General features: G+C 37.7%; 1 protein-coding gene and 1 long non-coding RNA gene across 24 annotated transcripts; one reads left to right on the top strand and one right to left on the bottom strand.

The window, feature by feature from the left end:
- Positions 1–133,289: 133,289 nt before the first annotated feature.
- On the top strand, positions 133,290–528,583 carry ADGRL2 (adhesion G protein-coupled receptor L2). 23 transcript variants are annotated; one of them, XM_052800823.1, is made up of 26 exons: positions 133,290–133,673; positions 210,544–210,604; positions 349,068–349,109; positions 400,063–400,235; positions 456,653–456,866; positions 477,635–477,744; positions 483,396–484,196; positions 491,990–492,286; positions 492,832–492,935; positions 493,776–493,961; positions 495,012–495,050; positions 497,940–498,123; positions 500,047–500,169; positions 500,443–500,648; positions 501,735–501,908; positions 502,974–503,183; positions 504,190–504,410; positions 505,690–505,756; positions 513,778–513,869; positions 514,736–514,780; positions 515,069–515,095; positions 515,764–515,932; positions 519,606–519,734; positions 520,152–520,248; positions 523,056–523,184; positions 526,505–528,583. In XM_052800823.1, exons 4-26 carry the CDS (start codon positions 400,163–400,165, stop codon positions 527,257–527,259), a joined length of 4,452 nt encoding a protein of 1,483 aa, XP_052656783.1. In that variant the 5' UTR covers positions 133,290–133,673; positions 210,544–210,604; positions 349,068–349,109; positions 400,063–400,162; the 3' UTR covers positions 527,260–528,583. The 23 variants fall into 23 exon arrangements, with proteins under 23 accessions (XP_052656783.1, XP_052656782.1, XP_052656797.1 ...); XM_052800837.1 differs by lacking the exons at positions 133,290–133,673; positions 210,544–210,604; positions 349,068–349,109 and adding exons at positions 368,479–368,846; positions 523,990–524,007; positions 525,784–525,836 and having other exon boundaries at positions 526,505–526,617; XM_052800838.1 differs by lacking the exons at positions 133,290–133,673; positions 210,544–210,604; positions 349,068–349,109 and adding exons at positions 368,479–368,846; positions 523,990–524,007; positions 525,784–525,822 and having other exon boundaries at positions 526,505–526,615.
- On the bottom strand, positions 368,478–369,449 carry LOC128147791 (uncharacterized). The gene is made up of 2 exons (XR_008237108.1): positions 369,388–369,449; positions 368,478–368,552 (listed from the first exon to the last, which is right to left on the bottom strand). It is a non-coding gene; the product is annotated as an uncharacterized LOC128147791 (long non-coding RNA).
- Positions 528,584–576,716: the final 48,133 nt, after the last annotated feature.

Genomic DNA, 576,716 nt, shown 5'->3' with positions numbered 1-576,716 from the left:
TCTAACATTTAATATATAATGCATATGGTGCAATCTGCAGAGTTTTTTCTTGATAACTTTAACGATTCCCTTCAGTACTCACATACCTGCCAAGATCTTTAAGAATGTGGAAGGTCTGTGGAAAGGTAGAGGATGAATTTCATGTACATTGTATAACAGATTCAAGCCGTTCACCTGAATCATGTAAAATGTATGAAACTGAGAGCTGTCTTACATAAGTGATGGCAGAGCACGGCACTGCATCTTGGAGAAAGTTTGGCTGAAAGAATGGAGTGTACCTAGAGATCAAACATCATTATAAAGAGGTAAGAAATCAAGTGTTTTTACATTTCTTTTTCCAAGTTTCCCAAATGCACTAATCCACAATTCAGACTAACGGCTTGTAAAGTTACGCCTTAAAAAAACAAAGCAGTTTTGAGTTGTAGCAGCATAAAATAGTGTCTGAAACCAATACATTCCATTTTTATACTTGCATAACTTAGAGACAATTAAACTGACTTTTTTTCCCATAACCTAATAAAAAGAAAAATCCAGTCTCAGTTTAAAATCTTTGCCTGCCAAATGCAAATCAGAAGTTTTTTTAGGACTGAGTTATGAATCCATGAAAATAGGATATATAACAGAAACCTTCACAGACCTATAACTACAGAAGTGCTAAAGAGGCACTGGTTGGAATAGAAAACATCATCAGCTAACTTACTTCTTCATTCATGTCTCTTGCTAAGTGTTTGGTTACTGTAAATGCTTTAGATTTTGTATAATTTATGTAAATTATTAAACACCTGTTCTCTTCCCATAAAAGAAGGATATGGAACAATCTCTTCAGTTTAATTGATTCTTGGCTCGAGTTGTCATTATTTTCTCGGCAACTACAAAGAAACCGTAGTTCCCTAATGGTCAGATTTTGTTGGCAAAACACAGATGTTCAGAATCTACCATTCTAAAACTGATCTATTTTTGGTAATTTTGTTGAGAAAATATCATTAAAACACAATTAGTGAGTCAGTGGTGAAAAACAATGACAGATAAGTTCTCAGCATTTGCATTCCCCTTCCTTGCAGATGTGATACTACTGGATAACACTGGTTGGTTGGTTGTGTCCTACTTATCTGAGTTTTCTGATGCATCTATCAGTAAATTGCTTTAATGTGTCCCTACCATAAGCTGTTATCTGCTCTGTTTCCATCAGGACAGTGCTTTTGGGAAAGTACTTAGGAGAAGGGAAGCCCGTAGGAGAAGGTAAACTGCGTGCATCTCTTAAGTTGGAGGTCATGTTATTAGTTAAGAAAGAACATGACATGTTTCGTATACAACAATTACTTTTGCCCTTTCTTTGTCAATGAGAAAAATTATGATTCTGTCCATATCGTCTTGCAAACTAAAGTAGTTGTATGTGCTCCTCTCTGAGCCAATTCTGAGACCCTTCTTTTCAGAAGTGCATAGCTGCCAGTTGCCACGCAGCACTGGAAGAAGAGGGCGTATTGCCCAGTAATCATAACCTGTTCACCAATGGGACCAATTCAGGTGGTCATGACCGCTAATAAAATTCATCCTCCCTGCTTACTGGACCCCTTTCTTTCATTGTGTTCAGCCACATCACCTGAGATGGGCAAATTACCCTTGTGGCATCAGCGAGTGGGGAACTGTTGTTTCTCAGCACTCTGCATGGTGCCGGCATGAGATTTGCGGTGGACTTCCTGTAACTCTGAAATACAAAATGCACAGAACAACAAGCACAACTTATTAGAGGAATTAGATCCATTCACGTTCTAAGAATTGTGATACTCGTAATCATTCTTACAAGCTTTTAGCTTTGTAGCTTCTCAAGGATGAGCTCAATTTCTCATTTAATTACTCAACCAGTTTGTTCTGTTCTTTATTTCTGCATACTGACATTGGTTTTGTTCAATTTTCTAAATTTGCTGTAAGACATGATATGTTATAGTTTTACTAATAGAAAAATAATGAATATTCAAATTAAATTATATTTTTATTACATTTGCAAAGTCCTCATTTGGGGGTTTTTAAGTTTGAAGATTTGAACCAGCTTGTAAATGTCTGACCATTTGTTGATTCTGGCCTCCCACGCTGTTAAGTACTCTGTGGGAATGTACAATCTGGAGTTCAGCTGAAAAGGGGTAATTTTCATACCCATACATTACACTTGTCTAACAAACAGAAATCAAACGGAATGCACTGCACTCAGAGAGACTAAGCACAGCGATTCAGTGTGGTGATGAAGGCTGGCACATGCTAGTAGGCTCCATTATTAGAATTAACCTGATGTAGAGGAGAACTTGGCCTGCCTTACTAGAGCATTGCCAGCCCTTATGTTGAATACAGAGGGTAAGATATGACTAATTTGAGCTTTATCAAAGTTTCATTCTGCTCTAGCTGAAGTGGACTGAACAAGGGAAAGGCAGAGAGGTTCAAATGAAACAGAAACCACCATATTTATTGAAGTAAGCCAAATTTAAATTTTCAAGTGTTTTCACTTCTATCACTTCATGGCCACTTAATTTCCTGAGTCCAGGTGGGACTAGAATAAGAATCACAATATTGTAAGAAATTTCTTTTACTAAGTCAAAACTGTGGTAGACATCTGAAATTTTGCATTAAATGTAGAGAGGAGAGTCCTGATCTCCTAGCACTGTGTGGCATTCATTCTCAGGGACACTAGTTTATCTTCCTACAGCTGTGCTTTTATGAGTCACTGTGTCCTGAGCACAGATCCTAATATAGGAATTTGGTCTTTCTACTCTTTGCACAGCACACAGAATATGTTCAGATCTCAGCACATATGTGTACACTCTTTTAAGCCTTCCTCCCATGCCAGCTGATTGTCTTCAGTTTGACAGTAATCCCCTTCCCCAGGACATAATTCCTGTCTTTAATGTGGAATGAACCTGAAAGCTGGAAGACATCCTTTTTACTTCTATAAACAGCTGTGGATGAATACAACTTACCCTGTTCGACAGTTTTTTAAAAAGTTCTCTGGTTTTTATTAGCATTATTTGAGTAACGATGGCTCCTCAGTTTTAGCTAGCTTTAATGTTTGCATATTAATGTATTTGAGATGGTAAGAATGTATTAAATATATCCCAATAATCATTAAATATAATAAATGTAAATATTGTTTCATCAGAAAAGACTCAAGGCACAGTATCACGTATGTAACACTTAATGCAGCACATAACAGAGGACAAATAAGATATTCAACAAACATAAAAACCACAAAGGTAATAACCTGTGTTGTAAAAACTAAGCTAATAAGTAAAATTAAGAAGGACTCATTTTGGTGCAAGTTTTACCTATAGCCCTTGCAAAAAACCCTCTTTGCTTCCACTACATGACTGGTATTTTTCTGTGTAACTCCACTTTCTGTAATTTTATTGATGACTTCTGCCAGGCTGAGAAGGGGAGGGAGACGAAAAAAGGCCCTTGCTGGTATTTCTAGTATACAAAACCTGCTCCTGGCTAGTGGCCTCTAGCATCAAACTGCACCTGAAAGGATATTGCCAAAGCAACATCTTTTCTCTTGTCTAGCCATTGGAGGTGACTCAAAAATAAAATATGTGCTAAACAAGTTACATTTTTTGTTGTAATGAAAATTATTACCTTTCTTCATATCTGGATGGCACGGGCAATGTTATCTCTTGATAGCAGAAATGTTTCCTACTTTTCCAAATGAATTTGTCTGGGTCTGCATAGTCCTTCATTTGAGACTTGTAGAGGACATGCGCTGGACAAACATATATGAATCACTTTGCTTCACACTGAAGCAATCTCGACTGAAACACAGCAACTGTTTAACAGAGCACAACACTATCCATTCTCTCTGACTGAAAGAATGAATTTTGTATTCATCTCTCTCTGAATACAGATCTCTCACACATACACGCAGCTGTGTGCGTTATGTGTGCGTACACACATCGACAGCTCTGCAAGTGATCTTAACAAGAATCTTTTTAACACACTCAGAGTTTGAACCAGAACCTCTTTGGTTCTCAGCTACACTAGAAGTACGCAAAGAGCTAGCAATTTAGCACAGTATGCCTTGTAATTAGTTTAATCATTGTCAGCATGTAACTATAAACCGAATACCAATTAGTCGTCTTAGCACATCGATGGTATTTTTCTTAGTTGTCTTTTGAGTTGAGTTTTCTGTGGAAGTAAGCTGGGGTCCCCTGTGAGAAGCAGGAAGGCAACTTACCACATTTGTTAAGATGTGCAAATATGGGAGCTACTAGGTGCCTGTTATCAAAAAGCAGGTATGGCATCATTTACAAATCAGCAAAAATGGAAGGATTAAGACATTTAGAAGGGCAATTCTGCAAATGTTTGACAGCAGTGAGTGAGATACAAGGCTGACTGCAGCACTTGCTGCAGGATCCAGGGTTGGAACTGCTCCAAAGCTCAGGGGTCTTCTGATCCACGGATCTGATTCAGATCCTTCTCCGGTTTTAAGTGGCTGAAGGTGATTTCAATATTGTTAGATTCTCTGGGTAGAACAGAATAGCAGTGCTTAAAAGGGTGAGAGAAAGAGAGATTGAGTCGTCGTCTTATACTAGTGTAATGTATGACTGGAAATACTTACCATTCATTTCCAACCTGAGACTGTCTCCTCAGGTACTCTGTCACATCTTTCTTTTCTCAGGGTAATACAAGATTATTGCAGTCTTCTAAGATAAACAATGCAAAGAGATTTACCCAAAGGGAATTTGACCCAGCGTAGTAGCAGTCTTTGGTGGCCCTGCCAGTAACATCCAGGCACAGCACAGCTCTTCGGATGTGAGAAGCCATCCCAAGCGCAGCAGCCCGGTGAGCCACCTTGGGAGGGTTAAGCAGCCCCTGACACCTCTGGGAAGATCAGCCAAGCAGTGGAAGCCGTGTCAGTGCTTGAAAAACTGCACAGCTGTCTTTCAAAGGACAAGGGAGCTAGAGGAAAAGCTGCAAATAGAATAACTATTCAGGGATAGATTGATGGGGAGTGAAGGTCACAGAATGGTTATTAAGAATGGAAGTTGTAACAGCAGCAGCAGAAGCAATTTTACCTGACCAGAACAGATCCAAAAATTGGCCTTTATTTGTACCAGCCCAAGAAATTCTCTTTACCTCCTTCTCATTTGATGGGCAGAAGTTAGGAAAAAGAAATGGAAGGGATTTCCCCAGAGACCACATGTTCCTTCTCCTCCTACAGCAAAGGGAAAAGAGTTCTTTTCATTTTGTTGTGGTGCAATAAATGTTTAAAAGGACCAGTTTTAGGAGGAAAAAAGTCACTTCCAGTCATTTATGATTTATGCTGAGACAGTACAATGCCAGCATTTCCAGATGTTCAGAAGCCTGTTGGAAAACAAAACATATTTCCAAAAATTCCCGGGGCTACAAGTGCAAATCTCATTCACACTCCTGATATCTTACGTAAACAGTACCTTGGTGCCACCACAGGGCTGCTCATAAGCGCTCACCAAAGTGGAGGAAGTTGCAGACCTGCATGTCCTATAAGGCTCTTCAAGCTTTGTAAACCTACAGACCAGATAAACAGCCCGTGTCAGTGAGCTGTAGTTCCCACACTGCTCTAAATCTGCCTGGCTCTAATTAATCCTCAGTTCAAATATTCCCTAATTCAACTGTTCCCACTTACACACACTAAGGATCTGCCCCTGTTCATCAACGAGGAAAAATTCCTTTAGGCTCATCTGTGCTGCAGGTTTTATATTCAGCCTCGCACGTGTGTTCCCTTTTCGATCTGTTGGGAATTTTGCCTGTGTCCTGCTTTATTCCAAGAAAACTACGTTTTGGTGCCTAATTCTTGTCGTGCAAAATGAGCTTGCCACAAGAAATTTGAGACAGTTTGGCCATGAACTGATTTAAAAGCACTACTAGGTAAATTTAGATTTTTCAGTGGGCATATTCACTGGGCAGAGATATTTCTTCTAGTATGTATGCATGTGAATTCACACATACACATTCATGCCTGTATATAAAGATATACTTGAGGTCAGAATAAGGACCACAGAGCACCTACCGTTGAAACCACAAAGTGAAATTAAGCTTAAGGTAGTGCTTATAACCTCTTGCAGTCAGGCTGTTTATTTAGGTCCACATGAAGGCCCAAGTCTGAAAATTTGTCACCAATATATTTTCCTTTAATGCTGTTATCTTTATTCTAAAATATTTAGATGCATATTTAAATGTGCCTTCAGTGGCCACAGAGAGAACAGGAATAATGAAGTGGTTTGAAGGTTATTAGAAGCACTGTTAAAAGCTAGAGAAATGACAGGACTATTCATAATCATCCCCTTGCATGAAGCCATTTGATTTTGCAGTATGAAAACTACAAATAGTGTTTGTGAACAACACATCCTCAAATTTGGCACAAGAATATGTTCATTATTCCCTGTAAGTAAGACCCCATTATGAGTGATGATGTGTCAAAAGTCACAAAAACATTGAAATTCTACTTCAGCTGAAAAAAAGTAGTGCACAATGAATCTATGTGTGAAATGTATTAAATCCAGACTAGAATAGTATTTCTGTCTCCATTAGCAACAAGCACCCGAGAGGATGCAGTGACTGACTTAAAGAAAAGATTGTTTGTGATATGAATGACAATTTCCCAGAGACACACCAAAGTGGTGGCACAAATATTCAGCCTGTGTCTCCTCCCTAATTCCCAGTTCAAGTGGTGTTTCAAACCAATGAGGCAAGCACTGCCAGCCAACCATCTTCGTATTATTTATTACTCTATTTTCACATATAGAACCTTTGCGTTAGCTATTAGCAGTGATTCAGTAGCACTGCAGTTTATAAGTGTATAAGGGAAAGTTCACTCCAGAGACCTCACTCTACCAGCAGTTCCTCTACACTTTTTCTCCTCTCTAGTAGCTGACCCGCCTATGATCCTTCTCACTATACTTGCCTCTTTAACGAATTTTTACACAGTTGTCTGACAATTTGGGTTATCCAAGGATTCATTTTCAATAAACAGTCATTTGAATGGGTGTAGGTTATCTGAGAAATGAAAGTATAGTTCTCTTGGGGAAAGAAAAAAAACCATAGAGGTGAAGTTTCCAGCTACGATAAAGTTATTACTTAGAAGGGAAGCATAAGAAATTAAAAGTTTCACCATACATAAAGATCATTGATTCCCTGTGCCTATACATACATGAATTACTTTTCACTAACATAGATATAGGTCACTTGAATAAGTAAACAGTCCTTCTAACAACTCTCTGGAGGGACTAAAACCTCTGCTTCATTTAGGACCAAGGAGTTTTCATGTGCTTTTTTTTAAATCTAGCTTTAAATGTGCTTATCTACATGTATCAGAAAGCAGTCACGTTATTAATAAAGGATGTATACAACACTAGCTTATTTGTTCATTTATGTTCCATGCATACATGTTAAATAACTTCATTGATTTCCGTTTCTCATTTCTGTTTCCTCATTTCAGTTAGTTTTATAGCCATAACAAATTACATTTTCAGTTCAAAGTCAGAGTTTCTTTTCTTCACCACCCCCCCTCCCCCATTCTTTTCCCTTAGGTTTCCAAAAGTTTGCTTGTGATGCTGCAGATAAGCATTCCTAACATGTAAGGCCCTATTAACAGAAGTTCAGAACCAGAACATAAAAACTTTTTGTGAAAAGGTGCACTATAAATATGAACAGAAGTTCGACAGTTTATTTTGTAGGGAAAAAAAAAATCCCAGATTGCAACTACCTAATATTTCGGATGCATAACTGTGGTAATGACTACATTTGCTTCGATAAATTGGAGTCAAATGATGGTAATTTCCATTTTCATGTGATCAATCTTTCAAATTTGAAAGTCCGCGTTAGATAACTGCTTCAGTTCTCCAGAGTGAGCAAAGTAAATTACTGGAGAAGACTCCAAAATTGGGCTTAAGAACAACCCTGTAGTCACAGAGTAGCACTGAGGGGTGTCCTCTGAGGTACTTAACTTTTGGCATAGATGCGTGTATAGCAAAGGAACAGGGCTTTTGTCTAATCCACAGCATATATTTTATTTGTGGCTGATCCCTTTACTCCCTGTAATAGGAGCTAAATCTTCACACCTGACAGACCCTGACAAAGGCCAGGGGACTGAGCAGCGTGCAGGCTTAGCCTCTTCCACCATGGTCTGAAAAAGCCCTGGCAATCCAGTGTTCTCACGCTAAGCCATTGCAAGGGAGTCTACCCTGAAAACCATGGGGAGTTTTTAGTCTCCTTCTCCCTTTCCACAGTTAGACCTAAAATTGTTGTTGCCCCAGGACTCTGCATCTTTGGGACTCCTGCACAAGTCCTTTTTATCAAACCAGGTTGAAATGGGCCCCCTTATAAGCTTACAGCAACTGGGAACCTGAGCCAGGGAAGAACGGCAGTTAGTTATTAGCAAGTTCTTCCAAGGCAGCCTAAAGGGGATTGTCCACCAGTGTTTGAATATCTAGCTATCAATTCACTGCAGTTCTAGCAAGAAGGGCGAAAAAAACCCTAGTAAATGACTAACACATGTGCATAGAGCAGGACCTTAGCTCTAGATGTACTAATAACTGTGACTTTTTGTACATTTTTTTTTTGGAAGAGGTCAGAGGAATTTAACAAACAAGGTACTACCAGGCTTCCTGTTACTTGTAATTACAAGAACGGGCAATCTTTCATTTTAATAGGTCACATACTTTTTTTTCCCTTGCTAGCATTTCTTATAAGCCGACAACGGTGTTAAGTTAAAAAAAAAAAAAAGGAAACCATTGCCATTTAAAATTTTTAGACTAAACATTAACACTGCTGGTATGCTAGCAGAAACTGGGACAAATCCTGCCCTAACTCCAAGAGTGCAAAGGGCCAGCTAGAGCAGCATGATGCATAACAAATGAGCTGTCTGGAAAAGGTAGGAAAAGGATAGCAGGAGAAGGGGAGGCATTGCAGAGATGGGGAACAGTGTGAAATACAGTTCAAAGACTCATTGTACAGGGGTGTCTGAAAACCCTGTAGGTATTCACAGCTATTACTGTTTTCCCCCAGCAGATGTAGGAACAATAGAAATACAGAAAAATTTGCTGTTAGTCAGCTGGAGTAGTTTCTTTTGGGAAGTTTTATTGTGTTCTACTGGCTGTCTTAGCTAATCCTTCTGTATTTTTTCCATGGAAGATCTGTCTTTGCTAAGCAATGAGGGGGTGATTTGGTGCTTTAATTGTATGTATCTCTAGATGTCAACTGAATGTGCAATTTAAGATGTAGATTGAGACACAGAAAAAAGACATTAACTTTCCTAGAAAAAAAAATCTATTTTTTATTTTCCTTTAAGTGTTGATACATTCTATAGGCAAGGGAATACTAAGAGAATAACTGATGATCAGCACAGTCTTTCCTTGGTTATTACCACAGAAATACTGAGTATGGATGCTTCAGATCACACTAAAGATCTTAAGATCTTCCTGCTTCTATTAAGACGCACTGATTGTTATTATTACTACTATATATACATAGAGCTTCGTTACAGTTATTTTTCACCACATATCAACCCCCACCCCCCCAAAAAAAAGATTATGCTAAAAAGCAGGGAGAAAATAAAACTAGAAACATAGCAATTGTTGTACATTAAACCAAACAGGATCTTGTTATCATTGTGTTCTGTACTTATGGCACAAACTGGTAGAGAAAATATTTTGCAAACAATTGTACTTCTAAAAACTGTCATTACTTAGTACTGGTACTGAAACAATTATGAGAAAATACGTTACTGCTGTAAATAACTTTTAAAAATATCAAAGCTTTATTAGTAAGCCTTCAACAGTACATTTTTAAAAGGCTAAGATTAAACTCCTCATCTCAAGGGGATTGAACAGCTCATGGGATTACTAGACAGCTCTGTATGGAGGCCTTCATTCCCCCACTCCCACCTCCAGCCTGCAACCACCTGGCCCTGGCAGAAGCCACCACCTGACAGCCCTGTGGAGAGTTGTTCCCGTCAAGCACAAGCACAAGCACTACCACAAGTAATTAGCACCCTTGTTTTCTGCATGAGCAGAATATGAAAAGACCAAAATGTTATTTAGTCAATGCCTACTACAGAAGAAACCCCTGTTCCCTGCCCAGGTGTGTTTCAGGTCTCCAGGCTGTGAGCACCAACCTCCCTACGGGCCAGTGGCTGCAGGTTTCTGCTCCCAGCCGACTCCTGCGGCTGGTCCTCGGCCCTGCAGGGAGGCTGCAGCCTGCTCGGCTTGTCCACACCATGAAATCAGGCTCCGAAGCATGTTGGTCAGCTTCCAGAGGCTGGTTTAGGTGTTAGACCTCCAGTGGTTTGAGCACGGGTAGCGAGGGAGCTGTTGCATGAGCAGTGCAGCAGCAGGGTTTAGGAGTACTGTGCTTACAGGGTCACTTTATCTAGTCTCCTATAATGGCAGGTTATTGTGCAGCAGATAATTAATTTAGCAGGGATGGCAGAGGAAATGGTCACTCACAACTGACCTGAACAGCGTATTGCAAAAGAGTGTGGGACGTGTGGGGTCAGGCTGACGGTAGTAACCTCTGCAGATAGGGACTGCCCCACGTCCCTGGTGTTTGCTGGCTCTCACTCTGTCATTAGCGGTTCTGCCGTGGACCGGATGAGATGGATGTGTCGGAGGTCCTGCTGGAGACGCTCTGGCGTGACCCAGGCTTTGGACAGCTGCCCTGTATGCGAGCAGGCCTAACGGCAGTAACGAGCCATTAAGCTGGAGCGGATTGCTTCTCATGGGTGTACCGCCACTTTTCTTCGAGGGAAGACTGCCCCTACCATCTCATAACTGGCCCTTCTGTAGCACTTTCTTTTTTAGCGCTGGATTTTTAGAATAAAGAGGCACGCAAACTCTGTGCTCTAAGGATTACCGGGCTCTCTTCACACAAGTGCTGGGAACCCCGCTACCCCGCTGAGCATTTTACAATGTGGCCCCATGCAATTTTGACTGCCAAGAACAGCAGTGACAGCTGGTTCGGTGCTTACAGTGTCAGTACCGATTGCTTCAAACCAGAGAGGAGGCTCACCACGAGGGCTAAGACAGAGCAGTGCGTTGCCTCTGCCTGCACAGTACGCACTGTCAGTAAATCGCAATTTACTAGCATTTAGGGCCTGATCCTACAAGGTGCTGTGCGCTATATGGCACACACAGAGCAACCTCTTTCCACACGCCTCCTAAGAAGTCAGCAGTTTTTAACTTTTACTTTTCAATGAAAAATACTGCTGGTATAATAGACTAAATTTTGTAATAAAAAGTGAAAGGTAGCAGCTAACACAGCACCATTTAAAGCTGCATCTGGAATACAATTGCTGTTTAAAACCAATGGGGAAAAGCAAGATGTGGAGCATCAGAAGAGGGCTTAGAAGGGAGACCTTTAAAAAAGAAGAATGTGTTATAAATAATAAACACCTATACAGTTGTACATGGTATAAAACAAATTCTATTTCAGTGCCTTGGTGGCATTAATAAACCTCTCAGCTTTATTCTCCTGGTTTATGAGATCACCAGCACCCCTCTATGGAATTACATGCTTTTCCACCACAATGTAAAAAATCATTAAGACAGTTTTTCAATATTTTGTTATTGTTTGACCTACAGATTAATATGCCTCTCTAGAATTTGCATCTCCCCTATTGTCTTAGAACAAATTACAGCACAATAAATGCTGTCTGGCTAGAGAGTATTGTGTAGCATTTTGCTACTTGCAGTATAGTTATGACTGGCTCCTGCATCAGCAAAAATGATTAGAATAAAAAAGTTAGGTTTTAGGAGCTCTGAGATTGCAATGAGGTTATAGATCAGAAGATATTTTCTTGCACTAGTGCCCTTGGGCTCAGGAAAACAATCTGGCTGTTAAATGTTAATTGCTAAATTAGTGAAGCCTAAGCCAAATGGAGGCGGGTTCTTCGGGCTGGAATGACTATGTTCGTGAAAAGAAAATAATCAAGGAGACCTCTGTAAAATATTTTTTGCAAAATCTGAAAGAACACAAAATTACCTACATTCAGTATCAATTCAAGGTGCATTCACAGAAGGGTTTGCTTCTTTCTATTACTCTCACTTTGGGAAAAATGTTAGGAGTGCTTTGTAGTTATGCACTGAAATCAGGAAAAACTTGCTGTTTCACCTGGTTTTCATGTGAAACCCAGTAAACTTTAGCTCCTCTGACTTGGCTGTTGCTTAGAAAATGTGATCCTTTGTATGTCAAAATCATTTTCAGCCTGAGGATCATCAAATAACAGTTAGGAATTCTCGGAAGGGGAGACAAGTAAGTGAGAGCCTGGGAAGAAGTGATGAATAGCCGGGATTGTTTGGGGGAAAGAAGCAGTGCAGGAAGGAAGCCCAGGGTGTTTATATGAGCAGAGGAACTGGAACAAAAGCCAGAAGAGCTGGGAGAAGTTAGTCAGTGGAGCAGCAGGAGAAAAGAGAAAAATATTAGGGATTCTGTGAAAGGAAGGAAAAGGTGACAGTACCAGAGACTGTGTGCAAGAAGCAAAGGCAACTTGCGCTTAGGAATCGGAGACATGTCAGAGAGTTTGTGTGAGCGAGTGATGCACCAGTTGTAGTAGTGGGACAGGACTACTGTCACTAGGGACCAGATGATTGGGGAAAGTGATGAGGAAGAAGCAACACATCTACATTTTGAGCCAAAATCACTGGTAAGTCTACAAAAAAAAAAAAATTCAAAAAAGTTTTAAATGAAAACAGGGGCAGCAAGCAGGATGGCATTAAGCTGTTTGCTAATTGTAGATCTCCCTTTTGTGCTACAGCTGAGATATAGAAATAATAAGGAGAGTCACTGAAAAATTAAACACAAAGCAAGAAAATGAAACATATATGGATACACAACAGTCCTTAACTACACGTGTTTAATGATCATAAAGATTTATGTATACTGCACACAGCTACAGTCATGCTCATGGGATGAATGATTTTCACAAAATAAAAACAGCTGTGGGGAAATTTTCTCAAACTGTAATAGTAACAATAAAAGCAGTAAAATTAAAAGACGTACCTTAAAATATTATTCAAGTTGACAGTCCGTATGCAACTATCTTTTTTATACTAGATACAGCTCAATTAAAATGCAATTATAAGTACAATATTTGCTCCATATTTTGTGCATGCTCTGAGAATAGCACCAAATACTCTAATATAAGTTTATCTTTTTAATGAGCTTTGGGTTATTCCATGAACATGTGTATCTTAATAAGGACTGTGCATTATACCCTCTATGGGACATCGAATAATGGTTCAATGTAGAGATGGCAAAATAACTTGGATGGAGTGAAAGGAAGAAAAGTGGAATAAGAATGATGGAAATTTACATACAATAAAGTTTCCCAGCGATGTGATGGTGGGAAGCAATGTGACTTTCAAGGTCTGAAGGGAGGGGAGTTCCATTCCAGAGGTCCTTGGACGCAAACAAAAGTCTGATTCCTTTCTACACCAGGCTTGGCAAGGAAAATGATTTTCCTGCTTGCCAAAGTCTCTGAGATTTCTAAAATTCCCCATTCCTCCCTGAGATGAACATAAACCAGTTGGGGTGAAACAACATGTAGCAGTGAAGGCACTTTCCTTACAATAAGTACATGAATGTCACTCTTCCACTGAGTGACATTCACCCACTTTAGTGAGTAACTAAATCTCAAGGATTTCAGTAATTTGGGGCTTTAGCACTTTCCTATTGGAGTTAGTCAGTCTTGCATACGTTGTACATATTTCAGGGCCACTGAGAAAGCATATAAAACAGCAGGCAGGGTCACCTATGGAACAAGTCACCAAGGTCTAACTCCTTGCTCTGTGAAATTCTGACTTGAATCTTAGATCTTACAACTCTGATGCTTGTCCTAATAATTTGTTTACTGTGAGGTAGTTCACTTTTTTCTTTTTCCCTCTCTGTCTTTCTTTCTCCCTCTTCTACTGCTTTTCAAAGCTGGTAGGTTTATTCTCAGTAATCTGCTACTTTTTGATAAGAAATTATTTTGTCTTAAAAATCAACCATCTGAAAAAAATTGTGATCATTATGAAGAATATAATCAACAGCAACTGCAGGAAATATCACTGTGATATATCACAATTATTTCTGTCTTCTCTTATTTTTTGGGAAAATACATAGGGAGCAAGATGCCTTGCACACCTTTGTTATAGCAACTGTCAGCAAAGGTTAACCTTTTAAGGACAGCCACTGCCTGTGTGTCATGAATTTTTCAATATCCTTTCTTTTTGTAGTAGTTCTGATCCTTTCTTTGTCTTTGTTTCCATCATTATGCCATTATTATAATCCCATTGAGGCCTTCTCAAGTAGAATTAGAACAGCACTTAATTACTGGAATTAGAAATGACAAATATCACAGTTTTTATCCGGTTGATCTTATCTAAGCTCTTCTGTTTATGAACTTGAATAATCTTGAATCAATGACTTCTAACATTTTCCAAAGACTTAAAGAGGGTTGGGTTTTTTTCTGTCCTCTGTGCTTACTTTCTCCTTCTTTGTTCAAATACTTTTTTGACAGTATGTGCACTAGCTGGCAACTTTGTCTAATTCTGCATTACTTCGTCTCTTCGTTTTTCCTAGCCCTCCATCACTAATTCCTCATTTTCAACTTGCAACTAACAATATGTTCATCCACCTACAATAAAATCATGCCAAATCTCTACTGGAGTCTCTCATAATTCTACCTGTTTAATTCATGGCTATCTGGAACTTTTTATTTAGCTCTGAAGTTGGCTTACATGGTCTGAATGGTTGCAAAGTTGTTTAAGCAAATATAGGAAAATATTTTCATCATTTCAGCAATTTTCATCATTGCTGCATGTGATGCTTAGTTGGATAAACATGACTTGAGTATGGCAATACCTGAGTGCTTATCTAAACTAGGCCCTGTACATTATTCTTTGATACTGAAATTGTGTGGGAGAGAAAAAAGACAGCACTGACCTAACCAGGTTTTTTTGTATTAGACATTTCTCACCTTGCTGCTTTCTATTCTTAAGTTGTCCATCCAGCATCTCTGGCATTAGCATGCAGTGATGCTATCTATTATTGTAAAGAAAATAACAGCAAAGTATTCTAAGTCTCTTCAAAGGAGAGAAATAAAATTAAAAAAAAAACCTCTGTGGTGAGGCTAAGTATAATATAGAGCTAAAACTATAATCTCTAACTCTGAAACAGACTTCCTACTTTTAGATACCAGGGGGCCTGTTCAAATGACTCCAAGCACAACAGTAGGTCATAATTTAGAGCATCTGAGTTGCTTTAACATGCTGAAAAGCAGAGATGTCTGAGCAGATGTGTTGCATCTGTACTGTGTATTATTTCTGCTATTTTAAAACAGTTGCATTACAAACACAACTATGAAAACAGTCTGACTTTTTTTTCCTAAATGTTTCCAGTCTTGCATGTGTTTATTTCTTCTCAAAGGATTCTCTGAAGAATATCATTATTAACCTTGCACTGAAATATTGTCTGTGTAACCCATTGTTTAGGAATATAGAATAATTTGAAGATGGTCTTATTTGAAAGCTTCACTTTCCTTTTGTTCTGGTCAGTATACACACCTCTAGAGTTTGTCTTCCTTCTCATTTGGCATGGAGTAAAGTTCACAAAGTGATAATTTAACAACTTACCAAAATCAAGTGATTGCTAGAGAAAGCAACTGTATGGAGTACTGTGAATCATACTGCAGTGTTCTTCATAGTGATTTCTCTCCCATTCAGTTTCACAAATATCTACATGATTTCCACTCCAGTGTCATTTTTTCCCAGTTTCAGGAGCTATTTCTCCCTTGCTTCTAGACTTAAGATCTCTGTCCCTGAAAAGAGTAATTAAAAGTAGCAGTCTCTCTTTGGTGGGACTCTGGAGTTTCCATAGTTACTTTCCCCATTGTTTTAGTTTAGTTTATCACTTCGTGCATCCCAAATTCTGTTGCAGTCCAAGGCATACAAAATATTGAAAAGAAATAGTTATAGTTCATAAATATTCACATCTGTATGATAGGTGGGTGAAAAACACCTTCACATAATTTGTTTATGACTGATGGGCAAATACAAAAAGGGGGCAGAAAGTATCTGGTTTAAAGAATTAATGCTATAAGAGAGGATGTTTTAATGAGCAGGTCATTAGCTGAAGGTCTGGTTCCAGCTCTCCCTCCATCGCAGTCACAGTTCTATTTAGGTAACTCTTACTGATTTCAAAGGGAATTAGGTACCTAAATACCATTGCAGATATGGTTCTGAGTCTTTCTTTTTTTCAATTATTGAGCTATAAAATGGGCATAATAGTACTTCCCTTGCTTCTCATACAGTTACACTTGGGTATTGTAAGGATGAGTACAGTGGAGAATATGAACTGCTCAGATACTACAGTAATGGGAGCTGTAAAAAAAGCCTAAAATAGAAAGAAAACGATAAGAGTAGATCATGAAAGTCTGGTGAAATGGAAAAAGGTGGTGAGGGACTGCCATGGACCTGAGAAAAAGGTCTGGATAGGCTAATGGATATGAATTAAGGAAGCTTCTGTGATATGGAAAAAATTTAAAAGACTAGGGAATACATCTGAACTTCTGGCTTCTTATCCAAAATGAGTCCCAAACCACTCCCAAACTACAGAATTTTTTTCTCTACCTATTGCTAGTTTTAGTGAATAGATGTTTGCATCTATAATATTGCTTTTTATTCTACACCAACATATTCAAGTATAGAATCATATTACAATGAGAAATTCCTATTAAAAGATCACATTCTAAACTGAAAACATTATTATTTTCATTTCTTTCTATCTCAGAATCTTTTGTACGTGAATGTATTCTAATAAATGTGTATATTTGTGCACAAAAAAGACATTTGTGAGAGACAGAGAACATTTCCTCTGCGTTTTGTGCGAAGAGAGGCATTCATCCTTCAGCTATAATGTATTTCCGTTCTTACACATAATTGGCAATTTATGCACGTATTTGAAATTAATTTTTAAAGCATACGTATCAGCTTGTAGAGTAAAGTTGCAGGAAGAGAATTTGCACTTCTAGATCAAAATTAAAATGTATTTAATTGTTGGGAAATATTTTCATCAAGTTTAGATGAAGGAACTTTCCTATGAATATTCACAGTAAGTGACTAATATATTTGTAATGTAGCACATAAAAATAATAAGACTTAGGTGATGTGTTTCATTGATATCATATGCAATTTGAAAGTGAGGCTTCATTCTGGTCAAACAAGTATGGAACTGGTTGATTTTCCTTTGGCCAGATGTTCAAAACCCTTGGAAATTTTTTAAAGCAGGCTTTTACCAAAGCAGACCAAAGTTGCTGCTACAGCTTTATTTTGGAGGAAGGCTTTTGGTTGTAAGTTGTGCAGTCCTGAAGGAAGAAATCTGGAGAAAACAATGTTTCTATAAGATGTAGGGTGAATTTCAAAACAAATTCAGGTCCCATAAAACCTATGTGCTTATCTATGAGACTGACAGGGCGATGACCAAGACACAACGATTCCTACAAAAAACTACTGAGATATTATCACTTTTTTAGAGAGGGTACACCACACCTGCCAGTCATAGCTCACTTCCGATGCAATTGAGAAGGGAAGGCAAAAGGATTTACCTACACTTCCCTTGTCCCTCCAGTTCTCCCTTGAGGGGTGGGGATGGGGGACATCAGGACGTGATCTCTGCCCAAGTTCCCCCTAGGTATTGTGCATTTGCCTTTCCAAGGCTGAAAATACAGTGCCAGAAACAACCTGGCCTTAAAATGTTTGTCTTTACTTTGTGTTTAATTTCTGGTAGGTACACAACAATATTTTTGGTCTGCTATTACCAGTAAAAAGTTCCTGTGAAAAATCAGTCCAAAATTGTGTTATATATTCTCTTCCTAATTCTGTACTGCTCAGTCATTTACAGGTTGTCAGCAATATGGCAATCTGTTTTTGAAGGACTTCATAAGGTGTTGTGGATTTACATCTAAAGAACAGAGAAGCATTGTCAAACGTCTCCAAGTGCTTTGGTGGATTTCATGAGATCATGCATGGCAATTTGTCATTGCTGCATGTCAGCCATCAAGCACTGCTCTTGTATTGTTTTGGCTATTAATATAACAGCTTCCAGAGGCAATTTACAATCTAAAATAATTCACAAAGCAGCAGTGCTTTGTACCATAAAAATAGATGCCAGAGATAATTGGGCAAGGTGGTGTCATGTCACATGTGTGCAGTTCATTAATTAACTGCTTGAAACTGCTATAAAATAATAGCCATGTCATCAAGATGAAACTACAAAAGTGCAAATAAAATAAAAGTGCACTAAGAAAGAAAACAGAACAGCTGTTATTAAAACATCCTCAAGTTACTGTTCATTTTTTACTGCCCACTTCTCTGGTCTTTCTGGTGCCAAACCTGAACCTAAACTGGTACCCCAAAGACCCTTAGTTTATATTGTTTCTGGCGAGGCCCCTCTCCTCTGTGTAGAATGCAAAACCAATGTGAATTTACACTATCGAGTTTTAAGTGCACAGTGATCCTGATCCACAACTGTGCAAAGTTTACGCTTGCAGATAATGAAAAATGTGCCTGGAAGTTGATGGACAACCTTCACCAAATATGACAGGGAAGTCTGGGATTTTATTCTTTTAAGGTCCTTTCTCTGGGGTCAGTTTTAATTTTTGGACAGCAGTTACAAAGTTTTCTTGCCTGTAGATTCCTCTTGTGTCACATTCCTCTACCTTTTAAATACACAAAGCAAGAAAATCCAAGATCTCTACAGCCTGGTTTTGCACCCTGATGCTGAATGGTGAAACAACCACTGAAGAATCTACAGCAGCCCAAAGGCTGCTCCAAAAGTGCAGAGGCAGCAAAACCCCATAGGGGCTCAGGTCTGTGTCTCTCATGTCTCAGTACCTCACTCACAGATGTTGACATACTCCCTTTCTGTTAGCAGGTTAATTGCTAATACTGAACTTTGTATGCTGGAATGATGCCTCCCGCCTCAAAAGTCTGTGTTCGTCAGGGCTAATCTTTGGTTTATGGAAGTCTACCAGCTGCTTTAAAGAGAACAGCTGGAGTCAGAACCTCTGAAGAAAGCCTAATTTTTAATTAGCTTTTCCTACACAATATAAACTTTTTAAAATATTATAAACAGCCATTAAAGACAGAATATAGTCAAATCGTAAGAGCTACATATGGACATGAATTCCAGACTAGTATAGAGATTGTTTCTATTTTTATAGCACAACCGATGCACTGCCTGTGTTTAGGAGCCGTAGCACTCATATTTATCCAGAATACTGTGAAGATTTTGGGTACAGGCACTGGTTTTGATGCAGAGCGTGCTCTGCCCAGGACTCCCCTGGGGAAGGAGCAGTCTGATGCTTCTCATCATCAGAACTTTTTGGAGTCTGTCATAAAGAGTAAGTGCACTGACATCAGTGGACTTTGCCAGTGTAAAACACTACAAAGTAATACTGGCAAAGAGGAATAAGCCCCCCAGCCTACACAGTGACTTCTGATCTCAACTCCACATCATGTTTCTCTTTGCTAGCAAATTCTTATGAAATAAACACCATGTCTGTCTAATCAAAGATTTGTAGCATGTATGAGGCTTTAAGTACAAAGCACTCTATTTTTTTTTAAATTCACTATTAACTTGAATTATTTGGATTAACAGAAGGGAAACGAATCTACAGTGACACATGATGATCTGAGAGTGATTATGCAGTACATGTTAAAGAAAAGTAGATAAGTGGGTTGTTAGAATTATTAAATGTATTACTAAATGAGACCTGGCACCGTGTGATGAAAATGAGAATATCTGGGTAAGAAACAATGATGAATTTCTCAGAATTATACCATACTTTAGCCTGTTTGATCTCTTTTTATCTTTAAATTTAGCTTTGTAGAGAATGCTTCATGAGGCAACCCATCATACCATTATTGAATATTTGAAAAAAAAAAAAAAAAGTAGCCTTAATAGGAGCCAAGGTTTTTTAGTGATTGTTCATGAGCTTAAAGAGATGAAATATTTCCTTGTCAGTGCTTATTCCACACCTGACATTTCTCATATTTGATCAGTTAATGGTTATTGCCCACTATGCTACTTTAAAAGGTCAGATAAAAAAGGGTTGTTAAGTCTCCTTCAATTGAGAGACATACAGGAAAAACCTGTTCACATCTATATATCTCTCTTTTGAGAGGCATAGATATCAATATTAGCACTTATCAAGAACATACTTAAGATAATACTAGCAACATGTCTGGATGCTCTCCAAACAAAGATCTATGATGTAAGATTACCACATGTAATATTTTGCTCTAACTCATTTGAGTTAGATTAAGATACTGAATTCAACTACAAACATTTCTTTTGCATTCATTTGCTACATAGAGGCTGTTCTAGCCAGACTATTTATAACAAAGCTAGAGAAGAAAAGGCTTTCCCAAAATTACAGAAATTTTCCCAAGAAAGAGTTGTTGAATATATTTGGTGGTTTTCCAGTTGTAAAGAAAAAACACAAAGATTTGAACATTCAAGGATCTTAATGCAGAACATGTATTCTTTCTGGAAAATGTTCTGACCATTTTTAAGAAAGGAATATGGAGATGATTTCTCACACAAAAATGGATACAGCTTCAAGGGATTTTTTTCATTCTTGTTGGTGCTGTTGTTCATCTGCATGCTGCATTTTGTTCTAAAATGAACAAAATCAATATTTTTTTAAATTTACTTTGGCCCACATGCAAGGATGATAAGTTCTTCAGAGTTCTCAAATCTACACAAGTGCTGAGAGCCACTCTGTCCCAATAGCTTCTTCCCAAAGCCTCAAGGACAGAAAATAAACAAAAATCATGGAACCGAGTGAGCAAGCACTTTAACTCTCACAATTCAACTGCTTTTCGTGCAAGCCATCTCTCATATTCGTTTATAATCTAGCTATTTCCATTCAGAGAAACATTCATATTTATTGGTGAAAGAACTTTTTCCTGGTGTCATAGATTTGTCAGAAAAGCATTTTGCTCTCACTGGCAGCCTTTTCACAATTTTCTGAGTAAGATTAATTGACTAGGTTTCCTTGTGGCTTTGCCAAAATAGCTGCCCTAGTCTGGGTCCAAAAGACCCAGTATTGCTGTTTAACTCTAGATTCTTATCAGAATAGGCTAAACCAGCTGTGAAATAAAAAACTGAAGTAATTATTGAAATACACAAACAGTGGTAATGAATATTGACTATCGAAAACAGAAATACAGCATCTGTTCTTCAGTGAGATGAAGAAGCAGAGCTTTTTGTGAGGCAACAGGGCAGGATACCCCAGGTCACACTCTGATGTCAATGATGCATTTTTCAGCAAGTCATTGTCTTTGCGGATCCCATCAGCTCCCTCCTGTGTATACGTCTGTCCCTGATGTCCTTTCCAGAAAGGAAGTTTCATTTGCTTACCTTCTTTTGAAGCCCACTCAGCTATAGGGTTCACTGCTAAATGTTGGCGTTGTATGAAGAACTCCCCGGTGTTGCTGTTGCTGTTATTCCCATGAGCATCTTATGTATATTGTCTTAGTCAATTCTGAAGTGTGACTGCATTGCATGTTAAACTGGGAGGGTATAAACCTCCTCAGATTTCTTAGGTTTTGACCCAGGTAGTATTTTAATCTATATCTCCACCCAAAAACAATGTATAGGAAGTGTAAAAACTTGGAAACATGCAGTGAATATGGAAGTATTACAGAATACTTTGCAAGCTCTGGGTTCAGCAGAATTTGCAAGTATACTATGGGGTTTGTGTTGTAGTTCCCCAGCTGAGACACCAATTCCTTTAAACTGCAGACAGACCTTTATTTTATGAATATAAATAAAATGGTAAATTCTCACACTGCATTAGAAATTTTGCATGTATGACCTGCTACATACATATATATGGATGAATCCACCCACTGCTAATATCTAGGTGCTTCTGGAGAGAGAAAATGGCTATAATTTTGCATTAATAGCATTAAGAGAGTTTCTTTTTAAAAGCAAAATTGAAGAAAAAGGCCAAGAGGTCAATTTGTAATATTAGCACAATTTTATTATACTTCATTATTTCATATCTCTCCATGATGTCTCCTCTCATCTATCTCCTTTCTCAACTAAATAGGTATAATTGTTCTAATCTCTTCTTATATGAAAGCTTTTCTTTTAGCTGTCCTTCACTGGTACTTTTCTTACTATATCCATTTTTAACATGGGTTAACCAAAAGAGAACATAGCACTGCAGGTAAGTACCTTCATTTTATGTACTGGCATGTGTAATGGTTTTAAGGTTCATACAGGATGTAAGTCAGTCAGTCACACGTTTCCCCTTGTTCATTTTTCAAAATTCAGTCACTTCAGGACTTCAGATATTCCAAAAAGTGTAGAGGTAATGGATTAACCCCAGCTTTACCAAAGGGCTTACTGAAAGATAGATAAATCATGATCAACAGAAACAGACTTGGTCTATCATCTGGCTAATTTTTTTTCCCTGTGAATTTGAATAGAGCTTTTAGCAACTTAGAATATATTCCTTTGCAGATGTAGGGCATGCCTCCTCTGCACAATGAAGTATGGTACAAAGGCACATTAGCAATACTAGCCTGCCCCTACCTACATTAACGAGTCACTGTTGTGCAGCTTACTGTAACTTTGAGAAAGCAACCACAGTTCAGAAATAGCTTTGCTTTCTGGTTAGGTCTTACTTGCCCACATGCATGACATATTGACAAAGTGAAATTTTTCTGATTCTGGCACTCAGACACTCATCAGGCATTTCTCACTTAAATATGCTCCATTGCAAACAGTCCTGACCCTGGGCCTCAGACCAGGTACTGAATGGCTTCCACTTAACTGTAACAGCTCAGCTTTGAAAATCAATGGACTTCCAACTTCTTCTGTCTTCCTGTGAATCCTTCTCCAAATCTTCATACTACAACATGCTCTGATGTCTCCTGAGAGATTGTGTTTGAGCCAACAAGTCCTGCATTACTTGGAAGCCTGGCTGTAATGTATTGCACTTCCACGGTGCATTAGCAGAGTATTGCTTTCTGAACAGGGAATGAAGCAGCTGTTAGGAACATGAGTTTCCTTTAGTCCTTATTCTGTAGCTGGTCCTACAAAGGCAGGCATGAAGCCTGACCCAGGTCTTACTGAAACCAAAGGTAAGTTTTTTTCCCCTAAATATGAGTAATGGTTCACTGAGAGGCTGAATACAATGCATACGGCACAAGGCTCCCATAAAATACTACTCATAATCAACATCATGTGAAAGATGCTGGAGTTAAAAAGATTAGTTCATCAGTTGTGAGCCAATGTACAATGCAATCAATATTAAAAGCGAGATTTTCAGGGAAGTATCCAAATCCAATCATAAAGTATACCAGGCAAAGAGGGCATCACGATGTTTGCTCAAACCCAGGACCTAGAGCCATCTATGGTATGATCCCATGCAGCAGGAATTTCCCACTTGTTTCTCTGTACTTCTTAACTGTGGAGCCCACAGCCTAATTCCTAATCAAAGGATCCTCTTTACTTGACATGCCACTTTCTCTTTGTCATTGTAAATGTATCAGCATACATGGCATTCCTTAAACAATTAATAACCATCTAAAGCCTCACTTCAGCCTCTGTGGGTGGTTGGATTTGTTCACATTAATCTATATTGCTGTCCAGTTTCCATCTCAAATTCCCTGTGCTTGTTCTGTCATCTTTTCTTTACAGTTTGAGCCCATACATCCCACTGGTACTATTCATCTTGGTTCACACTGAATGATGGTCTCAGCATCACATTCTTCTTGCCCAGCTCTTTTTCTTCAATGCAAAACAAAACAAGACAAAAATCCCTTTTCTTCTATTAGGATTGTGACAAATAAATGATACAACAATTGGCGCTATACTTCCTTTCTGGCAAACATCAAGAAAGTGGGTGCTTGTCAGAGCTTTTGAATAACAAGTTACCTGTCACACTTTCAATAATAATCCTGATTTCCAGAAATGAGGCAAATGCGTCTCATTTTTTAAGTGAGGTGTATTAAGAGATCCACTGGATAACTGACCAACGCAAACTGGATAGGGGGACCATAGCTGGCTGAGACCTTGTGGCACATAAAGAAGAAAGTAAAAAGGTGGCTGTAGTAGTTTGTGATCTAGTTCAGTACAAATTCAGTCTTCTGTCTAGTTCAGATGAAAGAAATACGCTCTGCGTTCATTATCTCATCTCTATTCATAGTTGAGCACATCATCTGGAAGAGATGCCACATGTAAGCATATCACACTCTAGTTTATACAAACACAGTACACAGGGCTATTTGACATTAATTGGATCCACCCAATCCTCACATGGAGGCCAATTTGGCACAAAGAAAATTTGTGCACTTTTCACATGCAAGACTGGAATTCTACATCAAGTTGATACAAACAACATTCACTAATTAGCAGCTTCTGCATTGTCACCTCCAAGATAAAAGTTGCCAAGTGCCCACCCTCTTGTCTCAAATTACTCTTTGGCAGGCAGTGTTACAGGCAACAGAAAAACAAAATCCCCCTCCAAATTCCTCCAAGGTGACTTGTACCTAGAGCTCAGCAAAACTGCCAGTTTAGACTACAGGGAATCTCCATCTATGATGCCCTCATCAGTTTTACCTTGCAGAATTCACTTTAAATTAAAATAGAAAGTGAAAGAGACGTGCATATGAACTAAAGCTTAACTAGCCAGTTTTATTTTAAGTAGCACAAAGTAATGGCTCTGTAAAGGACAGAACTGCTGTAAACCAGTTTCAGATTATTACACTTTACATAAAAAAACAAACCAGGAAGAACAAAGCTAATTAGTTTGCAAAGACAGAGGCATGTTAGTTGCTCAATAAACATTCCCTTAAATAACATTCACGCAGACCTTTTGACATACCATATCAAACAAAATGTAAGAAATACAATAATTAGCAAGAGATTCTAAATATAGTGATATTATCCCTTCTCTCAATTATGTTCAAAATTTTTTCCTTCAATGGACAAATTACGAGTCCTGAAAATTTCCCTGAAATAAAGCATATACAAAATCTTACACAGAAAAGACAAAAATGGGAGTAATATAAAGGTCCTTGCTTGTTCTCCACTTTAACTTTAATCTACTTGTACGGGCAGGGAGAGTCTACCTTTTTATAATGACTGTGTAGTAGCTACACAATGGTATCATAGTCTGGGATTGGCATTTTTATATGTGGTAGCCATCATTATTAAGTCACACAGAGGTGCTCCTACCAACTCAGAAACTACAGAAAAAAGCAGAAAGCTACGCTGCTTCACACAGTCACTGCTTGTGTACACCAGCATCAGCTACATTCCTTCCCTAATAAGACAAAGCAAAAAGGCACCTAAGGAATATAGTCATCTGGCAGAGACTGCGGGCAGAAGTAAAGGCATAAAAAGTTCAAACACATGTAGATAATTCAAAGGAAAATTCTGTTTCAGGAATCTTATGCAGACAAATTTATCAGACAGGTTTTTTTTATAAATTAACTATTCTGACAAAGCTGTGGAGATTCTGTATGTCTCCCCAACATGTTATCAAAAGATAACTTGTGTTCGATCATATATGGCAATTTCACTCTCTTTTGGAAAAGGAGAAAAAATGAAAACAAAGAAATAGTCATGTGAAAATGACATTATTTGGGCATACTAAAGTGTTGATTTCTACCTACCCAGAGATTTCTAAGAAATGAGAAATGAGTTGAGGTTGAATCATCAAGGAAAATGGGGTTATGCAAAACAGAAGAAGAGAGTTCACCAACACAGAGGGTATTCTGCTGTTCACTGAAGAGTCTCTGCCTGGATATGCTCATGCTTATGGAATACACCAACATACTGCATAAAAGTTTTTTGCAAGAATTGGAAGTAACTGTTTGTCATTTTTCTATTTCATTCTATTAATATGATTTTTTTTCATTTCTCAAAATGCAAGTGTATTAAAACTCTTACCATTGCCAAAATCACTTTAACAAGATTGTTGTTAATAGTGTGATGATTTTTTTAAAAAATCAGTAGCTTCACAATGGCAATAAACTTTTAAAATTGCCTATTTTTTAAAACAGTTTAAAATACTTAGCATTTCAAAAGTATCATTTGTACTAATAATACATCTCAACCAAAAGCAAAGAATAATACAGGATTGCCTTGGCAGTTCCTTTTCATAAGAAACTACCAGGTAGGACTAGACTGAAATTATTCTACCCAAAACACTTTCTTAAAATATCTCGGAAAAAAATCATAGAGAAAATCTTTTGTCTTTTTCAACTGACTTTTACTTCAAGGGCAATTCTGAAGGCTCATAAGCTTTACATAGTTCACTTACAGATATGCTTTATCCTAATGAAGGTAAAATTAGCTATATTCGAGGTTTTAACTGATAAGAATGTCCTTTGTTAACCTTACTCAAAGTTAGCCCTATGCAGCTTTAACAAGGTAAGCAAATGAGGACCAGGGCTCTTTCATGGCTACCAGGGAAGGAGGATACTTTCCCAGGGGATTTCTACAGTCTTACCCTGACAACCGGACAATGTAGGTGCTATTAGCTGTGACCCACAGAGGCAGCATCTATAATAGCAGTGCCTCAATTAGCACTGTCAGGGTATGCCAGCTGTTTTCTAAATCTGGAGACTGATAAATGTCTAGATATAGTTATCTTCCTGCTCCCTTGCAATTCTCTAGATGTGTTTTTAAATGTGTACTTTTGCATATGTACATATCATATAGCTACCTGCAAAACAATAGATACGTACTACTGATTTCATTATTCAGAGGTGGAAAACAATTGACCAAATAATTTATATTTCTATGTGGTGTATGAATAAGTGTCCAGAGGAATGGATGGATAGGTGGATGAGTGGATTCATGAATAGATGGGTAGAAACCATACAATGTACATTTCTATGTGTAAGTAAAATAAAATTGAATTGCCTTCTTAAGGAAAAAAATAGAAGAAATGGACTGAATGTCATCTGTCTTCAACCAATAACAAAAACCTTAAATGAAGTCATCTCTACAAATGTAGTGCAAATTAATAATAATAATAATAATAATAATAATAATAATAATAAAGACATGTTTAAAGTAAAAATCTCCATGATCTCAGGTGATTAGATGCTTAACAGACCTTGGTTAATCCAGCCTCCTAGCTGTACTTCTTTGTTCCACTGCACTTTTATTCCCTACTGTTGTATGAGGGAACTTAGGTTTGATTTTCAGCACTTGACTCAACAAACTTTTCCCAGAGAGAAAGCCATTCCATCAATATGGAAGAAATACAATAAAGCCAAGAAAGAAGATGGATGATCTGTCAAGCAATGAGAGTCTCTTCTCCTCTGGGAGAGTGTACCACTTCCACAGTACTCTCCATCCCTTCCTGATCAGGGACCTGGTGTCTGGGTCACTTGAATGCAGTGTTATTTAATATAAAGAATAATAATAGGTATTAATCTCATGTGATTAATGCATATGAAATCTCACATCATATTTATTAGGAGTGCAAATCATGAATTTCTAGCCTAATAAGAAAGATAAATTGAATCAAGTGTTTAATTTCCTCTCTTCAAATCATATCTTGATGATTCATGAATTCCATAGCAAAGTCATTTACATTATCATATCATCAGGAAATACAGTTAGTTGTTAGAAAGATAAGATTGGGAGGTTAAATCCTTAAATTTCAAAAGACCTTATTTTGTTCAAATGCAGGGAACATGTAATGGGCACAGTGAGCTGACCAAGACAAAACATTTGATCCTATCAGAAAAGCAATATCACTTGTATTTTCTGTAACGTGAAAGTATGGCTTTTTCAAACCACTCTGACACTGCATTGAAGTCTCCTTGTTCTTGTACTGTGCACACTAGGAAGTTTAAAATGTTAAATAATCTCTGAAACTGCTCTAGAAACTCAAGTTAGCTTATTAAAGTTTTTTGGTTGTTTGGTTTTTTTTTTTTTTCCCCCATGTTTGAAAAACTTCTTTGTTTCACTAAGGGCAAATCTCTTGTGTTTTGTAACGTTGTTATTGAACAAGTTTAATGATTTGCTGAGGACCTCATCTAGCGGCATTACCAAGCAACATGAGATTAGAAACGTATGGTGATGTAGGCTCTCCTAGAATAAATGAAAATATTTTATTCAGCTACCAAGAAGGGTCTCCTGAGATCAAATTAGAAGCTAGCTGTGAAGGGAGATGTTTAGGCATGCTCTGGAATTATTTATCAGCATTTTCTGCTTGTGTGAGAATAAGCAGACATTAAGTTTGAATTAAACAAAGGAGAAAGAAAACAAGGGTTTTTTAAAGTAATTTGACTGCTAATGATATTTCTGAATTATTCTCAGTTTAATAGTTTAAGTAATTTGCAATGATAATAATTGTTCCTGCTAAAGCTCCAATAGTGTCAATTCTATCCTTGCTGAAATGAACTTTCTACCAGACCCTTAATGGACAAGTAATTGCAAATTTATGGTGGGCTTTGTTAATTTCAAATTTGTTTTCTTCTTGACATTTCTTTTAATTTAATTTAATTTTATTACATTCATCAACAACTAGAGAAACTGACTTAAAAGTCCATTATAAAAGAATAAATGTTTGGGGTTTTTATATTGCACTTGTTTATCTTTATTTATAATGAGTCTGTGCTTCCAGATAGAACAGAGGTAGTTTAATTACTAATTTTTAACAGTAATGTGTGCTTTCCTCACACTTTTTCAAGATAAATATGTTTTAAATTCTTCTCACCCAGCTAGAAACTCTTATTGTGATTTTATTACTCAGGTGCTATAATCTGCCCTGCAAAATATTTGGAAAACTATGAATGTGTTTAAAATGGAATACTCAGGGGGCTAAACTTAAGCATTGTTAAGTCTATAAGACAAACGAGTAGAGAGGACAGCTGGTCCCTAAAGGAAAATACTGCTGTAATTTATATCGCAGATACTCATCATGAGTGAAATGCAACTCTCTGAAAAATCTTGTTCTAGCTAATTGCAATTAAAATTTCACCCCACACTTTTCCACAGAGGACAGCTATCTCAGAGTTGTAGTTTGCTGGTATTGTCAGGCATGACAACAATAAAACTATTTGAGCTTCTCGGTGAGTCTCCATTGTCAGGATTTGCTGATTTGCCCAGCCAGGACGTTCCTTAGGGTTGTGTCAACTCCCGTATGGCTGTAAGAGCCTGGAGATGGCTGGCGGGGCACAGCAAGCCCTGCAGAGGGTCCCCTGGAGGCAGGGACAATGCCTTCTGCTGCAGGAATGGGACACCAGTTGGGCACTGCTTTCCTTGTCCTCTCCAGCCATGGCTTAACAAGTGTTCATATTCCGTGCCTTTTTTTACAAACTACCGCTGGATGAAACAGCCTTCCCTATCACATAGAGGTATATATTTTTTCTCGTGTGTTTGCAAATAGCAGTAAAGAGACATCTCTGATACATGTAAATGTTACATGGCATGACAAGTGATTTGCTATACAGCTGTTATTCTCATCTTATTCTTATCTTGCTGTAGTCTCTTTTTGGTTCTGGCCATGGATTAGGATGGGTTGTGTGCTCCAGTAGAATGAAGAGACTGTTCTTGCTCTCAGAAACTTGCAGTCTGACACTGGTCAAGATATCAGAGAAACATTGATTTGCTTCATAGAGCAATGTGCTACTAGAAGCTGCATCATATCTTCAGTCTGTTTTCTTAATGCCTGATTTCAGCCCCTATCAAATGTCCATGGCTAACTTAAAACCGTCTGAAAATGAAGGTATGTACTGGAAAAACACTGACAGTCCCTCACGCGCTAATATAACAGAATGAACAGACTCCCACTTGTTCTTGAGCTCTCCATTTTATGAGGGAGAAAAGGAGAAACATTTCTTGGCTCAGCATCTCCTCCTCTGCATTGCTGCCAAACGAAATGCTTGACAAGTGCAATTTTACAGCACATGTTTGATGTGAACATAATGTCACCATGTTTGGCATTAACAGAAAAGTTACTGGGAAAAAAAAAGGTAGCAAAAATGTTTTGGTTTCTTGTGTGTCCCTGCAGTTTTCTTCCTGCTCTTATTTTCTTTTCAGATTTCCTTGAAACAAATGTTGATTATCTCAGAAAAGTAAGGATGTTTTGTGGCTTCTGCCGAAAGTGCAGCAAGCTGGTAACATGTGCAGGCTGCGGCACAGGCGTCCGTAGCAGGAGGTCCACTGCAGCAACTGCCTGGTGCCACCACTCTTACAGCCCCAGCAGGGAGGCCAGGAGCAACCCTGCAAATTTCCTTCAGACCTCTACAGGTTGTCCCTGAAGGCATTAGACTAGGTCCACCTTTTACTGGAACATACTGGCAGGGCAGGGGAAGCTTTTATGCTGCTTCCCAAGTTGTTCTTCTTTCTGCACAGAACTGACCTACTTTTGCCCTGCAGAACTGCCATTCTGGCACTTTTCACAAGCACCAGAGATATGCCTCTGCATTACACAAGTGCACATGTTCAACAAAGAAAAGGAAAAATCATCTGTATGACCTAAAACTTAGAGGTGAGGTCATAACTTTTAAAACTACAAGCCCTGCACATGTGTAGGCTGCTCTGCTCTGTGGTTATGACTCATAAGACCTGGCTCAACCTTTTTATTTCCTATATTTCACTGTGATTATGAAAGAAAATATGCATTATAAAATAATGTGGTATGAAGTTCTCTCTTTGCTGAATCCATGACCATTATATCCAGCATCCTTGTGAGCATAAGTAGCTCAAATGAATCCGAAGGTCAGAAAGGACTTGGCTCAAAACCTGACGCTCCTGACCCAAGTGAGTATACATATATTTTCTTTCCTTCTCCCTGGGGCGGGGGAAGCCCCCAAAAAACAGCCAAAGACAGAAAGAAAGAAAACCTGAAAGATTAAGCCTGCTATACGAGATTTGCCTCTGTGCTATTCACTAAATCCTCCCTTCTCAAGGGAAGGAATGATCCGATGCTATGTACATTCCTACAAAGCCATTCTAAGAAACACACCATTTTCATTACTGTGCAGATATTGGTGAATGTATTTAATGAACCCTCTTCCTCAGATGAAATAGTGAATAAAGAAAAAGCTTAGGTCTTGTGGAAACTGCAATAAATTTAGCTGGAATAATTTTGGCAGTTTGTCTTGTCCAGCATCAGCGACCCTCATTCTCATCTCAGAATGCCAGCTGCTAAAAATTTGGTTCTCTCATCCTGTGTTCTCTCATCTTGACTGATATAACTTAATAAAACCTTCCCCACCAGCCTTCTCTGTTCTCCCATCTTCCCATTCCTGGGAGTGTCTGTATAAAACACCAGACAAAATTATCTCCAGCTACTCTGCTTCAATCACATCAAATCACTCCTTGAATCTTTTTATCAATTTCCTTTTTATTTTTTTTAACAACATCAAATTCGGGATCATTTCCTGTTTGAAGTCCCACAAAACTTCATTATAAATCACACAATAAAGCTGTCTCTTCAGTTTCATTTCTGGATTTTTTTTTTTTATTCTTCCTTCATTCCTGTTTGTTGCTGCATTCTTTATTACATTCTCTAACGCGCCTTCTTGAGGCTACAATGAACCAATTCATGTTCTCCCCACACCCACCTTTTATCACCTTCTAATCCCCCCATAAAACTTATTTTCTCACAGAAATTCCTATCTTGTTTTCCCTGAAAAATAATCTTGGCATACATTTCATTATCAGCACCTGCCTTTGTGAGGCTTGTCTCTAGGGCATGTGAGGGTTTCTCTATGCCCTATATATTTGCCATCATATGGAAGTGATTGATGATAATAATTGTAGCTTTTACATACCTTACTTAACTGCTTTTTTGATGATGCTCTTAATTTGGTAACAATATAAATAAGATATGTCCTTCTCTATGGATTCATTACTGCAATACTCATTAAGAGTTTAACTCATTTATTAGAAGCAGAGAGCTGTTTACAAGTTCTGTCACTGTACAAAACAAATAGTATTGAATTATACTCAAAAAGCTCCAGCTCACAGATAGATATGGGATACTTCCAGTAACATGGGTAACATATAACCCACGGTTTCAAGTTGGGCGATATTCCTAGAAGAGACCACCAATGGTGGCAGGGGTGATTTCCAAAAGGTACTGAGCACTCGCAAGTTTTTGTGTACCACTAGCACAAATAGTGTTTAGTACCTGCTAACATCAATGCTCCTTACATCACATGTGAAAATATGGGCTAGGATATTAAATTGTATCATGATATGCTCAATTTAAGTGAAAGAAGCCTGTGCTGGAAGTTCTCAGTTCAGTCTGTAAATAGGCTGGCAATATAACAGCATGTGAACTTTGCATTATTTCTCACCCATACTTGTTATTGTTTCCTTCTACAAATCACAGCTTCCTATTAAAAGAAATTGCCTTTACCTTCACAACTGCATAAAGAAACCTTAAAAAAGAAAAAAAAAAAAGGGAGGAAATTTTGGGAACATATATGCTATATTGCAGATTTGAAGCACAGTTATATTTACTGGTTGATTAGTCCCTTCTTCTACAGTATTTTTTATTTCTTTATCTCTCCCCATTTTGCTTTCCCTGCCCTTACATAAGACCACAAGTTTTTCCCACTAGGCTGCTTGGTGATCAAATGTGAGATTTCTATAATCAGAACAAAGGTGGAAGGAAATGTTCCTTTTTAATAACCTACATGCAGCCAAGATGCAGCCTGAAAAAACAGTGTCTTAAGTGTTAATTCCCCAGCAGAAGGGCTGCTTCTTTATCCTCTGCCTATGGGGGACAGGGCAAAGCCTCCTAATTGGACAACTAGAAACTTCAGGGATGTGGAAGAGGAACAGGTGAAAATGTAACTGATCATTATCTTCAGCCAGTAACTGGCAAGCAGATGCTCCTGAAATACATCAAAAGAGTTACTCAGAAACACAGGGCTTCCTGCTCAGGGGGAGTAGAGTAGGTTGTCTTCAGCCAGAAGAAAGTGATATACAACTACGTTTAACTTTGTTTGCACTCTGCAAAATTTATGAACTTTTGACTTGTCAGGCAGGACAAGACCTGGTAAACCAAGTGATCATTTTGCTTTTAGCCTTGCATATTTTTTTTAAAAGCTGAATTAACTACACTCAGTCTGCAGCTGAGGTAGTTGGATCTCAACTATTGCACAGTATGTTTCCTTACCTGATACTGTAGAATATCATAAAAGGAAGGTCTGGGACACTGCGTTATGCAAACATAAGTCCCTGGTATTGTCATTTAGGAGACTGCAGATCTAATCTTTTCATTTTCCTACCTGGTCGCTTGTTTTTCCTCTCTCTTCTCTCAAACTCCTAAGTAACAAAATGAAATCCTTTGGAAAGAATTAGCATTTGTATCATTTTACTGTTTCAAACTAGAAACACAGTTTGTCTATACAGTTGCTGCACAACACATGCTGACAGAAAAATCCTAATGAAAGATGATAGCAATTAACAAGAATTACCAATGTTAAATTCCTTTGCCAGAGTGAAAGAATAGATTTCTGTCTGATAGCCTGAGAAGAACAATATCCAATTTGTGAGCATTATCCAGTCTTTTGAGAGCTCTGAAGCTGTAGGTTTTTTCTCTGAGTTAATTTTAAAGGAATGCCTGACATTTTCATAAAACCCTGGTCATGAATTTTAATTTGGGCTTTTTAAAAAAACCAAACAGATTCATCCTTATATACTATCACTGTGGTGAGTGCAAGTGGGCAGGTTTCCCAAGAACACACCTGAAATCTGCTGGTTTGCTCCATGTTGTCAGTGGGACGATACAAGAAGTGTAATAAAAAGAGAAAGACTTAGCGAGATGACTTAACGCAGATGCCTGTGACCCTATTACTGAACCAGGCCCCAATTTTAATAGAGATGTTGTCACCATTGTTTGAAAGGCTGATCTAACACTCCAGTTTGCGTAAGAACTGGACAGGCTAATTAGCTAATTGTTATTCTTGGCTGGCACTCCGGTACACTGACTCCACGATGAAAAACAACATTGCAGGACTGTAAAACATCTCAAAAAGAAAACTACACTCAATTAATGGTTCTGACTCATACCAACAAAAGCAAGAAAATGTAGAGCCAAAGAACTTTCCTAGTCTGATTTTTCCATGTTGTGTCTGGGTATTGCAAGGTTTTCTAATACAACAAAATGTTCACTGAAGAGCCATGATGTATCTTTGCCTCTGGGGGGTGAGCTAAGGGAAACTCATATATTAAGTTTCCAGTTCTAACAGAGCCAGAATTTAAGTACAGATGAACCTGTCACTATACTGTGAAGGAGCAGTACAGGTTTAAGCCAAATATACTTGGCTTTCTTTGGCTGGGTTTCAATGAATACTGCAGGCAAATTTGCTACATGGGGTTTCCCAGCTCCAGATCCACACAGAGATTTGACTCAAAAAAAGCAGATCAACCCAACTAAGGCCAATCACTTTGGTTATGAGCCCATGCCTACGTCTTTTAGTCTTCCGGTAATTTTTGATACAGACAACCTGAGGTGAACCTACCTGCCTTTCTGGAACTTCTTTATGATGTCCCAGGGACATTCATCTTTCACTAGCTTTTGAAAAAGTCCCCAAAAAATAGTTCTGCTATCTCCCAGGTTATTAGCTACCACTAATTACTCATACACACTTTTGGCAGCTGCATTAATTGCACACTGTCACTATCCTCTGACATCATTAACAAATTTTAATATAACATCAAGAAATACTCTTGAATAGCTCAAAGAAAACCAAGGCTTTGTCTGCACATGTGAGGCTTTTTCACCCAGAAACATATGGAAACGTATGAAGCATTGGGGAAAGGGAAGAGGAGAAACATACTGTAGTTTTAGCAGGGATTTATTTTGAACTTTCTGTTCTGTTTTCATCTGCCTGATAGGAGCATGGAATGCTCAGGAGCAAGCAGTGTTTTCAAGAATCAGAAAGAGCAATTAAATTAATGCTTTTGTCAGAGCAATAATAAATGTATTATTACTATATAGCATGGCAGTGTCTAAAAGCCCCAACCAAGAATATGGCCTCATTTTGTTAAGCCTTGGAGAAAAATATAATGATGCTCCCTCCTCCCCACCTCAAAATGTAAATGGATAGAGTAAACAATATTTCAGAAAGGAAGCTCTTATTGCTGTTTTATAAATAAAGGAATGAACCATAAACAGACAAGATGAGTTACCCAAAGTCACAGGAAACCTGTGGCAAAGTGACTGAATATGCTTCCCCCAAGCCATATGCCCTAACTACAAAGATATCCTTCTTTTCCAGGCAGCAAGAATTTCAAGTCATGCCACTTCTGATAAAATATACAGACTTTCTGAATAGGAGTGATTTTCAATTTACTGATAGATTAGTAAACAAATGATTCTTGTGGACAATTTGTAGGCTATTTTTAGAAATAACTAGCATTGAAAATAACCAATTTTTCACTGCAGACATAATCTATACAGTATTTGAATATGCATTTATAATCCATAACTATACAATTAATAATAGTAAAATATATTTCAATAATATTTAGTGCATTCGTAATTTATAGAGCTGTAAATGCAGATTTATAGCCAGTATGTCATGTGCTGGTGCAATGTCTGCATAAAAATGCATGAACATTTGTGCTGTAACAACTCTGTCAAAAGAACATCATGGTGATCATTTGGCAACACGTATATGTTGTCTGATGAACTTTGCTATAATTAATTATTACTGCTAATGAACATTTGATTAAATTAATTTCCTAAAATATACAAATGATTAAGTGAGAATATGAGAAGATTTACTGCACATACTGATAATGGTAAATTCTATGTGACATTTTCCTCCGTTTAATATAATGAAATAGTAAAATTATATACCTTTAAAAAAAGAATTTCAAAAGAACCTTTTGGAAAGCTCTGTTCTGATATACATACACCCAGGAGTAATTTGAATGAGCTGAAGATAACCACAGTGCTGACCCCTGTGATACATTCCTGTCACTATAAAATACTGCAGAAGAATTCTAGCAGAACAGAAATAATACCAGAGTGGTGCATAGTAACAGGAGTTGTTGCCTTCAGTTCAAATTCAGGGCTTAGCTTAAGAGAGCTTCATCCCTCTCAAAACACTGGTTGAAATACAGAATACTGGTCACTTGTCTTATTTTTAAGCTTGTTTAAGTTGACGGTCTTCGCTGTACATTGCACTACAGGGTTTGTATCAGCAATGAATGGAAGAGTGTATTTTCACTGAAATCAGGACACATAAAAATAAACAACTTGAAACAACTCTGTTATCTCTTACATTACAATCATTAAAATATTGAACTGGTGCTGGGAATCAATTTGCTTTTGTTTCAAAATATTGATCCTAAGATTGTACTAAGTAGATTTTTTGGGTTATAGTACCACAGAGAAAATTAATTTGCTTATATTATATTTTACAACACATAAAGCACAAATGTTTCCTTGCCCTCTGAGACTGCTAGAAGAAAGAGAAATCTCCTTCATGCTAGTCATTGCAGCACAGTTTCTGCCTGTGATGATGGTGATGCAATGGAATGGATGGATGATTACTGGAATGTGGTGGCAAAATACAAACCCTAGAAGCCATCATCTATCTCTTCAACACATGAGTTTATGTCAGCAAGGACCCCACAAAGTTCTCCCAGCTGGAGCAGTCATAAGGCACATTCAGAAGCTCTCCCTCACTTTTTCATAGTCACCTGATACTGAACGCCTTTGTTAATAGGCCAAATGGGTCAAAAGTTTTTTTGTGGAAGGCAGAAAAGTATAGCCAGAAAGACAGTGTGATCACATAAACCACTGTTCTTTGAGAAATCAGGATAAAGTGATATTTTTCTGTGGTATCTGGACTGCACGTCAGATTTAATATATGAATATTGCTCCCTGTGTAGGACTCACTGAAGCTTAGCTTGCATGGCTGCTCAAGATAATAAGTGGGCATAATCCTACATTTGGCTTTCAGCAATGCCAATAGCATCCTGTTATCTTGTTTGATGTTAGCAGTAATGTGAAATAAACTAAATTTCAGAAGTAAATCAATACTCATTTTGACAATAAATGAAAATTATTAATAACTGCATTTAAAAAAAAAATATGTACAAATGCAACCCTCAAGAGAATGCAGAGAAGCTGTGATAGTAACATGACATATAGGATACCACTTTAAATGGTCAATTATGTGCTTGACTTAATTTTGATTTTGTACTTCTGTAAGAATGTTGAACTTTCTGCATGAAAACATTCCAATTTATGTAGAATGTAAAGTTTGTAAGTATAGATTGTTTTTTATAATAAACCTATAATTTATTCTTCTAATGAGTCTAAACTCCACCAAAAAAAAAAAATCAGTGAGTGTTTAATCACCAGCAGTTTTGCCACTTCATAGGAATGTGACCTGCTCCTTAATTTATCACATAGCCACTAATACTTTGTACTTCTATAAGGGCTCCTTGCTGAAGTTTCCAAATCTTTTACAAGTATCAGCAATTTAGCTTACCCTATTTTCATGCATCCAGTGCTTTACAATCTTTGTGTTAGAGGTTTACAGAAAAGAGACACTAATTGTTAAACTCTTTGCTTTAAGTTGCACAAGAAGATTGATAACAGCTAGAAGCAGAATTCACGTTTTGTGACTTCTTGTCACATACCTTAGCTGCCAGTCTGTTCTAAAATGTTGGTTCAGGAAATATTAAAAGAAAATGTTTGAATCTGAACTTAATCAAGGTGTAGGTATGGATGCTTGTCACGGATCCACCTTTAGTTTCTCACTGACCCTCTGTGGGTGTGTGCTGTCTTTCTCTTAACTTTAAGATCAACTTCGGGCTGTTAGTGTCTAAATACAAAACTCTTGCTCATACAGATAAACCATTCCCTTTTCACACACAGGCATTCTAATGTTTTTGTGATAGCTTCTGAGTAAGACCCATAGTATTTCACTGTCAGTATGGAGAATCCGTCTACTCAGAAAACTGGTGTGTGTTTGTATCCCTGTGTGTATCACAAACATTACAGCCTTCCCATCTGTCACATCTTCAATGATTTATATAAACTCCATTATTGTGGGGAAAAGAACCCAGAAATTACTGAAGTACTTTAATTTTCCATACAGCACTTCCCCACTCATTTAGCTAAAGGATGCAACAGCTATTGACATACTAACTGTGGATCAAGAGGGTTCTTGTAGTTATATCTCTAATTCTGTCCTCTTAAACCTAGCAGGAGATTTGGATTAATCATAGTGGCATCAATGATATAAACAGACAATTCATCTTGAATCATTCAATAATCTTCAGTAAATGATTAATACACTTTTAATCACAGAATACCTGGTATCCTTCCAGTCAATACTTCTCATGAGCTTAAAAAGATACATTACTGCAAGCTACACATTGGATTCTGTTTTGTTAGATCCAACTGAAAATGTCTTGGGTTTATTTAGGAAAGGAAATTTAATGATTGAATTTTTTAAATCCAGGGAGAAATGATTGTGTAATGTTTTGCTGATTTTCTTCCAGCTAGATCTAATTGAATATAGAAAATATATTGGTATTTTTATTAGTGGAATCTTTATTAGGTCTATCGTATCTGAACTAAGTAAACTCTCTGTGAAGTCAGGGTGAGCGTGGTATTGTTCTTTCTTTAGGGCATAGCAACATTCTTTTAGGGAAGTTTGGCAGTCATCCATCATCAGTGCTCTCCTTGGAGGTTATCATGCATCATGGAGAAAGGGCCTGCCCTCTCCCTACCAACAATATTTGCCTTGAAGGAGAAAATCCCCCCTCCCCACAGCTCTGACTTTCTTTCTCTGACAAATCCATAGTCCAGCAGGAAGTGGCAAGGTGCCTATCGCTGCCCTTTTTGAATATCAGACCTCCGGGCATTTCAGCTTGCTGCTATACCATGAGAAATGTAGGATGAGGCAGGAGACAATGTAACTGAAATGTCAAAGGTTTGAGTTCAATTTGGTTTGAAGGATGGCTAAAGGCTCAGATCACTTCTTGTTTTAACCAAACTATTTGTAATATACATTGTCACTTTGTTGTTAGTACAGCATGTGGCATTTGGCTGGTCCAAACAGAAATAATACCTACCCTAGGTGCAGAAAACACCCTCTGCACTAGAAGTAAGGTTGAGATTTCTTTAACTAATTCTCTATTCTTTTCTATCTCTATTTGGTCCTGGTTAGACCACAACTATGAAAATACATATGCCTCTCGGTTGCCACTTCTTAGTGACAGCTTGCTTTCTTAGAAAACCTTAAACAGAGAAACACATACGTATTCTGCTTTCTCCTGAAGACTTTACTTTTGTTTTTCATGATTCTTCTCTTCTTTAATCTCAAGTAAGTGTCACTTTACATCCCTGGCACAGCGGGTACCATGAGTCAAGCTTCTCAATGCTACCACAATACTGAAATAAATGTGCATATTTTGCTCTCCACTCAGGGAAATACAGTGTGCTTGTCATAGCATTCGGGGGGGGTTGTTTGTCTGAACAGGTGATGTGAAACAAAATACCTTTTAAATAAGACAGAGGCTGTTAGATAAAATTTATTAAATTATACTACTGATTAGTGAAACTGTTCATTTGATCCAAAATTCTATTTGTCTTTCCAGAACTAAAAAAAAGAGAGCTAATAAATTCCCTTTCTATTCATCGTGCTCATTACTATGCACTTTTATCACTAATATCTAACTGGCATCCTGTAATTGGGATGGTTTCATTGGCAGACTTAGTCAGAGGAAATATTTCCATTTGGAACAGCTAATAAATCGCCAAGAAAGATATCCAGGTTCCTTAATTGTTTCCAATATTTTCTCTCAAATCTGCCCCATCTTGAAAATATATTTCAAAGTATCATCACTGTGCAATGACACTCTATTTGAAACTGGAATATGCCCAATTTTTGCCCCATTGGTTGGCAGCAGGATTTTAATGACTGGACAATAAAGGTGAGAGGAAAAAATACTTTTATTTTTCTTCCATAACATCAAATAATGCAGAAATGCTCATATTACAGCATATTAGACACTAGTCTGATATTCAATTACACTGGATAGTGAAACTAAGATTTTTTATTGTAGTGCCTATAGTTACTCTCACAAGAGAAGTAGTCTGTCCTCTACAAATTATCTCCTCCATCTCAAATACTATAGTAATGTGGTTGACTCCACCTCCTTGAAACTTAATCCTTAATCAGATATTTTATTTGGTATCTAACCCACCGTCAGTGAAATCTACATTAAATGTCATAGGTATTGAGACTTTCAGCTTGAGGTTAACACTTCTCAATGTATTTAACTTGGCAGTGTCACTAATGAGTTATCCTGCTGCCTGGATGCAAGTGGAAAAAACAGTGTACATATAGCAGGCAGAGCCCTCAGCTTCTCCTGCTGCCTGAAGGGCTCGGGTAAAACTCAGCCAGGCATCAGGGAAACCCTAGCTCTTCTTCAGCTGATGACAGAGAGCTGGGAGGAGGACAAATGTGACTGCCAGGGGATATTGCTCTTGGGGGTGGAAACTTGAGCCAATTTTTAGTGACATTAAAAGTCAAATCCAGAATTACAGTTTCTTGTAGAGCAGCTGCTGTGTATTAAAAGGAAGTCAGATAAAGACAAGGAAATTTCCTGAGCATCATGAGTTGGTGCAGGCTTTGCCAGACAAGGTAAGGCTGCTGCATTACAAAGGCTAACTGCAGATAATGGTTATTCCTCTGGACCTAGCTTTTATTTTCTCTGTCTCTCAATCACATGCAAATGATTAAGAGGAAACTTTCTCATGCCTGCCTTGTTATGTGATTAGCTTTCTGAAAACTACTTCATTTACTTTAAATAAAAAATGTAAAACTAGTTTTGTAAGAGTTTGTGTTCAGTATTTGTCTTTTCCTCACGTCCTGTAGCATACTCTCCCTCTCAGCATTTGTCCCTCCTTGCAGAACCAGCACTGCTTTATATTCTCAGAGATTCACACAGAGATTTCAGAGACTTTTCCAAATCTTGCCTGATTTATCACCCTCTCATATAGCCCAGCACTGCTGAATACTAATATTTGTGACAAACTCTAGAGCAGATACATATTCTACTTTGCTAAACTCTTTTGCAGTTGTCTTAATATTTTTGTTAGCTTGAGCAATTCCACTCTGAACTGCCAAACTCTTCCTCTAAGCACTTTGAACACCCTTGTTACCTTTCCTCTCTTTCAAATGAAATGACATTGTATAAAAATGATAATTTATTTTGTTTCTGCAAAATTTGTTTCAGTCAGTCCTTCAGAGTAGATTATTCACTCTCCATATTCTTGTGTTGTGTTACTGTTGCTTTTTAACCTCTTGAATACTCATATAGAGTACAGAATAACTAGGTTTTATGATTATGGACTGTCATTTATCACTCCATGATAATGGTAAACAATCCCTCAAGAATCATTGCCTAGTTCTGTTTTTTCCGTTATGTGTGTACTTTTAGTAGTCATAGGCTTATGCATTTGGTATAACCAGAAGTATATCTTTAGTCATGGTCTCCAAGAAAATTAAATCAAACAGGGTCATGTATACCAGCCTGGTGTAAACATGTAAATTTTACTTCACCATTTTTCTAAATGTTTTCAAAAATCTTCTAAATGTTTGCCAAGTCCCATTTACTCCTTTCTTAGTTTCACATTTCACATGTTCCTTGCTGAGTTTTGAATTCACTTTCAGCAATATAATACATAAAATAAACCCAAATTTTATTGTATCCTTCCTTTTGATAACCTATTTCTTGAGTTCTCATGTGTTTGCTTACACTTTCATTAACTTAAGTGCCATCAGATCCCCAATTCATTGAAACAGATGTAAATCCACACTTGAGATGATGCCACCAACATGTTGTCCTTGTCCAAGCATTGTTTTTCTCGTGTGCTGCTTTTTGAAGATGTTTTACCACACTTTGAGATATTCATGTGTCAATGTACTGAAATGCAGAAGTGAGCTCTGCCTGGGTAATTTCATATTCTTCATTTTATATACAGTGCACTCCATTTATAACCCCTTCATCTCATCACCTACACTTTTTTTTTGATCAATTAAAGGCCGCTTCTGATAAGTAGTCTTGAATTCAAACTAAACCAGAGCAATAAAACATTAGAGGTCTGCATGAGTGCTGGACCTGGTCATCTACATTATAATCAAACTACTGACATTTCTACTTATCAAATATTCCTGTTGCTTCCCTTCTTATCTAGCAATATACGTGGAGAAAGAGTGATTCACACCTGAAGTGTCTAGCTGAGAGAGCAAACTGGAACAAGCAGACACTTTGCTGTTCCCTCATGAAGGTGGAATACGTGGAGAGTATTTGGATTATATGCTCCAGCTTGATGTAGCTAGAGCTGTGGCAAAGGAGGAACAGATGGAGGACACCTAAAGGGTGTAAAACTGCCTGAAGCCTCTCAGCTCCCACAGACACTGCTGCCGCTACCCAGTACATTTTCTGGTCCTGAAGACCCAGAAATAACCTGCAAAGAAAGAAGCCCAGGCTTCAGAGGTATGAGGGAAGGTAAGCTCTGAGAAGCAACCTGAAGTCCAAACTTTGCTGTGCCACCTGTAGCTGCAGACTCCCTGTCTGATTTTTTTTGCCTCATAATGGTTATGAGGCGGCACAAAAATCTTTCTAGAACTCAGTAAAAAGTTCAGTGTTCCTAGATTTTATGTGCAATGGGCTGTTTTCAGAACTGTTTATTAGTCTTATCTAAGGCAAAAATCTCAGTATTTCAGTCTCGGAGTCAAAATTTTTAGAGGTTTTTTTTTTCACATCTCAGCCCCTATTTTCCACCTATTGGTGAGTTCATATGTTTATGTTGGCCACGGCAATATTATTCAGCCTGTGGAGGGAACCATAGAAAATATTTGTATATGAAATGCCTGTAGCACTTGAAGAAGGCCCCTTCTATCAGCCACCCAGAGAGCCTATATCTGTATACATCCATCTTTGGGCATACACATGAAAGGGTGATTTTACAATAATATTTGGAGTAATTATACTCTGCCAGACTCAAAGGTGGTATAAGCAGGTGTAGTTCCATTGACTTTACTAGTATCCATTTAACCACTTGTGGGCTTATTATACTTAATTTCAAGACTTAGTAATACTGGCAACAAAATGGAAGCCTGTTTTGCCTGTTCTGAAAATGAAGCATTGTTAAGTGTCTGCCTAAGTCTGCCCATGTACAGTGCACACACGCCCCCCAACCCCCTGCTTGCCACCCCATGGCTGTTTGTCCTGCCGGGACAGCGATGATTGGTGTAGCACAGACAAACTGAAGCATAGAGTCTGTGAAACCTGTCCCCTGACCTTCCCACTGTGGCTCCAGGAATTTAGAGGTACCTGAGATACTGTGTAATCCAGGCTATATTGGGAAGGAAATTTTCACTTCTAATTAAACTATTTGTTCTGTGGGTAAGTATCAGTCATTAGGAGTGTAGTCCTTTTACAAAGTGAGAGTGAAGTGGAAGCAACTGGCAGGTTTAAGAATCAAAGCTATCAGAGGTTACTTTCTCATTGAGAAGCCAAGATGTTTCTTAGGAAATTATCTCTGTGGGTTAGGACTGTTGTTAGTAATTGCCTACGCCCAACAAAAAGGACAGGTATACAGAAGGTATGTAACTAATTGAAGAGGAAGAGTACACAGATGACTGGAAACCTATGAAGCTCTCTTGGAGTCCAGTCTTCCAGGATTGCCTTTCCTAGATTATGACTAGTCGCAAATGGGATTTAGCAGGCGCCATGTTATCACTTGCTTTCTCTTCATGCCCCATCTTCATGCCCCTAAGAGATATATATTAGAGAGACAATACTGAGGAGAAAGCTACATCCAAAAGGCCACTAAAATACAGCAGAGTTCAAAAGAAAAGAACAGTTTTGGGAAATCATTGCTCTTTGTTGCATAACTACCTGAAGTGAACAGGATGAGATGAAATATCTTCATGTCTACTGATCACAAAAGACAATCTATCAACAACTCTGTAAGTCTGTCTGCTTAACTCCTTTTTTTAAGTGATGTTGATGACTTGCTAGAAACAATCTGAGCTAATTCTTTTTAAATACAAGCAAATGGCAAGTAATTACACAAACTGTGATTAAGAAACTGCTGGTAATCACTAGAATACAACAAGTAATGGATTAAAGTGTTTCCAACAATTTAGAAAGGTGTGATTTTTCCCTGTTTCATTACAGTCCTTTAATTTCATTAATATGCCATGCTACCAAGAGGGCTAGTCCCATTTCTTCAACTGGATTGGGTCCTGTCATGTGTTCTGTGATCATGCACATGAGATGCATGGTCCCGTGAGCCTACACATAGTGATACACACATGTTTTAATGGCCCAATTAAGAGTTTAAGGTCATTTTCAGATGTTGGTTCAGACGTATCTCAGCAAATCCTCGTCGCCCTTGATTGCACCTTACAGGTCCATTTAGCGTAGTTTTCCTGATTCCACAAATAACTTCCTTTACATGACCTAGTTTAAAGCTAGCCAGGTAGAAAAGCAAATGGCAAATGAAAGATTATTTCACATCTAATGCCTCCATAAATGTGTGTACCTCTGATATAAAGAGCTGGGTTCTAATTTACTAGAAAGCAGAGGCTTGATCTTGGTGCTATGCTGGGCAGTGTGCCAATCCACAATTTACTGCTGGCCTATATTAATGATTTGTGAGGTAACAAAGTACACTATTTCAAAATTTCGTGAGAGTTATAAGGACCTTGCAGGGACAAAAGATTTCTGCAATTCTTAATCATCATTCTTTCATGGTTACATCCAAAATCAATATTGTTTTTCTCATTATTAAGAGAAGAAAAAAACTGAAATAACAAAATAATACCAAGTCTTAAGCCATAGTGCCATGTTTTTGTTGGCAGTATGTCATACTGAAAATTATTTTTAAAATTCTGGGCAATTTGTAAAGTGCATTATAACATGCAACTTGATACTCTCTCTATATCTATATATCTACTATACATTAAGTCTACACATATAATTTCACTCTGATGAGATAAACAGACCTTTCCACAAGAATTCTTTATATGCTGTACATAAGGCAACTTCTACTGTGCAAGTGGTACTTGCTACACAGAACTTTAATAAGAAGCATTGTTTTAAGGAGAGCAATTTACATTAAACTGCTCAGGACCAAAGTTCAAAATCTGATGGGCAAAGACATATAGATGAGAATGGATTTTCAGCCAGTCAGTAGCATTTCATCTGCCCATTTTGACCCAGTTCTTCATCCAATTTTCATACAAACAGGTACAAATTCTCCATGCACAATCTTATATACTTATCCTGGCAAAAAAATGTTAAGTATAAATGCATGTGATGATAAACTGTGATAAATTAGAGCTTTTTTTTCCCTGCTATATCAACAAGCCAGGAGCTATTTATTCAGCTGTTTGAACCTGACAGAAATTGCCTTATAGAATAGTTTGGAAGAAAACCTGCTAATACTATTTTTGGGTGTAATCCTACAAGTATAATTTTACTTACTGTCTACCCTTTTTTAGCTTTCAGTCCACATAGCACATGCTGATTGGAGATACTGAGAAAATACAGGCTGGTTTCACTTGTTAGGAACAACAAATCAATGTAGTGTCACTCATCTACTCTTTAAGATGCCTATCCCAGATGATCATCCTTTGTTCTGTCTTCTCCAACTGGTGGAAAAGGAAAAACCGCAACAGTAGACCTGTGCAAGGTTATTCTCAGAGGTCTCTGTTTCCCCTGTTGCAGAGCAAGGGCAATTCACCTCACCCAGTGATTGCCTACCATTCCCTGTTTTAGCCATGCAGGTAGTCTCCCAGACAATGGCACAAGAAGGATTGCTACTGTACAATACCTACTTTGACTAAGAGGTTAAAAGTTTATTAAGTTGTGATTAACTGTGTAAAATGTAACACATTATAAATGTATCATTACAGATTTTACTATCAAAAGTAAATTAAATTGGAACACATTAACTTAAAATATATTAAGCAGAGATTGAAAAAATATAAAAATGGCTACTAGTCATGTTCTTAAAAAAAAGGCTGTCTAAAGCAGCAGAAATTGAATTTATGATACTTGGGAAAAGAAATGTTCTCATTTGTGTGGCAGTTTGGTTACAAGATAGGCTTAAAATGGATGTGGATTCAGAATGTAGCAGATCTTATGGGTCTAGTATAAATTGAGAATTACAGTGTTGTGAAGCCAGAATTTGTGAGATTGGAATGAGGTGCCGGTGCTGTGAAACTACATTTTTCAGTGATGTAATATACCAACTTATTAAACCCCTATCCCTGCTCAAGTTTAACTTCTGAATTCTGAGCCATGTGACCTTGGTATCTGTTTTCTATGAATCTGTGAATAAGTCTTTTGTTTCTATTTTTCTGGGGGAGTAGGAAGAAAAGAAAAGAAAAGGGCTGTGAAATGCTGTAAAAAAAAAGAGACTAAATTACATACATTTATTGTTATTTTTACATATATAAAATGTCAAGATAAATTTTAGCCAGTGTGTCTTGCTGACAAGGAAGAGAGATTAGACTCCACAATCAGATCACAAGTATGAGCTTAATGAAACATGGTTACAAATTATTAATTATAGTTTAATCATTATATTTTAACAAGTTAATAGAAGGGTAATTCTAAAAGAAATTTTCTTTACAGGTAATCTTGAATCACTGTGTATGAATCATGATGTAGCAATGACAAATATCCATATGGGACTTTAAGGGAACACGATGTCTTTCCTAAGACTAACCTACTAAAAGAAATCTTTTTTATATGTATTATATTAACTGCCAAACTAAGATTTATACATGATATATATATATTTATACCTTATATAAATTGCTAGATGAGGTTCTGTTATTTTTCTTTGTGTTTCTTAGTACAAATAGGAAAAAGTAATCTAGGAAGAACTATCAATAAAGAGCACAGACCCTTATTGTACTCCGAAGTTCTCAGGCTATTTCTAGTCATTCCCTAATCAGCATGATTGGTTGATGGCTTTTGTCCATTTTAAGGCACTGAGATTCCCAGCTTTGTTGATGTTGTGCTGAAAACCTAACACTTAAAAAATGGTATAAATTTCTCTTGGCCAAAGCACAGATAAGCCCTACCAACCTTGGTGCTGGGGTGATGGATGCTATTGTCTAGATTTCTGCTGTCCCGAAATTGTAGCCCATTTCAACAGTCTCTCTTTAACAGTGGCATTAGTTGGAAAAAACCTAAACTATCCACAGTCTCGGTATACAAATCTCAGATACTACTTCTAATGTACTTCCAGCAAGATTCAGGACAATTTCTGAGTTTAAAATGTTCATAGAATATTTTTTTTTTTTAAATGCAGCACCCTTCTGTTCTGTGTTGCACTACCTGTTTAATACTTGTACATTGGTAGATCCATAAATGTGTTCAAAATATCACATATGGATGGAGGACAAAGTAAAATTTCAGAGCAAATCCCTTCAGATATTGAAAAACTGAGGTATCTCTCCTGAGAAAGAGACAGAACTGTCTCCCCGCAGTGGGTGACTGTGTTGGTTCAGTAGCCCAAGGAAAATGGACATCCCCTTCTTCATGGTGGAGAGAACATGAGCCTGATCCTAAAGAAATGCTCCTAAGGAGAAAGTCTTCAGAAACTTTGAAAAAAGTGGAAGCCCCTCAAAAGGTCATAAAGCAAACCATTGCAATGCATCTTTAGTTGATCCAGACCTAGGATTCTTTTGTAATTCACACGTTATTCAGAAACAAGCTGTGTATGACAAGAAATTAAAGAGGAAAAGCAACTTTGTGCTCTTTACAAATATGCTCCAAGTAAAAAAACATACAAACAGATTGCAAAACACATTTAAGTTCAGAAGATGCAGACTTCCAGAGAGACATGCAGATAGAGACTTGTAAAATAAAAGTACTTTTCTTCGGTAATTATCTTAATTGGCTCCTATTTTTTTTAAGATCAACTTGTGCTTCTTTTTTGTGATTTTTTTTCTATTTAGTCTTCTAGTATAGACTTGGAAAATGACTTTTTAAAACACAGTGTTTTTATATTTAATAACATTTTCTGGATTTACATTTCCAGGCCAATGTATGGGTTATGTCCTTTTTTTGTCTAGTTTCTCAATTGCCTGAAATAATGTATTATGTCATAGATGCCCAGTGAAGTAAAATCTTTGGGAGTCACCAGTGGAAGATGCAAGATGCATATGAAAGCTTAAGTTCAGCCACCTTCACTTTTCCTGAAGCTTAAAAGGTTGAATTTTCTTTGATAAATAAAAGCTATTAAGATGCCACCTTTTTACTGAGACACCAAACCACCAACTTAAGTTATTAAAACTATACTTGTCACAAGAGTATAACTCATTTCCTCATCAATTTGAGAATTCTTGCCCATTCACCGTGTGTTTAATGGAATGTAAAGACTGTTGGAAAATGCTTTGGCTTCTTTCCTTCTAGTTAGTTTTGAGTTTCTCATCATAGTCCACCAAACCTTAACTTTCCAGCAGAACTAGTTTATAATTCTAATCAAATTGGGCATTCTCCAACACTGCAGTTGGCTATGATGTGGTGCGCTTGCTACTACAAACTGCCTTAGATGTGCACACACTTCAGTGTGACCAAAGCATTAGTAAGTTTTTTATTGAGAAGACTTCTTTACATTCATTTAAACTGAAATCCTTTAGGGATTCTAGAGGCAGGCACTATATAAATACTTGCATGATGTTCCTTTAAATCATTTTTAAAGGAGAAAGGCCATTTTTATTTTGCAATGATTGTTGCAATTCTTATTTTTAATTCGGACAATCTCAAACAGTGGCTTATAAATCACAAAGATCAGCAGAAACTCCCACCCCACTTTCTACTACCATCTTCAGATACCATTCTAACTTCTCTCACTCATCACAACACCTGTAAGTCTTCACTAGATTTTAAACAAATGTAAATTAATTTCACAGAACTCATTTTAGGTAAGAGGAAATTTTCCACAGTCCAATATTAATAACCACAACAACTGATGACAAGAGTATTTCTGTTCTCATGAAATTTCTGTAAAAATGCAACACATTCTACAGATCTGTTTTTTAGAAAGCTACAAGAAAAAATGGACATCATAAATAAAATGTTAAATCCTTTTAATCTTTCAACAGACTACTATAAACAATACTACTTCCTAAAATATACTTATTGCCATGATATCTATTGAAGCCCATTATTCATGAGGTAACAATTGTATTTTTCTTGCTGCATGTATTCTTTAAATTTCTCTGGGGATACGTGTTTCATTCCAAGTATGACCATAGATTTTATATCAATAAAAGGGACTTAGCTTTCTCTATATATCTTCCCCATCATGTAAATTTTCCTTCCACTGTTATCCATTTAACCATTTCATGCTTTCAAAGCTTAAAGTATGTCTTCTTTCATTTTGTTTACAGAATTCTATGCCTTAGACCAGAAAAGTGTAATGGAAATCAAACCTCCCATTTACATTTAATATCAATGCTATTTTCCAAACCAAGAATAGATTATTTGCCCACCATTATGAGATCCCTGATCTAATGAAATACGTATATGCATATAAAGAAGATGGAAAGTCAGCACAGGTGTATACCTTCAAGTTGAAAAGTAAAAGTTCTTTGTGAAATGTCCAGCTACAGCTGAGATGGCTGTGTCAGTATTATAGATAAAAGGATAAAATCCTTCAAGTTAGTAGTTCTAATGATTCAAGTGGCAACTTGCAGAGCTGGTTTTCATTCCACAGTGTCCTTGGTCTTATTCTGGTTTTGTTAATCATTTACTGTATGGTTATGGAAATATCAGATTCTCCATATACCAGTCAGAAAATGCATATCATTTTATTTATAACAGTGTTTTTACAAGGCTCACTTAATTACAGCCAGATTTTGACAATGTATTGAGTAGCCCCAATGAGTTTATTGAGCACTTGCAGTGACCCCTTGTAGGAAAAGGTGCTATTAACATTAGGAAAAGTGGCTCAATTGATTCCTCAGTGTTTAGGAGATCATTGAAATCCCCAGGTGCTAGATAAATGCAAAGTTATATGTCTGTTATGTACAGCTTATATGGACTATGAGAAAATAATTGTCATGCAAAGGGTTCACTAGCATGCACCCTGCCTCCCATTGACTTCATTAAGTCCCCGTGTGGGAGCAAAAGGCTGTAATTTGCAGATCCCTCTGAAGAACTGGGTCTTTACAAGGTAATCTCAGCATACATCATGTTTTCACCAATGAGTTTGATGGAACATAAAATAAAATTGTGGTGACAAGCAAATCCATCAATGGCACACCCAGTAGATTCCAATTACGTTAATTAGAGTAGACTTTCTAATGAGTGGAATGTCAAACACTGGATCCTTGCCCAATGCTAATCATTCATTCATTTTGCTGCTGGTTCTAATTCACGTTATGCCAAGGAGGTTTCATGCATTCTGACACCAAACTATGAGCAAAGTGCTTCTGCTTTAGAAATAGAAATAGATACACAAACATGTTTGACATACTAATTAAATGTGCCAGGGTGCAAGATATATTGCTAAATGTCATTCTGTCCCAATAAATGCAAGCATCAGCCAAGCACAGAGAGGGTGTAAAGCAGTATTTATAATAATTCCACAGCATAAACAACACAGTGACAGTAACTAACCTGTTATTCTGCGAAGTCTACTGAAGTGGCATCCAAATAATAAGGAAAAATCTTGGAGGTATACCTATCACATTAAAAGGGTGCTGAAGTAGCAGGGTGTATCTGAGTATACCAAAGCCATGGAGTGATAACTGCATGAATACTAACCGGATATTCAGCTAAATGCTTTGTATATGATCTAAGAAAGAGAGTTCCAGAAAGATCCTCTCCAGAAATACAGACTGCTTGCATTCAGGGGAAATGTTCACCTGCACCAGTAGCTGTAAGACATAAAAAGTTAGCTGCCATCTGTTGATAATTAAGCATGTTTGAGCTTATTTTGTATTAGTTTCAATGACTAATGAGGATGGATGTGTACTAGGGCACCCAGCTGTGCACTGGAGAGACAAGCACAGACACACATCCCTGTCTTCTGCTGCTTCAGCTGTGAGGACAGGAGCCTTCCCCAGGGCAGGAAGAGGGTAGATGGCAGTAAAATCCCAGTTCACTGCAGGTACTCTTATCTCTTGAGTTCACTTTCCATATTTGCTACCTACTTATTGCACAGAAACTAACTAACCACATTTTCATGCTCTGATGCAGAAGATTATGCCTTCAAATCCATGCTCAGGATACAGGGATGCACAGGTAATGAGTGTCTTCAACATGGTGTGAAGGAAAATTGTTCAATGCTTCTACAGCCTTGAATGAGCAGTTGGGTATTGATTTGGTTCTCATACACAGTTTTAAGTACCCCAACCTGTTAACACAGAATTAGAGACACAGTTTTAACTTAAGCAGTGTATATGTGATCTATACTTTGTCTGGAAGGAAGGAAGATGAAGCTAGATTTTCTGTCAAGTTTACTACAGATTAAAGTCATAGTCTTTAGTTACCCTGTAGATACTCTCCTGATTAATTGTGTTCATAGAGCTCTGGTTCCTCAGCTTCTACCCTCTCGTGTTAACTGATGTTAGCAGTACCAAGCAAGATGGAAAGTGAATCAGTGACTGCTCTGTAAGGTGATATCCCAAGACACTATGACTGCAGTAATGTCTAAATATTTATCAGACACAAGACCTAACAGGATAAATTCCTGGTATCAGCTGTGTAATATACTTTAATAAAAAAAAAAAAATAATAATAATAAAAAAAAGTCTTTTAAAAGGTATTTAAGATCCCTGGAGGTGCTAAGAAATAAACTTCAAGCTATAATGGCTTTTCAAATTTCTGCTTATTATGTAAATCATTATACAGTGAATGAGAACAACTCCATTTTGTCTAAATTTATGGATGGATTAACTGATTTATATAAAATAAAAATCTGCCTGAGCTACAATCCATGCCTTTTTCAGGTTTGTCTACTTTTTGTCTGTTTATTTAACTTGGACAATGTATCATACAGGCAGAAAAATACCCTTAACCTCTTGACTTCATAATCAAAAAGATAGATGCCTAAATGAGCTCCCTCACTAAAAAATTCATAAGCAAATGATTTGAAGGATATTAGAGGAATAACACAAGTGATAAACAGAGTTTGAAATGTTTTTAAACAGAAAACAGGGAGTAAAGATAATTTCTAAAGAGTTGTTTTTCATTTCTCTGTTTTACAGCCACAATAATTCAAACATTTTGTTTTCTTTTAGCTTTTCAGACTTTCCTTTTAAACATACTTTTTTAACTGGAAAAAGAAGAAGAAAAGTAAAAGGGAACCTTTCATGTCTAATAAGAATGTACAGAGTTAAAAAATTCTTGATCTAAATTAATAATGACAGCAGTGGAATACCACAAACAAATTGGCTAGCTCTGTATTTGACATACTAAGACAGAAAATTAAGGCGGCCGATATTTCGTGAGATTTCAAACTTCTGTTCAGACATATATCTTTGGGGAAAGTTTCCAGATTATCAGATATTTATTTGAGCCCTTTTGCAGTTCATTTACTGCTACCTCAAAGATTCTTATGTATAACGCATAACTCTGATCTGTAACTTACAGGTCTGAATTAAATGATGCTACTCAGTCATTGCAAAGCCGTAAGTAAATAATCAGGAATCACGTGAACAGATATTCAGCTCATCTGAACTCATAGAAGCCAATTTTGAATAGCATGCACGGTGCCCTTCTGCTGAAGGTCAAATTCTGACTGATGCAAGAAAGTGCATGAAGTCCATAAAGCCCAGCAGCGCTGTTGAAGGAGATCATCAATTACCCCACATACGCAGCTGCAGCTTTGCAGCGTGTTTCAGGTAGTAGACCATGCTCTCATCTTTCTTTCACGGCATGTACTAGGAAGCTTGTGGTCCACACAGCTACAGTGTCCCAGCACAGGATGAAAAAGAAATGGAAAGAAGCAGGAAAGTTTCTTGGGTTTCCTCTCACCCATAATATGGTTTATCCTCAAGAGTTGCCATGGCTCCTCCTCACACATGATTCTCTGAACTTCAGTTCTGCTGGGACTGATAAAAGTTTGACAAATTACAAAAGTCATTCCAGAGGGACAAATGCCCTAGGAATTTATTTATTTATTTATTTTATGTGTGTACTAACAAGGAACATCATAGGTTATGTTTTGGCTTTTCCTTTCTAAGTTATTAATTCTTTCTCCATGTGCTATTTTGTTGCCAAATCCCTTCCCTGTCTGTCTTCCTTTCTTTCCATTGCACATCTGATATCTGTCCTCCCTTTAACAGATCTGCCTCCTTTTAGAAGATCTTTTCACAATTTTTCCTTCTGTACAGATGAATTCCTGCAAAAAGGAAAATGGAACATACTAAATAATATTCCAAGGGATCAAATTTCCTGAAAAGTGATGTGCAACTTCAAGGAGTTGCAGTGGCTTTTTCTCTGAATTTGAACTGGTATGGAGGCAGAATTTGATTACAACAATAATCATCAGTTCAAATTATGCAGGTTTTCCTTTCCTTTTTACAGGAACAAATAATTCTTTGTAGAATCCATTGAAAAGTGATGTTGGAAATCAAACTGAAGACATTAATAAAAATGGGCAGCAGACCTTGTACTAGTACAAATTACTGTATTTTTACTGGATCAGTGGAGAGATGTCAAAATCTATCACATGAGGATCTTACCAGCCATTTTAAAACCATCAGTTAAGAAAATAATCATTATCATCAATCAATTACAACAATTACAAAAAAATTTTAGTAGTTTCTACAATAAAGTCAATTAGAAAGGTATGACTATAACATCTTACTGCAATTTTCCTATTATTAATCCATAGATAAATTTAAAAAGTTCTTTAAACTTTCACCTTATTATTATCCTTTTTATATAATTTATTTCATATTATTTAATATAATATAATATTATATAATAGTAAAGCATTATAATTCAAAGCAATTTTCATTCACTTGTATTTTGCAAGGATTGAAAGATAAAAATATCACATAAAAATTTGTTTCAAATGTTTTGGTAAATGAAGGATTAAATCAATAATTGTTTAGGTGCTCCATCTGTTGCATTTAATTTATACTTATTGACTTTGATGCATCATATAATGCACTACATTCAGATATGAAATTACCATTGCAGCCTGAAAAGTTCATCTTTTCATGGGGATATCTTCACTGCCTAGAAACTACCACTTTGGTTAACATTTCAAGGATGAGGTCAGCAGTCTTCCCAGATAAATTCAGAAGTTAGTACACTCTGCTAAAAAATCATGCTTCTTCAGAAACTGCTTATAATAGACATATCAAATACACTGAATGATTTGTAATACATGCAAGGATCAGTGGGTCACATTAAATAAAAGTAGATTTAGTAAAATTGTGTAGCCTACACTGTATCATAAATTATTAAAATTAATGAACCTGATCCCCTCTGAAGATTACTCCATGGCTGACACCGGTATAATTTCATTGATATTAATGATTCACTTCCAGTTTCACAGTGATGTAAAACTGGAATAATAGCATGATGATTCAGGTCTAATACTGTTAAATTAGCTGCGCCATTTACATTAACAGATGGCAGGCAAATATGTCTTCCTTCGTTCATTCAACCCAGGTGATTAGGGACTTCTTTTTTCTGTCCACTATTATATGGCACATTAATCTATATGTTTCATATGCACCTATATAACAGCTTTTGGTTCCTGATCTTCAGAAATGTAATTTTAGTATGGTGAGAAAAATTAGAGATTGAAGGCTGGGATGGAAGTTGTGTCAGAAAGGGAATGAAAGTTGTAACCTGAGCTATAACACATAGACCTCTGCCCTCTCTCGGATAATTTCCTACCCTGGTGCATGCCTTTGGTCTCAAATGCTGTTAATAAACCGACTGGCCTTCCACTGGGCCATTGCACTCTATGGGATAGGCTTAAGGCTCTGCCATTGGATGGCACAAGCCCATCTGACTGTGCTTGTTGGAAGTTCTCCTCTAGGCCAAATGGAATAAACAGATCTAGATTTATGTCCACTTGCTGCTTCAAAATTCAGTGAGTGAAAGAGCAACACTGTCAGGGTGCGCTGATGTTTAAGCTATTACTTAAGCTAAATCTAATTAACTCATTGCAATATTCTGAGCACAGGGGGGTTTTCACCTAAATACAGACAAGCCACGTGTTTTACTTTGAAAATTTCAATAAGAAAGAAACATGATGCTCATGCCTCTGTCACTGATCCATGCCATAGCTGTTCAACATGCCTAAAAATCTATTTTATAAGTAAAAAGTCCTGTGATTGAATATAGCTTGTAATGTGAGTACCTTTGACATAAAGCTTTGCTTTTGATGTACTCTAGTTCTTTGAGGTTGCAGTATTTTTACTGAAGAGAATAGCTTTTAATCAACAAATGAATACTGTTACCTACAATTATTTTATTCTTACCCTTGTTATTTCATTAAGATATATTAAAGTGGAATGGAGAGAAGCCATTATATTGTAAATACTAAAAGAGCTACACAGCCAAAATTAGTATCTTTTAATAATATATGGCATTGAAACATGGCTAGTCTCAATACATTTCCCAGTTTATAAACATTTAAAAAGATACTGTTTTCTTCGAAACCTGGTACAAATATGTACAAAATTACTTATAGTTTAAACCTGACCATCGGAACCGGAATCATTAGAATGTTTGCACAAAACATTTCCTTTTTTGTAATTCCAGGTGTATAAATACACTACAGTCATCCAAATCTGAAGCTTACAAAGGAATACGGCTTGTTCAGTGAACAATTTATGTTCTGCAAGTTGGGCACCTTTAGGGCACCTAAGTACTTGAAAGGCTATCAAATAGTAATGGACTTCCAGTGAAATCAACTGGAAAGCTTACCTTTAATTAATTTAGGTTTTGTTATGTAATAATGGAGTCGCAGTTAAATTTCAAAATTTCATGAGAATATGAAAACTGATTATACCATTCAGAGCAACTGTTTAAAAACATTTTCACTTTAAAAAGTTTCTGAAGTTCTGAAGGTGCTGAATTAAAACTTCTTCCTTTCTCCACTGCTCTTTAGCTAACTTTTCTTGTTAGTTATATTACTGTTAAGTTTTCATTATTGTTCATTATTTGAAGATACGTGTTCATCTTTCTAATACAACTATGGTATTTGTTGGATGGTCAGAAAAACACAGTGCAATAACACTTTCGTGGTAATACAGATGTGAAATAGATGTGCTGTTATGCAGAATTCTGATTAAGTTCTGTTGCCATTTTAGCAAGTAGAGTAGTGCAGCACTGCAGCTACTACAGTTTTCCCGTCTTCTTCCCACCCACTATATTCTCAAGTTTGTTCCAAGAAAAAGTAAGTAAACTTTTGTTTACAGAGAAGTTTGGTATAGCTTTTGTTAATAGCTTTATTAGTGTTGGGACAATTTACCTTTTTTTAATTGTTTCTGGAACTCCTGTGCACTTTTGTTTTGTCTTTGAATGGCATCAGGACTAGCCTCACTCCAAATACCAGCAGAGGCAGCAAATGAAAGGCTGTGGGTTTGAACTGCTGGTGAAACAGCTGACACTAGAGCAAATAACTATGGTGACGTGATGATAGATACCATGGTATTAAACTGGCACTTGATTGCATGTGGTTGAAATATGAAAGAGGATTTTTATGTGAGAAAATCATTATCCAGAAGAGATAGAGTGGTTTATTATGTCCAGACTTGAATAGTTCTTCACCAAGAGCAATGCCGCAGATATGTTGCTGGCACAGTACCACGCAAATTTATTTCTTTGCTAATAAAGAGCCTTTGTGTTTTGTTGTTGTTATTTTTTTTCTTTTTCTTTGAAGCATCACTAGCATTATGTAAAAGGAATGATGACTGCGTTTTAGACTTCCTTTTGCTGATAATTTTTTTTATTTTTTTCCATTCATAAGTTGCAATACCTGAATTTCTATGTAAATAGTAAAACCTTACTTGATATATAATAAACCACAATTAGAATCACCTAACAAAAACAAGAAAAAAAGAACCTTTCCAAAAAGAAATGGAAACCTCAGATTTCCTGCAATTTGAGCTATGATCTCATTTCTCCTTGAAAAAAAAAGAAAAAAAGACTTTTTAACACTCACTAGAAGTCAAAACTTGGCCTCTGTCAGAACAAGGAAGGAAGCAGATTCCAAAGATAAGGAAATATAAGGGGTTTGCCAGAAAAAGGCTCCCCCTGCAATACCTTGTCATCACCGTTTCATTAAAAAAAATGCTATTATGATATAATATTATTTCTAAATTTAGCTTAATCATATGTACCTTCCTTTTGCCTTCAAGAATAACTTTTAAATGTTTGTTCTCTTCTGATAAGCTATTTCTTTAAAATTGGGACACCATGAAATATCTTCAATTAGGTACTTGCAGTTTTAGCTGATTGATCTCATGCAATATCAAGTAACCTGAAGCACATGTGTTGTGTCTCAAAAAACCATCCTTCTTTCTCTAGAAGCACATAGCAGCTGGCATTGATAGCAAAACATCTGTACTCCACCCAGGAGTCAGTGTCTATGCCACACTCTGAATTAGAGTGTTAAGCACATTCCCTGTTCCTGTGCATGTTTATGTTACAGACTAGCTAGATAAATGCATAAAATATTCACTTCACATATGACTTTGACTATCCAAAACCCCTGAGTTTTGTACCTTTCTTTTGGAATGTATTTTAAAAGGCCAATGGCATTGAATAATGGACTTTGCACAGCTTCTTTCAAAGTAGAACCATTTTCATTAGGATTTGATCTGCTGCTAGAGGTGTTTTCTTCTGTTTAAATAGATAAATCTAATAAAAATGAACTCAGGAAATTTGCAATGTTCTTGACTCACTTTTGACGAAAGGAAGATAGAGACTAGAAGGCCTATGGTGATATCTTGCTCCATATCTCACAGAAGTTTTGAATCCTGTTTAATCCTTAAGTTTGTTCTATGCTCTTTTTCTCAGCACAGCTTTGCTTTTAACATTTGCCTTCTTGACAGATTCTCCAAGACATTACATCGTTTCATGCAACACAGAATATGCACCCTAGGGGTGCCCATAAACCCTCTTTGCTTACCTCCATGCAAGGTACAAACTAGTGTTATAAGTCATTTAGTTTGCAATGCCTTCTGTTATGAACATTGTTTTAGTGATTCCATTGCCTAGCCTGTATACATCTATTGCATCTTAAGTAATAAAACTCTAAAAGCACACAATAGGTAGGTTTCTCCTCTTATTATAAATCAAAATATATAAAAATTCTGCCATAATTGAGAGCTGTACATCTTTAGGCAGTTCCTTTCAGTAACAGCATTTTAATTAGGGTTACATATACCCCAACCCTTCTCAAGGGAACATCTTATTAGAATAATAATGAATAATGTGACTGCTCTCCTGAAAGCGAAAGCCTTGGAAGCTGGCAGTACTGTTCCTTTCTGTCTTTTAGATTCTAATGCTGATTAAAGTCAAATTCCAGTCAGAGATAATGCTCTAGCTTTGGTAGTAACATCGCTGGGGGGGGTGGTGTAAAAAATTAGTATTTTGCATATAATTCACTAATACTTGAGCCAAAGCAACTGTGTATTGTGGAGAATCTGGAGAAGAAGAGTTAGGCTGAGATTCGTCCTCTTCATAACAGAAAACAACTGGCTAGTATAAATCTTTCATGATTTAGTTGTGTATGATAAGTGAGAGTTACCTGAGTATAAAAGGGGATACTTCATCTTCTCCTAATTTGAAGATAGAAATATACTCAACTGCAGACCAATTATGATGATATTCAGGTATTTTGAAGTCTGATGAATAGGAAACATTGAGCTGCACTCATGTGATGATTAGCTTCATTGAGTTCTACTAGCAAATGTAGTACTTAACTTCAATCAATGCAGAGGTTAGGCAAAGGAAGTTTATTGTATCGATGGATTTCGTAAGGGATATATGGAGCCATCTGGAAAGGGGTCACTCTTATGAACCTGCTGAAAGGGCTGGCACTGTGGATTTCATAGAAAGTAGCCACAGGCTTCATCAGATTGCTATACCTGAATCATGAGACAGCTGCATACTCTCAATCTTACCTTACTTACAGACTGCAGCGTACAATTACTTGCAAACAATTATTGATTCTGTTAAAAATAAATAGGAATCTATTACAGGGGAGACTGCTGTTTCTAGTGTTCAGAAATGTTTTATTGCCTTCCTGTTGAAATAGTGATGTCTTGCTCCAGGAAAATTATAAGCCTAGGGAAAGAAGTGTATGCTACATCTTTGGGGAAAAAGGTCTGGGGACAGCATCACTATTAGAGAGATTCAAGATCAAAATTATGGGCTAATATCTGAAAATGGGAATCACAGGCAGCTGAGAATCTAGAAGAAATGACAGGGCAGTTTAAATGTTTAACTGCTTAAAAGTTATGTACATGCAGCTAGTCAGCCTCAAGCTTTTGGGAGCTATGAAACAGTATGTCTTTGTAAGGCAAAAAGACAGGGAAAAGGAGATATCTATGCTAAAGCTATTATCATTATTAATCATTCATATAATTACATTTTCCTTTAGATTTTTTATTCATTTTGTAATGAGTAGTTCATAGTGTTGTTTATGTAGTTAACACATGCTTGGAATAACCATTAATAAATCTCACAGCTAAGTGGTGTTTTGCAGATTTTGTCTTACACTAGACACTTAAGTATGCTGCATTTTATCACTTCCTAAATATATATGATTTTGCATCTGGTGCAATTTTCATATTATATCTTGTGCAGAGTCAGGTTAGATCAGTATTTATATGACAAACATATACGGAACCATTAGACAGAAAGTCGTCTAGAAATAACTAATTTTACTATCAGTAGTTCTTTTTCCTGCAACCAAACTGAAATGCTGCCCAAGCACACTGCTGGGAGATGCAGTGCTTTCTTCTTGAAATCTCTGTCTTCTCTGTAAGGCATATCCAAAGTCAGGCTCTAGGCCACTCTGCTTTGGAGTCAAGCTAAGCTTCCTCTTTAACAATAATAGAATGTCAATGATCATAAAAACTGAGTCTGTCAGACCAGTTACTACGGTCAAATGTTGTATAGCGCATTCTGTAACAAGAGGGAAGGAAGCTCTCGTGTACCGCTGGGAAAGGCAAATATAGGCTTTCTGTACTATCGAGTACTCCTTCTAGGTCAAGTACAGGCTGAAACTGTGATTCCCCACTAGAAGGCACAGAAGCCTAAGCTCCTCATCCAGAAAGGTTCTTTTCTTTTTAATATTTTTCTTTCAGTTTATCATTATGAAAAGACCTGAAGAAATCTCTTGAAGCATATACGCTAGATCGAAAAGTATTAAATTAATAACATGATAAACATTTGATTGAGTGCAACCTGAGTGACACATTTCATACAGTCATAAGGTCCAATAAGATGAGCAACAGGAAGGCAAAAAGACAGTATACAGTTAGAAAGAGACTTCAAATTATTTAGCTAAGTTCAAGAGTAATTACAACTTGAAGGCAAGTATAGTAGCCAAAATTTAGTTTTATAAATCTTGGTTAACACTTTAAATTGTATTAAGATGCACAGACTGGGGTTAAAGTATTTATACACTTCCATTGAGAAACGCCTCTACTTTCCTAAAAAGTCTATTAATAACTTTTCTGCTTAACATTAATCCTGTTTATATAAACTGCATACATATAAGATTTTTCTGTATAATTTCAAATACAGCATTTTTGAAGGTAATAGGTTCATTGGAGTGGCAAGGGCTGCAAATAAAAGGAGACTGAAATCAGAAACAGATGAAAACACAAATATTGCTACATCAGCAAACAGGCAAGTGCCAGCAATTCTGGCTAATCAAGAGAGTCATCTTTATATCTAAAAGACTAAATGTAGGTGTTTTAAGGTACTTAGATGCTATGTGTAATAACACAATGGAATCGTGGATTCTTCTTGAAAATGAGAAGTAGAATTTGGCACAATTAATTGTTTAATCATCTTTTAAAAATATACAAAAAATAATAAGGTTATGAAATCCATACAGTCAGTTTATTCTTCAAAAGGTAAATGGTTCATCTGTCATTTGGTTCTAAATTAGAATTTTGTGTTTCAAATAGGTTGATGGTTGCAAGAGGATTTGACAATTTCAGATACAATGGAAACTTCTGATGGCACAAAGATGCAGAGAGAATTTCACTCTGCACGAGTGAGTGAAATTGCTTTGTATAACCCACTTCACACGCTACAAAAATTTGCTGCCATAGTTCTCGTGGGACTAAAAACATAGCACATCTTAGACACAGAGAAAACCCCCAAAACTGGGCACATGTGGCACCGTGAGAAGAGGCATTCTATTCTTTAAGCACAGACTCACCTTTCAGTCACTCTGAACTGCTTTTCAGCATTTCAGAAAGCCCACAACAACTTGCAGTCCACACAGAAGGAAAAACTACAGCCTGAGTATAAGGTGCAGGCTTCAAAAATCAGGGAAGCGCCTTAATTACTTCTAAGATAACTGCTGTCTTTAATAAACAAAATAGACATGAAAAGGTGCTACTATGTTATTATTTCAGTCTCAAAACAGAGGCTTGATCTAGTCATTTCATTAGCCCATAACACCAGGCTGAACTATGTGTTAATCAGCTTTTTCAAAGCCTCCATTTTTGGGTAAATGAAATTCCCTGTTCATTGGCTAAGGCAGGCAGGGCTTGCGTAGGACAATGCTTTGAAAGTTCCCTACAAACCCAGGTCCTTTTAACTTTCAGATTTCCAACTTCTTTTCAATTCTTAGGCCTGCAGCATTGTAGCTTTAATTTATGTTAATGAATGACTGGATTATGCTACTGTTGCCAGAGCATCTGATATGTCTGCATCGCTCCTCTGTTCTGTGACAATGCCTTCAGTGATTAGCTGGGCACATTTAAACATTGTTTGCACTGATGTATAAACTTCTGTGCGGCTTTTAAGCAAGAAGATAGTGGCAAAAACTTTGAGTATGTAGCAGACGGAGAGCCAAGTACAACACATCAGTGGCAGATTAGTCAGCACCGCTACACAGTGGAGAGAGAAAAGATTAAATGTTCTTCATTTGCTAGTTATGTTGGAGACTGTTTACAAGTAGGAATAACCTTCAGGTCTCTCTTTTCAGTTTAACTCATTAATTAGTAGTCACATCTGTTTATTTGCATGTTTAGATTCTGTATTACATTGATTTGCAGCAATTTCTTCAGCTCTGTCACATCTAAACTGTACTCACAGAATATAAACTTACACATGTTCTGTTCCATTTATTTCTTTTAGATTTCCATCGATCTCCCCATTCTTAGCTAGGAGGGTAAAAATCAAGATAATGAAAAATTTCTGGAATAGAGAATTTAGTTCAAGTAAAAGGCTCCACCGGGCTTTCTTTCTGTTATCCTCTACTTCTCAATTAATGTTAATTTCAAAAGTGGATCCTATTTATTGTATTTTCAGTGTTTTGTCCTGCACTTTTAAACAGAAGCCAACAAGAGTTGTTATCCAGTCCAGCAGCTAGTGATTGATGACAGATATAGATTCAATTTCCCTGAGACAGGAAGAAAGGGAACCTGAATCTCCTACTTCCTCAGTTGCTGTAGCAAACACTAATATACTAAACTCAAAAAAAAAATCCTCCACTGCCAGTGTTACAAGCACTTGTCAATGTTAATTTTATTTGAGCCAAATTCATTTATTTGTGTTACACTAAGAAAGAACTTAGCTGCATTCTATGAATGTCTGTGATATGTAAAGCTTGGTATTTTTGCCTGTAATTCCATCCCACATCCTTCAATGAAATCCAAAAATTGTTGAGAGTTTTGCCACAGGTGTCACTTGGACTGTGATCTCAACCCTGTTTCATGTAACCCAAGATGCAGCAACTGGGACTCCATGTGTGGGGTACTGTAAGTGGGCATAAATGCTTGCAAGAATCACATTTTCCAAAGGTTCCAAGTAGCTTAGGAGCCTGAGTTTCCTTTTCAAACACAGTTTAAGCACTAAGGACCCTTTGATTCACAATTAATGGTCCCTGAGCCATTTATGAGAAAATATATGAAAGAGTTGAGCATGGCAATGCAACATACCCTTCCTGTCCAAGCCCAATGTCCTTGAAATTTGGAGCTCATCTAAGAAGGAAGTGTGAGGTCAGAACCCCTCTTTTACACATTAGTTACTTACTTATGCCAAACAAAATAGTTCAGCATGAGATGTTTAGAAACACCCAGTTGAGACAGTCCTGGGCTCAACAGCAAGGAGTTTGTGATTTGGAAAATAAGAACCACCCCCATCTCCCACGGTACTGTGTTAATTACATTGGCAGTTGAATCAAAGACGTCACAAGCATAGGCATGCATGCACACACAAACATGCACAAAGCCTATCAGTCCCCCAAATCTGACAGATTCCAGCATTTTGCAGTTCTCTTTCATATATTTTGAACACTTATTTAATATATCTTGCAGTTAAATACCTTGTTTTCTAAATATCCTAAACAAAGTATATCTTAAATGTGTTTTGTAAACTGTGAAATATGTTGTTTTGCAGTCTTTCAGTACTTAGAGACTTCTGGATTCTTATCTCTCTGTGTAAAGTATAAAGCTTCTTTGGAAGTCTATGGAAAAGCATCACTTTACAGCAGCAAAGAAAATAGTTGATGCAATGGATTGTGCCCTCCAATTTTTTGCATATCTTAAAACACTCTAATTTTTCCTTCAGAGAATTCACAGCTCCATCTTCAGTAAATGAAACAAGAACTGCTTACTAATACTACTGACAATATTTGTTTGAGAAACCTAATTTAATAACGTAAATGAAGTGAAAGTAGCTCTTAGCAAATATATCCCTTAAAGGCTTTAGAATGAGAGCCAGCCTATAGAAATAATATTTCGCTGTAGAATGAGAGTTTTAAAATACTGCAATGATTTGTAGGGTAAGCTATTAAATTGTACTATTTGTATACAATGGTTGCTCTTAACAGTCCCACAGCATCTATTTGCAAGTAATTACCCTTACTGTGGTATTTGCCATGTGCCATCAACTTAGCTTACCATTACCTGTACCGGTAAGTAATACAGCTAGTGAACTCTTAGGTAAAAGGTAAATGTTGAAAGGTTTCATTGTGGACCACCATGTGCAAAATAACTGAGAGTAGAAACAGATAATGCTGATGAGGTGTTTTAAGACTCCATTGACCTTATATCCCATTTCTTAAAAATTTTCCAGTGATGTAAATAACAGTTGTTCCATACCTCCTCTTTAACACTTACTCTGTTGGCACAGTTGTTGAATATTAAGAACACATGGCTCCCAGACTTGGGGACAACTTCTGCTGTGGCATGCTTCAGGAAAACAGGTTGTTTCTTGCTGCCAATCCAGAAGGGTTTTCCAAACGCCTTGTAAACTCAGAGTCCACCTATCTGCAGCAATAGAAACCTGAGACTCTTCAGTTTGCTTTATGGTACATATTATTATTCTGTGCACAGATTCACAGAGCAACGGTACAGGCTTTTTCTAGAAGGACATTATAATGTGAGTCAGCTACAGCCATGAATTTTATTAACTTTTTTTGTTAGGAACTGCATTAAATGGCAACACTAATGCACAGATGAGCTCTGCAATGTTCCTATTCCAAGGCTGAGCAGATGGCTGTTTCGATGTGTGCTTGCTTTCATGTTCTCCATTTCATGCAGTGTTCCTTATCTTAGGCAACCCACTTATATTTATGCTGCCGGAGAGCCTTTAAACTTGCTGGAAGTTTATGGAGTAAAGGGATGGTATGGTGGAAAAGCCAGAGGGAAAACTCAGATAAGACTCTGGTTGTGCTTTCTCCTCTACTTGATTAACTCAGGAAGCTGCTTAGATTTCCAGTTTCTCTTGTGGTGTCGTGGTTTAACCCCAGCCAGCAACTAAACACCACGCAGCCGCTCACTCACTCCCCCCCACCCAGTGGGATGGGGGAGAAAATCGGGAGAAGAAGCAAAACCCGTGGGTTGAGATAAGAACGGTTTAATAGAACAGAAAAGAAGAAACTAATAATGATAATGATAACACTAATAAAATGACAACAGCAATAATGAAAGGATTGGAATGTACAAATGATACGCAGTGCAATTGCTCACCACCCGCCGACCGACACCCAGCCAGTCCCCCGAGCGGCGAATCCCTGCCCCCCACTTCCCCGTTTCTGTACTGGATGGGACGTCACATGGTATGGAATACACCGTTGGCCAGTTTGGGTCAGGTGCCCTGGCTGTGTCCTGTGCCAACTTCTTGTGCCCCTCCAGCTTTCTCACTGGCTGGGCATGAGAAGCTGAAAAATCCTTGACATTAGTCTAAACACTACTGAGCAACAACTGAAAACATCAGTGTTATCAACATTCTTCGCTCTGAACTCAAAACATAGCACTGTACCAGCTACTAGGAAGACAGTTAACTCTATCCCAGCTGAAACCAGGACATGTGGCAATGGAGGAACTAATTTGGTAGGGAAAACCCAGCTGAACCCTATTTCAAAACCAGAAAAAAAAAAGGGGTCTACAAATTTCCAGTAACACTCACTTTCTTTCTCTCCCAACATAATTTTTGTTACTTTTTTCCCTTTTGCTTTTTAGCTCTGTACAAAGACCCAGTTTACATCTAACTGTAAAATAATTTTTTGAAGGAATAAACAATTCAAACAGTAGAGAACAATAGGAACTACAAGTGCACAGGTCCTTTGAAAAGTAAGTCACTGATGTTACAAGAGAGGTATTCAAACTGAACCACTGAACCTTTAGAGGCCACTGTTCTGTTCCCATTGCAGCTGGTATTTTCCTTCTAATTTGCATTTAAATGCAGGCAGATCCAGATATTCACTCTTCTTCCCTTGACAGGCTTCTATTGCAGGTGGTGCAAAATGCCCAGCTTTTTTTTTTTTTTTTTGGATCACTTTCCAACCAGCGCTCTGACATGCTTCTCAATGATACACGGTATTAGGGAGCTTTCCCATCTTCCTTGTGGCCCAGCCCACTCCCTGCTAAGGGATGACTTTACAGCAGGAAGCCTGTGGATGAGGAGCTGTTACTTTGCCTTATTACCCCAGCACCTGACTGATTGCTGTGACATGAAGTGGTCTGGTGCAACTTGCATATGCTGCCAACTTGTTAGTACAGACGGAGGCTATGCAAGTGCTATGGGATGAGAGTGTTATGCAGCTCCCCAGAATCTGGCTTTAGTCAAAATGTGGAAATCTGGACAGGCTGCTAATTACTGGCGGTGTCTGGTTAAACTGTCTCTGTCAGGATTTGAAAGTAGAACTTCAGCCACAAGGAAATGAAATGAAAAAAAACAGTGTTAAACCATGTTAAATATAAAGTATGCTTAAATGGTAAATGGTAATGCTTCACTTTCCACCTGTGATCACTGTTCACTGCAAATATTGTACTTTATTTCCTTTTTATCGCAGCTGAAGAAGGAGCACAAGAATGCAATCATGAGATTCAACAGCCAATGAGGAGCTAGTGAAGGAATCAGTTACCAGTTCTGGATCCTACTATGATTCAGTTTAACTCAAAACATACTCTAGAAAGACATGCATCTTTCACTGGAATGGGTGTCCACCATTCTCACCAGCTTTTTTATGCCATTAAGACTTTATATCTGAGAAGAAAATTTTCAGATATTCAGAAAGGAATATGGAGCAAATCAGGAGTAAACAGTGCCTAACTCCCTTTGCCTGAAACATTTCTCTGGCTTGAACTCCAGCCAACGAGTAGTTGTTGACTGACATTTGGCTTTCAATTTTCTTTAAGCATCAAACTCCCAATTTCTCTTTATCCATTCTGACACTCATGGTCCTCTCAGTCACACGTACCTACTCCCCTTTGCTTCACTTCCTGCTATTTCATACAGATAAAAAAGAAAAAGATTCACAACATCTTGTCAAGGCCTGGAGAAATTAAACAACTTGCTCAAGTTATGAAAAGAAACTGATAGAAAAGCTGAGTCAAGAGTCTAGGTCCTGTGCCATAATCTCCATTTCAATTTCTCTCCCCAATGTACATGTATATCATATGCCATCAATATGCATAAATACTTTCTTTTATTTTAATTTTGAAATATTAATTTACTGTTTTAGCATGGCAAGTTTTCAGATGATCTTTTTCAAGCTGAACGTCATGGATATGAGCATTAGTTGCACAGTAAGAACAGACTGAAAAGGCTAAAGGCAGTGCCAGCGAATCAAAACTAACACCCATTACGATCCATATTCCTTTCTATATAAGGAGGAGAGTCTTTTATATGAGCTAAACTCCTCGAGGTCTTGTTCAGACATGAAACCCAATCAGCCAAAAGTAGCAGGGGGAGTAATGCCATGTATTTCTAAAACTCCCTACAGCTGGTTGCGCACCCTTAGTATCACACATACTCAAGCTTTCACAGCCTAATTTAGCCTCTTTTTCATTTTAATATTTTTAAATCCAACTAGAAAAATTGTATCATCTATGCACAGCAGGATGTCCCATTATACGTGAAATAAGCTTTACTGGTATTACAGAAATGACAAGTTCATTCTTGACTCTATGTACAAAGCATAATTCAGTTCCATAAAGCTTATTGCATTCAGACAACCCAATAGCATATGTGAGCCTTATGTTATTCTGCCCTTTCACAACATTTACAAACTGATACATATCTCTTCAAGAGGATAAATGTTTTCCTAAGTCAAAAAATGTCAGCTTTAGCTTGGACTGCATTAGCTCTACTGAGTTCTTCAAATACACACCAGGTTAATGAAGACTAAACCATGGTGGGCTATGCTTTTTGATAAATATTGAAGTGCTCTTTGATCCTGATAACCCACAAATGTTCAGCATGAGTGAGTTTTCACGGTCAGCATGCAATGATTTTGATATTTGACTTAATCTGTAGCCTAGTGTGGTTTATTTTCCTTATCTGGTTGGTATGCTTAGAACAAGAAAAGGCAGAGAATTAAAAACAGCACAGTAGTAGTGTTCAAAAGCTTTTTTTCTTTTTTTCCTGTTTTGCAAGAATTCTGAGCCAAGCTGACCCATGGCTTAAAGACATCTCTATATACAAGTCTTTGCAAACAAAAATGCACTGTGGTGCCCCTCCTTTACGCTGAACAAACTATCTCCACTTTTGCACTGGGGACTACAGTTCAGCTTTTCATTCACTCAGTGGCTTTGTATCAGGCTGGGAATTAATAATAACAATATTTTGTACTTGTATCAGTGCTTATATAGCACCTTTTTATCCCAGGCTCTCAAAGCACTTTGCAAACATTAATTAATTAAGTCTCACAACAGCCCTGTGAGGCAAGGAGCTATTAGGTGAAATAATTCCTTTCGGTTTCTTGCCTTTGCCATAGGGAAAAGAACCAGCATAAAGAGCTTAGTTTGTGCCAAAAAAATATAGCCTAGAAATAATGCTTGCAGGGCTGTATGTCTCATCACTGCAGGAAGCAAGTACTCAAAATCCTTATGCATTAGCAGAACAAGGAGCAGTACCACAATCCATGAGCTGATGGAGAGGCAGGAGCCAGTAGTCTTCGCTAGCTGAGCACGGTGCCTTTGCAGGCGTACAGGTTATTATTTTAATCATAAGAAACAAAAAGTGAGAGCTTGTCTGCTAAGTTTTCTAATGCTCTTGTGGATCCTTAGTAACAAAGCATGACTCCTCAAACGGCAGTTAAGGCCAACTGGTACATAATTGAAAAGAATGAGAGTTGCCATATCTCTAGGCATGAAGAATTACCAGCACAAGCTGAAGTTGTTTCCTGGATCTGATAAAATTAGTAGTAACCAGGTTATTATATAGACAAGCCAAACATGAAAGAACACAAAGATAAAGGATGACAGATAAACATGTGACAAAGTGTTGTTTAAAAAATGAACACTAATATTTCAGGCAATGAGTTCAGATGCTGAAGCACAAAACCTCAAAAATAATACAGTGATCTTGACATCTCATTTAGGGGCACCTTTGGTGGTTTCAGGGGTTTTTTGCCATTCTAAAGGGACACACAGAGGAAACAGAGATTACAAAGAAAAAAACAGACTTACAGCTTGCAAAAAAACCCAAAAACCTCCAAACCTAGACTTACAACTTGTAAAAAAAAAAAAATAATGTCATCTGAATTCAATGTTTAGCCAAGCACTGTTTATCAGGGTTTCATTCTGTGCACTAAGAACATAAATGGTTTCTTTTTTCCCGGGGCCAGATTTGGATCACTAACTTGAGCTGGGCCTGAGGGAGAAACACAGCATGTATGATGAGCTGATTAATTACCAGAAATCAAATGCCTTGCAGTCAGGAGCAACATGCTTGAAAGAAAGCACTAGTACTATAAAAGTGGTGCATATCTACATGCATGCATGGCCAGGCAAGAACACCATGGGGATTAGGTTTCACTGTAGCCTGAAACAAAGGATTTAGGAATGATTGTTTATCCTTGACAGTGTGACCTGTGCCAGTCTTTATTAACAAGGGCTTTCAGTATATGACATTTAAAGTAACAGAACCCTATTAAATAAACCTCAGGATTTTACCTTCTTAAAACATCACTAGGATTGCAGCTGCTTTTCAGAAACCATCGCAGTGATTCATAATTAAAGGTTAGGGTATGTCTTATTTCAAGCCTTGTGTGCACAAATATAATCCTTTTGAGTCTGTCTCTTAGGAAGAGCTCATTTAAAGTGGAGTGCAAATCTACTAGGAAGCTATAAATGAAGGTAGAATCATATTAACATCATATTGGCTAGCTTGGAAAGTTGCTGAAAAATAACAGGATAATAGGATATAGGTCAGACCGTTTTAGTAAATTTTCCCTGTCTCTGAGAGTCATATGTATATGTATGCAGATGCTTAGTAGTATTTTATGTTTTCTGTACAAGATTATTTCAGAATTACTTTCTCAATCATGAAACTCAAAGAAATCACAAACTCACTCACATCTTCTAATATATCATTTCATGCAGTCCTCGAAAACAGAGAGTCATCTTGTCTGGGTGGGTTTTAATAGAAGATTTAATATAAAACATTGTTAGACTGCTTTAAAGTGTTCTGTTTACAGTTGCCTCTTCTGGTATTTGTTCCTTTCACTACTTGCTTGCCAGACAATAAAGAGTACATTGTCATCTCACTAAGAGTATTTCTGCAGTTGGAACATTTTTTCCTGTACCTATGAACTACCCTTTGAACCAGTAAATGTTTCAAAATAATATGGGTGCTGTAAGTGAGGCTGTGGCAAGGATATGACAGGCTGACTGGGAAGCAGCAGAAGACCAAGCCAGATGATGGTTTCCTAGTTACAAACTGCGGTTAAATAACCCTGAAAGAAATTTTTGCCTAAAAACCAGTGACGAGCATGATATGTTCAGCTGGATTCATTTAAAATGAAAAGAACTTTTCTTTTTATTTTCTCTTTTCTTTTTTTTTTTCTTTCCCATGTTTCTTTGTCACTTAAGAAATATCACTTAAGAAAGGGCATTTTGTCCAAACCTTCCCATTTCCCTCTGCTATATGATCTAAGGATAATGAGCAATTTTAGATAGCTGTCAAAGCTCCCCATCTCTCTTTCTCTTTTTATGCCATAAACATTTATAGGTAAATTTTAATCTTTTTTCTGTCCTGATGACATATTTTAAATGGCTGATTCTGAAAAAAAAACCCCAATAATACCGTACTGTAGCCAGACACAACTGAGAACATCATTCATATTTTCAGTATTGTGTGCATGTGTCTTGCTTTCAGCCCCAGTGACCAACATGTTCTTTGACCTGAGCTGGGAATCAACACATTTTTTGAACTTCTTTCCCCACCTGGGAGGAAAGAAGCATCCAGCAGAATTAATTTGTCAAGTTTCTCCACTAAGCATGTACAGAAAGAAATGAGAGAACGGGGAGTTCTTTTGGATCCCAAGGTCATGGTTCCTTGAATTCAGGGACACTGGGAAAGTTGAGAACAATCTTGGTTTTCACTGAAAGAAATTCAGGAAGAATACCACTGCAAGACAGCTTTGAAAATTATTATTTATTCCTCACTACTACACATGTACCACCAGGTATATCTTTTCCAAAGGAAAGCAGTTCTCTATGGCATGGTGACATGTATAGCAAAATATAAAAAAAATCTGAGTAACAACTGGCACCCCTGCAAGTAAGGGTGGGGAGGCACTGGACCAGGTTGCCCAGAGAGGCTGTGGATGTCCCATCCCTGGAAGTGTTCAGGCCAGGTTGGATGGGGCTTTAAGCAACCTGGTCTAGTGGAAGGTGTCCCTGCCCATGGCAGGGGGGGTGCTGGAACTAGGTGATCTTTAAGGTCCCTCCCAACCCAAACCATTCTATGATTCTGTGATTCTATGTGGAGCAGTCATAAACACCCTCCGAAATACTGGACAGTCTCCTGAACTCAAGTTACGTTGTCAGCTACGCAGTCTGTGACCACGAGCATGGTAGCTCTGTAGTATCACCAACAACACCGGGATAGTAATACTGACATTAATTCTCATAAACCACTTGCCTTCTTCCTTAGCTTCCCTTTACCCTGGTGGAAGGATAATAATACCATAACACCACTTGGAAAAACTATGAAATAAATGGAAGGAAAGCCTTCAAACATCATGGGACAACATGCAAACAGAGAGAGAAAGACGGCGAGAAAGAGAGAGGTTTCCCCACACACACCAGCTACAGCAGTGTTGGGGTACAGAGCTCAAAATCTTCAAAGCAGAAGAAACCTCTTATCTAAAGATATAATTTTCTTCCCCAAGAACTGTAATGCTAATCCTATTAGCATATTAGTGTGTGATCATGGCTCTAGAGTTACATACAACATTCATACCAAATTTGAACATACTGTGAAAGCAGCTGCAAGGGGTTGATGAACTCAAGATAAAAAGGGCCATATTCATGAGCTGCCGGCAGCGGCAGCAGCCCCACACTAACGGGGAGACAAAGCAGAGAAGAGCCGGGGCTGCACAGCTGCGGCTCCGGCAGGTCACCTTGACAGGCGGGCTGCTCTCACTGGTGGTGTATATCGGGCTGCAGCAAGATCTAACACTCTTCCTACCTCATCGGTAAACATACGCTCAAGACCCTTTCCCCTGCTTCAGCATCTCTGTAATCCAGACTCCAAGTCCCTTGCGAAACTGTGCCACAGGTACAAGGACTGCAGGAAGACAACCTGAAACGGGGCACAGAGATAAACATCTGTATTCACCTCTGTGTCATGATGTCATGCAAAGTCAAAGTCTGCCGAGATGAAAGGCAGATGTGAAGTCTAAGATAGATAGACGTGCAACAGCTCTCACTGGGGTGCGGAGGGGGGCTGCACACAGCCAGCAGGAGCCTGCGATGATCTTTATTGAAGCAAGTATTTCAAACTTTAAAGAAACAGTTCCAAAAAAGAATATGAAAACTTCTTAATGCATATTCCACTCTTTTTTTTTGGTTTCCATTTGTAATTTAAATTTCAATAATTAAAACTGTTCAATGTCTATCTCGGTTCTCTAGTTTGGATACTTTTATTCTTACTACCTAAACAGCTGTAGTGATGATGCTTCCCCATAGGAGTTTGATGATGGAGTGAGTCTTTGACTCATACCATTAATTACAGTAAATGTGGGGATTGCTTACAGCTCAGACATTGCCTCCCAGCCACCACCCTCTTCTGGCTCCTCACCACCATCACTACCACTTATATTTTTTGGCAAGCAGCCCATTTCATGAAACAGTCCAAGTGTGAAACTGTGGCACTCATCTTGAATTTCTTCCCCTGTTATTGTGCCACTTATCTCCTGATAAGAGTCTACAACATCAGCTAAGTGAAATAACACCTGTTATTCTTTTTTTAATACTTCTTTATTACTTAAAAGTGGGAACACAGAAAAATAATACAGAAAGTGATTTTAACCTTTATTATTTCTCCTTATTATTACAGAATTAATATGTTGAATCCAACCGGTATCTCATTCACTCCCGCAGGCTTTGTATGGCAAGTGTCTGCTATTTCAGAGAAAGACTCTGCAAAGAAGGCATTTTCAGGACGCCTTACCCAAATGTAGGGTTTTTCTTCTGCCCTCTCCCTTCCAATGCAATCCGTCTGAAATGAGACTTATAGATGGTTTACATCTCAGCACTATCACTTTGGATACTTTCACCATCCATATGATTTTTTTATTTGTTTTTAATCCTGCTAAAACCAACGCTGCCTTTTGGCAAAGAGTCCCATAGTATAATTCTTCTTCATTGTGGAGACAAATATTTCCATTCCTCAGCTTTGAATTTCATCTTTTAACTGAATATCCCTTTGTCTGTGTAATATGAGAAAGCCAGAGCTGAATATTCCACTCTTTGCTCTCTATGCCATATATTATTTTATGAAGCTTTATCTAACCTCTTTGTATTTATCTTTTCTCTAAAATAAACAGTCTTATTTTTTTACTCTCTTCAGAGATTTTTTTCATGCCTTCAGTTATTCTCAGAGATCATTGCCAACTGTTTTCTATTTCTTCTTTGCCTCAGCTTCTTCAACAGAGGTGACAAAAAGTTCTTACCATAAGGCTTGTCAATGGTTCATATAATGACATGAAATATTTGCCACTTTGTTTTCTATAATTTATAGATACTTAAATACAAATAAAAGGGGGGGGTGGGGGTAAGTCTTGTTTTATTTTGTACCTGCACTCTTTCTTAAATCTGCCATGTTTATATATGTTTATATGATATATGTTTATATGATAACATCGACTGCCTATAGGTCTTTCTAGAACCTGCTAATTTCAGATAAAACAAAAGTTTACGCTTTATTGATACAAAAAATGGAATTGCATTTGGAGCATTGATTTCCACAGATACAAACTGTCGATGCTGTTTAGCTATATTGGGCTATAAGATTAAGAGAGACAGATCGACATTTCAAAATTCAGCTGAGAGGTACATTTCAGTAGTCGCATTCATACGTGTCTCGTCTTTTGGCTGCCTCCTCTTCTCTCCATCTGCTGCGATGGCTGGCTGCCTGCTCCGGCGCTGGCGAAGCCCCGGCCGCCGTGCCGCCGTGCCGCCGTGCCGCCACGCTGCCATGCCACCGTGCCACCGTGCCGCCGTGCCGCCATGCCAGGCGATGGAGCCGGCAGGGCAGCGCACACCCTCTCTGCTGCGGTAGGTCCTTACTGATGTTAACGCTGAAATATTGGCTGCGCGTGCCCCTTTAAACATTGTTACACCTGCCTGACATTTACATGCCAAAAGTACAAAATGGAAGCACGGGAAAAACTTGAAACACAAAGAGTAAAGTGCAGTTCATTACACAGTGCTTTGATCTTGAGAAAACAGCCAGCTAATGGAAGAGAACGTGCCCAAGAAATATCCTGGGATTTCCAAGCCCACTGGCACAAGCTACAGTCATAGAAGGACAATTACACCTTCTAGAGAGATTATAGCCAGTATAAACCGGAGTCAGGCATGTTTGCTTGTAACCCTGTGCACTATTGAACCAGGCCGACTGGATTTGAAAAAAACTTTAAGACCTACCTGGATACGCTCATGTACAGGTACACACGTACACACACACATGTACACATGCGTGCACTTATATTCGCCCAGGCATTGCTGGCTCTGTCACCTCCCAGTTTGCTTATACCAAAAGAATGAAACACTGTTTAGACAGAAATCTGATTTTCAGTTTAATTGTTCCCCCTTATGTTCTTCAGGATATTTCAAACCAAAGGTCTGCTTGTTATCTGCTACAGCTAGTTAGCTGTATGCTACTCCATGCTGTTATCTTATTCTATTTATTTAAAAATAAATTAATCCGCAAATATTACTCGTGTTATAGAATCAGAGAAGCCTAATCAATGTGAAACACTTGTTTATATTTCTCACTATTTTTATTATTACTTCAGCTCCACTGTATTTGAAAAGCTGGTATGCACTGGCCACTGTTTTTCTTTTTAATAATTTGCAGCCTAACTGCCTAACTGCTCAGTTTAAAACTTCCCAGACATCTCATTAACACTAATGCTCCCAACTGTGCCAAACCCAGAGATTGTCAAGGTCTCAGTGAAAACAAATGGACTTTTTCAAGAGAGAGGTCTGTAGTTTTTTGCCCGTCTTCAAGAAAAATCAAAAGTCTATTGAACAACGTTTCATGGAAAGCTCCAAACATTTTTCTGCATTCTTGTCACTATGTTCATCGTTTGCTTAGTGAAACCAACCATTGCATTAGCAATGGTGGCTATGTAAATCCTGAGATTATTTGGTCAGATATACTCCTCTTTTCTAGTATTCCCTCTTGCTCATTTAACTAGTGACTTTGAACTCCACACCATCGTGACTGGGCACAGTTTAAATAACAGGCTGTGTTTCCATATAGGTCATGTTGACATTAAAAAATTTGATCAATTCTAAGTAAAATATTTGTTGTTTCCTGGGAAGAGACGATAAAGTCCTTAGAGAGAAGTTATTCATCCAAGTAATCCTATTTATTTCAGTGGAATTGCTTGTTTGAGACTGTTTTGAACAGAGAAATCGGTCTACAGCATGGTCCATGGTGATTATAACAATTTTTTTTAATATTATCACAATTTCAAGTATCATGAGAGGGCAAGACTGAGATTTTAGGAGAATGCTGGTTTTATTCGTCATTGCTGTGAAGTGTGACACTACTTATGAAAGCAAAATAGCCTCCTTGGCTATCATGCAAGAATTCTCCTTTCTAGGGGACAAGGCAGATAAAAATTTGTGCAGTTGCTAGTTGCTGTAATGCACTCAGTTCCCAGAACTCACAGTTTGCAAATGAAGCTGTCCACTGGCCATTTTCAAATGTAACAGCTTTGCAACTCGGGGATTAAATGGAATCAATAAATGTTTGTCTGGGAGACAAAAATGTACACGCACAAGCAGAGACGCACAGACTTTCACATGTGGGAAAGTTGTTTTCCTGGGACCATCCACCTGCCTGATTAAAAGGCTGGGAGGATTTGCCCTTCCTTAGAGAACTTGCTGATAACGTGTAAGTTACTCTGATGATTAATAAAACTTTTTAAAAGAGCAAGTGTCTCTCACAGCCTTCACTTTCCTGCCAGTTTCTTGCTAAATGTATTACAGCTGGCTATCATCTATGCCCTCAAAAAAAAAGGCAAAAAATAAAGCATGCTCTATTATGAGATAGGGAAATGAAATGGTTTTCTTGTGCATATAAGAAAATATCTTTTACAAAAGAAGGACAAATCTTGTTTGGACACATCTCAAGTCATGTGTCTATGAATCTTTTCTTATGTATATATACATATATGTATATATGTATAAACTTATCTTAAATTGATACCATTCTAATGCTTTCATCATATTTCAGTGTTAGTGAAATAGATCTAAAGTAAGGTTCCTTATATCATATGTTTGAAGTGACTTACAGATATTAACTAATCTTCAAAACACTTTGGAAACTGAGGCTGAAATTTTAAGTCAGTGTCAGAGCGTGGATTAAGCCTGAAGAGCTAATGAGAACCTTTAGACCAAAGGAATTAAGGAAGTGCTTTAGTGTGTTTTCTCTATAGGAATGGACTTAGTTGAAGTAAAGCTGGAGTGGAGGTTTCTATCCTCTTCCCTGGTCTACATCCCCTCTATCCACTCAAAAGACTTATTAGTTTGGGAAGTAATTTAAAACAGATAAAAAATATAATCAGGTTGAAACTGCCACATTGACTAAAGCTGTATCTTTATATTTTAAAATATTCAGAGTAAAAATTAAAATATATATCAGTCTCAATAATTCTCACTTACTTACCCCATTTCTTTTACAATTTCTCTGCTGCCCCAGTTAATTGTTCCTTATATGCAGTTAAGCATGTCACTCTGCATCATTCGTCTTTTCAATTTGCCTAATCAAATATGGTGCTTTTTCTTACTGGTTTCTGTCTGTATTGAAAAGATTTTAATTCTTTCTTCAGTAACATATCGACCACTTGAGTCCGGTACCTACCAGTCAGGCCTCAGTGATATATTGACAGTTCTACATTTTACAAAAAAGTCTTCACATACTGTGATAAGCTCACCTAGGAGTACATTTGGTTACATGATGACGAAATCTGTTAACTGCTTGAAAGGAAAACAGTATCTAAAATCTACATAAATAAGTAAGCAGCCTCTTTATGCTAGGTGCTGTACAAAGCCTCTCTAAGCTGAAGATCTTGCCTTTCAAACAAAAAAGCAGGACCAGGTAAACGGGAACGGATGGGGATGAGATGGAGAGGAGACGATGGTAAGAGGATGCAATTGCCTGATGTAGGGAAACTCCGTGACAAAGGCAGGGACAGTGTTCCCCCAAATCTCAGCCTGAAGTCTTTGCAGTGTGATTCTTCTTCTACACCTCTCACATATCCCTTGTTACCTTGACCCCCTTACCATCACTTTCTAACAGAGGTGCTCTTTCAGTAGCTCTTTTACATAAGGAGTCAGAATTTCCTTTAATGGGAATGAAAACAGTTTAATTTAAGTTGTCAAAATACAACACAATTCAGAAGATGAATTCTTGTGTTCCCCAACTAACATTCACCTCCTGAGTGCCTTATAATTACATTGACAGTGAACCCTGGGAAAGGATGAAATTTAATGATATGAAGGGTGTGGGGGAAATGAGCATCAATTTGTTAAATACTGCATTTTCTCTCTGGATTTTAACCTTTGGAGAGTACAATGCACATGTGAAATGTGATTGCAAAGAGGAGAGTGAATAGAAAAGCCTATTTAGTTAGAGTATAATATCATAGCTGTATTTAAAATTCCTGAAGCACTCCAGAGTTCTGGCTGCAGGATGTTTTCCCCCAAGTACCTAATGTAAACATAAGCCTGTTTATATTTCAGTAGGTGTGAATAAACTCAGCCAATACTCAGTGCCAAGAAAATGAAGCATTTTTTTTTCCCCATCACAACAATTGATGTAAGTAATCAACTTGCTGTGTGTTGCGAATGAGGCCTTCATTCTGCTGTATCCAATAAACAATATTAATGCGTAAGTGTTTGAGAAGCTCAGAGCAGATAATTTTCTACAGAGAAAAATCTTCATTTCTCGGTGTTTTTGTGGTAGAAGAAACCCAAGACAATGTTTCACAAGACCAACTCCCTGATGTTGTGATGTCACGCAAAAGATTTTAATGGTTAATTCTTAATCGTGCCTATGCTATGAAAAGAGCCATTGTGCCAGAGTGGCAGGAGGAGCAGAGGTAGGGGAGTGATGGCTCATAGCAAAGAATATAGTTTTAGTAGCCTTTTCTTTCTCTTGGGACACTACAGAGACAAGCCAGCCACAAAAACACGATTGAGCTTTTGATGGCACTGAGGGGAGGAGCTTGAGTGGGGGTGCAGGGCAAAGGCAGGATTTTTCTAACGAGTGAGGAGGCGATAGCATCAGGTGGAACAGAGTTCCCTGGGTTAGCAACAGCTTTTTTTAAATGAGATGTTTCTGGGGAACTGAAACATTTAATCTGTAGCCAAGAGCACAGAAGGGAGGTGGCTTTGTATTTTGTAAAAATAATGAAGCCATAGATCCAGAGCCAAATTTTGAAGAGGATTCTAAATGCTGTTTTGGGGAAAAGATTATGGAAAGAATTACCAGTAGCTGTTGTCACCTCCCAAAGCACCACCGCTGAAAGAACGTTCTGAATAGCTTTTCTAATCTTTTCTCTCATCCCTTTTTTTTGGATGAAGTCAAGCAGAATGTAGTTAAAGGCTCTATTTCCACTGAAACCTTCTGTGTTAAATTAGACCTTCTGAATCCACCCTTTCCCAGTAGATGCTCTCTTTCTTTTCTTTTCTTTTCCTTTTTTTTTTTTTTTACAGTAAGTAATCAGTGTTTAATTACTTGACTTTTACATGGTACAACCTTTGAGACCTTCCTGACTTGCTGAGTATTCAGAGGGTACTGTTCAGAGTGTTCAACAACTCCAATTGTCTTGTTAACTCTTACAATACAGGGGAGGGAAGGCAAAAGGTTCCAGGAGCTTTAACTCACACAGGTTCGTTACATGTCTTGAAATCAGGGACTGCACAGAAATCAAACATGAACTGACAAAGGCCTTTATGATTTTTAGCTCTGATCTAGCTGCATATGCATACATATTCATGCATACCCACTTTTAGTTTGCATTAGGACTTTGCACAACTTTCTGGCTTTGTGCAAGCAGAAAGCCAGGTTTCAACCTGTGTGGGCTCACACCCACTTCCACCCTCAAATTTGACTATGAGGTTTTGAGTTCAAGAAAACTTAAAATTGCAAAGCAAAACACCATCAAAACCAATGAGTTTTCTCTGGCCTGTTGTCAAAAGTGAGAGAAACTGCACGTTTTGCACACTTTTGGAATATGGCTTCATGGGAACATTTCAAAAACATTAATCATCCTTTCAGGAGACTTCAGGTCTCATGTTTTACATTCGCTCACACATATAAATCACAAATCTGGAACATCAGTTCTGATCTCAATTATATTTGACACAATTCTCTTGTCATCAGTTGGGTTGAATATGTTTTACACTGGGTCCCAATCCTATAAACAGTTTAACAATACAGCTTTAAAATTAAGCATAGGCATAAATGTTTGCAAGGCCACAGTCTCAGTGTCAGGCTATGAAACTTCAGTTTTCAGAAGGTAAACCAGTTGTTTTATGTGATCATTTTTCCAGTTTTCTTCTTATTGTTTTCTCTATCTATTTTTAGTTTATAAGAATTTCAAGTAATGTCACACTAAACTTCACCGGAAGCTTGAAACATTGCATTGTTTGACTAATTAAGACTAAAAAGTTTCTCTTGAACAAAATGTCATATCCCTCAATTATATCTAATGAGGAAAAACATAATTCTTAATAGGCCTCTTGTAAATTAAATAGCTCCTTTTGAAAATAAGTAAGAAGTGTTAATTATTTGATAGAAACATGAGCTAAAACCCTATTGAAATTTATATATTAATAAATGATTACTATCTAGGGAAAAAAGTGATAATTGTTAAAAAAAAAGGAAAGTTTTTTCAGTTCAAAAAAGTTAATGCTTTTCTGTGATCCCTTACAGAAACACAGAAAGAGGAGATATTGTCATAGCACTTTTCTTAACTGTAGAAAAAATTAAGATATCGTGTTTCTGCTGTTTCCCAAAAGAAAATTTACAAAGCTGTACTTAGCATGCTATGGATATCCTAAACATGCAGAGGAACCTTAAAAGCAAATTTAGGAAATACATGAGTCAGCAAGTTCATAGCAAAAAATTTACCGATGTTAACCAAAGCCATGCTGGCTTAGCTATGACATAGGTAACTCCTATTTTACTGACATCAGTTGAAACAATCGATGAATTGACCAGAAAAAATAGTAATTCAATGTAGTTTTTCATTTCAAATTTGATTTTAACACTAACTGAAGAACATTTTGCCTGTCTTCCATTTCTCCTAAACTGTTGGAATTTGCAATGGTTGTGTAAATGTATAATAATAATAATAATTTGTCTTTATACAATGGCATTTTTTATCTGTATAAGCACACAAAATCTTTGAAATAAAGTCTTTAAGCTGGAGACTTGAATGTCACACCAGAGTATCCATGAAATGTGTTCCACTCATGCTGTTACATAAAAGCTTCTGGGGCTGGTCAAAGTTCCCTAAATCTCAAAAGAATTTCCTCTGCAATAAGCTGGCAAAATTTTTTCAAGAATTTCTTCATCCACTGAAGAAATTACTTAGTTCTCCTCCTCCTTCCCACCCAGAACCAGTATCTTCCAGGTTACTTTGCTATCTGCTCATGATGGATAAGAGCAGGAGCAATTTAGCTACTCAAACAAGTCTGATTTGTAGTCTGAAAGTAGAAGTCATTAGCAAAATGCTATTTGGCTAGTGGGAGCTTAAACAGTGATATATGATTTTCACTCATTTTAAGTAATTTCTGCACAATTCCTAGCTCCTATTTAAGTGAGTCTAGGAAGTTTTCTCTGTGAAATGGAAAGATTTGTGCATGTTAAACAGGAGATTATAAAACATTGGTTTTGTAGCTGTCTGATCTCTTGTTAGTGAACACATTTTTCATTTACTTTCTCTTCTCTGAATTCTGGTATACTTCAGACACAAAACTGGAAAAGAATAATACAGTTTCTCAGTTTAGTCTGGTTTGGACCTTAAAATAACTTTTAGGAGAAAACAAGTGACCTAATTACATATACAGTGAAGGCACTAAAGTGCAGTATGGTCTGCAAAATGCAGTATGGTTGGCAAAACACTATGGACTTCAACCCCCCAAAAAAGCTGCAAAACATACTTGTAAAATTTGCTTTACTACAGACAGACACAATCAGGTTAGTAATAACAGTGTGGTCTTAAAAACTAAAGGCAGCTATGTTTCAATTCAGGAGTTTGGAGAAAAAGACAATGGCAGAGGGAAACCCCTGAAAAACATACCTTCCCAGAAGAAGCAACTTTGTTTTCTGAAGGAAGATTAGTTATAATACCCTGGTTGCTGTACTGAAATGCTTACTAAATAGGAATGAACACTGTACTTTAAAAACAAATCTAACAAACAATCAGCATATTTTTTTACGGTCACCCTTTTATAGTCTCCCTGAGAGATTTACAGTCTCTATAGCTGTAAATGGTGTGACTGAGTGATCTCTCAGTGAGAACTGCCATGGTGCTGTTGCTTCCCAGCAGGCAGTCCAGTCAGATGATGTAGACTAGGCGTAGGGAGACAGATCCCATTTGAATGCATGAAAAAAACATGATGCTGAAATTTCATAGCTGTTGTAGAGTATATTCTAGATGCCTGATCCTCATTTTTTACACGCTTGGAGCTTCCATTCAAATGTAATGCTGGATTTGGGCAAAACTGCACTCTGTCACTTGTTCGAATTTATCAGCATTTAATTTATGCTAACTCTGAACGCACTGCAGGGCAGCACAGAAATCACAGGAACCGCACGTGGCTGATGACCATGCTGCTTTCATTCCTGTATCAGCTGGGGCTGCAAAGCTACACACCCTGGCCTTTTGGAAAGGCAGAGGCAGCAGAAGAAGCACTCCTGAAATTTCTTACCACAGATGCCTCATCTGTAAATTGGGACTAATAGCACTTCACTATTTTGAGCAGTCCTTAATGTAGAGTTCAGACCTTTCTAATAGATTCCACTCTAAGTCTCAAGTGGTTTCTCCTGTGTCCAACAACCTGCTTCTGCAGAAGTTGCTGACTAGCTTGATAAGGAGCTGGATTAAGCTATTTGTTATCTGCCTGTATTATACCCCAGATACTTATCTATCTAAGGTACTTATATCAGCACCTTTACACCTAAGCGCTTCCCAGTCTGTAATGGAAAGTATTTTCTTTATCATAGTCCTGGAAATAGTATTCTTTTCAATTTATAGATGGGGAACTGAAATGGAGAGAGTAAATGACTTTCCCGCAGTTTTAACAAGGATCCTGAGGCGGAGGAAGGACCTGCCCGTTGCCTAGCTGTGTGTCAGGCTGCGGCAACCACCGCCTGGCAGGAGAAATGTGCGCAAGTTGGGGGAGAGGAAGGAAACACAGAATGTATTATTTTGGTTATTTATCAGCCATATATCCAATTCCATAAATTGCCCTGATCAAAAGGGATGAGGGAAGCTCATTAAAACCAAGTTATTATTTTTGCTTTTTTTTGTATGTTTTGGATCATATCATGTCCACAACTGCATAATTTACAATTCCTTATGAAGAATGTGAGCATCTTTTAGGAACATCTTTTTGTTGTAACCTCTAAATATCCCCTTGCAGGGGAAAAAACAAAACAAAACATACATCCCAGTAAAGTAAGGCCTAACTAATTCTTTTGCAATCATGTGTGCTTATGAATCCTCATAGAATTACTTTAAGTTCACAATATAATCCTTATTGTTTCTTAAGACAGAACTTTGCCTCAATTAGGGAAATTAACACTACAGTAGCAAGAAACCACATCTCTTCTTACCAGAAGCAATCACAACTGAAGAGACAAGTATTGCTATTTTGAAATATATTCTGATAGAATTTTGAATTATAATGAGAATAGAACCCACTATTTTGCAGGAATTGGTCAAAAGCAATTAACAATTAACCAAACATTAATGCCTTTTGCTCTAGCTGGCAATTAGTAATTAGCCACTAGTTGGGACCATATGTCACATATCTGCTATGGAAATTAAAATGACTGACAAAGGAAATTAGAGTGACTGGGGTCAGTGATTATATTGAGCCAACTGAGTATGGGCCAGGTTAGTGCATATGTATTGTATATTATGTTTTGTGTGAAGTGTGCTTGGAGCTAAGGGAGAAAGCCCCTGCAAGGGATGGGAGGAGAGAAATAAAAATGCTCCTTTGCTAAATGCAGCAGTGCATGTGCAGAGGGGGCTCTCCTAGAGCAAGCAGGGAAGCTACTGTATGAGAATCAGGGAGAAGATACACGGCCAAGTCTACGAGGTAATAGCAAGGGAGAGATTTTTCTAGGGACTTAGCGAATACTGTAGAGAGTTTGGGCAGCCTTTAAAGCTACTGAAAGAGTGAAGGATTGGTCCCGTGAGGATGGACTGACAGGGAAAAGATTGGTTTCCTGTCTTTCTTATTTAGTCTTTCCCTTGTGGCATGTCTGAGATTTCTTTATCTGAAGTGTTTTCTATCTTATAGTTTTGTTGTCTGTTCTTAGTGGCCTTTTGTTTTATAGCCTGGAAGCCATCTAGGTGTTTTATGTGCTTATTTTAAGGAAAAAGGGCAGGCACTTCCACTCAGAGCTCTGGCAGGCACGTGGTCCCACCACCAAGTTTCTCTGCATTGGTTCATCTCCTATAGTTAAGCAGTGAGATAGTATCCTATGAGAAGTTACTCTCTAAAGAACCACAAAGGTGGAAGATTTTTCCCTGGGGTGGGGCAGTAACTTTCTCTTCTAAAGGATGATACCACAAAGACAAGAAAAAGTGAGCCTGACAGTGAGCAGGGTGGCAGGTGACTCAGTGAGATATGAGATGTTTCATTCACCGCCTAAGAAAAGTAGATTCAATTCTATTACAAAATACCTTCTTTTTTTTTTTTTAATGGTAGAATGGGCTATGAACTGTGAGCCATTCAGCAGAAATTTTAGTTCGATTCCTGCCAAAATTGGTTTTAAATATAGAAAGTGTTAAGTTATTCCTTACTGTAAATAGAAAATACAGTGGAAAAAAAATACATGGAAAAGTATAACATATTTGTGTTATAACTATTTAAATTATTGCCATAAATTGTATACCAGACATTTGTTGTCTGAACTAACAGCAAGTAACTGATCTAAGGAAAAAGGAGTTTCTCTTTTATATCACTTCTATCACTTCATATTAAATGTCCCTGTCTCACTGTGTGGTGGGGTAGCTCACTGACTAGTGTTACATTACAACATAGTCTAGGTGACATCACGTAACAGGACAATTACGATTTAAAGAAAAAAATGGGGTTAAGATAAATCAGCTCTTACTACAAGGGCTGTTTAGCAGGATTATAAAAGGAAAACTGTTTCTTCAATTACAGTAAACTGTAGTCCATCCTCTCTCTGACTCTTCTCTGGCTGAAGGTGCAAAGAGAAGCATTTGCCCAGGCTTTGTTCTACAGAGAGATTCCTCTGAAGATGACCCTTGCACACAAACCAGTCCATGGCCACTCTCTCACTTACTGAAGTTAATATTAGCTGGAGAGCCTCAGCTTAACAGCTTATTCTTTCAAAAGCGCTCAGGCTCTGTCAAGACCTAAGGTGCCTGAGAGAAACTTCAGGTAGGAGTAATAATGCTTCCTTGAAGTGAAGCAGCCCCTGAGGAGAGCGGCTCCTTTTCACGGAGGATTACATAGCCCGTGCTCCTCTTTGCATCAAGCCAGCTGGGCTGCTTGGTGCTAGAGGTAGCACTGGGCATAACCCAGCTTATTTTGGCTAGTACATGGATTGGCTTTGTGTCAGTGACCATCTCCAGTATCTAGCTGATACGCCGAGAGTATCAAAGGTAAATCTCACAGCTAGGCATCTTCAAAAGAATAGTGGGATTACTGCTGGCCTTGGTAGTATGTGGAGAGAAGAGCAGGTCAGATGGACAGGAGGCCCTAAGGCGGGGAAGTCCTCTAAAGAAATGTGCTGGAGAGCACAGAGAGCTGCCGGGATATGCCAGGCCTCATTTGTATGATGGATATGAAGTAGTTGTGACATTTTTGTTAAAACATCACTCTAGGTAACCCTGGAGTGAGCATGATGTTTGTGTTCATGTTTGGAAATGTTTGTACAATGCTTCTGGGAGAGAGGGGTCATCAAAAGCTCCATCAAAGTCTTCGGCGATTGCAGAAAGGAAATAGTGAGAAAAGGGCAATGGAAGAGTTTTCTTTCAGGTCTTCTGTGTTTTATAGTGAGAACCGAGAGAGGGTGTGGAGCGTCACTGATGTCTCCTTGAAATAACTATAGACTTGATGTGCGGATTGTGAAGAGAAAAAGAGGGGAACAGTTGTGGTGAGGCTCACAGCAGCGAGGAAACAAAAAGTGAGATGGAAAGCAAGTGAGATCCCTTGGGCTGATTTCAGCAGTGGAGAGAAGGAATGCTGGAGGGGCCCAGCCGTCCTACGGAGCTCTGATCGCTGCAGCAGCTCCAGGTAGATCCTGCTTAACACTTACGTGTTCTTAACAGGCATATGAACTACAGACCCAGTGAATTACGTGCAAGTTTAATCAGAGGAGGAAGACCGTATCATCTCATATACCAGCATCTCTATCCTGCTGGAATAGCCTGGGGCAGGTAGATTTGCTAATCTTAATTATTCAGGTTTCCCAAGTTACTGTGTTCTTGTATCTCCCTCTCATTTGTACAGCTTCCTGATGATTCGTTCTGCTGAATAATCCCCTGGTTTGGAGGGTTTGTTGTGTTCTTAGTCGTAGTTGGAACATTAAGAAAGATTGCTCATTCTTGAGCACAAAAATAGTTTAATCTCATTTTCTTCCTGGGGTGTGGCTTGCTCTGTTATTCCAATTTTGTTAGGAACACAAAATATAGACCCCTTTCCTCTGTATTGTTTGACACAGGGTACCGGTGGATCCAGCATTCTTCCACTGCTGAGGAAACTGTCTTGGGGCTTATGATTTTTTAATAAAATATGTGAATAGTTACTCATGTAAATGTTCTACTTTAATTATTGGTGGGATTTCCATCCTCCTAATGTTATACCTAAGGCATCTTTCTCAGTTCTTTTGTATTTATCACTCTGTATTACATATAGAGAGAATATACGTATTTCTCACTGTCATTTTCCATCTGTATGAAACAACACATCAAGCGTTGGTCAGCAAGGGAATAGAGACAAAAAAAGCATTGGCATCTGTTGACAAGTTTTTGCTTTCCTAGCAGGAACCTTTGCTTGGTTTATGCTTTATTATTTCCATTAATTGGGCAGCCATATAACCCGAATATTGGTTAGCTTAAAATAATATTGAGTTTATATGAGTCCCAAATTTTACCTTAAAAAGTGAAGTATTCTGTCAGTGATTTTACAAGGGTAGACAAGCATGAAATTAATTTTATATATTAGCACTAGGTAAGCTTGCAGCTTGCTAACATTGGTAGGAAAATTTACTAGAACTGTTATATAAGGCTGTGGGGATTTCCCCCCCTTCAGCTAGGTGAATTTCTTCAGCAATTCAAACCTCTAATAACTTTTTTAAATAGGGTATCTAAATTTCTATACTGGAACTTCCTAATCTAATTCTACTCTGCTGCCTTGTGTGTGTGTAACTGTGATATAGAATATAATTTTGTATACATAATATTATTATGGCACTATATAGTTAGGTTGGTGCCATGTTGGGAAGTTTAGGCTCACTGAATTAGAGAAAGCTTCTTTTACAGCTCAGTTTAGGCTGTGAAAGTAGGGTTGAATAAACATGGAGATGTTCGTCCACCATTCTAGTATACGGCTCCTGTTTTAAAGTAAATGATCTGTCAAGACAGTAGAGCTCAGGATACTCTTCAGAAACAGCTGTTCCCCTCTTCCTGTGGATACTCAAGGGAGAGGTTTGTATTCTGTGACTGATTTCTACCCACTGGATGGCTGGGTTCATCCTGACACATCCAGGTGTGGCTGATCCAGATTCTTGCATAAACGGTTCAGCCAGCTGCAGCTGGAAACGGCTCTACCTGAGAAGCACCATGTCTTTATTATATCTTTCTTCTCAAGTCATTCTTTATTTATATGATAGCCTACTTGCATGCGTTCCAGTACAACCATTCTAGGAAATTGCTCTGCAAGTTGAAAGCCAGATTGTATTTTTATACCAGTGCATTTCTACCATGATATATTTTGATAACTTCTGTCATTCAGCAATAAAGCAAGCGTGCCTAAGTTTAACAGTAGATCAAGAAGTACTTGTAACTTGCTACTAGAGTGTACCTTTGAATATTTAATTACAGCACATAAGGACTTGTGATAAGTCTATGCATGGTACTAGACGGCTTCTAATATAGTTGTATAATCTCATCTTTTTCTTTTCTCTGGAAAAGATAAAGTAAAATAATATTTTTTTTCTGCCTTTCATTGTAAATTAGAGTTTTAAATGATGTGGTTATCATTTGAATATGCTAATTATCCTATATTATTTTACAGACCATTAGACACGCCTATAAAAATGTGTCTGAAGTTCTAAGCCTTTTGATTAACTTGTTGAGACTCAGCATTCCCCAGTACTTGCTTGAGACTGGTAATTGGCATTCAGAGAGGTAGCAGAATGCACCTGCCATTCTGACCACTGGTGACCTTCACTATGAATTAACTGCAAAATCCATGTCAGGCAGTTAATTGAATGAAGCTGTGAACTTGTAAGTGGTAATGGTTATGATTAGTGTATAACATGCCATAACAGTAATGATGTAATCTTGGCCTCAAGAGACTTAGGGTTGAAGTCTTGGGGGTTTTATATGCCAAATTAAAGAGGGGATAAATGACAAGTGGGAAGCTTGAAAAGGGGAGAGATGGAAAGGAATCCCTCTTCTCTTCTTCTTAAAGACTCTAAAGATAAAAATATTTAATTGGATTTGAGAGGTTGGTGAACTTTTTATTCCCATCAAAGTGCTTCATCTGTCTTTAAGGTAGAAAGAACTGTCAGCAGCCCTTTCATCTGGGCTAGGAGAGGTATTTGTCACTTGTGGTTGGATGTGAGGAGTAGCATTAAAATGACTGGGTTTTGTCATTGTTTCAGGGAGCCAGAGAACATCCATGGCTCACTGGGGCACATGCTGTGCATAGTATGTACGTGTGGACTGTCTTATATGCTACTTTTTTGTTGGATACTTACATAGCCATTACAGTAACGAGATTAGTGATGCAAAGCTGCTCATGCTTTCTTTAGACTTTACATTTTTGTATACTGGTGACAAATATGAACTGAGCAGCCAGAAAAAGACATTTGGTAAGGATGATGTGGGTATATCTAAGCACATCCTGCATGCAAGGAGGAAGAGCTTTTGTAAACTGGATGGATCCTGCTGGGCTTTTAGCTTTAGAGCCCACAGATAAAAAGGAACTTGTCTTTTGTGAAATTTGCTCCTGACTCCATGCCCTGTTTATATGCTTGTTAGAATATGACATCTTGCAAATATACTCTACAAGGCATGTTGCTGAACCATTAAATGAGAGAAATGAAGCCTTTCATGGCTGTTGTATCAGGCCAGTAACCAGCCTGCTCATGAGTTGAAATAGAGCATATGTCCAGAAATGCAAAGGAAGGCTTTGCAAAGTGCTGCCAGTCTAGTTTAAACATAAAATTCTCAGTTTAACAACAGTTGTACTATTGAATCACACAAAGTGTATTTCAGAAATCTGCATATTTACACTAACAGATTAATTACGTAAATGATATTAAATATGAACGAATTATGGGAACCGAATTTAACTGGAGTTTAAGAAGAGTAATGGAGTAATAATCTAGCTATTAAAATGGTCACAGATTTGCATTGCAGGAGTTATATTAACCTTACTAGTAATTTAGTGCATCGTAATGGAGTTAGGCTTTCTCTTGTCAGTACATTTGAGACCTAGCTATAATAAAACTCGTATTCTGGCAAGAGAGGCTAAGACATAAGCATATGCTGCCTTCGTGTAGTACACATGAAAGCTTCATTTTTGTTGTGTTAATGCATACAAATGCATGCGTTGAGTAACATGACTAGACTGTATACCTGTATGTTTACACCAAAAATAGAAATTAAGTACTAGCTAACACGATGAATCCACTCTCATGCATTGTAGGAACACAGATAGGCTACATTATTTCTACTTGTTAGAGTGAAGATGGAACTATGCCTCTCTGGGGATGTTACTCTGAACATTTTTTTTTATTATTATCATTATTTTTAAAATCCATCCTTTACATGTATCGTATCATTATTTATATGATTCCTAATACAGTTTTTAGAGGTTTGTAATTTGCCTCTGATCTAGCATGCCAAGTATAATTGTATCAAATGTTTTAATTTTTTCCCCAAACATCTTCCTTGTCCATTATTTGATTCAAAAAGTATAAGGCAGTATATGGTTTTCTATGCTCCCACACTTATCTCCAGCTTTGTTCCTTTTTGCTGAAGCTATTGCAGTTCCATGAGGTCTTGGTGTATTTTGTAATGCTAGATCCTAAATAAACAGCCCACACTTTGGTCTCATTTCTGAGTGAAATGAGCTTAGTGCTTATACTACCTGTCTTTTTTAAACCTTCCTGGCAAATTTGATTGAAACTGACAGAAGTTTTCAAAAATTATGGATGGAAAAAGTCAGTTAATACAGGTCTTGTGATGGTAAGAGGCCAGGTAGAAAGGAGGGTCTATTAGCAACTCCTTGGAGGGAAAGATCACATGGAGCCTATATTGGGCATCACAGAATCCATAAAGAGAAGAGATTTAGAGATGTCCAGACCTGGGAGATGCTTCCGTCAGGATTCATGTTGACTTGGACATCCCAATCAACTAATCTGTAGGCATCCAGGCTGTCCTATCTGCAGGTCCCAGAGCATCATTTTCTTCAGTGGGTGTGCACATCCTGTGAGGATTTCAGGGCCTTCACTCCTAGAAGTGTGAAATTACAGCAGAGCAGAAGCTGAACATGGTAGGACCATGGAAAGCCGAGCACTATTCAAGATTGGGGCTAGAGGGCCACAACCAAAGCTATAAGATATTTAAAAGAAAATGAATGCCTCAGGCCAAACCTGAAAGCTTGAAGAAACTTTTTGGCTCTTTAAAGCATGGGATTCAGATGATTTCTTTCAACAAAGATTCTGAGATAGAAGTGCAAACCTATGCATGGGTAACTCAGTGTCCAGGAGTCCCATCATTTTTGACCTGTGTAATGTGTACACACATATAAATGTTCCATTTTTACACTCTGACAGAATCCAAGTCCATTACTTTTGTATGTTCAGACAAAAGTTTTGGCTTCCCTGCTTTATCAACAGACATGGTATGGTCAGTTATCATATGGTAGATAATTGTTCTAATATTTAAATTTTACATCATTTAGGTATCTATATAATAGCAAATATCATAACTGTTAAATGCAGTGAGCTGACCTCTGGAGAATCTAGATTGCAACACTGATTGTAGCACTAATGCAAGATTTTTCAGAGCCAACGTCTTTGTCCTTAGGACAAATGTCTGTATTTGACAAAGTTCATTTTCAGATTAATTTCCAGCCCTGCACTAGAGTTTGAATCCCTGATCCTGATTCTGCCAAGCACTGAGCTCGCCATGTGAAGTTCTTCTGCTGTTGTCATTGGTGAGAGCCGAGGGCACTCAGCACCTGGCAGGAACTGGCACTTTGATGGCAAGCAGGGATATTGCAAAGCAGGATTAAAGTGCACTTGCTGACAGAGCTGTTTGAAGAAGCTTTCAGAGCACCTGCCCATGCTGTGCCTGACTCTAGACATTGCTATCAGCCCCTCAACCTCATTAGCACCAAATTCATTCTCAAAATTAAATAAATAAGAGACTGTGACAGCACTATTTATTTCCTGCAGCATGCCTAAGATATTCCCAAGTAATAAAATATAACATCTTACTGTTCTTTCTCCTACAGGACAACTTAAAGAATATATTTGTTCTGGACACATTGCCCCAGAACAAAACCAGAAAGACTAAAACATTAAAAATGCCTGAAGTTTCTTTAGTTTTCAGTATAACAGTTTGCCTTTGTTTTGTTTTTTTTTATTTTGTTTTTCAAACCAAGAAAGCAGACAGGAAACAAAGTAAAATTTGTGGTTTGAGGCTTTTTCTTGTTCTGGGAGGTTTGGGGTTTTTTTTTCCACTATATTTTGGTGGTGACCATTATTATCATGTTAAATCAAAAAGGGCAAGAGAACAATACATCCTGTATACTTGGAATTGCTCCCTACCCTTTGGACTTATCTTTGAATAAAAAAAATTATTTCTTTGAACTGATGGATGAATTCAAATTTCTAGAGGCAAAGAACATTGATGAGGTAACTGGTTTTCTATAAAAACTTTCAAGATTGAGAAGAAACCTTGCCATAATAAATGAAACTATTTGGGCAGAAAGCAAAAGAAAAAGGAAAAAAAGAAACATGAAAAACTGAAAAACAACTACTTTGGGAAAGTCACTACTTTTTTGTAATGATGAATCTGTAGTTTAGGAATATTCCATTAATTTTTAATGAACATTTCATATGCACATTATTTTTGGTAAAGGGCTACTGGAAATATCTCTTATTTTAAAGAAAAGGGAGTCTGTTCCACTGGTGGCATAGAAACAGAGCAGTACTTCAGTATGTTTTAGCGGTTATCACTGACCTTGGGCAAGAAAGTAGTTACTTCCCAAATTAACTTTAATATTCACTAGCAGCTTTTCTACCCTAACAAGAACTGCACCCTCTTCACCCTAACACACCACACAGCCACTTTCCATAAAACTATCCCAGCTGAGACTCCTACCCCCAAAATCCAAAGTTTTGGTGAATTCGTAACTGATTTGCTGCTGTTATCTGTACATCTTCCATGTAATTTTGATACTGTAACAATGAAGAACACAATAAACTAGATAGATCAGGGAGCGGTGCATGAGGAAAACTGCATACTTAATTAAGTTTAAGTTTCTTACATAAATAAAGTGCCTTAATTTACAGATTTATTCTTTTTATGGCACCTATAAAGCTATATGTAGAAAAAGATAATTGTTTGTTTCATGTCATTTGTGAAGCTGCTGGTGCATGTGTGTCCACTGACTGGCTCGACAGTTTCTGCACCATGACTGGATAACTGCTAGAATCAATTTAAATCAAATTACATGCATAAATCTAATTATCTGCTATTGTTTATGGAAGCGAGCCCTGAGGGATTTAACAGACAGGAAAGCAAAGTGTGAAAAAAAAGCTTTGAAGTGGGTGGTTCTGTTCCACTGTCTCTCAGCTTTCAGGTGTTCAAAACTACAGGAAATAAAAAAAAAAAAAAAGTCACTGTGAAACTCACACAGTAAATCATGACATCAGGCTTCCGATTGGTTCTTTTTATTTATTTTGTGTTACAATGCCACTCAGACTAAAAATTACTCATTCTTGACTGGAACATATTTAATATTTGAATCAGAAAAATAACACACAGTTTTAGCCTTCCCCTTCCATCTCTCCTCCACTAAAAATATTAGGAAATAATGAGATTTTAATTTTTATTCCATTAGTTATTATTTTAAAGACAGTTTTGTCACAGTTTTGTCTGTTTTGAGCCTTTCACAATGTTATTCTTCTCATTCTGTGCTTTTCACTGATGTATATGATTTCAAATTCTTCAATAAATTAAGAACATCTTGGGGATTGTCTTCTAATAGTGTAAATCAGGAGTAAATCAACTGAAGTTAATTTAAAACAGATGCAATGGGCTTGAAAATCAAATCTTTTTCTCTACTGTATTATCTTTTAAACAAAGTTGTTGTTCTTGTTTTTGACTACATATGTTTATTTCATGTTTGCTCTGTGTTGATTAGATCTCTCTGGAGGGGTAAGACAAGCCTTCTCAAGTTATAACAGGAGCAGTGCCTATGAGCTCAACTGATAGGAAAAGCTTTCCAGTCTTGCTGATGATGGCAAGTCTTTTTTTTACCAACACTTTGTTGTCTGCTACAAGACACAACAGTTTTAGACAGAATTGCATTTCTAATTGATAATATCTAATTAATAAATTCAAACCTGAGAGTACTAAAACCTCATGCACTTTATATGCTATTCTCTTGTTTTCTCTGAAGTTTTTTTTGCGCTGGAACACCGTACCATGAACGTTTTCATGAATTTCCCTGTAAATTACACTGCTTGCTATTCAGAGATTGCTTTGTTCCTTAACAACCTTTGAACTTTTTTCTTCCTCAGCAGACTGGTGTGTAGTGCTATAAATTACAGTTCTCATAAGCTGTGCTATTCATCTTTTTTTAGAGAATACTTGACATAGAACTCTAATATATGAATCTTAAAAGGAGTATAGTGTTTGCATTATTTTCTCTCTTGCTGCTTAGCAGAGTAGGTGTGAAACCGGCACAGGAAAGGCAAGAAAGAGGTGTTCAGCTGCTCCAGACATGATTGCTGATTTTTAGAGTTCTCTGAACTTTGCCATTCACTCTTCCATGCCATAAACAAACTTTTATTGTTCTTAAATACTTAGGTAGCTGTTAACAAAAATGAAATAAGTCATTGCTCAAAAAATGTCTGTAATGCTTCTAGCAAGGCTTTATCTTTATGACACTAATGATAATCCCTTGTGTAATTAACTGTAGAGTGGTTATGCATGCAGTATGCAGTCCATGACAAGCCTCATAGAAAATACATCAGTATTAGCCACAGGTGAATTCATTTAGAAAGATTAATGACTGCACCTGAATTTTAATGTCTGAAAAGGGATGGAACACTGAATCCTTAATTAAAAAGTTGAATGACTGGTATGGTTTGTTTAACATCGCAAATTTCAACGGGAGATTTTTATATTCTAATGAAGTCTGCAAAGGAAAACTTTCGTTAGAAGGTGGTGAAGTAAGGGTGAAAAGCAAAAATGTTTTATGTGCTTTGCTTTATGTAAATCGATACATGGATCAGTAGCTTTGATATGGATCAAATGAAGTATAATTATGGCTCCTCTCTGTTTACAGTGAATATGGGGCAAAGAATTCTTAAGAAATGCAAGGCATTGCTACACTCCTAGAGATATAAAGTTAGATGAGAAGAGCAGTAAAATTGACGAGTGATCTTATTCTTTTCTTAATGAGACGGTTTCCTTTTCATTATTATTTTACAAAGTTTTTAATGAAGAGAAAGTAACCTTGAAAAACACTGTTACAATCCCATTCCCAGAAGATGCTTAACTGACTTTTTTCAAACTCAGCTTTCAATTAGTAAGTTAGTTAAAAGTAATTCAGAGAACCACCATTATCAATGCAAACAGCATCTTTCAAAAATTTCTTATGTTTTAATATTTAATAAAAAGAGAGGCTAGATTTTGAGAGGAATAAATAATTGAAGTAGAACTCTCATACCTGTTCAGAAATGCTAACAAAAGGGACATCCGAAGGTACTGTTGTTATGCTGCCTAAAATACATCTTTAAAAACCCGCTGCTGACAGCTTTCAGTTAGTCTTAATCATGGGAAATGTATTCTAAAAACTGGGGCCCTGTTAAAGCTTATTTGAACAGCAAAATGGATCAGTGTTTTCAAAAGCAAGACTGTGACGTTTATCTAGTGACCTGACTAGATACTGAAGGTCAGTTGGTTTGCTGTCTTATTCCTAACAAATGAGAGTCACCCAAACTTTATTTTTAATGAGATCTCCTTCTCTTTAACTGCAAGTACCAGACTCTAGGAAAACAAGTTTCCAAGCAAAAACAAGAAAACTAGTTCAATCGAAGATTGTCTTCCTAATAACCTAATTATATTTCCCATTGCTCCACTTTTATCCACTCACAAAAGGAACATAGACCAAAAACTTTGAAACAAGACAGGCAAGAAAGAAACGGGAAATCAAAAGTCAAAGAAGGAGTGCCAGTGATTTATCCTGGGAAGTGCCTGTGACTACTACCTGCAGCTGTAGTGAGGCAGATTGTGATGCTCTTTAGCTGCAGCACGGTGCCTGCTGTACTGTTTTTACTGCCAAGCAGAAGCATGGCTTTATTCTTGACCACTTTCCAAGGAAGCATATTTTTAATGAAATGTCATTAAAAAAATATGTACCTTCTTGTAAAGCTTCAAGGAAGGGAGGAGGCATTTGGAAAGCTGTGTGGGGTGTGTGTACATGTGTGTGTTTGTATGTGTGTATAAACACTCTTTCAGTTACTCATGTAAACTACCTGCAATATTTGCCAAGACGCAGAAAACTAGAACATTATACGTGTATACACATATCACATATATATGTGTGTGTGTATGTATATATATATATGTGTAATGTTTAAGTTTTCAGGTATATTAGCTGTTTGAATGCGCAGTTGAAGAAGAATATGTATAATAAACTCCTAACATCTCCAGTTTAGTGTTCAGCTTGTTTATTGCTCTGTTTCCATAGTATCTGCTGCAAAACAATCACTGGCATATGAACTGTAAATAGTTTTGATACTCAAAGTTTAATTTCCTGGAATTAAACACTGACATCGGAGCATAAAAATAAAACCGGAAAAACATGTTGAAACTTCAGGATCCTTGTCTTGATCAACTTGGTTAATCCACTCAGCAAAAGTCAATCGCAGGATACACCTTTGAGTGAGTTAAAGCAAAGGTTTTGTTAATACCGGCTCGAATCAGTTGCAAAAGCTGTTATTAAACTTGTGACAAGGAAATACTGACTGACAGAAGCAGGTTCAGTCCTTGGCTATCCAAAATGTTTTGCATAAAATGTCAGATGATTTGGGCAAACCTCAAAAAGTACAGCAGTTGTATTAAGCTCAGATGCTTACCTAAATATTACGATCGAATGTGTTTGGGACTTGACCCAAAATCAATAGGACACCTCCTATTGACTTCAGTGGAATTTGGACCATTATAGTCTGTGTAAATAAGGTTAATAACATCTTCTGAACCAGGTAACTTTAAGCTCCCTATTTTTAGCTTTTCAATTTTAAGGAGGGTGGTCATTGTAAGAGGTAGGACTAGAATGAGAGCTTGTCTATTGGTCTGAATTATAGACCACATCCTTTCCTTTAGTTCTCTGGGCACTAAACGACTCTGGAAGTCAAAATTTAGGCTGGACAAGAAAATAAGCAGGATGAGAATTTCTAGGATAGTAAAAGAATAGAATGTGAAAACTAAAAATAACAATTTCAAAGTTGTTCAATTTTGCCTTGAATAAGCATTTTGATATTTCTTATTTTATTCAGACAATTTTTTTCATTACTATTCTGGGGATTCCATATGCTCGGGAGAAAACGAGCTCTTGGTAAACATTTACTCTATCAAAGGTCCCATATGGTTGTTAAAAGTTCCACGTGCAGACACACTCTTGAGGACACACATTCACACACATCCCACCTCTGCAAAACCAAACATCTCTGCACCCTAGGGCTCTCGCTTCCCGAAGCAGGCAAGGCAGGTATAATATGGGCACCCTGTCTCTGTTCGCTCTCTGAAAACTCTAAGAAATTTGCTCAGAAACTTCCCACAAGTTTCAAAGGTTTATAATGTCCAGAAGGTGACCATCCCACCTGCTTAATAGAGGCAAGGGTAAGTGTAATCTTCTTCCCAGAAACCATGGGGGAAAGCTCCCTAGTTTTTTACGGCAGACTTTCCATTCACTATAACAATGTTCTGGGTCTACCTCAAAACTCTCATTCTCCAGTGAATGTTTCCCTTTATGGGAATGCTCTTTCCTAACGTCACCCTTTTAACTCAGCACACCATATTTTGAAACCAGAAATGCTTTTAAGTTCAAGTTAGTATTCAGTTTAACAACTGGATGATTTCAGATTGCCACAGATCACTTTGTCCAGTAAAATAATTTCATGTGTGGGTGTTGCATAAATATAACTGAAGTGATACTTCAAGAGAGAAAGAGAAACCATTTTGTGCAGCTTATATCAAGTCTAGAAATCTAAAAACTCTTGGACAGTTGATGTCCCTAAAGAAGCAGTGGATAACCTCTTCAGGGTGGACTGCAAGTCCCAAGGTACACAGCAAATCCCCACATCTGCTGTAATTTTAGCCTGTTTATCCAGAAGACAGACACATACAGTGCATTAGTGGATCAGATCTGAACCACTTTCTTTGCTGAAAGAAGGAATGTAATGCTTTTCGCCCTAAACTGAGCTCAGTAGCCTGTTTTGGCTTTATTGGTACAATGCAAACTGTTTTTAACCCAATTTAGAGTTGTGGCTACAGTTGTAGTATCTAAGGGGTGTATCTGAAACAGTCATGTTTCTTGAGGTAATCACTTGAACAATATATAACCTTCGAAAGCAAAGAGAAGTCCCAGCTAAAAGCTATTTGAAAACAATGTAGCCCACAGGGCACCCTGAGATAAGCTGATTCTCCTTTCATTACTTCTTAACCATCCATTAAAAGCTAAGCGCTCTGTTCTGCCCCTGCTTGCACCCTGCGGATCCTGGAGGTTTGTGGATGTGAATGAAAGGCACTACCCCAATCTGTCATTCAGACTACAATTAGACATCCATCTTCAAGAAGCCAGGGCATAAAGAAAATATAGAATAGAGGGAAACAAGGGCTTACTTAGGAAAGTGGGAAACAAAGAACACATGGCCCACATAGGCATGTTACGTGTGTTTTCATTTCTGAAATGTTTTGGAGGCTTGGAAAAAAATTGGGTGCATAGGTTAAAGCAGTCCCTAAGCAACTTTAATTTGCACAACCAGCATTTCCTGAGCTGATCACCATCCGTTATCACTGACCTTGGCAATACTACGAGAATCCTATATTCTCACGTATAAACTCTTCTCCGCAACTTCACCAACTTATTAGGGATAAACAGGCTTTACTTCAGCATCTGGCATGTGTGATTCATATCTACCTATTTTTCATTCAGCCTCCTCTTTCCACCTCTCTTTGGACAGTGATTGCTTCTCCTCCATTTCTCTTGCTGTGTGCTATGTAAGTAAGTTTTCAAGAGATCAGTTTATTCAGGAGGGAAAGCTGACAGTGAATAATATCCAAGAGAGTGCAAGCTTATGTTACCCCAATTAGTCATGAAGGAGTATGTAGAAAAATATGAAATGGAAGAGACCTAACTATGACTGGAAAAAAATCCTTTAGGTTGGGCTAAACTATACAGAAGATACTGTTACCCATTGTATATTGTTCTCTACTTGATAATTGTTGAAGAAAAAACCTGTGTGACTGATACAAAACTGCTTTTTAAGCACCTCTCATTACATTCATATTTTAATTCAGAATGCAAACTTAAAGTCAAATATGGATTTCCTTATTATTGTGAAAAAGTGTGAAAAATATCTTTGTGTATGTATAAAAATAATATAAGCTGATTAATATTAAGGATAAATAACTGTGACTAGCACACTGACATTATATTAAAGACCATCTCAGTATCATTCTTGTGCCAGACTGTTTGTACACTCTATATCAGAGAAGCACATGGCTAGGTATTACTGAAAAATAAATTATTCTTACAAATGGTGAGATTGAAGTAAGCATTGCCAGAATGAAAATGCAATTCTTCAAAGATAAGTTACTCTTTAAGATCGTATACTTTAAGAAGTGTTTATGTTTTTCTTTTTTAAGAGCTGTTGCAGATTTAATATTTCTTCTATAAGAGAATGTCTGTGGAAAAATCAAGTAGAGCACTTACTGCTAAGCCATTTCTCATATAGTTTCAATGTCTATTCTGTACCTTTTGTGTACCACTGAATTCATTGTCATTTTAGTAGAAATTGAGTATTACAGAAAGCAAAGAGCAACATTAAGGCGCAAAAAATGTAAAGCATTATGTAAGTATTTATTCTATATGTGTATGTCCTGGTTTCAAACATCAAAATAATTTCTTGACCAAAACAGACTGCTGCACAGTTGTATGTTTTATGTACCCAGCAAAGCTGGAGGTTTACAGTTTTCACATTTAGCATTAATACTCTGGGATTATGCAGCTGAAGAGTTGGACCAATTAACAACAGTGCTTTGTTTATATGGTGTTAAGGTGAAACAGTCCAGTGACAACTGTATTATTTCTTGCCTTTTCAGCTGTCCACACTTGTGCAATAAGCTCAACATCCTGTCAGGTTTCATCATGTATCCTCTTTATTATCACATTGTGTGAATCTGTATAGTTGTAAATTAGAATGACTTTTTTTTTTTTAAGTTGAATTCCTCATCACAGAGAAGATGCCATGGTTACTATGTCAATCAGGCATGGATAATAAAGTCCATAATAAGGGATCTCAGGTATGCTTGGTATCTGGCTGGAAAATTAAAGTTTGAGAAGTTAATGCCACCAGGACTGTTGAGGAAAACAGCTGCAGTGTAGGACCTGGTAATTTTTTTTTATATTTTTTTTTAAGGCTCAAGGGGAACGCATAAGGCAATATCTGTTACTTTAAAAATGTCAGTATATTTGATTGTCTCTCATGTACACACATTTCTATTATCCTTCAGAAAATTTCCTTTGAAAACATGATAGCAGGAGTCTGGTGTGGTTGATCAGAACTATCTAAACACGCCACCAGGTTTAGTGTTTGTATACTGTGTTTGTCACTGCGATGTGGGACCTGTTATATTTGTGATTTTCACAGTCTAAATTTTCCTTGAAAAGTAGTTAGCAGCACAACGGATCCCAGAGCTTGGCTTATGTTTGTTTTCATCAGTATGCAATAATCCATTCTCACAGGATGGCTGTGTGAGCCTCAAAAGTGTAAATGCCATTCTTGCCTATGTTCTCATTCCAGGTGCTGAACCAGCTATTTCTCCTTTGAAAGAGCAATGAATCTGCTAGTTGTCAGCAATCGGAGATTTAGATGCTAACTTTTCCCCTTGTGTTGCTGTGTATTGATCTCCTTTATCCTAATTTCTGTTTGTTTGTTGTTGAGGTTCACTGCCTCTGAGTAAGCTAATCTGTTTAGACATTTATGTATACACATGGCTCTGGTTTAGGTTTGTGTTTGCTTTAGGATGGTAGAAGTTCAAGAGTGATCGAGGTGTCTGTTACATGGGGCAGACTCCCCTTTATACACACACCCCTGGGGATACTGGAAACCTTTGATAACTAGAGCTTCACCATTTGGGGTTTTTTTGCTTGATAATCAGATTTGGTAAAGTGCAATTAATTAAAAAAAAGTCAAAAAATTCATAACTTGGGCATTATAGTCAGTTGGATTTCTCTTTGTAGGATACCAAAAGACCCCCAAATCTTCCAGCTCATCCCCTGTCCCTCTTGATGGGTCAATACGTGACGCCTAACTACTCCAGGTCTTCCCTTTGGCCCATATGCCACTCCTCACTGCTGCTTCGAAGAGCTGTTAAGGTCAATGGTTGTTTTCATTCTCTGCCGCCTGTGTCTCTGCTAATTATCCCAGAGGTATAAAATAAAAACAAAGAACAGAGAACAAGTAAATAAATGGAATAGATTGAACCCCTCAATCCAATATGGAAAAAAATTGCTAATAATTGCTAGTAAATTGATGGTAATTGCTAAAACTCATAGCAATTTGTTTGCTTTCATATAAACAAATTACTAAAATATGTCGCTGTGACTTACATGTCCCCATTTCATCTCACTCACTAAATGGTTATTGCTCCACACTTTAAAACACTGTTTATATACAATTCTGTAACAACCTCACTGTATGACAAACTCACATTAACATCTCTAACTTGGTGTTTGGAGCAGTTGTACTCACAGAAGGTCTGTCTGGAAGGCCCCTAAGATCAATGAGAATTTTTCCATTGCTTTCAATATGCTTCCTGTGAATCCCAAAGTGAAAAGTAGCTTGCAGGGAGCCTGGATATTGAGCAGGCTGGTACACATAAGTAGGAAGTGCCAGACTGTAAATTTCTGGGAAATGTTTTTGCTTCCGAGCCAGACTGCTGGGTCAGTGTGAAGCTTCTGCTTTGGGGTCTCTTGTGCAGTTGGGGCTACCAAGCATTCAGCAACAGTGACAACAAAGGCCTGACCTCCACCCTAGCGCTTTGGCTGCCACAGTATGGGTTCACCCCACATGAGCGAATTTTAAATTTAAAAAAAAAAACCCTAATGGTTCTTTTATGCACTTCAGTAAGCAGTTTTTCTTTTAAATGTGTAACATATGCCATGTCTATGTATTTTCTTCTCCTCCACTGCCCTCTCTCTCCTCTCCGTTCTCTAAGAGAAGGGAAATTTTAACAATTTTTCCTCTGCTGTGCATGGGAACATCATTCAGACTCATGCTGCGTCAGTCAAAGCTCATCACTCCACAGTCAGGCATATCAGCTTAATGCTGCCACAAAGTTCCGACTTTCTCAAAATCTGAGAACTGAGTTTGTCAGCCAACAAACAGCATCAAATTCCTTGTTCCACATGTTGAATGATGAAATGTGTATACTTTATCTCTTTTTCTGGCTTCTAAATTCTCAGCAGTTCATATGCTTCTGTGATGGGAACTTCAAAAACTTCCATTAATTATTAGTAACCCTGGTCAGAGAAATTTAGCTGGAATCATATTCCTTTGGAATATTTAGCTCTGTCAACACAGTACAAGGTCAGTTCTAATTTTGTCAGAAGTAGCTTTCAAAAAAAAAACTGGAATACAGTTCTGAAAATGTTACGGCACTCCAATTTTAACAGTTTTTATTTTAAAATGTTCTGTTTATAATAACGAATTTAAAAATCAAAATCAAAGTAACTGATTTTTGTAAGTGAATTTCAGAACATTCAGGTTTAATGTCTTGTCTCTTTCTAAATTGAAAATGGTTTTATAAGACAAAATGTCCACACGTGATCCAGGAAACTTCAATATACCACTAAGCAGAGAGGACTCTAATACGTATCTCAATGAAATACCTTGTTGTATGGTCTGCCATACATGTTCATCACATGTCTAATGTTTCCTATGTGATCTAATAAAAAGGTAGAAATATTCTGGAAATAATGAGCTTGATAGAATGCATTTGCAGTTAATATTTTGTTTAATGTATGCTATAGAGTGTATTGTGGATCATAAAAAGAATGCAAATTAAATTAACTAGATTAGTCTAAATAAAGAACAAAGTCAAATGCCTATTGCTACAAAACCTATGTAGCCACCAAGCACATTTAAAGATCCTAAAACATCCCAAAGCTTTCAGCATTTCTCAACCTTACATATTTTGCAGTGTGATTGTTTAAATTAAATATTTCAGTACAAAAAGGTAAATACACACACAAGAACACATTCACACACTACAAACACGAAATCTCACATCTAATGTAGGTTAAGTGGCATCTCTCTCTTCAAAAAACGTTGTGCAACAAGATTTCATATCCATCATTAAAAATGCAACAGAAAACAAAATATAGGAGAAATATACATCTTGAATACAAGTAGGGGAAGTTTAATAGATATCAGTTCCTTTCTTTGGAATGCACAGGTAACTTCTCTTATGCCTTTCTCAGCTTGTTTCTTAGTATCCTGTGTGCTGCTCTGTCTATCATCTAACTTGCTACAAATTACTTTTAAACACTAGCTTCTAATAGTGACATGGTTTTCCATATCCCTAAACTGAAAATTCCTGCAAACGTTAACTACTGATTCAATAAGCATGGGGTCTGCAAAACAATGCAAGCCCTAACTCTATTTCCTTCACATTGACCCTTCTCTCAGAACAAACTCAATTAATCCCACTGCTCCAGATTAAAACTTAAAAATTAAAATCTTGAAATTTGCTGCCCCTTGAGCAATTTTAATGGGGGCCCAATTAAAAATCCAGATTCTGTCTTGCTGTTGACTTTACTGGCTTGAGTGAGCCTCCTTGAAAAGCTTTGTGCTGTCCTCTGCTAAGTGTCCTTTGGCACATAAAAAACAAATGGTATGAAAGGAAGGTAAAATCTGTTTACACTTTTTTTTTTTTAATGGAGCTAATTATAGCTGTTTGTTAATTCCTCTGAGAGGATCAAATTCTGCTCTCCAAAGGCAGTATAAGTCCACTGAAGCCATCTGAATTGCTCTGAATTCAGCCCAGGTAAATGCCAAAAGAATTTTTCCCCTTGGACTGCAATGCACAATGTGAAATGTGTTAAGCAGGAAATCAGAACTCCAAAAGACAAAGAGTTAATTAGTACACAGCTGAATATATAAACTAAATAAATTATCCAGGACATATTGTGCCCAAAGAAGTGGTGCCAACCGTAGCTATTTTGAAAAGCTGTCAGATGGAGGCGTTTGGTGGTTTGCATAGCAGATAGAGGCTGCCGAATGCCTCCCTTGAGCCTGACACTGTTGATGCTGTATAACCTTAATTGAGGTCCGATTCCAAACTCTTCTCTCTCTTTTGCTGTTGGCAGTCATGTCTACCTGTGAATAGACAAAACTCCAGATGTAGTAACTCAAAGTTGTACCCCCCACCCCCAAACTGATATGTGATAGGAATGCTTAATATTGAAACTGCTTGGAAAGATTAAAATAGCACTTGTCATCTCTTTCCTGAAAAAGAAAATAAACCTGATTTTCTAAAACGAAGGAGAGAGACCTAGTATAATTATGTGACAGAGCGAGTACCAGACGCATAGCACCAAAGTGTCTAAAACATAAAAGCCAAACAAAACATCCAAGTCTGTCTACTTTTCTTCTCATTTCTGTTGAAGTAGTTGACGTGTATGCATAACCAACCGTATGTAGCACATCTGCATTCAGAGGCCAACTGTCTCTCTAAAAATAATTGTAATACTAATTGTGAGAATGATGAAGTCTGCTAAGACATACATACCAATGACATGAGTCAGCAAAAAATACATCCAGCTGTTCTGTCCTGTCCTTGAAAGAGTCCTGGCACTTGTACAATGCAAAAGTTCATCCCTTTTTCCTTTTTTTCTTTTATTTTCCTCAAGGACCACGGGTCACAGTTTCATTTTGTACTTCTGATCATTAACTTCAAACGATAAGAAGAATGATTTCACCAGAACATCTCAAAAGAATTATAAGTTAAGTTCGGTGACTTCTGCTCTCTGCACCTCTCTAAGCTGTGAAATAGACCCTTTTCTGCTCATCTCTGTGCTGCCACAGTCTTTCCCTGCTCTACTGGCTCTTCTCCCACCTTCTGCCCTTTTGCCAATGCTTTCACATTATGTATTTTGCTTAAAATCTTTAGACTATCTGGTCCTTCCTTAGAATGTATTCAGCATTTTGCTTTGCTTTGAAGAGTATGTCAACAGAAGGAGGAAGAAGATAGGGTATAGTCAGGAACCTTGGATGTTCAAAAGACACTTTTGAAAAATTTCCTTTTCAGAGTTTGTATTTTCTCTGATTTACTCTGAATGTTACTAATCAAAAGAACAAAATGAGAAGTTGCCATTACTCCCTGTAAGCACGACAGAAAAAGCTCTGGAAGTAATTTTTTTCCTTTAAATGTTTATTTCATACTAAAAGAAACTAATTATTGTCATGTTTTGTGATTACTTTTAAATGTTATTAGAAATCATTGTCAGTAGCCTTTTGCTAACTGCAAACTAGTTTGTAGTGCAGTATTCCTTGGGAAATTTTGACCGTACTACTCTGACTAGCTCTGGCAGTCACTGGCACAAAGCAAAGTACATCCCCAGATTTCTTATTTAAACCTGATGGCACAATATATACCACTACTAAACCATAGGCTGGATCCTTAGGCGCTGTAGATTGAATTAATTCTCTTGAAGCAGCAGAGCATCAGAACCATTAATTTATTTTAACAAGCATATCATTAACTTATTTGTTTCCCTATTCATGGTCAGTTAGGTATTTCTGTTTTCTCAGTGAATTAGGACATCACACATAAGATGTACACTTTCTGTGTGCTTCTTTCCATGTATTTCTTTATGTGTAAAGAGAGTGTCTCTTCTCTGAGGACATACCTTTTCTGCAAGTTCACAGGGATGAAATAGGCCTTTTTATAGTCTTACCAAAATCAGATGAGTCCAGACAGAGGAATTGTCCTTTCTCATACTGAGGACCTGACCGGGAGAAAATTGGTGGGTTTTCTGTAAGTGAGCTGCTTGATTGAAGTCAGATAGTTACTTAGGTCTCATTACATGTGGTTAGTTTGGCTAAGAATAGACACATTCAAAACCAGACATCAATGTCTTAAAAGCCACTCATGGGATAAACAACAGCTTCTTTCTGTAAGTCACTTAATTTTTGCCATCAAATTAATATTTTATTATTCCTTAGAGCCCCTGACATAGTCTTTATGGTTTTAAGATGTGCAACACACCATATACACAAATTCTAAATAGGGTCTTGGAAGTCCCTTGAGAAAAGGCACTGGAACTAAATATTTTAGTTTCCAGCAGAAGTAATTAACTGTGTATAATGTTGTAACAGTTTATTTTAAGTGAGAATGAGCAAGAGAATAAAAATATAAATAAATACAGTTTCTGAATTGCTTATCTATAACATTGGCTTCTGTTTTCATCCGTAAATATCTTGTTTAAAGCTGTTGGTTGAGTCCCCTGCTGGTAAGCATATATTTTATAGCCTAAACCCTTCCATATTTCACACAAGAGACTTCATAAAGGAGACAGATTTATAATTTTTTTCACGGATCTCAAAATTATCAATTATTTTTTATAGAACTTTTTGCATCATTTACCAAGAAGGTATTTGTGGCTTTATAGACCCATTCTTTTTTCATCAGTCATTCAGAAGTAAAAGATTTATGAAGTCAAATGTTTTTTATCATGCTCTGATTCATACAAACATGTTGATTAAAACTGGTGATGCTTCAGTCAAAATAAATGTTCACAGTAATTAATTTATAATTTTTAATAATGCAGAATAGGTGAATTAAGATGGCATGAATATATAGACAAAGATTAATATGGGCCAAAATTTTCAAAAAGGACTTTCATTAATTAATTGTGCTTTGTCATCTGTCTAATTCTTGGGTATTTTTTCTGGATTATTGTAACTACTGGAAAAAAAAAAAAAACAAACCCTGCCACATTTTGAGCAGTGATTACATCAAACAAGCAGAAAGGTAATGTATTGTTTGTCAGAAATGACTAAAAGAGTTGTGGCTAGGACATGCCAACAGTAACATACAAAAGGGTACTTAAAATTCTTTCATATTTAATACAAATCAGGGGCGAAATAATTAGCAACTTGTAAACATTGTGGGATTAGACATCCTCTTAACCTAAGTTTATACACATTTTGGAAAGTTTTCTGCACAGCCGCAGGGCAGGTGCTCTGATATTGATACACTCTATGGAGGATTTAGTCAGGTGCTTTTTAATAACACCAATGGGATCCCTTTATGCCTCTGTAAAATGTGCTTCTGTAATAGCCTTTAACTAGCATTTACATAGGTCCATTTCTGTCTGGCTCCCAAGACATGTACAAGGACTGTTCACAACTTTGTACTCATATACACAGGTCATTTTACATTAATGTGGAAGTGTATATTTTTTACAGAACATATGACAGATACACAGTGTAGCTTTGCTATCAAAAACATGCCAGGAAAAAGCAGCTACCAGTCTTAGTGGTCATTAGCAAATACCTGGATTAGATTCCATATGGAGGGAATCAGATTATCAAGACAGCTTTCTACAAATGATGAGCAGACTGATTATGGAAAAGCACAGAGGATTACAGGAGAACAACCGTATCAGAGTGAAAAAGAGCAGAGTTAGAGCGCTTAATCTGAGCTGAGTGGAACAGGCCAACTGCAGCCAAGTAGGGTAGGATGGCTCCATCAGAGCATAACAAAGTAGGCCAATAGTGCTGGCAGTGGGAAGAGGAGTGTGAGCCAACTCTATCAGGAGGAAAAGAAGAGCTAAGAACAGTTCCTTTGATGAAGAGTGGAATGAGCCAGCCTCTTTAAAGAGAGAATCAGACCACGCTCAGCGGAGAAGAGAATTGTACAGCTACAGCACTTAAAAAGCCTGAAATCAATATTACTTGATTGGAAAGAACTTTAAGTATTGTGCCAGAAGAGGTGGCTTTAGGTTGGAAACAGAGTCAAAAACCATGAAGTACTCCATGTAAAATAGCTCGACATGCAGTATACCATAGTGAGACACACTACTAAGGAGAAAGTGAGTGAAGCCGTGGCTTACAGAGCTCTTGGAAATGTGTGTTGATCGATGCTACTAACAGCAACATCAGTGATTCAACAAGTGCCTCTCACTGTATTTACTTTCCATCAGTATTTCTGTCCCCTACTTTTTCCAATGATACATTGAGGAGACAGGTAATCACAGAACTTTTCAGGAATGATTTTGAGAGAAATAGAATCTAGTAATGCTTTCCATTCATTGCTAAGTATGATGTAAAAGCAAAGTGAGGTGATTGCAGTAACTGTTCAGTCACAGACAAACAAGACCAAGCAGTAAAGGTTTAAGGTAATTTTTTGACGTATGTTAAAGCAAATATTTTCCGTTTTATACCTCAGAAGCTTGCACTGAAGTAGCAGGTAAACTCCTTTGAATTATGAATTGCAAATCTGGGACAAGCAGGTATCTCTGAATAGGTGTTGGGGAGATGCATCATGCTTCCTGTAAAAGAATAACAATTCATGCAACAACAGCAGAATAAACATCTTTGTGCTTTAGTTTAAATATCTTTTATTTTCCTTTATCAATTTCACCATTACTATGATGACATTCTTCAGGTGAGAAGACTGGCAAGCAGTTCCTAAAGACAGGATGAGGCACAGCACAGAGCCGTCGCTGACTTTCATGTTCCCCAGTGCATGTCTATTGGTCATTGTGGCCAGAAGTCCACTGGAGTATCTTATCAAAGGCAAACTAGCAGCTGGGAACTTGGAGGTTAATTTTTTCAAACAGAAATAATAACCCAGTGTTGTTATTGTCTGTTAATTTTTTTTTAATTTGCACTTTATTCTGGGTAAAGAGTTGCCTTGTGAATCCTTCTAGAATGATAAATGGTGGATGTTTTCCTACTTCATCCTCTCCCAGAGCTCAATCTACGGTAATGGTAATGATTAATCCCTTAGTATTCATTAGCCTTTCTGCATAATCCTGATCTAGGAATGACAGTAAGGAGGATTCCTTATAATAGAATGATGTAATACTCTGGGAAATTAGTCACTGAGAGTTCCAGTACAATAATGTCACATTACAGAGAGATAATCACAAGAGGAGAACGTCTTACAGTGACACAGCATGTCTAGGAAATGCTTTGGGTTACAGAATCAAAGTGTTTTCTACAACTCCCTGTCCATGTCAAGCTTTAATAACGCCTCTCATCATGACATTATACAAATCAGACTGAGTTTGCATTATTCTAGTAGCTTCAAGCCAGAACTGCAAATCCTGGTTGTGTCTGATAACCTCAGTTTAAAAAAAAAAAAAAAAAAGAAGAAAGAAAAGAAAAGAAAGGTCTCTTCTAATTCTCTAGGAACTGGCTATTATAGGCAAATCACTTTCAAGAAATGAGGTGCAATTTGTGGTAAATTAACATTCCTGAGAGTGAATAGTGGCTGAATTCCTGCCAGAGAATGAAGCTGCCCTGGAGACTTACATGTGATGCTAAACTTGAGCATCCAGGCAACCATCTGATGAAGTTTTGTTTTGGCCCATGTCTAAAAATAACGGTGGAGTCATAGCAAAAGACTCAAAACTGTATGTGTGAAAGTCTATAAGAAAAAAAAAATTCCCTCAAGTATGTACAGCAATTAGCAACAAAAAAGATGCATAAGAATGGAAAGATCACTTAGTATAATGTTTAACAGAAAATAAGTAAGTAGGGAGCACTGGGAGTAAAGAAACATGATAATATGTAGAATGCCCTTATGCTATCTCGATTTAAATCTAGCTTGAAAACTTTTCTATTTGCACTGACTATTCAAGTTTAGCTTCCTCTTTCCCCATCTTATAAAGGACTTTGAACTGACTGCTTGATGTTAAAAGCAGTATATAAACTGAAACTCTATTATGCTTCAGAGCAGATAAAGATATTGCAAATGCAAAGAAAAACTTTCAAATGAGACACACTACAGCTGGAAATGCAAACCACATTAATCCAAGAAGTTTTTGGTTTTTAGTTCTGCCAAAGGAAGAGGGAGGTCCAGGGCAAAGTTTTAAAGAATATAGGAAGGGATATGAAACAAAATCATAGAGGATAGAAAAAAAGCTGAATAACAAATGAAAGCACACACTGTCAGATGAGTCCAAGAGACCAGGCAGGAAGCCAGCAAATATGGTTGCAATATTAAAACAAGGGATGAAAATCATCAAGAAAATTATAGACACATTAAATGTCTGTATGTGGGGAAGGTAGGGGGCAAAAGTAAGTGACACAGAGGGAGTCATCAGATGAGTGCACGAGGTTATATTTTACAGCACGTGCAGAACACTCAGGGTTTGTCACAGTTCACATAGGGCAGCAATAAGGGCATCCTAAATATTAGATAAAATCTGGCCATATTGAAGTCAATGTGAGTTTTGACATTGACTCTGACAGAGCCAAGATTTCATTCATTAAGGGAGGACTTTAATACCCACCTCAATGACATAGGAAAAAACCTATTGTTTCATTTTGTAGAGGGGAAACTTGGACTCCAATAGAAAAAAGGTCACATTGTGTAAAGATTTGTTGCCTCTGTAAGGTCTAGAGACTTCAAATTTTAACAGCCATGTGTCTGGCATGTAGAATAAGATCTCAAAACAAGATTTAAGTGTTCAGCTTTTCACTACAATATTCAGGTGGAATTAGTTGGGTAACAAACCAAGAGCTCTGCCTTGAGCTAAGCCATCCGGAGAAATCTTACACTAGACATTGAGAAAAAGCCCATTTCATGGGATTGTTTTTTTTTTCTTTGTGAAATCTCCATGAATAACTGGGAGTAACTGGGAAATGTGTCTGGCTCAGGCTTGGCATGACACAAACACAGTCACACAGAGTTTTTTCAGATCAGGAGGTGCTCGTGGTTCACCAGAAGAAATGCCAAAGGAAACATTCATCAGGTCCCCAGTAGGTGGATGAGGAATACCTTAGGAAATACTAAGTAAAGAAGTCTGTAAACCAACCCTTCAAACTCCAGGTAAGAGGGAAACAATTCCCAGGCATAAGCATTTATTTGTATTCCTTGAATGAACTGCGCATGAGTTTTCTCTTTAAAGAGATGCTGGAGGACTTGTTGAATACATGTCATATTAAACAATAATTGACAAAAAACCCCTCTGAAATAAAATGCTGGGAGTACAACCTAGAACACTTCCCCCTTTTCACAGCTGAATGCCCTGCTAAAATTAAAATCTGTTCTCTCCCTTTTATTTTTACTGCTGGTGAAGCTACTCTTGCTGTATGTGCTGTTTGCATTATTTGTTATGACATAGTGTTATCAAGATAGGAGATGGATATTAACTCCAGAAAATCTGTTGACTCACTCATTGTGGTGGTTACGGCTTGTAAACATCCTGACATGTGGAAATGAACATTGTTCTGGAACTTAAGTGCTTCCTCATCTAGCTTTTGGTTTCTGATGGTACTTGGAGAGATTTCCCATTTACCATAACTGTCCGAAGCATGTGCACAGTGCATATCTGTATATACCTAAAGATGTTCCAGGGAGGAAAAAAAAAAGAAAAAGTGATTTTTTTTTTTTGGCTTATAAGGCCACAGATCAGAAGGGGGTTTAAGTATTATAGCACCCTCAACCTTACTTAAGTCTCATTTTCAGTGTGTAAGGCATATAGATACATTCACTTTGCAACTGGTTGGAACATCAAAGTGCTCCAGCCCCCATACTCTGTTTCAGCCAGCTGGAAGCTCACTCTGCTTCCCCTAAAACAAGGACTACGTAAGCACTCCACTTCATCCAAAATCACTAAAACTTTGGCTGCTGAAACCTTAGCTAAAAATGGCATGAGCTCAGTTAACTTTGGATGAAAATAAAGGAGCAATAACAAGGTGTGTCCCATTACCTGAGCTGCAGCTGCAAGGCTGTAGCTGTAGATGGATGCAGGAAGGACGTCTGCATGTGCCTCAAGCTTCTTGGACCTGTTTCTAAACAGCATGCTTTTGATCTCCCAGATCTCCCAAAGTTTTTGCTCAATGTACTAACCCTCCATCTTCCTTACTGCTGGGACTTTCCTCATGACTATTTGTCCTGGAGTCTGGCAGCCTCTCCCTAGTCAGTTTGTGCATGAATTATTACAATGTTCCTACTGCAGGGATCAACAAAACACCCTGTCTTATTAAAAACATGATTTTCAAACTTATTATTTATGTATAGAATTGCCAGCTAATATGGTTTTTTTAGTCAGGGTGTTTGTTATATTTCATACACTCCATGTTCTGTTTTTGTATCAGCCAGGGACCACTCTTTTGGAAGGACAGATCCTTTGTAAGAAAGAAATTAAACTGGCAAGCAAAACTATTTATTCTAAATCATTCTTCAGTTCTTGACCAGCTACAGGCTTAAGGTTGTATACCATAAACCATTAAGCTAGACTAGAGTATTGCATATCACTCTGGAGGTGAAAATAACTTTTTTTTTTCTTTTCCCATAGGAAAAAAAACCCTTTCTATTACTGGCCCAACTTTGTGACTTAGATTTATGTAAAATTAAGTTGGATGCATTTTTCCACATTTCTAACTGTTTCTTCACCTTTAACTACTATAATTAGAGCTGTATTACAGATGAGGGAAACAAAAAGGTTAAGTACCAATACATTAAAAATAAAAAAACCTTCTTCAAAACATTTCTTAAATATGTAGAGCACAGGTTACATGAAAGTAATTGGTATAAAAACTTTATTCATGCTAACATTGGCCAGGCTATATAATTCACCTTAAGCTGAACCATTCAAGTCTTGTACTCTGAGTTTGACAGTGGGTGAGCAAATGTCAATGCATATATAACATACAAATAACCAGTCAATCAGCTGTATTCACCGAGTGTAGGGTGTTTCATCATGTGCCTCTTTATATCTATTCTTATGAGCTACGTCTTGAAGTTGTCCTCACCATCAGTACCACAGCTGTAGTCTGCACCAACACCACAGTGACTAAGGTGTAACATAACCTGCAAAGGGCAACTCTCTAGGAGCAGTCTAGCAGTCTCTCCTTCTAAGACTGTCCCCAATTGTTGCTAGAAAAGACAGAGAAAGATATGCAAAAACTGGAACACGATGTTATAAGGCTGATGCTCGTGACCAATGCTCATTTCTCCTTGAAATTCAAGTGGTTAGATACAGAATTTGCTCACGTTCTCTTGAAGATACTATTACAGTTCTAATGTGCTAAAAGTTGAGAGGTATCATAATGGAAAATCAGTTAAAGAAAACAACACATTTTATTGTCATAAAAACACAATATAACTCATAAAAGAATAATAACATTTTTAAAGATAAGAGTCTGTGAAATACATAAAGTAGCTGAAAGAAATGCTTTATTGGTATGTCATAGCCATTCATTGAATGGGTTATCAGCTTAACACCTCGAAGCAAGGCAAGTCTCCTGAGAACAAGACTTGGTTTTGCTGATCCTAAAGCACCTATGCCATTAGGAAATAAATCTAAAGGAAAAAAAAAAAACCCTAATGATAAGATTGAGTGCATGGTACTTTGTATGTAAAATATATTCTAGCATTTTATATATAGGACAAGACACAGATATAAAATGTTACAAAAAAAGAAAGGAGAACTGTATATTTAAAAAATAAGGGTAATAATATTTGATAAACACGGAAGTACAGGTGGGCTACTGCATGCTGGATAGTCACTGTCAGCAACTAGCAATGTTGTTATTTATTTTTAATTCTCAGTTGTGCCTTTAAATATTCACGTCATTATTCTTACTAACCCTACTACTGCTAAAAGCTCTGCTCATCTGAATGGTGGTAAAGATTCAAGATTTGTGAGGTTTGAGTTGGTTGAGAAACAGATTACCTGCAGCATGTAGTTAAAAATTGCTTCTCCATTGTCTTTATATTTCTTCTCCCCCCCCCCAATAAATGGCTTACAAATATTGGCTACATTAGATTGCAACCATGAGGCCTAAACAGCTTTCTAAAAGGGATCCATCTAAAACTTTTATTGTAACCCTTAAATTTTATCGAGGCTTGTTTAGAGACTGCCTCATGAAGACCTATGTATGTTATAAGGCCTGTGTTCTAGGAAAATGCATACAAGTATGTGAATAATTTGAACATTGAGTATACGAGTATGTAAGCCAGCCTTCCAAGATCAGGCTATAAATTTGCACAATTAAGAATTTGCCAGTGTCTCAAAACTGGTATCATTCTATAGTCTAACACAAAAGGTGCTTTTTCAGTTTTGTGTGTAGTTCAGGCTGAAAAGAATATGCTTAAAATCATATATTTCAACAAAAAGGCATGAATTAGAATATTTCATTGAAAAGCATCTTATTACTAGAAAAGAATGCAATAAATCTGAAGCAAGTTTCCTCTGAATAAAAATTAAAAGGAAAACAAAAATCTACAGAGGATTTGGGACCTGATGTGCAATGGGAAATGCATGTTTTTCACAGGCTGAAAATGGGTTTTATCTCTTATGGAAAGTAAGCAGCTGTCCTTGTCCTTCAGCCTCTCTACCCCTTGCATAGTGCAGGACTTCTTAGTGTGGTTCTAACATTTAGGAATTCCCAAATTCTCTAGAATTCCTTCTATTTCTCTATGACTCCCAATTCCTCCCATTCAGGAAACTGTTGTAGAAGAACAGAGGACACATAACAGGCTTTGACTAATGAAAATAATTAAATAAAGTATTAGCATTTGCACTCCTTTATCAGTAGTTCCACAATGAGATAAGTAAATAAAGTTGCAGCCTAATTAAACCATATTAATTTTATCTTATCTATTTCTCCCCAAGTGTCCTGGGCAGCTGTACCTTACAAAACAGATATTGGAGATGCCTAAAGACTAAATTCTCATTAGGGAGGTACTATTAAGCATGCTCCTTTTTGTATGCCATACAGAAAACTGCAAAATGCAGTTTTACAACTTCTTCTGTAGCAAAGTACAAAGAAGGCACTATAGAATAAAAAGGTAAAACAGAATAAAGATATGTTGCCTGTTCATTGCTAGCATGAGATATTTCTCCAGTGACAAAAGCAGGGAGTCCTGCATGGAACACTATTATTTCTGTGTTATCACCTTTCACTGAGATACCACAAGTCCCAGCATATTTGGCGTTTTCCTTATCATGCCTGCTGTAGTCATCACGTGCCTATATAAGAATCCCAAATTTCACTCTAAAAAAAAAATGTTCTTGCACTCATTTTGGGGGGAGAATTGATTCATGACTGTTCATAGCTTGGGTTGCTGGTACAGTTTCTAACCTACTTTAATGTTGTTATCTAATAGCAATAAGGGATTTTGATAGCAAAAGCAACAACTCAGAAGTGTAACTAGCTCACCCTACAGAAATTTAGTAGAAAAAACTATATTTCAAGAACTTACCATGGCTGCTGTTTCAAAAACCTGTGACTAGCACCTTATTTCATCCCCAAACATCTCATTTCGACTCATTCATCAAAAGCACTTACTTCAGTCTCAGTCAGCTGCAAAACCTTTTGAGGTTATCTTGCTAGTGAAGGAGCCTTCATATCCTGCTCGACTTGAAAAACACCTTTGCTCTTTACATACCGGAAGGTAAATACACTATAAAAATGCCAAGGCCTACCACTGTTCAGATATTTGAGAGCCTCATGAAGAAAAGACACACAGAGAACCTGAGTAGATGCTGCCCATGAACTTTTCAAAGAATGCAAGAACATAATTCTTGCCTCTCTGAGGTAGGCAAGTCATCAGCTTACTCCTAATTCATTCCTCTCTTAACAAGCTTATAGAGCAAACCACTACAGAGAAGAGCGTGCTTTAAAAAGGGATGAACAGCAACCCCGTTGTGCTGTGAATCTTCTCAGGAGACAAGAGCTATGCATGGCCTTCTTTATGGTGCAGTGTAGCATTTAATATTAAAAGTAAGTGGCAGTGACAATATAATTAAAAATTCCTTTCATTTCTTTTATTTTGCAAAGCAAAGGATGAACAGATTTAAACAATGTTCCTAAGAATAAAGCAAATACCTAACTGGGCTCCAGAGGTGGCACCTTTATAGTAAATGTAATGTCCATCTTGAGATCTCCCTACTCATGAAGATAGGGGTTCTTACCAGAAATTATAACAGATGCTTACATTTACCAGCATTAGCAAATGCCACTTTATTAAAGACAGCATCGGAATGAACTCCCTGAGTTTGAATTTCATAAAGTTTGTTAAGTAAATATTTTTTAAAAGAGAGGGAGAAACTATGTTTTAATGATGCTCACATGTTTTCCCAAAGAGTGAAAGCTGATATGTGCAGGCGTCGAAAGCATTACATGCTAATTTCATTAAAGTGGGGGAGGGTACCTAGAAAAAGCACAAAAGTAAATGCTGTTGACCTCCCCGTCAAGAGACTGAAAAGGAACCTGCTCTGGGAAGCCAAGAATTTTTGCCTCTGTAACAACTAGGTAGGTGATGGCTGTCTTGGAAAATTTATGGTATCATTTTATTTATAGCAGATGTCCCCTAAAAGCAAGCAGTTTTGCTTTATGCTACACAAATCTTATGGATAATTACAAAATGTAACATGGAGGTTCAGTAATGCTGCAGACATCAACAGTGTTTTCTAAAATGGATTATGAATGAAAAGAGAAAAAAATGCCCTCATACTGATCTAAGGCTTGAAGATAAAAGGTTAATCAAAACAAGACTTTTGCTGATGCTTTCTAGAAACTTCTTGTTTTAAGGGGAAAAGGTAAAAGCTGAAACTTTGTATGGAGCCCACTAATTAAATTATCATTTACCCGAAACGAGTCTTGCAGTTCCAATAAAGATGATCAGATGCCAAAACAAGCTTTAAGTAGTATGAGTAGTTACGGTCAGAGACCTATAACCCAAGAGTTTATTTTGGATATGTATCTTTTTCAAGCAGGGAAACAGTCCTACTCACATCTCTTGCTCTACCTAAGTAAAACAAGTTCAAATCATCAATTCCATTTTCTTAGTGGAACCCATATGATAGACCTCCTGTTCATTTAAGCTATGGTGGGTTTTTCCCTAAGAAGGCATTGCTGAGCTGCATCTTGCAGAAATTTCATTATCCCGAACCAACTAAAAGAATCAAGAACAATTAAACCAGACATTGTACTCCCACAGAAAGTTTTTACCAGTAGAGAGGCTGATTAATGAGGAAGTGCCAACTTTCTATCTCAAAATTTTGATTTCCCACGTTAAACTCTTTCCAGTTTCACATATAAAATTTAATCCTTCCAGCCCTTGGACATGAACAAAATTGCTGTTGATGGGGTGTTTGCATCCCTAATTTTTTCCCCTAATTAGTGAAGTTCAGGGTGGAAATAAATGAATTTTTTGAAAATGAAATACAAATGGACAGAAACAATACATCTGTGGATTCACTGTTCATTATGCATGGTTTGTAAGAATGCATATTTCAAAAAGAAAGTCATTAAAGTAATTCTGCTGTTCTGTTTTGCAGGTCTTCGTGACAGTTTAAGCAATAAATGGTTTAATCTCTCTGGATTGCAAAAGCAGAAACCCCTGACAAGGACAGGAGATTGACAGAATTTGTAATAATATATTTTTACTTATGTCACATATTTGTAATTTCAAGGACATGATTCACAATGACCCTATTGCAATGTTGTGTAGGCATTGTTCTACACTGATTTGCATTAATATCTACAGAAGAGCTTTCCTCTCTTAGTACTGCTTCAGAGGATATGCTTGTCATTAAAATTCTGGTCACAGATGTGGGTTAAAATATCTCTAACCTTTACAAATGTATTATGTGGCACTACTGACATAGCTTTTATTGCAGATAAAATCTATAACAAATTCTGTGTGTGACAGGAGAGGAACATGATTTTGTATTAAACTCAGATGATAGAGATGCATTCCTTACTTGTACTTTTAAAATGTTTTGGATATAGTAACAATGAGTTAGGTTTTCTACTCCATTGCAGTTAGAAAGCCATTAAATCTATTCATTTTGTTTTAGCTTTGGTATTTTAATAAATTTTTCTTAAACTGACTTTCAAAAGAGGACATAAAACAGTGGAAAGATTTCAACTAATTTCCAATCTAGGTTGAATCTATCAGAAGTAAACATGAAACCAGTTTATTAGGAGGGACTACCTAACATCTATCTTGAAAATTTTTTATAACCTACATTAAACACAGCCCACAACCCTCTGCTTCTGTTTCCTAACTTCCATTGGTATTCACATGCCTAGAAGGATCTCACATTAATGTATTTATTTTCCAAGTACTTTTTGCACATCCCTCTGTATAAACAGCATCCCGACCATCACTTCAACTTCCTCATACATGCAGTAGGAAGGTAGTACTTTCCCTGTCGGTTATAGTGACAGTCCCCGTTGGTTATAGTCACAGCGTTGTCATCCTGGATGTGTTTACACAAGAAAGTTGTATCAGCTCACAAACTGAAGGTGTGCATTTAAACTAGTGTTTAACAGAAATTATTCTCCGATAACATTTTTTCTGCAAGAAAAGTACCTTTTTTGCTTGTATCAGCTGGGGCTGATTCCACCTATATTGCAAAATAATGATTGCCATTGGATAAGGTGACAGTTTCCATTGGTAGTTATATTGGCATAACTATCACCAAAATCTTACAACCAGATCTACTGCTGTAACTCTGTCACTAAGAATGGTGAGGCTATCGTTGTACAGCTGGAGGAGAGGGCTTGCTGCGGGTCGAGACCTAGACATTGTGAGTTTATCGTTCTTACCACATAGAGCTGAAGACTTCACTGGCTTGTGATGTCAAACATGCTCTTTAGGATGAGCCTGTCCTAATGAGCACAATGCTATACAGTCTTCCATTTCACAACATAGTAGACAACTGTATCAGAGCTTGTGACCATATTCATGCATTATCCATGTGGTTATATTAATACAAAAGCTTACTGATTTTTTTTTTCCTTTTTTAAAGAAAAGAGGGTCACACCAAATGACTGTTGCAGCTTCAGCTATCAAGGTGGACTCACAAAATACATTTGAATCTCGTGTTTACTGGTGTAGAGAGGTGTATCTATGTTAGTGGATTATCTTTAACGACAATGTGTTTTCTTTGGGAAAAGGAATTGGAAAATGGGGGGAATTTGACCAAATAATAAAATTAGATTAAGTTTATTAAATTAAATTAGCTAACAGTGGTTATGACATCTTTAGTTTCTACCCCAGGAACCAGGGTACAACATATAAGAAAACCATATAAGAAAATCCCATCCTAGTCACAGAGCTGGGCTACAAGGATGTGGTTGGGGCAAGAGGGGCAGTTCTGACATAAAAGCCAGTGCTGGAACTCTTCAGGTCAGTGCAAATGGGCATGTGTGGACTGGAGAAACGCTTGTAAGGGGCAAGGAGGATTTCATTCAGGTGCCACCAGGTCTCTGGATCTTTGATTCTCAAGCAGTTTTCTTTCCTTGTACAGTCCCTAGCACCTTGGACGTTCAGAAACAGTCTAGGGTTAGGGAGTAATTCACTGCACACTCAGGAAGGAATAAGCTCTTTGAAAAGTTGACACAATTGTCTGCGGACCCTTGGAGAAGTAGTCTGTATTGACAGTGATGAAGACAGAGAGAAAATCGCACGGAGTTTTGTTACTTAGCAATACTTAATGATGAAAGGGTGTGGGGAAGAGAACCAAACAAAAAGCAATGAAAAGGTGGCATGGGAAGTTACAGAATTACTGAATTTTGGATAGGATGAGGGGTGGGGTTTGGCTGATTAAGATGATACATACTTGATTTTGAAGGCTTCCAATGCATTTTTTCATACAGAAGGGAGGTATTTTGAAAAGGAATTCTCAGTCTGTGATATATCAAAAATAGATGTTGTTCAGCACTGCAGTGTTGTTGAGTGTGTACTGCTCACCACTGCTGACATGGGACAGGGGTTGTTCAGAGCTGGAACAGTAACCTCCAGTGCACTAGCCGTACACTCAGAATACAAGCAGGAAAAGTAAAAGAAACCACTCTGTGTCTTTAACTGCTATGCTATTCTTATTTAACCCTTCCTTCAGTGCAGCAAGAATTTGTCACCGTAATTGGAGACTGGATATTCAAGTGTAAGAGCTGGGATATGGCCCACCACTGAGTTGCCATCTGCACCTCTACACTCACTACAAGGCTGCTGTATGCTGGCACACTACTGAGAGCTAAGGAATAGGTCATGATAACAGATGCTTTGGGCCCCATAAGTGGGTATTCAATTCTTCCCAGTGCCCTCTCACAGTTAATGTTGACTTGTAATGTCTAAAGTCAACTTCTGTTCATAGCGAATCCTATGTAAGTATGTATATATTTTGACATTCTGGTTTAGGCACAGAAGAATGTATACTTAGTGACTCATTTCCTCATATGGAAAAGAGTGAATTAAAATCAAGAACTCTGAAATTATTTCAGTGTTTCAAACTATTTAATTGATGAGTTTTCAACCCCTCTGAACTCAGACCAATAAGGTAGCCAGAGAGCTGTAAAACAAAATCTTTGTAAAATAAAGTATTTGACCAGTGATAGCAATTAAATGTTTCTTTTGAGAATTGCAAAAATGTGAATGGCTTCTTGATGGAAAGAGGATTATGTAGATAAAAGGTCCCCAACCCTGCTGCTGAATTTTCTCTGCAATTCACTTACCTAATAAGATTACAGGAACAGATACCAATTTTTTTTCTTGTTTTAAATTTGTTTAATTTAGTCATGATGCTAAATCATTTCCAGAATCCTACATGGTGTATAGTAATTTGAGATGTGCAGAGAATACTAGATGAGGCCTTTTCTAAATACTGAATCTCCCTACCTGTAAAATGGGAATAATGATGTTAAAGCTACTTTTCTGAGAAATTCTAAAGTTTGAGAAATTCTAAAGAAAAATGTTATATGAAGAATATACATACATAAAGTTTGTATTACATTTCCAAACAATATGTTTATATAATCATAGATAATATTAATAATATACTTTCTGATATTATTGCATTTTAAATTCTATTTTATTAACTGTATTGTTAATACACATTTTAATATCAACACCAAAAACCTGATGAAAAGTGCTCTTGAGATTCCCATTTACTGTTACTCACTTTGTGTCAGGTTCTAACGCCACTGACAGCAATTTCATAAAGACATTAATGAATTTAACATGATATTCATGAGAATGAATGTATTTCTCATCAGATAAGATATACAAGATTCTGGCCAGAAAATAGTAACTGAGTTTGCAAAAATGTGAAATGTAGTACATTTCTGAGAGAACAATTTGCAGTATGCATGGGAGAAAGCTGATAGCATTTGTTCATATTGTAAATTATATAATTTTCTCCATGTAGTATACTTCTACTGAAAGAGGAGAGGGAATTTGCCTCACTTTAATGCCTTTTCCAGGGGTGCTGAACACAGATGGATACATTTGTATCAGTCTAAAATTATGTGACAAGGAAGATAGAAATCTGCTATAAATAAAATTCCAAGCCATTTCAGTCTTCACTGTCATTAAATGCCCAATTTAAAAAAAATCATTTAATGTTTTTTCATCATGAACAACTATAACGGAAGTTATTTTTATTTCATTTTGCTCTGGTAGAGCAAATGCAGAAAAAAATTACTGAATTTCTTTCTATTTTTGGCAAAAGAATAATTTTATTTCTTAATTATAACAAATATTTTTGTTCCATTTTCTACTTGATTTTCAGTAATATGTTTCCTTTAAATACAGTCTATAGCTACAAGAACAATTTCAGCCTGATTCAGATGTGTGACATATCATTGAAGTCAACAGAGCTGTCTCTATATGACATGGATTTTTCTTTCTGTCTCTCGTCTGTCATATATAGTCATGTCAGCGTGATTCAAGATGAATAAGCTCTCAGCACAGGCCAGATTCTGCAAGGTGCCGAGTGCCCTAAACTCAAACCAGCTTCAAAGGCAGCACTCATTACCTCGTAGCATATCTGGCTCTAAATACAGTATTTCCTTGTAGTTCTCCATAATTACCCTAGGAAATACTTTGAATAGTACAAATATTGAGTTTAGCCAACTGCCAGAGCCAGCCTTAGTGTTTTTGGATAGATCTGTGAAAAGTTGCATTTGGCTCATTTTTTGGTTTTTTTGACACCCTTTTTCTCTCCACTCCCTTCTCCCTCATGCACACATAACAATTTTTATTCATGCAGTTGTGCCCACTAAATACAAAATGGGCCTCAGAGGTCTTTTGAAGGGTAAGACGTAGACTTATGCTGCACACAAAGGCTGAATGTACATGGAGTGGACGTGCGTGCCTCTGTCTCTCAGTGTTTGTTTTGGGGCAGGCAATATTTATATTCCCACAATGCTTTCTTTTTGCGAAAGCGGAACCCAGCTGCCTCTAACTGTCATCAGCTTGAAGTAGTCCCTGTCATCATAAAGGAAAATGCTTGCAATAAACTTATTTCCACTCTCCACGAATTGCAATGTTCCTTTACTTTCCCAGCCACCCCACATCAGTCAATGTTCACAGCTGCCATTCCCCCGAGAGCATATTTTTTAAAACTTGCCAGGTACATCCAATAGGACTTTATAAATTAATATCATTCCCACACAGTGAGTTATGGAGCTAAACCCACTAAAGTAGCAGAGACTTGCTTACAGATACAGGTAAGGGAAAGAAGCTGAGCTGGGTTATTTCAGCCTGAGCCAGGACTGGCAGAGGAGAGATCTCTGCAAGCCTACGCTCTCTCTCCATAGCTTGAAACAGCACCTAGACATGACACGACTGAACCTGCCCTCAGCTTCTTCCAGCTACTCAATCCTGTCATAAGAGACACCACCTCTGATAGTCCAACCCCAAATAATCTAAATTATATTTGCGCTGATAAATATATGTAAGGGTTCTAGATGAGAACAAATGAACGTAATCCTGCTCACTCCTTCCCAAGGTTTTGCAAGGAGATGAGATGTCTGCATAAATCAGATCTGCTGAATAAAATGCTGGTACTGTAATAAAAGCATGAATATTAATAACAGGACAAAGCATACAACAAAGAGTCACGAGAGAGTGACACAGTAACGAAAAGGTGGATAAGCTTTACACTCTTCATGGAGTAATTTCTTTGCATTACATAACCCAGTGGAAAAGGCTAAAGCGGTTGCTTAAATTCAATCTTCAATACTGTTTCTCTGCAAAAATAAATGTGATGAATTAAAAAGTAAGACTTGCATGAAGAATAGGATTGCCTGAATTCCTGAGCAAACAGAAAACTAACCCAGGAATATTTCTTTAAAAAATGATTTACTGATTTGTTTGACCTTATTAGCTCTTCTTTAGCAATTTCGTTGATTTTTGCCCATCAGCCCTCTGTTTCAAATCACCTTCAAGACTTATAGGGAACACAGTTTGGTAGTATGCAAATCACTTTTAATGAAAAAGAGCTTCCTGAAGGCAACCAGAGAACTGAAAGATTTAATTCATCCAGGTGCTAAAATGTATGTCTGCCTAAACTATTTTCATTCACTTCTGAAAGGGAGAAGAGGATTTGGATTGCTAAAACAAGAAGTGAGAGGAAGTAATAAAAATAATTTAGGAAACAGGAGACCCTGGTCAAAAAAAAAAAAGTAGCTAGGTTTTCGGTTTTCCATTCATAACTCCTGGGATGAGATTCTCAAAAAATGTCATTGTACACACCAAATAGCCACTAATTGTAATGCTAAATGGGTATCAACATCCATTAGCTGCTTGTGAAAAAGATCTCAAAACAAATGTGTTCATTTTTGACACCGCAATCCCAGCACTGCTCCCAGTACTCACCTAGAATAAAAGACCACAGATACATTTAATTAATCCATCTCCTCTGGAAATTTGCTGTTGCCGCTTCACAGGTGGAACCTCAGTTTAAAGGTAAAATGGGGGGGTTGAGCTCCTGCCTACCTTAGGTGACCTGGATTGCTCTTCGAAGGAATGGCTTTTTCTCTCTCTCCCTTCCGAATATAGAGATAGTTAGAAAGACGAGGCTCCCAGTTTTGTATTTAAATTAAGTATTTAATGCCGGGTTTCATTAATATGCTCCAGAATTAGCAAGCAACTTAAAATTCTTAGTCTTTAAAAATATATTTCTTTATTCAAATCTTTGGCCTTAATCCCATGAAATAAATACATATGTTTAATTTTATGTACTGTGTACAGTTACACTAAACTTACTAGAAATACAAAATAGGAAAATAAAGAATAGCCTAAACCTTTCAGGAATCACGGTATGAAATGGGAACATTCCAGCTGAGTGTTATTTAATATACTTGATTATGATATTGTTCCTGAAATTAAATAGCAAATCTCAAAATGGTACTTGCAAAATGAACATTTCATATATTAAAATACTGCGTTGGTAATTGAGGAGAAGAGAGGAGATTGCTGTATGGTGTTGGTACAAACCCTGTTGTGTTCACTCGACTAATCTTCTGTTGCACCACATGGACCGAAACCAACAGAGTCCGCTGGGGGGGATCAAACAGGGAAAGAAACAATGTGAACTAATACCAGGAAAATACCAAAAGTCTCCAAGTGAATCAGTCACTGAAAATGCCTCTCCCTCATGTTAGCAGACCTCTTTTTTCAATTGCAAAGACAAAGGTTGGAAAACGGTGAAGCCATTAAGCAGTCCGAAGCTGCAGCCCCAGAAAGGGCGGTGGGCAGCCTCTGCGAGAGGGACGCCCTGCTGCTCCAGGGGGATGGTGTGAGGTGCAGAGGTTGGAGTAGGGAGGAGAGTTAAAAGGGCTTACAGGGAACGTGTCGGGGAAGCCCTGACACAGGTAAGGAGGCAAAGACCCAGGGATGATAGTTTAGGTTTCGCTGCCGCTCAAAAAGTGTGTGAGGGAATTATCAGATATCCAGCTCACCCCTTGAGCCATTCCAGCAATTAAAGGCAGAAACACTAATACTGTATTTACAGAGAGAAGAGACACTTGATCTTTCATAATGATAACAGACTGACTCTTTTGTCTTGTTTGATGACATTATATTCATAAGACACAAGTGGAAGAAGCCCCAAGTTGCTTTGAAAATACAGCTACACTTACATGAATACTCACAAATCCCTTTCTTTCATGGGGTTTAGCAGATGTGATTTGTTTCAGCTGGCCACTCGAAAAAAAGATGTGATAAAGCTGTACCAAATGCCATACTGTAATATCAAGCCATGTAATCAGATGTGATGACTACAGTTTTAAAGAACTCACTGTGAATTCTGATACATAATCTTGAATACTGGTAGATAACACATCTAAAATAGAGGGTTTCTGAAATTTGTGCTAATCTTGGTAAAACAGAATCCCACATTAAACAAATCAAATGTCTTAGATTTTTTATTTATCATTCATCAATGCACGTGCTGGTTTTTTAATTCTTTCTTGCTGAACTCATTTATATACACACAACTTTTCACTTATATATTTAAAAAAGCAAAACTTCAGGCACTTTAGAAATTTAACATAATTGTTGTTGCAAGGAATAGCTGGCCCTCTGAGGTGGGTAATAAAGACAGAATGGTTTTATGAAAAGAAAATCAAAATCTAAAATTAAGTTTGTTTCAAACAATTAAAAAAATGCATGTTTAGATTTCATAGATTTTGTAGTATTTGTTTTCAATTTGCTTTAAAAAAATTTATTGGAAAGTGGATAAGAATACACCTATTAATAGAATAAACTTTCCCATATTGTCTTTTTTGCCTCTATAATTATGATGTTTATGGGTGGAGTTGTTACATACTTGTATTTGGAAGTCTATGGTATTCTACCCTATTCTGTCCCCCGGTATTTAGGGTAGATTTTGTTCCTCTATGTGGTGTTCCTCAGATCCCTTTTTGATGGTCAGAGCCTGCCAAGATATAAAACTGTTTCTCATTATAAATTCAGAGGGTCAGTTAGCATAATTACACATAACATGGTATCTATGTGAAGGCATTCTGTCTTTAATATGGAGGTATATTGCGTTAATTTATTTTTCTCACCTTCTCTCTTCCATACCCTCTTTTCAACCATTTCTTAATTTTACTAGACTATATTAAAAAAACTGTTAATACTATTATTTCTGTTCTTTAACTAATGAAACTAAATTAATCTCTTGTTTGACCATTTCTTGCCTTAGTCTGGTTAAAAAATGTGGTTTGTTTCCTTTTGAGCAGGATAACAGACTGGCACTGAGAAATGTGTTGAGGCCATTTATATGCAGATGATCTGCTGTCCTGCTTCTTTCAGTAGGTGCCATAAATTAGCATTCAGATTTTGCTACAATTTTGTCAGGTTTTTTTTTTTATTCATTTCGTATGTATTTAATCCCACATCAGTCTCAGTTGTTCTGCAATATGTGCCATATTGTAGCAGGTTTTTAGCTGCCACTGATGATTTTCACATTCCTTTAGTGTGAGGTTTTAATTCTACTGACACTTTTGTTAATGAAATACATTTCACTTAATGGAATTAAATGCATAGCCTGTCTATTGCTCATTACACTATACAGTCTTAGAGTTTGGATTTAAATTTCACCCTTCTTCTGTAACGATTATCCACCACATTTTGGCCTAACAGGCACTCTATGCTTTGTATGAAGTGTGGGAAAGCTGTCATTACAAGTAAAATACCAGTAATAGTTTCAATGTTCTCTGGAATGTTCTATTTTATTCCTTTTTCTTCTGTTACTAAATATGTTTAAAATGCATTTTCTACCATTTCTTTATGTGGGGTTTGAAAGGCTGAACTAGCAATTTGATCACCTACAGACATCATAGGTAAACCTCAAACTATTCAGAGCATCTATTTTTCCATTTTTTTAAATACAAATTATGAAACTACTTCAGAGATTCTCTCCAAATTAGGAAAAAACTCATACATATCTGCAAGCATACAGAAGATTAAAGTCATACAGGAATTTACCAATGAAATAGTTTCTCACTAGGCACCAACCTTCCTTTTTTCATAGATTGCACATTTTGTGAAAGAACTATGGAACAACTTTTTCAATTAAATTTTTGTTGGAATGTGGATTCTCAGCTTCTGAGTGGATTAGTTTGGGGGTGAATTCCACATGCATGACTGAATAGCTCCTTGGCGGGTTAGACCTGAGCTGTCTCCAGGTTGAAACCTGAAGACTGGTTGCTGTTCAGACAGGTTGTTTCTGAGGTGGTTCCTTTTGTCTTTTATAACGATTTTGGTACAAGTTGGGGTAAAAAAAGAAAAACCTTTGGAAATTGAAGGTTTAGTTGTAGGATGCTTTTCTAGCTTTGTCCTGGTCCTACAGGCTTTGTGATAAAGGGGTCTACAGAATAGGCCCTTTGGACTTATTACAGGTATTTGAAAAGCAGGGTATCATCTACCTCACAGGATTAAGAGAGGATTGTTTGGGGTTTTGTTTAAATTAATAGAAGGACCTTCTTTTCTATATGGTTTCCTGACCCTACAGCTTCTCAATGAAAATTATGTTCTTGTCAACATCTTTGCTATTATCAGTGAGTTTATCTGAAGCAGAACAGTGAATATATTGCCCATAGTTACATACCTGACACAGGGAAAACAGGGTCCAAAACTTGCAGCCAGCTGCACCACTGCTGCATCACATTTCTTCACCTCTACAAAAAGACCTACAAGGGGTCAAAGGTTTCCTCAGAGCCTTCCTTGGAATCTACAACACTTTGTCAAAAGTTGTCCAGTTTAACAAAGCAGCTTTTCTCAATGAAATTTCTTCAGCCAGAAAACCTCTGACTGGCTTGGCCTCCTTCAAAGGCTTCATTTAGAGGGTCACCAATGATCTAGTTTCTTCTACTTTTTCTCCTTAGGAAAGGAGATCACAGGTTCTTCTTTCTGGAATTAATCAGCTCTGGCTCTGCCGGAAGTACTTCAGGTAGAACCTTTTGATATTGATTATCTGGGATTGGGGTTTAGTTACAGTTTGTATATGCATTTATGATAAGTTATGAGAAATCCAGGAGTTCCTATTTTATCTGAATATGTTCGCTTATTGCTGATGTTCACATCTGCCCATATTGGAAATGGGAATAAACAAAAACATCACCAACAGCAATATCACATTCATGCTTTTGCATATTAATCTGGCTTTGTAGGTATTGAGTTATATCTGCTGGACTTTCCTTTCCAGGATGTGGCAATGTCCTATCAACATGATAGCCAGTTGTTAGAATGTATTTGGCTTTTCTGCCGTTAAAACCATGATTGGTCTTTTTCTGCTTTTCCATTGTCTAATCAACAGAGAATTGTTAACAGGTTGTACAGTTGCAGAGCAAGGATGTTCACGTGGATTTAAATAAATCAAAGGGCCCTCTTTTATAAGTGAATCAAAATCAAGCCTCTTGTAAAGTTAAAAAATGTTTTTGAATTTCTTTGTCCATTTTCTCTAATCTTTCCTACATCCTTCACTCTGACTCTGCCTGACTTGCTCTGTGATCTCAGTCATGCTAAAAGATAATATGCTTTTCTCATTCCCTTCACTCCAGTATTTTCCTGGTAAACTGCATTCTTGTCTTTTCCAGCTAGATTATCTCATTCCTTTCAATGTTCTTTTTTCTTAGTTATCTTGGATGGAGGGCCTAACGGATTCTGTACCAGATGCTAAAATAATTGTTATATCTATGACATAATCTTTCTTTATCAGACATGTTTCAAAATGAAGGGCAAAAGCAGGAAGAATGCATAGTGCATCTACGGACAGCATATTCTGAAGCGTGACAGATACACCATTGAATCTGCTCAATTCTTCAGCAACACCAAAGACACTGATTGGCACTAAAAAAGGGGGAGGGAGAAGACACATGACAGGTCACTGAGTTCAGTGGAATATATAATGGAAACTGGGAACAAAAGGCAAGGAGTCTCTTGAGTCTAGTCTTCTAATTACATAGGCAACAAGATGAGATGAGATGACTTCTTTAATAAAAGAATCATTCTCCACTAAAATGCAGCTAATTTTTTATTTTTTTTATACCCCTACTACAGCTATTGGGAGTCTGGAAAATTCACATTTCTGATGGTTGGAATCATCTCTGCATTTCTTCTCTAAGCATGAGCTGGTTTTCCATTTGTCAGCCTTGTCCTATAGCTTTATATGGCTGTTTTCCAGCCTGGTCTCTAATAAATACATTTATAGACATCAGCCATATCCCCTTTCAGCTTTTTGCTTAGCCAGACAAAAGCAGCAAAGCATTTCACTCTCCTCCCTGAGTGGTGGCTCTCCAGCGTGCCAGCCGTTGCAGTTGCACCTCTTTGCAGTTATTCCAGTTTTAGCATATTTTCTTGACTCCAAGTGACAAAGGTTGTGCACAGAATTTCAAATAAGGCTACACTCTCAGGCCTGTGGATGGCATGAATATTCCTCTTTTTTTATTATAGAAAATTATAATACCATATTTTTTGTGTGTGTATAAAATATTCAGGTACATGTATTTTATGTAATTAAAAAAAAAAAAACAGTGATCTTTTTTTAGTAATGACTTCGTTTCCTAGCTTAATGAAAACTATAGATTTCATACTTCTCTTTATGCCTGGACCTTAAAAAAAGATTGATCCCAAGACTGATTTTTGAGGATCTCTGCTAGTAAACTTCCTGCCATTTGATGCTGCTACTTTCAATACCACCTGTTGCCATCTACCCATTAGACAATCTCTTATCCACTTTACAACTCTTCTCCTAATCCCCCGTTTCCTATGTGATGCTGTATCATATGCAGCACAGATATAGATAAGATGTATCACAAATCCTTTGTCTAGAAAATCAGTTATCTTATTAAAGAGAGATAACAAATTCACTTGGCACGATCTATCTTTAGTAAATCCTTTTTGTATGTTATCCCATTTTCCATTTATCTCCCTGTCTTCAATTATTTTTTCCTTCAAAATTTCTTCTAAAGCAACTGAGGTCAAACTAATGGGTTTGTAGCTGCATAGGTCTCCCTTTTAGAAATGGATAATACATTTGCTGTTCTCCAGTCAGCCAGTATCATGTCTGAGCCGCTTCCTACCAGGTTTGGGATTTCATGTTCCTTTTCTTGTCAGAATTGTGGAATGGAGTTTATTTGATATCTCTCCCTGGCCTGAGTGCATTGTGCTTTTAGCTTTGCTTCCAGTTTGGTAATTTCTATCATCATGACTTCTTTCCCATTATTTATCTTGTTTCCTCTCTGGTCAATATTACTGAAAACACACATAAAGTAGTCACTTAGTTTTTAATTGTAGATAGATTTCCTTTATTTCCATTAACTCCCCCTTGCATTGAAGTCCCATGTTTTATTTGGTCTCATTTTATCTGCATGAAGATTGTTTTGCTGTTTGTTTCCATATCCCTTCCAAATTGTAGTTCAGTTTGACTATTGACAATTTTTGCTTTACCTTATATTTTGACCTCTAAAACACATCTGTCTCTGTTGATATGTCTTTTTTTGTTTCCTCCTGTGCCCTGCATATCTCTGATAATCTTCTTGAAGTTCTTCCTTTGCATGGAATAGCTTGACCACTTTTCCACTCATTCTGTCCCCTCCATCAGCTACATATTCCACATAGGTGTAGCATCTTTGATTTAAAGTAGTTCGATGGTTCTTCCACATTCAAGGTCTTGCATAGATAAGTCTAATTTCACTAACAAACCCTTTTATATTATCAAAATTTGCTCTTTCAGCTATAAAGCCTTATTTTTATCAATTGTTCCATTTCATTTAAATGAGTTTAACTCGTGATCAGGTTTTGGACCGGTTTTCTTGTATTATCTGTATTGCTTATTAGAACAAAGACAGTAATAGTTTCATCTCTTACTGGCCGTTGACTGCTTGTTAAATATATGCATTAATTTGGCCTAACATATTCTGTTTGATGCATGCCATCCTTTCTTATTTCTTTTTAATCTATCAGATTATTCGAAGGCAGTTACGCAAGGTTACTTATGCTTTCTTCACATCTTTCCTGGGTAGCTTGTACACTTCAATATTGTGGTCCCAATCAATAACTTTACCTTCTCTTCCCTGATCATCCACTGGTATTTCCTCAACCATAACTCAATTTTCATTGACCAGATTTTCTTCTTGTTGTGTACAGTAAGAAGGCACAAAGATGATGTGAACCTCTACCAAGGCTTCCTTGTATTTCTTAAGGTTCTTTTTTAACAATGTGGATCTCAGTCTCAATTGTTTCTATGGATATTCAGCCAGATATCTTTCCCATGAGTCTTCGCTTTTTAGGCATTTTTCCCCTACCTAAAATGAAATGATTTAGTGTAATCATCTTTGATTTATTCCAGTGGGAATTTCATAGTGTCATTTTCCCACTGTGAAGAAAATTAAATTAGAAAAAAAAGATTCTTCTCTGTTCCTAGCAGAATCATTTTTTCCTTTTCCACCTACATCCCACATCCTCCTTCTTGGGAGATGACCTCACATCCTGTTCTGTGGAATTGATCTAGCGACAACTTAGTTGTTTCTCTTTAGCATAGGCTCCCGGTTCATGTAGACACTATTTTTTTCTCTTAGTCCATTTTACCTTCTATTCACAGATGATCCTGCCTTTTGTTCTTCCTTCCTCACAAACTTCTCTACCATTCTCACTGCTCTTTGGATCCTAGTCTCCTACAGTTTTTGCTGGAATTACCTTTTCCACTTTCTTTCTACCTTCTGTTTTGGTTTTGTCTGTTGTACTTATTTCAGTCTCCCAGATGGCAAGCATATTCTTTAGCTTTCCTCTGTTTCCCAGACTGTCCCACTTGTTCTTTTTGTTGCAGGCTTTCGTGACCCACCAGTCTCCTCTGAGCTGTCTCTTATACGACCTCTCGCTCAACAAGTGTCCGTAAATCCCGAGTTGCCCATTCAGTTTGCTTTTTCTTACACCATTTCCTCAAATCTACATCTTCATTCAATATTGCCTCCAGGCACATTTCTAGGAAGGTCTTCTTTCCATGAACTTTAGCAGATGACACTTCAGGCATACATATCTTTCCAGAGAATAAGATACATCCCACAGCTGCTGCATCCAGTTCACATTGTCCCTGCAGTTTGTCTTGTACCTTCCACGGCTGTCTCGATTCCTTACATAGTCATTTCCTCTTACCTGTACCTTTAAGGTGAAAATCCTTCTTGTTGCTGGATATTTCTTTCTTTTTCTGGGCTTCCCTGCTGCCAGTGAAATATGGGTTGGTGGGACTGAATAGTTATGCCATTATCAGCTTGGCATACTGCAGGACTGAGGAGTGTATTGCAGGGTGCAAAGTAATAGGAGCAAATTTGGTTCACAGTCCATCTTTTTCAAAGCCATCTATCAGCCAGGAGGCTGCTTTCCACAGCTATCATATACAGGTTTGATATTGAGACTAGACTTCTCAGTGCCCTGCTGGAGTCAAATTCATCTGTTATTACCTGGTGAGTGGTCACTGGAAAAAGAACAAGCGAGAAAATAAGAAAAAAAATTTGGGGTCCAACATACAAGTAAGATATGACCAACGAACAGGGCTGAGAAGTTTTGGAGAGTGCACAGGGAAGGATGAGATTTCAGTCAGGTTAAATATTATCTGGGTAAATATTCAGATATACAGAGTCTAGCTGAAGGATCCTCCCCTTCTCATAATAAAATAATCAAACTCCCAAACATTTTCCAGTGAACCAAGAGCATTTCTGAGAGGAACAACTTTATGGGGCTCAGGCAGACACCAATAATAACTATGTCACATAGTATTTATTATAAAATCCAAATATATTCTCCACTACTTTGTCCAATATCTATGTGAACATTTATCTGCAGCAAATTTTACTGTAAATGTGATTATTTCCAAGAAGCAATTTCTCATGACTAGATTAAGTGTAGTATTTACCATATATTTTGTTCAGATAGAGGCATCATTCTGGAGAATGTGTGACAAGTAAATGTTGGGATCCTACACAGAGAACTCCTAGGGCTTTAGCCCAGAAATGTGGATCAGGAACAGGAACACAAGAGACTCGTGTTGGACTCAGCTTGATCTGCAAATGAGCCGGAGAGAGAATTTAGCTCTAGTTGTCTTTGTAGACAGTTTCATTCTATTGATCTCTGAACAAGCAATATTTTACAGTAAGACATGCCTCTTACAAGACAAAGTTCAACTGTTTTAACTGCTAATATAGGACATTTTGTCCCATCAAATCTCACCAGATAATAATTCTTGAAGAATGTTAATTGTATCCATTCCTGCTTTCAGCCAGTGATGAAAGGACATGTGACCAGCCATTCTACTTTCTTTTCATGACTTTTGGTCTAATTTCTGAGTAGAATGAATACATGTAGATGTTCACAAAATTCTATATTATGGTGTAAAAACAACTTATTTGAAGTACTCTAAACAAAAGAAACAAAGTTTTGTTCAGGTTCCTCTTGGATTGGATGCAGGTTCAAGAGGGTTGAACATACTCTCATATTTCTCTAATCAGCTTAAGTACTGCATTTAAATCAAATCAGGAATGTGCAACAGGTAATGTTTGTGGTATTTATGGTAATAAGGGAGAAATTCTGAAGTGGTTGAATGCAAATTTTTTGTCTCTCTTTTGTCTTGATAGATTTTAGATAACGTTGAAAATACTGGCTGGAGCACACACCATCATCCTGTTAGTGATCCTCCTGCACAGAAGTGCTTTGAATGCTGCCTTCCCTTAACTATTTTAAGGACACCTGCCCACTCAGAATAATAAATCTGTCAAGGCACAGTTGGAAGTATCCCATCTCCATTTGTACAAGTTACTTACTCTGTTCAAAATATTTCCATGTTTAAAATCATTTAGCAGGGTTTACCAGATTTATAATCATTTGAGGCTTGCAGAATAAAACCCTAGCTGCATGACAGGCTGAGTTATTAAGTGTTTATAGAAATTTGATCAAATGGACCATCAGAAGCTGGGGGGAGCAGAGGGAGTGGGGGGGGGGGGGAGAAATCTGTTTTAAACTCGACCGCAATGACAGCTTTCCTCATCTTACAACTGTGACATGAAGAGGGAGCTGTAGCTCTTCCGAGACACAGCTCTGCCTGAACCAGCGTATCCAGCCAAGCGCCCCGATCTCCTCTCTCCTTCCTCGCTCTCCTCCGCTCCCCTCTCTTCCACTCACTCACTTACTCTCCCTTTTTTTTTTTTTTTTTTTTTATCCCTGTGCCCCTGTGCCAGTTAATTTAAATGTATCTGTTCAAGTGGAGATAATCCATGCAAATCAGAGGCACTGGCTCCCAGTGCTTGATTCACAAAGAGAACTCAGCTTCAGGAGGTCACTCGTTCACAGCTGCTCCTCCCATTATATTTTTCCCTTATTGCAGAACTGCTGCATGTATACAGTGACTGAAAGGACTCAATTTACTGCAACTGCTGCCTGGTTTTACTTACAACTTTCTTTAAAGGGGGACTTACCTTCTATCAGTCTTACTAAGGTAGGAAGTCTGATTCTTCTAAAGACATGTAATGCCTCCAGTGTTTGCTAATTATCAGATCCCACTATAATGATGCATATTATCAGAATTAGGTCCTAATAGAATTGCGCCAGGTGCCTGATGCTTTTGTTACTTGTGTGTATAGGTGCAACTGTTTAAACGGCTGTTTTACTGTTTATTTAGCTAGCTATGTACCACCACCACCCCCCACCCCCCCCGCCCCGTTTTTCTTTTCATAATGGCAGGTAGGATCTTAGCACAGCAGCTTTCTAATCTACAAATGGAATCTTCAGCCAAGTTTGTATTTTCTTTTAAAAATGTTTTCTAATGGCTATGTAAGTTAATGCCGTGCTCTGTACCCCCCAAAGGAAAACAGTATCAAGAGAGCTTTCTGGCCTGAAACGTTATTAAGGTGCTATCTTTGGAGCAAAACAAACTGTTGAAAGCTTTTAAACAAAAATAAAAGGGTCACCTTTTACTTTGCAGTGTTGTAAACAAGGAAACTCCAGGCCTCGCTGCAAATGGGCCTGTCATAAATTTAGACCACAAGGTAAACATATAGTTAATAGAATTGCCAGCAGAAGTGGTGAAATGGAACCCTCACAGTTCTCAGTTAATATCCATTGTTTAGAAAGGTTGGACAGGAAGCGCTTGCTCTGCAAACAAAGTGCAACTCAGAAACAACTATTTGAATATGATTCTTAAAAAACTCCTTAAGAAAAGGGGAGTCCCGGGCTACTTCATTAGTTACATTCTAACTTTGAACATACATCACATGAAATATTGAACTAATGCATCACACAGCACACACTGGTTTTATGAAAGCAGACAGTAAATCTTGCATTTATTTATGTGTATTTCTTTGAATTTGTTGTCAGAATTTAGAGATGCAAATGATTAAAAGTATAAAAACAACTTTGGATGTGTTAAATCACAAATAATGGATTTGAAGAGTAATATATTGAAAAAATTAGAATTATTCTGACTTACACTTGTCCCACAGTAAAGTTCTTGTTTGTTGTCTTGCACAGCTGGAGTTAAGAAATGACAATGATTAGATTTGGAGCCACCCTGCTTTTGTATAGGCTTACTGTCTAACACACCCAAGTTAATCAAATAACAGTTCTGTGAAGCTTTAGACAGAGTTTAAAATGAAAATTTAGTTGACCAGCCAGGACAGAGAGAGAGGCATAGATATTCCCAAACATATCCTATCTAATTTCTTCAAGAACACTTGAGGCATACATTTTCCGTTTTAACTTTCTGGATTAGCATGCTTCAGGAAAGAGTACTTGCTCACTATATTAAGTATTTCAGTGCCTAAAATGTGCATCTTTTCTCTTTGATATACAGTCTGCTTTTTGAAAAAAATGTGTTCTGATTTTGGAGTACAGTACAAACGTAGAGAGCCTTGTCATTGTTAGCATAAAGAAGACATCTACACAAGTATTACTGTGCAGAGGGCAATCTTTCTTTCTCTGGCATTTGTTAGGTTACTGTACAGAGAATTTAGCAGATAAATATCTTTTGCTTCATGGCATTTTGGAGATCCTATTGGTATGCAGGTTACCCTGTGAGGATGGCAACTGAAAAAAGAAATATGTTTTATAGCAGTGTGTAATAAAAGCCCTTCACAATGATGTAAGTGGAGTCTGACCTTTCTTTCTTATCCTGTAATTAGAATTTTTATTAACTCTTTCAAGTGCAGAGTTTTTTGAGTAAATCAATGTTACTTAGGGAGAACAAGCATGTATTTTTGATCTATGAGTTTTAAAAGTAAAATTTTAGAATCCTTTTTAGACAGGGAAAAAGAAATATATTCTTCCCAGCAACTTGCTCCACACAAAGCAATTTTGATTTATAGAAAAGAGAGATTTGATACAGGCATCCTGCCTCCCCCTGAAGAAAGAAAAGAAAAAAAAAAAGGGGAAGAAAAAAAAGGCATTTCTAAAAAAGACTTCTTTCATTTTGTGAAAGAGAACGGGAATGGATTTTAGAGAAGAGAGCTGAACTTAAGGAAAGACATTAAGGGTCTTTTGTCTGACTGAATCTCTGGCCAGCATAAAGTTGGGAAGTAAAGGTGATCCCTGTGGAGTTTAGCAATATACAGAGATGAGATTAGATGACTCGCCACTGGAGATATGAAAAATGGAGAAAAAGGCCTTTCCAAGGAAGATTTTTTGTAAGTGGATTAAAATATTGTTGCAGCAGACAGTTATTTCCTGCTTCCTTTCCACCTTTTACCCAATGACCAATGTCTTACAGGGACAAAAGTGTTCCTTAGTGAGTCATCAACAGCATTTCATACAGTTACTTCCAAATTATGTACTCAATTCTCCTTGTAGGTTCACCAGGTTTACTTGACGTAACTCAGTTTAATTCCTTGGTACACTGAAATAAATGAGAAGAAATCAGGTGTTTATATTATTGAGGCCTCTGAATGTATTTTCAGTAAACTCTCAAAGGAGTGAAACTTTGTGTTTCATTTCAGGCTAGTTTATACTATACAGTTTTCTAAACAAGATTGTCAGTGTCCTTCTCCAGCCAGTTCCTTTTTTTCTATTGGTGTGGTTTCTCCCTCTGCCTCTGCAAACTTGCCATTGCTATAGTAACTCAGTCAAACATCTCTTCAAGATAAGTTACCTGATACTCCGCTGTAGTGTGCCTTGCAGCAGAATCTATAGGATGCAGTAAACCTTGTAGCTGTATATAATGCAGGGCTCTTAGTCCCATCAGGCTCTTTCCTGCTGGTTTTACAGAAGACACTTAAAAAGATAAATTATCATCTTAAAAGGATGCTATAGAGATTGTTAATAAGTTCCATCCAACTTCTTAAAGGACTTCGTTGTTTTCAGCTCTAAGCAGGTACATTTGCTGAACTGTACCTTAAATAAATTCAAGAGAAGGAAGAAAATTTGAGAATCCTAAAAAGTAAGCGGTAGAGCCTTTGGGAAAATGTACAGCTATAAATGGGAAATCTAATTGTCAACAAAGTCTTCAGTCAATGATTTGTCATTAGTATTTTCTGTAATTGCATAGAAAGAATACGTTCCCCACGGCTTCTCATCAAATTACGTACACAATTATATCATATTCTCCTTTTTGTATCATTGCCTTGTACTGTAGAGTAGATTATTAAAGTGTAATGTTGCAGAGTACAGACCTTGCATTTCTTTTGCAGATAAAGCATGCTTATACCTCTAGGGGTTAAAAGCTGAATCAGATCCCTAACTTGCCTACTGACAGCCTTTGAAGTTGCCTCTTATTTATTTATTTATTTTGGTCTAAAGGTTGAGATTGACATCCTTTTATACGTTTGGAATTCTTCAGCAGATGTAAAATGCTTGGTAATGACTGAAATTAACCTGAGGCTTTATATATCCATCTTCCCCAGGAACTGCACTGAAGCTTTAGTAACAGTTGAGAATTTTATGCAAACAACTATTCTCATGAGAACATTTCATTTTTCTGTCCTGTCGTACTCCCTTTATAATTTCTAGAGGTGTTTTAAGTCAAGCTAGAGCCTTTTGCTTCCCTCTCTCCCCAGTACCTGTTCTGGGGAGTCTACATGAAAATTTTCACAGATGAAATGTACCAAAAGAGGGGCAGATAAAAAGAAAATAAGTGGAGTGGAAATGAATCTTTAAATGGCAAGTCTGTGAAACATTGAACATAGTTATCTGACGTTATGTCAGAGAGTGTTATCTCTTGAGGAGAAATGAGCAAGAGCAGTCCACACAGGAAAAGTAATTGTTGCTTTACTTCTGTCTGTTTATTTGGGATAGCTTGAACTGTCTCCCACTTTTTTATTTCTCTCAGTGTGAAAAGATTAACTATTAGAAATGCAGCCAGTAGGCATCTGACTCAAAAGCAATGCTCATTTGACCTTTGGACACGAAATATGTAATGCAAACGAAAATCTAAGCAACCTCAAACATCACTGAGCACAAGAAATATGCAGAATGTGGGTCAGTAGAAATTCAACACTTTTAGAAATAAAAATAAAATAAACCACTGAAATCACTTGGTTAGATTAACATTTATTTCTCCATTCCACATCAGAGTATCAGATGTTGAGGTTTTGTCCAGTGTACCTGAGGCAAAAGATCTGTGGCAAAATTCTGTATTAGTTTTAACAACTGCAACTAAAATGTTAGGGAGAGGAATAAAGGGAAAAAGAAGAGTAAGAGATGCTTAACCAATACATACATATTTCTCAAAGGTTAGGTTTTATAAGAGACAAAGAGTACATAGGAATTAAGATTTATTTAAAGTCTGTGTGATGCTGCCACTTCTTTATTTAAAGGATACATTTGTCATTTAAGGGACTTCATCCCTCCCACTGTTTTAATTCTGCCAGTTTGATTGGGGGTGGGGTGGGGGTTTTTTTAACCTTAGGGGGAATGTTACGTGAAAATGCATGACCGTGAATGGATAAAAATCCCTCAGTAGCTAGCCACTATTTCTTACTTCTCTTCCTACCAAGTTACAAAGGAGGAAGGCAGAAGAGACAAAATGCATCCCATGTGAGACAAAGGACTGGAAGAGGGATGCAGGTTGTGTCTGGAGAAATAAAGCTAGTTATAACAGGCCACTGGAGCCAGGACTTTGATATGTAACTTGCCCCTGCAGAATAGTCTATGAGTTAAAAACTGCACTCTGAGGAACAGGATTAAATACTTGTTAAAGTCAAGTAACCACCCCCATGCAATTTCTGTTACCTAGTCTTTGCACTAGCTGCATTAGGTGAGTTCGTAGAACAGTAATAGTATAATGTTAATTGACAACCTGAAATTTAAAAAAGGAAAGAAATTTCAGAATTTGCTCCAGTAAACCTGAGGCTATATAGTTCCCATCACCTTTACAGCTGAGGCAAGAATGGTTTACTTGGAGGATATAGGGGAGGCATATTAAGTTTTTCGTACTAAAACTTCACTGTCCATGTTGAGTCCAAACTTGATCACTGCAGAAAGAGCCAGCTGTGTGAGCAAGCAGCTCAGAAAAGGGGATCCACAGAGACCCCATTTGTAAGTGACCTTGTTCCACATTTCTTGCAGGTCACAGAACTGGTCTGCTCTGAACTTTTCCATAGTTTCAGTAGCTTCTGCACTTCCTGTCCAGTGAGTTACGTGTAACCTAGTGTCTTCTTTTTCAGGGGAGGGAGGGTGGTCCACAGACAGACGCCTGAAAGTTAAAGAAGATAAATGTTGAGCTTGCCAGAAAACTATGCAGGCGATGCTCGATATCATTGGTCTTCCAAAGTCCACCAACCAGCCTCAAAAATATGTCTATAAATGGCAAGATCAGAAGTGTTTCACAAATGTGTGTTATGTGGCCAGTCTTTATGTGGAGTATGCAGGACAGACAGACAGACAGACACAGAAGAGTATTGAGGTAATATGAGGGACAGCCAAGGACATTATAAAAGGCTGCTTAAAAGCACAAGACATGGTTTACAGCCAGAACATTTGGTTTTAATTTATTTAGAAATTACATTAATAGATTGTGAAAAACTAAATGCAGCATGGCATTTCTGGGGATCTTCCTCGTCTTGTTTGGCATGTATCTTTTCTCTAATGTTCCAGTCTCTCCCCCAGCTTCCTTCTATCCCCCCAAAAAATCCACCAAAAGTGTACCATAAAACCTGTTTAATTTCCTACAAAAGATTATACTAAGTGTGCTTTTAATGTAATGATGTCAGTGGCGGATGATAACATGTATTAGGTAGTGCAAACTGCTGATTATCTGTCAGGATAAATCTGTTTATTTCAGAAATAGCAGTCTGACAGCCCCCTGTTGTTAATCATGAAAGTACATGCTAATGCCAGGTACTGTTTGGTTGGAGTCTCTCAGAGGAATGTGTTTGTTAGATTTTTGCTTTGACAGTCGTTACACCGAGTTTTGCAAGTTTTCTGTATATATGTACACATATATAAATATTTTTTTTAAGAGAGAGGCTAGAGCAAAGCCGCTGATCTACCACTTAGGTTCACAGAAATTCAGAGGAAGGAATGACTTGTGAAAAGAGAGGGTGGATTATAGGATTACACAGCAGTTCAGACTGTGCCCACGGCTGGGTTCATCTTTAGTAATTTCAATGCAGACCCATTAGTGATGAACAATAAAAAGCAAAAGGAAAGTTAGGGAGTTCTTTTTCCCCGGAAGTCACTCCTCTTGTATTTGTTAATTTATTTTTCAGTATGTACAGCAGTTCCTAGTTATATCCTGAACTAAAAAGACCATCTCCAGATGATCCTCATACTATTCCTCTTTAATGAGATAAATAGTAAAGTGAACCAGCCAGCTTTTACAATGTTGTGAATTTGACCCAGCTTTTGTGTTGCAGAAAATGAATGTTATGTATTTTGAGTGAAACATAAATGGAATACTGAGGTACAGTTTGCTAAATCTCAGGTGAAGAGGTATTTTGTCTGACTTTATTGCATTTTGATCATTTCATGAATGCCGTAAAATTCTGAATAGCATAATAAAAATTGATATTTATATTGACATTTCAGGATTCTAAATAGAAGCTGAGAAAATCTAAACAGACTTCGGTATCTCCACAGCTGTTCCTCCAAACCCATTGGAGTTTTGGCTAATTCACTTTTTCTCCCCACATACCCTCAATTGGCCCTAATATAAACATCTCTCTCTAAAGCAATTTCTCCCTGGAAGATTATGCACATCTTCATCTTAATTCAGAATTTACATGTGTACTTTGCATATTTTTGCATCAGTATGTGTGTTTTAAATTAGATAAAGGTCACTGTCATTCATAATCAAGAAGAAGGTGTATAAAAGGTCAGGATTCAATAAAAAAACCTGATTAGATGTAGAGGTTTGTTCATATGATTCAGTATATCATTGGATAAGTGGAAATCATGAGTCAACAAATTAACCTTGGTATAATGGGTTACTTGCTTCATTAGGATCAGAAATGAGATTCACAATTTTTTTTCCAATGTACTCCTTGTTTGTCTCCGTAATAAGAAGAAATACTGTGGTGTTGATAGTTACACAACTGAGTATTTTTATAATTTAATTTGGCTTAAAATGCAACACAAATGACAATTCTTGTGTTTAAAAAAGGAACTGAGGCACCAAATACATTTGCTATGAATATAAATACCGATGAAATTAAAATTATCCACTGTAAAAATAGATAAGTTAATTTAAAATAATGGCCCGTATGTTTCATACAGGCTTTAGCTGAAGCATATTAAAGAACCTATAACGAGTGAGCCTTTCAAGGTCTAGCTAGTGTCAGGAGGAGATCCAGATGTAAGTGAGCATGAACTAAGAGCAAGGATAAACTTGCACTCCGCATATTGGTTCTGCCACAAATTTTCCACATGTTCTTGGGTAAACCACCTACACTGACTGTGCCTCCACTTCCATCTGCAAAAAAAGGAAAAATAGTAACAGTGCTTATATTGTAGGAATGTTTCTGTTTCTACAGACATGGATTTACCAGGAGGGCTTAGGAGATTTTAGGATTTCCGCCACTGCCCTGTTCATTACACCATATTCCTGGTCACTTACTGCAGTCAAAATGGCAGGGGCTGTGGATCTCTGCACTTGAAAACACCTGAGGTTTCTTCAGTAATTTTTTCCAGGATAGATGAGAAATGTCAGAAGTGGAAGGAGTCCATATTTACAAAATGATCTGGCTTAGGAAAGACAGCATTATTTATACAAAATGATAATACCCTATTCTTAACTTCAGACTGTACTAACTTGGTGAAGTTTTTAATTCTACTATAAGCTTTTCCAAACAGATTTTTTGTGGTGGTTTTGGAGGTTTGGGGGTTGGTTTTGGGGTAGGTTTTTTTTGGCTGGAAAGTGTTGCAACTATTTCAACCTGTACCATAGTAGAAATGTCTATTAGAAAAGCAACATTACAATTAAAATAGTTATACATGTCAATGTTTCAGACTGTGTATTTCTTTAAGCTTTCTTCACGGCTATGTAGAATAAATATCAAGTTACTACTTGTTCATTTTTTTTTTCCCTTGGGCAGCACTCTGTACCTATTAAATCCTAAATATGAAAGAAAATTAGACTTGCCTGTTACCACTATAAACTTACACCCAATGGTTTTCAAATAACATGTAGGTAATCTCTCTTCTGTAAACATAGAGTCTTGGGGTTGCTCATAATTAAAGCTGCAAGCATCACAATTAAACCTGACTCTTTTCTGATGTTCATATGCCTCATTCTCTCCCAAAATGTAATGGAAAAAAAATACACTGAACCATGGTAAACTTTCGTTATTTATGACATTCTTTGAATTTTATGCAGTTTTCGTACAGCTACAGCATTAGTCCATTATTTCATTCTTTCAAGGTCAGTTGGGTATGAGCAGGACTTTCAGATGGGGCTTTAGCAAGTGAGATTGTAGTATCTGTTCCTGATCATTCAAAGGATCAAACAACTTTTTGTAATAACGGGGCTTAGCTTATTGTAACTCCCAGCTTCTACCTCTCCTCTGTTTCATAGGTTTATAAGCCTGAGTTGTTTGACTAGTGCTCACCTTACAGAGTTCTGCTGTAGGCAAACTCCTGATGTATGCTGGCCTTAGAAGAACCAAGCTACAGAGCTACTACATGGGAGTGCATGGAGGGTGTGTCTCCATGAGGATGCACATAAATTAGGAGTGCGCTCTTGAAGGAAATCTCCTTATCCTCCCAAAGCACTGAGCTTTGGCCCACATCCAAAAATAGCCTTGTTCCTTCTGGATATCACTAAGCTAGAGGATGTGTTTCAGGAGTGCCTCTGACAGGATTTGACTGGTCGTAGGCATTCAGACCACAGGACCAAGCTAGAACTAGCCCAAATTAAAATACAGTGAAATATGCATGACATGTATGTTGGGTTCTCAGTGTTTGACGATTCACACTACAAACTGACTTCTACTGAGTGGCAGTACTTTCTAAGTTAGACATATCCTGAGACATATCTACACAGAGAGTTGGCCCTAGACAGAATTCACCAGCTCTAACCTTTATTTCAATTTTAGGGAGTTATAGTGTGTCCAAGTCATTACGTCTTGGGTCTTGCTACAGACATAACATAAAAGGGAGCTTTGGCCACCTCATCAAAGCTAGGAAGCCATGCGGATCAAGGAACACCCATTCTGTACTGTGGCCATCTCCTGTGACTGTCAGCTGATGAGGAAGATGCTCTTCATAGTCTCTCTTCTCTCAATAATATCCTCACAGTAACGACTAGAATTGGGTCCTATGTACATAGAAAGAAAAATTTTTCATGCTCTACTGAAGCTGAGGAAGTGACCTTAGGACACTGGACAGGACAATCTGGTGCATAACTTCTCAGAAGTGTAAAGCAAGCTAAACCATAGGAGTTTTGTAGACAATAACACAGCTATTCCAGTCAGTTTTGTGAGGGCTTTTGCTGTAACATGGTAGGAGGTAACATGCAAGTGGGTGAGAGGAGGAGTTTATGTAAAATGACCAGACTTCTTCAGAGTCCTCTCCCTGAAGCAGTATTGTATCAGCTATTTTTGCAATTAGGCTGCTCTGGGACGAAAGGACTTTTCTCTTGTTCTTGGAGTATCTCATACAAATCTTTGGACTATGATAGTGGGCAGTAGACCCTGCCCACACCAATTTTCTTCAGCTGTGTAGATCTATCATTCTGTAAGTGATTTGTTTAGCCCATACCATCTGGGCTGGAATCTCTGTGAAGACAAAGTGTTGGAAATTAAGAATCTCCTAGTTCCGACACTGGTTTGCAAGGTACCTTTGGAAAAGTCACCCAGGTGAATTTTTGAAAACTTTGTGAATTTAAATTTCATATTTAGGCATCTAAATTAGTGGTCTGATTTTAATGTGTGCTGACACTCACATTTTCAATCGACTTCAAAGGCAGTTGTGAGCGCTCAGAAGTCTAAACCTATGAAAATCAAGCCAGTTAGACACTAAAACTTGAAAGGTTTCTCCCATACCATTATTGTTATTTGCATTACTTTAGGAGCTTGAAACCCCAGTTACAGGATTGAAGTGCTAGGCACTGTATTTTATATCTCTTTTTTTTTTTTCTCATTTCTTTATATGTAAAACCTGGCACACAAGGATGTTGTGATGATTGTTTGGTTAATATTTGTATATAGCTTTGAAAACTAAATGCTCTATAAACACAGAATATAATTATTCATGGAAGAAAATGATATTGCTATTATTCATTCCTTTTTGAAATAAGTTCCTTGGATTTTGAACCTGTCCTTAAGAACCAGAGTTGATACTGCATGCAGAATACGTACAATAAAATATAGGGGTCAAATTCATAATTTGCTATTAAAATACATGCTATACCTGTAGTAGTTTGAACAGTAAACAGAAATTAATCAGTCATATGCTGTGTTTAATTTGAACAGAAATCCACAACGTTTAACAACTCTTACATAATCCTCAGAGAAATTAAGTAGGATGATGAACCACAAAGCTTTCCTTAGAAACTTTTGTCCTATCCATACCTCTTTATTTTAGTTATGCTGATCCCTTACTAGCAAACAGTAGACTCTTTGTAACTGGGACCTACGTAAAGCTTGCTTCTTTCCCTGTGGATTCAATAACTAAGCTGCTTGGAACAGCTTTGATGAAACCATCTTCTTTTATAGAATGCAGTTCCGGCAGTGCTGATAAATCCCACAAAATGGTGTCAATTTAACTAGTGTTTCTTTGGAAACAAAACCAGGAGGGAAACTGGTAACACATTGGTGTTTTCAGAACAAACCTTTATTTAGAAATTATTTTCGTTTACATGTTTTCGATAACACAATCTTATACAACACAAAATTAAAATGAAACATTTTCATTTTGTCAAAATATTTGCTTAAAAAAATGTTTTTCGCTCACAAATAATTAAGAAATAGTACAAAGATCATTTTTAGTTTAGAACTTTTTAAATATTGAAGTGTGCTGTGAATCAGAGTTTCCAACCTCTGAAAAGCTAATGAGGTCAGTAGCAATGTTCCCATTGACTTCAGTAACATAGCACAATTGCTATATCTGAGGAAATGCAATCATGGTCTGCTTGAGTTTTTGTATGCCTAAATGCAATATGCATATGTATAACCTATCAGATCCCTAGTCTTAAATTAAAACAGTATGTAAGCTTTTCTCAAGAAAAAGAAAATTGGAGGTTTTTTATCAGAACTTTTACTGGGTTTTGGTGGTATGGCCCATGGCTATGACACCTTGACATAGGCACTTCCCAGTGCTATCAAATCAGGACTGCAATTTTAATACATGTGAAAGTGAGGATTGCTTGCTTTTTTTTTTTTTTTTAAATAAGACAGGTGGTTTAAAACCAGGCACTAACTGATTAATAAGTTTGTTCATGCAGACCTTCATTCAGGCATCAGGAATAAGTGCTCTGTCTACTTGATAAATATCCAGGCTAAACACAAATGTTGTTATTTGTCAAATAGTAACTGTTTTAATGGGCAATTCTTCATGATCTTTAACAGCTATAAATTGATCTGCAGAACTCAGATGTCACAGCATAGTCCCAGTATTTCTAAGAATCCAACTTTAAGGAAACTACAGTACAAAAGAAGGAAATGCTTTAATTTACTCCAGGGACAGAGTACATTAGGCATAGTAATGAGGATTTTAGCAACAAGCAGCAAGTTAAGGATATTATTTTTCTACAAAGCAGATAATATAGTAATCAATCTAGACAGCCATTGTATATCTTCCAATACTTAGGATTTTAATAAAAGTAATCAAGAATTCTATTTAGACTTTCAGACCTTTACATCTTGAACCATTAAAAATAATGATACATGATTTTAATCTGTTTGGTGTAAACTGATTGATTTCTTGCTTGTAAACTGCACACTCTTTAGATAGATCAATTTTCACATTTACCATATCTAATTATTTTCTGTTTCCTTCTTGCTTTAAAAGGCATAGATCATTTGGGGCTCCCTTTTCTTAACTGACAGTTTCTTGACAGCTAATACAAATAACAAAATAAAGCCTGTACAAGAAGTAAGTTGTATTTTATAAAAGGTTTAGCACAAGTGTTTATGTCCTCTGAGTACAAAGGGCTGTGCATGCTTCCTTTATCTTGTAGTCTCGAGTGGCGGCATTAACAAATCAACATTTTCTGCATTTCATACAAAATGTTTCATGTGATTACAAACCTGTGCCTGGATAGCAGAATCAAGTATGCCCAAAAATGAAAAGAAAGATATATGCTCCTGAGAAAAAGGTTCCAGACCCATATCTTCTCTGAGATCTGGGAAAGTCACTCTTTCGGAAACTGCATAGAGAGATCAAATGTGATAATAAAGGCTCACAATTCCAGCAGGTTTCCCTAGAATAGTACTTCAGAAATGTGAGGTGTGGAAGAAAGGCAATCTGTGCCAGATACTGATTAAATTTCAGTCATCTATCCAAAGCAGTCCCTAGTTGCTTGTAAAATGCTCCATGTAATTACAGTAACTACAGTTTTTAAAGCAATTTACACATTAGCCTTTATCTTGGGTCTCTCTTTGTGGGTGCATTTCTTCTTTGGAATCAATATCCTTAAAATATATGTTAATATGCTATATGAATTTATAGCCATATAGACTCTTTAAAAATTCCATCTCTAGTATTTTCCTCGTGGATTCCTCTTGGCTTTTGGAAAAGCTTAACTGTAATCAAATATCACACTCTGGATGTTTAGCTAACATTGTTCAGTGACCCCAGCGGTAAGTCACAACCATATTTAAAACTGTTAAGGAGTTAGAAGTTGATGCAAAATCAAACCAGGATATATTAAAATGCTGCCAGGATAAAATAATATTAAGGGCTAAACTTTGTCCTTTGCTAGTTACACAGGTGCAAATGTCAAACTTGGCAAATCCTTTCAAAACTTTGTGTGTCGTAATCTTTCAAATCTTCTTCTAGTCATTGGGCACGGAAGATTTTGCTAATGCAGGAGCCACTTATGTAATTACAGGATGAACACAGGCCAAATAAAAAGGGTCTGGCTCATTGCTGTGATATTCCAATTTTAAACTAATGTAAGTGTGAATTTTGGAAGGAAACTAAACTGGCTATTTCATTAAAGTTGTGCTGTACAGAAGAAATGCAAGGAGTGAATCAAACTCCTCACAGTCAGTAAAACTGTTCCCACCAGAGTTGCATAGTGCAGCTGCAGGTAGCGTTAAGCATTTTTTTGTTGTTGTTTTATTCTGTTTGTTCAAGGTGCCTTTTGTAACTGCCAAACACAGTAAAGCTCCTTAGTTACTCTGCATCTCGTTGTTACCAAGGCTATTATCCTAACTGGGGCTAATAATATGAAGCACATTTATGTTTGTGTAGGAAAACTAGGGTCACTAGAGATAATCCAAAAAGTTGTCCCACAAGGGATTATCTAGGATGCTGTTTTCCAAAACCGTCACATATCAGAAAAAGGGCAAAGCACTTGTAACTCTTGTGATTGATCCTCTGTCAAGTCATGATTGCTGTCACCAGCAGGTTACATTCCTTCAACAAAGCAGTAGACGCTGCTGCATTTTAAGCTAAACCAGTTAGGCTTCCAGTGTCATATTCCCTTCCTTATCTCTTTCCATACTTCATTCTCTCACATTAAAAGAGATAAATTTGCAACGGAAAAGAGAAGATGACATGTGCAAGACCCTTGTGTAGTACATCATAGTAATATGCCTTAAAATTAGTGCCCCTTACATGCTGCCATTAGGTTTGTTGTTCTTAGCTGTTGTGTCCGGCTAAGGACATGGTTCCACACACGCTAGCTATTATGTGGGGAAGCAGACCTATGTGTGACACCAAATGCTATATTTGGGCCTGAGGAGTTTTCATAGTTGGGCTTATAGGCCCTGAAATCCCAAGGCTAAAACAGTTAATTTACTTGAGATGTGAGGGTAGGAACGATTCATCTGTTAGAGGTTAATACAGGCTTTAGTGGCGCATTGGACAAAACTGTACATTTAAGATTCTCATGAAATAACAGATGTTTTTCAAGCTGATTTTGAAATTAAATGCTTGTATGTGGTTCTGTCCAAAGACTCTGTACCATCTTGTACCATCAGACCCCATTGGTTTGTTAGGCTATGGTCAAGGATATACAGGGCCCTTTGCCTTTATCTATCCAGAGCACTCTCTGTGTTTCTCTTTTTCCCTGTTGTCTTTCAGTCTTTGAAAGTGTTCAGTGGATAGACCCATAGTTCTCAGATATTTCCATCCAGTTTTCTAACGAATGTCAGATTTTTTGTTGAATTTTCCAGTGAGTCCTGGCATTTGTAATTTATTTACATTAATTAATTTATTGTCATTTAATACCTAGTTGTTTTCAATGGCTTTTATTTCCAAAGATATCTGTCAGTAAATCTGGTAGATTTCCTGCTTTCATATCCATATATTAAGGTGCAGGTAAGATTTGAATTAAACATTCACTTTTTGTTTTTAAAGTTAAGTGTTTTTCTATGATCAACTCTTATTTAAGATGGTTGTCAGTTAACTTGATTTTTGTGAAAGATTCTCTACTGAGTGCCAACCTTTACAAAATCATCTCAAATAGCCTCATCAGGCTAGATTTTAGCTTGCCCTGCATAAAAGGTAACGGTCTGTCTGCTTTGACTTGGAGTTCATGGAAAAACATTCCTGAGCAAGCGATGGAAAATGGCTCTTCCCCCAGTGGTCTGTTGCCCTCCTCTGCCAGAAGCTGCCATCCTCCCATCTCTGCTTGTGGAGGAGTTTGTGTACACATTCCTTTGCATTGCAGGCAAAATGAGCTGGGAAAGCTTAATGGACTGTTGAAGGTGAGTATGAGCTGACCCAGTTCATTTTGTCTGAAATGGATTGAAAAGCACTCACATGACCTCCTTCCTCTGTCAGACCTCGGGGGTAGCAGCTTCCCGTGATGGAAAACAGCACCAACCAATTCAGTGAGATCCTGAAGACGACTTTTGTCTGTGTCCTGAAAAGCAGGTTCATAAGTCACATTACCTTTTCTCCAGCCTTTACGGAAAGACTTATATCAACTGTAAATGAGGAGTTGACTTTTAAGGGAAGCTAAGCAACCAGCAGTGAATTACAAGTAGGCAACACAGCTTTTTTTGAAGCTATGGCCATAGCCTCTATTGGTCATTTCAATTACTGAATGTCTAGGGGCAAAAAGTCCAGGCCAAATTTAGCAAAGTCTGTAACAGCAGTAATAAAATGCTGTCTCTGGCAAATTCTCTCTTCTCTAGACGGTGGTTCATTTTTAAAAATTACTGTCTAGGTGGTTGAGACTTTATTCTCTTTAGCAAAGAGACTTCTGGAGCTGAAAGGCCGTTTCAAATAGCCATATCCTGACTCCTAGTTTTTAACCCATTTTTCTCCTTATAAATAACATGCAGAAAGCTGGAGAACCTAAAACATCCACATAAATTTTCCAAAATAATCTCATGTTCTCCATAGCCATGAATGCAGCTGATGCCTCCATTATTTCATACATTAGTAAGGCAACTGATTCATCTCTCTTACTCTTTTGCCCTCTAATATAATGTTTGAATCAGGAGTTGTTCAAGTTCTCATTAGGTTTGTTGTGGGGTTTCATAATGAATTCTTTTTTGCAAGCTGGAGAGTCTTTTGATTTTTGCTTGCATATTCATAAAAGAACTATGTCATAAACAAAGTCTAAATCTGGCACTACTCTCTTGCTAAGCCACGCTAAGACTGTGTTGTATCTTTCTACACTTTACCTCATAAAGAAAACAATGTCAATGCCAAGTATGGAAGGTGAAGAAGGTTGCTATTTAAAGAATAATTTTCTGGCCCACGCAGCACCATTGGAGGCACTTCATAAAGAAAAAGAAGGTGCATTGCTTTTCTTCCACAGTGCAAAAGTCTGCCTTGGTCTATCCCAACAGAAAAGACAATACACTTCTCTGTGCAAGATTGTTCAGTACAATCCAGCTGCTCAGTAGGAATGCATCTCTTCCTATATTTACATATATAGAGATAAGTAAAAAATACACATATTTTAAGAGTCCTTTTTTAACCCATACTCTCCCTCTAACACAAATGCCCACATGAATCAATGAGATTTATCCTGTCAACATGAAAAGAAAAGCATATATTGATAGATAATGTACATGAATACACTGGTCAAGCAACAGACTCAGGCTTAACTGATACGTTTCATTCAGTGGCAAGTATATTTGCTTAGGGCAGCAAAAAACTTCTGTATCTCCTAATGATGTGGAACTGAATTCTTTATCTCCCCTGCTGCTAGCTTGCTTTTAAGGCAGAACTGGAGATATCTATCACAACTAAATAGGTATTTTGTAAATTGTACTTAACTTAGCTACCTTTAAGAAAAGTTCCAAACCACATATTGTATAACCATTGCCAGAGATTTTATCTAGCTTGGCTGGAAAAACAACTTAATGCTACATTCTTCTTGCCAATCAGCACAACAGAATTTTGCTTTTTATCTGCTCTCAGCTAAGAGGCCAGTATTACAGGCAGAATTTTGACTTCCAGTTTCTGTTTTCTTTTATACCATGGGCCTGTTTAGGTTACTCACAGAAATGTCAACAATAATACATAAAATCACTGTCATGTGAAATAATTGATTACTTGATCAGTTTTCTGTTCCATTTCTTTAATACATTTTTTCCAAGAATAATGATTATATTTATAGAAATATAATAATTTTCCATGCTAAAGTAAAATGGTATTTGACATTAACAAAAGGTCAGGTGTCATACTGTAAACCACAATGAGTATTGCTTTTAAAGATTATTGAATTAAGAGGTACATATATTTGACAAAGTATAGAATTCCAATAACTGCCATAGTAGCAGTGCCCTTTTACATGCCATGGATTTATTGACATTTGCTAACTGTAAAAATGCAAAACAGTTTGCATGTAATAGGCACTATCAATTTAAAAACTAAAAATGTCTCATTGAAGAACATGTCTATTTTCAACAATTCATTCTGATTTTGTATGCACACGTTTGGACACTCAAATATCTGTGCATCCCACTGTGATTGGGGTTTATGTGGACAAATATATATTCACTTTTTGAAGGCACTTCTGCATTGTGCATCTTTATGCAAGAATAAACCATACCTTTGTTTTTCTTCCTTAAAAAAATAGTGATACTGCCCTGTAAATCTGATCCAAGACTTTTCAGAGGAGTAAGTTAAAATGAGTGTGAGGGGAGCATCATAGCCTCTCCATGGTATTTGCCCACACCACAGATCTGTCACGTTTCGGTATGATTGACTGGCCTTAACTGAAGTCCCAGGACTTTTAAGGGTCAGAATCATTGTTGGAATTATGCCAGAGCTTGTCTGGATGAAACACCAGTAGTTCAAGAACTGCCAGTGTGTTTCAAGCTGTGAGGGCAGATTAGCTGAAAAGGAATTTTAGCATTGATAGGTTTGAATAATTATACTTTGCAAACGTGTGCTTGCAGTTAATAATAATAGATAAGCTATAGAGAAGCTATAGAGAATAATAATAATAGAAAAGCTATAGAGAAGGAGGCTCCTTCTGTTCCACAAAACTGTCCCACACTACTATAAAACTCTTACAAGGATAAACCATTTATTAACCAAATGAGTTAACTTTCACTTTAAAGGGATATTACACTTTCAAATTCATCTGTATTTTCAAACAACTTTATCTGATAATATCAGATGGGTTTCATATAACAGAAGAGGTCTTGAGGTTTTTGTTGTTTGTTGTTGCTGTGGTGTTTTTTTTTTTTTTAATTTGCAGCATATCTTTCAATATTTAGTGACACAGCCTAGCTGAAAATCCCAGACTGGTCAGTTCTGTGTTCAATGTTTAAGAGAGATTTTCACCTAAAAAATCTGCATTTTAAATAGTTTCCTATATGCAGAATGTGGATTCAAAAGAAGACAGCTATCTAACAGGTTTTCATTAGTCATCATCCACTTGTCATCTGCAAGGGTGCCATTCAGGGTACCTTTAACCCTTCCTTTGCTCATCCTTTCTGGACCTTTTAAGCCTCTGGTCTCGCTACTTCTGCTAACTACAGGGCTGTTCTCTGGCCTTTTTCCTTCAAACTCACATCAGCCATTATACTCAAGAACTGAAGTCTTAATTATAAAGGAACAGTTAAAATTGAAACAATGTGTGGTGCTTTCCTGTAAAATGAGTTAAAAAAAAACCACAAAAAAACCCAAACAAAAACCAAAGGCAAAACCTACATGCAGTGTAGCATCTGATAGGTTGATTGTGTACAGTGCCTCAGGTTTTGATGTGAGAATTGCCATGATGGATAGATAGAAGGCTTGTTTTCACTGAACAGCGACACAAATATAGTCACATATAATTCAAAGTCAGCACTCAATTTTCAAACATGGGTGCCTTAACAATACTGCCAAATCTTGCATTTGCTCTATTAAATCAGCACTTAGGCAACTAAAACAGCCATTTGAGTGACAATTTCAACATACTAATGAGGTATTCAGATGTCAGCAATTGAAAAATACACATTGGCCTTTTGAATTTAAGCCAGGATTGGTTCTGGGTTATATTAAGAAGGTTTAAGACTTTATCGAAGGATCAAAATCATTTCTGAATTTATCTTAATCTTTCTGGGAGAGAGGCAGATGGGATCAGATTTCTTTGTGAAGTCTTCACTGTTTTCCTACCTTCCCCTGGTTTTTGATGTAAAACTTTCCTTTGTCATTTTGTTATTCATTTATTGTATTTTGGTTCATAAGCAGGTCAAAAAACATCCTTATGCAGACTTCCTCACTTTCACTCTCATTCACTACAGTTCTCACCACAGCACAACCTGTTCCTGTAGAAGTCCCTACATCACTTCTGCTGCCACAAAACTGTATTGCTATGGCTGTATTCCTTCCTTTTTTTGCCCTGTGTCTCTTGCCATCATCAAAAACAAGTTTAGCTGAACCTAGAGGGATCCATGTTGGATAGGAATTTTGGCAGACACCCAGACCAGCTTTTGTTCTGCCTAAATAGTTTTGTTCACACAGATATCAAGTCTTTCATTTTTGTTGTTGTTCTTTCTTTTTTATGTATTCATCCATTTCCTAAATAATTTTAAGACAATGAAAAATACTACAGATCATATTTATCATGGAGATGAAAAGTCTCTCTTACGCTTTACTTTTCTTAGAAAGCTAACTAAAGAATGTATCTATCTTTAATTATGACTGCGCCTTTCAAGAACTAAACCAAAGTATGAACTACTCAATGCCATTCTTGTTATTAATTTATTAGTAGTATTAGTGTGCTATCTACAAGCCCTTGTTCTTACTAGAAGCCCACTGTGCTAGACTCCTAAACAGATTAGAGAAATTCCTGTGCTATGTGTAACTGCGAGATAGTACAAATAGTACAAAACAGAAGACAATGAGACAAAATTCACCAACATAATAAGCAGTAGTCTTTGCAAACCATAAACCTCACGATTCACAGGTGCAACAGAGCAAAGAGGTTTTAAGGAGGAATTTGAAGTGAAACAATAATGTGTTATTTAACAGACAAATTAGCTCAGATATTATTGGGCATGCTCTCTGTCTATTCTGATAATGTAATCTATTTTAGCTTATTTGCTAGCTCTTTGAAATTGCTAGGTATCCATTTACTGGATTAATTAATTAAACATATTTAAATTATGCATTAGTCATGGCTTTAGAAAGTTAGAGTAAATAACATAGGCTTTATTAATTTTTTCCCTCTCTTGTAATTCTCCTATCCACCATCTCCAATTTTCATCAATTTTACTTTCTTTTTTTTTCTTCCTTTTAATTTTTTGTTAATTTTTAAATACTGCTGGTTGTTTCACCACTGGCTGAGAAAGGAGCAGGTGTCTTTTCTCTGAAGTGACACCACAGCTGATCTGTGGAACAACTGAGAACAGAGTTGTCCCTAGGGATGAAGCGCACCCAGTTTTTCCCATGACAAGCTGTCAGGGCTGGAGGCTTAATAAATTAAAGGGATTTTTTTTTTTTTTTTAAGCAAAGTATTTTCCACCACACTTATATTTTCAGAACATTGTTCTGGCCTTGTACAGGAGACAGGGAAATGTAAATGTCAAACATTCACTTCTGTTTAAATGGGTTCATTATACCACAACATGTTGAGGTTTTTTCCCTACCGGCCGGTTCTTTTCACTGTCGTATCCTGTAAGCACTTTCCTTGCACCTGCCTGAGGAGACTAATCCTCTATTAAAACATGTTCAAACTGAGCGAAGGCAGAAATAGCAGCCATTTCGCTCAAACAAAATTAATCAAAACCTTGTAAAAATAAATAAATCAGGGTAGCTTTGGTGAAGACATTTGGCTGTTTGGTCTGTAGCTGAAGCCCGGTTACCTCACTATTTTCCATCTGGAGAGCAGGCTTTGCCCTTAGGGCATGGACCTGTTTTGAAAACAGTGCAAAGAAAACTCCCCCAAACGTAGGTCCTTGGCTGTGATATGAGTATGAGTGCCACACAGACCTCACCGTTCTGGGGGCACAGTCTTCCTTCAATGCGGTACTCCCCAAGGATCGGCCATACTCTCATTCTCTTCTCCAGGATTGTGGGTATTTATTTAGATGGACCCATAATTATGGGTAATAATATGGATAATGTGTACTTCTCTCTCTGTTTTCGTTCAGTATTAGACTCTACAGGGAGCTGCGGAAACATTGCAGAGGATGGCGATGTTGCTGACTGGTTCATTGAGTAGAGAAGCTGCCTCTGCCAGATAACAAAGAACTACAGTCTGACAGGGGGAAGGTAGAGGGAAAATCTGTTCCGACACGGTAAATCAGCAGGCTAAATTCTGTGTGCCCGAACTGCACTAAGAACAGAAGTCCCATGGGGCAGCCTTCATCAGTTTAAAGTACAGGGCTGAGCACATTCACAATGCTCAATAAATGACCATATTAAAAAAAAAAAACCAAATCCAAACATACCACCAACAATAACAACAACCCCCCCACCCCTGAAAAACTCCTTGCAACTGCTGCACATAAAGCCATGTAGATAATTTATGATACTAGGTTACATTTTTCTATAGCTAAATCCATCTCTGTTAATGAAGCTGGTATAAAGATCAAGGATAAACAGTGAACTGTTTAATTTGAAGACAGTCAAATTATATGAATAAATGCGTTCATGCTAGTTGCAATGAATTTTCAACTCCTAAGCATTTTGTGTCTTTCTAAGTTGGATCTATGAATGGATTCTGTTGACATTTGATGTCAGTAAATGATTTATAACCAAAAAAGTCACTTGAAAATGCAATACTGACAATGTTCTCTCCTATTTGTACAACTTTTGTTCTCATTTGTTTCCTAACATCATCTTTCATAAGATGGCTTTTGCTGTGTGTTTCACTAAGAAATAAATTTGAAATCCCCCTGTCTTACAAACAGATCCCTCCCAAAACCACTTACTGAAGTTGTCCCTACAAGAAAGGGAAAAGAGGTCTGTGCTGTTGCCGAGAGACATACCATACAATCTTAAATCCAGACAAAAAAGAGCTGGATTGGTGCCAGGTGTTTTTCTGGAGGCCCAAATATATCTAGATACTTCTCAGAGAAAGTCGTTGTGGAACAGTAATTTAGAATAATGTACAGTGAAACCAGGCATAATTAAATCTACAAACAACTCCCTTTCCCTTTCTGAAGCATTAGGGCTCAAGTGGTACGTTATTTTATTTTGGTCCCAAGTACCTTGATATATATGATCTGGTATCTGCTGAAAAGATTCCTTTCGTAATGCTAACAAGATACAATTACTGCTAATGTGTTTCTGAAATAAGATTATATGGAGCACCTCAGCAGCTGATTGTGATTTTAATTACAGATTTCCACAAATGAGTAAAAATGGTAAGAACTCCTTTACACTGCTTCACAAGTTTCAAGTAGACAAAGAAATTGTATAATACCAGTCATTCACATTCTGGAGCAGAAGCCTGTTAGTATGGCAAAATATCAGTTTTCTGCTTTTCCTATTATATGTTTGGGACAGCATCTCAGCTGGTTTCTGATACAGACCAGCACAAAAGTTATACTCAAGCAGGGACAAGAAAGTAGAGAAGTTCAGCAGACTGCTGAATCATAAGACCTGCTGAGGTTCAAGAGGGACAGCTTATGTACCAGCTTGTGCTAATGGTTGTTCTTTAAGACAAATTCCAGCCTTTAGAGACTAGCTTGAGGTTTCAAGCCTATACAATAGTATAATTCAATCTATGAAGCAACATGCTACTAGTAGGAGAAACATTACATGTGTGGAACAGTGGAAGTTTTTAAGACCCTGTGAAAAAAGCATTACTAACATTGCTGAATTATTATTGGAGTGTTTTTTAACAAAATTAAATCTTTCTTTGAAATGTCACACTATACAAAGGATATAGAAATCACAAATAATTTAACTTGCAGATTACACCAAGGATATCTGGGTACAGTAGTTGTAACAGCTTAACAATTAAGGGTTTTTTTAAATTTTGCTAATAATTTTCTGTGGCCCATTTCTAAAATATTGCCTATGATTTTAAAATCCGACTCTTTAAATATTATACTATTAATTCCTGAAGCTGCAAGATCCACAGAATTTCAACACAATAAGCCATAGTAATTTGTGCTGAAACTCCACTGACTTCACTAGAGCTAACCCTGAGGTGAATTAAACATGACATTTTATTGTTCTGGTCATCTTGTACAGCAGCCTTTTTTCACTTATAAAGCAATATGGTTTAATATATTCTTCTTGTCCTCAGTCCTGCTTTTGAATTACTTTAATAACAGTTGTAAATAAGCAAAGCTCATATGATGGTCCTATTACCTACTTATTAACTTCAGATCCCATGATGGATTGTACAGCATATTGGGAGATATGCACTTCAGGGGACCTGCATCTGATATATACATGTAGCTCATGTTAACATTAATATGAAACTTAGATAGCATATCTCATTTAAACATCTTGTATGTAATACAAATAAACAAAAGACCTCTTACTCTTTATTTAAAAAAGCATGGGACAGAAATATGCATTCTCATGCCTGGACATGAGAGGAATATATAGGTTATAAGATACGTGGTGAGAAAAATCACAGATTCTTTCCAATTCATTCAGTTTTGAAGGCCTGTAAATCACGAATGTCCTACTGCAGTCAATTTGAGAGACTACAGGGATACAAAAGACTTGTGCTGATACTGTCTTCAGGGATAAATGCAAAGCTCATTCTCAGCCAGGTGATCTCTTCAGGTAATACAGTCCTTTTTCTACATTGTGCATGTACAGCCTTTGTCAGTCTCCCTCTTCCAGCCCAGAGTTCCCCTTTACGCTCCCCTGAAATCCTGGTCTTCGACACAGATCTCTCCAAGTCTGTTTGGCTGAGGAATATCCCCACTTCCTGCTGTTCAATACCCTGAGCAGGGCCCTAATTTGCTGCTTGAGTTAACTTCATCCAGGCCATTGGGCTCTCGTAAATCCCATCGCAGGGACTTTATGATATTCTTCATTTTATTTTATTCTGAAAACTCCTGTGCCTAAGGTTATCAGATTATGGGAGTTTCATTTCTCAGCAAAAACACCAATGCCAAAAGCTAAAAACACAAAAAATAAATAAGAATCTAAATTATAGTTGTTGAAGGGGTTTTAATCTCATTATTTCTGAGACAAGCCCTTGATTTTACAAGAAGCATAAATATGATTGTTAAACACTTAGTTATTCTATACCACTCCGCTAGGAAAAATAATATTTCAAGAAAATGAATTTTATAATATTTCATCTTAACCCATTATTCCTTGCATTTCAAAGAAAAATGTCAGTGCTCCTCATGCTATTAATGTCTATCATTTTCTGTTTGGTCATGTCTAGTATCTTAAGCATGGTACTGTTGAAGCCAACTGCACAGCTTATAAATTCTGTCTACCTAACAACATGCAATGCTTTGTAATGCCTAAAAACTGTTATGGAGGTTTAACTGACAAATCTAAGGATAGTATTCATCTCTGAGAAAACACACAGAATGACAGGAATGTTTAAAATTATCTCATGACAAATGCCAAAATGGGTGAGGGGTATATTTTTCCTTTAACTGAATTTCTTTGGTCTACTCCATAGACTATTGTTTGTTAATTTCGTAAAAACGCTTAAGAAATTAGAATAGCTTTTGAAATGAAGATCCAGCCAAGCTTCTCTAGCATACTACTCAGACATAGTAAACAATTACATTACATAAACCAACCATCTGAACAGAAATGATAATTAAAGTAATGCATCGGTGTGCTTCATTGATTTATGAATTTGTTTAATGATTCCTGTTAGAACAGCAGAAGCCATTATGCATTCACTGATTTTAAGAGACTGTATATAGTTGTGTGACCTTTCACTAAAGAAGAAAAGTAATATTCCTGAGCTATGAAAGAAATTATAAAAGATTTGTTGTTATGACAAACTTTACAACAATTTGAAAATAACATCCCAAACCCATTAATTTTCTTCATCTACAAAGCAGTTCCCATTTTCCACACTACTATTCAGGAAAGAGTAGAGGAATCTGCCTAGTCAATGCTTGCATGTGGGTTCCTGTCTGAAACAAATAAAATAAAAGAATCCAGGCCTAAACTTATGTGAATTTGATTCAGATTCAACCCAACCAAGTACCCCATGTTCCTGGCTGAAAGGTAGTAGCCCACACTCCCCACTCAATTACTGTTATTCATTGGCATTTGGAGTGCCCATCCAAAATCAGAGCTCTGCTGTGTGAATTGTGGTTAACACGTACACTGAAATAGAGTCTCTGACCCAAAACGCTTATGATCTAGACAGACAGTTGGGGAAAACCCAAGCATACAAATGAAAGCATACAAATAATAACCTCCTGCTGAAATCCAGGGAGATTTTACTCTCTGTTTCAAGCTAATTCTCAGTGATATTGAAAATCTCACCCACAAAGAACAAGCAAGTATATTATCTTGCTGTTATGGAGATGGGGAGCTTAAGCAGAAAAAGATGAAGTATATTATCCAGCTCTGTGCAGGAATTTTGTGGTAAAACTGAGTCTTAAAAACAGGATCATAGATTTTTGCAGCAGGTCAACATACCTACTTCCCTGCCACAGACGTATCCTGCTCTGCCCAGAACAGTTTTGTGAAGAGGGTCTTCTCCTGCCTGTAATATGCATCCATTAGTGCTGATGAAATCCACACCAGGTACTAAGAGTAAATAGTATTGAATGCCTTCAAACCTTGACACAGCGGGAGGCATCCTGAGAGTAAGGAAGAAGTCTTTTAAATTAGCTGTTGTAAAACAAATGGAAAGGTCCAGAGGGTGCATTTGACATTTATCTGTGTATTTCCTTGCTTTTGTTGTTTTCTGTCATTGTCCTATCGCTCCACTCCCCTTGATTTTTGTGTAAACTTCCTTGTTTGTTTGCTTTTCTGATAACTTGTAGAGTAAACTACTCCTTCACAAGAGAAAATGCATCTGGGAGAATAAGGCGGGGGAAGGGTTTCTGCCTGGAATACTTTCAAAATGGCATCATAGTTGCTTGTGACTTTGAGCACTGTGAAACATTTGTTTGTCTTGCTTTCTTTCCTTGCTTTTCACAGTCTTCTTCAATCTCCCAAGCAGCTGGTAGAAGGAGAGAATCCCCTACAACACTAAACACATTTTCTTATTTACTGTTAAGTCTACATTTTCACACATAGCAGAGATTGCACATGCCAATATATCTTTTTAATTGAATGTGAAACTTGTCACATCAGGTTGTAAGTCCCTTGAAGTCCCAGAGCCCATTTTGGACTGGGTTGACACTTCAAAGAAGAAGGGAACAAGAATGGAAAGCTCTTTGAATCACAAAGAAACAAATGAAAACACTCCATCAGACTTCAATTCTCAATTAGGCTTTTTCCCCATGTATTCTGTCTGCCGAAATCCATAAATGGCTTTCAGAATGGCAACATGATGATCTAGAGACCAACTATCTCCCTATTATTTTAGCATCTCAGTTCATTCAGGCAATTAGACTTTTTTGTATAAATACAGAGGTGGAGGAGAAACTGTGAAATTAGGAGAGGGAAGACCCTCAGTCCTAAAATTGGACTTTGTTTTAGTAATAGCATTTTGTCATTAACTGAGACTGCCATTCACATTCAGTAGGTGAGGAACATTAAGGTTTACAGGTGGAAGCATGTGATGGTCCTACTACAGTTGTTAGGAGTCTTTTAATTTTGTGTTGTAATAAGTGCTATTGTTACTCTAATAGCAGCCTGTAGTTTCACAATCTTAAAATTGGAAAATGGATATTCTGATTTCCATTCTTTCAGGTCTGGACACATGACGACCATCACCATTTGAACCCTTTACAATACTTGTAACAAGAAAGTACTGTGATACCATAAACTGTTGAAATATTTAAAAGATGTGCAGTAGAGCAAGAAAAATGTACAACAGCAGGAGGAGGAATTGGGAGAAGAAAGAGGTGAGAGGACTCCTTTACTACATGAGCATCCAGCCTGCCCTGCAGAACCACAGTGGCTGGGGAACGCCAGCACCCTCCTCCCTGCTCCACAAAATTACCTCCAGATAGAGGAGAGCCAGCTGCATCCCCAGCCCTTTGGTCACCAACTGGGTGTGAAAACCAAGAGTTAAAGCAACAGAGGAGTCTCTTTGCTCTCACCTCAGAAATAGTGCAGGAGCAGACACCCACTGCGCTCCTTAAAGGCTACTTAAGTCCAGAAGTGCTATGTTAAATTTAGGTATCTTTTTGTACTGCAGGCATTTAAAGCCAGGATAGATATTATTCCAGGATTCAAAATATTGTCCAGCAACAGTTTGGATGTGAACTCTTGTTGTAGTCACTGTAAGTTATCACATAGCTCTGTGCCTGTCTTTGGACCATTCTCAGGTAATATGTGGATTTTACGTGACTCCCACACATGCTTATCTTTATGCATTGTAGGAAGGCCCACTGAAGTTAGGAGGGCTTTCAAATTTACTGTGTATCAGGTTAAGCACTTTCATAATTCCTTGATGGATCACTGAGCAAGCAGCACCAGTGTAAAAGTTTATCACTATTACTGGCAGTAATTGGCAAACTCTTAGCAGTGCCGGTAGAGACCACAGTCAGAGAGAGACTGTCTTAAATCTAGCAGCAAAAAATCTGACTGAGATTCCACTTTAAAGAGCAGTTTGGAAGCAGAGTTTTGAGTGAAAGCAGAGTATCAGTGTGAGTCTGAAACTTATTCAAGCTGTCAATCTCGACGCCTTGTGTCAGTTAGCACGCCTAGCTTTATTGTTATTGCTTGTTTGCATGTTTACCAAAATGTAGGCCTACATTTTTCTAGCATACACATACTTCTAGTGAACAACTTACGTGAATCAGATGTAATTGAATGGTATGTGGCAGTTAGCTTATACCAAGTGAAGCTTTAAGTGTAGGCCAGCGGAGCTGGCCTTGCACGTGCCTCCCCTCACCTCTTTAGGTAGCAGATGTTTCTGTATCATTCCCTTACTAAAACATAGACTGTGCTGTTGGTAAGCTACTTTAATACAGGCAAATGCATCTAGGTAGGTTTGCCAAAGCAGTAAAAACAACTTAATTTTAATGTTTGACATTTTACTAGCTGTCAGCCGTACATAATGAGGAACTGCGCAACCTGCTTCAGAGATAGCAGCATCTCTTAAATGTCTGGGCCAGTAAATGAAAACAAAGTTTAGTGTACATGATGTAAAATATGAAGTCTAGGAGCAATGAACCAAAACAGGAAAAAAAAAAAAACAACTATTAAATAACAAAGACGTGCAGCACACTGACAAAGGAAAGAGATTTGGGAGATTACAGTAGAAGAAATGTTGATGTCTTCCACTATGCGGCTGCATTAGAAAAGGCAAATATGAAGGATAAACCAACCCTAGAGACAAGAAGGCAAAGCAATACAGAGAACCTGAGCTGTATTAACCACAATCCAGTTTAGTATAAATTTGTCAGGGAGAGCAAAAGGCTTTAAGGTAAGATTATGACCTTAGGCAAGGCATATTTTATAAACAGCATCTGCCAAGAGCAGCCACAGAAAGCATTTTGCACTAGAGAGCCCACTGAAAAATCAGTCTCCCCTCCCCAGCCTCACCCCCATAGAAGAAGTTCAGAGGGGGCAGTAATTAGGAGCAATTAGGAGTAATGAGGAGCAGCTGTGGTCCAGCTGCTGGGGTGGGAGCAGAGCCTATTTCTGCCCCTGCCCACACACACTTTCCAGTGTTTGGGGTGCAGGATGTGTGTCAGAAGGGTATGGCTGATTACGGTCTCCCCTGTGCTTGGGCCTGCTGCTTGGCTGTTTCCATGGCAATGAGTGACTGTGTGCAGTTTTCTTTTTTTCCTCTTATTTTGGGTGTAATGTCCCAGGCTGGGGAAAGCACTTGAAGGAGTATGAGCTGGAGTTACTTCTGAGGCCACAAAATGGCTGCTGTGGTCTCACGGGGAAGGCAACCTGCCTTGGGAGCGAAGGAAGGTGGATTTAACTGCTTGGAGATCTGCTTGGTTTAAGAAGAAACCTTGGTATTTTCCCTGTGTAAAACCCTCTCCTGAAAAGTACTGGAGGAGGTGCTGAAGGCAGCTCTGCAATAGGCTTTTTCTGGTTAATTCTTGTCCTGTGACAGACCTAAGGATTTGCATAAAGGACAGCACTTGTTTTTCCCAGATCCTTTTCCTGACTGAAATTTAAATTTAGGGACTTACTTTCATTATTTCCTTTCCTCCATCATTCCCTTCCCTAACATCAGTTGTGTTCCTCATTCTCCTCCTGCCTCAGCTTTCCCTCTTTCCAGAGGGTCTCCCCGAGACCTGCATTCCCACCTAGCAGGCTGGGTCACACTGCTGAAGGCATCGAGTTGCTTAGGGTTGGGTTTCACTTTATCCTGAAAAAGGAAAAAAAAAATCCAAAGAAAATAATGATTAAAAAAAAAAGCCAAGAGAAAGAGTAGGCAGATAGGCCTAAAAAACTATTTGTAAAATTTGGCCCTCACTGTTTAAAATGGAAATGTGCTATTGATTAAAAAAAAAAAAAAAAAACAAAAAAAGTGAAGATAGATAAATAAATGTCTAGATGAAAAATGGCTGCTGAACATAAGCCACCAATGTTTTTAGGATTTTTGTTTCCCTGCAGTAGTAGAGTAGGCCATATACTTTCTTATTAATAAAATCCAGTTTTCATACCTTTTAGCTTTCATATAGCAAATTACACAAAGCTGAAAACTAGCATGCTTTTTCAGCAGCACAACTTGAAATATTTTTCCCAAAAATATTGTTTTAAGCCATAGACTTTGTTTTGACTTCTGAAGTGACAGAGAAAGGGAATTACCTGGAATTTCAGATGCATGTTTGCCAAAGATCAAAATGACGATGAGTTGAAATTGCCCTTAGAGGCGCTTAAGTCTTTTTTTACTAAAGAGAGGAAGAAAGTCCAACAGCATCATTAAAGACACTGCTATTATGCAGTATCTTTTCATGTGGTACTGCAATATGTCATTTGATTGTGCAAACCTCTCTGAAATAAATGGAATTCTTGCATCACTAATTCCAGCTGAACATAGTTTTCTCTTTATGATATGTATTAACACTCTACAGAAATAGTAAGAATAAAGTGTTTACCAGAGCACTTGTTTGATTGAGCTCGCTTTTGAGTAGCTTTGGAAATATTGAAGATTTTTTGTAGACTAATTTTACTATATAGTGACCTATTAAAAAAAAAAAAAGGCAGCACATCACCAGCTTCATAAAGTTTACATGGAGAAGTTGCCTACAAATCATAGAATCATAGAATCATTTCGGTTGGAAAAGACCTTCAAGATCATCAAGTCCAACCATTAACCATGCCCCCTAAACCATGCCCTGGAGTACCCTATCCACTCGCTTTTTGAATACCTCTAGGGATGGTGACTCAACCACTTCCCTGGGCAGCCCATTCCAATGTTTGACAACCCTCTCAGTAAAAAAATTTTTCCTAATATCTAACCTAAATCTCCCTTGCCTCAACTTGAGGCCATTTCCTCTTGTCCTGTCTCCAGACACCTGACAGAAGAGACCAACACCCACCTCACTACAACCCCCTTTGAGGTAGTTGTAGAGAGCGATAAGGTCTCCCCTCAGCCTCCTCTTTTCTAGACTGAACAACCCCAGATCCCTCAGCCGCTCCTCAGAAGACTTGTGCTCCAGGCCCCTCACCAACTTGGTTGCCCTTCTCTGGACATGCTCAAGCAGCTCAATGTCTTTCCTGTAGTGAGGGGCCCAAAGCTGAACACAGTACTTGAGGTGCGGCCTCACCAGTGCCCAGTACAGGGGAACAACCACCTCCCTGTTCCTGCTGGCCACACTGTTCCTGATACAGGCCAGGATGCCGTTGGCCTTCTTGGCCACCTGGGCACACTGCTGGCTCATATTCAGCCGGCTGTCGACCAGCACCCCCAGGTCTTTCTCTGCCGGGCAGCTTTCCAGCCACTCTTCCCCAAGCCTGTAGCGCTGCATGGGGTTGCCGTGACCGAAGTGCAGGACCCGGCACTTGGCCGTGTTAAACTTCATACAATTGGCCTCAGCCCATCGATCCAGCCTGTCCAGATCTCTTTGTAGAGCCTCCCTACCCTCAAGCAGATCGACCCTGCCTCCCAACTTGGTGTCGTCTGCAAACTTGCTGAGGGTGCACTCAATCCCCTCATCCAAATCATCAATAAAGATATTAAACAGAACAGGCCCCAACACCGAGCCCTGGGGAACACCACTCGTGACCCGCCGCCAACTGGATTTCACCCCATTCACCACGACCCTCTGGGCTCGGCCATCCAGCCAGTTTTTCACCCAGTGAATAGTGCACTTATCCAGGCCACAAGACGCCAGCTTCTCAAGGAGTATGCCGTGAGAGACAGTGTCAAAGGCCTTGCTGAAGTCTAGGAAAATAACATCGACAGCCTTTCCCTCATCCACTAGGCGGGTCACCTGGTCATAGAAGGAGATCAGGTTGGTCAAGCAGGACCTGCCTTTCGTAAACCCATGCTGACTGGGCCTGATACCCCTCTTATCCTGGAGCTGCCATGTGAGTGCTCTCAAGACAAACCATTCCATAATCTTTCCCGGTACCGAGGTCAGGCTGACAGGCCTGTAGTTCCCCGGATCCTCCCTCTGACCCTTCTTATAAATGGGAGTCACATTGGCAAGCCTCCAGTCCTCTGGGACCTCCCCTGTTGACCAGGAACGCTGATAGATGATGGAGAGTGGCTTGGCAAGGACCTCAGCCAGTTCCCTCAGTACTCTTGGATGGATCCCATCAGGTCCCATAGATTTGTGAGTGTCCAGATGGCGTAACAGGTCCCTAACTAATTCCTCCTGGATTAAGGGGGGTATGTTATGCTCTTCATCCTTACCTTCCAGCTCATGAGGTGGAGTACCCTGAGGATGATTGGACTCACTATTAAAGACCAATGCAACCAATATGAAAAAAATGAAAGAATTTTCAGCTGTTGAAATAGGTTGCAATATACAGCCCTGTAGTGGTGCAAAAAAAAAACAACCCAACCTGACTGACTCTCCTGTGGTCCTAGATATTCTGAAAATGAATGAGTGCAGCTTGTGTTTCTCTGGAGAAACAGAATAAAGATGGAAAAAATAATCCACAATAACTGTTTAACTGCTTGGACCTGCTTAAAGGCTGAATTTTACACTGGAGGAAAGAAGGGAAACTAAACTATGCAGATATAATCCAAGTGTTTGACGTGTGTTATGGCCCAGTATGTGACATGGTTATCTTCTATGTTTGTGTGCTTAGTGTTTCTAGCTGGTGGGCTGTATGCCTTTCAGAGCATCCAAAAAATTTCAAACACAAGGCACATAGAGAACTGAGGCCAACCAAGTCTGAACCATAGTATTAAAAAAAAAAAAAAGGCAGCAAGCGCTGTTCCCAGGGAAATAAGCCAAGATAGGATGATAGTCTTGGGTAGACTGATAGCGTCCTTGAAGTCTGTTTCAGCAATTTTTTTTCTGCTTTGACCAAGAAAGGGAACTGCACTGAGTTCTCTTCCTGACTCTCACGTAGCCATTATATGTGACTTTGGCAAGAGTACTTGGCCAAAAGTTTACAGTGCACCTGGATTCTGCCTGAGCACCTGTTTCATGCTGATTTCAGTGGGGATAAAAATTCTTTCAGGGAGTTTATATGGCTGAGTATATTGATATTTATAAAGCATGTAGGATAGCTCATATTCAACACTTCTAGGGTATTTTTATTCAGGACAGGCCTTTGTTTTACAAAACAATGTACAGATGCTTCAAGAGTGACTCAAGGAGGGATGTTCAAATCTGTATTGCCTTGGGAGTGCTAGAAAAAATGCTGGCTTCCTCTGGAGAGTCTGACAGCTGGAATGCCAAAGTAGTTATTTCCTCTGCTGAGGATGTGAAGTTTGCAAGCTATGGGGGACTAAATGTGAGTAATGCTTTATATATAGGGACCTGTGATAAAATGTTCTTCTCTCTCCAACTCACCAGCTCCCTGCTTATCTACAGGTATGGTGCGTGGCCAGAACATGACTTTGACACAAAATCCCCTTAGGAAACCTCAGTTGTAAAGCTCAGAGTGAAATGGAATGACAGGCTACACTTTCTGATTTCCCATAGTTCAACATTTGTTAGATGAACATACATTTAATGGCCCCAAAGAATCTCTGCTTGGGTGCAGTACGTGTTAGTAAATTTGCCCTCTTGTTGCATAATCTCACTGGATATGAATGTAATTATCTCTTCAGCACAAATATCACGTAATTTGCTGGTTACTTTAATATATATTTGGTGGGATTAGAGGTAGATGACTTTACCTCCTGAAAGCTTTGTGTCTTTGCTGGTACTAGCACACTAATAAAATGACTAGTTGCAATCCTGAGCTGTGGTTAAAGACAGCTTCTCCCCCTCCATGTCCCTGCACCAAAGGAAAATCCATCCCTGGTGTCTGTGATCTCTCCTAGTCTGTATAGCTGTGTTTGTTCTTGTTTAGTGTGACAAAGCATTGCTTTTTTCCTTCCAAGTCTGTGGCAGTACATTTTGTTGTTGTTTCAAATTGTATTTTTAAAATGTTTCTTGTTTGATTTTTTTTTCCTCTTTAGATATTATAATATCATTATATTTTCATGTGTACTCAAATAATTCTGTTTAACATTCAGTGATGCTTGAGCTGATGTGGTATCAGGACATTATTGTCATAATGGGTCTTTGGCCTCAAAGCTGTCCTTTTTTGGCATTTAAGCTTGAACTACACATTTCTTTGGCAATGAGTCAGACTTCAAGAACACTAAATTCACTAGTGTTTAGCACTAAGATTTTCCTGCCACTAGTATGTTTGGGTTAATAGTTCTGCGTAAAGAAAAAATGCACTGTATATATTGTCCATAAAATACAAAATGATAGAATTATGCCTTGCATCATCAAGGAAAAATGAATAAACAACACAAAAATGTCAATAAAAAGCCACTCAGTCTGTAAGCCCAGTAATATATCTTGTAAAAACACACAGGACATGTTTATAAAAGTACCCAGAAATTTCCAATGTATTGCAAGCATGATGATTACAGCAGAAGGTAACAATGATCAGCTAACAATTACCGTGCCAAATTTGGGCCCAGATTTGGCCCAGCCTGCAGAAATACTGCAGTTAGTTTGGACTCTAACCGTGTAAAAGCAGAAGTAGTGTGTGCTGTTATTTGCTCCTACAACAAGCACCCCTGTGTTGAAACTCTCAGCTGCTCAACCTCATGGTGTCTTCCAGTCAGAAATACTTCAGTTTGTGATGAGATGAAGGACTTCAGTATTGGAGAAAACCTGAAGGAGAGTCTGTAACAAGTCTCACTGCTGGTTTTTAACAGGCAAAGGGTGAAGTTTGCAGAATACAGGTACCTACCTATCTTTGAGCTGTCTTAACAGCAATCATTTGGGGAACCTCTGGTTGCCCAAAGTACGCGTCTCACCTGTGAGTGCTGGGGAGAGACTTGGCAATGCTGTGCCGTGCAGCAGTCTCCCTTCTTCTCTTGGAGCCAAATACATAGGACAGTGAAAAAAGATTGATCCAAGAGTCAGATGAATGTACTTGGAGCATTAAATGTGGACCCCGAAGCTCTGAAGTTAGTTAAACATGTGTGTGTTCAAAAGTCTTACTGTTTTTAACACTTGCAACTAGGTAGAAATCATATACTTTGTTACACACATTTTGCAGCATCCTGTGGAATTGGAATTACTTTTCTACTCTGGCTAGAGTAGATTTCCTTATTCACAATTCTCTGCTAAACTGTGCCATCTCTTTAAGGTGTAATTGTCTATATTGTGATTTGCTCCAAGATGACTGAGGAGGGAAGGTACAGGAATTTGTGTTATACTTGCAATATGATCCTCTCACGTCACTTAGTATTATTTTGAACAGGAATTAAAACTTAATAAAACCAGTATTTAATAATATACATTTCTTTAATATATTTTGATACTTCTTTGCACAAGTAATGATCTGCTGGACTTGGACAGTGGGCCATAAACCTAGAGCTTTGAAGGAGTCATTTCAACACTCTGCAATACCATTGCCAGGCCAGCTCTGTAGTTACTGTGGAGGTTTCCTGATGTAGTATACAAAAGAAAAGGATCATTCTGCAGTGTAAGCATCCTTTAATTTGAAGAAATGGCTTTACTGCAGCAGTAGTTATTGGAATAACAGCTGGTACTGTCAACACTGGTACACAGGGAGAGCCATAGTGGTAGAGCTTTGGTCCTCACCTACAATAGGAACTAGCATATGAGCCTCTTGCACTTTTTTTTCCTTCTCCAGGAGAATTAACGCAGAGTCACTTTAAAATATAAATGTTGTACATACAGAAAGATCACAAGGAGAAACCAAGAGTAAATTTAATTTAGCCTTTTGCCATAGCTGTGTATTTTGAGACTGAGAATAATTGCACTACCTACTTCTGGGAATGTAAGAAGACACAATGTGGAATAATTATTTAAAAGTTTGCAGCTAGCATTCATTCTTTGTAGAATGAGATGCTAAACTGAGGATTCACAAAAGCAAAATGTATCTCAGTTAAGTTGCCAGATGTTTCAAACAATAGTATTTATTTCACTATCTACTTCCAGATCGTAATTTACTTACTGATAGATTGATTGTCATTGGATTTTTTTATTATTTTAAAAAGTAAATAAAAATATTATGGCAGACTTCAAAAGGAGGCATTAATGCATTCAACTAAATCTTTTTATAGCACTTATGTCACACCTTTATATAAAGGTCACAGATGAAGGGAAAGCAAAATGTGCCACCTCTTGTGTCAAACGCAGCAATTCCTGAGACTAGCAAATTGTTCTGTTACCTGAATCTTGTATCCATTTGGGTTTAAACAATTTTTTCTACAAAGCATTCAAATGTGTCTTCTGTCTAGCAGAATATATCCATCACTGTACTGGGACTATTGTTCTAGACCTGAAAGCAGTTTTCCTCCATGGATGAGCTTATTTTAAAGTGCTGGTTCATCCGAAAAGCCATTTGCTTGGGATTTTTTTTGTGTTTGGGTATGAAGCAGGGGGGAAGAAGGTTAGGAAAGGAGGGGTGCATGTGTGAATGTTTGCCCTTCTCCAAGAGAAAGGCATAGGCAGACTAAATTGATTTTTATTTCCAATAAAGGGTGGAGACTGGAGGGAGGAGGAAACTGTCAGAGAAAGTGCATGGAAGAAAAATACATTAAATAAAGCATCACTAAAATATGTATAATTCATGTCCAGAATATATAATCATGCAGGAAGGACTGGACGAGGCTTCATGTTGAAATTACGTATTTTAAACTTTTCCCATCCCTGCTATTACTGTGACCTTTGCTGTTAAGATACTGGTGACTGGAAGAAGCTTGTTCAGACTTGCAGAGCTAGTGGCATGCTGAGTGGTTTCCCCAAAACAGGGGTGTCATTGGTTACACAACATCTTCTGCACCCCAGATGTTACCAAGAAGTTACTCTCAATATTAGCTGTACCTTCACCTGCCAAGAAAAGAAATGCATAGCTTCCTTTATTCTGTGGTGAAACAAAGTGGTTTAGACACCACTTGTAAAATACCTGCCAGAAACAACAAAAAAGACTTTACCTTAATATTTCCATATATTTAGCTGATCTGTAGAATATATGACATTAATTGATTTCTATCTTTTTTTGGACTGCAAACAGTGTGATAGAAGTTGTCCTTTGGCACATTACCAGAAGTTGCGAGGGGGGAGGAAATGCTGTTTTGTTAAAGCTTAAGCTGTTAGATCAGTCTTTTCCATTGCCATTCTGTTTTTAAAAAATCATCTTTGAGAAAAATACCTCAAATCTTCTCTGAGTAATGCTTTTTGTCCATATTATCTGTGACACAGATCTTCACAGTGTAACTGTTCATTAAAATGCTGTTGCGTGCTAAGTAAACTGAAGTTACTGCTATCAATTTCCTACAAAAACTTTTGATAGTGACCTCTTTGTTCAAGTCTTGTTAGATAACTTAGGGTTTTGTTTTCTTTTAAAAAAGAACACTTTCTTGGAGAAAGTTGATCTGTAGTTTACAAGTAAAGCTGTTTAAAATTGATCGCTTCAGCAATGTTGTGCCACAAAAGTCATTCAAAAGATTTTTTAAAATGACACTAGCTATTATACAGAAGCCTTTGAAGGTCTTAAAATAGTATTGTTTTTATTAACTACAATTTTGCTCCCTGTGTTCTATCTTAAAACTATGTTTTCTTTGTATGTTTTTAAAAGTGAAGTCACTCTCCTTTCAAACTAAATCAACAATTGCCATTTCTATTATTCAGTCTACAGAACTAATTCTGGCGGTAAGGAGGGAAACAATAAAATAGAAATGCAGGGGGGAAAAACACAACACAATCCACACTTAAAGCTGAAAAGGAGGTGCTAATAGGGACTGGAATTGAAAGTTATCCTTCTCCAATTTCTCATATGGCTCCACCTACTAAAGACACTATTACATGAAAGCATCTTAGAAGATGTTTTAGGTGTTTAAGAAGAGCTTATTTTATAATTAAGTATTTATCTGGTACTGTCTATGTCATTTACAGAATGAATCAGTATGGCTGCTTATGATATACAAAGGCTTTTCAGAGTCTAAATAGTCTTAAATTGTTATAGTTGAGATTAAGGCCTTCAGAGACTCTTCAGTATAAATAGCTAAAACCAGTTTTTAATTAAACTAAAACAGAAATTTTCCTTAAAACTCTTACTGAGGGGGGAAACAGTCCTGGGCTTCGGTGAAGTGTTTCAATTTTTTTTTTTAATTGGTTTTTAATCATACATCCCAATGACTGAAACAATGTGTCAGTTCTCAGCTCTTCAGGCTCCAAGCCATGATGAGCTGCCCTTGCACTTTGATGCAGCTGCGAGAGGCACCCACTGGCTGGTGTCACCCCAACTCCTTCTGTGGGGTGGCATTAAGCCGGGATCAGTGCAAGGCTTGGGGAGCATCGCCTGCAGAAGGAGCTCTGCATTGGTAACAAGTGTTAAGTTATGCATCCAGTACCTTAAGCTTTAGAAGAATTTCGCTTATTTCAGAACAGTACTTTGCCACCTGTTTCACCAAGAATCAGAAATGGCAATGACATCAAAATATTAATGAGGCTTTCTTGTCAGTTGTTATATGATTATAGTAAAATGATGCTTCTAATCATGATTTATAGGTGCTTCAGTGCTTGCAGTAGAAGTGCAAGTTTTGCCATTTATTGACTTTATAAAGAGAGCCCATAAAAGATTAACGTCAACTTTCTCAAAGGCTTTGTTAATGTTCAGAGGTGCCATAGATGCACATAGTCTGACTTCTTCGGACTTCCATGTGTGCAACGTGCCCAAAAATCTGAGCTAAAAGAGACTGAGAGACAAGGGCTTGGTTAGCTCTTGCTATTCTCTTGGAAGGCCTTAGGTGTGCTTTGTCAGATAGACAGACTTAACGTCGAGTAGCTATTCTCTTGGTTGGTTCAGATGCATAAATGTTGGAATTAAACAGAGTAGTTAATTTCTCTTTTAGAAGAACAGTCAAAGCAAGATTTGAATTCAGATGTGATTTAGAAACTTGGATCTGTGCTCGTAATATAAACACCTACAACTTTCAGAAATAACTTTCTGTAGTGCCTTTAATTATTGGAAAATAATATTTACACAGTTGAACTGAATGTACAAATCAAGATATATTTCAAAAAAAGTTTTTTCAAAAATTCAGTCGAGGATTATTTTTCCAGGCTTTTTAAAAGGCATTCATGACACCCAAGTATCAGAATATTTCACTTTCTTCCTAGCCACTAGACTTTTTACAAATAAAATCACTTAATAGCCTCTTTCTAACTCTGCAGAAAGTATATTTCTATCACAAATTTCCTAATACAACAACATATGATATTGAGTACAGTTATTAGTATGAAAATTGATAGCTTCCAGAGCTAATTAATGTGCTGTTATTTTGCTTTTGTAAATAACTGCTGGCTTTAAGGATCTGTGCATAGGTACAGGAAAAATACATGCAATATTTTAATACTGTTTCATTTCTAAATGGCATTTAAGTGCCAGGACAGTATCATGTAGTCAAATTATTATAGCAAAATTATTTTGTTTTCATGGAAAAAATCTCAGGTCTTACCACAAAGTCAACCCAAAAGTAAACCAACACATTATGAATATTTTAGTACCCAAATAAGGGCAATATCTCTTGCTTTCTGGATAAAGTAAGCAGTCCTTATTTGCCAGACATCAATATGATTGCTATTGTATTTTAGATCTATATGTTTCTACCTAGTTGCTTAATTAATGGTGATAAAATCTAAGCTATGACAGTTGTCCTGAACTAATTTATCAGCACATTATTTGCATGCTGACTTCAGTCATTATCTCTGACTTTGTACTGTCTGTTTTCTCTTGGGGGTAGGGGAATTGAGGATTCATAGTACACAGAAAGGAAACATAGCTGAGACAGAAGTTTGATAGTTCTAGAGAACTGGAGTTCATACATTTGGGTCTGGATTTTCTTTTCATATGCTGAAAATGATTTGGCATAAATTTAATTGAGTTTTCACATGCCATCCAATAATACTTTGCTCCCCTAGGGTTCTTCTGCAACCCAGTCTCATCTATTTTCACCAACTTCCACTCACAAATGCTATAAGACCAACTTAATGCTAACAAAGTGTCTAGCCTGGCAGATAAACCCTCAAGGAGGCAAGAAAGAATTATCTATATTAGAGTGGTATTTCAGAACTAATCCCACATTCCAAAAAGTGGCATATTTGGGTTTAGCAATCTGCATTAAATAAGCAGGAGGTAAATTTGCAACAGAAGACTTATTCTGTCCTCCCTGAAGGAGTCTGTTATTTGAGATGCCTTGCCCAGTAATGTGATGTGGGTCTGTGGTTGAGTTGAAGTACTTCAGAGTCCAGTGGGGAACAGATAGCATCATCTTGTTTGATTTCTTTTTATTAGTTCTGCCTTTGAGTTTGTAATACAAAGAAGGATGAAACGATGAAGGTCTTCTAAAGCTGCAGGATTTGGGAATTTAGATATAGAGGAATTCTTCTGTGTTGTTTTTGTTTTATTTTTACGGGGGGGGGGGGGGGGGGGGGCGGCGGGGGAGTGGCAGGGAGACAAGGAGAAAGAGGAGAGTTGCCTACCTGGTGAGGAAGCTGATTGAACTGAGATTCAGTACACTAATTATAGCTAGGAAGAATTATCTAATATTATCCTTTCAAATATGGTTCTTTGAACTGTGACTCCCATGTTTTCCATTAAAATGTATGATGAGCTATCTTGTCTCTTGTGATCAATATTAACTGACTGTAACACCTCCAAGATTACATGCTGCTCTCTGACATGTTTTCTGGCTCTGTGACAAGATCTCAAACAGGTACATATTTCAATTTGTTTAAATCCAAACTGGGTTCCAACTAGTCTTTTCTTGGTAAAGAAAAGCTGTGCCATAGCACAGCTAGTACTGACTCAGTTTATTCTTGAATTATACTACAGCCAATAGCCTGTGAACAACAAACATTCAGTCCTACCATAATCCATTTTGTATTTGGGATCCTGCTAGCTTCTAATCCCCTATTCATCTGCATTACTCCACAGTCCATAGCTATCCCGCCATAAAAAGCCTAGATTATGTATAATGGAACATAATATCAATCTTCAAACAACAAGCTATTTTTGTGACAATACTAATATTTGGTATTAATAATTCATATTATACCTTGCTATGAAATTCTCTTCCTCCCCACAAATTCATGGAAACAAGTTGATGAATTACTGAAATTTTTGGCTGAGTTTGAGGAATTCACCAGGAAAGGTGGTACACGTAAAAGGAAAATCCTGAGTATTAATGCAGGGCAGATCAGAATTATTCAGAGTCTTAACCCAGTACTCACTTGTAAATTTCAGGTGCATGGGAAGAATTTGTTTCCCTTTTAAGCAGTCTTTCTTGTTTTCATATGCTCCTGCTACCTCTCACTGCCACAATCTACTGGAGAAAGAAATGTAAAGGCATTGTCAAAAGGGCTACTCTTACAGGTCTTCTGTCCCAGAGAGAAGTAGAGAGTTTGAGAATTATGTGGGAGTAAATTTAATCTTAGACATTTCCTGAGTAATTTTGCAGACACAAGAAGGGTGGCTGGTTCAGATTAAAGCCAGGATAAGAAGTTAAATTTAGGCTGTACTTTAATATGAAATCTTTGGAGTCAATACCAGTATAAACAGTTTTTAGCTATGCATTGCTGTCTCTTTATGCCCTTGTAGTTTCCTCTCTCACTGTACTAGTTATCAGCATGAGGGAACAGAACCTGGGAGCTGATCTAGACTTTTTGACAGAATTTTCTTACAACAGAGAGCTGGGGAAGGGAAAGGTTAATAAAAAGATGACAGAAAATTTAAACCATTTTTGCTGCTGAGCATTTCATGTTGTCAAATCATGGCCTTAGAAATAGCTTTGTTTACCTATGAACAGCTGATTGCCTGTGATTCATGGAGTAGCTCTCCAAAGGACAGTAAGAAAAATATCTCCTCTTTTTAATAAATTCTGATTGTATGGAATGATAGTCTTCCCTTGCAAGAAAGACGGAGTTTGGTCGTCCACTGGCTGATCCAGGCTTGATCCCATAAATCATGTGGTGTGGGGAATATACAGGTTGGACTCCTCCAGTGGCAGTATGTGATATATAAAGGGCCCATTCTGGGAACTAAATTCAATTCCAGCTTACCAGTCTAGGCAAATGTAGTGGGATCCTTAGAAATAGCCTGTGTGGAGAGTGTTGAATGGAAATAAACTAAATAAACCTACCCATACGGCTCATTGAGAACACCAGGATCTTGTGTTTGAATGTCTGAGTCCTCATCTGGATTCGCTCAGTAGAATGTGGGTTTATACAAGATACTGCTTATTTCCTACGATTTTTTAGAAACTCTCATAGCATGAGAAGTTCATAGGGAGCAACAGTAATAGTTTTAAATGTGCTTTGATTAATAGGGACCACCCTATGTCTTGCTTGTTTGACACTTGGAAATATCTGTTATTTAGTCCTGATGAGACAGATCTCAGCAAGAACCCACAACTGTTAATGGTTACTTCTAAAAACTTGCTTGTTAGCATGTCCAATTGAAACTCAAGCAAAGTTGGAGGGGCACTATTTTTGTGCCTGGTAGTATTTTAATCATGTAATAAAATGCAAAGTCAATACGATTACGTTAGCGATATGATTCAAATACATGGAAACTCAGATATCTGGAAAACTATCCTGACTAGAGGCTGCCTGCTGTTTCAGATGATTATTACTTCCTCTGTGAAAGGGCAGAGGGAAATGGTTCAAGCAGGTAACAGCTTCTTAATTTGCTTTCTTAGAGTCTCACATCACCCACATATGGAAGAAGCAAAATCAGGTTAACACCCAAATTTAAACATAGTAGAGATGTATTCTCATGATGTCAGTAATAAAAGTATGTGTAAAGCAGCATGTGTATTCTGGAAAGGAAGCTAATCGTTAAAGCCAAGAAACACAGTCTGGCACAAATCTTATTACAAGTCCAAAAAGACTTGATGATATACAGATAGGTGTAGCATAACAGCAGGAATAAAAAGGAAAAGGGGGTTGGGCAGCTGTGTTAGTAGTACCAGACAGTGCCAGCTAGTGTTTTGTATAGGTAGTAGCTAAAATGGGTAGTAGTGCAATTCCACAAAGCTATTGCTTTGTTTCACTCTGAGTTGCGAATAAGCACAGTCCAATGCTGGCAAGTTTCTGTGCACAGTGAGGATCTGGCACAAGCTGCGAACACAAAAATAGAGAGGGAGATTCCTCAAATTATCAGGAGTTCAGATCATATTTGGAGAAATGTAAACCTGTTGTCTTTATAATTGCTATGATTTTTATCAGAAATATTAGGTCTTCCTTATGGGGAAATATTCAAGACATTTTATGGGAAGCATGCAGTTATAGCTTCTAAAGGCCTGCTGGGGTAAGATATAAGAATTGATTGTCAGTCACTTTAAAATTCACTCAGGTAGTAAAATGCACAGGCAAATAAAATCAGTTTTAATGACTACATATTCAGAATAGACATGTTCTGAAGGTAGTCGCCCGTTTTCTATGACACAGTGCACAGTGTATAAGCAATCAGTAAAATCTTTCTGGTTTAATTTAAAGGACTGTAATTTTTCCCTCTGGTTTATTTATTGATTATATTTCATGTTACTGGGGTAAACACATCATACAAGGGAAAGAAAAACAAGCCTATTTATTGGCAAACAAGAGCACAGAGGCCCAGTTCAACAAGAACTTTTACAGTAGACCTTTGCAGTGCATTGGTTTCGGAGGGAGGGAGGAGTTGGTCTTCTTGAAAGTATCACTTTGATATTTTCAAGCTCGTTGCTAAACAATCTTTTTGCCTAATGAGAGGGATGCAGCTATTTGCAAGGATATACATGTCACCAAGAGCAAACAGAGCAAGATGGGGGGGTGGGGAACAGATTAACACAGTTGGCACAGGAGCTGCCCTCAGAACTCTGCGGTATGAGATGCCAAAAGGTCAGTCTGGTTTAGTGCCCTAGTTCTGGTAGCCCTGTACTTCTCTGAAGCTTTCCTGTCATATATTTGAGCACCAGCCTTGAAAATCTTAACCAGCCACATTCCCAGCCCTTCCCAATGTAGTTACTCCTAGGGCCAGAGCCATGCAGTCAAAGTAGGTGGTTGCTTAGGGCAGAAGATTGCCAGAGGCAACAAAATTAGCCAAGGCCTTGCTGCTATTTTGTCTGTCCCAGAGCTCTTGAAAACCAGATTTGTCACTGAAAAAGTGGTCTGGGGTGTGTGGGAAAACAGCTACTTTTTCCACCACCCTTGCCAGCTGGACTGGCTGGCACTGATTCTACCTCATCATCCTAGGGATGGCAATTCTTTTTTTCTTTTATTACTCTTCCCCCATACTGGGAAGCTTTAAGTTAGATTCTTGCCTGCTCTTTAGAGACAATAGTGACATATTCTCTCTTTCTGTACACTTAGCTGCCATGCGAAGCAGCAACTTAATTCTACCGTTACCTTCATGTTGTCGATCCACTGACACTTGTAAGAATTAAGAAAGTTTCCAAATCTAAATAAAATCAGGATAAGAATGAGCAGATAAATTACTTGCTAATCTATCTAAAGCTGCATTATTACTGCTTAGTATCTCAGCTCAGTAGTGGGGAAGAGGGAGCATGATAAATGACTGAGGAAGGACGTGCTTCAATAGAGCTCTGCTTTGGTCTGCAAATTAAGCCAAAATGAATTGGGCAGAAACATACTTTGAAACAACGTCCTCTTGCCCCCTCCTTTTCCCCTGAGTACATTAATGATTACAAGATGTGGGATATGTATCTGAGCGGCAACAAGAGCCTGTCTCCCAAAGAGGAGAAGAATATGGGAACGCACCCAGAGGAAACATAAGTTAGCCAACAGGCCCTTAACATTAAAAAGTACTATCAGCAACAAGGGATTGTAATACCACACATGTATCAAAACCAGGCTTTGCTTCTGTATTTTTATTGCGATATTATAGGTACAAAGTAGCCATTTTCAAATAAACAGACAATTGTCCTTTTTTCTTTTTTCTAAAGACTTGTATTAAAAGGTCAAAACTTGCTGACTTTTCTCCACTTAACACATTAACATAATAGCACTTTACATCCCCTGGCTTTCTGAGACTTAATCCTACTTTATAGTCAAGGAAACTGAGGCAGCAAGGTGAAATAACTACCACAAATGGCCGGAGTAAAACTAGGTTCCTTGAAATCCAGTCCTATGCCCAGTTCATTGATTAATGCTGTGTATCTGGTGAGCAGTCTTTTGTCAACTCTTCGGTGACTTTTTTTTCTTGTTCTTAGAAGTAAAGCAAATTTAAGAGAGGCAGAAAGAGAACACTGTTTTCATGAAACAACATAAATCTGTCTTTCTGTGCCTCATTATTTTCTTCTCTGAGACATCTGAAAGAAAAAGGCCATGTATTTTCTATCCCTTGCACTGTCTGCTGTGAATGTATTTGTTCTGGATGGATTGGGAGGGTATGGTCTCACTAAATGGCATTTTTCAGATTTATCTTGTTTGTCCTACAGGTGAAACATTCACAGTTTTGTTTTTTATTATGTTATTTGGCTAAATTTAATTTTGCATATGATTAATATTCTGATTTCTGCACTCAAACAGTTCAAATTGTGCCTTATGTGTGGACTCTTCCTCACAAGGAGATAGTCTCTTTGGTGATCTGGCTATTTTATTTCCTTCTGTCTTTATAAGAGTGCTCTTCTGTGGACAAAACCCTGTCTGGTATTCCCAGAGTAAAGCAGTGTTGGAGTGGGACAAAAGATGTACTGTCCCTTATCTTAGTCTGGGACTAATGGTATGATGGGTGTTTGTACTGATGTGTTGGCCACAGAGGTGTGGGAAGATTTGTTTTAAGGTCCTCAAGAGTCGCTGTAAATTTAAGTGGGCTAACTTAGCTCTGCAGTAGGAAAATATGAACAGCTTTTTGTAAGACATGTCTCTTAAAGTCTCCTTTCCTTCTTTCTCACTTGGAAGCCTCTCCTAAAAGATGCAGCTCAAAGATGGCCCAAAGCCTTTGTACTGGTCTTAACAGCTGTAAGGAATAACATATTGGGATCCGTACCTTCAGTTTCTAGTCAGACTAAATACTAAGCCATTTTATTAATAATGATATAGTATTGCTTAACTTATCAACAAAATTGTAGTTGCATTTTACTACTTTATTGAGAGTTTAACTAATGGGACTAGAGTGTATTTAGATACAGGTTTTTTTCTCTAGTCAGTAAATGCGTACTGCTACAGGTACAACCAGACTTCAGCTTTGCGTGGTTTATTCGATGGCTATTTTAGCACAAGAAAATGAACACTGGATACCAGTTTTCTTCAATAATAATAAAAAAAAAAAGCCATTACTAGTCGAGGATCTGGACAGTCTTCTTTTGTCATTACTGCCTCCAAAATGATTATAGGCTGAATTCATGTATGATCTATCACATTATCCAAGGGCATTCTATGAATAGCTTCAAGCCAGTGCTAGCTTTGGTGAAGATATAAAGGCAGAATATCAAAGTCAGCAGTAACTTCCAATAATTTGTTCCAGGGTTAGCTAATAGAGATCAAAGTATTCATCTATGTGATATGTCAAGCCACAACAAATTATATTATGGATCATATATCTTCTTCAGCCAAAGTAAGATCCAAAAATGGAATAAGTGTTTGTGGATTTGTAAACAGAGAAAATAAGTTGGTGTCTATATGATAGAAGGGGTATTTCTTATCAAATCAAGAATTTCCAACTATTTCACTTTCTCACCTCCGATAAATTTTTCAGAAATAAAGAAATAGTAGATTTGTTATTTCCAATTCAAATTAGAGATTCACTTTGCTGAACAATAAACAGACATTTTCATAGCTTTAGATGTTTTTTTTTCCTTAAAAGTAATCTAAATAATCTTCCTCTAATAATTCTGCTTTTGAAAGAACATGGAAATCTTCTAATCATTTATATTGATCATACTTATTTGGCTGTTAGAGATCTACTGTCAGCTCCTTTCCCATATTTGGATAATAGAGATAAGAAAGCACGGCTCCAAAGATTTTATGCTAATTAAATGTAAAAAAACCTAAAGTTGTCAGCATGGGTACTGATGATGTATATTCACCTAAGAAATCTGGAAAAAAATTCACTGGATAGGTGTGTTAAATGTAGGACTTTATTGCATTGGGTTTTGTATGTGAATGCACATGCATGTACTTACACACATTGATGTGCAAATGCACACACACACATCCAATGTTAATATAACTGGGTTTTGCCTTATCCTTTATCTCAGGCCCCCCTTTCATTGTTAGTGGCTGTCCTTCAGAAACTGACAGACCACTGATAAAAACACTTTGTGGAGTTCTATCCTGAGACTTGACTTTAAATAATTTTCCTCAATTCTTTTGGATCATCAGATTGTCTTTCCCATTGGAAATACTGGTCATCCGTGCTAACTTTAAACAGGAAATCTTGGATATATTTCATGGCTTTCATGGAAGCATCTTCATTACCCCAATCGTGAGTCACCACTATCATTATCTCATAGGTTTATTTGAATTACTCTGACATTCATCTTCTCAGCTGGACTAAGAATTGACAGCAAATCATAGAAGTAGGGCAGAGGCATCCTCTGGGGACCTGGAGGCTTTGAAGATGAGGGTACAGGAAGTCCCAAGGAACTCCATCAGCCATTCCCTCTCTCCTTCCATCTCTTCTTTGCTTCCCACTCCCTTCCCTTTTGAGAGTTGTTGGCTTGGATTTGGCGGGGGCAAGGGGAGAGTAGTTTGCAATCTCAGAGGACATTTATTTTGACAAATTTTGGTAGCAGCAGCAAGGGATGGGACACCAACCCAATGAATGGGGTGGCTCAGGGGGAGACACACAATGGGCCCACAGGCAGACAAATGCTATTTCCTATGCTTTTAGTCCCCCTCCTTGCATAAGCTGGCCTGGAGGAAGGTGTGGTGCCTGTGCAGATGCACAAAAAGCGTAGGCATGTCTGTGTTTCCAGTTCCCAAGGAAGACCAGGCTCTTCACATAGGACAGCTGAGGTGGGGTAAGTAACAAAACAAGTGATATCCTGCCAGGATATCCTTCCTCAGAAATTGGTAGCCAAGAGAAATATGGAAAGTACCAGGGGCATGGGTGCTTTGAGGGGACAATGCTGACAGTGTAGGGAACAGCTCGTCAGGGAAGATGCAGTGTAAACTGTGCTAAGACCTTTGGGGGAAAGGAGGAGGGGGAAATGTCCTGCTATACATATCAAGGGTTGGTTTTGTGGAGCTCACTGCACAAGGAGAGGGGATAGACGACCCTTTGTGACAACAGTTAAGCACTGGAGACTGGGGTGCAAGAGTTAGAGGAGTGTGTATACAGGGGAAGGGGAACATAAGCCACTACAGAAAAGAAGGGTCAACAAACCTGAACACTTTGAATATAATTGACCTGATCCTAAATTTTAGTAGAAATCCTAAACCAGCAGAAACCTGAAAGCAAAGTAGCCTGTACAGATTGGGAGCAGATAGTCCAATACTATTTCTAATTTCATTACAGTATCTGGCTTCAGTGCAGTAGGCATGGTGGGGGTGGGAGGGGGGGTAATCTTTTTTCAAGGCTGTGTCATCTCAGCTCTCAGAAAACTAAAAGGAGAGGAATACTACTACAGATTGCCTCTGGCTGAAGAAGAAAAGTCAGCCTAGCTCCCTTTTCTTCACATAAGAGGTCTTGAAAATCTGCACAAAAGCAAGGTCCTCTCTGAACACAAAAAATATTTTAAAATCCTTCATTTATTGTCCAGGAGAACTGGATTAATGAGAACAGGATACAGTCAAGACCGTTATGTTGTTGTGACTTCGTAAAACTCTTCGACTGTAGTGGCCATGGTAGAAATAGCAGGAACTGGCCTGTTTATTAGCAGGAATGTTTTCCAACTACCTTATAGGAAATGGGATCACCAATCTAATGATAGTTTTCTATTAAACTGAGTTTCCTAAGCAGTTTCAAGCAGCTTTAAAGAAGGTTTGGCCAAACAGTGCATGCATCTGCACCCCCTGAAATACGGTCATATTTCTCCTGAGCTTATTTGGACCTATATGTAAACAGAGTTAAAACTCTGCTTTCAAACAAGCTTCAGACTAACCTCTGCATAGATGCAACCTGATGGCTTTGTAAGCAGCCTGTAACACTCCTGGCTTCACAGCAAGAGTTTCTTCCAGCCGGGTAATGCCACAATATTTGCCTTGCCTGCATTGGTTTGTTATTGTTAAAGGAACATTAATTTCCATATCAGATCATTTGGAAATTGTAATGTAAGAAAAAAAACAAACACCAAACACCACCACCACCACCAAAAAAACCCCCACACCCAAAAAACAAACAACCCCCCCCCCCCAAACATTCGTAAGAGCCAAACCCTCACTAAAGCAAAGCTCCCTGCGGACAGCTATGCACTTGCGGGTAAGATTTCACAGAAGAGTGTGGGAGATGCTAAAGACTGCAGAGAAGCACAGCCCAGACCAGTACTTAGTGGAGGCAAAATGATTAAATACTCGCCAGGTTTGTTTGGTTTTGTTGGAACAGAGCTGGCAATTATTGCCCAAAATTTAGAGCTGCTTTAGAGACCACAGCATAGTATTAGATAATCCCCATAACCTCTCTGCTCAAGGTTAGCGGTTCACTGAGTTTTGTCTAGCAAGAGACATCCAGTTTTGCTTTATTACACCTTGGGATGCCTTCTTCCTTTAGCTGAGGTAATTTCATAGATGAAGTGCTGACCGCAGTTGGTGCACTGCAGTTTGTCTCCTGTTCGGGTCTATAATATGCGGTGTCTCTGCTGGTTGTTGTTGTGGCCTTTAGCCTGCTGGTGCTCCTGCGAGTCTGCTGAGGAGCAGCTTCAACAAAACCCCGCTGCCCTTCTGTGACCATGGCGGGAGGCTTCGCAGCCTCGGTGGCCGGCTGTGAGCCTGAGCGGTTGTCGAGGCTCTCTCATGCCCCGCAGAGTTTTGAAATGCCTCTTGGCAAAGGAGCGCTCCAACCTGAATTATTCTGGCTGCTGCAGGAAACAAACGGTGGCTGGAGTCTTGCCACCCTTTTGGTTATGCAAATTGGGAATTATGCAGAAAAGCTATTTGAGTCTTGTTTTATTTTTGCTTAATCAGTTGTCAACATGTTTATACAGTTCAGTCACTGTCACTTGCCATTGTTTTGCCCTGACTCCACGTTCACGGAGGAGTTTTTCCTAGGGTAGGGCGGGTAAAGGGGCTGCTCCTTTGAGAAGCAGCCGGGTGAGGCTTGCAGGCGAGCGGCATTCCCCAGAGGCACAGGGAAACCACCTTCCTAACCAAGCACTGCAAGCCCCGTGAGGCACAGAAGAAAACAGAAATTGCCAATTCTTAAATCTACCTATTAAGCTCATGCCAAATTGGTCCCATTTCATGCTGGCTTGTCCTAAGAGAGATTCCTGTCTTAATGAAAGTTGGGCAGATCTAGAGTAACTTTATCATGGTAATTGAGTTATTCTGAATTTGCTCCACCCTAAGGTTGGTATGTAGTGCAGGGCCCCTGAGGCAGAGCCTCCCTGGTGGTCGGAGGAGGGAAGGATGATGGCAGCAAGAAAAGAGCTTTAATGTCTGCACTGCCACCTACCTGGGTGCTGTGGCCAGGAAAGACTGAGACAGGTATAAGTGAGAGCTACTCTCATTAGGCAGACACAGAGTATAAACCTATCATCCTTATTGGGAAATGACTGAATGAAGCTAGCAGTGTTGACCCACTTGTTCTCCTTAGGATGAATCCCATTGGGGCTCAGGGCTTATACTGGCATAGGAAGCTATAATTCATATTTTGCAACACTAGCTCTTGTAAATATGATGTAGAAATCAATAAGTTGATTTTTTTTTTAACTCATGTTCCAGTTTTCAGGTTATTAAGAAGTTCCTCAAATCCTACTTTGTACAGATCTTACTGTGTGTTCTGTCATATCACCTCTAATTGTGTGCTGCATCTTAAAAAGACACACTCGCTTCCTTTCTTGAATTACAGAAACTCTGAAAGAAAAGATTATTTAATTCTCAAATCACCATGAATCATTCCAGCTGTTGAAGCTCATGGAGGCAAATTGGTAGTGTGTATTTTTCTGGTGTTTGGGGTTTTTTTACTCAGGTAACTTTACCATAATATGCAAGTACCTTCAAGCAGGGTGTAAATGATGCATCCAGTGTCTACTAAACATTGATCCCCCACTAAAGAATAACTATGGATTTATACCTAGTAAAACTGGGGCTTGTAGAGTATACAGAACAATATTCCCATCCTTCAGCTAAAAAGCGATGCTCCTTCTCTGTATTTTTCTTTTCTTCTTTCTTGAAAATCATAGAACTGGTGGCAGGTAGGAACAGCACTTTGTTCTCACAAATGAGAAGAGCTGTAAACATTGATTAATCTTCATGTAAATTCCTTTTGCCACAGCCCTGCTGACAGATCATTATCCTCTCGGATGCCTGTCTCTTTAGCCATACTGCCTTGTGACTTTGTCATACTCTATTAAGTAAACTGTGTTGTGCGTGGCTTGGAAAGAAGAACAATAGAGACTTGGGTGTTGCAGTCAGGCTGTTGGCAAATTAATAGATGACACCTCTTGCCACTTACAGAAGCAAGAGGAGTACTAAATCAGTTCATCAGCACAGGGCTCAGCAGTGGTGTTTTGGCTGGGTTTACCATGGCTGATGAGACACGAAACTAAACTGTAACAGTTGCTCAGCTCCTTGCCTGATTGTTAAGCCTGGTATCTTGGCCAAGTTCCATTTTGGGTCATTATGTTGTCCTTTCTGCTGTTCCCCTGTAGTTTCAGCTGGATTAATTCTTTTTTACTTCCCCTTCTGGAACCTGATATGTGGCACTGCTGGCACGCTGCACTGGCATCCCAGAGGCTGACTGCATGTCAGCGGTAGGTGGATGTGAGGGAGTAATCTTCATCTAAAGCCTATAAAGCACTTGATCTAAAAAGATGAAAGGACCCTAAATAAAGGAAGAGCTATCACTGTTATTCGATCACAAATAGAAAGTAGTTCCTATTATCAACATATTGAGGTTGACACCTGATGTTCAAGGGAAGGAAAAAGTCTTTTGAGTTGGTTTTGGTTTCCCCATTCTCCCATTCATATTACATCTGAAAGCCTGCCTAACAATATTGCTTTTATGCAGTCACTACTGACCAATAATGCATTTATCACATTGCAGTATCTCCAAGGTAACGCTTTGCCAGCAAGAGATGAAAATTGTTGGATTCAATTTCCTCTGCACAAATGACATTCCTCAGTCAGAATACATATGGTAAGCAAGTTATTGTCCATCCAGCACTGAGGAAGGACACCACCCTGAGTTCTTGGTAACGGCTATTTGTATATATGAAACAAAGGCAGACTGACAAACCAAAGTTTTGGAAAAGTACTATGGTCTTAAGTGTAGTGAAACAATACTAGTTATTATCTACTGTAGGTAGCGTATGAGAAATGGCAGATTAAATAGAAATTATTCCAAGTACAGCTATGCCAAGTAATTTACATATATTTACAGAATATTTCCTTTGTGTAATCAAATACTTAACATTATCTAAAAGCCTTTTAGCTTTCAATGTTGTCAAATGCCTTTGTCCATTGTATTATGTTGTTAAGCAACCTCTGTTCTGTATTTTCATAAGCTTCTTGTTAATACCATGCAATGACAGTCTTTGTCCTTTAGTTGAAGGTGTGGGACTAAGTATTACCTGGAGAAAAACAAATGAAATGAACATGCTGACCTCATTACAAAATACGTGGTTGCCAAACAAATATTTCTAGCTTCTTCCTTAGAAACAATCTGATAAGAAACAGACAAGTATAACTTCTGTTCAGCCTGTAAACATTTTGCATAAGTGTAATTAAGGACAAACTTCTTTTCTTTTCCCACAGTCAATTTTAATTATGATAGCCTTCTCTTCCAATTTCTGTAGATTTCTTACTGAGGTCACAGGTTGATTCTAATATTTGGAGGGGATAACAACAGAACGGAGATCCTCTATGGAAACTGAGATGTCAGATTATTTTTATCGTAGGCCACATTTTATTTTAGCGTGAAGATCCAAATAACCAATCTTAAGAGATGGCATTGCCAAAAAAACTCAATACTACTACTTCCCCTTTTATGTCCAAGAAATCTTACTGTAGAGTCATTTCTTCCTTGAGAGGTACCAGAAACTTACAGTAGTTAATACTTGGGAGAGTAAATTTATTGGGAGGGAAGAGGGTAAACCCAAATGTTAAGATGTTAAACACCATTTTATCTGTCTTTACTTTTCTTGAGTAAAGCTATAATATCAATAAAATTCTCTTTTGATTAAAATCTTTGCAGAAACTTAGCACATAGGATAATTCAGTTTGGAAGGAACCTTAGCACACATAAATTTTAAGAAAATATACTCTTTGGGCAGTGATTATATGAAGACTTTGAGCTGATTTCTTTAAGACTTCTTTTTTCTCTTAGAAAATGGAAAAGTATGCTACTTGTCAAGTAATTCTAGTAGGTATGACAACTTGCATTTAATACCTAACTGTAGAAAAACAAGAGAACAGGTAGTGAAGCAGTGGACAATCATGATTGTAATGTGATTAGATGTTTAAGAAAAAAAAAACTAACAAGACATAATTCTTTATAAAACTGTGCTATCTATATATTTACTAATCTGCTTGCATTAATGTGTTGGGGAATTTTCTGAAGCTAAGTCTTTTACAAAAATCAAAACTATATCACTTAGTCTTACTAAATCACATATGCATTAATGAAAACTGATGGGTTTTGAAATCTGGCTGAAGGGTTAAGAGTTTGGCTTGGCGAAGTCTCTATAAAGGCTTTTCAAGGATGTATGGTGGGCTAGTAATTTCATTTTACTTTCTTAAGGAAAGAATAATAGCATAGTCTGTGAATGTATTAATATATTTTTGGTGGGGAAACGTGAATGTTACTAAGGATGGAGGAATAGGTCTTAGGAATAGGACCTAAGAACTTCAAAAAGAGGTAGAAAAACTAGACTTGGACAATGTTAAAGCTGATACATCTGGCAAAAATATAACACAGCTCAAGAGTATTGAAAGGTTCAAGAAATGCTCTGATGTTAGTGAAAAGTGAACTATACTTGAGTATGCAGTAAGGAATGACTCATTTTTGCCTGCCCACACACAGGTGTTGGTGTAGCAGGGTTGTGGAGTGTGACAGTGTCTCTGTTATAGCTATGAAACTATTTAATCAACACAGCAAATACTTTAGCAAATGAGAAGGCGTCTGAAGAATTTGAGCATGCTAAGTTTCTCTGTCACAGATAGGTCAGGCTTATGCATTGTAGACTGCCTTACCTGCCAGATCCTCCTGGCCTGCTGCTTTGTCTGAAGGTTCACAGGAAAGAAAAGGGAAAAACTGTGGGCTGGATTAGTTATTCCACCAGGCTGATAACCTATGCGCCTGTGGCATGTTCCCTCTCCTTTCCCCCAGCTTCTGTAGGACCTGACACTATCACAAAAATGAATGCACACTTATGTGAATAAAATGTGCGTAGGAGGAGATCCTGATAAATGGCATAGGCAGTCCTGGTCACAGGATAGCAGTTGGTATGTGTGTCAAATCAGGTGACTTAGTGCTTAGGTGCTCTCTCACAGGTGACACATACTCAACACATGATAGGGGCATACTTATGTCTTAGTTTGCAACAGGTAATCCAGGGCCTAGGTACTATTTTCCAGATAGCATTTGCAACCTTGATTCATCTTCTGGAATTAAATGGCTAGGCCCTTAAAAGCAAAACTGTTTCTATCCCTGTAGCATTTTTTTCCTGCTCTTATCTAATAGTTTCAGCTTTTTCACTCCCTATATATGAGATATTAAGTTCTTTTCTTCTAGTTGCTGTCAGAGGTAGAAACTTGTATCTTTCTGCTGAGGAGGTCACAAATGGACATCAGCCCTGACATGTTTTTGATGGCTGTTATAATCAGGGCAAGTGTTGTTATTCCCCTTTCAACTACCTTCTTACAGACAAATCTACTAGGCCTGTCTAGCTATGAAGCTGCGAAGTACTCACTTTGAAAATCCTTTGAAAATACCACTTAAATATACTTAATCATGGCCAGCAAAACCTGGAAGATATGAAAATTCCTGTAAGCTAAGCAGCCACCAAAGCAACCAAAGTTCACAGAACCCTGGGCAAAAGCATTGGGTGCATACTGAGAAGGCATTTTGCATCAGAAGGATTTGGGGATTCAGAACTTGGAGTCCTTCTCCATAAGGAAAATTTAGAAATCTTTAGGTTATCAGGGTGCTTCAATTCCTTTGGAAGGAATTTCATGGGTTGCCTTGACTAGAAATCTGAAAGATCCCAATGGACTCTCAGCACTGGCTGCCATGTGTAAGAAAAAAACCAGCTTCTGGTATCTGTGGAATTCTGCTGTGTAACCTGCAAATTCCTCCAGACTTGAGGTGCTCCAAGAGCTAGGGATCACCTGAGCAAGTTTTGAAGTTTTGGGCAAGGATATCTAAAATAGAACTTAAATTGTCCTTTAGCCCATCTTGCATGGAAGAATTGGCGGTGTAAGACCCTCAGGATGCCAAGAAACAGAAGGAAGGAGAAGAGGGTGTGCTTTCTTCTGCAGTCTTTGTTTACAAACACTGGCAAATATAAGTGCCTCTTGCACCACAACTATCCAGTTGAAGCTGCTATTCACACCAAAAAAAGCATTCAAAGAAGCATCATTTCTTAATTAGAGTACTGAGTTGTGGAAGCTACCAGGGGAAAAAACATGGAGGATGCTGGATAGAATCTCTTTATAAACCTAGTTCCTGGCCTTTTCCTGCTTAATGCCACTTCCTAAGTGGTGTTAAGTGGAATATTTATTAGGTATTATCTCTTTGAAAGAAAACAATCAGCCAAGCTTCCCAGGGATTCCTACAAACATAACATAAACTTCTGGCTCCCAGTTGTTCATTTGTATGTGTGTTTGAAGGATGAAGTTTAAGGGAAAAACAGGAAGAGGAGAGGCTTACAAAATACAAGTAAAGTGGCCAAGTTTAACATAACCTGATTCTGGAAATATTAAATTGATAATTGGCAAGAAGTAGGATTTGGTTATCTTGTTTAGCTTTTAAGGGAAATCAACACTTGGAAGTAAACCAGTGTCTCTGAGAATCTCTCAACTACAAAAAGATTTTCTGCTAATTCAGCATAAACTTTAGATTTAGCCAAACTCTTTCCAAGTCTCTTATAAATTTTTATATCTCTGAGTCAAATGCTGCAATTTAGATTTAATATTCTTGGGGAAAAAGGAAGGACTGAAAAGTGGCAAATAATGAAAAAGGGAGATGAATTGGTTCCACTTCTCCCAGTGTGCTAGAACAATAATAATACTGGGTAGAACAAGCAATGGAGAACCCATCCAGAACTGATTTTGATTTTGGCATTTAGACATAAATTCTAGCAATGCTTGCTGTCGTATGCTCTGAAGAGCTTTCAATAGTAAAAATAGCATCACCAAAATTATAGTCCATATTGAGACTGAATCCTGTAGTAATTATAAAGTGAGTTCATATTCCTAGATGTGGAGAGAAACCAAAAAGAAGTGAAGTTGCATGTTAAGTCCTGACATAGGTTCCTGTATTTTTAAATTGTATTGTGCTTGGATACCTCTGCTTTAAAAGCTGCTGATTACAAAAGACACCTACTTTTACAGTTAAGATATGAAAATTTCTTTGGTCCACTGTGGGCAATGAAAGGATTAGCTATAATCATAACTAGGCAACAGTTGTTGTTCTGTAGCCCTGTAATTGTAATGAAAGTCCATAACCTACTTCTTTTCTTGCAAATCCTAATTTACAGATGTTGGTAGGAATTGGAGGTAAATGTAGTTCTGCAATAATCTACTTTCTGTCAGATCTCCACAAGAACAAAAATGAAAATAGAAGATTATTGCATTAGGAAAGGATTTTTTATTTAAAAGGTTTTTTTAAAGCAACTTATTTGATAACATTTCTAACACTTGCAAGCTTTCTGCTTCAAAGTGATGGAAAGAAAAATAGAAAGCACCTCTAAAAGCTTGCATTTCATTTAAGTTGCTTCATTTAACTTAACTATAGTTAAAGCACTTGGAGCTGGGGTATTGGGGAACAGCAAGCCTCCTGCCTCAATAATGCAAGTCTCCTACTAGAAAGAGACCATACATCAGCTTCTGCTGCGTCCCACAAGCCTACAGACTCTCCCTTTCCTCTCTCCCCCTTCTTGTTTCAAAACGGAGGTAAATAAAAAATTAATCTTTCATTTTCAGAAGAAACTGGTTTAGAAACACTGACCCAGTTTCCTCATGATCAGACTTCGGGTTGTTGGTATTATTAAAAATTATTTCAAGTAAGTATGATTCCACTTTTTATACGCTTCTGATTTCATCAGTGTTCTTTAGATAATAAGATGGATTAAATTGTTTTCATCCACCAAAGTTTGGGAACGTGTTGTTAATGCACCTAGTTTTGACTGGAAAGCCTTTATTCTGAATAATTATGCATTCTGTTCAGGACCTCACTGATGGGAAGCAAAGCGTTTCTCTCCTTCATTTGCAGTACTTAAGTGAAGAGCCAGATGGGTCCAGTAGCTAGAGCTATAAAAGAAGCTCTCCTATGCCTTTGGTTGGAAGTTCAATACCGTTGCATCCCTAATAGCAGCTGCTTCTGTATGAACCTGGGGTTATGAAAGATGAATTGCATTAAATGGTAAATCATTAAATATCAGCTGAGTAAAAGTACTGTAGTGTGTTGGCCTTCCTAAATCACCAGCATCTGTCTCCTGACATGCAAAGAACTGGTCTTTAAAATAAAGCAGTGAAACACTGACAGAAGGGCCGGTACTCAAGCCACACAAAAAAAAACCCTCAAATACTGGGGTTTTTAGGGTTTCAGCCAGTGACTGATGATCAGCATATACCCAGCTGAAGAACTGATAAAACAATGTTTTGTTGAAATTCCCAATGTGTGTGCATATGTGTGAACAGACATACATATATATCAAATATCTATATAAATTGGTAATTCTGTTCTTGTTCAACTTTCTCTCTGTTATGTGATTGTCCTGCCTTAAAATCTGTTTAAATTGTCCCTGCCTGATATCTTAGCTTTCTTTTGAATGCCGCATTTGCCAGTTTTATCTTGCTTTTATGCAGGATGTGAAGACCACAAACAGAAAAACATACGCTATTTGAAAATCAGATCAAATCAGGAAGGATGCTGATGGCCTGAATAAAATTGTTCCAAACTAGACCTTTATTTGTCTGCAAGAATTAGTTTCTATAAAATGTCAGAACGGATTAGTACTGGAAAGCTCCCTATTGTGTGTAGTCTCACAGTGCTCAAACAGATCAGCTGTGGCTTGTGAATCTTTGCAGCATGAATTTTTTGCTCAGCTTTGCTGTTTTGTGTGTTTGCACGGTGTTTGTTACTGCTTTTCCCAGTGTTTATGCTGTCAGTCCTTTATCATTTTGCATTGTCATATGCTCAAGAATGATATAACAAAAGAAGTAACCATTACCATACAGCTCTCAGCTCAAACTTCTATAACCTCATCTATACCAAAAGCCAAGAAAAACATGAAATGCCCACTCCCTAAGTTAATGATGCTGAAATACGGCGAAGTCATATACATACGAAAGAAAGGGATTATGCTTACCGCTTTTTACAAGGAAAACTATTGTCTTACAAGGTGACTTACAGCTAGAATTTGTATGAAAACTTTCAGTGTTATGCTGTTATTTGTATGAAGTGTGTAACAGGTGGTTCTTGGGTTTTTAACTCGGAATGCAACTATAACCACTAGTAATGTTCCACTTATTAATACAGCTCCATGGAACTGTGTGGGATAAACATATGGGATGGGAAATGCTGCATGAAATAGTAATGCTATCCAGACTTACAGATACACAGATGCACTGCAGACTTCTCCATAGCTTAAGTTTACAAGTTATAGAAGAGGAGTTCAAAATCCTTCTATAGTTTCTTCCATATCCTTCCCTTTCTTGAAGTAAGATACAAGGTTCTGAAGCTAGTACAAAAGAGCCTTTAAATGCAAAAGCCAGTGCTGCAAAAAAATATACTTTTTTACTTCACTCTCTGCATACATTAGATAATGAATGCAATGGCACAAACCAGCAAAAATAACAAATGATACGGCTAAGGCTAGAGAACATACTTTTCTGGAACATGAGGTAAATACTATTTAAATATGTGAGAGTATTTAAGGGGATGTGAACCTATGATAAATGCATATATTACATGTTCTTTGATACTTGCTGAGGCATCAGAGAAGAGTGCTGTCTTAAAGGCAGAAATTCATGGGAATCGCTGTCTGCACTCTTGGCGTGGGTGCATAGTGAAAATAGGATCCAGAGGACTTCTAAGCAGTGAGAAAGAAGATTAACCCTCTGCTATACAGCATTAACATCTCTTTCATTTCTAATGCTCAGACATACAGTTATATATGTGATTGTGCCCAGCCTGAACCATGTATGTTCCCATTGCTCTCTCAGGTCCAAAGGCTTATTAACTGATTAGTGCAGATTAGTTGGCCACATCTGACTGTCCTGATCTATCAAGGATGTTGTCTGACTGTGCAGCCCAAGAATAAATGAAACAATAGGCACTGCTAAGTTGAGATGTTGGCATTAGATTCTCTTGGTAGCTTGCTGTCTCTAGAGGTGCAATTTGGAAATTAAATGTTCAATAAATTAAGCTTTTGTACTGGCAAACCATGTAGGGGGGTTTTTTGTTGAAAATACATGGCTGTGATCCTATTGAGCCTATTGATTAATTATAGGCTCAAGTATAGCCTGAGTATTCCTTTCCCTTACTGTCTTAACAGTTAAAGGATAACAGAAAGGAATACAGTATGAAAAGTGATTGAAACTGGCCTATCTCCAGTTATTGCCCTTAAACCTGACAGAGTGAAAAGACGGCAATCTGGAGGTCCTTTGACTAATGTGAAATTAAGCAGTTACATCAGTCAGCTGTATTCTGTAGTAGCCAAACATGGCTAGTGTTAGTATATAATAAGTTTTGTTTGTGGAAGTTAATTTCTATTAAGATTATTTAAGAGATCTTAATAACTTGCATAACTTCACACAGGACATAATCTACTGCTGAGCTGTAAAAAGTAAGTCCTGCTTCTGACTGTACCCTCACACTGTCATGGCATCATTCTGCTATTAATTCCAGTGCTAAATCTAAGTTTAGGCTTGAAGAATTAGATCATACTTCCTAACTTTGGTTTCCCTTTCATCCCACTAGAAGGTGTGTCTTGCTTACCTAAGTACTTGGTTAAATATCTCCTGGCTGTTCAGCAAGGACTGTTGACAAAGTGATGTAGCCCTTACCTTTTCTTTCATCACTATCAGGGTATAAATTAACTTGTAAATCACTTCGTTCCTAACATTAAAAAAAATAGGCCTCATAGTGAAGGGCATCATCAAGTGTTTGTGCAATTAAAGGCATCAGCTGTGTTTGCAGTGATAGTCTCTGAACACCCTGTATTTAGAATGAGTTGTGCTGGAAACAGTATGAGAAAAATGTAGCCACCACTCCTTGGTCAGGACAAAATACCAGTACCCGCCATTCCCAAGAAGTCTTTCTTAATCCCTATGATTAAGTACATGAATTTATCCACCTCTTCTCTCTCCACCTCTTACCTCTCATTTGTTTTTATATCAGGAACCACAGTGACTGGGATTGAACCTTGGGAAGCATGAAATGTAATCCCCTATGTGGGATACATTCAGGGATTGTCACAGTCTCTCCATACAGAACAATTATATTAGATGGTACTATTATAAAGCTGTTTTAAAACAAACAAAAACTCCAAAAAAGACAAAGGCAGTCTTATGTCTTCCATTCCACAAGCTGCTGCTTCTGCCAATTTGACTCTAACTATACCAAAAATGCAATACGAGTAAGCTTTTAAAACTTAATTTAAGCTTAAACGCTAAGCAGTCTTTACTACCTGAAAAGCTCAAAGATACTGTGTATCTTTTAGCTGTTTTCTTTTCTTTTTAAAGAAGTTGTGCTAATCAATTTCTTTTCAAAGCACTCTAGTTCCTAGCAGTTTCCTAAAACTGGAGAGAAATTGCTGTTCTTTGTAAGCTAAATCAATCTCTGAAGAGCCTTATAAGAATAAAATAGCTTAAGGATGAAACAGCAATAAGAAAGGAGATCCATCTACCAATTTATCAGTCTATCTATTTTCTAGCCATATCTATCTATAATGGTTAAAAGTTTTAAAGGACACTAAATTTAAGTATTTTATATTGCTTTTCATAAGGGCAGTTCAATTTATCTCTATTCCTTTGGAAAGATGAATATTGTCACTGCACATTGTATGCTTGTGTTGGCTGAAAGGAGTCAGGGGCATGACAGCATTTATAGAAGGCATGAGCTCAAATGTCAATAGAGCATCCAAAAATGGATGAAGCATCACCCAGCCACTGCCATCTGTTGAGTGTTTCATGACAGCTGTATCTCCTGACCAGAGCTGGTGCAGATAATCATGAAACGCACAGAGGAAGTGTACAACAGTTACACAGAGGGAGGGGAGGGGGGAATTCCACCTTTAACATTGTTTTTAATTGCACCATAATGATTTTTTAAGACACCATGGTATGTGGCTTAGACTCTGGCCTGATTTAAAGCAAACAATAAACCACAGTGCAGCTGAAAAGCAATTGAAAATTCCTCTGCAAGAAGGTTTTGTCCAGGCTAAGTATTTAATAGTGTTTCTCACAGAGACTTTGCCCTAAAGATACTCCTGCCATAATAAAAAAAATAATAAAACTGCCTCAACTGTTGTGTGTCAACAAGACTATCAAAGCAAATATTCTTGTTACTGACTTACTAATGTGAATCTGGGAGTTTTAAATGTTCTTTCTCTTAAAGAGGGGGGAACTTTTTGGCCATCAAAATTGAGGTACTAACACTATAAGGTGCACTTAATGCCAGCTAAAACATTAAATGACCGTGGAATAGAGTAAAATCATTTTAGTTTTTCTATCATTTTCCCTAGTGTATGGATCTACTTTCTCCCCCAAGGCCTACAAAACTGCCATCTGACTTTATTGTTTCTGATACAACCTCTCATAAGCTGGGGAGCCTTCTAGATGAACTGGCAATCCAGACAAGTCATGAAATCAATGGCACAGGCAGTAGCGAAGGGTAGGTGTCATTGCGAAGCAAAGTCTTTGATGTGAAAGCCTTCTCTTATCCTCTTATCTAACCCTTGCCTTCCCATAGCCATGTCTCATATTGTTCTGTCACTTCAGTATGTCAGGGTCTCTGTTATTACAGTTTTAGGTTATCCAGCAGATGTTGCTGTAAACTGGTACAGCATGAACAATGGGAGTTTAGTTTGTCCTTTTGATAATGGTAATAAAGCATACTGCTTGGGAAATAGAATTGCTTAAAGATATGTCACTTATGAACCTATCTAAAGTTAGGAGCTGAGACTTGTACAAGTTCAGGTAACTTTACAAGTCTATAACTTTACCGGCAAATTTAGATACCTTTAGATATACTTCAGCTCCTAACTTATCTAAGATGATAGTAATTCAGCTGTTGTACGTATAGGAGGTTTAGTTCTTTAAGATTTAAAAGCAAATTATGAAATGACAATCATAGCATAATGAACACAAAGAGATATGCCCAACTGTGCAGGCAGTCTGAGATTATTCAATAACTCAATGGTTTGCTGATATGGTTGAGTCTCTACAGATTATTTTTTTTCTTTTGTAAGAGCAAGGGAGGTTATGACTGCTGCCATGAAGCTCAACAGGGTCCTCAATATCTCTGAACAAATGATCCCTCCCAAAGCCAGATAACAGTTGTCCATGTAATCTATCCAAAACAAAAATTGTCTTGAGGACATACAAGCCAAAGGTCACTTGTAGGACTGGTTCCTCTGGTATCAATCCGAGAAAGATGTCAGGCTGCAGTATGACTGTAATATCCTTTAGGGCAGCATTGTTTGGTTTTTATATCCATTCAAACATTAATAAGATGAAGGAAATGCATAATTAATAATAGTATGAGCAGGGGTGCCAAAGGCCATGGCTTGCCTTCATCACGCATTGTGTTACACATCTGAACTGCTCTGCTAGTTCAAATGCCTTACACAATGTTAACCATATCTGCCAGCAAGCGTCTGTTACTATTTGAACTAGGAGTGGGTAGGAGTAATTTCTGAGATGTGTGTGATTCCATAGTGTTGGGTTACACTTAGGAAGAAATGAAATTTCAAATACTTATATGTATAAAATGTATGTTAAAGCCATACAGGTTTAAAATACCAGTTCTGCTTCTAGGTCAGTGGGAGGTTCTGGTTTACTGCTACATTAGCTTTTACAAAATTGTTTGGCATTTATATCTTTTTATTTTACAAGTTTACTCTGAAAGAAGCTAGTGAAACAAAACATAAGTCTACCCTCCCCCTGAAAGTCACTTTTATGCTTCTCCTTTTTTAACATGGCAAAGTGGTTGTAAAATGTACTCTTGATTCTTAAATAAAACAGCATGTAAGTAGGATAGGTAAGGGAAGTGGGCCCCTTTCTTGAGGTTTTATAGACCGCACAGGACCTCAAACAGGAACACTGATGCTAAACATAATTTATTTTTTTTTTTTTTAAGGATTTGCACAGGATGCTTCATATTACTAAGAGATAAACGAGAAAGAAGAAAGCAGATATTTCTAAGAAACTGTTAAGGAGAGCTATTTCTTAATAATCAAGATGACAAAATTAAGTTCAGCTCTAATACAATTCAGGAAGAAATGGGTGATTTCAGAATAGCTATTCAGATTCCTGTGAAACTTAACAGGGAACTGGATTGCCACTATAAGAAGAATAGGACAGACCATATAATTCGACATCTGGGATCCAGGAAGACCCCCAGTCGAGGGTACTATTGAAATTCAAAACCAAAAAAGAAGTGTGTGAGGGGGAACCCTGAAATAGCCGCAATTGTGATGCCTTCCTTGTTTATGATTAAGGCTGATTAAAAATGCAAAAACTACATTTCATTGTAAAAAACAGTGAACTGGAAGAAGGGAAAGAAAAGGCTTTAGGATTCAATTTTGTAATTTTTAAATCCTAGGATTAAATGTGGAAAGGAATAGAGCTGCAGCATTTTGGAGATTGGGGTTTTTGTTTAAGACTGCAATTGTGTGCTCTTTTTTCCAAGGTAAGCGAATGTTAAGTACACTGAGATACTATTGCTCCGTGCTTCCATGCTAATAAGGCGTGCTTCCCACAGTGTGTGACAGAAGGGATGAATACCATGCAGTGCTAATGGTTAATTTGTAGTGGCATGTGTGTTCCTTGAATGTTTGTGAAGTTTCATGATTCACCATCACACAATTGAATCGCTCCTTTTTTTAAGGTATAGTGATATGTAATGAGATGAAGCAATGCTGACAGGGTTTTTGAAAGATACATTGTCCTCCACAGCCTATTCACTTTATTAGAATAATAATAACAATACCCCTTAAATTTGTTAATTTCTCATGATTTGGGGGATAGAGTCCTCATCAAATAATTTCAGTATTGACCATGGTTTAAAATGTTAACTACTGTGGAATCTGTCACAGATAGTGTCAAACCACAGTGATGCTAATCTATGTCATGGATTTGAAACTCCTTTGGGAAGCACAAATTTAGACTTACTGCTGAGTGAACATGACTGCTAGGATTACAGAGGCTGTGGACAGTGAAGAAAAGCAGTAATGCTCCTTCTGACTAGAAAGTAAACAATAGGGTGATTGTCTGCTTACACTTTGGGACTAAACAGCCCAACTGCTGAGAAGCTCTAGGTAAAAAACTGCTATCAGCAAGGAGTCTTGATGTTTTCTTCGTGGAGCTAGATGTTGTCAAGGATTCAGCTGAGCCACCCTAGTGAGTGTACAGGAAGCAAAACAGGATATTCTTGTATAGGCCCTGTTTTGTGTAATTATGCAACACTTGAACTCTTGTGTATATTCCAGAATGGGTAATACACCTCTAAAAGGAACAGGGAGCCATCAGTGGCAACTAGTGAGTGAAATATTCTTATGAAAAGTGCTCTTGATTGAAATCAGTGTGTTTACTTTTTCATTTATCTTTGGTAGGGATTGCTCCACCTTAGTGCACCCTCAAAATTAAGAAATTATTTTCACCCGGTTTCATTTCCTGTGTTTGTTTCTTTTAACAAGCAATCTAAATAATTTCAGCTGTCTCTTAAAAAGGAACAATAAGGGAAATGATCAGGGAAATGTCACTTCATCAAATATCCTGAGATATTTTGCAGGAATCTGCTGGATTTGATGAAACACAGGCAAATTCCCTGAAAGGCAGCTGAGGATCTTGCTCCATTTTAGCAGAGGCTCCTCTCATGCCTGGTGACTCTTAGATTTGTACTGGGGAGCCTGGATACCCAGTAAATTCTGGCATGCATACCAGGAGTTTTGGGCCTACTAGGTTTCTCTGTGTAATACCGGGAGCCAGAAAACACTGGAAGCTCTGGCTGGGTGTGAGTGTGTGCACACGTGTGTATCTACGTAAGTATACTATCTGCATAAGTAGTATGCTGGTTTTATTTAAATAATCTGTTTCAATTAGAGTCCATTTTGTTCTGTTTCTGTAAATAAAAAACACATGTTAACTTTTGAATAACCTCTGGTTTTAATAGCCTGAATCCTGCCATGTCCTGTTTGTACCACAGATAGTAATGAGACTACACTGATGAGTAAGAATAAGGGTTGAATATTGGAAAATAAGTTTTGTTTTCAGCAATATGTTTTTTTCTTTTTTTTTTTTTTTTTCTGTGTGTGTGTCTGGCAATAATATTGCCCAAAGAAAAATCTTTGGCTAATGCAAAGTAATGGACATCCTTTTGTGGTCTGTGGATTATAGTATAAGCACAGATTTTTCCATCCCATTATAAAAACGTTCAAAAAGAAATCTGTCCCTCCCAGAAACAGAAGAGAACAAAAACAGATCCTTTATTGAAATAATGGTAGTAATGGCATGAAAACAAGGAAAGTCTAACTAATCTCTGCAGACAAACCCAAATTCTACTGTGAGGGGAAGCTGAAGCAGTGAATGTCAACCAGATTGCAAGAGTGTAAATGAAGGCAGAATATGGCACATTGTTTGTAATTTTTTCTGGTTTTGGTCTTCAGTCTAGCTGATGCCTGATAGCCTGCCTTGATCTTTGCTCAGTACAGTGTCAGTGCGTAGTGTGGAAGTCAGAGGGAAACTCAGCTTTAGTTCTCATATCCTGCTTTTGTTTGCAGTTTGCATAGAGGCTATAACAAGAGAATGGCACTGCATTTAATATTTGCATTTAATGAAATGAAATGGGTAATAGTAGAATGAGCAGAACAGGCACAAAACAGAAATGTCTGTCTTCTCCATAGTTCCAGGAATGTTTTAAGTGTGAGGTTTCATAGGACTATTCAGCAATCTCATCTACTTCTTGATGTTTTTTAAAAACAAACAAAAATATCTGCAGAAGAAAAAAAAAATTCTTTTTTTCATTTAGAGAGTGGTATATTTTTTACTGGGGTGTCAGATAAGTGCCGGTTTCAGCACAAGGGAAGAAGTAAGACCACATGGCTGGGAACAAAGCAGGGGAGTGAGGCTGCTTCCCCAATCAACGGCAGCAAGCTGTCAAACTGGCTCAACTGTTGTGTGAAATATCAACGTAAAGGAGTATTTAGGCAAGAAATCTCTCTTTTTTTTTTTTTTTACTGTGCTTTTAGCTTAAAATGTAACAGTTTTGTTAAACTGAGAAAGCAGAACAATTTTAAAAATAGTGTTTTGCAGATCCCGTAGTGAAGGTATGCATAAGCAGTCTTTTTGTGGCAACAGATAAAGTGAGGATGGTTTTGGTTTTTTTTTTAATTGTATTTTGTTTTTTCCCCTCTCTATAATATGTTTTTTGTGCAGTTTTTTCTCTTCCATATTTGTCTTTTCTGTACTCTTCTTTTGGATTTTGTTTGTTTTTCTTCCTTCATGTCTATCCATGATTAAGATTCAGGCAGTTCCTTCATATTTGCTTATTCCCTGTGCTTTCACTGTAGTCATCAACTCTCAATATCTTAGTGCCAACTTTGTACTATTTCAGAATTTTATGTTTCTTGATGTTCTTGGCCCTAGATTCAGGTTATTTCATGACCCTTTCCCTGAGTTTTAACTTCTTGTTTATTTGCTATTTTCTAAAGAAAAGTAAGCTCAAAAATGCTTAGGAGGTATGACCAAGAAAGACAAAAAGATAAATATAAATACAAAAGTTTTTTATGCCAGAGTTTTAAACTAGCCTCATGATGCTTAGAAGCCTGGCACATCACTTTTGAGTGCTTTAGATGCCATCTTCTAGGGTTCAGCAGTGCATTACTTTGAGGAGTTTTAGGCTTCAAACGTGGATGAGAATAGTTGAGGGGGGCGTCACAGTCTCTGCCAAATTTACTGCAGGGCATAATAGGAAGCCTTCTGAACAAAATTTTAATTTGTTTTCAATCAAGCACAGCAGCCTGAGATACAGTGTAGGTTACAGTGGAGTCTGTACGTTAATAACTTTTTAAAAGCTTAAAAAAAAGCTTACCCTCCCCCCCTCCTCTTCCCAAAGGTCTCTGGAAGAATTATCCAGGTTTGTATCCAACTCTTAAAGTCATTGTCACTTCTTGGAGTGCCTATTCACTATCCCCAATGTCACTCCTATGTCAGCAACCTCCCCTGAGCATTACCACTGCAGGTTCCCACCAGTAGGTGTGGTGGACAAAGTACTTTCAAAAGGTTAATCAGCAGCATTCATTAATAACTAGGTAACAGTATCCAGCCCGCAGGCTACTGGTTGTTGGCAAATCGCTCCCATGGTGCAAAGCTTGTAGTTTTTGTTCAACTGGTTGAGTGCCTTGTTGCCAGGCTTCCTGCTGGAGGAGGAGTTTGGCAGGACCATTGGGGCGTGTTGTGCAATGGCATTCATTGAGCAGCTTCGCTGCTGGCACCTCGGGGACTTCCTCAGGCTTCGCGTCTCCATGCTGAACTCACTCACAGGAATTTGGTATTTTAAGCAAGAGCAGAATAGCCTTCCTAAGGAACGTGGTTAGCTCTTGGAGTGCTTCTGCTTGTGCTGGTGTCCAGCCTTGCTAGACTGAAATACAGGAAAATTTGCTTGATTGTTGATAGTCTTTTGATACTTTCCAGTGGTTCCCTTTCATGATTAGAAACATGGATAAACCCTCCTACAACTCGCTGAGAAAGACGCATAGAAGAGATCAGCTTACAAAGGTACAAAAAAATCTACAGTATGCACTTCTGCAGCAGCGCAGCAAGTCTCCCTCTTAAGAGTGTTACTGTCACGTACATATGGGTGAATGAAGCAACGCGAAGATGCAGTGAGTAAGTAAGTGAGGGCTTTGTGTCAGGCTAATCACTGGCTAGGCCAAATAAGGTGCTCAGCCTGGGTTAATGGCTGAGATCGTGTCCTATTACGTTGCTGACTAACATACTTTTCAGACAGAAGTTTGTACTGTAGACTTGGCCTCAGGTTTTACTGTTTTAATAACTGTCAAAAAGGTGCCAATTCTTCATATATGTTTGTATATTCCTTGCATATTTTAGGGTAGACAAAACATTAATTTTCTAGCTGGATTCTATATTAAGATGAAAAACAAAACAAACAAACAAAAAATCACAAACTTCCTGTCTTTCTTTGGACGATAACAAACCGCCTCAACAACAAAGTACAGAACCCTTCTTTGAGGTCACATAATTACAAAAATAATATTTGAATTAGCTCTTAGGATTTTTAGCCTTAGTGTATCAGACTGATATTTGTCAAATGGGCTTGTGGCTTACTCTGAGTGATTTTTAGCAACTCCAGTGGGGCTAGTTATGGTGTGAATTATTACTCAGCGTGAGTAAGGAGATCAGAATTAAGCCCAGATACGGTCAGAAGGAAAGAGGGTTTTGTCTGATTTGTCTGTGATAGATCTGCCCTGCTGTTAACTCCCTGGTCTTTCATTTAGTTCCTTTTTAGAGACTTTTGTTAAGACTTCCAAGGAGTCCTGAGAGGACAATTGAGCTTTTATGGGTTTTTTGCAGAGGCAGGGAGAAACAATCAAGTTGCTGGTTTTCTGGTAGTGTTGATTTATTTTCTGTTCATCCTGCAAATTTTTTTGTTATGAAATTTATTTAAAAAACAAAAAAACTGAAAAAAACCCAAACCAAACAACAAAGTAATATAAATTGGGCTTTGAGGGAGCAAGAGGGGGAGCTTTGAGGTTAATCTGCAGATAAGGATTTCCCAAGTATATCACAACATTATGATCAGCCCTTACAGTAGGGAGGGTTATAGCTTCTGTTTTCTAAGAGAATGGATTTCCATCTGAGCTTGTCCCTGTTCAGAAAGGCTTCGTAACTAAAGGAATCAGACTGTTTCTCACAAGATGCTACAAAAATGAAACAACCTGGTTCAGACTCTAAAGTTAATGGGCCACTTGCTGGGCTCAGTGGTGCAAAATGACTCATCTGGCTACCTGAAGGCTTCCCTCCAGCAGCCTCAGGGTCCTGCTTCCCCTTTGCACAGGGAAAGGAACCTGGGCAAACCCCGGCTGCCCCCAGCTGCACCTATGGGTGAGCCCCACGCGACCAGTCTACAGCAGACTGGGGCCTTCCCAACTCACCCCGCTCCCAGAGGAAGCCCCAGTCTGGCTACGGGAATAGCTTCAGTTTGCCAGGAACTGTCTCTCTCGCCCTTTCTAGTGCTCGTATTAAGCAGCTACAGCAAAGCAGGTTATCTGTGTGTGCTGAAGATGGCCAAAAGAATTTATGGCCTTTGGAGCCGATGGGACTAAGTTTGCTCAGGATCACGCCCTTAGTTAGCGTCCTGCAGCAAAAAGGCCTAGAGTTTAGTAAGGAAACTCTCTCAGGGATTTATGGTATTGATGACTGTAACCAAGCCTGGCAGCCCTTGGATCTTACAGCTCTCTCTGGGCCTAATCAAAGGCCATTGACGTAAACTAAAACATTTGACTTCAGAGAGCTGTGGATCAAACTCTGCGTCTACACTGACTGAGTTTGCCCTCCCCTCAGACACAACCTCACTTTAAATTCTTTTCTTCTGACAGGCCTGTAGCCTCATTCCTCTCTCTTAAGCTGGGAGGGCATTTCACGGCTCTCTAAGATGCCCAGAAGTGACTTTTCCTTTCTCACGGTGCAGTTTCACATTATACCTAATTCAGTGTAACTGCTGGCTGACACCAAAAATCTCATCTCTGTTTTCCTGATGTCAGGTTTAGAGATCATATGATCCTGGCAGGACGACTTGACAGAAAACTAACCCAATCCAAGATGTCCTTCCCTCCCTGCCCCCCACCCCAAAAGGAGTCACTGTCCTTTCAGGAGTTTTCCACATTTGCCATGGATTAGTGTAATGTGACTCTGTGCCACGAGTGTCAAAAACTCTGCCAGGGGCATTACATAAAAACAAAGTTAATTTGGATTAAGGCAGAGAACCCAAACAAAGAAAACATTGAGAAGAATTCAAATGAAAATGATATGAAAAGTATTATTACCAGCATACAAGGCCTGGCCCAGAATTATTAATTAGCTACTGATCCAAAGATAATGGTTAAGATGAATATTACAAGTGTGAAAACTACACTTAATGTATCTTATTATACTTACTATGATTCTCCTTTTTCTTTTCTATTTTTTTCTCAACCCAGTTAGCTGTCAGTCAGCCTTTAGCATCTTGTTGAAAGGAGCTTGTTCTTGATTTTCATCCAAGTGTTCCTGGGCCACTGCAGATATAATGTCACAGCAAACAGGGGAATGTCTCTCCATTCTTTCCTCTTTCTCCTACAGACCTTGGCGTTTCGTTTCAAGCCCAGTTGTTCAGTCTTTGCGAGCAAGCTGCCTTTTACTGCATTCTTTTGCCCAGACACTGATGCATAAATAACTTCAGATTTACATGATTAGGTTAATTTTTTTCTTCACTTCAGATATAAATGCATTTTAATTTCTTTCTTCTAATTTAGATGGTGTAAATGTTGTCTGCTCACATATTATTCCCATTTCAAAGTATACCCTTGAACCTCACTTAAAGGCTTGAACTCTTTTACTTTGGGAATGCGTGTTTTGAAAATAAAAACTCATAAAAGAACTACAATATGTATTATTAGCTTCCAACTTTCAGTACTTTCAACAGGTCTTCTTACCCCTATTGGGGAGTCTAAGCAAATGTTCTCAGTTTCCCTTGACACAGTAATGAGGAATTCTCCCTATGTGTCCTCTCTTCTCCATGGTTTGAAAATTAAAGCTCTGTCTTCAGCTATAAGATGTGCAGCATATCTTTCTGAAAGATAAAGTTCATATCAGATTCAAGCTACCCAACTGTTTCAGAGCTCTGCTTTTATGTCAGGTTTTTGGATTTCATGAGGTTGGAAGCAGCTTGCATATGAAAATTCATAGTAATTGTACCTTTTAGTGATACTTATTAGCAGAGGTATTATTCTTTACTTTTCAGTCTGATTTACCATTTCAATTTTTTAATGTGTTCAAATTCTTATTGCAAAATCACTCAGAAAAAATAGGAGGTTACTTAGAACAGAAAAATGGAAGAACAGTTAATTTTCAAAATTGGAGGTGAAACAATTACCCCTATACAGCTCATGAGCATCTTTACTGAAATATGTTTCAAGTTCTGCTTTCTCTCGATGAAATACCTTACATTTGCTAGATAGTTTTCTAGTGGTTTCTTGTTCTGCTTTGATATAAATTAAATGTGAGCTATTGTAAGCTAAGTCAGGTAGGTATTGTCACTCTGAGCAAAGGAGCTGCTAGTGCCTTCATGAAAAGATTCACAGGTGATGAGAGAGAACTGCAGTTTCCAAAATCACCAAGAACCAAGCAAGTTTTTTATTTACCGTATCTTTTTCACTTTGTACCTTCTATGTCAACTATGACCGGCACAAGTCCTCCCACTTTCATCAGGGAAGCTAGAGGTTTAGATTGTATGCTGTGCAATGTAGCTTCTTATTCAAGTAAATTGAAAAATATATTGGAATGTTTTCTGGTTAATTGGTTGGAAGAAGCTGAGGTCCTTGCCACTCAGATCCTTTGGAAAATTGCAGCTACATGATTTCTGTGCACTCATGGCGCTGAAATTGTCAAGTCAGCAGTGAAATATGCAACATGAGGAGTGAGAAAAGGTACTGACTCTCATGACAACAACACTTTCCATCACTCTTCCTTGAGAGTTAGTTATTCCTTTGTCCTACTTTATAAAGTAAATCTACTACAAATAAGGATTTTCTAGCAATATACTGTTTAAAAATTATATTGGGGGACGGAGGAGATCAGAGAATCTCTAGCTGGAGTATAAAGGTGGGGGAATTGTAAAAACGCTTCCTTCATTTTCTTTATATTTCTGCTTCTTGAAATTGCTGTATCAATATAATACTGCCATTGCTTACTCCTCCAGCGGGGACCTCCACAAAGAAAAAAAATCCAGGGAAACACCAAGGCTGGAAGGGACAGGATGAGAAACACATGCTTTGCAGAGGGTCTTATGTATCTTTTTTCTCTTCCATTGTCATGCTCAGCAACTCTTTCCTTACAGGAGGAAATACAGGGATGTCTTTATACACAAGTGGAAGTCCCTCAAAAACTGAATTTTGTCTGTACCATCAGAGAAGAAAATTGTGTAGGGCTGGCTTCAGATGTAAGCACAATAGGCCCAGCAGCATTTCACCATTTAGCTCCAGATTGGGATTAGGACCTTTAACTTTGTTGACCCTGTGTTGTCTCAAGCTCTCTGTCAAGTCCCTAGCCTTTCTCTCTCCCCTCTTTCCTGTTGATATCTTTTCTAAGAAACTGGGGAGATGTAAATAAGTGAATAGATGCTGTTGCAGAGGAGAAAAAAGAAGGTGGAGCTGGGGAGGGGACGGGGCCTCTGCTTTTCAGGAGGAAAACTTCTATGAAGGGGAGAGAAGTGGAGGAAAGAACTGCATGTTTCGAGGGGTTTGAGAAAGACATTTTCTACTGGTAAGATGAAGAAGACAGGGGAGAGATCTCTCCATATATAGCTCCCAAAGCCCCCTCCATTTGCCTAGGACACCTTTAGCCACTTTGGCCCAATCACACCATGTGCACATAGTGAGCTTTCTAAGATCACAGCACCTCAGAAATCCCAGTGGTTCTGCCAGGCCAACACCGCCCACTTGAGTTTTTGGCTACGTCACTAAGGAAAAACTTGAACTGAGGACTGCTCTGTCACACGCAAAGTAAGCCAAAACATGCCATCTCATAAAATCCAAAACATGTCTATCAAACTATAGAGACTTCTATGTTCTGTGAGCTATGGCCGTGGCCTGGGAAACTTATGACCTAGGTTCAGCTCTACGTTCTGCCAAATTCAGTGTGAAAACTCTGGTCAGAATCGAGCATACCCAGCAGACTACACTGAGTCTCAAAACCACCACTTTAATACCATTTTGGTTTTGCAAATCTTTGAAAGGCTTTTTATGAGCTCAAAGCAGGGTGACAACAAGTTTCAAAACCACAGCGTTGCTGCAAAAAGGATTTTCTATCTTCCCATCAGTTCTAATTACATGGCTTCTCTCAAAACAGGTGCTTTCCTTTTCAGAAGCCACGTTAGTGGCTAAAGACATGGAAACTAAGTTTCCCAAACAGCCACTTCTATTGCTGAAAAACTCAGATTCACTTGCAGTAATTTCCACTTGATTCTAAATAACCCCTGCTGAACAAATAAGGAAAGGAGATATCTTGCATTCTAAAAGCTTTTCTATATCTCCTTATTTACAGGCGTATGGAACTAGTGTAAAATTTGCCTTTCTCAGAAATAAAAACTTAAGCTAGAAGATTTGCAAATTGCCTTGATTTTTCTCATTTTTATAGGAAAGAATTCTTAGGACTCATTCTGTGAGTGTAAATTTCACTGTTAAGTGCAGCTGAGAGCACATTATGAGGTTTCCCAGGATATTTTGCTCTCCTTACCTGATTCCACTGGGTCTTTTGAATCCATGTATTGCATTCATAGCTTCTAAAAATCCTTCCTTTGAACGTTTGCTTTGGGTTTCATTTTTCTTTTAATATACTAAAGTTGTTTTTTTTTTTAATTACTGTTATGTCAGTGTGTACAATCAGTGAACAAAAAGCCCTATCAATTTCTCCTTTCTATTTGCAATTTGATTCTGAAATGGTTTTTCCCAAAGCTGCTCTGAACTTTCTCCCTTAAGACAAACAAAATTTTCTCTTCAGCTATGGAAAAGAGTACTGCTCTCTTACCCAAAATGAAACATTCTCAGGAGAAATACTGCCTTGTATTTAGAACACTGCATTTTATCATCTTGAGAGACAGGCATCCAGTTTCTCTTCCAGCTTCCATTCTAAAAGGATGAGCTTTAAGACTTAGTCACGGGGCTGGATTTCCTATTGTCCTAAACCCTACATAGTCATTCACATGGGTGCAAGATGGGTATAAAATGCTACCAAATCAGAATGGTTGTACCATATTGGTCTGAATATAGGTGAGGTTATAAAAGGCTGGGGGGTGGAAATCCTACTTGCTATATATCTGGCTTGAACATGTGGCCTGTAACCATCTCTTCTATTCCGTAATTCCTCCACCAACCCCCCCCCAGCAGCACTGAATTTCAGGCAGGAGGAGGTAGAAAAATAAAATTGAGTATGCACTCAGAAGGACACCAGATCTAATGCTTCTTTGCTGGGGATCAACGTGCCAGGGAAGTGATCAGCAAGGCAGGTAGGCTCTGGGCTTCCTGTGGGGCAGACTTGGTATGGGGTGGCAATGGAGCAGTGCCTAACATTTACCTTCTCTAATAGAAATTGTTTCTCCTTTGCTTTTCAAAGTAAGGGAAATTTCCCCCTATTTCCAACCAATGCAAAGCGTGCAGGCAGTACAAGGGAAGGTGCAGCTTTTAAGTGGAAAGATCATCACCAGTTTCTAGGAGAATGAGCACAATAAAATCATTGCGTTCTATTTCTTAAAGACCTGTTCACATATGGTTTTAAAAAAAGCAATGGTGTATCTACAGAAGAATAACATAAACACAACCTTTAGCAAATTCTAAAGCTGTTATGTTTAAGCTGCAGACGTATACATCTCAATCACACTATCTTTCAGTGAAATGGACTAAGCTTTCCTCCACTGTATGAATGGGTAAAGAATACTGTGCCTTCCCTTGTTATTAAATCTTGCCTAAAACTTTAAAATAATACATTGAAATAAGTTATATGTATGCTTGAATCATTAAAATCTGTGTAAAAGAAACTGTCCTCTATGGACCTGTAAGTTTAATGCTGACATGACTCTTTTATACAGCCCTTCAAGATAGAGATACGTAAAAGAAAACAGCTCCTCTTCTGTGTTGCAGATATTTGAAAAACATAATTTTAAAATAACTACAACGTTCAATCCTTGAGGAAATGTCTTTCTAACATGATATCATTTTAAGCATTTAGACTTTTAATTAAACCATTACAGAACAAAGTATTAAGGAAAGCTGTTGAGCCCCAACCTTTCCTGTCTCCCCCACACTTTGAAAACAGTCCATTTCTAAATAAGTGACCATTGCCAACCTGAGCCAGAGGGCAGCATTCACCACCTTATGGTACACTGCAACTCCTGATGAATCTCAGCTACTTTTTAACTCCTCTTTCTCTGCACAATACCAATAAATGTATTAAAAAATGGATTGCCTCTTATAGCCTATTGCAGAATTGTTAAGTGAATAAATGCATTGCCATTAGCGTTCAGTTATAAATACATCTGAATTTTAAACTGAACATATGCTACTTCTCTGCTTGAAACTAGCAGCTTTTGCTTTCAAAAACCATGCCCCAGACTCAGGCATGCCATAATAATAATACTTAGCACTGAGGACGTCAAAGCTCTTTAAAGAAGATAGTATCAATATCTCAATTTGATCCATTAGATATTAAAGAAGTTTCTTACTTGAGGCTGCACAGTGATCAAAACTGATAGAAGAATAGAGCTCCTGTGTCTTAGCTGTGAGCTTGATTTAGTTTCTCATTTACTACTCTGGGTATCAATTCTAAAATAAGCTTTTATTCATATGTTTGGTTTTTGCTGCAAAGCTGTTATTCTCTTTCTCTCCTTCGATAATATTAAAGATCTGTCTCAGCTTAGAGTCAAATTCTTGTAGCCAATTTAGGCTGGAGAATTCCTTGAGTACTCAGTTATTAATAACTCCAGTTTCACACTCCCCTCCTCCATAACCCTTACGTAATCATTTCTTCTAATAAAATATTTTTCATCAGATCAGAAATGTATGAAAGAATGGAAAACATTTCTTGGCTCCCAGACACATGCAAATCACTTTATTATTTATTAATTCGTATTATTTAAGACAGAACCACAGATAAGATAAATATGTTTAAAAAAAATAATAAATATGAGTAATGAAACACTTGTCTGCTTCATTTGGCAAAGAGTAAGTCTGGGGCTGTTATCAAATACCAGGAGCAGGTAGAGGAGAAAGTAAGACAGGGAGGTGGATGGAAAGATTATGTAGGGTTGGGGATACTGTGCTCTCAGTTAAGCCTGTGGAACAATGAGCTTAGCCACAAAGCCAAATCCTGAAGTAACTTCACTGAATCCAGTGGAAATTTGCTTGCTTGCTTGCATTAGCTGGGAATCTAACATTCTCTCTGTTGATTTCAAAAGAACATCTCTGGATTTGAATGAGGAGAGCTGAAAGTAAGGCTTGACCGGAATTTCACAGATGATGATGATGCGAGGGGTTTCACTGTTTTGTTTCACAGCAAGTCATGAGGCAGTTTTAAATCTGTACAGGCTAAGATCACTTTGAATCCATTTGCAGCTGACTATTGGCTACCACTTTGAAATTTAAGAGAAACCAAACATATTTCAGGAGGTTTATTTCAACCACAGATAGAAAACAATAGGGTCCCAAGGCAAGCTGAGAGCCTGCTCCTTTTAAAGGAGCACTTCAAGAAAAAAGCATGAAAGGAAGCAATGGTGTGCAAATCAAAATAACCCCTTTGTCTTTCTCACTGGATCCATGCTTGGGGAAGAATGAACTGTAGGGGAAGAATTCAGACCTGTCTTTATTCAGACTCCAAAGGCAACTACTTTCTCTCTGGATGAGGAAGAAATTCAGTTTTAATGGTGGTGGCAGCCTTCCACCGAATGACCTTAATTTTCATGATCAATACAGGCAGGTGGCAACAATGTTCTCTTCAAATAACTAATTGTTGAAGATTAAGGATTGATTGGTTTGGGTTTGGGTTTGTGTTGGGTTTGGGTTTTGGCGTTTTTTTTAATTAATCCCCTTCCACTGCTACATGGGATTCAGTAGTTTTTCACCTGCTCTCGGCTACCAAACAGCTCTTGGATTCGTTCAGTCACCTTTTCCCTCCTTCCTCCCTCCCTCCCTCTCTTCCTCCCTCCCTGTTTGCAACACCATTCTGGCACTCCTCAGGGTTCACTAACCAGGGAAGAAAAGTCCCTCACATCCTTCCCTTTGCTATATCAATATAGATTCATTTCTGGCCAGGGATGTGATTGAGTCTATCATGTTTTGCTTTTTTAATGCTTGTAATGTTTATATTTTAAATCCACTAATATTTTGTGCTTATTTGGTTTTGGGTTTGTGCTTCCTGCAGGTGACAGCACTCCAGGGACATCACTTCACTTGAAGCTGGGCACCATGGGACCTTATCTTGGGTAAGAGATCCATAAGGGATTGGAGATCCTACTGTGGCAGACTTAATTTGGCTGCTTCTTCATTGCTGTTTCCTTTTATCCTTTCCTTAAAGCATTTCTAATCAAGTTGAGATGAAGGTAGGCCCCTCTACATTTTGCATGTGCATTTACCCCCTAGCTGAATTTACTCTATCTTTGGCAGTTTTCACCACTGTTATTCAACGCAATGCTGCCTGTCAACCCTCTGAGCCTGCAAGCTAGCTCAGGACCTGGGCTAAGATCCCAGCATTGCAGCATGACATGCTGCCACTTAAGCACTTAATTATACGTAAGGAGACAACGATCCTCATTGTACCCTTTACAAAAGAACCACAAGGAAAAATAAAGTCCCACTGCCTTGCCAGCCAAAGGGATCTTTGCCAACACCAGGTGGTGGGAAGCATGAAGCAAGTGAGAGGGGTGACTCCTGGCACTGCTTCTGCAGCCATGGTGACAATTAAAAAAAAATGCTGCTTTTGAGAGAGAGGCCAGTAGCATTTGGCATTTGGTGTCAAGGGGCTGAAAAGGGTGCCACGTGAGGCTGAAAAGCTTTGCAGGGGTTCCTAATGAACAATTTTCTGTGCTCCCTGTCCTACTTGGATGATTGTACTTAGCTGGCTACTGTGCTCTTGTGTCCAGGTTTTGCCAACTGGTTATCTTCCTGCTTGCATCTGTTTATGCTGTATTCACCTCTCTGTCTGGAAGGGTGCAAATCAATATCAATGAAGCTATTGGGATTTTTCTGTCTGATTGAGCTAATCTCTCCTGGAGTTCTACCAGTGGTCTAATTTAATTACCTTGTTTCAAATACAGTTTTAGTGGGAAATGCAGAGGAATACGAACATGAAATTCATCCAAATACATAAACATGTACTGTGCTTGTTTTACATCTTCTGTAATATCTGTACCCCACTCCTCTTTTCTAGTAATGATGGACAATCTGTAAGTCATTGGGCGGGGACAACTGGGCAGCAAGTGAGTTTGGTGGCAAGTGTAGGCCTTGCAGACTTTCTGAAGTTTAATAGCTTCATGTAAGCTACAGTAGTACTCACTTTTCTTTGAACACTAATAACATCATGTTGTAAATTCATCTTAAAGACTTTTGTGTTCTCCTAACAGAAGAAACCTGTCTTTATATAAGTTTAGTTGGAGAATCAAAGTATGTTTTATAAATTAATTTTGTGCTAGGAAGGTAAAAGCTGTAGCTGAAAATGAATTGCTAGAATGTTTAGAATGGTTGAAAAATCTATATTCTGTATAGCCACTGCCTAGTTTAGAAGGTTAAGGCATTGTGATTTGCACTTGTGTGTCTCTGTGGTTCAAACTTATAGGAGAATAAGAGCAACACATTTGATGGCATATCTGTAGTGGGACTCTGAAGTCATGCTGCAAGGTGTTTAAGGCAGTAATAGACAAGTGTCACTTTAAAATGGAAAGGTAAGCAATCAGTGAGGTTAATCCTTTCCAAGACTTTGTTGTAGGTCAAGTGATGAATTTTTTTTAGCTATGGAACAAAACTATTTGAAACAAGTATCTGTCTTCAGGAAAAGGTGTCTATTATGTGTTTAAAGAGAGGTTTACCTTGTATTGCGTGAAAGCTGGATATGCAAATGGAGTATTTGCTTATAAATTCTTATGGTCATTGAAGAGATTTTACCTACTTCTTTGCTTTTAAAAGAAAAAAGTATGACAAAGAGAAAGATTTTAAGCAGATGACTGAGATCCAAAGGACAGATAATGCAGGCTCCAACTGCATTTATAATAGTTCACTTCTGTAAGTGAAGTATATGTTCTCTGTTTAGAAAAAGAATGAGAGTATGAAAGATGTTGTGTCAGTGATTCTTCAGATTTTCAATCTATTGATCAGGGTGGAAGAAAAAGTCTTTCCATATACCTAGCTCCTTTTTTTAAATTCCCAGTCTCAGTACTTTGTGTGCTCCATGGAGAGGCTGTATACAATTATGTCTTGCTAGTAAAACAAGATAAAATAATCCCATTGCATTGTCACAAAGATAAAGCATATGATAACTTCTTGTTTTAGTTGATCAGCAGGGTGGCCTAGTACAATGAATTCCCATCTCCTGGCTTTGGCTTATCTTCTGATTCCTGAGAGACACAAAAAAGACAAATAATAACAATAGCAGTAGTCCTTTTGCTTTCACCTTATGTGAATATTGTAATAGTGGAGTCTCGTGACAGAAAGGACAATGATTGTGTGTACTACCTGAACATCAATGGCATCACACTCTGTAGTGTCACTCTGTATTGAAATGTTGGACTTGTGTGATAAAAACTGTACAGGATAATAAAAACACGTTCAATATGCAATCACCTCTAGCCTAGTTATAATTGGTACCATACCTAAAGATCTCCCTTCCTAAATCAGGCCTACTCGGAGTACTAAACATAAGTACCATAAGTTTGTTCCCTAAACAACTTCCAGTTTTAATATTTTAGTCCTTGGAATGTGTCATTCTGGACTATACCTGTCAGTTATTCCAAACATTTCCACAAAAGGGACAAATGTTCTGGATCTCATCTACAAAATTTTCTTTATCTATCAAAGGAGAGCAGTCAAATCATCAAAATATTATTTTCTCAGAAATAAATAATAGACATCTTCTGCACTTAATATATTTGATTTGCTAGAAGTGGTTGTCTCCTCTCTTGGTTTGAGCAATCAGAAAGCAAGCACAGAGCATCTCCTGCTTCTTATCTTGTTCTGCATGAAAACACTTCCCTACTACCAGCCAGGGGTTTAGCTCAGGCCATAGTGGTTAATTTTTGAAGGAACCCCTCGTTAAAATATTCTCAGCACATAACTGATAATAGGGAATTAAGAGAGATGATGCAGTCTGTTCTCCATACACCCTTTTTCCCTGAGGTGCTGTGAAAGAAATGTGAATTTCTCGGGTACGAAATATATTCACCCACCTCTTTCTTGCACCTCAGAGGCAGAGTACTGCACAAATCACTGTGCAAAGCCCCTCAGAGCCATGCTCAGGAAGCCGTGAATGCCTGTGCTGCAGTCTCAGACTAGGGCTCTGCATCTTTATTAGCAATTCAAATTAAACACCCTAAATTTTGTGGTGGATATCACAAAATGGGATCATTCAGAGAACACGCGTTGCACATCATAGTGGTGTCCTTCAAAGTGTTCACAGTACCAGCTTCTTCCCCTCCTCCCATCCTTCAGTAAGCAGCATAGTGGAGCTGCCTCTAGGAAGGTCTTTAAAGATCAACCTCACTGCAGTTCTTTAGAGGGGGATCTTGTGCCCTTCTGAGGCCAATGAGAAGCGGCAAAAGCTATATTTCTGAGCCTATAATAGATGCAAATTGTGCAGATGAAGGAGAGGAAGCTCTAACAGCCGTTGAATGCAATCTGTGAACACTACTGTTTCATTTATAGTGATGCTACCTAGGCATTTGCACTTAAAAGGAACAATAAAGAGGTGTCAGAACAATCGCAAGGCTGCAGAATTTAAACTGCGGCAAAGACGTTTTGAGCCATGTGAAATGTTGCCTGCGAAAGATCTGCTTTTTCCGTTAGTTTTTGTTTTTACTGAAGGCTGTTCTAGTTCTCCTTGTTTTATGACACCGAATGGTTCATTTGCCTTCAAAGACTCAAGATGCAAAGAGGGAGGGAAACAAATTAAGTCAAAACGGCAATGACTGGTGAGCACAAAGTATGTCACGGCTCTTCTTTATTTCTCTATTTAGTTTTGAAGTAGCTTTGCTATGCAACTAGATGGTTGATTCATTAACTTGCCAGCCAACCTCTAGCAGATAGCAGTAGAGTTGCTGTAATGCTACAGTATTATTCTTGCTTACAGGAATAAGGGCCAGTCCTCAACTGATGTAACCTTTGTAGGTATTCATCTACCATGTTGAGGATCTGAACTGCTGTTGCCTGTCGTCTCTTGATTAGGGGCGTTGGCATATGTGAGAAATTGCACACTAAAAAAATTTTAAAAAATATCTAGTGGCTGTCAACCAACAGACAGTTACTGATTAACAAAGAATAACAGGTTTGCATTTAGTGTCCTGTTAAAAGTACAATAAACTGTGATTGTGAGCATGATTATCTGAGTGTTGCTACTTACCAGCTGCAAGTGTGAAAGCTATGTGTGCCTAAGAAAAACAAGGAAACAGAAGCATTTGTTGTTGTACCACAATAGGTGTGTTCAAAGTGCCCTAATCCTATTGAGTAAGAGCAAATAGCCCTTGAAGGGGAATATGGAGTCTAAAAAGGAATATACTCAGTTTGTACAAAAAAAAAAAAGGTAAAAAAAAAGTCGGAGTAAAGCTATATGAATGTTAGGGTAAGACTGACTTTGTAGCTACAGCAGAATAAAATGCATTATAGGACTTGTTCTCATTCTGGATATTCTAGACTTCCTATGGGATGCTATTATCTGATTTTTATTAACTTCATTCATTTGAATTCCATTAGTGTTCAGAGGCCCAGGTTGAGACTCAATCATAGTAATCTAGCTGTATCCCAAAGATCTCACAGTTTAAATAGACAAGATAGGCAATTAGCAGGTGAATGTCCCACAGCAGAAGACAATTCAAATTGCCTAAGACCTTGTCATATCTTAATGTTAGTTTGGTTTTTTACATCCCTCAAAAAAGTGAGTGATCTGCAAAATAAGAATGTGCTGTTCTCATCTTTCAGAAAAGTTATAACATAACCAAGGATAGTAAAATGCTTTAATAGCCTTCTAACTGATATATTAGAAGCTCAAAGTGATTATTTTTTTCATATAATATGGATTTGAACTATGCGAGTCTTTTGAATCAGTAGCTTTTAGCAAGGAATGTATTTCCCGTGAAAAAGGCGGGTGGGCCAGCAAGAGTGTTTGTTTTAATAGTCATGTCTGTATATGCGTCTGTACACGTGAGTGAACAAGAGATCAGCAGGGCAAAACATACCATAAATGCTGTAAAGTCTCATACAATTGTGTCAAGCAGTAAACCCAAATGAACTTGCAAAGTCATGCACTAGTTCAATTTTGGAAAGGAAAACCTGGCTTTGAAGCCAACTAAATCAATCCCTAGTTCAAATTAAATTTGGAGTATCCTGTGAAGCTCCAATACACAACTCCAATAACAATCAGCACTTAAGGTGCAGGCAAATAATGTTTCATTTAAAAGAAATTGAATGAGGATTACTGACAGAGAAAGTTTTTGATGCTGTTTTGTCATTAAAGCCAAATTATAGCATTATTGTCTTAATCCCATATGTCTCAATCATCTCTCACTCCTTCTGTTTCTCTTTAAGCACAAAAAGCCGTGTACATGGTTGGTCTTGTGTCTTCATCTCATTAAAACCTTGCCATGCAAATGTATCATAAGTGTTGCCTGAAGACTTCTGTCTCATGCAAAATTTAGCTTAAACTCTACTGGCATCAAATAATTTGTTATGCACAAACCTTCTGTTTGGTTTGCTGACATTCCTTCTTAGCTGGCTCTCATGGTGATTCATTATCTTGTGATATGGATTTCCAAGTATCATCTTTGTATTGATTTTTATATCTTTAATAACCACTCCACAGAAGATGGCTCCACTTGGTGTCATTGATCGCATCAAAAATTCAAGGCTTACAGAAATACTAGAGGGCTAATTGGTAGCAGAACATTTCAGACTTAATCTTAATGCAGTCTTAATCTTCTGCACTAACCTTACTTGAAGATTTCCTTACTGAGGCTGAAGGGAAACTAGTGAATAACTGGAAATTACCTGGTGAGAGCAGGTAAGACTATGAGGACTGTAAATGTGGAAAATTGAGATAACAAAGATTAGATCTGAAAAACAACTTCCTTTTGTCTCTTCCCCTCCATCTAAGTATCCTCCTTAAAAAAAGAGGGAGTACATAATTCTCCTATTAGCTGTGCAGAAAATTGCATGTTCACTGCATCACATACTGTGCAGTGGGCCAAATGGGACTGAGTTTCTGACTTGATTTAAAGAAAACTATTAGGTCTGACAAGTTCAAAAACATGTGCTGTAGGTCACTCTTTTCAAAAAGAAGTGATAAAAGGTAGTAGTGAGTAACTCTATTTGTAAGCTAAAGGCCTCAGACAGTTAAGTCTTGGCTAGGTTTGGATTTAGAATATTTGAAAATGAGGGCCAGAACAGCAATCTGGGAGTCCTTCAGTCTGCTTAATTTGCTCTAATGTGTTGTTTAAAGCCTCTATCTCTCGTTAGGTTTTTCAGCAACATGATCTGCCAATGACAAGGAGGTGATATGTGTGTCCGTGTATTTTCATGACTGCTTTTGTGACACTTTTTCACTAAGTTATTTTCTAGGATTTTGCACTGCTGAGTTATATTCTAAAACTTAAAAAGAACTGAAAATAAACCGCACTGAGATACAAGGGATGTGTTTTTTTAGAAAATCCAGTGATAGACGAAGAACGTGTAGAGACAGCAACATGTTAAAACCAGGAAAGATAATTTCTCAAAAAAGCTGCCCTTGTAAATTGTTAAAAAGCTGTTAAAAAAAGCGTCTCCCAACAGCCACATGGTCTGTGGATTAAACATAGCAAGGCAGATTGTCCAGCTAGTACTAAGAGTATCAATCAGGGCTACTCAATCAGTTCTTGCCAGTAAAAAGCATTGAGACAGCACCAAGTCTGCTAGTTCAGTCAGGCACTGTATGCCATCTGTGCAATGGGAACTGCCTGGTATGCTTCCTAAAAGATTAGAAGAACGGTTAGAAACATGGGATCTCCCATAGGAATGTGAGAGACATCATATGTCTGGGAACTTGGTGAGAATAAGAATGAAACGTATTCATAGACTAGGTTGGAATAAACGTGGTCAGTTTTTGAAAAATTTCTGGGGAGGTCTCTGTCCATAGAAAGCCTTTCTGGTAAGCAGACTTCTCTTTGTGCTAGACCCTATCAAGTCTGTCATCTTAGCACTAGTTTCTTTATGAACAACCTAAATTTGGAGCTGGCTGTAAGAAATTCACATTATTCTCACAAAGTCCAACTGAAAACACATTACATGGTTAATGCATCCATACACCCCTCATGCTTTTATTATGTTTCTGTTGTCACTCTCAGACTGATAGAAAATTGTCCACACCAACCAAATCTTCTCAAACAGGAATCTAGCGGCTCTTTTCATTTCAGATTTTTACTGTGTTCATCACTATAACCTGACTGAAGAATGCATTCACAGAGTAAACCAATCAGTCAGGGAAACTCTGTCGCCTTATTTCCAGGTAGAGGGCCAGAAAATACAAGGTCAGTCTATGCACTGCTTATTCACAGTGGTGAACAGTGACTCCCTGAATTTTTGTCCAGCCCTGCAAAACAATTCCTATGAATAATTATATACAAATATATTCCTTAGCCATCAGCGTGGCTGAGGGATTTATGGTTTGGCCCAGGGTCAAAAGGTAGGCTATTTGATGAGGGACAGGGATACAGCTGGAATGTGGTCTAAATCTACTGACTTCCAGCCTTGTATTTTTCCTTTCTTTTAGTTTAGAATTGACTTCCATTAAAAAAAAAAAAAACAAAAAAAACCAAAAAACCAAACATAAAAGTGCACATTCAGTGACATTTATTATGGACATGCTATACAAGACGCACACAATATCTACCAATAAACAGAACTGGAAGATGCAACATATTGACAAAAATTAGATGGCTGAATACTTGTACCTGAATTTGGGTATAAACACAGGAGAAACCTCTTCTCTTTGCTCCCCCCCCCCCCCCCGCCCCAGTAACATAATACAAAAGGCTCCTAAAAAAGTACCAGAGCCAACATGATCCTGATGTCTATTGAATCTCTGCCTTTCTGTCCTCTTAAGACTTTTTCCATCATTATTTTTTTCTAGCTATGTTATTAATTTTTCAAGAATGGAGAGAAAGTCAGGAAAAAAGCTACTGGTGTTTCCAGCAAAAAACAAATACTGAACAGTGAAAGTTTAAGACATCACTTGTTTGCTTTCATTTCTACACAAAATGCTTTTATTCCATTCATTGTTTTGCTTTCAGAAAACTTCAGGTTTTGGAAGAAGAGACTCATGGTCTCATGCCTTAGTTACATGCTATGAGAAAAAGGAACAATTTCGAAGTATAACTTACAGCTCTTAGTAAGCATCGTTCTTCAAATATATCCTTCACTTTGTCTACCTGCCAGTGTTCATAGTTCATGACATGTAGCTGTGAGGCCTGGTAGTGCTGCAGGACATAAGGGTAATTCCCATTGATTTCAATGGGTATTACACGCATCCTGCAGCGGGAGAGTAGGGCCCTCAGGTTTCACTGAATAGCAGATAGTCATGTAAAATCCACGGGTCCTATTCTTTCACTGCAGGATATGTTGAAGTCAGTGTGAGTTACTTGTTAGATGCTGTGATGGGAAAAACTTATAAGATAAAGCTGTCCATTCATTGTTGCATTTTGATGAATTTTTTACAAAGATCCTAGTAATCTCATTTTTTCTGTAGAAAATATACTAGATTCTGACCTTCTTTATTCCACTTTATAATTAAAAATGAAGATAACCCCAAAGAAAACACATACAAAGCAAAAGCCCATGGAAGAAATGGGAGAAAACTGAATTTATGAAATCACCATGATTTTAGCATAGATGCTAAACAACTCTGTGAGAGACTGAAATGTGGTTATTCTCTAGAAACCCTCTCTTCTCACACCAGGTATCCCAACACAAATATCGAGTGTTGATGCTACTGATCCAAAGTGATCTAAATACAGAACTAGAAGTTGGCAAATCGATACAGAATTTGGAACCTATTTCTGAAACTTTTTGTTATGGCTTGGATTTTGAGGTTGAGTTCTCATCAAATCAAAGTTCACACACAAAGCAGAATTCAAATATCTCCTTCATTAGCATGTTATAACATTAGGAGAAGGAAAGAGTTTCTTCCCTGCCCCCAGCCCCCCCAAGTGCTCTCCTTGGTAGTTTGAAAGCAGCAAAGAACTTAAGAAATCTGGGCAGTCTATCAGTTTGCTATGGTTCATTTTAGCTAATCCAGACATCCAGCACAGCAGGGGGAAAACTGCTGTATCTAGTGAAACAAGAGCATGAATAATTAAAACTCTGTTATTAATGAACTTCCAGTCGTTATGTAAATGAAACTGATTTCAAGTCTAATTTGTCAGCCTGAATTCTTTTTCTGTTCTCCTTTTGTCTAGGACAAGAACTCATCATAATGGACTTCATAATAAAACACTGGCAGACATGCTGTGTGCAGTGCCCATCTGAGTTAGGGCTTTTAGCATGGTTAATTGATACAGTTACTGCAGGATAAGTCTATAAGGCATTTTGTATGGCTTTACATTTTACAAGCCGCCTTTTTTTTTTTTTTTTTTCTCTTTTGACTGTGCTAGCTATTCTTTGCACATTCCTCATTACCGTTTACCTTTACATGAGGGGTGGCTTGTAATTACTGGCTGGTAAATACTTTCCTTCACATTTTGTGTGTTGTTCAAAGACAGCAGAGTTCAGAAAGGTCTGTGGGAAGGGAAGTCTGTAGTTATCAAACAATGGCTAACAGTCACCAGGAGAAAAAGCTTGTCAAAGCACAAGGGGACCAGGCGCTGGGTCCTTACCCTATTGTCTTGGATCAGGTGTCAGTCATCACCCTGCCCACTACATTTACTTTGATATGAAATAACCAGTATTGAAGTTACGTAGAAAGGACAGGCGCTCCGTTGGGAGGGGTGAGACTAGGATCCACAGGAAACCCTGAATTTTAACTTTTTTACTTCCACCAAAACCAGGCAGGATCCTTTGAAATAGTCCATACCCTGTATTGATCAAGCCAGTGGTAGGCAGTGGAATTTATTGTGAAGTTGATGGGGTTGAAGGGTTGCCTCCAAAATTTAATTTTCAAATCATGATTTTTTTTTTAAAAGTCCTCTTACTGTCTGTCCTTTAATTTTCACCAGTTAAGTCTTTTTTTTTTTTTTTGTCAATATTTTCAGTATATTTCGACCTATTATTTCAGATTTATATTGTTGTCAGGATCAAAGGCTTAACAGGAAAAAAGACGCCAGTGAAGATTCAGGAAGTAATGAAGGAGGGGAGCAGGAGCATATATTTCCTTACGTACCTTGTGCTACAAAAAGAAGAGGTTAACAAAAGAATCGTCAAAATAGGATAATAAGAGAATTAAAAATACTACTAATAAAAAATGTTCAAAAAACCTAGACGTGGAAGAAACAGTGTCTGCAGTCCCCTGCCACCAGCCTAGGTCTGTTATCAAGGTGGGGACTGGAAACTGGTCATTTTACTCACAAGAAAACTGTGAAGTGAGAAATGTTTATTTTATCCTGTGTCAGAAGCAACCTATCTCTTTGTTTGTCTTATGCTCTTTGGTGCTTTTTTCTTTTTTTGGTATATTAAGCATGCTCTTTTTGTGCCCATTTTTTTAAATTGGCTTGCTTTCTTTAAAAAGGGCAAAAAGCAAGGAAGGATCACTGGTTCTACTCACAGCAAATTGAATAAGGGTGAAAAATTCTCTGTATAGAAGTGGGAAAACTTATATCTTAAAGGTTTCTTTTCTGGTTTTTCTTTTTTCCTCCACCTTAGGCTTTCTCTCTGTGCCATCTTTGTGCAGAGGTGTAACTAAATGCATACAGGGTAATGTTTAGAATTACCTTCTGAGGAATTTTTAGAGTAGACTGGCCTATTGGCCCTTCTTTAGCCTGGTGGGCCAAGTCAGAGATCTCAACATTGTTGTGGGTGTGGGAGACCTGAGGCAAAATGTGGAGGCCTGGGAGCTGGAAAGAATTAAGGCAAGAGGACAAGAAGTAGGTGGTTAGTATGGAGAGGCAGCATTTCCTTCAAATGGTAAGGCTGGGACAACAGCAGCAGAAACCTGAGAAACGATGAATCTGTGGGTAAGGATAATAGGGAAGCAGAGCTAAGGCGTATGGGAAGGTGGCATTAAGCAGGGACAGAAGGCATGGGAAGCCGGACGGGCAGAGATCCTACAGCAGGATTTTTTTTTGCATTGGTTAGAGACTCATGGCAGATTTTACAGGAATGGGGACCTCAGTGATTTCCCTTATTCAGCTTCCTTAAAGATTCTCTTGAAAGTGCAGACTTTTTGCAAATGTTACGTGTTAGGTATTGGCAGGATTCTAAAGAAACTGTTGTTAACTGGAATGATTTTTAAATAAAGCTTTTGCCCTGAAATCATGTTCATACATCTTATTGGTGCTAACATACAAAGAGGCTGGATGTAGGCTGCTACATGAAGGGGACAGGAAGGTCTCCCCAGGCTTTTGGGGCACCTCTGTCAGTTCTTAGGTCAACTTGCCTTGTTCAGCCTCCAAACCCCACAGAGCTCACCTGGAGCCTGCAAAGGGGAATGCCTGTCTGCAAAACCCTCTGTGGTTGGGAGGGCTTCCAAGTGTACCCTCAACCCACTGTGTCACACGCTAAATTGTGAGATGTCAGTTCATGTTCAACAAAACTCCGTCCTGCCTGGAAGAGGCACAAATGCCAGGAAGGAAAATGTTTGGCGCTTTCTGCTTCTCACTGGCTGGAACAGACACCGACCTTAGGCTTTGCTTCGGATAGCTGTTGGGGACATTTCAATTCTCATACTTTCTTTTCTTTCCTGTGCAAATTGTAAAAGGTAGTCAGGGAATATTGCGCAGTTTCTGTCAAAGGAGAAAAGTTTTAAAAGCAACTCCTTTCTGTCACACCTTGAGCTGGGAACTACATGGTGCTTTGAGCATTCTGTCAAAGAGGTTTGGTGTACTCAGGGTATGTGTTAAAATTGTTGTGGGAATATTACTAGTTGAGAATATCTATTAGATGTATATTTGGAGGATGTCTTTTAATATCTGCTAGCCTGAATTTATTATTTTTACAATAATAAGACCTAAAATAAATTAGATACTTGCTGAAGCTTTAAAACATTCTTGCAACATAAACACAACATAAAATCTAATTTAGTTCTAAGGCTAGAGCTGAAAAGAAGGAAAAAGAGAAGGGAGGGAAAGAGGTTCCATGTTTCAGGGAAACAAGTTTTGTACAACAAAACAGGTGTTTATAGAATGCTTCATTTTAATTCAGCGCAGCTAATATCCCAGTTTATGTTTTTTGGAGTAATAACAGTGTAACACAGAGCTGTAGCAAAGATTTGAAGGTTTCCTTTAGGTCAGTAACAGTTGCTGTAAACATGGGCTATTTTTTTATTATTATTCTACTCCATCTACATCCAGCAACTGGAGGGGAGGGGAAGGGGGAGAGGGTTAACAGTTTTTACAGTTTAGAAGGCTTTTCTTTTTGTCACATTTAAACTAAATATACACAGGTGGCTAGGTGGCACTGTGGATTAATGTACTTCTGAATTAATGTGCCTAGAGTGGCTTGTATCACAAAGTGAGCATATCTGAAGTGCAAGCTTGCTTTCCCTCCTGATTCACCATGTGTGCAGTCATTTGAGTTGCATTATTATTTGTATTAAAATCAGAAATCCAAAAGAATGGGCACTGTAGTCATGCGAGAAGTATATTGATGAGCCTGTGTTTTGGAGCTATGTACTGCTTTACAGTCACTGTGCTGAAGCTAGCTATTTATTTTAACTGTAAGAAAAAGACAGTCACCTAAACTGCAAAAACTGTTTAAAAAGGAAAAAGAAAAAAAAAAAAAGCTTTTCAGGTGTTGGACATTGAGTAAAAAAATAAAGAAACAAACCAAGTATTTCTCCAGCACTACGGGCACCTAGTGCGCTATGGGAGCGCTCTCAGGCTGGGAGCTGTGGGCTCCCGTTGAAGAAAGAAGCGTTCAGAATCGCAGGCTGTAAGCCTACTGAAATCCAACCACTCCAAGCAGGCAGACACGCATTGCAGAAAGCCGTATACAAGTTATGCCTCTCTGCAAACTGTTTTTAATGTAAATATTAAATTTTTTTCAGGGGTGGTCTTTCCACTGCAATAATTGGTAAACGTAGCTTCAACAGCAACTTCAGTAGAAGTTCCTGATTGCAATAGTGTCTACCTGAAGCTAGATGAACCTTACTTATCCAAGGAGAAGTTTCACCTGTTTAAAATATTTTGCTTCTCTAAGAAATAGGAAGTAGAATGCATATAACCAATAGAAATCAATTATTGCACATTCTTAGCCTCCTCTAGTCAACTCCAAAGGTAATAATCACTATAGGGATTTCTAAAAGGTAATTATTGTATATTGCTTAATTATTATTTATAAGATCAAACATACTTAAGTATTTACTTGATGTAACAGGAAAACACAGTCTGTGTTTATAGTTTTAAATGCAAACAGTGCAATCTGCACTGAGGCTTAAAAAAAGTGGGGTTTAGGATACAGCAGTTTAGATGTCAAGACTACTGAATTAGCCACCTTCCCCTTTGTAATATAAAATACAGTCTCTCTGACCTCAGGCAACAGTGCTTTATGATGCATGGTATGTAGTCATCATTACTACTTCTTTCTACTAAAGCTGAATGTTGTAACAGAGGGGAACTGGTCAGGTACAGACTATTAACTGCAAGATATTCTTTCACGTGTATTATTAGTCAAAGATGTATATAATTAGTTAAGGAAAAAACTTGCTAAAGAACTAAGTGCCTGCAAAAAGCAAACTAAGAAAGAAGTACCTAACATCTGACTAGATCTATATTCCTTAAATTGAAAATGAAAGCTGCCACTTCTACTAAAGGCCCTTGTAGCCAAGAGATTTCATAGTCGTTCAGTTAAAGCCTAGCTAATGAATATAAGTTACTTTGGTGGATTTTAGCTGACTTTGAAATTAAAGTCTGAAACCGTTGGATGCTGCTAGCAGAGCCAGACTATAGCAAAATGGACTTAATAAACTCCATTGTGCAGTTAGATCCCTAGTGAGATTTGCCTTCCATCCATGACCAATTGGTATTATTTTTTTGGTGACTGGTACTTTTGTCTGTGAGACTGGGATTTCTGGGAGTGATTAGCACTTTTCAGCAGTGATTGACAGGTTGTAGCAGCAATGAGACAATAGGAGGAATCATTAGGAATTCAAATGCAGATTTTTGTTTGCATGCTTTAGGACTGATTTGAGTGGAAGTGAAATCTAGATATGAGGGCAGAAATCAGCTATTATTCATTTTTATAAAATACAAAAGGAAAAAATGAAAATGTGCTGAAAGAAAAAATGGAAAGAAAAGGCTAGACAATAAGATCACATTGTTGAACAGGATTCTCCTACTACATCAGTTTTGGTGGGGTTTCTTTTTTTTTTTTTTTCTTTTTTTTCTGGGGAATCCTCTTTGAGTGTTTTGTACAGGAGTTTTGAATACATGTCAGAACTGAAAAAATGCTGCTTTAAAACTTTTAGACTTTGTAGTTGAAATATTTTTTTCCTCATACTGAAGAAAAATCACATGTAAGACAGCAAAAAATAGTATCACTTTGCAGAGGAAATGCATATGTTGGTGCTGTGCTAAGGCTTGATAAAACTGCCTCTGTTGCATCTAAACAAGAGGCCGTAGGGAAATAATTATAGTGACTGATTCCAAGCATTGACCAGCAATTGATAATTGGCCATAAATAATTAGGAAATAATGGCATGTCAGTGGTGTAGATTATGTAAATGTAGTAGCTGCGTCCCTAGATACTGATCCTGAGCGCCTTATAAGTGATTTTTTTTTTATTCAGATTATAAATTTAATATACTGTACATGACAATTTAATCTTGTTTGGCATCAAAGCTACCAACATAATACAGAATTATACAAGCCTAATCAAAGAGGGAAAAATCAGATGAACATCATTATTTTGGAGAGCTGGTTTAATGGGAGTTGACATTTTCAAAAGAGCATGGATTCTTTCTCTTTTTTTTTTTTTTTTTTGAGACAACAATTAATCTGAACTAGGTTTTTGAAGCAATAGGCTAACAGAACAAAACACTGACTGAAATTACAGATGTGAAAGTGTACTTCATATCTTATAAGGTATTAAATATTTAAAGTATGATTTTGAATAGCCCATACTGTTTACATAAAATCATTATGGCTCTGGATTTTTATTCCTAAATTGTGTGCTCTTTAGGGCAAGGTCTGTATTTTTTTTTATGTTGTGACTAACTTCTGCAGTTTTCATCATCTTTTCCTTTTCTGTTGACAACAACAAAGGTCTGTAACTTTCATATTTTAGATCTTAATACACTCAGATTATATTAAAAAATACATTATATTAGCTAGCATAAATTGCAGAGAAATGTGCAACGCCTCCCAAGAGTAAAATTTAGAGCACAAGGGGAAGGGCTTTGGTGAATGCTTCAGCTCTATGTAGTTTGTTTTTGCTGGACTTGTTGGCGTACGTGTTGAAAGATGTTCCAGAATTACTCAGTTATTGATGAAATTTAGTCCTGGTGATATTTTATCCCACAAACTACATGATGCTTACAAGATGATCATTTTACTACTAAAGTTTACAAAATGCCTGATATTAATAAGAAGCAGGTATTTGTCATAAAGTCAGTTAGTTCCTGGGTGTCAATGCAGCGTAATTTGAAAAAGCTTCTAAAAAGTGCCAGGTAAGATATTCTGAAGCCAAACTGATGACCCAGATATATGTGGCTCTAGCATAGTACACACATACACAGAGTAGTTGTTGCTGCAGTGTCGTGCATCCGCATTAGCGTGGGAATGGTTTCAACTCTCCTCTCTACCTTCAGATTTTCATTCTTATTAATTGGATTTTGTCACCCAGAATAAACAGAACCTTTGAATTTGCTCTTAATATTCAGCACGTATTTGTCTCCCACTGAAGCCGGTAACATGTGCGTAAGGGCTTTGCCGATTCAGGACCTGGAGGGATGTAGTGATGCTAACATTTGCTCAGTAAGAACAGCAATAGTTAGGATTAATAGGTAAGGTGGAAGAAAAGGGAAAATGTGGACTGGAGGGCAGAGCGAGAGAGACACAGTTGTGAGAATGGTGTAGTTCCCTTCCAGTGTCCTGCCAGCCCAGCTTGGAGCACCTGCTGTTGCTGTGTGAGCAGTTGCTCCCGCTGTTTCTAGAAGTGAAACCGCCCTGTCTGTACTTGCCTGTCAGCACTGCTAAACATTTCTGCTTTCGGTCCAATTAGAACAGGATACTCGCCAAAAAAAGCCGGCACTTCAACATCAACATTATTTAAAAAAAACAAAAAGGCACCAAACTCGCGTGCCAGTTACAGCCTCCCCCCACCGCCTTTCTTTTTAGTGAAGAACAATTCTAAACTCAGACCTATTCTAAGCATGATCTTTTTTTTAATTGCAGTTCATTTCCTCATTTTTCTTTCGTGTGGTCCTACTCATATCTCTCATTAAGAAATAGCTATTTGCTTATTCTCACTTAGCATTGGAAGACTTTTTTTTTCCTTATGGGAATTAGTTATAAAAGGCATCTTTAAAAAAAAAAAGTCTGATTGCTCCTTCTGCAATAGGGTCTAGACATTCTAAGAGAACTAACTAGGGAAAACATATATCTCCATTAAAAAAAAAAAAAGGTAATTTTTAAATAACTCCAAGATAAAGTGGACATATGGTATAAGATAAAACATGTAACCTAACCATATAGATATTTGGATTCACACTGCCTTTTTCTGGCTCTGACAGGGCTCTGTATGGGGAGATAAGGGCTGACTTATAAGGCTATGATTCAGTAGAGGCTATTTCGACAAGTTTCCACTCCGAGATTCTGTTCATCAACCTCTAATTAGCACTTCATCGCTTTCAGCTTTGTGTCACCCAGCTGGCTAGAGGAAGATGACACCTCCAACTTGAACTGGGCTTTTTTCCATTTTCTTGGAGCTCATCAAGACATGTGGTGCTTTCTTAAAGTGCAGCTGGTGCTGGCACTTTCATTGTAAATTTAAATCGCTGTGTTTGGAAAAAGGTGATAAGAACAGTTTGTTTCATGTCCCTGGTGTTTAGCCTGAGGCAATTCCCAGCAAATATATTCAAGGCTCCTTCTGGTTTGATCTGCTACATTTTTGTATTAATATTATTATTAATAACAATGCTAGAAAATATCCACCTAAAAGAATGCCCCGTGCAGTGTATAAATTTTTTCCCACAGTCGCTAAAGTTTAAACTTTAAAAGAAAAACAAAACCACTTTAAGCTTCAATTTAGATAAATAGCAAAAATATGATCTTTGTCTGTGTATATGTTTGGAGGAGTCGTCAGTTTTTTGCATGTTTTTTTTAAATTCTTTTATTAACCCTTACATGTTTTGGAGAAAAAGACATTTCATTTTTTCTTGATTTTACATTCCACTCTGTTGCTTATGGTATAGATAATGTATACCTGTATTTTTTCTGCCTATTAAATTGTTATATAACTTAGGAAATAATGCTAATGAACAAAGGTATGTATTTATATTTTGTATAAGAATCTCAAAGTACTTATGCTTATAGAAACATGTCTAGAAAGCCAGCTTCCAATATTTTTAGCAGTCCATCATACTCTATTCTTATATGCTTATTTGTGTCCATTCACACTGTTAAGATCTGAAAGTATACTGCTTAATTGCTACACTTTCTGCTTTTTAAAGTGTGTGCCAAAATGAGTACAGTGTTAAGAAAACGGATTAAGAATTTGCACATCAACTTTTGTTTTCAAAATTCCCACACTACTATTTAAAGCTTTCTTCTTCTGAATGTGTACCCTGTATTCGCAATTTAGTTGTAGAATCAACCAAATTAGAGACATTCCATCTCAAGAGAGTAGCTATTGTATATTTACTTAGGTAAACTTGGATACTTTTCAAACTCACAATTAAAAATAATGTTTCTTTTTGCTATAGAGTAGGAATCAAAAGTCATGGTTGCTAGTCTTTTATCCTTTCTTTCAGTATTTTTACTAATCCTTATCAGACACCAACATTACCTTTAGAAATAAAACTCATATTAACAAAATCTCTAACAAATTTTTACTGGGCTTTCCTGATTTGCTGCTTTGCATTTTAATGCTGTTTAAGACCTAGGTCACAAGTACTACTGCACCACAATAAATGGCATTAAAAGTCTAAGAACCTTCTATAATGACCTTATGGAGGCAGCACAGAATTGTGCCTCTTTTTCTCCAGTGAGGCAGAAATGAAAGCATACATGAGAAAAATTTAGCTAGATGCAACTTTTAAAAACTGAGCCAACGCACTGGCTTAGATCTAATTTTACATTCTGACTAATAGTTCTGGTGTAAATTGCCGTATTTCCATTGCTGCAGAAATTAAACTCTCTGATTTCTGTATGTATGGAGAAATGCAACATATGTAGATAATGGCACAATCCTGTATTTATGATATTCCATTTTTCTATAAATATAGATGTTCAGTGATTATCAATAGAGCTGCTCATTAAAATTCAGACTTAGATACAAAATGATGCCATTTTGTCTTAATATTTGAAAACCTAAAAATATCTCTCTAGCGCTCTGAAAATCTGTATTTTAGCATTTACATTCAGCAGTTTATTGCAGTAGGAAATATTTCAAACAGAAGAAACAAATTGTCCCATCAAAGTACTCTAATGATTCAGAAGACCATTTTTTTCCCAGCAAACCAAATATTAGGAACGAAGTTTAATCAAAGATCTGGTGCTGCGTTCCCACTGAAGGTGGGAAATAACTGATTATTTCACTGAGTTTTTGAGAATCAGCCTGGTTAGGAGTAAGATCAAGCTCAATTGCAGTCTTGCAAAATTGATGTCCCCTTTACTGCATCCCTTATACAAATGGTTTTACATTGTGAAAGGCTTCCTTTAATGACTGTTTGTTCCTTTGACAAACTAGCTAATTGTCCACTGCTCTATTCATCTTAATTCAGACTCATTACCCTTCATTTTTCCTCTCTACTGTTCAGTAGCTACTGCTATGGCCTCACACTGCTATCATATCCAGCAATGTAAAACCATTTTGCTGTAGTGCCACAGGGAGCTTCCTTGTGCTACCTGCCAAGTAGATATGAAGTAAATGGGCTATCTCTATTCCACACACTTTAAAAGTTCTTCCTGGAGCTTTCACTATTACCTTCGCACCCTAATACCCAAAATCTCACTTTGGCAATTTCCTCTGTCTTGTTACTGACTGCCCTGACTACACCTGACCTGAGCACTGAGCTACCCCCAGTGCTCTCAAATTAACCCTCCTCCTCCAGCATTTGAGTTTGGGTATGGGCCGAGGTATATCCTAGAGAGACACCTGTGACACAGGATGATGGGTTTTTTGACTTTGAGCCCCCAGTTCCTGCGTTCTGTTGCATCACCTCATGTGCCAGACATGGCTGATTTAGTACATGCAGGCACAGAGCACAGGGGAAGCCTCTGCACTGATTAACAAATGCATTTGATGAAGGTCTACCTACAGGGAGTTTCAGGCAGTCAAGTGCATGAATCTCACGTTCAGTATGTGGGACTTGACTGATCTGCGTCTCCTTGCCTCTGTATTGCCTTGGTTTTCTGCCATTGGTAAAAAGCTGTAGATGGCAATTCTGAGCTTCTCCCACGTTTCCAAACAGAAGATTAGTTAGATTCATCTTGTTCCCTGAATTGGTGCTACTTTTACATCTCCCAGCAGCTGTCAGAACAAAGGTATTTTATGACCTTTGGCTGTATAAATAGTTATGTGAATAAGAGTTGCTTGCAGTCTTCACATATTTTGACTCTCCCTATGTAGTGCACAGCAGTCAGTCTTTCTGAGAATGGCTAATACATAGCATTGGATGGAGAGGTCTGGATGGATTGACAATGGGTGATAAATGAGGATCTTCTTATTAGGTGGGGATAAGAGATATTTCCTGGTGAGGGCCCAATTCTCCACATAAAGACAGACAAGAAAGGAATGGTAGCATGGACTGTCTGTTAGTTGCTAGGCACTTGATTCATCCTTGGACCTCAAGGGCTCAGCATGGAGGACAACCGAGAGAAATAATTTGTGTTGGCTGTGTCATCTCTTGCTTTTGCCAGAAAGTGTCAGGTTTTCCTTGCCTAGTAATAGCACTGATGGCAATTATTACATTCTAGTATGTTTGGTACAGAGTAACCATGTATCTGTGTATAAATGTGTATTAAATAAATGGTTAAAAAATCCTATGATCCTGAAAATGTTTGTGTGAGCCAAACCCTATCAGATAAACAGATATGGTTTTTTCAGTGCAATTCAGCACCACAATGATAACCCAACAATAAAACCAATATAAATACAGATATAAAGGTGTGAAACAACGTATTGTCAGAAGCAATAAAAAAGATTTAGCAATGCATAAACAGGATAGATCCGCAAGAGGCCAAGCATGGCAGTAGTTTATTATACACACCTACCTACGGAAAGCCATACTGAGCAGAATGTAAAAGAGAAAGAAGTGGTAAATTTGTGATGGCTGTTTTTATTATTCTGGTCTTTAAGAGGCTTCTAATTTGGAATTTGCATTCCACAACAGTTCTGAGTTTTTTGTGAGTCTGATTTTAAGAGCATTTAGCATTTATGTAACTCTTAATTCAGCAATGTACAAACATGAACTCTAAACAGCTGTAGTAGTGGCTCAGATGAAATATGTGAAGGTATGCTGTTGTGCTCTAGGTTAATACAGCACTAAACATGGAATGGGCATGGAGATATGTCCCTTGTCCCCCTGTGCGAGAACCAGCTTTGGTATAGCTGCGTGCAGTCACCGTTCACTGCTCTGTATTGGCAGCACAAACCTCCCTAAAGCCATTGCAGAGATGTGGGACGACAGCAAGACAATTGCTGCTTTTGCTATCTTTCGTGTAGTGAAGCTAGCTTAGTAGTTAAAAAAGAAAAAAAGATCACTGACTGCATGCTTTCCTGAAGCTTTTTCTCAGCGTGCATTTGCTCAGAGCTCCAGGAAGCAATCTTACCAGTCCCAGCATTAGCAAATTAAGGTGGCACATTTATGCATTATGAGATTGGCTTGAAAATCATGAAATTAAAGTACCAGGGGAAAAAAAAAAGCTGTATTCCTTTTATTATTATTATTATTTGCTTTCATTTCTATGAACTTTTAGGATGTAGTAGGATCATATTTTCAAGCTTTTCCTGAGCTGATATTTTAAGAAACTGGGGCTCTGACAAATAGTGAGTATTGTGAAATCTCAATAAAACCATGAGTCGTCAATGCACGCTGCAGCTAAGCTGGGCCAAAAGCTCCTATGGCTTCTGGGGCAGTGCAGGCTTCTAGACAGTCGCTGCCATTCTGCCTCGTCTAAGTGAGGCTGTGTATTTCTGAAACTTTTGGAGACCTCATAGAAAACCTGAATTTTACCAGTTGTGGTAGACAGTTATAAGACACCGAAAGCATACAATTGCCATTGTTTTTCTCTTATAACTTGCTGAGCATACACCCAGCAGTAAAGAATCTAAAGAAAATGGGTATAATTGAGCCACAGAATAATAATATTGATAATGCCTTAATTGTAAACTTTAATGCGTGATGATTTTGAAAGAATTAAATTGAAAGCAAACACTTTTGACTTTTGGAGATTCATAGTACTTAGGGTATACTTTATTTAAACCCACTGGACAATGTAATCTTGGTCCTGTTCAAGTCAGGCATAAGGATTTCTGTGGGACCAGGATTTAACCAGTAAGCCTTCCAACTAATTAAATTTTTGAAAAGTTTAGAACATGTTCCATCCTATTCTTCTGCTTGTGGATTATATTATGCTATTTTTACTGTGATCTGGGGTGCAGGAGAATTTATTTTCTGAGAGGAGGATGAGTTGTTTGTGTTTTCTCTAATAATGCTTACTATCTTAGTGCAAAGTGTGCTGTACTTAAACTTGATGGTCTGATATGTGTTTTACATGTGTATGTCCTGCTGGGGAAATAGTTATACATACACAGATGAGGAAAACTCCTCTCTTTCCCTGCATTGGTTTGCTCTTAGTGAAGCTAAGCTTCTGCAAATAAAAACTTATATGTTGAGTATTTAGCCGTTACGCGCATTTACGGTCTGTGTATAAAGATAAGTATTAAGTATTCTTAATTCTGAACTCTTTCTGTTTCATAATGTGATTGCCTTACAAACCAGAAACAAGTAGTAATGGCTTAACTGTGCCCACAAAGCACTTCACATGGGGCACAGGTTTGGAAATGAACTTCAGCACAGACCTTGTAGACATCTGAACTCTATAAATCCACAGGTGTTTAAGTAGCCCTAAGGGCTAGGTCAGATACCAGACTTGTTTCAGTATGACTTTACAAGGATTTAGTACTGTGTAAACAACACTTGCAAGGTTTTCTCTTTACTGCTGAGTAAAACCGGTAGCAGGAAGAACCACCTTTGATTTTTGTACCATAAAAGGTATAGTGTTCTTTTATTCCATAAACAGTGTTTGCTAGGATGTTTTTGAGCAAGACTACATACAAAATTAAACTTTCTTAGCATGCGTGTTTTGAGACAAAATGATATAAAGTGTACCATTTTTGAAAAGAAATTGCAGGGTGACTGGAGAGTTTGGGTTTTGCCTTCTTTTTGTTGCTTTTGTTTGTTGTTGATTTTGGTCTTTGTTTTTGGGGAAGCATTCAAATCATTCTGGAGAAAGATAAATTAGACTGTAGTTTTCTATGCTCATGCAGTCTGCAGATCTTAGGTCTGTGCGTTTCCACCTAAAGTAATGTTGTTGTTAAAATTTTGTAAGCAGATGGGCTTATTTCTCAATAACCCCAAAGCATAAGCTAGCTTGCACAGAAATACTGCTGAATTGATGTTGGGGGAAAAAAAAAAGAAAGACAGAAAAAAAAAAAGACTGGCTAATGCAGAATGCTGAGAACAGTGTTCTATTTTTACCCCCAAATCTGGTCTGCTAGTAATAGTGAAGGATTTCCATTAGTACTTAAAAAAAAAAAAAAAAAAAAAGATACTAAATGACTCCCCAGAATAATGTGTTAAAACAGCTTGAATGGGGAAACTAGATCCTAAGGAGGAGGAGTAAGGAGCTGAAAGGAGTAAAACAGCACTCAGAGAGGGAAAACAAGATAACCGGAACCTGAGTGGAGTACAGTAATTAGGAACTGGAGAAGGAAATTAAAATCCTTGGGGAATTCAGTATCTGAGAAAGGAACTGAGAGAAATCTATTGAGGTTTATGAGAGGACAATTACTCCAAAAGCTTAATTAACTCACATGCAAAGCTTGGTTGAAGCTTCTCCTTGTCCTTGTTTTTACACTACTGTATGACTTGAGAAAATACAAACCATTTCTTTATTAGTTAACAAAAGCTTATTGATCAATGTATTAATCTATAGGAGTGATAGCTAATGATTAATTCAATCATGTGTTCCTGCAGCATTTTAGTTTCTTCTCCTTTCCCCTTATTGTTTAGATTTAAAGGTATTTTGAGAGCAGATAGTACAGCTGGGATTTAAAATGCATCAATTGCCTAAGTTATTTAAATAGGTTTTGCTGTAGCTAACCACAGCATTTATGACATGTGAGATTTTTCTGTATAGTCAGCATGGAGATTTGCAAGAATATATTGTAGAGGTTGCTAGATGTTTGCTAAATTTTGATGGTAAAATGAGACAGTTTTTATTACCTTCACTCTGTCCTGGATTGTGCTTTTTCACAGAAGTCTACTCAAGTTTGTGCTATGTGGCCTTGTTTTGCTGGACTGAAGTGTTTGCCACAAATGTACACATTGAATCGGGTGTTCGCTGTGTCTTCAAGCTGTCAGCTATCCTGACATCTGTCTACTACTCCCAAAGTCAGAGTTTCCTTTCTCAGTCAATGGCTGCCCATAAAGTACGCAAAGGTATAACTTCCATCAATTCAACTTAACTGAATTACTGAAACTGTTTCTTGGAATGTGATGAGGAGAAAATCTTTGCACTTAACTGCATATTACATAAATTAATTCTATGGAAAGATCCCTATGGCTGCATAAACCAGAAAATCTCAGTGCTGAGAGATGTCAGGAATTTAAAAGCAAAGAATATATACCATGCAGAAATTTTGTCCTTTGTCAGAGAAATGATCAGACTGTGATTCCTGCAGTTCCCAAAAATATAATCTGAGAAAATTGTAATCTTCTTTGGAACTGGACCCAAATTATGCGACCATTCAAAAGATTCTGAATTGTCTTATTTTTGTCACCGGTTCATCACTTTAGTTAATATAAAAAGCGTATATGTTTATGTTGTCTGGGAAACATTTGTTTTGAAGCATTGTAAACCAAGAATTTTATTCCTGTCTTTCCCCCCCCTTCCATTCTTCAGGTTATTTAAAAAACCTGCCTCTTTACAAATCACATTAGGTTTGTTGTATGCATTAAATGAAAGGCTTTCAACTTCCAGAGCAGGCGGTATGAACAATTGTCTTGTGTGTACATCAACTAGCATCCTACCTAAGTGTAATGAATTTGGTTTGTGTTAATTACAAGGTGCATTTGACTGTGTCTACATGATAGATTAACAGTTCCAAATAACATCATATGCAAATGAAAGGAAATCCTTTTTCCATTTTATAATGCAGATGAGAAATGCAGTGTATTCTGAAAAGAAATATACATGCAGCTGTGCCAGTGGCTTGCTAGTCTGTATATATCCACTCTCACCGATATAAGAAAACTTAAATGAAATTGAATTATTACAATGTTTACGCATGGTGGCGTTATCTTTTTTGGACACTTCAAAGAATAGTTCTCAGTCTAAAATCTGTATGTTAAAGAATACCTAGGAAAACATAAACTAGTACATACCATTTTAAGCTGGGCACAGGGACATTGTTCTACATTATCCAAATATATTCATGGAGAGACGCAAAGAGCAAATATATCTAGATCTCATTTGGGGATTCCAAGATAGTTTATCTGATTGTTTTCTGATGCTTCTTTTGGTGTTCTTTTTTTTCCTTGTCGTTTTGCATCCTTCATTAATGGAAAACTCTCTTCATGTACCTACCTTGAATTCAGGAGAGAAAAATTGTAGTAAAAAGAATTTGCTAGTATTTGTCTATTGCTTAATAGAATTTCTCAGGTTCAACAGGATTCACTAGCTGTTTACGTCTACAGTCTCACCATTTTTCTGGGTTTTTTTGGGTTTTGTTGCTGTTGTTGTTCTTGTTTAGGTAAATTAGATAATAGATATGCAGCAAAATGGGATAAAAATTTTGAAGTCTTATCTTCATCACTGGCATTTCATCTGCTTGAGTTAATAATTGTAAAGATCTTGATGCTCTCAAACATTAATGTAGTTAGGACTATGTAAAGTGCCTACAACAAATAGTGTATTCATGAGTTGGGTATTTTAACAAGGGCTGAAACTTTGCCATACACTGACTTTGTTGTAAGGCAGCCTATGGAAAGCTAACACAAGGGTATTTTGCATTTCCCCCCAGGTACCCCAAAGCTGAACTCTGTACACTTGTCATCGCAGAAGTGAAAATGTGGTATTTTTAATGGGGTTAAATGTAACTGGTAGACCTTCCTGGATTTGCTGGCTGTTAATGTGGGAGTGGGTTGGACCTATTCACTGGTGTTATTAGTGTACCTTTCAGTTGGAGATATTCTGAAATTCTCTGTCAAGAATAAACATACTACCTTCCCTACTTTCCCCTCAGCTTTTCAAGAGGGACTACCTTTTGCTGCTCTGTTTTTCAGAAACATCTTGCTTGGATAGGTAATCAGGTTATTGGGGGGGGTTAGTAGAAATAAAGAACCTAAAAATGGTTAAGCTTAGAGAGACACATTGAAGAAGAGATTAAAATATTCCTACTGCACTGTGAGGCTGTGTACTTAAAGAGCAAGAGCTTCATGTGGTAAGTAAGTGGCTTTAACCATGAAATAAGCAAGCTGTATTGCACAAAGCTTTAGCAATAAGGCACACTTTCATGAGGAAGAAGGAGAAATACAAATGCAGGACAAGAGAAAAGGTTTCTCAATTAAAAGGACTTAATATTGCACTATATGTGTTTTATATGTAATACACTTGACCAGCAAAATATTGTCTGTGTTGTTATGAAAAATAACACTGCACTTTCTATGATTTCTTCTCCTCTGTATTTCATTGGCTACCTGCCTATCTTTCATTTGATGTTAAGAATTTTGTCTTAAGAATTATTAAGATAGAACTCTGCTTTTCTATTTTTATTCATGTTTCTCACAACTGCTTACTTTGTACAACACATCAAAGTAAAAATAAGTTTGAGACCAATCCTTGAAATTCATGGAACCACATTGATGTTGATTATAAAAACCACCATAAAAATTAAATCTGGATTTCCAGTCCTCTAGTGGAACATGGAATAGGGAATTTCAAAGATTGATACATCTTTAAACCAAAAGAAACTGTAGTCGCTGTTTCTAATCTCCAGGATAACCAAGTCACAAATGCAGTGAGCCCTGTAATTTATGGTTTAGTTTAGTTGCACCTCTAATTAAAAGCAAACACAAAGTGTGTTTGTAAGTTCCCTTCGTTTGAATGAGAACAGGCAAACCCTTTCTCAAGTAACTACTCTTTCTTCACTCAAGTTGCAGGTCTCTTTCTGAAAGCTCTGAAAGGAGCTGAAGTTAGTTGATAGAAAGTGGCTCCCGATCTCCAATTCTAGCAGGGAGGTCACTGCCATTTCAATCTTTTGTATTGTCGTTCTATTTTTAAAAAGACAAGGAGAAATCAGAACTCTAATCAACAGGGGCTGCCAGAAAAGACTATTTTCAAAAAAATTAGTAGAAAGAGTAAGCAAAGGTTTTAACGTCTGTGGCCACACCAAAGGAACTGACAAACTATTCTGTTTTAATAATAATTTTACATTATTTTAAGTTTCTGGTTTCAAAGGTAGCAAAATGGGTCATCTTGTGCTTTGGAGATCATTATATACTGCTTGCTAATCTAAAGATTGTCTCTACTTTTTTAGAAGGGTCTCTATTTTTATAGGCATTGTGAACTAATTTACAGGACCGATTAGAGAGGCTCTATTTTTGTGTTCATTAACAGCATTTCTGAAATAAGAATATAGTAAAGAAGTTTTTTATTCCCAAACACTAATTTTCCTTAACATTTCAAAGGTTACTTGCTTGTGAAAAAACTACACTTAAGTATTCAATACAGTTCTCTGAATGCTTTTCATTCTGCATTCATCTGTGCTTAGTTCTGTCTTTCTACAATGTCTTTTTCTTGCTTATTTTCCATTACTGTTGTACAAAACAGTCTTTTAGCAATTAGCAGTGCTGTTTTAAACCTAGCATGTACATATAACATAGAAGAAAACTGGCATCCTATTAAAAAAAAGTAAAGCATGCACATGATTATCACTGTGCATGGGAAACTTGTTCTATGAGGCCAGTACTTCGTTTGAGAGAACAATTTAATTGAATTTTGATACAGCTAAATAGCACCTTTGTTAGAATCAGAATGACCTTGTGTAAATGTACTTCAGAAATTCACCCAGGTAAAAGAACAGGTACAAGAATTCAGTAACTGCAGTGTGTTTTACAAGGTTGTATTTTCATTAAATTGATCACAAATTTGCCTTCTTTTTTCCATGTATGGGGGGGAATAGATTAACAATTTCCATTTTTAAATGTTCTTGCTTTATAAATTGCTTCCTTTTCTTTCAGCTTTTATACTCCATGCTCCAGATAATAAATGTGCTCACAAAAGACTTGTCTGAAATAATGAAGCTGTTAAAGAACATTGTAATTTTTTACTTTAATAAAATTAATCTGGCCCTGTAAACCATTGGAAGGCAAACTTGCTCTTAGAATGCATCACAGTACCACGTTTGTGACACTGATAGATAACTATTAACTCCTTTTAAGCTTTAAAATGCTTCAGAATGCCAGAGTAAAGAATCTAAAACTGCAGATCTTATTCAAATGAATCAGGATAGAGCAGATGGTTGAAGAAGGCACACAAGCAAGAAGTAAATCTCCTGTTCTCCCTTTCTGATTGCTTTGCCCACAGAGGAATAACGATTCAAAGAAAATCAGTAATCATGGCAAATGTCATTAGCATATTCCCAATAAGGGAGCTTACATAAAAATTCCCAGAGAAAATGAATGGCTGCTAGCATACATCAGTGTGCAAACAGTGCATTTCCAGCTCCCAAAACATAGATTTTCCAGGACTTTTAGAAATGAAGTTTTAAAAACTAAATTAGAAGAATCACATGTTTTCTTAGAGAAGGGACAGATATTTTATTAACTAACTAATACAGCTATATTTAACAGTCTTGTCAGTTGTAATGCTGAGCTGAATAGTCACAAAAAAAGTTCTGTGCTTAAAATTAAGATATCAGCAAACCTTCAATAAAATGCAGGGAGAACCTTTTGATACTTGGTCATTTCTGTCTGGAGAGGAGTGAGCAAACTGCTGTAAATCCCTTCCCTGACATGTTTTCTGATTGCATTATTGTGAATGCATGTGGTAAATGTCTGCTTCCTTGTTGGTTCGCAGAAGTTATTAAGTTGTTCACAAATCAGTGGCAAAGCAAAACATTTTCTCAAAGTGTTGTGGAAGAAGTACTAACCTAGAAAAATGGCTGTTTTCTTGTCTGTCCATAAGCAATGGGAAGGCCATTAGCCAGTGTAAATGAGCATAGCACTATCTGAACAGTCAAGCTGCTGCCTTTCATTTATATGGAATTAGGATTTGGCCTCTTATTTTCAGCTTTTTGCTTGGGATATTTCAAAACTATTTTACTTTTTTTTTTTCAAGGAAAATGAGCAGCAATTCAAGAATTGCATGCAGGATTGTCACTTACTCCTACTTAATATAGTTCAGAAAGTAATGCAATATTGTGTTATTCCCATTCACTTTAATTCCATAGTATAGGCAAGGTCTAAGAGTAAATTTTCACTGCTCTGGCCTCTGGATTAAGCAGTCAGTTGCAATTGTTGCAACTGGAAAATGCATGTCTAATTTCTTTTGTGCCAGGCTGAATATTTATCTCCGATTGGTTCCCAATACAACAACAGACCAACAGTCACTAAAATAAGTACCATCACCTAGATGGTTGATAAATCTCCTTAGAAAAGCAGGCATGAGACATGGTATTGACAGGTTTTGTTGCTGAAATAAGAGAGAAACTAGGTAAGGGTGACCATGTCCCTGCAGATGCCATCATTGATTGTGCCAGCAGGAGGCAGATGGTTAAAGGATACAATAGGAACTGTCACAATAGTTTCAATTTTATTATTGAAACCCAAACTTTCAGTGGCAGTGGACAGATTGCCTTCATTTTTCATCCACGAAACATCTTCAACATTTCTGAAAAAAAAAATATATCTTTTAAACTAGCACTGCAAGCAATAATGCCTTTTATGTATACTAAGATGGTAGAAACCATTAATAAAATGCCTGTCAACAGCACATCTCCCTTTTCTCTTTAGCAAAAAGGGGAGAAATCATTAATTACAGTTTCTGTCACGCACAAAAGACATGGGTTTTGTTCTGGTCTCTTAGCACTTTAACAGCATGAATTCACCTAGTGGCCACCTATTCTGCAAAATTTGAAAAGGGATGTGTCCTTATCCATCTATGCAAAACCTTCTGAAGACATTGCATGTGCCTGCCTGGGCAACAAATGCGGTATTTCGGGTTGACACTGAAAAGGAGGATTATGAATATGGATAGGATGCAAATACTCCATCTATCTTAATCAGAATACAGGAATTCAAGCTGTTATAGAAGAAGGGGGAAGGAAGGGGGAGAAAACCTTAGGAACCTAAGCTGTAGGGGCCTGATTCTGCTCTTACCGCTATCAGCTGGAGTTTTACCGCTGAAGTTATTAAGGTCAGGACTGGGCAGTAAATTTACAGGATTTTTTGTAAGGTTAGCATTTTACACACTGCTCTGCCAGATACATTGACTTTGAGATTGCTAGCTCTACTGAACTTGTATGTATTTTAAGTATTTGCTGGAAGGTGAACTTAAAAATCACTACTAATCAGTCATTTATCACATCTGGAAAGTATATAATCAGGTAGGTTTTTATATATAAAAAACCCAAAAAATTCTACATATTGCAAATTTGAAAAGAATGCACAGGGAGATATAATTAGTAACAGTTTGTTGGGGCAGACAGTTATTTCAATTTATCTAACCAAGATATTGTCAACGAAAAGGTCTTAGTTTCTAGGTTTTTCCCAGCTCACCATTTCCTATCAGTTTTAATGGATGCCTGTGGTGCATGTAAAAGCAGAATTTTTTCAGTTTAATTTATTTCTTTCTGTAAACTGAAAATTACATTTTTTTAGTTCTCTGTTTTTGTTCTATACTATCTAAATATTTTGAAACCCATAAAAAGGATTCCTGTCTCTTTGAAAGAAGTCTTCACTGAAATCTGGCAAATCATAAATCAAAATATGTTTTCATTGTGAGCATATGAGACTCTTTTTCAGCCTTCAGTTCTAATGAAATTGAAAGCAAATACAATACTCTCATTCGCTCAGAAGGTAAACATATGTCTATTAGAGACTTCTGAAATGTCATTTATGTGTTTCAGTTTCAATACATGTCTCATCAATTGTAAATGAAAGGTCCAAACTGTCTATTTGGGTCTTATTCTTTCACAAACTTATCACTTTGGGAAAAAAAAAAAAAAGTCTTATTAGAATAGAAATTTTAAGACCAAATCTTCAGCTGATATAAAAACAGTGTAGATGAACAGGTTTCAGTATGTGTTTTGCATTATAAATGCAGAATATAATTCTAGAAATGGGGAGTTTATTGCCTTATTGCCCCTATATTTGGTGTCATCACTTACAGTTCCTTGATTAAGAAACATTAAATTTTACATGGCTTTTTTTCTGATCCTGTGACTACAAGTAGACCAGTATTTTTTATCATCCAATATATGAACACAGTATGTACTAGAACAAAATCAATTTTAGGGTCTAGCAACTTTAATGCCAAAGTAAAAAGAAACAGTAAAAACCATAATAAGCAGTTTGGGCCTTCCATTTCTTGTATGATTTTGTATGGAGGACAGTCAAGACCTTTAATCACCCATAGGAAAGTAAACAAGTAGTTTTAGCTCACATGTTCCACATTACCTGTTTCTATGATTATGTGCTAAAATCTGTGGTAAGGACTCAGTCTTACACAGCTGAAGTCAGTAGAAATCTTATTATGCATTTTAAAGTCATGGAAAACACAGCTCTATGTGTTTTAATAATTGCCTGACTCTGAAATGTATGGAGTTAGTCTATTCAAAGTTTGCCTGGGCTATAGTCCTCTTACATGTATGATTGAATTTGAAAGTAGTTTAATACTTTTTTTTCTTGGTAACGTAGAGTCAAATCTGTGATGTTCTTGCTCTGACATCAATAAGAAAGTTTTGTCAGGGGACTCATTCTTTCGGGGTTTGTCGTCTGAGTATGGATAAGCTATACTATATGTTTTGATGCAGTAAAATACCGAATTCACATCACTGAGACAAATAGTATGAATTCAACTATTAATCTGTTGGTTCTGAAACATAACAACCAGTCTGTGAGCTACATACACTATTTTTACCCTATATGTTTTTAAACCTGTAGTGAGCAGAATATTTTAGTAACATTGGTTAAAAATGTCGTGTCTGAAAAATCTGGCAAGTATTCAGAGTCATTTAACCTTTCACCAAGATTTAATCAGAATAGTCTTATATCTCTTTTGTGCATTGTCAAATGCTTGCCACAATTTGTCTTCCCCCATGGTGGACTGACAGATTGAGCAAATAAGCAAAGAGCCGGAACATTTGCCTGTAATTGCAATGTCAGCATTGTTAAACTATATTTATGAGAAGAAAGTTAACACTGTGACATTAATAATTTCATCAGTTTTACATGTGTTTCCTTCACAAACAAGCAAGCTATTTTTTATAAATTGTCTGTGCCCAATACTTTGTTTTTCTGGACGAAGGCTACAAATTCCAGTTTTGAAAGAAAAGCAGGGACAAAGAAAGAGTTTTGGCCCATATTACTATGTTTTGGGAAGAAAAAAAATAAGATCTTTTAAATATCTGCCCTGAGCCAGACTCTATAAATTGTGGGTTTCCTGTCAATAAGCAAAAATAATGGCTAGAAACATACAATAAAATAGGCAGGGCTAGGAAGTGTAGTATTTTGCCTAGCTGTACTGTAGCTCTAAAATCGCTTTAGGCAGATACATGAAGTCTTTTAGTTTTTCTTGACTTTTTAAACCACTAGATGCTCACCTGCACTTTCAGTGATTTATGGCACTATACCAAATGTGCTGGCTAATAAAGACAGTTTGTTACTCTCTAATTTTGGAGGGACATAACACATGAAACTGTGCAGCAATCTCTTACCTACATATTTCACTCTATAAGGGGAAACAATAGGAGAGAACATGACATGTATTAGAGAAGTAAATTACAATGTTATACTCCTTGGTCCAATAAACCACTGTTGGCTGTCATACCTCTGACTATTGAGGTGGTGTTTTGCACTACAGCTTAATCAGCTGGGTCTGGGCTGCTCCTCGGTGTTCATGTGCCTTAGGCAGTATAAATGCTGTGATTCACATGCATGATCACATGAGCCTGTGCTGTGCATTTTATACAAGGTCGAATAAAATTATTTGTTAGAGTGATTGATCACATACTTCTTAGCTACTTAAATTATGAGAAGGTAGAGTTTAAAAATATATAAAGTGATTCACAAAATTTTGAAGCCACTTGCATGTGTATTTAAAGTCAGCTGCTCGTGATTCTAGTGCAGGTGAGATTGACTCAATAGGCTTTCTGGCTACACTGGAGAAAAATGCAGCTGTCCAAGATATAGCATTTTTGACACGGTGGCAAATGTTGCAAAAATGAAATAGTAGGTGATGATGTTAATTTAGTATTCTCACTGTGATTTTAATTTGTAAATAGATGTATATGCACACACAAAAAAACATCAACTACTTACACTTATTGTGCTTCCACAAAGCTGCAAATGTTCTGAACTCCCTGGCAGGGAAAGAGACCAGTATCATTTCTGTCCTTTTGCTGTGTTTGCCCTTAATCAGTTATTAAAAGTGATTAATAGAAGAGAAACAGTGAAATCAGAAGAGGAGTAATACTGGGGCAGGGTCATGTATTATTAGTATCTTCATTTCACTCAGATCTGGTAATTTTACCTCCCCATGAAGTTTCTTACCCATACCTCAGTCAAGGGAACAGGTAGATGATAGACAAAGACTACTAGGGCGGCATGCAAGAGACCTGCTGCTATAGGATCCAGCATATTTCCTTTTGGCTTTAAATCTACCCAGATGGTATGCAGCTCCTTTAAGAGATGCAGTAGTGCACTGTGATAAACTGAGCCATCTGGACCCAGCAACCTCCTGAGGTTCCTACAGTGACCAGAGCAGATAGTGTGGGCTTGTGTGATTGTTGGCAGATCACACACATGGAGAAATTAAGATTTCTACTCTTTAATCACTATAAATCACTAAAAAACTAGAAATGCCTTCATTTTAATGGGGTATCTAACACACTGTCCAACAAACAGTCTACAGGAAGCCTGTCTCCCACAACCTGAGGACTGTGGGAGTCCTAAGATGATATCTCGTGACAACATGGACCTCCTTGGCAGGTAACACATCCAGAGATTACTTTGAATTTCTCCATGGCTCTTTCAAGCCCTGAGCTACCATATATTTCTTTCCCAAATGTAAGTCTCATGCGTGTCCAGAGATGGGAGTCTGACTATAAAAAGGAAGAGAAATAAAAAACTATGGAAATTTGTTTAGCAAACTTTTTCTAGTGAATTACTATTCTCTGTTTGTGGAAAGGCCAGGTACGGTACACCTCATTGATGCTGACAGGGTAAGAATAAGTAATATTATGCACATGTGTATCTTTTACATCTATATGAAACATGGAACAGAAATTTCAGCACTAGGCAGACCGAAAAAAACCCCACCTCTATAAACTGAAGAAAAAACCCGCACAAAAAACGTCATGAAATAATATCCAGATCACCTTGCACAATTGTCAAATTATAAAAACAGGCACAGAGGATGTAGCATAACTCATGGAATGGGCAAATCACAATACACTTAGTCCAAGGGCAGGATGTCTTGCTGGATAAAACATCTGTCACTGCCTTTCAGGTCTCTGGAACATCATCACCTCTTCTTCCAAGTGAAGACAGTTGAGCTGTCTGAAATTTGACCACATCACAAAACTAGGAAAGCTTTGCAGTATTTGGTGCAATTGATGTGTTCAGGTGAGGTCAGAATTGAATAAGCATGAAGAGTGAGTCATTTGTCACCAAGAAGAGGTTCCACTGGGAAAGCAGAAATGTATTCAGTGGGACAGTAACGAGGAATTCACATTACAGCTGCCTGCTTTGTACCTGGCATGTAAATAATTTGAAAGCTGCTTTCTGTGTATAAGCTTCACAATCCTCAAGCTTACTCTATCTTTTCAAGGAAGATGGGTTAAAGGCCAGTTGGTTGAAAACTTGTTAAACTTTTACTTTTACAGATGAGTGTCTCTCCAGCCAAGCAATAAGTTCATTGGCAGAGCAATACAGGGAAACTCGTACCGAGATAGTCTTCATTTCACCTGGCATAGAGTGAACGGGGTTGCCTCATTTATTTCCTACTACCATGTCTGTTACTGACATAACCTTTAGAAGGTGAAATAATCATGTGAAATATAAAAACAAATTAGTTTGCAATTAGTTTCAGAACTTGATGTGAGTAACTAGAGTATATTGAATATACTAATACATAATGATTGAGCTCAGTGGAATTAATCTGGATTTGTTATGTATTCAGTCCAGTTGGACCAGTATATATATGTACGGTGTGCTTATTTTATCTGTAGTGTGAAGTTCTTATCCATCTACAGTTTATGTAATAGTAATGGTTAAATGCCTCTCTTTCTCCTCTCTTAGTGGAATAACTATCCAAGCTGTATTTTAGTTATGATACTTAGCAGACCAGTTCTGACATTTCCACTTCTTAATCTTTCAAAACAATTAAACACATGAGAAGTAGATGACTGTACATGAATTCTCAAAACCAGGACTGGTGAACACACTGCAGTGAATAATTTTAAGACACAGCATAATGGCACCTTTCCTTCTACTTGGTGCTATTGCTCCATCCTCAAGCATCATGCAGCCCTTTGCTCTGCTCTGTGTACGTTGTCTCCATTTCACGGAAAAGCACTGAAATGAAATATGCACGTGACTGGGGTGGGAAGGGGGAGAAGAGTTCATAAGAGGAAGCAAGGATCTCCCCCAGTGCATTTCTTTCCCTGTCCTATTGCCATCGTGCAATTACATTGACCTCCTGCCCCATTCAGATAGCTGCTTTGTAACAGATAAAGAGTGAATAGCTTTTTGACAGACAGTTTTTTATGAATTTACTGTAAATCTCTTGTCTGCTTGCACTGTAGTAAAAGCTAGGTACCCAGCAGGATCTAAGCAGTCATGTTTGGTGCTGGTTTCCTTCTTTCCCTGCCTCCCTCCCCCAGTTGAGCCTATTTCCACATCCTATGGAGGACCATTCAAGCAAGAAAGCCCCTTTTAACCATCATTCATGGAAAGAGTATTAGGCTGCATATAGTTGGACTGGCACACTCTCTGGCTGAGCCTCACTGATCAGATGAATTGTTTGAGCCAGCTATTTCTTACATGCAAACAGGGAGAACTTGTTCAGACAGTACAGTCACCCTAGAATGGCATGCAGGGATTTAGCAAAGTGCATGCATAGGACAGCCTTTTTAATCCTTGTTAGGCTCTTTCTACAACAGAGCACATTCAGGAATGATGCGAAATGGCTCTCAGTCTTTCACAGCCTAAAGAAAGAAACAGAATTTTAGAGTTTGTTGGGATTGCTGTAAGTGTGTTTATATTTTTTTATGTTAATGCCCCTATTGAAATAAAAGGCTTCTTTTAACCTTTTCCTTAAGATGAACAACAATCCCATGTAATACACTCAGATTAATGCTTCCTGCCTTTTTTAGACTGAGCACAAGGTAGTGACTAATGACCTAATAGTAACATTAATTTTATGTACTCTGGCAGTATTATCTTTGTTTGGGAAATTAATATTAACGTGAAGACAAAATACACAGTGATAATTGTATTTAGGAGCACCTATCTGTCAGCTGAAAAGAGAGGAAAGTATACTTCACATGTATTCCAAATAAGCAAAAAGTTTATTGGAAAACTTTCTAGAAACAGAGGGGCTATCTAATGTTAAAAGCACATTTGTTCACTGTCTTCATAGCTGGGATCTCTCATTAATACATATAGTATTCATTTTCTCATAAACAAGAACCATGAGAAGAGACAATATGATATTTTGAAGAATATAAATCTGAGGTGGACATTCATTTTTTATCTCATTGATTTAAGACAAAATACAATGACAACAGAAAAACTTGCAGCTGAAATATCACGATTGTTTATGTGTGTTAGTGACGCTGAAAAGTGAGAATTACGAGTAATCACAACAGCTCGGGGTGGAGTTCTGTTGTTCAATTCTGTTATTGTCGAGGTCCAAAAAGAATGAAAAAATACTTTCACTTATGTCCTTTTTAGTATATTAGAACACTTTAGCTTCACAATTGTTTGGTTGTCTTTGTTCATAGCTGGTGAGTTTATTCAGGACACTTTTAAAACAATTCATTATGAGAATGAAACAATTTATTTTTTGCCTAAACAAAACAGGAAAATATAATATTTTCAAAATAAATAACAGCAAAGTTTATTTTTAAATCAAATGTAAAAATATAGAATGGCAAACTTAACCAGCTGCATTCAAGTACTTAGAACAAAAATGAGCCTTTTCCAGCAAAAAGTATAGAATTACATTTTGATTTTTGATCCAAACCCCATACATTTTATGGAAAGTGAGGCACTGAAAAACATTATTAATTAATATCATATCCAAGTCAAAGTTATGTTCAATATTTTATTTTACTGGCAAACAATGTTGTTCCAATGTTTTGAACATGAAATCAATCCTTCAAACAAATTACAGTAGCCAATCTCAACAGTGCTGGTTCTGTGGGAATGTTAATCTTCTGTGGAGTAAAGGGATATGTATTTATTTGGAGCCTGTGTGAAAGAAAAAAAAAAGTAGTTGGAGAGTGAAAAGTGAGAGAAAACAAGGGAAAGCGAAATACAAAAATGGAGTGTCAGTTCATTTGTTAAAATAATAGGCAAGTTTTGCTTCGCGTTTCTTATTTTATTGAAACTTAAAAAAATATTCCTTAGATCTGCCACAGTCTTACATGTTAAGAATTTCCTTGTCCAGCACTGCCAGAAATTAAGAAAAATCATGAGGATAATTTTTTTGTTCTTCAAAATTAAATTAATTTTTAATTTCATGATACTCTTCAAATGCTGTGTTTGTTCTGTCGCAGTACCTAAGAATGTCAAAATAAATGACAAATAAAACCTGACTGATGTCACTGCTATCTGCAGTGCTTTTAAAGAACTATTTATCTGGAATTAATTTTTGATAGTAAGTGTTTAGGATAAGGGCCATATCATCAATGCGTATTAATTACCATAGATTTATCAAACAATAGTGAAGTTGATCTCAGTTCTCAGAAGAGAACCCGAGTAGAAATGTCAGCCTCTGCTTGCACATCCTTTGGCTGAGGACCCCAGCTGTCTGTGCAGTGACTAGCACAATAGCACTCAGGTGTAGTCCTTGTTGACTGGCAATTTATTTTAAGAGTCGAATCAAAAGGAAGATTTTTTTTAATTTACTTCAGTACAAAGTCAGCGTTTATAGCTGTAGGAAATATCTTATTTTATGCTCCTCCTCTTTTGATTCTTGCCATTCCTTTAGGTATATCTGCTCATTCTAATGCTTCTGGCAGGACCATGTCACTTTACCAGTAATCTAATGGATCTTTGGACATCCGCAGGATCATACCATCATTTCTGACCAGATGCCCCAAAATCCCAGACAGGTGGCTGGAGAACATGCACACATTAATTCTACATTGTGTGGACAACTGAGTCCAACAAGTCAGACTAACACTTACAATGCTACAAGATTCAATGGGGACACTTTGTAGTTCTTTGGCTTTTAATAAGCAAGGTGGGCAGCAAATATTGTGTGTATACCTGGGAAGACTTCCAGTGTGTGTACTGCACCTCTTTCTGTGTGGGAGAATTTGCCTCATGTATGCATTCTTTAAATGAAAGTGAATTGTCACCTGCCATGGTGTGCTACTTGTTTAGTTCTCTCCTATGGTTTGTAATACAATGTTCTACATCAATTAAAAACAGATGAGAGAACAGTTTAGCTGAAGAGTTTGTTTCCTTGTAATCAACTGCAAAAAAGACCAAGGTCATGTAACAGATTTCTTCTTCACTCTCACTTAGCAAAGAAGGCTGTGTGAATGCAAATTGCTTTATTGGTGGAGGGAATTAAAATTACAAAAAGCTAGGCTTAAAGAAGTGCAAAATCAGGACTGTGTCGGAACAGGGACAATATAATTGTGGTATGGATTCCCATATGGGACTAAATTATCTAGATTTTAGTAATGTCAGCAGTTCTATGTGACTGCTGGAATGCAGCCAATGTGCCACATTTGCTTCATTTTTTAAGATGGTTCTGATTCTACACAACTTTAAATATGCAGAACGCTAGATTTGCTCTAGGTGTCATAGTGGCACTTCTGTGCTGCATAATTTTGCATGTTAATTTCATTTAATAGAAACATAAAAGTAGCCTAGAATGTACCCTAATCCAAAGTAAAGTTACTATGATTTTGGTCCGGCTTATGGTATCTTCAGAAAAAGACTGCTTAGTTGTACAGGCACATATCAAGGTTGTCTCCCTTTACAGTGCATTCCATTCAGTAATACTATTTCGTAGCAACTCAATAAAGCTGATAGTTTTTCTGGGTAATTACCCACAGCCCCCTGCAGGACAAATTAGCATTCATGACCTGAATAATGCTTACTAGAAAGAGTTCAATGGAATTTACTTAATCAGAATCATTGCTTTCTCGTGGCTACACTATTTTTAACCTAGTCCCTATTGTCTGCTAATAGCAAAAATCCTGTCAGTGCCAGGTCCGACTTGGCACTGGGTGTACAAGGAGAGAAAGATTATCCTCCTCAAAGGTACACAGTGTATTTTTTAAAGCTTATGGACTGTATTCTGCAGTCTTTACTCAGACCTTGCTTAGGTGAAAGTGCATTGAAGTCAGTGGGAGATTTGCCAGATGACAGTGTTGAATCAGACATTAGGAAAAGAAGTGTATATATGTTTGTTAGGCAGTCCATGATCTATAATTTCTGGTAACCATGAAAGGCTGCTAAAGAGGACTTTCAAAGGTGATTTTTTCTTTTCTGGGCTTTTGAGAGGAGGAAAAGTTCCTGCCTGTTTCAAGCCATTTTGTAGGGTTGGGTTTTTTAATTACCGCTGAAGTTTTCCAAATTATATAAAATAGAAATAGCTATTGCTTTGATGGTTTTGACGATTTGTGTTTTGCCTTCCACTTCCTAAGACTGTGTAGCACATCAAGGTTAGTATAATACAGGTGAGCCCTATAATGGTTTAACCAGATGGTCACTAAAGCAGACCAGGAGGATTGGAGAGAATTTCTGAAATATTACAGAGATTAGGTGCATGCACACACACACCCCTGCCCCCCACCCAGCCACCAAAAAAACAGAAAAATGCACAGCAGGAAAGTTACGTGAAGTTGAGGTACCGCTTCCCATGAAAGAATTCATGTTTCAGCTGTGTTTTCCTTGCACAGGGTGTATCAATCACAGTAATAGGAAATGAGAGTTGGACCCAATTTGTACAGAACTCAAGGGCTTTGCAAGTGTTGTCTGACCAGTGGCTTCAAACTATGGCCCAATGACTTTCAATTCCTGGCCAAAGCTGCAATGTTAAAGAAATAATGTGCAAAATTGTAGTCTTCTGATGTCCTGCGCCCTTTTAAGAAAAGGTCTTTTTCTGTTCTTATTGTGCATTTGCGCAGTAGCTAAAAGCACATTTTAATGACTGATTTAATGGCCCTGGAAATGGATGTTGACAGTAGGGGTGCTGAAAATAAAGGAAACCTTAGAGGACTCTTCAGGGCAATAGTCTTCCTGAAAGGGGGTATATGAATGAGTACCAATATACAACACACAAATAGCATTCAGTACAGCAAAAAAACCAATTTTTACTTTGGTGGATCTCTCCAGCTCAGCCCACAGGAGTCAGAATAATCCCAGGTGAGATTAAGCAAGAAATGGGACAAGCTGAATAAAAACAATGTGAACTGTTGAGTAAAGAGACACTCATCGAGGCCAAATTTATCCTCAGCTGTACGTTAGCACAATCCAGTTCAGGATGATCCTGACTTACTTGTTTTTGTAATTGTCAAGAGGTATTAAGTAGTGCTGCTCTGTGAGGAATGGAGTAATAGCATTGCAGCCAGCAGTACATTTTATTGTTTATAGGTGCAAAAAAAAGGGAGTTGTCTTTGAGGCTTGCGTTTCTTCTACTTTACCAGTAGAGACTATGCCAGGATGTTGCAGGCAGAACTTTTCCTCTCTGCCATCACTGAAAAAATACAGTCTGCTCACGTAAAGCAACAACAATTGTTTCCTCAAGGAGAGTGAGTACTCCAGTTTCAAATGCATTAGATGAAATAACAGGTTAATTTATTTTAGATGAGCATCATATTGTTTATTTGAAGAGAAGATGTAATTACAATGGAAAACTTAACACTAGCAGAATTTACAAAGAAGTCTTAGTCACTAAGGTGGAGTTTGTGTAGTCTGTTTGGCTTTAGTTGGACTGACTCATTCCTAAACTAGACTGTGAAGCCTTCCTCTTGGATAATATCACCCTATCCCACACCCATCAATTATTTAAAACTTCTTTTCTGGATCTTCACATCCATCCTTGAATTAAAACCTTTCCAGAAGGCTAAAATCAGGTTCTAAAATTCTAAATTGTCAAGTTCAGGTTTTACTTTTAAATTTCCTTTAATAGATTCATTTACATTTGAGACTAAATGTGGTTTTTACCAGCTTTATATCCACATGCAGAGAGGTTTTGAGAGACCATCGCAATTGGAGAGAGAGTTTGGTTGTGAAAATACTCCTTAGGAAGTCTGAATTTTGCATTTACTTCAAAGTGACTTCTCTCATCAGGAAGCTGGCCAGGGCAACTAGAGAAAAAAAAATGGGTAAGACAGCTTGACAGTAATTCATTTTGCTGATTCTCAGCAGTATTTCCCAACTCTTTGCTTTCACTTCTGCTTTTTACAAAATGTTGCTAAATCAGTCTTTCACATTCCACTATGATATTGACAAAAATTGTAAACTATAAGTATAATGCATTTGGCATTCTTTTGATTTCTAGTTCATATTATTGTGGTTCACATGGTTAAGAGAAAACCTTAAACAATTTTAAAATAAATGTTAGAATGTAAACCAGAGTCAGCAGATGGCCAGGCTCCCAGAACCTCTTTTTTTCTTTAATGTCAATGTAAGAACAAGTCACACATGCAAAACACCAAATTGAAGCTCAAATTAATTTATTAAAATAATGAACTTGATCAGCTGCTCCCATCAGAGTTATTTGCTGAAGACTGTATATCAGACTTGTAGGTGTATTGTTGGAGGAACAATGAAACTTCAGTCATTTCATATACTATTTATTGCCTGTGGTTTCAAAAAGGGGTTATTGATAGTGTTTAATATAAAACAATTATAATTCTTCCATAGATACAGGTGTGCAATGCAGAGTGCTTCAAGCAGTATTCAGCAATATCTGTCTGTATGGGATCATAGTTCTTTGCCCAAGAACTGTTTATTCATTCTGATGCAACAGCAATGCCTTGAAACTCTGAATGCCTTGACAACAATTAAACTCGCAATAGCACTGATAACAAACAGTAACTGTGAATATTTCCTTGATGAGATTCCTAAGCCCATTTTGCCTGGATGCACTGACCTCTGGAATTAAATTCTGAGAGTTCCCTGCTACTTACAATTTGTGGATTATCAGACTACTTACCCTGGGCTCGAACTGAGGCAGCAGCACTCTTATCTAGTCAATGTAAGATCATAATTCTCAACTGTAGTTATGTACAAAGCAGAGAATTAAAAAGTAGCCTCTTAACCACCTCAGAAGAGTTTACAGTTCCAAGGAATGAGGAACAAGAAGGTATCAAAAATAAGGCATTTAAACTGGTCAATTACTGCAGTAGTTTGCAAGCACATAAGAATTAAAGCCCTCCTCTCTAACATGTGCCAATCCTCGTTATATTCAGTGTCCTAGGTGGAGATAAGGGACCGGTTTTGCTTTGCTCATGAAGGAACAGGAACAGCAGAAGCACTGCGCTGGCTTCTTAGGCAGCCATAGTCTGGGAACTGAGATACAGCTGCTTGATTAGAAGTGAGTAACTGAAAGATTGACATGACTTCAGTCTATCTTGCACCATGAGATGTTATGGCATCTGACAAGACTGAAGGAAAAAATTCCATTGGGAAGACACCGTTGTGATTGCTATGTATTTCAGTAGAAGACAAGTTGCCAATATCCTGCCATCCAAAATGGCCAAGATCAGAAATAGCCCAAAAGATGAGGTAATAAAATACCTTGATGGTGAGCAGACCTATTCATCACAAACTAGAGTTATGCTGTTCATTTATTACTGCATGTAAAGGGAGTGGGAATTTGTGCAAAAGATATATCCAGGGAGAATCAAGCCTTAGAGGCTTAGGGATTTATATTTGTGAAAAGGGCACGCTGGAAGTTGTTTAATTGGCTTTCCCTGTCCGTTAAATGTGTATACTTTTTCAAGAGGGTACCAGCATCCAAGTGTCTATGACTTTTTTAGAAAAAATATGAATTATCATTACTGAAATTCTTAGTTTACCTTAAACAGTAAGGAAATATTCTGCTGTAATGCGAGAAAAACAGTTTAATATTTTACCTCCTAAATTAGCAGGAGACTTAAAAATAAATATCTCTAGTGAGTTTGTTAAACACGTTTGCCAGCTAAAACCTCGGCTAAGAAGTGATGTTCTGACACTGATGTTCTTCACAAAATATTCCCTGAACCTTCAACACTTCTATGCATTGCACAGTGACAGGACATGGTCCTAATAGACTGAATGATTTGGTTTAGACATTTATTACTGCTGTGTGGAGATACAGACTCCTGCCTTCAAGGAGTCATCATGCTAGCTTCTTATTTCCTACTTGTTATTTCTGCAAATGGGAATTTTCACCCCTGTCACCATACTGCTGCTTATACTTCAGAAGACATCTGATTAACATCCACAAACATATTTCACTAGCCTCCTTTTAACTCTCTTGTTATTAACATCTTTTGCTGTGATATTACAAAAATACACGACAACGGTGAGGTCACTGGGATTTTCATGCCAGTTCTGCTAACCGGTATGATTGCACACATGCACTTTTTGTCTTTTGTCCAGAAGATCACTGTTATGGGGGAGGATGGTCAGTCTTGTCCGGGGCCAAAGAATCTGACAGAGGGGATGATGGTGGGTGGAGCCCTACATACAAAATCTTGTATTTGCCATGGTGGGTGACTTATGTAACTCATTCTTTCCTAAGAGTGGATACACTTAGTGTTATATATGAAAAGCTTGTTCTAGTCATTAATAAACTTTATCAGTGTGTGCAGTTAAGATTTATTTATATTTTGGTGAAGGTCTAAAGATATTTGAGTGGTTTTTAACAGAAACGAATGCTTTAGATTTGCAGACAGACTGACATATTATCTTTGAGGAAAAAAAATTTACAAGTCAAGCAGTGTAGTACGTCTTCTATAATATTTGAGTGGGAGCTTTTTTATCAATAATATAGCTTTGCCAAACACAGAAGTATGCTGGAGACCATGACCTTTGGAAAATAATGTTTAGTGACATTAATCTACATCTAATAGAGGGGTTTGTATCATCACTTTGGTTTATATCTGCATTATTGTAGCACATAGGCTGTCACCTGCATTTATATAACATGAGACTGATTATTCCTTATCATGCACAAAATGCAGACCTCAGGGAAGAGTTCGTTTTGGACCATTTCCAGGGGTATGTGTAACATGTTATGAGCAGAGTACTGCTTTTAAGGCTATCGAGTGCAATTTGCACTCTTTTTCTCTTCAGTATGTCTTATGCTTGACAAGATAATTGCCCCCCGTAACACACACACATCCTAGAACACATTCATTACAAAGCCATTGTATTGACATATAGATACAGATATTGGTGAAGGAATGTAGTTGATATTCTTTATACAGTATGATATATGTGGAATAGATCTTCATAAGTAAAATAGAAATTAGCTATTGTAATAAATTGAAGGTGAAGAAACAGAATTGAGAACTTTGCATATGTAAGTGTTCCACTTGTCAGAGAAAACAGAATGCTCTATTTCACATAAATAACTTTAAAGCCATGGTGGTGATCAGAGTTTATTTTTTATTGTGAAGTTTCTTAGAAGTTTGTGAGTATTCTAGATTATCTATTGTGTATGTATATTACCTACACATATATATGTACATATATGTGCTTTGAGTGTGTGCCTTTCTGGAACATAATATATACATACTGGAGTATCTTATCTGAGTAGTTTATTATTATTACAATTCTATACACTAGATATATAATTTACAACAAAATACAAAAAGTAATCTGTCTTTGAATATTTGTAAGTTATGAATGATATATCAGCCTCATTACTGAGCCTCAGTTCAACACACTTTAGAAAATATGCAAAAATTTTGTTAATTTGTTTTACATAAATTGGGAGGGAGACTAAGTTTGCACAAGGATTATGGTATTATAAGATATTATTTGTTGTATTTACTCTTTTGCTTTTACAGTTACTTGATGACTTTTATTCTTTCCTTTTTTTTGACAGAGATTATAGTCCATATCTTTATGACTCACTAGCAAAAAAATGGGCTAGATGTCTCATATTGGACTTTTCCACCCTTTATTCTGAAAATTCTATGCAGGTCTCCATTTTCAAAGCACCTAACAGAGACTGCAGTTCCTTTGATATAGTTGTACATAGCTTAAACATTGTTAAAATGTGATAGAAGATCAGCTGTGTTGTGTTGTACTTCCCATCTATTTCTTAAGCTATAGATTTTATTGAGTGATATAATCAAAGAAGATCCCATTATAGCAGCATCTAGATCTCGCATTCCAGTTTGGTGAGAGCAGTATATATGACAAATAACAGGGCAAAGCTGGTCATGCAGAAAGCAATCATTCCCTTTAACCTCTATGATGAATCATGTCAGGTAAGCTGTGACCTGCTCTTCCTTTGGAAAGCAGTTTGCTTATATCCATTCATGACAGTAACAGTATATCCCGTGGGAAATATTATTTCACATTATTTCCACAAAAGTAGGCTCAAGTAATGTGCAATAAACATATATCAAACAGAATACTATTTGGTATTGTTCTACTGAAACGCATATTGTGCCATTCTGAATGTGGGTGGAAAGAAACCTTTCTTCAAAAAGGACTACATTTGCCTGTGAGATGCACAGTATTCCTCTGTTTGGCAGTTACAGGAATTATACCTTTGCTTGGTGGCCTTGATTTGTAGCTGCAGCTAAAAGCAGCTCTGTTCAGTGAAGGTCATTTTTGTTCTCTCCTAAACCTAATACAACATGTATGAAATCAGTGACCCAACATACTCAACAAAACTTGTTTTATAGTAAGGAGTTTCCAGCTAAGCAACCTTTATTCAGGCCTTGCATTTGCAACACCAGCTGTAACAACAGTGAGCAAGTGTGTGCAGACACCATTCTGCTCGCTTAGTGCTACTGAGTGACAAGACCATGGTGAACGATAGAGGCGTTTGAGGTTGCATTACATCAGCCAAAAAAGTCTGGCTAAGCACAAAGTGAAAGTGAAAGATTGACTTTCTGGTACAATGACTCAGTGCTCTGTTATGTTCTTGTGAGTCCATACATGAAATACAGAGCAATGGAAAGTTGGGGGGAAAGAATATGTTTCTTACATTAATGATTAAGTCCATGTTTAAAGTGACAGCTCTACAAAGACAAAGAATATTTAAACATTTTTGGTTTCAACACTGGCATCTTTAAATAGCTGTTTCTTTTGACCGATACCCTAAAACTAGACACTTGTTCTGACTCTTTATGTTGCTGAAGTTACTGCTGTACTTCCTACATATGCAGTCAGGGGAATTTTCCAACACTTTCTTTGGGCTGGGCCTTTGGTTGATTTTCAGAGAGGCTGTGTTTTTTCTCCAAATTTGAAATTTACTCATTCTGGGCATAAGTACTTTTCAGTCTATCATTGATGTTCCTTTCCTATCCAGGAAAGTAATCCCATTAAATTAAAATGGGATTTAAAATTATATTATTTACAGAAATGTGAATCTATGATAACTCCAGTGAAGTCGGGTTTGCATGAAAATAACTGAGAGTTCACACACACACAAAAGTGACATGGAGTTTTACATCCACAGACTATTGATGTGTATTAGCTGCCTACTTGTGTGCACTTAAATTGTTAAATTCAGGTTAGCTTAGCCTGGGAAGGATGAGGTCCCAGAGTATTTCCTCAGTGAAATTTGAGGCATATGGGGAACATTGACTAGGTTTTTGTTTTGCTAGCTAGAGTATTTCTCAGTTTATAACACCAAATGCATTGTAGATCTATCCTGACAACAAAGATCTGGGAATACACAAATAGTTCAGTACTATGCATTTAATTTGCGTGTTCAGTAGTTTTTCGTGGGACCAGTTAGATGTAAAACTGGACAGTAACATTGCAAAGGTAGCTGAGCTGCATGTGCAAATTGCAGTAATTATACATGAAAATTAAGACTATGCTACAAATTTCTTTTTGTACATGTAGATGCATGCATGAAGTTTAGAAAATCAGTCCAGAAAACTTAAAGCACAAATGAACCACATGGATCAGTAAGCAAACAGCCTGAAAATTCTGCTGTATATGATGTCATCCCTTTGCTGTAGGTCAGAAATAACTTCATGCTGTTAATTATAGGTATTTATCATAGTTCATATGATTTTGTGGGGCCTTGTCAGTGATCAAAGGTGGTTCTTTGGACGCCTGTCATCAAGTGAGTTAGTAATTGTAGAATAGCTTATTTACTGAATCTAATATGCCATTAAATAGACTTATTTTCTCTTTTCAGCAGTTAATGTTCTTGATAAAAAGACAGTTCTGTTTCAGTAAAGTTGATTTGTTGCAGTCAGGTACAATAATTATGTACTCTTATGTATACTGTATGTTTGTGCATTAACACATGAAAGTTATACTACAGCAACTTTAAAAGTCTATCTTATACTAGTAATAGGCAGGGAGATATGAGTTAAGGTGAAATGGCCTGTGGAAACTTAATTTTGAAATGAATAACGAATATAACAAAGAAATAAGACAGTGAAATCACTATCGTACATGTTCACAGTGTGCCCAGACTAATTCTTGAAATTATTGTAAAAATATAAGCTGGAAATTTAGACCTCAGACAAAAATGCTGCATTTGAGAGATGAGGACTGCTTTTATAAATCATAATGAACATATGGAATACAAAAATAGAGAAGGATTTGAACTGGAAGTGAATAGTGCTACTATTAGATTGTATTACAGGTGGGAACTTTTTCCCTCCTGTTTCTCTGAGCCTGAAAGTACTTTTGTTCTAACCTTGCACCTGGATTCAACCTACTTTCTTTGAATCCACTTGCATTCTGCCTGGGAAAACCATTTATGTAAGGAATGACCTCTCTCCGGGTGTAGATGAGTGTGCCAGTTCAGAGCCCTCTGTTCAGTGTTGACTAAGACCTTGAAGAGTTCTTCAGCCCCACTAGGCCACAGAAGAGCCTATTGAGACTGTCAGCCTTTTTTCCTGCCAGCTACTTTTTTTATTAGGCTGATAAACTCCTGAATTGTTGAAAAGCAGCTGCTCTGAGGAGGATTTAGCTAATTCTCAGGGCGCTTCTGGGTGTGTGGGAGATATATTTACGTCTGGACTATGAAGGTCCCTTGCATTGTTAGACCTAGGTGACCTCTTTCTAGATCAAAAAGAGGTTGCTGGAATGCAATTAAAATGCAGTGTTACTTTCTTGTAAAGCCCCGGTAACTCAATCAACAGTTCTCCTTCCCCATCTTCTTGTCAGTTTCTCAGCACAGATTTTACTCCTATTTCAGGTTTTCTCTGTGCCATAATTTGGTTTTACCTTATCAGAAAATGCCTCAGATAGATAGTATTATTAAAACTCTCCTTAAAAAAACAAAAAAAAAAAAGAAAGAAAGAAAGAAAGAAAGAAAGAAAGAAAGAAAGAAACTGTCCTGTCTTTTAACAGCCAGTTCTGCAGAGGTTCAAGCTATTAATTTTCACATATTGCTCAAGTAAGCAGAACTATGTGCATTTGATTTTTTCCCTAATAATCTCAGATGTAGTTTTGTTGTAATGTAGTACACAATTCATATTGATTAACATGTCTGTAAGTGAGATATGCATTTTATAGACACATTCCAAAGTGAAGCATGAAATCGAACTGTAAATAATTACATTTTTTAAAAGGGTGGGTTTTTTTCTATGGCAAAATTTGTACTTACTGAAACAAAGGTTTGATTAAAACTAAAAACAAATTTACATTTGTAGGAGTTTCAGCACTGTTGTTTGCAATTTGTTATATGCCTTTACCTGGCATGCTATTTCACCCTTCATGACACACATCAATACTTTCTTTATGTCTGGCTATTACCACTCATTTAAAAATCTATTTTACATGATTCTTTCAGCCAAAAATGGACCATAATGACATAGAATAGAACCCGTGCTTCATAAATTCTCCAGGAATCAATACTTTGGCTGGGAATTTGTCAGTCTCACAAAGCTATGCATCATTAAACTTTACTATTATTACAGTGGACTCTGCTTCAAAGTTCACTACCTAGCTGATATTGGATGAACCCATTTAAACCAAGGAAAAGATATGAGACACAAATGCTTCTGCACTGACATGTATTTATCCAGATAATGTTTAATTTATGAAATATAAGTAGCTCTTAAACTGCTTATTGGTTTATGGGCAAAGTTCAGCAATATCATCATTAAAGACTATATGCTGATTACAAGTTATTGGCAAATGACTTTAAACTGAATCCATTCAGATTACTTCAAATATGACTTATTCTGCCCATAGGATCTTATAAATTAATCACGCAACAATAAATTTGTGAGCACAAACATCTACTTGAATTCAGAACCCGTATCCAGCCAAACCACATTAGCAGGAGTTTTTATTGCTATTAGATATAACCAGGTTTTTGTCACTGTACATATTTGTAATATGGGTTTTCTTAGTAAAAATGTAGGTATTTGTGCAAACAAAAGTGCTTGTTACACACTATTGATCATGTGGTATGCATCAGTATTTTGTGTGAAATATTTTAGCTCCCTTACTGAAGAGCGAGGATTTTTACATGGCTCCCAGATGGAATAATGAATAAACAGTGAAATTCAGGAATTTATGGATGACAGTCAGGACGAGAACTGTTTATTTCTACTACTCAAATTAATCTTGAATACTGAAAAAATACCCACAAATCAGGATTAGCTTATAGAAGGGTTATAAGCAGAACAAAAGCTAAATTCAAAAGAAGATTATTTGTACGCAATAAATGAAACAGGCTGTATATACTGTCTGCCTCACACGCTTGGTTGATTGACCAATTCCTGGATTTGAGAGCTATCAGACCCTTTTGGGTAGCCTTCCTCTGCTCTTCCGCAGTACTCCTGACCATGGACCAAATAACAGTCTGCTCAGCTGAGAGTACTCATGCTGACACCCGTGGACATCACACTGTACCCATCGTGCGCGAGTACTTGAGAAAATACTTAGAATAGGGGTTAACTAAGTATTTTTTAAGTACAAGGATCAGGATTAACTGAATTAGTTTAAGGGGCTCTTGTTTCTTCCTGCCTCAAACATGAATGTATGCAAGGCTCCAGTGAAATCACAAGCTTCTAAAAATGCAAGTATTTTTGTTAGTCCCAAGAGAAGTCACCTGCAAAAAGATAAAGGACAAAATCGATGGTTTGTTGGCAGGCACACACACAGGCACATGCCCTCTCTATCCTCTCCTTGGGGTTGCCACACCTGCCTATCTGCTGTCTCAGCATCATCTTTCACACTCAGGAGATCAAAAAAGGAGAAAACAAAAAGGGTCATTAGTTAAGAGGTGCAGGTGTGAAGAGACTTTCTAAACTATAGACTTTGTGCACCTGCTCTGGGGAGCATTGCTGGGAATTGGGACAGGTGTACTAACCTCCAAGCCTTGCCAGGCTTGCGGGGATTGCTGGCTATGGACACCGAATGTTGTGCGTATGCAGGAGAAAATGCTGGTCTCACTGCATCTTTGTGTTGTGATCCAGTGCATTCACAATCCAGGGCAAATTGTGGTACTCTGATCTCTTGCACAGCTGTAAATGAGCTGCAAAATGAGCTCTCATTTAAAGCTAGAACAAATTCTGCATGTCTTAGATCAGCTATAAAGCTTGCATTTTAAAAAAAATGTGCTCCTGCTTTGATTACCTTGTCCACTTCTCTTCTTCTAAGTCTTAAATACTGAAAAGAACAAAAATACACGTGAGTAGGCTGGAATATTGTGCTCAAGTTTACAAGGCATCCCTCAAACATGTTCATTTCAGTTGGTTTTTTTTTTAACAGGTATTGGGTTCTTCTCACATACTTTTTCCAGAGTAGATCGGGTTACTGGATTGTTTGCTCGTGTTTTGATAGTATCTTAAAGGTATCCACAAGATCAGGTTTATCATTCTAGACCCAAGTTTGTATGAGGATTTATTTAGTCAGGTGCCAAAGTAACTGTGCTGGAATCGATGTTCCAATAGCACAATGCTAAAGATGCTGTTTGGAAATCATTAATGCCCCCCCAAAACCTACAGTGTTTACACTTCATTTGAAGTGTTCTCACAGCTGAAAACCAGACATATCTCTGATCTCTCGTGCACGCACTGTCTTTATATATATATATTTATATACACAAAATATCTGTTATACAGGTTTCTCATCACAGAGGAGAATACTTGAACTAAATGCAATTAATTCAGTGGAAGTTGAAAGTAAAACAGAGTAGAAAATTATATAAAAAGAGGATGACTTACAAAACAGGGGTGCACATGGCATGGCTGATAGAAGATCCCTAAGGTTTTAGAGAAACTATTCAGCTTTTCATTAGTATTGAGCACTTCCTCAGGGACACCAGCTACATGGAACTGGAAAGATAAACTTACCCTTTCGCACATAATTCCATTCAAAACCTTTCACAGCATTTCCAAGTTGGAGGATACAACAAAGATGCAACTGCTGTCTTCATTATTGTCTTAGTATTATTTCATTTATAACACATACTTACATGCCTGGTATTTCCGAGATAAAAGGCAATCCAAGGCCTCTGTTCTTGGCATCTTACAATCTCATCTAATCAGGGCAAATCACATCTGAAGCAAAGACACTGTAAACATATGTATATCTCCGTGAAAAAAAAAAGAAGTGTGAAAACAAAAGAAGGGGTCTCTAGGAAATGTTTTTTTGTTTGATTTTTGTTAGCCTAATTGCTTTAGTAAAACTGGCCTGTTAAGGAGAAAAGACTGGCAGTGGGCTGTTCTTAAGCAATGATAAGAGGTGGAAAGGGAGATTAAAGAAAACTGAAGGAAGAAAATGAGGAGTTGAAGGAGGGAGAATGAGGTCATTGGATGCACTAGGGAAATGTGGAAAGGGGTTGACTGCTTGAGGCGGAGGCAGCAGCCTGGAAGAGAGTATGAAGTCGCAAAGAGACAAAAGGAGCACAGCACAGGGCAGAGTCCACAGAGTGAACGTGGAGTGCCTGGAGAGCAATAGGAAGCCAGAAAGGCAGGAGATGTATATGGATTAGAATCATTACAGGGATCCCTGAATGCGAACAGCAAAAATCACTGGTTGTTTTAAAGAAACAGAAAGATGTTTTGTAAGGTAAGTGCTGATGTTTTGAGCTGAGAGTGCAAGAAAAGGCTTTGTTAGCTTGAGATATGTGGAAGTTTGTGGGACAGATTCTTCCTCCAAAGCACCTGTATAAATGGTGTACAACTCTTGCTACGGGCTTTAGGTTGAAACAGCAGATGTGTCTGCATCAGCCTTTTGAGTCTAAGACGCTTTGTGACACATGCTGAATCTACATTGGGCCAAGCCAAAAGAAACATCCCTGCTGTCCCTCCCATAGCCTACTCACTCATTTGGTCCCTAGCTGCCTAAGAGATGTGACCTTTCAAACCTACTGTGAAGGTCATCTTTTTATGCCTTAAGAGCAATCCTGACCCATTTGAACATTAATAATAAGGTTCCCATACATGTGGTGAAACTGGAGTTTCATCTAGGCTGTCAGTGGCTACCAGCAATCCCAGTGTTTTAAAGTGTTTTTTCTTTAATGCTACCATGTAGGGGATGCTGATATACTTCTCATTGACTCCAGCATGTCTAGTTTTAGCTTCCTGCATCTATTGAAGTAGGCAGTCCTACTAATGTTGCTTTAGTCTTTCAAAGTTCAGAATTAGGAATGATTTTTTAACTGTCTGCCTAACCAGTCTGTTGTGTTGACATCTGAGGAACTTCTAGAGTATTTTGAGGAAATGTATTCTTATGGGAAATTCCTGTTGGACTGCATGAACAATAATGTTTGTATAGAATTTTCTCTATTAAATGCTCTACTGTGTTTTTAAAATTCCATCTTTTTGATATAACTCTATATTTTATTTTATAGGGTTTTGGAAAAATTTCTTCTCAGTTGTATTTACTGTCCCTACAGCCTTGTTTTCTTCTGCAAGATACTTGTCTTTTAGGATTTAGGCACCTGTTTTTATGATAAACCAAATTCTCTTTGCTTCTTATTTTGTGTTCAATGCACTGGCAAAACTTTTAGAGGGAGTTATAGATACCGCATTCTTTATGCAAACAGCTCAGAATTTATAAATCCTTTTTGAGGTGTCATTTAGTAAATAAGTATTTTTTTTCTCTAAAATTCATTAAGAGTAAATGGTTAGTGGGAACAGTTCCTTCTCTAAATCCATAGTGCTTGAAGTCCTTTCTATGCTGCCTTTATCATCCCTGCAGAGTTCAACGATTACATATTTGACTACAATTTACAAAAGCTTACCACTGGGGTAAAGGTAATATATTTGGTGTTTTGATATAATCTATTTCGTAAGCACTACTGTCAATATCTATAAACTTCTCTCAATACACCACAAGAATGTTAACATTTTCCTTTTGACTATTATTACCTCTAAAGCAGCAAGGATGTTCAGGAGGGAAGAGGGAGAGGGATGTTTTGGACGATTTGCCAGTTGCAACCCAGGGGACTACAGGTGTGACTAGTCTTATTTTTATATTTATTGTAAAATTAAATGTTGACATAAGGTCTGAGGGATTTGCATGAATACAGCAACGTCATTATTAAACAGCTGGGATCCTTGAATTTTTCAAAACTAATTCCAGGGGAAAAAAATGAGAGCAGAGCTCATGTGATAGAGTGTAATGAATAGTGCCTCTTGTTTTCTCAAGAAATTATTCTGCACTCTTGAAAAATTATCGGCAGTGGTAATTTCAGTGCTTCTTTCATTTAATACTTTTTGCATTATTCACATGAAGTCTGTAAAGCCATGTAACGTGCACATTGATATCCTTTTTCCTATACCAGGTGCCAATTTTATTGCAGAATATAAATGTGTGCTATACAGAGGCCCATTTTTCTCCTCAGACAATAATAAGATATGTTTGTGTTGTTTTAAATAGCGTTGGTTGTATTAAAACATCTGGTTACAGAGGAGGGTTGTATTAAGCAAAGGGTTATGCCCGTCTCTCCTGGCATATTCAGGACACAAGGTCAAATTTTGCATTAAATGGGTGAACGAAGGGTGAGACGTCAAAGACAGGTGTCCCTGGCTGTGCTGTCAAATATTTAAAACCTAACATCTGCTGGCAAACTCCAGCCAAACCCAGCAATGGACCAGAGCTGTGCAGTTAGTGTATGTGCTAATTCCTTCCCGACATAGCTGGTGTGTCTTTTATACATCGGTCCATAACCTTAACTGCCCTCCTCTGTTGGAACTGCTGGGCCTTGAGGAGCTGCAATGCAAAGAGCTTTTGCTCTCCATAAAGGTGAAGGTTCTCCCCAAAGGCCCAACCCTCTCACTGGTTTAAGTAGCGCTGCATCACCTGGCAGCTTTGTGGTCCGTATACTCACCACAATAAGCAACTGTGCATGAGCAAGCGCGTATATGTTAAAAGCATGTACACTCACTGACTGAAATTCAGAAAGTCTAGTAAACATCCTGTCATCCAGACTGAAGATAATATATAATTATCCTTTTTATACTACTGCATGCCACCCAAATTGTGGTTGCATCAGTGTAGGTAGTTTCATTAACTCCTGAAAGAGTCCTGTTGAATCCCTTTCCTTTTCATTAAGTGGGCCACTGAAGGGTCAGTATAACTGAGAAGCCTAAGACAGGTGCTACTAATTGTGGAGTCAACTATTAGAAATAGAAACCCCTCTGTCCTTCCTGGAGCAGTGAGGCAGATTGATGTTCACAGCTGTTCCTAATGCTGTCAAACACTCTTACCACCAGCACACACCTTATTCAGTGAGTTCTGCACACAGAATAGGGATAATAAATCCTTCTGCTTGTCAGTAAGACATCTTTAGCTGATGTTAGTAGCCACATTCCCAAACTTTTATAATGAAAGATTTGTCAAAGATTTGCAGATAAGTTTGCTTCAAGCCCTTTCTCAATTTTCAAACCTACATTTCTTCTCAGTTTACTAAAATGGCAAAGGATGCCAAATTGCTATTCAAAGATCCCGAAGGACTGACAAGAAGCAGTCTATTATTTTTTTTTTCTGTCTGTTGTCAGTCTTTCTTAGCAGTCTTTCTTTCAAGCATGGAGTTTCAGCATTAACATTTGGAAAACAAGGTCTCCTCATCACAATTTGCGGGATTCCAGTGAAGACTTTGCAACTTGTCAGTAAAGCTTCCAAAGTGTTGGAGGCAAAAGAGCACAATGCATCAACATATTTCCAAATTTCATTCACTCCCATCTTTGCAGTTCTTAAGAAAATGGAAATTATGTCCAAATTCTTGTCATATCCCTTTACACCTATTCGGTATGTCTTGTACTCCTGCGTATTCAGCCAAGTAAGGGAACAGAAGCTAATGCTGCTTACTTGCTTCCTTCTTCCAGCTGTCCGAACTAAAGGCTGTACACTGAGCCAGGTTCTTCCTCACATCCATTTCTTCTTGATGTGTAACTGGGTAGAAGGAAGGAAGGGCAAGCCTGGCCTTTGTACCATCACTTTTCTCCCTCCCCCAGATAGGCCCTGTTCTTCTATAGCTGATTAAGACAGCTAGCAAGCCAGATGAGGGGAAAAAACTGACTTTCACAACTGCAAGAATGTAGCTTTTGTGGAACAGAGGGAGGGAAAGTGAAGAATGATTTATTTCTTAGCAATGGAAAAGTTTCATTGTTATGTCAATTATCGAACTGGAAGAGACCACTGTAATATCCTATGTAACACAGACTACAGACTGTTCCTGAACTGATCCCTCCTTAACTGCAAGAAATCTTTCAGAAACCTGTGATCCTTTATTTTTAAAATTCCGGTCTTGGAAAATACACTGCTATTACATATTATGCCTTATTCATGACTACACTGAAAAGTTCAATCTTGCTTTTAGGGTCTAGGAGACACATTTATCCCCCTTAGTGTTACAGAGAGCCTTTAATAAGGCAAATGCTTTTCCTCCACTGAGCAGAAGGGAAAAAGGAATGACTGGAAAAGGCCTAAGTGAATTGGGGCACGGTTCTGGGGAGGTCTCCAAGCTTCAGTAAGCAGAGCCATGGAAAGCTGGGACGAGGTTGATCTAATGAGTGCATCATGACCCAATGAATCAATTGGTCGTTCCAGCTGTGTTTGCCTCTGCAGCTTATTTGAACTGATTTGTTCTGCCAGTTTATTGGTACAACTGAGTGATTTTCAGAACCCATCCTTGTTGTTTAGACTGTCCACAATTTCTCCCTAATTATGGCGTCTCTACAGTCATCTTTATAGTTTTAGCCCCAGCATGACTGTGTTCATCCCCTTTCCTATTGTGCAAAGTAGTTAGGCCCCTATTCATGGCAGTTTGCATCACTGATCATAAAACTGGAGGGTCGAAGCTAAAGACCAAGCTGTATTTTACTGAGGATAGTACTTAACAAGTTACAGTCTTTTGAGTGCTGATAGTCTGCCTCTGTTCAGCAAATCTTCTGGATAAGACACCCACAGTAGAAATTAACTTTCTTAATGGGAAAGAATTTTAGAACATTTCATCATAAACAATAGTTTGGTATGCCCTTGAGATATGCAAAAATAGCAAGGATGTATAACACAGAAAGACCTTGCTGTGGGAATCCTTAAACTTAGGCTGAGCTAACCTGTGAGTTCAGATGTAGATGCCAATCATTTGAGCTAGCTGTGCAGTATAAACATCCTGGGAATTAAAGTACAAGTGCTAAGGCACATCCCAGTCTTTTTCTGCAGGCTTCAATTTCCACTGAATTCCAGTAAAACCATAAGATTTTGTTACAGCCACATGCTTATTGAAAGCTAAAAAAACTAATCTGTTTTATAAAAAAGAAAAGTCACACTGATAGCTATGTGTCATAAAAGACGTAAAAGTGACTAAAATCTAAACTCAAGATAAAAATTAAAATTAATGTCATCACTGGCTCTTTGAACATCCTTGCTAGAAAAATAAAGCAAACAGATTTTTGAAGTTTGAGGGTCCAATCTTTCATTCTTTTGCGAGGGGAGGACGTTTTGTACTCAGGCATCTTCTGGAAATTCACTGTCAGTCTTCATACATAATTTTGCAGGATTTGATACCTCAGAACTAAATCACCACATCATATAATTCGGGATTGTTTTAAAACCTGTTTCTGCACCTTTTTAAGGGCCACTTACACCATTTCTTACATGTGCATTAATGTGAAATGTGACTGTCCCCATGAAATTAATTTTACTTAGTGTATAAGAAGTAGAGAATATTGAAGTAGAAATAGTTTTTTTGATTCTTAGTAAGTACCAGCACAGTTCTAAAGATAATAGGATTATTCAAAATGTTAATTACTCTAATTTTCTCCAGTCTGATAAGAACTAAAGTTAGGTATTGCTTCTCTCTCCTTCCCAGAAAAGGCATCACTAAATGTGTCTCTGAACTTTTAAACATAAATATTTCATTGTTAAGATTTGTAAAAGCACAGCTTTTTACAAGGTAAATGGTGCTACTGAAAAGAAGATGTCTTGTCTGAGTTCACACAGAGTGAAGAAAAGGGAAGAGACAGGAAGGTTAAATGATTAATTTTCAAATCCTCCTTCAATGTCCAAAACTACCCAAGTCCAACTCACATTGACAGCCAGTGACATTATTTAAATTTTATTCAAAATGTTTAAACTTAGGGTTTTAAGGTAAACACCCAAACCCATACTTAAGCATCTAAAAAAAAAAAAAAAAAAAAAAGAGGTGATTTGACTGCCTAAGTACCAAAATTTTTCAGTCTCCTTTAACTTAAAATTAGCACCATAAAAAGTAGTCTGGTTTTGTTTCATTGCTAGGATGTGGACTAGATTTAAATCTGGTCCTTGAGTTTGGACTTGGCTCCTACAGCATACTCTTGCTGTTTGAGCTTCTTGGAGCTTCATAGTATTAAAATATAAGGAGTCGATGAGATAATAAAAATTCCAGTTAGGCAAAATTTTTAAATTATCAGTTTTATTTGGTTTGATATGCAGTTCTGTCTTTTGATTGTAGGACGAGTTGGAGAACCACATCTATCACTCACTGAAAACTTTTTTGTTCAAGCATGATCAATTGTTCCTGGAAGTGAGGAATTGTTTACATGCAAAAAAGACTACCACATGAATTGTAGGAGGATGTTGCAGGTTACTGACATTCCTTCAAAACTTTCAGAAGCTTTATTTTTTTAAGAGCTGATTAATATGGAAATTAAAATCTTTTCTGTCTTCATCTGGCAGATATACAACTTTTTTCTCCTCCCCCCCATGACTGAGGTGGGTCGTACCTCCATATCTGTGTCAATTACTGCAGGAGTACATGCTACACCAGCTGATGCTAGTGAGGGAGGAGGCAGGAGGTTTAAGGAAGGAAAGTCATTTAAGCCTCTTTTAGCTATGAAAACTATGTTCATAAATGTATCAGCATTGTAAACTTCTCCATATTGCACTCTTTCCATTCTGCAACATCAGTCATTTCATCTGAAAAAATCACTGCTAAAGGTGCAGAGTAATTAATTTTTGACCTTTCAGAAGACTGCAAATAATTCTAATTGTGTGATGGTTGTTTTTATGGTGGGAACACTTATTTCCTGAAGCTGGATTTTGATTGACAAACTCCATTTCATGTTAAAATATCACACAGCCATCAGGTGGTTAAAAGCTTTCAGCTGTTTCTAGCCTTGCCTGGACTTGAACCAGTGACCTAAAGGCAAAAAGCTTTGTATCTCATTAGCAAAGCCCTCAGCTATGCTGTGCACCCATTCAATTCAATTCAGTTCGATTTAAATGAAAAAATTTAGCTATGATATGAAACATAAGAGAAGCATTTTACATTTAATTTTCTGCTTGTGTGTTTTTTTAAAACACTGGTAGATGGAGAGAGTTTCAAGAGGGAGATGATTTTAAAAAAATTAACATGTAGCCACTGCCATGACTGTTTAAACATCAGAAAACTCTAATCTAAGCAGTGTTATTTCCTGCTGTGACTAAAGAAAAAGCAGAAAAAAAGCAGCTTTGCTTCTTTGCTGTTCTAAAATATTTCTAATAATAAAGATCATTGTCTTTGAACTCTCCCAACCTTACTCTGCTCAAGCCATTAAAATGATTAGAACTTCAAGCAGGGTTACAGCGTTAAAATGCTTGACTTTTCCCTTTCTCCAAACAGAACAGGCTGGTTTTAAACATGGCACACATCACAGTAATCCAGTCTAACTCTTCCATCAGTCTGCCTAAATTTCTTTAACAGATTTGCGCAAAACTGTGTTAAAAAACATAAATCACTGGATTAAACTTGTAGAGAAGGATGAAAGCTGAATTCATGTATATACATGTGGTGGTACAAATGGACTTTTTATTATTTAACCTGAATGAAAGCAATAAATTTGAAACAGGTTTAACTGATGATATTGGTAATCCACAACAGATTTTATGAATGTTGTTGAATGAACATTGGTCTTGTTGAGCAATCTCTCAGATTAAAGGAGGGACAGATAACTCAAACAGTCTGTTGAGCTTCATATTGTTTTCCTGTTTAAGTTTTTCTCTGAACGAAAACTATAGTGGTCATTGCATTTTTTAGTTATTAATAAATAGAATACTTGCTTTAAATACCTATTAAAAGTCTAAAAAGCTCATATTAATCCTCTCCAGAACCAACATTCTCAAGAGCAGAGAACCTTTTCATTGAAGTTAGCTTAACTCCATTTAAATGTGGAATTTAAATTCAGATTGGTAATTTTGGGCAGTCTGTAAAGACTGTGTTAATTCCCCCCTTGGATTGCAGGCAACATGATTCTCCTATAATTTATTCTGTCCTATAATTTAGGAAGCCCTTTCCTGGCAATTATGTGAAAGCAATATTTAGCTGCAGGGAACCTTTATGGTGATTTGAATTTTCTAGATGAGAAGGATTTGAACATAAGCAATTGTGGGTGTGCGCTGACACAGGCATCATTACTACCTTTGTCTCCATTTGATAATGATGGAACATGTAATACAAATATATGGCTACAATACGCTAATCAAGAATATTTCACAAATGGGAAAAAATTATACTGAAGAACGAATTATTATATCAACAGATTACTGCGATAACCAAGCTGGACTGAAACACTCAAACTGAAAACTTTGAAAAATAATGGTTAAGACTTGCGTTTGCTGAAATTGGTGAGAGAGAAAGTCAGAAGCAACGTTTGCAATGACTGCGGTAGAGGTAGGAGTCTTCTGAGTCTTCTACATGGGTGTATTTTGAATGGGAGGAGGAGAGATTTAGAATCAGCCCTATGGAAATTGATTTTGTTAAGGAGCTGTTTTGACCTTTTTCTTCTTCTTCATCATGTTTGGTTTTTTAATGAGATACACAATACCATGCTTCTGTTTTTATATTTTAACCAACCCACATGGCGCTCACATCTAAAAAGATAGGTTGGTATGTAATCTGTGAAAAGAGCAAGGCAGATTGATTACTAGTAAAGCACACATGGATATGTACCCATATTCACACACACTGCAGGGAAATCAGGAAAAGGAACTGTAAACAGTTGATGAATTGAGCTTTTAATAAGTATTGCATCACATATTTTATGTATTACCTTAGAATAATGTTCTGCACATAGTCATTCCTGTGCTTCCCTTCAAATTTCATTGATGCATATATTTAACACATTTGGTTATTTAGATGTATGCTTATTTGACAGTGAAAAAAATCACTCAAGTACATTTTTCTCCGATACCAATTCAGCAAGATATTTAATCGTCTGCTTAATTTAAAAAATCCACGTTGTCTCATCTAGAACAATGAGAATCCTCACATGGTTTAAGTTAGGCAGGTGCTTAAATATCTTCATGAGCTCAGTGATAACTATGTAACTATGGCACAATATTTCCAATGTCATAGACGTTCCTTAAATTTTACTTGCCTGTCACTAGGAGTAAAATTTGCCCCATGCTGCTTTTTCTCCTGCTGTGTATGTTTTAATTCCTGAACCACACTCTCCACATTAAATATTTCTCTATGACAATTCCAGTAACATTTTCTAATCACAAAATAATATTTACCATCTTCCCCCATGCAGTTTTCAGAACAGAGGGAGCTGCTGCAGTTCTGTAGAGGTCGTGAACCTGCTTGATGAAGCACAGATGAATATAAAGTATTCTACTGAGCTTAACAGGCTTTATTAACGTGCAGAGCCAATACACATTTTTATTTAAATTCATCTAAAGGCTAAAGGACACATTTTTCAATTGTTATTTTGCATTTAGTTTTGTGAGATTAGTTTTGCATGTTTTTTAAAAAAGAAGTGTGATTAGATATCTACAAATTACTTTCCGTTAATTATAGTCACTGCACCTCATAGTGCTTTTGGACTTTTAAGGAAAGAAACAACTAGCAATTTAATTTGAAATAGATTTACACAAAATTCTCTGCTTCTTGCCCCTAATCCATACATTCAATCTCAATTTGACTAAGACCCAAACGTTATATTTCTTTTGCTTTGAAAGGTCAGAAATAATTCTTTGAATAAAATTTTCTCCCTTATTTTCTACTTCTCATCCTCTAATAGAGTTCCATCCATAAACAGGAATATTTTCCCGCATTGCCATTGGGGAAAACATTTTCAAAGGGTCTAAGTCAGTTTGTCTGAGCCTTAGTAATTTTCATACTTGATGTGTGATGAGTTTTTTAAAGGTACTTAAGTAACTAAAGATTTAGAGACGCGATTGTTGAGATTTTTCATAAATATATGTTGATTTCAGTGAAAGACAAATGCCTTAATTCAAGTAGGTAGATCTGTCAATTCTCATATTGTATGTATCTTTAAGAACCTAAGCCTTTGGCATTGAATTCTTGGCACGTATTTCCTTTGCAGTACAACTGCCATGTGAGATGTTATCATCTTCCACTGTTTCCCCACTGCTGGAGATTGCTACTCCCACTGGAGAGCAGGCAGGTTGGGACACACACCCACATCTCAGTCATGTCAGGAAGGAGTCTGAGGGCTTTACTTTAAACTGCTGACCAAGGTGCCTGTAATCTAAGCTCTGAGACTTTGCATTTAAGCAGCTGAGAAGCACATACGCATTCCATACCCTGTACTCAGCAGAGGGGCAAAGCAGATAGTGGGAGAAGGTATCTATCTGGCAATTTTCTGCAATTACATTTGCTGCCGCCTATTGGTAAATGCCCTTAGTCATCTGAATTCCCATTTTCAAAAATATCCTAGGCGCTCCTAAGGGATTGGCTGTTCTTAATATATTTAGGTGCTGAAATTATAGCAGGTTGTTGCCAAGGAGTGGCATGTTACAGATCGTACCAGTAAAAACACAGCTGAATAGGCTTTAGCTGCCATTTCTCTCCTAGCGTTCAATCTTAGAAAGAAATGGAGCATTGCTTCCTGAAAAGTAGTAGTGAGATGCCCACCGAGCAACTTTGCAGATGCCAACCCTGCCATCTGGCAGAGCCCCACACACTGCATGCCAGCAATACAAGCTAAAATGAATTGCATACAGCATTCCAGTGCTCCTTTTATTTATCAGTGGGGAAAAGAGATGTGTGCCAATTAGGATTAAGCTGTTGTTTCTATAATATAAAGAAGCCAGCCAAAACAGCAGGACTTCTGCTCTATAACCAGAGCCATTTTCTGAAACTGAAGCTTCAGCTGCTCACCAGCTCCATCAGTCCATTTTTCTGACGCCCCGATAGGGGCAAACTGGCATTCATTTAGCTTGCCCCCATTGCCTTCTCATCTGTGCTGAATCTATTGCTAATAAACATACTTAATTTCAGTATGTGAATGTTTCATTTCAGTGAAGTTTTAGCTGCTTACACTTTAAGTCTGTAGTTGTGAGCTCTTGGCACTGACATCTGGATACTTAGCTTAGAGGACCAGATCTTCAATTGCAGAAGGAGTTGGCACAGCTTGGCGTTTTTAAGTCATCTTTATACTTTTTTGATCCAGAAATATTCTAATTATGAAGCACGTCAGACCTGTTCTTAGGCTGCTCTGTGGCACCAAGGAGTCATTGCATCAGCCTGAAGCCTGCATAGGTGCAAAGTCATCCTTCCCTCTAGCCGTGTCATGTTTGCTAGTTGTAAGGTTCGTAGCAAAGTAAAGGGGTTTTGTTGTCAAAGGTTGTTTTAGAAGAGCTTTGCATCAATCTAGAAAAAACCTCTGCATTTGTTATCACAATGTCCAGCATTCATAACTGATCTTTGTTATGCTGCTATATATACTTCAAGAAAGAAGTAGAAGGCAACTGCATCTTGTTGCATATAAACATTGCGAGCAAAAACAATTACAACAAGCTTGCCGATCTGATGAGGAAGGCTTTAAACTATGTGGACTAGGATAAGGCGAAACAACCTTGTAGTTAAGTGAGGGAACAGAGGTTGGGGTGGTTAGTATATAGGGTAGGTTGAAAGGAGGAAAGGAACCACCAGAAAGGCTAAATCCCACCCTGAGGGCCAACCTCAAGTGCCTGTGCACAAAAGCACACAGCCTGGGAAATAAACAGGAGGAGCATGGAACAGAACCACGACATCTTTGGATGCAGTGGAATGGCTTGTAGGACTGGAGTGCAGCTAGGGTGGATGGTACAGGCTTTTTAGGAAAGGCAGGCATGGAAGAAGGTGATGAGGGAAGTGTCATTTACATGAAGGAGCAGTTCAAATCACTCTTCTAGGAGCTTTTCTAAGGAAGAAGCGGCAAGCTGGTTGAAGAAAGACTTTTTGAGGGAACTGGTAGGTGGGGTCCCATGAGAGCCAGTGTTGAAAGACAAAGGAGCTCAAGAAAGCTGGCAGATCTCTAAGGACAGCCTCCTCAAAGCATAACAGCACTCGTCCCTATACTCAGGAAAATGCTAACTATCAGGAGAACATCTTGGTTAAACAAGGATGACTGAAACTCATGACTGAACTCCAGTGCAAAAAAGGACATATACAGAAGGTGCACATATATAAAAGGAAGGAGAGGATACTAAGGAGGAATGTAGAAGCCTTGCCTAGGCAAGCAGGGAAAGTGTCAGGAAAACCAAACACCAGCTAGAATTGAAACTGGCCAGTGAAGCTAGAGTTGGACCTGGCAAGGGATATCAAAGTCAACAAGAAGAGCTTCTACAGCTGTATTAGCAGTAAACAGGGATAACATGGACTTGCTGCTAAATGGGTGCTGCTAAATAGTAACAGCAGATGCAGATAAGGCTGTAACTCATTGCCCCATTCTTCACTGACAACATCTCCCACACCTCTGACTAGGCACATAGGATTGAAAGAGGATAGAAACTACCAGCAGTGGGAGAGGATCAAGTCAGAGTTCTGTTGAGAAACCTTGACCCATACCAGTCCACAGGACCAGATGGGAGGCACTCAGAGGTACTGAGGCAACTTGTTGTTGAACTGACCTCATTGTGGCCAGTGAACTGCCTTTCTCCATCATCTTTGAGAAGTAGTGGAGATCAAGGAAGGTCACCAATGACTGAAGGGAGACAAAAGTCATATCCATCTTCAAGCATATCAAGAAAGACAACCCAAGGAACTATAGGCTGGTCATCCTTACTTCAGTCCCTGGGAAAATAATTGAGTGGTCTTGGAAGCAATTTTGGGGCATGTGAAGGAGAAGGTGATTGGGAATAACCAACGGGAATTTACAAAGGTAAATCATGCTTAACCAACCTGATTACCCTCTGTGATGAAATAAGTAGATCTGTAGGTGGCAGGGGGCGTAGTGAGTGTCATCTACAATGATCTTAGCAAGGGTTTCAAAACATTTTCCCTTGTATCCAAGCTGGGACATCACAGTTTGAATGAGTGAAATACTAGGGTGAAAAATTGGTTGGATCATCAGCTCGAAAGGAAATGGCCTATGGTTACTACTCTGCTTGGAAATTGTAGTTCCTCTGTGATCTATACTGGCACTGGTTCATATCTTTACCAGTGACGTGGAGGAGGAGATATCACTTTTGCAGGCCTAGGAACCTGGAGAGACTAGGAACTGGGACAATGGGACCTAATTAATTTGAGCAAGACCAAATGTAAAGCCCTGAACCTGGGAAGAAATTAAGCTCCTACATCAGTATCGGTTCTGGACTGCTACACAGCAGCTCTGGAAGGGAGCTGGGGATTTTGTTGTACAATAGGCTGCACCAGGCTACACCAGAGTCATCACTGTGTCCTGGAAGTAATGAGGACTAACAGCATAAAGGGGTTTTATAACCAGGAGCATAGCCAGTAGATCAAGGGAAGTGATTATTCCCCTTTAATTAGCATCTGCTAAACCAGTTTTGGGCCCCCCAGTACAAGACAGACATTGATTAAAACTGGATCAAATTCAGTGGAGGGCCTACAAGATGATCAGAGGCTGGAGCACTTGGCCTGTGAGGAGAGGCTGAGGGATTGGGGATTGTTCACCCTGGAGAAGGGATGGCTCCAAGGGGACCTCACAGCAGCTCACCAATATCTACAATGAGGTTACAGAAAAGATGTAGCCAAGCTCTTTACAGAGATGTACAACAGGGTCATGAGAGTTAATAGTCATAAACAGGTGTAGGGAAGGTTTTGACTAGATGCAAGAATTTTTTTTTCTTATGCTATGAAAATAATTAGCCTTTGGAAGAGGTTGCCCAGAGAGGTTGTGGGATTCTCCAAGAGAAGAGATATTACAGTCTAAATTCCTGCTTAAGGCTGAATTCTTAGTTGCTTGGTCTTAATTCAGTGTTGAGACAGCTTTAAGCAGTAATTTAGACTTAGTGACCTTGCCAGGTCCTTTCCAACTTGAATGTTTCTATGATTTTTTATTTTCAAAGGTTAGACTTGCAAACTCTAATTAAGCAAACTGTTAATTTTTACATGTTGTTGACTTGTAGGGCAGATCACATGTACAAAATCTGTAGGATCTGTTCCACTTTGCCTAAGTGCAAATATAAATATGAGAAAAGAAGTAAAGAGAAAAAAAATTCCAAAGGCAATAATTTGGTGGTGTTTCAGCCTACCTGCTTCTCTGTGCTTTATTTATCATTCAGCCACCATATGCTAACATTGCATTTCTTCACATCAAAGAAGAATTGATATATTTTGTTGACTTCTGAGGTGTTGAAGTTTTTTGCAGTAGCTTAGGAAGGAGAAGCTGTTTAGCACAGGTGGTTCTGTAATTGTGATATGTTGGGAGAATTCAGTGTTAAATGATCCTCTGACTAGCACTTGCTTATACATGCACTATGATGAGGGGTAGGATTCAAATTAGTACATTGCCCTGAAATATAAATTATGTAAGAGCAGAGGCTGGCTCAGGTGCCAGATGGGTCAGATAGACTACACTTGATTAGCCACCTGGGTCAGGTATCCTGGTACAGATCCATTCTTAGCTGCAATACATATGAGTAGAAGTTGAATTTACAGTGGGGTGGGGATCTTACATTGCAGTGTCCTTGTCATTGTCAGTTTAATTCAGATCCGTAGCATTATATTACTGTGATTCGTTGTATTTATGCTGGAAAACATAGATAGGTGATTTAGCTTGCTGTTCATGAAACTCAACTGCTAGGAAAAACCCCAGCTGTGTGGCTTGGAGCAATGTGAAGTTCAGTAGCCCTTTGCTACCCAGACCTTGAGACAACCAAGTTCAGGAGTAAAAAAAGGGAAGGAAAACCACTGATGAAGTTGTTGCCTCATCCAAATTCTTGAATGAAATCACCAGTTAGCTGTCAGCTGCTTTGGGGTGTCTGTGTTGCTCCTGTCCTCAATTTTAGTTATGTGGGCATAAACCCATAAAATGTCCAAATGCTACAGAAGCATTTTGTGTCCTACCAGCAGTTCCAGCTCCTACTTCTCCATATCGTGGCTGAACTAGTCACCTCATGGAGTTGAGCATACATGCAAGTATCTGAGGATTTGATTTTTAGGGGGAAATCCTGCCCTATCTTTGTATGTAGTAGAAGTAATGCAGATTCTAGGGGCAGCACAAAGGAAAACTGCTGTTCAAGAATCCAAATCCAGGTGGCTTTTCTCAAGCCAATTTGGCACTTCAGAACAGCAACTTTTACTGCTTTGGCATTCCTTTTTTTTTTTTGGACATGTGCATCTGTCATGTAAAAGAAGTTGCTGAGTTCTCAGGCTCATGAAGCTTTTAGAGATTTTGCCATCCATTAAATCTCTACATAATAAGTGAGATGTAAGTGCTAAGTTTGGATCATGGTACCAAACATAACTGATAGTAGCCCTGCAGCTATCCACTGACTTTAGCTAAATTTAAAACTTTCATTCATAAATACAGATTAAGAGAGCATACAGACTGTTATAGCATAGCTACAGTCCTGGCACACAAATGAATGTGTGTGCACGCATGCGCACACAATTAAAAGGTAACCTCTAACTCAGGGAAGTTTTATACTCAGAAGGCTCTAAAGACTCACTGGCACAGTCCTTGTGATTGTAGAGCTGAGTATCTGCCATGGTGTTTTATCCAGCCACTCCAGGGGAATCTTAAATGTATGCGGAAAATGTCTGCCTTCACCTAGCATTCTGACTGCATCCACTAAATGAAAATGAGGATATTCAGTCTTAAACAAAGCATTTTTTATTTTTATAAAGAAATCAAAACCAGTTGCAATTAAATAGCAAACAAAGGAAGAACTGGAATCCATAAAACATCAGGGGCAATATTTAAAGCAACCAAACTAAAATCAGTTCAGTATTTCTCTGCTGTATTTATATACAAGTGCACTTAGTTTTAAAGTACCCTAACACTTAATTTTGCTTTCAGTTGTATTTTTTTATTTGGATTACATATGGTATTGTGATAGGATGTTTCAGAAAGCCATAAAGTGTTCTTGCCTGTAAAAGCAATGTCCTTTCTTGTTAATGCCAAGAATGCTTTTCCCAAAACACTCGTTCCCTGCTCAAGACACTGTAGCTGCTAATGAGGAAAACACTGCAAGTACCTCATTCAAATGTTTTCTTTTGTTTATCTACAGGGAGTTTACTCTGTAATAGTGAAGAATCCCTGAGTATCAATGAGTCTGAAAGTACTCATATTCTGCCAAGAATAAAGTTGTAAAGCTTTGTGTGCCAACACTTTAAATTAATCTAAAATAATGCAAAGGGGACTTTGTCATCTTGGAAGGCTTTTTAAAGCCTCATCACTATTGTCTCAATTAATAAGAATATTCCATATCATTCACATGGCTGCCTTCCTGTATTGCCAATTATAGTTTCGATGGATGATGTCCCCCTGAGGACGTATGTCAGAACTAATGGAAAGGATGGTATCGGCATGCAACAAAATATACCTTCACACCAGTACCTTGGCAGCACGTTGCTAGTTTCCTAGGCAGCTCTGCTTACTCACAACCTTCTTTCCTAAGCATCACTTAGTGCCCAATGCTAATCAGTCTCTTTCGATGGCTTTTACGAAGTAGGTAGCACATTAATTTGGCATACAAATTGAGAGACTGCCTTTGATGGTGAAACAAGATTAAAATACCCATGCTCACATTTCAGTTTCATACATAAAACATAAATAATGCAATAACCCTCCCCAGCATTACAGCTTCACATTTTCTCTGTTGAATAGTGTTTAAAATCTACATCTATTGCAAACTTAAAAAAAAAAAGAAAAAAAAAAGGCTATAAACAAAATATCATGCCTGCCAAAAGACTTTCTTTATGTTCCCATCCACAGGGCCCTTAGTCACAGTTCTGGCCCAGGATTTCCTCATGAGATGCTGTTTAAGAGCTTTTAAAAAAAACACAATGCCATTCCCATGATACATGCAGTTTTAAAATTTGTATTTCTCTATGGCCAAGGCTGCTGTGTTTTGTTATAAATATGTAAAATCAATAGATTGCCCAGGTCTCCGTTTTTACAGGGGATACTGCATCATTAAGTACTGAAAGAATATAATGTAACTATTCAAACTGCTTAAAATATTTCGTAACCATAAATTATTATCCAAAAATATTTTTCGAGTAGATAAAAAGAGTTGTCAATTCTGCATAGTGAATGCCTCATAAGGGGCTCATTTATGGTTGAAAACTGAATAAAAGCAGTAAATTAAGAACAGACGTAACCATAGAGAAGCTGTAATCCACAGCAGATTTCCTTGGTGAATGAAGTATTGTTGTGTGGATTTATCCTCCTTGCTTGTACAGTTAACCAGTCACATCTGTGGCCAAAGTGCTGTCTGTGCACACAGACAAGTTGGGTTCAGTAACCCCATGGAGGTAAGCACATGCTGGTTTACACTGTATTGATAAAGTGCAAAATAAACTTCACTGGCTGTTTCATTGGGGCATGCTATGCTGAAGGGCAGATATAATATTGAAACTGAATTCCTGTGACTTGGAGACATAAAAATGCCAGGACATTTGAAAAACTGGAAGCAACAGCACGTTTCTCCTAGATTTTAGATTAGTATTGCAGGCCTTGTTTTCTGGCAAGTTACAACAGACTGTGTCGCTGACTCACAGAATAAGTGTTTGTACTTCCTAAATACGATAATGAATGGGAGCTGCTTGAGCTATAGTGTTTGTGAAGGGAAAGCCACTTGTTATAAATATTCATTTGACAAAATGTAAATAGTTTTATAGGAGTGTAAACTGTTGCAAGTTATTTGATGCAGTACAGTTGTCTCTTCCGTATTGTTTGTCACAAATGCACATAATGAACCAGCCAGGATGACATGTAGACTTGACAGTGAATTAGTTTAGCCTATTGCTGTTTGTTTAACTTTGTGATTACACACCAATCAGATAACTCATCTCCTTTGTCTAGAGAAAGCCGCAGCAAGTTCCATATTTCTTATGCCTCTCCATTTCTTTGCTTCTTCCAGTACTTCAGCGTATCATTGGACACTAATTTTGATTTTACATCAGGAGGTTGTACCTATTGTGAGATCACTGGCTTAACTCAGAACATTTAAAAAAAAAAAAAAAGATCCTTGTGAATTTCTTTTCATTACTAAGGGCTTTTTTTAATTTTAATGCATGCTTCCCTGACAATAATTGATTTCATTTCAAATAAATAAGCTTCTTTCTGTCTGTGTCTCAAACAGAATTAAAAAAAATACAGTAAAGACAGGAATAAAAGTTATTTAAAATTTGTCACACTGGTCCTTTAGAACACACTATCTTCATAAAGGTTTTATTTTCTTTATCTAAGTATAAAAACACATCGAGATTTATGTTTCCTCTTTAATTCATGTTGCAGAGAACATAGTAAATAATTATGATCATCTCAGCATCAAAAGTGAACTGTAGCACCTGTGCCTTACAGAAGATGACTACAAAGTTTTGTAGTCTTTATAGATTCAGCCTGTGTGGGAACTGAAACAACATATGTATAAAATCAATCTCTTGCTGGTTTGAAGTGTGTGCTCATGTTAATGTGTGCATGCACATGCTTAACCATTATTACTGCATACATGTGTGTAGACAGATGCTTACTAAATTTCTTTTTGTAATCAGGAAACATTAACTGCCTTTAGAGGTCTGATCCTTAACTTGAACTGAATGAAATAGAATTTGCAAACTCTTGTGTCCCTTTAAATTAATCACGGACTTTGAAGGTAGTAGATATTATGTTTGATTTTGCTCCTAACATAATTTAAAGTTTAAAATCATTGTTGTCATTCTGTACTGAGCAAAGAGGTCACAACTTTATGCCAGCTACAATCATTTATAAAACAATAGCGGATTTGGCACAGGGGCAGTTTTGCTGTTTGTTTCAGTGGTCAGAGTACTTTTATATCTATTGTTTTGGTCTAGATTGTGCTTTCTTAGAAAAAAAAAAAAAACAAAAAAAAACCAACAAGCCTGGTGCTTTAGAAGGTAAAGTGAATAAAGTATTTTGTCTCTAAGTTTTGTCCCAAAATCTTTTCTGGGAAGTTTACAATCTAGAGGACTTAACTAGACTGATATTTTAAGGTCTGTTCCAAAGACTTTAGCTAGCTTCCATCAGGCCCTTAGAGACTGCTGGGAAAAAATTATGTGTTTTAAACAAGAATTTTTTTTTTTTAATGTTTACTGAAATTTCTCTAAAAACCTTATTATGAAAAATTTAGAGCAGCAAACTTATTCAGTGCTCTGAAAGATAATTTTCTGAAATGGTTGGAGATTCATTTAGAGCTATCAAATGTAGAGGGATTTGGAATTTGTTTGGTTTTACTTTTTCATTTAGTAAGATTTCTTTCCAAAGAGGTCAGCAGGACTTTTCTGAAGGGATTTAATTAAAGTTAGCAAGTAATTTTTTGTTCTGCAGCATCTTACATATTGTGAAAAGGTTATGGATTCAACCAATGATGCAGCGCATCAACAGTGTAAAGGTGATAGGTGAAATTCTTTTTGTTGCAAGTGCTGAGATGAAATCATTTAAAAGGTCACTTGCGCTCAAGAAGAGCATTTATTTAAGAAGTAACTTGTTTTGGGATATGCTGCATTTTTAAAGGTTAAAATAGTGTCTTGCTGACCAACATGATCAGTGAGAAGTAATTTTTTTGTTTCTTTTAAAAAATTTCTGCATGTTACTTCACTATTTAAACCATTTATTAACATCCTGTGCAACACATCATTGATTCGAAAGCTCAAAATACTAAGATTTTCCACAGAATTACTAAAACTTGATACATAGAAGCTTTGAGATCTAGAGTTAGTTTGTTTATATTATTATGTACATTGTTATGGTAGCAAAGCTCTAACAATTCTAAGTGTAAAAATACAGGAGACAAGATTTATCACAGTGCAGAGTAAGTTACTTAATGTCTAAACAGTTGTTCTGATAGGAAATGCCAATCATCTAAAGTGAGGGGGGGGAAAGATTGATTTTTTCTTCTTATAAAGCGATTTGGGAATGAAATAGGTAGGTATGATGATAGATAGACAAAAGTGAATTATATTTTTAAATGATAATGTGAAAGACTATAAAATCAGAGAGGATTTTTAGGGAGCTGAAGAAGATTTTGTTTAAAATAATTATTTAATGCTTACTATATTTATGCGGAGACATTCATATGCAATGAAAATTATGTTGTGTGTTTAGAGGAGTTTTTCCCTTTTCTTTAGAATCATTTCAAATTGGCATTAAATTTCTTTAAGTCACAGTGTGCTTTCCACTCCCACTGCTCAATAATCCATAAACATCAAGGAGGAAAGAGATCTTTTGTAACTGCTCTTTGCTGAATAAGATGTTACGGTCACTCTTTTCCTTGATCTTAAAGATAGCCAGTACAGAGCAGCATTTTGTTCATAATTTGTTTAAAATGCTTTTGTTGAACCGTTATCCTGTAGAAATTATACTAGCCATGAAAACAAAACTATTTTTTAAAAAGTTATTGATCACTTATATCCACTGAACGTTGTACATTCCAGAGTAAATTACGTGAGCAGGAAAAAGGGGGAAAAAAAAGTGTACATAAGGAATGAACAGTTAAAAATGAATGACTGACTTACATTTGTTTCGGGATAACTTTTACTCAAATAAAGTCATCGTCCTTAATTCGCCTTGCTTTCCATTTGAAAGAGGGCAAAATCTATTTCCTGGGCAATTTTGCACAGCACAGATATTAATACTTTGGGGTTTAATTGTATCCTGTGTTTAAATACACTGTGGGTGAAACCCTAGACCTCTGCTTAATTGCTGTGAGAAAATAGCCTGATTTCTCTGAGATTAGGCACACGCTTATGTATACTTTGACCCACGAGTGCCTCCTTCAGAATTAATCTTCTAAGGTAGTGGGATTTGCTTTTGTACGTGCAGTAGACCCATTCATGACAAACGGTGCCTAATAAACTAACTTCACCCTCCAGACCTCTCTTTTGCTGTCAGAGTTTTTCTTCAACTATTCATTTCACACATCCCTTGTCCAGTTGCTTATTAGCAAATAAACTTTAAAGTAGGCAATAGGAATAAATTTAATGATTCCTCTTAATTAGAGAGGCTTAAGGTTTAAATAAAGTGCTGCAGAACTGGAAATGTAAAGAATTTCCATTTAATTGTTAGGCAAAAATATTCTGAACCTGGTCCAAATATGCTGGCTGTTAGAAGACAAATTTCCTCATATTTATTTTTAAAATTTCCTCTGTGCTATCCTTCAGTTGAACCATCTATTCCATAAAAGCACTTTTCCCTCTGTCATCTGCATTAGGATTGTTTCTATAAGATGTAACGAAAAGTTTGGGTTTTTAAATATTTATATTAGTCAAAGTTAGTCCTGTTTATACTTTTTGGCAATATAACTTTTTCCTTAAAAATGAAGTACTTCAGTTTAACTAAACAAAATGTGTTGAAATGGATGGTCTTATAAACTTAAGTACACTTGGCAATAGAAAGGACTAAGGCTCCAACCAGAAAACACTGACTCAAGTGAGTAGCCTCTACTCATACAAATATCTCATTAACTTCAAAGGAACAATCTGTGTGAATTGGAGTTTTTCAAAGTCTGGCACTAATGCACCAATCTTGACTGCAAACACTGAGACAGATGTAGAAGTTTACTTCATTTTATTAATGCCATTAAAATCAGGAGTTGGGATCGTTAGCAAAGTATTCCTTTATGTGTTTTTCTACAAATAATATTAACGATTGCAGAAGCATGTCCTAAAATTAGAAGATAAAGACATCTGTTTCAGTTTTGAGTTAGCATTAGACAAAATCATCTTTTTATGTTCTCATAGTTCTGCAAAGCAGTTCTCTGTATTTGCATTAGAAATATTAAATCCAACATCCACATATTACATTTGTAAGAGTTTAGCTGCAAAGAGTTTGAGTTCACTTTTTAAAATCAGTAACATTACAGTAGCAGAAATAATGATGTAGCATGAGAAGAAAGTCCCAGCTGAACTGATTCTTTTAATTAAATAACTGGATTGAAAATTATATGAATAAAATATTATTTAACGTCTATAACTTTATATTTGTTCAAGCAGACTTTTTGCTAAATATCAGTTACTTTGATTTTTGTCTGTTATTTGTCATTTTCTAAAAAGTGATCAGAAACAGAGTGAAATGAAAGGGGGTTTTTTTGTTTTGCAGGGTTTTTTTGGTGATGGCCTTTTTTTTTTTTTTTTTTGTGGTAAACCCTCTAGCTATTGTTACGGCAATAAGCCTTGGTTGGCTGATACTGAACTACATGGTCAGGACTCTCATAAGGGAAATGCAGTCTTCATTAAACAAGCCTTTTAACAGCAAGCCAAGCTTGATTAAAATCATATACAGATGAAATCATTTCTTTACAATTCCTTTGTAGTTCTGTGCATTCTCAATAACTCTTTAGGCTTAATAATACTTAGGAGACAGCTGGGTTACTACTTAAGATTCTGTTGTTACTTCCAATTATCGCTCAGAAGTCAAAATACATAGTATAAATTCTGTTCAAATAACTGCAAGTATGTTAATGTGATATACAAACGTGAAATGGATCGGGCAAAAGTAAACATTACAGAAGGCAAGGAATTATGTCTTATATGGATTTCCGCTTCTAAAACCTTAAGGGGCAAAACTTTAAAAACAAACAGGAAACATTTTGTGAGTTTTGTTATTGTTACTCCAATCAAGCTGTGATAGCATACAACAATCCTAAATTACTTTGTTTTTTAAGACGTAGCTACCACTTTGTCTGCTTAATTTATATTTGAACAGTCATTAAGAGTTTACACTTCCTAAATTTAGAGGCACAGTGTAAAAAGAAGCAAACTTTACTAAAAGCTTAGGAAACTAGGAATTCTTTTTCCTGGCATCTAGTCAGAGGGAAAATATTGTTGGTAATACTAAACAAAAGAAAACAAAACAACTCTCTTAAATGTATTGGTTAATTTTATTAGCCAGAGACCAATTAAGTAACTATAATCCTGTTGATCTTTATTACTGAGGTGCATTCCTTCCATAGCAAAAATCTCTATAAAAGAGAGCTTAGGACTTCATGGATGGCAGAGGCCCGTTGCAAATGACAATTCACTACTAAACAAAGCAAGAAAACAACTCAATCAAAAGGTCAAATTCCTTTCTGTGGGTGATGACGGAATGATGATAAGAGGAAAGCCTTTTTCTTTCCTTCCTTCTTTTAATGCATCCTTCCCTCAGTAAAGGCAAGTCTTTAAACTACCCCTAATCAACAGGACCTCAAAAGTGGGTCCACCCTACCCTGCCAGCTAACATGGCAATCCAGGATGTTAGCCACTACTTGTCAGAACTAGTAGGACGAGTTGATATAAAGCTCTTTTTCCAAGTACTTGTATTATTTGACCTGCTCTTTCATTCCCAGCCCATGCACACACATTTCTTCTTCACCTTACCAGCTGTTAGCTTCTGCATACTGTTGCAGTGAAACAGTCTTAATGCTTAGGCATGAAGAGCATCACTCTGTGTCATCTTCCCAGAAGAAGGATTCTTGTAACTTATCCTTAAGACCAGTTACCAGCTAGTTACCAGCTACCACATTCAAGCATGTGGAGTGCCTCTGTATTTGAAAGATAGCTCCCTATATTTTCTCTTCGGTAATCCAGATACTGAATGGTTTCTACCGTGGGTCTGCACTCCACGCTCACTCCCACAGGCTGGCTATCCCTGTCTGAAGTAGAGTAGGGATTGCACCTATACTTTATCCTCATTTGATTGAAGGAGTTTGTATGCCGTTCAACTGGTTGTGGATGCATTTTTTACTGTGTGGAAAGAACCAGAGACTTGAATCGTGTACGTTTCTGTGCACTTTTCAGCAGGATCAGAAATAATGCTGTGCTAATGCATAAACTCTTGTGAATCTCCAGAGACTGTGCTGAAGTTGTGAACAACCAGTGACAAGTCACAGCAGTGCAGAGAGCAAGTTATGAATCACTACAGTCCTGCTGTTCAGTATTTCACGTACTCTTTCTTTCTTCCTTTCTTCCTCCTTAAAAAATACAGACATGGGTTTGCATCTACTAAACCCATCTAATCTATACACTGCCAGATTATATGAATGCTATTTCACAGGCATTGCTGTTTGTGTTTACAGCCAAAGCAATCTTCTGCTGCAACATTCAATAAAAAGAAACAAGTAAAATATCAAGAATGAAAAGGAAATATTGTGGCAGCTTCTTAGCTACCAAAAATCAGATAACACTGCTAAAGCCAATGGAGCTGCACCAATTTATATTTGTTCTAAGTCTGACTTAAAGTTTTAAGGAATAATGCTTTCTGTTGTCTTCTCTACAAAACATTTTTATATATTCCATATCACATAAGTGTGCATGCAACAAACTATCTTAATCTGGAAGGATTAAAAAAGGAAAGCTAGGCCAAGATAGATATCAGTAGATGGGAAGATAGCAGTAGGTAAAAGTAATATGAGCTTTTCAAATAATTAATATGCCCTCAGTGATTCTAATTGAAAACCAAAGGAAGGGATATAGACCATTCAAATATAGCCCCTTTTTAGATGGACATTCAGTTTATCAATAAATATTAATAGTTGCAGTTTAAAGTCACAACCCAAGATTTATAGCATTAAAATTAAAGCTACCATACTACAGAAAACAAAGAGAGGGTAAGGTGTCTGCAAGTAGGGAGCAGAAAAAGATCATATAAAAATAGCTATCTAGCTGTCCAGTATTCAGGGAGTTTACATGTTCTGTTAATTTTCTTTTAAGTCTTTAACCCATTTATTTTACTTTCTAAATTTTCATGGTTTCCCTAGATATCTAACCTATTAGTTCTAAAATCTCCACCAGCACTTAATTTTTCTCAAGGAATAACTTTTCTGAAGAAAGAGTCTTCTTTTGATTTGCCTATATTATCTAATAGATTATTGTTTATGCATCTAAAACTTTGTACTTTTCTTTCCTTGCCACTTGTTTATTATTGCATGCATAAATATTACTGATCCAAGACAGTATTTCTTCACAACACCTTTCTAGCTATGTGGTTTAAGTGATGAATGTACCTGTGTTCTAGCCCAACATACTCTTTCATTCATTGTCTTTTTAGGTTCTTAGTTTCATGCTTCAAAAGTATCATGATCTTTTATCAGCCCACAATAGTAAGCCTCTTCATCAACAATAGTCCCTGAAATGAAAGTAGATTGTAAATCGTCGGGCACTCTTAGACAAAGAATGCATTGGAGAAGGAGTTCTGAATAGGATTGTACTCTCATGGTCTTTCAATAAAAAAATCTTTTAAGTTCGCTATCAGATTCCAATAAATTAAGCTGATCAGATCTAATTGAGAAACTTTGTACAATTCACCTTGCCTTTAATCACACTTCAGTCTGCCATCAACTGGATTTATCAAAACTTATAGATGTGATATTTACAAAGAACATCATTATTTTTCTGTGTACAGCATGTCAAATTCTAATATTATTTCATCCCTCAGCTAAAGCATTAACTGAATTGGCATCTGTTTGCTCATCTGTGAAACGTGTCCATCTCTCAATAACGTTACAATTTCTCTGTGCTTTGATAGAAAAATAAGACCGAGTTTTACTTGCCATACTTTCTATGGTAGGTCAGCTCAGCAGCTCGTTGTTAGCTAAAACAAGATAGCCCAGAGAATGTTGCCATTTTGAGAGGAGAACTGTTAAAAAATACTATTTTTTAGAAAATTACTTTATTCCAGAAAAAAAAAACAACTTGGAAACTGTGTTTGAAATTCCTTCAAATCTTCCTCCTTCCATTATGTAAGGCTTCTTATAGTTTAACTTATACAGATGCCATAATGTCATTAATAGTATCTGCTTGTGTTATACAATAATGACGGTCTACATGTCATTCTTGACATTTAAATGAACCGGTTCTAGCAATAATATTTCTGAGCAAAACTAATAATGAAGTCCCTTTAACAGGACAGTTTTCTTCATTACAGTAAGATCCAACTTTTAATGTGACATTTGCAAGCTCCTTTTTCTACTTAGGGTGAGTCTCTCTTTCCTGCTTTTTATCAACTGAACCAAAATTTTCCTAGTGTCCTTTTTCTTTTCTCCATTTTTCACTTTAGCATGCCTTATTCCTAAATTCAGACTGTAGAGACCATATCATGTTTAAACCTCCTTCAGTTATCTATCCATAACGCACACAGATCTCAAATTAGAGTTATGACATAATATTTTTTTGCTGAATAGTGGCAAAGTTACCCCACACATTTATAGGTCTCACTACATTAAAACTTGAACAGAGCTAACAAGCTAACTCCACAGTGCAGACAATACGTTGTCTGGTACTTTGACAAAAAAATACAACTTTAGCAAACCAGAATATCCACAAGGTTCCTTTCCATTTATGTAGGCTTTGATAAATATTACTCTTAACATCCATTTACTTTAACTGCTCTATTATCTCCAGCTTCATTTCCATTACAAAAGTTTATCTATATAACATTTTTAAAGTTCAAGTTTATAATTATATATATATTTGAGATCTAAATAAAATGCATGGGAAGATTTTAAGTATTTTTCAGAAGCAAACTTGAAGAGCTGTGATTATTTATCTGTGACATCTTAATTCTTGAAAAGTAGGAGTATCAAATTACCTGTTGAAAGTAAATGCATTGAAACAACATGTAATTACATGCCTATTTTGTCTGCATTTGGATAAAACATTAGCTTCTGCTGGTTTTCCTCCAAGACTGATAAATTCAAATCAAATGCCATCCTGACCAAATGGCATTCAAATGTCCATAAAAGTAGAAGAAACAAAATAAGGCACAGGCTGGCTGTGCTGATTTTACCATTTGTTTCAAGTTGTTTGCTTACAATTATCATAATAATTGAAAGGTTACCAGAAAGAATGTGGAAGATGGGCAACTGCAAAAGTGATCCATGTCAGAGCAATGTGAATACTAACACATCTCCTCTCTAGGTGATCAGGAAAGAAGATCAGTTTCCCTGGAATAGTGCAAAGTGTAGCACATTAATTTAAAAGAAAAGACATTAATTAAGCAGAACAGCTCTTGATAGTCCTTGTTCCCTTTTCTACATCTCTTTTATAGTTAAAAATACATGTATTGTTTCTAATCATGTACTGATAACCCTGGTATTATAATTTGAAGTTATTTATTTATAATGTAGCTCATCATTTGTATATGTTGTCTATATTAGTAAGCATTGCTTCTCATTCAGACAAAAGTGGTATTCCTTTCAGTTTCCCAGACAAAAGCTTCCAGTGAAGGTGGTGAAGGGTTTTCCTGTATTTTGTAGCTTGTATGCCTGTTTGGGCTCCAAAAGTTTGAAGCTTACACTCAAATACGCCTTTAACGGTCTGTAGAGATGGGCAGCCATAACATTTACAGCCACTCAAATACTCAGTATTATCAGACTATTGAATTTTAATTGTGGAATAAACAAATTCAGAACTAGTGTTACAGAGAAGCAACAGGTGTAATTATCTAGGATCACAGACCATGAGGTCTCCACCCGTGTGAGTCAAATGATGCCATGAGTCTCCGTCATGTGAGGAAACAGGCTCATGCCCTTTCCTCTGCCTATATCCTTTTCAGAGGGTAGTGCAGCTCTGAAAGGGAATTGGACACCAAATCTTGGGGGTCCTACACAATTGCAGATATTTTTTATTAAAGAACATAGAAAAATAATTTGGAATAGCAGGCACTACCAGCATACACCAAAAAAGCCTGGATATATGGTATTGAAGGGAACAGAGAAGGGGGAAGAGGAAATAAATTGGTGACCCACTTGAGCATCAGGTTGAGAAGTCTCCTTCAATTCCTATTTCTACATGATGGAGGGAAAGAGTGTCAAGAGAAAAGTCAGGTAAACAGCGTGCACATCTAAGCTCTTGCACTGAGAAGGGTAGCAAGATTTCCACTGAGATGTTATCTGGGGGGGTTGTGAATGGGTTTGCTACAATGGTCTTGATAAGTTTTTAGGAAGATGTTCCACAAACCTCTGTCTTATAATACAAGGGTGAGGCTTCTTAGTAACTACTTTGTGTTAAGGTTTTCCCAGTAATTTCTCCTTACGACACATCTGGAGTATTGTCTGTTATGGTTTGATTTTATATTCCTAGGGGAAGCAGTGCACATTATCAGTAAAATGTTTATGTTTAAGAACAAGAATGAAATCCTTTCTTGGCCAATACTCTGAAGCGTATACTCAGACTTCCAGCTACTTTTAATCACTTTCCTTTTAGAACTTTAGCAAGTGGCATCCCCTGTCCCAGCCCCTTTATTAATGGCCAGTTGTAAATGACTTTAGCAAATGGAGCACCATTTGTCACACTGTAACAAGTGGCGCACTGTACTGTATTTCTAGCCCTACCACTTAATTTAAGCATTGAGATTTATAGCTTGTCATCATCCTCTCTATCTTTCTGTTCCTTCTTTGTGCCTTCCCAAGTGCTAAAACAGGTTGTTGGGAAAGGGGTTTATAAGTAAAAGCAAAGACATTTCTACCTTGGCTCAGAGCACTGAAAAAGACTCATTCGACTCTTTCACCTGTATAGTGAATTCTCCTGGTGGTTTTTCTTCTTCAGTTTAATTGCTTCTCCACATTTAACTGATATTTGATGAAAAGATCCCCCTATTTTACAATTTCTCTCAAAATAATCCCACTGTAATTCCATTGCAGTCACCTGTGTATACACTATGTTTGTTTATTACTTTGAAAGACACATATGGTACAGACAGCAGCCAACTTGTATTGCAAATTAAAACTTTTATTTTAACTTGAAATGAGTTCTTTCTTCAGTGTGCTACTATGCTCCATGCCATCAGCAAATTTCCCTGGGCTACAAATTTGTAGCCCATTCCTCTGCCTAGGCTATATAGATTTTTACATAGATTACAGACTGTGTGTGATTTATATACTGCCACATGGAAAGTGGCGGACATCCAAGAAGTGACCCCACTGGTTTAAAGCTCCTATGAATCAAACATCTGTTCTGTGTTTGTGTGCATTTGTTTGTTTGTTTACTTAGGAGCCCTGAGCATTGGCCTTGCACATGCTTACTCCCTCTCTTCTAACAGAGCAGATGATAGATTGTCAGGTTTTACTTTTATTTGTAGTAGATAGATAGTAGTCATCTTTTCTTGTCATCCTTGTACTGTTAGCAATCAACTGCTCATTTCCCTCCAAAGTGGTGAGACCACTGGTCTCTTGGTCAACACTATGAATGCCTAGCTGGACACGAGGGTCCTGAAGCAAACTTTACGTCTGCAGCAGTGTGTAGATTTAATACTCCAAGACTGCAAACATTTGGCCTGTTTCTCTACTGTCCAACATCTTGTGAAGTAATTTCACTGATATAAAGTGAGTGCAAAGCACAAATTCAATGATACACGTGCAGAATTTCCAAGTGCACTCGTGCTGATACTTTGCACTGTTTATGCACAGCTGTAGCTTATCAGAAAAGGCACAGGTTAGCAAACGATCAGGAGGGGTAACGTATGTTATGCAAGCTGTCTGACAGGTCAAAGACAGTGAAGTTAACAGCCCATGTCTCAGTCTTTCTGTAGCAGTTGTGTCACCCGATGTGACCAGCTCTGTTTTCTGCCCTGAAAGAATACTGAAACCATTCCAGGGCTTCTTTCCTGAATTGTTGCAGCTACAAGCCTAAGCAGGGTCTTGTCATGTGAAAATGGTTTAAGAAGCTTTCAGAAATTCCATATAAATAATGTCATATGACTCTAACTTTTCAGAACAAAGAGCTAAAGATTAAGCAAATTGTTTTAGCTAGAATTCTAGTTGCACATGTCTACCTTTCAGCAGCTGGAAGGGCAGGCAGGATCTGTCTGTTCTGTGTGCCTGTAGTAGGCTGCAGCCTCAGCTGAGACTGATGAGCTCTCCATGTTTATTAGTAAGGCTATGCAAGTTTGGGAGTTGCCTGCAGTCTTTGAGCTACCTAACAGTTGGGCCTGAAACATTTCCAGTTTCCCATGGGTGCTTAAAAAAACCTAGCTCATAAATTGGGAAAGGAACTGAGGACAGAAGAACTGGAAAACAATTCATTGACCTGCTGCTTTCCAAGGTGGTCTTCTTTAAAACTTTAGGATGAATTCCAAGGAGTCTACTAAATTTATGGGAATTAAAAAGTCACAGAATTACCAAACAAAATTAATCAAATTCAGTTCTAGAAAAAGAAGGTAAATTTTTATTAAATTTTAGGAAGCTGCACCTGTTCACATAGCTTTGAATTTTAACCCAGTAAATCACCTTGTATAGCCCTACATTAATCCATTATTTTCTACAGCATATTCTCAAATGCTTTGTCTCCTCTGATGCAATTCCACTGCTTCACTTCAAATGTGATCCCTTTGTATATGCTGGCCAAAATCACATTTGTTTGTTTTCCCAGTGCTGTATCACATTGCAAGCCTTTATTTAATTTGCTGTTCACTACCAGCCCTAAGTCTTTTTTTTTTTTTAGTGCTTTCCAAACAATATCTTCCTTCCATAGTATATTTGTGTTTCAGATTATTTCCCTTAAGTATTTGACTTTTTAGTTTTCATTACTGAATGTTGTTTTGTCTTGTTTTTCAGATTTGCTCCCCAGCTCTTGTAAATGCTCTAGGTTTCCCTGTCATTTAAATAAAACTTCATAGGTAAATAATGTGCAATTAAGTTGCATTTAACTCTTCCCTCTTTTTTAATTCATTTATAAATAAGAAAGGGGAAAATGCAAAAAGGTTATAAAGGAAAAAGGGGGAAAAGGTTACAAATGGAATTAACGCCAATGCCCACAGTATTTCACTGGGTACCTCTAATTCCCTGTGTACATATGAACGTTAAAAGTTAGTATGATACCTTCATATATCCTCTGACATACATACCTTAATATATTGAAATAAACATCTGTTTTCTGTTCGATGGAATATACTACAATATTATGGAGTATTTTCTCTCTTTTGAACCTCCACATTCATAGAGCAGTATCGTTCCCGTTGTTACACTAAATGAAAATGCCAGCATTTTACCTCTTTTCAGGTCAGAGCTGTGTATTTTAGTTAGTGACTGCATTAACTGTACACCAGGCTAGAATGAGGCTTCAATGCCATCATGATGTTTCTTTAGGCAGTGTTTTTCCAATTTCAGACAAAATTCTAAGAGCATAATCTAAGACATTCCCTCTAGAGCTGTCTCCATACACAAACACACTTTAATAAGTGAGACCTCTGCCGGGGTCATCAAGACCAAAATGAACAACAACAAAAAAAATCTTCAGTACTGGTCTTATTTAGTTAGTGACCCAACCTTACCCTTTAAATATAGTAGGATCAACATACTGGGGCATGACCTCAAAGAGCTGTCATGTCACTTTTACTCTGCTTTTCTTTTAAAATGTAAGTTGGGGAACTCAGCTGCAGTATGTGCTGTATCATATATCTAGATTTATTTCTCTGGATTATGGGAAATATCTGTGGAGTGGGTATGTTTAATTATTTGCAGATTTATATTGGCATTTTAGGATTGAAATGGCAAAACCGAAAAATAAAAATGTCACCAGTAAATTTTTAGCAACTGAAAGTGGTCACCTTATTAGTATTCAGTAGTTCTGTCCAAATCCTCAGCCATTCTTTATTACTGCTCTCAATCCACCCCAGTTTGGTTCAGACTTGGACAAGTCTTTGGCTAAACAAGAATTATTGTAACAGGATTGCCAAAGCCTTTTTCCCCATGTAAAATCATGTGTCTTCAACACCTCGACCTCCACCCTCCTTTTTTTTATTATTTTGAGGCTCAATCTGCTGCAATATTAATGGCAGGAAAGTAACTATATTTTTGTGCCAGAGTTTTATTTGGTGTGTCACTGGGATTTTTTTCATACCGGTCTGTGATTTGAACACAAAGGCAAAATGCTCCTTTCTGTACCTTTAATCCCCCCAAAATCCTGTATCTCTGTTCACCTAGCAAATAATTTGATTGTATCCAGATATAAATGTGGCACGAATAAAACATTCTGTGATTGTTTGATGTAGTTATAGTTCGTGATGAAAACAATTTCTTCTTCTTCTGAGCTAATAACTCATGAACATCCCATCTTGCTTCTGAATGACTAAATATTAACTTTAATTTCATTGATATACAGTTCTTATGTGACAATAGGCAGGAACAGCATTTGGTAGTGCGAGAATATTTCAGTTGTTGTTTTAATGTTAACTGACATTTCAAGGATAAAGGCAGAATTCCAGATGTGGAATAATACATCTCAATTTATTGTCTTTTTTTTAAAAAAGTGACACTTCTGTGTAGACATTTATTCTTTTATCTTATTAACACATGGGTTTTAAAACATTGCTCTCTAACCAAAGCTAAGCACCTGTAGGGAAACAGAAAGTGTGAAATACAAACTTTCCCTAGTGTGCTTAATGTTTTTTAATAACAACAACAACAACAAAAGTTCCAAGATGACACTAAAGCTGCTATTTTGATACTATGGCCACCATTATAGGCCTGGTACACATTAGGAAAGCATTCTGTAATTCTCCAAAGGAATGGGAGAGGATGACACAATCTAAACACACAACAGTGCAGCAACCTGCATTTCCTTCCCCATGAAAGGCAGCAGGATCTAACACAAGAACATTTTCTTTCAGACTTTTCCCCCAATATCTTTCTCAAACAAAGCCCAACTACAAGGCAAGAAAAGGCAACAATTAACTCCGTTACACTACATAGAATCTTAAGAAAATATTACTTTCTGGGCTGAAGAAGGAAGGGCAACAGACCAAAAAGGAGCCAGAGTACACTCTGGGATGATTTCTAGCACTGTATGGGAGTGGTGATGTTTGCTGTTTTCCATGGTGGATGTGAAAGGCCAGTGACATTTGCATCTCATAGGATAAATCCAATCAGGCACAGGTATAGTTTTGAAAGTTCTCAGTTTGATTTTGTAACAACATGGTATTTCATCAGGTTTTGCATAGGAGGCCTTTTATCTTTACACTACAGATCATCATCTCAAACGCCAGTCAAAGACTGTGATTCAAAGTTTAGAACATATTGTGTTTAGAACATATCATTTCTTCCTTACCAATAAAGTAACTTTATTTTCTTTTATAGCTAAGTTTTCACATAAAGTTTGGCATAATTTCTATTTTGAAATTTGTCCCCTTCTGCTTTTTGAAGGTTTTTTTTTCCTCAGAGATACCTTTAAAAATGTTTTTTAAAATGCCATTAAACATTGCCTAAAATGTAATAAGAATGGTTAGCTATTTTATTGGACATAAAATTATGGCTGTGATTTTTTTTTTTTTTAAATATAAAGAATAAATCACCTTCAAATTTAGAAGCAAGAACGATGTAGGCTTCATTTATCCTGCCTTTGGCAGGGAGATGAACTAGTTCTGGTTTTTTCAATCTTTTATAGTCAAAGGATCATCCAACCCTGTTCAAAAAAGTCTGTGGACTACCATGTTTCCCAGTCTTATTCAACGGCTGGCAAAGAGGGGTAATAAATAAAATACTTAACATTTAGATTAAACTGCACTCTATGATTTTTAAAAAATCTCTTAATTTCATCACAATAATTACAAATATAGGTTCCCAACTGTGTCTGCCTGTAGGTACTGACTGCAGTGGGAAGCCAGCTCCCGATTATGCCCGCCTGCGGGTATTGACAGCAGTCAGGAGCCAGGTTTTGCCTCTGCCTGCCGGCAGGCATTTGATAACAATTGGGAGGCAGCTCCTGAGGATGCCTGCTAGCTGGCACAAGCAGCAGTCCTTCTGCAGCTCACCAGTGGTCTACAGGCTGTTGAGTTATACTGGATCAGATTAACCTCCAGAGGTCCTTTCCAGTACTGTTTTCTAAAATAGTATGATATGACTTGCAATAAATTTCAGGGATAGCAACAGGATTTTAAGAGAGGCTTTGTTTTAGAAGATGCTAATGAGCTCTGCTGATAGATTATCCCACTAGAGAGGAGAGAATGAATTTATCATGTCAGCTGGAGACTTTCTAGAAAAGTTGTATAAACTTAAGAGCTCTGTGAATTATCCTCTACTAGTACTCTGAGAAAGGACTGTTAACTGAATAAGTTGTGTACGAGCCCCTCATGACAACAACAGAAAAGTCTATCCATGCCCACCTCCATCATAAAAAAGAAAAAAATGTTGCACCAGATCCCTGGTGATGTGATGGCTCATGAAGGCCTATTGAGTAATTCAATGTCTGAATTTAACTTCACAAAGTCAATCAGAGCTGAAGTGCGAGAAGGTGGCGGGGGGAATACAGGCACTCCAGCTCTGCTCCCTCTTCCATCTGCCACAGGTTTTGTCATGGAGCCCTTAACCCAAGAGGTGGCAGGAGGACAGCTTGAATTCAGTAAATGGTAATGCATTTCCTACCTTGGTGAAGCTGATAAAGGGCATGTTTGCACTCAGTGTCCTGAAGCAAATACATATGAATCCAGACAGTTTTTAATTCTGCTTACTGTATATTGGACTCTAAGGAACAGATGTTCTTGATGGAGGGTAGAGTGTTGGTTTTTGCTTCTTTTCTGAATGATAATCAGTAACAATTTTCCCTCAATTAAATGTGGTCAGCCTCCTCTTTTCCAGATGTAAATGTTCTGCAGAAGCTGACACAGTTGAGGTAACTGGACTAAATGCTCTCCTCTGGTCCATGGTTTCAAGACAGCTAATAAGCCTGATTCTTCAGAACATGGTCAGAGAATAATAAGCAAAGTTTGCATCCAGCTCTTTAAGTTCACCAGTGGCATCTCTATCTTAAAAGTCACTGAAGGGTCAGGATTTATTCCACAGAATATGTGGCTCTCAGCAGTTGAACACCAGTATGATCCAGTGCTTCTTCAGTTACGAGCCTGAAATCTAGCTGGAAAGTCTTCTAATAGCAGCAAGTAACAGATAGCAGGTTTTATATAATCATATTCAGAATGAGAGGATAATAAACAGCAGTATTTGAAAGCAGGAATTGCGAGGCAAGACGGACTACTACATTTTTCCAAGAAACTGGTAAAACAGGTTCCAATGAAGGCATTAGTTAGCAATAGCTCATGGTATTTCTGACTAGGCCAAATAGACAGCATCTTTTATTGCAAGGTGAAAACCATAAACGGCAGAAAGACTTCCATTTTGTAATAATTCTGTGCCTCAGTCAAAACCAAAAATTTAAAACAGAGGCCCTAATATTGCAACAACGCTTTAGTTTTCTGTCAACTTGGACTAAACAATGCTGTTACAGAGTATAAAATTATATGTACACCTCTCATAAAAGAAGTCAACTATTAATCAACTCCTGTCTTAATGAGGTTGTAGAATTTTAAGGGACAAACCACACAACTAGAGCTCATTGAACATTTGCACGGACAAGAGACACTTACCAAATTTTTGAAGCACTGAACTTGTATTTCAAGATAAAAGGAAACATTCATTTGAAGAAAAAGATTTTGTTCAAAATTGAGACTGGCAATATAATTTTCATGTAATTTATTTTAGAATATCAACTACAAATGCACAGTGTTTCAATTTCATATTTCTGAAGCAAATTTGTTGTTCTTGAGTTAAACTTCACTTTCAAATGAAAGTGGCACTTTATATTTTGAGATTTCCAAATTAACATTTCTTTAAAAAAATTTAATTAATCTGTATTTATGTCATATATTTATTTTATATTTTTCAACTTTTAAGATTTCAATTTTCAAGATTTCCTGCAGGAATGAATTTTGTTTTGTTTCAAATTCTTACATGTTAATTACTGGAAAGTACTTTACATAGATGAAATAAAAAACAATAGTCTTTAATACATAATAGGCTCTGAGTAGTTGAATGTACAGTTGTATCTTGGAAAAGGAGTAAGGTTACAAGACTGACACCAAGGGCATATACAGTCATTAACTACTTCCAGTCATTAACTAATAAAGTTGATGAAAAGTCCAGTGGTGTCTGAGCCTCTCTAAAGATTAGGAAGGCTCTTTTTCTTAGCTATTTGCATATTGACACATTTTCAGAACAAAAACATTGTATGCAAAGTTTTGCTCATAAAGTGAAAGAAGTAATTAGTTGCACTGACCGTGAGCAGGTTGCAGGTTATAGATGAGTACAGGTTATAGACTGAATCAACCTTGTTTCTTCTGGGGTTAATATACATATGGAGTTATTTCCAGAGCTATGAATTTTGCCAAGCCGCCAGTTTTGTGCAGGTTTTAAAGAATATGGTAGCAGGAATAAAACTACAAATCTGTCAAATTTTAGTCTTTAGAAGTGAGACTCATTTTATTGTTTAGAAAAAGTCCAGTCTTAAGTTGTCTTACTCCTTCAAAAAGACATTCCCAGAGTGCTTCAATCAAGTATTAAAATTTCATTCTTTCCTTCCTTGCAAGTTTCCTTCCTCTAGCAGCAGTTGCCTACATAGTCTGAAAACACATCAGATAAAATTAAACTAATATACCCCTGTTGGCTGTAATTGTCTTGGGAGACTTATGATGCTTAATAATAATGACATGAATTACAAAAGATTTGTAGTAGCTGAGTTAAAAGTCTGTTATTCAAAAACTGTTGAGAAGTTTCCAGAACAATTTGGTGTCTTTCCTTTTTATCCGTTGTGGTTGAGTTCAAGATAATCCTTGAGGGCATTTACTTTCACATGTATAAAATAATCGTTAAGTATTTTGAAAGCAATAGAAATCAAAGGCAGTTAAGTTCCACAAATATAACAAGTATTTATCTCACTGAGTTCAGAAAAGAAGCAGATGGAATGTATTTCCAGTATTATTAAGCATTACAACTTGTTTAAAAGCTCCTGAATTTGCAGTGCAGTGTACCTGAATCACAGATTGTATATTATTCCCCAGTCTCATTAGAGCTTTCAAGGAGAAAGCCATCCTTACTTCTACAAGCTACTAGTGTGTCTGCCAATGCAATTTATGGTGCAGGAGTGACCATTAACTCCTACTCCTTTAAAACATATTTTGTCTTAGAGACCTTGACAAGTTAGACATAGGACAAAAGTGTAGTTTATTGACTTCTGATTGAAGAAGATGGAAAAGTAGTCTACAAAAAAAAAAGAAAGTAACAAAAATAAAGCTTGAATTATGTATACTGTAAGGTAATAAACAAGATGTCCTAACTACTAAATCCTCCCATGAGCATATATTGTTATTTATTACTTGTATTACACTGGAGAAGTTAAAGAAGGAGTAGGGCCCTGTTGTGCTCAGTGCCGTATGGACAGAACAAAAGCATATTTGTCTGAGAGAATTTACCAAACACATTTTCATTAAGACATATATTAATAATCCTAACTCTATAATATATTTAAAATGTTAGTCACAGCAGCCATCTATAACTACCTATCAAAATGAATATGTAGCTCACCTCTCAAAGCAACATTTGCACTCCATTCATACCCACAGACCCTAAACAAGATCAGGCCAGCAACGTGCTGTCCCTGCACTGTACCAGAGCGTTAGTATGTCAGGAGTCAAGAGAAGCAAAATGAGTGGCTAAGCAACCCAGAGTAGAGCACGTCAGAGGCAAGCAGAGAAAGTGCAGCCTTCCTTCCAGACCAGTTCCCTGCTGTCTAGACCTCTGTGACAGTAATGAAGCCTTGCTTGGTCCAACACTCATTTCCTCATGCAGCACTTACTCATGGCAGTGGTCCTACTCATTCCAGTTTGACAGACTGCTGCCAGCACACCATTTAGTTTTAAATATTTGCAGTATCTGGCTTTATTCATGACTAAATAAGTTTAGTTATGAAAAAACGCAATTGATACTTAAAGGGACACTCATTTTAACAGTACATTTTCTACTCCAAGTATTTCTACTGCTATCAGTGGGAATAAGATTAGATCTTGTTTCAGCTCCAGACCAGAGAACATGACTTCATTGCTGAGTTACAGCTACTAACATGTGGCTGTGGGTATATTTACAGCATGTAGTGGTATTTCTAAAGACAAATACAGAAAAAAATAGTAATAGGCAAAGAAAATAATATAGAGTGTGCAGTTGGACAAAGATGTGGAGCCTGAAACACTTAGCTATCTATCATCTGATCTACTTTCACTGGAAAGGGCTTAATTGTGCTTTCAGTCACATCGCATGGCCTCCCTGTGTTTCTTTGTTCCCCAGCATAAGACTGTTCAGATTTTTTCATAGAGAAGTCCAAAAAATTCATTGTCTTGCAAGCAGTCTGATTTTGATACTGGACAAGTTGGTGAATACAGCCAGTCTAATACGTGTATTATGACTTTGCTGTCTCTTCAAACTCATTACATTGTCAACTTCTAGTGAAAAGTTGATACAGATTCCAAGGAAATGGTGTTCAAAAACCTGGGATCTATGGATAGGAAATTACATCTTACTCTCTTTTCTCATTTAAAACAGTCGGAGATCTTGCAACCTTGGTAAAAATGTCAAATAAAAAATTGAAACTATTTCAAATGAAAGGTTTAATCAAAGCTTTTAAATTAACCAATAGGAAAGTCAGAACCTTTATACTCTACTACTGTTATGTTGCATCTCAAAAGCACAAATTAAATGTCAGAAAAGAATTGATTTTCCCATCTTGGGACCGACAGCTACTTAATTTCTTTGATATTAAATATAGTATTAAAGTCATAGGAAACCCACAAAAGCTCCTTAAGTTTCACAGAGATTTCTTTTTCTCTATGTTTGTTTTGCTTTCCTCCATTCTTTCTAAGCAGTAAATGGGAAACCACAAATTCCACAAATCATGAAAGATCCATACAGATCTTGAATATTGAAGGTCTTTTTCCTGTGTCCCAACTCAAGGGCACATAGGAGAAACAATCCTAACTTTACTTGCAGAATGGCTGAGCAATTGCTGCTGAGGAAAGAGATCTTGGAATTATGGAAGTTAGCTCACTGAAAAAAAAACCACCAAACCCCCCAAAAAACACAAAACCAAAACCACAGCTCAGGACTCAGTAGTGAGCAAAAACCATTAAGAGAGGAAGAGGAACAATCATTACATCATGTATGAGTCCACATTGCTCTCCCAAACCAAAGACTTTTTAGAGACCTTCCTCCTTCCCCTTTTTTATTTTTCTTAAACTGATGTTAGAACCTGAAAAGTTACAGAGAAAGGCAGGCAGGATGATCAGAGGTGTGGAACAGTTTCTGTACAAGGAATAACTAGATGCTTTTCAGCCTGGGACAGATGACTGATGAGGGATATGATAAAACTCCATAAATCAGAGTGGCATGGAGAAGGTGATTAGGGAACAATTATTCACTGTCTCTCATAATACAAGAAAAATAGTCCTCATATTATATTGTCAGATAGCAAGTTAAAAATCAAACAATACATAATAGTACCTAAGTATTTCTGAGGGGGCTGTAGATAATACAATTTGCATGGATTCAAAAAGCAGTTAGACAAGCTCGTGAAATCCACCAAGAACTGACTCAGAATATATCTGACTGCAGATGACTGAGATGGAATATTATACTAGAGAGGCATCACTAGATGCCTGTCCTGTTGTTACACTCTTTTCTAAGCATCTGCTACTGAGCACTGGACTATAGTGACTTCTGGTCTCAATAAATAATACTTTTCTTACGTATTAGATGGTGCTTCCAGAAAATACAGCCATGTTGGAATCCTCCTGCTAGGATTTTCCTTTTCTCTTCATGTCTGAGATGTAGAATACCCACAACTCCACTGAAAGCCATGGTGATGTTACTCAACACACCTGAAGACCAGTCCCCAAGGTGTCTTTTAAAGGGATTCTATGCACAGCTGCACAAAAACTTGGTCGCTCAGTCTTTTATGCTAGACACAAGTCTCAGTTATGCAACCTCAGTTATGCTGTGTTTATCAATTAATTTACAATAGCAAATTAGATGTGGATTAACCAAGGTATGGAAGAAAGAGGTACAAAGAATCCAAAGAGAACAGACTTTTTCTTCCCCCTGTTAGTTACCATCTATGCAGGGTTTTGACATCCGGTGATGTTGCATTGCAGCTGCCCACAAACATAAATGACGTCAGAATAGCATCAGAGATACCCAGAGGTGGTTTTTTTTCAAATGGTATAGATTCTTTTTCAGTACTTTTTACCAATGCTTTTCTGGTCACTTGATCGAGGACATCCAAAATCCTGAAACTAAAAGGGAAATCTGAAGTAGTTGTTGAAGTTGTTGAACTAACCCTTTGGATTTGTAAGTTTGGTTGGTGCCTTTCCCCTTCCCTGTCTCACCCTCTCCAGTCAGTGCCTCACTAAAATACCGTGTTATCCCAAAGGCTGGCATTCTTGTGTTACTACTGCAATAGTCATGCCTCATATTGGTTTTGCCCATAATCTACCACATCATGTATATGCACAGACAGTACTCTTCTAACAGGAGCCCAATGCCTTTCAGTGAATGAACAGTGCAAAACAAGGTATATTTTAATTCTGTCACTGTAAGTGTACAGAGTTGGAAAGAATCCTTGCTTCCATCTCTCTTCTGGCTGTAATCTGTACTCATTTCTCACTTCTTCCACCTCCCTTCCACTTTGGCTTGTATTTTTAAGGTATGATTTGGTAGCAAAGAGGGAAAACACTGAGAGCGCATAATTTAAATTAGAGCATGCTGTGCCATGCTTTCATTAAAACCACAGAAAAAAACTTAGCTGTGTGGAGTATAAGATCAGAAGAGTCCCAAATCCTATCATTACATCTTACCTTTTTTTTCCTCTAGCGCAATAAAGCAGATGTCCTGAATTTATAAAATAGAGTTGCAAATGTCTATAGCAAAAAGAAAAATGTAAACATACAAGGTTCTTTTCCCATTCCCACATTTTACTTCGTATTTTTATAATACTCCATCTGTATTTCTTCAAATAGTTCTGATGTTACAATATAATAAGGTTCCCCTGTTCTTCCACTTCCTTTTACAACGCTTCCCTGAATAGTAACGGGAATTTACTTGCTGGCTTGAGAAACAGGTCCAAAAGCTATATGAAATTTTTCAGTGTCTGAAATGATACACAAAATGCTGAAGATTAAGTTTCTTCAAATTACAGAAAAATATAGCACTTATGCCTTCTCTTGCCTATAAAATATTCCATGCTTGTCTTTGGAGACCAGAAAAGGCTGAAGTTTGTAAGTCTTTTGCCTCATTGGCAAATAGAAATAAATAAACTAAATAAAGCACACCACGAGAGCCCACTCCATCATTCCTAAATCCACTTTCTCTACAAATAGGCAGGTGTTTGCTCCATATACTCTGTCAGGCTAAACATACTGCACTCTAAAAAAGTCCAAGGTACTGTTCATACTCCAAATGTACTGCAGTGCCTGAAACACAAACTGAGAGGGAAAACACAATCCAAATTTTGCTGACTTTTTTGGATAGATATATATTCTGTGATATGTGCAGCAGTGCAATTTCACCAATCTTTTCAATATAACTACAAGAAAGATTCAGGGCAACAAGCCCTGTTCAATTTGGTGTCACAGTGGTAGCCTCATGGTCCCCATAAAGCATCCTTCCTCCTGACATATAGCAAAGGGATCAAAGCTTCTGTATGTCTTACCATTTGCCAGCTGCTGGTTCAATCGCTTGTTGCCTTCATGAGCTATTACTTATTCAAAGTTCTAAGCCCAACATGGAACCACTCAGGACCAAAGAAACAGAAAATTTTTCTCATGTTGCCCCTCACACTATGTGGTGTGCCACTTAGATGTTGTTGATTATTTGGATTCATCCCTTTGTATCTTTTTAACTCACTGCCTCATGCACATTTCTTATACTCTGGCCAACTTTGTTGCAGCTTGTAATGTCTCATCATGTTTTCTTGTAATTCATCACTATAGCTTCCAGCAGCCTAATCGGATGCCATGTAACTGAATTTAACACAACAGAATGTATAAAAATTTTTTTTTTCAAAATGTTTTCATCTGCCAACATGTTAGGTACCGAGCCATGAATCTGTGCATAATGGGGAAATAGAAGCTGTATGCCCAATGAAGTACGTCTGCTGTTTGTGAATTAATAAGCAGATCTCTCCAAAGTAAAACAGTATTTCAATTTACAAACATTTGCTGTAGCTATTGGCATGCCACTGCTTCATATTCCTGATATTCACAGATCTTCAAGCCAGTGCCTCCCTCCCTCCTTGCCCCTGACCAAAAGCATGTGTCAAACATCTCTTTTCTGAAGGGCAGTAATTCTGGTAGTCCATAGTTTTGATTTCACTTTATTTCTACGAACTTCCATTTTTTCTTTCTTTGTTCATTTTTTTCTCATTTCTGATATTGCTTTACTAAAATTAAGAGGTAATTCCTGTTCCAAAGGAATAAATTAGGTGCAGTGCACAAATCAGCTATACTTCATTTTTTATACTTCACCTTGTAATGGATTTTTCTTAAAACAGTATATGATGGAAGCACTGCTCTTCACATTTTAGGAGAGGAGACAAAGGTACAGAAAGGCTAAGTGTCTGAATAAAGATTATACATAAACTGTGTGTCACAGGATAGAGATTAACCTAATACTTCTGAATAGTAGTTAAACACCTTAACTCCCAGAACACCTTTTCTTCCTGTCTTAACTCTAGGTTTCTACTGCACCCCTATCTGATCTGTTGATTCTCTTAGATGTTTGCAGCATCAGAAGGATAAATACAGAGCAGTTGTCTCGTTGAGGAAGGTTGACAATATCAGACTTAGAAGGAGAAAAATTAAAACCAAATCAAAATATAAGATCACAAAAGGAAGGGTAGGTACAACCATTGGAAAAGTAGATGAAATAACACAAGAGGGGAGTAAAAAAAAAGAAAGCCAGTGCATTTAAAATGTTGTAGATGATAGTTGAATTTGATGGAATAAGATAGGAAAGCAAGTGGAAAACGCCAGAGATGATGAGGTCAAGGCAGCAGGTTGGTTTCAAGAGCTGTCCTTAAGTGGGGAAAGAGATTAAAAAAGCTGGGATGGGGAAGAGTTGACAGAGAAAAGCAGATTTCCCTAGACAGAATGAGAGCAGGCTATAGACATGTTTCAGCTGGAATGAGCAAGAGTGGGTTGGTATTTTGCATCTACTCTGTTTTAAAAAACAAATTTTCATAATGTTGTGGTTTAACCCCAACCAGCAACTAAGCACCACGCAGCCGCTCGCTCACTTCCCCCCCACCCAGTGGAAGGTGTGAAAAAAAGGAACAGTTGAGTACAATTTCAAATCTAGGTGGTGCTAACAACATTTCCTATAAAAAAGGAAAGTGAGAGCATTCTCGGCAAATATCAAGCTAATCTTTACAAACCTTTAAATACCACATACATTAATACTGGTGAGAATTATCCCACATTTGCCGGTTTTACACATATTACCTCCTTAATACAAAAATACAAACAATGGAGTGACTGTATATGTATGCATCTGTAGATAAGTAGTGGCCCCTGGACCTGTTTTATCTTATATCCAGCTTTAAAATTAGAGTCTCCAGCACAAATAGCAATGCTCTGTGTCATTGTGCCTGCTAAAACACATTTACTTCCAGCAACAAACAATAAGAAAACTCCATGTGGCACTTTGATTACACAAGGAACCCAAATCACTAAAGAGATGCAACATCACAAATAAGTATTTGTAAAGGTTTGTCAGCTCCAATGAGGTTATACCTTTCTAAACTCTGCTTTTTCCATGTACCTCTGCAATTACTCACTTCACAGAAAAAGGATGATGCCACTAAAATGATGAAACCTTAATATAACCTTTTCAGCAAGAGATAAAATATATTGATTTGTGACTGCTGAAGGACATCATTAAGCAGTTCAATGTTTGATTTCATTTCTTCTTTCTTTCTTTCCTTTTTTCTTATTTATTATTTGGTTGCCCGGCAGGCATCTCTGTACTGACTGACCCTGCCAGTTCAACTATTAAAGAATTTATCTCTCTGAGGAGGCCTGATGTAAACATGATAATCTGTTTGGCGGCCCTTATGATGGCCTATGAATAAAACATATGACAACACAGTTTGAGCTGAAGAGCTTACTATCTGTTACCAAAGAGAATGTTTGGAAGCTCCCTGATGGCTTGGCCATTCTGAATCCCAAAGGTTGTCTACTTTATACGCCAGCTAACCCACTCAGACTACTCACAAAAGGTGTAGTCGACTATTTTTCCCTGCCAACATCTATTTTTCTAATGGCTTATTAAAAAGGAACTAATGCAAAAGATTAGGGATTTACACTGCACATCTGTCCATGATGAGAGATAAAGGATTTTCTTCCAGCCAAGATAGTGTTTCTTGGGAGAAAAACAATGAAAGAAAGAAAGAAAGAGAGAGAAAGAAAGAAAGAGAAAGAGAGAAACAAAGAAGCAAAAAAAAAAAATTTTTTCTTTAGAGAAGATCCTAAATTCCTTATACTAGAGTGTTAAAATAGCCACTTGAGCTTACATATAGAATACAAGCAAAAGTATGGCAGTTGAACTCACAAAATGTGTTGCTCAGATGCATTGTATTGTAAACTACTTTAAATAAGTGAACATTTTCCTTTGACTACCTGTTGAAACCAAGGAACTCTGATTCATGGTTCTACCCACAAGGCTGAGAATCACATCTTGGCAAGTTAAAGAGGCAAAACCTGTTCCTAGTTCTTAAGGCGGATAAAGCCAGTGTGGAATTGTTTAATGTGAACTTTGCAGCACAAGAGAACTGTTGTTTTTCTATTTTCAAGTTTGTTTTTAAAGCCTAGTCATTAAAAAATGCTTATAACACACTTTTTTTCCTGGAAATCTCTCCCTTTATGTAGAAGCTTTGGCCATTAATCCTTTAATTATGTTCCTGCATATATTTAATTTTTGATCTTCTGTACTAGGAACCATAAAATGCGCATTTTATATAAAGACTGTTTTATACTACTGCCTAACAGCTGCTGTTGGCCAAACAACTTTCCAGAGACTGTCTCTTGTCCATCAACAGTTCTCTTTTCAGCAGCAAACAGTACACTGTGCAGAGCACTTTTTACCCTGTAGCTTCCTTATTTCTTGTTAGTTGTTATCAGATGCCACTTACTCCTTCATGGTAGTAATGTCTGCATAAAACCCGAGTAAGAATAAATGGGTTAAATAGATGAGGAGGTTGGGGGTTTTTTTAGTAATTTCAGGCCATCAAGCTGTGCAAGTAAAAAGTTATTTGAATAATCAGTGTAACACAGTAAGTGAAACGTCAAGGAAATATCTAGTTTAAAATAAATAAAATTAATGCCTAACTAAACTTGGGTTTGGTCACCTTCCTGATGAGTCTAATTTATTATATGAGATATCTCTGATGTTAAAACTCTCCAACTAGTATTTTAGATGTAAAACCTTTTATTCAAGATTTGATTTTAGGAGCACACATTAAGGTAGAAAAGCTCTAACTCCAAAGCTTGCAGAGGTAATTATTTTTAATAAAAATATAAATGAAAATGACATGCAAGTGATTGATTCACCTTTATGTTTTTTTTTAATTCCATCTTCATTTGGGTCATGGATGGTTAGAATGTTCACTCCATATTTATGTTTTTTCCAGTATCTTGCAGGGCCCATTTTTGTGGTTATTGTTAATACTTTTCCTGAACATGTGGCTGGTTATCTTCATCAGAAATTTTGAAATCAATGGGAAATATGTTTCAATTATGAAAAAGTAAAGAATATTTCCCCTCAGATCTGAGTCTGCCATTGCTTTCAACAGTATCAGGGCAATCCACAGCTAATATATATTGACATTAAAGGAGCTGTAAGGATTTAAATCAACAGAGAATCAACACTTGTTAAGTGTTCGAGAGCTACTGCTTTTTACCTGCCTGGGTTTTCCATAGCTCTTACTCCCTCTTTGTTTTCTTCTATCATCAGGTGTATTTATTTGTTCAGAAAATGTAGGCTGCCTTAAATGTGCTTTGGAGTCTTGAAGAGAATAGAAAATAAGTTTCTGAATCTTGTTTGCCAGTTTCCAGTGATCAGGGACTTCTTTAGGCTGGTTTTTTTTTATGGAAGTCTGTCTCGTCTCCTTCAACTCAGGAAAATCACTGTTTGTCACCTTTGTAACTTAAGTCCCTCTGCTTCTCAATTTCAGCCAAAATCTTCACTTTGACTCATGCATCAAGAGAAGGGCAATAATTCCCTCAGTGCTGTGCTTGTCTGCTCATAGTTTTGCTTGAAAAAAAGTTGTTCTTTATCATTCTTTGTTTCCTTCAGGATATTCCCACATAGAATTTTTCAATTGTTTCATTATAAAAACAGAGTAGAACTGCTAAGGTTTATCATAATGGTACTCCCAGTTTAGGCTCTTCACTATGTGGTTGTAACTTTGTTGCCCAAACATTGTCCCAAGATGTCCATTACGGAGTTAAACAATTATACATTATTATAGTTAAAAGTACTATATCTGCTAAGCACTTTGCCTGTGAGAAGAAATGGTGTGATAGGATAAGTGCATTCAAAGCTATTTTAGTTTTGTTCTGTTTTGTTTGAGAAGTAGCTTTTCAGCCTTTGAAAATTAGTTCTAAATATTTATTATAAGATAGTCATGCTCTGATTAAAAAAACTGAGGGGAAGACATGACAAAGAGCATCAAACATGAAAAAGAAAGTCTTTGCCTTTTTCAAGTGTGTGTAATGCTTTTCACAAAGGAAGGGTCAAGTTAGGTATTGGGAAACATTGTCTAAGTGAGAGCTATGTAAGTAAGTGCTGCATTATATTGCCTGTGGAATCTCCATTACAGGAATTCTTTAAAAAGAGATTGGACAAACATCTGTTGACAATTACAGAAAGCATAGCAGATCCCACCTTGGGCAGAGCATTGGACTAGATGAGTTGTAAACGTCCTTCTCAATCCTATTTTCAAATCATAATTTTCTAACATCCATGTGACACAGCTATATGGAAATACATTACTTTCATTTTCATTCTGAGATAGAACTCAGGCTCAAAGGTAGGAGACCCTAGATCCACCATTAGTGAAAGCTACTTTTATAAGCCAGCAGAGTTGGAATGTGACCCTGCAGAAAATAAATACCATTTCGTATGCTGTCAGCAGCAGTAAGGGGGAAAAAAAAAAAAATAAAAAAAAAAGAGTAAAAGAGGAAAAAAGGAAAATGGAAGATAGAGAAAATGTTTCCATTAGTCTGACCCAGTGCAAATAATGTTGTACGCTGGATTAAGAAAGAGACATTCCACTTCACAGCAGTCACATGTGGCATTTGCAGGTAGATTTGAAAGGAGTTTCCATGCTCGTGGACAATCAGTGGGCTCCAGATTATTTCCTTGTTTGTGAAGTTTCTTAACATCACGGTAGTAAGACTGAAAAAATGAAATCCACTTAATAAGAATGTTTTAAAAAATCTGAAGTGAAGGAAAAAAATAGTAGATTTCATGCTTATCATAACTCACCTTAGAAGAAATCCTTCAGCTCACTTATAGTATCTGATAACCACCTTCAGTGTCTTTCTCTTCCTACATATTAATATAGCATCCATGATGTAGCAGAATATTTTTGTGACGACTCTCATGAGGTTCTTCAGTGATATTTTGAGTGAGGCACAGCAGATTTCCAGAGTATATATTAGAGTCAAGGTAGGAGTAAAATTTCATGGAACAGAAGAGCAGTGGGGTTTTTGATGAGATATGAACAGCTGTCACCTTTGAAATTTCCCTCTCCAAATCACTTTCAGCTCTGAATATGCTTTACACAGGCTGAATGAAGCTGGTGCCACACATCTAACTAGTAATGTTAGGCATGAACTGCTGCAGGGAAGTGATACTTAACAAAACTATTTAATGAGCATCTTTTTTTACAGCAAGCAAATTAGGTGTTGAAAATTGAAGACAACCTAATTGAAATCTAAGAAAACAGTATTGAGTGAATACATCAGATATAAATTAGAGAATATTCATTCAGGACTAGAGTCTTGTCCTTCAGATACACTCTGTAGTGTCAGACTCAAAGTGCCTGACACGGACAGGAAATTTACTGGTGGCATATGCCAAAGGCAAGCACAGTTCCTCCAGAGAAGGTTTTGATCAGGGAAGCCTCTTTGCAAAATATTACACGAGCAGCCAGGCCAGCTCCACTGCCTAATGCAAAAATAGGGAACAGGCACAAGAGGTCTCTTCGTGCTTATTGTGTACTCAGGAGAAGGTTTTGTCTGAAGTCATCTCTCAGCTCTTTTCCAATTTTGTGTGTCCCATCCAGTACAATTTTCAGTGTTACACACTCAATTTGCAGGACATTAACATTTATTTGTCTCTATCATATCAAATATTAAATACTAGTAGAGACTTTCTGGAAGCTTTATGTTAACTGTTAGCCTATGGCGAACTTACATGATCCATGCACGAAAGGCAAGACTTGCTAGCATGTCAAAAGCAGTCTGATCAGGATTATTTGGGTCCTACCTACACACATGCAATAGCTATTGCCCCAAAGTTGTGTATTAAGTTACTTGCTTTTTTACAGACACACAACCTTGTGGACAATTAATGGAATGTTTACTTCAGAGTAACCTGGATGGGTTATCTATACAAATCTTTATGGAAGATTGCTGGTACCTTATATAAATCATCCATGCTATACGATCCATACAAATGGATTTGGGGCTGTTTTTTCCAATGTTGACAACAACTATACAGTTTTTCATAGTTACTCTGAGAAAAATAATATCCAGTCTTTAGACCTGGCTGGGAAAATAACACCTGGAAAACGTAAATCTGAAACTACAACCATAGTGAGTACCATGAACACCTGAGAATGTTTTATTTTAAACATACAGTACTTTTCTTTCTGTGGTCTCCTTTATAAAAACTAGAACTGTTTAAGAAAATCCTAAAACTTGAAATAATTCTGTCACAAATGATTTTGTTCTTTTTGTGAGGAAAGCACTGATTTTTTTTGCCCCTTCATCTTGAATAGACTTAACATCAATATAGCTGTTTTGTCTAACCTTAACTTCTTGAAATGAACACCGTATCATGCCAGAAAACCATTTTTTGTTCGTGCACCTGCACAATGATTAATGGAGGTACAACCCTGGAAATAGCATTTGGCAGTTAACAGCTGCTACCAGCACTCTGGAGAGTGCACAGAACCTTGCAAAATTAAAGCCACAGATTTGTTCTCCTCTAAAAAGCCAAACAGAACTCCTGAGTCATGTGTGAGGTGTAGATTGTGCATCATAATTTCAGGTATGCTCTTTACCTCTTTGTCTAAGAGTGACAAGTTCAAAGCCAGCTGATATATTACAATAGAAGACCTCTCAGAAAAGTGTCAACACACACCTGGAGAATATTGCTAACACAAGCAAAGACTTTTAAAGCAGTCAAATTAAAACAAACTAAAAAAGTTGCAGTCTGAAACACAACCAACTGGCACACTTCAGCCAAGGTGAAAGCACCCTGCTAATCTCAAAAGAAAATATATAAAAGATAATGAAATAAATGATAACTAGGACAGCAGCTCCGAACAATCCTTTCTTGCCAGTTATTGGTCAACACCAGTGCAGTATTGAAGCCACAGCTATACTTCTGTGGAGTGAATGACCCTGTTGACCTACACCTGTGGCAGAACAGTTGGTAACAGCTGGTAAATGACAGTCAGGCTTTCTGATTACATGAAGCATGTATGACCAAGTCTTGGATTTACTATGTACTCAGCAGTAAATGTCCAAGGTGAGCTTCAAAGGAAAACTAGAGCTATTCCTCTTGACCCTAAAGTGACCTGTAATCATTTGCCACAGTAGCACACTAGACAAGATACCAAGAAAACTCATATATAGCTTGTGATAACTTATCTAAAGTAAATATTTTTCAGGCCACAAATTCAGCACCTGAAGGTTCTCTAGAAAGTTAGAAAGTTTGGATTTGGCACCAATTTGGTTCCCATCAATTCATCAAAGGCTTGTTGGCCTAGATCTTCAAGTGGGTTTACATATGCTTCCAATATCCATTTAGCCTCAAGGAATTTGTAATTACCAAGGGACTGAAGGGAATGTGAATGCTGATGTAAGTGCCAGAGGTGACTATCTCAAGAAATAAGAGACTAAAGCCAAGTTAATCTAGTTTTGATCTAGCACAGCTACATTGTGAGAGCTCTGTGCCAAGCCTGCTTATGACTGTTGCTATGGAAGATGTTACATACATGTTAGATACTGATGTCAAACTTGTGTTGGACTCCCTGGAAGTCTGCTCATTGCTGGCTCAAGAAAATCTAGCTGTTTTGTATTAAACCTGGGCCTTCTTGTCTTGCTATATAGATTGCTATAAATAAGCACTGTTGTTTATTCAGGTCAAAGTGTTGCCATTCTCAAGCAGCTTATGTTTTCCAGCTCTTGCTGATCCCTAACAGTGGCAGTAAAAGGTTGGAGAGAAAGCTGGCTCTGTGCACTTGTAGACATCTCACTCATGCTCTGAAGCTTTTTATGGTTTATTAAATAAATGGATTTAATGGATGTGCTGGCCCTCTGTTCCTTCTTCTTTATCTAATACCTTTGAAGTACTTTCAGTGCTAGCTGTCAACTAAGAAAAAAAATATCAGTCAGACTAATGAATAGGCCCAAAGTTTCCCTCCCTATTCTTCTCCCCTGAGAAAAGGCCATGGCATATTGTTGAGGCAGTACAATCCAGATTTACTATTCTCCTCATTCACTCTCAGCTAAAAAAAGCTTGCACCAAATTGCAGATTAGTAGAGCATCTGAGAACAACTACTTGTCAGGAAGAGAAAGTCACAGTAAAGACTTGGCCATGGAATCTTTTGGAAGGGAAAGGAAAGGAAGAACCTCTGCTTGAGAGATCAAATTCAGAAAATGTCTCTGCTAAGGAATTTGTGCCAAAGGGGTAACGGTAAGACACTGAGCTACAAAAGGAAACCAAGGGCTAGAGACACTGAAAGGAGAGGCGTCCCACTGTGGAATGACTGGAATGCCCCGAAAGGGAAGACTCTGTATTGACCATCTTGCTTGATCTGCATGTCAAAAGCAACTTCTGCCATATAGAAACATACTGCTGCTCGGCAAAATGCTGTGATAAACAAAGCACTCGAGGCCATGCCATTGTTCTCTTCCTCCACTGTTTTCAGGACAGGTATATGGCATGAAATACCATGTCCTTCAGAAAACCCCATGCACAAAAGGGGTAATGAAAGTAAACAGTAATGGACGCTTTGTAATGATTGATTCTACCAGAAGTAGAAGTAAAGCTCACTAATGTACCATCACATTTTTTAACTGCTAAGCCCCATAAAACTAGATCCGGTTTTTCAAATCATCTTACAGTTTCACAGAATCCTCCAGACAAACTCAAAAGTATTTGAGTCCAAGCAGCAGAACACCTTCCCTAAAGAACAGCCTACATAAGTTAACAGGTATTTTTTTGTGTAGCAAGGATGAAAGATGCTGGTAAACAGACAACAATGTAAAAATGTTCTGTTGCCTGAATTGTCCAAACGTTTACTACACATGATGAGTGCTTTTTGAGCACTTCCTGACATACAGAAAACAATATAGCTTTTAGAGATATGCTCATCCATTAAATAAATATACATCCCAGTCATTGTGATGAGAGGATCCATGCTGCAGAAAATTTAGACACATACTGATTTGTGTCATTTTGGCAGTTATATCCACTCACACTAATTAGTTCTTTTCTATTTCGTACTGTGTCATATAGATTCAAATTTGTGAGAGAATACAGAGTAATTCCAAAGCAAATACTCTTAGGTAATTTATTTGGGATGAAACTCTTAATTTTTCACTTATAAGTTCTGCTTCTCTTTCTGTTTTTCAGGGCCTTGAACTGACCCATTAGATAGGAGCTTTGTCACTGATTTAACAAGAAAGTTATCATCGAAAAGCAATGGCTTTTCAACTTGTCTGCTAAGGAGCTTCGTAGGTTTCAATATAAGTGAGTTGATGTTGTTAATCACAGAATCAATAGCAAATTGATCAATGAACCATCAACATAGACATAGTTTTGTGCCTGTTTCATCCATATTTCTGTCTAAAGGATAAATCTGTCCTAAGTATCACTTAATTTCCACTCGAGGTTTCTGGTACCAAATAGATAGGTATAGATATAGGTATAGTTACAGATACATATTGTTTTTCACTAAACAAATGAAAGTGTCTTGAAACTAATAATTAATTTGCTATAGTTAAAAGGCAAATATATTTGTCAAGATCTTTAACTAGAACTGAAGAAAAAAGTTGTCTTTCAAAGATGAATGTTTTAAACTTCACTTAGTGGAAAGCCAGTAAGCCAATTTACAATTGTTTCAGTGTGGTTCAAATTCCATAACCAATGTTAACAAGAAGAAAAAAACTTTGTACTTGAAGTAGATTGACATAAGATATAATTATCTCTGCAACATCTTTTTTCCTTCCCTAAAATAAAATAAATACTAAAGAAATAGAAACTGTGAGTCCAGAAATCGGGATTGTATTATTAATTATTTTGTAAGCAGAGAACATTACATCATCTAATGATTGATTCCAAATGTTACTATTAGAGTACTGAAGGCTGTCGTATCATCAGCTGCTGCACTATACAAACTTTCCCAAAAAGTGAAGCTTGAGAAAGCAAAATTTCCAAACACACTCCCACAAAGCTAAGACAACTAGTACTCGGCATGTTTGGTGGGCATTATGGATGTATCTCATAAGGTGCTCATTTAAGAACTATCATTATCAGCAACAAGGCACCATGGCTGCTAGAAGAGTCAACGCGATGGTGCTGTGTAAGATAGCATCTCTGAGACTGTTAATTTTAGAGGCTGACTTTAGATAGAGTCAGGCATGAGCTCAGATGATGCATTTGGTGTGATTTGAAACACACCGAGGCTTGGTGAGAATCTGGAAATTTCCAGGCTTTAACATTTTCCAGAAAAAAAATTCTTACCACAGATTATATTTGTTTCTTACAAATGAGACCCAGTTTGCTAGTCATCTAAGTTCTGAACTGGGCAGAATCCATCTTTGCCAGCACCTTGTAGTAGTTGCTTGCATGATTAAACCAACATTTATCCCTGAACTACCACTTTCTGCCAGTCCTAGACATTGCCCCAAATGAAGTGGCTTTTCAAACTCACAGGAACAACTGAGGATGGGTTTAAACAATATGCAGGGTCAGTTTGAAACCTCCTCTTGGATTAGTGACCCTCACTGTGTTTCAGTTTGCTGCACGTGCCTTACACATCCATGCATGTGAAGTGCCTGGGCTAAATCCAGACCTGGTATTAGTGAATTCACCTCCTCCTGCCTTCAGTGCAGCCACACCCACACAGCCAGGTAGGAGTTTGTCCCAGGGCATTAAAACTTTCCAGGGAGTAAGACAAATCTTTAAAAAGAGCTAATTTGTTAGTAACAAGATAGCCAAGATATCTAAGCAAAGGATATTTTGTATTGGATATATTGTCAAGCAAACTAGACAGACTTAAGTTAAAAGAGGAAGCTGGGAATGGTTGTTTGTTTGTTGGGGTTTTTTTTTAAAGTTATCAGTCATTAGACAGAGACAAAAAAAAAATCACAGTGGGAGACTTGTAAAATGGTTCTTGCAACCCTCAAGGGCATTTCTTTCAGTCTTTCAACAACAGAACTGGTCTATATCATAAGTCTTATTTATAAAGAGGCTTTCAGGCAATTTCACACTGCTTTTCTCTGATGCCACCCAAAAAAACATGTAAACCCGAGGGATTAGTAGTGACTTAGAGGGAAAATAGTGTAAAGTTACAGGATGAACTGAGCCAGCGCAGCTGGCTTGATGCACTGTTCCCTTGGGCTACCGCAATGAATGAAACTTATCTAAGTGCCCCAGTCCACTCCCACACCACCAGTGTACTGACTCTTTTGTTATATTGTGCACTAGAATTACTTGGTCTCAGGGGGCCGTCAAGTCTTTAATGGCCTGCAGCGTGGAAAGAGAGGGGAGTTCACTATCTAGGAGCTGAAAGTTAAACCTCCTTTTATATTTATTTTTTTAACAGTAACAATTGGGAAGCACGGTAAACAAAATGTTTACTCACGCACTGTGGTTGGTAGCCTATTTTGATTCAATTATTTTTATGTTATAATATCTTAGCATGCAAAATAAATCGGGACATTAATTATCCATTGTGGGTCTGTCCTGAGTTACAGGTGTCAATTATATTGTGTTGCAACTGGTTAATGACACCATACATCCCAGAGCCTTATTTTGACAATATATTTTCTCATTTATTAAATTTTATCTGCAGAGGAGCTATCGAATACATAACAAGACTGTATCTGTTTTCATCTTTTGTTTACTTTATTAACTGACATTTCTAGCTAATCCACTTTACATTTAAATTGTTACTAAAAGTCTCATAAGCAATTGTCTTTCTGTAAACACAGCGAACGAAAACCAACACAAATTTCACTTCAGTTTTTAATACACACAAGCTCTATTTTTAAATGAAGGTCTTAAAAACCCATCACCTCTGGAAAAAATAAAGTCTATATAGCTCAATCCCATTTGCTAAATGAAATACTGATTTGTTTTACGTTTGTTATGTTTACAGTTGTGCAGACACTGCCAACAATTCCATACGTTGGAATATTTAGCATTCACTTATCAGAAAGAAGTATTGTGGAAAAGGGTAAGAATATATATTTAAGCCCTTCTACTACTGAAGTCAATAGCAATATTGTCTGTCACTTCAAAGTTGGAACTGGAGTATTTTTAAATAGCTCTGTAGTCCATGTGATTGATCTATGTTTTAATGTTCCTACTCTGTTAGTGAGTAAAAGGCTATTGAGGGTGGATAAGAGTAGAGTTTTGCTTAGTAAATAGTGCATGATCAGACTTATTCCTTTCTCACTGAAGTGCCGTGAGGATTAATTTGTTAATGTCAGTGCAGCACTTTGAAGACATAATAAAGAAAATAAAGTTACTCTGGTGATGAGTGCCACAGAAGTGTCTATAAATGAATAAAGTGCTGTCTAAGTGCTAAGTATTATTATGATTACTGCCTGCATTTGCAAAGAAGTGGTTAAATACAGTGGGATGTGGGTGTAAAATTACATTTTAAATGGATCTATTTTTGAGATTACTTATCAGCATGATTAGTGTGATAATAATTACATTTATCATTAATAATACATTTTTGAAAAGTTAGGCAAAAAAGCTAACAAGTTTGATTTTGATTTTGCCAGAAATGCACAGTGCTTTCCAAAAGCAATCTGTGGAACTTGTCTCTGGAATGCAGCTGTGTAAGATTTCACTAACATCTTGCAGGTGGAGCCTAATTTTAGTTCAGCCTTGAGAAGGGGGAATTGTTTTCTCTGATATGCACAGCACCATAACAGCAGCAAAGCAGGTGGAGCTTTAGACAAGTACTTGTTTACTTTCCTGTTAAAAAAAAAACAACACAGATGATTCATATCATTAATCATACAGTTTCAATTTGATTTTAACAAGTCTAACAAAATAGTCTGCAACACATTTGACCTACTGATTCTCAAATGTGGAACAAACCCAACAGAATAGAAATGTTCAGAAAATGAGCATTCAATCCTAAATATAGTGGAGAAGGAGCTAGTAAATGATGGGAAGGAAAATTTAGAAATACATCTGCTCAGTCACAAAGAGTGAGCTGCAGAATCAGTCTCAACAATTTCTCTGTCAGCTTCAGCAGTCTCTTATTAGGACTCTGAAGTTAACTTTTTGTAGAGCTTTGTGATTCTTGAGCTGCAAAATATGGAAATGAACCTGGAGGTAAAAGCTAAGCAGCAACTTGCTGCTTTTAGTCAAACTTGTAAAATAAACTCAGTATAATAAATCTCATTCATTTATCTTTGATCAGTTTATGCTTTAAGCTCACCCAAAATCCCTATTAACTGAATGATCAATAACTGGTGACTTTTCCATCAGTTGTTATGAAACTTCTCAGTTTGTACATGGCATGGTAGAGTAATCCCATAGTGTCCGTGGGGCAAACACTATATTATTTGGCTAGAAAGGCTATTTTGCTATACATATTTCTTTTCTAGGCTTCCACATTTTGGATTAATGTACAAGATACATAGAGGTTTTCAATTTATTGCCTTGAAAACCCAAGGGTCCTTTCCAGGCTTATGTTCTGCATTTTTTTAATGTGGTAGACCATGGAGTTGTTGGTAGCACAAATGCTGTATCTGGTTGCTCTTGGTTGTTCATTTCCGATGGCATTAACTTTGATATTTACACCTTGGGTTAACTTTATGCATCTCACTTGTTCAAACTTACTCACTGTAAAGTTAGTCCAGTGTAAGGCTTTTCAGGTCTACCAGAGAAAAAACAGTTGTTGTGCTCTAGGTTATGTATCACCTGTAAGGAAATCACGGCTACTGGATTAGAAAATCTGCAGCGCTCTGATTCTTGATTTCTAATTGTTCTTTTAAAATTAACTGAGTGGACAGGAGCTGGATCCAACAAAGAACTTTTGTTTCATGTGTTGTTATTTCCAAGCATCCTTTTGGGGAGTTCATACACTTACTACCCTTGACTATATAGACCTTGCCTTCCAAACATCTCTTCTAATGAACAAGAAGAGATGAAAATTTGTCTCCAAAGTTTTTGGTAATATCTCAAGAAGCATAAGCTGCTCCTGCATTAACAATTAGATGGGCTCATTAAAGGTCTATATTCAGAGTTCTTTTATTTTCTTTTGCTCCAGACAGTCACAGCATATCTAAATAGTTCCTGAGAAGGGTAATAGTTTACTTAATCAATTCAGTGATCATCTATTTATTTCTTCCTAACAGCGATAACAACATAGTACTTTTTATCCAATGGTCCCATAGTGCTTATCATTTTTTTCAAATGGCTCAGCCACCTCAGAAATGCAGCACACTCTGGAGCATAATGGCACAGACTGTTGACTTCTCTCCAAGTAATTCTAATATGAATTGATTGGTAGTGACATGTCTGTGAAGCTCAGAGATGGTGAACAGAGCTCATCTTATCTTATATCTCACCTTATCTTAGCACTTACGAGAGGTCTTCCAGACGACAGAATAGAAGAGCTCCTTATACGGAAGGCATGTTTTGTTGAGTTCCATCTGTCATCTCCTTCTTCTGTATGTACAGGGCCTGTGTGATGGGTCAGCAGAGGTCTGGGCATCAGTGACTGACCTCTAGTCTCATTCCTGTCTACTCCAACTCATGCAATTGCACCTGGCTAAGAATGAGGTGTGTGCTAATCTGAGGATCCATCCTGAAGTGATCCTGTTTATGGAGGTTTGTGAAGGAAGACCAGGCAAGAATGAGCAAACTAAGGATGTGAGTTCACTGGCATTTTTGAGAAAGCGGTAATACCCCAGGAAGGATTTTGTGGTCAAAATCATGTTCTTACTCTGCCATTGAAACCGTGCTGCCCCAATTGTAGGGCAAATTTATCACTGATGCTGAATGTCTTCTTCTGAAATATTTAATGGAGATTATAGCATTTATAGCCAGTACCATAAAACTGAGCTTTCAAAACCACCAAGAATGATATCCCCAGTGTTGAAGAAGAAAGGTTGCACAATAATTCCCTTTAGTCTATCATTTTTTGTATCGATTTGTGCCTTCCCTGGGAGCAAACTCCAGCTACATGTGTAAAAAGGTTTACTGTCTCAATTGGACTACTAGCAATGTTGATACTTAAGCTTGTACAGATTAGCACTGTAGACATGGCTCAAAGAATGTTATTGCAATGCCATATAATAAACAAGAAACTCCAAAAACTATTTGTTTCTAGTACTATCTGAACTGCAGCAGTGCTGGTAAGGATGATATTCAGATTGTCAATACACAAGTCTTTAGGCCTGGCATGTCCAAGGAGGGAACAGAAGTATGTGAATATACTCTAGCACTTGGAAAGAAACCAACATTTAGAATTATATGACCTGGGAATAGTTTCTGCCTTTGCCTAGTTTCAGTGTTTCTTGAATTTAATGGGGACTCACAGTATATATGGCCATTGCTAAGTTTTAAAACATTATCAAAGGTATTCTAAATATTCTTACTGCTTAAGTTCAATTGATTCTGCAAATATTTGCCAAGTCTATATTTATCCCCCTATATTTCTGATGTCTTCAGTTTCTGTTAACCCAAAATAAGTCTTTCTAGCATTTCGATGGTTTTACTATGTCAAAGCAATTTGAGCTGACACGCCTTGTCCTGATTTATATTTTTTTATAAGTGGTGGAAATGAACCTCAAATCCAGCACAAGCTGAACATACTCAGCACTGAAGGGATGAGCATAACAGCCACAGTGGTGCTTCAATTCAAGCTAAAGAAAGTGGGGTTTGTTCTCCTCATGGTATTTCAGCACTTCCTGTGTCAACTGAGGGAAGATAAGTTACTATGCTGATTAATATTTTTAGCATACAGAAGTCCTCCTTCTGAACCAAAGCTTTCCAGTGTAAATCAGGGTAGCTCTTTTCAAGTGATGCACTGGCATAATATCGAACCAAGCCTTTTGTCATTACTGCCACAGTATTTGGCAAACAAGAACTCTCTGGGGAAGTTAGACCTTGCGCTTTACAAAAATAATGGTGTTTTGTTATAGACTTCTTCCCAGCGCTTCACATTAAAAGTAATTTTAAAAGACCATAGCCTTCCTTTAAATTGTTGACAAGGACAAAAGTAATCAGTAAATGTAATGCTGGAAAGAACTAAGTGATCATGGTAGCACTAATGGGGGGAATATCCTTTTTCACTGTCCTTTTTTGGACAACATCAGCTACTTTATCAGGATATCCACTTGTGCATTCTTTTTTATCATATTTTGAAGGAATTGACTTTGCCTCTTCCTAGGGCCAGGTTATGTGGAGAAAAAAGATCTGACTCTACTTGGGACTGTGCTTTCTGGTTTAGTGAGAGAGTTAGATCATTTTTTTAAGCTGTTGGTGTCCCTTGCTATGGTAAATCTACTGGTACAAATAGGAGAAGCTCTCAGGGAGTGGCTCTGCACCAAGAGCTGTCTATGACTCCAAGGAAATAAAGTAATAAACTCTCTAGGAGTACTTTAGTTCTGCAGTTGAAGAAGCACTCTGTGTGAAGTTTTGTAAAGGCAAAATACCAATGGGCTTGATTATATTATTTTCTGTTTCTGATGTTTATAGAAGAATGGTCCTATTGCAGACATATTTGTGAGACAAAGATCACTATAATATTTTAATTTCTCAGAGAAGATCTCTGCTGAAAAATTGTTATTAAGAAAGGACTTCTTTCAGCCAAATTATAAAACCAGAGCAGAAGACTTTATTGTGAAAGAGGCTGGAACTCAGCAGTGCCCCAGAAGTCAGCATTTATGGATCTGTGCTGCAAAGAACTCTCTGCTACAGTTCCATTCTGTTTGATGAGGATTCCTGAAATCTAACTGTCAGCTCTTCTGCTCTGCCTCCCCAGTTCCCTATTTTTGATTGGCAAGAGCACGCCTTTTAAAAATAAAAAGCCATTTCAGGGAAAAAGAGAAAGAGAAGGAGTTTTTAAATTAACATTGAAATTGTCAGAGACTAATTGTATGTTAGCATCAAACAAACACTGTTGATGTTGTTGTTGGGTTTTGTGTTTTATAAGTTTTCTGTAACCCCTAATCAAACACGGGCGAGTATCTGTTGAAACAATGTATGTAATTTGTTTACATTGTTAGTTGAGATAATTACAAAGCAAGCACAATGGAAATAACTGGTTTCTTACTTTTATGTGGAAAGTGTCGGGGAGGGGAACTCAACAACTAACCAGCGGTTGTCAGCTGCTCTCTAAAATATTGCCTAATTTACAGTTGTTGCACATTAGCATTGCTAAGAATGCTAGGGACATAAAGTGTCATGTTGAATATAGGGTGATGACTTCATACTAGAGCAAGTCTGGGGATATGACCAGTTTGCAGTCACAAAGAAATCAGCTTTAATTAATTTGAGTGCCAGCACTGTGTATAATTACACAGCATGAGAGTTTGCATGCAAATTCTAAAATGCTGATTGTTGAAATACTTGCACTCATTAATACATGGGACTAAGCAATCCTGGCCTGTAAGCAAGGTATAGAAAGAACACACAGTGCTGTCAGGCTAATTTGCACTGCCCTATAGTTAGCAAGCGGAATTCAGATAGTTCTGCTTCTTAAGTGATAAGCATAACATATTAGTCATTCTTGTGGGTGACATACCTTGTAGCCCACTCTCGGTGCGCAACTAAAACAAGATGATCTATTATTATTAAAGTTGTCAGAAACCTAACAGCAGGATTTGGGCTTCATTTATTGTAGACACTAGCTACAACTCAATCTTGCTTTTCAATTTCATTTTTTATTTACTTATTATCTATTTCCACTAGTCTCAATTAGAAAAAATGGCTTGCAGGCAAATGTAATGTAGAAGAAATTGTCAGAGCAAAATTAGCCCTCTTGTGTGATGTTTTGTACCTTTTGGAGACAATGACAAAAGACCATATGTAGCTTTTTCTACCCTACGCCAAAATTAACAGTGCAAGGCTTTTTTTCTGGACTTCATAGTTGCCAGCATTATGTTTTGAGGCATAAAAACTGGTAGCCCAAGAAATGGAAGTTGTATGTAGTCCTGTCCAGTTTTTAATCAGTATGTTGGTCTTAGCCATGTCTGACTAATCCTGTTTGCAGTCAATTTATCTCAGTATTTTACTGCAGCAATGAGTTTCACTGATTAATTATATGCTGAATAACGAAAGAGCAGGAACACTAAAAACACTGTTCCGTAATTTGGATGAAACTCTTTTGTCTGTTGATATACACAGGGAAAAATCCGGTTATTCATTAATTTATATATCAGCAACATCTGCTGCTACCTTTCTCCTTTCTAAACTTGGATAGTCCACTCTTCTTTAGTATCTCACCATATGGAAGCTTCTTCATATCTTTAATCATGCTGTTGACCTGCTCTGGGTCTTGTTAAAATACATTCATCAATCAGAAAAAGAATTTTGAATGTACTTGCTCCTCACACAATGATTTTTGTACACATCTAGGTAGTATAAGAGAGGTTAATATCAGAGCTTACTTTGCATGCATCTGAAAATTTGCTGGTTTTTTCTGTTGTTTCTTAAAGAATGTTTTTCATTTGCAAAACATTAACGTTTGTCAGGGTTATTTCCAGCCACACAGAAAAATGTTCCTTTGTGTATTTTGATTATTTAAAGCAATTTTGTTTCTCTAATGTATATGTGCATCCAGCACAGCATGTTCACTGCTTTGAATGAATATGTGGGGAATGCTGTTAATTTCCTCATGTGCATGTACAGGAATGCTTTTATTGTCTACTGCACATGTTGAGATGGGGTTGCTTTGTCTTCTCTTTCACATTATTTAGTGCAGACTTCTTCTTTATATTTGAAATGTAATAACTACCATAGATTACAAAATTGACTATAAACAGTATATGCTAGACACAGTTATGGTTTAGGGCTTCCCAGTGTCCCCAGATGAATTCCAGGAGTGCTCTGTTAGGCACCAGGACTTTTTACCATGCTTAGGGTGCTGGGTGGTTAAGAGGGGAGTCCAATATAACTAGATGGTACCTGGAAGGTTTTACTTAGATTACAGTGAAGAAAAACACTGATGCTCTAAAAAAATTTTTGATTACTTGATTCCATGAGTTTAAGAATGCTCTAGAAAGCATTAGTTCCAAATCCTTTCCCTAAGACAGACATTTTTCTGAGCACAGCAGATTCTGCTGCATAGCCAGCAAAAAGTGCTCAAGGAGGTCTACACCTCCAGCATGCTGCAAAGTCATCTTCGCCCTGGACCCAGGGTCTAATAGCTTGAAATGAGTGTCACAGAGACAAGATTGGTAAGGTGTTGTGAATTGCTCTGTGACTGTATGTGTTTTCACTCACCAAGCTTCAAGTACAACTTGAAAATATGATGTTGAGAGGATTATGTGCTCCATCCTGCCTTACATTTAAGCATGTGTCTAATTTAAAACACATAAATAGTTCCATTCACTTTACTGGGATTTTTCTTGTATGTAATTTTAAATACGTACTCAAGTGATTTAGTAAATTGTGCTCACAGAAGGCATCAGAGGCAGCAGTAACAATTAATGTGGTGGGCCAGCTGGAGACCAGCCGTCCAGCGGAAATATCTCTCTTCTCTGTCAAAACTAGTAGGTCTATTCTTCTCCAGTTTAAAGAAAAATGCCAATTTCTCAGGATTTCTCACATCCTCCCATGTAAGGCCGTTGTAGGGTTTTTCCTTTGGAGGGAATTCTTCCAGCAGCTCTCATGAGCTGTCCTAGCTATGAGGATATATTGTGCTGTGGTCTCTGTCCAAGTCTCATCAAATAGTTTATCATATTTGTACTGTCCCTCACTGTGTATTTCAAGCAAACTCAGGTATTTTTAAAAACAAACAGAAAGATATTTTCCCATTGTTTTCAGGAGATTTCAGTAGAGCCCAGTGCTGAATAAATAATCGGTAGTACAGAAAAATATATTTTTCTTTTTCTGAAACACAAGTCAAGCACAAGACTACAAAGTGGATAGCTATGATTTAGAAAAGTATAACTCAGTATTAATGTTTAATGGATGTGGCACATTCCTTGCTGTGAAATGTTATAAATCACTCATTGAAAGAAAACCACAGAATATTTGAGGAGCATGTTGATGAGGGTTTTGTGTGGTTCAAAGGTGACATGGAAACAATGACCACCTGAAGACAGTATTATATCTCTGTGACAAACAGCAACTCAACTCTGATCATTTCCTAAACACAGAAAAAAGAGTGGCTTTTTCATTGTTCTTTTGATCTGCAGTATTTTGGGTATATTCTTGTTTCCTCTAGCAAGAAGAAGTAAGATTTTACACTCCTTTCATTCTTCATTAGAAGCTTTTTGGCATCCCAGTTTTTAGTCTATCAGACATGAATGCTCTTCACTGTGACTATAGCATTAAGTGAACTAACTGGCTGTGCCCAAAGACTTGATTCTGCCATTCTTGATTATTCCTGTTGAGATAGATTGATTTTGATACTGACTTTACCCATCCTGAGTCATTTCTTTCTTCTCTATGATTATATTGAAATCAGTGGGACTATTCATATTAGTAACTGCTCACCATGTAATCATGTTCAGAGCATGGCCCAGGAGGGCTAACTGATGGCTAGTATGTTAGTCTGCATGAATATAGGTAGCCAAATCTGGTCCACTGAGTAGTTAGCTTAACAGCACTTTCCAGAGTAATTACTGCTTAGCATAATGGAGGCAGAGCTGGATCCTAACATGTTTTCTCTCTGTGTTGCTTCTCACATTCTTTTTTATTCCTGAAGTTAGTGTGTTTGGCAAAATGTTTCCTTGGAAAAAGCAAGGTATGTGATTATAACCAAATGAGCAACTTGGAACCACAGAAAAACCACAAATCACATTTGTTTATAACTTGTTACTGCTTTTGTTTGTTTCAGAAAAGCCTATTACATTTACTCTTAAATGATACAATATGGCCAGTGTGATCTTGTGGTCTAAACAATAAGAATAGCTGTTCCTCAGATTTTACTTTCTGCAGCTTCTCAATGCTTTTCATTAAACAACAGAACTTGTAAACTTTAATTCACCTTTTAACCTCATTGATCATCATAATGAACGTTAATAGCTAGATGTTCACATCATACAAACTCTATTGTGGTTCAGATCTTCGTCGATTCCTTTTTTGAAAGATTTTTGGAACGCTAGTTGGTTTCTGTTTTAATTATATGTGTTGAAGAGAAACTTTATTGTGATTATTCCTTTTTATTTAAATAAATAGATGCCTGTTTGAAAGAAAACTTATTTACACCAAAAGGTCATGGGAAGCTTACTATTTTAGACATAAATGGCCCCGGTATTCTATAATTTCTGAATTTTGCTAACCTTTCTACATGTGTAGTTTAGATAATTGCTAATAATTTCCTTCTTTCAGCTCCTAAAAGTGGATATTTTCCCCTTTACCCCAAGAGATGAATTTCTATCAATAGGGAAGTCATGTATAAAAACACAGAAAACTATCAATATTAGCAGTACAGTTTTGCCTTAAATGTTGCTACTGAATAGATATTCCTGTTGAGCACTGTGAACCTGATTATCACTAATAATAGGTTAATACTAAAATTAACACACAAACCCCAGAAGAGACGCACCCAAAGGCCTTGCTCAGCTCTGAAGTAGTACATGTTCTGTATTATGTTCTGTGTTGGCCCTCCCATGACGTCTTTTCTCCTTCTACTATTTAAGCTGATTGATAAACCTGATGGCATGGATACTTTAATGTAGTGTATTCTCACTCCATCTTTTGCACCAGAGGTTTTCATATCAGCTGAATTGGGAGAAAGGCAGAACTCGACATTGTGAGAATATTTCTGGTCTAAAAATGCTAAGTGTGTGCTTACTCATGTTAGGTCTTTACCTATGTACACTTTTACAAACATATACACATTTTAATTTTGTAATCAGTAAACATAGAAATTTGAAGAAACATCAAAACATTCATCCAGGTTCCAGTTCGAACACACTGTGATCAGAGCAAATGCTGACAAGTTAAACTCTGTACATTATGCAGGAGAACAGAGTAGAAGGTCATGGTAATGTCCCCTCTTGACCCTGGACTCTTCTTATTTGAAGCTCATTGACAACAAGTGCTGTGACATATTCACAAACAGTTGTTTAAAGCTGTTGAGTTGAAATATTCTTTTTTTCCAAAAATATTTGGCTGAGTCTTTGGTAAAAGTTGCCTTCAGGCAAACACATGGAAAATTATACAGCTTATTAGAGCTTAAACTGAGAAAAACTCTTGATAGCTGATGTTCACACATCACTAATAACCTGAAAAGCTATGAGTTTTAGAAAGTGGTATTAAAAGCAAATTCCATGTGATACATTGCACAAATGCCAATCCTATTCATACAAAGGGTCCAAATGTTAAAAATGTATTAAATCAGCTTTCTGAATGCCCCTGTTCATTATTTTGCTGACTTGGAAACCTTGGAGTGTTTTGTATCCATTTCATTATCTCCCAAAAGCATGAATTGTAATGGAATTTACATAAAAATCCTGCTGGAGAGTGGAGACTTTACTGCACAGTCAGCTGCCCCCCTAATCCAATCTTCCCCAATGCAGTTGGCCCGGCGGTTGCCAAACTCTAACAGTGGGGATCTCCTTTGTTAAGAAAAGTATGAATTTGAGCTTTAAAATGAGCAGAAGTCTTTTCTATTACTCAGGATGCCTCCTCTTGCTGAGTTTACATGAGATGTCTAGCAGGAGGTGTTATTAAATAGCCTCAAAAATTAGGCAAAAAAACCCAATTATCTAGAAAAGGGACACAAAAGGCTTAAAGAAATGAGCATTTGAATTTTCATTATTGAGTATCCATGGGACACCACACCACTATTTGAATTTTGTTATTAACCCTTTGCATAAAAAGGATTTAATACTTTTAATCAGTTTTGAATTACACTTTGAGGAAAGCACAAGTTGGGAATTTTAAAAAGCCTCCTTCATTTCTTTCAGTGTTATTTCAGTGCTCTCATGTTTGCACTTATCTAAAAAGAGTTTTAACTTTGTATTAAATTTTTTGTGAAGGTTGATTACATGGGCATTTCAGTCTCACCTTCATTCTTTATTTAGCTGAAATTCCTAATCACTTCAGTGGGTGGTAGACAGGACTCAAGTGTTCCTTTAGATGAATTTCAGCTTCTAAAAAATCTTAGGGGTTGAGTAATGTATTCTTGTTTATTTTCTCCACTTTACAGATAAAATCTAGAGAGCATTCATCATCACCTGGATAGAAGTGATTTAAAGCAGTTCACAGCTTAGGCTGGCAGCCATTTTCTGAACTTCAGCAAAACATCAAAATCAGAGCAGCAAGAAATAATTTAATAGTTATTTCATGTGACCCTTGCAAAAGGGATACAGATAAAGATACACATACTGCTAGGGAATTCTACCTGGATAAGCTCTTGCTTTATTAACAAAAAGCATCCAGCTGCCCCTGCCTCAGGAAAAATGCTTTTTTCAAATTAACATTAAGGAACATATGCTCTTTTATTCTCCTGAAAATAAGGTTTTATAACAGTTCAGTCTCCTTTTTTATTCTGAAGGATCCGCTCCCAGTGCCCATGTCTGGTCATGAGACCCTCCTCACTTTCCTGGTCAGTTTACTCTCCCAGTTCTGCTTCTTTGTTTCCTTCTTCTTGTTGCAGTCTTCATATTAATTTTTTCTAGTCTCTTTTACGTTTCTTTTCATAAGCTTTTCTTTGTTATAATCCCTCTAACAGTGGTGTTCAATTTAGGTATCACTGAACAGTAAAAACAAGCTACTATGACAGAACACACGTAAGCTTAGAAGTTCTACAGTCACTAACAGAAATCTTCATTTTGTTTCCTTTGTTTTTACTGGGCTCTGTAGATTTCTACTGGAGTACCAGTCTTCCCAAGAGACAGTAGGAAAGCAGTCCTTTGGCCCTCTTCCAAAATGCATTTGCCAAATAATCACATTAGAATACTCCTGGACTTTCTAACAGAGAAGACAATAGCCATGCCCAGGAACTGTACACCAGGATACTCTGGGTCTTCCCATTTAGCCACTATGACAAAATCTCCACTCATTTAGAGAGAGATCCACAGAAACCACTGACATCAATGGATGTACAAGGGCAGAGTTTACTCAACACTAATAGCACTGATGAGAAAGACAAGCTATTACAAGCTTTCTTTTACCATTTAAAAAAAAAGTTCAGTTTCCAGGCAAATATGATACCATTTCACTTCAGACCTATATAAAAGATACATCTTTGGACAGCAGTAAAATTTGGTGAATGTTGTTCTTTTTATGATCTACCTTAATTTTTTAGTATGCTTTTATGTGGATGGAATTTGTTTCTCCATCTGAAAGGAATTCTTAAAAATAGAGTACAGCCTTTTTATTGAGGTAAATACAGGCTTGGCCTTTGTCTGCTCATTTTCTGATGTTGTAGTCAGTTTTGGGGAGAAGGAATGAAAGAACCATACAGCCGTGAATGCCCAGGCCCCCTTGAACATTACTGATGAGTGCATAGTGCTAGTGAACTGAGAAGGAACTGAAAGGACTGCCAATTTTTTTGCTGCAGTACTACAGAATCAACAAAATAAAGTGGAAGCTGAATGCAAAAAAGCACTGTTATGAGAGGAATCAAATATTTGGGGGCATTCAAAAAAGCTCTACAGAAAATCAGTCTCAGATCTGCAAAATCATCACTTGGGAAAAGCTCTGTTTGAAGATTTGTGGAAGGATTCATGACTGATCCTTGCACTGAAAAAAATATAACAGGGGAACCTTCAATATTTGTGTCCAGATCTTTAGCTAGTGGAAAGGATGCAGTTCCATTAAGTCAATGCAACTGTCCTAATTTGCACCAGCTGAGCTTCTGCTTCTTTGTTTGTGTAGCCTTGTCGGCACCCCTTCCAAGGGCAAGAAAACATTCATTGTTCTTTCCTGGGTCAAAGAAAAGTCAGTGCAGAAGGATCCCAAAGCTTCCTTATCTCTTCTTTTTTCATTTTCGCAACTAGCATTATTCACGTACAAACGATTTGAACTTACAGTGCAGAACTTAATGCATGTGCTTCTGAATGTACCTGACACTGGTTGATGGATGAGTAGTTTCCATGAGTAGAATTCATGTATTGTCATTGTTTTATGCAACATAATTCATGCTACATTAATTCAAAATATGTAAACTGAAAAATCAGCACAATCTGAATCACAGTTCATTTCTGATTAAATTAAAATCACCTTTTCTCCTAAAGATTTGCTTCTTAACCATTTATTTCTTTTAACAGTTATTTTAGACCCTTTATTATTTTATCCTTGTGGTGTCACAGTACCTGTTCTCAATGAGCTGCTTTTTCACTCTAAATCGAGGCAACGCAATATCTGGATCCATGCAACACTGTCTGCAAACAAGCTATTAGCGATTGAGGTATGATCATAGAGAGATAGATGATGGTGCCTTCATTTGCATTCACATATATACACTCTTATTGCACATTAGGAATTATATTGCTATCTACAGTTTTATTATTTCCCATATAAATACTTGTTCATATTCTCAAAGGATGTTATATGTTCATTGGAATAACAGTAGCTCTCTTGATTAAGTTGAAATCCATATCATGAAGGGGTTTGGAAGTTATTGAAAAAGATTTTTGAAAGCTCTTTTCCAGGAAACAATTAAGGAGAAGCTCCTTCTCAAATGTTGGTAGATATTTCCAGTCATCCGGCTTCTTTCAGAATTAATTGGGAGGTCAACACTTAGTCACCCCTTAATTAGTCAATGCTAATTATAATGTAAAAAATATCACAGCAAGACTGGAGTCCTAGGATCCATCCTCTGCTGAGACATTAGAATAACTTTCAGGACTCTGGTTGAGGGTTTGGTGCTCAATGTTTCTTGTGACTGTCTCAGAAAGACTTGCAAATCTCATTAAAATGCTGTAACCAGAATGAAATGTGGTTTGGAGCAATTTCCTTGTCCCTGATGGAAATCACCCGTTCCCAGGATATTGCTATCTTAGTTTTGCCAGGGACAATATATCCCTAAGGCTCACAAAGCACTTGGGAGTAAGGAGAATGTTTGGCCTTTAAAATAGAAAAGGTTGTGTCAAGAGTCAGTTATTTTAAAAGAAAAAAAAAGTCCCTGGAGTGAGAATCTTTGCAAGTTTAAAAACTTTCCTCCTTTTCAAGTGGTGCAAGCTGAGCAGTGGGCTCTCCTTGGCTGTACATTCAGCACTTTATCCATGAACAAAGTATAAATATTTCCAGAAAACCCATTTCTATATTTATTTTCAGAGTGATGTCACTTCCCCTCTTTGTACAGCTGGCAAGAGAGCATTTTTTTATTACTGGAGAACTTCAGTCCAAAGCGAACTCTATTTTCAGAGAATATAGGGACACATAGCCAGTGTGCTAGCTCTGTAACTGCAGTGGTTTTCACTGTAAATGAAACAATGTTACTTTGCAGCTCCTCACCCGAATTCTCTGTATTTTTTTTGGTTTAGTACAGGCTAAAGAGCACATGTTTTTGCAGGGAGTCTCATGTGAAAATAGTAACAGCCAATCACCAGGCAGACTCCAGTAGCAATTACTGTAAACTGTGCTGCTCCATCCAATAACATTAATATTTTTAACAATTGTCTTTACAAAAATAACTACACTTTGTGAAGATCAAAAGTGAACAGAACCATATAGTTCTCTGCTGTCTTTGAAGTATTTTCTGAAACAAACCATTAGTTAAATGTATTCTTCAGTACACAAGTACTATATAATTGCTGCAGTAAGTTTATCTGAACCTTTGATCATACTTTTATCAGTATCAAAATATGTTTTATTGCATTTTATAGAAATGTATTACATTTATATACCTTTCTGTTTACTCTCCACCACTTTACCCCCGAGAAGAGGCTTTTATGAGGCAGGGTGTTTAGCAGCATCCTACCCATGTTTCAGCTTAAGGGTGTGCTTCCCTCAAGGAACAGAAGGCTGCTTAGTTTATAAATATCTTCTCAGGCTCTTTCTGTTCGAAAGGCCAGTGCTGCTGGGGCTCAATCACTGGTGGATAGGCAACCTTTCCTGTCTGGCTACGGTAAACAATCATCAGGTTTTACCTTCCCCTGCAGGAGTCCGAGAGCGTTAGCTGCATGATAGACCTGTGCTCAGGAAAGAAGGGATCTGTCACTGCTTTTATATCTGCAGAGCACAATTAGCTGCATTTCTCGAGCCCTGGCTGCCTCATTAACAATGTTCTTTAGAAACATTTTACAAAAAAAGAGATTTGTTTCCTCTTCATTTATTTACACGTAATGCTTAACTTGGATGGTATGGCCATGGTTTTCAGAGCAGGCCTTCTTATCTAGCCCAGTAAACTAGACGATGCTTTAAGGAAGCCGAGCGGTTCCTCAAAGTCATACATTCCTCCAGTAGCTCAATCAGGATTAAAGTCAGAGTGTTCTTACTCCTTCCTTCTCCCCACTTAATCACGTGCACTCCCTCACTGCTGAAAATATGCATCTGAATTGCACTGGCAGGGAAAACTTCTGCAGACAAGAAATAAAACAGTATATCACACCTCCATAGCCTTGGGAGTTGGGGCAGGTCAAGGCAGGGTTAGCAGCTGGTTACAGGTAATGCATCTTTTCACCAGGAAAGGTCAATTTAATGTGAGATCCCTATCAAAAATGCTAACTCAGTGTCCTAAAACTCTGTTTCAAGCCCCTAAAGAAGGATTCCAGTAGCTAGAGCCTCCATCTTTAACATTTTAGTGTTTGGAAATTGATTTCCTGGAGGTTTAGATAAGACACCAGGTATCTTGGCTCTAGTACAGGTTTTTAGAACTTGAGTTGATATGGGAGTTTTGTGTTGTGCTTTCCTTATTTTGTGTATTGTTAAATTATACCCTTTGAGGTGCTCTCATCATTAGTGTCATTTACTCTCAAATTCTTATGAACTTTATTTTGAAGCACTTCAGATATTTTCGTTTTAATGACATATAATGATAACTACAATTATTAAAAAAGTCATCCCCATGCAAACCTAACAACTTCTTAAGAATCCTGGAGTTCCTTAGAAAAGCAATGAGACAATAAATTAAAATAACATCTGGGCTAATTGTGAGCCAATTTAAAAACCAGCATTTTAGTTTGCTATTTAAAAGTAAATGTTTTCATAGTCTGATGTCTAAAGGAAAATAATTCCATTGATACAGCAATTTTAGAGCACAGAGGGCAGAAACACCCAGTTTTCGGTAAAACTTTGGAACAGCTGGCAGAAGCAGTGCCACAAGAAAAAAAGAAGTAATCGCTTCCATAATATAGAGAGTGCTAAGATCGTGTACTAGCAGTACCCTGAATGTTAATTACAGAATCTTGAAGTCTATTCAGTATTATATAAAGAATCAATTCAATGACCTGAGATCAGATGAAATATGAAAAGGCTTCTTAGTCTGTCTTTGTACCCTGATGGAGGCACTTTCAATCAGCGGAAACGAGTACATTCATTTACTTATTAGGAAGTTATTCAAAAAGAGAACTCTGCTGTGAACCGTCTATAGAACAAACTAATCTGGTGTCTTTCCAGGAGAAGTGACCATCTAATATCTGAAATTCCCAAGATAAAAGAAAATTTTTGCTGAGGTAGAGATACATGCTGATGCTCAATGACTATTAAAAGATAGAAAGTATCAAAAAACACACCAGAAGCTTTTCTTGCCGATAGAACATGTGTTATGTCAATTGTGGGGAAGGAAAGGGGATGTAGGGGGAGAAAGGCAAATCATAGAACCACAGCGTGCATGTTATGGATAACAACTGAAATACACAACGTAATAACCCAGAAGAATAAAGCAACATTAAAAATTCCACCAAACTTCAGAAAATCATTAAAGCATGGAAATTATCAGTGAATTTGCTGTAATCTGATGTTCGCACAGTATGATCTGTCTTGCCAGTGATTTCATGACTTTAAGCAGATATGTTTTGTAACAGCATTTTGAGTAAACTTCTGTTCTAAGAGCCCAGCCAAGCATCTTAATTTAGCTTTATCTGCAAAGTTTCTAGATTGTCTTGTTCTATGGAATAGTCCAAATGAAGTTTAGATAAGCATGAAGTTGTAGAAATCAGATATAATTAAGGGATTTGTTCCATTCAGTTCCTGTATTCATCCAGTTGACTTTCATGTTGAGCTCCCATTATCAACCAGTTTGACTATGTACTTGAGAAGACTTTCAATATGCCACTTTGATATTCATTTTAGAATATGGTCTAGATCTCCTCTTATCTCTCATCTCACTCAGTATCCTCAGCAATTTACCTGAAGAAAACAAAATCAGGAAGGAGACAGTGTCGGCAGGTGGGTAGAGCAGCAGGGTGGTGCAGTTTCAGGTTTTGTACCTGACTTGATGGCTGAGCACCATTTTACCTTTCTGTGGTGCCATTTCTATGAAATTTTGTTAATTGCTTTCTATAGTTAATTGTGCTTTGTGATCTACATGTGGAATACACTATGAAAGACAGATATTATTTATTATTAAGGATATGTCTACTCAGAAATTAAATATTTTCATTAAAAATGTGAGTTTATATTGTTGTACAAAAATGTTTTCAAATCCCTTTTTTGATGTTCTTGCATTGACCTCCAAGTGGCTGTTTTCAATTTTGCTTAAATTGATTAAAAACAAGTTAAGAAGCTAAACCAAAATAGAACATTCTTTAACCTGGGTTGTACCTTTTTAATCAAAGCAGTGCACTTTCCTTTTAATCTGTTGAGGCAGTTGATGAACATGAAGCAGAAAGAAAGAAGGCAGAGTACAGGACAGTAAAGTGGTTAATGACAGGAAAGTCTGAGAGACTGATTATGGCAGACCAATGTAAGTATGGAAAGGGAAGTTTGTGAACACAGTAAGACATCAAGAAGTTTTCTGTTTAGAAATGTAATTTTCTTCTTTTTTGTGTGTGTAAATGATAAAGGGGAAATATAATCCTCAGGTCTAAGCTGTTGAAAGCTCAAAATACGCAAAGCACCACCAGTAGAAATGATGTCCAAAAAAAAATGGAAGTAAGAGTTGTGATGAAAGAAGATATGAAACTCAAAAAAATTATATGCATGTATGTTTATGATTGGAAAGCCAGATAGAAAACAATAAAACAGAAACAGAAAGAGTGTGATTAGGAAAAGCTGTTCTTAATTGCTAAAATAGAGTAGATTTTGAAGGGTTAAGTATTTTTGTAGATATTTTCTGATATAAGCTGAGTAAACTAGTCCAAAAGGAGCAAGAATTTTTTAGGAGCAAGAACTTTTCACAATATCTTTTTCCTGGGGGTTTTTTTTTGGTTGTTTTTTTTTTTATTCCTGGTCTAGTATTAACTCTTCAGCTTGTGTAGATTCAGAACAAATGCTTGCCATTTCTCTGCCTTGGAAGTCAACACAGCTACATTTTAATAGGAGATTTTTACAATACATAGGGTTAATGAATGTTGATCGGTATAGATTCATAAAAGGATATAACTGATGGAAAGTCATTCCGTAACTAGATAAGGGTTATACTTAGTCTTGAATGGAAAAGCACTGCTAGCATTTTCTAAACAAATTATTGCACGGCAAACTACTGGGAGTCTATCATCAGCACAATGTTTACCAAGAGCTCCCTGGAAACACCCCAGTTGATTACTGGTATTCAGGGCGAGGTTTACAGCACTGTTTCTAGTCTGCAGGTCTTGCTGCATAGCTCGTGGATGCAGCAAATGGACACTGCTTAAGTTAGATTTGTAAAGGTTCTTTGCTTGCTTGAGATTTTCCCATGGAGTTAGCAAATAACTGGCAGAGCCTTTTATGTATTAGACAAACCACATCTCAAACCACATTTCATATACAAATTTTTCAGCTTGTCATCATGCCCATATGCACACTGTTTCTGCAATATGTCTTTGTCCGTATTGATACTTTTGTGATGCGGAGGGGCTATTTGATTCAGGTTTCAAAAAGAGGGTGAGATTTTCATTTTTAAATGCTTGGGGATTCTTTATAATGAAAGGTTCTGTATTATAAGAAGTTATTGTATAGCTAGAGCATCATATGTAAATGTAAATCACTGTATTATATTGACATGTATAGGTATATTAGGTATAATCTGACTGTCCACATTTGAAGAAAAAAGTAACAGTCTATCTGTGGGTTATGTTGTCATTGGGATAGAAGCAACTGCAAATGCAGAGCCATAAACATAATTTTCTTATATCAAGGAAAATCCTGGGAAAATTTATACAGCTTTTAACCACAAAGATTTAAATATGCCTTTGCCAAAGGTAACTCGAGATAACCGCGAGCCGTACGAGTTTTCATCCTGCAGGGACTTACCGTGTCAGAACAGCATTGTGCAAGTGAGCGAGCAGTCTCCACAGAGCTGCCGCAGCCTTGCCTGTGCGAGGCAGCCAGCAGCAAGGGCAGCGGTGGGCCTGCCCGGCACGGCGTCCTCCGCGATTCGGCGTGGAATGATTCGGGCGCTGCTCAGGCCCAGCTGCAGGCTCTGTGGCTACTTACTGCATCTGTGAAAGAAATCATAAAGGCTTATCTGCGAGAAGTGGAGAAATAGCAAATATGTATACTGTCTGTATAACAGATCAAAAAATTGTAAGAAAGAAATTCAGGTTAACATTACTGGGTTTAATTCAAAAGATTCTTTAAAAAGATTGACATTTCTGTTTTAGTTAGTATGTATGTTTACAATATTCCTTAATGCTGCACCTGTAACATAAAAAACCCAACCCAGGTGAACAGTACAAAGTGCATAGTACTTTGGGGGTCATTCATGCTTCGATTCTATGATTTCTTGGTGATTGTGTGCAAGTTTGGTTTGAATTATTATTTGATTAAGACAGGACTCACAATGTTCTGGATCCCTTCTCAGCACTGAAGAGCTTACATACCTTGTAATTGCCTCTAATGTATTCCAATTTTTGTGTGCGTTTGTAACTATGACATCTGGTTCTTTGCCAGACTTTTTGGGTGGCATTGCTATACACTCCATTCTGAAAGTGCTGAGTGATACGGTCATGAAAAATACCTCCTCTTTGCCCATAAAAAAACCCAGTCGTATCGGAGATGTTAAAATTTATGCTAAGTCTATTCAGTGAAACATAAATAGTCATCACTTGGAGAACTTGCTATGCAAGGCATGATCTTGCAATATGCTAGGCTCTTCCTAGATATTCTCAGCACCCTCAACTTTTAGTGAGTTGCCTGATGCTCTGCACCTTGTAGGATCTGGCCTCAGAGAAGGAGCATGAAAGGACCCAAAGCAAACTGGCAAACATTCAGCTGTTCGTTGTACAACTTCTCTTCTCTCTCAAAAGTAACAGTTCAAACAAAGGATTAATTCAGAAAGAAAAAAATTATTAAAATTGAAAGAAAAGGAGGAAGAAGGATGTGTGAAAAAGAATGTTAATAACAGTATTTGAAGAGGCAAAAAAATTAGAGAGATGGAAAAACTGATTTTTCATTTAAATAACATTAGGAAGGTTGTAGATGTTGTTTAATGTTGTCCTTGAATATTTTGCAAGTGGCACAACCACTTCATGAGATGCCAATTGCTGAAATACAGAGTTGTGATTTAAAGTGACAATGTCACCTTAGTTTTAGTCCAAGTGATAGATTTTGCTTTCAAATGGGTTATACCAAACCTAACATGGAGAGATGTGTTTGCATTTGTTTTAATTTCAGTTAAAATTACTCTGGTTAAAAACACCACTCCCATAACTTTCTGTTAAAATTTTCTGTCTTCTTATGTGAACTCAAATGGACTTTACAAGATACCAAGCACTCAGGAACAGAGCTGATGCATCCAGACAGCCAAGACAGACACCAAAAATCCCAAACTGTATAGATCAGCTTTGGACATTTCTTTCCTTTTTAACTGCATGGCTATAAACAACACAGACAAAGAGGTTTCAAAAAATAGAGGAAGCATATCCTTAATAGCTTGCACCTGGTTTATGTGAAAAGCTAATATGGAAGCCTGCAATACTGACTGATATCACTTTCTTTTCATTTTTTATTACGATCAAGTATAAAAATGGCAAGGTGGTGGAATAGGAAGCCTTAAGTTTTTATTTCATTGGTTTTTAAGTAGCAGATTGTATAGTAAATCAACTTAATTTATGTACCATGTTTATTGTTAAATTCTGCAGATTCATTAAAGCCCTGGAACTGCATTCGTATAACTGAACAGGACCTCTTTTCCTGGCTGTTTAATCCATTTTCAAGCTGCATACACCTCTTTGAATATGTGTTATAGTAGCCTCCTCATTTGACAGGCAGATTTCATAAAGCTTTGAAGTGTATCATTAAAAGGGACACTGTCAATTTGAATTTTTTCAAGATGACCAATTTAAAAAAAAAAAAATCTTTTGAATGTTGGAGGTTTTATCCTAATTCCTAGAAAATGTCTACAATTTTTTTTCTCTGTGAATGTTTGGAAGCATCATTTAGAACACCAGAGAATATTACTAACATAGCCATCATTATTAATCATGAACAATTTCATATTCCCCCCTCACATCCTTTTCTCTAACAGGAACTCAGCCCAGTACATACAGCCAGCCTGAGTCCTGTGAATGATTTTAGCGTTATTTTAAAACTCTGAAACAGGACTTTACTACAACATTGCTTTGTCCTGTGCACTGCGGTTATTTTCATTCTTTGACTGCTGCCTGTTTGGTGAGGTTTTTTAGGCCTGAGCTTTCCAGCGCCTCTCTCCAACAGACCCCTGCCTGCAGAGACTGCACTGCCAGCCAGCCTTTCAGTCATGGGTCTTTGACAGACAAGCTCTGCCAGATGTAGCTGCCATGATTTCGGATATTCATGCTCACAGCTGTCCATCTTACAATTCTGCTGGAAATTACTGTCAACCTACAGGGACAAGAGAGAGAAGCATGTGCCTGTACTTGAGCCACCTACATTCACATTGCCTGTTAATTTAAACTGCCAGTGAAAGAGCCTTTGCCCTAATCTTCTGGACTGTCGATGGGATTACGATCTTCCAGCGGAGGGGCAGGGCATAAAGCTGGGAAGTGGTAACATCCAAAATTGTGGCAGCTTTGTACTTCAGTGTATGTGAGTCAGAGCACAAACTACCTGCACTAAGTAAACAGGAAAAAAATAGAGCAAAAACGGTCTTTAATCTTTCTCAGCTACACTGCATGACAAGTTTTTAGATCAGAAAGTGGCATTCAGGTTCCAGTGTCCTTTTAATGACTCGGTGAAATGTATTTTATTTTCCCAGTAAAGTTGTTAAACTGTGAATATTTGATCCAAGCAACTGAAGTTACTTTTTATTCTTACAAATTGGGCATAGAATATTTAAATATAAGAGAGAGAAGGAACACTAGATATGATAATATCTGACAGTTTATGGGAATGTGTTTCAAATTACAAGCAAAGCATGTGCGTGCACACATGGATACAGCTGTGGTTTCTCTTCAGCATTAGGTAATGTTCTTTCATAAAAGAAAGGAGTGAAGGCTCCTGCTATTCTGTTCAAAGGAAGAACGTTTATATATTTTATATAGCACTCTTTATACTGCTGGGTTATGGTATGTAATATATTGGAAGTTCTCAGTCTGTGATAGACCCCCAAAGGGTAGACATGTAGGTCTAAGAGATGAAAAAAATCAAAGACATGATCTCTTGACAGAATTATATAACCTTCTCACACTGCCTCTGAACTTCATTGAATCCTCGAGGTGACAGAAAGCTGGCAAGCTAAGTAGAAGCAGCTGCTTGTGATGGCATGCCTAAGATATATGAATCTATTCAGTGGGATCAATGGCTGAATGCTCAACCGCCCAAGTCATTGATCACCACGATGACCCCAGTTCCTGCTAAGTCCATCAGGTTGCTGTGGAGGCTTTAAGAAGGAGGGAGTGGAAAACGGAAAGCAGGACATAAACAGCAAAGGGAGGAGAAAGACAGAGGCACGAGCCCTCCTCATAAAAGCCATTCAGGAAATTGCAAAGCTCATTACTATGTGTGCGGTACTTGATCACACTGAAGTTTTGCTTCAAGGTGCATACCTGAATAAATGCTGAGAAATTCTGTTCTATACATAGTCTGGGATTGCCACGGGACCCTGCCTTCCGTGGAATTTCAATCAGGGCTAGGGGTCTAGGTTCTCCATGCTCCTTTGGCAGTCTCAGCTGTAATATGCACATGAACCTTATTTTTTATATACTTTCCACAAATGTTCTTTAAAAGATTGCATGTAATAAACAAAATATCAACCCACAGTATATGCCAAATTTCGCCAAAGCAAGCAACAAGGATATAGTGCGAGCAGAGTGTTTATTATGTGAATGTGTGAAAAGGGTACAAGTGAGTTTTATTGAATGTGTTCTACTCATACACAAGAATAATTTAACAATTGAATTACTTCACAAAAGAAACTATTTTAGTGCAGTTGCATCGTGAAAAATGACTTTGTTAGAATGGCAGAACAGGTTTCCACATGCTTTAGGTCTCAGAGGATTTATCTAATTTTCTCAGTTCACTAATAAAAATATCTTTTACAGCTTTTAATGACAAAACTTGGAAAACTCAAATGGGCTGCAAAAGGCCAAGCTGGGTTCCTTCTATCTCATGCATCCTGTTATTACTAAAGATGCTCCCAGTTAAACCTTAGCAGTTTTTCTCTATCCTTCATTGGGATAGTTCAGTTTTAGTATAGCACAGAATTTAAATGCACTGAGACTGCATAAATCTCATTGTTGATACAGTAAGTAATGCCAAAAGAGAATTCAGTTCACTCCATCAGAAGTGGGAATAAAAACACTTTTTCCACTAAAGTAATCATACATGAATGTGAATATACACAAGGGGCCTGATCCAGAAGTAAAAGTCTCTCCCAGAAACTTGGAATCTGGATTTAGTCCAAAGAGCAGATCTGTTGAACAAAACCAGTACATTTTACATCGGCGCTTTTAAGCATGGAAGTGCCCTATAAAGGCAAATGTCTTTGAGGCTATTGTTTAATTTAAGGTTAGATTTCTTTCACAGAGCTCTATTCTGAAGGAAAAATAGTCTCACATATACAAATTGTTTAGTTTCATATAACAAAAAATTATATGTATCTCAGCTACTTGCAGTTAGTATTCATGATGCACCAATTAGATTATAAGACTTGAGCTTAGAGCCAAAGTGCTCAAAGCGGAAGAGAAGATTAATTTCTGTTTTCACCAGGAGAAAGCCACATCCCTATTTGTTATATTATTCTGATGCATGCATTAATATTTCTTTTGTTTTCATTTTCACATATTTCCTTTTATTATATAGCAGTTGGACAATAAATATAGCTGTTAGTAAGATACAGTTTACAAGTACATAGAATCAGAGGAAGAGATGCTTTCTTTTGTCCTTGTGCAAATTGGGACTACTTCCAGTGGTACTGTTGGGATTACAGTATTGTAAAAAAGAGACAGAATTACATTTTTATCTTCATTCCTACACTGTCTTCATATCCTTGTCTCCAGGTCCAAATGCTCTTTGATTTTTGAGCACTTCTAAGTCAACAAAGATGCATATAATGGTGATAACTGTTGGATAACACTGTCATGAAAATAACTCAGTTAACTGGTTAGAGTACAGTTCCTTATTTCATTATGTGACTGGGATATTGAGCCATCTCATTTTTCTTTCTCCGTGCAAAACACGTAATCATTTACACAGCAAATTCTTTCACTGTGACATACATTTGTTTTGAGGTTTGAATGAAGTAGTAAACCTAGCAATTTTACCCACAAAGATAAACGATCTATTCAGTTTGTTCACCTTCACCTCTAATGAGTGCATCCATTTGCACCTGCATAAAATGTGATTTGCCAATCCAAATTTAGTATATGTTTAACACATACTACTACTACTGCTTTTTATGATCGCGTCTTTGATCTCAATATGCAGACCTTTGGCCATGTCAGTTCTGCACATCTCAGGTATTCTTTATGGGATTTCACTGAATCCCCCAGTACAAAAAAGGCCTCTTCTGCATTTAGTTTTAGAAATACTGTATCAGGACAGATTTTTTTAGAAAAGTTCTCAAGTACTGCACCAATTCCAGATGTTATTAGATGTGCTTGTCAGCAAAACTACCTGCCATCATACTTCTGACCTGGGTAGATCTCTGTCTTATTCTCCTACTGTTTCTGGGCTCTTCTCTTATGTACTCCCCCCATCCCTCTCTATTCAGTCCTGTAGCTTAATGAGTTTGACGGAAATTCCCTCCATTTTTATCTTAAAGGCAGACAAAAAAATGTGCATGTTGTTTTGCTTGGAAGTCACAACACCTATATGAATTTTATTGAAATTGCATTTCCTGCAGCAGAAATGGGAGCACAGTCAGTTGGCCCAGAGGAACTCCTAGACACACACAGCTGGATAAATTTCTGCTGTTCACTTTTGTCTTGCCTGTAGGCATTTTTTTAACAGTTTTCAGTTCAAGTGCTCTTTTACCTCTTGTTTAATTTTAATTTGTCTAACAACATAATAATACCTTTAGGGAGTATTACTGCTACAGTAAGAGCATACATAAATTCTGTATATACATATATGTATGTGTGTGTGTGTGTGCGCGCGTGTAACATACATAAAAACTGAGCAGTGCCTCCTCTGTAGTCATTCCACTCCCCAGCTTGGTTAAGCTGTAAAAAAATAATATGGTCACTTGCATAAACAAGAAAAATGGACTCTGCATTGATTAGCCTTTATAGAAAGGTTCTTTAAACTTGAATAGAGTTGAAACTAAGCAACGAGAGAACTGAGCAGAAATTGCTCCAAGCAATATACCAAGCAGTGACTCTTTAACCTGGGGAGAGGGAGAAGCAGAATGTGTTGAGCACCTGGAAGTGGGAGTCAAGAAAACAGAACTCTAGAGAGTTTTACTCAGCTTTTGAATTTTCCTGTCATGCCACCCTGTCTCTCTGTCACACAAATTTCTCCCTTCTTTGGCAACCATATGAAAAATGGAACTGCAGCAGCTATTGGTGCCAGACTCCACATCCTCTTCTTGAGGCAAGTCGTTCAGGCTGCAAAGAGCTGGGGTCAGGGGAAATGGGTGGTTGTCCCGAGAAAATGTCTGTTTTGGTGGATCAGGAAGAGACTCTGCAATGGATGTGCAGCAGCTCTTGGAGAAGGCACCTGCAGAGAGCAGGGTGGTGCTGGGCAGTGGGAGGATGCCAGGAGCTCTGCTGGTACAGGAGGGAAAGGGGACCCTGCCAGGTCACTGAAGTGAGTTTTTGGAGGTTATAAAAAATGCAGTTTATTATGCTCAAAATGAGGGAAGGAGTGGGGTTACGTTAAAACAGAGACTAAGGAAAAACCTACTTGGAGAAGGAATGAAAGGGGGGGAGGGGGAGACAAACTATTACTGAAAATCAAAGGCGACCCATGGCAAAATAAGTGTAAACTGCTGATAAGAAAGCTAGTGAGAACTGTTTCCCCCCCCCCTCCGTAGAACTGTGTGGCATGTCTTAGTTTAGCAATTACATTGTATTGTACTCTATTGTACCCTGAGGAAAGCACACCCTTACCAAAGACCTGTTTTGAAAATGTTTAACTTTCAATTATTACAAATAAACACAAACAGGTAAAGCACTCGATAAAGTTTAAAATACTTTATCTCTAACAAGTCTGCTTTTTTTGTATAGGTAACTTACTCCTCAAATTTGTTGGTTAGGTCTTTCATACAATCCTAGACAAGAATCAAAAGGGTAGGAAAATATGTTCCAGAACTGGAATATTTATACTGGAAATGTACATGAATAAGCCCAAATATATCAGCCTTTAACTCAGTTATATTTCATAAATTCATAAAATCAACAAATTAAACAGGAATGTGCACAGAGGAACATATAACAACTCTGTCCATTTCCATATTTTCTGATCATTTCTGTTCCATGCATCTTTCTTCATATGGTCTTTGAGCCCATAAAGTCAAATTTCCTCTTTTTTGTACTGCAGTAAAATCCCACAAGGTCCAAAAAGCACCCTCTAATGACAAGGCACTGTTCTGTGGGGATTTTTGCAATATCTTTTACAAAAGTCTCCAGTTTATAAACCATTCAAACAAGGACTACATTGTTTGGCATAGATTTCCAGTTGTATATGGCATAGATAATTTCAGCACTATAAAATTATTATTATGAAGACTATGCACCAGATTCTCAGCTGGTGGAAATCAGCATAGCTCTTCCCATGTTACATGAATCAACTTTTAAATGAATTCTTTAAGTGGAACAAGTTATACTACAAACATTTTGTAATCTTTAGCTATGCATGGATATTGGATTTTTTAGGTATAAAGTTCGGGGGGGGTTTAAATTTAGTACAGATTTGCAAACTCTGAACTTTAGATGATCTTTGCATCCTCTATGGCACAAACGTTTGGACACATTATGAAAACTTACAGTGTATAGTTATATATAAAGTTTATATTATATATACAAAGCTGCAGGGAAATACCTATTTTAAACTGCTGGGACCAGCCCTGCAACTATAGTTTTAATTTACACAATTAGACTGATGGATTTCGAAGGGTATATGTGTACATCTTCAGAAGTACTGATGTGAAAAAGCATTGTAAGTTCTGTAACTTGTAGCTTCTCCTTCAGAACCCTAAAAATATAAGAGCTTCACTGATGGATTAGGAGACAGTGCTGTCATATGACAGGGGCCCACAAATGTTAGGCTTCAGCACCTCAGCTGGAAAAGTCTCCCCAGACCCTCATCAGACATCCTATGTAACATGGACTTTCATGTTATATATGATCAGATCCCTTGTCATGTATGAAAAGCATACTGGACACATCTTTTCCTGTATTTTCCTACTAAGATGATGCTTTTACAGTTTTGTAGTATCTTGACTTACGAAGCCTCTAGAAAAGCTGCTATGGCTCACATGGAGATAAACTGTAGAGAGTGACTTTATATTGCACAGTCAGGGGGGCTGATCAGACTTTATCATTGACAAGATGTAGAGTGGTTCTGCCTCTGACTCCATTACACCTCTCTGCGACAACAGTGGCCCAAATCAACTCTGTACTTATCCAGGGTTTCCAAAAATCTTTAAGACAGCAGTAATCCAAGACCTTATTTGAAAATGAACTGTGATATAGTTTATTACATGGGAGCAGATGAACAGCTATGAAAAAATGCATGTAGAAGCAAAAAGCAGTGTAGATTATTTTCTTTAATGCAAAAAAGCAAAATCAACTAATTGACTATTTAAAGACAATCTTCAGAATATGCAGAATTATGTTTTAATGCCTTATGTCTATCATTCTTTCCTATACGTCTGACTATAATCCAATCTAATTCAATCTATCTAATGCATTTCTAATGTGTTTTTCACCATAGAAGCTAGGCACCATTAGGAACTTATCTCTGTTCCCACTTTACCTTGGTGGTGACATGTTTTCAAACCAGATGATATTCTATGTCAGAAATATCAAGACTTCCCGTAACCTGAATTTAGTAACCCCTGTGTACTTTTAGCTTCCTGACTCTTCTTACTGGCTGCATTTCAGTATGGAGTCCCCAGTATCTGCTCATCACTCCTAATTACTTTTAGCCTATGTTCCTGATTTCTGGGCCAAGAAGTTTAAAGAACTATGATGTACTCTGATGAAGCATTTAATCAGGGCTGAGTAATCAAACAAAAAGCTTTTCAGGGCAGGGTGGAATATGGGAGGAACCATATTGTCTGCCCAATTATTGTGTTTCCTGTTCTCAGCCCTGAAAGAGTTCCTGCAGGGACCAGAAGACCTGCCCATAGCTTGATGGGAAGAGTTCCCGAGTAAGAAGCAGCCATGTAAAAAGGGAGTGGTGGCAGAAAACAACATAAAATCAGTGAAGCAGAAAAGATTTAAAGCATAAACACTTTGCGTCTCCTAAAGACTTTGTCATCAGGGTGCAAAAACTCTCTAGAAATATTTGTGGCTATGGGTGAGGGGCAGGGGAAACCTAGCCATTAATTCCTAAGAGGTGTTATCAGATGCATCAGGGTTTGGCTGTAAATTTGACTACATTGCTGTGGTGCACAGAGAAATGAGTGAGGAAATATCTGATTAAAGTGTACATTGCTGCTGAGGCAACTGAATGTTGCCATAGCAATTGAGATGAAATGTGCAAAGAAGTGAGATAATTAAATCTAACCTCTTTAGTAGTTTTGATAGTCAATGCACTGCCAATAGGAAAAGTTATCTACAGTGTTAAAGATAAAACATATTCCTCATGGAAGTACTCCTTGCTGGTATTTTGTTGCTCTCTTTCTAAATGCATTGCTTCAGGTAGCTAATTTGAATGTTCTCTTTAATAATCAAATACAGTTTTGACCTTGGTCTGTAACAGCCTAGAACTTTTGCTGACTTATTGTATCACGGGAACTGTCTACACAAAATATCCTGAAAGTTTTTATTCCCCCTTCCTCTGTGTGCAGTACAGTAAAGCCTGGGCTGTCATCTCAAAGTTTACAGTTCAATAATATCTAGAACGTGCTGCCCTCTTCAGGAGCTAGCGATTAAAAATAGGTAATTTGGTTTATTGATTCAGAAATGGTAGTGAGCAAACAGACACTACAGAACTGAGTAAGTGCGTGGGGGGTGAAATTTGTAATGCCAATGCCAGAGACACTGAAAGTAACTGCAAAATTAATAGACAAATCTGAATTTAAAAAAAAGAAATAAAGAACTTGTTAGCATTTCTTAAACAGTATTTGAGAACTAGGTGGTCATACTCACATCCACTCAGATTATTTCAGCCGGTGAACGCAAAAGCTAGGAGAAGCCTTGACTCACTTCTAAAACAGTAATTCTGTAGTCTATATACCAGCAAATAACCTATTATTAAAAATTATTTGTGTCCAAAAAGAACTCATATATTAGCTGTCACACTAAACTTATTTTACTTTCAGCTGCTCTGCTCATCTGAATCCATGTAAGGATTTAAGCCATGATTTAACAGAACATTAAAACATACACTTAACTTTAAGCACAAACATTGCTGCAATGACTTCAGGGCGATACTCATGTGAAAGTATTGAACAATCTGTGTATCAGTCTGGAGGCTTGCATACATGGCTGATTGGTAGGGGACAGGCCCACAGTTTTCAGTTCATATCTTACAACATTGTAAGTCATGCTGTAGAATCTTAACAATTAAGCAGTTAAGAACTAGAGGCAAAATCTACCCTTTTGTGAATATAATTCCTTTTGAAGTCAATGAGAACTTTTGCTCATTTATGAAATGGTGACATTTTATTGGTTTACAAATAGCTTTGAAAAAAAAATTATTATGGCTTTGTGGCAGGGGCATTCAAAAGCTGTGTGGAGGAAAGGCAACTACTACTTTGCTGAAATGAATGGATTGTGGCAGTGGATTAATGATTACCTCACCCAAACAGCATGGTTTGCAAACTGTGACGGCTGAGGAGCAAAGATCTCTGGGAAGGATGCAGAAGCCAGTGCTTTGTGGGAACTTGGCTCAACTGAGATGGATGTTCAAAGTGTTCGTTTTAAACTTACATGAAATACTGTTTCTTTGGCTGAGGGGGACCCTATTTCCCTGCATTTCATCAATGAAGCAAGAGAGATTTTGTGCTACATCTCACATGAAGCACTATACAGAAGATGTAGCCCACAAAGAATGGAGCAAAAGTGGCTTTAAGCCATCTCTGTAGATGCTCAGATTCAAGGCTGGATACAGGCCAATGAATCGCCGTGTAAATTAGAGCAGCCCTCAGGGACTGTTCTAATTTACATTAGCTTTATCCAGGCTCCCTATATCTTGTGCTGTGCTGCAACCTAGATTAAGTCTGAATTTCTGCAGCACTGAACACCCTGGAAACTCCCTTTTTGCCCAAGGTAAACTCCTTGAACAGAAATAACTCCTGTACCATACCGGGGAATTCTTCTTTATCTGGACACTCCCTTACCTGTAAATACCTATATTTCATCCAGCGGTATATGCGGTCAGGGTGAGAACCTGGAATCAATCTATTATTTATTTGAGTTTTTAGTCTTCCTCTTTAAAGGTAATAGCCCTACCTAGACATCAACATTTTTTTCTAAGTGGTTTGTGACTATATTTCTTGGTTATAGTAACATTTTCTAAACATAATTTTTAATTTAATTCCTTAATTCTCTCCCTTGCATTTTTACCTTAGGATATAATTTTCTCAAAGAACAAAAATAGTTAAGAACAACAAGTGGGTTTTAAGTGTTCTCCCTTCTTTGGCATAAAACTGTTTTACCTCTGAAAATGAGGCAGATGATAGATTCTGTATCTAACCCTGGCTACTTCAGCAGGAGTAAAGTTGTATTCTGTGTGAGAAATGGTCACAGAACTTAGCCTATTGTCCTGAAAACTTTTTATTCTTGAACTGCACAATTGAGACATATAGCAAATGATGTTATAGAAAAGTTAAAATCCTCTGTGTAGATATTGAGTGAAAGTGATCACTCTCTGTTCACCCTTTAGTTAAAGGAACCGATAGCAGTGATTCATTTCTTTCTAAAGAAAACAGAATAGCTACAATGTCAGGTATAAAACAGACTGAAAGGGATAATAGAAAAGAAGGAAGAAAAGAGAGTTAACTAGTATCCATTCTTTCATTTCCACATCACAGTTAAAGCATGCTAATGAGGTGTGTGGTGTACTTAGTACTTTCTCAGTACCCCATTCTAACCATTGCAAACTTACAACCTATGAGCAATCTTTTTCTGAAGCAAAATGTAAAGGCTGATTAATTATTTTAATAACCGTGAAAAGATTTTTTTTTAAATCATAATACAGATTTATTAATGAGTTAAGAAGGAAAGCTTTAAAATTTCATTGATAATTGTCTCTTCTCCTCTTAACCCTTTATCCACATGCTTTACCCTGTTTTCTCCCACTCCACAGCAGAGTGACAGCAAGCCCATGGTTTTATTTTCAAAAGCACAATCACAAATTGGATGCCAAGATCCTATGTCTGTATTTTATGAACTCTATGCAGATAAATTCCAGCTGGCATGCATTTCTAAATACAGACATGCACAATAGCCTGTGCTTTTTTCTAATCCGGTACCTGCTAAGTACATGTAATATATATTCAGAACTGCATTAAACTATTGATCTATGATTTGAACACGTATTTTCATTTTTTGTTTTGATGATAATGCATTGTTTGGCAGCTAGAATCCCTGCAGATAAGAGTATAATAACTAATAACATTTTCTTTGCTTTCTAGGGTCTTTATGGCAAAATGATGAACTCCATCTTTTCCAGAATGGTAAGCAGAAAGCTATTTCTGTTTCTGATAACAAAGAACATAAGGTAAATTCCTCTAAGAAAAGATTGCCAAATTGCTTGAGAAATAACTGTACTGCACTATTTCATAATTATATGGCTTATACAACTGAAAATATTTGAATATTCAAATCCTGTAAGCTACCTAGAAAAGATTTACAGAACATTATGCTAATTATTCAAAAGAAAATAAAGTAGGATTTAACATCCTTGTTAGAAATGCTGCTGACCCTGGAATGCTCAACTTTTTATTTTTCTTAACAATTTATTATAATGTATAAATTCCCATAAACATAAATACATTATTCTATCAGTGAAGAACATATATTTCTCCTCTTTAGGCTAAGAAAGGGTGAGTTCCATAGCACGTGTTACTATTTGAATTGTATAAAACTGATCTTTATTTATGTTTCACTAGGGCTTTGCTGTATCTGTGAATTTAAAAATATGTAGTTCCAAACGTAGACATCACTTCTGCATGCTATCCTGTTGTTTGAAAAAGATGGTTTCATTTGTCATTCTTTTTTTTTTTTTTTATGGCTGAAAAAGGCAATATTTATTTTGCCCCTTGATCATAACATCTTTACAATCAAATAAAAGGAAAAATTCATCATACTGTATGTGTAAAGGTCATCCTAAAATAACACTTCTGAGCAAACTGTACTGAATCCTATGAGTACGTTGCTAAGGAGAAATGTTTTCCAGCAGGTCTTGGGCATTCACTTTACAAAAAAAATTCTTTCCCACTACATAAAAATGTAGTCTGAAATCAACGTAAAACCACCATGAAGTGAAACTACTGTTAAAGTGGAAAGAAATATTACTCGAAAAATATCCCATCGGAGCACAAATTCTGACTTGAAATGTGACTGCTTCTTAGTGTTACACTTGAAAGATCTTCCACCTAATCTCAAAAGGCGCTCAAGACCCTTTAAAAAAAGGAGAATATTCACAAACCTTAAGGCATAAGAGCTTAAAAGAATGATAGATTTAAAATATGTGGGACTGTCTTTGATAGAAATGGTATCCAAAGTTGCCAGTGTTCAAGAAAATCAACAGCAAACCACAAGTTTTATGATGAACTTGTAGAGAATCAATCAAGAATGATGACTTGATTTCTGATGAACATGGAAGGTTAGTTGTTCTTTGAAACTTTTTTCTAGGAAAGTAAAACCTGCAGGTGAAGCTGTTTTGAAACACTTGGTTTTGACCTGGAGATGTAGTCCTCTGATAATAACAATGATGTCTGCTTTGGCAAAGTCTGTAATGTATTTTTACCTGCCTGCTACCAGGGGGTATTTCAGAAGTATCAGGGTTGAGGATCCTTTAGGGGCATATCTATGATTAAAGAGAGGGAAAAGTCATGTTGATCTAAGGCAGGGGTCAAGGAATAAAAAAAAAAAGAACAGTCCAAACAGGCATGAGAACTACGTTTAACCTCCTTCATCCACAAACATAAAAATGTTCAAGAAGAACTCAAGAGTCATTTTTAATCAAAAAGATTAACTATGTGACAGTTAAGTATGTTTGGGATTAAACCATCAAAGGACCTGTCTCTTTTGTGTATATTTGCCTATTAGCAGTAGGTACTTGGCACAAGGATCGTATGTAGGTTGCAGCCACAGACAGACACTTGCACTGCATACACCCTTTTCTGCAATGTTCATTAGGCAATAATATTGTCAAAGGTAAGTGTTTACCAGCAGCTTTAGTCTACTTAAAACCATTTTAGCCCGAGGCTGATCTTGTGAAGAAGGCTTGGGGGAAGGGCAGAAGAGAGACACATTTCATTTTTCATGAAAACAAATGTATTCAGCCACTATCCTGATTTGAGGTAACTTATAACTCTAAATTTGCATGTTAAGTGAAATTATAATTATTTTTATTTTGAGGCCAACTGTGTGATTTACACTATAAGCAAAGAAGATAGGACAAAGGCTTGGACCCGAAGGGTTACTACAACAAAGACAGTCATAGATTATTTGGGGGAGAATTAATTTTTATATGTATAACCATGTACACCTCAATGAATTTTCCCTGACGTGCTCGGGAATACAGGGTTACTCTGCTGATTATGGATTTCCTTTATGTAAATATTAATTCAAATATAAATATATTTTCAAGTTGGGTGTCTTCTGTTTAAGGAATGGGAAACTGAGCTTCCTCCTATTACTTCCTTTCAACACTGCAAGGCTTTTTTTAACCCTCAAACCAAGATAAATATCACAGAAGAAAATAAATTGTTGCATATACTATCACTTTAAGAAAATACACTTTCCTTCTCATTTCTAAATCTAGCTGTGCTTAATGAATAAAGATTAAATGCACATTACTATGAACAGTCACAACATCTAGATTTTAATCTAAAAATTTACTTTTTTCTATATATGTTAATAAATGATCTGTTACCTCAAATTATTCCTAAATATGTAACATTTAGTGGTAGCATTTCATTAAATATATAATCATTTTGTCATGAATTTTCAATTCCACAACTTTTAATATATGGAAAATCATGTTAGATAAACTGAGAACATAAAAGACCCACTAACATACGTGGAAGACCATCGCAGCTAAAAACTGAAGACAAAAAATAGTTCTCACTTTCCTCTCAATTAAAACTCTGTGCAATTATTCTTTTAGATTATAGATCTCTTTGGGGATTCTGGTTACATAGAACTTTTTGGTTCATTTCACAGGAATAATATTCATCTTAATTAGCAAAAACAATTGATGGGCTTTTCTCTTTTTTACAAGAGGGAGTTCACTTGGTGTACTGATTACGAGTAGTAGATTATCCTGATAAATGAAAAGTTCTTGTCTTTCTGAACAGCAGCTGAATATGTTATCTGTCTTCAGCCTTGTAGCTTCTTTGTTAGACATCACCTTGTTGAGACAGAATGACTTACTTGGTAAGTGGTTGACCCAATTTTTTGTCTGGCACCCTAACATTGCTGGGCATTATGCCAAGCGGGATTCTGTAGCTATTTACGACTGCATTCAAGGTTCAACTATGCAAATCACAACTATTAGCCAAAAAAGCATAGCAGATTTGTTTTTAAATATTTCCATAGCTCACAAGGTCAAAGCATTTGTTTTCACAATTTTAAAATATAGTTTTGTAAGTAATGATCAGTAATGTTTAAAGAGATTGTCACCTTTTCACATTTCATTTAGACTGAATTAGACAGAACATAAACATTTTTTCTCATGTGCTATAAAATAATTGTATGGAGCACAGGAAGAAGAGACATGAGCCGAAGTGAAAAAATATATATCCTTTTATCTGTTTGTGAACAGCTTAGCTGCACCATACAGAATTACAATTAAAAAAAAGGAAGACTAACTATGACGAAAAATCTTTGGAGAGCGCAGTCTTCCTCCTGACAGCCGCCCTGATGAAGCGGGCTGCAGGGAGCCACAGAGAAGGGCAAGGCCCAAAGGCCTGCCCTGCCCGCGGCCTGAGCAGCTCCGTGTTGTCTGCACAACTTCTGCTCCTAGTTGGTGCGAAATCAGACCCGAATCCCAACTGAATCCCTAGCCAGTATGTGTTCACAAATATTCTCGCCTCTGTTCTTCCCCAGACCTAAATCCACCCAGCATCTTTTTGGTGGAGTGCAGTTGCAGGCAGCCACAGGGTGCAATGGCCCACTAGACCCGTTCTTGCACCATGCACCAGAACTTTTTTGCTTGGCTTCAGCTTGGGACGCTTCTGTTGGGTTCAGCGGTGGTTGCTCACCCCTGCCCCCTCCCCCCCACCCCATTCCCATGACATCTGAGCAACACCGAGACTGAAAAGTAAACCTTGTGCAACTTCAAAAGGAGGTAGTGCTACAGAAGTTCTTTGGGTTGGGTTTGCCATTTGCTCTGTGTGTTGTCCACTATCCGTCCTGATTTGAACTCTTTGATAATCATAGGCACAGGCTGTCCTGGTCGCTATCATCCCACAGATCAGCTGTTGATTTGCCTCAGTTCTTCGAAGTAATAGTGAAAACATGTTTACAAAACTAGCAACCATATATGTTATGCAGTAAGAACTGTGTCTACAGAAAATCGAAATGTGATTTAAACACATATAAAATGATTACTCATAAGCAGAACTTGAAAAGAGCTTGTGTGCACAAGGAGGCACAAGAGACATTTTAAAGAGACATGTATCTCTACCATATCCTAATTTCCTGACAAACTTAACAAAATTATTAATAAACCTTACACATGTATCAACAAGCTTATCTATAAAAAATACACAATTAAAAAATAATTCTATTAACCCAACACTTAAACCTTCTTCGACAACATAATACAAATAGGCAATAGATAACACGTAATATAGAATACAGAGAGACAGGTATAATGATAATATATTATAGACTATGTATAGTAGACAATATAGTAAATTGAGACATTTCCTCTTAGAGAAAATGGAAGTAGATTTAAATACGAGCAGTGCAGAGTCTGTTCTCTAATACAGATTTGGGCATACTGTGGATTAGGTCCAAATTTTGTGACAGAATCCGAGGTGGGAGCACATGTTTTTTCACCAGGTGACCATCCTTCACGTAACACCAAGCAAGGCTGAACATCTGGTTCAGTGTATTTCTTTGTCTGAAATCAAGGATTAACATTAAAAACCTAAAATAAAACAGCTGTTTTACCAGTTTGCCTTATCAGCCAACAGTTTTCTTTATAGTTGTAAGGCAAAAAGCATTTTTTTAAGATTTTATTGTCTAAGAAAAAACAGTTTGAGTGTGAGCTAACAGTGGCTGACTGTAGTTTTCGTTTGTGAGATACTTTTTATTCATCACCTGAGTTTTGTGGGTTGTAGAAAAATAATGTGTTTCAGCAGAAGTGAAAGAATTATGTGAGAAATTATATGAATGAGTGCAGAATAAAGCCAATTAAGATAAACTAATTGGTCAAAGTCTGATTTCTCTGTTTTAGTTACCATCCACTCAGAGCAGAAGAAGGACTCATTGATCTTAGTAGGGTTTCTTCCCTTACTTACAAACTGCAGGACTGAGACTGTAGGGCTTCCCTGAATCCTCTCTAACAGTATTTCCCCATACTTCTCCTAACAAGCTGTGAAAGAGGCTTCCAACAAAGCAGGGAAAACATATTTAAGTGGGACAAAAAATAATGGTTGAATTGGGAATATGGAGATTTTCCATTGAATTCATAGGGTTTGTACAAAGAAGTAGAGTTTGAGCCTTATTAATACAATACAAAGCCCCAGAATTTATTCATGGTTAAATTTCTGTCCTTTAGCCAATCCTTTTCTAAAGAGTCCCTTCTCCAATGAAAGGCACAGAGCACTGTGTTACAGTAAACACTAGCAACTCTGTCCACAGTCAAATCTAAATAATACTTAAGAAACTAAATCCAAACCATTAGCAATAAAAATACTTAGCATGTATTTCTTTCCTGGGAGCCTACATGGAAATTGAATTCCACTGAGCTGCACTTACACAGAACAGAATTCAATTAAAAAAAAAATCCGCCTGGATTCCATGCTGTGAAAAGCCCTTGCAAATTTATTTTTGGGACTTCGGGTGTGGAGCCTGGACATAGTTTTATTTTATTTTTTAATGGAATCAGTCTTAATGTCTAATGTTATTCTTTACTTGCCTCTGCTGCACAGTTTTCACATATAAGCCAACTGAGGACAACTCGTTATTAAAGAAGTCGGCAGGTGTCCTGTGCTCTGAAACATATTAAATAAAGAACTCAACAGGATCATGTTGACTGTAAGCTCCACAAAGAAATTAAATAATGAAGACAGAAGCCCTTCAACAAAGACCAGTTCTGCCTAAGTAAAAAATGTCTTGTCAGAAGATGGAAAGTTCTCCTACGGATTTTTACTAGAATCTCTATTTTGGTATTTTCTGAAAACAGGCAGTCTATAGATTTTAGACACTTAAACTTTCTGACCCGAGTCTTATGCAATAGTGATCAGAATGGCAAGAACTGAATAGCCAAAATCTGCCCTTCTCTACACAGCTTCATTGCTCAACAAGAGAGCCATTGCAAAATGCCCTCGTTATCACTCTGAAGTTTGTTGAATTGTCTCACCCATGTCAATATTAATATGAAATAGCTCCGGGAAATACAAAGAAAAGAGTAGAACAGGGTCCATTGTATTGTCAGTTAATATTTTTCTAATGTATGAAGCCTTCCAGCCACGGAAACATTTAAAATACAGTCCCCTTTGAGATTTAAGTGTATTTTGGGATAAGGTAATTTTAAATCACATTAGGAAGGTTCAAAAGCAATATAAATAGAGTTTTGAACTTCCCACTTGTTCTGAGTTGCTGAGTAATTGCACCAGACAAATGTTTTTAGAGTGGGCTTTAATGTAACGAATGACAAAATTTACTGGATTTTCATTTATTAAAAAATGTTGTCAAGCAGTAATTATTTGAAGAAAATTGACAATTAAGAAATCTAACTAAGTCTCTTTTTGAAGAAAAATTAAACTTGATTTAATTCTCTTTGGAAAAAAAATGTTGACTTCAATAGAAGTAGGTCTGGGCAACTCAGAGTCGATTGGAAAATAAATTATGCTAAGTGCATCCAGACTCACTGAGCATCTTTAAGAAACAGAGTGTTCATAATGAACCAAAGTCTTCCAACAGCTTAATATGACTTTAAAATAACTAATATGAAAAAATATTACAAAACCTTTGTTGACCAGGTGTTTTCCCTTTTTATCAATACAATATATTCCTATAATGGCCATCCCATGCTCTGTCATTAAAATGTGAGCTTTCCTTTCAGGTGCTTTGCCTCAGACATATGGAATTCTCATCTGCAGTTTTTACTTCCAGTCTCCAAGTTAATCACACAGGGCTCCTTGAACGACAGTTTGCTGCAAACACAATTCCATGCTCTGGGACTCAGTGAGTTAGTATGAATTTACCAGAACAATTAAAAACTCCTTCTCCAAAACTCACCTTCAGTTTTAATCCGAGACGCAAGATAACACATTTCCCTCTACCTGTGATTTCTAAGTTAATGTTGTTGATGAGATTTAACAGGCATAACTATTTGTAGGACTGGGCATATGGTCTTGGTTCAGCAAAAGTTTGCTCACCTAAACCTGTGCGTTTGCAGAAGTGGGGCCTCAGCTTATATTAAGTTACAGGTGAAAAGTAAGTATGAGGTTCCGATGTCCTGATGCCATTCATTCCCACCAATAATTTATTCCACAACCATATTCATTTTTTCAAGAAGGAAACCAACAATTCTCTAATATTGATTCTTCCCTAGACACAACTTAAACTTGAATTAGTTACTAAGTTTGCCAATCTCTTGTTGTCAGCCTAATGCCTCTTGTACGGGTAACTATGTGTTTAATACAAATATTTCCCAGAAAGTTCAGATGAAACCACAAAACTAGTCCAGTTACATGCACTTCAGCCTCAATGTATGATGGAAAATTTTTCTCCTACCATTTTTTCGTTCCAGTTGCCATTGTCAGATCCCCCAGAAAAAATCCACAGTGATCCTCATCCGTTCTTAAAATTAAATATATGCACATCGGTCTGCCTGGGTCAAAAATTCTACCGGGGCTGCATTACACCAATCCACGGCCCAATGCAAAAATACCTGTAACGGACCATATGCTATAGCTATCAGGGGGTGCAGTGGTAAAACTGAAAGCTGAATTTGGAGCAACATACAGGCTGAGAGCTATGCTTGTGGCTCAGTCTACATGACTGTCTTCGCACTGTAATCCCAAGTCAAAGAACGTAGTAGGAGTGTGGGAGCTTACCCTTGGAGATCTCTTGAGTGAAGCACAAATGGCAATCTCTAAGTGCACTGGAAGAGTGAGTGACCAAATAAATTGAATGCATTCAATCACTTTTAAGACATCTCCTCCGTGTGTAGCATTTTGATCCTGTGCTTGAGTAAACGTATGATTAAATTTTTATTAAAAGGTAATGCTCCTGTTTTAATGATAGTTAATTATATATAATTAAAATGAAAGGATTAATAATATTAAACATTTCATCAGACGTAAAGATAAATATAAATACATATATTGTAGTATGATTAAATATGAATATATAATATTGAGCATGTATTTTCTTCGATGCATTATGTAAATTAGCAAATGAATAACATAATATATGAAATAATATTACATTCTGTGTACTACGTAAATTAAAGGCCTGGTTCAGTACTTCTACGTTCATAAAATCTATTTGATTTTTGGGGGGCAATATGCAAAGAACAGTTGAGGTAGCCTTAAAAATTATTATAAGAAGTCCCTATGAAACAGATGCTTACACTTCATTGCTACGTCACCTTTCCATGTGAAAAGTGAATTACAATCCTAAATGATGTACATTTTGGCCACAAAAGAGATCCTTTTTAGAGTCACAGATTAGAATTTGGAAATACTTCATTTCTAGCTAACCCTGAATCCATACATCTCTATAGGCCTAACGTCTGATTTTCAGAATCTTTGAGTCAGGCCTTAAATATTCATACACAGGGTACTCCTCTCGCATGTCACTTGCTTATATCCGACATATATAATCTCATTCTGCCTCTTTTTTAAAAAGTTCAGTATTTAGTGAAGCAACAACACAACTTGATCTCTACCGATAGATACACCATGTTTTAAACTATAACACTCATTCCAGTCGTCACTTCTGCCGTTAGATACAGCAAATCTGTATCTCCAGATGTAAATTGCTATGAATCCCCTGAACCTTTGTCTTGTAAAATTTTGTGCATTAACATGGTTTAATAAGCTGAGAAATGTGTTAGCTTTTTAAATAAATCTTTAAATTGTGCAGTTTTAAATCAGAGAGATGTTTTGGTCTCTGCAAACCATAAAGAACTAGTATTTTTCTAACAAGATCTTAAGACCCTTGGAAGAATTTTAAAGGATTTTTATGAACCTCTGTATGCATTCTTTAGCTAGATTTTGGCATTGTTTCAGTGTAACTCCAGTACAACTCAATCAGTTTATTTTATAATTAAAAACAAGGAAATAGTAACAAAAATACATAATATATGGTACTCGTGTTTATAATAGAAACATCCATAAAGAAAGAAACATGTTCTAACTCTTCTCATTACCCCAAAGGGAATTGCATCTTTAATCACACAAAGCACAACGGCTTTCTAATTTTGTTTAAAGTGTTTCAGTACTTACAAAAACCAGATCAGGTTATTGTAAATCTAGAGCAAATTAGAATCATTGGCCTCTGCTCAGCTGTATTCAAGAATACTATGTAAATCATAAATTTAATGGCATACTAAGACACACATCTGTTTCTATTTTGTAGAAGTTAATAATCTAACTTCAGAGTATTTAAACATTACTTTCATTAACTGGAAAATTGTGAAAAATAGAGACTGCTATAAGTCACAATGTGTTGCTGCATTATGCTAAGGGAAATATAAAAATTGCAAGTCTATAGAGTAAAGCATAATTTTCTGAGAGATATGTGCCATTGTCTGTTTCATGACCTTGCAGCTCCTCTGTTTACTAGGGAAAACATAACTTACACAAACAGAGCTGCATTGCTAAGTAGAATCTGCACCTGCACATAGTAGATGTCAATTTATATTTTTAGTAGCAAATGTCTTTCACAACAAGGAATAGATGATGCCTTAATTTCCTAAACCTATATAGATAATGACCTAATGACTTTTCTTATAGTTAGCATTCTATATAATCCACAGATCAATATGCATATTGCAACTGATTTTAAAGATATTTTTGTCACTAGACCTGATACAAATGTTGTGCTGCATAGATCAATTCCCAGTATATACTTATTTTTAGAAAACTTACTTTGTGGTCTAGTGTGTACACTATCTTATAAGTTGCTTCATACTATAGTTCTTACTGAAAAGTTTAGTTTATTAACAGATTAATACACTGTCTTATACTGTATCATAAATTAGGTGTCACACACAACTTATATAATTTGCAAAGAACCAATTGTGTGTCATTCATTGGAGAAATACATCACTGTTTTCAACTTTTAGTTGTAAAGACACTAGTTTCCCAAAAGGAAACAACTGTATTACTGTATATGTACTAATCTCTTTGGAACTGTAGCTGAATTCAATTGCAAGGCAGAATAGAGTTGGTCTGCCAACTTTAGCACTGTAATAAAAGATCTAATTTGTAAGGTTTACTATGATAATGGATTGCAAGGTGATAAATTTTGACCAATAAATTCCTTGGAAGCTCAAACCTGGGTTGCACTAAGTGGCAAAGTTAAAATATGCAGAATATTAAATTAAATCTTTACTCATAAAAATTACAATGTCAAAAACCTAATTTCTTACAGAACTTTTTCTCTTCAAATAATCTATTTATTAAAAGACATCCAATCTTTGGGAAGTCAGATGTCACTTATGTGCTGTTTTGCTTGTGCTAAAATTACCTGCGGTAGTAGATACTTTGCATTAAAGCTTAGGGTGCATAAAGCTGAATGGGATTTATGTAAATAACTGTATGAATATGTATCTCACCTTTTACCAGTGCTAATTTCAATGAGCTGTATTTGAGAGGGAATTATATTAATATATACAACTGATAGGGAATTTGCACATTAATTTTACTATCAACAAAAATTCTAAAGAAAGCAAATTAAACCAATGTAGCCATACAGAGAGGCGACAGGAAGAGAAAACAGAAAGGCAAAACTCGGCACCTAAATGGTACAATGCAAATTTGTGGTTTATTCTTCAGTAAGATTCAGTGGTTGCATATGCAGGAAATTCTCCCATTCCTGTGTAAATACATACGGAGTTATCACTTTGCTTTTCAAACATGCAATAAAAGCCTTAGTGTGTTGTCTTAATGATATATTAAATGTAGTACTATGATTTACAATATGAAAAGATCATATTTTGGTGCTGATTATTCAACATACAGCAGCCAGTGCTCATAGTGAGGTGGGGAATAGCATCTTAATTAATTATTGAATATATTTTAATATTTATAATTAGCAGTAGTACTAAGCAGTCAGTCGATGTTCCTCACAACAGGAGCATGGTTGTAATATCATTCTTTGACTGCAGTGTTTTTAGAAAGGCGTCACCATACCTTCAATCAGATTCAAATACTATTTGTCAAAAACATCGAGGTCTGTCAGAAGTAAATGATCATTTAATTAAAGAAAAAAAGGTGGAATATCTTTGATCCCTATACTTTAGTGATATTAATTCCCATGTGCTGCAGGTGTTTGTAATGTATAACAAATCATTACTGAAACAGAGGCTTTTATAGGCAGTTTCGGTGAAGGAAAATGACTATTCTTACAGCTGCCAGAGTTACACCTGGCAATGTAACACAAGCATGACAAAATGTGAACTAGAAGATGTAAGCCTGGAAACAAATCTGGGTCTCCGTCTCCATGCTCTGCCCGTGCCAGCTGAGATGGATTGCAAAGCAGTGCTGATGTACAAAGTAGATGGGGAGCGGGGAAGAGACAGAATTTGCTGCTGTTTGTAGGCTCTCTGACCAGTGATCCATGATGCATCTCTGGTATCCGCTCCAGAGGGAGCCAATCACATAACTGTCAGCATTTCAATGGCAATCAGGACCAAGAGGCAAAAAATAAATTCTTATAAAAAAATATAAGAGACCAAGTCCTTGGTTTAAACCACAAAACAAAATCAAAGCAAGTATAACCAATCAACTGAGGTTATGAGCACTTCCAGAGTGGCATGGGAAACTGGGAAGCAGAACCAGATGAACTGTACATGAAGCACAACTTATACATCATCTTGATTAAAGCTACCAATTGAAAATTCTACATTAAAAAAGAAAACAACAACACCCCCCCCACCACCACTTGTTCTTACAGAATAACACCTAGTGGCACACTGGGAAAACAGTATATGTGAACTGAAATATGCAAGTTTGGAAGCAAATATCGCTCTTATGCCCCGCCTTTTGATATGGGAATTTGAAAGTTGCAATTATGAGGTGAGGAATTCCCAGTGGGAGGTTCTTTTCTGTTCATGATTGATTGTGAGCACCCTGTTCTTTCCTGTTCATAACCTCTTACTATATCTCTAGACTTGATCATTGTGACTATGGACCAGATTTTCATGTAGGCATCGTATAGAATTCCAACAACTAGACTCCTAAAGAGAAGCGTGGAAGAAATTTAAGCCCTTAAGTTAAAAAACCCCTCTGCTTCAATGCTGCCTACCTGAGGAAGATGTCTCTGTTCAATAGGCACTTCCATGCTTTTATATTAAATTTTCCTACAGCTCTAATGCTCATCATGCTGAATGCTGCTTCAGCCAAGATAAACCAGACTAAGGACCTCTGCGCCTACATCATTGCTAAGGCTGTCTGTAAAACAAAGGTGAGCAGTTAAAGGTGACAGTCAAAGGTGACAGTCATACTCTAAGAGCACCTGACACCCACCAATACAGCTGGCCTGTCACTAAATCCAGCAGTAATCATCACTGTCTTTTAAGGGTATAGCTTTATTCTACAACCAGCAGTTAGAGACTTGTCCAAAGTGTGTGAAACAGGATCAGTTCTCCCCTCTGCCTGAAGGGATTCAAACGCACGTTTCTCCCCAGTTAAACAGTTCTCTAATCCACAGCCTGATTGGAGATGGAGATATTCTCCACTTCTCCTGTTAAAGTCATGCACCAGGTGGAAAATGATTCAGGATTCACTGGGCTAGAAAGTGAGGGCACCAGGGGGAACCTGACTCTGTCGCTTAATGATTTGGGCAATCAATTGGAATGGGGAGGCCTGAGTTCTGGTCGGTGGTCCAAGAATTTGTATTTTATCCTATAACTTCTCAAGAAAATAAATTTAACCTTACCCCCAATGTAGGCATCTAAATCTTTATGGGTTGGTAGAGCTGGGCAGATAAAGATGAATAACTCTTCAAATCTTGGCCTATGCCATCAAGAACACAGATTTTTACAGTGCCTAGGATGATTATATTAGGTGCTTGAGTAAGAAGAGAAAAGCCTTCATGGATTCATACTTGTAAATACAACGGTTTGCCTTTGAATTCTCCATTCTTTGTTCATCTTTTTTGCATCGCCTTTCATTTTGTGACACACAAGCAACAGAAGAGTGGCCAGCAACCTAGGTAATATAGTTAAAAGCACTCTGTAATGAATGTAAGTTCTAGATCTGCAATTGGAGTTTGATAAAGCAAATCATAAGAGGTAGAGGGGTTTAACATAGACATCCAGTCCTTCTCCCATTCAGTTTCAAACCTTCCCATCCTGTTATATCAAGCAGTAGGGGAGCAAGAGATGAGCAGACGCGGTGGGAATACGCAGTGACCTCCACACATGCCAGTCTGAGATATGGGGTACTTCTCTGGCTGCAAATTACCGAGTGAAAGAGATACGGAGATTTAGCAAAGTCGTAGCGAAATGTATGATACAGTTGTGTAAGGGGGAGGAGGAGAAGGAGGTCCCCACCTGCCAGGCAAAATTACATTTATTTTAAAGAGAAAAATCTATTTAATTTCTTACTATTCTCTTGAGCCTTGCTTCTTTCCTTAAAAAAACATTATTTGCTGCCCAAATGCAGAAATAATGCCTATGCAGATATAGCAGTTGGAGAAAAGGGAACCTAGAAATGTGCAAAACTATTTGGAGAATTGGGATCTCATGACATATCTCTTTCCCCAAAAGCTCAGCACTGCAGTTCTTTTCCTGGTATGATCGTTACAGCTTCTGTGCTGAGCTTTTCATATGAAAACAGGGAATTGTACACGTCTCTTTTTAAACGTGTTCTGCTACGTGACTCCTAACAGCTCAATCTTGAAAACTCTTTGGCCTTTATAAATGCCTGCAGCATTAAACTGTAAACTTTTCTCCACCAACATACACCCATAAATACCCAAAGCCCAAAGTAAGGAATGTACTTCTTCAATAGCACTGAGCTCTGTCGCTGCCCCAGATTTACTTTTCAGAGAGTGGAGAGGCAACTGCAATGTCTTAGCACGAACATAAAAAACTGCATCTAAATTCACTGGTAAAAATCGTATTGATCTCTTATAATTTATTAATGTGATACAAAAATTCTGTTTCAGAACACCTAGTTAATATGGCATACACAAGCTTTTGTTTCATAGCTGCATTTTCTCTGAACAAGGTTGTTTCTAATATTACTTAATTAAACAAAATTAAATTAATTTCTGTCTAAGAAACAAGAAACAACAGCTTTGTTGAATAAAATGATCTTCATTTTCTTGAAGCTATTTAAATTAAAAACATGACTTTCTACAGTTGGAAAAAAACATCCATGGTTAAAATGTTTGAAGCCCATCAATCTCTTTAACCACACAGCTAATGTGTTCCTTCTGTTTTCTTTGAATGAAATCACCATGAGTGGTTAGATGTTGATTTAACATAAAGCAAATGGAAATGGGTGTTTCCTTAGTCATGTGTAGAATTTATTTTTAAAAACAATTAGCAAGTGTTATGAGTAAGTCAATGATTTTGTCATTTCTTAAATAATGATATAGATTATGAGTAATTAAAATTGATTACTGAAGTAAACTATGTAAAATGCAAATTCATATTACATTTATTTGTTAGGAACAGCTGCAGAATTATCTTATTTTATTGATGGGTTTCATTTTTTCCCAAGTGACACTAAAATCAATTACTTAGTTTAAAAGACCAGCTATTGTCAAGATGTATTTCCAAACTTTTAAGACAATACATTGGACATTTCTTCTTATGGGTTGTATCATTCACACTTTATTTACATAAATTTGTCTGCAAAATTAATTGGGGATTTTCCTAAATAAAACATGCAAAATTTTGCCTTTTCAGTTTTATGTTGAAATGGTAAAATCATGTAATGGTTTGTTACTTTTCCATGTACCATGGAAAAAACCCCATGTCTTTACATTTTACCAATTAAACCGTGTCTTTATATTACACCAATTTCAGCTGATGCTACTGCACTACGTATATACAACCTCTTCTGTCAGTCTTTGCTAACATTACATCTAATTATAAGTTCATTGTTACGTTATTCACAAGAGTACATACAGATAGGAGGAAATGTCAGTTGCTAGTATTTAAAGTTCAGTCATAAAACTCCAGTAATAAAAAAATCGGTTGCATAAAGTCTGTGTAAACCATTTCTCATGGGGGAACTGACACTTAAGGCAATACAAAATATTATTTATCGAGATATTAAACCCTTTTAAATTAACCTTTTTAAGAATAGGCAGATGTAAGCTGCAATTCTATGGCAAAAAAACCTCTAGTGGAGTCTACAAGATCATATTGCAGACATCATAATTTGGCTAATTTTTGCCGCAAGTTAAATCATCTTTCTCAGATGCACCTCCTTCAAGTACTCAGCTGACAGTTAAATCTTTTCCGGTTGTTACTGTCCTACATATAGTACCTAGAAATGCTAATTGATATACAGTTCTTGTGATTATTTCAAAAATTAGTACAAATTTGCTTTTGGTTTTTCAAGGACATGATCCAGCAGGTTCACCAAAGCAATGCAAGAGCAATACACACAGAATATACAGCTTAACATGAAAAGTTACAAAATTTAACATTAGTAAAAGAGGCAAATAAAATATTATCAAATGATTTTGCTAAGATTATAGCATTTCTTGTAGTGTTTTCAAGCTAGGTATTATGCACTGTTGCAGCAAAGCAAGATTTTAAGGAAAATCTACTTGTCTGTACTCACTTGTGGCGTCCATATGGAATGAGATACATATTTTATAGGGATATGGCAAAAAGCAAAAAGTAGGCAGTTTTAATGGTGAAAATAAACTCGATTCATTATAATTCCTTCTTATATATTAATATTCAAATCTGGCAATAACTGTGGCTGAGTAAAAACTAAAGTATCAGATTCAAGTATGCCATGGGTATATGTGTGTACAATTTTCCTGTTTTAAAGAAACAGATGCTGATTCATGTTAAGTAAAATTAATTGCTTGAATAATAGTATTTTACTTGCCAAAACAATATGCACCTCTGCCAGATATTCTTACAATCCAGATTTAATGAGAATTAATGGAAGCATGTGTTTTCAAAACAAATGCTGAAAGGTCTCTGTCTGCATTTTTACCAATTGTTTAAAACTCAGTCCATTTCTGCATGTAGAAAGAAATATGATTCCAGAAGTTTTTGATGAAAAGGGGGAAAATAAACTTCAATCCTGCGGCTGAATCCACGTAGGTGAATTCACTTTGACTTCAGCAAATATTAACACAAGGCCTAGTTCTGCAGTTCTTTTCAGTCTTTTTGTGGGTAAAAAAGTTTTACAGAAACCAACAGACTTTTTGCTCCAAATAGAAGTTGTTGTCTCTCTCACGTCCTCTCAAAGGAAAACCACCAACCCCACATAAAACTTCTATTCTGACTGTTTTCTGACTAAATCCTGCTCTCATCAACTAAAGAAAAGGCTCTTAGCTCAGGGCTATCATTGCTTATCTGCAATTACATTTATTTGACAAAAAAAAAAGGAGGATTTGTTAATGATATGTTTTAAAATGCCAGTAAAATGATAGCCGATCAATATGTATATCTTTATATTTCTATGTCCCTCCTTTTAAGCATGTTTCTGTAACAGATGCATCCAACCCTTTCAATGAAAATCAGTTTCTAATAAAATACATTAAGATGCCTGTATGATTTAATTCTATTAGAAATGCATAAGGGGTTATTTAGGGTTTATACATACATTTATAAGGATATTTTCAGCAAGAAAGAGCAGTCGACTGTAGTAGGGATACACAAAGGACTTAAAAAACTGGGGAAAAAATAGAGTACCTGCTCTTTAGCTACATTTTGCTCCCACAGTAACCCATTCCTTTAACTATATATAGTAGGTACAAAACTATCACACAGACACACGATCTCCTGCCCTCCCATGCTGAGTTTGGTTTTGAGGCAGTTTGCAGATTTAACCCAGTTGAAACTGGCCTCAGGAAGATGCACTGCTCACTATGGCAGAACTCCTCCTTTGGTCCTAAAAGCCTGGGACTGCTCTTCCACTCCCCAGTGCCCTCGACAGGTACTGTGAGTTGAGGCAGGTCAGCGTAACTATGGCATGCCCGTATTTCAGCGATTTTTAGATACTAATCCCTGGGATTATTGCTAGCACTGTTGAAAGTTTAATGTGGTTTTGAAGAGCCCTGGACCAGCTCTATCATTCTTACTACCTCATGTCGCAAGGTCTTAAAGATCCACTTTCCTTTTAAACACGTCATGTTTCTCCCTAATACATGTCACAACTGTCTAAACAGGGACGCTAATTGCACAGGTATGCAGTCAAAATAATTAAGTTAAGAAATAAATCATTACCATTAACAAAGGTAATGGTCCTGATTTCCTGGTGTGGTGTGCGTGTTTTAAGCTGAATTGTCAATATGCTTTGGACCTAAAAGAGTTGACCAAGCCCCGAGCGGTCCCGTCCGTGCATGCGATTCTGTGGGTAGATTCCGTTGACAGGATTTCATTTCAGTACTGCAGCTAGAAAAGGGAAGGGGGTGGCTAAAAAAAAAAAAAAAAAAAGCCCCGAACCAGGGGGAGGGGGGAGTTACCAGGACAGGTCTGCGCTGCTTTGACCTGCGGCCGTACCTCGGTTTCTCCCCAGGGCCCCCGCAGCCCCGGGCTGGTTCCGAGCAGCCCTCGCCCAGCCCGGAGCCGGCGGGCAGCGCAGCCGGGCGCTCCCAGCCGCCCGCGTCCCCCCCCGGGGCCTGGCCGCGCCGCGCTCCCCCCAGAAACGAGCCCTTGCTAGCGCCCAGCTGCTTCTCCCCGACCTTGAGAGCTGGGAATTGTTCATGTTGCGCATCCTGAAAGGTCAGAGCGGATCCTCGGGATTTTGCATCAGTACAGAGGGAAACAACCCGACCGTACCAACGACCCCAAAGCCCGGTTTCCAAGAGCAGATTTTGGGAAGGAACGCAACAGCGCTACTAGACTGCGTTTTGTCTCTGAGCACGGGAGTGAGTCAACTCGGCATCCTTTAAATCGTTTCCAAGTGCTGTTTACCCTGTCCTGACATGTTTTCCCCGAACGCATCGCCGTGCTTCGCAGCGCCGTCCCTGACGGCCGGTGCGGGCCCAGCGGCGCTCCGCACCGCGCTCGGCGGGCGGGAGCCGGGCCGTTCCCACGGGAGGAAGGGAAGGGAAGGGGCCAAAAGAGCCGCGAACGCACCGGGGAGCGGAGATCCCGCTTCCTCCCGCCGCTCGCCTGCTCTCGCTCGCTAGCCGCCCAGCCCGGTGAATTATTTTTGGGTGCAGACAGGGAGGGCGGGGGGAGGCACCCAGTGGCGCAGTGAGTTGGCCCGGCCCGGGCAGCCCCGCTCCGCGCAGCACCCGAGCAGGGCCCGCCGCACAAGTTCGGGTGCGCGGTCGCGCTGGAGGATACGGCCAAGGAGAAAGTGCCGCGGAGACGCCTGCCGGCCTGCAGCGCGCCAGCAGCCGCCGGGGAAGGGAGAGGGGGCGGCGGCAGGCCCAGGCCCCAGGCCCGGGAAGCGCCGGGGCCCGAGGCGCCGGGCAGGGGCGCCCAGCGGCTCCGCGGCGGCGGGCGGGCGGGCGGCTCCGCGGCGGTGCGCGCCCCTCGGCAGCCGCGGCGATGGGGTGGGGAGCGGGCAGCGCTGGCGCGCAGCCGATCTGCTCGGCCTTTGGTGCCGAGCGGCCGGGCGTTTGTTATTAGCCTTCACCCCCCCGGCTGGAAGAAGGGGCGGGGGAGGGGAGGGGGGGAGAAAGGCAGGAAGGGAGAGATTTTTGTCCTTCGCCGGTGCTGCTCTACGTGATAATATGTTTATATGATTAGCTGAGCCCAGGGGTGGGGAGCGGAGGGAGAGGGGGTGGAGATTGGAGGGGGAGGAGGCTGGAGGTGACTCCAGTTCAGAGCCGGCGGAGAGTCTGTGTCAGGACTTCGCAATCCCCAGTCACACACGGAGAGGTGCATGAGCAAAAAGGAGGCTGCGATACAATTCATTGGGATTTTTTTTTTTTTTTGGTGTGTATGTATTGCGTTTTTCCCATTGCTGCGCGCGTTACTAGCTCAGCGCCCGGCGCCCGGTCTCCAGTCGCTGGCGGGGCAGCAGCACCGGGAGGAAGAGGAGAAAATCCGAGGAGGGGCCGGACCCGCACCCCGCCAGAGGCCAGAATGTCATCCCGGGAGATGTAAATCCGGTCGGTGCGAGCGAGAGACACAGAGGAGGGGGGGTCCATTGTAACATTTTCGAGTTGTTCCCCGCTACTCCCGCTGCTGGCATCGCGTCCTGATCGTTGCACAGAAAGGACTCCAAAGGCTGGGCACACACACTGCGCGCTGCGCTCGTCGTCCTCTCCGCTTCGTTTTTTTTTTTTTTTTTCAAAAAATCGAATTTATTTTTTTGTGTGTGCGTGCGTGCGGGAGCCTGGCTGTATCGTACGTTTCGTGCGGAGCGGCGTGTCGGAAGCTGCAGGAAAATGTTGACTTAGCCCCAGAAAAGCCTCCCGGCTGGCTGCTTGGAGGAGAAGCCGCCTTCTGCTCTGCGCTGCCCCAGCCCGCCGAGCCGCAGAGCCAGCTGCCTCCCGCTCCCCGCCCGAGCCCGGCGCTCGCCCGCCCGCTCCCCGCGCCGCTGCCGCCGGAGGCCCGGGACTAACTCCGCCGCGCTCTCCCGCAGCCCTGCGCTCGGGGCGGGGGGGGTGACCCGGCTCGCGGGTCCCGCCGGGGCGAGAGAGCCCGGCCCGCCTTCGGCTCCCAGACAGAGGTAAGCGGAGCCCCGCGCTGCAGCCCCGCCGCCCGCTTCTGCCGCCGCCTGCTCCCGACTTCTGGCGGTCCCCACCGAGCCGCCGCCGGGGAAACACTTAACTTTAGGGTCTGCCTCGCCTGCCGGTGCCCGAGGCCGCTGCCCCCCCCCGCCCCCCCCGCGCACTCCCGCGGGCGCCGCCACCCCGCCTGCCGGCCCCCGCCGCCGGCAGAGGAGGGACGTGCCCCTCAGTGAGGCCGCGGCCCTCGGGCGGGAGCACCGCGGCGCCGACGACGACCCGCACGGCCGCTCTCCGCCCGCGCGGAGCCGAGCCGGGCCGGGCCGCCCCCCCCCCCCCCCCCCGCAGCCCTGCGGAGGGGCCTGCGGCAGCCGCGGCGGGTCCACGCGGCCCCCGCCCGCCGCCGGGTGGCCGCCCCGCCGCGGGGGCCGCGGGGGCCGCGGGGCCGGGGGGCCGCCCGCGGAGCAGGCCCCGCCGCGGCTCGGCGCTCGGCGGCCCGCATCGCGCAGCGGGGAAAGTTGCATCCGTTCAGTAAATAATTACCTGTTGCGGGTTTATTTTTGTAACTCAACCGAGCGTCCGTCCACCAGCCCGTGTGGGGTGGGTGGGGGGGGGTGGCTTTGGGAGGAGGAATAAATTACCCTTTGTCGGCTGTGGAGTGAGAACAACTTTTTTTTTTTTTTTTAATTTCTATTTATTTTCACATGTAGAAATCTGGGGCCATCTGGAGACAGAAAACAGTGTGTCATGAGGCACCGTTGCTGTGTCTGGCTCTAAAAATAACATCTTGTTGTTAGTCTGCGCCAGCCCTGCTGGGGTTTGAACGTGGTTTGTCAGAAAGTAAAGAGATCTGCTGGTGCTCAGGTGTGTTTTTCTTTGCATAGAAATGCCCCTCTGCACAACAGAAGGAGCCCTGCAGAACAAATGTTCTGCTGTTTGGTTTCCTCTGACGCTCCGGCTCCCTCCTTTTGTTGCTTGCCACGAAAAGAGGTGCCATTTCGCATCATTCTGCAGAAATTGTTTGAATTAATGCAAGTGTGAATTCTTACCGTTTGAAGGAGGGTATTAGCATATCAAAGGTTTCTTAGCTCCGGCTCAATTGAGAAAACTTCAGCTTGTCTTCCATTTGCTTCCAAGCAGAGGCCCAAAGGGCAGTGGGAATTGTAAAGGGGTAAAATGGGGAGGTGGATTTGGGTTATGTTTCTGAACTTTCGCTGTTTCGCAATTATGCCAGTGAAAAACAAGGTCCCTTCGCTGCAGAGCCCTTGCGAGCGCTCGGACAATTACACTCTATTGATTAATGGTTTGTTCCGAGGGAAAAAAGTGACCTTTTATGACAGGCACTGTTGCGTGGTTTCTGATGTCTCCTCTCTGTTAGGGGGATTTAGAAAGCCCTTTCTGCCGCGCTCGGGCTGTGGGTATGGCCTACACGGTACTGCGTGCGGGGACTGAATGGGGAAGACCTTCTAATTACTTCAGGAAACAAATGAAATCTTGTAATAAAAGACCTCTCGATTCCAGACCTTTGAAACGAATATGCTTCCCTCCTTAATGGGTGGGTAGGCTGGAATAATAGATATTTTTATGGAGAGTTTTGAAAGAAGTTTTGATCGCCACCGGCCATATGCTTCCATTTCCTTTTTATTCTAGAAAAAGTGAAAATGAGTAATTCCTGTAATCTCATTTAATCAGTGATACAATGTTTACTAAGATAACTTAATTTGCGGTTAGTATTGCCCTATAATAAATAATTTGAAACCAAGTATGGCAGGAGTGCTGATTTGGTGGCTGTGTAGTAGTATATTTATCACATTGTAAGTTGTTTTACATGACTACATATTTGCAGTTTTTCATTCTTTTGTTACTGTTTCCTTGAGTTTGCAAGGGGATGTGGCCCGGCCTACCCTGTTATTATCTTTGCAAGTCAATATTCATAATATAGCAACGCAAAAGCCAAGCAAAATCCGGTTATCTGTCAATAAGTTGGGACCTTTTCCAGGGACCAGATGTTTCTTGGGGACTGTATTCTGGTTTATGTCTCTGGCAAAAAAGAACTTCCTATGCCTTCCTTGCCTATTCCTTCCTTCCAAACCTTTTACTTCAATGATACCGATATTGAAACATACATTTTGTGTTTTTAAAAAGTTGGTTTAAGTGCTTGGTATGTAGCATTTGGTCTGGTGTGTTGTTTTTTCTTTTTTTCTTCTGGTTCTCCATTTGATGGTTTGGAGGGGGGGGGGTCTCTTTTTAAGCCATGAAAGTGATGTGCCTTTAGAGTAGGATGTCTTCACTCATGCTTCAATTTCCTTTCATTTAATGAAGGAGCTGAGTATATATGATATGTCTTGGTGAAAAACCCTGCAGTTAATGAAATAATTTATATAGATTTTTGTTATTCTTAAATGGACACGACCATTTGGGCATTTTGTAAATAAATGTGTTTAGTGATCCTAAAATTGCGTGTCATTACTTTCAGGTAATTTTCAGCAGTTTATTTACCTAATGTCTTCAGCTGTCTGAAGTAGTACCTTTTGGTGATATAAAAGGAACATATTGATGTAATTGCCATTATCACACTTAAGTTGCTGTTAACTAGTCTGCTTTGAATGCGGAGTGCTATAAAGAAAGTGCATTATCCTTTCAGCTGTTAGGGATAATCTAAAAATTGTCTTGAAAATGTTGCACTTTGGTTTATATGGTGGCAACCCCAAACTCGACAAATCTCTGAAGGTAAAAAAAAGGTAGCGGAAAGAAGATTTTCAACATTCAGATGAAAAAATTGGACCACTTGGAGCAAAATTAATGTGCTGCAGCAGCACTTCAGCTGCCATTTTCAATCACTGTGGGTTACTATGTGTTGGCAACAGCAAAAAAGCGTAGACGTTCATATAGCTCAGGGAGCTGGTAGTTGGGGGAATCAGGATATTGAATCATGTAGGGTAGAACAAACCAATTACTTCAGGTTTTGACTTGAGAATTTCCAGTAAACATTTTTTTCTGGCTTTTGGCTCCCCTGCTCATTAATAGACCAACATCAAAGCAGGCAACCAAACTTCCAAATGTTATAAAAACTAATGTAAAGATACAGATCTCACATGTAGTCTTGCAAGTCTTAATTTAAGACAAGCAGTTGGAGTTTTTATTGCTGCAATTTTCACAATCAGCAGAGACATTAACACCAGGCTTCTGGGTGTTTCCCTTCTTAAAATGAGCAAGAGGAGAGCTTTAAAAAAACCAAAGTTTGCTTACTTAGTTCTTATTTGATCACTTCAGAAGCTTTCTCAATGTTTTATTTATCTCTTATTGCTTTTAATGCATAAAGTCAGGAAAGGGGGTTACTCAGGAATTCTAGTCTCTAGTAAGCAAGCACCTTATTAAAATTTAAATAAGCGAGGTAGTATAGTCTTAGGAGTTTGTAGTCTTTATGGTTAGTAATATGTAATAATATGATTATTTTTATTTCTGAAAATGCAATATGTGGATATGACATTTTGATTAATATATATTTTTAAAATGTAACTAGTTATGATGAAAAATGCTACAGTCATGAATGATGGCTTTTTAGAAAGGTCCATAATTTTCCATAAGGATGTTGGAAAGAGAAGTCTCTAGTTAGGCAAAATATTTATCAAAGTTATGTTTGCAATACATTTCTATATAGTGTGTCATAAATTCATACAAAAAATAATATCCATCCAATATAAATAATTGTTTAATGTTTAGAGAGGGTAGAAACATAATTGTAAGGTTTTACTGAAATTTGGTCTAAAAAGTTCATGTATTTCCAAGCCCTTGCTCATCCTGTGTCCACCTAAGATGCTGACATACACGTAAGAAAATACTGTCAACTTCTAGTACGGCTCTTGCTGAGGATAGCACCATGCCTAATAATAATAATAATAATAATAACAATGAAGAACAACCTACCAATAAACACCTGGAGATATTTTGTAGCAAAAAATGGTCTATGTCTCCTCTACATTTCCACTGAGGAATATCTGTGGATGACTGATAATACAAGAACTGGAAGTAACAATTAATGACTTTACCTGGTGAACTGCAAGAGAAGTTAAACTGCATCTGGTATATAATTGAAATCATATTCATGCATAGGTAGACAAGCAGTCAGTTATAAAGCAATACACTTTAGAGCAGAGGCTAGTGAAATTTATAGTCAGACATGTTACTTGGAGATGTCATGTTAAACAGACTCTTTCGAAGCATTTTATAGGATTGATGTTTGTGATGTACAAAAGCGATTTGAAATTGCAAGAAATTCACCTTTTTAAGTATTTATGTGCAGCTTTTAAACTTAAAAGCTGTCTGCTATTTTTTTAAACCCCTCAGTTTGAAACAAGTAAAAGATTTAAACCATCACGGTTGTAATTGGATGTCAGGAAAACTGGAAAAACAAAAAGCTATTTTAAGGCCATTCTCAATACTCTTAACAATCGTGTTTAATATTTAAATAGTTTTCAAAGATAGCTGCATTTTGTTTCCAACAGTTCTTAAAATAAAACTAGTAGGTGTCTCTGTTGGAATATTGGTAACTTGCGATTTAATGTGAATATGTACCTGGGTTAGAAAATACTTGCAGTCTTTATTTAGCATATATGATTCTTTTTAACATTCTTCATTAAAAAGGTGAAAGATGACAGGCTTAAAGCCCTTTTCAACAGATAATTTTCTTGGAGTTCATGTTTTTTTTCAACCTGTAATGTATGAGATGTGTTTCTACAGCACAGGCTGTGAAGATTGTGTCAGTTACTGTAAGCGATTTAGTTATAGAAATACACTTCCTTAATGAATGGTAAGGTCTTACAGGATTCTCTAGATACAAACTGATAGTTAACCAGAAATTGATTCCTTAGGAAAAAAAAACCAAACAAAAAAAGCCTTCAAATTTGGAATCATAGCGTCTCCAGGTTATGGATCGTTACATTAAATGGAGTATTTGACGGGTCTTAGAAGAACGTGTAATCTACATATGTCATGATTTCTTTCTTTTTGATTTTCATAAGGTACTGTAATGTTTCAAGTTACTCTAGCCTGCTGTTTACCCAAATTATTTAGAAAGGCACAATAATCAAAAGCATTGCAGCCTGACTGAAGCAAGCACAGTGCTTAACACCTGCAGGTAGAGTGCAGTCTCCAACAAAATGCTATTGATTGTTATCCTGGCACAAAGCAAGCTTAAATACAGTTTGCTTAATTACAACAAAAATTGGTTTTTATGAGTAAGGTACTTCATGTTTGGGGAATGTTTTGTGTGTCGTCTGCTAAGTAAAATCCCACCACACTTGTATAAATTTGTTCAATTATCAGAGCAGCTAAGAGGAGGGAAAAAAAATCAATTTACCCTGAAAAGCACCAGAAATAAGATTACCTTGACTGGTAGGAACTCACCAGCACTGTCTAAATTGCTTAATATTATCAAATGTTGCCATTTTTCATGTTCAATAAGAAGGATATTGACTATTCTACATGTCCAGGTCTGCTATTTGGCTACTTCTTTATAAGGTATAAGCATGTCTTATTTTTATTCCTACAATAGCAGTTACAGATAAATCAGAGGATCTAACAATAACTTTATAAAATAGATGGAATAATACCATTCACTGGAGAAATAGTATTTACTTGAGATAAGTGATCACAACTAGTTTTTTCTCCTGTATAGCTTGTTGTTCTTGTAACAGACAAATGTAAATACCTTAGCAGACATTTCAGAGTGAAAGGCAAGAGATAAAATGTAATTACTTTTCAGGGTGGCCCTGACTATGCCCGTGTTCTTGTCTGTGATACAAAAAAAAAATCTTTGCTCATCACCTCAGAATATGAAGGCCATAGTTACTTCTGAATATAAAAATATTTTCTGATTTTTAATGTTGACCTCAGTATTTATCTTTAGCTCTTCTGTGTAAGCTAGAATCCTTATAGCCGTAAATTCTAGTCGCTGTTACCCAACCGAGCATTTAATAGAGCACCTAATGGACTCTGCTCCTGTATTTTTCTTGAATGCATAACATCTTGCTTCATTCAGTCACCAAAACTAACTTTGCTACAAGGACAGGCAACACGACAAGTTAGAATCAATGGACCATTTGTAGGTCACAAAGTCAGTTTACTGGAATTTCAGAGGAAACTGGTTGAAAAGAGAGGACAAATGTCACTTTGAATAGAGATGTTTAAATCAGACTTCTGCCTTAGGGTAAAATTTAGGTCTGTTGTAGCCTAGATGTAATGTCTCCCTCTACAGAGCACAGCATTAATCATGGCTTGACAAGTGATCATGGGCTGAGAAAAAATAGGGCCTGTCTTGGTTGTGTGGTTTTTTTTTTTTTTCTAATCTTAATCTCTTAGGAGCACATTATAAACACTAACATTTACACAAAAAGATTTAAGTATCAATGTCTGTATTTCAGTAGTGAAAGTAGCTAGCTTCAGAGAAAATCTAGTTAGAGCTAATAAGAAGCTACTTAGGTTTCTTACGTAGATGCAATATCAAGAATATTTTCCTTTTAACGTAATGCAGTTTTTTGTCATAGGAGATTTATCTTACACTATTTCCTCATACAAATATGGTAGAGTCTAGGTCTGCCTGTTTTGTCCCTTGGTGTACTAAATAACTCTGAAATTACTGTCTTTTCGCTTCAACAGTGTTTTTCAATATGTTTACCACCCAAGAAAGACACTTCCTTTTGCCCAAGCAGCAATACAGGGAAAAAGTGGAACAGTTTTTAAAATGTAATGCAGGTTGACTTGACACTGACCAATTTATATGAGTTTTTTATACTATGTTTATATTTTAATGATGTGTTACTTGGCCACAATGAGCTACAAAAGCTGGAATGAAATAACAGGAATGAAGACTGCTATTTAAGATCCTGAATTCTGATACTGTACAAATAAAAAGTGTGTTTAATATGTTAATTCTTAAATTAGGGATGTGTTGATGCTTAGATTAGGAGTTGGGAGTGTTCATACCTTTTATGGTAAAGAAGATAGTAAAGAAGGGAATTTTCGTATTTCCTGGGCTGCTTCACTGCTTTCTGTGGTGGAGACAGTGTAGGGAGCAGCTGAGCACTCCATGTGCACCGCTGCTAGAAAGGTGTATCTCCTTAAGGTACAGTTAGGTTTCTACCTGCAACTATTGAAAAAAAAGATAATATTGGCAAAGTAGCAGCAAAACAATTTATCACTGGCGAACTGTGCTTTAAAAATTAGGCTACTTCTGTTTATTTAGTTGCCTCTGGATGTGGTAAAAGCCCAAATCTCTCATTTAGGGTAGGCTGCTGCTTTCCTTTGTGCCCTCTGTTGGTATTTTCCTATCAGTTGACACCTCAAACTGATTATTGCTCTGAATCTAGATGACAGAATAATCTAATGCCGATTACTGTTAAAAATGGTTTCTGGCAGCTGGGGAGGGGATGACCGACCTTGCTTCTGACTATCATGCTTGCTTTGCTGTTGATGGGATCTGGTGTAAATAGAGAGCAAGCCTTACTCTGGAATTAGTACTGCAGTGGTGGAGAGAGATCACATGCCAGAAGGAGACTTTAGTTCACCTTTCTATATATTCTCTTATAGTGTAATATTTGTCATTTTTTATGGCATAGCAGTCTACACTGGTGTGAACGGTGTTCAGAAACAGCTCCCTTGCAATAGGCAGCGTTGCTTCTAAATAAAGTGACATTTTAAGGAAAGATTCCCAAGAGCAAGTTCTGCTGTTGACTCTGCATTTCTCTGGCAAATTCCCGATGCCTGTGTTGATGGTAGGCAGAATTATTTTTGTCTGATCCAGGCATCCTTTTATTCATTCTTCTAAGCTTAATTTAGACTTTTTCTACGCAAAGTGACCGATTTGGAAAACTTTGCTTTCCCAGGATGAATAATGATTGCATCTTCAGTTTGAACAAAGTGAGTGTTCTCTAGAAGACCAATTCATAACTATTTCATTGGTAAATTTGTCATTTAAATATCGAAGGGCAGTGTCTTCTGCAGCTTTGATTTACTTCAGTCTAGTAGGTATTTCTTAAACAGAGACTGTCAATTGGTGAGGCTGATTCTTGTGTAAATCAGTATAAAGTGCTTAAAGGAGAGAAGGTGCCTCCGCAGTTGAGATGTATTCCTGGCTGAGCTGCTGTGCCAGGAAAATGGGCTGAGACTGGAAGTTATTTTAGAGAGGGAGGGGAGTTGCTGACATAATTTGAAAGTGAGGAGAAATCCTTTTGCCCTTCAGGCAATAATCTTAATCGGTGCTTGAATAGAGCATTATCTCTCCAAAATGTTAGCTTTCTCCCCCCCCCGCCCCCCCCCCCTTTTTTTACTTCCTCATTCTTTCCCTCATTTGAGGAGGTGTATAATAGTATCTGATAATAACCGGTTGTTTATACACTGTTAAAGATATTCCAGCAGCAAAGAAGAGCTCTGTATGCAGCGGTCTCATAATTTTGAACACCCCAAATTTGTCCTACATTTGTCCCATGTAGTGACTGTAGCCATACTATAATATCATGAGTCTATTTCCACTATTGTTTTTTTTTTAAAAGCTGACATTGAAACCTTGAAAGGTTATATTTTGGAGTTTATTTTTCCAGTGAAAATTAAAGTCACATGGGGCATATGTGACTTTATGCCCTGTGCATATGCATTTATTTTATGAGTATTCTTCGTAAGTCTAATGGCACTACTTACAGAAGTAAAGAAAGTGGGATTTGGCTCTGTAAGAGAAACAAAACCACAAGCATACTTTCATTCTTTCCATGTTAGAAGAGAAATTAATGTTGCCTCATGCCTTTCCAGTTTTTTGAGTGTGTGCTAAAGGTTACGTAGGACAAAGGCTTAATTTTGATCTGCTTAATATTTATAGCTTCATTCACTGAAGCTTTTTCCCATTTGCGTTGAAGGGATTTTTATCTAGAAGGCTCATGCTATTACAGTGAACAAACTTAAGACATCTTAAGGTAAGGGTAATGTCTTCTGGAAGAAAAGCAGTTTACCTCCAGTTGGATGAAAACTACATAGTTGCTTCATAATTTGATATAAATTGATAGAGACTTTTTTAATTTTCAAGATAACATTCAGTTCAACTGCTTTTTAAACTTCGGTGGAGTGCATGTGTAATTGTATCTGAAAGTGGCATTGGGTTTTATCTCTCAGCAGTAAGTAGAATGAGAGATGCTGATGTTTGTTTGGTTTTGGGTTAGGGAGATGCATCAGATAGGATGAATTTGTTTACTTGTTTGGGGTGGTCTTTCATTTCTGTTTGGTTCTGGGTAAGCAGAGCAATTTTTTTTTCTTTTTTTCTTTTCTTCTCTGTTTTTTTCCTGCCCTGAAAGCATTTAGGTGACTTTGAAAAAGAAATCTGTGTATTTTGGTACAGGAAAGACTAAAGCTGAATGTTTAACTTTTCTGAGGGGACAAGAAGAGACACAGAGCTGGAAAAAAAAAAGAATGTTTTCTGTGTTAACTCCTTATGTTGGATAACATTGGAGAAGGATTTCTGGGGGAGTTTCTTTAAAATAATGACTGATTATTTGGGTTGCTATGCTGGCTGTTACCCACATTTTTCACATATTTTTGCTCATTCTTCTTATTACCTGCAGAGGGAGCTTGTATATGAGATAATCAGGGTAATCAAGGCATTCAGGGCTGAATTGTTTCCAGTAAGTACAATTTCATTTCACAGTGCCTTCTCTGTTATGTGGAGCAGAAAGGTTCTGGAAGATAGTTTTTAAAAACCCTGTCCATCAGTAACAGTAAATAACAATGGGCAAAAATTTTAAAACATCAGTAAGCAAAAGCTGACTTTAGAAATCATTCGTGTTTCAAAGAAGTGCCTTTTTATTGAAGGCTTAGAAAGGAACTGAGGAAAACAATTTTTGCATGGCGAGGTACAAGAGGACAGTTTTGGTACTCTGTATGATGGGAAGCACATTTTTGTTGCATAAACTGTCTTCTCTGATTCTAAAAATGTCATGTCAGCATGAGAGAGACAACACAGTACTTTCAGGTCTTCGGTACATCTCGTGCAGTGTAGTGTGCTAGCCAAAAAGCAATAGGTAAGTCTTTTCTATTTACACAAGCAGTGTTATGAATCATAATCAAGGTGATTGCAGATGCAAGGCTAACTGTTAATTTTGCTTTTTCTCTATTATAAAATATAAAAAGGTGAATGAGTCTCATCCAAATATAATTGATGAATTCATAGTCGGACTAAAGCGGGCAAACGGTGGTAAGGATTGCTGTCTTAAGCTTTAGAAAAATATTGACAACAAAGAGCAAGGAATATCATAACCTAAGTTTATTTGTAAATTGTAACTTAAAGACCAGCTTGAAGAATCAGAAATACTTATTCTAAATAGTGATTTTCCTTAATCTAGCACAATGAAAGAAATGATCTGGTGTATTGCAGGTTTTAGAATTTGTATTGTAGTTATCTGGATGGTGAAAGTGTATGATCCTTCAAAAAGTTAAGACTTCAGAGAAGAAAATAATTCATTTATAATACAGTTTTGCTTGCTGAGCAAGAAGCATAATAGATGGTACTTAGATGAATTCTGCACTATTTATCTCTGGAAGAGTGGTGGCAGTCATTTTACTTTAAAATATTTCAGTAAATTTAAAGATGATTTGCTATGATGCTGCTAGGAAATAAACCAGTATGCATGCACATTCCATAAAACAGAAACAGCTCTCCATAACATGCTCTCCTGTAATAAATCTGCCACATAAAGTGGTTCAAGAGTTGATTTTGTTTTGTTAGTTTAAACTAACAGAACTTTAAACTTAACATATGTTCAGCCTAACGTGGTCTTAGGGTTTTAGTTTGGATTCTCTTTTTAAACACCAGGAAAGATTTACCATATCTAAAAGAGCAGCAACTCAGTGTCGATTTATTATTTATACTGGCTAATCCTTGCTAATGTGAAAAGTCAGCTTGTTATTGTAACACCAAATGGCCCTCTAAGTAGGGAAACAGTTAAGTAGATCTCCTGTAATAGGTTGTTGTCTAATAAAGAGATTTATGGTATTGGCAAGGGCTATTGTATAGGTATTACCCTCTCACAGCATGATCATGTATTATCTTAACAACTCAGTGCCACATTTATGTTGAGCATTTTCATAACAGGGTAAGAATATTAGCCACAGCAATTACACTCCAATAGGATTATAATGCTAAGATTTACAGAAAATATATAAATGATGTCTTTTGTAGAGATTTTGGTAGGTGCTAGGAGTTGAAAAGTTGCATCATCCTTTTTGCATGGGAAAATACTGATGTATTAGTCATGATGAAGAAAGAGAAGTTTCGTAATTTAATCGTGTTGAGGAATTATGGGGAGGCAATGGACATAATCTTCCTTTACACAGTGTGTCTTTTTCTTTCCCGGTGAGGTAAGGATGTTTCAGAAATTCCATTCAGCGGAGATTGCTGTACAGTATGATAATCAAGATGTGTATGTAACTTTAATTCTGTTGTGAGGATAATACAGCTGGGTTTAAGATACATTTTTTAACAAAGTTATATTTTGAAGGTAGAACAATGGTAATTTACTTGCTACATTGGAAGAGCCTACTTGAATAAAATCATGTTACTTTGTTTTAGCTGTAGCGTAATACACTTTTTCTGTTTCATTAGTGCCAGGTTTTTATGGTGGTAAGTAACTTAGATACTTTTTAAAATTACTACAAGCAACAAAAGTGACAATAATGTCATCCTTGTACAGTTTTCATGTAAGTGACATTCAAGCTGTTCCCTAATTCTTAAAATTTTCCATCTGTTTTTTTAAAAAAACAAAAAAGTGAGACATTAATACTCACTCACTTGACAGAAGGAATGTACCAGTCACATTTAATATAACTAATTATGTTTTATCAATAAAAAACACTTAGGGGACTGATTGAACAAAATACATTAGGTTATATAGTCATTTATGAATAACTGCATTGAGTAGAACAGCAGTCTGAATGGCAAAGTGTGACAAAATAGCCACGCATTTTAAGATGATGCCTTGAGGTGTAATTCAATAAATACTGGAATAATGAGTGTTTAAACAAACAAAATACCTTCCTTTCCCTGATTTACTGTAACAAAATGATAGTTATGTCATTCCAAATTAAGAAAATGTATAGAAGGCAATTCTTATTGTAGAAGGAATTTCCCATACCTCTTCCATGTGTTGGACACATGCATGGGTAGTATTAGTTAAATTTGTAAGACACGACATTTCCTGGATGTTTTGGATTAATTCTGTGTATAAGTCTTCAGGTAGAAAGATCCTGTACCCATCTGTTTTAAATTGTTATTGATTACGAGAAGGCAGAGGAAAAATGTACCTGTTTTTTTTGACATGTAATATTCCACTTTTGAAAATGTGCTGATAGAAGGTAATGTTGCACACAGATTTAAATGTCTTCTGGTGGATTACTGGAAAATAACTGGGGCTTCAAAACTGCATTAAACAATGAATATTCAAAACTTCATTATTTTTGTAATCATGTTAGCAATGTATGACTTCATCTGCCATCAGTAACTCGTACATCTTGTATTTACACAACTAGAGCAAAATTCTGGAGCTTTGTCTTTAGTCTTGTCTTCAGAACAAGAATTATGACCCAAAGAATAACATTTTTTATTTTAGAAAAACTCCTGTAGGTTCTTAGATTGGCTTCACATTTCATTCATTTTGAACTGTGGAAAATGATTGTATCTTTTGTCTGTAAGTAAAAAGAAAACACAAAAGGACGAATGTTACCCCCTGATGAATGTGGAGCTCCAACCGATTTAAGAGCATGAACTGTGACTGCATTGTTGAGGGCAGTGCTTGGCTGTATACCCTGAGAAGAAGCCAGTACTTAGAATAAAAGGGTGAATAATGCATAAAAATTCAGTAAGAGGTAAAGCATTTTTATCAATGCTTTAAATATTACAATTATTTATAATTTATTTTAAAAGTATTAAAAAGTAGGTTACAGTGGATTTGTTTTACACATATTTATCATTAAAAACATTTTCTAATGTTTTAGAAGACAATTTCTGCATTTGAAAGAGGAAAGTATATGCAGAAAGATTCTTATCAAATTGTTAGCCTTATGTGCTCTCCTGAAACATTTTTGGAATATATATATATAACTGTAAGATAAAGATTAACCATTTTTCTTTTTGTACAAATGCCGTAATTGATGGCTTCTTAAAATTAGTATTCTTCCGTTTGCAAGACAATAAATCAGAGCACAAATCCACACTGTAGTAATTTTACTTTTAGTGTGCATTGAAAATGAAGCCACACTAAGTCATACTTAACTGCCCACAGACAACTAACCCCGAAGAACGGATAAGTCTGTCTCCCCCCACCCCCCCCCTTTTTTATTATTATTTATATCTCTTTGTCTGTTTGGAACAGCAGTGCTGTTATGACTAATAAAGCTTTTGTATCTGGCAAATGAGACACAAATAATAAGCAGTTCTTGGCTCACAACTGAAAAATCTGCAGAACAGAGCACATAAAGCCGGTATAATGTTTGAAGTATACCTGTGAATGAAATTCTTCCTTATAATTCTGTCACCTGTACAGAATTCGTATATCTTTACTACATCTTCACTTCTAATGGTATTATTTCTGATTAGCAGTGTTCAAACAGCAGTGTTTGGACAGTGGCATGATTAAAAAGTACTGTTTTCAGCCTGCTTCTGAACATATAGTCCCTTAGATCTTTTTTTTTTTTAAGATAATAATATAGTGAAATCAGCATCTTTCTATTACCCAATTAAAGACCAATTTAAAACTTTGGTTTATTTTAATTAGCTTAATTTTTTGTCCAGCTTTGACTGATCTTTGCATGTGATAGATTGCTGAGATTATGTAAACAGTAAATTTCTTAGTTCTTGTGTATTTTTTCACAGAAAATCACTCAATATATGAAACAATTTTTTAAAACAATTCTTTTTGTTCAATATGGTTTTATATATTAAAAAAATGTTAGTGAAGTCCTATGTGTTAATTGAAGGAAAGTCAAATAAATGAAAATTTTACAGTAGGTCTGCTGTAAGATAGCCAATAAATTATTTCTGTTTATATTTTAAATAGATACATAATAACCAATATACCAAATAAAGCTGCAGCATTAACAGATTATTAAAACTAATTGGTAAGGATTTACAAAAAATACGTGAGGCAGTGGGAAAATGTGTTGCTGTTTCAGTGCTATGGTTAAGCAGTTGGCACAACTGTGTTCACGACTTCTGCACAGTTGAGAGATACGATTAATATCTCCTCAATCACTTAATTACAGCCATTATTTAAGTTACCTAAAAGAACAACTGTTCAGGTCTTGTACATACAGGAAATATTAGCTGCTGCGAAACCAACTGAGCAAATATGCTCAGTGGAATTTTATTATGGTTCACAAAAGGTATAAAGAAGTAGCTTTCAGTATTGTGCTCTAAAATTCACTGAAGTCCATCCGGCCATTGAACAAGTTGTGTTTTTACTGCAGTATTAGTGAAAAACTGTGAATGCCGATGCGAACACAATGTTTCCATCAAAAAAAAAAAAAGGGGGAGCACCTGTCTTACTGTAGGCTTGTGATTTGGAGCTCTTTGGTGACATGGTCTGATATGTAGCTGTTGCCATCCCACATGCAATGGTGGTCTCTGTCATGGTTGCCACTCGGGTCTGGGAAAGTATGAGTCACCCTGTGCTGCAGGTCCAAATGTGTGGCTAGGTTCTTTCAGTTGCTTCATAATAGAACAAAGGTGTAATTAGGGCTAATTTAGCTAATCGTCAGGAACCGGAGGTAGTCCCATCTGCCCTTCCCCCTCAAAAATTGCCTGGGATGTCAAAGTGTGATCATTGCGAGACGGAAGGGGGGAGTGATGTGTGCGCTGTCTGCAGATGAAGATCCTCGGAAACCAGGTTTGTCCTTTTTCTGTTATTCACAGTCAAAAAGTCAAAATCTCCATTTTAATGAAGACATTTCAAAGAACAGACGGGCTGAGAAAGATACTGTATTTCTTTACATGCTCCTTCCTCTTAAACATGGAAGAGCCCTTAGGCTATAAATTAAAGAGTGTTTTACCCTGCGTAGTTGATCTCAGGCTGCCCAGTAGCAATGAAGAGTTAAAGTTTTAAAACAAAGAGTTGTGAATGGCTTGGTGGTTTCGTGTTTTTCAGTCTGTAGTTATCTAATGTCCCCCTCATGTCCCGGTTTTGTCAATATTTTACTTTCACCTCAGAACTATAGCAAGTGGGAGGAAAAGTAACTTGAAAGAATGTAATTATGCCAGAGATGCATTTTCATGTGGGAACCTTTATAATGCCTTCATGTAAATGACATTCACTATGGAAACCATAAGAGCAGTTATGAGCAGAAAGGTTCATCCTGCGCTCCATGGGAAGCACCGCTTTGCTTCTCTCTCCTCCTGGAAAGGGCACACACGTGCGCCGGGGTAGGGGAGGCTTCGACCGTCCTCCCCGGCCGGGGCTGCAGGTGAACGGCGCGGGGACCCTGGGAAGCTTGCAGGAGCGTCTCGAGTAATGGCGTGTCCGGAGTCCGCGCGGTTTTATGAATGCATACGAAATGGGAGCCACTGTAGAGGGTAGTTGTATTTTGCATTTTTAATTTTTGCATCGTAGGTTGCTCTTTTTTTTTTTTTTTAAAACTTGGTGCGCTCTCAGGCATGCTCGCTGACATTCAGTTTCACTGAAGGCTTACTTCTGGAGGGGAAACCTACGACAGAATAGCTTTAAGATGAAGAAACCCTCAGAGTTGTGTTGACAAACCTTACTGAGCAGTGCAGCACAGTATATGGCACAAAGTACTCTAGTGCATATTTGGAGCAGCAGAGTACACCCGCGCAGCAGCCTGGGTCACTGGTGATGCTCGTAGCTTTGCTGGCTGGATTCCAGAGTTGTGGTTCCTAGAGTCCAGGTTTTTTAACCTGGAACAAGACGAGATGTAGATTTATTTATTTCAAAGGCTTTGTATTTGTACGCTTTGTTGATGATGCTTATGGAATTTAAAATTGTTCTGCAATTTTTGTTACTATCCCCACCACATTCTTAAAAATTAATTGTCTTGTTGAATAGTGTTTCCCAATGAGCTTGAATTATTGATGTTTTGGTCCTTAGTAGAAGGGCAGTGGTACTTTTCCTCCCATACCACAACCTGTTCAACCCCAGTTTAATGACTTAGATCCCAGTAGCTGTAATAGAATAACAAGACGAAAAAAAATGGTAATTATGGCTTATTGAATGGGGCTCAAAATGAAAAATGGGAAATGGACTTTTAAGGTTTTAAGAAATTGGTTCTTTGTGAATGTTGAAGCAGTTGGTACCTGCTGTTTCGAAGTTAGAGCTCTTAGTGGTCATTGCAAGACAAAGAACTTCCTAGAGGAGGATGCAACATTTAGTAGTACATTTAAATATTTGAAAGTATTTAGCTGAATATATTTTTATTCTTGGCTATCTTGAGCCATTTTTAGAGACTGTGTTTTTTATAAATGTTTTTGAAAGTGAATGAAATAATAACAAAAGTTGAACAATAGTAAATGAATGTCATCTCATGAATGTGCGTACGGTTGAGTACATGTACGTCTGGATATTTACTAACACGGTACTTATTAAAAAATACAAAGCATCCAGTTTATCTTGTGATAAAATTGTGAGGCAGATCAGGAGGTGACTTGTGACCTTCAGCCTCGTGACTGAAGAGATATTAAAATAAAACTAACTTCTAGACAGTATGTTGATAACCAGGCAGTGTCAGGTGAAGTGTTCTGTCATGCCTCCGTCTGTCGCTTCTTACGTGTCCGAGAAGATGGGCCTTTAGGTTGGGTTCTTTTTTTCCTTTCCATTTTTGCCTGTTACTCATCCTCCTATCTTTCTTTTTCTCTTCTTCCAGAAATAAAATCTTAGTTCAGCCCAGTAGTGACCCATAAATAAACTGTACATTTATTACTGTCACAACCTCTTTGGGACTTGATTTTTAACCAAAAAAATTGCCCAGATTGTGCAATAGATGTGTTGAAATTGTGGTCAGCTTTTTTTAATTATTATTCTGGCACTGTGAAATCATCAGTCATTTATAGAATATGATTACTTGCAGAGCAGCAAATGTTTCTAAATAATTGTATGCAGGTAAACATGCAGACATGCATCTCACTGCACGTGTGTGCTGGCCCCTGTTCTAACATTTAGTGCCAACGTTATCTTTCTCTGTCTCCATGTTTATTACTGCTTTGACTCATTCTTCAAACAGATTTGTGGCTTCTGATGTGGATCGGTGGGCTTTTCATATGGATTAAAAAGCAAATAGCTGCAGTTAGTGTAGCTCGCGTTTGTGTCCTGGATAGAAGTAAGTGTTGTGCGTTGGGTGATGAGCGTGTGGCCACTGATCCTGAATGCTGGCAGTCCGCTTGAAGGAAATCAGATTACACTCGGATATTTCATACTAGCAAGTCCTTCCCTTTTCTGTACTGTGCTGCATGTTTTCTGTTCCCTGTTGACTTGCATTCCTTCATTGTCAGTCTTCCTCGGCTCCTTCAATTGCCTCTTTATTTTGCACAGGCTCCCCGACACATCCACCCATGGCACGGCAGGGCGAGCCTGCCCGCACGGCTGCAGCTTTCCTTAGGCCTTCCCTTTTCCATCTGCTTGCTTCCCTTCTACGTCCTACCCAAGGGCTTTCCCACTTCCACTGCACTTGAAACTAGCTGGGGGCATGCCATCTTCCAGCTCTGTCTGCTCCCTTGGCTTTTTTTTTTTTTTTTTTTTCCTTTCTTCTGGCCTCACGGTATGACTCTCTGATTTCTGGTGAGTAACTGGCAGTACGGGGGAGTCTACCTGATGATGATGATTTCATTGTGCATCTGATTTGTAATCTATTGCAGAAGTGCCTGCAATGCAGAAGGCTTGATCATGTTATTTAGTGTTAGAAATTTAAAATATGAAAGTACATAGAGCACCAGTTAAATCAAGGTGGCTTGTTGAGCATGTGTATAACTTGCATGGTTTTGGACAATACGGTATCTTTGGGCAAGCTGTGAAATACGGTGATCTAGGTTAAATTCGGAGTTTTTCAGATTGCTGAATGAGAAGCTGCTAAAACGGCATACGTTTTCTAAACAGGGACAACTTCTCTTAAATTTACCTTCTGTCTGTTGAGCTGTCAGCCACTCTGTCACTGAAGGCTTAAAACTACATTAATGAAAACAAGAGTTTGCTGGATTTCAAAGAAAATGCTATTTTTGTTAAAAATAGCAATCAGACCAAAAGGTTAGACTATCATCAAAGTGTCTGTAAAAATATGCTTAAGACCCCGTTCTGTTCTTGCTGTCACAAGAGAAGATGACTTGTAAATTGCTTTTCATAAAAGTGAGTTTGATTTAGGGTATTAATAAAATCTAAATTTGTGCATTCTTGCTGTGGGGACTGAAGATTTTAATTTAGTGAAATGCCAGAACAATTTTTTTGTGCTCAGTTTGATGAGTGTTATGTGAGAATTCCATCTTACTAAATTAGGACAGACATATATATTACACTGTTTACAAACTGTTATGATTAAAACCTGTTAAATTTCATATTTAATATTCAGTCATCTTTGAGCAAAAAAGTCACCTCGTTTTTGTCTCAGTGCTGTTGAATTCTTGTGTTAAAATAGATTAAATTGCAAATGTTAATCTGAATAACTGTGGAAAGTTGTGACCTGGATTTGAAATAGCCATGAGACTACTACAGCAGCAGTAAATCTTCAAGAACGTGTAAGGCTAGCACATGGCAGGGGATATGTCTGATGTGAGAATTAGAGTGCGGGTGGAGGAATAGCCTGAAAACAAAGTCTTGTGTCAATATCATGTTTTCCTATTCTAAAAGAAAAAAAGTAAGAATTTGTCACTTTAATATAAAGCTGTGTTTTTACAGGCAGCACACAGTAACTTCAAAAAATCTGATTTTAAAATGGTAATCTAAAATTGAAGCTGTATGTTAGAAAGACTGTTTGTGGCACCGAGGCATCTGGGTTCTTAATCCCCATGTGCTTCCTCCGGCGACAGCGATTCCGATCTTTGAAATATGTATGGGAATTGCAGGTGCAGACTTCAGCCGAAAAAAACCGTCAGTCTGAGGAAAAAGTAGATGCTAAATATACTTACCTTTTGTCTTAAGCTTTTTCCTTCTGTCCTTAAATGACTGGTTTTTTTTCTCAGCTAAGCCTGGCTTCAGCCCTAGTTCTGGGTACTTTAGAGCCTGATAGCATCAAAAGGTCCTGAGTGTTAGTTGTCAAGCACTGGCATTGCTGGAATCTTTTATTATCTTACTGCTTTGATTTTCTTCATCTCTCTTATAACATGTCAAATAAGAATGTAGGCGTTGTCAGGAGAATATGATAATAGTAATTTTTAAAGCAATGTTTAGACTTAAAAAATAATGTTAAAACAATCATGTTTAAGCAATTCATAATGGAAAAATCAGGGGAAATTAATTGCTAATTAAAAAAATAGTAGATTAAATATTTTCTACATGCTTATTTAATCCAGTTTGCTGTTCTCTTGTATCTCTGGATATTTTTGATACAAATTTCTTTTTGCATAAAAGAAAGAAATGAGCTTGCAGATACTGATCCACATGTGTCCACAAAATAAAATTATCTTGGAGTGCTATACAAAGGTATTATAAGTGTTATAATATCTATTATTGCAAAGTTGACTGTTAGTTCTTTTCAGTTTCTAAAAAATACTAAGATTGTAGGGCTTATAAAGTGAGAGCCTGAAATGCTTTACCTCTCCATTTTTTAAAAGCATTTTAAAAACTGCTTTACAATAAAATGGTAATACCAGCTAGAATATGACTTTGTTGGCTTTATTCACTACAGAGAAGGGGTGATTGGCAGGCTCTGGCATTCGGCTGTCCACGGCTGAACTGCAGGGCTTGAGTTGCGTTGGCAGGGCTGCGCGTAAAAGTTTGTGCCTTGTTTGCCAACTGTGTTCTTGGCTCAAGCTGATGTTACACGTCTCTCGACTCCAAAGCTCGCTCATTTGCCAAATTCTACCTAAAAATGTGTGCTGGAATTCCTAATTAAATAAACCCCTTGATATTTATTTTATGCCTTGGAAAGGCACGCATTCTTTCACAGTAGATGCTGCTTTGGTAGAAATACAAATAAAAATTAAAAAAGCCCAAGGTGGATTAAAAAGCTGTAACTGGTATTAGGAGAGAAATTGTCTCTTCCAAACAGATTGGTAGCTTCGGTTTCTTTTAGGTATTGAAATTGTGGGACTTTACCAGGTTCTTACCTGAAATTCTTTGCATACATACATTTTTTGTTTATTTTTCAAGTATTTTGAAAATTGTTCCACTACAAATGATAATTGCAGTCAGTGTATAATTTCATTGTTTTTTTCCCGCTATATAGCAATATAGCTACCTTATTGTTGCCGTAAGCTAAAGTTACCAGTTGAATGATAAAGGTATAATTTATGCCAAACCAGTCTAGAAGCTTTTTCAGAAGACTGATAGCAACTGCTTTTATACATATTGCTATGTAAAATGCTTATTAATGTTAGCAGATGTTGCACTTTAATCCCCCAGAATGATTGTTTGGTAGCAGCAGGAGATTTATTAAGCTCGAATTGTGTGAAATTGTGTGTGCATAAGCTGCTATTTAGATTGTAAAAATGCCATTGAAAACTGTTAAAAAGTTCTAACTGTAATTGGCAGAGAGGTATTAGCTGTTCTAAAAGAAGTATATGTGTACCATTGGCCCTTGTGCTGTAACCTCTTTATCATTTATCTTCTTGTATTAATGTCACTGAATTATTAATTCATGAGCAGGGTTGGATAGGGTGAAGGCACTATTTAGATGTGTGGCACATGTATCCTTATCGCTGGAGACATGAAAAGAGTCATTTTGTGTTATCTATAAAATGGAAAGGACATTTAAAATTTCATTTACAGTAATCCACTTTACTTCCCAGTAAAACACCTAGATTATTGCTACTATAATATAATGTTTTTATTAAAATTTTGTAATCTTTCCACTCTGTTCACTTATAAATATTGTTGATAGACAAATATAGACTTACTTTTTTTCTTTTTAGTTGCACATACAGTTCAGGAACTGCAGCAGAACATACAAGGGGCAGTTTTTTAATAAAAAAATAATTCTCTTTAATTTCTGGTAAAAGAATACAAAATAAAAGCCATTAAGTATTTGTAATCGTGAAAGGCTAAATAAATTATCATTTAAAATCATAATGTAACCTAATTAAAGAAAAATGTGATTTTTTCTGAAGTAACAGCGTCGTTGTCACATTGAGCTACCAAGACCTATATTATTTAAAAGAAATTGTAAATGCATGACACAGAGTTCTTGGTCTGCTTGATGAAACCACAGACTATCATCAGAGGTCATGTTGCTGCAAAAAAATGTGTTAAAAATGTTATCTTAAATTTCATCCGTGCTGTATGGATGATTTAAAAAATATTAAAATGTATGGGAAATATAATGTTTTCAGTCACTCCAATGACAAGAGTTCATACTTTTGAGTACTTTAAAAAGTATTCATTCTTTTTTAAAATTCTTTGAATGAAAGCAATTTAGGGATACTTTGTCCTCAAGTGCTCACTGTGGCTGGTATGGCACTGCTGGAGATAACCCATATTCCATTTTGTTTAATAGTTAGAAGATATCATTTCACACTTGCCTTTTCACAGTGCATGGAAAAGGCCTTCACTGTTTCCACAATACATCTTTTTTTTTTTTCCTTTCTTTTTTTTTTCTGTCTCCCCCGACCGCTAAGGAAGAGAAAATACTGTGTAGGATGCTAAGGAGAAGAGTTTTAAACAGTGGTACATGCAAGTAGAAGGAGCCTTTCTGTTGAATTGTAATTTAGAGCTCTTTTTGCTCATAATTTCTCCAGATGTAATCATTATAGTTTTCTGACTTAGCCTTTCTACAAAAAGAATAAAAAATGAACTGAAATAGTTTTCTATTTTTCTGTTACAGTTTGAATAAATAAGAAAGCCCACAGTTCACCCCAATTAAAGGAGTGGTACAGCTCTGATGAATGACTGGTAGTCATTTGGCTGTCTTGCAGAGTTAAGAATAGTCACCTGAATGTTCATTCCTTATTAAATTGTACAAGAAAATACTTTTAACTATAGTTGCACCATTAGATGCCTAGGCAACTCGTACATCTTTACGGAGCCCATCATCCAGTAACAGAAGTGAATTCTTTGTTTTGTTGCAGAATCAGGCCTTTTCTGAATAAATACTGAAGATTTATTTGCCATATTTATTGCCTATGTTTTGCGCATTCTTGATGATGTGCAAGCAATAGTTACATAATTCGGTCATATATTTGTGTGTAGGTGCAAGGAAGAGAGTTAGTGCTGTCTGTGCAGTACTGTCATATATGGCTTCTCACCCTTGAGTTCTTGTTTTCACCATGAACGTGTGTTATGAGAAAAACCAGTTATGAGGGAAGAAAAACAGAGAGTTTGTTGATTTTTATTTCATGATTTTTGAGTTTTCAGCCTTCTAAGTGCTACTGGTATGTAAAATTGGTGAACCTGAAAGATGCGTCTTCTGTCAATGCCTGTTTCTTTTTTTGTACCTAATATACACGCCAAAGTCCTCCAAAGGGTTGGGTAAATTCAGTGAAATTTCTACCTGTAAGTCACACTTACCTGGAGAATCTCTTGTGTGCTTAGAAAGTAGTTAAAGACCATTCTTAGTTGATTATTCTTTCAAAGGTCTCCATCATTTCTTCCCTTCTTCTGTTGTCAAAATTACACATTTTGATGTGGCTCATGGCTGAGTGTGGGGTGGTGGCACACAGCACTTCTCAGGTTTCTCTGCAAGATGTCATCCACTACCTTTTAATAACTAAATGGTTTGTGAATGGTTTGGAAGTACAGCTTTATGGAATTACTCTTAGAAATTTGTTTGTTGTTGTTGGGTTTTAGTGGAACTAAAATGTGGTCTTCTGAAGCTCCTGACTATCAGGCTGCTGGTAAGAAAATACTGCTCTCTGATCACTGTAATATTAATTGTGCTTCAGGAAAAGCAACAAAACTAGTAATAACTTAAGAAAGGGTTATTTGAAAGAAGAAAAACAAAAATGGTTAAGTACAGCATGTTTTAAAACATAATTAAAAAGCATGAATTATTGAAATTGTCTTTCATAAAATGCATTACTGTGATGCTATGGTAAATTTTAGTACTTGAAGATATGATGGAAGAAGAGGTATTTAAAAATACCTTTCTTCTGCTGTCTCTCTATTTAGTCACAGGTTTTTCACAGTTCTTTGCATGTTCATCTGATGTATTTTATTCTAGATTACTTCATTGCTCCCAAGAAATCCCTTTTGGTAATATTGATAACTTAATATATGACAGATTTTGGTCATTATTATTTCATTTAGTGGTCATATGTATAGACCAAGATGGAATCTGAATATTGATTCACCGAATGGCTGGTAACAATGATTTATGAGTCAAGGATTCAGTGCAGTGAGCCAAACACAGTAGAGATTACATCTTATGTGCCACCATTGATTTTGTTTCTGATTTCACTGCACAATGATTAGGCCATGGTCTCACAGATGTTAACATTAGAACCATATTCCTCTCTAAGCAAAAGATATGCCACAAATTACACCCAGTGCATTGTGTGTATATGTTTGTGCCTTCTGCTTCTGATTTTTTAAAAATGACAAATATTTTTCAGTTACTTTTTAAAGAGTTGGTATTTCTCTGGTAACAACAAAGGTTTTTGGCAGAATTTTTAAAAATAATCAAAAGTGACTTTGCTGCCCACACAAGCTTGTTCTTGAAACTTGAACCGCATCATCTATATTGAATACAGACCACATACATTGATCTTAAATACAACTGATAGAAAGTGGGATGCTTTAAAAAGAATGCTAAAACAGCACCCTCATGAATCTTTTTGATAATATTCCTTGGCACATGCCTAGAAAAGAAGACCTCAGTGCAGTAGTTTCCAGGGGTTTGGTGCTACTGAACTGAGGTTTGTCCTTGAATACCAGATGCCGAGGCTGCAGCACAGCCTCCCCTGACCGCAGTTCAGGTTGCAGGTCCAGTGTACTGGGGCTATACAGCCCCCATTAACCCAGTTATAGCATGGGTAAAAGTGCTGTAAATGCAGGGGTAAAAATGTGTTCTTGTCTGCTCTTGCCTGTAACTTGATTTTATTTTGGAAGTTAGTAGCTTGTGGGGGTTTTGCTGGTAGGCTCTATGCTGGTCTAATGAGGTTGTCTTGCTTCAGCGTGTCAGCTGTGAAGGGCATAGCTGAACTCATGTCCCTGCTTAAGCCCAGTGATGAGCGGTGATAAAGCAGAGCGGGTGCGTTGAAATCCTTGCAGTCGGCTAGAGAAACGCCACATCGCTGCACGGGTACGGACACGTCTGACCACAGTCCCAGGACTTTGTTCTGTTTGTTTTGTTTTTCGGTCTACTTCCACTTCAAACAAGTCCTCGGCTGTGAAAAACACTGGATGGGAGGAAAAAAAAGAGATCAGCTAAGTGGCATAACAGCTTTGAGAAATACAGGCCTTTGCAAAGCCTTGTCAAGGCTGTCAACAAACAGTTTACTGTCTTACAAGACTGCAGTGTCTTTGGTTGACGTTAGTCTGGTGATTTTTTTTTTTTCTTTGAGGGAAAGGAATGATATCTTCTAATATAAATAGATTATTTTGAGGATTTCTCTTCTGTGAGAAGTTTGAAAAGCCTTTGAATTTTCTTCAGCTGTTACGATTGCTTGTTTTGGTTTGTCATATGGTTCTCGGTGTTTTTTATAGCTACTCATTATTTTCTTGTTTATTTTTGATGTTCATAAAATCTGTCCTACGTAGGTTTGAAAATGAAAGCTATTTGTTTTGCAGTTTAATGAAGAGAATGGCAAACAGCCTCAGACTGTGCCTCTGGTGTCCAAAGTGATCAGCATATTTAACATGCTCAGCGTGACACTAAGATATTACAGCCAATAACGGTTGTAATTGACTTACAGCATCCCTTTCCCTCCCCCTCTTCTTTGGATGCTGGGGATGTATCTTTGAGACCCCAGGAAGAAGCAGTGACATGGAGGGCAGAAGCGTTAGAAAGGTTTTACCTGCACTGTTTGAGTGGAGGTGGTCTGATGTAGCAGTACGGTGTCGATTCAGGTGAAATACGGGGAATTTGCAATGAGGATTGAGTGACACCTCCCACCCCCACCCCCCGGATTCTGAGCATTTAGCAAAGGCAAAAAAAAGAAATTCAGACTTGGCAAAAGGAGAGTGCCTGGAGCCAAAAAAAGCCATTCTTATTAGCGCTAGCAAAGGTTTACTTTGCTGGCTTATTGAATGAAAACTCCCTAGAGTGTCCAGGCTTTATCCTGTGTTAACAAGAAGGGGCAAAGCTGGCTTGTTGGGAAGGGAGCGGCGTGTAACTTGTCTGTAAAACACAAGAGTGAGGCCAAGCCAAACTGGAGTGCTGATGAGAAAGGAAAATCTTCATCTTTTCCCCTCAAATCCTATTTATTTTCCCTGTGAATGATTGCGGTAGACCACTGAGCTGCTGTAGACTGATGGACTAAATTGTGATGTTGCACTGTTAAAATAGTGTCAGTGCACCGTTCAGTGTCATGTCTTGCATAGGTAGGTGTGGTATTTTGAATGATCTGCTGCACTGATGAGCTGGGAACCCAGGCTGGTGTGGGGTGGGCATTTCTGTGGTCATTCTCAATTCAGGGTACACGTTTATTGCGCACTATTTCAGGCGTTCCTCAAGCATGGGTGTGTCACTTCAGAGCACAGTGCAGCTAAATGCATTGAAGTAATTTTTTTTATTGCAAGATTGGATGACCTTGGTCAAGTCTTGTTCTTGCGGTATTATTCCCTTTCCTGATACTGTATTCCTTCCATGCAACTTGGGAAGAGATGTTTTGGGTTAGAAATCCAGTGTTCAAGGTGACAATTAGTAGGGACTGTTGAATACAGAATTGAAGGTAAGACTCTCTGGTACATTTTAAGCATTGAATTGCTTTTAATGGAAAATAAGTCTTTGTTCACCAATTTTAGATGGAACAGAGTTAGCCTTTCCTTTCTTCTTGCAATATGCAACTTGTTTAATTGGAACAGATCAGGCATTGATTGTTTACCATAGGTAGTAGAAGGATGCTAACTAAATCAGCATGGGGTCTTGCTTGTCTTCAGCTTTTTTGTAAGATGTTGTAAATTTGAAGATTTTCTACAATCTGGTACTGTAGCACTAATGCAAAGTTATTAATGTAAGTCAATTTTTGAATAACCATATTGAAGACTTAGGAATAACTTATATTGGATGCATCTGAAGATATGTTCAGTGTTGAAAACTAGAGCTGGGTCTCACTGCAGATACGTATAAAACTGTAGCTCTTAGACCATAAACAGTATTAGTCTCATTCTAGTATTTTACTAATGTGGCTTAGACAGTTTTACTAATCACACTGCACTAATTAAATTCTTATGTTACAGATTATAGGAAGTTTAACTTTTTTTTTTTAAATTGGGAAAGCCTCATGGTGGGAAAGCACGTGGACACATGATTTCTCAGGAGACTAAGTAGTCTATTATATTGTATGAATATATATCTACTCACCCTTGCCTCCTCTTCCCCCTCCTTTCCTCTGCAGAGTGTCTCAGATATATTACAGAATTACTTAGTTTCATAAACTGGGTTATGAAAGGCAGTGGGGGTGCTGCATGTGTGGCAAGGTAGGTCATACAGGATTTATAAGAAGGACTGCCTGGGTCCTGCTGGTTCCTCGGCACATATAAGCTGTGCAGCTGTGGCTGATATTCCTTACCTCTCAGTGCCTCATCATCTGTAAAGCTAGTGTAAATTTTATTTCTGTAATAGGGATGTTAAAGCTTGACTAAGGTTGCAAGCACTTCGCGGTGTTTCTAAGACAATTTGGAAAATTAAGCATTATATTGTAAAATACGTCAGTGTTAGTCTGAAAGACTTCCAGCTAAAGAAAAACATCCTTGCTTAGCTGGAAAGATCTCTGCGTTCCCCTCTGTCTTAATTGCCTGAAAATCTGGACGGAACAGGAGGGAAAAGGCAGCTCTTGAGCATGCTGTGTCAGTTGTCCGGAAGCTCTTAAAAGACCCTTTTTTGGCTTTTGAAAATAAAACCTTGGGAAGGTTAAACAGAGTAGAGTTGGGACGCGTCAGTCCTTTAGAGGTCTTTCTCTTCAAAGATGAAAGCATTTCAAGGAGCATGCTTGGAGCAGCTTTCTCTTATCTCTGGGGTGCTCTTGAGCAATGTTACGGGGAGAGGCATGGCCAAGAGTGGCACGTATTCTGTGGCGGTCGTGTTCTGTCTGTAAGAAGTTTCAAAAGTACAGAAGAACAAGGAAGCAAGGCAGGGGCGCTAAGATATTCAGGACTTGGAGCACAGCTTGTGAATACGGTATGAAGAGATGCCCAATACTTTTGCAGTGTACAGGTTTGAACATTAACATTTCCATTACTGATCCAGTCGTCTTCAACAGCACATATGTGAAGAAACTTAACAAGGTGAACCGCTCTTGTTTCCAGCAGAGGGTTGTTTTTTTTTTTCTATGGGAGACTGCAGTATGGCCCAGAGGTAGGGATTTAAGTTACAACTGAAATTTTCTGGCCAGCTTTTATTGCACTCTGAAATTCAAGCAACCTTTTGCTTTAGGGAGTTTCTCTCTGCCCCACCCACAAGCCCAAGCAGTCAGTGATCCAGGGAAAAGGTTTATTAACGTCTGAGGGGAAATAAGTTATTTGCGCAGGACAGCCACTTGCCATGGTCTCCTTTTGCTGTTTACAAAGAAGTAACTTAATATGTCTTTTCCTGGTCCTCCTTGTTTGGTTTGGGATTTGTTGTTGTTGTGAGATGCCACTGACAGTCGCCGCATCGCTGATAGATGGATGGTCAGAAGGATGCGGCTGACAGCAGTGTCTATAGCCAGAGTGTTCTCTGGCTCCAGCTCATGTCTGGGTACCTTTTTCAGGATTGGCTTTTGTTATGTTGATGAATAGCTGGTTCAGAACTGCACCGTTCTTTTACTTGGAGACACACAGAATTTCTCAAATATAGAGGTTGCATTAAAAATTGTTCACTGTGAAGCTGTTAGTTTTTATTCAAAAGAAAAGAAAGAAGCAAACCCAAACCCTATTGCATCAGTTTTCAAACACTGCTTAATTTTTTCTTGCTTTTTTAGAAAAACATGTGTTACTAATAATCCGGTAGGGGCTGGTTAGTTTATTTTAAATTCTTTTTGCAGCAGTACACTGAGTTAAATTCTATGTCTGTAGGCTACAGCAATCTAGAGAGAACAATATATTGCACAAAGCATTTAAATTTGTCCTTAAAATATTTTACATTTATGCTTAGTTGAATAGTTTCTGCTGGTTTTAGTATCACAGAAACATCAACAACCTTTCAGAAACTGCGATTTCTTATTAAAATAGTTAAAATAAGTCAGTTTACAAGGTCAGGAACTCTTACTTGATTTTTAAAAAAAAAAAAAAAGTCTCTGCCATAAATTTTGCAGCTATTTCCTAGAGAGATGTTGGGTACCCCAAGTGGTGCTTTGATTGTAGTTTTTGTTTTTAACACAACCTCCCCCCCCCCCCCCAGTTTAGAAAAAGCCCACAGGGAAGTGATGAATTTAAGGATGATAAAGCACAGGTATGTTGCTATCCACTTGAAAATGAAGGGAAACGTCTCAAAATCTGTGTGTGCAGTGATATGTTATGGAAATAACGATAAAACTTGAGTCTCAGGAAGTCAAAATCTTCTGGACAGACTGGGAGCAATCAGAAGGCTGACTTAATTTCACTTCTATCCATTATTGTTCCTCATCTATTCTCTTGGATTATTCTGATTGCTTACTGAAATTATGCTGATTAGTCTGTAGTGTCTGTGAAATAGTTTTATGATTTTTCCTTTGGGTGCTACAGGTAAAAAATTAATCCAAGCTCTTCCCAAGCTTTTAGCTGAACTATCTCCAGGGGTTTTTTTGGATATATCATGGTGGCAATTTTTTCTTCTTTGCTCAGCAGGAGCTCCTTTGCAATTGTAATTTCTGCTGAACGTAGTGCATCCTTTGTGGATTTTTAGATGTGTTTTTTTTTAGTTGCAAAATACTCTCAGCCCAGTGTGAAAGATCTAGAGATACAATATGACTGTCTCTTCATAACTGCTTCTGGGTTGTCCTGTAGCAGCTGGTGTATCACCATCTAAATTGAGGGCACATCTTTTACCTCTAGGCACATGGGTCTGTGCCAGGCAGAGCCACACTCTGCCTGTCCTGCACTGAAGCACTCCCTTTGCTATCGCATGCTCTTTGTTGAAATGTGTGTGGATAAAAGCGCCTGTGATTGAAGAGCACCTGTCTGTAGTTGGAAATTGGAAAAAGGGTTTGTTTTTATGTATAAATAAACATAAAATCAGTTGGCCTCAGATGTCAGTTCTCTTTCATTTCCCTGTGTGAGAAATCACAAGCACGCTTGTGTTGTGTGAGAGGGGTGCCTACAATGAAGTGGCATCACTCCTCTTAAAGAGGAGCCAAGTAAAGAAGCCTATTTGGCTATTTAATAATCTCCTGTTCTGCCACAGTCGCATTGCCTTCACTGAGAGCCAGAGAAATTGTTCCACAATGTTTTCTGTTAATTCCCGTCTTTCTCTCCTGGGGGAAAAAAGTGAGTGTCAGTCTTGTTGCTGTCTGTGTGCTCAGGGAACAAACTTATCATTGATTAATATTAACATTGACTAATATAAAAGGAGTTACACTTCCTACTTCTGAAAATGATCTACAGTTCATAGAATTTCTTTGTCTGGCATTTTGTGCTCTTCATCCTTTCCAGTTCTCCTCGCCAAAAGGGTAAATGTATTTTTAAAGCCCTCAACATGCTCCAGTACTATTAAGACTCGTAAGTGGCCCTTGGATCCTGCCACTTAAATTTTTACATAGTCTTTGTTATATGTTTTATAAGTAATGTTAATTTCAGATACCTCAGAAATGCATCCACACAGTTCTGTCCATTGGTCTTGGAGAGACCAAGCCAATGGGGCACCAGACTCAGCTCTCTGGATCTGTAATTGCCGCAGTGTTCAGAGAGTCATTCTTCCAGAGTTGTTTCATATATCTGTAATATATAGAGCCAGCTTTGTAGTTAAAAATAATTTTTTTTTATATGGATGTTAATTTTTCTCTAGCTTCCCAAACTCTAATAGTCAGGGCTGAAGCATCATCTAGCTTCATACAGTGAGATATGGAAGAGGATGTACATAGTTACTCAGTTGACTGGCGAAAGAACGAAGTCATTAGCGAAAGGGAGCACTCTGCTGTCAAGTCTTCTATCACAGCTACTGCATTCTATCACTGTAATTATATTTTTCAAATGCAAATGATAGCTTTAAGAATTCTTCTTTGGTACATCGTTTACAGGAGCAGTTCGGTTCATATTTCTCAGTCAGAGACAAATCTCATCAGAGGCTAAGGACAGGAGAGTCTCATCCGTTGTGTTTATTCCCTTTTCTCTGAAGGTGTTTATTGGGTAGAAATACAGCAAACTGTAGAGTCATATGAAGAGGCTTCCTCACCAGAGTATTTTGTTGGCAAAGTTGCTGTTGCCGCTTGTCATCCAAGGAAAGCGACCTATGTGTAGCATGAAGGGAACGCCGGAGCTGTGGCAGGGAGGAGACCCGCAGAGCCTTACTGTTGAGCGGTGTTGCTCTGTTGTTCTCAGCTACTCCATGTTTCGAATCCCTTAGAAATATGGCAGTGCCCTAGATTTAATTTTATTGTTGTTCTTTGAGGTAGAGAAATGCAGGTTGTGTCAGATTTGGGGAGTAGGAAAAGCTTAGCCTAGTCATCTACACATCCAATTTCTTATACGCAGTGAAAGCGTTCCTTTTTTTTTTTCCATGTGTCTTAGTGCAAGTACATCAATAACATTCATACTTTCAACTTTAACATATATCATTATTTGGCATTCTGTTTAATGATCACTGACCTTGAGAGATTACATCCCACAAACCTGCCAAATTCCCAGCTACAGTACAGGTGTACTGTCAGTTTTTATTAAAAATTTCTGTCTTCATGTCAAGTAAGATTTGGTATTCCATATTATTGGTGTTCAGCTATTGATGGATTTTTTTTCTCCTTTTCTTCCAAATCCTCTGCGTCTCCAGGTATGAAGATGAATAATGCAGACCACTGGTTTCGATGATGCTGGGCTTTTATAACTGGATTCATTAAGGAATACAAAGAAAATTCTTGCAAGGATCAATAATGGTGTCTTCTGGCTGCAGAATGCAAAGTTTTTGGTTTCTGCTCATTATCAGCTTCCTGCAGTGTACTGAAGGTAAGCTTTAGTTTATTTTTTACTTGAGTTTGCAGTTGAGATGAATGGTCTGTACAATTAATTTCTGTTAGATGACTCAAAGTTTTAGGTTGTCAGAGTAAAAGTATCTGTAGCATGTTCTAGGTTTAATTTATAAGACACAAACTGTCTCTTTTGTAAAGAAAAAAGAAAATGTATTTTTTTGGTTTTGATACAGTGTAGTATGTTGAAACTGAAACAGAGTGTTCAGGCAACTGAAGTGACAGTATTAATGTCCTTGATTGGTAGGTGCCTTATTTTTGGACTCTTCCTGTTTATTCTTCTTTTTCTTGTTCTCATTGTGCAACCATTTAGAAGCAATGTATGGCTATGTTAAATGTGATATGAAATAACTAAACAGTGCAAATGAAATACCTGGTTTACTCTTCTAATTTGGCTGGCTGAAAATAAAATGGCAAACACTTCATTTAAGATCAGAACTATGCAAGTTAAATTTCAGGAAATAAAACTCAAAGTGCATACAGAAATAGCATCTACTTTAAAATATTTTTGCTTTTCAAAAAAAGGGAAAAATACTTCACTGCTGTCAAATGTGGTGCTTAAAATAGCGCTTAAAGAGATGAGGAAGGAAAAAGCTCTTTAAAAAAAGTTGTATCATCTATTCTTTATCTGTTTTTCTTCATAAACTGTATTTTATCCAGTTAGTGTGTCTCCCCAGCTGTTCTTGTGGCCATTTTAATAGAGAAACACAAATGAAGGATCAGGAAAACATGGTTTATGAATTCGTAATTACAAATATTTGTATAGAACTTGAGGCTATTTCTGGGAGTAATCATTTTGATTGACTAGATTACAGGTGAAAGGACTGGTTTAGTAATAAAATAGCACCTCCATGCTTTCTTACATTATTCAGTAATCGGTTTATAATATATAGGCTTCTTTGGTGCATCTGTGGCGTGATCTCACCATCTTTTAAAGCAGATACATACCTTACCCTGTCAAAATTTTTTGAATTTTAAAGCTAAATTTTCAGAGATGCTTCAGGAAAGCTGCTCTGCCTCCTCCTCTCTTCTTTCCCAAGTCTATACAAACAAAAAGGATCTAGTCCCCAAAAATGGCAAAACCCAAGATGAAAAATTTAAATACTGTATATGGTTCAGTGCGTAATTTCCTAAACATTTATTCTAGACTAACACAACTCGGGTCTTGTGTTGTACTGACAGACAAGCTTTGCTGAAATAGGTTGTTCATATGTATGGGTGAACATACACATATAGCAGGGAGTGCATCCTAGGAGTCTTCATGAAGGTTTCTGAACATGGGGAAATCTCATTTCACTTAAATAGCTTTCACAGCCGGTTTCCCCTCCCTCCCCTCATTCTTCTTAAAAATTGCGAGGATGTATTAGAAAACTGGCATTTCCCACGGCACACTGCAGATCTTGGATGGTTTCATCCTTGATGGGATTTCTGATTTGGTAGCTGCTGTACTGACTTCTCTCTTGGTGTCTGTTGAGTCTGTGGACTTGTGTATAATCTCACTTTTATAGGAAAGTAAGTGCCAACAGCTGGAAGGTAAAATGCTTTTCAGCCCCTTTAACAGGTAAGGAAGTTAAATGCATATTAGGAGAATGGAATTATAGATCTTATGACTGGCTGGTTAGGTAATAACTTGTGTTAGTCATAAATGCTCTTACATTGCAAAAGTGGTTGCACTAGTTGAAACCAAAGGTGTAGGAAGTAGCGGCATCTATTTATGTTTTTTCTGAAGTTTTAAAATACTAAGGATTTTATTTGTTATTGTAATTGTTTCAAATCCCTATATCTAGTGCATTTTACAAAGGTTCACATACTTGCAGTTTAATGCTATGTGGTGGTTGAAAACATTTGAAAACAAAGGAAAAGCAGACAACTTTCTCTGGTTCGGTTACAGTAGCAAACAGCATGCTGCAAAGAGTGTTTTACCTGCTGAGTTTGGAAAGGAAAAAGTCAACTGAGAACTTCTGCAGATTGAATTTTTGCCATTTGCAGAAAGCTAATTTTCATTGTCATCTGTAATATTTCAAGTTCATTTTGTTCTGTCCCTGTTTTTCTTGCTTTTAGTAGCCAGTAGCAATCTTTTGATGCTTCAGTTGTGAATTTACTTTTTAAAAGTCTGTACAAGAGCTGCTTTTTCAGCTGAAAGAAACAGGGAAGGAAATTGGGAGCAGATAACAGAATCATACCAAATTAATTGTAAATTCTTAAAATAAATGAAATATTGTGGCTCTGTATACTGGAAATGAATATTAATATAGAGTTGGCTTCCAGCCACAGAAGCAAAATGAATACCGCATTATTACACTTTCTCACAAGATTACATTGCCTTCTGCTTCAGTAATAAGAGATGCCAAGTGTAACGTGCTTTAGTAGCACTTCATGCCTGGAAGTACGAACATGAACAAAGGTTAAAATAAGAGCATCTAACTTTTGCTAGAAATAAGAAAATCTTTATTTCTCTCACTTGGAACTTAGGGTTTTTTATAGAAATCTTATGTGTATATGCAGGTTGTTGCAGTTGGTGGGGGAGATGAAACCTGGCTGAATTCCCTGCTGTTATATTTTAATGTTTCTGTGCAGTTAAACAGAAAGAGAGAGAGAGAGTGGAAAAAAAAAATTCCTGGATGTGGACAAGTGATTCATTTGTTCATATAATGAAACATTTACCAATCAAGATAAAGACTTCATTACTCTCACAGTGTCTTAACTTTAACTCACCAGCGAATTAGCGAGTAGGCACAGTTATGTGAAGGCTGCAATTTATTTTAGTGTTGCCTGTCCAAATAGGAATCGTATCTTCAGTTAAGAAGGTCTTGGTTTTGCTTTGTTTTTCCTGGCTAGCGCAGTCCAGGTGGGGTTGCTTTTGAAGCAGTCCATTCCTTCAGGTAGAATGAGCCTGGAACGGACGAGTGCTCGCAGCTGGAGGGGAAGACCGTACAGAGTTATTATACGCTGCTGGTACATTGATCAACAACAGGTCAATATTGTTGTGTAGAGGCTTGAAAAACATTGTTATTACCATCAACAGCAAGCATTGCAGCCCTAAATAAGGGAGAGGTGAGAGGCAGGAAAAAGGAAAGAAAAGCTGAAGTCATGAGCTTGAACATTAACGTCATTTGCGAAGGTATTTTTCTGTCCCTTTTTCTAGCCTGTTCTGCTATAGGTATGTCTATAAACTAGAGTTTTATTACAAAAGACAGACTGAAAGAACTCCCTTGGAAAGCAGTTTGAATCGGAGTTACGTGGGTAGCTGTGTGAAGCCTGGCCTCGTACCATGGCTGATGGCCTGGGGGAGACGGGAGCTCCCACTGTGGCTGTGCCCGAGTCCGTCCCTGTCCCACGCCGCCCTGGATCTCTGGTCTTGCAAAAGGAGGGGCTTCGTGCTCTTGTCGGTCCCATGCAGTTGAGTCCCATGCCTTTACTTACCTGTTTCCTATGAACTGTAGGAAATGAATTACTTTTGACACCACCTCTTTTTGCTTTTTTTTTTCCTCTTCCTAATTAGGTGAAATCATCCAACAAGTTAAAAATTATCTGAGAAAATACAGAAAGACAGAGAGTGAGATCACACATGCCTTGTTTCCATAGCAAAGCAGAGTAAAAAGCTTATTACACATATTATTGGTTTCTCTTCAAGCAAGTTAAGACAGATACACTAATATGCATATGAAAAAAAGATGTCAGAGCTAAACATTCTGATTAAGATTGGGTTTTGGACTGTACAAGTTTCGATATTTTAAGCTTTATTTTGCTTACAAAGTCCACCTTCTTAACTAGCTTTAGATGCCTTTTGGTTTTATTCTCTTCAGCTGCTTGAGAAGCACAAGTGCTTGGGAAGCACTGAAATAATCTTCTTTGCTTACAGTTATTTTAATCAAGGTTTAATACAATTTTAATTCATTTTATTATGAATTATTATCTACACTTTGTCCAAAGGAAGAAACGTCATGCTTTCATTGGCTATCTAATTCTGTTTTCCTAAACAGCATTAGTGTTGTTTTAAAAAAATCCAGCCTGTCTTTGCCTCTGAATGTACATTTTGATTAACATTACGCTGAGAAATATAAATTCCTGTAAATTCCACGTATGTTAAACTGGAAGCAGTTTTAAGCGTGTATCCAATGTGAGTGCATTTACTAAGGAAAAGACATACTAAATGCAGGTAACGTGCATTGGGCCACTACAAAGGTATTTGCTTTTTAGTGTATTGCTTCAGATCTTCGGCCTCCTGACAAGCTACTCAGTGTCTAAGGCATATGGCACGGGTACTCAACAAACTGTAGAAGCACGTTGGTTTTCCTATACATTTACTAGGAAGTATTAGTAGGATTTTGCCCAGGACAAAAATTCAAAAAATTCTTGTACCCTGGACTTCAGAAGAGATCAACTTCTGTTAATTAGCAGATTCAAGTTCTACAAGAGGTGAAACCCATTACGGAGTCACGCAAGAGCAAATAGGAACACTAATTTAATTTCTAGCCAGGGAATTTATCACAGTGAGAGCTCTATGAAGCACGCAGTTAGTAGGCAACTACTTGGTTTAATAGAGGTTGCAAAGCATCCGCAAGCACACCCAGCGTACTAAGGCCAGCCAGTTATTGCCCACCCTTTGGAGGGTCACGCTAATAAGCCTTCCAATACTATCTTCATTTTTATCATGTATACCTAATGTGTTTTATGATTCTTTAGAAAATGTTTTTTCTTAATTGGTTAATGCAGATTATGCAGAAGAAAATATCTGTGTGAAGGAAGCAGTTGCGTTTCTGCAGAAAGCAACTGCTGCACTGCGTCCTGTTTTCTTTCCTGGAGGAGAATGCTGTTTTTCACTGGGATATTCTGGTACAATACTTATCTGGGACATCTCTTTTTCCTTTTCTGAGGGAGGTGTAGGCCCAAGGTATCTTTTAAAAAGGAAATTGATTTAAACAGTGAGACCAAACTTCTTCTGAAAGAAGAATGTTAAACTTTTCAAGTGCATTTCCAGATAATAGAGACTGACAGACTGCCTGGAAAAGCCAGAGATTCTTTAACGTGCTGGTGGTGAATATCCTTTCATATATGCCCTGAGCAGTGAGGTCTGCAGGATCCTATGCTGTAACATTACATTTTTGAAACAGAAGCAAAACCGACACTATTTTAAAATGTAGAAGAACCATGTAGGAGAATGCACGAAGAACCATTTTAAATACTGTACTATTGTACATTTATATGAGCATTTGCTAGGAAATGTTAATGTAAGGATCTTATAATTTAAGCAAAGAAAAAAGTATAAATGCGCAATTACTATGAGATGAATAATGGTATTACTATTTTGATAAGCTGTCTTCTTCCTCAGTTACTTAAAAATATTCTCCTTTATGAAGTGAGATTTTGCATCTTCTTGAGCTCTGTATTCAGAAGAAAAGAACCTTGTAACATATAAAACTGTAGAAACGCAGTGTGTTGTGCTAAGGGCAGATGTATTTTCAGAGCCCTCTAAGCTCTTACTTCAGTTTACCATCTTTCGTTGCTGTAACCTCGGTGGGCAAGGCAAGCCGTGCAGCTGACCACTGCAATTAGAGGGGATTGACTTAACCTTCAGCTAACCTGCACTGACACCACTGCCTGAGGGGCTTTTCTTCTATTAAATATAAATCTGCGTATATTCTAGATGAGCTTATTACGGTAAGGTACCTTTCCAAGAACACAATAGCAGAATTTGGACACTCATGTCTTTTAAAAAACGAATAGGCTTCATTAGTATTCTGTTAATAAATACGGAAAAAATATATCATTTATTTTAATTAACAGTTGTATTTTAAAAGTGTTTAATTATTTTCATTTCTGTTTTCTGTCAAATGGAAGAATACTGTTTGTCATAGTAACAAGGTTTTTCATATAGCTTTAACAACAATGTCTGTCTTTATATTGTACTTTTAGGTCATAGTGTAAAATGGAAGTATAACTGCCTGAAGCATCCAATATCAGTGAATGCCTCAGCACTGGCTTTCTTATTACATTTATTGTCCTTATGATCAGATTATAAAAATTATCATGAAGTATAATGATTTTAGATTTAATATTCATTGCCAAGTTCTGCAAGCACATATTGGGTTTTGTACTTGAAAGTAGATCCATTGATGTTCATGGTCTGCCTCTGTGAGTAAACGGTACAGAACAGTAATACATTTTGTGCTAATTGTGTGTTGTACAGCTGTCTTAATAGCAGCAAGTGTATGTAAGACGAAAGCACTGCAGACAAAGGACTTAGGCAAACAGTTCTAATATGTGTTTCATGGAAGTGCCTACTTCTGTGTTTGTGATAGCCTTCCAGGATGTGTTACATGAGGAAGAGGAGATAAAATCATTCACAGGGAGAAGTTCTTAGCTTGTTGTCCATCCATACTCCTGTCATAAATGCACTTAATAGTATATGAGCTCCCAACATGTTGTTATGCAGTTGTACATGTTTATACAGTAACCTTCACGGACGAGACACTTTAAAAATTGTCTGGCCTTTTACAGTGGTTAATTAGTGTCATATTTACTCATCAACATTGGTTGGTTAGAAGAGTATTTATAGTTGCTCCCTCTGATTATTATTTTTTTTGTTTATTATATGACTTTGTACTTGGATAATTTGGCTCTAAAGCAGCACTTCATTGTATTATATGCTGTCCAAGTATAAAATTAGGAGAAAGGAAGATAAAGAAATAAAACACACACATATATAGTAAAGGTTCATGAATAATTTTGTTGTACTTTCAGTTTTACATAGTACTTACTCTGTGCCTGTGTTGGTAGATTCATACTGCAGGTTTTTTACTTCTAATCACTTAGAATTTGATAAAATTCCATTCTGTTAAAGCTGGATCGGCTCCAGTTTTACTCATTTCTACAGGTAGTACTAGTTTATCCATTGATGGTTTGTTTGGATTGACATTTCGAATGAAATGCATGAACGCTGGATATTTTTCCAATCATGTTCACTTTTTTCAGGAATACTAAATTTTTTACATTTTAAACACAGCATAAATTTTGTAGGGGTGATTCTGTAAATGAGCCATACCTGAAATCCAACAACTTCGTATGAGAAATTGAATATGCAGTTCTTTCTGATAGATAGGAGCTGAAGAAATCCTTTTGCTTGAAGGTGTCCCAAATTCCTGCCCTTCCAGAACGAGTCTTGAACTACTCCACTGGCTTCCAAAACCCAACTGTGCTAAAGCTCTTTGTGCTTCTGTAATCTCTATCTCCTGGCTTTCTTTTGAAGTGTAAAGAAATAGAGTTGTATGAATGTTAGCTTGGCTCATGGGCCCTTCTTTCAATCAGGGAGACGATCCATCCATGTCCAGGGACATTCAGGCAACCTGTGTAAACATACGTGAGCGTGTTGGCAGTGGTAGGGGAGATTCCCTGGTTGTTCCTCCTGAGCTTGGACCAGTCCAGGTGGTTGGGAATGTTTCATTCTTTTTGTTTTCTCAATTTATACTAGTATAATAATCACTGATGTTTTGTCAGTATATAAAATGGGGTGGGGGAGAGGCTAGATGGGAAGCAAAATGAGGGTTTTTTTCATCTGTTGCCTGAGCAACATATACATGTGAGAAACTCAGGGGACCACATAACTTTCAGTTGTTGGATGCAGCACTCGGCTAGTTTTACGAGGGATCTTGATGATGGAAGGAGAGCTGGCTTTTGTGTTCTCCCTTGTCAGGGATTTTGATGTCTCTCTCAGGAGTTAGGTAGTTTTGTTCTGTTCCAGCAGAAAGTACAATTAATGCAAGGTGGTGTTTGAGCAATTTTCCTGTTAAATTTGAATTTAGCAATTCCTTTAGGAAACCTGAGAGGAAGTTGACACTGAAACCGGATTCTCCGATCTGCAGCATTTTTAGTTGGAAAAGCAACGAGAAATGTTTGCTTTTTAAAGACTTCAGCATTATTTCACATCACTTCTGTTTTAACCATCTTCCTAGTGAGCTTCAGTTGGATTTGCCTGTTCGCCACTGATCTGGTTTGACTGTGCACGTGACTTGATCTGCCGTCCACAGTATTTCACATTAATTTCTCCTGTTTCTCCCCATTGAGCTGCCCCAGTTCTTTTCTGTAACTCAGGCTTGCGGATTGCCTTTAATATTGTCTTTTTTTTTTTTTAATTATACAATGTTACTTTAAGAATAGAGTTAGGATTTATTCTGTGCCATTGTTAACATTTACTATTGAAAGTCTATTGGAAAAATGTGGGTTTGTGGCTTAGAACTGATAATGCTTTTTAGTGGCTTAAGACAAATATGCTTTTAGTAAACAAAACCGAACAGTTTGCTGCTTATGCTTTTGCATCATTTAATTTGCAACAGATGAAGCTGGCATGCGTGAAGAGTGAAGCATGGAAAGTACTAGAGGGCAAATGGGTGGTTTGTGATGTGGATTATTACCCATAAAGATGGATAGAGTCCACAAGACATCACTTCATGTATTAATGTACCAGCTGGAAAAAAAAAATTAAATATATCAGCATAGCATATCATGTATAAACTGTTGGTTTTGGCGTTCAATTCAAATCCTGCTCAGTAATAAAAAACTTTAAATCTTCTATATCTTTTTACTAAAGAGAGAGAGATACATATATCTTCATATATATAAAAAGCATCTGTGCAAATACATTTTTAAAAAATCCAGAATACAAAAGTCTGGAAGTCATCCATATGTAAACTGTCTTAAAGGATTTATAATATACAGTGTGTTGTTCTGCAGTTTAAACTAAGTGTCGACAGAAAAACGGTCGAGAAATGCATCTAACCACCAGTGTTTTCTTTACCAGTTACACTGTAATCTAGTAATATAGCAATTATTTTGTTATATGTATTATATAGAACAGTATAGCAGTTAATTTGCTGTATAAATTATTTCATAATTTCACTGTTAAATCAGTAGAGTCCTAACTCAGTCCTGGCAACAACTGCAGTTATAATATGTAACCTTACCTCTTTGATGCATTATTTTCTAGCTCTTGGATTTGTTATGGATCCATTTTAACTACATTTCTATGTTGCTTTCTTTTTACAAAAGGTTTTCTGAAGTATGAAGAGAGACTTTCTGAATATTTGCTATTAAAAGTTTGTCATGTTAATGCCATTTGTAGCAGACTCAAAGATTCTGACTTTATTTACCTCAAAGCCTTGTCTGTTTCCATTCTTTTTAATTCCTTTATTTATTTGGCTGATTAAAAAAAAAAAAAATCTAGCAACCATAACGGGGAAAAACTTTACTAAGGAATATCTTTGGACAAGGTATGAATGATTGTGACCTGACCAAAATTTGTTCTCTTGATCCTATTTCCACTTGGAGTAAGGGATCAGATTGTAACGGGGGGAGCAGGGGGGAAGGAAAAAAAAAAAGGTGCATTTAAAAGCATTCAAAGATGTTAAGCAACAATAAAACTCTGTAACCATTTAAATGACAGCAGCTGACTATTTGAATTAACTTTGTGTTTGGCTTAATTTGGGGTCCTAATTATTCCTAACTTACGTGAGTAGATTTCAATTATACAATACTGCAGGGATTTGTAGCTAAGGCAACTAAAGGAATCATTTTACATAAAGTACTTTTGTTCAACTGATTAGGCAGGTTAAAATGGAATGATAGAAAATGGGAACTCTTGTCTGATAAGGCCCAATGAATTGTTTCTGATGACACTATGAAGAAATAACACAAGGAAAGCTCATTATTGAAGATTTTGAGAATTTTTATGCAACGTGTTTATATCTTGATAATGTGGCATTAGTTAACTGCTCACGAGCAAGTGATTCTCATGAGTATTAACAATAGATCTATCAATAAAAAGGCAATTCACATCTTTGTGGTACCTTAGTTTGGTCTTCATAAGGTGACTTTTTCTAGAAGCTTATTAACTAAAAATTTAGGTCTTAAAAAGATTTTTTTAATATGTATTTATTTATTTATGCCAGTTAACCGTTTAAATAGGCAAAACATGCTATGTTTACTGCATGATATTTCATGGTTTAGACATGAAAGCATTTTTAGACATACAACTCTCATCTCCAATATCCCATTTATCTAAAATTGCTGTTCCATGAAAATTATGCTGCATCCTCAAGATAACTTGGAGGAATTAAGAGGTGAAGGAGGTATTGGAATAAAAGACTCTGGAATCAATTTCCATTTGTATTACCCACACAAATGTATACCCTTGTATTGGCTTTGCGTGGCAAGGTTTTGGTAGCGGGGGGGGGTTACAGGGGTGTTTTCTGTGAGAAGCTGCTGGAAGCTTCCCCTGTGTTCGAGAGAGCCCATACCAGCTGGCTCTAAGATGGACCCGCCGCCGGCCAAGGCCGAGCCCATCAGCGATAGTGGTAACGCCTCTGGGATAACATTTTTAAGAAGGGAAAAAAAGTTGGGACGGACAGGAAACGGCAGCCGGAGAGAGGAGTGAGAACATGTAAGAGAAACAGCCCTGCAGACCCCCAGGTCAGTGCAGAAGGAGGGGGAGGAGATGCTCCAGGCGCCGGAGCAGAGATTCCCCTGCAGCCCGTGGGGAAGACCATGGTGAGGCAGGCTGTCCCCCTGCAGCCCACGGAGGTCCACGGTGGAGCAGATATCCACCTGCAGCCCGTGGAGGACCCCACGCCGGAGCAGGTGGGTTCCCGAAGGAGGCCGTGACCCCGTGGGAAGCCCGCGCTGGAGCAGGCTCCTGGCAGGACCTGCGGATCTGTGGAGAGGAGCCCATGGAGCAGGTTTTCTGGCAGGACTTGTGACCCCGTGGGGGACCCACCCTGGAGCAGTCTGTGCTCCTGAAGGACTGCACGGCATGGAAAGGACCCATGCTGGAGCAGTTCGTGAAGAACTGCAGCCCATGGGAAGGACCCACGTTGGAGAAGTTCGTGGAGGACTGTCTCCCGTGGGTGGGACCCCACGCTGGAGCAGGGGAAGAGTGTGATGAGTTCTGCCCCTGAGGAGGATGAAGCGGCAGAAAATAACGTGTGATGAACTGACCGTAAACCCCATTCCCTGTCCCCCTGTGCCGCTGAGGGGGTTAGTAGAGAATCCGGGAGTGAAGTTGTGCCCGGGAAGAAGGGAGGGGTGGAGGGAAGGTGTTCTGAGATTTGGTTTTATTTCTCATTATCCTACTCTGGTTGATTTGTAATAAATTGAGTTAATTTTCCCCAAGCTGAGTCTGTTTTGCCCGTGATGGTAATTGGTGAGTGATCTCTCCTGTCCTTATCTGAACCCACAAGCCCTTTGTTATATTTTCTCTTCCCTGTCCAGCTGAGGAGGGGGAGTGATAGAACGGATTGGTGGGCACCTGGCGTCCAGCCAGGGTCAACCCACCGCACTGGGAATTAATTTTTCAACAAAGTACCTGCATAGTTTGAGCTTAAAAACAGGTAATTTATATATATATATATATATGTTTTTTTTTTTAAACAGTGTGTACATGTATGCTCAGCTAAAATTTCATTTTTATTCTTTAAGCATTTATAAAGTCATGCCTCCTAAATTAGATCTGCAACATAGGTAGGTGTCTCCTTTTGATGATGGTAGACTAACATCCCTGGCTTAGAATGCTTATTTTTCTTCTTCTCCAGGTTTTTCACACTCATCTTTTTTGGTTTCCTCAACCAGAGTATTGAAGGTTACAAGAATGCTTATTCTGCTGACTTGGGAGAACAGGCACCACAATAGCATGTCAGCAACCTAAACTGATAAGTCTGGTTTTAGAGCTGTCACATTTGTCTGTGTCATTTGAATATACACCTAGACCTTATAGTCAGAGACTTTAAGAGAAGCACTGCAGTTGTTTTCTGTGTATGTTGTGTTTCGGAGATCAGAACTTGAAGTACCTCAAATGAGGTCATTGTAAGGTTTTGATGCTGTTTAAAGGGAGGAAAAAAACCCCACCTACGAAGCATATGGTTAGAATATGTAACAGTAATTTCTAAGTTAGATCCAAATAAATGCTTAAAAAAGCAATAATTTTACACAAGAATAGATCCACGTGCATCTCTCCCCTCCCCCCTGACAAATTCCAATTTTCTGTGGAAAATATGTATTTTTGATCATATGTCTGCTGTTAACATATTAACACTACACACTTTCAATTAGTACTGCTGACAGGTTGTTTAGGAAAGTCCCTGGAGCATGCGGAGATGCACACAGCCTCTCCGTGTCAGGTGTTTGCTTTCCAAAGTGAAAGTACTAAGATTTAATTATCAGAAGATGCTTGCAGTAGGCAGCATGCCTTTGGAAGACCATCAAGGGCGAGGCTGCGGGTGTCCCCCCTCGCACTGGGGCAGGCGGACGTCCGCACGGCCCCGGAGCCGGTGTCGCCGCGGTCGGGCATGGCTGCGCGTCTGCGTACGTGCACATCAGTGGGGTGAGCCAGGGAATGCTGAGCTACGGTATTTTCATCGGACGGTGGTGGGGAGTGTTGAGTCCTGCCCTCTCACCCCATCAGCTCCCTTGTGCTGGCTCTGGCATCCGTGTGGTGGTCCTGTGGTGGACGGATACGGGGAGCAGGACTGGCAGGAGAGAGTTGGTCTTTTCTGGGGGAAGATGTTTACCCCAGTCACCTCCCTGAACCGTGTCACTGGGGCGTTGGACACGTGGGAGCGGCGTAGGTCATGGCAGAGCTGTCAGGGCGGGCCACCCTTAAGTAGATGAAAAAACCAGTGAGATCTGTGTGTCCAGTGGAGCTTGGGAAACCACTGTGCCAGAGGAATGGGCATTTTATTTTCAGGAGGGAAAACAGGTCTAAAATGTGTCATTCTTTGTTACAATCTAGTACCAGTTTGATTCTTAACACCATTAATGCTACTCTGTGGGACTCTGTCATCTAAAGTCAGAGTGTCTAGAGCCTGAATCTCCTTGATTCAGTTATGAAGATGGTGAAGGGTATCCCAAATTGCCTGCAAGTGTTTAAAAATGCAAATACGATTACTGTCTTTGTGGTTCTGTAAGGGTGTGGTTAGGTAGATGTCAGAGTTGCATCTGATTTTTGCCCTGAAGAGGGAAACAAGGTTATTCCAAAGGACTCATTTCCCACATAAGCTAGTCCTTTCAACGGTGCTTTAGGGATTTTAAGATTATGTACACTTTTACAGGAACTGTAAATTGCCTCATTGTATCTTTGTCCTTCTAGTTGAGATTTTTTTCTTTCACTGGTAGTCTGTATTTGAAGCTTCAGAGGAAGGTGCCAAAATACTAAAATGCACAAAGTAGCCTGCTTACAGTACACATTTCTTAATTATCCATTGTGATTGAGTTTGAGCTGATTTATACCAACTCATCGCTTAATGAAATACTTTTTTAATATCCTAAGTTATATCTTTAGGTTTTGGAGTGTATTATTGTAGTCATGAATCGCCTTGTCTTTTGTAGACTTTACTTTTTAAAGACATTATCATGGAGGAGATTTCTCCTCTGTCTTCTCACCCCATTTCCAGATCATTTAAGGAGTATACTGAGTAACACCATTGCCTTGTAAACTTTGTCATCCTGTTTCTCTCCCTCCATCCTCTCCATCATCCTTTTCTGATGATCTACGCCAGTTTGCAAACCTCAGCTGTGCAGAGGAAATCATTCAGCTTCTCTGCATTGTCTTCCTTATTCTTATTTGGTCACCTAATTCAGCAAACTTGTCACTTCTCACACAAAAGTAGGCTTCCTACTTTTGTTGTACTTAAAGAATTTCTGGTTATGAAATAATTGGAAAATGTTTTGGAAAAACACTTGTGAGTTTAAGAAGTGCACAGAACATAGGCATGGAGAAACATACCACAGTCAGGAGACAAAAACAGTTGTATTTTGCCAGTTTGGTTAACTTTACATAGTGATACAATTCATAGTGCCAGATACTTCTCTTTAATTTTGCAGCACAGTTATAAATTTTGCTATATCTAATTGCAGCAAACTTTTCCTGCTCAGCAGATTTTCTTCTTGCTGAGCAAGTAGTGTGTTTATGTGAATGATACTTGGATATATATAAACTTGGTTTATAATGTTTAAGGGCTTATAATTTTCTCTTTAAAGTCAAACCTAATTTTTAATTGTTTTTTAATGAAAAGATTTTATGGCCAACACATGCCCCATGAGAAAAGGAAGAAGTTACAGATGGTCCAGAGGAGAGGGTCTGCCTCATACATAAAAACTTCATGTCAGCATTTCAACAGAGCATTTTCTTAGGGTATCTCTGTTATCACTGACACTTTCGCATTGACAAGCATATGGGATGTAGTGCTGAATGTGTAAATTGAAATGATCACATCTAGCATTTCCCTCTACCAGGTGCCAGCTTGCTGCTGCAGCTCTGCACTTAATGTTGAAGGAGGAGTGCTAGGAATAGTTTCATTTGCTAATTACGTCTTATCTCCAGTACATAGTCCTTGGGCAAACAGCTTACCCAGGTGTTTTTGAGAACACCTATCTGGACAGTGGAGGATTGCAGGTGGTCCTGTGGTGACAATACAGTGTGCAGAACGTATAAGAAATCTCTGTCCATCTGTGTATGGGTGTTTTGGTGTTTTTTTAAGTCTTCAGTGAAGAACAGAAGAAAAATTTGAGAGAATTTTCCTGTCTTTATAAAATTTGTCAGTGTGAAAAGCAGAAGACTGCTATTCCTCAGACGAAGAAAAATGTGTGCATGTGTTGTTTGTTATGTTGGAGTTTTTTTGATAACAAACCTGATTGTCCTGTCCTGTGATTTCAGCAGAAAGGAAAGTACGTACATGCCAGTAAGAGTTTTGCAAGGACCTGCAAGTTAAAATAAATAGAATGTGGTGGTTTAAGGAAGTGGTAGAGTCTAAATTACCTTTCAGTACTCCTTTTCCAGGATCCAGTTTAACAGGATTATATAATTTTACTAATACCACTTTGATCTGTCATTTATACAAAAAGGCAGGCTTTCCAAAGCATTTGCCCTACATGTTCTTTTTGGGCTAGACTTAATCACTTGCAGAACTGATAATATTTTCTCATTCTTTAAGAATTCATATTACAGTCTTATGCTTAATATGACTGTGGTTTGAGTGTGGAATGGTAAAAGAAGCCTTTTAATTCATAATCCAGTAATTCAGATGGCTAAATTATTCCTCCCTTTACCTGATATGTATTAAAATGAATCCAAAGAAACCTCAGAAGTGTTGATGTCATCCAGTTGCCCTTTTAGGTTTCCTTAATGCTGTTTGTAGAATAGATACATTCCTTACTATGAGTAAGTGCAACATCTGTTTCTTTATGATTTCTCCTTGCATTTTTCCACACTTCTCATAGGAGTTACAGGAGTTCATTCTCAAGCGTTCTATAGAGTCCAAAATTCATGATGTTCACTTGAGCATCTCAGTTATATATGTATGCCCAAGACAATTTTATTAGTAGTTGCACCTTCACGCTTGTTTTATTTCTTGCCTCTAGTTTGCAAGTTAATATTTACTAGCACTCAGGAGTTGTTATATAGCAACTTGTTAATTAAAAACCGCCACAAACAAACAAAACCAAGGAAACAACAAACATGAAAAACAACCCAAAGCAAAAAAAAAAAAAGCCTGATGGATGACAATACCTTTCTTTTGAATTGAAACGCTCAGACCAGTTTGAAATCCTGATGAAGAAAATGTAGTTACTAATGATGCACTCTTTAAAACCAGTTATGAAGAGTTAATATATATTTTAATACATAGTTAATCGATAATTACAGAATCTAGCAAATCAACAGGATTTTTTTAACTAGCTTGAATATGACTCCTACCATCTCTTGACCTACTCATGTTGAGCTCATGCTGCTATATGATAATTTGTGTTTAAAAATAGTGGTCTTAAGTGTGTATTCAAAAAACATCCATATTGATCCCAAAGCCTATTTTAAAGGATCTCGGGTTTTTTCCAACGTTAATTCTCATATGGTTCTGTGAAAACGAATCCATGCATATCTCTGTCTTCCTGTCTTTCATTTCTTCTGTAACCTATTTGGTTTGCAATGTTACTGCAAGAAAACAAGGAGCTTGTGTTTCAACAGCTAGAAAAAACTGCCATTTCATTATCACTTTGAGTAGGAGTAAAACTGATCAAGGTAACAACTCTAGTTAATACATGAGGCAAGGCTGACAATTATGGGTGTATTTCTGAATGTGTTGGGTGCCTAACTTCTGTTTCAATCAGGGAGAATTAGGTGCTTTAAAAACCTTAAAACATATAGCACTTGATAAGAATTCACACTTACCCAAGAAATGCTTCCTTATAAATGGATGAGTTTCTCTCTGCCTTCGTTTAGATTAGGAAGACTAATCGAACTTAGGTCACATTTACGCTGTGTACAGATTATGCTGAATTAATCATCGTTTCCTTTCACTCTTGCCTTGGCTGCGTTCATCCCCTGCTACTCTTGTGCTGGTCCTGGTGCTGACCTCGGAGGGGTGTTCAGGGGCTCCGCAGAGGCAGCTTGCTGCGGATCAGGTGAGCTCTACTGGGGACCTGACCCCGCAAAGTCAACTGAGCAGGTTAGCCGAGCGGCATGGGAACTTAGAGCTCAGAAACCTTCCCGTGCGTTCTCACCTTGAACCACCACCAACCCATTAGCTGGTATGGTACATTCCTCTTCCTTGGCTTCTCCATCTACTGCATAAGTTTCTGGAGAAGGAAATGTAATTTTGATAGTAGAAGAGAACAGCTGTGTGCATTCATTGAGTTTTATCTCACCCCTGCTGAAGCCTGGTCTTGTTATTAGCAAACTGGTTCAAAGTAAATTTCCTAACTAGGGGAAAAAAAAAGAAGTAAAAATGACAGAAAATTTTCAAAAGGAAAAAAAAAGTAGCTTGGGAAGGTGTGCAGTAGAGTGTAGCACAGCTCTCCACTGCATGGTATCCTCAGAACATTTTATGAACAGTTAACTTCTAGTGCTGTTGTGTTAACATTTCTTCATTTTATAAATGAATAAATCATGGAACGAAAGGTCAAGTTACGTGCCCTGAAATACAGAGGGAGTAAACACTGGAACCCGGATGAGCATTCAGAGATCCTTTCCTCTCAAACTAAGGATGCTAAAGGAGACATTATTTTAAAAATAAATTAATTCACTTACAGTCAAGTCATTTCCTCTGGCACCTGTTGCATAAAATATACATTCATAGTTGAACGGTTTTGACTAAAAACTCAGCAGGTACCAAAAGGATGGTTATAAATATATATATATACATATATGTCTCTTTTTGCATCTTACAGGTGGGAAACTATCCTGAATCTGTAGTCCTAAAAGGAATGAGCCTGGAATAATACCTGAGCGTGCAGTTACTCTATGCAAATCAGACTGCCTTAAAAAATCAGCGTGTGGGTTTTGATGTCATGGATTAGATCTTTCTCTTCTCTTTGCATATCTAAACTATTGGCAATGCATGTTTCTGTTAGTGCCAACCTAAAGTAAAATAAATATTCATGGTAATTGGATCCAGCTCTCTAAAATTAATTTAAACTTTCTCCATGTGCTTAATCTGTATTGTTTTCTGCCTCTGAGTTTGTAGGCAGCAATTCAGCAAGCTCAGTGAACAATTAACTTCTCAAAGAATTTTGTCAATCAATTAACTCTAATTTAAATCTTAATCTGATTCTGGAGGTAGAATCGTCTGGCTAATTTGTGAAGACTGGAGTTTACTTGAGATGCAACAGCAGCCTGGGTTGGGTCGGTTTGCTTCCTGGGCGTTGGGGACTTCCGATGGGTATCCTGGTTTCTCCACGAATTCAGCCCTGGCAGTGGTCTGCCCCCCTGTTGAAAGGGGGGTGCTCCTCCTCCACCCCAGCTCTGCCTGCTGGCTCCCCCCCGGCCCCGGGGCTCGGCCCTGGTCACCGTGCTGGCCCGGATCGTTTCCCAGTCCTGGGGGTGGCCACTGATGGGTGGGGGAGACGTGGAGAACACAGGGCTACCCCTTTCTGTGGCAGTGCGGTTTTATGATGGATCAAATTAGCTCTGAAGCTATTGCCTCAATCTCCTGTCGATGTCCTAGTTTCTACAAAGCTTCGGTTTTCTGTCCCAAGAGCCAGGTATTTTTAAAAGTGTGGATGTGCTTAGAGATGGAGGCAACCGCTTCATTGTAGGTGCACGCTATAGGTTCTTGGTGTTACGGATGCCGTTAGGCATTGTATCTGCATTTTAGGTGCCTAAAATGTCATCATGGGAGACTACAACAGTGGTGTTTTCCAGCTCTTGTTTCTGCTGAGGTGCATTAACCCAAGGGAAATGGGTACATAATAAAGACCAAATAGCATCTCGAACCTAGGAATTTATTTCAGGCCTCTGAAGAACTCATTTACCTTGTTCAAGGGGTCACTTCTTTAGGTGACTCCTAGACCAGGAAAAACAGGATTTTCAGAGAATACCTCCAGGCCAGGTAAGGCCCCAGACCTTTTAACCCTGATTTTCATTATAATGGCTTCCCCAGTCCAGGCATGAATAGACATCTGGGAAACTGATCTGTTCATCCTGCAATAGCCTGAGCAGAAAGTCAGGTCAGCCATTTCTTGTCTTTCTGATATTTGCTGTAGCTGTTTCATAAGTTTTACTTTGAGATTTATGAGCTCAGCTGGGACTGATCATGTAGAAACAAACTGAATTCAGAGAAAACTGGATACTTTCACAAAAACACGATTTTTTTCACTCCTTTCCAAAACTCATAATAGATAAAAGTGCCTCTAAATGAAACAAATGGGAAATATTCATAGGGAAATATTTTATCTTGAAAAAAAATTAAGTGATTTTAAGAGTAATGTTTATGACATCATAAGTTAAACACTAATTCTTGAAGTGATGAAAAAGTTCAAATAAAATTTCAATGTATCATATTAAGCAAATTCAGTTTATATATCCTGTAATTAAAATTTACCATTTGTCTTCAGTACTATACTGTGTTATGTCTTATAACTACGATATAATGATTATTTGAAGGATAGTTTTGTTTTTCCCATTTTTTAGCTACAATGCGTGTTTCTTTTGGATCAGCTTTATACCATTAAGACTATGTTCACACACTGTTTTGAAGAAAATATATATATATACATCTAGGGAGATAGAAGTTGAGCTATAAAAATAAACTCTTCCATTGTTTTCATCATACTGGTATTTCCTATGGTCAACATGTAATCTCCTTTGTTATGTCAACAACCAAAAAGTATTTAAACTCATTATTGTGCAGTTCAATTCTAAGTATAGTTGTCACTATTCTCAAGTATCTTCTTATGATTAGATTATTCATATGGCAAGCTGTTGGTGACAAGGCATGGCATTTTTTTATGTACAAGTTGCCCTGTACCGGTGCAGAAGAGGGTAGCTTCATGCAGAAGGCAATAGATTCCTTTGCACCATGTAGGAAATATTTAAAACAATTCAAAAAGAAAACCTTGCTGTTATTTTAAAAAGCATGGACTGTGTTCTTTCACCTCTTAACATGGCATATTGTCTGTTATTGGAGCTTAATGGATCTGAATCTGAACAAAGAAATTGGATGTTGCAGCAGTACCAGAAATACAGATTTGTTATGTTTGGTGGTTTTGCTTACAATTCAGCTGGAGGGAACTGCATTTTGTAGTGACAAGACTCCCAAACTGACACAGAACAGTAACAGACAGTAATCTGGAAAAGGCATCCTAGATGCCAGCCATATTATTCGTATGTTGCATGTGACCTCCATAAAACACTAAAAAGAGGCATTAGGTAATAAGTAAGCTATGTATATGCTGAATACTTCGAAATACGTAAGATTTATAAGCTGGAGTTGTACATTATAGTAAATCTTGAATCTCATTTGAATGAAACTTGATTCCCTACTGCAAGGAGAGTGGTGTCCTACTTAATTGCATTTTTTTAAAATAAATTTTTACTCCAGAAAGCAGGAGGGAAGAATACAAATTTCCACAGCCATATTTGATATGACTAGTGCTGGAAATTCTGAAAGGCAGAGATGCCTGATAGGAGACTAAGATACTCCACTTTGATGGAAGGGAGAGGAAGGTAGCCCTGAGCAAGTGCTGTGGGCAGCCCTGGGGGGACTCCATCTTTAACAAAGGAACAGAGGAAATGCGGCTGCAAGTAACTCTCTGAAGCAAGTTAGCTATGGGTACAGGAGGAGCTTGAAAACCTGCCAAGTGAACCAAGACAGTGCAAGAGCTAGGAAGGGTTTCCTTGGGAAGCCAAGCTCTACAATTTTGCTTTCATATTTTACATGTCTTTCGTAACTCTTCCCAAGTTCGTAATCAAGAATGTGACCCTTTCCCACTCCTCAATTTTTAAACATGTTCATATACCTAACACGTACAGGGAGCGTCCAGGACATCGGACGGGCAGCAGTGGGATGCATTTCTTGCTAAGTTGCTAGCGTCAGCCTGGCGAGTGGTGGTGTGAGTGTCAGACAGGAGGAAGATGCTCCCCTGGCTGATTCCCCGCAGGCAGCAAGGTGTCCCATTTGGCAGGAGGCAGATAGCAGCAAGGCAAGATGTTCCTGCAGGGTGGGAGGAAGAAAATACTTACGCAGGAAAAGCTGCAACCTCTCAGTCCAAATAACTGTGCGTGAGAGACATTTGTAATGAGTCATACACAGTTTCTCACACGGAACACTAAAATAACGAAAAACAAATATTGTACCGATTTTCTAGTTAATTTTTGTGAGGTTGAGAATATTTGGAAGGTGTCTGAGGGAGAAAAGCCTGTAGTCACCCACTCCAGGTTTCTCCACAGTGATGCGCTTGAGTGGGCTCGATGCAAAAAAACCCAAACAAAAACATTCAGCCATATGAACACAGTGTACCTTTAAACAAAGAGTAAAACCAACGGAATTAGCAGTACAATTAAAATACTTGCCTGTAACGTTTGTTTTCCACATTGTAGGTAGTCAGATTTGTTGATGCTATAAGGGATTAGAAATGGTAACATGTATCTCTCATTTCTCTGAATTGGGTTGTTAGCCGTAATAATCTCATGAGAGATCTGAACCTTCTCAATTCCTTATCGTCTGCAGGAGTTTCATTTTCTTTCTAATTTCCCTTCAGCTGTTGTTCTCTATTTCTGGCTTGTCTACAATTTAAAAAAAAAAAAGTTTTTAGAACTCACTTCTTGTTAATCCCTTTCTTTTGCAGTGTTTCCCTTCGGGGCAATTCTTAATCTCCCAGAAGCATCAAGGCATTCAAGTTAATGTTGGTTTAGTGGCCAGTCCGGATAAGAGAGCATTCTTTAGCTCCTATTCTTGTATCTTCCCCCCGCCCCCTTCATCCAGTAGGATTGTGGATTTCTAGAAGGTTTTGGAGTTGAGGCTGCAGATGTGTTCAGCTGGTAATGTGTGGCTCCCACCATTCTTCCCTATTTCCTTGCCAATTCAAACAGCACTTTCCAGATTTTCTTAATGAAATTCAGTTCACCTTACTCAGCCTAAAGTGAGTAGTAGAGGGATGTATTAATTTAACCTAGAAACTCGATCTGTGAGTTATCTCAGGTCTGTCAGCCTAGGTGCTTGTTGGGACTTGGATCTGAGTTGTAGGAATGAAAATTTCTTGCCAGAAATTTTAACTGCAGTCTCTAGGCATAGCTAGCATTGTCGAAATATGAAAGAACTAAGTTGTCTCATTACTCTTCACTTTGCAGAGGTGAGAAGTGTGTCAGCACCTTCCCACAATGAGTAGAAGTATTTAAGATTAGGTATATTTTTTTCTTATTACTTAAACTTAATCTCTTCCCCAGGTGCTTATGATTTTTTGTCGTCTTTGCCTGTTTAAGACTCCCACTGAAATAAATAAGAAGCTGTGCTGTGCATCTGGGGACAGTGCTTGGCCCTTTGGAAGTGTTTTCCTGTAGGTCTCAACTGCTGTGGTACAAGTCTCATAAGCTGAAATACCTACTCTGCATTTTAAACCACAAAAGAAGTGGAAAAAAAAATTTGAAGACATGACTATGAAGTTTTTTTCATCTGTATGGAAAGTGTGGTTCTCTCGTTAACATTGTTAACACAGTTAGTGAGGAAAGAACCTGGCTGAAACAAAGACGTGTATCAGTAAAACTCAAAATAATTGGCATCAAGGTAGTAAAAGAAAATAGTCACTGAGATAGAGTTTATTTTTAAAATTAAGGCATCAAAGTTTTTAAAAAATTGTGATTTTTATTTTGACATAATTATGTATATGTTACCAGCGTTTCAGTGAAGACAACATTTCCTGAAACAAAACACACCATTTATACGGGCTGTTAAAAACTCAGCTCTCAAATTATTCTGACTTCAGCGGTATAAATTACGCATATAAGCAGAGCCTTTAACATAAAATGACTGCGGCACCGGCATCATCTTTCATCTCCTTTCCCTCCCCTGTCTCACACTTACTCCTTCATTTTGAAAAGGTCATATCTGTTAGTGTAAATGGTGTTGTACACCAGTACCAATAATAATAGAAGGGAAAGGCAAAGGAATCTCTATGATGGAGAATTATCAATACTTGTTGCCTTGTCTAAATTTCAATTAAGATTAATTAAACTAACAAATCCTTCAACTGCTGAGAGTAATAGAAAACTGAGATTATACTCATTTGCCATTAAAATAAGCCAGCATGACCACTTAAAAAAGCATCCTACCCTTCTCCCCCACCCCTGGGACCTGTTTCCAACTTAAAGTTTGCCCCTCCCTACAGAAATGTGGTCTGAACCCTGATCAGTTATGCAGCATGGGTGATCCACTTACACAGAAAAAAAAAAAAAACAAAAACCCACACCACAAAACATCTAGCCAAAACAAGGGAGGAGCAGCAAAGATGAAAGCCAAACTATTTTAGTTTTTTTTCCCCCTTTCGTTTTTTTGTGGTGATGCTCATTTATGCCATTTAAAAATGCAGCCTTGGTCTTTTTAAACTCAGTTTGTGGTTGAAGAATCAGATTTTCCCAGTGTAACAGGGTATGAGAAGACAAATTGAAGGATAGAACCTGTGATATTTTTTACTCCCACTTTTGGGAGGAAACGAGAGATTTTTATGACCCTTTTTATTTAAGGAGAAAAATAGAACCCAGGTTGGATTTGATGTTATAAGTATTCCCTTGTTTATAGTTTTGAGGTATTATCAGTTTTTATAGGTGGATTTAATTTCCATGGAGTAAAATCGGTGCTAATTTCAACATGTGGCAGGCTACTGTAATGTTATTTCTTTTGGTGTTTTACAATTTCTTTTTCTGTTCTACTGCTTGATTACTTTTATTGTAAACCCACAAAACAGCTGGCATAATGTGCAGATTAAAATTACACTTTTACAAGAATGATGAAGTGTTAGACTACTTTGACATTTTGGGCAGCTAGATTTTAATTATTTGACTAAAGTTGTTAATTCAGCTCAATAAAAGCCATATCCACATGATAGATGTAGATGTCAGAATGCCACAAAGGGTTCGCCGTCTTTGATTAGAGCTGTTACTATGATGTTAAACCCAGATTACAAGAGCATCTTAAATTCTATTGATTCTGTCATCCTTCTTTCTAATGTGCTGTTCAAAATCAATGTTTTTTTTTTAAAAAAAAAAAGGAAAAGGCGAAGAATGACACTATATTCCCCCCCTAGACCTGGTGGTTTCTCTGTAAGTTACCAAGAGACAGTTCCTATGTCTTTCAGTCAAGAAAGGACTCGATGAAACAGGGATTTAGTCTGACTCGGCTGTCTTGCTTTAAGTTTCATTTTGTTATACATGCTTCACCCATCTTGGGACGTTGTGTCGGAGCATGTGCTTGGGGGATGCAGCTGTCAAGCATTATTCCAGATAAACAGAGCCCAAGCTACATCCTATCAGAGAAACTGTCCGGAAAATCAGATACTGCTTCTTTCGGGGTTAGCTTGACTTTTGCTTACATGCAGCACAAAAGAGCTTACAGAGAGGAAACACAGTCCTTGGCACATTTTGGCTAGCTGCAAATTCATGAATACTCTGTATTCTCTCTTTGTTTAAGGCTTAGTCCTTTGGACCCCAAGCGTTCAGTTATTCCCTTCCCTTTCCATTACCTTGCTCTTCTTTTCTCAGGGAGATAAGAATGGTAATTCTCCTATGCAAATGATACAATTCTTAATGGCAGTATTCTTTGAATAAGAATTGGTAGTGTTTTAGGAATAAGAAAGTAAAAAGAGAAAGGCTGTCAGTGTTTATGGGAGTAATCCTGTAGAGGACAGGTCATACAAAGTGGTTGAATCTTTTCCTTTAAGTGTGTCTTCCAGTGTGTTTTGTTTGAACCTGAAGGACATAACCTTCTTAGAAGTAATAGTTAAAGTCACAGCTTATAGGATAAATATACATATCAACTTTTAGCATTTGAAGGTAGAAGTGCTGTTAGGAAGTGCGATGTCTACTGTATTGAACAGAACATTTTACTTTTAATGTATGGGGTTGTAATCTTAAAATTCTGTCCTGCACAGAAGAATAAAAATTGGACCCAAATCTTACTCAGTTCACACTATTCTGCTTAAAAGTAAAACTTACAGTCTGATTTTTTTCCTAAAAACAAACACTGAAATCAGCATGCTTTAACTTTAAAAAATTTCTTTTACATAGGAATTCTGCAGAAACATAATGAAAATGTTACGTACTGTGACATGGCATTTATTGCATTTCAAATTTTATGCCTCAAATGGATGGCTTAAATAGGAATTAAGACAAAAATGATTTTTTTTTTCCCCATTTAAGTAGTTGCTGGGAAAGAGGGAATAGTCTGAAAATACCATCTTGTAATCATGAATTAGAATGAGTTATGCCAAGTAGCTGTGGAGGCCATTTAGTATTTCAGAAACACAGCAGGGGAGCTTTTTTAAAAGACATAATTAAAAACAACGGATGATATAGGCTGTTATGGATCTTGGGTCCCAGGCTTCCAGAATAATTTAGGTTCCTCTAAAATACATCTTGCTGTTGTTGCCTATTAGCATTTGTGCGATATTGCCCTTTAGTCAGTATATTCAAATGGGGAGATATCAGTAGGTCGCAACTGTGTTCGTCACTTCCATAGTAATTTGGTCAAATTTTGTTTGGTTGGCTTTAGATAATATAACTTTTGAGAGAATATTTGAATAACATTCATGAGTTTTGCTGTTTTGAAAACCTTACTTTAACTAGGAGGAAGACCATGCCATACCAGTGTAGGGGAAGTTACTTCTATTGTTATAAATGACAAAGTTGTTCAGATGACTAAAGGTCAGTATTTTTCTTCACTAGTTACCAAATTGTAAGTGAATGGTTTACGATCAGCTCTCTACTGCTTTAGGCACAGAGCACCATGCTTTAAAACAATTCTCCATAGCTACACAGGGATATATCTTAAATTTCATTGTATTATCAGCAGTTTTTACTAGGGACTGCAGTATTTGGAGGAAAATTTCTTTGCCACTAACAGTGAAGATTAATGTGCATCTTTGAAAAATAGAGAACATAAAAACACGCATAACATTTTCAATACTATAACGATATTCCTGAGAAATGTTAAATAGGATATTGAATTGAAACCTTATTCTTTCCTTATTGCAGCGTTGATCTCTAATCATTATATACTGTCCTCTAAATTCCAGTGACATATTCACCGCTGTAGACGTGGGTCAGTAATGCTGTGACACTGACCATTGGCATCTTTAAACAGGATATTGTCTAATACAGTTTATAGCTTCATTCCCTGTACCGTTAAGTAAATAAAGGATTCTGTGTGTGCATCAGTGCCATCAAGCATGAATACCGTGGCGGACTGGGAATTAAATGCCAAGTGAGGGTCAGAAGCAACAAAGGCTGAATAACATTCAGCAAATGTATACATATTAGGTAAGGAACAGTGCCCTGATGCAGAAGAAATTGAATAAGCACCTTGCAAGGTCTAGATGGAGCATGAAGGCTTCTTTTGTTTGCCTGAGCTGCCATCATTGACCCAAGTAGAATATTTCATTATTGAATGAGCTGAACAATAGTTTATTACAGGTAAAAGGAAATCTTGGGATTCCAAATTCTTCTGGGCCATTATACAATTAGGCCTGATCATTGTACAATCTGTAGCCCCTCAGGCCACATGGACTGGTAAAATATATTTTGCAATATGTTCTCTTAACAGGCAAGAAATATGATCATGGTTTTGTCAGATTTTCCTTGTCTGTCTTAAAATGTGCTTATAACTTTATATTCTTACAGGTAAGGAATAACTTTGACTGTGCTAATTGTGTTAGTTTCCCTGTTTCTAGGAGTTCAGTTTTGGCTCTATGAAATACTCTGCTTTTCCAAATACAAAACATATATGTAGGTGACAGTATTGCATTCTGGTTGACCAGCATGAAGTTACTGCTGAAGCAGCTTTTCCTCATCTAATTTAACCGGTTTTTCTGAAAATATCAATTATGTTTTATGTTCGAATATAAATGTAAAACAATGTGTCTAGCAAAAGTTCCCAGAGGCTGAATATAGTTCTTTCTTTCTTGGGTTATGTTTGAACAGTTCCCATAAAGAGACATATTTTTGTAAATACTTAAATTGGTTATTCTTCATTATTATAGTTTGGCTTGCTTCATATTACCCTGTAGTGTACAAATATCCTAGAAATATTATTTTTGTTGTTAAGATTTAACAGGACCAAGTGCTTAAAAGAGTTACCCTCTTTGCTTTGCTTGCCTGAAGTATGAATAATGAGCTTTCTGGCTGATCTAATATAGATCATTTTATTTTAGCATTAACGTATCCTGTGTAAGCAACTGAAATGAAAAGGCAAAAATTGTATTATGGACCATTTGTTAAAACAGAACGGCAAAAATTAAATAGGTGACTTACTGGTAAGCTGAATGAAGGGATAATTATTGCTTTGGATGTGTAGTAACCTGGAATGCTGGAGTGCTGATAACTATCTGTGTTCCCGTAAAAATTTTTTTCTTCAGTCTTCATATATAAAAATTAAGTTGGTTGTAACTCTGTCAGTGGGTTGGGAGAATAATTGCCAATAGTTAGAAGGGAAAAGCGTGGTTATGACAGAATTTTCCACTCAGTTACTTAAATGTGTTCTGCACAAAGACATTCAATAGCCAAAAAAGTCTGTGAATTGCCTGAATTGATGGGAATTAAATAGTGAAAATTAAATGAAATTTGTTTTGGAAATAAAAATGGAAAAAAATCAATAATGCATCAAACTGTCATAAGAGGCTATTCAGTTTCTTGCATAGTTTTAGTAATTTATCTCCTGAACTAAACTGGTGGATGTGCTGATATATGATACTACACACTTACCAAATTCTGTAATTTAATCCACACTGTAACTCAATAGCCTTTTGCCTAAGATGTTGTAATCTCTTTAGGATGTACTTATCCATGAAAGTAGAGCCTACCAGCCTCTGTGAGACTATATGTGAGCGCAGAATTTAGTGCCCATTTAAGTAGTCTGATGCCCTTTTTCTTAGGTAGTTTAACAGATCTGATTTTGTAAGGTTTTGTTTCCTTAAAAAACCCCCTGAAATTAAATTAAGGTAAAATAATAAAATTAAACATCGTGGTAGTTGTTTAATTCCTGCAGGTGAGAGATTTCAGACCAGATCCTCATTAAATGAGAACAAGTTTAATTGTGATGACTTCACTAGCCATGAATTCAGTGCTAGCTTTCTCTTATTAAGATTTGTTTTTATGACTTTGTGTTTTCCCGAGAGTCTGAAAATATACATATAAACTCTAGAATTGACAAACATTTTCTGCCTCCACTAATTCCTACCTCTGTTTATATGTTCAGAGCTAACAGAAACATAAACAGGTATAATGTAGGGTACTTTAAGGCTTTCCTGTAATCTCCTTTAATGCTCTTTATTTGTGAATTGGATAACAGCACGGAAAAGGTCGAGCTATTGTCTTCTGACTACTCAGTAGCACAGTGTCTTTGGCCAGAGTTACAGTAGGTTTACATCTCGTCATACAGAAAAGGTATTCAATACTCATTAGTCTCATAGCAGTTTTGAAAGTTTGATGCGGGTGTGTAAACCCAGTTATTTGTGTGGTAAGTAATGAGGGGTGGGTGTTGTTTAAATTACAGTAAAAGAAGACTTCTGTGTGATTAGGACTGCTCACTGCCTAAGCAGGAAAAAAAATCCGGTCCTTCATATTCTCCCATTTTAATGATTATATTACCAGTTTCATGGAACAACTGGAATACTGGAATACAGATGATTATAATTACAATAACTGAAGTAACTGGAATACAGATACTTTCATATTTGAAAGTAAATTCAGAGAAACTAGATAATGAGGTTTGACTGTTTTGAATGCAATGAATAGTTTAAAAAATTACTTAAGGTAGTGGTAAGAATAAGCAATGAATTATCAGTTGGCTGGATGTAAATGCAGATTGCAAAATCATGTAAGATCATTTTTTACTCTGTACTTGTGAAGGCCTTACGCTTATGGAAGAAGTAATGTGGATGTAACATCTTTTGTGGGAGAACAACATCAGGGTGAGCTTGTAGACATGTCCCCTCTCCAACTTCACCAGACTCCCAACGCCTCACATGGCTGGACTCAAATATTCTTTAATGTACAGTGAAACTCTGAAGAGAGACTATAAAATGGATTTTTAGGCTCAACAATTGTAGGTCAATAATAAAATGTGTTCTATCTTCAGTTAGAAAGACATTTTCCTCTTAATTTTCAACCTCTTCAATCTACGTGTCAAAGAAGATGCTATTTTTTGAGCATTTTTGTGGAGCTAATAACTAAATAAAAACTAATTTGTGTGAATTCTCAACAGCATACAATTTGACCCTATTAGATTCCTCAGACCCCTTCATCTATCCACATCCATTTTTACCTGAAGTTGTTAATTTGTAAAATGATAATTAAGATTTTGTCAATTAATTTTTTTTAAAGTTCTAATAAGTGTACTGTACCACTATAATGAACATGTTCAATTTGTGCTTGTATGGCACAATTTCTTCTTAGGCATCCTATAATCCCTGCTTCATTATTCAAACAAGATTTCAACTTCCTTTTCAAGTACATCCTCATGATTAATTGGGCTATTAGCTAGAAGGTATCATCTCGTGCAACTGAAAGGGTAATGTAGCACTGATGTTTTGGGATGTGTGTGGTGTCATCCAGAGACCAGAAGAGGCACCCCCAGGATTATGTCTATGACAGACTTGAAATATCTGTTTGTGCTTTAATAAGCAGTTGGAATGGGTAATCTGGTAATGCGTCATTGTAAGTATGGACTTCGAATTTCAGAACGGGTCAGAAGGAACTGCTTTCTGTGTTCAAAGGACAGTGGGTGTTCCTCATTGCTTTTAAGCATGCCACTTCTAATCATGCACAGCTCCTTGTGCCTTTGGCTTGTGTTCTGCTTGCCTCTGCCTCGGCTTGCTGTGTTTATGAGGACAGTTACTAGTGAGCTTCTCCCTCCTGTAGGTACTTACGCATAAATCACCTCTTCGCCCTCCGTGGGATTGATTTTGTACCCTGTGTACTGGAAATTCATAGATTCTGAGCCATTTCTGTAATGTTGTAATAGACATTTTGCCTCAGAGGAGCTGCAAGCTTCGCATGCTGAGCCCCTCAACCTCCAGGACCCCCACTCCCCCCCACCCTGGCGACCCATAGCAACCTGTGAGCTCTTGCACAAAACACGGGGGCCTCGAAACCCACGGGGTTTGCAGCAGAGGACACTTCGGAAACCCTGTTCGCCCTCATTCAAAATCCTAACTCCTCCTCTGATCAGAAACTCCAGTGTGGATCCAAGAAAACTTCTCCCAAAATTTTATTTAAAAAAAAAAGCCAAACAAACAGTAAAATTTACAGTAAGTATATTGCCCCAGGCCCTGCTGCATACCTGCATCCCTGCGTCCCTCCACTCCCGCCCTCCCCAGTGCAGCAGAAATGTGGTATTTCAGGGGGCCTGGCCTGGTTTTGCAAATGAGACAAGGTTTACTTTGATGTTGACTGCACAGTTTTATTTGTCTTGGTTTACACAGTAACTTCAACAGCTGCTGGAGTATACTATGGCATAAAACTTGAGTGAGCCCAGAGCTGCCCAAGTGTGTAACTACTCAATGGTACGTTGTGCTTCCTCACCCTCCCTCAACCTTGAAGAAAGGCAGTATAGTATTTTATAAGCTAATTGTGCTTGATCTTGCCGAACTGTAAAACAATAAAACATAAACACCGATTTTGAAATCTGAGCTGAAGAACAAGCAGTTTAAATACTGACTGATTTTGAAACCAGAGCTGAAGAACAAACGGTTTTGCCCAGGCACGCAACCTGGCGTGCTGCATTAATTCACCCGATCTGTTCCCGACTGTTCCCTCCTGAGGTGTCGGGGGCTCTTGTCTGTGTCATGCCAGCTGGTGAGGTACACTTGTTGGGTTGAGGATGGCTCTTGGCCAACCTGCATCGCTTCCAAACATGTTGAAGTGACTAAAATTTAGATTTGAAGTATTTAGTTACTCTGAGCCAGCTCTTCAAGGTTTTCTTTTTCCCATCCCCACTGACACTGCCTTTGTTTTTTTGTGCTGGAAGATGCAAAAATTGTGGGCTGCTGCTTTGAGACTTGAGCAAAAGTTTCTGATGAACACCAGATGAAGAAACAGTCATCATTTGTAAATGTTTGTTAAGAAATAATTTCTTCCTAAGCACCTGCGGTTTTACACAGTAGAGTCTACTTACAGTTCAGGGATTTTTGATTTTTTAGTACATATTTGTGCTTTTGTTTTGACTCTTGGGCTCTCATTAGTTTGGCAGATGCCTTGCTCTGAAACCATGCGATGCCTTCCTGGAAATACAATGGAGTTGTACCAAAATGACTGTACAGATCGTTTGGGATACTGTATTCAGTGTATTTTTAGTTTTGGCCTCTTTTCTTTAGCATATATATGTATATAGCTGATCTTTGCATTTTTTCTTTTCAATATCAGTTTTTATCAGTAAGTAATTGCTAATTCTGGAAGCAGTAATCTTTAGACATTTGCAATATTGGCATGGGAGCTTTGGAGATCAGACATTTAGTCTTGGTCTTGCTTAACATTAGGTATGTGGTCCCACACTCTTAAGGTCACTGTGCTCCTTGTACATTTGGTGGTAACCCCAAGTGACATCTGAAGTCGCTGGTGGTCTGACCTGGAGTTGTCCACTGCTACCCAGTAGGAAATGTGTTTTTCTGGGGCTTAGTTCTGAGTTAGCACTCAGGACTACTTGCAGGCATTTCCTTCCACCTGAGATCTGGAAGTCAACACTTGTTCCTACATTTAGCATCTTTCAAAGGTGAACCAGTGGTTCTGGTTTTGCTGCTGGTGCCATCTCCCACCTTTTACACAAAAATACTCCCGTGCAGGCACACTTGCACAAGGAGCTGGAAGCTTGGAGAGTATCTTCTGTGCTTGACAGAGGTAACGTTTATGTCCTCTGAGGCCGCTCTAAGCTCCAGGCTTAAGGCGTCCGCTCTGCCCCTCCTGTCAGTAATTTGCTTGGGGAAGGTACAAGAAACCCTGCAAGATGCTGTTCTAGAATAGCCTGATGCTGATGTTGGATATGTATCCTCCCACCTCGATCAAGTATAAATTGTCTTAAAGCATGAAGGCCTGCTGCCAGTGATCTCAAAAGAGAGTAAAAGCTTCTAACTAGGTCACTCAGCTCCTGGTCATGCTCCTGATCTGATGCAGTAGTCTGTCTGTGCTCAGTTCTAGGCCAAGTTACAGCTGTAGTTGTAGCCAGAATTATTTCTTCAGACCTAAAATGAATGAATCCTCAACTGCCTTTGGGTTACAATTTTATAATAGGTCTCTGGAACAACCTGGTGTTGCGAACTCACAATGGTATTAATGTGTTACCTAGGAAATGCTAATTAATCCACACATATCATTTCCACAAAAAGCAAATGCTGAGTGGTTTATTAACCTTTTGTCCGAGGGAGGTGGAAAATGTAGGCCTCACCATTAATCTACCCTCCCAGAGAGGGGGGCAGAGAAGAGGTGGAATTGCAGAGTTTATTATTTCTCCCCAATAAGAGTGCCGGTGCCATATACAGAATTTATTATAAACTTCTGCCTACAGGGAAGTAGGAGAAAGGAAAAAAAAAAAAGAAAAAAAAGTCATTAGTGTCTGCTTAGCAGTAGTGATGTCAGGAGTCAGAGCTGGGTTTATTAATTCCCCAGTGCTTGGGAAGGGAGGAAGGCAGGCAGGCGAAGGGCAGGAGGCGGCCAGGGAGGGGCGGGCAGGCACACCGCTGTGCTGCTTGCAGGTACTGTGGTTGCCTTGCAGGCACTTCTCGGTTTGTGTTTAATAAGCAATATTCAAGCACTACCAGTTTGCTGCTTCCCTCTCTAAGAAGGAGGAATGGTGAAAGCATTGATTTGATCTGGAACAAAAGTCTGGGGGGTGCTAAACTAGCTTTAGGCATGAGTGCTGTCCACTGCAGGCATAGAAATAGTTTGGGATTTATTTTTAATTTCCATTTATTCTGTTTATTCCACTTCTGTGACAAGTTTGTTAAAGTTATCTAGGAACAGTGAAAGAGGAAAAATCTTTTTTTCTTTTCTTCTGATCTCTAACTAAATTTTTGGATGTAAGAGGATGAGACCACACTGGTTTTAAAATTTTGCATGACCTGGTCATCAAAGCCAGACAATTCAGTTTTTCATTCCAGAAATGCGGTGCTTTTTTAATATGTCCATTTGTAATGTAAACAAATTGGATAACTTAATTTAAAAGGCAATAATCCACAAGATTTGAAGAGGTGCATGTTTAGTTGAATTCCAGTCTGTTTTTTCCCCCAGAAAGGTCCAACATAAGTAAGAGCAATATTTGATACTCATTTAGTTAAAAAAAAGAGACGTATTTACCCTTTCCAGTATAACAAAAGAGGAAGAATGTAAAACTCTCAATTGAAATATCATTGAGGTAGATATATCTACAAATTGGCAGAGGGAAGTGCAAATTCAGTTTAAAAATCTATGTTTATCAATCACTTGAGTTATCCTTTCTTTAATAATAAAAATACAGAAGTAAGCAAGGATAAATTGATTCTCTAAATATAGGTTTCTTTCTGACAATTTAAATAATTGAACTTTGATTTAAATAGCAATTTAAGTGATTCTAAAGAGTTTGATTTACATTTATCCGTTCTGTTTCCAGAGGTGTGGATGGCAGTGGCTCTGCATGCCGCTTGTTCTTTGCTCATGCAATTACTCCTTGGCTTAGCGTTTAATTATTATTGCATCAACAGACTCTTCTCATCTCCAGTGTGTAAACAAGCACAAATGATATTGCATATCATACATAGGAGCACTGTGTGGCAATGGAAACCAAAGACCTCTCCTAGCTTTACTCAAGGTTTCCACCTACCTGAACCTGTAGAGCAGAAGAACTCCTGTCCTGGGAGCGTGAGGGAAGCTCTCAGACAATCCTGTCTCACAGCTTGCTAAGGAATTTCTGAGTAATGCTTGTCACCAGAAGGGATCCCTTTTATCTCCGTTGCTGCCAATGGAGCTTGGTGGAGAAGTTCTGTTTTCCTGTCAAGTGCCTTTGGGAATTTGCTAAGCACGGTGGAAGTGACCTAAATCTCTGCTTTTATCATACAATTAACATCATAACTTAAGCATGGAACATGCCTCATTGTTCGGCAGTTATCTTGAATTCACCTTTTAACACCAAAAGCTAAAAAAGACCAGAGAATGTACTTACCAGCAGACCACAGATTTACAGTATGGAAATAAAACTAAAACACTTTTTGTGTCTACCAGTAATTTGGATAAACTCCAAAGGGTTTCTTTTATCTGTCTCAAGCTGATGGGGTTTTTGTGCAGCCCTGTGAATGGGCATCAACCTTGCACACAGATGCTCAGTCCTAAGGTTTCCCTTAGTGGAAGATGACCCATATTTGAGGATTGGTACTCAGACTGGGGGGATGCCATTCAAATTTACATTCCCTTCCCCTCTCCACATTTCTGTGAGTGTAGCTTAATTAGTAAGTTGATCTTAACCTTTTCCTGCTGCTGCTTAATTTTTAGAAATGCTAACAACCTTTGGGAATGGTTAGGTGGAGCTATTCCTGTCTAGACAGTAAATACAGCTTAATGGCTGTCCTGGTCTTTAAACAATCTTTAACTCGTTGTGAAGTACATGCTCCCTTATGCTTAGCAGCACAGGGGGCACCTTCAGCATCCTGACCTCTTGACATGGAAAAATCCCCTTTGTATAAACAAATATGTGTATTCATTAACAACCAAACCTTACTCAAATCTTTAAATGCGAATCGTGCATGTCAGTTTTTACTAATGCTCAGCTGAGGCCAGACAGGGTAGTAAACAAACCCTTGCAGGTTGTAACGGGTTTGTGAGGACTGACCCCAGCTTCATCTTTCAGGGATACTGGGACAGTGTGTTACGCTTTCTCCACCCGCTCTCCAAAATGTGGGAGCTAATTTAGCATAATCTGCACAGTCTGGGGAGTTATTACTGACCTCTGTATTTGCTTTCAAAAGGCACCATTCTTTATAGAAGTTTGAAGCCAGACATCAAAGTATTAATTTTGACGGACACTGAATTTCACAGAAATTCTGAGGGAGTTGTCAAAATGTGAAAGCAAACATCACAGAGGAAAAGCAACCAAATGCTGGGTTTAGTTACTTTAATCTATTCTGGTTTTGTATAAACACATTTGTGATGTTGCTTACTGCTGGCTGTGTATTCTTCTGGGCATGAAGATGTCCTTGATTCTTGTCTCAGGCAGTGTTTCTTCTCACTTCATCAGAAATTGGTCCTGATTGACAACAGACATTTGTGTTTTTAAACTGGCTGTTAGGAATAGTCACAGTGCCACAAAGAAAAATAGGAGACATATGTCCCTAGAAGTGTGTAGTGAATGTAATCTATTCAGAGTGGTAGTTTCCAGTGGGCTAGCAGCAGGGAAACTTAAACACATGCATGGAAGGATTCAAGAGTGAGTCTTCATCTGCTTATCCTAAAAATGTGTGCTTTTAAAAAAATCATCTATAGAAGTCTTCCATCATCTATTGTGGATTTTACTCAAACCTTTGCAAATAAACTTCTGTAACTGGCTTTGCTGAGCTGGTTGTGTCTGTGACTGTCTTTGCTAACATTCAAGATTAAAGTGCCTAGGTTTATGTGTAAAACTTAACGTTTTAATGTAGATTAAGATATGAACAAAGTAAGTGCCGTACTTATTCATGTTCTATTACAGCCCACACAAAGAAAACAGGAAAGTTAAGACTCAAGGTCTGTTCTATAATTCAGGGTTTTTACTGAAATTTGAAGGCAATTTAAACCACCTACTTATTTCAAAGGTAGTATCGACAGACCACCTGCTGTTGACATGCACTAAGAAAGATGGAAGGATGTAAATGAGTTTTAGTGATTTGCCTGCCTTTGAATACAAATGAGGCTAACAACCTCCTGTCCTGCACTCTGGCAGTCAACTACCAGAATGTTTTCAGTGTGCTTTATTGGAAAGTGAATGTTGTCATCATGAATTATCATTAGACTTTGTTGTTGTTGATGACTACTGTTAGCAGTGGATAATTCAAGTGTAATTCAGTTAGAATATTTCAGGTATGTCACTAACTGTGTATTTTGTGACCGGCATTTGACAAGGAAAACTACTTGCAGCTGAAACTTGGGAAGACTTCTCCTACCTGCACGTAGGTAGGTGACTGTTGAAGACTTTGTGGTGGAGAGCGAGATTTAAACTGAATTAGCTGAAAGAGGGAAGAGAGTGGAAGGCTGCCTGCCCCTGTCCTGTGGTCATAAATGTAACCTTCCAAGCTCAGTCAGAGTTTTCAGTCTGTCCAGGGAAGATGTGTAAACTTGTCTAATGGTCGTCTGTGCTTTTCTGTTGAGAACACCAGGAGACTCAGAAATTAAATCAAAGATTACAGAAATGTCTGTAAGTTTTTCTTCTAATGTGGATGCGGAGGCCTTTGTGATGAAGAGATTATTTCTTCCAGTGGCCTAACAAAAAAACTAGGAAGCAACCGATTAAAAGCAGGAAGAGCTCAGTCACTTTTTTGGGCCGATGAGATAAAAATCTGAACAATATCGTGACTGTCCCTTTGGAATAGCTCAGCTGGCTGCTAGGGGAGGTTTTTGGACTGATTTTCATTCATTGTTTTCAATGACCCTCCTTGAAGAGCCTGAAAGACACTTTTAAAGTTAGCACCTCTTCTTTCTTCACTTGTAATTTTTGAAAGCACTCTGCTGTGATTCATCTGTGGTTGCAGACTGCCACTGGCTGTCTCCTCCCATAGTATCAGCCATCCCTTTGAATATTTGCCACCTATTCCTTGTTTATGCGTGGCTTCAAAAGCAACAGTTGTCACAAAGAAACAGGCTATCCTAAATGACAGCTTTCACTGTCTTTAAGATCATAGGTCAAAATGGAAGGTGAAGGTTTGGGGGTGCTTTGATAGCACCAGATGCTATCCTAACATCTTTGTAAACTGATTTTACAGTTTAATTAAACACTATAAAACTTCCAAGTCAAAGAAATGTCTGCTTGTCCTTAAATGGGCAGCTATCATAGCAGTCATTTGCTTATGAGATGCTTTTCTTTCTGGAACACTTGTCTGTCTTGGTTCCTATCAAAAATAAATCAATTTCCTGTGGAAACTGGCATAAATCTTTCAGATTGTTTCTTCGTGCTTTTGCAGCGTTTGTCGGAATTGCTGTTAGCTATAGCTGGGTATTGTCTCCTGATGAATTGTAGCAGCGGCTGAACAAAACAATATTAATCTGTTTTTGTTAATCCTGTTCTGTAATTAAATACGTCTTTCATATAAGTTCTGTTAAGATTTAAATGAAAAGGGATTTATGGAAACATGACTTGCTTTTTATAAGATAGTTTTGGGATTATGAAATCAACACTGGGAAAAAGAAAAGTTTGACTTGCTCACAGAGCAAAAGATTTTCTCTTTGTTATTCTTGCTGTGCTGGTGCTATGGAAAAAAAATATAATAAGAGCATTCAAGCTGGGTTGCCTGTGGTTTAACTCTAATTCTATAGGCTGCACACTCTTTCTCCCCAAAATCCCCACAGCAAGTGACCTTGTCAAACAAAAGTGTGGAATAATGGGAGGCAGCCCAGGGACTGTGGCTCATTTACAAGCAGCTGTTTGCTACTGTCAGAACAAAGGCAAATCAAAGTTGCATTAACGGGGTATGACAGGCACAGTGAGCAACTCCCCAACAATGTTCATCCTCTCGTGTTGTTCTGGTTATAATATTGGTTTGCCTGAAGGAGAAAATGGTCATAAGGTCAAGTCAGACATGTATGTTTTCAAAAGCCTTTCAACATTGCACACATTTTTCAGCTGATCAACTATTGATGTTTTTTTAACAAAATTAGCTTAACAGCAAATAGATACATGTTTATGTGTGTGCCTGGCTTTTTGTATGAGAATTAGAGCTACACAGAGAATTAACAATGACATCTTCACAGCAAGAAAAGTTTGTAATGTCATCTGGCCTTCCCCTCTTGTCTGATTTAGCCAGTCCAAGAACTAAGGCAATTGTAGGTAATGTCGCTTTTGAATTCCTACATGGCATCCAAGCACGTTTCGAGTATCACTCCATCTTCTGCATAGCTCTTGTAGTTTACTGCTTGACTAGAACTTTTCTCTGCACCTTGCGAAATAGCACCGAATTATCTGACCCTTTGGTAAAGAAGTTACATAAATGACATACAACTTTCCTTAAATTTCTATTAAAAGTGTACCCTGAATCCCGAGAAACCTCATGAGCAAGGTCTGCTCCACTTAGTTGAAGCCTGGTAATGTGTAGTTATTGGGAAAACTCATCACCAGTAAAGAGCACAGGAAATTTCTTATGGAATAGTGGAAGTTCTTAGGCAAAAAGGGCCAGAATCCAGCATATGAGTGAGCAGTACTCCCTAATCATGACTTAATGGAGTACACAGCAGGTGAGTTTTTACCCGTATGAATGAGGCTGTTGCATAACTTGAACCTGTACCACTCCACACCAGTTTGTTATCCAAAATCATTACGAATCAGTTAGACTTGCTGAGAACATGCCCGAGAAAGGCTTGGAAAGAAAGGAAATTCAAACAGAAAGGACAGGAGAATTGCTGGACGTGAACTTTATAACAAGGCACACAATAGGCAGCACATTTCTCAGTGTTTATTGTACCTCACGTAGGGTGATAAAGGCTGAAGGCAGAGTGACTTTAACAGTCCCTGAAGTGCAGTATTCCCTGAGAAATACACAGTTTAAAGTGCCTTACTGCCATTATGAAATTTATAAATAAAAATAAGGAAAGCGGTAAGATTTACGGATTTATTGGGCAAATGAATATGACTACTGCATCATTAATAACTGGTCAAAAAGATCTATTTGTTCCAAAAAACAGCTGAGAAAGTCTTTTATATTTAGCAACTATTTTACTACCAGTGTAAATTCCTGTATTGCGTGATTATTTTTTGATAGGGAGAGGGAGACTAGGAAGAGGAAGAAGAGAAAAATGCAGTAAAATACACTGCAGATTTAAGGCAACTGTGGAATCCATTTTGGTAATGGCATTTGACATCTGCTATATTTCACAATTCAGGATACGATAAACTCGCTTAGAATTTAACAATTTGAAGTGCAGTTACTTCATTTTCAGCCTAATTTGCAGTTGAGTTAGGCATGTTGAGAAGGTACAGATATGAATAATGTGGTTAAAGGCCGATTAAGATATGGCCAGTGTATCTCCTAACCTTTAGAGACAGCGTGCTTGAATTCTAAACATTTAGGGCAAAACTTTCAAAAGTGCAGTGGCTTGCATGCATACAAAGTTGTACTGACAACATCTTTTAAAGTGCTAACATGAATGTGAATTTAATTTAATTTATTCTCACAAACTTGCAGTTCTAGCTGTATGTGTTATAGTATCATGTACAGGTGCCAGCCAAGATTGCGGCTCCATTGAGCTCTACTCATCCAAAAAGTTCTATATTTATCTGCTTGGAGAGCTCGTCGAGTTTCCTCTTTCACTGCCGTTATCAACTGTTTTGAAATATTCAAAACCTTAAGTGATATTGAAAACTTACCCAGTGTCCAAAGCACATTGTGTATATTGAAGTGAGAAATAGAACTGTACTTGTAAAAGCATGCTTGCATTTAGCTTAACACTCAAAATAGAAGAACACTATTTGCATAGGAAATTTGATAATACTAATTTATTTCTTTGAAAGGTTCAGCCTTCTGGTACTGCTTTAGGTGTCACACAATGTGCAGCAGTTTTGTATCATCACCTTATAGTCAGTATATTTAACAGTAATTAAAGAAAAGGAGATTTTATTTTGTTGTGAATCAATCTGTTAAACTCACTTGACAATATCCTAAATTCCTTTCAGTTAATGATCCTATTCTTGCTGGGAAAGGAGGACATTTTGTGCATTACTTTGCTTGAATAGTGCTAACAGACTAGCAGATGGTCACTTTCCAACTGGTTTGCCTTGAAAAAAGAAATTAAAATATTATAGTGCCGGGGAGAGATGTTGTAATGTGTCCCTTTCAAATTAACAGGTCGTTTTTTCTACTATTTTATGATTGTAAAATAGCTCAATGTCACATAAAAGGTTAAAAGCTGGAGTAAATGGCATCATGGGAAATTTGAAATAAATAGGGTCTCATATGGTTTATGGCTCTATACTTGAACACACAAGGAATATATTTCTTTCCTTGAAAAGGCGTTCTGTAAGAGCTTGCCATGTTAATATGAATAGTGGTCACAATAGATTCTATTTAAAGTAGTTTTAATTCACAAGGTAATATTTTTTTGTTTACTAAATTACTCCTTGCAAAGGGCACTTGTTCAAACCATTTGCAAGCCTAAGAGAAAATGTGGTATTTTCAGAAAAAAATTGAAGCCACAGATTCCAGTTCATTGAATTATTCTGCTGGTGTCTTAGTGGTTGCTTTTCATAAGGCACAGATCTTCAGAATTGATTAAGTTTTAGATTCCAAACTGTCAGGTATTTCATATTAGTGCCAAATTTATTTTTTGTGGTAAAACTGCCTCCACTATGATGTTCTACGATGTCCTACTTCCAGCAACCCTACTGAGCAAGACTTGAACAAATTTAGCTCCTCTGTCTGTCCCACTGGCTGGTTTATTGCTATGCAGGTGAAGAAAGGTGATGGGAAAGCCCTTGTAAAGCTTCTCACTAGCTACCTGTGTGAGATAACCCTCATTTCTTCTTGTGATACGCCATCACCTATGGCTGTTACAAGGTTAGTGTCCAAAGACTAAGAGGAGATGCTTAAAATTGAACTGTAAAAATGGAAGCGTTTCTGATTTCTAAGTCTGTAAAATTGTCATGACAATGGGAAATGTTTTGTCTTTCAAAATCATTAGCAGTGGTAACCTTTAAAATTATCAGTCCCATGCAGCTAGGATGTTTTTATGTTCAATCTGATACCAAGACAATTTTCATTTTTGTTTTGAATGAGGGATTGTGAACTACATCTAATTCCATCAGGGATCTGGAAGGAGAGTTGGGAAAGAAAAGAGCGACTGGAGCATTGTCCTGCACCCAGAGCTTGTTCCTCAACATAAAGTTTGTGTAATTTTCACAAAGGGGAATGCTGTGGTTTGCTTTTTTGGAGTTTGTTTTCAGTCTCGTCCCACTGTCCCAGAAAGAGGCCTATGGATAAGTTGCCTATAAATGAGCATCACAGCCAGTTTGTTTCAAAGTGCCTTTAAATTTTTGTTTCTGTTTTGCTTCCAGTCATCTTTGCTTAATATAGCTGGTAATCTGTGAGGAAATACAGAACGCATTGCCTGTATTTCTTAGTAGATGAATGGCAATGGTAACTGCAAAAAGAGGCTATTCAGATAGGTGATGAAGCCTGAAGATGTAATTTCCCTAAAAGCTAGCTTAGGCCAATTAAAATTAATAACCATTTCTCATAACTACTGCAGGAGAGAGTTGTGGATATTTCTGCATGATACCGTACAGGGACCTATTAAAATTGCATTTGAGCTCAGAACTGTTCAGAAACTGCTTACCTACAGTGTAGTGGTACCGTGCCTGACCTAATAAACCAACATCAGGCAACAGTCAATGGTCAGTTCGGCACTACCCTGCAGCCCAGCTGTTGGCCAGTTTGAAAGTATAGAAAGCAAGTTGAAGTTTGCAGCAGCAAGGGAGACAGCATGCCTGCTGCTGTGCCATGCAGGTTAGCACAGACATAAAGAGACGGGATGCCCTTGCCTTCCACCGCTGTGGGACAAACTGCCTCCATTTCGGTTCATACCGTATGAGTAACAAGTTGGTTTCAGATAAGGAACCAGTAACGCCTTGCAAAAACTCCCCGCCTAATAGCAAAGTTTATTGAAGGCCAGGGATTAATGTTGTAGAGGATAAGAAGTTTGAAGGCTTTTGTTCAAAATTGCAGGAGTCTAAGCAAAAAGGTGAAGACGAAAGATGATGGATAGAGACTGCTCAAACAGAGGACATAAAAATTCTAAAGAATTGACAAATCAAATTGACCACCTGGAAAATTGTTCAGAGGAGAAATATCAGGTTGTTATGGCTTCCTACCAACAGAAGAGGCTGAGGTATTTTTTTCACAGTGGATTATGACGGAGCAGGGTCTGGGTAATATTGAACTTCTTCTCCAGCATGTTGTGTCACTGGGAAAGCCAGTGACACCGTTCTTTGAATCTCAAAGAATGTGAAACTCTTGGATGACAGAAATAGATTGTCACAGAGATGTTTAGCCCTAAAGGTTCAACATCACTGAAATTTAGCAAAAGACATAAAAATAAACTGGTTGCTGTCATTGTGCTCAGGAATCCAGACTAATTTTTCAAATAAGAATAAAATAGTGGTAAGAGTGTGCCATAGTAAATTATCTGTAAATCAGCTAAAGGCCTTTTTTCTTCTGATGGATGCTACATGCGTGTTTTCCAAATGAACATGTTTATACCCAAATGGCACATTCATTTGCTTTTGTGTTATCTTTTCTAATGGAAACCTTTATTTGTCTTTTTCATTTTTTTTCTTAGGGTGATTGAGTTTTAGAGACATATACAGTGATACAGATATTAATATGCATTATTGTAATTGGCTGTAATTAATCCTTAATTGTACCTTTTTAACTGGGATGACAACTACAGGGGCTTCAGTTTTTAAATTATGTAGGAATAATTCTTCCTATATGTGATTTAGGTTTTGTAGCTGGAAAAGGTATTTGGATTAAAGAACATTTTGAGTGAATAGGGAGAGGCAGGAGTCCATTTCAGCCAGAATTATCTCATGATGCTCTGATCCTATGAACTGTTTTGGAACAAAGGTCAAAGATGAATTTGCCTGAGCTCTCTCAGCTACCAATCACCTACCTCATGCTTCCTGGGAAGAGGAATACGAATGGGATTTGGGTTGGGTTTGTTTTGTTTTGACTGAGCCTGCTCTGGAACAAGCATTTACTCCTTTTTATGCATTGCGTGTCTACAGATCTGTTGAACAAAGGTTTTTACCAACGTCCTTAGTTTATGTTGGAATAGTTGAATATTACAGCAGAAAAACTGTGTCGCACCATATGTTTTCTTGAGATGCTTGGTTTATCTACCAATCAAAAAAAAAAAATACAACAGTTGCTAGAGTCAATAAAACTAAATAAATAGCTTTCTTTTGAGTAGTAGCTGAACAGACAGAAGAAAGTGCTTTTAACATGTTATACCCCTTTGAGTAATGGATAAAAATAAATTTGTAAATGACATTTACCCGAATGTGATGTCACGATGAAGTTCGGGAATTATATAGTGGGTATCCAGAGTGTTTCACTGGAACTTGGATCCTGAGCTGAAGCCTTTGCATTCTTTAAGTACTGAAAGAAGCAAAGATCATTGGAATGGCATAGAGCAAAGGATTAAAATCACCATAGTTTATCAATCATGTTACTTTTAACACATTTTGCTAACATTAAATTTATAAAAATATGTTAAAGAAATGGGTTTTGGTGGTGGTTGCTTGGAATGAGATTGGGAATTAAAAGAAGATTTATCCATTGGTAAAATAGCAAGGACACAACTAGTTGCAGCGTTTCAAACAAGAGTCAGTTGCAATTTTTCCTTTAGAAACCTTTCTGGTAGACTTTTTATCTCTAGCTCCTAAAGGGAGATTTTAAATTTTTTTCCTTCCTACAATCCTTCCCTGTCTCTCTGGTTTTTCTTTTGCTTAAAATCAGCTGGGAACATAATGTACTTGCCTGTTGTTCCTCCTGTTTCCTTACTTTGAAGATACTTCCTCTAAAACCTGCTTCAGGATTTCTTGAAGGATGAGATAGAGACACTAATATAGCTTTTTCCCCTTTTTGGCTTTCCTGGTGTTTAAGTACTGGGAATTGCTTATGCTCAAAGTTTGGTGTGTGTCCAGTGGTGATGTGTGATTACACCAAAAACAGAAGGAAAAAACAAGTTTGGATATGTTTATAAAAGGTAATTATCATCGCAGAGGAAAAAGACAATGATGCAGTCAGCAAACTGAATGACTTGGCATGGAGTCAATTTTTAATCTGTTTTGTTGTGCTTTTGAAAGCATTTATTTTGTCTTGTACTTCCCTTTCCCTGTTCACCTCTTTCCTAAGCATCTTACACGTCCACGAGTAAAACGAATGGCCGGTTCCTGCTTCCAGGAGGACGGGCTCAGGGGAGTGGGAGCACGGGGGAACTACAAGTTCCTGCGACTTGTGACAGGCCGAGATAACCAGGCTCAGGATGTCGGCAACAGTAAATTAGGAATGCCTTTCTAATAAGCACAGCTGCTGAGACCTTCCAATGCCACGATCCAGCCGGTCGGTCCCATTTCTAATCTTGAGAGTTGACGGCAGTATACCGGAGCTCCCTAGTTAATTACCGTCCGCAGACAGGAGGCGGACGGCGCTGAGCGCCGCGGCGGTGCGGCCCTGCTCAGGCAGGCTCCCTGCGAGTTACAGGGCTGCCTGAGAGGAATAGAAAAGCTACTTTCTCAGTCTCTGACCAGAATGCATGATAAGGCTTGATGTCAAAAAGGGCAAGATTGGGCTCACAGCAATTATGGCAGAGGCATACTGGTTTCCTTGACAACCAGATTGAGGATTCTTTGTGATTTATTATTTACCACTTCAAACTCTCATTCTCTGATTTAATTAGGGAGAGGCATTTCCATAAGTCCCCTCCCTTCCAAATTTGAATACCCCTACACTATTGTTACGAGCAGCTACACCTATCCCAAACTGATGTGGCTCTAAACCAGCTACAAATTAGGCTCGGCGTTTAGCCTTTGGAATTTTAGGCAGGTTGCTCAGACAGCAGTTAACTGAAATTCAGTGGATATTATGTTGGGCGAAGACTTGTTAATCTGCGCTTACTAGCAGGGATAACAGACATCTGCACTCACCACCTCCCCGTCCACCCCCCCCCCCCCAGTTTTTCAAAGGCGAGGGACTGCAACAAGTGATACTTCTCAATTGTCCTTAGAGCTATGAGAAGGATAAAATAGTATATGCAAGTGCCAGTTTCCCTTGCTTGGGCAAGTCACATTATTTTCTCCTTGAAGGCTTTATTAGCAGTACATCAGCCACTGTTGTATAAACAAAGACTGTATTTTGATACTTGGGATGTTTTTTACTACTACCAGTTGGATAGCTATTTGAAACAGAAATCCTCTCCTGAAATGTGGCTAAAGATGGGAAGTGTAGTTGGTCTGCTCTAACTTCGCATGTATTTCAAATACGTATTTCCCACATTTATAAAGCATTGACTGAATCATTATCTACAGGGCCTGTGCTAAATTTAGTAATTCTGAATAGAATTTTGAACACAATAATATATATAATAGAGATTTTTATTCAAATGTCATTGGCAAATCTGTGACATTATATATCAAGACTGAAACTGGGTCCTCCAAAGGGCGTTTTTTCTTAAAGTACTTTCCTGGGTTGCATATTTTTTATTTTGTATTCAGCATGAGGTGTCTGCTGCATTTAATAAAATAAAATGAAGGTCACAGAAGATCACTAGTTTTCTTATAATGTGTCCCAGTAGATGACTCGAAAAAAGGTAGTGATTCAAATGGGTTGAGGATCCTCCATGCAGATGATGTAGAAAATTTGTGTTATTTTTTAATTATAGGAAGGAATTTTAGTTTTAATTGTATTTATTTCACTACGTATAGTCTTTCAGCTGTACCACCCCAGTTTTAATTTCAGAAGTTTACACACATTTTGTCATCTTTACAGCAGGGAGTTCCTGAAGTGAGTCAATAGGTGTTGCTCTTCCCTTAGTGGGCTGAACGTGAAGCTCATTGAGTCAGTAAAAAGACTTAAGTGACCTAAACACTCTTGTGTCAAGTCCTAGCTCACTAATGCACCAGTGCCCCATTAGGCTGTTGAGGGAAACTGACTGCTGAAGATGCTTCTTTAAAATGGAGTAGTCTAATGAAGCTTATTAATGCATTTTTCATTAGAACAAGAATATTGAGTGTCCAGGTTAAATTCTAAGGAATCTATCCTGCACTCATTGAGGTTAATGACAAAGCTCCCAGTGATATTAGTGTTGCAGGATGAGAACTTAATTGGAGTAATTAAGATTCTGCTTACCTAAAATTCCCTGTTATTTTCAAGTAGATAAAATACTTCAAAATTACTACTATGAAGAGTTGTGTAATGTTGGATCTCAACACATCCTTCAGAGATGACAGCATTTCAGTGGGAGATAATGCTATTTCTGTTTTTTGCATTTGATTCATAAAGTACCCTTGTAATCTTCTAGAGGCTTGTCTATGTGAAAACTGTCATGAAAAATGGGGTTCTTTTTGGTTTTGGAGTTCAAACATTGTCTTTGTTGTATGTTTAAAGATAACATGGCCCATACATTGCCGAAACCCGGTAAGGATCTGGACTTCAAATTCAGCAGTGGCAGAGACGGAAAAGGCACTGCAGTAGTACTGTGGGGTTGCGTAAATTGCAGAGAATAGTTTCATTAAATGCAGCTTGCTTTGCGGTAGTGCAGACTTACTGAAATAGCTGTTTGTACCAAAAGAAATGCAGCTTGCCTACTGAGTAGAATAGATAGGATATCCAGCTTCAGTGCCTTCCAGGGAGTCTAAAGCCTCTGTTATAAATGATTATGTCAGGATGCCTAATTTAAATAGTTACCCTAACACCTGCTCATTCCTGCCTCCTTTGGACACCCCTAACCTTCTCCTTCCCTCCTTGGCATCCCTGGCAGATTAACAACTCCCTCCTCAATTACGTTGCCGTAACGGCTGCTTTGATCACGCTCTGAGCTAGCTCTGGAAATTATCTTGATTAATACGACTCGCCGCTGTAGAAGAAACAACACTCTAAATGGATCAACGAGTGGAGGGACCCCGTGGGTGCGAGCAGAGGCTGGCAGTCTGCCGGGCAAGGCTGGCTTTGCTGCTCGGGGACGGTGAGGAGGCGGCAGCCCCACGGGACCCGCAGGTCCTGGGCAGCCCCGGTGTTCCGTCCCGACCCGGCTGTTAGATCAGGAGCCGTCCCCTCTGACTTGCAGAGGCTGTCCGCCTGTTTGTACACCTAAATAATGTATTGGGAGAACACGGCGCTTTCGCTAGGAAAGTGTCGTTTTAGGTGGTGTGGAAAAAAGTGGAGCAATCAGATCTTTTATACTTCACAGCTGCTTCCTCCTGAAGTCTAACTTGCTTTAGACATGTAGGGAAGGATTTTTTTAAAAGGAAACTGCGACCTATGCACAATATGCAAAAAACATTAATTACTGAGGAAATTACTTTCCACTTCTGTAGTAATGGTGCAGTACCTCTGTCTTGCTGGTTATTGAGCTTTTACTTGAGCACCTAGCGATGATTTTTTTCTCTGGTCTGGTGTGGAGCTTTCCGAGTCCTTTCCTTTATTATTGGTTGTATTAAGATCAGTGAACAACTTTGGAAGCACAGTCTTTCAGCTATTAGATGCTTGCTTCTAAATAGAAGTAATTAGGAAATGCAAAGTTTTCCTTTCTGTGTTGTGTTACAGTGTGTACTCATACCTTTTTTTACTTTCTGATGTAAATAGCATTAATTATGGAACTCTTATCACATAATTATGGAAAATTGTTTACTTTCTGTCTTAGTACTCAGAGAGAGATTACAGGGATCCTGATTTTTCATTTATTTCATTTGCGCACTCATTAGCTGGTTCTCTAAAAGCTGAGAGCATTCTTGCATCCACATTGTGAGACATGGGAGGGGGACACAAACTGCAGGATTAGAAATGAGAATCCAAATTCAGAAGCCCTGAATTTGAGTCCAGGTGGAATTTAGCTGTCCTGTCACCTTATCTCCTTCGTCTTTCGTGTTTGCAGTGAGGCATATGGATATGCAATTCCTTTATAGGTGATTAACAGCAGTTTGACAGGGTAGCAGAGGTGCGTATTTCCTTTATTTATTCTGGGAATGGTACCTCTGTTGCCACTCTTACTCTCTGCTGCCCAGGGAGCATGTTAGAACTGCATATATTCCTTAGGACTTTTAAAATTACCTATTTATTGATAAATAATTAAATAGTTTTCCTTTCTTCAAGCAACTTACCGTTCAGAGGATGCTCTCAAGTATCTGTGTAGGACTATTCCATGATTCCTGGAACGTGCCAGAACCTTAAGTATGTTGTAAAAACTATGTATCATATATCCCTCTCCTCTCTATAATAGTCTTTTAGAAATCCACAAATATTTCATAGACGGTAAGGTCAGGAAGAAAGCCTTTCACTCTGACAGGCATTTTCCAAGATTGCTAGCTACTCTCGTCTTGTATCTATTTGTGGGAATATTTGAAGTGACGGCACATTTACCTTAAAGTACATTCATCACATTGCTCTTCTCCTTGTTTTCAAAAGATATGACTGTGTATTTTGGTCTAGCAGTTTCATCTGCGGGATCTTGAGCTTCTATGTTTCCAAGGGTTCTTCTTCCTACTCCCGAGTCCTCAGAAATGTTTCAGAAGCTATACTGAATGAGAAGAGGGATTGCTGTCCTATTTGCATACTCATAAGCACTCTTTAAGTGGCTTGCTGTCATTAAAATTAACCACATAATTTTCCACTGTAAATTATACTGTGACAATTGACTCCATTCCATCATTTTATTGAAACAAAAGAGAGTATATGAACTCTTACATTGTTTTTTGATGCCATTTCTAATGTATATATAATGCTGTTTGTAAACAAGAAAATGCCCCCTTTTTAATTTTACAACTGTGATCTCAAATATTACCATGTGGTAGCAATCATAGAATATTTTTGATTAAATTTGTGATACTTTTTTAGCACTAGGCCTGTATTTGGCATTTTAAACTCTGGCACTTGTAGAATAACATTTTCTTTGAAATGAGCCAGAATTATCAGGGTCCAGTTTCTACATTTTAGTGAGATTAAATGTTTTGCTTTCCTACACAGCTTAGGGTATAACCAGTTTAAGAAGGCGATGTACACAGCAAGGGTTATTATTGGCACCCAACATGTCACCCGCTGGAATGATTTAACTTTCACCAATTCACATATTCCCAAGGAAATGGTACATCTCTGCATGGTTTCTATCAACCTCTGAGGTGACAAGGCTTTGGGTTTCTTAGAGATGGGAATAAAAGCATATTTCTTTTGACAGCTGTTCACTCTGAATACTGCTGATGGAAATTCCCCTTTCTTCCTCTTCCTCTGCTCCTTCTCAATGCATGGTTTCCAATCAAAAATGATAGAGATAACTGGAAATATAAATTGTTGTCAAAATACATTTTTATAGAAAATAAAAGAATATTTATTTTTATCCTGCCACCAGTATCCTGTGCAGAGGAAATAATTCAACGGGAAATCCTGTTGACACAACATTTCTGACAGATCAGCCTTTGTGTGTCTTACCTCCGTGTTTTGGAGGTTGTTTCTGATTCAGAAGCTTCTCCTTCCTGACAGGTGGTGTGCTCAGAGAGTTCACAGTTGGTAAACTGGAGATAATCTCCAGGAGGGGGATTTACAGAGACCATGGGACTTATTTGCCTTGAGAAATTTTGAAGATGCAATGTATTTAAACGGCAAGAAAGAAAAGGGTAGAGTGCTTTTTGCGAGCTGGCAGAGGATCAAGAGTGTATGATGTGAAGGAAAAAAGGAAGGAGATTCTTGCAGCCTGAGAACAGACATCTGGCTGGCAGAAGAAAAGAAATATCATTGACACATGAATACTGTTTCAAACTGGGATAATTTTAGATCAAGAGGGCAAAGTTTTGCTCTCATGCATACAGCTCCCACTGAAAGGAATGGGAAAGGTGCATGCATGTGAGAATAAAATTTGGTTCTAAGTGAGAACTGAACAACACGCGTATTTTTACACTAGATATTTAGACTTTCATGTTTAGATCACGTGGTTTCCATCTGCCATATGTAGGCATTGCTAAAATGCTGCCAGGAACCATGCTCTGGGTTGGCGACTTTCATTAAAGGAATTAGTGGTTTCTATCCAGTTTCAGTGTGGCTGGATTCAAAGTGCAGAAGCCCGTTTTCACAGTTTAGTATTAATTAGTACTCTTGCGGCAGCCTCAGCAGGGAGGTGAAGGATTAAATGGGCATGAAGACCAAACTATCTCTTTTCCCATACTGGCGATTCCTTCAAAACAGGGTTGAGACATGACGGACAAATGTGGGGATGCGTGCATGGCTGCTGTCTGGGCTGTTCTTGGTTTGGATGATTGAAGGACTTCGGTCTACAGGTCTGTCAATGTAGCACTCTTCTCTCCTGCAATTAAAAAAAAAAAAAAAAAGCGCAAACCCCAACAAAAACACAATCCAAAAAACTCCTTAATTCTGCTACCTTGGAGAGACATCTTCTCACCCTTCTGAATGAGGGGTGAGAGCTGTTTAGGAGAATTTAAATGAGATCCTTGCCAGCCGTACAGAGGAAGGATTGACGCTGTTACATTAAAAGGCTGAGATGCTGCTGCTCACTTTAGGTTTTGCTGAATCATTCAACAAGGTGCAGAAAGCAGGTAAGCCCTGACTCTTTTTTTTTCTGAAGAGAGCCTCACAGGGATATTTTTGCAAATTGCATGGAGGCTGGAAAACGTAAAAGGAAAATTGTAATAAGTTTCAGTAAACCTGGAAGGCAGGACCCGTCCTGGTGTGAGTCAGAGGGCGTAACTCAGGCTTCTGTCCTCAATTTCATTAATCAGACATACCGTGCTTTATATTTATGTACACTGAATATTAAGTATATAATTACAGAAAATTACTTAGAGTTGTAATTCTGCTGCTCAAACTGAATCTTGAAAAACATTAAAATTTGACAAAGATTTTTAAAATTTTAAATTTTTTAAAGACTAAATCACAATCTAATAACATGTAAAAGAATTTATAAAAAGCCATCAGTAGTTACTTAATATTTCTAAAAACTTCTAGCGATAGCAATTCATATTTCTATTTTGTAAGAGACAGGCTTCCAGACTTCAGCCAAGTAATTAAAATATGAAATGGTATATCTGAGAAACAGAATTCTAAAAACCAGTGTTAAAAAATCACCCCTCACAGCTAATTTATTCAATGAAATAGTTGCCTTGCTTCAGTGTAGTTTAAATGGTCAAGTCTGTTCCTTAGGCCTTTGGGACTCTTCGTTAAAGTTCAAATAATGAACATGCTTTCATGTACCTTGTTTTGAATTAATTCCATTTTTATGAATGAGTTACAAAAAATGAGGAAGATGTCCCTTACTAGAAAATAGATTTCCTTCACTAAATAATCCCTTTTCCCTAGATGTCCCCTACTTCCAGCATCTTAAATGAAAATAATGAGCATAAACTTAAAATGGCAAAAAATACAGCTGTAGGAGAACATTTTTTTAAATGATCGCTTCCTGCCTAATTTTACCCCAAGTGAACAGTGGGGTTTTGTCTGCCGGGCTGCAGTGCGGGCTGGATGTGCGCTGGCTGCTGGGTTTCCCTGAAAGAAGAGCTGAGTGCTGTGAACTCCAGACCTCTGTGCAGTATCAGAAGCTCTTACTGTGTCAATGTAATCTTTTAATAGACATGCTTGCCAGAATGACTTTTTTCCTTCAAAGATAGAATTAGAAAACGCAGTTGTCATTTAAATTGCCTCTATCTTTGTAGTAGTTGGTAGTGATCTGTTGACCAGGATTGGATAATTTAACAGCTGTTTAACAAAATAACATGCTTGTCTGTGTGAAATACATACAGTGCTGAGAAACAGGGAGAAAAGTCTCCCTTGACAGAGTTCGTGGGATTCTTTAGAAACTGCAGGATGCTGAGGCTTTTCTGCAGAGTTACAAAAGCTTTGCAGAGCCCGTGTTGAGCATTTGCATGATTTTCAGATGGCGAAGTACGTTCAGCTGTCTCTGTGCACCCTCCGTGCACACACGTACGCTCTTCTCGGAGAGGGAGAGGATTCTCAGCAGTTTTCGTCGGGCTTTGCATTTGTTGAACATATATTACTGAATTGCTGCCCAAGATGCATCACTTCGTCTTGTGTAGAACTTGAATCATCATGTTGCATGATTTGGTAAAATAAAAGAGATTGTGAAAGAGACAACTGTAAACATTCTGTTTGAAAAGATGCGCTCTTTTCAAAAGACCTTTCTGTTAGAGCCAAATAACACAAGAAGCAATATTTCCTTGCTTGCAGAGACATATATATTTATTTCTGTGAAGATTTGTTTTGGATTCTCAGTTCTTCCAGTATCTGCATTTTTTGAAATAATTTTATGTTTCCATGTTGACTTTCTCTGTGCTTTAAGTTTTAATCAAAGGTTCCTTGCCTCTGATGTTGAGGATTACTGGTGTTAGCCTGTTTACATTCCACTATTTTTCCTCTGTATGGGGTGAACATTCAAATGTGGTGGTGCCTTTTTGCTTTTATCTGCCAAATTTAGCACACTCTCTTATTATTGACAGCTCAAAAAGATGGTATGCTAGTGGGCAGGATGCTGTGAATTATTAACTTTTCTTTGCACTTTGACAAATTTAGGTTATCTTTCTAAAGACAAATCATTCCTATGAAGGAACCGAGACAGTAGAATGGTAAATAAGGCATTGCAAACTTACATAAAACAATTTCAAGCCAAATGTGAATTTAATATATTTCTGAAACATGGTTCTGAGTTACATTTCTTTCATAGGTCTTGTTTTTTTTCATTTCATAGACTAAAGTATAAGAGGAAAGATCTTTCTTTGTGATGTTGCATTTAGATTTTCTTCCCTGTGTGTTTTTCTACATGGATTGATCAATAAAGCATTAAAGAATGTATATTACCACTAAAAATCCACTCTACCTTTTTTTCTCAGAAATGTGATTTCGCAAAAGCAGTTTGTTTTCTTCTTTCAATAAAGAGCCTGTACTCAACTAATTTGTGAGCAGATAAAACGTGCAGGAAACATATGTTTGCCAGGAAGCTTTTCTATAATCAAAATGGTCAGCAGGACAGAAACCACTCTCTCTCATTAGGTATTAATCCTCCATTTCTGAAAAAAACCACCCCCCACACAACACTGATGAATATATACAAACGCGAATGATTCAGAGACAGCATATGTTGCATTTGGTAATAGACGCTTACTTGAGTTAATGTTTAGGTTGTGCTGGAAGTCCCAGCCCGGGCACCAGAAAGGTTTTTGCAATCAGGAAGCACTTTGCATTCTTGGGCGGCAGACAGCAGGAGCAGTGTCATCCATGGCACAGTTTGCCTTGAAGCAGTTAGCAGGAAGACAAGGAATGTTGATTTCAACTGCAGGAGGACAGCCAAACAAAATAGGTTTATGCAAGGTACAGTAAGGTAAGCAGCAGGTTGAACACAGGTTGGTTAGAAAATACAGTATTGAAAATATTCATGAGGAATTGCATTGGAGATACAAAGTTACTGGTGATGGCAGTATTGACAGAGCCACATAGTTAGGTCTAAAAAGCCCTGGAATGATGCGGAAGGAGGCAGTGGCATTCAGATGCCGGTCGTTCAAACTTCTATCCTGTGGCAGTGCATCTGTTTATCGGGAGTTATCTCCTGAATGTAAATGAATTTCAGTCCTAAGTCATTGCACCTGTTGCCAAGAGGTATTTATTCCAATCACTTGCCTAAAGCGCAGGGAGTTACTGCTTGACGTTTTATAGCTCCAAAAAAAGCTGTCGTTTCAAAATCATTTGTTCAGAGAGGAGAAAATGGAGCAAAACAGTTCATTTTACCCTAAGCACTGCTATTTGGCAGTATTCACATTTGCACGGCACAAAGCTGCAATATTGATTTTTTGCTCACAGGGCCTCCCACTAGTTCTTTCTTCGAATGTCAGGGTTGCAAGATGGATTGAATTACACTTTGCTTGTTGATACGCTTATTTTTTTCTTTGTTGATAGGAAAAGATTACAAATAAAGCTTCAGCATAAAGATCACAGCAGCTTTGTTGGTGGACTCTAAATTTATTTATTTTAGTTAGTTAAAATTCTTTCTGCACCATAGAGATTCCTTAGAGCAGTCTCCCCACCGAATGCATGCTGCATTGTTTTGCTTTATTGCTTGCTGCTTTTGCAATGTAACACCTACGTTACGATCTCAGGTGTGTCCTCTGTTGCCTGTGAAGTGATCTAACCTTGCTCTAGTATTTTTAATGTTTGTCCTAATACAGAACTTCTCATGGATGCCTGCAGGGGGAAAAATTGCAGGTTAAAACACATTCATAGTACTTATAGCAGTTGCCATAGATGATGAAGTAAGATTTGCAGGCGGCTGATCTCTGTAACAAACTGCGGGGGTCTTGTATTTGAATTCAAGGTATTTCCTAGCAGAAGTGGAGGCTGTGCTGCAGGATCTGCCGTAAGGGTTCAGTGCTTGTCACGGGTAGCTCGGTGTGGGTTTGTCAGCCCTGGCCCCATAACGATCCATACATCTGACCTGCTGCTGCACACACGCTGCATGCGTAGCCACCGACACCTCGGCGCCTGTACTGTACGCGGCTGTACGTACACGTACCGGCTGTGCTGCCTCTCCCTGCCTGCCCTTCTCCCCAAATCCCCTTCAGACAGCCGAAGGTGCTCTTCCCCTCCCTGCTGATCAAAACCCCAAAGTTTGGGGGGGGGGGGTGGCTGGACTCCCCTGGCCAGGCCATGGCAGTGCTGCGTGCCGGAGGAAGCCCTTCGGAGTGCAGGAGATACGGGCTCCATTGCCACCAGCTGGAGGGATAAGGTTTATGTGGACAGCATTAAATTTGACAGGAGTGGTAGGATGTAGGAACGGCAGTCACTAGCAACATTATATTTGGTCCCACCGTGGCTGTCGTGATGGTAATTAATCAAAGGGGCTGCTGTATGCATGTGTGGTGGGGACTTTGCACGTACCCCTCTCTGCCCGTTTCACGCCCTCACTGAGCCGTGAACAGCTTCTGTCTTCGTTGTATTAATTTGCTGCATGGGAGGAACACGTAGGGTGTTAATGTGATGGATTCGTGTTTTAGCTCTTTCCAGCTTTCAGCTCATGATACTTCAGCAAGCCTCTAATAATAGCGTTCGCTATTGCGCATGGTATGTGCAGCCAAACCGACGGCCAGGAGTGAATATGAGATGGAACTGTGGTGCTTTCCACAGCAATATGGCTTCTTCCCTTGTTAAGAAATACTGAAACATATTGGCAGAGTAACGGTGCTGGTTTCATGTAGGATATGGTTCCGCAAAATGTAAAGTAAAGGCAGACCCAGTTGCTGCCCTCTGGCTTTCCCCTTCCCCTTGTGCCGGGGTCAATTCCTGCCCAGCCAAAGGCCTGGTCCTCTGAGACCTCATCGCTGCTTCTGCAGCAGAGGGAGGTTAGAGTCAGACCAGCTCCTTGCATCAGTTTACTACACAGGTTGGACAAAAGCTGGTGCTGGTGCACAGGGGAAGGCAGGGGTGTGCAGGTAGAGGAGGGACAGAAGGTGGGCTCTGGCTGCCAGGGAGCCACGTCCGACACCGGCATGATCGTTATCAACAGCTCTTTTTGCAGTCCTAACAGATAATCATCTTCATACAGTAGGAGGTTTAATCCACAGATCATTAATTCAGTAGAAAAAGTGACAGCCTCTGGTTCGTATGAAAATTTACTATCAAGGGGTTATCTCAAGTGGTTCTTGATCTTTTTAGATCCTTACTTCCTTGCCTCTTTAAATGCATCAGACTTTTTAAGAAAAGTTTCTTTCCCTTCCAAACAGCATAGAGCTCCAACTTTCCATACTTACTAGCTGTTTTTCTTTGCTGTCACAACTTGTCTCCAGCAGCCTGCACTGAAATATTAATGGCCTTGTGCTACTGTATTAGGATGACTTTTTTTAAAAATAGGAAATATCTGTAATTCTGCTGAAAATTCAGAAAGGATTTACTATTTTAAAGAAAAAGGTATTTAACACTACCATGTTACCCAACTTGTCTTCCAGAAGGCAGTAATGCACACATTTTGTAAGAAACAGAAATACTGTTTAAGAATAATCTACTAGTAGCTGTGTGCAAGGAAGTGTAGTATACACATATGTTTTTCTGATGCGATGTATTTTTTGCATAAAGAAGTGTCTGTAAAAGGCAACATCTGGATGAATATCTGAACCATTGTTTTGTTTCTAAAGTGTTTCATACTGCTTCATTAGAGAAGTTACCTATTTTTAGGAATTCTCATGCAGAAAAACATGTTAAAAATGAGAATTCTGTGAAACATATATAATTTTGGGGAGGGACAGGGAGATTTTATACAGTACACATCTACAGTTTGCGGTACTGATCGTTTATATATTTGTTCAAAATCTTAACCTATCTGTGGTTTAATTTATGTAAAAGGCACAGTAAGGACCACTGAAGTTGAACGAGGTAAAGTATCAGGCATGCGTATTAGATCTAGAGGCACAAACATGCCCGTGCTGGGGACATAAAATAGCTAAGCAAAAGAAACCAACTCTTCCCGGAGAAAGGAAGATAAAAATTAAGAAAGACTAATGAAGTTGGAAATATGGCTTTGGTTTTTTTGTTGGTTTATTCATTTATTTTTTTTAAATTCACTTCTGCATTTGCAAATCCTGCCTGCTCTGCTCCTTCCCACTTTCAGACACAGCCTGTCTGACTGTGCCAAAGAGGGGAGAAACAGAGGAAAAAGAGGTGGGAACAGGAACGTGCAATGTAGCCATGCAGACAGGCACCACTGTCTGCCCTGGCAAGGGTTAGAAGAAGTGAAGAGGAATTTCCTCCTTTCCCAGATTAAGGACACAGCAGCAGTGGTGTAGGGATGTGACAGTTTCATGAAAGATGCTTCACTTAACATGGTACCAGGTCACACTGTTTAAAGCTGTACTTCCTTTAGCACACTGATGAGAGTTAGTGCCTGTGTGACAGAAAAAGAATAGTCCAATGCAATGTATCCTTTAGGCTCAATCCCTCCCTTTGTTTTTTTTTCCTTTTTTTTAGGTTTCAGCCGAGCAGCGCTACCGTTTGGTTTGGTTAGGAGGGAGCTCTCCTGCGAAGGGTACTCCATTGACCTCCGGTGTCCAGGAAGCGATGTTATTATGATAGAAAGTGCTAACTATGGACGGACAGATGACAAGATTTGTGATGCTGACCCTTTCCAGATGGAGAACACAGAATGCTTCCTTCCAGACGCCTACAAAATTATGACACAAAGGTAAAAATATATGCATCATTTTGAGGACTAAAGAGGAAAAATGCCTGAATTAATACAGTGAAAGCTGTACACTGTAGCAGATGCTGAGTTGTAGTTGACAGTTTGCTGTTGAGGTACTATTATTTCTATCTAGTAACATTAGAAGGAAATAAAAACTACCAGTTGCAATTAGAGAGGCTTTTTTTTAGAATCCCATGAGCAAAAGTTAAAAAGCAGGAAGAAAACTGCAAGGAGAATGGAACAATTCACTTATTTGGAGATTCCCTGTTTCCTTGTCAAACAGCACTCAAAATGTGTCCAAATGGCAGGTGCATTTTTCAGTAACTTCTACATTCCCTGGCAAAGTTACACATTTCCTATGAATGCAGTAAATCACTGCTGTTGTTCCCGCCTGTAAAATGCATCTAATGGAAAATGCCGGAATGATTAAATGCCAGGATGATTATATGTCATACATGTGTGTACAGAAGCATATAAGCACAAGTTACATTATGTCTTAGTGACAGTGATTGTCAATCAGAGAAGACAATCAGTCAGAAGAGCCAGTGAAAGTGGTTTCAGTACAAAAGGCACATCAGAACTAAGATTCACAGAATTACCTGTGCTACAAGCTGCATACTGGCAGCAGTCACCTAGTACGGACAGTTGTGGAAATGTCAGCATGAATCAGTCACTGGTGTTGTTACTGGCTTAAACTACAAGCCTGAATAAGTTCAGGATTGGTGGGAAGTTTTCCTCTCAGTGTATTTTTCCTAGGGTGAGGAATCTGAGCAAAAAGGGGTTGGGAGTAAACTGGGAGCTTTGTGGTGCATGTACACAGATGTGTCAAATGAAACATGCAAGTTGTCCTGCATGCTGCGCTCCATTTACTGTGTTCTGTTTGAACATGGTAGCACTCAGTAACATATGGTCACATCTTAAAAATAATCTTCCATTTTAATTTTCCAATTCACTCAAGTTGTCATGAGTGTGACTCTTAAAATTTTTTATCATTTTCATGTGAATACATGGATGTTCTCTACTTCCGTAGTCAAATATTTGGGCTAGATATCAGGCTTCAATTTCAAATGCTGGAGGTAAATTAAGGCTATCAGGCCCTTTATTCTTGTTCCATGTTCAACCTGTGACTTGTTCTGTGATCAGTAAGGGAAAGGCTCCATTGCTACGCTAGTAAAAAGGCAATATAACTTCTTTAAATCATGTTTGAATTATCTTTTTGTGGTTCTAGTTCGTTGTTGTTAATTAGATCAAGCCAGATTTCCATTGAGACTGCAACAGCAGTGTCATCATCCTCTAATCTGTCAACTCCCTTTGAAACCACCTTCAATTGCTTTTGTAAATGTAGTGCCTCTCTGTAGACTTCCGTGTTGTGTAAAATGCATGTTGTGTTTTGATCAAAGTCCTCCTTATGTTCACTGCAAATATACAGATTAAGGTAGTCAGAGACAAATATAGAGGCACAATCTTGCTTAAAGTGACATCAAACTGTTACTGGAAAGCTGAAATTTCAATCCCCCCCTTTAAATTAATCAACTGTAAGTTTATGATAGCAGAGAGTATTTTTGAACTTCCCCAATCTTCTACTCTTACCCTTTTTTCAACAGATTAAAATGAAGTTGTAATCACATGTATGACATTGGTTCAGAACATCTGTGCTCAGAGGGAGGTTTTCAGTTTTGTTCTTTTTTTTTTTTGTCTGGACAAATGGCAAAGATCATTTGACACTTTAAAGCTTTCTATTTTTGTCTGGCATTTATAATAATTTGGAAGTTTGCTTTCGTAGCTAGCTTTCTCAGATCCTGTCATTAAGTAGAAAAGCTGTCTCTTGCCTTGTTTAATCTTTTCTCAGAATTGCTCAGTTTGTGCTATATTGCAAGCATACAAGAATGTTGCAAATTTCTTATGAAATATTAGAAGTTCTTGTATCTCATTATTTATAACTGCATTAGTGATCATAATTTTTTGTTGTCTAAGGCAAACTCTTGTTTGGTACTCAGAACATGTCCTTGATCTGATATCTAAAAGTATCACATCAGCTGTATTTTGATGGCAGCAATTGCATAGAAAAATCTCACCTGAAGGACTATCAGATTCATTGGTTTTCTTTTCTTTTTTTTTCAAACTGACTAGAAAAAACCAATCTGTTAGAACATTTGATCACAGGGAAAACTTTTCTTCCATACCTTTAGAAATAGCCAGCAATAGTTTCTATATTACTACTTAAAATCTTACAGTGTTTACTTTTAAGGACTAATGACATATTTTTACCACTTCAGCCAGCAGTATTTTTACCACTGCGTTTGACCACTCAATTCAGTTTAGACCTGCAGTTAAATGTAGTTTCACGGCAATTATGAAGTACTCATCATTCATTTGCAACATCACTCCACAGCGTTTGCACAGCAACTACATTTACTGCAGTTACAACGTGAAAACACTGGCTTAATGAGATCAATACTGTGAAATCTGAAGATTGAAAAATAAGATGAGATTTCCAGTTTAACACAAAGCCATGTAATCATAGGCCCTGCTCCCCTTCCAGAGAATTTGAGATGCTAACACACAAACTTTGTCAACGTCTACTGATGCATCAGCTCCCCTTTCTCAGAACAAGCTGCTACTTAATCTTTTCTCCCTCCCTTTCCTTTCTTTTCTGCAGTTCTCAAAAGATTTTTAACTTAATGCTTTCCTAGGAAGCCTGACTAGAACACTAATGACTTCATTGGTTTGCCTTTACCTTTGTAAAGTAGTTATTAAATTTTTAGTCCCTGATTGAAATTACATCCCAATTATTCCAGAAGAAAGTCTTTCAGATGTATTTAAATTCCATGTAAACTTCAGACTGGCACAGTTAAAATTAAAGCTTTGAAGAAAGAGACTAGACCCATAGAAAATCCCTCTCCCCTTTCACACTTCTCTGATAATTAACCCCAGCGTTTGCATACAGTCAATGTTGAGAGAGCCTACCACGCTAAAGTTGAGTATAGAAATAGGCTTACTTTTAGAATATTTGGTGAGGGAGTAGTGTGAGTGAGTGGCAGAGGACCCACGTTTCAGGCCGTTAGATCTTAAAATAGTCAAACTCCTTGGTGCTCTGCTGTCCTTTAGCAGGGACAAATCTCCTCTGTTTCCTCTTCATTTAAAAAGTAATTAAATGAACAGGGAAGCAGAAGATGCAAAGCAGCCTGAGGAAATTGCGCTAGTTGCTTGCTCATAAAATGTGTTTGTGTGGCTGTAGCCCAAAACTGTCACGAGACTTTGAAGTTGATAAGGCTAACTAGTACTGCTCTTTATACGCACAGCAGAGACTTGAAAATGAACATGATAAAATTTACTTAAGACCTAGTCTTAAGTCCACTTTCATTGTAAGTGGATTGCAGGTGGATTGTGTGAGTTATATTCAAACCGCCTGTGCCTTTTATGAGCACACTCTGCCTCCAGTGTCAACTTCAAAGCCCTGCTCTGCAACTGCAGGTAGGTGGACCATACGTTTTTGTTCGGACAGGCACTAAGGGTTACATAAATACCACATAGTGCTTGGATTTCTGTTTTATTACCTTAAAATAATTACAGATATTTAAAAGTACTTGTAAATACATACTTAAAATACATTTCAAAGGCAAAGGCATGTTGTATGTGTAATTTTATAGTAGAACAATAAGCTGCTAAGATGTGCTTTTGCATGCTGGGGCCTTTGTCTTCTGAATTAAAAATAGGCTTTTTTAGTAGGAATAATTTTTTCTAGTCCTAAACTTTTTGTTTAGGAAAAGTTCTGTATTATTTTAAAGATTAGACACCATAACTATCTTTGTGATTCCAGTACAGTGCAATTAGATGATATTTTTTGCCTCTGTATTTAAATATATACTTGGGCAGTGTGGCAGATAGTAATTTTGAATAATACAATTTTAAATCTTGAGAAATCCTTTATTAATAAAATGTCAGGTCCATTCCAGTCTGTACACCTTATTTTTTGAGTAATTTACAGTTAGTGGGGCTTGTAGAAAATTAACGTTTTGTATTTAAAGAAAATACAGCCTATTAACTCTGAATCTACGGAATCATTTACTTAGATGTGAAATTCAAGCATTTACTGTTGACAGCCAAATTAATGTTAACTTCAGAAAGATAACAGTGTTTCCCTCCTAATAAAGGCTAAAATACCTTGAATTTTTAAATGGGAACTTCTGATCTGCATTCTGATACTGATAGCATAGTTGTGATCATTAAAAAGAGGAAATACTCAAGATGTTTAAAACTACAGACTTTGCAGGCCATGCAAACATCCACAATAAAAAATAGAACCTCACAGTTGGTATATTCAGTTCATTTTTCCTCAACATAAAGGAGGTTACATCAATCCTGCACTGAAATGGCCTTTAAATTCTATTTTCATCTACAATTTAGGTATAATTGTAGCTTTATGTGATCTTTACTAAACATATTTAATCAGTATCATTTTGCTTTTTAGATGTGCACAAACAAGCAAACCTCATTATAATACATAGGCATAAATATAAAAGTATGTTAGATATAATAGATGAACTTAGGGAACTGTAATTTTTTGAAATACCCTTCCCTTTTAAAACATTGCTGCAGAAAAGTAAAAGGATTAAAAGAGGAATAAATCCTCTTCAGCAGTGAGTGGTTTTTTCTGTTGCACGTATCCTGTCCTATCTATAGCACATCCAACACATGTACCTTCAATTACCATGTCCATCACGACACCAGTGAAGAGTTCATGCTTGGGTTTTTGTTACGATGAACTTTTCTCACATGGTAATACTCTTAACCTGTTACGTCCATCATCTCTGCAAGACAGCTGCGCTTAAACGAAGGGTCTTCAAAACGTAAGTGAAGTGCCTCCTGCCCCACAGAGTGATCAAGGGAAAGCTGAAGGAAGCAGTGTACCCATTCCTTCTCCTGTGACTTTTTTTTTTTTTTCTTAATCCTTCCCAGCGAAAGAGTGGGAGAATGGAGATGTTCATTCTTTTCTACATATTCACATGTCCAACAAAGATCTCATTTTGAAAAATCCTATATATAAATGAGAGTGAGACTTTTTTGAAAGAAAACAAAATGAGTTCTCCTGTGAAGAAGACACATGTCTCAAGCCCTCTGTCTTGTTCCTGCTTGCTGGGTCTGCAGAGGAAACATTGTCATACCGTGTGAAATACCGTTTTTCAAGTGAACACAAGTTTGGTCTGTTCCATAATGTGAGGGAATAAAGAAAATCTTCCACTGGACTCCAGGCTTGGATGGATAGTGCGTAAATCTCCTATTGCCGATTAATCTCACTCATCGGAGCGAAAAGGTCTAGCCACAAGCAAACTTCGTGCAGGGTGTCTTTGCTGGTAGAAGGCAAAGCCTGCTGTGGGGTCACTGCAGAGCTGAAACCTAGCCTTTGCAAGACTTCCACAAAGAGGCATTTTAGTGCCTCAAAAACAGCTTCCTCAGACAAGTGCCCAGGGTTGATTCAGTGTTTAAACCGTAGCACGCTTCAGATTTGCATTCCTTAATGTGACTTAAAACAGTTTTCCCGTGCAGGATTTTAGCCTCTGCCATTCACAAAGGGCTGCGATTGTGGTAATGGCGCACTTTACTTCAGGGGTCTGCCAGTCTTAGACAAGGGCTCTGCTGACCCCTGCTGCTATCTTGCTTTTTCCCTTGCTTTTCCTTCTGCAGCCGAAGATTGCCTCCCTTTGCTAGAGATACTGTGTAGTGAAAACTGTCTCAGAATAAGAGATACACCTTGCCTTTTTCTACTTTCTGGTCATTAAGAGCTGGCATATCTGTCCTTTTTGTGTCAGAGAAATACCGGTGTTGACGATAGGATAGCACAGGCTGATGTGGATAAGGTACGTTCTCGGAATTTATGCACATCGGAGTTGCTGTGGTACTGATGCTGATCAGTAGTACGAGGTCCTTCTTTTGCTTTGGCGTGCCAGCGGTTTCTGTTTCAGCTTGCTGACAACTCCTTCGCAAAACATTTACCATACAAGATTATCAACATTAGATACCTTTTTTTTAAGCGTCCTTTGAAAATGAAGGCTTCTACTCATCTGAAACAGACGTAGGTCTTAGTACGGCAGTCATCCCCATGAGTATTTTGATGTAGCAGAAGCTAAAAATGCTCTTTATTTTTAAACTAAGCTTTTCACAATACCGGGCCATGACCCGATTGATTTTTGTTCTGTTTTGTTTTGTTTTGTTTTCTATGTGTTAGTCACAAGATTTAGTTATGACTCAAATGTAAAGAAAAAAGCAGAAGTACATGTAGCCTATTTTCCTGAACGAGGCATAATCACAGAGCCTAGAATATTCATGAAGCTTACTGTAGTCCTTGGCTTTATTACAGGAAAAAACAGTAATACCCATGACTGAGAAGAACCTTATCGGGCATTGTGCATTTTCAGTATCATTAATTCTTAATATGAATGTAGTAGGTCTAGTTTACTCATTAAAAACAGGGGGGTTTATTAATGGGGTTGTCCTATTGTGACATTAGTTAGTAAATTAAATAAAAATCCTCATATTATGAGGTTCTGAGCAGTCAGGTAAGGTGAAATAGCTGTCAGTGGTACTTGATCATCTTTCTGCAGTGTGTTGTATTATTATTTTCTGCAGAAGAAATTACTTTACACATGTGCAAGCACATAGCATGCACGTGCACATTGCTGTAGTCGTGGCATTGGACAAGCTACAAAGGAAACAACAAAAGGACCATTGATACCAACTAATGACATTTAAAATTTAGATTTAGTTTACTTCAAAAAAGATTGGATTCATTACTTTACCAGGGTGTAGCTTGATATTTTATTTAGTGTTTTCATATCTTATATTTAAGTAGTTTTCTTTATCATTGGCAAAACCACCATCAAATTCTTCTTAAGTCAGTGTATATCTTACCTGGCAGGATAGTATATACATATTCGTCAGTCTTTGCTTGCTGTTCATGGGTGAAAAAAAATATAAATAACTATACATATGTGTACATAATTTTTAAAGTATTATAAGCTGTTTCTTATATATTTGAGCATCATATAAAATACATGCTTCAGCCTGTGATTTTCTTCGGGTTTTTTTTCTGATTTCTGAAATCAGCTCTACTAGGTGTGCATGCTGTTTAGCCTACAATTAATCATGTACTATATGTTTTGGGTATGTAGTTACCTCTCTTGGTAATTTACTAATGTTTCTGAGAACTTGACTGAGACAACACTGCTTAACCTTCAACACCTTTCAGTTGAATTTTGTGTTCTCTCTGACGAATTTGTATGAATTTTATATAATTTTCAAATATAGTTGCACTCAGAACTTTATTATTAAAAAATTCTGATTTACTTATATATTGCTGTGCCAAATTTAGTTCGTGTAGAGTAATACGGTAATAACTGAAGCCTGTTAATTCCTCCCACCCCAATATATCCTCTATAATACTTGGCCAAAACAGCTACATTATCTGATAAGTTGATTTAGGACTTTATACATGTGTTCATATAGCCATTTATCTCAACCCTTGCTGAGGAGACCTTTATTAAGCTGTGATGACTGCTGAATATGAAATGTAACCAAGATTATTTTTTTATTCAAATATAATTTAAATATTCATCAAAGAGGAGTTATGCTTGAAACTGACAGAGACTATTAACATCAAAAAATATAATTAACTGCACTGGGTATCATGAAGCAGAGTTAGCCAAATAGCCGAGAGGTCTAATTGCTCTAGAGTCTAAGAAGCAATAGTTTTATTTTATACTGTTGCTGTGGTATTAAGTGATGTGGTTTCCTATGCGAGGCAATTAAAAGCTGCCTGTTAAGGTTCATTGCACTATAGGAAATCTGTTGAATATCACTTAGTAAACAGAAGTTACATGGAAAAGGTACATGAAGATGGGCAGAGCAGGGTATAGATCATAAATTAGGACAGATTAATGTGAATTAAATATGTCTAAGTAAATTATGAGTACTTTTTAGTGTTATAAAGTCAGCAGTAGCAATGAAAGTGAGAAGTTTTCATTAGTAACACAAAGGAAATAGAATTTAAAGATTATTACAGTGAAGCTCTTTAATTCAGGGGAAAGGAATAGCAGAGTAACATGGGTTTAAAAATTAAAAAGCTACAGAGTAGTATAGAAATGAGCAGATCTCATATTCTGGAAATTTCCTTCTGCCACAGAACAAATAATCTCCTACTTATAATAAAAAGAACCTTCTGACCTTTGTGGCTCAATTAAGCTTTTTAGTTGAATTCAATAAGATAAAACTTCTTTATTGAATCCCATAGATTCTTCCTGTGCCCAGGGTATACAGTTTAAAAAGGGGTGGCCATATTCATGGCATTTTGACATTAATGAGGTTGCTGAAATGAAGAAGTTTAAGGATCAAAGACACAAGCAATAACAGTATTTTACAGCATTTCTTTTTTTTCTAGTAATAAAATTGCAATCTAATTGCTTAATAAATGGGCCACGATTACTGAAAGACATAGATAATTTCCCTCTTTGCATTTCCCCTCTTTGCATTTTATTTTCTACATATTGCAGAACAATAATTAGCAAAAATGTTATGGCCACAAATGAAAGAGGTCTTAATTTTTTTCTTTCAAATAATAACTGTGAATGAAAGGAGTTTGTACGTATGTTCTTTAATTTAGTATGATAGTCAACTTCTATGTTTTTTAAGAAGCAGTCTTAAAAACTAGCGTTGTACTGGTAAAATAAAATCAAACAAAGAATTCAACTAGAATTCCTGTTTCATATAAAGATTGGCTGCCTGTTTCATACATTATTTAGCATGCTTACCCTGTTTATATCAGTGACATAAGAGTGCATGCTACTTTCTCAGAAGAGTACTGTCTTTGCCGCTTCACAGCACAGTGCCTTGTACTCCCAGGCTTGCACATGGTGTTAGCAGATATTTAAAGCACTTCAGCCTAACATTTTATAGGTCATGATGAACTGAGCCTATAAAACAAGTTACTGCAATGAAGTTAATGCAGTCTTAAGAGTGTTACATAGACCAAATACTCAGTATTCAGTGTATTTTTAGCCTGCTGTAGACACATCAGTGAGGAGGAAAGGTTCTTATCACATAGAATTTTTCCACGTCAAACCTGCTTTATAATACAGTTGCAGTGTGGAATCTTTACTACAAATTTACTATTGAAAGCCTTATTTTTTTTTCAGGTTTTCACTATAATATGGTAGCTATCGGAACCTTTGAATTTCAGTTTCTTCTAACACACATGCAAAACAGAAGAAGAAAAGAAATTAGGCAGCAGAATCATTTCATTGAGGAAGCTGCCCTGACCACTGTCCGAACACCTTAGAGGAAGAAGTCTTACTACTTCTTAATGACACTGAGCTGTATAACGTTTCATCTGGCAAGATACGTATTTTGCCGTTAAATGTGCAAAGGCATCTGTATTCCTTTCTTAGGAGTAATCTGTGATCTTTAACCTTACTGTTCATTGCTTCTCAGATACCTTGCTTCTTGTGATATATATCTATATGATGAAGGAGCAATTTTGGAACCTGTTTAATACACACATTTTTCCAGCACTGTAAAATTGTTGTTTCACCATAACTCAGAATTTGTGCTCCTTTTCCTCTAATACATTAATTTAGGCTGAATTGTAAGTGTAACAATAATGTGGCAGTTCTGAACCCATAATCTTTCCCTGTTTACTGAGTTTTTTAACAGCATTGAACTCAACTGTAGTACTACACTCATGAAGCTGTAGGTGTTTTCTCATCTAGGATGTAGTAGCACTGATACTGCCTTCAGTATGTTATTCTAGTGCCAGCATCACTGGTGGGTATGAAAAACATCATTTACTTTGTATATTTAGCTTTCTTAGATAATTTTGCTGCCTTTGTGACAGAGGTACAGCAGAAGAACACCTCCTGGAGTCACATTTAAAACAGGAGCACTTTGGGTAATGTACTGTAGACAGAACACGTATGAGTTAGTGCTCAGTTATCATGAACGCCATCAGCAATGCCTTGTTGCTTTCTTATCAGCCACTTCCTGCTGTCAGCCCAGTGCTTATTTCAATAGAAAAGGATTTGCATCAAATGTAATACAGTATTATGTACGGCTAACATGGGGTTTTTAATTGTGCAGGCACATGAGACCCCTTCAGTGGTAGGCAGTTTGATAAAAGGATTAGATCATTAATGTTTTTGACGCAATTAAAGATTATCTGTGCATTGACGGAGTCAAGCCAGTGAAATTTCTGATGTGTTTTTTACAGAGGTGAATCTACTTGACTTGCATAAAAACTAATGGCAGAATACACAGGATTTTTGCAGATGTAAAAACAAGCAAATGAAAGCAGCCCCCTAAATTTTGTTGGGCTTAAAACTGGAAGGTCCAGGAATCATAGAGTGCCCAGCTCAAATCAGTAACTTAATCCCTCAACTTCAAATCGCAAAAAAGTGGGATTGTGCTTTCCAAGTTAGAGCAGAAGGATACTTTTGTAGGGGAAGTCTTGTACCTGGAAGCCCTGCAAGCTTTCCAGATGATAATTAGATCCAGACATCATTGCGGGTAATGAATAACAGTGCTTTTGTGACAGGCATTGCTCTCAGAAGAAAAGAAAGTACTTGTAGTGAGGACTCTCAGACACATTTTAATAGGAAATGACACCACTGTTACAGAGTTGATTAAAGACCTACTAAGGGACAGCACTTCTGAAAAAATCAGCAGATGAGATAAGAAAAGTTGTAATTTTATTATTAGTTATCAGTTAAATATATGTAACTTTAAAGCCATGAAATCAGCATTAAAAATTATGAGAAAAAGGACCATACCATCTCGCTAGCAGATTGCACTTCTGTAAATCTCATAAAATAACCAAGTTGTCTTTTGGCCTCTTGCTCAGCATTTTGCTTTGAGTTCTGTTGAGCCGTAGAAATGAGTCACTCCGTAGCCCTGTGGAATTGGTAGATGGGCAGCAGTGGGCACATGGTCTGTGTTGATGAAAATTATAACCCAAAAAGGGGATATTCCCTGAGGTAAGTTTACAAAAAACAATTTATTCTTTTTCACGCTGTAAAACTCATCTTACATGCAGGATCTCTTGCATTATTACAAACTCTAATCCTCTGAGTGGGTAATTAACGGACCAGAAAAGCCATTTGTGGAAAGAAAGAGCCATAAGGGTGAAAAATATTTCTCCGCTGAATGATCTTTAAGGAGTAAATAATTACAAGAGTGAGAGGTTTGGGATGACCAATCTAAATCTGAACGTAATTAGGATGAACACAGTTTGAAAATCGAAGCAGTTGGCATGTGCAACAATTCTCATATCAGAAGACTAATTAAATATTTAAAAGCCCAAAACCCCTCACTATTCACAGAAAAATAACCTGCCACAAAAGGGTCTGTAACTTTGCAGATAATTAGGAAGGGTTACAGGGGGAAAAAAATCACAGATTGGCTCCAAGGTTCTGCAAGGTCACGTCTTATTATGGTGTATCTTTTATATGGTCTGATAACAAGTTTCTTGCTAATTTAATCTAGCTAGGGCATCCCATAGCGATTTCCCATTTCCCTTGTTAAAAATGTGATCGTTTTTCTATATGCAAACTGCAATAGGTGAACATTTTTATAAATAATTGCTCCTAATTGATACAGGCTATAATATTTTTAATTATTTGAGGGGAATGCATGTGTTAAAGTTCAGTTAGGGTTGCCCCCGCCACATCCCCATTTGAAAATGTCCTCATCCTGTCCATTGTAGAGGGAGCCAAAGGACCTTATGAAATCATTTTGCCTCGGTGGCCAATTCTGTAAATTAGTAAGTCTTACTTTCCTGTTAGAGCTAAGATACTTTTATGTTGAATATGCATTTCTGCAAACAGAAGAGCTGTGTTAAACTCAGGAGACCCATAGTGAGTCAAGCTGAATTTGCATTGAACTGACCTGGAGGTCCAATCAAAGCATGAACATTAAAAGTGTACCAAGGCTTCTACATTTCAGAAGTTGCAGTAACAAATCACACCTGTCATTTGAAATACCTTATTTTAGTAATTAAAGTGGGTGATTTTTTAAAATATATTTAAGATCTGTGCAAATTAACATGAAGGGTAAAGCTACATGTTTTCAATATTGTAATTCTTCAACTTAGTCATTTAATGATGACTCAGAAGCTGTATTAAGTTACATAACTTTTAACTACATTATGAATATGCTGCACGCCAAGCCATGGATAAAAAAGATTAACAGTGCTGCAAAAAAGAGTTTTAAAGGGTTTTTACTCTTATGCTGTGCTCTCTACCTGGGAGTCTCTTCTTCTGCAAGTCTGTTGCAGCATTATGCCTAAGGATCAGACACTGTGCTTCAGGATTTTCACTTGGATTTTCTATACGCTCTGCTCTAGCGCTGCGCCTCAGAAATAAATGCCCCTTCATAAAGCTCTGATATTATTACCCAACCCTACACTTCTCCCCTGAAACCTGCTCAGCCCACAAGGTGTGATGCTGCACTCACGCTCATTCGGCGTGAATAATCTGTATAAATTGCTCAGATGTTACAATGCTGCACTACTGAAGTTTTCATTAGTAAATACACATAGCTGCAGGCTATTTATTTTGTCTAAATGGTGAAACATTTAATTGGATCTTTTGAACTGATTACTTTTCAGCAGTGCGGATCTGCTTGGCTTAGTTGGTATACTAAGACATACACTGCCTGTAATCCTATGCTGCATTTTGCTTGCAAATAACACACACACATAAATAATGACAAGTTTATGAATATTACTTTATTTCCATTTCTTCTTCCTCAGGCAGGCGTGCATTAGAAACATTTTCTCTAAAAAGCAGGTCTCTTCTGTTTCGTACTCTTAGAAGGTTTGGGTTTGCACCTACGCAAACCTCACCAGGAGATTGTCCCACTTTGCACACCTCATTGCATCTTTTGATATCTAGTTTTCCTGTCCTTGCTTTACAGTCATGTCCTCACAGGCTCTGGTGGTTCTAGTAGGCCTTTCATATATGTGGTAGAAAGTAGTGAGGATGGAAAGATGGGATTATAAAAGCACTTAAAAAATTACTGAGAGAAGGCAGGAGTTATGTATTCTACTGGAATCTACATTTCCTTTTCCTTTTTCTTCTTTTTTCCCCTCCCTGTTTTATCTCATGCTTCAGTTTGAGGTTAATAATAACTGCATAATAATAGCGTTTACACCAATAAACAAAGTGCTGGAACAAGGATGAATTGTAACAAGAAAAAAACATCTCCGATAGCTTAGATGTGAGTAAGTGAGAAGATTCGTCTTTTTAACAATGACTGCTTTGAACTTAGAGAACATGAATACTAAAAGGGAAATGGGTCATAACTAAATGTATTAAAATTGTAAGAAGAGGTCGAAAGCAAGAAATACTCTGTTAAATTACTTTTCCATACAAGTCTGATACACATTCATTGATAGTGAATCAGACTGGGTAATCCTAAGAAAGGGCTTGTGGGAGTTGTGTATTTTCTTTTGTGTTTTATTGTGTATTTGGAGTTTTCATCCTTAATGCGTACCCTTAGACTCCCACAAGATTACATTGTATAAAGAAAACACAATTAAATATTATTGCATATTTATTGGGCAAACGGAAACAATGGTATGGTGCGCCTTCTTCTACAGTATTAATTATACACTACTTAGCTTCCTTATGTCATGTTTACTCAGTAATTAGGAAGATTCAACAAATCATCAATACTACATTTAAAAAGAAAATATAAACAATTTTCTCAGGTTTCTTCCCCCCATATATTTTTCATCCAAAGCCACCAGGTTTATTGCTCTAGTGGTCACGTTGCCAAGTGCATAGAAAATCCCAAGGCTGGGTTGTGAACTTTCAAACCAATTTCTAGCATGCCTTACTGCTTTAGCGGTCACAGAAGGATCTCCAATATCTATACACAATTCTTGTGGCCAACTTCTGCTTTCATATGTGCTCACGTATCTCCCATTTTTTTCTTAGGTTATGAAAACTACCATCACAGCACACTAAATCTGTTTTCCCTTTGAGCTAGGTAAAATTGGTGCTATTTTCTTTTTGCTTGCTCATTCGCCCATAATACTTCTAGGGATTTTAACCTGAAAATAATTTTTAGAAAATCTTACACGTGAATAAGCAAAATTGCCAGTGTGTCATCCAGGATTTTCAAGAAGCCAGTTGCAGGATTATATGTCTATCTTCAAGGAAGTGTGGCTCTGTAGGGATGCGTGCACTCACTCTTCCTGCATGGGTAGGGTTGTGCTACGGCTGTTGCGGTTGCTGGAGCGCTGTGGATGTTGCAGTGATGGTTGGCCAATGCTGCTTCAAATCAGGGCTTTATAGCAAGGCTGGGTTTTTTCAGCAGGTCTTTTTTTAGGCTTTGGTTAGGCCCAGTTTGCTAACTTACTAGATTTCAGTATGTAATAATGTATTTCTTGTGAGGTGAATTTGAAACTCAGAATTTAAATACATTGCTTTAAATAATTTTATCAACTGTGGTATGCGTGTGTGCATATGTGTGTATCTATACACCCCTAAAATAAAATCGCTGTTCTCTGGCTATTTTATATGTAAGTTTTGTACATACTTTCTAAGACCAAATTAATAAAACATAGCATTTAAGTAATATCTGAAATCTTCATACACATGTAACTTTGAGTTTGATAACAGGAGTGGAGGTCTAGTGAATATGCATACAAAAGCAGAAGCACATCTCACATGGCAGTTGTAGACCATTAGGAATACATATGTGAAGACAGCCATTTACTCTGGGTAAAGAGGTTCGAGAATTTTCCAATTTAAAATACGCTGTTGTTAAAAGTCAATACGCGAAGTGTAGTCATCCCAGATTCCTGTCTCTTTTACTCAGACTGCAGCTCACCCAGGGTGAATAAGGAACAAGAAGACCATATGGACTATGTGGTGCTACAACTCAGAGTTTACGTGCTTCAAGTGCTGTTTAAGCAGGTTGCTGCAGGCAATATTCAGGAACATGTCATCATGCTAGCTTTTAAGTATTTAATCAATATGCTGAAAGAGAAATATTGTCAGATCTGACTTAAAAGTTTCAGAACATACCAAGACAGATTTTTTTAATGTGTTGACAAATTTATTAAAAATTAATTTTATGTATTAAACATGGCTTTATACTGTATCTTTTTTTTTTCCTTTTTAAAGTGAAGTACACATGACTGTTTTATGTGTTTGCCAGTTTTACCTTACTGAATGAAACACCGCATTCACAGAAATGCAGCATTAGGAATACCCAAAATTATTTTGATAGCCCATTTCTGGCTAGACATTAACCCATATCCTTTTCAAAATACCATGATGTTTCTTTTATGTTACTATCTTTGTCAAAGTTATGTATGCAAAACAAAAGCATTTGAAGGATAAATTGTAATGTGGACATTATTTCCTACGTACCTTAATTTTGCAAACTGCAAGAACCACTTGGAAAGGAACTGTATGTATCTTTATGTGACTGATGTGACTTTACCCATAAAGATGACCTCTTCCCTCAGTCAATTGGTTTGATCCATGTAATGCTAACATCTTTCCAGAATCTGCTTCTTGGATTCCAGTACTTCACTTTGTGGTCCAGTCATGATACACTGTGTTTTTCATTTTAATGCTGGAGTATTTGTTCAAGTCCATAGATTCTGCATTTTTAATCTTCCTTAGAACAGTAGTGAATAATGGCCCTTGGCAGGAGATAATGAAATTTCCTTAATTTATATTTTCAAGCAGAAGTTTCAATTGAAAATGGCATCCTATGGCCTGGAGACATAGCTCTAGTGCAAGTTTCAGGGGAGCTGTAATAATAATGCAGTGCCAGCAGTGACGGGGAATGATAGGACAGTGAAGAAGTAATTTAAGAAAGAAAAGAGAATGTACCAAAGCTTTATTGTAGCATATCTAATGATCTGCTGAAGATTCCCAATAGCTTTTGGAGCATGACAGGAGAAGCTAATGTTATCTTGCCAAAACAGAAGCCCCTGCTTAATCAGCAGAACAAGATTATTGATTAAAACACCTCACACAATAGATTGCACATGGAATCTCATATCCATACATTGCATGTGGAAAAGTGCAATAATGAGCATAAGATAATAAAAAAAGAGCAAAAGCAATTTGTTGGGAATTGTACAAGTCAAGATTAGAGTTGAAAAGCAAACAAATTATCATGGAAAGTACAGCGGTCCTTAAAGCTGAGCACAGAAGGGGATGGATGCAGCAGGGACATGGCTACATCATGAGCAGAAGATACTTGATAACAGCCCTGCTGGAACTGCTTTACTTTCCTTTTTTTCTGTATTCATCTGAAATGTGAAAGGGCCATTCCTCATTTGCACAGTCTTCTTCCTGAGGTGAAAGGAGTTCAGACATTGTACTGTAACTGTTAATTAAACACTCCATTTGATTTTTAGATTACTCTAAGTGATGCATCTGCATTATGAAAACGTAACCTTTCTTCATTCATACTAAAATACTGAAGAAATGAGTGTTAGAGTACACAGTTGCTCCTTGCATTCATGAGAATAGTGATACTTGCTACGTTTCCCCTTGCAAAACTCTTGCCGCTGCTAGCACAGGAACCTGAATTATCATTCCTTCAGTGCGACAGTTAGTCTTTTCCTAACTAGGTTTTCAAATTTAATTCATACGTTACCTTTCCTAAATCAACTGGTACTGACTTTGTATAGAGTTCTTTGCAGATCTGCTTCATTTCCTTGTAAATGACAAAGTCATTGTATCATAAATCTTTGTGAATATTGTGAATGTCTTAAATATGAAGACATTTCTTGGTGTGAGATTATATGAATTTTTAGATAGTACACAAATTGAATTTGCATATTTTAACATATGCTAGGGAAGTATGCAGTTAAGTAGATTACAGAACACTTAAATGGTACTTAAAACCTACAGAAAACTTAAACACTGGATTACAGACACTGAAACACTGAAGTATTTGTGATTTGACTTCTTAAATTTGCAGAAATTAGAGCTGGTTTGTATCATGCCTTCACTAGAACAATTCTAAAAGAGTTTGAATAGAAGGACTGAACTAACAGTATATTGTGTCGAAAAAATAGTGTTGGTTAAAATGAATGAGGGACTTCAAGTTATTTGCCAGTTAAGTTTTCTGAGGTTTGGATTTTTATTTTTTTTTTTTTCCCCTGGTGGTGTCTAGGCCAATTTTGCAAATCACCAGGAACTTTATTTCTACTATAGTCTTGTTTTGGAGAATCCCTTGAAGTTGCCACACTCAGAAAGAGCTTGTCTGTTACAAAAAGGAATTAAAATGGGTCACAGGGTTGAGTTGAAGGCTGTAACAGTGTAATATCCTTTTCATTGGGCATAGTGTTTCTAAGTGTAAAGATTTCTCAAAATCATGAAGCTCCGCTATGGCAGTGATGTGGTAGCTCTGATAATCTGTATCCATGTAGGGTAATCTGCTGTTCAGTGCTATTTTATGGAGAGTGGAGTATCTTTTGTCCAATATACCACAGAATTCAGTGCTTCTTGTCTTAAAGAAGCTCAACTGAAACCTTTATCAGTTTGTAAAATGGTCTTTGCAGGCAGCAGCAGAACTGTAGGCCAATAACTAAGAGAAGTTAGTAGCCCTGGGTTTACAGGGAAAAAAAACAGTGCAGCAGACAGAAGACCTTCATTTATCCAGAGAACAAATCGCAGTAGTGTAAATTCCCTGAAATATTTGTCTCAGAACTACCTCTACAAAGTCCACTTCCTCTTCATCTCTTCTCTATAACCCTTGAATTGGGATTGACAGCTGCTGTAGATGCTGTTGGGTTCTTTTTGAAGGTTTCACTGGAATGGAAATATGACCACTAACTATGTAACAAATAGTTACCTGAATGTCGACTTTTTAAAATGTGAATATCTTAATCAAGTGTCTTTAATTTGGACTTAGAAGTGCATGAAAATCAGAACCTTATATGAAAATTATTCAGCTTTTATAAAAAGCAACCAGCAGTGCAGCAAAATCAGTGATTTGAGTGTAAAAAACTTAAAGACAAATCCTTCTATTCATTTATTTAGCCAAGTAATTGCACTTTTTGGGTGCACACCAAAGGTGGTGGTGTGCTTTGTAGCACGACTGTGTACTGCAGCAGTGGGCATAGCTCATTGTTTTGGAATTGGGGTCTCCTTCATTTTAGCCAAAGGTGAACAAAAGGTGACCGTATGCACAGCAGGTGAAATTTTGCATGAAGCAATAGTCAAAAATTTTTAGAAGGTCAACAACTTCCTGTAAACACCACTCAATGCCTTAAGTTTGACACTGGCACTTACTGTACAAACTAAAAAATACTGCATTTTCTTCTGAATTAGTATTATGCATCCTTTCAATACAAGCTAGCGTGAAGGTGTTCTCAGTTTCCTGACTGATGGCAAAATTATGAATCTTTCACTGGGGGAAAATGAAAGAGAAGAAAAACAACTTTTTGTAGGGAAACAAGAGTCCATCTTAAGATTTACAAATACTGCTAGTAGAACTTTTTTTCCCCACAGCTAAGTATGACCTTTATCAGTTTCATTCTCAAGCAGTTTCTCCCAATATGCATCCATTTTATTTTGTAACAAATCAATATTTCTCTCTTAATTGCTGCCCATTCAAGTGTAAAATGAAATTTTCATACAACTCAAAGCTGTGGAAACCGTTATACTGAATGATGCACTACACAAAGTCTTTTCGTAGGAATTATTTTGGCTTCAGCATAAGGTTTTCACTAAAGAAACAGAAAGAAATTTAAAGAAATCAATTACAGAATCTTACATCCAACGTTTTCTCATGCTGGTTAGTCTGGCCTGAGGTGTGGGGCATAAAAAACACCGTACAGGGGTTAGAATAGAGAGGCCTGTGAGGTTTTGGGCCATATTGCCTTCTCCTGCTTCTACAGCCTCCTCCTACACGACACACACGAGAGTAGCACTTTGACCTTCGTGTGAGTACAAAAAAGTGGCTGTATTGTACATTTTCAGTATTACAGATTCAGTACAGTGATTTTCGCTGGAAGTCGGGTACACATTTCATCACTTCAGCATGGGTCTGAAAGCCATTGGATAGGTCATACTCATTCCAGACTCTCTAATACACTGCGCAAGGTGTTGCACTGAATAGTAGTGCTGTTGGGAGTGGTGCAGCGTTACCTGTGCGATAGCTGTACAGGAGACCTGCCTGTGCTCTGTGGAAGGTCACTGCCACGAGCAGCAGAGAGGTGACAGGTGAATTCCTCACCATCTATCTGTATCCACCGTTGTGCGTATATACAGAAATCCCTGGCTATTTCCAATTAGTTCTGCAATTATGAGCCTTATGAGGCTAGAAATAAGTAGCTCAAAAAAAAAAGAAAAAAGGAAAAAGAAAAGAAATTAACTGATAAAGTCAGAAGAGTTGTTGTTGCCGAGTTTACTCAGCAAAAGGCACAGCATGTCCTGACCAGCTCTGTGCTAGTTTGATTAGTATATAAAAAGGAAAGTGATTTATATCAGAGTTCTTCAAATGTGCTTGCTCTACCTTTTATGAGGTAGTGTGAATCATTCTTATACCTGTTGGCAATGTACAGCTGTGGAAAGCCGTTGATACAGGAGAGATTATTTTAGCTTGGGATATGGTATTCAGGGAGTGTGGGAAGTGGTAGGGCAATAGAGAAGTTGATGTACAGCTGGAGTCAAAGGCTAGGCTATTACTTAAGTTCAGACTTCTGTTATTCAGTTTGCTGACAAACAAAACTAACCCCTGAGAAGATCAGCCAAGCTCTTTTTCTTTTAGTCACCAGACTCCCCCATCTTCTCTTTTTTTTCCTTCCACTTCCTTCTGACTTTTTTCTGTATTACGTTTTGACCATCTCTTCAGGGTTAGGTGATTGTTTTTCCACTTTTAACTTCCAAGCTACTATAATTTTTTTTTTTTCCTGGAGAAATGAATAGTAGTCTAAAATCTCTTAATTATTATTATTAAAAAAACCTTCAAAAAACATTAAATTCAGTAGACCCTTGTGGTTAGAGGCATTGTAATAAAGTTCTTCTTTGTATCAAAATGCATTGGCTTCTATTGTTAAGCAAATCATATATATGTTTCAGTATTTAGTCTCCTCTGAAATACATTTTAATTAATTTTCTTGCAGTTCTTCTTTTTAACTGTTTTTCTTATTTCCTCAGATGGTCATTCTTTACCTCTTCCTGTAACCTAACAGAGGAAGCTTAGAGTCCACCAATTGCTCCTAAAATAGTTAAAATGGAAATGCTAATGCTCTTTGTCTACAATAACTCTTCCAACCAAAATAATTTCCTTGAATCACAACAAAAATCTCTCTGAGATGTAAAACCATTCAGCAGTATGTATGTCTCCAAAGATGGAAGGAATTGCTCATTTGTGTTATTGTACGTTACTCAGAATAACACATTTTTTCATTGTGTATCATCTTTGCATTTTGCTTTGATTTTATTGAACAGTAGTATCAAACCACTATGTATTTGGGACAGCTATCTCTACCAGTGCAAACAAGTGACATTTTAGATAACGTTGATCTCCAGATTTGAAAGTATAAAGCCTGAACTGAAGTATTGTCTTGAAGCCTTATTTATGGACTTTGACAGATCTAGTGTTAATTAACTTCGTTGTCCTACGGATTGGGCTGCCCAAGTGAGAAGAGAGTTAGCACTGCATATTGTACTTTAGTATGAACTTGCAAATTAAATGTAATTTTAAATTAATTAGCTTGCTTGCTTTTCCCATTACAGGTGCAACAACCGAACACAGTGTATAGTAGTTACTGGGTCAGATGTGTTTCCTGATCCTTGTCCTGGAACATACAAATATCTAGAAGTTCAGTATGAATGTGTTCCTTACAGTAAGTATAATCTTTTTATTCTCGCTCACTTCCTCTGGCCCTCACAATTAAAGCTGGAGTGCTGTTACATGGAAAAGAAGCATATGTTTATGGCCCACGGACCCATTATGCATGCAGAGCACTTGCAGACTAGGGCCTCCAATTAGCTTCACGAAGTGTGGAAGGAAGCCATGGTGTGATGCTGGCCAAGTGTCTGTCTGTGTTCTTAAGTGTTTGGCTTTTAAGGCTACTGTTTTTCCAGAAAACAAACTCAAATTAGCTATTCAATAGGCCAGATAGAAATTTGTACTTTTGCCCGCTACCAGTTGCTGACAAATTGGCTTGGCTCACAGACTTCTAAAGCAGGAATTGACTTCAGTTTTAATCATGATCTATTTGAAAGGCTACCTGCTGTTGTGGTGACTTTGGGTGCACAGCAAAACCCAACACTGACACTCAGAGGCAAATGCCCCAGCTAGGGCACATCATAAGAGGACTTTGTGCTTCAGGGGCACAGTATAAGTGAACACAGATTCAGAATGAATAATTCATCAGTAAGTTACTCAAACTTGGTTCTTAAAAGCAATGGGGAAAAGAGTGAGAAAGAAATGTCCGCTTTTAATGTAAAGAGAAGATATGAATTGTGCCTTGAATCAGCTGCCAAAACAGAATTTTTCACTGAAAACAAAGTAAATACTGAAATCATACTGGGATAGAAAAATTTGAAGTTAAGCTACTTCAGCAGTTTTGTACAATATTCTTTCTAATGCCAGAATTCAGTAGCTTTAGGCATACTTCTTATTTCCTTGCAATAATTAATGTTGTTTTTTCATTGACATGTATGCATGTTTATAAAAGTTCTGCAGATTCGACACTTTTAACTGGTTTTGCTTTCTTGTAAGGTCATTCTTTGCAGTGACTTCTCCCTCGTCCCGTAACTCAACAGAGAAATAGCTGTGTTTGCAATGGAATTTGAGCAGTGCACTGATCATTCCCTTAAGTTATTATTAAGCGTGAATTTCTTGATCTGCAGTAATCCTTAACCAAAGTCACATTTTCTGTTGGTACAGGAAACAGGCCAAGTCTGAGATGCAAAAACACTGTGGTGACAGTATATATCCAAAAAGGAGGGAAATGAGTTCTGGCATAAGCAAAGCTATGTCAAAACTTTCCATACTGTTCCCTGCACAATTTCAAAATTTAGACTTCTTAAATGGAAATACTACTCTGTACTGCTTCACCACATTGAACCTTCACTGTTGTTAAAGGCCAAACACAGATCATCTATTTTTTCTTCATTTCTGCTGTGTCATTGTGAAATGGTTGCTTGCTGATTTTTTTTCTGTACCATTTGTAGGATTGGAAGCCTACTGCATACAGTGATCCCTAGTACCATTCCTCCTGTGTGTAGTATCGGTGGCTTGTGGTAACTGTTCTTCTCGTGCCACTTTTGAGGAGTGATGTCTTACCCCAATCTAACCAAAGTTTTGTTCCACAAAGATCACCTTTACTTTAGCACTATTTTCATTCCCAAATTTTCAGAAAGAGGGCAGTGCATCTGATTCCAAACCATGAGGTCAGTCAAATGACAAGAGGTTACGTTTCCAGTTCCAGTAGGCTAGCTCATAGAGAAAAAGTGTGATGCAAATAATGTTCAAACATGATTTTTTATGCTGTTTTAGGAAGAGAAGTGTCGATATGTTCTACCGATTGTGTATTGCTATCTACAGGAATCTTTTCTTTTCCAGTTTTCAGAAGTATAGTGCCACAGCGCGGCCTACCCTGTACCCTAACGTGTAGCTATTCTACTTTTAAAATGTTTATTTTTGTTTACTGTCAATTGCATTGGCCTACCCTTTGAATTATGTAATTCTGTGTCTATCGTAACTCAGGATTCTGGATACTTCTTGTCTTTCCAAGTCTGTAAGTTTTGGAGTTTGTCAACTGCAGCATGTACAGTGATGACACTATTCCCAATTCCAGACCTGTACGAGGCATCACCTGTCATTACCAGCACTCATCAAAAAGGTTGCCAGTTACTAAAATAAGTTTTGAAGTTTGATTTCAAACCACACTGTGCTTCAGTAGTCGTTTTGATTGTTGACCATCTTTCTTCCCTGTCCCACAAAGCCTATCCTGGTATTTTTCCAAGTCTCTTTTTTTGACGCCTGATAAACTCCGGTTATCAAGTCTAATTTTTTTCTCCCTTACTTGTTCCAGTGCTCCATATCTAAACGTACGGAATAACTGAAATCATTAGGTTTGCAAATAGCAGCTATCCCAGCATAAGAGACTTGTTAGGAAGGTGGGATAGGCTTTTGTGGGTCTAGGAAGGGACAGTTTTAGTGATCACAACACTTCTAACCAAAGTTCAGTTATGGTTCTTACTTTTTCTGAACCTCATCTGCAGTTACTGCAAGACTGCAAAATTTGCTGTGTCTCACTGTGGCACCTTTTAGTCCATGAGGGATTACAAATAGCAATCATACCAGGTTTTGTGGTAAAAGTTGGGAGTTCTTAACACACTGGAGTTGGTGTCACCCTTGTACAAAATGCAGTTTATGAGCTCCTCTATGTCTTGCTGGCCTCCAGAAATACATAGCTGCTTTGCTGATCATACATATTGATTGAGCTTTCTCCGGGTTCTGTATTCATCGCACTCATAAGAAAGTATTTAATGAAAAGCTTTCTTTTTTGCATCTCCAAGTGTAGACAAAAAAAAATAAACCTATTGAGGTACTCAGTTGAATCTCCAATAAAACTAAAATTCTAGACAAATTTGATAGGCATTGCTTTGTCCCAAAATAAGAGTGTTATTGATTAAATTACAAAGAAATTGAGAGTACCGTACTTGACATTTCTCTCAATTATGCTGCACAATGTACGTACTTTGACCGAATAACAGAAGTCAGCCCTTTATAAAGAACAACATCAAAAGTACCATTTTGTACATCTGTGCATTTTTATTTTAAGCCTTTTTTGGGCTCAGGAATTCAGTAGAAAGAGTTGTAAAGTGTTTTATTCTCTCTGTATTGATTGGACTTTGCAGCATTTGTTTATTTCAATAAGCCCATCTGTCCCTGAAAAATGTACAGCTGTACACCAATGCACACAGAGCAGATATGCCAGTAATGATTTTAGTTATCCCTATCTTTTTTTCCCCCTCTTCTATTACTAATTCTAAGCAGGTACAATATCAATATTGCTTTCTGGCGAGGAATAAACTCATGCATAAAAGTTCACAAACAGAATCATCTGAAAGTCATTAACACTGATTCTGAAACCCAGGAATTCACCTCAGAATACATCTTCTGTTTACTCGGGTGACTCAAGAATTACAAATTGCAGAAAAACAAGTATTTTACCTAAAGACGTATAAATGAACAAAGGCTAGGAAAACAACTGCTCATTCTGAGAATATTAACCCCCTCCTAGTCCCCCATAAAGTTTTGGAATTGTTCCCTGAAGAAATACTAGATCAGCTCAGCCAATACCATTCTTTCAAAATAATCATATGTAATTTTGTTAAATGAGACTGAAAATCCAAAACTTTATATGAAACATACAAATATATTCTTCAGGATAATACCGTAACACTGGAAATGTAATAGCTGTGCAAATAGTTTTGATACACTTCCTTGGTATCAGCAGCTACTGTTACACAGATTGGTACATCTGTCATTTTCCAGGTCATTTTATGAAACTAAGGGAGCATACTTCAAAGGCTACTGAGTATATAAAATAATAGATTTTATTGCAAATAATTATTGGAAAGATATTTACTAGCTGGACTTCAGCTATATGTCTTCCTGTAATATGTTACTTGAAACTTCCGTGGGGAAAAATTGCTATAGTAATATAACTTTGTTAATCAGGTTTGGTTTATATTTTCCATGTATGGTGGCGGGATGGATATTTGTTTTAAACACTTAGTATGACTGTCCTTGCATACTAGCTTGCTGTTTCGGGCTTAATCGATGATGCTGGAGAATATCTGAATGAGCTAAATGTTAATTTTTTCTTCTCTTTTCCTCTTGCTTACTGTGCTTTTGCTTCTTTTTTCTAGATGTTTTTGCTTATTCCTTCTAGTCTGATTTTGCAGTTATAGACTAAGAAGTGACAAAAGTTCTCAAGATTAACATTCAGGAAAACAAATAAATAAAGCCTAAGGAGAGCTAAAGTGTGCAAGCTGCTTTCTTTATAAGAAAGAAAAGCAGAGGGATGTCTGGGGCAAAGATGGGGGAAGGTTTAATAAGCACACATACAAACCTATATAATTAATAAACTGCATTTTGGATTTATAATTACCTCATTAATAGAATATATATATATATGTGCACTCGCACATATATGATAAATTACTGTGTCACTTAAAAAACAACTTGGTAGCATTGTACTTTGAGAAGAAGAGTATGTATAGCATGCATTAGTAAAGTCATTCATTATTTATTCAGGTTCACTAAGTGAAACTACATGCCAACATAGCTGTATTGCCTCCTTAATCTACTAAAATGATTGATCCATGTTCACTTGTGTAACCGTAGAATCTCTCTCCTGCTAGGTTTTCCTGTTGTCTGTTTCTCTTTATCCAATATAGTGCAGTTCTTATTCTCCCTATATTTAGCGTCTGTTACTAATTTAATCTTTAGATTAATAGTCAATTTATGTTAATCTTCTTTCTTTTTTCCTTGCACTTTTTTATTTTTCTTCCGATGCTTAAAATAGAAGTGGAGCAAAAAGGTAAATAACGTATACAGTCCAAACCCCAGCTCCTTGTTATGTGCCTTATGGATGTTAACCTCTTCCCTTCCCCTCCCCACAACACTCTTATATTATGATAATCAGCAGGATCTCATAAGTACACCTCATAAAGAAGTCGACTGTTTGCAATAAAGTGACTTGGCTGCTTAAAGTAGGTGGCGGGGTATAGTTTCTGAAATACTTGGGCTGGAGGGAAGACTCCCTTGCTTTTTTCTCTCCCTTTCTCTTTGTCTTTCTTTCCCTCTCTTTCTCTCACCCTTGGGTAAATTCTTGTTAATCAAGTGTCATCTTGCCTGGCTTCCAGAACCCTCTCCATAGCATGCCATGGTTACAGGGTTTCCTGGTCTGTTTCATTCATTGCTTTGGTTGTGTTTTGTTTTCTCTGCTCCTAATTGCTTTCTCTATATACCTGATGATTTGTTTTGTTCCTTTATTTTTAATCGAGGCACCTCCTTTTTCAGCCTCACCACTTCTTAAAGTTCTAAACAAGTCGATGTGATTTTTTTTGGACTGAAATGACCTAGCGCACTGCTGCACACCAGTTAAAAGCTCTGGAGCGTTAATGCGTACTCACTAAAAGTCTAAGACGAAAATGCAAGAGTAGCTCTACATTTTCAGCTGTCTGTGTATGCCATTGAGCCTTGGTCTGTACTAGTGAAAACAGTTCCCATCCACTTTCCATACTGGTACAGCAAGAACATGGTAACTTTAAGAAAAGTGGATGATAAAGGGTGACAATTGCATTAATTATAACATAAGGTATAATCTAGTGCCAATTAAATTGATTTTTTTTCTTCCTGACACAGTCATTATGATTTACCTACCTTTTTTTTTCTTTTTTTTTTTCTTTTTATTATGAGACGGTCTTAATTTGATGTAATTCTTGTCTTACTTCTCTCTGTGACTGTTAGTTTTTGTTTGCCCGGGGACGTTGAAAGCAATTGTGGACTCACCGTATTTATATGAAGCTGAACAAAAAGCAGGTTCTTGGTGCAAAGATCCTCTCCAGGCTGCAGATAAAATATACTTCATGCCATGGACTCCGTATCGCACTGATACTTTGATAGAATATGCTTCTTTAGAGGACTTCCAAAACGGACGCCAGCAGACGACGTATAAACTCCCAAATCGAGTGGATGGTACTGGATTTGTAGTATATGATGGCGCTGTCTTTTTTAACAAGGAAAGAACTAGGAACATCGTAAAATTCGACTTGAGGACTAGAATTAAGAGTGGAGAGGCCATAATCAATTATGCTAATTATCATGACACCTCTCCATACCGATGGGGAGGAAAGACTGATATTGACTTGGCAGTTGATGAAAATGGCTTATGGGTAATTTATGCTACGGAGCAAAACAATGGGATGATAGTAATTAGCCAGCTGAACCCCTACACCCTGCGTTTCGAAGCCACCTGGGAAACGACATACGACAAACGGGCAGCATCCAATGCTTTCATGATATGTGGTGTCCTGTATGTAGTGCGGTCAGTCTATCAGGACAATGAGAGCGAGACCGGCAAGAACGCCATCGATTACATCTACAACACCAGGTTAAGCCGAGGTGAGCACGTGGACATTCCTTTCCCCAACCAGTACCAGTACATCGCTGCAGTGGATTACAACCCCAGAGACAACCAGCTGTACGTGTGGAATAACAACTTCATTCTGCGGTATTCTTTGGAGTTTGGCCCGCCTGATCCTGCCCAAGGTAAGAATTTGGTTTTTCTCATTTTTAATCTCTTTGTACTTCCATTGAGATAACTATGGTACGCTGTCTTTGGTCTTAGACTTAGCTCTTGGCGGAAAGGCAAGGAGGGGTTGTTTGTCTGCGCTGTGCTGAGCAGTACAGCATTACAGTGGTGCAAGACAAATTTGCAGAACCTGTGAAGAGAGGTAGAATTGCTTTATTTCATTTACAGGCTTGTGATTTTCTTTTTTTCTTTTTTTTTTTTTCTTTTTTTTTACAAGTGTTTAGCTTTTCTGTGTTAGAGAATGAGTTGGGCAATTGTTTATTTACTTTACACCATCAGTCAGTTTGACTTCTATAGCTAAACCGAGTTTGAGTTTGTTCACGCTGAGCCAGAAGCCTGTTCCCATCCGTTCGGTGTTACCTGACTTCTGAATTGATTACAACATACATGCAGACCTTTTAACTTCCTGGCGCCAGCAGTTGAGAGTGATGTGTGCTGGGAGGTCCCAGAGGAGATGTATGGGGTTAATGTGCAATACTAAGCATAAATATTTTTCCGCAGCCCTCTTTTCACAGTTTCTAATGCCGGGTTAGACAAGATTACCTGACATCTTTTTAGCAGGTTCCTCGGTAAGTCCATTACAATTGCAGTTCAGCTCGCTTGAAGTTAGAACAACTACCTAAAAGCAAAGACACTAACTGCCTAAAGAGGAAAGAAAAACGGGGGTCTCTAGGTCTCAGAAATCCCTAAAAATGACGTGAACAGGCATAGCCACATATTAACATCTGCAGAGGAGAGTAAATACCAAGAGAAATGCTTCGTGGCAGAAGATGCATGCAGCAGGGAACAGGATGTTGATAAGCTGCTTTAGCAATGAAGGTAATACTTCACTTCTCTCATCTAACTGGTATGCGTATTTAGCAGCCATTTTTTCTACTTCAAAAAAGTAGTAATTAAAGCTTCCCCACAAGCCAAGTAGCTATCCTGCTTCAGCGAAGCTGATTCATGCACAGCAGTGCAGACTACGTAGTGTACACACAATTATATCAACATACATACAGCTTTTCCAGGTACAAAAGTGCGTAAGATGCAGCAGAACGGGGCAGTTTAGAACCAATACATTAGCGATCTCCAGGGTGACGTTTTGCCAAGTGACGATCTGTCCCGTCTGTCTCCCACAGACCTCCCTGGCAACACGTGGCCAGGCTCAGGCAGGTTCCGGGTGTTTGGGGACTGAGTTCTGGCTGCGAGGGCAGCCGTCCTGGCAAGCTTTGCTCTCTGTATGTCAAGCTAGTCCATTCCTCAGGGAGGCTTTGGGCCTGCTCTTAGCGGAGACATAGCCACCTATGTAATTAGAAAAAATTTAAAGCTTTCATTTTCATACATTCTCATGCGTGTCACTTTTCATTCGGTTTAACTGAGATGAAGATGCATTTCAAATTCTCCAAAGCTTCAATAGTAAGAGGAGAAAATGGAGATGCAGGCTCTAAGTAGCTTTCGCAGTTCAGGCAGCTGCCATGAATGAGGCAAAAGCTAATCTTTAAGTCATTGCATTGAAGGAAGAGTGTTAAGGGAGAGCAGGGAACGAAGAAAAGGCTTTGTGGAATCCTTCCATTGCTTTAGGAAACCACCAAAGGTCTCCAGTGAGACATTTCATGTTTTTATTATGAGTCTCCAAGATCCTAAGTTCCAGTACATGTGCTGGCCACATCCCATCGAATACCAGAAAGAGATTTGGGCATCCATCAGCACCGCTTCATGCTCCTCCTTGCTGGCATGCAAGGCGGGGGGAGAAACAGTTTATTCCAACCAGACCAAGATGAGAAGGGGTCCAGGGCACACTGCACGGTGCTTGCCTCTCATCTAAGCTCTTTGCCCATTCACCTGTGAAGACAGAGAAGGAATATTTTTTGAGTGATTTGTGAGTTTGGGTTTTAAATGCATTATGACATCAGTAAGTATATTTTGATTATGGCCTTTTTTAGAAACCACATGAAGACACTAGGTTTATTTGAATATGTGATGCATATATTCAGAAACAGTATTTTTCCTTACGTAAAGCCAACATCCAATATTTAGTTTTGTATGGATCTGTACATAGCAGACCTAAGAATATGTTTCAGTTCATTTCCTCTTTTGCCTAAGCCAATTTCCTGTAGTTAAAGACTACTGAATTAAAGGAAAAATTATCTAATATGATTGTCCTTGAGATGTACTGCTGTAAAACCAAGAAGAGATTCTGTACAGTTTACACTGTATTTGTATTACATTCTCAGTTCCTCATTGTTTCAGCATGAAGTCTGTATAAATTGAGGATCAGTCCTTCTATAGTTACACAGTTAAAGGATCTATATGTGTAATACACATCTAGATTTTTTTCTCTCATGGAATTAGATCAGATTTTCAGCACATTGATGAAGGGCATTTTTGTGTTTCTTTTGTTCTGATTTGGTTTGGGTTTTTTGTGGTTGACTCAGATTTCTTAATCATCTACTCAAAGACATAGATGTTAGGATAACATTCTTTAAGTCACCTGACACAAGAACCTTACTTTAGTGTCTTTTGCAACGGTACTTTAATATCAAGAATTTAATGGTGTCACAAGGTCAATGCCCCAAAATTGGAAGTCGTGGCCTTTTCTGTTCGAATGGTTAACTTGGGGCCATTGTGGGAAACTCAGCAATCTGTGTTCCCTCTGTTGCCGTGGGAGCAATAATGATATATAGACACACACTGATTCTTTTTTTGTCCTGTCTATCTGTCTTGGCTATCAGTTCCCGTCTACACCATAACTTCCAACTGCTGAGTGCTTCAAAAACAGCAGTCTTTCTTCCTACATGAAAGATGAATTTGTCACGTTTGAGCCACACTTTTGAGCTCAAGGATTTACATTTGCTCCCAGGGCCAAAATCTTGGACTCATCCATGACCCCAAACGTGTCTTTTTTTCTCTCTATTGTTTCTTTGATTTTTAAATCTGCCTATTGAAACCTCTGAAATACCACTATAATTAACCTAATGTTGACCTTGCCCTTGCTGCAAACCTATGCCATTTTCTACTCTTGCAACTGTCCATGTTATGTGCTGCCCGTATCCTTATTTTCTTAATCTTTAGGAGAACTCTTCAGACTTCTAAACTGCAGATGCTGCAGCCAGGCTGCTGTTTTACCCTGACAATGGGGTCTGCTGCCCGTAGAGCTCCCCCCTTAACCTCATTCTTCATGTGTTGTTTTTCCTTCTCTCTTCTCATGGGAATTATAGTGCATAGATGTACAAATGGTTTTCAGAGCTACAGCTGACAAGTACCGCTCAAGATACTGCAGAAGAGCACATTTTCTAAGGTTAAGTGTAAAAATTACATTTAAAAATCAAAACCTTAGTTTAGAAACAAAATATATCAGGCCCTGCAAAAAGCCACTATGAAAAATTTGAAACAAACCGGAGTTTTTATATCCTTGATATATTCGGTGGATATGTCCTGTTACATTCTTTCTAAAGGAGGTATCCGAGGGACCAAATGAATCCTCACTGAAATAGGAATTTTTAAAGGAATTTTAAGTTAAAAGATGAGGAAGAATGAAGGGAATTTTCCCCCTAAAAGGTGAATATGAGCATTGCATTGTAAGGTTTCCTTGGTAACAAAAAGAAGATAAATCCTTTTGTTCTGTGTTAGTGCGTTAGGAAGAGATTTCATCCACACTCATCCCAATTTGTGCTAACTGTGCAAACTGTTCAAACTGAAGTTGTCTCCCCTTTTGTACCGTGATACCCATCATTAAGTTTTATTGGATCACTGCAGGAAAATATGGATGTTGTGAGTGTGGACAGAGCAGAAACTCGGAGAGTACTATCGCCAAGGGCTTGAAATAATAGGAAAATAGTGCAACTAAATCTTTGTAACACAAAGAATCTACAATGAAGTCATGCAGCAAATTGTTAAGTAAATTAGTTCTTTACTATTATATCGAATCTGATACATTACAGATTGATAAAAGAGTGGTTGTACAAGTAAAGACAACATAATCGGGACCAGATAGTACATTTCCTGATCACAGGTATTTTGCTAATTCTGTGGCGTATGTGTTATCATTTTCAGGGTATAAATTTATAAATGGCTGTGTAAACATTTCGCTTTCAACTAAACGGGATTTGGCAGGGTCAACAGAGTACTGGCTAGCATAATAGCTGGAACCTATAGGTAATTAAGTGAGTCTTAGTGATTTCCCTGCTATTCACTGAAGCATGAAAACAGGCACACAGCAGTAATAAGCAGAAGGCAGGGAAATCTGGATTTGCACAGGTTTCTGATCTCCGTTGCTTTACATGGCAGCACAGCATATGACACCTTTGGAATATGAAGGCGGGCACATAGATTTTCACGTGTCCAAATACACTGAAATACCTGACCTATAAGAGCATATGTTTAACTGAAAAATCCATGCAGCTGATTTCTAAAATTACCTAGATGCCAGAGATGAAAATGGAACCATTAGTATTTTCAGAAGTGGCACATCATCTGGGCATTTCAACACAATTTTGTGTTGATATAAGGTCAGAATTGTATTTCGGGTGGGGATTTTTTTGTTTTGGCTTGGTTTGTTTATTTTAAAACTTATTTTATGCCTGCTTAGAATAGAAACCTGTTGGCAAAGAGTACTAGATAGCTTGTGTGCCTTCACTAAATCTACTCTTCACTGTCAGTTGGGGAAACAAAGTTACTATTCCCCCGCTGTCCTAGGCAATTGTGTTATGTTTTTTATAGTCATCACACTGTTGAACAGGTGTTAAGTTTTACTCCAGCAGTGTCTTCATTTTTAGAAACAGATAGTATGCATAACTGTTTAAATCAGCTGTTAGGAACTACATGAAACAAATGTAATTACACTCAACTTGAGTCTTTGGATTTACTTCTTACTGCTCTTTTCTTATTTTTTTTTAATTTTACAAAGACTGTCTTCAGCTGAGAAGACACACCTATTCTTAAAAAAAGCAGGAAGAAGGCAGAAGGAGGTTTTGGGTTTTTCCTCGACATGTCAAGCCTAGTCAAAAAGTCCAAAATAGAATCTCGCATTGTAAAAGCAGCTTTTTTGGTGTTGGGCAAAAATGATGTATCTTCAGCTTTGTAGAGGCTCACCCACGCTGCTTGGAACAATAGGTTAATAACCTCGACATGGAGTTTGTTGTTCTTCTTAGTTGGGGCATATTAATCATCACTGCCATTATCTTATATTGGTAAAGCGCTCTGCAATACAGTGCATGGGAGCCCGCAGATGCCATCACCTTCAGCTTTCAGAACAAGACACATCAGGTGGTGGTAGCTATCATGTGTCTTTTTGCAGCTCAGGAGAATGGCCTTGCAGATTAAGTTCCCCAACAGGTCATTAAAAACAAAGTGATCTGCCTTCTAAAAGCTGGATGTATTCATTAAAGTGATGTGTTTGGTCATTTCTTATTTTTCAGCCTTCTTTCCCAGACTTCCAGCACTGTCTGAAGTTCCCTGGTACATTCTTAAATATACTGACTTCTCCTTTTTATAAATTTAATTCAAGAGTCAATCTCTTAGAAATTATCTGTATTTTTTTCAGTTTTGTGAGAGAGGTGGTTTGAAGTCTTTCTCCTAAAATGTGAGATTATATTTCTAAAGTATGTGCTACTACTAGGCTATGCAGGTCATTTTGGAATCATAGGTGATATGCTTTGAAATTGTTGTTAATGGATAGCATTAAAATTGTTCTACCTAAAGTTGCGTAATGACAGTGGGATATTTTACCTCAGGGTGCAGCACAAAATATGTTCTGAAAATTGTTACCTCACTACTGAACTTCAGAGCGTTGTTATGAAGTCCTACAGCGATATTTTGCTCCCGAGACAGAGCTATCCTAAACATTATAGGTTTTGAGTAGTAATTGCAATAATGCTAATACACATTTCAGTGATTAAATATGTACTAATTAGCACGATGTGTTAGGGGATGGGTAGTAATAATTGGTTGTCCCCTGCATCGTTCTCAGTCCCCACCAGTTCCCCAGTGCCCAGGACCTGATTCAGCAGGCGTTGCCTGACACTTCTGCAAGTGATTGCAAATGCTTTTGACAAATGTTAATTGGGAAAGCACTAGAAGGCTGGATGCATTGTAATCAAAAGAAAATTACAGCAGTTTCACAAGATGTCAGGCAAGCACTTGCAGAACAGATCCGAGGATTTCAATAGGTTTCATAGTAGCTGGCTACGCCACAAATTCAGCACAATTACACAGACTGTATTCAAGCAGCCAAGAATGAGACTGAAGAGAATACAGCCTCCGAAGAAATTTCTCGTTTGTGAGAAGAGAGGGATGAAAAGCACATCTTTGCATTTAGTCTTTAAAAACAGACCGTGATGTTCAAAAACTCCGCTCGAAATTCGTATGAAAATAAAAAGATGAATTCATATTTGAGAGTCCTAATTTGTTATAACTGAAATATATTTGAAAAAGGATTTTGAAATAATGGTTATCTGCCAAACTACTGAAAGTTAATCTTATTCAAAACACTAACTTAAAAACCATCTGCTGAAAGAAAGCGAGGCAGCTCTTATTTTGGTTTTTGTTTATGATTTAATTTAGAGAAGATGCATTGTCCAGTAAGTCAGAGTTCAAGGGCCTAGCAGAAGAAGAAAAAAAGAAAGAAAAAAGCCACTTTATCCACTGAAGTTAATCCTAAAATTAGCTTCATTTATTTCTGTATCAGTTAGGATTTTAAAAATACTTGATATGAGCTTATTTATTCTCAGCACAAGGATCTGTGCTTTTATGCGCCTATAAAGCACAGTGAAGATTTGGAAATAATTGAGGGTAACTGTTTCAGTTACTTTGCTCACTTGCATCGTTTCAGCCGTTGCTCAATATACATTTGAAGGTGATGAACAGGAATTCTGGTCTGTTATCTCCACTAGCATTAACTAGTACTATCTCTCCAAAGCCTCAAACGGTGGCGTAGGTTGGGCTGTACCTCAGCAGTTCCAGCGATGCGTTCCCAGCCGGGTCAGTGGAGTGAGCAGCTGCAAGTCCCAGGCAGAAGTGATTTGGCCTAAGCCGATCCTAGTGTTTCATAAAAGATTAAACTGGGTACTTGCCACTGGCTTGAACGAGTTGTGTCTTCATACCTGCTTTATCAAAAAAGGTTGTTAAGGCCTGAAATGTTTAAACACGAGAACACCACGTACATGCTAGGCGCTGCTTCTGTTCGGAGCTAATCGGGCATGCTGCAGCTCTCTCAAGCAGAATGACTGCCGAGTAGGAAGATGTTATCGTAATTATTTTCCTGCAAGGTGTGTAGTGGGTGACTTGAAGTTTTGGGGTCTGTTTTTTTAAAATGGTCTCGTTAGTTACAGCCCACTGACTTTGTTGTTAAAACTGGACTGCATTGTTCATGGCACGCTGATTCAAATTATTTTCTCTATGGAGTTATTCCTTCTGCAAAAGTGATTAAGTAATCTTTAATTGCTTTGAGCATGTTTGTTATGTACTGATAACTCACTAGTACTGCCTTTCAGCCTTTAGAAATGTAACTATCAATTTTTGTTACGGAAGAGATTATTTGGAGAATGTGCTGAAACATCATACTGGTATGAGCTGGGAGTAAAAAAAAAAAAAAAAATCAAAGTTATATCGTAAGCACCCAGAATAGCAATAAGAAAAGAGTAATATTAAGATAAAGGAAAGGAGACACCAGAGAGTCCTTTAAAACCACATAAATAACATTTAAAGAAGTTTTTTTTTTAATATTTCTGAAGTAATTTACTTTATTATTACTCTAATTTTCTCTGTGCAGTGCCTACCACAGCAGTGACAATAACTTCTTCAGCAGAGCTATACAAAACCACAGTGTCAACCACTAGCACTACATCACAGAAAGGTCCCATAAGCACAACATTAGCTGGAGGAACAAAGGAAGGAAGCAGAGGACCCAAGCCACCGCCACCCATTTCCACAACCAAAATTCCTCCCGTGACAAGTTTTTTCCCTTTGCCAGAGAGATTCTGTGAACCGACTGAGGCCAGGGGGATTAGCTGGCCTCAGACACAAAGAGGAATGATGGTTGAACGCCCTTGCCCCAAAGGAACACGAGGTATTGCCTTTGAAAATATATCCTGATTTCAAGCAGACGTTTCAAAAACAATGTGCCGCTCTCTCATGGTGATTTTTTTTTTTAATCTCAAGCTGTCTGTCACACAATTTTTTGTTACTTGGAGAATGCAGTATCTACAGGCAATGGTCAAGTTTTAATCTGCAAACGGCATTCGAGCATAGCCACAGAATTACCTTGCGCATGCGCTGTTGAGAATCCAGGTCAAATTTTAGGGCTTTGCTTGAGGACTGTTGTGAAATATGCTTACAGCTGCCTTTCTCATTATGAGCTCCCCTCTGGATGAGCTCCAGGAAAAATCAAGGGCTTTTTGTTTGTTTGCAGAAAACGTCTGGTACTTTTCACTGACTTTTTTATTGCTCTTTGTAATCTACATTATTTCCTTATGTTTTTGTCAATTATTGTCAACTATCGCCATTAGCGGCATTCAGAATTTAACATTGCTTAGGAGCACAGTGTAGCCGATTTCCTGAATGCATGCAGAAAAATGGTTTCCATTTCACTGTAGTTTTCTACATCTGTTGTAGGAACTGCCTCCTATCTCTGCGTGGTCTTAACAGGAACGTGGAACCCCAAAGGCCCTGATCTTAGCAACTGCACCTCACACTGGGTAAATCAGCTGGCTCAGAAGGTTGGTGGAAATCTTTTAATCTGGTGTACACCGGTGATTAAGGATTTTAACTCTGAGCGTTAATAATTCAGTTTTTTGAAGCTGTCTTTATTACTCCATGTTCGTTTAAAGTAGAAGGAATTATGTGTACTTTGTGTGCAAAGCATTGGCCAACAGTTAGGTTCATATGTGTGTTTTGGTACGCGCTGCCTCTAAGTTCTTGTATTGAATCTGTGATTATGTGTTTTCGTCGCTATTTAAAACTAAGTAGCTTTGCTGGTGTTCAAAAAACAAAAGCTATATTTGCTTAATAAATCAAATATTATAAATCTTGCAGCAAAAACTGTGGTATACAGCAAGGTTTTTGGTTCAGGAAAAGTTATACTGTAATAAATAGATTTTTGTCTGAGTGCATTAATAATAGTATGATTAGAGCACAGAACCACTTTCTGTGTTTTCCCTCCCTACTGAGATTTACTAAGTTTATGAAAACTGGATAATTTGTTGTCAGTACCAGGCTACTTGACTTTCAAATGCCTCAAGCACTGGTATGAACAAATAGATTTCTTGCTGTCTGATAATGGCAGTAGAATAAAAGTGAGGATGAATAGAAGATCTAGCCCAAAAGTCCCAGTCTGATTTCTGGTTTTGATGGCTGTTAAGAACTGCTTTTGTGTGTCGCAGATCTAAGAACCTTTAATCTTCTGAGATAACGAGAACGTTATTGGTCTCAATTAGTTGCAGATTTCAATGTATGTGCAAATAGTTATTTCACCACAACAAAGGTACACGGGGAATTGGAATTAGGAGCCACAAGCAGAACAAGGGACCCTGCTGAGATAATATAAATTGTCATTTCAGATCAGAAGTGGAGAAAATGCTGCTAGTCTGGCCAATGAACTGGCTAAACACACCAAAGGACCAGTCTTCGCTGGCGATGTTAGTTCATCAGTGAGGCTGATGGAGCAGCTCGTGGACATTTTGGATGCTCAGCTGCAGGAACTGCGGCCCAGTGAAAAAGACTCTGCTGGAAGGAGTTATAACAAGGTACGCACCTCCTGTCACCTCGTCCTGCTGGGATAACCTTTGCCCTTGTTTTTTTTTATTTTTTTCCTTTCAGAAATATTAATCTATACTTTGTTCCCGCATGCTTATAGTTCTGGAATAAACATGTAAGAGAAAACAGCAGTAAATACACAGCGGAAAGTTGCAATTACCTTCTTTAGGGAATAAGATATAATTCACAATAGTTGACTGGTCCTAAAATACATAGCTGTGTCCCTTATTAAAATCTGGAATGCGTTATAACTAGTGTGAGGGAAATGGGCATTAGCTCACAGAAATTCTGTAACAAATCAGCGTGTTTATCCAGTGATCCTTTTAACCCTGAACATGTAATAAAATCGTGAGATTCTCCATAGGTGCAGGGTTTTATTTTAATCTGACTTCCTGCAGAATAATAGCACTTTCTTAGCCTTTTAAAGATGCCAACATCACTTATAATTGATCTTTATAAAAATGCCTTAATACGCATATCTAAATAACACGAATAAGTGTTTTCTGTGGGATGATGTTCAGAGAAACATTTCAGAGAAAACGTATGTCTTTGTGGTTTAAATACAAATCACAAGTGTTACTACCAGTTCTCTTTTGCTCAGAGGAAATGCTGTATTTCTCAGCCTCTTCCTTGCGTCAGCTTAGTAAACAAGCTACAAATTAAACATTTTTTCAGCCTCCTTTAGAGAGACCGCTCCATGCACTCCTCTGTTACTTTGGCAATAGTTTTATTTACAATCCCTCGCGGCTCTTAAAAGAGTTTTCCCAGAGTCAGATCGAGTGCCCACACAGGGATTTTCTCCTTTGACCTTTTCACACAAATCCCACCATTTGGGCAAAGATATCTGGACACCTGTATAAAGGTTGGGGAAAAACATTTCCTGTGTGATGGTTTTTTATAGTCATCGCTGGACAGAAACCAGATTAACGTCCAGGCTATAGTGCAAATTCGGGATTTGAAACACCAGACTAATTTTTTTATATTTCTGAAGCTTTCCAGAATGTGTCTAACTTCTGATTTTCTTTTTTCTTACTAAAAAGCTCCAAAAACGAGAGAAGACATGCAGGGCTTACCTTAAGGTATCTCTCCTGTGCTGTCACCCTGCTTTCTCCCTGCTTCAGCAACCTGCCACGCTTTATCATCTTGCTGCATGATCCTATGTATTTCAGTCTTTGATAAATATGTATTGTGCCCCATATCAACTGTACAAATGTTGGCTTTGCACAGGTATAACACTCAGAAAAAAAAATTAAAGATCAAAGTTTATACCTCTTTTACCTCAACTTGTTCAAAACTAAAAGAGCAGAAATGGTTATTATCTGAATTGGAAGTAACATCTCTCTCAGCTTTGGGTAGAGGAAAAAGCTGGCAACTTAACAGAAATTACTTCAGCTTGGTAGTGTTTTATATCAAAGACTGTTTAGAGTTGATTTGCTTGCATGAAAAATGTACATTATATAGCCTGCTTTGTTCTTTGTGTATTATTATGCCTAGTAAAATCACTCTTTCTTACAGTTTTAAGAGTTACAAAAGCCAGATTCAGTGACTTCAGGATAAAATGTAAAGACAAACATTTCTCTAACTTTACTAGTAAAATGTGTGCCACGTGTCCCATTAACCAGGCTATATGGAAAGCATGTAACACATTGCTACCTGATTTTCAGTTTCTTTCATCTGCTGTAGTATGGTTGTCTGTAGTGGCCAGCTCCTGCTCTGCAATACAATGCCAGTAATGCCACCTTGCGCCTGTGAAGAAGAGAAAAAAGTCCTAGAACAGATTGTGTCTGGCTCTGAAAAATTTTATTGCACATTTTTTCAAAGTTTCTTTTAAAATACTGGTTTTTGCTTGTACTCTCTGAGATAAAATGTAAGAACAACTTTTAAAAAGAACTTTGAAATACTTTGCAACATAATAAAATAATTCAGACTCTTACTGAAGAGACATTTCTCTGTACAGGGTGCTTCTGTCTTTTATCTCACAGCCCAGGAAGTGGATCTGAGATGTCCAGTTATGCAAAAATTTGACAAAAAGAGACAAAGATCTGGAGAGAAATCCACTTCTCAAATAACAATAATTGTAATAGGTTTTTATTAGAAAATATTTTTTAATAGTAGAGAGAAACCCAGCAGATGCGGTTTGAGTAGACTGAGTTTTCATACTTCATTGTCAGTAGTTAACATGAATATGAGAAGAGCAGTAATGGGGTTGCTCCAAGAGCTGCGTCACAGGGGCCGCGTGGTCTTCCCACCACCCACTCGCCTCTGTCTGAGAGGAGAAAATGCCTCAGAAATATTACTGGGCAGGTGATCATTTTCCACAGGAAAAATGCAGAGCTAGATTATCCCATAATAAATAAAAAGTGTTTCATATTAATGAATGCATACCGTCAGCGCTGTATGGAGTTACACAAGAAACCATAGGACAACCTTAATTTCCAACCAGGGTCATTTTCTGTAGGTCTCAAATGGGCTTCTCTGCTTAGATAAGACTAATAAACCTCTTGAAATTACAAATCAAAAGCTGACTTACACTATGCAAATGAAGCAAGTTCCCACTTTGTGACAGAGGATTCATTTGTATCTCAGATTAGAGGCTCCAATCTGTATTTCTTGGTGACTAATGAATCTGGCCTCTGCAGACCAATTTCTGTTCCACTCTAGTTAATGGCTGCAGCAGTATCAGTGCGAGCATTTTGACTATTCTGTCTCCCATTAGAGAAAGAAAAAAGGCTTTAATGCCACTTCGAAGTATCTTCCACCTGCCAGGAAGGTCGTGGTGGCTCACAATGCGGACAGAAAGAGGATATTAAAATGGATTAGGCTAATTAATCTTGCTCTGACAATAGCCTTGACCAACTTTTCCTATTCGTTTATTTGCACAATATAGTATTCCAGACTGACATCTTTCTGTTTGTACAATGTGTTCTGTTTCCATTCCCAGTGCTTTTAAATTGATCAAACAAATTATATATGCTTAATGACACATTATGACTAGGTAAATGGGACAGAGTGAACAGGGTGTTTCAGCAATGCATGGCGTCCTCAATGCACAGCTACATTATGCATTAATGTAAGAGCCTGCCTTCAATTGATTAACTGATTACTCTGATTGATTGGATTATTTTGTAAAAATAATGTAATCATGTCACTGAATTCTTCTTCTTCCTTATTTACTGTTACTTTAAATGCAGCTTAATGAACCTTAAAACATGATGATAGAGTTGTTACAAGAAAGAGTTTTTAAAATGGCAGCTTTTTTCAGTTTTACAGTTTTGCCTTCGCTGATAACAGGGACAGTCAGTGGACATCTTGTTTGCTCTATTGATTTCCTTTTTTAACTGACCTTTGTGCAGGAATGGGAGTTAGTAATCTTTTTAAGTATCTGGACAGGTACAGGAACAGGAGGGGGAGTGAGAGTGGCCCAGGCTAATTTATATCCACTGAGTCAGCTTCATTTCATGCCTCCTGTAATAAAGAAGGCAGTTTGTCATAGACAAGTAGTTTATAGTGCTATGGCTGCATGAGTTGGGCTAAGTTTCCAGAAGAGTATTACTGTCTTTTTAGCCTAAGCTGCAGAATGCCAATTTTGGCATTGGTATTTCTAAATAGAAGTTACACATTTTGACATTAACTTTAAGGTGAAAGCTTCAGGCAAAACTTCTGGCAGTTGTTTTTACATTTTTCAACACATTAATGAGACCGTCTTTATATCTGACATGAGACGAGTCAAATCTGCATGTTTACCACATAGAGACCACACAATGCTAGTGGCTAACTGCACTTCTTTTAATGCTAATCCAGAGAGAGGACGGAAAATGTTTTTATGTTGAAAATAGTTTTCTAGTGCCATTAAATCACAGTAAATCATTCTGACAGTTAAGTATTATAATTGTCACCAGATAACACTGGAAATTTTCCCAAGCTGCCTAGGGCAATCAGACCTAATGATAGTTTTCTAATGAATACAGGCAATTGTGGATACAGTGGACAACCTGCTCAGGCCTGAAGCTCTGGAGTCCTGGAAGGACATGAATTCTTCAGAACAAGCCCATGCAGCCACAATGCTACTTGATACGTTAGAAGAAGGGGCTTTTGTCTTGGCTGATAATCTCTTAGAACCAACTAGAGTCTCAATGCCCACAGAAAATATTGGTAAGTAAATTTCTTTTCAAGTATAATTTAAAGAGCTGTGCATTGCTTTACGCAAAACAAGGAAAAAATATTCCAGATAGTGACATACTCTTTGAAAGCTGAGCTGTGCAACATTTGGTGGAAAAGTGAATGCTCCTAAGCAGGGGAGACACACTTTTCTTGTTTAGTTCTTCAGAATTAGCATTCTTCTTTAGTGTCATTAATACAGTGTAAAATGGAAAGTAGTTGATGTTGCAAAGTCGATTTACCACTGAAAAATCATTAGCAGAACGTATGGATATGAAGAGTGCTTAAATAGCAGAGTATGGATTTTTTGAGGTAACTGCTTTCTGTAGAGCTGCAGAAATGCTTTCCTGTTATATATAAACTGTTCCTAATGAATTTAAATTACTTTTTTGCAACGTACTCTGCCAGTTAAATATTTTAGGCACCCAGAACATAGGCCAAATGTTTATATTAAACATGACTACCTCTAGGTAAAAATGTGTTCAGTGAACTACATCTCCCATAATGCAGAATAGCTATGCTCCAGAGACTGCAGAATAGCTGAAGATAGTTGGAGCATAATTTGGAATTTAAGTGGTGACAGAGAAATGAAGGGGTTTGGTATTAGAGATGTGCAAATATTGGTAGGCAGAATGTGTTAAAGCAAAAATCATTGCTATGCATAAAATTATAATTCCTTCATCTTCTTACAGAGATTAATGTAGTCTCAGTGAGGTACAAGGAAGCTTAAAGTCTGCTAATTTGAGGGGTACCGAGATGGAGGCTTGGAATAGACTGCAGAAATGAGACTTTTCACATTTCAGTGTCTCCGTATTTGTAACTGTAGAAGATGATTCTGCCTAGTTTTTAATTTGAGTAGGAAGATACTGGGAAAAGATGGGGAAAGGTGTTACAGTCCACTATCAAAGTAACTGCACCAGTTGTTTCTGAAGGAATGTGGGTAGAATCACAGCAAACCTCTCTCAGAATGTAGACAAGCAGTTCCATGGAACTCAGTAGACTGAACATGACTTCTTGTGATAAGCCATCTTCAAGTCATAGTAACACATGACTGATGCCATGCAAGACTGAATTCCCAGCGCACGTACATATGTGTGGCTTAGAGAAAGAGAAATCATTCCATAATTCCATACCTTTTGTTAGTTTATAGTTTAGACCTATAGTTAGCCTAGTTTAATATAACGCAGATACTTGTCAAAAAATTGACCACTCTGACCTATATGACTTTACATATCCAAGGGGAATCTAGCCTTCGATGGTAATCCCATGAAAGCTTCCCAATATACAATGTGTTATGAAATCAAAACTTAAGTAAGGCTGAGTGGCATCTAAGTTTTCAATTTAAATGTTTTTTAGCAGAACCAATAAAATGGTTTCCTATAAACCTTTATACAGAATTAGATTTAGGAAAATAATTAGAAATTTTTTTTAGATACGAATACTGATTTAGCTAAATACACGGCATAAGTATACTTAAGCGTTCATTTGCTGACTGTTTTAAAAACTCTATATCTAAATCAATACTTAAAGTTCTAAATTTGTTAGCAGAGGATACTGCATAGACATTAGGAGCTTCAAAATTAACATTTCTCTGCAACGTGTGTGTGGTATTTTTAAGTGGGTGTTTTGGGGGCACAAATTAAAACAAGGTTTGATGTCATGTTATCAGTATTAAAGTGCTGTCATTTTAGTAGTGTGCACTAGGTTTAGTTAAAGAAAATACCTCTGTGTGATTGAAACATGCAGTACAGATCTGTCTTACGGTGGCAAATGAGGACAGCAGTGTGAGAAAACTAAATAAAGACTGGGGGGAAATAATTGTCATCTGGCATATTGCAGTCTGGCCAAGAGACTTTCTCTGCATTCTCCTTTTTTACAACTTTTCTTTTTTTTTTTTTTTCCCTCTGGTCTGCTTAGTTTTGGATGTTGCAGTGCTCATTACTGAGGGCCAGGTGCAGGACTTGAAATTTCCTCAGGGCAGTAAAGGAGGCAACTCGATTCAGCTTTCTGCAAGCACTGTGAAACAGAACAGCAGGAATGGTGAGTCTTGGGCACAGAGCACTGAAACTCCATTAACTTTTATAAAACCTACATTACCTCCCCTAGTTAAAATATCAAAACGAACCACAACAAAACTGCTCTGTGGCTTTTTCTTGAAGATCATGGGTAGCCAGGCGTTTTTCTTCAAATCCATAGCCTGAAAATGCCTCTCTGTTTACTGATGCTTTATTGTCAGTTCATTAGAGTACAGGTTGCTGTCTTCCTGTAGACCTCTGTGGCATGATGATGGGTTTTTTTTTTTTTCTTTTCTAGGATTAGCAAAACTGGTTTTCATCATTTACAAAAGTTTGGGGCGTTTTCTCAGCACTGAAAATGCAACCATAAAGCTAGGCAGCGACTTTGCTGGGCGGAATAGCACGATTGCAGTCAATTCCCACGTCATTGCAGCCTCTATCAACAAGGAGTCTAGCCGGGTGTACCTGACTGATCCTGTGCATTTTACACTGGAACACATTGATGTGAGTTATGCTAATGAATTAATGGGAAGGTCATAAAATCAGCAAGAGAGAAAAGCAATGCAGAAAAATAACCTTTTTTCCATTTGAATTTTAAATGTTGGACTAGGTCAGAGACACAAGCTTAGTTAAGTCTATGAACATAAAATTAAATGAGCGTGGTTCAGTGATTATTAGAACTTAAGTGTATTCTTAATGAAAGCTAATTCAGTAATCAACATGAAAATGTAAATGACTAATTTGTTTCTAACTGGAAATTAACTCTTACCTTAGTAGCAGGGTAGAAAAGAACTGTTAAGATTCTTGATGGTCTGATGTGGCAAGTTTTAATGGTATTTTTAATGGTACTTACCTTAATTTTGGACCAAGTTCTAGAAGCCTCTACAAATTGTCTAAATGCAGTTATTCTGTGAAGAATGAAGTATTGTGTCGTGTTTTGTTATACTTTAAATTTGTGTATATCTTCTTCATGGTAATTTATTTGATGTGTTTCTTTGCTTGTTAGTTTCGTTCTTTACGTTGTCATGTCTCACATGGGGAAAGTAAATAATCACTACCATGACAGAGAAAATATGGTTGGATTTTCTTCTCATTTTCCCTGTTTTTATAAATCTGTTTTGATTGTTTTTCATCAAAATAGATAGGCATTGAGCAATGAACTTTTTCCTGATGTCTGTTCACATGACTTTGGCCCGACCAAAGGTGAGAATCAAAGGAAAAAGATCATATTTTCAAATTCTCAATTACAGGAAAAATATCTTCAGAATAAATTCGTAGTCCTAATTTTGCAGAAAGCAAAAATGGCTATAATGTACCATCAGTGCATAAAATCGTAAAATGGAAATTGTAATTGTTTAAAATTGGGTCTACAGTAATTGAGACTACACTTTAGAGTGTTTCGGACTATAAAGTCCCTTTTAAACTAGATGTCTTCCTTGTATAACATAGTCCACAATTTTGCTGATGAAAAACTTTATTGTCCGAAACATGCAAAGTTTAATCTAAATTACCCTTTACACATATTAAACAATTGTTGTTGCCATCTTAGTGTGTAAAATCCTCATTTTGTGTTATCCTTTTATCTCCCAGCCTGACAATTATTTCAATGCAAATTGTTCCTTCTGGAACTACTCAGAGAGGACTATGATGGGATACTGGTCAACTCAGGGCTGCAAACTGGTTGACACAAATAAAACTCATACAACGTGTGCTTGCAGTCACCTAACCAACTTTGCAATTCTTATGGCTCATCGGGAAATTGTGGTAGGTAATGATGTTTCTAGCCATTGGCAGGGAACAAACTTGTAAAGATTTAGCTTTAAATTTTTAGCAAGATCCAAAATTGCTGAAGTTTCTTAAGTATTTATAGCTTCTACCCACTCTTTCCAAAGCAATTTGCTTTCTGTAGCACTTTTCTTCCTCACCCAGAAAGTTACAAGCAAAATAACAGGAAAGAAAAACAAGGAAGGAGAAGAGTTTTCTTCAAGTCATACTTTAAAGTTACTGACCAACCTTACAACCATTTTACAGACTTCCCCTCAGTACAGCTGGAGAGTTTCTGTAGGGGCAGCTGTGCAAGCTGTTCCCTGGAAGCACAAGTGCCAGCTCTCCTTAGAGCAAGAGGGTCAAGGAGCTTCCATACTAGTCGTTTGAGTGCCTCTTCATACTCTGAAATATTGTTGTCTAGTTAAAGCATTTACTGGATGTCAGGGGGCCTGGAGCATGCAATATTTGCAAGGATATGAGACTTCTTATAAAGCCATTGTATTCGGAAAGGTCGCTGAAAAGGTAACTGAGATGACAAAAGTGATACTGTCGCCAATGAAGCAGGGAACCTTCTTTAGCTAAACGTGAGATTAGAGCTGGAATTACACACGTAACATATTCTGCATTTTGTCTTAATTGGTGTGTAAATAGTTGCTTTCTTCTCTGCTGTGGATTTGCAGGTCTGTAGGAAAGAACATGTAGTCTGGTAGGAGGTGCCAGGAAAAGCTCTCTTTCTCTGCATCAGAGCCTAGTGGCACTTTCAAAATGTTATGTTTCTCTACTTGTTCTTGTCTGACAAGTTTACAGCAAGCCATAGGAGGAGTAAAAATGCTATCTGGTCTGGCTAAAATAGTCACATTTTTCTCTGAGACCTGCTCCTCTTCTACTTACCTTAATCTTGCTCTTCTGGGAGGCTGACCTGGGACTGAGAAATTACTGAGTACATTCTGCCCATCTCATGTAACGAATAAGTAACTTTTCTGGATGCTACCTGTGAAAATAGGTTTTTGTTTATACTCATAAAGAGTCATATTAATTTTCTCCATTCTTGGTTATTTCTAGTACAAAGATGGAGTGCACGAATTGCTCCTCACTGTCATCACCTGGGTGGGAATTGTCATCTCTCTTGTTTGCCTGGCCATCTGCATCTTCACATTCTGTTTCTTCCGTGGCCTGCAAAGTGATCGTAACACTATTCACAAGAACCTTTGTATCAACCTATTCATTGCCGAGTTCATTTTCCTAATAGGCATCGATAAGACAGAATACAAGGTAAGTTTTCTCTGTGTGTACTGATCTCGTTCTCTGAAATGACTGTTTGAAATGGATTTGAATTAAAACATGACAACACTGCCAAGCTTTCGGCATTCTGACACAGCAAGGCTGAAATAAAAGCTCAGTGTGAAAATGTGATAGACATGCTCGTAAATAGTATTTACATCCATCAAAAATATCACTGTGGCCTTAATTTCCCACTTACTGCAATGTTTTTCATTTTCAGTTGAGAAACATCGGCTATTAACGAAGCAGGTGGTTAAACTTTTGAAAGAGGAGATGAAATTAAATGTTGACGTACTAGGAACATATATATCTTGTCTCTATATATTCATATGTCTCAACAGCTATTGACTACTTTTTACATATATATATATTAGTACAGAGCCTTATCTATATATTTACACATTTTTTACATGGCACATTCATGCAGGTTTTTTGGCAGTATTGGTGAAATTAATTTTGAAGCGATTCATTGGGTTGAAATCTAATAACTCAGTATAGTTTCATCCAGAACTCAGCCAAAGGGGAGAGAATTCAGATTGATTTCTGTTATGACAGTAGAAACTTCCAAATTACAGCAGACAAAAATGCTTGATGGCCGCTTCATAATTTTAAATAAGCAGTATTTCATTATGCTTCTAGAACCAACTGTTCGTATCTCAGATTATCTAAATTGTAAGTCCTAAAACCATATCAGTTTCAAAATTAAAGAGTTGCTTATAAAACTGAAAAGTCCACCCTACAGTTGAAGACCAGGGGGTGGGGGCACAATTTCCTTATCTTCATTCACACAGTTTAGCTAACTTACTTTCTGTAGCTACGGAGCACACATTAGTATTTTCAAATGTTCAGTGTATGTTTTCAGGTAGCGAAAACACACCTGAATTTGTGAAAGATCTCTGATAGAAGTATATGCTGTTCTATTACACGCTATTTAATTAGAGATGTAATGATGTGAAGATTTTGTGGTTTATATTTCCATCTTTCTTTTTCTTTGCAGATTGCATGTCCGATATTCGCAGGTCTCTTACACTTTTTCTTCCTGGCAGCCTTTGCCTGGATGTGTCTAGAAGGAGTGCAGCTTTATCTAATGTTAGTAGAAGTATTTGAAAGTGAATATTCTAGGAAGAAGTACTACTATGTTGCTGGCTACCTCTTCCCTGCTACAGTAGTTGGTGTCTCAGCAGCTATTGACTACAAGAGCTACGGAACAGAGAAAGCGTAAGTAATTGCAAGTGACCTGAGTGTTTTTCAAGTGAATAATTTTTTAAAGCCTATTAGCTGTCAGAGGGTCCCTGACAGACTAAAATACTATCTGAAAGCTTTATTCGTAAGAGAATGGCAATGCTGTGCACAAATTACAATCAAGTCTTTTGTAATTGTCTAGGTTCAGAGGATTTGTACTCTAGAGAGGCCGATTCTAAATTATGGTCTTTCTTTTAACACAAAAGATTGACCTGAAACAAATTGAAAAAGTAAATAACTTTTTGGCCTCAAATGTATATTAAGTAAAAATTCTCAACTTAAAGTATCTGTCAGGACTAACCACCCAGTTTTAAGCTAATGCTTCATTAGATCTCTTTGTTCAACTGCCCCTCTAGCTAACTCTTATCCTGAATTATGACAGTACAATATTCCAACCCGTATGTTTCACTTCGATAATACTTTATCAGGCGAGTAGAGAGGAATAAAATTAGCCACTGCCTTTTATTTACAAAAATACAGATATATATAGAAAGTGACAGAAGGTAGGCAGAAAACATTTCTGAGTTGCTGGAGGCATGAATTTGCCTTCCAATAGTGTTTACTATGTCCTTTGATGAAATTAGTTACAGAATGGGAAGATACTGTTGACTACAAGAAAGCTGCTTGATTTCGCTACTGATGAAAGACAAATAAGAGCAATTCAGCAGGGAACTGGGCTGTATGAAAAACGAATTGCTAAGTGAAGTTGGCCCTAATAGGTTTACACATCATTTAGTCTGGTATCATATGTATTCTTTCTCTACTGTTCAACTCCAGTTGGGGCATATTATTTATACCATATTTTTTTTCAGCAAAACGTGGCATCTGAACATTTTCTGTCGTATTCCTCAAGAGTAAGCACTTTGCATATAATATAAAGTTAAAAGCAGATTTTGAAGAGATTACATTGAAAACCTGTGAAAAATATTTACTGATGTTAGATTCATTAGTCCATGATAGCACCTGTGACCAAACCTTTTGACTGAGAGAGCGCTCGTTTTGGTTTTGTTTCTTCTTATGTTAGCTATTCCTGATGATGTATTTTCAAGTTCAGTAGTGTTATTAAACAGGACTCATCAGAAGAGTTTCAGGTTGGGAAAAATTGTGGTAAAAATTAGGACTAAGTGGTACTGTGCAATGTTTATCGTTGTTTACTGGCAAAATGTTAGCTTAAGAAGTATTTTTGCACTTTCCATTTATTTGACTGAGGTGCTAATGCAACTGTTCACTTTTCATTCTGTTTTTTCCATGATAGTTGCTGGCTCCATGTAGATAACTATTTTATCTGGAGTTTCATTGGACCTGTTACCTTTATTATTCTGGTAAGAACTTTGATTTTTCCTTTCCTTTTAGATTGCCTCACAGCAAAGTTAAAAAGATTGAATAGCATCAGTCAATACCATCCTTATTCACAAGACATTTCATGAAAATGCTTATAAACAATTTGTAATGTGACCAATGGTTATATAAATGTTTAGAAATCTTTAAAGAGTGCTGACCAAATGATTAATTGTCAAAGCTGTGATGGCACTTCAGCATAGCCATTTTTTCCTAATGGCTTGAACTCTGAAGGTCGTATTGACATGTGTAGTTATATGAAAAATCATTGAAGTACTAAACACAGGGGTTTTTTTAAAGGAACCATTATTATTGCTTTCAATTGAGTCACTATTGTACACGTTCCAGAATTTAACTGCTAATTATCCAACATAATTATCTCAAAAGGGTGTTCTAACGCATTGGATAATTAAATAAATCTTATATTTCATTACACTTACACAGTATTTGTATGTGTATTTGCATATGCGTATTTTTCCATGACTGCTTCTGTGTGTATTTATGCTACATGTAATGTATGTCAGACATACAAGTTCATCTGTTTTAGTATAAATAATAGAATATTATGTCACCAGTAGAAAGCATATACACATTCTTGCAGTCATTTGAGTAAAGTCATTGTATGCATGCCCACCCATCTGTACACCCACAGCTGTGTGCCCCATTGTCCATTTAAGATTGAATGTTGTGTTCATACATCAATTATCCATTCTCTGAGCTCTTTCAGGTAAAAAGCACATAGTCATCTGTCAGCCCAGGGAAAAACATGTCACTGTTATTTCAGACTAATAATACCAACACTGCACAACATAGGAATTTGGAAGGAAGGTGAATGCAAGATGTGCGTTTTGGCTCACCTTGGTTTTCTCTGCTAGTTCAGTATCTTTAAAGCCTGGCTATGCTTGGGAAATATTCTAGAAGGCTGGTGCTGGGGTCATAGCCTATGTACATAGAGAGCTTTTCTCATAACTGCTGATAGTTTGGAAGGATGAATTAATTTGTTTTCGTGCTTTTGAAAGTCTAAATAGTTACCTGTTCCCCTGCCTTTATAGCAGAGTTGTGAAATGTGAATTGTTAACAGAAGTTCAGTTCCCTTGAATTTCCAAATTCAGGAATTGTATTTTGTCATTATTATTTTTTCAGCCTGAAGCACATGCATCAGGCGTAATTTTGAAATTTCTGACTTTTATAGATCCATACACCAGACGTACTATTTCAACACTTTTTGTGGCTTATAGTTTACATTACTTCTCCATGTAAAAGTAAACTGATACTTTGATCATGGAACTTGCTATAAAAAATGTACCCAGCCAGTCTTTTGTAGGTACTTTATTCCTTCCTGGTATCTTCAATATTGAAATAAGCTTATATATATTTAGGTTGGTTTTACTCTCTGTTTATATTAAAAACTATTTCAATCCTTGAGCAGTCACTTAAGATAAGATAGTTGTGCAGTATAGAAGTTGTTTGAGTTCATTGGCATATATTCAAAGAAATAGGTGTAGATGCCAAAACTCATGTGTGTATGAGTTGAATTAGAAAAATTACAGTGTTTGTGAGATTTAAGTATAGACCATAATAATTGTACAGAGTTTCTTCTAAATACATTTAGATTAAATCAAGTCTCAGGATGATAGGGATTCTTTTTTAATTAAACCTACAATCACAATTGAAAGATATACTTGGTATTTTCAATATGATAGACAATATTACTCAACACAAAGTTGTTTCTTGCAATTGTTGTAATCATTACTAGAAAATTGTTCTAAGTTTCATGCCCCAATAGTTCAGTTACCTCAAGTCTGACTGTGTGGTGATAATTTTGCTTTTTGTGTCTAGCTTTTTACTTTATTGTTACTGGGAGTATTTTGCTAAGTCACCTCTATTTCTTTCCCTTGCTTTAAAATAACATTTCACATGGGAAGCTTTGGGCATTGCTGACGGCTTTTTCACTTCCTCATAACCAGGTCAGAGTGAGAATAGAGGTGAAGGACATTTAATCATATTGACCATGTACAGACATAGTTCACTATTATTTACTGGCCATGACATTATTATCCTCCAGCAAATCATTTAGGCTGAGACGCAAAAGGCCTTTGGGAGCAGTATTCCCAACTTCAAAAATATGAAACAGCAGGTAGCAATCACAGCACAGTTCCTGGGAGTAATTCTTCTCTAGCAATTGCTTTGCCCTCTAATCGTCCCAGCTGAGAAAGCAAGAGAGACTGGAGGAAGAAGTGTGAGAAGTGTAATGGCTGAAAAATAATATGTCATGTGCAGTGTAACCGAAGAGCTGTATTTGTAGTGTAGCTTGCTTAGTGTCAGTAGCACATGAGAATTTCACCTTGGTAAGCTTTTTAACATGTTAATCAAATCACTTTTATGATTCTCAGTTTAATAGTAGTGTCTATGCACCTAAACTCTTTTTTGACAGTATTGCTTACTACTTCAATTTACGAATTTTTCTGTGAGTTTATAAGCTTTTGCACCTGTATCTGTATACAGGTGTGCACAAAATGAGGATGGAAAGTATGAAGGTCCTCAGTACGTCTTCTGAGGAACTTTCAACTTCACTATTTCCATAGCCTGTCGTGCCTTTGGGCACCAGGGTTATTATATCTATGAGAAAAGAGCATGTAAGTAATGAGCGGTGGGAAACCATTAGTATGCCTGAAATGGTTTAATGAAAGCTTGGATCATGATACGTCAGGAGCTGTTCTTATCATTTGGACAGCTCCATCTGCATCTTTAATAATTAATTCAGTTCAGTAAGAGTTCAGTGTGCACACTCATTTAGAAGCCTTCTTCAGAGAGCACCTCTCTCGCTGCCAGTCCCAAAGAGAAATAGGCTTCTGCATGGCTAAGAGCAAAGATCTGGAGATACAAGAGCAGTTTTAGAGCTGCATTTGCCAGGTAACAAAAGCTCCGGGGAGTTCAAAAAGGGTCAGAACATGTGCAGTTCAGCTAGGTTACTTCAGAGTGGTGTTTCTGTTCTTCTGTCTTATCATATCCATGTCAGCACTGCAGGCTGTGTGGAATGAATTTTAAGCTGCTAAGCTGAGGCGGACGTGATTCAATTGAGCAGGTTCATGGCTATAAAACAAACAGCGCACTCCTGTAATCTGTGGTCAGAAAAGCCTGAGTATTTTTACTTCTGTGTAGATCCATATTCATTCATATCCAAGGAATGGGTGATGTTGGTTTGACTTTAATTCAGCCAAAGCTACTGGAGCTTGCTTCTTGCAGATGGAGCTGACATATCAGGTTGTTTAAGCAAAAGTTCCTAGGATGTCCTGTTTCACTAACATAGGAAAGAAAGTTTCTTTTTTCATGCAGGTTGAGGCATTACTTCACCAAAGTCAGTAGATGTGTACCTACAGATGCACACATGATGTAGCTCTGCATGTGAAAATGGACTGTATTTGTAAGCTTATGTGTATAAATAACACACATATATCTTTCTATAGTAGACATTTGATAAATGGTATTTATGTATTGCTCACAGGGGGAAATTTATCATAATTATTGCAAAATCTAGCTTTATTTGGCTACTAATTCATTGTACCTGCAACTAATTCCAATCCATTAGTTGTCTGTGCAGGTTATTACATCCACTTTTTTAAAAAGTTAATTTGACTTGGAAGACACCCCCTCTCTCAAAATTACATAGGTTTCAGGTGCCAGAAAGACAAAATTCCTACTTAGACCATTTTTCGTGTCCAGTACCTTCTGATTTCCAAACCAGAAATGGCCCTCTGTGTGTTGGCTATGAAATAAGCATGATCTTCCAGGTTGCTGCATTTTATTATTACCATAGAGATTCTTCAAATTTTATATTTTTAAGTAGTTACTTTTTATTTTTTAATATATTTCTAATTGTCTTTCTTTCGCTACATTCCATCCAATTACACTTGTTATATTAAGAGATAAGTAGGCACTGGTGTTTTAAAAGGTGCTCTGATTATTTTTTTTTTTTACTTTTGCATACATTTCTAAAATCAGAGCATAGATTAAGCTAGTTCTGTATGTAATCCAGTATCCTGTCTCTTATAGTGGATAATATATTTTAGAAATTACAGCAAAAACCTAGTGTAAACATTAATGAAATACTATCAATCCAAGTTTTTCCTTATTGTTATCAGCTAATGTTTTAAGAGATCTCACATTATAGCTCCACCTACTGTAGCTGTGTGTTTTGTCACTCTCAGTATCACAGCAGAATCTTCAAATCTGAACCTGATGCCTGACCAGACTTTTAAATTCTTATTTTTAGCCTTCAAAAAAGTGTTGGTCTGATTTTCAGAACTGCAGCATGAAAAAGATTTTACTGACTTTTTCAAGGGTATAATTTCACGACTGTTTGAGATGTATACACTGCGGCTGTGTGTGTGTTTACACAATGTATTTTTATTTTTTATTATCATTGAAGGAGAGCGGTACTGTTCAGGTGCAGATTTTGGTTCATCTGGGATGGATGCAGCCCACCTGTCAGGATGAGCCCCAGCCAGTCACTAGCCCTTTATGTTATATGACGTGACGAGAAAGTCGTCATTGTCAGAGGCCCGTTTTTTCTCTTACAAGTTTCCTTTCAAAAGCCCGTCTTGCCATTCATGTGGACCTTTACGTGACCGCAGAGCACTGTGTGTTTGCGGTGAACATTCTTCTTAAAGAAAGGTGTCCCACTCAGACCATCTGTAGAGCTTGGAAAACATCTACAGATTCATTTGCTTAGATCAGTAACAGTTCAGTCCTCACAGTCATGAAACAATTCAGGTTGGAAGGGACTTCAGGAGATCTGTGGTCTAGCCTCCTGCTCAAAACAGCCTCAGCTCTGAGCTCAGACCAGGTTGCTCAGGGCTGAAGAAGCTTTCCTTATACAAAGTTGGTTACAAACAAATGCAAAAGCACTAGGTGTGTTTCCTTCTCCCCCCACATACTTCTCACCGAGAGAAGTAATTCAGCCATTCCTGCTAAAAGCAATTACTCTCCAACAAGTTCTGTTCCCTCACTGCTTAGTGCCTTGTGTAATAAAATGGCAGGATGCCCAAAAGTCTTAACTCATGCATTCCTCCAAAACAATCAACTTCTAAATGAAAAGCATTAAGGGAGCCAAAAGCAAATCTATAGAAAGCTGTGGTTACAGTAGTTGTAAGCGGGCAAAATAGGATTTTGATAATGATACAAGTGTAACAGAGATGCCAGCGTGTTTCAACAAGTGGCAAACCATGGTCTTTTGACTGCTGAAACTGAAAACTCTGCAGTATTTCACAGTGATGGAGAAACAAGTATCATATGCTCTGTTGTCATAGTTACTTTGTCTTCAAAGTACAACATTTTGCTTTTTTTTCTTTTCTTGGAATGACTTTTTCAGCTACTGTGATACAGCATTATTATTTCTGTGGGCTGCTTTTGGGGGTCTATACTTGAATTAGAATTAAAGTGTCTATTAAGAAACTGCTGTGTACAGTTATTCCCTAGTCCAGCAAGGACATATATACAGACAGAACTAAGTATCTACATAAAACCTGCTTAATATGCTGGAGCTTGGCTCAGGCACTGGGGTAGGGCTGTGTCTGCTTGCATGACACCGAAGGAACCTCAGTATGTAAATACAAGGTTTTGCTTTTCATATGTCAAACCAGAACTTCAGTCATACAAAGAATCAGAGGATAAAAACCTCTTGTTTCATAAGGCAGTCATTTATGGGCTAAGCCATATCTATGAGTTTTTGATCCAAGAACGATGTTGCTAGTACAATACAGGATACTCCAGGGTAGCTACTTAGGCAAGGATTAGCTTCCAGCTGTGCTGTAAATACTATTCTGAACTGGATTTTGCACTCCCGGTTGCATAGGTTGCAGTCAAAGTTGATTTACGTGTTAGGATTGGCATGGGGCATGTCTCCTAGCTCTTAATCTGTTTGTTTTCACAAAAAGTAAATTGAAGTTACATTTTTTTTAAGCAGGCTGGAGAAGTTCATGCTACGTCACCTACCAAAATGTGCAAGGAACTTTTTCAAATACAGAAGAAGAAAGTCTGCCTGCGCAGGCAAGAAACTGAGGGTCAGGTCACGCGCAGAGCCCCATCCTCTGTCTGGTGCAAAGGCCAGGGAGAGAAGCAACTTGTTTTCTCACCCAAGGAACTTACGCAGTACAGTAGAAACCTAGATAAGGGGAACAAAATGATCACAATGATATCATGAAGTGTTTCTCAACTGGTTAGTCATTACCTATAAGAATCATAAAAAATCATCAGGGTCATGAGATACTGACATTTTGATTACATTTTGCAGTAATGGAAATCATGCTTAACTTATACCATGTACATACCTCCACTTAAAGGTCAAGTATTTTCTGTCAGTTCTTGAAACACAGACAGAAATAAGTCATAAAAGTTTATTTTTGTTATTTGTATCACATACACTTTTTGTATTAATCTCAAGATATGATTGTAAAAATGTTTTACTTTGAATCAGGACAGATGAGGTCAAAAGCTGCCAAACACTGTTCTGGTGTTGAAAACTGCATTATAGTTCATACTGTCCATCCTGATTTGGGGACAGCAGCAGCAGTGATAACTTGATTGCCCTTAGCAGTAGGAATTATTTCTATAATACATGTCCTTATTAACAGACTTTGATCAGAGCCTTCAAAATACTCATCTTTTTGAGATTGTTAAGACCTGCTCTTTATTAGGATTTGAGTGACATTTTTAACCATTGTGGCAGAGCTGTAGGAACACATCTGGTATGAACTGGTATCCCCAGTGTTACAAAAACTGTGAGGATTTTGACGCTGTCTCAAACCAAAGGCTCCCCAGAATGAGAGACTGGGCTTGATCATTCTCCATCAGTAACCAGTTGCAGATATGTACAGCAGATTGTAAGAATGGGGTTATAATCTGTCTAATATATGTGTTATAAGGATGTCCAAGCATATTCTCCCATCTTCTCTTAGCTATCAGTTCAGCCATTTCTTGTGGACCATTGTACTAGTAGGTAAGGATGTATGTCTTCTCCCTGAAAGGACATAGCTCCTACTGTTTTCAAACATACGATTTTATTTGAATTGTCTGCATGATGTAGGACAGCACATACTAATTACTCAAATTAACTGTATACCCATATTCTGCAGACATCCTTGTATTTGGCTTACCTACACTCTTCACATGCTTTGAAATCAATAAGAGAAAGGCACCTAGTATCTTTGATATCTGTGATTCTGTTTCACAATAGGAAAACTATAAAAAATTACCTTCAGTATCTTCCCCAGTGTTATCTATATGAATGACACAACAAGAATAAGACAGCATAGTCCTTGTCTTCAGGTGGCACGCAGTCTCACTTCGACAGAATCCAGACTACAAAGGGAAAGAGGGCAGTAGGAGGGTGCACCACCAGCATATGTCTGTGGCACTGTTAAGTTTGATGGATTTGCTACATCTTTGTGTTTCTTCTTCTTTTTCTCTTTTTCTTTTTCTTCAGTTACATTTAAGCTGTTTTCAAGACCCCAGTGGGATTTTGAGAACAAAAGGGAATAAAAAAAAGAAAGGGAGAAACCAGCAAAAGCGAAAAAACATTCCAGAAGCAGGATGGGGTGATAAAAAGACAACTAGTATAGTACACTAAAGGGGTAACCATAGTCCTCGGAGGGAGGCAGTGAGATGGGGAACAGGGCCAGAGGTAACAGGCAAAGGGGAACAGGGGCCCAGCACAACATGCTGGAAGGCAGAGCTAGACTTGACAATGACAAGTGCTGGACATGAGCTAAATATGGTGGTTCATGATGATGTGGTAAATTTGGAAAATTAAGTGAAACAAGGACTGCTAACTTTTTTTTCCCCTCATCTGTATTTGCAATCACCTTTTGCAGCCTGTCTGATACAGTTACCCAGTTTCACTACATATTTGAAAATAAACTACGGGGTTTTTGTTTAGTCTGTAACATCATCATTATTCAGCCTATTACTTGAAGTAGTTTAATTTCATTCTTATCTGTTTTGACAGCTGAATCTTATCTTCCTGGTGATCACATTGTGCAAAATGGTGAAGCACTCAAACACTTTGAAGCCAGACTCTAGCAGGTTGGAAAACATTAAGTAAGTGCTTTGTGTTCAAGTATGAGAACTATGATTATTTTCTGATTGCTGAACTGATTGAAAGCTACTCTCCATTAGGAGCACATGCCATTGTCTCCCAGCAACTGCAGATGTCAATTAGAAGCAAACAGAGCCAATCCTGCTTTCGTCACATTGTTGCTGTAATGTCACAAACGCCGGTCAAAATTAGATAATTTCAGCCTGGAACTAGTGCCAAGAAACTGTTTCACGGAAATGCCACAGCACTGTAGTAATTTCATTTGCATTTAAAATGCAGTTCAAAAATGATGTTCCTGTTTGCATGGCTGATATGATTATATTAAGTTTGTTTTGTTAAATGACTTTTTGATTTAGGGATTCTGAGCAGTTTCTACTCGTAGTCCTGTTCTCCCAAGAGAATTGACTCTATTATTATTGTTAACTTGAAGATTATCTGCTGTTTTCATGCTAATTTAACAAATGTTTACTTTATCATGGTGCTGTACTGCAGTATCCCAGTATCCCTTTTGCAGAGTAATATAAGTGTTGTATAATTAGCAAGGCTTTGGCAGCTCTTGCTTCTTTAGATAGTCTTTTACTGTATTCTGTATAGCTTTATGTTGTACTGAAGGTTTTTGGGATCAACACTGAAGGGATGGTGCAACTTTCTAACACTGAGGGTTGGATGTGAAAGGGTCTTACAGGTTTGCTTTGAATGTTGAAAATGGCAAAGGGCGATTTTCAGTAAGGCTAACATTGTGAACCAGATGTTCTAGATAGGTCAGTATCAGCTTCATTGCATGTTGCATGATGAGAGAGAGAGAGCTAATCTTTAGCATCTCTCTCTTTTCTTCCTTTTCCTCTTTCTGTCTTCTCATCCACACCAGTAATTACCGTGTTTGTGATGGCTACTATAATACGGACTTACCTGGGTAAGATAGAACCCTACATTAACAAATTTCTAGCATGATTTTTAACTTTACAAACTCGGTCAATATTGTGGATTTCCCTTAATTTTAATTAACTAGTCTTGAGATACCTGATTTGCTAAAGAATTTTTAACTATTATATGCCTTTATAATTTTAAATTGCTTGCCTCTGCATTTTGAATTTCCTAATTTTGACTAATTTTTATAGACAATTAAAAATGCTCTTATTAATTTCTGTTTCAATTCTGTCTAATAATTTTGTTTCTCTTTTCTGCTTATAATGCTTTCTAGCTATGAAGATAATAAGCCATTTATCAAGTAAGATCATTAGTTAGATGTGGAATTCACTGACTAAATTCCCTTTCCCTTTCATTCTGTGCCGTTCTCTACAATTCCTTTTCCTTAACCTATTCATGATGGAATCTTTTTTAGACTATTCTGTAGAGCAATATCCATATTTTTGTCACATTTCAGCAGGGTTTCTTCATGCGGAAGTTAGATCATCTAGCTTCAGTTTAGCTGAGTTTATCGAAGCTTTAAAGATTTGGGCTCTAGGCATTTAATCTGCTGTTTAACCTTTGTGCATTTGTGTTAACATTATTTGGTGTCATATGGTAGCACCACTGTTTAAAATCTATGGTGTGATTAGTGGCTAAGCCAGATTTATCAATCTCTTTTCTAAAAGCAGATAAAGCAATGGAGTAGCTGGGTCTTCTGCTATACTTCTGCATTTCAAAATAGTTTTGACATCCTATGCAGTTCTTGAGAAAGAAAAAGGTCATATCTACTCTTGCTGCTTTCACTGGAGACTAAGAGTACTAAATGGAATTGTTCTTTCTTTAATAGACAAAAGGTTAAACCCAAGGAATTTTTACATTTGAATATGAACCTAGTAAAAGTCAACTGCAGGAACTGAAATGTTAATATTGGATTTGGTGACGTGCATTCTCATAAGTAATGTTACTAAAATTAATTTTCTTTTACAGATCCTGGGTCCTGGGTGCATTTGCTCTCCTGTGTCTCCTTGGCCTAACATGGTCATTTGGCCTGCTGTTTATCAATGAGGGGACTGTTGTGATGACGTATCTGTTCACAGTATTTAATGCTTTCCAAGGAATGTTTATTTTCATCTTTCATTGTGCCCTTCAGAAGAAAGTAAGTTACTGAAAACACAGATGCGTGCTCCCTAACTCCTTAAAAATACCACATATATTTCTTAAAAAATAGCAGTGTCAAGAACTGGAGTATTTTGAAGTAGTTTGAGGAGGGGACAAGGATTCAAAAGCAACTCTTGCTGTGTGTGCTTGTGGGAGTCATGTAACTGCTCTGTGGCCTGGCCGGGTTTAAAATGGATGCACCATTTCCAACCTGGGCTTGAAAAGTTTTGAGGCTTTGGGAAGAAAATTACTATAGAAGATATACTGTTTAACATTGGTGATGTGGTACGTATTAGCCTGGACTTAACAGCCAAAAGTCTTTTATGTGCACATGAAATAAATCCTGCCTCCACTGCAGCACTGCAAACAAAAGATCATTTACAATATCAGCCCATCTCAGCCTGGAAACTCTCTTTCTCAGATCAAGGCAGAGGACTTCTCCTGAGATCCCATTAAGCTGCCACATAAAGCTACAGGTGATAGGCAGGGATTGTACTGTGAGTGCTCGTTCATTACAAAATTGAGTGAGATGTAAAAATTAATTTTATTATGAACTTCGACATACCATAGAAAAAAGTATCATTAATGCTAGGGGAGAGTTTTCCAAAGGTGCCAGCCTGGCTACTTTTTTCCAAATGTTTGCCTCCCCCAGCAGTCCAAGAGCTTCATGCTCTTGATTGGAAAAACTGGAATCCCCTGGCAAGAGCCTTCCCTCACGAGTGGGATGTGCTAAATGAGTTCTGCTCCCCTTTGCCCGATGGGAGCAGGGGGGTCCAGAAGGAGCAGATCTGCTGGGGAGAGAGAAAGCTTGTAGGGGAGAGGAGCAAACAGGAGAGAAGGAGGTGAAGGGCACAGCTGGGTGGGATTCTCTTTGGGTTCCCTGCACCCCTTCTCTTCTCCAGACCGAGGGTGGGGACTGCTCCCAAGGATGCCTTAGAGGTGCTTCAGTGAAGGACAAAAGAAAAAAGTTCATAGCCTGTGTTAGAAGGCATGGCAAGTGAAAGTAGAGAGAGTTGAGGGGAAGGGTAAATGTCAAAAAATCCCGCCAAAAAAAACTTAACATAAAATGCAGTACATCCTGCATTTGGAAATACCCAACTTGCAATATTTAGATTCTAAATATTTTTACCAGTTTTAGGCTGGAGACCTAGCAATTATTAACTCCCATTATAATTAGCTCACCAGAGACATAATTAACTGATATTTATAAAATAGTTTGAGACCATTGGATAAAGCATTGCTGTGTAAGTACAAAAATCACATTCTTGCATGTTCTCAGCGGTACCAGCTCTAACAGTATCAGCGTCTCTAAATTTGGTGTAGACAATGGCATTCAGCCATGTTTTAGGAAAAGATCTGGTAGACAGAAAGAATTTTATCCAGATGAACATGGCACTCATTTTGAGAGAACAAAAGCACACTTAGAAAGGAGATTGGGCCTAAGAAGAGAGGGAAGAAAATGCAAACATTCTCAAAATGCAAATAATTTCTAGATTAGGGTTTCAGATAATGTTGCCCTTTCTACTACTTGTATTGGACTTGAAAATCAAAAACAGATCCTTTTTTATTTCTTTTTACAGCTGCGCATTGTTTTTATATTAAGTGGAGTCAGCAAAAAGCAATATTAAAGTACCAGTCAAGTGTGAAAAAGCATAACCTAGAGCAGTAAGGTTTATACCTGAAAGAATGTTAAAGCTGCCATTTCAGATTTTTAAGTTTTGATGCCTTTGACTGGATACCATCCTATCCTCTGTCTGCATAGCTAATGTAGTCTTTTTATTCTGTTATTACTAGTTGGTCACTAAATTGAACAGAGAAATAGAATTGTGAAAGTGAAAACTATTATGTTTCCAGTTCTGACAAGATGATAGTGCTGTTGCTTCCATCAGTTTCCAACAAGCTATAATTTAGAAATAATGACAGTGGAATGCACAGTACTGACAGATAATGTACATTCACTGCAATATAGGCATTAGGCAAAACCAGCCCTGGAGGGTGGTATTTGGGTAAAAAAACAGTTTTAACTGTATTGTCTCTACCGTGTAGTGGTTTGGAGCATTTAATATCCATTAGTGTTCAGGAATTTATTTTCTTAGGTGTTATACCATCTAGTGAAGATATATATAGACTTACGTTTTTCAGACTACAGAGTTAAAGATTATAATTCTACATCCGTGCATTTCTGTTTTCATTTTTTTATGTGTCTTTTGTGCTGATATAGATAGGGGTTCACTTAAAATATTTACCATATACTTTTACAAAAAGATGAGATATTGTCCCTAGCTTGAAGTTAAGGCCCTAATTATTCAAATTTTCTTCAACCTTGTGGTTTATAGAAACATCACAGTATGCATTCCACGAGTAAAATTCTTGTAATATTGAAAACAGCACATGGCATGTGTAAATCCACACTATTAGCTTTCTGCATATTCCCCTCTCCCCTTTTTACATATACATAACTTTCTTTCTGTCCTATATATTCATAGGTCAAGCAGAATTCTGGGTTAGCTGAAATCCCACTTTTCCCAGAAACTTAGGAGTCTCATTGATGTAGAAGAGACACTTAGATTCCCAAGTATCTGCTGGAAGATTTACGAGTTTAGACTTACACATCTTTACAAATTCTGTCCACTGTGTCCTTTCACTGATGCTGTCATGCTGCTGAGATGCGTATGCACTCTTCTGTTACCGAAAATAGTAGTCAGTGTAGCAGTCACCAAATATGAGCGAATTAGCTGCTCTGTAAATTAATCCTGATTACTTTCATGACAAATGTTAACACATATGAATTGCAAAACTAAAGTTTCCAGTAGGTCACTGGAAACAGAATGTGAATAAATGGAGGCCAAATACTGGAACCATTAATTAGTTCTGTTGCTCTGTCAGACAGAAATCTCATATATATTCAGATTTCTAGGTTCAGCAAAGACAGTAATGAAGATTTTATTCTTTGGTCCTAAAAGTGAAAGATGCTTCATTTCCCAGCCTTTACAGTTTAAAATTTGACTCTGGAACACTGATGGTGCCTCCACCAGCATAGCTGGTGCTCTGCTTAGAGTGGGGCAGTCTCGTTTGTGAGCTTTGTACAATCCCAAAGCAGGTGGGACCATACAAACTAGCAGCTGTTTGAGTTACACAGAGTAACTTTATATGAAAATGCCTTTATAGTCATTGCAGGTTTTGCACACTTTCTTGGAAGGGATAACGTAATGGGCAGTACCAAGCAGTGCAAAGGCTAGTTACCTCAGCTCTTCTTGTGTGCTAGGATGGGAAGATAGGCTTTCTATGGTTTCTGCACCAAAAGCTCATATAAAAGGGACTGTTTTCAGCCAGCATTCAATTCAGGTAAATGTAACTATATTAATCTACAGTATGAAGATGAAATAAAAATAATCCCATAAATAACTCAGCAACGATTATTCAGGCACATCTAAATGAAGTGCATAGATACCTTGGAAATAATTTGTTCAAAAATCCTGGGTAGCTGATAATGCTGCTGCTAAGTAGGGAAAAATACCTGATTCTGCTAATGGCCAACAATTCAACAGACAAGAATTATCTATTTGCTTGATAAGTGTGTGAGTAGTTCCAATGCAAGGTGCCTATGTTTTTGCCAGCGGAGATATTTAAGACTATTTTTTGTGCTAAGTAATTTTTTTTTTCCCCCATAGGTACGTAAGGAATATGGCAAATGCTTCCGACATTCTTACTGCTGTGGTGGACTACCAACTGAGAGTCCCCACAGTTCAGTGAAGGCATCAACAACAAGAACTAGTGCTCGCTATTCCTCTGGCACTCAGGTAACAAAGAATTTGACAGCAGCTTTTAATTAACCTTATTTATAAAAAGCCTATTGAGATGTGTTCCAATCAGGAGCACTAATTGTCTTCTCATTATTATCATTTAGATGGCAAATACGTACTTCTGCATAGTAGAATTGATTTCTTTTTAAACATTTCCTTTTACTTTGGTCTAATGCAAACACCTTATTTTTCTTGTAATTAGGGGCTGGTTTATAGGAAGGTTTATACCATCATGTTTCATCTAAATGAAATTTAATAAATTAGAGTTTTAATAACAAGAAGTTTCACTATGTGCTAGAAGAATGGCTTACTTTAGGCCAAAATAAGCACAAATATTCTACATAATAGCATGTGAGTAGGAAAAAATCTTTTTTTAACTTACTATGCTTCTGCCTCACTGCTTTATGTTAACAGAGTCGTATAAGGAGGATGTGGAATGACACTGTGAGAAAACAATCTGAATCGTCTTTTATCTCAGGTGACATCAACAGCACTTCAACACTTAATCAAGGTCAGTCACTGGGAACATTTCAGTTTTAGAAGCCTTAAATTTTATACAGATTTAATATCATTTAACACAGAATAATTGAAAAGAATGTTTTGAAAAAAAAAATTCTGGAACAGATGTTTTCTAAAAGCAGAGTTTTAAAGTCATCCACCAGCACATTTTAAAACCGTGTTCACTCAACTGGCCCCCTGCTATAGAAGTTGAATTTCTCCATTCGTGGGAATGTATTTAAATAAGTTTCATCAATAATTTAACTTAAAAGCAAGATCATAATTTTAAATCTTTCCTAACCTTTATAGGTTAAATCTGAAACAGAAATATGAGTGCAGTAACATTTTAATGCATATTTGACTATGATTTTTAGGTGCAGAAATTTTCCCAGTGAAATCTAATTGATATCATTTCTATGCAAAAGATGTCTGTAAAGCATTTATCTTTTCTATTTCAAAGAGCATCGTATCTGTCACATGGGATAGAATCCAGATTTTCAGGCACAGAGAAGCCAAACCTCCAAATTTCTCAGCTCACATAGACTTTGAAATCTGTAACCTCATTCTCATGTCCAGTTAGAAGTCAAAGGTATTAACTGAGGCAGAATGTCCCTTCCTTTCTCCTGTTCCCCCCCGTGTTTTTTTAAGGCAGTTTGAGCTAGTAGTAGAGGGAAGACTGCGCTCTGCAAGCCAGGTTCAAAGTCTGTTCTCCCACCCACGTCCCTAGGAGAAGAACACGTAGCCCTGATCTTATTGCAACCAGTTCCTGCTCAACTCAGAAAGTTTCAAACGGAAGATACACTAGTGTCAGGGCTGCTGTAAAGCCCTCATCAACCACAACTTGCAAATTGTCCTCCCTTGGTTTTTTTCAAGATTTGGTAGTAGGGACATGTACTTAACTCACATTCATTTTGAAAGTAAAATGTGTGGTATTTTGCAAAATAAAAGATTTCAGAAAGCATGATTCTATTTTTGCTATTTGGCACCTAGAAAGTCGGTAAGACCTGGGTGTCTCACTGCTCCCCCCATCTGAATCTTTTATGTTCCTCTGGTAAAATCAAAATTAAGTAATTTCTCCTTAGTAGAAAATGTATAATTTTCATGCCCAAGAAAGAAGTATATTCCCTTCCAGTGTCTTATTAAAATCCCATAAATACACTACACATAGAAGTCTGGGATTTCACCATAATTTGATGTCTCTGACTCCTGAGGTTTGCTCTAACCATGCTGCACCCTCAGTTAACAGAGAGTTGAAAAGAGGTCTTGAAAGCTTCTCCCTCTTTCGAGCTCCGGTCTCAAGTCGCTGGAGATGTTCTGCCATGATTAGAAAAATTGGTATCTTCTTTATTCAATTACAATATTGTCACTACCTCAGTGATACATACATATAAGGGTAGTTTAGTAATTAATGGAAAGTGTCATTTTTCCTTTAAAATAAAAATCAAGCTTTTAAAGGTGGCAAAAAAATTTGGATCGAAAAAAATTCTCTTAACTATAAATTACAGGTAATAATTCTAACGAAGTTTAAACATAGCACACAAAAAAACCCAACCACAAGCAAAGTATATTTCAGTTAGTATTTTTAGTAATAAATACATTACAAATGAAAAAAGCTATGATAAAACCTTTTTAGTTGTTCATTGATACAACCTTTCAAATAAGATTAACATAATCAGGCAATAATTCTCTGAATCTTAGATTTTCTGCTACCAAGTATCTATGGTAGGACAAAAGCATTAATATTTGGAATATATACTGTCTATTCCTTGCCAAATAAAAATATCCATACTATAAAAATATAGCTGGCTCTTTAGTTGTTCTTGGGTCTGTAATACACTGATCCTGATATACTGCTGTGCAATGCAATAGAAAAGAAAGTGGAATTTTACCTTGATGAAATGCTTAAAGTAAGTTTTAAATCACAGCATTTTGTGTGTTTGGGGGTCTTTTTTGTCATTATTCCAACCCATTTTTCTTCTAGTAGCTAGAAATCAGAGATTAATTGAGTTTTTAATAATTTCTCAAAATATGCTGATTTTTTTTTGTCGTTATTCCAAGAATTGTTTAAATGGTGTTGCATTAACATGTAGAATAGGTTTGAAAAAAATCTGTTCATGTAGTGTTTTGCTTCATCTTACATTGTTTGTAAACTGATTGTTTAAAGAAAATTTGTCATTCAAGGAATTCTTTTTTAAAACCTGGCAGATAAATTTGCAGCATGAATGTCCCAGGAGAAAATGTGAATGCTCTGATTTCTTAGAGCAAATATTTTGCTTTCCCCTCAGCATGCATACTTTTGCATATACTAAGATATGCTTCTTGCAGTTTGTTATCCACTGTCTGTTTGAAAACAGCATTTCCCTTCCACTACCCGTGTGTTTTTAATAAAGTGAATAACAGCTCTGATCCTGTCATAAGAGATTTTTCAATACCTTTCAATTCGAGAAATTCAGTTCTCTCAATTCTGGACAGAAGTGTTCCATATGATCATTTTTAAAGTTATAATAGCTTTACGTAGTACCTTGATCTCTACACATTTAATTGCTATTCTTGTATAACAGTGATTTTGTATACATTAGTAAATGTCACTCTCATGAGATGTTTACTTTGGGGATTTGGACAGCACCTGTGAATTACTGGAATCTAACTGTATTTTCCTGCTCCCATTTCAAATACATAGCTCAAATACATTCAGAAATTTTCAGCTGAATTACATTTGACAAGTCCTACATGATTCATGATGAATAAAAAATACTCTTTATTGAAACTGTCAGCCTAAAATTAAAGAACTGACATTTTTTTCTGTTTCTTTTGCTTTAGGAATGACTGGCAATTACCTACTAACAAACCCTCTTCTTCGACCACACGGCACTAACAACCCCTATAACACATTGCTCGCTGAAACAGTTGTATGTAATGCCCCTTCAGCTCCTGTGTTTAACTCACCAGGTGTGCTTCTACTTCCTGAATAAAAACGCTTTTCTTGGCTCACTGCAAATCCCTTCTTTTCCCTAGATAGAAACTCAAGTTGCAATACCCTAGCTGTACATTCTGAATTTCTGTCAGTTCGAGAAATACAGTATTGCCAATGTCAGCTTGTAAAACTGCACTATATTATAGTAATGCCTTTGCCATAACAGTATTTACCAATAATTATCCATGTTTTTAACACAGGTGGCATAAATCTTAATATACTATTACAGGACTGACACCACATGGTCTGAGAGCCCATCTTCAAGATATATATCACTTAGAGGTATCATGTCTATGCAATATAAGGTTGACTCTAAAGCTTGCTGAGAAAAACCTGCTTATGGAACAGATGAGATACTAAAGCAGCGCAAGGCATCTTGACACCTTTGGATACCCCAGTGTAGAAAATTGTATCCAGCGTCAAACAGCTCTATAGTATAGTGCAGCTTTATGGTAGATCATTTTCCTGTAGGAAAATCTTGAGATTAACAGTTAGAACAGTTTAGTTCTGTAGGAATAAAGGGTGTCATCACTTACCTAACATTTTGTTGTTACATTGTCTAGTTGCTTTTTTTAACTACGGTGCAATTCATCAGTAAATATCTAGCAGTTACTGTTTGATGAGTCATAAGATCACTTTAGTACAACTGGAACGATAAATCTTTGATAAAGAGCTCATAAAACCTTGTTTCCAGTTTTTATTTCAAGTTTCCTTTTTAACTGAACTGTAGTTTCTATTTTCATTCTCTTGTTTTCTTACTTTCCTTATGCTTTCCTCTAGCAACCTACAGAGAGACAAGTATGGGAGTAAAACTTAACTTTGCCTATCAAATGTAAATTTTTTCAGCATGATTTTTAATGGGCACAATTAAAACCTAACTAGTGGTCATGAAGTAGACTCAGCGGGCAAGTGGTTCACAATTTGCAAATGAGATGTTTCCACATTCAAAAAGTACTTGCATACTGCTTTTTGGGAAACAACATGTGGTCTGTAGCAAACCCTGTTGGTAACAGAAGTTATGCAATGCTGAAATAATTTGCTGTTTAAAACCAAAGCAGTGTCAAGCAGAAATGCTTAACAATTTACTTATATTTTTACATTCCCACAGTAATCTTGCTACAGGCTATGGAAAGATTTCAAATTAATTACCTGATGATGGGCAACAAAATTTGCCTCATCAAACCAATTTGAATATATTCTAGCATGCTTAACTCTGCTGTATATAATAGAAAACTCATTTTGGACTATCAGATATATTTTGGTATCTGTTTAGCAGAAGAAAAGAGAATTAAAATTATAGAATTAAATCACTTTCATGAGGGAAATGAATGCCAGCATGTGGTCCATGTGTTGTCTACTTTTATAAATGCCATATGTTCTGCGCAGCTAAATCCATTGCAAGAAAAATCTTGGAACATATATGAAATTGCAAAACTACAAAGTTGTTTAATCAAAGCTTAAAGAGACCTTTCAAACAACCCTCATCACTGTTTAAATGAGTACACATGGAGAGGAGTTAACAATAACACAAATACAAAATGATTTGCAAATTATTCAGAATTTATTTGGAAATTATTACTCTATTTTTTAAAGTTGAAGACAAAAATCTTTTCATGAGAAAATGCAATTACTTTTTAATTGAAAACAATATTTCCAGAGAAGATTGAATTTTCTAGGATAAGCTGCAGCTTTAATTATAAAAAAAAAAAAAAAAAGAAAAAAAGGGAAAATGTATAATCTTTTCCAAAACAGCTTTTTTCTTATACTCCTCCAAGCCTTGCATATAATGCAGCAGCCTCACAGTGGTCAGACTCATTTCAGTAAAGTCACTCCATTCTTTCTTTACTTCCAGACATATCTGTAGATAAAGTGATTTTCTAGGAATGCTCTAACCATCTGACTTTCCATGGTTCAGACTGTTTAATTTCTTTCAAAGTTTTATTTCTTTTTTCTTTTTCCTTTGCTTGGGAAGCACTGTGCTGTCATAGTTTACATGTCTTTGTGTCTATAGGAAAACCTTTTCTTTATCGTGTTACCAAAAAAAAAAAAAAAAAAAGCCAAAACCAAAAGCATAAAGACCTTAATCATCATAAGACTTCATTTCCCCCCCCCTTAAACTTCTTTTCATGTTTCCAGCAGACTTACCCAATCTGTCATTCCTCCAGCAGCTATGAGATATCAGCCATGGCTGATTTCCTCTTCCCATTCCACAACTAATATTTATTCTTTGGTTTAATTTCTGTGACCCATACTTACAGAAATTCCTAACATTTCTGCATTTGACTTCCATGCCCATGGTAACTGTGGGCCTAACTCTTAATTAACTATTCTGGTTCATTCAGCGCTGTCACTGTGACTGATGCAGACTGCAGGCAAACTTTGACCTTTAGAAGCCTGGGGCCGTTGTTGGCAGACAGAATATTAGTGCAAAAAAATTACATTAAGTGGGAAAAGAAAAGCTGTTATTGCTTAGTAATCTAATTTGCTGAACCCTTGCTCTGACTAAGTTGCTGAGAAGCTCAGTAATTCTTCATCATGTTACAATAAATCATTTTACTTTCTTTTATATATCAGCTACTCTTAGGCCAGATAGCCTGAGCAGACAGACATGATGTGAGTTGTCCAAAGTGAGTCATTCCACCTGCTGTCTATCGTGTTGTTGGATGGTGCTTGTGGGCCCTGGTCCCTGTAGTGTGAAAGATGGCTGTCCTTGTTTAACATAAATTCTTTGTATTTATCCATTTTTTTCATTCTTTTCTTTACTTCATCTCAAAAAAAAAAATAAAAAGGAAAAAATGTTAGAAATGTTGTTAAAGTAGTTGCTTGCCAGTTATGTGGGTTTATGTTGTACATTTACCTTCAGTTATGTCTGTGATCTAATTCCTTTTTAATTTAGTGTCGTTTAGGACAAATTCTGTTAATTTTCTTTTTCTAAATCATGGTGGTGTACTTCAAAACATAGATGTTTCCAAATGAATTGCTTTGCATTACATATGCAAGGGCATGGAGTGAACAGTTCCTTGTGGAAGAGTCACAGAATTGACACTAAATTAAGAAATTAAAATGCCACTATTCCTCTCAGGAAATACACGTTACTATTTTTAAAATGCATCTTTCCTATAAGGTGTGCAACTGTTTACATTTGGGAATGTTCAGTAACCTAACTTTTCTCAAGTCTTACTTCCAAGTACAACTTTGTCCTGAACTACATTAAAGAATTTTGTTAAAAAAAAAAAAATACTAGTTGATAAAAGGCACATCAGGCAATAACCAGAGCTGTCCTTTTCCGTTTCAGGACATTCACTGAACAATGCCAGGGATACAAGTGCCATGGATACTCTACCGCTAAATGGTAATTTCAACAACAGCTACTCATTGCGCAATGGAGACTATAACGACAGCGTGCAAGTTGTAGACTGTGGACTAAGCCTGAATGATACTGCTTTTGAGAAAATGATCATTTCGGAATTAGTGCACAACAACTTGCGGGGCAGCAGCAAGAACCACAACCTGGAGCGCACGCTACCAGCCAAAGCTGTGATCGGCGGGAGCAGTAGCGAAGATGACGCCATCGTGGCAGATGCCTCATCTTTGATGCACAGTGACACCCCCGGGCTGGAGCTCCACCACAAAGAGCTTGAGGCCCCACTCATTCCTCAGCGGACTCACTCCCTTCTGTACCAGCCCCAGAAGAAAGTGAAGACTGAGGGAACCGACAGCTACGTCTCTCAGCTGACAGCCGAGGCTGACGACCACCTCCAGTCCCCCAACAGAGACTCTCTTTACACGAGCATGCCCAATCTCAGAGACTCTCCGTACCCAGAGAGCAGCCCCGACGTTGAAGAAGATCTCTCTCCCTCCAGGAGGAGTGAAAATGAGGACATTTACTACAAGAGCATGCCAAACCTAGGAGCTGGACATCAGCTTCAGATGTACTATCAGATCAGCAGGGGTAATAGCGACGGCTATATAATTCCCATTAACAAGGAAGGATGTATTCCAGAAGGGGATGTTAGAGAAGGACAAATGCAACTCGTGACAAGCCTTTAATAGTGTAGCAAAGAAATATTAAAGGCCACGTACAAGTATTAAAAAGACTTAATTGGCCCCATGCAGGCTCCCTCATATCTGCTTGAAGAGACAATTCTGTTGACGCTGTGGTTCTCCAGTAACGGGGATGACTGGACCTCGCAGTTCTGTGAATTTTTATAAAACAAAAACTTTGTATATACACAGAGTATACTAAAATGAATTATTTGTTACAAAGAAAAGAAATACCAACAAGGTATTTTAAGATATCTTCTGCTGCTGAATTTAACAAAATTGTGAAAAAAAGAGAAATAAACACTTTCCAGCCATTTTACTGCAGCAGTTTGTGAACTAGATTTGTAAATATGGCTGCACCATTTTTTTTTTCTAGGCCTACATTGTATTATATACAAGGCGTAGGCTCTAAAATCCTGTGGGACAAATTTACTGTACCTTACTGTTCCTGACAAGACTTGCAAAAGCAGGAGAGATATTCTGCATCAGTTTGCAGTTCACTGCAAATCTTTTCCATTAGGGCAAAGATTGAATACATGTCTAACCACTAGCAATCAAGCCACAGGCCTTATTTCATATATTTCCTCAACTGTACAATGAACCGTTCTCATGAAAAAATGGCTAAAGAAATTATATTTTGTTCTATTGCTAGGGTAAAATAAATACATTTGTGTCCAACTGAAATATAAGTGTCATTAAAAAATAATTTTAAAGAGTTTGAAGAAAATATTGTGAAAAGCTCTTGGTTGCACATATGTTATAAGCTGTTTTTCTTACACTCTGTTCATAGTACGGTAGTATGTTTAAAATGCAAGTTCTACCCGTTTTCACTTATTTTTCACTGTAAACAGTGTTCTGCTTTGGCAAGTTAGATTTTATTCTTACGTTTTGAATTTTTATTGCCAAAAAACATAATTTGGGGAGAAAATTGTTTTAGAAGCCAATTATGCCAAGCCTTGCACAAATTTGGTATAGCTAACGAAGATTGTAACTCAATTCCCTGTTCATTCTTTAATCGGGGTTGGGTGGTAAGGGGTAAAGGGGACACTGGACACTTCTCACAAGCTTTCTCGTGAATAAAAGGTGCCTGTCCTTTAAAAAAATAAATAAAACATAACTATTACTCTTCCATATTCCTTCTGCCTATATTTAGTAATTAATTTATTTTACGATAAAAATCTAATGAAATGTAAATTGTTTCAACAAAATTCTGCTTTTTTCATCCCTTTGTGTAAACCTGTTAATATTGAGCCCATCACTAATACCCAGTGTAAAGTTTAACACCTGTTTGACAGTAAATAAATGTGAATTTTTTTCCAAATAGGTAAAATGTGCATTATTATGTACAAAGCATAATTGGCATCAGCAGTCCTTCGACCCACCTGTATCCTGCTTAGAATGGCTTCTTCACGTTTCATGATTTAAGTGTCGAGAATACAATAGAAACTGTCTATATAGCTCTACAGAAGAGAGGTCGTCTTTACTGTCCATTACTCTAGTCACAATTGAATAGGATCAAACTCAGACATAGCAGGGTCATTAGGAAAATGTACTGTAATTCCATATATTTACATAACTTTTAAGTAGGCATCTGTACTGAAATTAAAAATAAGGTGGTAAACACCACTATCATATTCTTGGCAACAGTAATTAGCAGTTAATTATTAGTGATGAAGATATATTGTTGCAGTGGGGAAAACATGAATAAGCAGCATTTGGATAGCACTCTGAGTGCTATCTAAATAATTAATCCATCATGGCACTGTTTTGAGTTAGATAAATAAGCATGACTGTCCCTATTTTTATCAGACTAGAGAACTGCAGAAGACAGCTGATGCCCCAAGATGTTATCTACAAATCAGTAGCAAAATTGGAAGTCTGAAGTCTTTGTTGTCTTGATTCCCAAGCCTCTTTCGTCCCTCTCAACCAGGGCCTCTCAAAGATAATGCCAAGGACTTCGTTTGTCACCAGTTCCAAAATTGAGTTCTTCCAAATAACTCTGAAATTAATGCCCCATCATCACAGAGGCCACAGTTTCATGTGTGGCCACTGTGACTATAAAATTCATTTGAAAGCCGTACCAATTCTGTTACCTTCTAGTGCACTGGAATATATAAAGTCCATCTGGAAAAATAAATTATGCATTTTGAAAAAGTTTGGATTTCAGAAGAATATTTTGGGCAAGACTTCCTGCTGTTGAGACAATTCAAACTGTAAAAAAAAAAAAAAAAATCCAAGTTGAGATGGAACCATGGGGTTCAGGTAACCTCAATATATCTGTAATCAGGACTGTGACACTGCAGCAATTGTTCTTGAAGAAAAAGGCATCTTCACCACCCACCCTACTGGTAACTCTTGCCAGTATGTTCCTTAACACTTAAGAAGTTACTATGTTTGCAGTAGAGTCACTGGAACATTTAAAGTTTAATCAGAAACTGTTCACTTCTGTTTAGTAGAGATGCTTTAAAAATCTGAAGTCTCTACGAAATAAGGATTTGTTCTGAGTCAGGGTATACAGCAGACCCTTTGGAGCAAAAATGATTCCCTTGGTCTGTCTGGCAACTTACTTAAAAGCATACTTGCTGCCTTCTACCTAGGAAATCATGTCGTAGGGATTTAAAAATTGTGGTGCTCAAGTAATTACAGTACACATGACCTAATAACGTCACCAACTTTCAGCAGAATCTTCAACCCTAGTTCGAGCAAGTACTCCTTTATGTCTAACTAAAGGTGACAAAACTACATGCTGGAAAAAGGTTTGTAGCATTGTGATCTTAAATATATATTCAATTGCAAATGTAACAAGTATTCATAAAACAAGAAAATGTAGCTGATGAACCTAAGATGAACCAGCTGAACCTAAGTATCATAAGGGAATTCTTTTGCTAGCTTCTTTGTAATGTAGATGTTGCTTTTTAGTGAGCCTGTTTTTTTTAATGTTATGCTAGTGAGTGTCCTGTGTTTAGCTAGCAGCCGATACCTTGCCAAATTTCTGTTGGTGTAACTTCTCAGTGTAGTAGGTTACAGTATAATTATATAGCCGACAGCTTATTGTAATTTCTTTATGTTCTCTTCTCATGTTCCTGCCATCTTGTCTTGGGATCAGAAGGACAGAAGAATTCAGAGGAAGAGTTCAAGAATAGCGAAATAATGACAGCAGAATTAATGGAAACAAGTGTTTCTTCAGGGTCATCAGTTAACCAGTTCCTATGATGGTGCCAAGGATATGCTGCTATTTTAGGCACTGTCTTTCAGAAGAGCTGTAATTTTCTTATGGCTAGTAATCTCCTGTTAGTATCAGTGTTAACCCTACTGGCTCAGTTCAATTCTTCCTTGTAACTTCAGTCCAGTTATATTAATTCCTACAAAAGATTAAATGGGATGTGCATTTAGTGAACTGTTGTATAATGGTGCTATGCATTGTTTAATATAAAATACATCTCAATTCTACATAAGTGAACCATAACATGAAGAAATGCAACACTGGTAATACCTTTATAGTTAAAATTAACCTTTATCTGTGAATTCTACAATACACCTTTGCTTCTTTTAAATTTGAAATGAAATTACCAATAAAGTTTACCTATATTCACTTATGTAGGCAATAAAAGGTGTTTCAAATTGACATAAGTTATGGATAAAATATGTGTCATTTTATGTCCTAATTTTTAAGGAAATTTTTTTCTGAACTACTCAGAACAGACATTAACAGAGAAAAAAGTAAACAGTCCCTGTGTACTGTTGTTATCCCACTTTTCCTCAAAACTAATGAAGCTTGTCTTCTAGACTTGATTATATGACAACATATGCTAGTGTAAAGTTTTACCCATGAATAAAATTATATTTTAAATCAAGAGAAGCTACAGGTAGACAATTAACATATATACGACATCTTCACTGGGGTTTTAACTCACTAATTCTAGGGGATGGTGGAGAAGGAAAAGTGATGGGACACAGCCGTTAATTCTTCAGTTCCACCGCAGCTGTAGCTCTGCAAAGACATGTGTGTGAGGGAGGTCACAGTAAAGCATAGCTTAGATTTTTTTTTTTAAATAGATGGTGACAGTCACCCTTCACATTTATAAGAAGCATTGCAACCATTTCAGTAAGCAAGGGTCTTGCTGTATGGCTGCACTATGAGATAAGGACCCCAGATTTATGGATGCCCCTGGCATGCTGGGTCTCTACTCCACAACTACACCACAGGTTGGAATCCAGCTTTGCACTGAGTTGGGAATAAAGATTAGCACCGCCACAGCCCTGGAAGCGAGAGCTCTGTGCCTCTTGTTTATATATGTGAATTAGTAGGAATCCAATTAATGGATCCAGCTCAATCATCCAGCTCCGACAAAATTCTGGAGTAAAGGTTCATTAGGACACTGTCTATTTCAACAGAGTGTTTAGGGTTTGGTTTTTTTCGGTAAAATTCTTCATGTGGTTTTTAGAACGACAACTTCCAAATCCTTTTATTCATGCAGGATAAATTCTCAATGGTATTTCATTAATTCATGCCTAAGAGCATTAATATCTCTTCTTACTGTATTATGTCATCATTAATCTCACCCGCTCCCCATCAAAGTTCCTGGCATGTGAAACGGATCACACCGTGGTGCAGCCTGAGTGGTTATAAATGCTACTGAAAATCACACAAGCCTCAACTCAGCAGCAAGGAGATTTTAAAGGACCATTCCATATAATGCACCAGCTGCTGAAGTCATCAGTCCAGGGTGCCAGACAGGGGAAGTCACAGTTGCAGAAATAACATTCAGAATAAGTAGTTTTATCAAGAAAATTCTTCTACAGCAAAGTTTATGTAATTCTTAACCATTTCTTCCTTGGGTACACGCCTCCTTCTGTGTGTGGGATTAGGAGCCCTGGCACAATGTAGACTCTGCGCTGCCAACCAGTTTAGAGACAGCAAAGCTGAGCACGAAAACATCTATGCACATGAAAAGATCTGATTCACAAGTAGGAAGCAGCAGGTTAGTATCTGTATGGGCTTTTCTAACAGAGAAGCAGGATCTCTGAATAAGCAGCACTGAATAGCTATCTGGAATAACCATTCCAGTCTTCTTGTAGCATAAGAATTGCATTAAAATAGCATAATGCTGAACGTTCGGCCTCCGTGATTGCTTAAGAGAATGAGTCCCAAAGGTTAACGAGGTTTTCATGAAAACAATTCATTTTTGTTCTCTTTAAATATACCACTTTGGTTCTTTTTTGCATTAGCAAGATAAATTGAAACTTCTTAGCTTGTATTCTTTATACCACTCGTTGTTTTAAATACTTCCCCTCCATCTCCTATTACTTGACTCCTTTCTAAACAAATCCTTGTTTTCAGCCTCCTCCGTTTCTCTAATCATTTAGCTGCCAGTCCACAGAATTACTTTTTGTCAGTATGCTTTAAGAGATAGGGCAAGAACAAAATTATGGGTGAATTGTTATTGTTGATTTATGGATAGAATTGTATTTTCTATACTGTGCTTTCCACCCCACCCCAACATGGTCTCGCATCGTCTTTGGGTATCCCTTCACAACACAATTTTTTCCACTAAGCTGATCATAGCAAGTAATGACCTAAATAGTTATGGTGAATTTAGAACCCTGCAAAGCCTACAAATACTTCCAATTATTCCCCTGAACGTGTGCCCAACCTTGTATTTGTCATCATTGCATTTCATCTGCATCACACTGCCCATTTATTCACTTTGTTAACCCAGGTCATTCACAATCTTCCCTAGTTCTGATTAACTGAAATAATTCTCTGTTAACAGCAAACAGTGCCACCTTTCAGATAGCATGTTTGTCCCCTTTTTCAGATAGCACGTTTGAATACGGACTGTTGGGTCACTATACCATTAGCCTTTTGCCATGATAAAAAAATTGACCATTTAATCCTGCTCTACCTCTTAGTTTCTAACGCACAACTACTTTAGCCCTCACTTCCTCAATACTGGTTTGCTTTAGTGGCTTCTTGGTAGGGATATTTTTACCAGGATTTTTTTTTCTTTTTTAAATCCAAATAAATTACATCAACCATTCCCTCTGCTCTCAGCAGCTGCACAATTGACTTCTTAATTTTAGTATGTTAGAGAGGCACAATTTTCTTGCCCTAAGCAGTTACATCTCTTTCGGCAATGTTTCCTCTGCACTATGTGCTTAAATGTGGAGCTGCTAGATGTCAGACCCAAAAAGCACTTAACTGTTCAAAGTGAAACCTAGGTGGAATTTAGGCACTGAAATCCCAAGGTACATCAGGCATTACTTCAGGGGCAGAATTAATTCTGACCTTTTAGACACATACATTTTTGTCACTAGAGATGTTTTGTCATCCCAAGTTCGGTTACTGCGTGTGTGCCGTCACGTCGTCACAGCAGAGGTGAGACAAGGCAAGCCAGGCACCACAAGCAGTGTCACTGCCTCTTTGGGTGTACCAGTGCAGCCTCCGAACGCCAGAATCCAGAAATCAGGTTACAAAGGGGCTCCTTCCCTCCCCTGCTGAAGCTACTGTCCTGAAAATAATTACAATTTGTCTGGAGATAAGAGATAAACCCTGTGAGTCTGTGTAACTTCGCAGTGTAAATGCCACCATCGAAGCTCCCGCTGCTCTGCCCGTACTTCAGCTGGCTCATTGCAGGGAGAGCTGCCTTTGCGAATCTTTCCAAATATCTGTGAGCCCATGTGTATCCCTTTGCTGTGGAAAACAGGCTGAAAAATTTCTCCCAGCTCTTTGTTTTCATCACATGGCAGCTGAAGGCTCTGACCATGCCGGGTTTACTGTTTGTGTTGTGGAAGGGTCACAGATCCTGCCTGTGCAGATCCAAAAACTCCAGGGGTTTTGACATAACGTACATCACACGTGAGGGGCTGTGTGAAGCTGCTGAAAGGCCATTGTCGTGGTTTAACCCCAGCCAGCAAGTAAGCACCACACAGCCGCTTGCTTACTCTCCCCCACCCAGTGAGATGGGGGAGAGAATTGGAAGGAAAAAGGTAAAACTCATGGGTTGGGATAAGAACAGTTTAACAGAACAGAAAGGAAGAAACTAATAAAGATAATAATAACAATAGTAAAATGACAATTATAATAAAAGGATTGGAATATACAAAACAAGTGATGCACAATGCAATTGCCCGCCACTCGCCGACCGATGCCCAGTTAGTTCCTGAGCAGCGATCCCCCCCAGGCCAACTCCCCCCAGTTTATATACTGGGCATGACGTCATATGGTATGGAATACCCCGTTGGCCAGTTTGGGTCAGCTGTCCTGGCTGTGTCCCCTCCCAACTTCTCGCTGGCTGGGCATGAGAAGCTGAAAAATCCTTGACTGACTTAGTCTAAACACGACTTAGCAACAACCGAAAACATCAGTGTGTTATCAACATTCTTCTCATACTGAACCCGAAACATAACACTATACCAGCTACTAGAAAGAAAACTAACTCTACCCCAGCCGAAACCAGGAGAGCCGGGTAGTGCCATGATCACGGTACTGGCCGTGCCACGTGGCCTGCGGGGTGACCTCCAGCCAAAGGTGGGCACCACAACACCCAGGTGCTCTCAGGGCCCTCCATTCCCCACACAGAGCTTCTAGCTAAGAAACTCCAAGAATCAAAATGGGGCTTGCCGGAGTAGTTAGCCCCTCAGCGTGCCACTGAAGACCTGCTCAGAGCGGCCTACTTCTTTCAGTATCTGCGGCTGAGTTAGTGTCGTGCTACTGCTGCAAATGTTGACCTGGGCACTCAGCTCTCTACTTCTCTCAGGCAGGAGCAGCTTAATGTGAAGCCAATGCTACAAACCTTCCTGAGGAGAACATCAACCACAGCTGAAATGTCTGGTGACAGGGTTGTCTCCGTGACAAAGCACAAACATATGCAAGTTTATATGAAACAGTGAAGGTTTCCATGCACATTAGAGGCTGCTGGAAGAGCCTGAGCCTGGACTTTTTTTCAAAAGCCGGGGAGGGAAGGGGAATGCAGACAGATGGAGAACAAAATGAAAGGATAATATGAATCAAATGAGGTACAGAGCTAATTTTGCCCTTTCTCATTTATCTCCTTTCCAGCACTGCTAGCTGCTGCCCCTACAAGGCAAGACAGAAAAATCTCGCTGGTGTCCATCCATCTGGGTAATTTGACAAAATACTTCAGTTTAGTGAGGCATTTCTAACTCTTCAAACTTGTTAATTCATGTTTATGGCCTAGCATTGCCAGATCACAATATGCTTATGGAAAGAAGTCTAGAAATTTATCATGCCAAGCACGTCTTGAAATTTTCAAAGCACACTTTCAAAACTGAATTCAACCAAAACAACTTATTTCAATGGGCCAAAACTCTATCACTCACAAAACCACTGAAAATGAAGAAAACAGTCAATACACCTAGCAAGAGAAAGTTGGTTATGCATTTGCCTTAGCATAGGTTTCCTGTAAGTTATCTAGCCCAGTTTTCTAAAGCTATGGATACACCCTTCCCTGAGAACAAGACTGATCAGTACCAGCAAGGCACTGTTACCTATCCAGAGGTGCTGGTAATACGTGCAGTATCATACTCCTCAGCATCACTTAAGGAATCTGGTCTATGTCCACTCTTAAAAGCTATTTATCTGCAGAGACAATGTTCGTCTCACATTTAAAGGATTGCTGGCCTGAATGAATGCTAAGAGTAAGTAAGCAAAAGTGTAAGTAAAAGCGACACCTATACAAAAAGAAGGCTAACCTACATTTATGGATAAAACTGCTCCTACAAAGTGTGGTGTAATTTGCTGAGGACCTTTCATGATCCAACTCATGCTGTGCACACAGAAGTTGCTCTTAATGCAGATGCAGAGAGTACAAGAAGCTACATTCTGGATAGTCTGACATCTAAAGTAAGCAGGTAGCTGCTGTGGGGGGTTTCTTCTAGGTCTCAGCAAAAGTTTCTGTAGATTAACTGGCACTTAGGGGACTACTTGGTCTCCCCACGTCAAGATAAGAACATGCTACATGCTGCTTATAGTTATAAGTGTTCTAATTAGGTCGACTTGATTATTGTTCTGTGGTTTGATAGATGCTGTATTTAAAGTAATTTCAGATACTAATTTTTAGACCTTTTTTGTGAACTAGTAAATCAAGTGCAATTTATTCACGGAATTATTCTTTTCTTTCTTAATGCCTATTCCCTCTGGCTTGTAACTTTAATTAGAACCTGCTATCTGTTCATATTGGTAATGGTAACAGTTGTCACTAGAGTACAGATGCATAGATTCAGCTCATATTGCCACTTTGACTTTATACTTAAAACCTAACAATCTTCCTGGCTATACATCTGAGAATACCATCCATTAATGCTTTATTTCACTGCCACTCTGAACTCCAGACTCTAAACACTAACAATCTGATTATTTTTTAACCATCCAATAATGCATTTTGTAAAGAATAGAAACTTTACAAAAAATAGCTTCATTTGGAGATAAATATCTGCCTGAAAAGGTTATTCAGCCCATCCAGATTTCTTTTTTGTTACTATAGATTTTCCCAAGGCAGTATTGTTTCTTGAATAATTATCAATCTAACCAGTTGTGTGCCTAAGTAGGCCGATTCATTAAACATACAAGCAGAAAAGCTCTTGGTTGCCCTGGTAAAAACAAACAACTCCTCTTCTTCTTTCTGTCTGCTCCTCAACCTTTCCCTAGAATATGATGATTATACTGAAATATCATCAGTTAATATTTGATTTGCATTTGTCAGGAAAAGGAAACATAAAATATATTTCTTTGCAGCAGAAGAATTAGGATCTGGAAAATTGTTCAAATAACACTAGCCTTGTTTGGTTTGCTTCACACACTGATTTACAAGTTTCAGTAATTTGAAAGGAGTCTTCCAGCAACTAGTTGCAATTAGTGAGGTTCTAAAACCTTGCCAACTTATTAGTTAGATAAACTTTTCCTTCCAATAAAAACGAAGTCCTTTTTTATTATGTGATATAGAAAGTTGTATGTGTTTCACATTTTTCTGATTAAATATATCAGGAATAGAGTAGTGTTCAAGGTCTCTGATCACTACAAAGATACAGACAGGCTGCTCATGAAATGCTCTGCATACCAGCCAGTATACTTTGTGTAAGAGTCAGGAACACCAGCAGGGAACAGAGTTAAGAAGGTATCCATTAGCAAATGCTGAAATGAAAAGGACCTTTTTTTCATTGACTTACCTACTTCATGGATGGTACAAAGTTGCATTCAGCCTAGCAAATCTACATATCTTAAACTCCCAGCACCACTTGCTTACAGAAGAGCTGCATTTCTCCTGAATGAATGGTGATGACGCTTAAGCAGGCAAGGGGAAGGGTTCATGCACATCAAATATTTAGTATTTGGTTATCCTCCAAAACAGGACAAAGGAATGATGTAAAGTGTCTCCCTGTGAAATGGTGGATCAGCATGCTGCTGTCTACTATGTGCCCAGAATGAAGTACAATAGGTTATAGTCTCAGTGAGAAAAAAGTAGTAGCTCCAGAAAAACAATGGCTCAACAGCTGTGAATCTGCTCAGTACACTGAAATTTGTGAGTCCTGGGTGCTAGAGGCAGCGAGACTTACTGAAAGCATCCATTTGAAAAAAGTCAGTATAAGGAATGAAACTTAATTCTGTAACTCCTCCATTTGAGAGATCATGAAGATACCTGGTTGGCTTTGGTGAAGTACAGAAAAATACTGTAGCCTTCTGACACAGCTCTCTGTGAATATTTTTCCTGAAATACAGAGAGATTTTCACAGTCGTTTCATTGTAGTTACAAGGTGGTACACAAGCAGGCATTCTGTTACAACTGGGAGTGGCAGAGCATGCAGGATCTGCCCAAATAAGTTTTGACTCAATTTATGCCAATACAAAATTAGCATATTTTGATTGAGGTCTATGAGATTATTCCAGACTGGCACTCGTTAACGGGAACAGAGTGAGGTTTGTTGTCTGGTACTGTCTATTTCCTGCCATTTCTCTCTGTTGCTCATCCCCTCTGTTTTATTACCTTATCTCAGAGCCAGTGCTGTTCCACATCCATGCTCTTCTTCTTGTAGCAGCACTGGTAAATTTAATGCTCACTACTTAATCACTTTTCTCTCAACAGGTAAGGAATAATTGAACAGTTGGGGGGGTGGGGAATGACAAGATTCAGTGCATTATTTCCCCTTAGGAAACAAGACAACTCACCCATTTCTATTTATGCATATTCAACTTCTTCCATTAGCCAAATGACCCTACGAGTAAAGGAATCCAGGTCAACTAGTCCAGTTGGTAGAAAATAACGGGTGCCACGTACTCCAGGCCCAGCACTGGGCCACAGTAACATCTTCAACAGGAGGAAAAGTGAAGAGAACACAAGGCAGGAGCTTTTGCAACATATTTCTTGTTGTCATGTTTTGTTCTGCCATCAGCACCAGATTACGGTTCATAACAGTAAAGCCTGTAGTGAAGCCCTGGCCCCAGTTAAATCAATGGCAAAAGTTTTTGCTGACTTCAGTGAGACCATGATTTCTCTTCTGAATCACTAAGAGGATCTTTTTGTATTTCAGTTTGTTGATTCTTAGACTTTGGTATTGGATGTTAAAAAGAAAGACAAAAAAGACCTCAATTTTTCAAAATGCTTTCCAACCAGGGAAAAATGCTTTGTTTCTCTTCACTCCTTGTAATCTTGTTCCTGCGTGCACCACCCCCAATAAGTGCTACTTCACAATGGAGAGCATACAGTTTTTCCCCCACTAGATCAATACCTGTCTAAAAGTATTTACTCACCGAAAGGGCTGTGATCCTTTTCTTTTTCATCCTTGAACTTTTGTTCTGCTCTTGAATTTTTTTTTTGCTTTTTGACACTGGTTCTTCCTTTACTTCCTGGCTATTGCTCACCTCTAATAGGATGGGTTTTTTTCTTCTTTGCTCTGACATTTATTATAGAGTATACATCACAGCTTTTCCACTTGTCTAATCAGAGGGTTGGTCCAGCACTGAAATTACAGCTGTTTTAAAATGCTACCTAGAAACACATATTTTTATCTTCAGTTCCTGTTCACAGTAGCTTAAAGGAGACAAGAAGATGATGATCAAAATAGGAAATGGGAAAGACTGACTGGAAGACTTGTTTTATAGAAGCAGAAGAAAAGTGGAAGGGCAAGTAAGACGTATAGGTAATCCATTCTATATTGGAATAGGGCAGAAACTACTGTATCGTACTTCTGTGAATGTATTCACCTGAACCACTTATATTCTGACTAGCAAAGACTAGTGATGAAAGAAGCTGGAATAAAAGGATATTAAACAAGCCCTGGATAGCTGACTGCAATATTCACAGCTTCTGGAATCCTTTATCTTTCCTGCAATTGGCTGCTGACATGCCATTTGTCTTTAGAGGATCTTGTGCTTCCGTCCGGCTGTCTGAAAAACAGATAAACCATGTTCACTGTCAGTAGGGACTTAAAACCTGTATCCTGAGCAAAAAAGCAGTTATTCAATTCCTCCAGTCCAACTGAAAGCTTCTTACAGAGGTGGAGATACAACCAGAAAATTAAGGCAGTCACCCTTTTGGCACCTTGGGGTTGAAGTCCCTGCTTTGAATCAGCTAGAAAGGATTTAACAACGGATCCCTCAGCTCAAGGAAGAATAAGCCAATTACAGCAACACTGGCTGCCCAGTACACACTGCCAGTGCCCATGCTCCTGGGCCCTGACACCAAATGGCCACCAGAATGCCTGGTTTGGGAATGAGTTTCGCAACAGAGATGTTTCCTTTAGCTAGTGCCCCAAATTTGAAGTTTTATGTAACATACATCCTATCTGAGAACTTGTCTGCTACAGCTTATTCAGAAAAAGGGCGACAGTGTCTTATTTCACATTCCAGACAACATAATCTTTACCTATACCCTGACCTCAGTTCTCCTTATGCTGATTTACTTCCAGAAGATACTAACCTCTGTTCTACTGCACAGAGGTAGCACCCTTTACAGTCCAGATTTCGACGTGAGACACATATATGACTTCGGAATAAAATCTGAAGTGATTCTTTGTCAATGTAGCTGAAATAATAAGAATATATTTTTTTTTCCAAAGGGCAGCATTTTAGCTTCTCTCTGAACTTGACATAAAATGGGAACTTTGACAGTGCTCTCTTACATAATGAAATGTAGTAATTAATTCACTTTTCCAGATTTCTAGTGGCAGTTACCTTTTTCAACCTTAGCAGCTAGTCAGATTGCCATAATTACAAAGAGTACACAGTGCACAGTGTTATGATCAGAAGCATATAATGTATTTGAAGTGTAAAATGCTCCAACAATAAAGCTAGAATAAATGTATTGTTTTGTTATTGGCACAACTGGTACATTTATAGCTGCATCCAAATAGCTCTGACTCTGAAATGAATGCCTGTGCATAATTTTTGCAATTTGGTGCATACTATTTTTCATTTATTAACTTATAGTTTAAAGCTGGAAAGAGGAACATTTTAAACTATAACTATATCGTAGCTTATACTGTTACATTCATATTAAGTTTTTTTTACTCAGTGTGTATGTAGGGGGGGATAATGAAAACCTTTTACCTGTGCATGTCAGACACCATGATAACATAGAAATCTAACTAAACCAAAACAAAAGTCAACTGCCGTCCCAAGTCACTCACTGTATTTTCTGCTCAAAGCCTATTGAATGATTAGATGATTTGATGTATAAAAACTGAAGCGTCATCATTTTTTTCTTGCATCATCTTTCTAGACTCCAGAGACAAATTAACGAGCATATTGCTTTTGATTTAAACAGGCTTTAGGTCATCATACTGCTGTTACTACTTAAATCTCTTTGTTCTTATTTGTTACTTACTCGTCATACCTCATCTACAAGTGTCGACTGTAAGCTTTCCAAGAAGTGACTACACCTTTCTCTGTAGGAAGGGAAAAGACAATAGACATTGACAACCTAAACACAAACAATGATGTGCTATCATTTGCATTCATTGTCTGACGCTCCAGCAACAAAGCCTGAACAGTCACAGTATCTGCTCCAGTCCTGACAACAAGAAAAGTTCACTGAGTGAATGACTTTTTGCCAAAAAGAGCCAACAGTCTGGTGTCTTACAGCACTGTAAGAAGGCTAAATGACATTAGCGTGGGGGGGTTCAAGAATACTTTCAGTAATCAAGGCTGTAAGAGGAGAGGGCAGGCATATCAGCATATTTTATACAACCTCTAAGCTAGATTGCCATACTTGTATACCATAGCTGCTTCCTTTCCAAGTTTTCTCATTCATTCTGGAGCCAGGAGCAAACACAGGTAAGTGTTACCAGGCAGAACTGTACTCCTGGTTCGTCTTGCTTTCTCTTTAAGCTCCTGCAGTAGCAGTGTCTAATGCAGCACGAATGACTTGAAGCACATAATACCACTTGTAACCTAGCAGCTGCATAGACCCTTTTCTCCTCTAGCTGTAAAATGGCTGCAGCTGACCTTGTATTAGCCTGGTTTTAAAAGAGAAAGCAATGAGAACAGTATCATACCAGGGCCTTCATTCTACTGCTGTAGAAATTAGCTGTTGAAGTCAATACACGTTCTGCCAAGGTATCTTTAACTTCCCTAACAACTTGGTTTTCCACCACCTGTCTGCCACAAACCCTCGCCCCCCTGCCCTTCCCAAAGAAATATTAAACTTACTCCGTGCATGTAAGACCTGGTAATAGAGAAATCCCTGATTTCAGAATTAAAGGTAGCTCAACCAATGTTATCAACCAAATCTTGAACCAAAAATAAAATATTCTACAATCTATCCATAGACCACTCACAGGCAACTTTCAGTTCTGCAGTACTTAGGACCACATTATTAATAGTATTCTGTAGGTTACAAGCTGATTTGCCCATATTATTTCAAGGTGACTGCATTTTTATGTAGCATATGCCTAACACCATGGGTACGATTACTACTACCATGTAACGTCAGTTTTCATGGGTAATTAATTGATAAATGACAGCCAACTCATTCTTAGCTGCTACATAAGTCCTTTATTAACACATTTAATTCAATAAAGAGTGGGATAGTACAAATCATAGTGAAGGACAGAGAATCAGTTTGTTCATTTTCATACACTGACTTCTGCTGCGCTCAGTAACAGGGCATGGCTCATTGCTTTCTCTTACAATGGGTCATCTGCACTCAGGAGAAAACAAAAAATAAAACCAACAGACACCATTCTTTTCCCAGAATAGCTTAAAATTAAGCTGACGAAAGGACACAAATCTCAGAGGCCTGTCCTTTAAGGTTATTCACTGTGGCTACAATGTTACACGAGGAAAGGCAAGTGAACTCACTGAACATAACATGAGCCCCTAGAAAAGAAAAATTGACCAGAAGGAAGCAGAATGACAACAGAGAAACAAAAATCACAAAAGAAGAAAGAGAAACAAAAATTTGAAAAAAAAAAAAGCAAAAAAGAATTGGAGTGTGTTGGCTAAGGAGGGTGAGAATTTTAACGATGCACTAAAATAAGCACAAGTATTTGTCCCATGAGAGATTTAAACATGAAGACATAATGGCACTGAAGGAGGGATCCAAAATAGATCCTCCTTCTGTGGTGTGAAGAACAAAGAGCTGGTGGAAATCTTTATTGTAGCTAATTTGGTATATTTTAAAATAAACCAATCCTGCCAAATTTCTAATAAAACTAGTCCATTAGCATCAGTATCACAAAACCTCCTGTTTACTTTTGCGAATCTGAATTCTGGTTCAACTTTGAAAAGGGGCTACCTAGAAACATTTGTCATATTGATGTTGTTGAGAAAAGGTTTCACAACAGCTGCATGAAACTAATATCCATGTACCCTTCTGAAGTTAATACTTGTAAAATGAAGTTGCAAAATTAATATCTGCATTTCTAAAGTGTGTTAGACCTGTACTTCTGACAATGCTAACTACAAACCATGTCTTTCCCTGGAAAACTTTCAGAGAAAGTCTCCCCTAAATTGTCATTCTATATCTAAGGAATAATACAAAACCTGTCTAACTGTTCTTTATTCTAAAATAAACTGAATTTGGTGACCTTCTGACAGGCTGCAAAAGGCATCTCTCTGACTGAGTGTTTGGTAGAATGCCAAAATGAAAGAGGTACATTTTAAAAGGTGCCTTTACACAGCTAAATATCTTTAAAGTATTTACAGCAATGAAAAGCTATTGGCCAAATTCCTGCCTGAGTCATTATTACAGTCCTGCTATAATATTGTAGCATTATTAATTAAAAGTTAAATAACTTGGCTCAGATTTAGGAAGACAGTCAGGCAACTATCTAGCATCAGCCTTCTAGAGCTTTTTAATGATCAGTTCAATAAAAAATAAATAAATGATAACTGAAGCAAGTGATTTTATTGCATTATACTTTTTCTCTTTTTGCTATACTAGCATTACTTTGCTGAAAACTGTCTAAGTTCTGGAATTCCTGTTCAAAACAGAATGAATACAGATGAGCTGCAGTTGTCTTTTCACTTCTGAACCCGATTTTGAACTCTTGTTTTACCTTTCTGTATTGAGATATGAGCCAGACTCTCTTCTCATATACTTCTTCAAGCTTGCGTGGAGGTTCAAAATCACAGTTATTCTGCTGTATTAATTCACAGAATACAGATGAATTTAATGAGTACTTGATGGTGTAACTCAGAAGTCAAGACATTTGGGAGAACACAGTGCTCATATACTAGAAAAATCTCCCTCAAGATTTTTGTTTTAAATACCATTCCAGAATTATCAGACAGACACTTTTACAAATGCTTATTTTGTTTTAACTGTGCATGTTCTCTTCCCTGGAGCAATTTGTCCAAGGAAGGACTCAGATAAGCAAGTCTCTTGCAACATGTTCTAGATCAAAGGCTGCGGGGCAAAGTCCTTTTGCGCAAAGAGGATGGACCAGCATAAGCACCAATAGCAAACTGTGGAAGAGTCCTCTGGTGCAGGTTTGTTTTAAAACAAGATTTTTAAACAGCTGCTTTCCACCAGGCCCTTTGCAAGCTTCAGCTTCAGGAACAGCTGGGAAAAAGCCACAACTTGGATCTGCACTCATAGGGCAAATCTCCAGGGCTGTCTAATTACATTTGAGATTTCGCTGCCCCTGTAAGACACAAGGAGCAGCCAAGCAATAAACAATGAGAATAATTCTGTGCTTAAACAACGGTATCTAGTGTCATTTTAGACACTGAGCGAAGACATCTGCCCAGAGAGCATCCCAGATGGGACTTTAGGGGACCATTGTAAGAGACAAAGCAATTGCTGTTACCTGTCTAATTCCTTTAAACAGAAAACAGAAGTTTACAATGTTTCAATATTTATTAGTTGAGGCCATGATCCTTAAAACATCACACAGTATTTAATATTAATCACAGCAAAATTATACACAAAGATAAGGACTTGTACTTCTGCTGATTTGAAGGCATTAGTAAAATATGTAACAGTGCTTGTGAAGCTCACAATTTTCAGAAAATCCACAAGACTTTCATTCATTTAACCTCGTCTTAGAACTTCTTGCCTCAGACATTTTCCTGTTAGAGATACACAACCTTATAAAGAGGTTTAGCATAAAAAAGTGAGATATTACAACCTTTGCTATTTTATATTCAAATACATTATCATTCTACCGAGCAAGGAGATAATCATAAAAATCCTTTTATGTTTGTATTTAATTCTGCGGTTTAAATTGGAAATATTGTGAATTATGAGTCTTCATCTTCATTTCAACCACATATGTATTCTTAAAGGCATAAAATACCTACCATACAAATGCCATACCATACCAAACAAATGTTGTGCACTCGTTACAAACATATTAAAGTTCAGTGTCAAAACTAAATACAACATATAAATGTACATCTTATATGTACGTAAGTTTAAAGTCCCGACCTTTATTCTCAAAACATCAGCGGTTCTTTTAATGTCCGTATCTTTAGCCACTGTCACCTTCAAAAGGTCTGGTACACACAGAAATGGGAACTTAAAGAAGGGTGATGGAGAGGCTGTAAAAAGTGGTACAGAAGGAACGATTACTTTCTGAAGTCCTAGTAGAAATGAAAATGAGTGTTTTAGAGTGACCCAAAAATCTTATCATTTACCTGCCCCCCAAAAAGACCCAGATCATCCCAGTCTGGTAATAAACTTTTTCATCTACAGAGTTTGGGGATGAAAAATAATCCTCCATGAATGTGCTTGCCTGTACTTCTGGAGTTCAGGAGCAGCCAGGGAAGAAAATAGACGTTGTTCCTCTTCTTGCAGGCTGCGTCGTCCCAAGTTTGCCTGCTTCTCCGTACAGACTCAGGTTACTTGTGTCAGCTGAGTCCTCCTCAATCACAAGCAAGTATGTGAGGGTACGGTTTTCTACTCCAGTCGCCCACTCTAAAAATAGGGGATTGGGAAGATGATAGCAAGACCTACATGCCTGCTCTCTAGCACCTGCAAACTATGGCATGGCAACTGCTTCTCCTGTTGCTAAGAGAACAAGCTGGAAGTATTGGGTTGGTCTCAAGCTTTGTTCGTCATCATGAAGGGGGGAGTTCCTCTGGGAAAGGTTAGCCAGGTGTGCTATTGCCACCTCTCACTATATTTAGGAATGAAATGGAAGAAGGCAGACTTTAATTCTGCTGATATCTTAAGTCTCAGTTTTCTTCTCCATCTTCCTCTCTATCCTACAATTTTATCCATTACAGTGTAGGGAAAAGAAGTTGGGAAAAATGCAACCTGACAAATTTTAAAGCCAATCTTGGGCTGCAAAATAAATCCTAGGTCAGGACTATTGATTACTTGGCATTCATTGCTGACAGTGTCAAATAGGTGTGGAAGATGAAAACCTATCTTGAAAGCATTGTTACTAAGGTTATTAAAAATAAAATAAAATCTTGCAATGTCATATAGAACTGTAAGATAATTGTTTGGACTATATTTGACATTGCATTGCCACTGGACTTCTTGAACCTTTGTCAAATGCTAGAAATAAATCTACTTTCAGCTGTAATTGAAGATACCTTTATTCTAGGTAACTGTGCAGCCAGATTAAAGCTGATCCTTCAGTTTTACAGGTGGTAGGAGCTAAAAAATCTTTGCCAATGAGAAGACAGGAGGCTGGGCTTAAGTCTTCAGGAAGATTTTTCAATAGGGCTACTCCACTTCTGAAGGAATGTGTCCATTCATGCTACGATCATTCTGTGATAGGAACTGTGTTGTCTGTGTTTTATATGACACTTTAAGAAATACATCAAAGTATGTCTGGTTTATCTTTTGCTGAGTTCTGCTGAATTATCACAGGTACCTGTGCCACTGTGTGTGTGTGCGTGTGTGTGTATATATCTATCTACATATATATCTCACCTTTGGATTTGTCATTTTCGCCAGGAAAAAAGTAAATCTACTACAACAGCAGAAGATAACTTTCAATTCCAAAGTCTGTAAGTTTCCAAGTGACTTAGGTGATATCAGCTTGTCATCAGCTGCTATGGCACAAAATGCTATGGTCTGAGAATCCATTTCATAACAGTGGTACACTGTAATTCTTAGCCACAACAAGCCATACAGCATTGCCCAAGAGTTGATGTTCATCCCATGCTGACAGCTGATATAAGTGTAGGCAGCTTTCAAGTCACCTTCAGTTCAATACAATTACGTGAAATTCAGTGCTACATAAACCACATGTAGGCTGTTTACACAGGACTAACATTTATTCTGCACATAAAATACAAGCTTGCTGCTGAGTAATGAAAGAGGTGAAGGAAGAAAATACAGCAAAGATCAGAAATGAGGACAGTTCTAATTAATATAAGCAGAAGTATAGCATAACATACAAGACAAAATTGCCCTTTGGAGACCATGGGTGGTGGTTTATTAGCAGTTTCAGAAATACGATTTTACACTTTAAGATACCAGCTCAATAGCCTCCAGAGTCAAGGCTTCTGCTTTCACTACCAAGCTGCTGTTTGGCTGAGCGTTACAGTTTGCAATTTGATCCTGCCTGAAACAGAAGCCTCCATGGTTGGTAGCATTGCAAACGCAAATTAAAACTTTGAAAAATTATATTAGTGGAAAACATTCGTTCTCATATACAACAGCTTTGTTTTGAGTCAGGCTTCCTTGAACACTCTCAATTTAACCATTTACATCCTAGAAGTTTTTCCATTCTCCATACTTATTCTTAAGGGGCACCATCACAGGCTCTCCATTGTTGCAGACTCTGAAGGAACTAAGACGAGTAACATAACTGTACTACGTGAGGAGGATGTTCCCAGGATAAGTATATCTTGTATACTGCATTTCCATGAAAAATTGCTATCTTTGAATTAAATAGCTATTTGCTGGGAGCTATGTAGTCATACCGCTGGGCACTTAGATGGGCTTAGCAACTATGATAAGGAACATGACATATTTATTCTGGCAAAGGACCACTCTACAAACACTGTATTGTTTCTTATATAAGGACTATCTTAGTTATCTTTGTACAGCATCACACTGCAACATAATTATGTTTGTGTGATTACGGAATGGCAAAGGGTAGAATTGCTTTCAAAACTTCCCAATGTCTATCTGAAACTTATTGCTATCAAGTGTAAATTGATTTTTAAAACTTTTTGCCGAACTACCAATTCACCATGAAAATACTGCCAGGAGAAACAAAATATGATTTTCTATGAGAATAGTTCTGAGCTTGCTAACAGACAAAAAGATGTGTTATCACAGAGTAGACAGGGATAGATCTCATCCGTTGGGGTTTTTTTTGTCCACTCACTGAAAGTAATTGATAAATGAGGAATATTAATAAACATATCCACTCAGAAAAAGTATTCTCAGTCTTTCTCATCTTTACTATGCATGGAAAGATTTGGGTTTAGGGCAAAGAGAAATTAAAAGACTACCAGAAGTAGTCCTTAAACTATTGTAAGACAGCCTTTCTTTAGATGTTCCAAGTATAGAGGTTTAGTCTGAAGACTGTGTTATCAGAGCCATGGCAAGTTAAAGAGTTGTTTTGGTGTCCCTAAATGTTGTTACACTGCATTCAGTGAAAGTCAGTAGGAAGCTATGAGACCCTTGTCTTCTCTTTGTCTTGAACAAGAGAGAGGTGAATTTCCTGATTCTACTCTCAAGTAGCTGCTGGACATGAGCTTTTTGAAAAACTAAAGAGAAAAGCACACACAAGTAAAAGTCAAGGGTTTGTCTCTAATCAAATTTAGAGATCAGCACCAGACCCGCCATGGTTGACCTTGCACAGTCAGTCTATGAGGCTGCTTCATCTTCTGCATGCTTCCCCTCACAGTAGCGGGTAAAGGGCTATTTTTTAAGCAACAGAGATGCAATCTAGTAAAATAACTGTCACAGAAGAATGCAGTAAAGTGTTGATGGCAGCATAAGATGACTACTTAGGTCTGGAAGATCTCTTCATCTTTTCCTAGGTTTCCTAAGCTCAAAATCAGTTGCACATAATTTTAGGCACTCGTATATAAAACTTAAAGATTTTGAATATAGCCCTCATTGTCATTTAAAAAAAAAAATCTACACCAAGAGGATCATCAGGAACTCAGCAGAGGCTGCTGCTTTCTTCACATTTCTGCATTTCTAGACCAGGCTACTGGATCCTAGCTCAGGCTCTCTTTAAGCTTACCAGGAGCTGGGAAACCAAGTCTCCCCTGATCTGGGGATCACAGCAACCCTCCCACTCTTCAAAGCCAAGATCCTCAGGAACATAAAGTTGTACCTTTGAGAATAAGAGGAGCTAAGAGCTCTACAGAGGCTGCAAAATCAACAGGACCAGTGAGAGATTGATGCAGGATTTCACCTTCATAAAAACAGCTGCTTTGGGCTTCCAATCCAAACTGAACTCTGTGGCAGCCCAGCTGCTAAACCTCATTTCAGGACTAAACTCTTCCTTCAGCTGCTGCCTCATATACAGCAAGCAAAGATCACAGAGCAAATAAAATGTTACGCATCTAGCAGCTGTACTAATATGGTTCCTATTAACATTTCTCCCCTCTACCCCCCAAAAGCCTTCTAATTCCTGGTTTTCTTTCAGCTTGTAGGCAATTGTGCTGACACAGGTAGAGAGGCAAATAGCAGCAATCATTTGCTCTCTTGCATTGATTCTGCCACAGAGAAGCATAAACAAAGCCTTCAAAGGGCCTGATCCAACCTCTTGCTGGAAAGCCAACCCCATTCCTCACTAAATATGTAAGTAACACATGTCTAAAGGAAAGGTCAAACATCTGTGTACAAGACATACATAATCCTATGCAAAACCACCAATTCATCATCCTCAAGCAGATAATACAGATATTTTACTATTAAGGATCTAATTTCTTAGTTCAGCTAGGAATTTACATGAGTTACTCCAGGAAACCTAGGGAGAAGGGAATTATAAAGGCAATAGCAGAAGTTGTATGTGTTTAAACCACTTCTGTAAATCTCCATAAAAAGCTATACATACTGAATGCTAGGGAAAGGCAACTATGATAGAGTATCTGGTCTATGAGTAGCTATAACACAATGAAGTGTACAGGGAAGAGCATTGCTTAGACCAAGCCCACATGATACTGCTGTTACTAGATATGCTCTATGGAAAATGAAAATTAAACTGAACAGTTTGGCAGGGTGAAAATCTTGTGAAAATTTCTTTCTTGTATGCAGCAAGGACCATGGGAAGAGAAAATAACTCAGAAAGTGGCTTAATGGTACTACAGGATGGGCCAAACCCTCGAAGCCTCCAAGATGGGCAATATTTAGCATTCTACCACTCCAAATAATCACTTTCTCGGACTACAGACCCAGCTTCATCTCCTGGGTCACAAATTTGTTTGAGAGTTGCAAGCAAAGGATAGCATTGCAGTGGTCTGGGTCCTGGGAAGAAATTCTTCCTGTCATGTGTAGGCCAAGAGCACCTACATACGAAAAAAGAAAATTGTATTTTGTGAGAGGTAGTATATATACAGACCAGCAGGATTAATCATATGCTGTCTTTGTGCTTAGCTAGGAGAGAAGGAATGAAAAATGGTCATATTCTTTGTTACCGCTGCCACAAGAGGTGCTGTAGCCGGGCTTCATAGTGCATTTTTCTCAGCTTTACTTGTAGCATAAGAACAATAGCAACAATAAAGGGAACAACTAGAAAAGACTCAGAAAATATAGCAATGGGGCAGGAGAATGAGGTGCCATACAAAATAAATAAGGACCAGTGAGTCAGACCACATCAATAATGTAGGTCAGCAAGAATGTCTAGGAGTAAGCCTGTGTAAGGTTTCTGCAATTAAGAAAAGAAAATCCTTTGACCCCATGGCATGTCTTCTGAGATGAATATCCCATGGCTACAATTAAAAATATTGTTTGGGTTGGTTGACCCTCTCTGCACATATAACCTGAGCTTTTAAAGTATTTGTTCTTTAAGGTGAAAGGAAGAGATCATGGTGGTAAAAGAGGTCAGGTCTAGAACTGAACTGAAATGGAAGTTGCTGCTGGCAAATTTCACTTCACCTTTTTTTCTTAATTGTTAACTTGACGGTTAAAAAAAAAAGGAAAGAAAAAAAGATTTACTTTCAAGGCCAGATTCATATTGTCTTTCCCCTCTGTTTATCAATAGATTTAATTTGGGGAATTTGATCTAATTAAATCAGCCTACGTATCTCTTAAGCTTAAACACCTTCATATGTTCAGAATGCAGATGTACATCCAATGATTAGTAGGGCTCTCTCGACAGAGGCTAAATGCTCTCACAGCTGCTTACAATCATACCCTGCTTTTTCGAGCAATATCCACAAACTTTGTAAGACAACCATAAGGAAAGCAGAAGTCATAGACCACTGTTTAGTGAAAAACAGTAATATGCTTTTGGTTTTCTCTGTCTTTTGTCCAGTGACCTACAGCAGTGCCAGCAATGCATGTGGGACTACATCTGTTTGACATAGTGCTATGTGTTTCCTGCAGCCTTCTCTGTAATTCTACACAAACTACTTCAACAGATGAATTAATTATATCTGCAGTTGGTATAAATCAACATAGCTTCATTACAGTTAATAGAACTATACTGATTTATGCCAGCATACATTTTAATTAAAAAAAAATTTACTGAGCCACAATTTGATGCAGAGACATTGTTTAATTTGTTCCCTTTCTGCAAATTTTCTTCCCTATGCAATGTAACAGCAGAATGTTCACAGTGAAAAATTAAAAGTGGCATGGACACACCAAGAAAAGATGCTTACAAAGATGCACAATAGTGATGGTCTTGCTCATTTTATAAATCGTTTTTCTAATCCCACCATATTTCTGTATTTCATCAACCAAACTATCATCACTAATATTACTTAAGCTTTGAGAGGGTTAGATTTGCAGAAGCCATGGATTTCCTATAATAGTTCCTTTTACCAAAAGCCTCCTCCTCTCTTTTTCATTATTCTGTGAACTGAAAAAAATAAGGTTGATTACTGTATTGTGTCATATAAATACGAACAAAAGAGACACATCCGTCCATTAGTCTGGAGGTGTCTGGCCTTCCATTGCTCAGCTTCCTGTAGCATTTGACTGTGCTAAAGTAATCACATTTTAGTTTTTAGAAAACGTACCTTTAATTATACAGTTATCTTCAAGAGCAAAAAAAAAAAAAAAGATAGTTTTTCTTGGCTCTCAGAAGACAGCATTTCATGCCTGATGATTTTTTAAAAGGAATTGAAAAAGTAAGTCTGAATAGTTTGAGAATAAATTACTCCAACATGAAGTGAGCTCTCATTCACCAATACTTACAAATAGCTTAAGCAAAGATAAAATAATGTGTATTGTAATTAATATTTTAATTTGCTAAGACAAGCTAAATAGTGATTAAACCCCTTCCCCTCCTCCTTCCCCCTGATAATAATGAAGCTAGGCAATTTCAAGAGAAGCAGAGCAGCCAGGAGTTTAATGTCGTTGATTAAGAACATGTTTCCATGGTGGCTATTATGTCCCTCTTTAAAAGACGAAAACAAAACCAAGCCTTATTTCCTTTTAGAGCTACAGGGTTTCTTCTGCCTTCATAAGACAGACAACAAGAAAATGTTTAGGGATAATTAAAGGCAATTAGGCTCATCAAGGCTCATTTCTGGTCTAGCTCCACTTCTCCCTACAATGTGTGCTAATTGCTGCTTCAACATACCAAGTAGCATGGGTTATTTTTTTTGTACTTGCACAAACAAGACTCTTTGGTCATTACCAGCTTTGACAGTGTGAATAAGAGACTCCTGATTAGCTTTTTGTTTGCTTTTTTAAAGATTTATACTACATGTCCTATTGAATCTGATAATAAAGAATAATAAACTAACACTTAGCAATTGTGTAATACCTTCTGCTAGAGGATCTCAAAGTTCTTTGCAAACACTAATGAATTAATTTTTTCAACAGTTGTGTATAATAGGTATCATCATCATAATTTTGCAGACTACTGAACACTGACACAAAGAGGTTGGGTAGCGCATTTAGTGTCACAGTCAACATGTTATGATGTTGGTCCCCTGTTCACACACAATGGAAATATTAGCTTGTTTGCCATAAACATGCCTCTGTTATATCTGGTTTTGATTCATTGATAGTCAGATAATTTAAGGTATTTAAATATCTAAACTTCAAAGAGAGGTTTCTAGTGGGAAATTAGTAAGAGGCAGATAGCCAGAACTAGATACAAAAATATTTAAGTGCATCTACATTATATGTTGCAGTAAAAGATATTAGGTAGTTTAGTTATTGGAAGCGGAAAAGGTTCATTAGCACAACTCTCCTATTATCAATTCCTGACAGCACAGTCATGACCGCTCAACTCCCACAGATCCCTTCATGTAAAACTGCAATCCAGCTACACAACTTAACAGCTCTCCAGCCTTGAAAGCACTTGGATGTCACACACATTTAATTTTTCCACCGGAAAATTTCTTTCTCTACTCCTTCTAAGTCCAGAACACACAAACAAGAAACTTCATGCATGACTTTATGATTTTGAACATACTTTATGATTTTGAAAATTTTTGAACATTAATCAACAGTACCTCCTCCAACAGTGAAAGATGGGTAAGATCACTTGCATGTACAGCACATAAGAGACTGCAGCTGATGCATTGATTTCACTTCTTTGTACATTGCAATTTGTTCAGGTATCACACACCCAAATAACTGTGAATGAAACAGGTGCCAAGCCCCCCACCAAAGTCCAGTCTGGATCCATAAATTAGACAACTTGTCTTCTAGACCTGTCTAGTAAATATAATCAAATAGATTAGGCTTCTCAGAGAACAGCAGTGCTTATTCATCACATGTAAAAACCTGGATACAATTCTCTGCCTTGGAGGGACTTAAGCTCACATGTCCAACCTCCCACATATTTACAAAGTCATGTGGAGAAGAAGAGATACTTAACTCTTGTTTAAAGTGTTTTGTTTTGATAAATATTTAATAATTAAAAATAAAAGAAGAGTACACACAACTACATGAGCAATAGCAATAGCACATCTGAGCTTTGCCACTTAAAAACTGATTGCAGTCACATGTCTACTACCGATGGTGGCTAGCACACGGTTTTGAGATGTAATAGAAGGGCTGAAATCCACAGAAGATGAGGATAGAACTGTACCCAGTTTGCCACATGCTGGCTGACTGCTCTTGCCACACAAAAACTATGTAGCAGGGTACCATGGTGTCAGCCTCCATTCCACTGTCCTGAGAAAAGATTTAGGATCACAACATATCATTTCAGGCAGCCTCAATGACTGAATGGCACAGTAATTTCCTATATCATCTGAATTTGGGTGTTCTTTGAAAACCATCTAATAAGCAGGATCACGCTGTTACCTTTTTGTCTTTCACATGTACTACTCACACCAGTTTTTACATGTCCTGATTCATCATCTGCTCCCAAGTAACTAGAGACGCTTAGGATTACTACTGGCATTAGTTTAGCTACACCTACTTATGGTCTCTCTAGGGTCTCGAACAACAACAAAAGAAACAATTTGGACACCAGGCATTCTGCAAGCCTTTTAACTAGTATCTTAACGCTCATATGGAAATGGATTATACGTAAGTTTAAATATTCATGGCCTTACCACTTCCTGTGGTGAATTTATTCAAGTAAAAGGGTTTATTTGGTGCAGAAAAGTATGCTTTATAACAGATATAGTGTAGAGAAGCAGTTTGGCTGGAAATTTCAAGCAGTAAGCTGTTCTTTCATGCAGCCACAAAGTGAGGCTGAGAGGCACAATCTCTGGCTCTGAGCACAGCTGCCTCTGCTGCTATTCATCAGTCTTTGCTCAAGGCAAGTAAGAAAGACCATGAAAAATGTCTTGGCTGTGATCAGGCCATTTCTCTCCTAATAATAAAAATGAACAGTCTGCACAAACTTTACTGGCTCCACCAAAATCAAGTCATAATTAATTTGCTTAAATCAGAATGGATTTTGTACCTGCTTACATCCTAGACTTCAGTGTACCTTCGTTCTGGACAGTTATATCCCCCTAAAGTCATTAGTACATCCACACATTGCCTTTTACTGAGAAAAGTGGCACAAACCTTACTTTGGAAGGTTGAATATGAGAGTGTAGTCTATTTACAACTCTCAATAAGGTGTACTTTGGGATGAAAGCAGAATGATTTTTTTTCCTCAAGTGAACTTTAGTGTATTCTACAGGTATTGTGAAAGCAAGAAGCAACCACTTGGATTTTCTTAATAGGAGGAGTATGATTTAATACAAGAATATAACACATTTGAAATGGTCAGAGATGAATAAGATAGCATGCCCCATTTTAAAAATAAAAATACTTCCCTCACTTCTCAAAAGCTGCTCCCATTCTCAACACATGCCCCTCCACACTAATAATATCTTGGTGCAGCTAGAAGATTAGTTACAAGGTGCACTGTATTCTTTTGGTTACTTGACATTTATAACCAGGAGAGACAGAAGAATTTTTCAGATTCATACATTGAATCAACTTTTTAAAAAACTTTACAGAAAGACCACTTCAAGTATTTCCACAGTCCTTTTTAGCAGACCTGCTGTCGTGTCCCAAAGTTGGAGCGACTCAGGTTTGTGGATTTCCTTTGTCAGAATGAAGGTGAAACAACACCAGGGGAGTTCAAACAACAATCAACATTTATTCAATCTAGCTAACCTTGCCCAAGTACAAGTGAACTTATCAATATGAACCCTGCAACATGTCATTAAGCCGCTGTTTGAAAAGAGAAGGGAGGTGTAGAAAAAGAAATGGAAAAAGGATCATGAAACTGTATCAGAAGGAGAGCCCTCCCGTTGAGTCACGAGGTTCAGAGCAGACCCCCTTGCTTTCTGGACTCCTTCTCAAAGAGGAGCCCAGGGGCAGCTAGATCCACTCCTAGTCTCAGACTTGGTCATCGGTTTATGTTTAAAAGGATGAGGTGTCGGGACTGTGGAAAAGAGAGAAGGAAAAGAGGGAGAGAGAGAAAGAGAGAAAGTAAGAAAGAGAGAAGAAAAAGGTTTCACCAGTCCTGGGTCCAGCGTTGGTCCAGCCAGCATAGAGATCCAGTTCCGGAGGGCGCGCACTGAGGACTCGTTCTCCCTTCTTTTATAGTGTGTTAGTTGATGGTCTCGACATGCACAGTTCCTGGGGTTCTCTGGAACTGGTCGGTGAGCTTTGAGGCGGGGGGTTCATTGCGGAGTTGCCTCTTTTTCCCTGCTGGCATGACCACTTAAGATAGAAGCACAGTCCCATCCTCCATGGGGCCTCCTCCTCCAGGCGCATATGCTGTGCTCCTTCTCCTGGTCACTTAAGATAAGGAATTGCGGCTTGGGAGAAGTGCGGTCCCACCCTCCGTGGGGCCCTCTCCTCCAGCCACATTGTCCTGTTCACAAAACTCCAGCGTTTTTACAGAGGCCGTTCTCTCCACCAAAGTTCTTTAACGAATGTTTGAGACATTGACTATAATTTGTCAGACCGTCACACCTGCCGAGTACCAGTTATCACATCTGATATACAAACTCCCTGAACAGGGTCCGATTTAAGTTCCTACTCAACTATATGCTGCATAAAACCTTCTACATCAAGGATAACAAATTATTTACTTGCTTAAAATCGTCCTTAACTGAATAGGAGTTTAATATCCTCCCTCCTGCCAGTCCTCACACGTGTTCAGCAAAGAAACCCTGGCTAGACCAGTCTTTCTAGCATCCCTTTCCTCTGATACACCTGCAAACATTTCCTTTGTATGGCTAGGGGGCATTTTGAGACCCATAGGTTGCAATATCCTCCTCATCCACTGCATTAGACCTCTGTTTCTGAGTACAAGTTCATACCTCACTGTTTGGCTAGTCTTCTATATAAGCAGCAGCTGCTCTGGACTCACACACATAATGCTTTGCAGTATGTGGGAATGAGGCACCTTCAGAAAGGGTTTTAGACCACAGGTTACAGCAGAGATACACTTAATGCAGAAGGGCAGAGAATTAAACAACTTTTCTTATTTGCTAGTCACAGGGACCAGATCCAGTCCAATAGTACTTTAAACCAGTTACCATGGTCTTCCTACTGATTCAAAAAGCCAGAAATCACTTTGAAATTTAGGAATCGAATGCATGCTGCTTTTTATCCAAGACTCCCTGAACACCAAATGGTGAAAGGCACTGTGGAATTTCCCCCATGCAAAACCTCACATGGTTTTTCCCCAGTAGAGTGGTAGGATACAGGTGGACTTGTACAGCAGATCAGAGATAGTCATCAGTTCAGACAACAGTTTACTTGGAGGTTAAAAAAAGTGTTCTGACAGTGGTGTTTACTGGATATGCTTCTGAGGTCTGGCTAGTTCACCAATTACCTTCCATTGTTTTTGAGGCAGTTTCTAATAGATGGCTTATGTTTTCTGGTGATGACAGCTTGAGAACTCCCTTCACTATTCTAACAGCTGATTAAGTGGCATTCTTGTTTTCAGACAAATAATCAAGGATCCCATTAATTTTCTCTTACCCAGAAATTCATTTAATGCTTAGATATTTGTCTTATCCTGTGAAATCTGCTACTGCACAAAGTAAAGGACAGACAGGCATTGTGCTAGTATACCCATTTTTAGGGTAAGAGCTAGAATACTATTTCTAGAAAAGCTTTTTTTTTTTTTTATTTTTTTGGTCCATTTGTTTGAGAAACGATATTAAAAGGTTAGGCCTTTACCACCATCTATGGCATCTTACTGAGATTTCAGGCATAAACATACCACAGTTGAAACATCACCTCTCAACAGTGGTTTCAACTGGTGAGGTACTGCATAAGGATTCAGTCATTTCCAGTGATGTTCAAATGTCCTGTTATATTTTTCAGTCCTAACTGAAGAACTATTGATTTTAAACTACAGTGTCATGGATTGTATTACTGAAAACAAGTTAGGTAGAAACTTCCTTTAATAATTAAACAGAGCTGAAAAGGGAGCTCAGTTCTTTGATTACCTGTGACTTTGCATTCTGCTTCAGCTTTGATCTGGACAAGCAGGTAGATAAATGGTTTACATAGAAGGTCACACGACTTCATTCACTTAACACTGGAAAGCTGTGCTATATATGTATATACACACACTTATATACATACCAGGCATTTACCTGATGTTCACACTCCAGGCTTTTAACTGAATCTGATGTAAGTCTCGAGTGCTCTTTAGCTCATAATAAAAGCAACCTAGGGTAGAATTTCCAGAGCCTACCTCTAGGACTCCATCTACTTCTAAACTTCCTTTATCTACTATACTTTTGATCAGGGACAATAGATATTTTCAAAGGCCTCAGCTGAGATGATTCCAAGTTTTTTCTTCTCCTGAGAACACGAAGTCCATTAGCAGAAACCCTGTTCTCATGTACTCCCTTGAAGCTGATCTTTTCAGCCTTTACCCACAGCAAATATCAGCCACAAGTTATTACGTAATAACATGCTTATGTTTTCTAATATTAAACTTGCTGGGTCTTAACTGCTTTCAACTCTATTACATTGAAAAATGTGAAAAAGTTTCCCTTCTAATTGCCCAAAAGTGATTGTCTAGAGGCACAAAAGGTGGAGATGCCATGTTTCCAGCTGGAACTGTTGACATATTGCAAAAGAAAAGGAAAAAAGGTACAGTAATAGGGTCTGGAAAGATCTAGAATTCAAATAAATGAAGCACTGCTAAATTACTAATTGCAATCAGTTTGCCTAGCCTCTCCTCCCCAATCAAAGGGAAAGGTAATTTCAGCATCCCAAACAGGCTTTTGTATCCCCATCCCTTAAGCCTGTGTATCACACCTCCAGCTATGCATTCAGTGTTACCCCCATGTTGACTGTAAACACTGTGGCATTTTATTCTATTATTTTGACATGGGTTCCCTGTGGGAGTTTATTATGAGGCATTTTCACAACTTTACCTATTGGAAAGCATCACACAGATCTAGTATTCTTAACATTCTTCCATTCCTTGCCTTTCTTAAGAGTCCAAATCAGTTTTGTTTTTCATGATCTGTATATTGGTCTTTCTGCAGGCAGGAGTCTATAGCTGTCTCATATGCTCCACAACACAGAGAGATCCAGTAAAATTTGGACTGTGCACAACTGGTATTCTTTCAAAAAATAAAACACTTTACAGTCAGTTTCTCAAAAACAATTCTTTAAGTAAATATGGCCTTAGTACTTATGATGACTTGGGTTTTTATGCCTTTTCAAAAACCTATCAAATGGACAAGTAACATATTTTCATGCTGTAATACAGGGTATGCATCCCTATTTTATTTAAAAAAAATGGGGGTTTTAGAATAAAGGCTATGGAACATCTGGTGCCTATCACAGAAATCACCCTTACTGGAAAACAAAGCACATACTTATCTATCACTAGATGGAGGCAGCCCAAAAAGGGCAAAAATTACAATACCTGTGAAAAAGGAATAGTCAGTGCTTCAGATTTCCGCTTCCAGCTCTCAAGTACAGTACTTCTATTTTTTATAGTATATGTTTTACCACACATTTCTTACATTACAAATGAATCTATTCTAGGGTCACAGAGGCTGGGTACAATATGACTAGATATGTGGCAATACAGCAAGAGTGATTTACAGCATGTCATTTATGTGATACAAATTGGCACCTAACCTATAGTATCTATGTTTGTATCTATCTGGTTGAAGGAGATAACACTGTTTGTGAAGTACATCACATTTGTTATCTTGCTATAACATGGATTTTCCTTGAAATGACTTGCTCTTGTATCACTTGTGAATAGATGGAAGAAACGGAAGAAACTTAGCATGGGTGCTTTCATATGAAGAAAGGAAATAGATGCCCTTACACTAAGATCTCCAATTTAATTCCTAACATACATACAATTTCAACTTGACTTCACCTAGTGAAACAACTCTGACTTATCATTTACAAAAATAGTTCTTGAAGAGATCCATAGCATTTTATTTTTTAATTCGTCCTTGATTAAAATCCAGATTATGATCCATGATCATAACGCTGAGTGCTGAAATCAGTCATTTGATTTCAATTGCAATTATTACTCAATTGCATATGAGTAATTACTTATGAGTGGGAGAAATGGCTGCAAGTGTTTCCTTTAATCCTGAAACTTTTCTCTTCAGAGACTCTTTTAGCCCTCAGCTTCTAACTTGGTTACATGCTGAACTTCTATTCCGCCTCTTCTGTTCTTCCTTGACATTTTTACTCTTGTTGTAGTTCTTATTGAATAAACTTGCTTCAGGATACATTTAAGAACATTAACATTGCAACCTGGAGAAGGTGATGAAAGTTGTTAAAATAGAAATTCTCTTAGGTAAATCTTTTTTCACATTTTAATTTAATGCCAATAAAGGAAAAAAAGGCCCAGAAATGCCCAATTTACTACCAGTAAAATAAAATTAAATGAAACCAGCTGACAAGACTTACGAATTTAGATTTTTTCTCCCAGTTTATTTTGTGATTTTTTTTTTTTTTAAAGATGGAGTTTATCACTCAAAATTTTGAGGTGACTATGCATGGAAGACAGGAATGGAAAAAGAAAAGCAGAAAAAAAGGTGAGGGAAGGCTTGAGAATGCACAAAGGCACCTCAGTAGAAAGCAACCCACTGTACTTCAGTGTGAGTTGAAAATGCCAGCTGCAGAGGCCAGCTTTTTGGTTTGGTGGGTTTTTTTTGTTTGTTTGTTTTTTAAACAAATAAAGAAGGCTAATGGTATCCTGGGCTGCATTCAGCAAAGCATCGCCAGCAGGTTGAGGGGGGGTGATCCTTCCCCTCTACTTGGCACTGGTGAGGCCACACCTGGAGCACTGTGTCCAGTTCTGGGCATCCCAGTATAAGCAAGACATGGACACATTGGAGAGAAGTGCCATGAAGATGATTAAGGAACTAGAACATCTCTCCTACGAGGAAAGGCTGCGAGAGCTGGGACTGTTCAGCCTGGAGGATGCTCTGGGGGGATCTCATCAATATGTATAAATATCTGAAGGGAGGGTGCACAGAAGACAGAGCCAGGCTCTCTTCAGTAATGCCCGGAGATGGGACAAGAGGCAATGGGGACAAACTGAAACACAGGAGGTGCCATCTGAACATCAGGAAACACTTTTTTGCTGTGAAGGTGACTCAGCACTGGCACAGGTTGCCCAGGGAAGTTGTGGAGTCTCCCTCCTTGGAGATATTCAAAAGCTGTCTGGACATGGTCCTGGGCAACTGGCCCTAGGTAGCCCTGCTTGAGCATGGGGGTTGGACAAGATGACTGCCAGAGGGCCCTTCCAACATTGACCATTCTGTGATTCTGTGATCTTTCTGATCTGATCTCCCAACCTTTCAAATAGTCCCTGCTACACCTTCTCCTGCCTGACCCGCACAGTGGCAATCGTAGGCATATGTGGTGCTTAGAATTCCCACCTCTGCTTGTAATGTATTGCTGGATGTATTGCCAGGTACTGTCTGGGTGAACAAAGTGCTATCTCTCTCTTTCAATTTCCATTCTTTTTCTTGGCAGCCTTCTAGACATCTATTCTCTCTTGCCTTGGCATATCTCTGACAGTTAGCAATAGTAACTTTTCTTAAAGGCAGGTGCTTCTGCATCTTTATAGAAAATTTTACATAAATTAAATGGGAACTATCAGTTTATCTAGAAAAGTTAGTTCTGAGATCATAACTTTGGATTCCTGGCATTTGGGAGTAGGAGTCCAATAAATGTGTACAAACCACAAATTATTGGTAAAATTGTCACTTGAGTAACCCAGGGGGAATCCGATTTTAGGGGATGGTACAAACACATCAGATGATCATTTGCACATACCCATGATTAGTCAGGCAAATTATTTAAATTTGCTGCTACAAACAGAATATTTGCAACATAAGTAGGTGCACAGAATTCTGGGCATATCATGCATAATTAAAAAACACTGGCCAAAGGCTTCTTCCCTAATGAATTTTCCCTAAGAAGCAACAATTTTGGAACCTCTGTTAGAAATGCCTGGAAGCATTACCATTAAAAATCAAACCAAAACAAAAATGGATTTTTCTTCTAACTGCATTTTTTTCTTTCCGTATAGAATAGGCACAGCTAGTGTACTTCTTTTCTTGCTGTCTTTACTGCAAAGCTTTCCCAGGATGCTGTATCTAGTCAGACCCCATTAAAATCATCAGCAAATAGAAATGTCTTTAACCTAGATTTAAAACCACAGCCTGATCCAGTATTTAAGATCTTGGCCAGGAATTTGTTCCACAGTCACCATCCGTAATGACTGAGAGGTCAGAGGCTACTTTGCTACTCACAAGTGCAAATGGAACAGCAAATGTACTGGAGTTCACTTGCTGCCAATTGTAAGGCCAAGGCTTGTTTTGCAATAGGGCATGGAAGATTAAAGTAACACAGGAAACTTGGCTAGAGGGTGGGTCCAAGTGGACCTTGAAGGAAGTAATTACTTTGTACTACTGTACTCCTTCTTCCTCCCTCTGCTCTTTCACTTCTTTATGTGCTTAATTGTAAATTACCCTCCACTCCTTCTATCACTGTTTTAGTTTTTCCTTGTACCAGTGAAGCGATACGAAAGTGCTGGTACTAAATTCCTGCTGTAAAACCAGTGCCAATACTTGGTGTCTATGAGCTTCAGAGCACTTTGAGCACTGGAGCTAGTGACATTACAAAGCTTGTTAATGTAAAATCTTCTTTGTGTTACATTTTTTGCAATACATTTTACAAAAATCCACCCCAGGGAGCCAAGGGGCAGTTGCTTCTTTATTACATTTTAGAAGAGACACATTATTAGCGTTCCAGTCTATATATTATGAAATTAAGTGGATACCCTTGGGGTTAATTCCTTGTTGTAATTGTAATGAAAAGAAACAATTTCTAACCCTCCATTTAAGATCTATAACTATTAAAATCCACTAGTCTTAGTGACTCCTGGGGCCAGTGAAGTACTTCAGTGTATATGAAAAGGGCACTCCTACAGTGTCCAATATCAGTAATTTATAAAAATAACAGCCTCCAAGTGGGAAAACTAACAAATGAGTTTCCATTGAGCCCCTCCCTGCTGTTTACCATTGCATGCTGGATTCATCAACTACGTAAAATTATATGCATATCAAAATTATGGAGCTGGGTTCCAAGATTATATTTTGCCTAGACTAGGAAAGGTAGAGCAGGAATCGCACAATACAATGATTAAATACAAGGAAAAATCATGCAGTACAGCCACAGAGAATCCTCTTAGGAAAAAAAGTTAAAAAGCAGCTTTCCTTTTTCAGAGGGTTCTCCATAGTAAACGATCCCACTTACTTCAACAAATTTTAACTGATAATAAACCACTTTTTTAAAAATAATCAGAGATTAGCCATCGATTTCAAAAACATTTACTTCCCTCTGAAAATGCTTAATTTATTCAGTCTGGGATATATATAGTAGTAACAATGCTACTGCCTATTTTCAATGTCTTTATTGTATATGTGGCTGTAGTTTTAGTGAGAATTCCTGCTCACTAGTGTTTTCGTACTGACTTTAATACGGCCAGGTTTTACATCATCATATGTGGCAGGTTTCACAATCTCCTGTGCGCTTGTACCCCTTTTCACTTTTCATAATGCTCAAAAGAGAGAGAAACATTTTTGTAAATGAGATGAGAAAAAATGGATTTTAAAACCGCAGTAGTTCAAGGGAGATGTAGGAATACTGCACTACAGGAACCTGTTATTAAATCATTTTTATGGACTGACTAGGGTTCAATTTGACAGCAAACCCTTAGTATGTAATTCAGTTTGTTAGTAGCGAAATAAAATGTACATCGTCAGATAGTGTCTTCCAATTTAATATGCTTATTAAGATCATTGTTTCTATTAAGCTAAAAATTGTATAAGTGCATTATTGTCTAACACAGCATAAATTCCCATTTGGCATGCATGCATGCTGAACAGACATACTAATTTAATAGTAGAAGAGTTGTCTAGGACTTTGTTAGAGTTGCCTCGTGAAAAAGAATACCCCTTTAAAATTTCAGGAATGGTCTTTTTAGTAAAGGTTCTTGTTTAGCTGTGGTTGACATGGCTTTAATACCATTTATCTCTCTCCTTTATTCACCACAGTATAAACTCCTTTAGGAGAAAGGAAAAGGGTCTTACCAGACATGAAAGAAAGAAATAGTTGTTGTTTTTAAAAACAGTATTCTACTGGCTAATAAAATACGATGTAAGTTGCTGTGTACAGAGGAGTTTAGACTCTATTGGTTATTTTTAAGGGAAAGAAGGAATGAAGCATTATTTTATCTGTCACTGATCAGCGAATTCATTGTAAATTCTTGTTAATGTCACCTGTTACTATTGGCAAGCCATGCTGGAGAATGTCCTTATTTCTCCAGTGTTTACAAACCATTTACAGATCTGATCATTCACAGCTTGTGCATTCTCCAGTCATCACGCCAGCCAGTGAAACTAGCACCGCCATCTCAGGCTGGTATCTTAGTGAGACTTAAATTGCCAGCTTGAAAGGACCAAGACCTGTTACTCTTGCCTGATTTCAAAGGATTATAGAAAGTTGTAATACAGTAATTGCAATAAAAGATGAAATTGGAAGGCTGATAAGGAACTACAAATACTTTCATTTTTATCATTGGCACTGTTTAATGTGCTGAATATATGGGTCTTTAGCAATTGATGATTATTAGAACTTACATAAAATGAGCAGGTGGCCTCCATCTCACCAGACAGATATTAGCATCACATCTAATGAAGCTAAACAGAACCACTGTCAATAGAAGGCTGTAAGTTTAACACTTTTTGTGATCATTATATCCCTTTTAATAAATCAAGAGCTGTTTAGAAAATACATGGCTATCCCTAGGAAGTAGAACACTTTCTAACATTGATTGTGCAGGTGGTAGAAAGGGCTGCACTTCTCAAGGCCAGTTGCTAATTATCGCATATCAAATATGGATAGGATGACTGCTGGGCAAATAACTGAGCAGAATGTTGATACCGGGAACCTCAGCAAGAATTGGAAATCATTAAAAAATTAAACAGGGAGTTCTGACCTTTGAACTTCTGATCATTTCTTCCTTATGTCTTCATAGAAATGGATTTATTCAAATCTACCGGCAAGTCCCTGCAATCTCACTGCTGATCATGTACTGAAGGGAGCTTTCCTGAAGTGGGACAGAGGCTGGGGTGCTTGGAAACTATTGTCTTAATTTGCAATAAGAATCATATCCATTTTATTCTAGCATCAGAATTATACAGAATTTTGGCATTAAAATGCTACCAATAAAGCCATATAAGTGCTGAGAATGGGTCCTTATTACATGTGAGGCAGCATGCACAGGGTGAACGTTAACTCTGTTTAACAGACAAAGATGATAATACCCCTGAGATGCTGAGTCTGTGGATTATGCCTATTTACTTTGATAGTTGTAGTAGAGATTTTATTTGTACTGTGTCCTGCATTTAGTCAAGGCAAAATTCATGTTAGGAAGTTGAAAATAAACATACAGCACAGATGCTAACATCAAATTACAACTTGAATAATTGCAGCATAACTGCCTAAAAATTTCTTGTAATTTCAATTCCATAATGTACCCCTTTTACTTTTTTCTTACTCATATCCCTCACTTCTGCAAATGTAAACATCACTACATTTGTGAAATAATTTATTCACCATATGTATATTTGCCAGCTCTGAATGGCAAACATATATATATATATAATTATCAATATTGCTTGTCTAATACTGAACAGTAAACTGGTAAAAGAATTCAAAGCAAAGAGCAATGCTGGAGCATTCTAAAAAGGTAGAGACATGCTTATGTTTACTTATTATTTATGAAATAATGACCAAAAGTAGGAATTTGCTTGTTACAGAAAAAAAAAAAAAACCCTAACCAAAAACAACCCAAAAAAGAAACATTCAGCTTAAATGGCTTTTGTTCAATTTTAAAACTTGCCATCTTAGCTACTGACGTAAATCTCTTTTGAATATATTCCTAACATAAGATAGCTGTATTTTGCAGGCTGCATTTTGTGGAAGAGGAAAAATTCACAAGGCAGAACCCCTTCTCTCTTAATGTGTACTGTCAAACCGTGAAGATGAGAAACACTGCAGTGCTCTTGGCTTGTGACGGAAGTTGGTAACATGTTTGTAGATAGTGAAAAGCCCAATAAAAAACCCCAGCTTTAGTCGATTCAGTGAAAATCAGCGTAAAATTTTTCAACTGAAGTGAAACTATTTGTTTCCTTGAACCAATGGACAAATCACACATGTATAATTTGCTGTTACAACCTAACTACGAAGCCATAAACAAAAGACAGAAAGTAAGAACAAATACCACTCCAGAACCAAATTTGCTTCAGCATTCACCTGGGAGAAGGGAATCCTGGCTTCCAGTTTCTGCATCCAATTAATATTTGGAATATCTCCATCCTCAATACCTCCTAGCCACCAGAGGATGTGGATTCAATTGTCAAGCACAGACAGAATCTGAAGCCAGGACTCCCACTTTCCTGATGGGCTCTCAGCACCACCTTGCAATCAGATAAAATCAGGCACTTGCTAGATGGGTGCAACCCAGCCTGAAGGGCAGACTGGGATTGACTAATGTCTTTGACCCTTTGGGGAAAACAAGGGAAAAAAAATGCCTAGCACTGTAGGTCAACACATACAATAAATATTATTTAAACTCATATCTGAACTACTGAATCCAGCCACACAGCTCAGAGATAACTTACCCACGGGTCTTGCAGATTAGCACCATCATGACGTGCCAGGGTTGAAGACAAGCTACCAAACAGTGCAGCTGAATTTGCTGTAGAAGGATCTTCCCTTACTTTCAGATGAGCATTTTTCAAAATGTGACTGCTCCAACCAAAAGAATGCAGAGCAGGAGGAATCACGCACCATCCATGCTCACCCCAGCACACCACACCACTCAAGCATGTCTGGATGAAGGTTTTAAATGGGCAAAAGGGACAACTATGCACCCTGAGGAGCCTTTGTGTCTCTTCTTTAATCATCTCACATATTTTCCATTGTGATTAATTTGCTATTTGCTTAATCCATGAAGGACTTTATTTAAAAAAAAAATCAAAAATTGAAGTGAATAACCTGTCATCTCCTTACTGATGAGGAAACGGTTCTGCAGTGTGGTAGATATTTGAGCCATTTACAATGCAGGGATTGCAAGTTGAAGAGCCAGTGTGCTAGACAAGTATTGCCTTACAAGCACCTCATTCAAGTGCATGAGGAATTGCCTCTCTTCATACATTCTGTTTAGAAAGTGTAGTGGTCTGAACTGCTTTGTTCTCCACATATATTAAAAGCAGATTCATCACTGAGTTAAAGAAAATAACCAAGTACTGTCTCCACAGACTTTTAAATAACAGTTCCTCCCCTTTTACTCTTGGCATTGCTACAGATGAATAACAGAATATTGGATGCTTGCTACAGATCCTTGGGCTGTTCCATTTGCAAAGAAAATGTGAGCTCTTTTAAAGAGCATGTCATAGTTCCAGCAGAAATATACCACTACTGAAGTTTCATTTTAATAGCTGGGTATACCCATGGATCTGGCCAGGTTTTGTTTTCATTTTTACACTGGAACTGTGAAAGTTTCTCATTTCTACTCTATAAGAAGCAACTAATAAACCTGTCCCTGATCAAGTATGTTAATTTCAAATCTGAAACTTAAACCAGTTGATTATGCTGTGAGGGAAATATTTTGAAAAAAAAAAAAAAACAAACCAAACCACCAAAATTCAGAAATGTTTAGCCATATGTAAAAGTAGCATTCAGTTTTAAATGGTAAGAGGGGTTACACAAGTATTACCAGAAGCTTCATATTCCACACAGACTTGTTTCAGTGACACTTAAATGTTAAATGCAGAGTATCTAGTAGATTTTTCCACCTGGCCAAGCCTGGTACTCATCTCTTAAACAAATGTATTAAATTCTCTTCTTTCAGGCCAGTTATGGATTCAAACATTCATTAACTCTGGAAGCCTTCTTCAGGTTTGCTGAAAAACTTACTCTTTTAGATTTCTAATGATTTCTAATTAGATTACTAATGACTACAATACTGAGTTACTACCACTTTATTTACTGAAGATATTTTTTCCTAGCATATACAGTATTTTGAGTACTCTGTCAAGGAGTTTTCAATAGCAGCAAGTGCCAAGTTCAGAACTGAGAGTCCTTAAAAAATGAAATTAAAACCTGTTCAATACCCCCCCACAAAACCAGGAGAAACAAATATTTTCCTGGGATCACCCACTGGACAATACATTCCCACTTGCAACCAAAAGTTTCTAAGCAAAACAAATAGTTTCATTAAATGGAACTGGAACTAAGCATTAGTTTGGAACAGCACAGCAATAGAATGTGAAACCATTTAAAAAGTAAGTAAAATATACCCCCAAACAGGGTCTAGAACAACTGATTGTTGGTAGTGCCCCAAACGCGTTTGGACAGGGTCCTCTCCCGGCTGCAGGAGAAAGCACTACTGCCCTCCTTGTCACCTGCACTGCCTGCTCAGGTCTCTCCTGCTGGGTGATCTCTCTAGCTGAAATGTCATCTCTGCATGGAGCCAGCCTGGCCTCAGTGCTTCTATAGGTACTGTGAGGGATTTTTGTGGTGCTGGGTAGCTGTCTCCTGGGGCGTCCACAGAGATGAAGCCCCTGCTGCGGCTGCAAAATAAGTCCAGGCGCTCATCCAATCTGTTGGTGCTGGAGAAAGGGAGACCTCAGGACAGCTTATTTAGATCCTGAAGTCTTCTGCAAACTTCTCAATTATTCCCACCATGTTGCCAAGTCTCCCTTTTGATCCCCATCCTTATGCTTTGGAGGAGGCTTAACAGAAGAGTAGAGTCCAGTTTACTGAAGATATTCTTCTGTAAATAGGCAAAGGCTCTGAACTCTCGCTTATGTCCTTAGTGCATCCTCTGGGCCATGCATGGCCAAGTTGCGGTAGAGCATATGCTTCATTCATTACTCAGAAAAATAATGTAACGAAAGCCCAATGGTCAAAATTCAAATGGATGTTTGCACTGTCACAGGGCTTGTTATTTGTTTTGTTTGTTCTGTCTCCTGCAGTTCATCAATACAGGAACAGATTTTCACCTCTCATCTATAATCAGCAAACTACATCAAATAACCATTGAAATTAAACTTAGCTACATTTTCCTTTAAAGTTGAGTTAGACTGCATTGTGATAATATTGAATATACTTCTTATAATTTTACACTGATCTTTCACATATATTTATCACATCATTTTGTGCATGTAGGTACCTTTCAAGAGTTCCTCCTTGGTCTCTTCTTATCTTATAGTTATTTTCTTAAGAAAATGTAACTCCAGGCATATTTGTATTAAGAAATACATAAGTAGGGTGACGAGTAAAAAAAGTATAATGCAGTTGGAAGAACACAACTTCTAATCATCCAGTAGTATATTAGTTTGAGAACACTGAGTTAATAAAACATGAAAAACCAAAATAGATAATGTTCAGTTCTTGATATCTCTTTTAATTCCAAATTCTTGTATTGGCCATGTGTCAGTCCTCTACCAAAGTTGCTCACAGAAAATACTCATGTTAGGAGTATATATAGGCTTTTCTTACATATAACAGAGGATGGTAAAAGTCTTCTTTGTCTTCATATTTTATTAATATATGCTTAAAGAGATGTTTGTAGTTTTCAGGGTAAAGAATCACAGATATACATAATCAAATATACTGAAAACATACTCCGATTCCTTAGTTCTGCCTCAGAGACAGACTGAGGGCTAAATATTGCAGGCTGTGCAATATCAATACCAAGATTTTTGAGAGGCAGCACAGCATTTCTACCACTGTCCCCATGTGGGTAACAATGAAATAACAGAAAGTTTGGCACAAAGCTGATCTTTTACTGTACTAAATAAAGTCAGATCACATTTCCTACAACAAGAGGGTGACAAGGACAAAAGAAGAGTTGAATATTTTTAAAGTTCCAAAGACTGTGAAACCTTGTTTGTTGGAGGTGGCTTGATTTTTGTTGTCCCATTCCTTTCCATAGATTTTTTGATAGCTCAGAAAGAATGAAGTCTCCAAATATAGGCCTGTACATCTGTGGCCCAGATAAGGAAAGTGCTAAACAGTCCCATGATAAATGATATCTCAGGGAAGGATACCAGATATCTTGATGAGTACTAAAGAATTTCCATGTGGAGAACAAACGCTATCAGAAAAAAAGAAGATATGATAAAAATCAAAAACATTTCAGTGACATGAGGCAAAAGGGGAAGATGAGGAAATGCAACAGTTGTCTTTGAAACTGCACTGAAAGTGATTCTTTCCATGTTAATCTTTTTCAACCAGGGTGTCTGTAGCTTTTACCGAAACCTTCACTGTTTGCATCGCACTCTGAAAATATTCAAGTTAGGATGGATCACAAGTGTTTTCTTCCACTGGAATTCTGATATTCTGTGGATGAAATTGAATATTACTTTACAAGAACTATTAGAAATGCTTTCCTCCTTTCAAAAGCCTCTCCATCACTTCTTTTTTTTCTTCCCCAACATTGGTAATTGCCAGTAATGCCTATTTTTTCCCCACTTTTTAAATGTAAAGTTAAAAGGAAAATATTTTCAGAACAACAAGAGTTCCATCATATGAACAGTTAATTCAGAATTTGATGGCAGTCACTTTACTGTCCTCACTATGCATAATTCCCATTTAGAAAAGCCTTAACCCTAGAGTTATAGTAGAAGAAGCAGTGCTTACTTTAGTATTTTTCTTCCTTAATCCAAGATAAATCTCTATAATTAGAATTGACTGCTTTTTAAAGGAACAGAAATGGCAAGTGGCTCTACCTTAAATTAAAAGATCTATTACCTTTGGTCTTCTAATTCTTCTCAGCAATGTGTTGTCTCGGGAGGCACTTTCTCATCCTTATGAAAACTAACTTACTGTAGGTGTAGAGGGAAAAACACATCATTGGAGTTACATACTAAGTGACTGCATAAGGAAGATATATACAGGTTTAGAGCAATGGAAAATAATTGCCAAGTATGTCATGTATGAACATTTTATTAAAAAGTTTCTGTAGCATAAGCTTTTCATCAAATAAGACATTTTTATTGAAAGCTACATTTTCATTCCCTCATGCAAATGTGACATTGGAAAATAAAAAGTAGAGACTCACCATTTCTGCTTTCATGAGTTGAAGGCCTAAAAGCTTAGTGGCACTTCTGGTACACCACAGCTTTGTACAGCCATACCCCAGAAACCCTCATGGCCAGCAGTAAAAAGTGGTATGCCCTGCCAGGATATCATGGTATGTATTTTCAGCTAACTGTTCATTCTTTTTGCTCCCAGGATTTTCTTTTTTTCCTGTGTCCTATAAGCTTAGCTTTTTAACTTCACTGTGTTAGTGCCCCTTTCTGTTCTGCTCTTTACATGGCTGTGGCTTTAAATCTGGACATTAACAATCCTCTGATTTTGTATGCTCATCAGTCTTTCTTTTCCTAGACAGACAAGCAGCAGATGTCCTAAGGTCTGCCAGATGATTTGAGGTTTTCAGGACCTGTTGTACCCTGGAATTAGTGAACACTGGTAGCATGTACAACAATAACAATGCTGGAAGCTATCTGTTGGCTGATGCTTTGATTACAAAGTCATTTATATAACAGTAACCAATACTATTTGACTAACTACTCACAGCATTGGGTGGATGGTATGTACCTCATATTAAAAAGACCTGGATCCGAACCAGTACCGCTTTCTTCTACCCAAGATAAAAAAAAAACAAAACCAAAAAAACCCAACAACTAACCAAATGAAACATTGCCCAAAAGCAAAAATAATTGTCTCACTGCTCCTTCCTCCAAATGCTTAGTTTTACTCATTCTGACAATTATTTCATGTAGGTAATGTAATACATTCTATATTTCAATGCCTTCTGGTTTTCAGACCTGTATGTATTGCCCTTTAAAATTACACTGTAGAACCACACGCTAGCATCAACTGGAGGGATTTTAGAAGCCATCAACAGGCCAGACGATAGCTTATGGCTGCTGAACACAAGGTATTTTGACTCTCCTGGCTAATTCCACTTATTTCAGCAGAGCTGTGCCAACAGTGAATCTGAGCCCTCTATCTAAATTTAATCTGTTCATTACCTCCAAAGGCTATTGCAAATAAATAGACAATCAAGTTGTTAGAAGGACAGAAAAGAGGGATATGGTGTATAATAGGTAACCTTACAGAAGACAATCAGAGCACTGATTCCTTTCCTTCCAAACAGCAGACAATAACAGTTCAAACTAATCACAATTCACATTTTCTTTTCTACATTTAATTGATACTCTGGAGACTTTATTCAGCTCACTCTAAATCAGTCCCTTGGTAACTGACTTCACCAATAACTGGATGAAACTGCAGGTAAGAGCTGGATTGGGATCTGTAGAGCATAAAGCCCTCTGCTTTACACAGCAGTGAAAGCTGCTCCAATACATACACAGTGTAAGCAATTGTTGAGAAAGGCTTCGGATGCCCTGACAATATATTTTACTTTGAATGGGTAAAACAAGCTCAATGTTTACCCAGTTCTTGGCTTCTTCACTCCTGCTACATTGAGAGTGACACTTGTGAAATGGATATCTTTCCCTGGGGAATGAAGTTAAGAACAATTCAGTTTACAAACTCTAGGCTAAAAAGGACCTTTCAGATAATGCTTCCAGTGAGGACTGACTAAGATGTCTCTTTACCTGGAGTACACAACTCACCTCTACACTCCTGTGGACTCCTGCCACCTGTCTGATACTTTCTAGTCATTACTAAATAAAATTCTGTCTATGTAGAAAATTTCAATAGACATCGTTATTTAAAAGACCTTCCAAAGATGTAGCAGAATGTGTCTTTGGGTCAAAGGAGAATCTTATCTCACTATGGTTTCTAAATCTGTAAGTTTTCTGAGGAGTGGAGTGTTGAAATCAGATTGCTGAGGATGTGCAACAAGAATGAAAGCTAAAGAGAAAGATTAAAGCTGCTTAAAGTTCAGATATATCTTTACTATCTTTCTCAGCACATTGACATAGGGATTAAATACAGTTTCTCAGAAAAGTGAAAAAATCATTTTAATAGAATCTAGTCAGAATTAGGTAATGTAAGGATCGTTATCCTCATACCTAAAAGAAGAATATTTTATCATGAAACAGAATAGTCCTTGAAGTAGGATATTCAATAATAACATTCCTAAAAGTGCCTGTTTATTTTTGACCAGACTTCAGAATGGTTTTTGTTTGGTTTTGTAACTTGTCAGGGAAACATATTAAATTTTGGTGTCCTTGTGCTGCTGTCTTTATCTTCAAACTGTTCTCCTTCAGAAACTGTATTTTTTTCTTCTGTCCTCATACTAAATATCTATACTGTCATACAAAGTTCTTCCATCTTACAGGAGCAGTGGAGATCAATCCTCTAATGTGGGGCACAAGCTTCTGTTTTACTAAATCATCCTGGCCAAACCATTTAGTCTTCAGGATCTCACGTACACGACTCTAACATATGGCTAATGACCAACAAATGATTTAAGTTCAGTGGAAGAAAACCGTAACTCTTGTCTGCTGCAGCTACTCTAGAAACCTACAGCATAAATTTCATGAGTAACCCAGAGGGGTAGGAGCAGGCATAAGAAGAACAAACTCAGAGTGGCCCAGGTCTACACAGCATTTCTTTTAAGCTAATATAGTTTTTCTTCATAAGGCTATTAGATACCCTAATACGGGTATTTGATCCTTTGAATAGTTCTATTTTCTGCCTAATCATTCATAATGGAGCTAATTCCCAGCCTTTCCCATGGTTGTTTTTAGCAGTTGAATACTCAATAAGAAAAGGTGTGGGGGACAACTGAGGAGGAAAATGGTGAATTGTAAAAAGGGAAGGGCATTTTAGTTTAAAATACATTTGCATTTCAAAAGATAAGAGTAAATCATGTGCACTTAACTGGCACTTGCTTTTTTAATTTAATTAATGCTAGAAAGACACTTTAAGACATAGTGCTCTAAAGGTGCTTGGAAGGAAAAAATTGTCCCCCAAGTGTCTGATGTGAAGAGCCCCTGGGTGACACTCAGAGTAATGCACTTTTTGAGCACTTCAACTTCCTAGTGTCTTTCAGCGTTTAATTAACATAATTTGACACAATTATAAACACTTTATAAGCACTTGGTACTAGGAGTGTCAAAAAAGTGTTGATCTCCATCAGTTTATACTGGAAACAAAAAGCTCTAGCACAGCACTCAAACAAGTGCTTAGAACTGTTCCACACTATTAATAACCTTCAAAGAAGCACCAAAAAGAAAAACAAAAGTGTTTCCAAAGTGTTCTCTGGATAAATTCTTTAAAGATTTTACACATCCACATAGCAGGCTACCTAAAATAATTAAAATTGTATGAAATGCACAATCAGAGCTACTGAATTCTGCAGCTCACTAACTAGCTGCAATGACTGGGTAAGTCAGCAGTATTTGGGGGAAAAGAGGAAAAACAAAACCAGTGCCATTCAGAATAACAATTACCACCTTACCTATCATATTTACCTGTTAGATCTTCTGAAAGAGGATTGAGAATATGTGGGCTGGTAGGTAGCACAGGCCCAAGTCATAGTGTTTAAGGCAAGACTGTGTGCAGGTATGCCATGTGACACTGTACCTAAAGAGGTTTTTTTCTGTTTATGCTCCTAACTTACTTGAAAAAATATTTTAGAAAAAAAAAGCCCACATGAAATGCACTGTTTATTTTCTCAATACAGCTAGTGAGTCCTCCACTTGCCTAATGCATATGAGAGTGCTTCTTTTGAAGAGAGACGTTATTCTGCCAGAAGATACTGCTGAGGACAGGTTCCAACAGGCAGTTTGGCCAGCAGTGAACCCACATCAACTGCCTGCTACACACTTTCCATTTCTTATCTGAGCAACACATTCAGATTTTGTGCTGAAAGTTTGTTCTGTTCAATGGGGAAAAGAGCAACACCACAAAGCTTAGGTTTGCTCACAGGACACTGAAATATCACCCTCCCTCTGTTTTGATCCATGGATTTTCTTTTCACAGAAACCATTTTTAATTATTAACTTTTTAATTAATAACTTCTGTGCAGTCCAAAATTTCAAATGAAGGTGAGGACTATGTTTTGTGTAAATATATGGTAGAAGGATCTGTTTCTAAAGATTGATTTGAAATAAAAAGTAAAAAAAACCAGCATGCTTTTTTCTCTCTTCCCTTCTCTTCATATTTATAATTTAGCATGCATTTACTCAAGTCAGAGGCTGTGTTTTGCAAAGTGAGTGAAGCACATAAACCCTGATATATATTATCACTTTGTATGTGAGGTAGGTCAGCTAAATTTATCAATATTTCACCTGACAGTTACATTAATCATCTTAACAATTTGCAATGTTTTTGCCAGTAAAGTAGAATGACAATTGATCGTATTAAAGATCAGCCATCACATTAAGAAGATATTATCTACGTAAACTAAAACAAACAAAAAGGAAATGTAAAAAGGGACATTTTCAAAGTCATAACTTACTTTCACCAGGGTTAGCACCTAACTGCTTTGGAAAATAACCCACTAGAAATTGTCCCTATTTACCTTGTTAAGTGTCGGAAGTGTGTTCTTGCAAGATCCATCCATTCTGATTTAGGATCTGCCTGATTTGCCTTGAAATGATCTCTGTCATGTCTCATGTGCAATTGCTGAAACATTGCTTGCCCAAACCAGACCAGAACACCTCTACTTTTAGGTTTGGAATGAGGCTGGGAGTTGTGTATAACTGAGGATCCTAAAAAAAAAAAAAAAAGAACAAAATAGCTCTAAAAAAAAGTACCAAATGAATAAAAGAAAATTGGAGGTGGTGTGAATTACAGGATCATCTGAAAAAAATCAAACCAATTTTTTAGGCACCTGCCAGCAGAGACTGAAAAAATTGTGGCCTTCCTTTCTCTGTCTGAAATTTGCCATCTACCAATTCAAGGCACTGTTGCAGCAAAGCACTTAAGCACTGCTTAAATCCTCTTGAAGTCAGAGGGATTTAAGTAAGTGAATAAAATTATGTGCATACTGAAGTACTTGGCTGGGCTGGGTTGCATTGTTAGATTTGGGCATGGACAATTTTAAAAGATTACTCCAAGACTGAAACTGTTATCTGTAATTTCCTTGACAAAAGAAGATGTATTCTGCCTTTCTCTCTCTAATACAGTTGAGATAAATAGGAGAACAGAAACAGCTAAAATTGGTTATTTTTCGGAGGGGGGGTGGGGGAGATAGTCTCCAAGAGAAAAAATGCAAGCTGGTTTTTATTTCCTTTCTGGATAAATATGATATGTTTCAGGTTCTTGATCTATCTTTTATAACACAAATGTCTTCACAGTCAAGAGTTCTGTCTCTCTACCAAGTTGCACATTATGTCTCTCAACTTTTTGGGTATTGCTGTGAAAAACACTAATGGTTAGAGATTTTTTTCTTTTTTTAAAAACCACCCCTTCTCCCCTGAATTCATCTGCAGTTGAGGAGAAGTCTGAAATTGTGACTGAAAAAGCTCCAGCCTCACTACTATCTAACCACAGAGGCATTTCTTTGTTTGACTTACTTAGTCTAATTCCTCTAGGATCTAGAAGTCTGTTTCAGAGCATGTTCAAAACTATTCCAGTTTTAGCAGTTCATTTAGCAGTTTGTCTTAAGCTTGACAGGAATCCAAAAATTATGCAGAGGATTCCTTAAATCCTGAAAGGGTGCAATCCAGGGGGGCAGACGGGCAGAAAATATACGTAATGTGCAAATAGAATTTACTCTCAATTAAAATACAGCTAAATATTCTTTCATAATGAATGCAAGAAAAGGATGGTGTAATAGCCTAGGAGGGAGAGCACTCAGTACAAATAGGAAATGTGTTAAATTCCTTCTTTATCCTGAGAGTGTTTATCTTACAGCAAAAAAACCCCACACTTAACCATGAGGTTTCTTCTCCACAGGTGTGTTTGAAA

The sequence above is a fragment of the Harpia harpyja genome, chromosome 11 (genome assembly GCF_026419915.1).
Source record: "Harpia harpyja isolate bHarHar1 chromosome 11, bHarHar1 primary haplotype, whole genome shotgun sequence".
Lineage (NCBI taxonomy): Eukaryota > Metazoa > Chordata > Aves > Accipitriformes > Accipitridae > Harpia > Harpia harpyja.
Note: the sequence above shows the minus strand (reverse complement) of the source record. Positions and strands in the feature narration are given on the sequence as shown.

Bases quoted from the DNA above. Each gene is read 5' to 3' on its own strand.
- ADGRL2 (XM_052800823.1), top strand. From the start codon at position 400,163: ATGGTGTCTTCTGGCTGCAGAATGCAAAGTTTTTGGTTTCTGCTCATT. The intron at 456,867-477,634 runs GTAAAAATATAT...TTCCCATTACAG, and splicing joins TACAAAATTATGACACAAAG to GTGCAACAACCGAACACAGT. The intron at 519,735-520,151 runs GTAACAAAGAAT...TTATGTTAACAG, and splicing joins GCTATTCCTCTGGCACTCAG to AGTCGTATAAGGAGGATGTG.